Below are 554044 nucleotides of genomic sequence, written 5' to 3'. Positions count from 1 at the left end.
AGCAGTCAAGCCAGGCAGGCAAATGAGAGAGAGAGTGGGCCCAAGAGTATACACACACTGGAGACAAAAACACTGTGTAGTTTTAAAATAGTTATTTATTGCACACAGAGATTAAGAAGTGTCATTCAGTCCATATATAATTATCCAGTATATCCATCCAGTTATCAAGTCCATTAACAGTAAATACAATGTCCTTATCTGCTTGTAAATCTTCTCCTCCCGATACCTTTATCTCAAAGACAACGCTGAATCCACAGCTCACCAAGCAAACAGTCTTTGTGTTCAGTTGAAATGGTATCTGGCACAGTAGCCATCCAGAGTAAGCAGATAGACGTTCCAACACAGCAGGCAGCAGATCAGGAACAGAACCAGGTGCATCCAGAAGCCAGTGACTCAGACAGTTGCATCCAGAAGCCGGGTCTATTACGTTTCCCTTCCTACCTTTATGGCTGCCTGCAACCGCACCCACAATGACATTGCAGTTTCTAGTGCTTAAAGCTACAAGACACTTAATCCTAGGTTTACATATTTATTCAACCCAAACCTGGTTGGTGTATCCATATACCCAACATTCTCCCCTTTTGGGTGATATAAATATGTAATGCCTTTACATTCTAAACCCATATTTTTCACAACTCTCTAGATGCTTAATAGCACCTTGGGCTTTAGTAAAATGATCAGCTACATTGTCCTCCGACATGCAGTACTCCAGCTGTATCAATTTACTCTGTACAGATTGTCTTACATTAAGATACCTCAAATCTGTATGTTTACTTCTCGTTTTAACTGCAATATTAGTGGCCATCTGAATTGCTGCCTGATTATCTTCATGTACAACTATGGGGTAATGTACAGTTAAACCCATATCCTTCAACATTTGTTTGTACATAATCAACTCAGTACACAGTAAAGATAAACAGGAGAATTCTGCCTCCATAGTAGACAAACTTATATGCTGTTGCCTTATTGACTTCCAGCCTATTAATGTCTTACCCAGCATTATGGCTGTTCCTGAAGTCGACTTTCTAGTATCTCTTTCTGCTGCAAAACTAGCATCTGCATAAGCACTCAATATGAGATCACCTTTTGGTTCTAAATACAGTGCATGGTGTAATGTACCTTTAAGATATCTTAGGATTCTTTTCAATGCTATCCAGTGACATTGAAGCGGATCATTATTGTGTCGTGCCAGCTGATTAATACTAAAAGCAATATCTGGCCTTGACCAATTGCTAATATATGATAAGCTACCAATCAAAGATTGATACAGTTCCTTATCACATTTGGGACTTTGTGTATCCATTTTGCAAATATCCTGACTCATTGGAGTCTTTGCAGGCTTACAAAGTTCCATCTTATAATCTATTAGCAATTTAGATATCTTATCTTCCTGAGATATCTTAAAACCTTTCTGTGTTCTCAGTATATTCAATCCTAGATAACTCTTTATCTCCCCTAATTGCTTGATTTTTACCTTCTTGGCTAATGATGTTATTATTTCATTTGCTTCATCATTAGTTTTAGTTATCAGAGCAATATCATCAGTAAACAACAATAATAATGATATTTTCCCATTCTTTTCTCTTTTAAACAGACATGGGTCAGCTAAACCAGCTTTAAACCCTATATTGTTCAGTTCCTTCACAATATACTGGTTCCATTCATAGCCCGATTGTTTAAGACCATAAAGGCTCTTCTTTAATAACCAACAATCATTATTATTGTCTCCTTTAAATCCATTAGGCCTTTTCATATACACAGTATGTCTTAGTGGAGCATGCAAGTAAGCAGTTTCCACATCTAAATGGTTAACTATATATTGCTTGCTTGCTGCCCATACTAATGCTGCCCTTAAAGTTGCTGCTTTCAGACTAGGTGCAAATACTTCATCATAGTCTTTTGCACTTTGTCTTAAACCTTGGGCTACTAACCTTGCCTTATGGATTGTGTTTCCATCCTTGTCTGTTTTTATCTTAAAAATCCATTTGCAGCCAATGGTTTTTTCATTACTAGGTAATCTCACGTTTTCATACACTTGCATATCCTTCAGAGATTTCAATTCCTTATTGATAGCTGCATACCAATTGTCTTTCTCTTTAGAAGGATATCTTTTTATCTCATCCACAGTACTTGGGATTCTATTTTCCTGGCACACTGTATTAGCCTGGTATCTATCAGGCAGTCTAGAAATACGTGTAGTCCTTCTGGGTATTACTGGGCTTGGTTGAGTTACAACCTGTTCCTCATCTTCAGCTATTTCTTCCTCTAGGGGCTGTACTTCTTCCTGTACTTCTTTTACATTATTTTTAAAGTTACAGGGATACTTAATGGGATTTCTGTAGGATTCAATAACCACCTCGTTATTGTTATCCTGCTCTAACTTATCCCATCCTATGTGCTCTAGAAATTGGGCATTGGCACTACATAACACCTTAGATGTGCCTTTCTCCCAAAATCTATATGCCCTATGGTTAGCTTGGTAACCAACGAAGAATAATTGTTTAGCTCTGTGTTGCCCTTTACGCCTGAGTTGTGTAGGGATATGCACCCATGCTGGTGCACCAAATGTGTGCAGGTAACTCAGATCAGGCTTCCTGCCATGCCACATGGTGAATGGTATTTCACCAGTGGTTGAGTTAACCACATTATTTAATAAATGATTAGCACACATTGTGGCCTCCCCCCACAAAGAATCAGGTAACCCAGAATCAGTTAACATAGTACGGGTCATCGCCTGCAATGTTTGGCCTCGCCTTTCAACATATGCATTGTGTTGTGGTCTGTATGGTGCAGATGTCTTATGAGCTATTCCAGCTGCCTTTAATCTATTCTGGAATTTGCTATTAACAAATTCCATGCCATTATCTGTCACCAGGGTTATAATTTGCCGTTTGGTTTTCCTTTCAGCAAACTTTAACCAGTTGAAGAAATGTTGATATGTTTCAGTTTTACTTTTCATTAGGTAGCAAAACCCATATCTAGAGTAATGATCCATAATGCTCAGTATATATCGAGCACCCCCCATACTGGGTTTCTTTGGACCTATAATGTCTGCAAATACTACTTCTAAAGGTTCTTTAGTTTTGAAACCATTTAGCCTATTTGCAGGCAATATTTTACTCTTATCTTCACAACAGACATTACAACGCAAATACTTATCACAGGGTTTTAACCTTATTCCTTCAGATAACTCCACTGTACGTTTTAGCATTTTAAAATTTACATGCCCCAAACGCCTATGCAATAAATGGATACATTCATCATGAGGCTTGGTATTATTAAATACAGTTTGTGCCTCCTCTTTCTTACTATCATGTAAGACATATAATGCTCCATTTAAAGCTGCAGTTACCTTTTTGCCATCTCTTTCCAGTATGCACTTATTATTCTTAAATGTAACCACATATCCTAGTTTATCCAATACTCTTACAGAAAGTAAATTCATTTTTAACTGTGGTACATATAACATTTTTATATTCTGGTTTAAACATGGACAATAAGCAATACCTTCACCCTTGGCCTTGAGGTGCCAACCATTGGCAAGTGATATACGTTGTGAGCTTGTAGACATTTTTATAAACTTTGTCTTATCTCTCGTGATGCAGTGGGATGCACCACTGTCCACCACCCATAAATCATTCTTCATATCACAATTGCCAAACATGGCCAGTTCAAAGGATTTCTTTGGCTTCTTAACATTCTGGCGTTTTACTTTTTTGCAGAATCTTGCCAAATGTCCTCTGCCTCCACAATTAAAACACTTTTTAATTGTGTATGCCGTTGAAGATAACTTCTCTTCCTCCGGGTGCTTTATTTTACACAGCTGGTTTCTTTCAGGCTTTGAAGATAATTTATCTTCCTTATTAGTCTTATCTTCCCTCAGCTGGTCACGTTCAAACCTTCTCCTGGCTTCTTCTAATAGCCTGCCGGTTATCTCAGTTACTGATAAACTGTCTTTAGGCAATACCTCTAATGCAGTCACAAAATCATCATAGCTTCGATCCAATGAAGACAATATGATGTATACTTGTTGCAACTCATTAAAGATAAGCTCTTTTTCTTGCAATTCTTGAAAAATGCTTTTCATACAGTTTAAATGAGTTAACATGTCTCCATTTATCTCAAGATGTGTTCTAAACAGCTTCCGTGTAAGATTGATATGAGCTCCTACACTGTCTCGAACATAAATCCTTTTGAGATTCTCCCAGCAGTCTGCAGCACTCTCCACTCCACGGATATGAATGAGTTGCTGGTCAGACAGGGTGAGACCTATGATGCACAAAGCCTGTTCATTCTTTCGTTCATAGTCCTGTATCAGTTTATAATCCTCTTCATCATTGGGATTTAAGTTAGATACATCTGGTGGGTTTGTTATTATGTTCCACAAACCTTCTCTTCGTAGAAGTAAACTACATTTCATTGACCATGAAACATAGTTTGTTCCATCTAGTCTGGATATCATGGACAGACTTGGCAAATTTACTTGTGCCATTTCTCTTGAGAAAAATAACTATTTAACAAACAGTTTGTTTTCACAGTAATGTGCAACTCACCCCAAAACTCTAACTGCTATAACCTGGTTTGTTAGACTGTGCACACTGCTGGGCCCATAACCAATGTTAGTGTTTGGGGATAAACCCCCTAGCAGAGTGTGCAGCAGCAGTCAAGCCAGGCAGGCAAATGAGAGAGAGAGTGGGCCCAAGAGTATACACACACTGGAGACAAAAACACTGTTTGTAGTTTTAAAATAGTTATTTATTGCACACAGAGATTAAGAAGTGTCATTCAGTCCATATATAATTATCCAGTATATCCATCCAGTTATCAAGTCCATTAACAGTAAATACAATGTCCTTATCTGCTTGTAAATCTTCTCCTCCCGATACCTTTATCTCAAAGACAACGCTGAATCCACAGCTCACCAAGCAAACAGTCTTTGTGTTCAGTTGAAATGGTATCTGGCACAGTAGCCATCCAGAGTAAGCAGATAGACGTTCCAACACAGCAGGCAGCAGATCAGGAACAGAACCAGGTGCATCCAGAAGCCAGTGACTCAGACAGTTGCATCCAGAAGCCGGGTCTATTACGTTTCCCTTCCTACCTTTATGGCTGCCTGCAACCGCACCCACAATGACATTGCAGTTTCTAGTGCTTAAAGCTACAAGACACTTAATCCTAGGTTTACATATTTATTCAACCCAAACCTGGTTGGTGTATCCATATACCCAACATTATCCATCTTTCTTTTTTGGTAATCTTATAGTTGTACAGGTGTCAGGGCTCCAGCAGTTACCCCCATATATATTATGAGTCTCTAGACGAACTTCCAAAACTTAAACAGGGTTTAACATGCCGGCGCTGCCTGGGTGTAGCCGACTCTGAGAAACATCATTCATCGTCACCCTTAACCCTGGTTTTCCCCCCACCCCCTGGGTGTATCATAATTCATATTCTCCAATGGGACACATCCATAGCCAAGAGTCGTCAGTCATGCCCTCCAGTTAGAATATTGCGTGGCAGAAACTTCAGTCACCTAGAAACTGTCTTTGAAAACATGTATGGAATGCAAGCTGCTGCGCTGCTCTGCCCTCCCTTTCTGTTGGCAACTCTAAAAAGACCATAGAAATATTTTATGAGTTGACAACAGGTAGTTCTCAACGTAGGACCACAATTGAGGCCAAAATTTCTGTTGCTAAGTGAGACAGTTGTTAAGTGGATTTTACAACCTTTCTTGCCATACTTGGTTAAGTGATTCATTGCAGTTTGTAAGTTAGTAACAGTTGTTAAGTGAATCTGGCTTCCCCATTGAGTTTGCTAATCAGAAGGTTGTAAAAGGTGATCACATGACCCCAAGACATAGCAACCGTCATAAATATGAGCCAGTTGCCAAGCATCTGAATTTTGGTCACGTGACTATGGGGATACTACAATGGTTGTGTGAAAAACAGTCATAAGTCACTTTTTTCAGTGCCATAATAGCTTCGAACATTCACTGAAAGAACTACCAAAAAGTCACCTGTAGGCTGCTTGTATTTATCGTGGTGTTCTCTTTCAGTGTTTATTTTATTGTTTCAATATCTTCTGTTCTGTTCACACTCTACATTTCTTATTTTTTATTGTTGTAAGCCTTTTAGAATAGGCCAGGGGTGGGATTCAAATTATTTAACAATTGGTTCTGTGGGTGTGGCTTAGGTGGTAGGTGTTGCTTGGTGGTCATGTGACTGAGCAGACATGGCTTGGTGGTCATGTTATTGGCTGGGTGTGGCCAACTCAATATCACTCACATCGAGGCATGCATCTCCTCAGCTGGCCTCTCGTAACTGTGGGAGTGCTGCAACAGTCATAAGTGTGAAAAATGGTCATAAGTCACTGTTATAGATCAAGAAATGAGAGGCTAGACCAGAGCATTAACAAGGAATGGCTTTATTCAACGGAATAAAGGGCTGTCGCGTCTGCAGGCTAACAAGCAGACATGCTCAGCGAACAGCAGCTGGCTCAACCTTGCAGCCGGCTTTTATAGCCGGCTGTCGAAGGGAGCCAGCCAATGGGAGCTGCAAACGCCCCCGCAATAGGAACGGACCTGGTTGGGAACTTTGGTCAGTCTTAAGAACATAACACCCCTTCCCCCCAGATGCGAACATGTATAGTCTTTTAGATATGCTGGTGGTCTGTGCTGGCGCCCAGAGCGCCGTGGCCCCGGTGAGTCACTGTGTGGCACAGAGTTCGGGGAACCCGGACTGGCTGGAGTTGTAGTGCAGTCAGGTTCTGGAAACCGGACGGGTTCCAGCGCAAGGTCGCTGCCACTGGGTTGGGTCGCCTTCAAGTCTCTGTCCCCCAACCCGGAGGCTTCGGTGGTCGGCAAAGAAGGAGAGTCAGGTGTGCTGACTTGGCCTGTTGCTCGCTCCCTCAGTTCGGGTGGTGGTGACAGGTTTCTCTGATGATCGCCGATTGGACTCTGGAGAGGTGACTGGAGATTCTCCGGAGTCCTTGAATCTGCGTTGGTGTGGACGCTCCGTCGCCGCCTTATCTGGTCCAGGTGTCTGCGCCAAACGCGTCCGTCTTCCAATTGGACCCGATAAGATCTCGGACCTGTGACGGCGATGATCTTCCCTGGAACCCACAATGGATCTCCGGCGTAGTTCCTAGTGAACACTGGGTCCTGCAACACAAAATCCCTGACCAAACTGTCAGAATTTAGAGGGGTATCCGGGCAGTAGTGGGGGTGTAGCCTGTCTAGCACAGTTCTGAGGCGTCTACCCATTAGAAGTTCTGCTGGTGATTTGTTTGTGACCGTACAGGGAGTCATGTGTTGGCTTAGAAGGAAACGGGAGAGTCTCGAATGCCAGTCTTCCTGGTTGAACCTGGCCAACGCCTCTTTCGCTGACCTAACGGCTCTCTCCGCTAACCCATTGCTGGCAGGGTGAAAAGGGGCCGTGAGGATGTGCCTGATACCCAGGTTGGTGACGAACCTGCTGAACTCTGCCGATGCAAATTGTGGGCCATTGTCTGACACCAGGGTATCTGGTAGGCCGTGTGTCACGAACAGACGGGTCAGGGCTTTGGCAACCGCCTGGGTGGTGGTCGTGGGTAGGAGGGCCACATCAATCCATTTTGAATACGAATCCGCGACCACCAAGAAAGTCTTGCCGTGCGTTGGTCCGGCCAAGTCAATATGTAGCCGTGACCAAGGTGCGTTGGCGCTTTCCCACTTAGTGGGTGTGGTGATTGGCGGTGATGGTCTGGATTCCTGACAGGGGCGACAAGAGCTTACCCACTTGACGATCTCGTCGTCCATGCCGGGCCACCAGACATAGCTACGAGCCAACGCTTTCATCCGGACGATGCCCGGGTGGCCCTCGTGCAGTGCTCTTAGGACGGCCGTTCGCAGTGTGGTTGGAATGACGACTCTGGTCCCCCACAGCAGGCAACCCTGTAAACTGGAAAGCTCCTGTTGGCGAGTCTTAAAGGGAGTGAATTCGGTTGCAAAGTTAGTAACTGGCCACCCCCTCCTTACCCAGTCCAGGACCTGGGCGATTGTTCTGTCCTTCTTGGAGTGGGAGGCAATGTCGCTAGCGGTAACAGGTAGATTAGGTTCAGTAACATCAAAGATGGCATGGACCAGTGCGGGGTCCTCCACGGGAGCAGGCAGAGGGCAGCGGCTGAGGGCATCGGCATGGCTCAGATTTTTTCCCGGGCGGTGGACGAGTTTGTAGGAGTAAGCCGCCAGGAACAAAGTCCATCTCGTCATCCTGGGTGACAATACTTGAGGGGTTTGTTTGTCCCCGGATAAAAGTCCCAGAAGTGGTTTATGATCTGTGACTAGTTCAAAATTGTGACCAAAAAGGAATTCGTGAAATTTTTTTACCGCAGCAACTGCGGCCAGGGCCTCCTTATCAATTTGGCTGTAATTACACTCGGTAGATGAAAAGGTTCTGGAAAAGAAGGCGATTGGTGCCTCGGAGCCGTTGGGCAATCTATGGCTTAAAACAGCTCCTATCCCAAAAGGGGATGCATCTGCGGCCAAGACTAAAGGAAGGCGTTGGTCAAATTGTATTAAGACTGCGTTTGAGGTAAGTAGAGATTTGACAGCTTTGAAAGCATAATCTTCTTTCGGTCCCCAGTGCCATGGTGCCTTATTGTCTAGGAGCCTGTGCAAGGGTTCCGCTACTGTGGCTTTGTGGGGTAGGAATGACGCATAGAAATTTAATAAACCCAAGAAGGCTTGTAGCTCTGATTTTGTAGATGGCGTGGGAGCCTCGTGAATAGCTTTGACTTTCGATTCCAGTGGGTGGATGCCAGAGGCGTCAATTCTATACCCCAGAAAGTCCACCTGCTTAGTGGCGATGGCACACTTCTCCCTTTTTAGTTTGAGGCCATGCTGTCTGAACCTGTCTAATACCGCTCTGAATCTTTGGAATAGTTGGGGTCTGTCCCTGGCTGAGACCAATATGTCGTCAAAATAAGGTACCACGCCAGGGAGGCCCTGAAGAATTCGTTCCATTAGTGACTGGAAGATACCTGGGGCGACGCTAACGCCAAATTGGAGACGCTTGCACCTGAACGCCCCCCTGTGAGTCACGATAGTTTGTAGGTCGGCTGTTTGACTGTCAACAGGGAACTGCTGATATGCTTGTGACATGTCCAATTTGGCGAAAATGGTGCCAGGCTCGAATGTGTGTAGAAGGTGCTGAATGACCGGGACTGGGTAAGCGCTAACCTGTAGGTAGCGGTTAATTGTGGTCTTATAGTCTGAGCAAATTCTCAGGCTGCCATCTTTTTTGAGAGGCGTGACAATAGGGGTCTCCCATTTAGCAAAATCCGTGGGCTCAATTACTCCTTGCTTGAGTAATTTGTCTAGCTCCGCGTCCAGCTTAGGGCGTATAGCAAAAGGGACTCTCCGTGGTTTTAAACGGACGGGAACTGCTTGGGGGTCTACCGAGAAAGAAATGGGTGTGCCATTGTAACAGCCTAGTTCACTGCTAAACACATCAGAGTAGTCAGAAAACAGGGAGTCGATATCAGAAGCTGAGACAGCATGGATACCCATTATACTAAGGCCGAGATAGGGGAACCAATCCAACCCCAAAAGACTAGGGAGGGTACCGTCAACAACCACTAAAGGCAAATGGCCTTTGAAGGTTTTGAATTTAACGAGGAACTTGCCTTTGCCGAGTACAGGGATGTTCTTCCCTTGATAATCCCTCAAGGTGAGATGGCACTTTTGAAGTTGTTTCTTCGATAGGCTGGGTTGGATTTTCTTGAGCGTGCCCCACGAGATGATTGAGAGCGCTGACCCCGTGTCCACTTCCATGCGGCAAGGTTTACCTTCTAAATGGATAGAAAGTGTGATTTTATTAGTGGTATGAAAAGTGTGATTAGCGTGATAGCAAGTGTAACAGCTTTCTACTTGCCTTTGGGGCCTAGAAGGAGAATAAAAAGATGACCTTTGTGGAGTGTTGTGTGTTGCTTGGCAGGCCCTGGCGATATGGCCCTTCTTGTGGCAGTTGTTGCAGGTAGCGTTCCGGAACCTGCAAGTTGTCTGGGAGTGGGAGCCTCCGCAGGATAGGCACAACAGAATGTGTTTTGGCGCGTTGCTGTTATCCTGCCTGGCCCCTGCCTGTGGCTGCCTCGATGGCTTGAGACGATGAACTTCTGGGTGTTCAGTAGGGTCGTCCTCACTCACCACCTCCTCGGAGTGAACAGTGGTGGCACCGGTTTTGGGTATCGTGCCCTGGATCTCAGCGGCTGACTGGGATGCTAGCTCTGCTGCTAAGGCTTCCTCAACGGCTTGGGAGAGGCTGAGGTCTTTTCTGGGCAGCAAACGCCTCTGGAGCCTTAGATCCTTGACTCCGCAGACGAGTTGGTCAAGCAACATGTCATCTAGGTAATTTTTGAACTCACAGTGGAGTGCTGCTGTCCTCAGGGCGGCCATGTATTGATTGATGGACTCCCCCTCGGCTTGTTTCCTCAATCGAAAAGCAAAACGCCTCGCGATCCGAGATGGTTTAGGGGAGTAATGATTAGAAAGTGTTTCCAGCAGCTCTGGCCACGGAACGTTCTTGATTTCTCATGGAGCAAAAGGAGCTGTTGCGGTATCGAAGACTGCAGCCCCGCAGTAGCTGAGGAAATATGACTTTATCCGGTGTTCCGCTGCATCAGCCAGACCGATGGCATCAATATAGTGATTGAAGCGGTTTCTGTAAGAGTCCCACTTCTCTTCATCCGGCTTAAAGGGCGGGAATGCTGGGTTAGTGTTCATAATGGCGCCTCAGTCTTGGGTAGACTGTTCTCTCTCTCTCTGGGTATACGAGGCCCAATATGCGCTAGCGTGAGCGCAGGTGGCTGTGGCTGCAGCAACTCACCTGGCTCAGTGACTTCAGCTCTGTGTTTGTGAGCGTTAGAGGCTATTGCTGTAACGCCGTGACTATCAGCAATTTTTTGAATCTCGCGCTCCCGGAGAGCGTTGGCGGCTGCAACTGACAGAGATTCAAATTTCGCGCTCTCTGGGCGCGTTGGCGGCTGTGGACACAGCGCCGAGCTTTGCTTGAGTTTTCGAATTCAAACGACAGCAGTTTGAATTTCGCGCTCTTTTCAGAGCAGGGCGGCTGTAGCTTCAGCGCCTGACTTCACTCTCTCTCTGTAGCTTCCTGTGCGAGCGGCTACAGACGCTTCACTTTCACTTAGCTAACTAGCGAACTGACCGAGCTCTCTGCTTCGCGGCTGCGGTTCAGTTGCCGATCGTGACTTTCAGCTCAATTGAATGCTTCTGGTTAGCCGATCCCATCCTCGTCGCCAGTGTTATAGATCAAGAAATGAGAGGCTAGACCAGAGCATTAACAAGGAATGGCTTTATTCAATGGAATAAAGGGCTGTCGCGTCTGCAGGCTAACAAGCAGACATGCTCAGCGAACAGCAGCTGGCTCAACCTTGCAGCCGGCTTTTATAGCCGGCTGTCGAAGGGAGCCAGCCAATGGGAGCTGCAAACGCCCCCGCAATAGGAACGGACCTGGTTGGGAACTTTGGTCAGTCTTAAGGACATAACAGTCACTTTTTTCAGTGCCATTGTAACTTTGAATGGTCACTCCATACAAGCAAAGTACCAGCAAAGGAGGGAAAAAAACTCCTAAGAAGTTCCTGAGACAGGAAGTCTAGTCCTGTCAAGAATGTAATAAGGGTTAACAGAGAGGCAGTTTCTATAAGCAACACCAGAATGTTTCCTTCCTGCCAGTAATTTCTTCTAACAACCGGTTCTCCGAACTGCTTAAATTGTTAACAACTGGTTCTAGAGAATATATGCAAACTGGTAGAATCCCACCGTGGAATAGGCCCATGGTCAAATAGGCAGCATATAAATTTAACAAATAAGTAAATACATAGGCTACTGGTGCAATGAGATAGGCTAACTCGCAATTGTAGAAAGGTAGAAGAAGCAATGTGCATCTGGCTTGCTCTTTTTAAAGAAAAAATGGTGCATCATCAAGTCAGTGTCAAATGTTATTAGATTTACACCCCTCCTTTCATTCAGAAACTAAGGTGACATACAGACCATTTTCCTGCAACAGCCCTGTGAGGTAGGCCCGGCTGAGAGAGAGGAAAGCTAGTTCCACGTCCCTGAGTGAGTTTCCATGGCTGAACCCTGACAATATCTTAACCCTTTATACCATATTGCCTGTACCACAAAAGAAAATTGTATAATCATCTAAACACCAATTCTTTCATTTCCTGGGTGTACTCATTGCGCTAAACCATTGTTTGTTTTAAACATGGTCTGTTTGATAAAATCACAATGGCCATTAGGCAGGGGTGGGATTCAAAAATCCTAGCAACCGGCTCGCTGCCCAGTTGCTGGGTGGGTGTGGTCAAGGCAGGCGTGGCCTCCTGGAACTTCTGGGAGGGCTGTTTTTCACCTTCCCCAAAGTCCGGAGGCTTCCCTCAGGCCTCTGGGAGAGCAAAAATGGCCTCCCCCAGGCTCAGGAGGCCCTCCGGAAGCCAGAAACAGGACTGTTTTTCACCCTGCCAGAGCTTCCGCACGGACCCTGCACTTACCTACATCCAAAATGGGCCGTGTGGAGACTCCTGGGAGGGGAAAGGTGGTCAGTTCAACTACCAGTTTGGCAAACCAGATGTAAATTTAACATCCAGTTCATCTGAATCCCACCCCTGACGTTAGGGTTTATAATCATGGCTTACAAAACCCATTTTGAGCTTGTGCGTTTATGTTTATCCCAAAGGTGTTTTTTCATAAGGCAACTGGACTTTGTTTTCCTTGAAGACGTTTCACTTCTCATTCAAAAAGCTTCCTCAGTTCTGAGTGCCTCCCAGTTCTGAAAGGAACACCTTTGGGACAACCGTGACCTGGATGACTGATAATCTCCATAGACATGTAGCTAAGATTGTGTGTATCAAGTTGGTGCCGCCACATAGTGATAACGTAGTTGGATCTATTCCTAGCAGTGCAGCCATCCCTTACTCCCTCCACCTGGCTGCTAATTATGCCTTTCCTTCCTTCCTTCCTTCCTTCCTTCCTTCCTTTCTTTCCACCTTTCTCAGCATTATAGATTTCTTAAGAGAACTCGGTCTTTGCATAATGTATCTGAAGTATGGATAATTTGAACCTGGTCATTTCTGCCTTTGGTGAGAATTCTGAATTAGTTGATGAGCCATTTGTTTGTTTTCTTGGCTGGCCACAGTATTTCAAGGCATCTTCTCCGAAGTCTTCCCATGATTGCTCCAGAACTAGTTCTTCCAGTATCCCAAACAACCAAAATATTCTAGGTTTTGTTTCTGCTGTACCCCGTGTCTCCCCAAATTGTTCACCAAAAATTCCAGAACATATGGCCTCTCCCAGGACAAAGCAAATATTCCATGCTTAATCTTAATTCTATTTCAGATATCAGGTCAACTTCAGTTATTTAAGCAGCTTCATCCATATCCCATTTATAGTATTTACTGATAATTATTGGCCTGTCCCCCCCAAAAGATTTGGAAATATCCAGTAAAGAAATGAATTTTTGTTCAGGCTTTTTCTTGTGTTTTCTTAACATTCTTAATTTAAGATATTCCCCAAAATCCAAATATATCAATTTCGAAGAATTTCTTGACTTGGGTTTTTATTTCCTCTCCATGCACACATTTATCCTTTCCGAGACAATAGAATGTTGCAAAGAAAATGTGTAAAGGTTTTTGAGATTCTTTCTGTGCTTTTATCTGTTCAAAAACAGATTGAAATGAGACTAAATTTTGTCTGGCAGAATAAACTAGCAAAATAAAGATCAAGCTAAAAAATTAAATTAGATCTGGTTGCGGGTTGCAGAACGGAATCTTTGGGGGGTGGGTGAGATGGAATCTTTTTGCATCTTAATGGGAGAAGCAGATGGGGAGCAGTTTGAAATGTTGCCAAGATCCAGAATGGAGCATGCACACATGGAGATAATCACAAACACAACACCAGGAGAGAGCAGAAACACACAGAAGCAATACATGCATCTACACGGGCAAGTCCCTCAAATTAGAGGTGGTATTCAGCAGGTTCTGACCAGTTTAGTGGAAATTTTGAGTAAAGTTTGGAGAACTGGCAAATACCACCTCTGACTGGCCCCGCTCCCATCTCTTCTCTGCCTCCCAAGTCCCCGCTGATTGGCTGGGCCTTCTTTTGTTGTGAAACATGCACTCCCCGGTGGGATCCCAGACCTGGTTTAGTCATGCTGGCCACATGACCACGGAGATGTCTTCGGACAGTGCTGGCTTTGTAATACAGATGAGCACCTGCCCCCCCTAGAACTGGAAATGACCAAGCATGTATGTGCAAGTATACTGGAAGTTGTCAGTTTAGGAACATCTTCCAGTCATCTATTACTGCTCCATTTTTTTAGTGTGCATAATTCCTTGATCTTTGAAATACAATCCTGTTTTCTAAAATCTTCGTGATGCTCTCTGTGGAATTGTAATGAGTAGAAAAATTTTGCAAAATTTATAACGAAGCTCAGCTTCAGCCCACAAGGCCATCTGCTGATTGTGATGTGCTTCATTAGGCCAATGTTCTCTGGCGCAATATTTTGTGCCACGGAGGAGCCAATTAGATGCATGTAGAAGCTCACAGCCACGGCCAGACCAAAACACTGATGGTCATTTATCTGAAGCAGAGATTGTGCCAGAACAACTGAATTGCCAGCATCTGGCATTCTTCATTTGAATTTGGCATATGATTGCCACCAACTTAAGGTATTTATTTATGAAGTTTATGTAGCTACCCATTTCACATATATGAGACTGAATGACATACACAATTAAAAATAACAAAAACAAAACCATTAAAAACAAAAATCATTGAAATATAGTTAAAACAGCTGAAGTGTAATAAAACAATACTGTGATGACCCAGGGCATGGCACAGAAGCAACAAAGTCACAAAAGTAAGTAAAGTCCCTTTAATAATACCTCTAACTTGGCCCCCAATGTCCAGTTATCTTTGGCTGGAGAAAAAACTCTCCTTTAAAGAACACTCTTTAAAAGGAAGAAATTCAGTCCGAACCCAAAGTACATATAAATTATAAATAAAAAACCCCACAAACCACGCTGCAGCAATTAACGAGACAGGGCAGGATAAGGAATTGCAGACTTCCAAAAGATAACGAAACACACACAGTTGGGAGGATGCCAGAACCCAGATAAGCCTCGACAAACAAAGATAATGCATGCTTTGCTTCCAGCAACTTTGCTGTGCGTAGTTTGCCTTTTTAAACAGTTTTCCCAGCTGCAGCTAATGAAGAGGATCAGGGCCCTTCCCCCATAAACCATGTAACTCGCGTTCCCTTCTCCGTTCCTCCCTGTGGGCCCTAGGACGAAGAGGGGGTGGCCCTGGATGGTTTCCTCTGAATGCCCAGCCAGACCGTGCCCTTCCCCAGTTTCTTCCACAGCCACTGGAGCCACACTCGCACTCCCTGTCAGCTGCTCGACCTCCCCTCCAGAATCAGATTCCAACAGGGGCATGACAAATACAGGAAGGTGCATTTCATAACCTATAGATTGGGTGTCTATTTTGCAGGCTCCATATTCCATGTGATCCCCAGGCCCAATGACAAAACCAGGTTTTGAGGGCCTTCAAGAAGGTCATTGGAGTTGGAGCCAATCTCCCTTTGGAGGGATGAAATTCCAAAGACTGTGCCAAGTAGAAAAGGCTCTCTTCCTGCATCCTGCTAGGCCAAGTACCCCCTCCTGCTGGGTCTCATGGGATATAATGGGAAGTAGATATGACTGAGAAGAAGCAGCCCCTCAAACAACCTGGCCCCCATTAGCACTTTAATGGCCATAACCAGCACCAATAATTAATTCTGGAACCGGACTGGGAACCAGTGCAGCTTGCTGAGAAGAGGTGTAACGTGCAGTTCAAAGGGCACGCATAACTGCCTGGGCCACCACATTTTGCACTGATGCTTCCAGAAACTTCTCAATGGCAGCCCCATGTAGAGCACATCACAGTGGTCCATTTGAGAGATGACCTAGACATGAGTGACTGAGAATAGAGCTTGCCAATCCAGGGACAGGCATAACTGGCACGTAACACAAAAGTGACCTAATTTGTCCTAGTCATGATTACCATTGGCTCCTTGTACCCAGGAAGACCCATGGATCATACACAGGGTCTTTTGGGAGCAATGCCAAGCACTAAAAATGGTATATATTCCTAGATCCAGAAGATGCTCCAAACCCCAAGCCTCTTAAATCTGGCCAGGGCTGAACAGCTAAAAGTGGCTGAAGGTAATATGAGCTTCCAACTATCATAGAGGACAAGTTGAGAACACTTGTGACACAGCATCACACAAAAATAGAGACCCTGTCTTTCTAGCATAAAGTTCATAAGCATTAGCATGAGATCAGCTGAATCTAATTCCAATATGTGATCTGCTGTGAAATTTCCAAGAACTTTCAGTTTTCTACATTTAATTTTAAATCAGGTATCCAACCTTGGCAACTTTAAGACTTGTGGACTTCCAACTCCCAAAATTCCCCATGGCTGGTTGGAGAATTCTGGGAGTTGAAATCTACAAGTCTTAAAGTTGCCAAGGTTCGACACCCCTGGTTTAAATGCTTCAGTTTCATGCTTAATGGATTAACAGCCTCTATCTTTTTTATGATCTTGTGGGACTAAGTCGCTATTGCTTTTGAAGTCTGGGTATAATTTGATTAGTTCATCATATGCTATCAAGTCAGTATTGACTCTTAGTGACCATGTCAAAGATTCTACTTAAGAATGAGTTAATAGTTTAATGTTATTTTACATAACTCACATTAGACAAAATATAGAAAATGACAGTGCACTGGTTTTTGACACAACACTGACTCCCTTTTTCATGAAATTTAATTTTTCCTACTGTATTAACACAGCAAAAAGGCTAGGCTGCTCTAAACATTTCTTTAGAAAGATAAGAAAATTTGAAATAGAAGTTAAATCTTACCATCTCTCCTCTCCTTGGGAAAATTTCTAAGCTATAAGGATTTTAGTTTTAAAATTAAAAATGTATTTTTAGTACATCCAAGTTGGATGTATTTAATCTGTAGAAGAATATCACCACTACTTGAACTGACCTTGCTATAGGTAGATTCACTTAATTATTTCACATGTATGCCCTGCCTTTCTACCCATAGGGAACTCAAAACAGTTAATATCAAAACAGAAAAGAAATTGCTGAAGTGTGAGGAAGAGGGGAAAGTTTCAAGATCTTAAAAATAGTCTTCTTGGCTGCTCCTGTAATTTTCTTGCTGTTCCCATCACAGTAAAAGCTTGGTAAGTGTTTGAGATGATCACATAACAACATTCTTGCAGCGAGGAGGTCAGTCTGGGTCATTGGTGATTTTAAAGTAAAACCGAGGCAGAACATTTTCCCTGCAGCTTTTTCTTACTGGTTTTCAGTCTGATGAAGGGAATATGTTTTTCCACTTTCTTGCAAAAGAGAAAAAACATTTTGGCGAAATTCCCTTAGGGTGGGAAATTGGAGCGTTCTTTTAGTTGTGAAGTGGTGGATATGAATTCAGGTAGTCCTCGACTTACAATCATAATTGAGCTTGCAATTATGGTGGTAAGCGGGAGTGGGATTCAAATTTTTTAACAACCGGTTCTGTGGGCATGGCTTAGTTGGTGAGCGTGGCTTAGTGGTCATGTTATTGGCTGGGCGTGGCCAACTCAATATCACTCACGTTGAGGCACGCATCTCCTCGCCTGGACTCTCATGACTGTGGGGATGCTGCAACAGTCGTAAGTGTGAAAAATGGTCATAAGCCACTTTTTTCAGTACCATTGTAACTTTGAATGGTCACTCCACACAAGCAAAGTACCAGCAAAGGAGGGGAAAATACCTCCAGAGAAGTTCCAGAGACAGGAAGTCTAGTCCTGCCAAGAATGTAATAAGGGTTAACGAAGAGGCAGTTTCTATAAGCAACACCAGAATGTTTCCTTCCTGCCTTCCTTACAGGATTAGGCCAGTAATTTCTTCTAACAACCGGTTCTGTGAACTGCTTAGAATGTTAACAACCGGTTCTAGCGAATAGGTGCAAACCTGTAGAATCCCACCCTTAGTTGTAAGAGGTAACAGTCATTAAGCAGGTTGCCACATGACCGCACACGATTTTATGACTTCTTTTCTTTGCAGCTGATGGTTATAAAGCAAATATGATCATTAAGCAAACCCATCATTTGCTATGGACCATTTTTGGGGTCAGAAATCAGAAGTAAATGTCAAGTTCCAGCAAAAACAGTCATCTATTAGTGCACTGCAAACAGTCTTAAATGTGACTGCAGGGGGTGGAGGCACCATTGCAATTTCAGTTCCAGATCCTAAGTTCCTTTTCCAGGGTCTGTCATGACTTCAAATGGTTGCTAAATAAACAAACATGTCAAGGAATATACGTATCCTGTTTTTCCTCTCTGTATCAGTCTCCATCCTCTCTGGCTTCCACGCAATTCCATTAAATCCCACGGAAACTCTCGAAACTCCAGGGGGAAAAATGTCTCCCCATGGATACTTTTTGCAATGAAGTTCTTCTCAGACTTATAGGAGTCCTGCCTTTTGGAATGTGGCACTTTTGCCCTCTCAACAGATTGGGAATCACTGGGACTGAACTTCGAAGGACTATGTTAGAGATATTAAATTTAGTAGCTGGAACAGTAAAATGTACAATGGGCCAGAACACGGAGTTGACGTTGATTGGTTTCAGGGGTGGGATTCAAATTTCTTGACAACCGGTTCTGTGGGCATGGCCTAATTTGTGGGTGTGGCTTGATGGTCATGTGACTGGGTAGGTGTGGCTTGCTAACTGGGAGGTGGCTCGGTGGTCACATGACTGGCTGGGCATGGCTTGTGTGTAAATATTGTAAATATTTATGTAAATATTGAATTTTTTATTTAAAAAAAGAACAACTTTTACCTAAAATCAGGCAAAGCCCATTGAGTTGCTTGCAAAATCACAGATTCACTCATAGATCTACCTTTCTACTATCTGCTGCCTGAGTCTGCACTGAAAAATAGAAGCTTCAGTCCTAAGGAAGGTTCAGCTCTACTCTCAGGCCATTTGTCCCCCACCCCCAGCCCCCTGAATACCACCCCTGACTGGGCCTCAGGGAAGCCTCCTGGGTGAAGGCAAAGCAGTACAACAATGATTTAGATTAGCTAGAAAGCAAGAAATCCGACAGGAGGGAAGGGGAGAGGCCAGCCAGTGGCGTGATTTTCCGGTTCTCCGAACTGCACAGAATCGTAACAACCGGTTCTATAGAACTGGTCCGAACTGTAGAATCCCACCGGTGATTGGTTTGGCAGTGCTGGCTCGTGCATGAGGCAATCTATGCTATGATGGGTTGCTGTAAAGGGAGAGTTTTCCCTTTTTTTTGACACCTTTTTCTTCTGTGTCTTCTGTGTGCTGTTTTAAAAATTACTCCTATGATGTTCCTATGTAGCTGACTTTCTTGTCTGCTGTAAATATCAATGTAAAATAGATTTATTTATATAAAAATACAAGTTCCTGTCAGTGTTTCTGACTTCATGTGGACAGCTGCTATGCAATTCCCTGACAGACTATTTGGGTCCACAATTGATTCTGGTACCACTATTGTTCTAGCCTTCTGTAGACTTCTTGGCCCTAACAATACTTTCTAATACTTTCTGTTAATAGCAATAGCAATTTTATATACCGGTCCATAGTGTTTGACAGCACTCTCTGAGCCATTTCCAATGCCAGCCTATTGCCCCCAACAATCTGGGCCCTCATTTTACCGACCTAGGAAGGATGGAAGGCTGAGTCAACCTTGAGCCCATCCGGATCAAACTACAGGCTGTGGACAGAGTTAGCCTGCAGTACTGCATTCTAGCCACTGCACTGCCAGGGCTGTTTAATTTAATCCCAATAGTCTTGATTAACCAATGAAGTGTTTTAAAGAAAACTTAAGGTGTGTGTATTGCACTCTTCTTTGGTTTATCTGCTAATCTCAGTCAACAGTCCTGACTCCCTGACCTCTTGCAATTGTACTCCGGGAATACCACTGTCTCCTTTCTCTTTATTTTTAAAAATGTAATATTCCTGAAGTATTATTCTTTACCTGACTGATACATTCAGTCACATTTCAGAAAGCCCCGAGGGAGCCATACTGGTGGGAATGCTGCTAAGGGCTATTTACCTGCTAAATTGTCATTATCTAATCCTAGAAAGGTAAATTTGTGACTGGATGCCTCCCCAGAATAGTATAAAGACGTGGTTGATTGGCAGTTTTGCATTCTACGGGTGACTGGTAGGGCACTGAGAAGGTTGTCTAACATTTCTAGTTCTCCATCCACCTATGTAGAATTTAATCTTTCGATATCCCATTGATTTCAGTGAGGTGTGTGCTGAAGTATAAGAAAACTGTGTGGTTTTTTCCCCAAACCCCAAAACTCTAACCTTAGACTGTCCATTATTGACCTCACCCCTTTCCTAAGAAGTCTGTAGGGGGTGTGCATAAGCGCACCAACGTGCCTACCGTCCCTGTCCTGTTGTTTCTTTTATAATTATTTTTCTTATATGTATCCATGTATTCATAACTATGTTTTTACTTATACCTATTATCTTGTAAGCAATTGACAAATAAAAAGGAAAATAAATAAATAAATAAAATAAAACAAGCCTAATGCTTGTTATCAAGTCTCTAGATTTGATATTTGTAGGAATTAAATATCTGCATTGAAAATCTGAAATGTTTACAATCCTTAATTAAGGGAGCAAAGTTTAAATAACTGTAACTTTCGATATTTTGGGCAAGTTTATCCGTCTCTATGAATGAGAATAATGGAAGGAGAATGGACACATTTCAGTTTTGGAAGCATGATGTCATTCCTGTAATTTCAGTTCCATTAGGTGATGAATGCATTCCCAAACGATTCCACTAGAGGTCACACATTTCACATCAGTTACACCAGAAAGCTCATTCGTGCTCAACTTAACTTAGCCCTATACTATTGAATTGTTCCAACACTTATGACGGGGGAAATGAAGATAGGTATTGGATCCAGAATCCAAGAGCAATTAAGAATGGAACAAAACTGTAGAAAGTTAGCACCCATCCCTCTCCTAGAAAATTGAAATATCCTAGGAAATATTAAAAAGGCAAAATATTTCCTCTAAAAAGAGTAAAAACTCAAAAGCAGAAACTTACCTCAGAAGCAGAAACTCACCCCCACCTTTGATAATGGGTGGGCCATTAAGGCCTGGGCCAGAATACTTTACATAACAAAGATCTCCAGGTAAAATTATAGCAATTGCCCAAAGCCCTTTCAGTGCATCATCATCCAGCAAGGCTCAACCAAGCCTGGAACTCAGGACAGCCTACAAGAGTTGCCCTTGCATGGCCACATGGGAGTCTGACAACCAATCAGAATACAAGATCCAATCCAAATCACAACAAAGGTTATAAAACCCAGGCACTCTCAGCATCTCAGCCCTTCTTGACCTTCTCTTCTCACCTTGAAGTATATGATCATCCTTTTCACTTTGGAGCTTCAAGCTATGTGGTCCTGTCTATCATTAAACCATCTTTCCAAATAGCCTCCATGTTTCCAGTGCCTTTTTCCCCACTTGAAACAGAACCCAGAAGGATATTTCTTCCAACATAGCTTAATACATTTTGTCCTCCTTGGTAATAGTTCTTAATGGTTTATATGATCACATCTACTCCAAGTTATACTTTAAGGGAAAATTGGTTTTACAGGTATATAACACTGTCAATAATTACCCAGATAAACCAATTACATGACAATGAACATTAGAAATTCTATAACAAAATGACTATTTTAATACACTGCTCAAAAAAATAACGGGAACACAAAAATAAGACATCCTAGATCTGAATGAATGAAATATTCTCGTTAAATACTTTGTTCATTACATAGTTGAACGTGCTGACAACAAAATCACACAAAAATTATCAATGGAAATCAAATTTAGCAACCCATGGAGGTCTGGATTTGGAGTTACACTCAAAATTAAAGTGGAAAAAAACACTACAGGCTGATCCAACTTTGATGTAATGTCCCTAAAACAAGTCAAAATGGGGCTTAGGAGTGTGTGTGGCCTCCACGTGCTTGTATGACCTCCCTACAATGCCTGGGCATGCTCCTGATGAGGTGGCGGGTGGTCTCCTGAGGGATCTCCTCCCACACCTGGACTAAAGCATCCCCCAACTCCTGGACAGTCTGTGGTGCAACGTGGCGTTGATGGATGGAGCGAGACATGGTGTCCCAGATGTGCTCAATTGGATTCAGGTCTGGGGAACGGATGGGCCAGTCCATAGCACCAATGCCTTCATCTTGCAGGAACTGCTGACAGACTCCAGCCACATGAGGTCTAGCATTGTCATGCATTAGGAGGAACCCAGGCCCAACCGCACCAGCGTATGGTCTCACAAGGGGTCTGAGGATCTCATCTCGGTACCTAATGGCAGTCAGGCTACCTCTGGTGAGCACATGGAAGGTTGTGTGGCCCCCTAAAGAAATGCCACCCCACACCTTTACTGACCCACTGTCAAACTGGTCATGCTGGAGGATGTTGCAGGCAGCAAAACGTTCTCCACGGCGTCTCCAGACCCTGTCACATCTGTCACATTTGCTCAGTGTGAACCTGCTTTCACCTGTGAAGAGCACAGGGCGCCAGTGGCGAATTTGCCAATCTCGGTATTCTCTGGCTAATGCCAAACATCCTGCATGGTGTTGGGCTGTAAGCACAACCCCCACCTGTGGATGTCGGGCCCTCATACCACCCTCATGGAGTCTGTTTCTGACCATTTGAGCAGCCACATGCACATTTGTGGCCCACTGGAGGTCATTTTGCAGGGCTCTGGCAGTGCTCCTCCTGTCCTTCCTTGCACAAAGGCAGAGGTACTGGTCCTGATGCTGGGTTGTTGCCCTCCTATGGTCTCCTCCACGTCTCCTGATGTACTGGCCTGTCTCCTGGTAGTGCCTCCATGCTCTGGATACTACGCTGACAAGACACAGCAAACCTTCTTGTGACAGCTCGCATTGATGTGCCATCCTGGATGAGCTGCACTACCTGAGCCACTTGTGTGGGTTGTAGACTCCGTCTCATGCTACCACTAGAGTGAAAGCACCACCAGCATTCAAAAATGACCAAACCATCAGCCAGAAAGCATAGGAACTGAGAAGTGGTCTATGGTCATCACCTGCAGAACCACCCCTTTATTGGGGATGTCTTACTAACTGCCTATGCTTTCCACCTGTTGTCTATTCCATTTGCGCAACAGCATGTGAAAGTGATTGTCAATCAGTGTTGCTACCTAAGCGGACAGTTGATTTCACAAAAGTGTGATTGACTTGGAGTTCCATTGTGTTGTTTAAGTGTTCCCTTTATTTTTTTTTGAGCAGTGTATATGTAAAAAGACTCAACAGCACAAGAAAGAAATGCACGAAAATATTCATAAAATCCTAAAAATAAAATTTGAACAGACATCTCAATTTTGGGGGGAGCCATGGTGGCATAATGGTTAGAATGTAGTATTGCAGGCTAATTCTGCAATTTGATTCTCACCGGCTCAAGGTTGATTCAGCCTTCCAGCCTTCTGAGGTCAGCAAAATAAGGATCCAGGTTGTTGGGACAATAGGCTGCCTCTATACACCACTTACAAAGGGCTATAAAGCACTATGAACTGGTATACAAGTCTAAGTGCTATTGCTATTTTTTACTCGCTATTATTCCAAATAAAAAAATAGATTAAAAACAATCACATTTTACTAAGACATATACTGACAGCTGCAAACACAAATTTTGGGCCCACACTGGGAAAGTGTAAAGTTGCTGACAATACCAGATTGCACAATTTTAAACCAAAATGGGAGAACATGAAGCAACACTCATATTAACAGTATATATTAAGCAGGAATGATTTATTTCTTTATTATAGCACACATTTCATAGCTAGACAAATTTAGGTATTTGGAATATGGTTTTAGGAAAGATGTGGTCAAAGATAGACAGTAGTGAAAACTTTCAGTATAAAATATTAATATTTTTAATATCTATGTTGTGATCAGCAAATGTGTGACTGGAAAGTTTTTCCACGTGTCTATTTATGCTCAGAATTTGTTTCTTTTTTTATTCTTCTGCCACAATCCAATGCAGACTTCTCTCCCTTCTATTTCATTATTTTAACAATAAAATACATTTTTTAGAAAATTATTATGCCACCTTTGGTCTCATATTATTCATCACTTGGGTGTTTCTTTCATGTCTTCTTGGTGTTGCTATTCACAGCTGATATCACAGATGGCTTTTTTTTTTTTTGTTAAATCCTGTAATGGTCTACCATATGCCTAACATTTGGTTTATGTTCTCATTTGGCCACTCTTACAGATCTTCAACCTCATAATGTATTATATCACATAATACAAACATTTTGTTGTTGAAGGTTCAAAAAGGAGAAGGTCTCAGGCCTACTGAACAAATACCCTCCTTTCATTCTCTGTAGGTTATCTGAAATGTCTTTTTCTCTAGGATATCCAAAATGGCTTTTTGGTCCAATAGAATTCTAATGAGTTCAGGCAGAGCCAAGTTGGACTGAGGAGGAGTTAGTACATCCATCCTTGTGCTCCTTGAGCAAAGGTATCCTCCTCAGCTCTCTGTAGTGGTTAGAATTCTGTGGTGTTTTTATTCCTTCTTTCAGGTTGTTGGTTGTGTACAGCTTGGTCCTTGTAGGCCTTTATGGGGTGGCTACACTAGCTCATCCCTATATTCAACATTTACCTGAATTCATCTACTTGGGATTTGTGGTTCAGTTATCTCTTTTGACATCCAAGTGAAGCTGTCAAAGACATGTTCCAATACCTGGAAGCTGTCTGGATCTTGATGGGGAGTTAAGGTAAAGGTAAAGATTCCCCTCGCATATAAGTGCTAATCATTTTTTAGCTCTAGGGGATGGTGTTCATCTCTGTTACAAAGCTGAAGAGCCAACACTGTCCGAAGAGATCTCCGTGGTCATGTGGCTGCCATGACTAAATGCCGAAGGCACACAGAACACTGTTACCTTCCCACCAAAGTGGTCCCTATTTTTCTACTTGCATTTTTTACATGCTTTCAAACTGCTAAGTTGGCAGAAGCTGGGACAAGTAACGGGAGCCCACTCCATTACATGGCGCTAGGGATTCAAACTGCCAAACTGCCGACCTTTCTGATTGACAAGCTCAGCGTCTTAGCCACTGAGGTGCCATTTCCCCATGATGGGGAGGAACTGTCCCCAAATCAGTCTTATGATGATTGAATGGCTGGGGGTTTTAGGGCCACCTACTTATAGAAATATGTATTCCCTTTGCCTTTCAATAGGGTTGGTCCCAAGCGTGCATTTTTTTTCCAAAAGGCAACTGGATTGTGAGCAGAGTAGAACAGACCAGAATAGCAGGTTTGGAAGGGACCTTGGGTGTCTTCTAGTCTAACTCCCTGGTCAGGCAGGAAACCCTGTATGATTTCAGACAAATGGTTGTCCAATCTCTTCTTTAAAACATCTAGAGTTGGAGCATTCAAAATTTCTGGAGGCCAGTTCTTCCACTGATTAACTGCCAGGAAATTTCATCTTAGTTCTAGGTTGCTTCTCTCCTTGATTAGTTTCCATCCATTGCTTCTTGTCTTTGTTTTGGATAATTGAAAATCTCCATTGACACTGAGGATGCAATGGATGATTGAAAATCTCCATAGACATTTTGGTAGGGTTGCACTTCCCCCTTCAAAGGTGGCCCACAATTTGAGAGTCTTTATGGATTCATACTTGGAGGAGGTGGTAGCTGTGCTCATGAAGGCCTTTGCACAACTTCACCTATCAGGAAGATAGTTTGGGTCATGCCTAGTTATCTGGCTCAACTACTGCAATGCACTCTAAATGAGGCTTGACCTTGAAGGCCACTTGGAAAATTCAAGTGATGCAATCTTCCAAGTGGAAGATCCAGAATGCAACAGACAATTATGGACATATCTCAGTACCCATTACTTAGCACTCTGACACTCTACACTTAAGAGAGTCAATTCTCAAGAGAGTAGCCAGGTTATTAAAACAAAAATATATAGCAACCTGGATATGAAGTTAAATGTCACTAATATTCCTTGAAGTCACCATGCAGGTGAGCACACAGGTCCTGAATAACTGATGACAGGATAATTTAGGAAAGGCAAGCATTGCCTTTCTTGATAATCTGTATGGGTCACTACCTTATCAGACACAGGTGCAACATATAATGCCGTGATGAGCAGCATATGTTTAATATATATTGAGAGTAAAGTAAAGCCACCGATCTAGCAGTACAAAGGAAAAGGTGAAGACAAACATTTTACAGATTTCCTAAGCAGAGAAGCCGGACTAGACCAGCTGTTCATCGTGTGTGTATTTAATATCCACTGAGTCTGAATCACAGAATATTAAAATATGACCCAGGAGTACAAACAATTGTGTTTTTCTTCTGAAATGAAAAGAGGGAAAAATATCAAATGGTACAAAGAGAAGAAAATTAATGCTTTCATGGCCAACACAGCCCTAGTCTGAAATATCTTATCTGAATACCAGCTTTGTCTTGCTTTGTCTGTTCCACTGAGCAATAGTTTCTACATCCCTCGACTGGGATGGGGAAAACCAAACTGCCATTCTTGACCATAGAAAAAGAGCCTAAATTTGCATAAAATCTGCATATGTTCACAGATGCAAAAAATAGACAGAAATGCTAAGAATAAATAATTACTGTAATTAACCTTATTATAGTGGGAAGATTATGACTAGACACCATCTGCTCTCTGCTGATGCTTAAATCCTAAATGCTGATGAGCAGCTTCAAGGCTATGGGAGTCCCATCTTGGGTTTAGATGAGTAGCCCTTCCAACAGAGAACTATCTTCTGATATCTGTCAATGAAGATCTGTGGTTTATGGCTGGGGTGGGATTCTACCAGTTCACACCTATTTGCTAGAACCGGTTGTTAACATACTAAGCAGTTTGGAGAACCAGTTGTTAGAAGAAATTACTGGCCTAATCCTGTAAGGAAGGCAGGAAGGAAACATTCTGGTGTTGCTTACAGAAACTGCCTCTCCGTTAACCCTTATTACATTCTTGGCAGGACTAGACTTCCTGTCTCAGGAACTTCTCTGGAGTTTTTTCTCCTCCTTTGCTGGTACTTTGCTTGTGTGGAGTGACCAAAGTTACAATGGCATTAAAAAAAGTGATTTATGACCATTTTTCACACTTACGACTGTTGTAGCATCCCCACAGTCATGAGAGGCCAGGCGAGGAGATGCGTGCCTCGATTTGATATTGAGTTGGCCACGCCCAGCCAATAACATGACCACCAAGCCACGTCTACCCGGTCACATGACTACCAAGCCAAGCCCACCAACTAAGCCACGTCCACAGAACCGGTTGTTAAAAAATTTGAATCCCACCCCTGTTTATGGCAGTTATTTCATACTCTCCCCGCCACCAAGTTGGAGGTTTTTCCTTGTGGGTTTAATCCCACAGCCCACAGAGGCCAAATACATTTAAAAACAAGTGAAAGTCAGTTGTGAAGGTTTTGGACCCCGACTAAGGACACCCACGTTTAAGTCCAACTTCAGCTAGCTTTGGGCTACTTCCATTCTCTCAAATCAATATACAACAGAGGGTTGTATTCAGGGGGTGAAATGGAGATCCCCATATAAATCATCTTGAGCTCCTTGGGTATAAATCTAAATAACAATGATTGCAGAGATTATGGGTGAGCAATAGTTGGTGTTTTTATAAGTATATAATAAATCTGTTCTACTAAAAGTACCTATAGAGGTGATGCAGTGGTTAGAATGCAGTATTGCAAGCTAGCTCATTGCTCCCTGCCAGGAGTTCAAATCCCACTCAGCCTTCCATCCTTCCGAAGTTGGTAAAATGAGGTGCCAGATTGTTGGGGGCAATATGCTGATTCCGTAAACCACTTAGAGAGGGCTGAAAAGCACTATGGAGCAGTATGTAAGTCCAAGTGTTATCGCTATATGGTATCACTTTAAAAAATGGGGCGCACCAAGTTGCAGGTTTGAGAAAGATCGCAGCTTCTCACTCAAAAAATTGAACATCATTGATGATGGTTGGGTGGTGTCAGACATTTTGGGTCTTTGGCTCCGTAGAAAGGATCCATAGCTCCTAAACTGATAGTGCCAATATTATGCAAAATCAAGAAAAGAAAAAAAAAAGGAAAGAATTAGGTAATCCACTGAGGGTGCCTAGCTCAGAAATTCGTACAAATCCAGAAGTTGGCACTTGGTGACTTCTAAGAAATTGTCTCTTCTGGGCTTAGCCATCTCATAAAATATTTAGAGGATAAAATGTAATGATCCTATACAACCCACTGACTTATTCCATGTAAGAAACCAGTGTCTGACATGAACTGATCATGGCTTAGGAACACTGTAGTCTGTAAATTTGCAGAGGTGGGCAAATTTACGTTTATAATATTTTGTTAAAAGTAAAATAGATAAATATTCATCTTATTAATAATTTTCCAAGATCAGGGCTTAGGAATTCAGAGCATCTACATGTCCAGATACCATCTTTGTGTTTCCCTTCTCATCTCACCAAATATGAGAAAGTCTATGTGAGTAGGTAAAATTGAAGTCACATACATAACTGTAAGACAGATACAATGAATAAAGTTAACTTTTTACCAGATATTAATTTAATAAGTTACTAGTTAATCTGCCAGTTGGCTAGAACCAATATGTACAGATAACTGCAAGTTAGGAGTATGTCTCAGTTTTGGCCAAGGCCCAAATTTCAGGGTAGGAAAAACGAATATAAATATAATTTGCTCTGTTCTGAAACTGAAAAACCACAATTTTTTCGTATCAATTACAACATCTTGGGACTGAAGGTGTCATTCTGTCTCGTTATCCCGTCTTAGAGCCTAGCAACTGTATGACATTATTTATTAACTGTTAATTGACCATTTTTCACACTTAACAACTGTTGTAGTATGCCCTGTGGTCATGTGATCAAAATTCAGATTGCTTGGCAACAATGGTGGCGGTGAGCTTCTGCTTCTGAGGTGAGTTTCTGCTTCTGAGTTTCTACTTCTCTTTTTTGGGGAAATATTCTGCCTTTTTAATATTTCCTAGGATATTTCATTTTTCTAGGAGACGGGTGGTTGCTAACTTCCTACAGTTGTTAAGCTAATCATGGCAGTTGTTAAGTTAGTAACACATTTGTTAAGTGAATCTGGCTTCCCCATTGACTTTGCTTGTCTGAAGGTCGCAAAAGGTGACCATAGACCCCATCTATGAATAGAACCGCCATAAATATGAGTCAGTGGCCAAGCGCCTGAATTTTGATCACATGGCCCTGGGGATACTGCAATGGTTATAAGTGTGGGGAAATGGTCCTAAGTCACTTTTTTCAGTGCCGTTGTAACGTCAAACTGTCACTAAATGAACTGTTGTAAGTCAAGGACAACCTGTACAGTAGGTTTCTTGCCTGCATGGCATTAATCTTTTAAAAAATATCTGTGTAAATGGGTAATGAACATGATTTAAAGCATCTTCTCTTTTTATTGAAGAGTTCTGCCAAAACTAAGACAGATTTACCATGAAGAGATTTCAAAACTGGCAACGCTAGTACATCAACTGAGCTAACATTGAGGCGAGGCAAGGATAAAGTGTGTGGTTGATTGCAAGCACCCTTAAAGAGGAAACCTCACGCACATCACCTCAGTCTCTGATTTATTTTGCCCAGTATCTGTCTGCCTCTTATTCTACAACCCCCCCACCTCCTTCTTGTGGGGGAGAAATAAACACATTTCCAAATTCACTTAGTTGGAAGAAATGTCCATCTGGGTTCAGTTCCAAGTGGGGGAAAAAGACATTGGAAACACGGAGGCTGTTTGGAAAGATGGTTTAATGGTGGACAGGATCACATGCCTCGGAGATCCTGAGTGAAAAAAGGGAGGAGATGGTGAGAGTCCCTGGGTTTTATATCCTCTGTTGAGATTTGAATTTGAGCTTGTATTCTGATTGGTTGTCAGATTCCTATGGGGCCATGCAAGGGCAACTCTGTAGGCTGTCCTGAGTCCCAGGCTTGGTTGAGCCTTGCTGGATGATGATGTAATAAAAGAGCTTTGGGATTCCTATTATGGGTCTGTCTGAATAAGATAGATCTTTGTTATGTAAAATAGACTGATCCAGGCCTTAATGGCCCATTAGCAAAGGGGAGGGGCTGAGTTTCTGCCTCTCTTTTAGGGGAAATATTCTGTCTTTTTTTTTAGTATATCCTAAAATATTTCATTTTCCTAGGAGGGGGTGGGTTTTAACCTCCAACAATTTAAAACAATGTGACTTAGTTTGATCTCACAAACCTTACTTCCACTGTAATAGTTTGTTTTCTTACTGAAACAATGTAAGCAGGAAATTAGCACCCAGCCCTTTCTTACAAAAATGAAATATCCTAGGAAATATTAAAAAGGCAGAATATTTCCCCTAAAAAGAGCAGAAACTCAGAAGCAGAAACTCACCCCCACCTTTGTTAATGGTGGGCCGTTAAGGCCTAGGCCAGCCTATTTTACATAACAAAGATCTACCTTATTTAGGCAGACCCATAATAGGAATCCCAAAGCCCCTTCATTACATCATCATCCAGCAAGGCTCAACCAAGCCTGGGACTCAGGACAGTCTACAGAGTTGCCTCTGCATGGCCCCATGGGAGTCTGACAACCAACCAGAACACAAGCTCAAATTCAAATCCCAACAGAGGATATAAAACCAGGCACTTTCAGCCCTTCTTTTTCATCTTGACCTTTTCCAACATTTTAAAGCATATGATCCTCTTTCCTTCTTTGGAGTTCCAAGCCTTGCCCACCATTAAAACATCTTTCCAAGCAGTCACCACGTTCCCAGTGTCTTTCTTCCCCACTTGGAACTGAACCCAGAAGGATAATTCTTCCAACACAGGAAAGTTTTCAAAGTGTAGGCTGCAATAAAACAGAACTTTGGGGAAGGTTAAACAAGCTTTTCAGCTGTTGGAAGAATTATCCCTTCTGGGTTCAGTTCCAAGTGGAGAAAAAGACACTGGAAACATGGAGGCTGTTTGGAAAGATGGTTTAATGGTGGACAGCAGGACCACATGGCTTGGAGCCCCAAAGTGAAAAGGACAATCACATCAAGATGTTGGGTGAAGGAAAAGAAGGGAAAAGGGCCAAGATGCAGAGAGTGCAATTGTTTTATTTATACCCTCTGTTGCGTCTCACCTTAGTGTTTCTTGTTCCTGTGTAAGAAATGTATCCCTTTGGCTGTCAGATTCCCAAGGGCGGGGGTCTTAGCTAACTTTGTAGGCTTTGTCTGGACCACATGGCTTCACCTGAATGCTGGCTGATGCAATCTTCCCAGGCCAGGTGGTGAGATGGGCAGAGGGCTTCATTATGTAGACTACTCTGGCCTCCCATTAACAAAGGTGGGGGTGAGCTTCTGCTTCTGAGGTAAGTTTCTACTTCTGAATTTCTACTCTTTTTAGGGGAAATATTCTGCCTTTTTAATATTTCTTAGGACATTTCATTTTTGTAGAAAATTTCCTTTGTGCCAGTAGGCACACATGGAATTTAAAAACAGGCTGCACACACAGAAATGTAATATCCAAATTACCTCACTCTGTTCCCATTTGAACTCCTGGGCCCAGGGTCTGGGACCATTTTTTTTGTCGTCAAGGACTCAGACAAAAGCAGACAAACTCAAGAGAAAGTCAGCAAGGATGACCAAAGGCTATTAAAACCCGTGAAGAGAAATGGAAAGAGATGGCCTGTTTGTTTTGCTTGAGAAAGGATAACGGAGAGGAGATATAATAGCACCCTTTAAATAGCTTAGAAATGTTTTATAAAAGGTCAAACTCTGCTCTAGTTCCACAGCGCAGAACCCAGAATAAATTACAAGGAAGCAGATGATGTAAAAGGAATTTCAAAATGGAACCAATAGACACGGGCTGTCATCAAGGAGAGTCCTTCCTTCCCTCCTTCTCTTCCATCCATCAAAAAAAGTAAAATAAAATTGGGTCTGAATCCCCAAAATTCTTGACACACCTTTCCTTCCTTCCCTTTCCTTTTTTCCTTTCCATTCCTTTCCCTCCCTTTTTCTCTCTTTCTGAATCTGATGGCCTCATTTCCAAACCAAGCCCTGAGCTATGTTTTTATTTTATTTGCAAAGAATATCACTCAGGCCTGCGTCCAGAGCCATTATTGGAAATAAAGGTGGCCCCCAAAATCTGGAGGCTACAAAGGAAGAAGGCAGCAGCCACCAGCACCACCATATCAGTCACCCAGTCCTTAAGGGCCCTTTCATTTATCATCGACCCTGTTTTTGTGGATCACAGCCTATTTCATTGGGTTTTTTTTTTTTCTGTTGCAAACATCAACTACCAGGGCTGCATACTTAAAAAAAAAAAAAACCTCCACCTTTTCTGCTTAGGATATAAAATATGTCGATTCTTTTTGTAATTAGGGGGAACAACAACAACAAAAAGGATCAGCTCTTCCCTTCCACCCCTGCAGCGAGGAGCGATTGCAGATCTGCCCCCCTCCTCCCCAAGCTGCTCCTTTCTTCCCCACCGGTAATTAAAACATGCCGGAGATTGAGGAAAGTGGGAAGGGGGGAGATGTTGAATGCCTTTTAAAAAACAACAACTCCTTTTTTCTCTCTGCCTTCTCCACAAGAGGGAATCCCTGATTTATCAAGTGACGGGGAGGGGAAGGAAGGGGAGCTTCAGAAGAACCACTAATAATGGTCGTTTTGGAAAGGGGGGGTGGAAATCTTTCCCTCCCCTTCCTCCCTTCTTCCTCCTCCACCATTTCTTCTTCACACTCCAATGGCAAGTTTTAAATTGAATCCACAGGGGAGAGAGCTTCACCAGCCCCCTAACCCCCCCCCCACAAGCCCATCCATTCCTCTTCTTCTTCCCAAGCCAGAGAGGCAGCCCCCACCGCCCCCACCTTTCCCCCCCCTCCCTCCTCGTCCTTGCAAAAGGCTCGCTCTCCCTGCGTCTGCCTTGCCTGCCTTTATGTGCAACCATCTTTAAAAAAGAAAAAAAAAGAGGGGGGGGGGGGAAAGCCAGGCCTCTGGCTGCAAAGGCGCCTTTGGCGGGGTGGAGGAAACCCTTTAAACATGTCTGTCTGAAAAGCACCCTGGCAGGACCGGCCCCTCCCCGCGTGGCAGCACCTTGGCCTCTTGCCCAAAAGCTACCAGCAGCAGCAGGTCTGTTTGCATGGGGGTGATGAAGAGGTTGCATGCGAAGGGTTGGGGAAGCGGGGGTCAGGCTCTCTCCGCAGTGATACACCCCCCCATGCCCATCTCTCGTCTCTTTCTCCTCGCCTCCGTCCACCCTTGCCGGGGCCTATAGCTGCTGCAGAGCCTACACACAGGGCTGGGTAGTGTTTGGGGGGGGGGGAGAGAGAGAGAGAGAGAGGCACACATCTTCTCAAACCAGATTCCATTCCCGGCTATGGCTCGTCGCTGAGCCCCGCAAAGCAACAACGAGGAGGAGCCGCCGCCGCCGCCGCCGCGGTCGCCGGTCGCTCCGCTCCGGGCCCGCAAGCTTCAGACTCGAAACTCCAGCGGCCTTCGCAGGAGGGAAAAAATAAAATAAAAGGACCGGGAAGAAGCGTGGGGAAAGGGCCAGGCCAGGCCCGTTGGTGCTCTCGCCGGCCGGGAGAAAAAATAAAATAAAATTAAGCAGCCCGGTTTGCAAGGGGCCGAAGATTTATAGGCCGGAGACGCGGGCGGAGGCGCAGTGCCAGTTTTTCAGAGGCGGCTTCTCGGGCGGAGGACTGGCGACCTTGGGCTCGCTGGAGCTCGGGGAGGCCCGGGACTGCTGGAGCGCTTGGCTTGAGGGGTTTCTTTCTTTTGAACGGGCCCGCCTGGAAGCCGTAAAAAGAGCTGGTTCGTAGCCGCAGAAATGGGTTGACTTGAGCAAGGCCTCGGTCGGCGGCGCCTGGCAGAGAGGCGCTCTGCTCTGCAGACCGGACAGCCCGCTTCCCTTCTTCCCGGCAAAGAAAGCAGCAGCCTTGTTGTTTTTTCTCTCTCTCTGTTTCTGCAAAGCCCAGCAGGGCCACCGGGAGCTTAAGGCATTGCTGGCAAAGGGTGTCCATGGAGGGACTGTTTCAGGCCCTCATCCTGCCCTCCCCAAGAGCATCAGCCAAGCCTGGGCCCATTTGCCGGAGGCTCCAATAAATTCACTGAGGATTTCTCTCAGGTAACGCTGGGTAGCTTTTTTGTTTTATTTTTCCCCGGTCCTCTCAGCCTTCTTGGGAAGACATGAAGGTAGGAAGAGAGGATCAGGCAACGTGGAGTTGGAGGGGGCTGCAGATGTCATCCGGTTAAAGGCTTTTCTCAACATGCAGGGAAGGCGAATGGTTACAAAAGCAGCCTGTCTAGATTATTCTTAAACATTTCCCCCCAAAATGGAGAACCCACATACTCTATAATAGGTCGATTCTAGAGGTGATCATGGAAGAAGTTTCCCCCTTTGTTTAAATCTAGATAGCTACACTTTCCATTATTTCTGGCCATCTGCCCTGTAAAACAGGAATGATTTGTCAACCAAATAAGCTTTTATTTGTTTATTTAAAACATATATATTGATGTTGAAGTATGCTTTGGAGCTAAGGCAGATAGGCCCAAATCAGATATGGAAGACCACATGAAAGAGGTCACATCGTCTTTACATTGTTTTAGGCCCAGCCAAACATATTTATTATATTCACAAGACTTCTAGAAGGTGTCAGGTTACCCCCACCGCCAATGACAAAGCATGAACAGAGATACCACCACCGAGTGCATAGGGAATTGGGTATTCTTGGCCCATTTATTAGTTGCTTGGTGAATGTTGCATTGTTGGTACTTGTATCTATATATAGAGATGCTTTTCTTCCTCATTTTAGCTACTTGATCAACTTTTTATTTCCAGATATTCTTAACCACAGGACTGGAAACCGAAGTAATAAAGATTCTAGACATGTGTCTTTGAATCATCTGCATTCTGAAATTAACATTTTTGGGTGGATAGAGTCTCACTCTCTACACGGAATGATTGAGATTGAAATCCACTTAGGTAGAAGAGTTTGAGACAATCCTTATTTGTCACTGCCTGTTTGAGTTATTGAAGGGAAACTGTCTCTGTAGACTTGAGCCCTTGCGTAGGAATATGAGATAACAATATAGTAAGTGGGTGCTGCCAGAACCTCATTTCCAAGTGGTAATGGCTGTACGATGCAGAGATGGTGAATGCAAGTGCCAATGACAAGATGGCATTTCCATGCTGATAGCTGTAATAGGGATGTAACAATAATGTAGGAGCCACCTATTTGGCATAACTCTAAGTCCGGTGTGTTTTCTATTCATTATTACCACCAACATGGACAAATTGCTCTGCAAGCAGCAGCTGAATATTTGCAAATATTCAAATAATTGCATTATTCCAGTCCATCTAGGTTTTCAGTATGCTCTCAGGCTCTTAAACGGATGGCTTCAAACTAATGTCCTCCAATTTCAGTTCCCATGGAGGACACAAGTTCAGGAAACTTTATCTGTTCTGATCATCAATGATCTCCCAGTTTTTACAACAATGGTCTTTGCCATCATGTAACAGGAGAGGTTGAAACTGGTCCTTTTGCTTGTCAAACTGGATGCTTCCACTAATCTATATCCAATCATTGGTTATGGCTATCCAGCAGAACAGTGTCTATATAATTGTGAGGTGGGGATATTTGCAAGGGAACAGAAGGACAGTGGTACATAAAAGGGTGCACCTTGTTGAAAAAGTGATAATAGTAGAGATAATATAATGGAGAAATGTATGTCTGATGTCACAGTTGTTTGGTGGAATCATTGCAAAATTGTTCTTTGGTCGATGCCCATTCTGCAGCTGAACCTACTTGTGAAAGAGTTGGTTGAAACCAAATGTAGAGTCAGGAGATTAGCATGAAGTGCATCTGGGCTTCCTTTTGTGAAACAGAACTCTGTATTATATTTAAGAATGTGAGAATAGCCTGTAGATCAGGTCCTCTAGCCATCATTCCATTTGCTGTAGTAGTTTATCAAATGTATCTAAGAAGAGATAGATCATCAGTGGAGCCCTCCTCTCCCATAAATGTTGCTGCTCTGGACCTAATACTTCAAAGTTGTAGTTTGCCCATTCATCAGAGCCAGAGGACATTGACTGAACTGTCGGTTAAAAGTCTATAATCTCCATTTGAAACACATAAAATAATGGCCAGCATCATATCTTGCAGTAGTTACTTCATAAGTTGATTACATGCTACATGAATAAATGTTTCCTTTTATTACTTTTAAATCTACTAATTATCTAGTTCTAGTATTGTGGGAGATGGAAAACTCCCCAGTTTAGTCTTTCTTTATCATATATAATTTTTTAAAACTTAATTATAATCTTTGCATTTCTTTTTTCTCAATCAAATTTCACCAATCGTTCTATCTTGTCTTCAAGGCCCCGGTCATCTTGAGTGTCCTTTTTTGTATCATCTTCAGTTCCATAATATCTCTCCTGAGATGTGCAGACCAGAATGCTATACGAGCTGAGACACACAATAGGAAAGGTGGGGTCCCTTGAGGTCCTATTTGTGGGCTTCCTAAATGCATTTGGTGGACCACCATGTGAGGTGGAATGCTATATATTTGATTGATGTACTGCTGGAGTCAACCACTAGAAGTTGCATTGGCATCCTTCTTATAGAGGCAGCCAGCAAATCAGTCTTGCCATTATAATATGACCGTGAAGTGAAGGATAAGAGTTTATGGTAATTTATACTTAAATTCTTATAGGGTGCATTTGTGTAATGATGACAGAAACTACTGGATGGTAACAGGCAGTTTTATCAAAATGGCGGCTTCTGTTCTTGTTTGAATGGTGGTGATTGTCAGGGATTGGGAAGCTCTGCTTTTCAGATGTTAAAGTACAATAAACAACAGCCCCATCAGTATGATTAGTGGTGAGAGAAGCCGGGAGCTATATTTTTCAATATCCACTGGTCCAAAATTCCCATAACAACCAGTAAATGACTGGAAAATTGCCCAGAATGATTATGTGTAATCTGTAATTTTTGGAGGAGACAAACAGAAGACTCTTTTCTAGTTTAGAATCTGCCATTGAGGAGGTTTTGAATTATGGAAATAGGAGGTTTTAGTCTATGGAAATTAAAGAATATCACTACTATTGTTGTTGGATTTGGAAATCATTTTGGTAAGGAGAAGAAGGAAAGAAGGAAGACCTCTGAACGAAAATATGAGTAAGTTAAAAGATGGAGGGCAGAGATAAGGAATTCCTTCCACAAGAAAGGAATTATGATGAGGACTGGGGATTTTGAAAGCTGCTGTTTCAACACAAATAGAAAACACCAACTTGGGAAATGGTGTCTTAAGAGCATCAGTATTTTAGTATTGCAGAAGGATGAGTCAACTTCTCATGGCACCTTGCTTCAAGTTGCAGAAAAACAAAATTTGCTGACACCTATCCAATGTTATAAGAGTAGAGATGAACCTCAATGAGGGTCATGGAACTTCTGCATGGCCGGGTGGGGATCCTATGAGGAAGGGCTCTTGCATAGGTGAATTGAAGGCCTTGTAGTTGTAACAACTATTGCTATGATATGTGTAAGTTACTAGTGACTTGGAAGTAGATAGACAAGGTTGGCCATAAGCCCTTTGTGAAGAACAATGACTATTTTACAACCATTCCAAATGTTCTACAGATGTGGGGTCTGAGAACATGGAAATCCTGCTTGTAAATGCCCCAATGTTGAGAGCGCATAGGAAAGTATGTCACTCAACAGAAGCATCTCCCTCTCTTGGGGAACAGAAGTGGAAGTGGGGGGGTTTGCTTGCTCTTGTGGCCGAATATCCTTCATGCAGCAAAGGAGATCCTGTGAGCATTAAAAAAAAACACCAACCAACAACTGCGGTCTCTCTTTGTTAGCTTCAAGAAATACACAGCTTTTCAGCCAGGTTTTGGGAGGTAAGTTGTTGACGGCAAAGGGAAAAAGCTAAAATGTCAAATGTTTCTGTCTCTCTCATCTGTTTCTCTCTTTCTCTCTCAATGTAAGGGGCTGTGATTGAAATTGCAGGGGGGTGGGCTGGGTGGGGGGGAGAAACCAGACCAAAATTATCTTCACACCAGAGAAGAAAACAACCGAACCACTCTGGTTTTCAGGATTTGTTGGCAACTCAGCGAGGGTTGCCATAGCTTTCTACGTAGGGTGACCAGAACCGGCTGAAACTGGTTTGAGGCAGTTCAGCTCCTGAACACAATGCAGTTATTGAGATGGCTTCCTCCCGCCCTCCCTTCATGGCACCAAAAGCAGAGGATCTTGCAGAACAGATACCGTCCCCTAACAATATGTGAATGCACACTTTAGACACACAGCTCTGGTATGTGACTAATATAACAGTCATAAAGGTTTCTGTGTATGTTATGTGCCTATTTGCAATGGCTGATAACTTTGGCTGGTTCATGCCTTTAGAAAATAATGATAATAATGGTAATGCTATAAAAGAGTGGACCATAGCTGAAGTTTATCACCCTTATTAAGAAGAAAGAAAGAAAATTGTTTCCTTTGCTAAGTGGGACACTGATATCTTGGTATTTGTTTTGTTTTTAAACAGCAAAATAAAAATGGGTTGGTTTGCATTTCCCTTTTATGCATCAGGATTGCTACTTTGCTCTCTTCTCTGTCTCTCTCCCTTTCTCTTTTTAACTCTAGTTGTATTGCGGATTTCTTTTCTGGGGGAAAAAATCTGTGCGTATATCTATCTGTGCAAAAGGCCAAAAAAACAGCTTTGTTGTAAAATTGCGCATGAAAGCCTTTGCAAAATAAGCTTTAAGAGGCATGCTCTTGTTTTGCTTTCAGGCCTATTGATTAGGGCTGCCTTTAACTCTTTCAGGTTTACTGTGCTTGTGCAACCTTCATCGGCATCATTGGCATTTTAAAAATTGTCACAAGGCAAAGTACACAAGGTGAGCTGTGGTGCTTGTTAAGGGTGTAACAATCTGAGCATGGGCATAACGTGGTAACAAAGCCTGAACACAATGTGTGATTGCATACCGAGACACACTAGAAAATAACCCCGTAGTCTGAATTAAGAGAGGAAATGCTGTTAAACTGATTTCAGGTGACCTAGGATTAGAACTGTTGTTTTAAAAAGACTTAATCATAATCGGTCTTTGTTTGGTACACCTTACAGGAAGACATTTCCTTGTTACTGTTAAATCGTAAAAGAAGAGGGCCCGATATGATAGTCATAAATTGGGGTCCATGTGACAGGGACCTGTTTTGAATTACTTGATCGTTAAACTTTTAACATCTTTTTCCTCCATCATATCAACACGATGACTTCTTATCCCTTTTCTTTCTCTCTCTCTCTCTCTCTTTTTTGTTGGCTCAAATGAGATAACCTTGCTTTGATCTGGAAGTCAAAGACAGTTTTAAGACAGACTATACATTTTATACAAATTAGCATATATACATCTTCCTGCCATTCTGTGCATTTTGGTAATTAAATAATCTTGCGCTGAACGTTTTAGCAATCCAGACGAGGGGATCTGCTTCAAAAGGTTTGCAGAACTCCAGTGGCTTACTAGTAGGCTAAATTGCAATACTCTCACATTAATGACATTCAAATAGGAACCGGATGGGCAGTGCATCAGCTGGTAAGCAATGTCTCCTCCTGACTCAAAGCTTCACAGCCTTAGATTTTGGATAATAATTCGTTTTCCTTCTCTCTAAAAAAAAAAGAAAAAGAGAAATGTATACCTAGATAAAGAGCAGACATTTTGCATCTTATGCTGAAGCTGGAAGCTCCAGGGAAAGGGAGTGGGGAAGTAGGATGAAGCAGTAATGAAATGGCAAAGGGAAGAACAAAGGCTCTTAAAGAAGGTACAGGAGGACTTTTATTTTTGTTTGCATTGGTGGCTATTTTGCTAGAAACAGTGACTTCCTAAAACAGGAAATTATCAGTAACCCTGGAATTTTATGTGCATTGTGAAGTTACAGCAATCCACCCTGTCGTGGCTGACAATTGGCATTGTGAATGTACAGCCCTGGAAAATAATAACTAAGGTTACAGGATAAAGAGTTGAAGGAAAGAAAAATGTGTTCTGATGGAGTTTAATATTTAGGGTGTCTGTTGTATTCAAGCGGAATAAAGTAGACAATCTAAAAAGCCCTGGGAGTCTTTTGATTGGGCAAGTTCCATGGAGGCTGATGACAGGCAGGACTCGCTACTTTAGAGGGTGACACAAGCATTAAGGAACCTCTTTATTTCCTGATTGTGCAGCAGATGACATAAGGTATTTAAGGAATAAATTGTAGTGTATTGAAAAATTGCATGTGATCTGTTAAGCCTGAAAAATATTTGGTCTGGTGTTTTAATTTACTGTGCTTCTCCATTCTGACAGGGCATTGAATAGCTTGCATGAAGGAGCCCAGGGTGCTGTGATACCATCTTTGTGTTAGTGTTTAATAATACCAATATACAATAGCTCTGTATTTAACTGTGGATGTCTCTGTCTTAGAAACCACAAGCCCCTGTTACATGGTGGGGGGGGGGGGAATAGATGTGCTGTTCTGCACTGAGGCTTTTTCTAAGGCTCAGCTCCAATCCATATATATATATATATATTGAAGGCTTTTGCAAAATTGTGAGTAACAGTGCTTTGTCTTGTGACAATATCCTTCAGACAGCTTAGGTTTGGAAGTAGTATTGCACCATACATGCTTGGGTTGTTTGCATGTTGCCTTCATTTGATCTTTCTTGCTGCAAAGGTTTTTTTTCCTCCCCTTTCATTCAAATATTATGCTGGGAATTCTTTCCTGTCATAGTAGAAAACTGAACAGATACCGTTTATGTTTCTTTGGCTGTTTCTGTTGAAATGATACAAACATTGTAGAGAAGAGATTTAGGGGAGGGTTTTTTTTTGCAGCCATGTAGGCCATTCTTTTAAGCAGAAAATGCAGATTAATGTCTAAGGACTGGCCTTTTGCCTTCTCCCAGTAGCTGATTCTGAGCAAGGCACAATAATTTAATGACAGCATAGGGAGAATCTGGCCTGCAGGCCCAATTTAGGCAGGTTTTATGTCTTTTTCTGAAATGAAATAATTTTTCTTTCTTTTCACTGAATACATTGATCGAAGGTAGTAGAATGATATGGATGTTTCTTTGTCTTAGCAGGTTTGAATGTATTCATCAAAATTGAAATATAAATTATATATTTCAGGATTTTTTTTGGGGGGGGGTAGGTGAGAGTTAAAAGGATTTGCCTTCTTATAGGAAACATTGTCTATGGCAATTGCTCTGTTTTGCTTTAGCAGAGGAAATATACCAAAAGGAAACCACAACAGAATGTTTCTTGGTTTGTCTTGTCTTCTTAACTACAGATCTAAAGCATTTCACAGCACTCAACGTGATATTAACTACACTTCCAAATTCTGTCCACTGGTGTCTTCTCCTACAGCATTGCAGGCCATTCCAGAACATTCCCTGACTTTCAAGGTGTGGCTGACTAAGCTAGAAAAGAGAGATGTAAAGGACTCTATGCCAAAAACTAAGTTTAGCAAATGGGCAAAATGCTGAACTAAGAGATAACATCTACTTGACACGGACTGATCTAGAAATCTAAACAGCTCAGCCTTGGCTAGTACTTGGAAGGGGAACCAACAGGGAGATTCAGGACTGTAGTTAGACTGGAAAGTCAAGAAAACATCCTAAAAAAAAGCAATGGAAAATCACTTGTATTCTGCCAAGATGAGTTTCAGTATATTTTTAAAGGCCAAAAAAAAAAAAAAAATCTGCAATTTCCGTTCAGGACTTTGAACAGCTGGTCCAAAAATGCCTGCCTGTATGATATAAGAGGCAATAACTTGATTGTACAAAACATTTGTTGCTCTCTTATCATAGATTACTGTTACCATAGGAGAGAAAAATCCCCAAATATGTATTAATGCAAAATAAGTAGGTCAAGTGGAAGAGTTAAACAAGGACAAAATCCAAAGCAGTAGTATAGAACGATATGATTTTGATGGTACAAATCATTTATTTATGATCTTACTTTTTTCCTTTCCCTGCCCACTTTGTATGCATTTGTTTAGGTACCAGATTCTCAGAGCTACTTATTATTCCTTAATTTTAGTGTTTCACTGAATCTCAGAAGATTGGCATTATGCAAGTCTTATTATATTAGCAGTTGGAACTAAAATACAGCACATTTTTCTTGTAACGGTGACTTTCTTAGAAGTTAGAAAGATTGGCAATTCAGGTGCTTGGAAGTCTAGGGTTATTATTGATGTCAAGTTAATAGAAATATTGTTCAGCAGTCTACATGCTATTTTCTTAATTAATATGGAAAATATGTTTAAAAAGTGGGGACGTGGTTTGAGGCCCAGCATAGAAACTGGGGATGTGGTTTGAGGCCCAGCACATCTAGAATCTGGAGATGGGTATAGTTCATATCTGCTTTATGTTTTTTTCAGAGCAACATCTCCCAGATCTTACTATCCAAACAGGAGATAAATCTTGGTTTTCTATTGAGGGTTGCATTCAGTGGAGATCCTCTGTTCTTGCTAAACCGCAGTAAGAGTGCTATAGTCCAGCATCTAACCCCAAATTTTGTTAATATTATAGCCTGCCAGCTCCTAAGGAAGCCTTACTCTTAGGACAAACCTGGTACCTAATCTCAACTCAGATTGAATTATTGTATTCACAAATTAGCATATCAAAAATGAAATAAAACTAAAAAGATAAAAGTAGAATTAGTGATATGACTCCACCCTGGCAGATGTTTTCATTTTTGCAGCCATAAAAATACTTGTCTATTGAGTTGACCTGCCCTTTATCTAAGATTCTATTATAAAGTGACAAGAGGACCCTGTAATTATCTTGGCAAGAGGACAGAAGTGTTTTCCCAGTCGCTCTTGTGTACCTGGGTAGGTATGCCCAGTGTTCTTCCATTCAGATACACCCAATCCAATTCCGCTTACCTTCCAAGCCAGGAGAAAGTCTTATGGCATCGCCATCTGCTGAGACATTTCATCACATCTTTTTTTTTAATGGCTCTGAATATTGAAGATGTATTTGAGTGGCCTTGTTAATAATCACTGAAAAATAACCCTGGCCGCTCAATTCTCAGCTTTTCAAGGCACCCAACCTATGGCTGCTGCTATGATATAACCCTTCATTTCTCCATCATGTTTGTATTTTATTTCTGTCTATATCCAGCAGTTTATCTCAACTGAGTTAGGATATTTAGGGGGGGACCTAGGATGATTGTGGCTTTCTTCAGCTTGTGGTTAAAAGGGATGATAGGGTTGCATTTAAACACATAACAGGATTTTTTTTAAATAAGTAATATTTCTGTTGACAGCTTTGATATGCTTAGGATTGGTATCAGAATTTCCATACAGCTTATCAGCCAATTGCTATAGTAATACATGGTTGAGGTTAGGGTTAGGGTTACTGGGGGAAGGGGGTGGTTTTGTTTGCTCACTCGTCCACCGCTAACAGGCCACAGACTGCTATCGGTTCCGGGGGTTGGGAACTCCTCCTCTACGACACACTGGCCAGTGAGGTTAGCATTGTGGAAATCTCAGTGAGTATTATGGGCATCCTGGAGGATGTAGGACATCCTTCCCCTGCTGGATGTCCTCTAGATTTCTTACAACACATAAGGAGATTATAGAAGAACTAGAATGACCGTCTCAAAATTGAGCTAAGCTATATTTAATTTTGTGAATTTTTTTTTTTACACAAAATATTTATATCGCTGCCTCTCTTGCAGTGCCTTTCCAAGCAGCGTACAGAATTAAACAATACAGTTAAGCTCAACACATAAAATACAGTAAAAATGTGTGCACCTCAGGAGGTAGGTAAGCACCCCTGAGAGGAAGAACATTGTTTTTGTTTTAAAAGAACCTAGTTAGGTTTGCGAAAGGAAAGTGGAAGCATTGTCAAAATCCACTCTGGGCTTTTCTTCCTGTTCTGTCTGTTCATATTTGCAGCAGGTAGTTGCAGGCCTGCAAAATTTAATATAAAGATTAAAATATAATCATTAAACATAAGTAGTGAATTTATTTTTTCCCAACCCTAACCCCAGTGAAAGCATGCTTTATTTGGGGAGGGGGTGTCACTTATTCATTTATCTACTGCCCCATCATAAAATGCTGAACGGAATAAACTCATTTCCAGTCTGTGTCTAGTTTAATAGCAAAATTGTGCATGCTATTTCTAGGGGGAAAGCATTCCAATCAATGGGAATTGCATCGAGAAGCCATTATTTATAGATGCATTAAATGTCTGCATTTTATTTTTAGATATGCAAAGGATAGTCAGTGATCAACACTGTTGCTATGGGCAGGGGAAAACAACTGGTTTGCCCTGAAACAGTTGGAAATAGGATGCCGAAAGGTATGATGCGAAGGAACAAACAGATGAGGAAGGAGACCATAGCTACATAGACTGGAGATAAATACAGCAGAAAAAGGAGAGGAAGCCAAATATTAATCAGATGTCATACATAATATTGTGATTAGTTTGGTTTTTGCTTAACATAGTGTGTGAATCTGGCCAATATACTTATAAACCATGGTAAATGGCTTAGTAGTACCTTAGCAAGACAAGGTTAAACAACTTATGGTCTAACTTAATATAGTTTAATTTAGCATTCGACAAAGTAGACCACAACCTACTTCTTAGTAAGCTAGAAAAAAGTGGAATAGATAGCACCACCACTAGATGGATTTGCAACTGGCTAGCAAACCGTACTCAACGAGTAGTCCTTAATGGTCTAAGTCTACATGGAGGGAAGTAAGCAGTGGGGTGCCACAATGTTCCATCTTAGGCCCAGTACTCTTCAATATCTTCATTAACGACTTAGATGAGGGAATAGAAGGGGAACTTACCAAATTTGCAGATGATACTAAGCTGGCAGGAATAGCTAACACCCAGGAAGATAAAACACTGGGCCATATCTAATAAAATGAAATTCAATATAGAGAAAAGTAAAGTCCTACACTTAGGCAAGAAAAACCAAAAGTACACATACAGACTGGGTGAAACCAGGCTCAATAGCAATAATTGTGAGAGGGAACTTAGTGTCTTAGTGGACAACCAGCTAAATATGAGCCAGCAGTATGCAGCAGCAGCCAAAAAAGCAAATGCAAGCCTAAGTTGTATTAACAGAGGGATACAGTCAAGATCAAGGGAAGTACTAATACCACTCTATAAAACCTTAGTAAGACCACACCTAGAGTACTGCATTCAGTTTTGGTCACCACATTATAAAAAAGATGTTGAGACTCTAGAAAAAGTACAGAGAAGAGCAACCAGGATGATTAGGGGACTGGAGGCTAAAACATACAACGAACGGTTGCAGGAACTAGGCTTGGCTAGTCTAGTAAAGAGAAGGACCAGGGAAGACATGATAGCGGTCTTCCAATATTTGAGGGGCTGCCACAGAGAGGAAGGGGTCAAGCTATTTTCTAAAGTGCCTGTAGGCCAGACAAGGAATAATGGATGGAAACTGAACAAGGAGAGATTCAGCCTGGAAATAAGGAGAAACTTTCTGACGGTAAGAACAATCAACCAATGGAACAGAAGTTGCCCTCAGAAGTTGTGGGAGCGCCATCACTTGAGACTTTCAAGAAGAGATTGGACTGCCATTTGTCAGAAATGGTGCAGGGTCTCCTGCCTGGGTGGAGGGTTGGACTAGATGACCTACAAGGTCCCTTCCAACTCTGATTATCTGTTATTAATATTGGTTGTGCAGCTTGGTATATGAGTAAAAAGGTAAAAGTCTCCCTGTCCAATAATGTCTGACTCTAGGGGTTGGTGCTCATCTCCATTTCTTGGATGAGGGAGCCAGCATTGTCTGAAGACATTTTCCGTGGTCATGTAGCCAGATGAGATAATCTTCATTGTCATATTTACTGCGGGCACACTGGCACACATTAAAAGATGAAATACTGTTGCCTGCTCTCAAAACACACATATTCTATCCTATACATATGTATCTGTTTTGACCCAAGCCTTGTTCAAATCAAACAAACAAAGTATGTATAAAGCAAATCTTTTTAATGCAGTGCTGTGAATTCTGTTCATTCACAGCCAAAAGTCACTCAAAAATAATTGTCCCAGATAAGAGCAAGCCCTTTCAAGGTTGCGAAAGGCTGCCAAGAACAAAAGACTAATTGCAGATAAATATTCCAAGCCACAAGTTTCCAAAAATAAAACTGGAGGATGAGAACTCTGAGCATAAAGAACTTCTTTTTTTCCCGCAAAGAAGCCAACCCCAAAGGCTGGCTTTTATCCCTTATGGGAGGGGCCATCACCTTCCAGCCTTACTCCTGAGTTGCCTGTGCTGCTTCAGCTGCTCTTTCCTTCAAGCAGCCCTGCGCACATGCACACTGAGAACAGGCTCCCCAGGATCCTCTTTGTCACTGCTGCCAAACTCCACAAACTCCGAAGGCAGCACCCGGCTGTCCTGGCCCCATCCTTGCATCACACACAGGCCCCTTGTCCAAGTCCTCACTGTCAGAGACCTCAGCCATCTGCACCTGCTGCCGGCAAACCACAACAATATCCTATATACATACATATGCGTATGCCTACACCCTAACATATAAATACATATAAATATTAATCATTGTCCATCTTATATACATAGCAGAAAGAGCAAGCTTAAGAGTTCAGAAAGTTGATTCTGCATGGAACAAAACTATAACCAAATCTGGATGCTCTGCTTTGGATACCGCAAAGCCTCTCCGAAGGGAACAAAAGCAAACAGATAGTGAAGAGGATGCGTAGTGTCCCAGACAATACTGCGGATCCTGCTCAAACAATGCTTATATGCTATGTCCTGGATAGAAAGGAGTGAACTGCCAATAATCTTTTCTGCCGTCCTCACCACTCTCTGCACCACCTTTCTGTCTGAAGCAGTGATGCTTCCAAACCAGATAGTAATGCCATATGACAGGATGAAAGTGGTAAGGACAGGGGAAGGAAGATGTACTTTTCTCATGCGACACAGAAAATGCAAGCGCTGCTCTAATCACTCCATCAGTATCTCACTGTTAATCAACCAAGCCAGCCTATTCCTTAGCTGCATACCACGTCGATATGCCAGAGGTGCACAGAACGTTGTTACCTTTCCACCGAAGTGGTACCTATCTACTTGCAGTTGCATGTTTCCGAGCTGCTAGTTGGGGCAAGGACGGGAGCTCACTCTGTTGCACGGACCTTGGGTCTCGAGCTCAGTCTGTCAGGTAAGTCTCACAGTCTGTTTCTAGCTGACAAGCTCAGTGTTTTAACCACTGGGCCATCGCTCCCCTTCATGTGTGAATTACCAATAGTCAAATGTGGAGTCTCTACGGGTAGTCCTTGACTTAGAACCACAATTCATGCCATGATTTCTGTTGCTAGCAAGGCAATTGTTAAGTGAGTTTTGTTCCATTTTATGACCATTCTTTTCACAGTTAGGTGAATCACTGCAGTTGTTATTGTAAGTTACTAGCATGGTGGTTATGCGAATTTGGCTTAAGTTCTGCCCTCCCAATACAGATAGTCCTTGACTTATGACCACAATGGAGCCCAAAATTTCTGTTCCTAAGTAAGACATTTGTTATGTGAATTTTACCCTATTTTATGAACTTTCTTGCCACGGTTGTTACGTGAATCATGGCTCTCGTTAAGTTAATGTTAATAATGTGGCTGTTAAGTGAATCTGGCTTGCCGATTGACTTTGCTTGCCAGAAGGTTGCAAAAGGTGATCACATGACCTCAGGCCCCTGCAACCATATGAGCCAGTTCCAGTTGCCAAGCATTCAAATCACATGACCATGGGGATACTGCAATGGTCGTAAGTGTGAAAAACAGCCATAAGTCACTTCCATTGTAGCTTCGAATGGTCACTAAACAAATGCTTGTAAGTTGAGGACTATCTGTTGAAAACTCCTAGTTATTTAAGACTCCTTGCCTCAGTCTTTAACAACTTTGCCTACAGGGCTTATTGGGGAACTGACTTACCTAATTACAACACTTGAGTAAATGTTTTATAAGCTCCAGCAACTGGAGAGAAGACATTGAAGAGGAAACGGGGAAAATGCTGGTTAGATTTGCTTTTATCTCCTTCATTAAATATGAATTTGTTTAGTTTCAACTTCTGCTGGTTTATGCTTTGGTCAGTAATACTGTTGCTGTTATGATGAGGGTTCTTGATATTTTATTCCCCCCGAAACTATTCATTGGGTTGATTTGAAGTCAGAAAGCAAAGTGAATCAATCCCGTTTCATTTGTTGGGCTGAAGGTAAATAAGATGTGGGTAAATAATCTCTCAAATTCAAGATTGGTCTTTGCCAAGACACATACACGCGCGCACACAAATCACATCCCTTAGCTCTTCATGGACTCAGTAACATCTGCATTTGAAGTGAAATAGATCAATCAATAAGCAATGAATTACATTTGTCAGTTATTTGATTAGTAGAATAGCTAATAGAATAGCTTTTGAAGTGACTTACAAAATGAAGACCAAAAAATCCTCCTAACCATTTTCTCTAATCTGGTGCAAATGACCTGGACCAGGGGTGTCAAACTCAATTTCATTGAGGGCCGCATCAAGGGTTGCGTTTGACCTCGGGAGCGGGGTGAGCGTGGCCAGGGTGGGCATGGCCAGCTTGACGTCACTCATGTTGGGGGAGTCTGTGGTGGCTCCAGAGCTCCATTTTCAACTGCAATGGCCGCCTGTCGCCTTCTGCCAATGAAAACGGAGCTTGGGGGGGGGTGAGCTCCATTTTCACTGGCAGAGGGTGGCAGGAGGCCATCGCAGCTCAAAATGGAACCTGGGAGAGATGCATGTGGATCTGGCCCAAGGGGTGCTTAGATCTGGCCTGCGGAGCCACCCTGGAAACAGCAAAGGACCGGCCCGCGAAGCCTCTACCAGTGAAAATGGAGCTCCCAAACTCCGTTTTCTCTGGCAGAGGGTTGCAGGGGTCCGACCCAGCTGAAAACAGAGCTCAGGAGCCCATTTTTGCTGGCAGAGTGCTTGTGCCACAGACACCCCCCAAACGAGTGACATCAATCTGGCCACGCCTTCCCTGCTCCCCTGCCTCCCAAGGTCAACACAACCCTGATGCGACCCTCAATGAAATCGAGTTTCACACCCCTGCCTTTTGAGCTGTCTCATCTCCATGGAGACCAAGGATAGAGAGGAAGAAGATGAAATGTACAAACGTGGGAATGCTCAGCTTCTCCAGACCAGCACTTCTAGATGTTCCAAATTGACAGAACTCCCATAATCCCATATCAAAATTATGGGTGTAGAAACATAACAATTTTATTAGGATTGGGGAGAATGAACTAAGCATACAAATCATCGCAGTGAGAAAAACTCAGCTTATACTACATTTGCAGCTTTTTGAAACATTTACAGGGTCCAATGCATTTATCAAAGCGACAAAAGCATCATTATATCATTGTTATATGAGCTCCGCTCCTTTCGTACATGCTTGCAATGTTTTGATGGTTATACAAAAGGAGTATGGCCTGGATCCAAATGGCAAGAATGCTGCTTCTGTCATTTGACAGTCCCTTCTGCAAGGGCTGAAAAAGTATGGTTATAATACTATAATAACAGAGTTGGAAGGGACCTTGGAGGTCTTCTAGTCCAACCCCCTGCTCAAGCAGGAGACCTATCAATTTCAGACAAATGGCTATCCAATCTCTTCATAAGAACCTCCAGTGTTGGGCCACCCACAATTTCTGGAGGCAAGTCATTCCACTGATTAATTGTTCTAACTATCAGGAAATTTCTCCTTGGTTCTAGGTTGCTTCGCTCCTTGATTCATTTCCACCCATTGCTTCTTGTCCTTCCTTCAGATGCTTTGGAGAATAGCTTGACCCCCTGTTCTTTGTGGCAGTCTCTTAGGTATTGGATCTCTGCTATCATGTCTCTGCTATCATATCAATAAATCCTGACTTGTTTTGATTAGATCCATAACCCAGTTAGGAAGTTCAACCACCTGAAGAAATGAGATAACATTTCAAAAAGGTGGATTTGAGTATTGTTTTGACATCACTGTTGCATATCCAGGAAACTCTAGGGCTTAGAACCACTTCATTCCTTCTGTCCAGCCATCTTCAATTTCTTGGTCTATTGGAACTCTAATTCTTAGAACGTGCTGAATATGCTGAAGCAGAAACCAAGGCAGTGTTGTGGTTAGCCGGCAGCAGATGCGGACGGCTGAGGAGAGCGAGGACTCAAATGAGGGGCCAGGACCATTAGGGAGTGGATTGCTGCCTTCAGAGATTGTGGGGGCTGGCAGTAGTGATGAGGAGGTTCCCGAGGAGCCTGAGCCAAGTGCACGCAGAGCTGCTCGTAGGAAAGAACAGCTGCAGCCACACAGGCAACTCGGGAATAAGGCTGCAAGGTAATGGTCCCTCCTTCAAGAAGATAAAAGCCAGCTGTGAATCAGACGTTCTTTGGAGGAAGCAAAAACGTTTTGAAACTCCAGCCTCCTGGACTTTGCAGTATCTTAGTTAGTATTTGAAGACTCTTGGGTTGTGAAATATTTCTCATCTGTGATTCTTGGCAGTCTCGCACAGTTTTGACGAGGCTTGTGCTTATCAAGGTTAATTAGTTTGCAGCAGCCTTTTAACTGGGGATTCGTAAGACTCATTAAAAGGTTTCTGTTCCCTTTGGTTATTGTTTGTCTTATTGGAAAAGGGTTTGGGTCAGAACAGGCAGGAGGAGGTATGCCTGACCTTAGTATCTCAAGGAATTTGGAAAATAGAAATAGTCCTTGACTTATGACCACATTTAGGATCAGAACTTCCTCTTGCTAAGTAATGTGGTCGTTAAGTGAGTTGTACCCTTTTTTAAAGCTGTGGTCATTAAGTGAATCATGTGGTAGTTAAGTCAATTTGCTGTCCCTATTTATTTAGTTGGAAATTTACCAATGGTGATCACAAGACCCCTGGATGCTGCAATTGTAAATACATGGCAGTTGTCAAATGCCTGAATGAGGGTGCTGCAGCAGCCATAAGTGCAAGAACCAGTTGTAAGTCACTTTGAATAGTTGTTAAATGAATGGTTATAAGTCAAGGACTGCCTTTATTTTGAAGGAGGCACAGCCTTTGGAAGTAATAATACCCCACTATTCTGTGTTGGTCAAAATCTACCTCAAGACTAAGATTTGATAAATCCTCACATTTTAAGAAAGATTCAGAGAAACTGGAGCAGATACAGAAGAACGGTGAAGATGATCAGGGAGAAACTGGGGGAAATGGGTTTGAAGAAAGACTGGGAAGCAGGCTTGCAAATCACTTTTCAAGAACCTCAAGGAGTGTTGCATAAAAGAAAACCATATTTACTTTAAAAAAAAAATATTCTATAGTTCAAGAAACAGATTCAGTTAGAGCAGGTTTTTCCAATGTTGGCAACTTTTAAGATGTGTGGACTTCAATTCCCACAATTCCCCAGCCAGCCATGGGGAACACTGGGACTTGAAGTCCACACATCTTAAAATCCCCAACATTGTGAAACCCCAAGCTAGAGGATGAGTTTCAGTCAGCTAAATGTTAAGAAAAACTTCCGGAAATGATACGAGCAGGTTGACAGTGGAACTAATTGTTGAGGGAGTTGATGGGCTTCTTTCTATGGGGACATTGTATTTAAGCAGGAGCTGGACAGCCATCTGTCACAGATGCTTTCATTTGAATGTCTCCCTGAGCAGAAGGGTGACGTCTTCCAATATTATGATTCTAGTGTCCAAACTTAAGCCTCACAGTTATTGCTTAAGATTTGTACTGCAAAGGCAGCCTTAGACATCTAGTTAAGGTATGATGTATTAGCTGATATGAAAGTAATTATGAACCACATTTACATGAAGTGTATCCTGCTGTTCAGAAAACTGATGGTGTATATTGCCTCAATATGCTATGGAAAACAATACATTAAAAGGTTGCAAATGATCATCAAATCCCTAGAGTTGGAATGGACTATTTAGGGCATCAAATCCAATCTCCTGCTTAGTATTGATTTCTAAATGTAAAGCATCCTTCACAGATATCTTTCCATGTTACTAGAGGAGGTTCAATGCAACTAGAGCATAGTTGATTAATTCAACTCCCACGAAAATTAAAGCAATTTCAAGCTAGTTACTGATGTTGCAAATTTTTCTGAACGTGAACAAACAAAATGTATTTTTTTAAAAATAAAATAAAATTCTGCTTTTGGTTAATTCAGTATTTCTTTTAAAACAGTTAATGTTTTCATATTAGGTTGCATTAGTATATAATTAAATTAATTTCTATAATTCCAGATGTTCCATTGAAGAGCGCTGAAAACTAAAGTACATATTTTCTTTGGATCAGTCACATTTAAAAATAAGGGAAATTGCAATGACTGAAAAATTAACACTGATGATTTTTTTAAAAATATATAATTAAGGATATTTTAATAGTTTCTTAGATATTTAAGTAAAGAAAAAATTAATCTGTAATGCTATTTTTACTAATAAAGAAGCATATTAATGTATCCTTAAGAGAAACTTGATTTTGCTTTTAAATATTTTCTTAAATACAGAATTGGAAAGTGCAGTTTAGGCCATTAGATCTGACTTTTCCTTCACAAACTTTGCTATTCTGTTAGTTTCACTTTTAAAAATAATAATCTAAATAGCACAAACATATCAATAAAATTATTACAATTCGATTACTTAGTTTTTAAAGGAAAGACAAATATTATTTGCAGATGCTTGTATTCATCTGCAGTGTTTTACTTTGGAGAAAAATCACAATGATAATTTTAATTGGAGGAAGATTTTCCCCAAGGTATATTTTGAATGCTGAAATCAAAGCTCCCAATAACTCTTCTGCTTAATTTTGATTTTATCATATACTGTGTTCACTATTTTCTTTTCATTTTTCTTGTTTAGCGGTGTGCCATAGACATTTCTGAAGCTTGGTTTATATCCTTGCTTAAGTCATAATTTATTTTATCTATGATTTTTCAAATAAGCTACAGTGACTGAATACAAACAGTATGCCAAACCAAAGCCAAATAAACTTCATTCTGGTTTAGTGTGTTATGTGATTTCAACTGCCTGTCCAGTTGCATATTTTCTAATCTTTTACAAATAAAACAGTTCCAATTCGGTAGCATTTCATGTAGTGTTATGACATGTACAGTACTCTCCTGTCAAGATCCCTAGTTGAACACATTACATGAGAATAACCCAACATTGGTGCATTTGTACTGCATTGCAGGATCTTACAACTTATTAAGATAGAATAGCATCTATTATTAAGTATATTAGGCAGCCTGAGCTGCCAGACCCTAATTTTTAGTTCCATGACAGTGCTAGATATATCATTAGTATGTGTTCATTAGCATCCCTTTCTTTCAAGTTAAAAATGAAACTTGGGAAAAGGTTATATATGTGTAAAGGTAAAGGAGCCCCTGTGGATTTTACTCTGCTACTCTTTGCCTGCTAGAGGGGGCATTGCTCATCTCCATTTCAAAGCTATTGAACCACTGCTGCCTGAAGATATTTCCGCAGAGATGTGGCCAGCATGACGTCACGGAGCGCTGTTAGCTTCCCACCAAAGTGGTACCTCTTTGTCTACTTGCATTTGCATGCTTTAGAACTGTTAAGCTGGCAGGAGCTGGGGCAAGGACGGGAGCTCATCCCTTTGTGTGGCACTCAGGTTTAAACCTCAACTGCCAGTTTCCCAGCTGACAAGCCCAACGTCGACATTTATAATAATGCTATAAAGCAACATGAATCTGAATTTTGTATCCCCGACAGTCTTCGCGGTAACATATGCTTTATGAATCCCACTGTCTGGGTTCTTTTTCTGGGTAACACGTTTTATTAAAAGGCGGACACATTTGTAGCTGCAGATCCCTTCATCAGCCTGACAGAGCGGTGAGACAGATTTTACATTGGGAGGAACTGTGGGGAAAGAGAAGATAGGTTGGTGATTCAAATGCAGGTTATGTATGAGATAGGTAGCAAGTATATTATCAATTAACAATTGTAGGATGTTACAACTGCAGTTCAGCAGTCTCCCACTTGTTAAAGCCTAATTTTTTCCAAAATTGTGACTTTGAGGTCTGCCTGGGAGAATTGAGCATTCTGATATTCCTTTATTTTTATTCATTGCAATAAGACTGTATAATCCAACTTTTTTCTGATTAGTTTTACTGATCACAGCAATTTATCAGAAAGCTACCTGCTACTCTGTCATCACCTCTGGAGTAAGATACTGGCTAAGGTTTATCTTTTTCCAGATCAGGTGGGCACACTTGCAAGCGAACCATTTTTGTTTTCTAAAAAATATTTTAATATCATGGGCTCAGAGCGCATTATTGTAAATAAGGCTCCTAGAAGATCATATTTGTCTATTTAGCATGTTGGCTTCCTATTTATTTTTTTTAAATGAATTTATTTAATTTGGGGGGGAATATTAAAAGACTGGCAGGCACCAAGAGAAGCCAGGGGCACCCTTATGAAGGAAATTCCAGATTCCTTATTTTTAAACTGTTTCCTCAAAGAAAGAAGAGAGAAACTGGTTGAAATTGATTGTTGTGTTCATTTTAAAGCCAGGGTCTCCAACCTTTGCAAATTTAAGCTTGGCAGACTTCAACTCCCAGAATTCCTCTGCCATACAAAGCTGGCTGGGGAATTCTGAGAATTGAAGTCTGCTAGATTTAAAGTCACCAAGGTTGGAGGCCCCTGTTTTAAAGGATACTTAAAAATTCTCTTTCCCTCTCCCTCCTTCCCTTCCTCTTCCTCTCTCCCTCCCCGTGTATGTGTGTTATTGCAATCTGACCTTGTGCTTGGAAGCAACCAAGGACATTTTATAAGTACATCCTGCTTAACTTGAGTAAGATGTATTGCTGTTTTGTGGCATATTTCCTATTTTGTAAGGTCAGAGAAAGCTCGACCTTGCTTGCAAAAGGCATGAGACTTTGCCGCTGAAAATGGTGTCGCTGAGATTCTAAATTAAAACAAATCTGTTCTTTTTTTAAATTAAATCCTTTGATATGTCATGAGATCGCCAGATAATCTCTGTAGTCTTTTGTAAGATCTTCTGAAGTATTGGCTGTTTTTAATTGAATATCTATTTAATGTAAAACAAAAAGAAAACTATTTTGACATGGCACAAAGGCCCCCAGAGATGTTCACCGTTTGCAGTTGAATATCGCACCAGAAAGAAAAGCATTCTTAGAGAATCATTTTGTTTCTCTGAAAACAATTCTCATTCCATTCCAGTTGCTTATTTTCAGGTCAGTGTTTGCATTGCTGTTTGTTTCTAGCCCCCTTCACCAACAATTTTAAAACAATTATTGCAGAAGATAGGTGCAATAGTAGGGAAACGTTGGGGGATTACAAAGTTATTGCCATATTATCTGGATCCTCAAAAAATCCATAGAGGAAGCAGGACAATTATACAATAAAATCTCACATAGAAATGGTTTTACTGAGGCCAGGAAACTGGGACAGTATTGTCCCAGCTAAGAACAACGTAAGAAAGGCTTGGTGGGGCTTAATGTACAAGATAAGAAGCTGTTCTATGCTGATCTCTCATGGTTTCCTACATAGAGACGTAGGAAGTTATGCTCTGAAGTTAACAGAGCATATTTCCACATTGGGAGAATGGGACTACAAAGCACATTAGGTTGCTTAAGGCCTGTTGCTAAGCAACTCTTATTTACCAATGGGGCAAAGCTTCCGTCTTTTTTGCAGCAAGTTATAGAGGAAATAATTGAGGAAGAATTGTAGAACTAGATCTGTACAACACTAACGCATTTCAGACAATATTGTTTTTATGGGAGAAAAACGAAAGCAATTATTTACTTCTCCCTGTTTGATTGAATACAGGTAGTCCTCGACTTACCCCGGTTTGTTTAGTGACTGTTCAAAGTTACAACTGCACGACAAAAGTGACTTTTTACCATTTTTCACACTTACAACCATTGCAGCATCCCCATAGCCATGTGATCAAAATTCAGGCACTTGGCCACTGATTCATATTTATGACCATTGCAGTGTCCCAGGGTCAACTTGTTGCAACCTTCTGACAAGCAAAATGAATGGGGAAGTCAGATCACTTAACAACCCTGTTACTAAATTAACAACTGCATCAATTCACTTAACAAATGTGGCAAGAGTGGTTGTAAAATGGGGCAAACTCACTTAACAAATGTCTCACTTAGCAACAGATATTTTAGGCTCAGTTGTAGATCGTAAATCCAGGACTACCTGTGTAATTGCTTGGAAATTCTGCTTGGGAAAATATTTTCTGCATTCCTTATATGTGGTCACAGTACATTGGTGAAGTGTGAGATCTTCCATAGTCATGAAGTAACCCACTGATATTTGAGAGAGAAGGATTTAGCAATAGCAATAGCACTTAGACATATATACCAATTCATAGTGCTTTACAGCAGGGGTCCCCAACCCCCAGGCCACGGCCCACTACCGGGCTGTGGCCTGTTTGAAACTGGCCTGTGTAGGTGGCAGGCGAGCGCATGCAAGCATGGGAGGCTCCCCTCGTGCAAGCGGTGGCTCCCCTTACACACAAAAGTCCTGCCACTCTCAGGGAATTTTCCCCTCTTCCTCCCGCTGGGCTGCCAGGCAGGAAAGGTTGACAGGAAACTCTAAGCCAGGGGTGTCCAACCTTGGCAACTTTAAGACTTGTGGACTTCAACTCCCAGAATTCCTCAGCCAGCTGGCTGAGGAATTCTGGGAGTTGAAGTCCACAAGTCTTAAAGTTGCCAAGGTTGGACACCCTTGCTCTAAGCAGTGAACAAAGTCAACCTATTGCCCTGAACAATTTGGGCCCTCATTTTACTGACCTCAGAAGGATGGAAGGCTGACTCAACCTTGAGCCGGTGAGGATCAAACCCCTGGCAGTCGGCAGACTTAATCTGCAATACTGCATTCTAACCACTGCGCCGCTGTCAGGATTCCAGCAGTTACCCCAATTAAATCCTGAGTCTCGAACCAAACTTCCAAAACTTCAAAGGATTCATTGGGAGTTAACATGTCCGGCACTGCCTGGGTGTAGCCGACTCTGAGATGCATAATTCATTTTCACCCTTGACCCTGGTTTTCCCTCCACCCCCTGGGTGTATCGTAATTCATATTCTTCAATGAGACACATCCATAGCCAAGAGTCATCAATCATGTTCTCCAGTCAGATTTTTGCGCAGCAGAAACTGCAGTCACCTAGTTACTATCTCTGAAAAAACTATGCATGGAATGCACTTTCACTTTCCAAGCTGCCGCACTGCTCTTTCAAACATCCTTTCCCCCCTCCCTTTCTGTTGGCAACTCTAAAACGACCATAGAAATATTTTATGAGTTGACAGACACCATGGCTCCTTCAGTTTAATCTGGAATTGCTTTCTTGTTAGCTGAAAGTAGACTGCAGAACCTTCATTTAAAGATTTATCCAATGAATATGCGGATTCATTAAAGTAAAACAGATTTCTTCCTTCCACCTTATTTTTTTAACTGTGAAAGTGGGTCTTGCAACCAGTGGTAGTATTCACTGATTCCCATCTCTGGTGACTTTGGGTCTTAACATCATTTGATTCTATATCAGTTAATAATCTTTTGGATGGAGCGGGGCAACAGCATCTAAGGGTATCTGAGCATGACCACAATTGACCCCAGAATTTCTGTTGCTAAGTGAGACAGTTGTTAAGTGAGATTTGCCCTAGTTTATAACCTTTCCTATCACAGTTGGTGTCATGCCCCTGTTAGAATCTGACTCCGAGGGGGAGAAGGAACAGCCGACAGGGAGTGGGAGTGTGGCTTCGGAGGTTGTGGAGGAAAATGGGGAAGGGCATAGGCCGGCTGGGCATTCAGAGGAAGACCCAGGCCCATCCCGTCTTCATCCTAGGGCACGCAGGGAGGAGCAGATAAGGGAGAAATGTGAATGGCATGATCTACGGGGGAGGAAAGGGCCCTGATCCCCCTTCAAGGAGAAACATGGCCCAGTGCTGGAAGCAAAGCATGAAATAATTCTAGTCTGTCAGTTCTTATCTGAGTCCTGGCGTCCTTCCCAGTGTGTGTGTATTTTGATATCTGTGGATAGCCCTTATCCTGCCTCGTCTCATTAATTTGTTCAGTGTGGTTTGTGTTGTTTTTTCTATTTATAATTTATATATATTTTGAGTTTGAACAGAATTTCTTCCTTTTTGCAACAGTTTGTAGAGGAGTTTTTTTTCCAGTCAATGATAATTGGACCTTGGAGGCCAAGTTGAAAGAATTAAAGGGACTTAACCTATTTTTGTGACTTTGTTGCCTTTGTATCCCACCCTGGTTCATCACAGTTGGTAAGTGAATCACTGCAGTTGTTGCGTTCGTAACACAGTTGTTAAGTGAATCTGGCTTCTCCATCTGACTTTGCTTGTTAGAAGATCACAAAAGGGGATCACATGACCCTGAGACGCTACAACCGTCACACATGCATACCAGTTGTCCAAATTTTGATCATGTTGTAAGTGTGAAAAATGGTCATGGGACACTTTTTTTCAGTGACGTTGCAACTTTGAAAAGTCACTAACCGAACCGTTGTAAGTCGAGGACTATCTGTACGGTATTTTGGATTTGATTCAGAAAAAGTGATACGTCAAAATAGCACGCGTCTGAAACTCTTTAAATGAGTCGGGCTTAGATAGGTGCCCTTTGCAGTCCTTGGCACAATTTGGTACAATTTTTGGAATTGAGTCTAAACTGCTGCACAGCTTTAACATACATTCATGCAAATGACTAGCATATGGGTATATAAAAGGATTTTATTTGATGGGTTATTTTATCTTTTTGGCATTTATACTGAGATCATCCTTCAGCAAATGTAATTATGATAATCTCTGTTTTGCAATAATATTTGGAGAGAATGAGTTGCCACTGCAGCAATGCAAACTAAGTAGAGTCCTTTTTCATTTTTTAAGAGTACCAATTGGTTTTGTCAGATTACCTAATTTGGGGAGAGCAAATTCAATAAAAAGGCAAAAATATTGGAGGAAATATTTTTGTTGTTAGATATTGTAATGGAAAATTTGAATGAAGCAAGGAGGAGGAGCAGCTAAATAGAGCCTCATAATTTGCTGTTAATAGGATTTTTGAGTCACCTGGTATGTAAGCTGTTCACTCGATTCCAACTCTTCATTTTGCCTATGATATTCAGATGTTTATACCTCAGATCTAAACAGGTGGCTCAAATAATTTTGCCGAGTCCATTTAAACTTACACTGATTTACTAGTTTGTTTGCCACAGTAGGCGCTTTCAGAGCATATATAAGCTGCGATTTATAAAGATAAAAGAGAGGGTGGGATAAGCTGATTGTTCATATGTCTTCCCTCTTCCTTACCTGCTATCTTTGCTTCTAGTTTGATTTAGCATTATATGAACTTTATGATTAAGATGTGTTGGAAGAAATGTTCATCTGGGTTCAGTTCCAAGCGGGAAGAAAGACACTGGAAACATGGAGACTGTTTGGCAAGATGGTTTAATGGTGGACAGGACCACATTGAGGTCCTGGGCAAAAAAAGAGCACGTGGGTGAGAGAGGGACACAGATTTATATTCTCTGTTGGGTTTTGAACTCACTTCCTGTTCCTGTGGAAAGAAATGTATCCCGATTGGTTGTCAGACTCCCATGGGGCCATGCAGGGGTAACTTTGTAGGTTGTCTTGAGTCCCAAGTTTGGTTGAATCTTGCTAGGTGATGTAATCTTCCCAGGTGCCATGTGGTGAGATGGGTAGAGGGGTAATCCTATCATGTCCTGAGGGCCATGTCTTAATCCCATCACCCTGGAGCTGAAGTGGGGGCAGGGACCTGCTTTGTCTTTAAAAACATGTTTCTCCTTTTCTCATCCAGGGAAATATAATATTCTGCCTTTTTAATAGAATATTTCATTCTTCTAGGAGAGTGGTGGGTGCTAACTTTCTACAGATGGATTGCGATTAGTTTGAAACAAGGAACTTTTTCATAAAAGAAAAGAAGCAAAACTTGAAATATGCCTGAGGTTTTAGAAAGGGATGTTTTGAGATACCATTTTTTCTTGATTTGCTTCTATCTCCAAACACCATTTATTCCCGCTGGTTTACAGCAGAGATCATCAACCAGAGGCCCTCACAAAGTATGATCATGTCTGTGGAACTCCCCAAATTAAATCTATATATATATATAAAAGCGAAATACCACTCATGCATCATCACAAAATCTCCAGAACCGTACAAAGCCTACAAACTTGAAATTTGGCACGTATGTTCCTCTTGGCTTCTAGGGGCTCACTAAGAAAGGATTTTTTGAAATGACCATCAGAGCATTAGTATTTCCTATATTATTATCAACATGCTCTGATGCTAAGGATTTCTACTCCCCCTCCCCACCTGAAAAGAAATCTGTTCCAAATGCAAAACACAACAGAGGAGAGAAGTTTCAGTATTAGTTTCACAGTACCAAGCTGCTTTAGTACAGAACAGTTGAGCTAAGCCACGCCCAGCCTCCTTGCTCACACAGCAAATACTGTTTCAGTTTCCATGTTTCATTTTCCAAACACTGACAGGACGCTAGCCAGCTGAATACCGATGGATGCTGGTAGGCAGAGGCACATTTTTTTCTCCTTATTTTCCTCCCCCAAAACGAAGTCCAATCGCATAGTTTCGTTGTGAAGTACAGATATAGAGCTAGTATAAACTATTTTTGATAGCCAGAGCAGGCAATTTTTTGCAAACTTCAAATGAAAAATCCAGTTTTTCCTGAGATTGTGTGCATTGCCAAAATCTCACAATGTTTTTAAAGATTTTGCAAGAGTTTCACCCTTGTCAGTATTTTGGCATTTATCTCTGAAATATTTTGCCAAATCCTGGTTTACACATCCTGATTACAGTGATTGCCAGGCATTGCGGTTATTTTCTTGATGTGGTTTAGAAATGCTTTATGTGTATCAAAGCAAAATAGGCATGCAAAACGTCCCCCAAACAAACTGTTCTGAGTTTGGCATAAATTACTGTCTTCCAAATACAGGAAGTGCTCAACTTTTAGAACCAATTGTTTACCAACCATTCAAAGTTACAATGACACTGAAAAAAGTTAGTTACTTTTGTGTGAACATTATTTCCAATCTTCCCAGCCAGCTTTCAATGAGCAGAGTGCGGGGTGGCAGGCAAATTCATTTTACAACTGTCTGATTCACTTAACAGCTGCAATGATTCACTTAACAACGATAGCTAAAAAGGTCATAAAATCAGGCATGACTCACTTAACAATTGCCTTCCTTAGCAATTAAAATTCTGGTCCCTGTTATAGTCATATGTTGAGGATTATCTATATTACAAAATCAATCGGATCTCAAAATCAACCAATCCATGGGTCAGCAACTTTGTGGAACACTCTGATTGGTTCATTCCCAGGTTGGAATAGTCCATTCTAGGATTGGAACATTCCATGATATTTTACATGTCCCTACTTGATACCTAGCAGTTCAAAAGCATGCAAGCGTGAGTAGATTAATAGTTAATTAATAGGTAACACTTTGGTGAGAAGGAAACAGCGTTCCATGTGCCTTTGGTGTAACCGCCATCCTGGCCACATGACCACAGAAATTGTCTTTGGACAACTCTGGCTTCCCTGACCAAAAAACAGAGATGAATACTGCACCCTAGAGTTAGACATGACTAGACAAGGAAATTTTTTATTTTTTCTTAACACATTACTGCCCACTATTCAGATTGACTTTTGTAATTGGCCATATAATCTTAAAATTGAATTAGAATTGGATACATGGTGCTTTTTTACATGCGCATGTATTATTCTGTATAAGCTTCCTATTTTATTAGCTATTTTTATTTTTAAGTCATCAGCATGGAGAATTGTTTTTTTTTTTTCATTGTGGACATGTTGGTATAATTTGAATGTATCCATATTTAAACATAATAATTTCCATTTTTGTATGTAGCATAAGGAGATTAGGTACATACAAATTAATCGCTCTCTCTCTTCATCTAACAGAGGAAAATCTTTTAAAAATTCTTGTCCCATTCCTGGAACATACTTACACCGTCATTCTTTCTTTCACATTCATTGGACCCTGAATATACTTATTTAAAATTATTATTTTAATTTCTGTTTCTATTCAGAATTTTTGTCTGAAACTTTTTTCCCTGTACAGATTAGACATTATAATTATGATTCTCTAATAGGTATTTTCTTGTCTCCTATTCCTAGAGAAAGACACAGAGGTTTTTTTTGGAATTGAGCTACACTGAATACTGAGATTGAGTTAAATGTTTTAATGGAACTTTTGTGATACTGTTTTAAAATATTAAGCTTAGTAAAGAATATGGATGAGAATTTTTCAGTGAAATGCATACAGTATTATTTTTTTCAGATACTCTAAGCTAATTATCTTTTTCATTCAATGCAATATGGTGAACTCATTAAATAGAGCTAAAATTAGTGGTTTTGATAATTTTGATGATGTGCTGATGTGTTTTATCTGTATATTATATTAAATATTTCTGGTATATTAGTTAAAATTGTAACAGTTTCCATATTTGTGAGTTTTTAACATAAATTAGAGACAAAGGTCTGGAAGAATAGCCAGTTTTAAAAAAAACCCACATAAGCTTTATTTCCACAGATAGTTTTTGAAATGTGTTTAATTTTTTTTAAAAAACCAGGAGGGTATTGTTTGAAATGTAGACAGTGTTTTGAAAGAACAGAAGGGGCTGACACAAAATTTGTTTTGTTTTGCAGATTGATTCCTAAAAAGTTAACGTGACCATGGGAGATATGAAGACTCCAGACTTTGATGATCTACTTGCAGCCTTTGACATACCGGATATGGTTGACCCCAAAACGGCTATTGAATCTGGCCACGAGGATCACGACAGCCACATAAAGCAGAATGTCCACCCAGAGGATGATTCCCACGCACCATCCTCATCTGACGTTGGTGTAAGTGTCATTGTGAAAAACGTGCGGACAATTGATTCCTCGGAAGGAGCGGAGAAGGACAACCACCATTCCACAGGCAACGGGTTGCACAACGGTTTCTTACCAGTATCAGCTCTAGAAAGCTATAATAAAGAGGAAGACAAATCGCTCAAAGACGAAGGCTCCATCTCGGAAAATACACTGAAAGAATCTGCCTTTAACCAATTTAGCCCTATCTCAAGTGCTGAAGAGTTTGACGACGATGAAAAAATCGAGGTGGACGACCCCCCGGATAAAGAGGACATGCATGGAAATTTCAGAACAAACGTATTAACAAGGTCTGTCTCCCAGCAGGACTATGAGAAGTTAAAAGTACTCGGAGGAGAAAACTTGATGAAGCACGGAGTTGCAGGTTCAGGTAATTCTGATAAGCCCAAGGTGTCTAAACGAGACTCGGAAACAAACCCATCACCTTTAGGTCACTATGAACCTTTTAAAGCTAGGAAAATAGATGACAAGTTGCTTAAAGAAAACTCAGAGAAACTCCTTGAAAACAGAGCTGTCGATGGGAAAATAAACACGGAGAAAGGAGAAGCAACCCTTACCAGTCTCTCCCAGACTAAAGCAAAATCTTCAGCAAAACTCTCTTCCTGTATTGCTGCCATTGCAGCTCTAAGTGCTAAGAAAGCAGCCACGGATACTGGCAAAGACCCACAATCCAATTCAAGGGGATCCTCTCCCTTGCAGAAAGATACCAGTGAAAGCCCCCGCACCGTGGACAAATCCCCCGAATCTCAGAGTCTCATTGACTGTGCAAAAAAGGCCCCTGTCAAACAGCCAGACAGTCCCAGGAGTATCTCCAGTGAAAACAGCAGCAAAGGTTCCCCGCCATCGCCTGCAGGCTCAACGCCAGCCATCCCCAAAGTGCGCATCAAAACCATCAAGACGTCCTCGGGGGAGATCAAGAGAACGGTCACGCGTGTGTTGCCTGAAGTTGATTTGGACAGCAATCGGAAACCAGAGCAAGCAGCTTCCATGGTGGCTTCTGTGACATCATTGCTGTCTTCCCCGACGTCTGCTGCAGTTCTTTCTTCTCCCCCAAGGGCACCTCTCCAATCAACAGTAGCCAGCAACGCGGTGGCATCTGCAGAGCTCACTCCCAAACAAGTCACCATTAAGCCCGTGGCAACTGCTTTCCTTCCTGTTTCGGCTGTCAAGACGGCAGGCTCACAGGTGATCAATCTGAAACTTGCAAACAACACCACGGTGAAAGCCACTGTCATATCTGCTGCTTCGGTGCAAAGTGCCAGCAGTGCCATCATCAAAGCCGCCAATGCCATACAGCAGCAAACAGTTGTGGTGCCCGCCTCGAGCCTTGCCAGTGCAAAACTTGTGCCAAAGACGGTCCATCTTGCCAACCTTAATCTACTGCCTCAGAGTGCTCAGACCACCTCCGAACTCCGCCAAGTGCTCACGAAACCTCAGCAACAGATCAAGCAGGCAATAATTTCTGCGGCGGCCTCTCAGCCTTCGAAAAAAGTGTCTCGGGTTCAGGTGGTGTCCTCTCTACAGAGCTCTGTCGTTGAGGCTTTCAACAAGGTGCTCAGCAGTGTTAACCCCGTCCCAGTTTATATCCCAAACCTTAGCCCTCCCATAAACGCGGGCATCGCTTTACCCACACGTGGTTACAAATGCTTGGAATGCGGTGACTCCTTCGCCCTTGAAAAAAGCCTGGCCCAGCACTACGACAGGAGGAGCGTGCGGATCGAAGTCACCTGTAACCACTGCACAAAAAACCTGGTTTTCTATAACAAATGCAGCCTCCTTTCTCACGCACGGGGTCACAAAGAGAAAGGGGTGGTGATGCAGTGTTCTCATTTGATCTTAAAGCCAGTTCCTGCCGATCAGATGATAGCTTCTCCCACAAGCAATAGTTCTGTTACGTCGTCCATTCTTCAGAATGCCACCGGAATGGGCACCCACACCGTAACAAAGATACAGTCTGGCATAACTGGGACAGTCATATCAGCTCCTTCAAGTACGCCTGTTCCACCAGCCATGCCTCTAGATGAAGACTCTTCGAAGTTGTGCAGGCATAGTCTGAAGTGTTTGGAATGTAATGAAGTTTTCCAAGATGAAACATCTTTAGCCACCCACTTCCAGCAGGCTGCAGACTCAAGTGGACAAGTACAGTATCTTATGTTTACATTCCAGTATTTTTGCCGTGTGCAAAAAAAAAAAAAACAACTTTTGGATGGGGGCTTTTTCCAAGTTTTCTTTCAAGCTTTATAGCAAAGCAGTGGAAGGGGGATTTTAATTTGGGAGGAATTGCTTGAAAAGTAGTTACTGCTTTGAAAGGGCAAAAGTGGCTTGGAATTCCTACTTATTAGCCCTTTATTTATTTAGAATATAAGGATATAGTTTTCTCTTTAGATCTATACTGAAAAATCAGAACTGAGTTATAATAGCTCAAAAACAAAAGACAAAGTCAACTGCAAAACAGTTTGTCAACTGTGGCCATTTTAAGAACTGAGGACTTCCAACTCCCAGAATTCTGGGAGTTGAAGTCCACACATCTTAAAGTGACAAGTTGAGAAACAGTGCAGTAAAACATTTCTGCAGGGTTAGCGCAGAATCTCCTAATGAAAGTTATAGACTAAACATAACTATGGAACAAACTCATTTTCCTTGCCTCTAGTTTTGTTAGGATATGGAAATGGAGCAAATTAGAAAAAAAATGCTACTGTTCTCTCCATGCCCTTTTCTGCATTTTTGCAGATAGTTCTTGTTGCTCCAAGCACCTATTTTTTTTTAAAAAAAGGATGACAATGGTAAAAACGGGTGGGATTCTAGTTCTTGTTGCTCCAAGCACCTATTTTTTAAAAAAAGGATGACAATGGTAAGAACGGGTGGGATTCTACCGGTTCAGACCGGTTTGGGTGAAGCGCACGATCATTAAACTAACAGCCCGTTGAATAGCACCATTGGGTAAGAATAAGCGTTACATAAATTACACGTCAGGCCCCATTATATGACTAGTAGGTTTACATATAATCTTCTCCAGCATGATAATCTTAGATTATCAGATAAAAAATACCGTTTGGTCTAGTGGTTAAGGCACCAAGCTAGAAAATGGAAAGCAGTGAATTCTAGTGTCTCCTTCGGCATGAAAGCTGGCTTGGTTCCTTTGGGCCAATCACCAGGAGACTGTGAGTTCTAGTCCCACCTTAGGCATGAAAAACAGTCCAGTGACTTTGAGCCAGTCACTCCCTCAGCGCAACCTGCCTCACTGAGTTGTGGTTACTGAGAAAATAGGGGGAAGGGGGAGTATTAGATATGTTCACCACCTTGTGTTATTTATAAAAATAACAAAGGGAATATATAAATAAAAATAAAAGTGCAGAAGGCAACAATTCCTATAAATCTTAAAACGCACGATAGAAAGACACTGTTTGAAAAATAGCTGTGTTAGAGGTTTTGTTGGAAGTTCTGTTTTCTTTGGTAGCCACCACCATTACTGAATATGCCATGCTGGACATTTTCAACATGGATAAATATGAGGGAATGAAAAGCAAAGTGACAGCAAAAAGACCATCCATTCTTTGCTGAGATTTAAAGGGTTTTTTTCATGTGACATTTGGTTTTGACAATCAAGAGTTACTTAACACATTTTCTGTTTTTTATAAGTGCTTGAATTAATGTTAGCAAATTTTGCTATTTACTCAACTTGCATAATGCATATATCCTTATTTATGGGATCTTTCCAGTTCATCAATCAACTGGTGTAACCATTTCCCCCCCCCCCTTTTTTTAAAAAATCCCAATTAAGCTTTTTCTATCAAGTTTTCTTATTCTGGCCTTTAGTCTCCTCAGCAATATTTTTGCATGAAGTCCATGTAAACAATATGCCTGCTGTGATATATAGGCTTGTCACTTTTTTGTTTTGTGAAGTTGGCAATTCATAGTAATTCTTTCCTTTTACATGGCAGATTTTAACATCTTCTATACAAAATGGGTTTTAATGGGATAGATGGAATAACTCTATATCCTCTACCAACATGGATTTTGCATTAAGGGTTTACAGTGGTGGCAACAATGCAAATGAAACATCCCAAATGCTAATATATGTTCTTCCAAATAATTTTCCACTTACTGACAACAAAAGAAGAGATAAGCCCAGCTATCTATCTGTACTTCATTTCCTTAAACCTTCTCTGGTAATTGACTGTAAAAATGTAGCACAAAGTTTTAAAAAGAGAAAATACTGTAAACTGTTGGACAATATATTGGTGGTGTGGGGGGGGGGGGGTATCCAAGGCCTCTTATATGCCTCGAAGGTATTTATGTTTCTTCCTGGTGAAGAAAAGAATAAATATAGGTTCTCAGTCTGAATAGTTTTTATTTTAGCTTGTCATAAATGCGGATTGATGAGAACAATTCCATTTAAAATAAGCGTTCCTGTCATTTTTCACTAGCCTCCCTCGATTTCATATTTATTTAAAACTTTTATACAGGTAGTCCTTGACTTTTATGACCTCAGTTGAGCCCAAAATTTCTGTTCTAACCGAGACATTTCTTAAGTGAATTTTTCTCCCATTTTATAATCTTTCCTGCCACAGGTGTTAAGTGAGTTACTGCAGTTGATAAGTTAGTAGCATGCTTTGCTAAGTGAATCTGGTTTTTCCCATTGCTTTTGCTTACCAGAAGATCTCAAAAGCTGATCACCTGTGACCCCAGGACATGGCAACGACCATAAATATGAATCAGTTGCTAAGTGTCTGAATTTTGATCATGTGACCATGGGGATGCTGCAATAGCTGTAATTTTGAAAAATGATATTAGTCACTTTTTTCAGTGCCATTGTAATTTCAAACGATCACTAAATGGTCTGTTGTAAATTGAGGACTACCTGCATAGCGACTCATCTATCAATTCTGGGCAGATCCCAATTGATATATAACATAAATAAAATTTATGTAGGCGTCATAGGGCAGCTTGGCACTGGGAAAAAGCATTTATAAACCAATTAAAAGCTAAATGTTTAGGGTAAGGAGGATAATTTTCTGAAATGCATTCTGGTACATTACTAGTTGTTATAGTCATGGCCAACAAAACCTTGCCAGTAATATTTTGCCCACGCTTTTCCTTCTAATAGTTAGTAGCAGTAATAATTGTGACTGGAATTTCTGTCACTGTACAATGCAGTCATAAAAACCAACATCACACAACCATGCGGCTTAGCAACAGAAATTCCAGCACTTCCAATTGCTGTTAGTAAGCAAATCACCATGTGTCGTTAAGTGAGGATGTCATATCGTCACTATTTGTAATCTCCTGCTGGCTTCCCCATTGACTTTGCTTGTAGGAAGCTGGCTGTGATCAACATAGTTATGAGGACTGGTTGTAAGTTAAACTCATTCAGTGCCATAGTATGATCAAATGGTCACTGAACAGGTGATCATTATGTGAGGACCTGTCTTTTTCTCTTTTTACACTTGTATAATTTGAGCTGGAGCTTCATCTACAGCAGGGGTGTCAAACTCGATTTCATTGAGGGCCACATTAGGGTTGTGTTTGACCTTGGGGGAGTGTGGACAGGGTGGGCATAGGCAGCTCCATGTCACTCGTGTTGGGGGCGCCTGTGGCGGCCCGAGCGCTCTGTGAAAATGGGCTCCTGATCTCAGTTTTCGGCTGTGACGGCCTCCTGCAACCCTCTTTCAGGGAACACGGCAGCCTTCCCGAGCTCCATTTTTGCTGGCAGAGAGGCACCGTGGGCTGGTCCTTTGCTGTTTCATGGGCCAGATTTAAGCGCCTTGAGTTTGACACCCCTGATCTACAGACATGTAGTTGCTTTATCAGCTACCCATCTTCTGCAAGGGATGAATTCCTGAATAAACATGACCCTCTAGAAAGCTAAAAAAAAGGGAGGGGGGAACAGACATGCTGATATGAATCCCAATCAGAGGATTCATCAACTGTGTTCGGCTGATTGATGTGCAGCTATGAAGGGAAATTGAAAAAAGGCATAATGTATGAAAAGAGGGCGGTTAGATCAGTTCTACAGAGCATTCTTTCACTAGAAGGCTTTTTACAACCCTCATTCTCAAATAGAATTTTAAAGCTTTTAAAGGAGAGATTTAGAAGGTATGATACAATACTATTTCATTTCTGAGCATTAATTATAATATTATAATAACTGGCCCCATGCTATTCAAGATTTTAACAATGATCTTAAGGACTATGGGCCATACGAAGCTCTTGAATTTCATTATTGACATTTGAAACTGCTTTCAGGTCACTGCTAATATCATTGGAATGGGAAGTATGCTGTGACAGTGTCATTTTAGTGGTGGTGCCAGAATAGTAAACTTTTGTTTCTGGATAGCTTTGAAAAAATGCTGCTGATCACACATGAAAGCTGGAAGGTCATTTATGGGCAGCCCAGCTTGCATTTTTCATTTCCTTAATATTGTACTTTATGATTAAAAATAAGTTTCTAAGACAATTTAGCTTAAAAGAAGATTAATTTTAAACGTGGGATACAAATATCTTCAGTAAAACACCAGATCCCTGTTTGCGTTTCTCTGCCTTAAAACAGGCAGAACAGTAACATACCAGAGAATATAACAATATAATACGTAATCCCCTCAAAGGATTACATGTTTCCAATAATTCAGAGGAGACTGATATAATTATAACTCCTGGTAATTAAATAAGACTCATTAGCATGGCTGTGTTTTAGTTAGTGAAATAGTCTGTATGATCAATTTTGTTAGTGCACATGGACTTGATATGCTGGCTAGTTATAATGCTGCTAAATGAGAAGTCCATATTTCACAAAATTCCCATTAGTTACAATTAGAACATTCCGTTTATTCCCTAATTCAAGATCCCCATTTAGTCATCCTGACTGGGAAGTCAGAAGGCTGAAATCCATCCTCTGTAAATTATCAGATTGCAAAAGGCTGGGATACAATCCCTTTTTTTTATTGTTAGGATTAATAAATCTGCATAGCTTATCTAAAGTTTTTATAGAGTAACTAGCTCTAGTACCCATGCTTCATTATGAAACTATGTGATTGGGCTTAGTTTTGGGGGAGGAAAATAAGGGGGAAAAAATCTGCCTCTGCCTACAGCATCCATTGGTATTCATCTGACTAGCATCCAGTCAGGGTGTGAGAGAGTTGAGGGTTGTTTGGAAACTGAAACAGTATTTGCTGTGTAAGCAAGAAGGAGACAGCAAGGAGCCTGGGTGTGGCTTAGCTCAACTGTTCTGTACTAAAGCTGGTTGCTGCTGTGAAACTGAACCTCCTCTCCTCTGCTTCTGTTTTGCATTTGGAACAGATTTCTTTTCAGGTGGGGAGGGGGAATAGAACTCCTTAGCATCAGAGCATGTTAATAACAATATACAAAATACTAATGCTCTGATGGTCATTTCGAAAAATCCTTTCTTAGTGAGCCCCTAGAAGCCAAGAGGAACATATGTGCCAAATTTCAAGTTTGTAGGCTTTGTACGGTTCTGGAGATTTTGTGATGATGCGTGAGTGGTATTTCGTTTTTGTATATATTGATTTATAAGTAGAGATCAGCATTGCAATAAACATTCGTTACTCCCAAAGTCACTGAATTTTTATTTTAGCTCTTTTGATTTCTTTTTGTCTCAGTGGATGTAATGGAATGTGTGGGTGGCGTTGGGGAACAGGGAAAAGATGCTGCCTAGAAAGCAAATAGACAAAGAGAGGCAGGAGCCGCCAGTGGCTTATTGCTCAGAGAAAGAAAATTAGGGAACATTCTCCCCACCCCCATAAAATAAGCAGTTAAAAATGATGTAATCTGGAAGTTTGTGTTTTCAGACTTGCAAGATTCTGCTAATGTAGCTTCACAATAAAGTAGAATTAGTTCATCTTGTGTTTCCTGTTTGGTTTAGCTATGAGGGCTGACTCAATCTTGCCAGTCTCTTAAATCTTTTCCAAAGGGAGGAATTTCAAGAATGGCGTCCAATCCTCAAGGAACCCTGTTAACCGCTGAGTATCTGGCAGCCATGTTGTTAAAACACGAACAGCAAATAGTTGTACAGATGACTAGCTTACAGAATGCCATGATACAACTAACACAGCAATCGGAGAAGAATTTGCCTCAACCCACAGCTTCTCAACAGATTGACCAATGCTTGCCGGAGAATCTTGGAGAGGACCAGGATCAATTCCATGCTTTGGTCGCCTGGTGTGAGTTGTTGATGTCAGGCAGACCAGTGGAATTTCTCGCTGATCACACCAAAATAACTTTTGCACTGAGTTTGATGAAGGAAACAGCAGCCATGTGGACAACACTGCTTATTGAGGCAAAGAGTAAGGAAACATTTCAGACTTCAATTTATTTGTCGATGAAGGGCGTTGGTGCTTGCCTGACACGCCCGTTCTCTTTGAGCTGTGAAGAGCATCCAGTAGTGGGAGGTGCTTCAGTCTCTGCATGTCTAGGCTGGGCTTAATTTGTGGAACGCTCCTCCTCCTCCACGGGACTCCTCCCCAGCGTTCCCCAGTTTTGGCAAAGATGAGAAAAATAAACGCCCTTGTCCTCAGTGCCCTAACAAATTCGTTGGCCGAAACAGGACTCCATCAAACGGAAAAAGGGTGGGGCTGGATGCTCTTCATAGCTCAAAGAGAACGGGTGTGTCAGGCAAGCACCAACTCCCTTTCTCAAACCATGACCTGTTCAGAGCATCCAGTAGTGGGACATACCAAAGCTTGGCCTGTCCTGCGGGAGGGACTTCGTCTGGTCTGGAAACCCCTCCTGCTCCCTGTGGACCCATTGCAGAACTCTTCTACCAGGAGAGGCCTCAGGGGATGCAAACACATCTATTTTATAATGCCTAATGAATGGCGATGGAGAGGCCCAGGTTGCGGCTCGACAAATTTCAGTTATTGGTGCCTGTGTGGCCCACACTGCCGATGTTGCAGCACTCCTTGTTGAATGAGCTGTTATGCCCCTGGGCACCTGCAGTGATTGAGTCTGATACGTTTTCACTATCACGGCCCATAGCCAACGGCCTATTGTAGAAGATGAGACCTTGCATCCCTGAGTGTTGGGCTGAAACAACACAAATAAGGCTTCCGTTTTTCTGAAAGTTGCTGTGCGGTTAATATATATTCACAATGCTCGCCTCACATCAAGCCTATGCCATTGTAATTCCAACCCTTGGGATGGTCTGGGACAAAAATTAGGAAGTATCAGCTCTTGTGCCCTATGAAAAACCGAGTTAATTTTGGGAATAAATGTAGGATCAGGACGAAGGACCATCCGGTCAGAATGGAAAACACAAAGATCTTGTCTGATAGACAAATCTGCAAGTTCTGAAATACGACGAACAGAAGTGATCGCTACAAGGAAAACTACTTTATATGTCAGAAATTGGAGACTTGACGATTTCAAGGGTTCGAAAGGGCCCTTAGTGAGTGCGATGAGTGGGATAGCGGTGTACCGCTGGAGGGCATAAATTTGTGGCTTCTTGAAGGAAACTCCGTATGTGTGGATGATGGGAAAGAGATAGTAGACCTTCACAAGTGAGAACTGATGCCAAGGCCGCCACCTGTCTTTTCAACGTATTAGGTGATAATCCCTTGTCAAGTTCCTCTTGCAAGAACTCTAGGTTTGAGCCACAGATGGAGAGATGAGATCAATTTGAGACTTGGTACACCATTTGCAGAAACTGGACCATGTGGCATTGTAAATGCGAATTGTTGAGGGGCGTCTGGCAGCTTGGATGGTGGTGATAACTCTGTTGGAAAAATTTTCATTCTTCAGATGACTCCGCTCAACCTCCAGATGGTCAGGTACAACCATTGAGGGTCCGGATGTTGACGGGGTCCCTGGGTTAGCAAGACCCTGTCTGGCAGAATTCTCCATGGTGTTGATATGGATAGACTGCGGAGGTCTGCAAACCACGGCCGTCTGGGCCAGTAAGGAACTACTAGAAGCAGCTCCTCCCTCTCGTCTAGCAGTTTCTGGATGACCCTGGAAAGCAGTGGAAGTGGCAGGAATGCATACAGAAGTCCCGGGGGCCAATGACGGCGGAGCGAATTGAAGTTCTCCGCTCCTTCGAGAGGTACCTGGAAAAAAATCTCGGGAGCTGAGCATTGAGGGGGGAAGCGAACAGATCCACCACTGACTGTCCAAATGTCCTGACCGCCTCTTGAAAAAGGGTCAGAAGGAGGCGCCACTCTGATTGATTGATTGTGGCCCTGCTTAGCCAGTCTGCCTGTGTATTCGACAGGCCCGAAATGTGCTCTGCTCTGATGGAAAGTAGGTTGCTCTCCGCCCAACAACACAAGTGCTCCGCTTCCCGCATGAGATGTTTCAACTGTGTGCCCCCCTGTTTGTTTATGTGAGCTTTGGCTGTTACGTTGTCGGTCAATATTAATATGTGCTGATTGCGTACTTGTGGAAGGAAGCTGCGGAGAGCCAGGTGTACTGCTCGAAGCTCCAGCCAGTTTATGCTGCACGACTGTTCTATGGCGCACCAGCGGCCTTGGGTTGTGAGCTATTGACTGAGGACTGAGGGTTTCTAGAATCTGACTTCCGAAAAAGGCAAGGTAGAATTTTTGTTTCAGGTTTCAATTAGCAGCGGGTCAAGGGTAGGACCAAAGAATCTGTCTCCCACAATAGGAGATGAAGCCAGCTTGCATTTGTGCTTAATGTCCGCTTGCCAATATTTTAACCATAGTAAGCGTCGCGCTGTGACATGTGAGGTAATGGCCCTGGCTGAAAACTTGACCGCATGATAAGTTGCGTCAGGTGAGAATTCAGCGGCTGCTATAAGTTTTTCAATATCTTGGTGTGCTCTAATGTTGGAATTGGGGACATGATTCCGTAAGAGACAGAGCCACCTGAGAGAAGCACGGGTAAAGAAGGAAGCGGCCATGGCCGCTCTGATGGCCCATGCGTCAGACTGATGGGCCCTGCGTAGGGCAAGCTTGGCTCATTTTTCATCCGGCTTTAATGCCTCCAGCACTTCACTGGGAATGGAGGACGAGGACGCTAATCCCACTATAGGTTCATCTACCTCGGGAGTATTCAATAATTTTGAGAAATCAGGGGCCAGATTAAAATATTTCCTGTCATATCCCGTGGGGGCAGGGTACACTGCTGCAGACGCCTACTGTTTCTGTACCAGGTCTGAAAACATGTGAGGAACTGGAATCACATCTGCCTCGACTACCAGTTGGTTGAAAATTAGATCTTCTGGTCCCACTTCTGAAGGAGTTGGAGTGGTAGAAGGGGCCGACTTGTTCAGGCATGCAATGTTTTTTGCCTTAAACAAAAGTGATCTGAATAGTTGTGGGCAGAATAAGCCTGAAAATACTGGTTGATCAGGAACAAGGCCCTCATCCTCAGACATCCCACTTTCTAGGGGGTCTGCTTCTGACAGGGCCGGGTCACTGTCTTGAATTGATCCTGACCCAATCTGTTCCATTTGATCAATGTGATCCACTTCTTCTGCCTCCTCCTCCTCCTGCGGTCCCTGGAGTGGCATGTCCCCCTGAAACTGTACCTGGGTATAATGTTGCTCCGATCTGGTCAACGACCTTAGAGATTGAGAATCATAGTCAGTGGTTACTGGGTATTCCCTGGTCAGAACTGCGTGTTGAAGACCTGCTGCAATTCCCCGGTGGATTGCCAGCTCCATCCACGCCTTCATTCTCTCTGGAACTTCCTCTGGAAGAATGTGGTCCTGTCGAAGACTGGCAGCCGTCAGAGTGAATGTAGCTTCAGGAGCCCTTCTCATGGTCTGTGTTCCAGGTAACTGGGCCTGTTGACTCTGGGAAACCAAGCTGTGTCTGGATGAGAGGGAGAGATCTAGGGGAGGGGGAGGATGGGAAGAGGTAGACGGTACTGGACTGGGGGGACAGAAGGTCCTGTGAGGCCCTGTGTGCCTCCCTTGCACACCTATCTATTTGCTTTTCTAATGCTTTATGGCGCCTGTTGGCATCCTTTTCTGAAGCTTTAGAATGACCTTTTGTCTGCTTGGATTTGTGCTGAGATTTAGCTTTGACCCTTGATGTTGAGGTCTGAGAGCTACTACCGCCTGCCATTTGAATTGAAAGAAATGCAGTATGCTCGTTATTCAAAGCGATACGGTTGAGGTGGTTGGCACGCCCAGGGGCCTAATCCAAGAAGGGACCAGTTGCCCTGATAATATCTTATACCCTTGTTTTGTTTTTTCAATTAAGATATATGTATATATAATATGAATCATATCACAGTAATGATATCTTTCCTTATTAAGATATTAATACTGAATATTTTATTATTATTATTATTATTATTATTATTAGAGTGAATGAAAGTCACCAATATATAGATATAGATATAAATAAATGTGTGTGTGTGTGTGTGTGTGTATGTATGTATGTATATATATATATGTATATGTATATGTATATATGTATGTGTGTGTGTGTGTGTGTGTTATATATATATATATATAGATAGTGTGTATATATATATATATATATATATATATATATATATATATATATATATATATATATATATATATATATATATATATATATTATATATATATATATATATAGAAACAGCTTGATAGAGTGAATATGCAAACAGCCAAATAAAGAATGCCTGAAAGGCCAAGATAATAAAGAGAGGCCTTCGACAGCTTCCCTGCACAGGCGGACACGGGCCTGGGTGCTCGCTGTTGTGCTGCTGGGTAAGGCTGTGAGGGTTAAGCCAACAATAATACACGGGTGGCTTCGAATCTAATAAGAAAATGAGGTGTAATAATTCCTTAGGTTATCAGAAGGAAAAACCTCTGATCGGGAAGGAAAACTACCTCACACAGCTCGAGTTACAAATAGCGCCGCCACACAGTTTTGTTTTTTAAGTAAAGGCAAAAATAATGGCCGTTATTTTTGGCGCGCGCACGCTTCCCAGCAACAAACTCCCACCGCGTGGGGAAATGCCTCCGATGGCTTCTCCTTGTGGCTAAAAGGAACGGCGGGGGAAGGGATGGAAAGAATTCTTACTGCTTTCCGCACCAAGACAGCGTTCTGAGGGGAAAACTCAACGATACGACTCGGATGAGAGTAAAAATGCCCACGCCGCTATTGCCAATATAAAGAAAGGCAATGCGGAATCACAATGGTGGAGGGTAGAACAAGCAGATGCGGGGGGCTCAGAGCAATGCCGAAGTCGCCCACTGCTTCGGGTGCGAAACAGCGCTGCCCGAAAATGTAAATGATCTCTGACGACCAGATGGAGAGAGCTAACGTTGGGAGATTGTAAAGTGATTTGGAGGCTAAAAGCCTGAAAAAAAAACGAACTGGACTATATCCAAACCTGCTGAGTAATACTCCTGTTTCGGCCAAGGAAGAACAAAAAGCACTGCCTATCCACAACGAGGCTGAGCCGAAACTGGGGAACGCTGGGGAGGAGTCCCGTGGAGGAGGAGGAGCGTTCCACAAATTAAGCCCAGCCTAGACAATGCAGAGACTGAAGCACCTCCCACTACTGGATGCTCTGAACAGCTCATGGGAGAATGTAGGATGCAACAACTGAGCTCTGATGACCAGAGAGATGACACTGATGAGACAAAGTACCACAAATATCCTGGAAGAGCTCTTTCAATGTGGTATAATTATGGATGCCCAACTGAAGGGGTTGAGGCAGAGGAGAAACAGGAAGGAGGAAAGAACCTACAGTCTATCTTCCCCCATTGGGTCATTCCTCCCAGTGACTTCAGAATACAGCGTGGGAAAGCCCAAGCAAATTGGAGCAACTAAGATATCCCTGTCATTGGGATAGAAGAAAAAGAAAGAAGAAAAGAACAAGGACTATGTTTTTATAGTGAGACCCCTGGACACATAGCCAGATCGTGTCCAGTAAAAGTGCCAGCCACAATAATGGATGGAATAATGGATGGAAACTGAACAAGGAGAGATTTAACTTGGAAATAAGGAGAAACTTTCTGACAGCAAGAACAATCAACCCATGGAACAGAAGTTGTCCTTGGAAGTTGTGGGAGCATCATCATTGGACGCTTTCAAGAAGAGATTAGACTGCCAACTGTCAGAAATGGTGTAGGGTCTCAGAAATGGTGTTGGGCTGGGGGTTGGACTAGATGACCTACAAGGTCCCTTCTAACTCTGATTATCTGTTCTCTGTTAATAATAAGATGCAGAACTTGTAAAGCAATGGATCACCAAGACAACAAGTGCCCAGTTTGATCCCAGACAGCATCTCAGGGAAACTTCACCAGCCCTCACTCCTTGAAGCTTTCTCTCAATTTGACATTTACATCTCATATGTCCCAGGCTCTCACAACAAGCTTCTCATACAAGCCAGAAGATGAATGTCCTTAAACTCCCTCCCCCTCCCCGCTTCCCTCTCTCTCACACACACACCAGCAACAATCCTGCAACCAAGCAATTTTGAGTTTCACCCTAAGGCAGATCAACACAAAAGGTTGGGAGCAGTAAGGCAAGCTGTTGATCTCTGATTGCATTAAGGTATAGCAGAAGCAGGATGCATACTCCAGAGCCCAGGTAAATGAATTCAAGGAAACCTAACAAGGTACTGTTTCACTTTTTCACAATGGCAAAAGGGCAGGTATTGCTCAATGGACATTTGTATACTGTGTGCCTCTTCCTCCAAAGGAGGAAGTACCTGTGCCACAGCAACAAACATAGGGATATTCAAAACCCAACAAAGAGCCCTCAGATAATTTTGGTGGTTCTGCATCCATGGAGATATAAGGGGTTAGGTTTCCTTTGGTCATGTATGTCAAAGAGGAAAGCCAAGCCCTGGTAAGTCAGCAGGATTGTTTCAACTCTAAACCCCCAAGGAATATTGTTTTTCTAGATTTCTTCACTGATCTTCCCCTGGTGCAGAGTTATATTACCATACTGAGAGTAATGGATTTATTTACCAAATTGGACCATTTCATTTCTTGCAAAGGTCTCCTAATGGCCCCAAAATAGCTCATTTTTTTTGAATGTCTTTAGATATAGAGGATTAGTCAATTATGTTATAACTAATAGCAGTAATCAATTTACTTCCAATTTTGGGAAGGGCCTCTTGCAATTGTTAAATATTAAAATTCATTTTTCATCTACCCTTCTGGCTTTCAACAGGAAAGCTAAAAAGCCGTTGGAGCAATATTTAAAATGCCACATTTCTTACCAACAAGACAACTGGACTGCTTACAATAATGCTGCACACTCTATTGGTGTGTCTTTGTTCCAGGCAACACATGAATTCTACCTGTTTGTTATACCAACATCCAGACAAGAAAGTGCTGTTCCTCACACCACAGATTTCTTCGATGAGAAGCAAGAATCCCAAAGCCTCTTTAAGAAACAGATCAAACTGGCAAAGATATGTACAAAAAAAGCAGCAGTTGAACAGACGTGAGAAGACTAGAATTGCAGGAGGAGATTTAATGTGACTTTCTTCAAAAAGTTTAAATTCTGTGAGACCTTCCAAGAAATTAGACTCAAAATATATTGGCTCCTTTCCAGTAACTAAAGAAAGCAACGCTGATCAGGATACAAAACACAAGTGGTGGATATAAGCAGATTCCTGCAGAAGGGACAACTGTCATCTCAACTCAAACAGATGCTTTACAGGACACCTGATGTGCTTGTGGGGAGCTGCGAGGAGAAGACAGAAGTGATACATCTATGTTATGTTCTCACAACTCCACAACTTGTTTCTCCTGGAGATTTGGGAGAGGAGGAGGAGTCTAAAGGTGAAAGTAATGTAATTAAATGTGTGTATCACCTTGGGGAGAGCCCCCAGTGGCATAACAATCCGAGAATTTTTTTTTTAGGAAGGGCCAGCCCTAATGGATCAAGGACCTGCTCCCAGAAATGGAGGCCTTCATGCAGTGAACTCAGTATATCAAATCAAAGATGACCACCTTCCCTGTGTATCCAGTCAAAGATGGCTGCCTTCCCTGTATTTGTAACCATTCCCACTGTTCCTGCTATCTTATGTGCTGTCCCAGAGTGATCAGGTAGTATGGATTTATGGATTTGGCTCTTCAGGCTTCCTGGTCTGCTGCTGTTCCCTGGTCTTGCTGTCCTCTTCTGAGGCAGTGATGGGTACAAAAAGTGTGTGTGAGAGATGGATGACATTCATTCTCCTCTTCTGGATTGCTGTGTGAAGAGTGGCCTCTTTTGCGCAGTACATTTCATGCAGTCAATCACTACCTGAGTCAGAGCTACTTGGTACTAATTCTGGTAGCATTTAGCCACATGGGTTGGATCAACTTTGATAAATACACCTCCGCTCAGTCCAGAATGAACTTAGTATCTCCTAAGACCTTCCCTGACAAGAAAGCTGGCAAACTCCATGCTATCATTAGCTCCTGCCCCATTGCCTAAGCAGGGGACAGTGACACCAGGTGTTCAGTGTTACAACAAACAATTTTGTGGCTGCCAGGACTTTGCCAGTGAGTTGTGTAATGAAACTTTGCTTTTTAAAACTACTTTCCATCTTTAAGAAGTGATTTAGTTGGGATTTAAAAATTATTGGGTTACGGCTTGGACAACATGACTGACCCCAATCAAATCTGGGGCAGCTTTGGATTAAAATTAACTTTCCTGGCCACGGCTCTCTGGGTTTTGATGTTCACATGTTATTAGTCCACCCTAGCTCAATGAAAAAATTTTCCTTACCAACCTAGCCATTAAGCAACTAAAGACAGCCTGGGTAATATTCATTCTCCATTTTGTTGTTAGAACTTCCTAAATAAAGTTCTCAAGTCTGGAGAGTTGATTTGTTAAGAAGGATATGAGACAACAATCCTTTTTTCTCCCCCCAAAATTTTGCAGATAAAATCTGCAAGGTGATATGGATCTTCATGGTGCAACTGTCACCCCTTTTTGTGTGCATTGGCATTGAATGCATGTTAAAAGGAGGTAGGGCTAGCATTGTGATACTCCAGCCACCATCTTGCACAGTCACCATCTTGCCCTAACCTGCCTCCACTGCAGAAATGGCGGCATGGAGTGTTTTGCCCAGCTAGAAAAGTTTTACAAACTCTTTTTGGTTTGGTTATGAAAAAGATCAAGGTAGAAACTACTAAATGCCTTTTCACTGTTAATAAAAGTTGTCTTAGAAGCCAACTAGCCTAGGTAGCTAAGGCATGTTAACAGTTCTGGTCTAAGATGGAAAACGAATGGGAAATTAGGAAAATGTGCATGACGTCCACCCCAACTGCGTCATAATTTCTGAACCTTCTAAAATTGAGTAACGATGGCAAACCCAAACGGAAAGAACCGCTTTTGAAATATAGACACCCATAATCTGTAAACTAGCATTTCTGTTCTGGGTAGTTTTTATTATTGCCCAGAGATCTCCCATCTGTTAGTTATTTTATATTCTCCTTCTGGGCAAGATTGTCCCATTTGGTTCTGTGTAGTGCAATCCAGCAATGTACTATTTGGTTCTGTGTAGTGCAATCCACCACTGTCTGTGCTACATCAACACCTTTCTTTCTTTTAAAGATGATATAGAATCATGCCATTAACGTTTGTTTTTTTTGGGGGAATCTAATAGGCATTTTATCAGTTGGTTTGGTACATCAGTTGGGGACCGCTCTAAAAAAATGACCCAGAAACATTTTAAATAGATAAAATAATGATAGTTATACTGGTACAACAACAACAACAACAACAACAACAAATATGCTTCGTCTTCTTGTATCTCATTTGGCTGAGAATTTTATTCTGCTGCATCTTTAGCCATAGAAGCAAGTTGAAGAAGGGCACAGTATGCATCTTATTTTGTCATTAAATGATCAATAGCCTCTACTTTCATCAATCCTGGTTTCCCTCTGGTTGCAATGAAATATTTCCATCTATGGGGGTGGAATAGAAGTCCTCCAAGATCCCTTCGAACTCTGTTATTCTGTCAGGACCCATAGCCTAAGGTTTTCTTTGTGTTGACCTCCTAAGTTGTGAGTTTTTCTTCCGGCAGTATTGTAATCAGTTACTGGTATGCCTTTGAAACCGTTGTTGATCTCCAATATGGGCATAGAATTATAGCTTCCCCGAGTTGATGCTTCTTGTGGCAAGTTTCTTCTGTGGGTATCTTATTGGAAAATGTAATTGTTATACCAGAATGCAGTATTTTTCATTGGGCTGAGCATGATCTTGATTTTTGAGAAGAAAAGCAGTTTTTTTTTAATTTCTGTCAAGATGGGAATGAGACTGTGGAGTCCTTGGTGCTTTCTGAGTTTGGATGTTGGCTTGCAATATTTCATGACCTGACTAAGTAATATCATCAGTGGTAGAGAATGTGGGGTTGGTTCCCTTTTTATAATGGTAGTTTGACCTGTCAGTCAAACTACCATTTTCCCTTTGGTTTTACACACCAATCAAAAGAAACAATTTTAAAAAGCTACAAAAGAAAAAGACATGGAATAAAAGACCAGAATTCCATGAACCAACACCCAGATAAGCAGGGTAGACAGTCAAGCAGAAAACAAGACTATAATGAAGGGTACCAAGGAGAAAAACCACACCCCACCAACACTGGCAGGGCAACTATTTTATATAGATAGGGAGCAACACACACACAACCACTGAGGATATTTAATTGCATAATGAAACATCTGCAAGCAAACAAGGCCAGACAGCAACAAAAATTCCACAGCTCATCCCTGAGCTACATATATTCTCTTCTGTCTCAAACATTATTTGAGCCCTGGCAGAAGATGCAGCAGATTGAGAATACTGATTTAAATCATCACAGAGTCTCTACTGTGTGCCTCTCTTTGATGGTCAAAAATCAGAGAACTCCTTTTTTATAAATTATATTAAAAGGCATAAGCTTTTGTGAGCTGCAGTCTCTTGTGATAGGCTAGTTTACTCTCACATCATATATTTTTCCTCTGGAAGGATGTAAAATAAAAGGGGCCACGCCAGATGCTTAAAGTAGTTCAAGTCCACACAGTTTATTTATTAAAAAAAAGATTGGGATGGTCTGTATCCTATCTAGACTGTAGTAAATTCAAATGGTTGAATGCTGAGAAGATTGGAGCTGAAAGAGAGAGAAGCTAACAGACAAGAAATAATTGACTGGCTGAAATTACTTCAATGGCTGAGGATGATCTTGAATCTGGACTTCAAATTAGTCTAACCCTTTAAGCCTTCAGTCAAATTGGCTGTTCATACTGTGTTGACTTATAGCCTCTGTCCTAATCATAAACCATTGGTCTACTAATATTGCATGTTGGCCTGGAGGGCAATAAAAGGAATACCAACAAGATTTTCATGTACTTTTCTTCTTAAAATACAAGGATCTTCATTAAAATGTAGAATTCAAATCCCACTTCCCATCTAGACAGCAGGGAGACTTGAAACAAATTGATTTTATTAATGCAAAGGATACCAATACGGTTTAGATCAGTGATCCCCAACCTTCTGGCTTGGCAGATTGACGAGAGCAGTGGAGCGGGGGGGGGGGAGGGGAGATGGCTTTATGCGTGCACACACACATTGCTTGTACAAATGCAGCTGTGTGTGTGTGTGCTCTCGCCCACCACTTCCATGGCCTGGCTCCAAACGGGCTGCAGCCCAGCATCGGCCCAGGGATTGGGGACCCCTGGTTTAGATTATCAGATTCCCCCCTTTTTTTAGAGATAAACAAAGGGGGACACAGTGGCTTAGTGGGTAAGACGCTGAGCTTGTCGATCAGAAAGGCCAGCAGTTTGAATTCCTTGTGTTGCATAATGGAGTGAGCTCCCGTCACTTGCCTCAGCTTCCGCTAACCTAGCAGTTTGAAAGCATGTAAACATGCAAGTAGAAAAATAGGGACAACTTTGGTGGGAAGGTAACAACATTCTGTGGGCCTTTGGTGTTTAGTCATGCTGGTCACATGACCACGGAAACGTCTTCGGACAACGCTGGCTCTTCGGCTTTGTAATGGAGATGAGCACCGCCTTCTAGAGCCAGAAATGACTAGCACGTATGTGCGAGGGGGAACTTTTACCTTTACCTTATAAACAAACAGAAGTAAAAGAGCTCTGAAAAGAATAAGAGATTAAATATAGTAAGCAAGGGATCTAACCATATTATGGAGGTTTCAGTTTTCCAATATATCATTAATTATCTTTGAATAGTTGAATATATTATATCCATTTTAAAAAATTAAGAAACTTTCAGAGAAGGGTTAAGCTTTGTGCTGAAAATAAATATAAAGAACTGTGGTCAGTATAATATAAGTCACAGACTGAAATAAGCTATAATAAGATGGATTGATATTGAGACTTTATTCTCATTTAAATATCTGATGAAGCTAAAATACAGACTGTGTATATAGAGAACCCCACATTTTGGATGAGGTACAAATCCATGTATTAAGTTACACTCCAGAAATGATTTCTATTTTGAATTGAATTCTAGGTCAGCTTTATTTTTAAGGTGTGAAGTTATTCTAGTCCTTCACTTTTATTCCCACAACTTTGTTAACCATCCTTCTAAGGAGGAAATCAAATAATCTTTCCATACTGGAAATTCAGTATGAAACATACTAATTCAGTATACTTAGATGGTTTAGTAAAGTTCAACAAAAAAAAGATGGCAAGTTGAAATGGGAATTAAGGCTTTAGCATTAGTTTCATTCTAGTCTTGATCATTTTTCAGAATTGTTTAGCTTTACAAGGTAAGGTTAGAGTTAAGGAAGTCTATTTTTTTTCCTTCTACACCAGCTGTCGCCAACCGGTGGACTGCAGTCCACTGGTGGGCCGTGAGAAAATTTTAGTGGGCCGCAGCATGCTGAGGCGGGGAGGTGGGGCAATCCTGCAGCTTCCTGTGTCATGGCTGCTGCCTCAGTGCATCGAGAAGGCCGAGCAGCAGCGGGAAGAGTGTGGACCTCCTGAGCCGCAGGAAGCAGAGAGGGAGGCGAGGGGGAGGCTCGCCCCCCCCTTCCTCCTCACCAGAAGCGCTCACACGCTTAGCGGGAAGGAGGTGGCTTGTTGGGGGCCAGAGGGGCAGTGAGTGCTTTGCGCGTGAGTGCTTCTGTCAAGGAAAAGAAGGTGGGGGGGACGCAGGAGATCGCACCCTCCATTCACAGGCCAGGAAACACCTGGGAAGAGCTCCAATGCCGTGATCTCCCATGCCCCTGCCTTCAGGAGCTTCTCTTCCTTGCCAGAAGCGCTCACATGCTCAGCGGGAAGGAGGAGGCTTGTCGAGGGCCAGAGAGGCAGTGAGCACTTTGCACATGAGCATTTCTGTCGATAAGGAAGAGAAGCTTCTGGGGAGGGGCGAGACTCGCCCTTGCAACATCTTCCCTTGAGGGCATCACTGGCAGCCACTCAACCTCCTCAATGCACGGATGCAAGAGGCAGGAGGTGACACCAATTCAGAGGACCCTCTCCTCTCACCCCCACCCCCTCTCAGGCCAGGCCTAGGCCATGATCTCCCACGCGTATGAGTCCATCTGCCCCAGTATCACCCCTGTTGCCCCACCTTCCCGACAGCCATCTGGTCTTCAGCACGTGGCTCGTCACCCCAGAGTGGAGGTTGCCCACTGTGCTGAACCATGCATGGCCACGCCCACCGTGACCCCGTTCGGTTTGGACTCTGGGTTTGTGACTGGTATGTCTTAACGGGGATCAGGATGACTTCTCCTCGCCTGCGGGACCACTGAGTAGCAGCTGCCAGCTCCTTTCTCCACACACCAAGTCTTACTAGGGGAAAGAGAGCAGCTGGGGTGTCCGTGTAGCTGCTCAGTTAGTTCGTAATCGCCCTACCCGGAGAAGGAGGTGCTGGAAGAGGAGAGGAGGCAGTAGTGGAGAAGCAAGCCAGGTGTTAAAGACATGGGGTGGGGGAGGCTTCCAGCCCAGCCCTCCTTCCGTCCCCCCAACTCCAGGCAGCCACACCTGGCAAAGGAGGGAGAGGTTTCCTCTGACTTGGGGGGAGATATGAAATGACAGGAGACCAGATTTGAGGGGGGGGGATGCTCTGCCTTTCTTGCTATATATATATATATATTGTTATAATTAAATAAGCATTTTTATATTTAAAAATTTACATTTATTTATATATATTTATATATTAAAATTAATTTTAAATAGTACATTTATATTTATTATTAAAAAATAAAAATTTTATATTAAATATATTATCTTTTTTAAAAAATTCATATTAGTGGTCCTCTGGATTTGAAAGTATGAGTTTGGTAGTCCCTGATGTCCAAAAGGTTGGCGACCCCATATATATATCTCTTGTCTGACTCTTGTCTAGCAGGGGACTCCAAACTCGGCAACTTTAAGTCTTGTGAACTTCAACTCCCAGGACTCTTCAGCCAGCCATGCTGACTAAGAAGTTGTGGGAGTTGAAGTCCACAAGTGTTACAGTTGCCAAGTTTGGAAAGCCCTGTTCTAGGTTGGAGCTCCTCCGACTCCTGTCTCCCAAGGTTATCCTCACAGCCCTTTATTTCAGGGGTCTCCAACTTTGGCAACTTTAAGACTTGTGGACTTCAAGTCCCAGAATTCCTCAGACAGCAAAGCTGACAATTCTGAGAGTTGAAGTCCACAAGTTGCCAAGGTTGGAGACCCCTGCTCTCTATAATACGATACTGCTGCTAAAAAAGCAAATGTAGGTGAGGCCGCATTATTAGAAAACTTGAAGAATAGTCATTCTCCTCTGTTCTGCTTTGGTAAACACCAGACTTCGAGAAGATTTCTGACAAACTTGAATAGCTTTGGGAATCTCAGGATGATCAGGAGACCAGAGAGTAAATCCTGTGAAGAGAGATTCAAGGAACTGTGTAGTCTTTGTATCAAGAAAAGATAACTATCGCGGGACTGTTCAAATGTCTGAAAGAAGGTCGCTCAGAAGAAATTCAAGAAAGGTTTTCTGCAGTTCCACAGCGTGGGATGCAGAATAATGGGTTTACCTTAGAAGAAGGCAGGTTCTGCTTGAAGGTTAGAAAAAAAAAATTCTTGACAGTAAGAGCAATTCAGCAGTGGAACCAAACCCTCAAAAGCGGCAGATACCACTTTATTGGTTGCAATCAAAGAGAGGCAATATAAACAGAAGAAGGGGAATCTGTTCCTAGGAACTTACTATCTAATTTCATCTTAATGGAAGAGTGAAGATGGTAGCAATGGAAAATTGTAAGAAATGAAGACAAGTGAATAAATACTTGTACCTTACATTGTAGTGTACAAGTTGTTCTCAATCCGGATGTGTAAAAGGACAAAAGACTCAAGTCCGTTGCAAACAATTGTAGCTAATGGCCATTTTATTGTTATTATCTTGAATGCTGGTATTTCATAATGTGAACAATGTTTATTTCAAAGGTTTGTGGTAGGTCGTAACCCACTCTGTACTGTGGAGTATTTGTGCCTATGCTGATTGTCGCAATTTTTTCAATTCTGTAGAAGACCTGCAGTATCTGCCAGATGTTGCTTCCAAATTTGTGCAGTTTTGCATCACATCAGAGGATACATCAGCATAAATCTCCATATACATGTCCTGAATGTGGGGCCATTTGCAGATCAGTCCACTTCCAAACTCATGTCACAAAGAATTGCCTGCATTATACAAGAAGAGTTGGATTCCGGTTAGTATGACGAGAATGGGGATTTAAAACTATTCGAATATATACAAAAATCACACACCATTGGGACCGGAAAGGAAGAATTCCTCTCTTTTGTCACAGTCTTGATCCTCTCTTATCTTGCTGATGAAGGGGAAATTCTTCTCATCATAAAATATTTTGTAACCTCCAAATCAAACTAACTGCTGTCTCTCCCAGAGGATCAAGTTGCACAGGTAGTCCTTGACTTACAACCGTTCATTTAGTGAGCGTTCAAAGTTGGAACCGCATTGAAAAAAGGTGACCTACAACTGTTTTTTTTCAGAGTTACGGCCTTTGCAGCATGATCCCCATGATCATAGGATCAAAATTTGAATGTTTGGTCATATTTATGACCGTTGCAACGTCCTGGGATCATGTGATCCCCTTTTGCGACCTTCTGACGAGCAAAGTCAATGGGGAAGCCAGATTTCACTTAACAACCAGGTTAGTAACTTATCAACTGCAGTGATTCACTTAACAACGGTGGCAAAAAATGGTCATCAAATGGGGCAAAAGTCACTCAACAAATGTCTTCACCGAACAGAAATGTTGGGCTCAATTGTGGTTGTAAGTCAAGGACTATCTGCACTTATAACTTTCATTTTTGCTTGTTAAATAGCGATTTATATTTTTGGGTGGGGTGTTTACTTAAGTTAGTTTCTTGGAACGGCCTCAAGGGTTGCTTATCTGATCACAGCCTCAGACTTCCTTCTGTTCTTCAGGGCCATTCTCTATGCCAGTGGTGTGAACCTCGCTGGATGCGTCACGTGCTGGCCACGCCCACCTCCGGTCTAGTGAAGGAGGGGAAAGTTGCGATATGTCACGTGACGACAATGTATTGTTGCAAGCTTGACACCTCTGCCCTATGTCCTCTACACTTACACAAAGATACAATTTATACCAAATCTTACACACTGCTTAAGATTTAAGGTGACGATTGCAAATGATGGTAAAGCACCACAATGCTTCAACTGAGCTAATGTATCCCAAGTCAATGCCCAAATGCTCTATGGAAAATTTTGGCGCTCAATTCCATCTTCAAGGCAATAAAAATAGGGCCACCTGCATCTTAGAGGGCAAAGTATTCCAGAGTGTAGAGCAGTGTTTTTCAAACATAACTTTAAGAGAGGTGGGCATGCTGGCAGGAATTGAAGTCCACATATCTTAAAAGTTGCCAAATTTGAAGATATTGGTGTGCTTTCACTTCCTCACTTTACACAGGATGGAGTTCAACAACTTCCCATGTGTAATATGGATCAAGAAAGTTTGGTTCAAAATGTCTTCGATGAAAGCTAATTTTGCTTGATCATCACTTAGAGCTCATAAAATATGTGATAGCAATAGCACTTAGACTTATATACCGCTTTACAGTGCCCTACAGCTTCGTTAAGTGGTTTACAGAGTCAGCCTATTGCCCCCGACAATCTGGGTCCTCATTTTACCCACCTGGGAAGGATGGAAGGCTGAGTCAACCTTGAGCCTGGTGAGATTTGAACTACCAAATTGTAGGCAGTTAGCAAAAGTAGCCTGCAGTACTGCACTCTAACCACTGCGCCACCACGGTTCTTCTATTGTCACCCTGAGAACACATTTTTCATAGTTTATATCTAAGCCAATTGCAACATCTATCCCATTGCAATTATATGGCTCTATATTATAATGATGTTTATTATGGTTTTATCTTAATTTAATATATTTAAATTTATGTATTTAAATTTATACACACACACACACACACTTTATTTTACCATACCCTAAATTAAAAAAAAAAAATCTAAGCCACAGTTTAATATCATAAATTTGAAAAGCTGTTTCCTGATACAGAAGGAAAGATGTACTGTCTTATCTTTTTTTCTCTCCCCCTTTTAAATTATTCTGTATTTATTTTTCAAGATTGTATTTATTAAGTTGTAATCATTTTTATTAGCTGTGCCCTGCTGTCAGATATAAAGCCAAATAGCAATATTGAAAACCAACAGAGCGCATGTCCTCAGAGGCCTGAGATGTGAATTTTTCCTTACTGCTGTCGCTGTTCGCGCTCCCCCAGCTGTGTCTTGACCTCCTGCGCAAAGAATGTTAGGGAAGTTTTCCCGTGTCATACAGCTGCCAAAAGAGCAGATGCCTTGGCTGTCTCTTCTTTTGTACTGCTGGAAAGACAGTTGTAGATCTTTTAAAAATTATTATTTCTTGTGAATTTCTTTCATTTCCAGGATGTCTCTGTACTCAGATCTGTGTTTCATGGTGGCTTATTATTTTAGGAAGGAAAAATTCTCCCTTTGGAGTCTTTGGAGATTTCTCAGTTATCCAAGTCATGGTTATCCCAAAGATGCTTTTCCAAGAAGCAACTGGACTTTCTTTGTTTTGCCTTGATGTTTCGCTTCTCATCGGGGTGCAATTCAACTGGTGTTACTACCAATTTGGAGACTACGTGCAGCGTGCGCATGTAAAAAAAACCATGAGCTGTGCCTCCCAGACAGCTGAAAAGCGCTCCGTCTGGGTGTGCAGCGTTTGAAAACCCACTTTTTCCCTGCTTTTTCAACTTCCACGCAAGGCAGCTGAGGTTGAAAAAGCAGGAAATAAAGGACAGGTAAGAGCCCAGGCGGGCAAGTCGGCCAAACAGTATCAAACACAGAACCGGTTCAGTGCCTGCTGCTCTTCAGAGCTACCGGTTCTAAAGAACCGGTAGCGTCTCACCCCTGCTTCTCATCCAAAAAGTTTCTTCAGTTGTGAAGAAGTAAAGAAGCTTCTTGGATGAGAAGCGAAACGTCTCCAAGGAAAAACAAAGGCCAGTTACCTCTTGAAAAAAACACCTTTGGTTTTTGCTCTGTTCATTGCTTTCTTTTTATCTACAAGAAGAATATATTCCAATCTTTATTGAGGAATTCATGCTTTCTTTTCTGTTTCTGTTTAATGTGCCCAGTTAGAAATCTGGGTAGACAAAGTTTGCAATATCATTTATAACCTCTGTCCTGGAGGGGGGTGGGGGGGAACCCTGGCCAATAACATCCAGCAAGGCTCTAACACCTCTATCTTTCTTGCAGATGTGTCCATTGCAATGTGGTGTATTCTGACGTGGCTGCACTCAAGTCCCATATTCAAGGTTCTCACTGTGAAGTCTTCTACAAGTGTCCTATTTGCCCAATGGCATTCAAATCAGCACCCAGCACCCATTCCCATGCCTATACACAACATCCTGGAATCAAAATAGGAGAGCCCAAGTGAGTGTCCTTCTTGTCAAATTCCAGAAATTATTGGTGTTCAAATGACGAACTGTGTGCTTATTCTCGTAAGAAGTATACCCTGCATATAATGGTAAGGCTTCCAACCCCAACCCCCCACCCCACCCACAGGCCATTGGAGAAGCAGGAAAAGGCAAAAGCACTTAACATAGGTAGTCCTCGACTTACGACCATAATTGAACCGGAAATTTCTCTGGCTAAGTGAGACAGTTATTAAGTGAGTTTTGCTCCATTTGATGACCTTTCTTGCCAGTGTTAAGTAAATCGCTGCAGTTGATAAGTTAGTAACATGGTTGTTAAGTGAATCTGTTTTTCCCCATTGTCAGAAGGTGGCAAAAAGAGATCATATGATCTTGGGGGACACAGCAACAGTCATAAATATGAATCAATTGGCAAGTGTCTGAATTTTAATCATGTGATCATGCGGATGCTGCATGTGCAATGTTTTCACTGTGAAAAACGGTGATAAGACACTTTTAAAAATGGTTACTAAATGAACTTAGTGAATGAAATGGAATAGAATAGAATAGAATAGAACAGAACAGAACAGAACAGAACAGAACAGAACAGAACAGAATAGAATAGAATAGAATAGAATAGAATAGAATAGAATAGAATTCTTTATTGGCCAAGTATGATTGGACACACAAGGAATTTGTCTTGGTGCAAATGCTCTCAGTATACATAAAAGAAAAGATACATTCGTCAAGAGTCAAGAATCAGAAGGTACAACACTTAATAATAATTATAAGGGAACAAATCATACTAGGAAACTGCTAATATAAATTGTAAGGATACAAGCAACAAAGTTACAGTCATACAGTCATGAGTGGGAGGAGATGGGTGAAAGGAAGGATGGATGGTTACTAAGTGGAAGAAAATCTGTAATTTGTATTGTTAGAGCTGAAGGACATGTGCTGTTCCCTTTAGACCAGTGGTCCCCAACCACCGGACCGGTACCGGTCCGTGGATCATTTTGTACCGGGCTGCTGGTGAGCTTGGGCGCCGCCATCTTGTTTCGACGGTGCTTGAGAAAGTGCTTCTGAGTGAGCTTGTCAGTCGTCGGTTGTTGGAAAATGGCATTTGGGTGCTGAAGGAATCCTCGCGCCTTAGTTTCGTTGAAAGGGGGGAGGCGGCTTCGAACGAAGAGCTGTCCCGATGGCGGTGGAGTCTCGCGTTACTCAGGAGGAGATTAAGAAAGAGCCCGAAAAGCACAAAAAAGGTACAAGGAAGGAGTTGAAGGTGGCGGGGAGAAGCGGGGGACGGCTGGCTGGCCGGTCGCTCAGCTCGCCTTGCCTTGGTCGTGCGTGCTGATGCCGGTACCGGTCCGCGGACCATTTTGTGATGCCGGTACTGGGCCGTGGTACAAAAAAGGTTGGGGGCCACTGCTTTAGACAATGCAATTGTGATATCAGATGCATAAAATGTGTATAACATATTTCAGGGTGAAAATTAGCTCTTGCAAGGTTAGAGCAATCCACCTCAAGCTAAAAAAAATTGAATTCTGAATTTAAAGGTTTTTGCCCTTCCATTTAGATGCTACAAATGGGAAGAAGACAATTATTTTGGATGGAAAAAAATAACTAATTGTGGGGAGTTGCAGCGTTCTTCGATTCTGGTTCAGGGCAATGCATATAAGTATGATTATTTTGAGAGAATTTCTGTTAAATCGGAATTGTTACTTCCTTTTCAGTTGTGTATGGATGGCCTTTTAAAATTGACATTTGGCTCTGACATATTGGGTTATGTTTCCACCATAATGTTTTGTGCAGGAGTTAACTTCCAATGAACCATTTTGTATCCTGCTGAATCAGTTAATGGAGTGTTTACTCTTCTTCCCCACTCCCCATCCCTGGCTGAGCTATTAGCTGCGGTTGTAATTGGAGAGTAGGCAGAAAGAGGGAAATCCTGTTATGGCCAAATCACTGGACCAGAGAGAAAGATAATCCTGAATTACACAGGTGGCAACAACCGAACCGAAGAACAGGAAACTGTTGTGCCTGGAGGCAATTGACATTCTTTAGAGTAGGGGTGTCCAACTTTAAGACTTCCCAAAGGTGACTTTTCAGGAGGCAACTGGACTTTCTGGTTTTTTTTCTTTTGAAGACGTTTTGCTTCTCATCCCAAGAAGCTTCTTCAGCTCTGACAGGATAGTGGGGAATGGAACTTTTAAGACTTGTGGACTTCAACTCCCAGAATTCTCCAGCCGGCCATTTTTATACACATTAAAAACAGGGCTACTGTCTCCAGTCACATAGTGGGAGCCATCATCTTGTTTCCTTTTACTACCACTACTGTGTTAGTAGTCCGGGGTTTGGGGACCCCTGACGTTTTCATTAAAAAAAAAAGGTTTGGAAAAGAAACCTAAAAATGTTTGCTGGTGCCCTCACAACACTTTTGATAGCTCTTGACCTTGCAGAAGTATTTTGCCTGAGGAACAACGCCTGCTTCAGATGTCATTTCAGGCAAAATGTTTGTGTGCCTTAAATTGTAAATGGCTGATGACACCTCCTGATTAATAGCAAAACAATTTGTGCTTTGTTGCCTCTGGCAAGCCACACTGAGGCTCTTTAAATGTCATGGAAACTTCTTTAGAATGAATTTATAATGCAGGGAATGGGTCACACTCCTCAGCCCCATGACCAATATCACTGTGTCCTTCTGGATGTGTTCCTGACCTTTGTATATGAGTTGAACGACCCATAAGGAATGTCTGTCTGAGATACAGATGTATATCTATGGAGCTGAAATGGAGCCCCGATAGCACAGTGGTTAAAGTGCATTATTGCAGACAATCTTGAGTTCGATCCTGATGGGCTCAATGTTGATTCAGCTTTCCATCCTTCCTAGATTGGTAAAATGAGGACCCAGATTGTTGGGGACAATATGCAAATAATGCTTCTACGTTGTGAACCTCCCAGCGAGTGCTGTAAAGTGCTGTGAGGCAGTATATACGCCTAAAATGCTATTGCTAACATACAGAAGTTAGGGTCCATATTGAGGCAGGACAACCCCTCCAGCAGCCGAATCAGAGGAGGAGGAGGCGTGCGAGTCAGGGTCAGCATCAGGGAAACCTGGGAGCTCCGAGGGGAAGAAGGAATGGAGCTGGCAGAGAGAGAGAGAGACACAGAGAGACAGAGCCTGGGCCATCCATCAGCCCTCAGATGGAGAGTCAACAGCCCCCAGGTCTGGAGGTGGTTGATGAAGAAGAGGAGGAACAGTTGGGTCCAGTGCCTGACGCACGAATGCGCAATAGGCAGAGGAGAGGAGAACAGTGGAAATCTATGGGCCGGTCTTGGAACAGAAGAGTCACCAATGCTAGTGAAGCCCCACCCTAGCTCTGGGGATAAAAGGCGGGTGGGCAGAGATGAAAAGTTGTGGTAGACAACTATTCCTCTTCCAGCCGGAGTGACTTGTTAGCCTGCGAAAGAAACCTTTTGCCCAGGCTGCAAGCATTCCTAATAAAGGAATCTTTTGAGTTCACATCAGAGGGTTTGTTGTGTTTTGGGAGCTGGATCAGAACACTTCCATTCTTCCTCCATGTACTTCTCCAAATCTGGAGGCCAAGTAAATATCTGTCAATATGAATCCTCATGCAACAAGCACAGTGAGACCATTTCAGTCATGTCCAAATATTCCAAAAGCATCTGAATAAATTGTAATACATTGATTTTGGGGCAAAGAATATACCATGTTGAATGTGTCTTTTGTTGTTAGCGTTGTTGTTGCAAGTAACACTTTCGTTTAGTCATGCTATGGACTAAAGGACTGCAGTGGGCAGTCATTACGTCTTCAACTCTCTTTGGTTTTTAGAATAATATACAAATGTTCCATGTGCGACACAGTGTTTACCCTGCAGCCGTTGCTGTATCGTCACTTTGACCAGCACATTGAAAACCAGAAAGTATCTGTCTTCAAGTGCCCGGACTGCTCGCTTTTGTATGCACAGAAACAACTCATGATGGATCATATCAAGGTACAAGTTATCTAATTTTACTTGGAAGCAGCAGTCCTATTGCATAAAACAATAAGGGGTGATAATTAATAGGGAAGTCATCAAGAGTAGATGTCAGAAGGCAGGAAGTACTTAGCAAACAGCTGAATTTAGCAGTGCATTTAGATCAGGGGTGTCGATTTCATTGAGGGCCGCATCATGGTTGTATTTGACCTCGAGGGTCAGGGTAGGCATGGCCAACTTGACGTCACTCATGTCAGGGGCGTCTGGTGGCCCAAGCACTTTGCCAGCGAAAACGGGCTCCTGAGCTCTGTTTTCAGCCGCAACAGGCTCTTGCCGCCCTCTGCCAGTGAAAACAGCCCAGGGTGCATCAGGGTTGTGTTTGACCTCGGGGGCCGGGGTGAGCGTGGCTAGCTTGATGTCACTCGTGTCAGGGGCGTCTGTGGTGGCCCAAGCGCTTTACCCTGAGCTCCCTTTTCACCCTCTGCCAGTGAAAACAGAGCCCTTCTGAACTCCGTTTTCACTGGCAGAGGCACCGCGGGCCATTCCTTTGCTGTTTCTAGAGCGATCCCGCAGGCCACATCTAAGCACCCCGGGGGCCGAATGCAGCCCCCAAGCCTTGAGTTTTGACACCCCTGATTTAGATAAAAAGGATGAGGTTTCCTCTTCATTACTATGTCAACTAATTCACTGTTCCAGAACAGCACTAAAATTTGTGATTTTTTTTTTCAAACTCTGAATGCTTTCAACTTCAAAAATTCAGACACCTCAGAGACAATTTAGTGTCACGATTTTGATGATCCTATACTGTGATATTAGAAGACCTTCTGCAAAGGCATCAAAATCTTGTCTTAAGATTTCAGTTTTCTCACACAAAGTCTCATGTGTTTGATTGTCACATGAGATTGATAGAATGCCCAACTATTTGCACACGAGCCAATAACAGTAATAATAATGGAAATTCTGAATTTATCAGACTTGAATACCCTGATTTTACAAAAAAACCACCCTACTTGGAACAGCTTATATCCTCCGACACTACCTTAACAGTTCCTAGGTCCCTGGTTACGACTCGAGCTGTTGAGCTACCAGCCAGCCCCAAAGGCTGTGAATCTCACTAAAGATTAACCAATAGTAATAATAATAACAATAATCACTTAAAACAATTGGCACTGACAAAATCACCATTGGTAAGCTGCAGAAGGCCACCTTACTGGGATCTGCTTGCATAATCCGCCGATACCTCACAAAGTCCTAAACGCTTGGGAAGTTTTCAACTAGTGATTTGTGATACAAAACCCAGAATAGTTATCTCGTTTGCTGTGTACACTGTTATTCTTTGGAGTCAAATAATAATATTTTTTAAAAAGCTCACTTGAACCTTGAATATTCCATTCCCTTTAAACAACAGATACAGTCTAATGGCCTTCCCTTTCTTCCTTCCACAGTCCATGCATGGGACGTTGAAAAGCGTTGAAGGCCCACCGAACCTCGGTATCAATTTGCCATTGAGCACAAAGCCCACCATCCAGAACTCAGTCAGCCACAACAAAGACGACTCGAAATCCATCAATGGGACAGAAAAAGCAGAGAAGAATTCCCCCACTTCTGTGAAGAAGGCAGAGCCCAAAAAGGGGTCTAATCCTGGCTGGACATGCTGGGAATGTGATCGGCTGTTTACTCAGAGAGATGTGTATATATCCCACATGAGAAAAGAACACGGAAAAGTAAGTTGTTGAGGTGCTCGCTGAGCTTCCTTTATTTTCTTGCAGACGTTTTGTTACCCAAACTAGGTGACATCATCAGTGCTAGTAAATTGTCACTCTGGCATCCTACCACATTTGAGTGCCACAGATAGTCCTCGATTTACAAGTTTTCTTTAGTGACCGTTTGAAGGCTTATGTGTTCTGACCAAGGCTTCCTGAGACTGTAATTAAGCACATGCTTAGTTAAAACAACTCTTGTTTTATTTCAACGATGGGAATTATGTTCATTCCCAGCCCGTAATGAGTCCCAAACAGTCCCTCGAGATAAGCACCCACCTTTCTCTCCTTTGAATTGCTGCCAACAACTAAAGTGCCAAATGAACTATTAAAAAAACCAACCAAAGTACAAAGTCCACACAGAATTTCAAGGTTTAATCCGAACAGAGTGAACGACTTTGCTTCCTGCAAAGGTTTCTTCACCTTTGTCTGTCCTTTATACCTTAGGGGAGGGGCAATCACCTCCCAGCCTTACTCCTGAGTCGCCCCTTTTGTCTCAGCTGTGCTTGCCTTCTAGCAGCTCTGTGCATACGCACACCAGGAACGGGCTCCCCTGGTTCCTCTGCCTCACTGCTGCCAGACTCCGGAGGCTCCGGAGTCAGCATACAACTCCCAGATGGTCTTGTCCCCATCTCTGCATCGGATCCAGAACCCTTGTCCGAGTCTTCCCCAGAATCCTGGACCATTCCCCGTTATTCCCCACAGTCTGATTCCGCTGCTGTCTGCACAGGCTGCTGGCGAACCACAACATTATGATCATTTTTCACACTTATGACTGTTGCAGCGTCCCCATGGTGAGATGATCAACGTTTGGCCTGTATTTATGATGGCTGCATTGCCCCGTGGGTCACGTGATCCCCTTCTGACAAGCCAAGTCAATGGGGAAGCCAGATTCCCTTAACAATTGCATTACAGGCAAGTCCTCGACTTACGACCCACAGATGAGCCCAAAATTTATTTTATTAAGAAAGACTTGTCAAAGTGAGTTTTGTCCCGTTGTACAATTTTTCTTGCCACAGTCGTTAAAAGTGAATCACTGAGGTTGTTAAGTTAATAACACGGGTTGTTAAGTGAAATGTGGCTTCTGCGATTGACTTTGCTTGTCAGAAGGTCACAAAAGGGGAATCACCTGACCCCGGGACACTGCAGGCGTCATAAATACGAGTCAATTGTCAAGCATCCAAATTTGGATCATGGGGATGCTGCAATGGTCATAAGTATGAAAAACAGTCATAAGTCACTTTTTCCTTTGTAACTTTGAACCATCACTAAACAGATCTCTGGAAGTCATGGTCTGCCTTAACTACAATGATTCACTTCACAACCCTAGCCAGAAAGGTTGTAAAAAGGGACAAACTCACTTAGTCTCACTTAGCAACAGAAATTTGGGGCTCAATTGTGATTGTAAATTGAGGACTACCTGTAGTTCATGACATGCTTAACAGAGTTGTGGGGCAGGATACATGTGTCATGAAAAATCTCCAGTCTGCACAGATGAACGGTTTGCCTAATCCCGACAGGGTAAGGGAGGGTAGGGTAGAATTAGAATTAGAATTAGAATTAGAATTAGAATAGAATAGAATAGAACAGAGTTCTTTTATTGGCATAAGTGTGATTAGACACACAAGGAATTTGTCTTGGTGCTCTCAGTGTACATAAAAGAAAAGATATATTTGTCAAGAATCATAAGGTACAACACTTAACAATAGTCATAGGGTACAATAAGCAATCAAATCATACTAGGAAACAGTCAATATAAATCGTAAGGATTAGATTTAACCCCAAATCTTTGACCTTGTTTTGACGAAACATTCCTTCCAATCAACTACTGTACATATGAAGGAAGTGACATATCTGAATACTATTTGGCTCTTTTCATTCCCTGAGATTACAAGAGCCCAGCAAAACTGGTTTTTTGGGGGGGGGGTGCGGGGGGGACGGACTCCCACCCGTCTCTTCTGTTTCACCCTCTCCCTTTAGCCAGGTTGGAGCAGGGTGGGGGGGAAACCTCTCTGAATATGTCTGAGCAGTGCTGACCACAATCATATCGTTGGATTTTAAAATCTCTTTGGTGGGAAAAAAGCATGAAAAGACAGGAAGCGAAGAGGCAAGTACAACTTCCTTTGTAGCAGTTGTAAGAACTAAAAGGAAAAAAAAATGACTGCTGCGTGATAGATCCAGGCATCTTGTGTTGTTTGATGCCAGCATGCAACGCAGTGAGTCTGTTGACTGGTGTGTGGGTGGCTAAGGGGTGTCCATGATGCATGACCACATCCAGTATGAACGTTAGAGTCAAGCTGCTTTTTTAAGTTGGTTAGTGAATTATATTTTATTCTTAGTAGCTCTCTCTTTTCTGAATTGAATTGTCTGTGAAATGTATTGATTACACCTGCGTGTTGCTAACACCTTAGAACAGGGGTGTCAAACTCGCGTTGTCATGTGACGTATCGGGACTTTCCCCCCCTTCGCTAAACCATATGTGGGCGTGGCCAGTGCATGATGCATCAGGCCTGCGGACCGCGAGTTTGACAGCCCTGCCTTAGGAAGATTACTCTTTTGGCAGTATTGAAGAAAGCATAAAAATCTACCATTCAGTAAATGAAATCGATTGTTCGTTAAAAACAAGTTTGCTTGTGCATTTTTCTCTTGTATTCCTTATTAGCGCAACGCACAAGCAATAACTTAGCTTCCAAAATAAGTCTGCAGTTAACCTGCCTTTGACAATTTTTAAGAATCTGAGACTACAAGTTCCAGTACATTAAATTATATTGAATTACAGAATATCTCTCCAGCATATCAAGTGGGATTTTGTAGCGATGTGTTTATTTATTTATTTGTTTTTATTATCCCAGGAGATGAGAGATTAAGAAATATGAATGAATGAATGAATGAATGAATGAATGAATGAATGAATGAATGAATGAATGAATATTTGTTATGGAAAGCCCATTTGGTCTAATGGCTAAGACCCAGGCTAAAAACCAGGATGCTACCAGGCATGAAAGCTGATTGCATGATGTTGGGACCCTACACTTATGGGAAAAACACCAGGAAAAAATAATTATATACATTTTTATTCCTATGGTCACCCATCTTAAACAAATAACTTTAGGGGGCTAGCAAGCAGCACAAAAACAGAAAGACAGACAGATAGATCCAACATAAAAGAAAAACAAGATACAATTGAAAATTATCATTAATGCAATAATCCTGGCACCTGTAGAATACCACCACACCAAATGTGCAGCATATTGGGTTCAATAATATCCTGGCCCTAACACTTGAAAGAAAACTGGGCCTTCACAGCCTTACAGAAAAGTTAGGGCCATCTGGATCTGTGAGAAAAGGCTTATATTTTTTGCATTATTATTAAAATGTATATGCCATGTGGCTCTAAGCCATTTACAAATTAATTTAAACGTTAAAAATGACAAAGAAAAAGAATGATGATAGTTAAAACGACACCCAGAGGGCAGTCGGTGATTAAAACTAGCTACTGTTCTATTAATGAAGTAAACCTGCTGTACTTGTTGACATCAAATATTAGTCATTGAGAATGCAAGTAAAATGTAAAGCTTTCCCTTTCCGGTTGTGTTTGATTCTAGGATGCAGTGCTCACCCCTGTTTTTGGGCTGGGGGAACCAACATTGTCTGGAGACATTTTCTGTGGTCATGAGGCCAGCATGGTTATACGCCCGGGGTGTCAAACTCAAAGCCTGGGGGCAGGGGAGAGCCCCTAGCTAAGATTCTGTGCAGTTCAGACAACCCCCAAATCCCACTCCTGGCTGGCCCCACCGACCCCTCCCCTCCCAGAAGTCCCCACGTGGCCCATTTTGGATGCAGGTAAGTGCAGGGACCACATGGAGGTTCGGGGAGGGTGAAAAACGGGCCTCCTGGAAGGAGCCCAGAAATGGGCTTGTTTCCGGCTTCCAGAGAGCCTCCGGAGCCCGGGGGGAGGGCAAAAACGCCCCACCACCACAGTGCAGGAGGCCCACTAGGCCACGCCCACCATGGCCACGCCCACCCACCCATTGGGCAGAGAACCCTTTGCTAAAATCTTTGAGGCCCATCCCTGCCCAGGGGCCAGATCTGGCCCATGGAGCCCTGGAAACAGCAAAGGACTGGCCGGCGGTGCCTCTGCCAGTGAAAATGGAGCTCAGGAGGGGCTTCCTAAGTTCCGTTTTCACTGGCAGTGGGTTGCAGGAAACCGTCCCAGCTGCAAATGGAGCTCGGGAGCCCGTTTTCCCTGGCAGAGTGCTACAGGTGCCCCTGACATAAGTGCCGTTGAGCTGGCCATGCCAATCCCTGGCCCCCTGAGGTCAAATATAACCCTGATGCGGCCCTCAATGAAACCGAGTTTCACGCCCCTGCTATACGCCAAAGGCTAGGAGTTGGGGCAAGGAACAGTCGCTCGCTCTGCTGCATGGTGCTCAGGTCTTGAACCCGGGCTGAGTAGTTTCCAGCTGACACTAGAAAGAATTTAAAAGGCAGGTTCCTTTGCATCTAGGAAATCCAACTGCACATCTCCATTATCCAGGCTAGGGTGGACTAAGCATGGCTAAGGATTAGGGAATATTTGCTGAGGGCCGGAAGAAGGGCACAGGAGGTGGTAGAAAGGCCAGGTATAGTTCAAATACATTTGGAAGATGTATGATTCAAACGCTGAATGAGAGTAGCACATTATTTTCCCCTTTCCCCTGAGTTAGCGGGGTGTGGGGGAGCTGACTCATAACTTTCTGTGTCTGATAATCCATGCAAACCCCTAGGCAGGAGTAAACCTAATAAAAATAATTCCAGTTTTGCTGTCTGAGAAGGTTGAGGAGGAGATATGGGAGGAAGAAATCAGCCGATGAACCTGTGGGAAATCTTGTGAAAACGAAATTGGCTCCATGAAGTTAGCAGTAACAAAAGCCAGCCTCTGCCAGACCTGAGTTGCTAGGTGAGACAGGCTGCAATGCAACCTTCCTCAAGCTCCGCATATGTTAGACTCATCATCCTCAGGTAGTATACCGTGGCCGATCAGGCCAAGGTATTATCGGAATTGTTGTCCAGCTACTTCCCAGGAAAATTGGTTGAAGCAAGCTAGTATAATAAAATGCTGGTTTAGTTTCTTTCCAAAGCTGTGGGTGAAAAAGGGTTGCACATTTGAAGATAGATGGCTGAAGATGCATGTTTTTTGTTGATTTGCTAGCAAGCAAATCCATCTTCCTCCACAAACTCAAGCAACATATATGGTCCATATCCTCCATTTCTGACAAAAACCATCTTGGACGTAGGCTGACTGAGCAGGCAGAGGGAACCGGCCTCCATTGAGTTTCTGCGATTGAGGGTGATAGGAACCTGGATCTCTGTCTCCACATTATACTCCGGCACCTTAACTACTGCACCCCTCTGGATGTAGAAGATATGGTGTGTGAGGCTTTGTGTCCCTTGTGTCTTTCTCAAGAGGCAACTGGGCTTTCTGGTTTTTCTTTGAAGACGTTTCGCTTCTCCTCCACGAAGCTTCTTCAGCTCTGCCTGGGGCTCCACACGCATTCGCAGCACTCAGGTGGCTCTGATGACATAGATAACCCTCCAGGTGACCTTAACGACCTGCTAAAAGAATGCAAATGACCGGCTGTCTGCAAGGAGTATAAATCCTTCCATTCCCCACCATCTAGTCAGAGCTGGAGAAGCTCCTTGGATGAGAAGCGAAGCGTCTTCAAAGAAAAAGCAGAAGGTCCAGTTGCCTCTTGAAAATAAGCCCCTTGAGGACAACCATGGCCTGGGTGACTGAGAAATCTCCATAGACATTTTCTTTGAAGACATTCTTCAATGGCCCACCCATTAACAAAGGTGGGTGTGAGCTTCTGCTTCTGAGGTGAGTTTCTGCTTCTGAGTTTCTACTCTTTTTAGGGGAAATATTCTGCCTTTTTACTTTATCCTAAAATATTTCATTTTCCTAGGAGAGTGTGGGTTTTAACTTCCAACATATATATATATAAAAAAAGTATTTTCATGAATTAGGATCCTGAGCTTGGGAGAAAGAAGGCGTTGGCTGGATGGACTCAGTTAAATCAAATGACCTTAGATCATCCAAGTTTAGGAGAAGAACTCTTCAGGGCACACACCAGATATCTGGGTTTAAAAAATTGGTGAAAGTAGTTGTAACAGCAGTTGTTTAGATGCTCCAGTCCCCGTAGTTAATTAGGCAATCCCTCAACCCCTACTTGCCTCATGTATATTTATTCTGGAGAAGGAAGGTCTATACTGTATGTGTAGGGTTTCAGATTTGATTTTAGAAAGGTGCTTTGAGCTCCCCACGGAGACCCAGATAGTATCGTTCAGCACCTACTTAAATTATGCATGTTACCACAGGATTGTACTTGATTGAGTCCTCCAATCAACATTAAATCACTTACTTCCAGACTTCCCATGGCTTACTTGATCCCCTACTATATGTTAGGACTTGACGGGTGTCACGTATACTGTTTTGGCCACACAGATCCGGAAACTGACTCTACGGGAAGACTGTAAAATAAAGAAGTATTGAAATAAGCCGTATGGCAGAAGTCTACAGCAGCACATTTTCTGGTTCCCAGTTTCCTTTTTCACCCAGTTACAGTTACAGAGAAAAGTGTTGCATAAGCATCATTCGTTTGTGTTCAGAAGTGTCTTTTGGCCTTTGAATGTAAAGCCCTGTGCCTATAAGTTCAACACATTCTCAAAGATCCATCTCATCCTGGGAACTCTTTTTTTTTTTGAACTATTACCATTTGGCAGACGGTGCAGGATAATAAAAACAAGGACAAATAGGCTGAAAAACAGCTTCTATCCCAGGGCAGTAGCTCTTTTAAATTCTGCTGTATAGCGCAGTGTTGGTGCAGTGTCTGGGGGGTTCGGTTCAATGTGTGGAGGGTGAAGGATGTGTGTTTGTGTTTATTTTCATGGTCATGATGTGTACTGAAGATGGTGTTTGATTTCAATGTACGAGGTGCAATGCCAATAAACTAAACTAAACTATAAGTCTTTGAGAATTGGTAACAGGAATCTGGGACAAACCACTCTGGCAGAAGATCTGACTGCAAAGAATGGGCAAAAGATGATTTTGGCCCATATTTAACAACTGGGGTTTGAGTTTCTGTGTTCATTCCTCTTCTTTTTGACATTTGGTCTCTATTAATGTTGCACCTCCCTGACTTCGTTGGGCCTGGGGAAGCAGTTGGAAATTGGGCAGTGGGTCACCCCTGTCATTAAACAAAGTAACCTGCAGTTGTTAAGCAAATGCAGTAGTTCTTCACTGAATCCATTGTCTGCAATGGACAGTTTGTTTGCCAGAAACCAGAAGTAAATACCGGTTTCTATCAAAAGCATTCCTCAATTGTAAACATGTGACTGCAGGACACTACAAACAACTATAAAAGTGAGCCAGTTGCTGAGTGCCCCACATGCTATCATGTGACCTTGGAGGTGGCCATCAGGATTTTGAATTTGGGTCTTAAGTAGCCCTGGGGAGGTCCGTCGTAAATTCAGCTGGTTACGTGATGTAAATTGAGGACTATCTGTAGGTTATTATAGGTAAGGGAGACGTTATTATGATCTTCAAAAATTATCTGCGTGTGTCTCCCTCTAGTGGACATGGTGGGACTGGACACAGATCTGACTAACTTTTCACTGCTGTTTCTTTCATAAGTTTTATGTCAAGTTTGCAGAACTTAAATCTGCACATGAATGGACTGCTTTGCAGCTGTGTCAGCCTGGCGCTGCTAAATTGGTTCCAAGAGTCCCTGGGGTTCAGAATGCTCTCCTTAAAGCTGCAGTCTGAATCCCTCTGTTGACGTTTAAAGGTTATCTGCTCCTTCTTCAATGTTTTATTTCCTTTCGTTTAAAGCAAATGAAGAAACATCCTTGTCGACAGTGTGACAAATCATTCAGCTCATCGCACAGCCTTTGCCGTCACAATCGTATCAAGCACAAAGGCATCAGGAAAGTTTACACCTGCTCGTAAGTTCTGCTTTTGAAAGTTTTCGTTCACGTAAAGCAGACAGAATATTCAGCAGTACCACATAGTAACAGGCCAGGCAACGGTTAAAAGAGTTTCCATAGACCGTCAGATTGGCAAAGCCTTTGAATAATCATTGTGCCTGTCATTCATATGATGCTACCCCCAGTGAGTCTATCAGATCTTTATCTACCAGGCTTACTTCAAAGTTATGGAGAAGGAGAGCTTTCATCTTTCACGCATCTTGGCTAGGTATTGGGTAATACTGCTCGTTTGAAGCTATCCGTTCATAGCCTGCTCTACATTTTCTTCAGGCACTGCCCGGATTCCAGAAGAACTTTTACTAAGAGATTAATGCTAGAAAAACATATTCAGCTGATGCACGGGATTAAGGAACCCGACGTGAAAGAAATGGCAGAATCAACGAACATGGGAGAAAGTTCAATCAAGGAAGACCCCAAGGTGAGCTATCACGTTTTTCATTGTTGTGGGTCATATTTCTATAGAAGCATATATCATTTTTTTTTTCCTCCTTTCCAGCAGCATCCACAGGAAGTCAATAATCAAAACATTGGTCATAGCAGTGCACTCCTTGGTTCTCCTCTGTAAGCACAATATACCAAGCCCAGAACTGGCCCTTGGGACTTTATGGCTTTTTCAGATTATTCAGAAGGCTAAAAAGCAGGTTGAAATCATATAATCTGCAGGTGGGAAGGGGTTCTTATTCAGTATATCTATATCTATATATGTATAAAAGCGAAATACCACTTGTGCATCATCCCAAAATCTCCAGAACCGTAAAGCCTACAAAATTGAAATTTGGCACGGTGCTCCCTAAGAAATGATTTCAAAATGACCATCAGAGTATTAGTATTTCGTATATTATTATTAACATGCTCTGATGCCAAGGAGTTCTACTCCCCCCTGAAAAGAAATACGTTCCAAATGCAAAACACAAGCAGAGGAGTTTCAGTTTTAGTTTCACAGCACCAAGCAGCTTTAGTACAGAACAGTTGAGCTAAGCCACGCCCAGGCTCCTTACTGTCTTCTTGCTCATACAGCAAATACTGTTTCAGTTTTCAAACAGCCCTTAATTCTCTCACACACTGACAGGACTCTAGCCAGATGAATACCGATGGAGGCTGGTAGGCAGAGGCAGATTTTTTTTCCCCCTTATCTTCCTCCCCAAAAACTAAGCCCGACCATATATTTTCATAGCAAAGCATGGGTATCGAGCTACTATATGAGATATAGCTGTTAAATATCTGCATGATGGAACATTTGCCTCTTTTCCATTTTTCTGGAAATGGGCCAGAGGCAAGCTGTGCTTTGAGAACCGGCTTTGCTAGAAACAGATGTCTCTCAAGTCTACTCCGCAGGTACAGACACCTGAGGTTTTAAAAGGTTGCCCTGTAGGTCCATCAATGTCCATGTAGTTTCCATCTCTCTACAACCTGAAGCGTATACCTTAACCTCAAAGCTTTTTGGTACAGCCCAAAGAATGCTTTCAAAACGTTGCCACTGAATTTTCATCTTTGGGAATAGCAAAAAAAAATAAAAATAAGTCCATAGGGGAATAATCATATGAACTGTATCTAATTAAAATTAAATCAAATGTAGATTTATGCCTGGCCCCTTCTGTTTGTTTTTGTCCTGATCTAGCAGACTCATGGACTGAGAAAAATGTTGTCCCTCCCTATTTTAGGTATTTATAAGTGGGGTCCAGAGCCTCAGCCTGCTGTTTGTCTGGTACCATGGGTTTATTACCCTTGTGAAGGGTTATCTTGAAAAGATAGAAATAGACATTATTGTGTCTAATAATTGGTGAAATTCCTATCCTCTTAATCCACTATGACTTCCTTCTTAAAGTCACCCATAACCTAAGACAGGGGTCGGCAACCTTAAACACTCAAAGAGCCACAGAAGTCCTAACCAGAAGCCCCCCATTCAATTCTGGAGCCGACCAGACTCTATGGTAGTTCCCCCACCATAGAGTTTCCTCCTAGCACAGTGTCCTTTTTCCTCTACCTGTCCTAACCCAAAGCCCTATCAATTGTGGAGTCGACTGGCAACAGAGAGCCGCAGCAGAAGGCCACATGCGGCTCCGGAGCCGCAGGTTGCTGACCCCTGACCTAGGAAGAGACATTCTATACATATTACACTGCGGATTGAACTTCTGTCTCAAATTTCATTTCACTGACAAGAACTCTGTATGAAACTATCCGGCCGTGTTGTACTTTATTTCTTTAATGGGCATGTTTAATGTTGTTCTCAACTTCTTCAGGTTCCCAGTCCAAAGCGTAAATTAGAGGAGCCCGTGTTGGAATTCAGGCCCCCTCGAGGGGCCATCACCCAGCCGCTGAAGAAGTTGAAAATCAATGTTTTTAAAGTTCACAAATGCGCCGTCTGTGGCTTCACCACCGAGAACCTGCTTCAGTTCCACGAACATATTCCCCAGCACAAATCTGATGGCTCCTCCTATCAGTGCAGGGAATGCGGTCTTTGTTACACGTCCCATGTCTCTTTGTCTAGGCATCTCTTCATTGTCCATAAGCTGAAGGAACCTCAGCCTGTTTCGAAACAGAATGGCTCTGGAGAAGACAGCCAGCAGGAGAACAAGGCCGGCCCTGAGGAGGAATCCACGGATCGATCCACCTCTGACAGGAAATGCAAAGTGTGTGCAAAGACCTTTGAAACGGAAGCTGCCTTAAACACCCACATGAGGACACACGGCATGGCTTTTATTAAATCCAAAAGAATGAGTTCAGCTGAAAAATGACCCTGCTCCTTTCTTCCATCCCATAAGCATCTTCCAAAAGTTGGAGGGGGAAAAAGAAAAAAAAAGAAATCAGCCTTTCTACTTCAGAATGGAGTTGACTTTTTCTTTGGGGGAATATAAAAAGATTTACCATACCGTAAATTTAACAATTCTCTCCCAGGCTGTTGCAATAGATTCCACTCTATTCTATATTTCAATTTATCTTCCTCACCTCATATCGCGATAGAGATTAATAAGCAGTCATTCGTCATTCACTCCCCTGAAAGACAGCATTAAAAAAAAGAAAGCAGTATTTGAGTCTAAAAGAGTTTGTATATATTTAAACAAAGTAATTTCATAGTCTTTGTTACATGTTTGTATTTGTATTTAGTGGGATTTTTTTCTCCCCTGTTTTGTTCGTCTCTCTTGCTTACGTCTTTTCTAACCAATGGATTGTTTCGAAGCAGAATTCTTAAAAGTTGGAGCAATACTTTAGATTTATTAAGCTGTTTCAGATGTGATCCTTTTTCTGAGATTGCCTGAGTAGCTTTGGAAAAATTCCCCCATATTTCTCTCTCGTCCTCTCTGGGAAGAAGAACCCCAATGATATCGTTCCTTCCCGACCAGCATTACCCCTCCAGAAAACTAGGTCATGTTAACCTGGGAAAAGGCAACCATGGGATACATATCCTTGGATTCCATTTAACCAGAATTGTTCAATGTTGCCAGCATTGTGCTGAAAAGCAGCTCACATGTTTCTGAAAGAAAAGTCAGAAGAATTGTGTGTCTCAGCAGTATTGGAAGAGAAGGGTTTTTAAAAAGCAAATAGGTTTTTTTTTGTTGCAACTCAAGGAGCAGTTGTAGTTGGACCCGCTGGTTCTTATGACTAGGAGGATTAAGAATCATTTGATAGGATCTCTTGCTTAAATATTTCAGGTGTGTTGGGGGGGGAAATCTACTCAACTTGAGAATTTCTCTCTATATAGAGAAAATTCTGAGTACAGTATTCAGCCCATGAGGGTAAATCTACTTTGCAGGAGCTCCATTGGAATGAAAAGGATTTGAGTCAAAGCAATGGGTTCCCCCCACTCCCAGTGGTGGTGGCAGAAAAGAAAAGTCTTGGAGGACTTTGCTATGTGTCATTTTAATCATTATTTGTCTCTACTCATTGAGTACCTCATTGAATGTTGCAGGACCTTTTGAAGGCCATTTGAAGATGCTTTTCAGTATTTTAAGTTTGTCTTTTGTCTGTTACGGTATATAAGATGCAGAATAAGCTTAATTATTTTAGATGTGTGGTATCTAAGTCAATCAAGTTACAGTTGAGAGATAAGGCCGTGTGCCAAGTCAGTCTTGAGCAGCAGTTTTAATCATAGATACGAATTGAATCATAGAGATTTGAACGCAAGGAAATAAACAGCCAATCACCGGCCATCAAACGCACCAATCAACCAATAGGAAGGCACCACCACATAAATACAATGCATAGAATAGCTCAAAGCACACATTATGAGTGCATATTTGAATAAGCAATTCAACCAAATTGAGAGAAGTTTCCTGATGGGCTCCAGCACAAGTCCAAAATTTGGAAAACTAAAACTCTGGTCCCGTTGATTGACCCAGATTGGATCTTGCATAGAGATTCGGATTGGAGATCATCTGCAGGCAATGCTACTGATTTTTGGACCATCACATAAAGATTTAATTTAATTGCTTATTCAAATATGCACTATTAATTGGACACCATATTGATGAAAAATATTCCTTATTCATATATATATGTATACACACACACACATACACACACACACACCAGTGGTGGGATTCAAAAATTTTTTTACTATCGGTTCTATGGGCATGGCTTGGTAGGCATGGCAGGGGAAGGATACTGTAAAATCTCCGTTCCCTCCCCACTCCTGGGGGAAGGTTAGCACGGTTCTCCATACTACTTAAAATTTCCATTACCGGTTCTCCAGAACTGGTCAGAACCTGCTGAATACCACCTCTGACACACACACACACACACACACACACACACACACACACACACACCATTCTTTGTCAGAGTTAACTCATCACAGCTGCAAGATCACTAAACAAGATAAAATGTGTTGTAATTCTAAGCAAGTTTCCTTCTCTCCTAAGAAGTGCTGAATGTCAGAGGGACCATGGGCCTGAGCATGATTTTCAGATTTCCTAGAATTCGGCTAATAAAATCGGAGTCATGCGGCCTGCTCTTCATGGCCAATATTTGGCCAATATTTATCCTGTAAAGCAGGGGTCCCCAGCTGCGGCCCAGTACTGGGCTTTGGCCCATTCAGAACCAGGCTGCACACAAATGTGTTTAGATAATTCCAGGCTATTCAGAGTGTTTGAACCTCACACAACCTTCTGCCTTGCTTCCGATCCCTTGGAGGCATTGAAGTTATTGCTACCTTGCTTTGAATTTAGAGTAATTTCGGGTAGCTGTTTCCAAGGAGGTTAACTGTTTGGATAAAACTAACCCCGGCTGAAAATATCTTCCAGTTTCCTGAATTTAGTGTTATTCCCCCCACAGCAGTATCTCTGCTTTATTCTTAGATTGGTTTATCATGTCTTTTGGTGGTGTTTTTGAGCTTGCATTCATATTGCAAAGTGGAAGAAACTGCCCTGATATCTTTTCTCCAATCTTCTGACCTGTTGGGACCATGTCCTCTAGATCAGGGGTCCCCAACCACCGGACCGGTACCGGTCCGTGGAACATTTTCTACTGGGCCGCCGGTTTGCTGGGCGCCGCCATCTTGTTTTGATGAGAAAGTGCTTCCGGTGAGCTTTTCCGGTTGGAAAGTGGCATGTGGGTCCTGAAGGAATCCTCGCGCCTTAGTTTCATCAAAGGGGGGGCGGGGTGGCTTCGAACAAAACTAAGGCGCGAGGATTCTTTCAGCACCCAAGGCAAGGCGAGCTGAGCGGCCGTCCCAAAGCCCATCGACACAGGTACAAAGGAGGAGTTGAAGGTGGCAGGGAGAAGCGGGGGAAGGCTGGCTGGCCGGTCGCTCGGCTCACCTTGCCATGCGTGCTGATGCCAGTACCGGGCCGCGGATCGTTTTGTGATGCCGGTACTGGGCCGTGGATGTCTTCCCTTGGCTTTTATTGCGGCAAGTGTAGGAAGCAAGGCAGCTTAAGACACTTATAGGAACAGTTGCAGAAGGATGGCAGAGAAGCTCGCCCAACTATTTTGACCAAGGTGACGATAAGAATCCTTGTTTGTTTGTTTTTCATCGAATTTAATGAGAACAGCGGGGGGGAAATGCAGTAGAAATTTTCAGCATGGCACTAATTGCAAAGAAGGTCATTCAAGACCTTTTGGGTATCTCAACGGAGTCTCCTATTATATGTGAGCGAGGCTGAGATTTATGCACATTGAAAGAATTGCTAAAGTCTGAAAGAAGTTGTATGATTGCAGCCCAGGTGATGGATGAAAGGTTTGCTATTTTAGAATAATGAATTTTTCAAGATATACCTTAAATAAACGTTAGTCATAGGATTGTGTGATGCAGGCATCGTATTGCGTCGTAGAAAGAGAAGTAAGAACCACAAAGCACTTGAAATGTAAAAGCTGTTATATAAATAATGATAAATAATTCTAGCCATCTGGTGGCCTCTGAATTTGGAAAGATGATATAAATTCTTTTTTTAAAGACATTCCAATGTACAGTTATATATACATCATATAGATTAAGATTCCAGATAATAATAGGAGTTATAAAAGTGCTTTAGATTATTCCAAATGCTTCATATATATTATCTCGATATTTCTTGCATTCCTGTTAGAGATAAGAACAATTATTCCTGTTATCCCACTGAGGTGGGGAGCATTGAGTCAGAGCCAGCATCTTGTCTACGGACCCAGGAATTTGGAGTCAAGGTTACATTTGAATCTGGGATTTCTCAGATCTTCCGTCATTACTATAAAAGCTGATTGGAATTCTATCCCTTGGATTCACATCCGATCCTTTACCAATTCGTGCTCCAGATCTCATGGGATGCATTCCCGCTTCACAAATAGGAGGCTGTGAGTTCAATCCTAGGTAGAGGCAGATATTTCTCTCTGGGCACAATGAGAATATATCTGCAGAATATAACTCGGCATTGGCAACAGGAAGGGCATCCGGCCATTAAACACTCCGTTCGCTCCATTCAGTTGCCCAGACTCCAAGTATAACTTGCCTTTTAGACAGTTCCCATGCAGGAATTCAGTACAGTGTGTGGTGGACTACAGTGTTTAGACCAATTGAGGTCACTATTCAGGATTCTTTTTCTTCCTAGTGTTTTCCCACAGGGTCTAGTTTAGTTTACAATGGTTGTAAATGGTTGCGACAGAAATTGACTGACCAGCTTGTCACTCAAACCTGACATCATAGGCTAAGAAAAACCACCCAGCTGGCTTTTATGCTTAACACGAGACTACCGCTCACAAACTCCTGAGCCTGGTGCCTTAACCACTAGATCGAACTGGCTCGCAGTCCCACTTCTGGATTGCGATTCTGTTGGTTATGAGGCTACAAATAACCGACAGGTATAAAACGAAGGTAGCTGGAACAATGATCTGGAGCCCTATATGGTTCACATTAAGGCCCTTTAGAAATCAGGCTGAATCAGAAATCAGAAGAGAAATCAGTTCTGAATCAGGTCCACTCAGTAGAGATGACAGAATAATAAGAGTTGGAAGGGACCTTGGAGGTCTTCTAGTCCAACCCCCCTGCTCAAGCAGGAGACCCTATACTATTTTAGACAAATGCTTGTCCAGTACCTTCTTAAAAGCCTCCAGTCTTGGAGCACCTACAACTTCTGAAGGCAAGTTGTCCCGTTGGTTTATTGTTCTCGCTGTAGGGAAATTTCCCCTTAGTTCTAGATTGCTTCTCTCTTTGTTCAATTTGTTCAATTTCTATCCATTGCTTTTTTTTTTCTTGCCTTCTGGTGCTTTGGATAATAGGCTGAGCCCCTCTTTTTTGTGGTAGCCCCTCAAATATCGGAACACTAGTTCTTTTCACTAAGTTTAGACAGACCCAATTCCTGCAACTGTTCTTTCTATGTTTTAGCCTTCCGCCCCACCGATTGTTTTGTGGCTCTTCTTTGCGCTCTTTCCTTCTGAAAACCTTAACATCTTTTTTATATTGTGGTGACCAAAATTGGTTTCAGGTAACTGCAAAACATATTAAAAATAAGAAGAAGAACAGGTGGTGAGTCTGCCAGGATGCTTTCAGAGATCAGGTATCCAGACAGGGTTTTGCTGAAGCTGTCTCTCAATTGCGAAAGGATTTAAGTATTTAAGGTGCTTGTGGGTGTGTCCATGTCAGTATTACCATTTACACCAAAGCTGTTGAAAGAAACTGAAGAGTTTTTTAAAAAAAATTGTGAAGTTTTTGAGGTTGCAGATCATCACTTCCGCACTGTGTAGTTTGTTTACCGGTATTCTTCTGTCAGGAACGTATTAATTTAGAATCATTTCATTCTTAAAATTCCTCCAAACCTTCTCCACCCTCTTCTGGTGCTTTTATTTTTGTAGGGGAGGGGGGGGGAGGAAACAACATTTCAGGTCGCACCCATTATTGCTGGAGAAGAATTTCGAAAAGGACAGGAAAGGTACTTTTTGTTCTCAAAAAAAAAAAGTCTTCGTTTTGTTTCGTTGCTTTGTTTTTTGCTTTGTGTTTTTGCTTTTTCCACATCTGTATTCCCTTTACCAATTTTGTACTTTTTTTAAAAACGCAAAAACAAATATTCTAGCTAACGTATGTAATGTATGTAAATATGTATAGCTCAGAGAGAAAGATACTTGCATGACTTTGGCATAGTAAATGTTCTCTTTTTTTAAAAAAAAAAAAGTCAAGGGAAGGTGTTTGACACTCTTGAACAACACCCATTTTGTCCATAGTTATTGTATTAAAACACATTTTGGATGTAAATAAATGTGGGGCTTTTAAATTTTTGCTTTGCCCCTAAAGAATTATGAAAAACTGTTATTTATTGATGAACTGTTGGACGACTTTAAACAGGCAGGAGTAAAGAACGTCCTCCGAGATGAATTTTCCCCAACCTATGAGTCTCCGTGTGGGTTTGGGGATTGAGGAAAGCAGTTCTGGATATTTGGTAGAACTTCCAGCTTTTGACTTTAATCGCTCTTGATTTCTCTGATAACCATTAAATGCTCATTGTAACTTCCTCCATTTGTATTCACCAAGGGTTGGGTGGATCTGAAGAGCTTCTGGATTCTCAAAAAGCTGCAGTAAAGTTTGCAGACTCCTGTTACTCTTCTGTCAGTGATGTATAAAAGCTGATCACTGCCTTTTTTAAGGGGGAAAACAAAGAACCCTGTGTACCTCTCAAAGCCTCATGTTTGTTGATGTGCACTTTTCAACATAACTAATGAGTTGTTGCCATGCGGTAATGATGGGGTGGTTTTTTTTGTACAGTGTGAATTAATAAAGTTACCTTTTTATTACAGGATTATTATTTTTTTGTTCAGTTGTCATTTTCTGTGTAATTGCATGGCCTTGTTCTGCTTGCAAGGTCAAATGCCAAAGCATTTGGAATCACCACACAGGCAATTTTAGGAAACAAACGTATTGCAATGTAGTTGTCTCAAAATAGTCCTTAGCTGGAGCTGGAGATGCAGTTTAACGCTACTGTAGGCTCCCGCTGGCTTTTTTCACACATTACTAAAGTTGTATCATGCCAATTACAGATCTGAAGAAAAGATCTAGAGCTGAGAATCTCTTAACCCCTTTTTGGCGTTGTTTTTGGAGCCATCTGAAATGATGATGCTATGCAGGTAGTCCTTGACTTACGACCACAATTGAGCCCCAAATTTTTGTTGTAAAGCGAGACGTTTGTTAGCTGAGGGTTTTTTTGCCCCATTTTATGACCTTTTTTGCCACTGTTGAATCACTGCAGCTGATTAAGTTAGTCACTCTGTTGTTAAGTGAATCTGGCTTCCCAGATTGACTGCTTGTCAGAAGATCGCAAAGGGGGATCACATATAACCCTGGGACACTGCAACTGTCATAAACCAGTTGCCAAGCTTCTGAATTTTGGTCACATGATCACCGGGATGCTACGAATACTCATAAGTCACTTTTTCGGTGTCTTTGTAACTTTGAACGATCGCTAAATGAACTGTTGTAAGTCGAGGGCTACCTGTAATTGTTATTAGTAACTATACTTGATAATTTGTTCTTGGTCTTTGTTTAAGGCTATATTGTTAAGTCCCATATAGCATCTTATTACAGTCAGAAATAAGAATTCGATAAGGTAAGAGGTAAAGGTTCCCCTCGCACATACGTGCTAGTCGTTTCCAGCTCTAGGGGGCACTGCTCATCTCCATTGCAAAGCCAAAGAGCCAGCACTGTCCGAAGACGTCTCCGTGGTCATGTGGCCGGCATGACTAAATGCCGAAGGCGCATGGAACGCTGTTACCTTCCCACCAAAGTGGTCCTTATTTTTCTACTTGCATTTTAAAATGCTTTCAAACTGCTAGGTTGGCAGAAGCTGGGACAAGTAACGGGAGCTCACCCTGTTACGCGATGCTAGGGATTCGAACCGCCAAACAGCCGACCTTTCTGAACAACAAGCTCAGCGTCTTAGCCACTAAGCCACCACGTCCCTCTTTGATAGGTGGGTAAAAATGCCAAATCCAGGCTAATAAAAAAAAGAAAGCTGTCATTTAGGTTTATTTTTGAAAGGCTTTTATTCCTTATGTTGGTCATTTAACTTTTACCATACAAATGGTATACACAGTCTTTCATATTTCTGTGGAATTGTCTTTAATACCAAGACACCACAGTTATTTTAGCTTGTAGCATTGGGAGCACCAAAGTGCTTCCAGGTTGAAAGGTTAAATGGTGATATCCTTGTTGCCTGGAACACCTCTAGTTAGGGGCTCTTTTCACATCCCTATTAAATTACCTACCGAAGTGGTATGTCAATGCTGAAACTGACCTGACTGAAGCCATTTTGAGGCTCCAGTGTTGCCACGCTGGAGCTGGGGGATAGGTAGGGGGGAAGAGAGATAGCTGGGGTTTTGTAGCCAAATTAAAATATTTTCCCCTGGGAACCAAGGACATTCTAACACATGGTCAGAGTGAGGAGGAGTGATGTTACCAAGTGACCGGACAATACCCTGATTGAACCACGTGTCTGATTGTTTGGAGAAGGGGGAAAACTTTGAATTAGGTGAAAACCACGGGAACCTTCAGAGTTGGTTTTCATCAGAACTATGCCAATATGATATATCCAATAAAACTATACTTTGAGGAGTCTACCTGCCTCGGGTGCTATGGGTGTATTACTTGGAACCCTGACATGGTACCCATTTATCTACTCGTGGTCACCTGCTTTCAAACTGCTGGGTCTGCAGGAGCTGGAGCGTGTGACAGGAGCTCACCCCATCCTAGCAGAAACTGGGACTCGAATGCGAGGCTGCAAATCATTAGCCCAGTGTCCTAACCTCATGCTTGTAGAGTTCACATAAGCTACCTGGAGTGGAAGTGGCATTTTATAACAACAACAAAAATGGAGTAAATCTACCTTAAAATTAATAATAGCTTGAAGAGGAATTTCCAGCTGATCCTGCCTTGCAGACATTTGTGTATTTGCTTTTAACCCTGAGAGAAATGTGAGACTTGCCTTCTCTTTGACTGATGCTTCTCCTATTTCTTCTGGTTCTCTTACACTCATTGCAATTTCTATTTAGTACTGGAGCCACTTCCCTATGTGTCTTTTCTTGGCTCTTAATATCAGCATCCTTAAATTCTTCTCCTGTAGTCTTGGGGACTAAAAATCCCAAAATGACCAGAAAACATAGCTATGAGGCAGGGGTGGGATTCTACCAGTTCACACCTATTCGCTAGAACCAGTTATTAACATTCTAAGCAGTTCGGAGAACCGGTTGTAAGAAGAAATTACTGGCCTAATCCTGTAAAGAAGGCAGGAAGGAAACATTCTGGTGTTGCTTACAGAAACTGCCTCTCCGTTAACCCTAATTACATTCTTGGCAGGATTAGACTTCCTGTCTCAGGAACGTCTCTGGAGTTTTTTTTCCCTTCCTTTACTGGTACTTTGCTTGTGTGGAGTGACCATTCAAAGTTACAATGGCACTTATGATCATTTTTCACACTTATGACTGTTGCAGCATCCCCACAGTCACGAGAGGTCAGGCGAGGAGATTCGTGCCACGATGCGAATGATATTGAGTTGGCCACACCCAGCCAATAAACATGACCACCAAGCCACGTCCACCCAGTCACATGACCACCAAACCACACCCACCAATTAAGCCACGCCCACAGAACCTATTGTTACATTAAATCCCACCCCTGCTATGAGGATTGTGTTCCAAGATATCTGAAAGATACTCAGCTGGGGAAAAGGGCTTTAAACACGTTTGCTTCCTTTCCCCTCCAAGGATGCAGAGTTCTTAAGATGGCCACTTGCAAGGCAAGAAAACTGAATGAGCTAAGAAGCTTCCTTTTCCAAGCTGACCTTGAGACTATTTCATAATGTTGGCATTAACCGAAATGGAAATCCTGTTCATTTTGCCATTAGCCTTGAAAACAGAGATTTCCAAAGGAACAAAACATCTAAATAATATAAAGAAGTGAAATAAACAATAAAAGTACAAATATTCAAATCCTGAGTGGTGGTTCATCTGTTTTTCTAAAGTACTTAGGAATTTATGGTCAGTCTATAATTTGAAGTAATTTAAAAACAATGGTCTGAAAGTCTTTAATTCTTTCCGTTGAAGCTCTAGCAAACATGTTCTTCCATCAGCCCTGGACTATCTCTTCTGCTTCTGCTTGTATTGATAGCACTTGGTCTCATTTATAATTTGGCTGTTAGAACATTGAAGCGCAAAAGAACTCAGTTGCACACAACTATCCTAGAATATCCAAAGAGGACGGGTGTCAAACTCAAGGCCCCGGGGGTCAGATCCGGCCTGCGGGGTGCTTAGATCTGGCCTGTGGGGCCACCCTGGAAACAGCCAAGGCCTGGCATGCAGTGCCTCTGCCAGCGAAAACACAGATTGGGAGGGTTGCAGGAGGCTGTTGCAGCCAGAAATGGAGCTCGGGACCCTGTTTTCGTAGGCAGAGCGTTCGGGCCACCACAGGCGCCCCCAACATGAGTGATGTCGAGCTGGCCATGCCCACCCTGGCCGTGCACACACCCCCGGGCAGTGGTGGGATTCAAAAATTTTATTACTGGTTCTGATGAGCGTGGCTTGGGAGGAGTGGCTTGGTGGGCATGGCAGGGGAAGGTTACTACAAAATCCCATTCCCTCCCCACCCCACTAACCTGCTTTCCAGCTCTGTTCTCCTGTGCAGGGCCACCAAAGAAGACCCTGCCAATCAGCTGGGACTTGGGAGGCAGGGAATAGATGGGGGCAGGGCCAGTCAGAGGTGGGATTTGCTGGTTGTCCAAACTACTCAAAATTTCTACTACCGATTCTCCAGAACTGGTCAGAACCTGCTGAATACCACCTCTGCCTCCAAGGTCAAACACAACCCTAATGCAGCCCTCGATGAAATCGAGTTTGACACCCCTGTGATAGAACAACATTTTCCATAATCCAACTCTCAGAAGGAGCACACGTATACAAAGCTGTGATGGGAACACCATCAACAGGGCAAACAACAAGCAGCTTGATCTCTGGAACGAATGGCAGCAGGTGGTTCAAGGGAAAATGGGCAAGACAATCCTGGCGCAGAATTAGGCTTCTTCACGCTGGTGCAATTTCCATTGTGCTCCTCGTGTTTTCAAAGAGCAGTGAGCATTTCTAATTATCTTGTGGAGATTAGGTTGTCTTTCTGCCCCCAAAGCGAGCGGTTACAATACAGTCCTTAAGTACCAATTGCCACACATCCAAAAGGCAGAAGGACCTAAACATGAAGAGTGGACAAATAGTGACCTACCTCCTCAAACTCTTCCTGTTTTCTTTCCTGATTTCAACTTCTCCTGCAAGAAATGTAACTCGTGAATGTTGGGAAGATGTCACTGAATTCCTGTCTGACCTGAATGCAGAAAAACCCAAACCATATGCAATCAAAAGTAAGTAGAAGTGATAATAAGTTTACATTTTTCAGCTTGAAAAATGTATCCACTACGTACAGAACAAAACTGTTCCAGTGTCTTACAATTAATTTTAAGGTTAGAGTTTCTCACCAGGCAACCAATGAGGTATTACAAACTTCCTTTCTGCAGACAGAGGACAGAAATATTATTCTCAGCTTTTCAAGGTTCTCACCAGTGGAATATCTGGCAAATCTTTGGAGAAACATCCCTGTCAAGATGTTAGCTTGTGACAAGATAAAAGATTGAAAAATACCAAAAAGGTTGCTTCAAATAATTGAGGTTACTTGGAATAATTGAGATTTCTCATACACCCAAATTAATTTTGAATTACCATGATGTGAAGGGCATTTCTCTCAGGTCTTTGTTACACTATGAAGATTGTTTTGCCCTTCTTAGTGATAAATTTTTATCAGTTTTGTAACGGATTTTGCATTATTCTAATGTTACAGTATTTTTAATAAATGAGGTGTTTATTTGCAATAATTAGAGCTGGACTAAATTATATACTAGCAATCAGTATGTAAGGGTCTTAATGTCAGTATATTATTAAACATTCTAAGATGAGACAAATTAAAGATTCATTTTCATGTTTACTGGACACCTCAGAGAAGAATTTTGAAAGATTAGCTGTGAGTATTACTGCATTGTAAGTTTAGTTTATTGTCATTGTACCTCGTACAACGAAATTAAATGCCATCTTCAGTGTACATTATATCTATAAAAATAAAACAAACACACGTCCTTCACATTCTATACAATTGAATTTAAAATCCCTGATATTGCATTAATATTGCAATAAAGAGACTCATATGATTGTGAGCTTGTCCTACTATTGCCCTATTCTAGTTCAAAATTTATATGCTTACTAATATGGTGTTAGAAACATAGATATGGTTTAACAATGTGGACATACTTTTGAATTTTCATTCCAAAAAGTGGGAACATGTCCCTAAATTAAGACTACTGCATTTATGAAGCACCAAGGTTGAAACCACATCTACTGTTCAAAGTTGGAAAGATAGTACAATAAAAGATTCAGTGATTTGATTACATATTTGTATGCAGTTGCTGGATGTTTATGAGAGGGCCCAACTGAAAGGCGCTTTTTCAACTGGACTTAATTTTTCCTTGAGGTTTCGCTTCTCATCCAAGAAGCTCTTCAGTTATCAACTGAAGAAGCTTCTTGGATAAGAAGCTAAAATCTTCAAGGAAAAATGAAGTTCAGTTGCCTTTTGCAAAAGCACTTTTTTTCAGTTCAGAACTGAAAAAGCTTTTGGATGAGAAGTGAAAAAGCACCTTTGGGGTAACTGTGAAGTGGTTGTCTGAGAATTTCCACAGACAAGACGGCCCAACTATTCCTATATTGGTGCTCGGTAATGGCCTTCTATCTCAGATTATTTGGAGGAAGAAGCAACCACTTAGAACAGGGGTGTCAAACTCACGTTGTCACAGCAGCATCACATGATGTATTGGGACTTCCCCCCCTTTGCTAAACCGGGTGTGAGTGTGGCCAGCACGTGACACATCCAGCCTATGGGCCGAGAGTTTGACAGCCCTCACTTAGAATATAAAAGTTAATCTTTTCTGCTTAAGTCAGTTTGTGGGTGGAGATGTTCTATAATTCAATATCCTTGCTTTGATATCACAGTGTATGATTCAGTTGGGAAATACAGCAGCAACTTCCTAAATGGAAATGTGGACAGGTTGGGATCTTACACTGAGTGCATTTCTGCAGAGGCTCCTTCTGGAAAATTCCGTGGACAATATTGCAAACTTCAGTTGTAACAAGTGAGTACGCAGTTTGGCCTGAACAGCTAATAAAAAGTATGCCATATTGATCATGCTAGTGCAAACTCTCTACCAAGTTGGAAACATAGAGATCATGAGTTCTAGCCCCGCCTTAGGCATCAAGTCAGTTGGGTGATCATTGGATCATCATTCTTTCTTAGCTTTAGGAAGCAAGCAATGGAGATAGTTCTCAGTTTACAAACATTCCTTTACAAAATTCAAAATTACGACAGCACCGAAAAAAGTAACTTACAAACAGGCCTCACACTTATGACTGTTGTAGCAACCCTGTGGTTATATTTATTTTATTTATTTATTTATTTGATTTGTCAGTCACTTACAATATAATAGATACAAGACTAAACATAAGTATAAATACATGAAATAGATACAAATAATTGATATTTTACATCATCAGCAAAGAGGACACAGTTGCTTATAAGATGATCACAAAGGTCATTTATATAGCATGAAAAGAGTATGGGTCCTAGAATGCTGCCTTGGGGGACACCACTGTTAACTGGAGCAGGGTTTGATATAGCACTCCCTATTTTTACTATTTGTTGTCTGTTTGACAGGAAGACAGGAATCCACTTAAGAAGGGATCTGGAAATGGCGTAAGAGTTTAATTTTAACAGTAGTTTGTCATGTACGACTGAGTCAAGGGCTTTGCAGAAGTCTATGTAAATTACATCTACTGCTTTACCCTGGTCAAGTAGTGCAGTCCATACGTTTTTGCAGTGTAGAAATTGCAAATTGCAGGACAATTTTTCTCTGAAACCAAATTGTTTATTGGAGAGTAGGTTGTTTGACTCTAGGTGGAGGGTAATGCATTGGTTAATGATTGATTCCATGACTTTGCATGTGACGCAACACAATGAGATTGGTCTATAGTTATACAATCATGATTTAGATGCTTGGCAGCCATTATTGCATTTACAATGGTTACTATGTCTTACAGTCACATGATCATCATTTTTGACCTTCCCAGATGTCTTCTGGCAAAGAAAATCATTGACAAAGCCGGCAGAGAAGGACACAAATCATGGTCATGTAAAGTCTTGCTTAACAACTATGGGGAAAAAAGTGTAACACTGGGTATGGGCATGTGGTGCTTCGCTTAGTGACTGCACCACTTTATCAACAAATAATCCAGTTGCTATTGTGATCATAAGTTAAGGACTACCTATAGCAGGGGTGTCAAACTCAAGGCCTGGGGGCTGGATACAGCCCATGGGGTGCTTAGATCTGGCCCACGGGGCCATCCTGGAACCAGCAAAGGACTGGCCCACAGCGCCTCTGCCACAGCCCTCCCGAGCTCTGTTTTCACTGGCAGAGAGTTGAAGAAGGCCGTCGCAACCAAAAATGGAGCTCAGGAACCCATTTTCGCAAGCACAGTGCTTGGGCCTCCACAGACTCCCCCCACAACATGAGTGACATCGAGCTGGCCATGTCCACCCTGAACACGCCTACCCCAGCCCCCCAAGGCCAAACACAACCCTGATGCCTCCCTCAATGAAACCGAGTTGGATGCCGCTGACCTATAGTATATGGTCTCTTGTCTGTTGCTCTAACTAGAGACACATTTTTTCTCTCCACAGTCTCACCCCCTTGCATTGATCCGATGGCTCCTTCGATAGACTTATAAACATAGGATTTCTCATTGGGCCCCGTTGAAGTCAATGCATTTTGAGTATCCATTTCATTTACCTGTTTTTATGAGATCTTTCAATAATGGGATTATATTAATAATGGGATTATATACTATTATACTCCTAGGGCAGAATTGACTACTATAGTGGAATCTGTATTCCTGATTCCTGCCAAGAAGAAGAAATTACAGCATTAGCCACCCTGGGTAAATGGATTATCTTTATTTTGGCCCTTAGAATATATAAATCTTTCAGATGAGAAAATAATTCTGGAAGGACTATTCTGTGCTCATACTCTGTGCTATGTACCATGCTTATTCTGTGCTTTCTACACATACATCAGAGGTAGTATTCAGCAAGTTATGACCAGTTCTGGAGAACCGGAGTGGAAATTTTGAATAGTTTGGAATACCACCTCTGACTGGGCCCGCCTCCATCTATTCTCTGCCTCCCGAGTCCCAGCTGATTGGCTGGGCCTTCTTTGGTTGCCCTGCACAGGAGAATGGAGCTGGAAAGCAGGTTAGTGGGGTGGGGAGGAAAAGGGGATTTTGCAGTAACCTTCCCTTGCCACGCCCACCAAGTCATTCCACAACCACCAAACCATGCCCACAGAACCGGTAGTAAAAAATTTTGAATCCCACCACTGATATACATGAATGGTAACTTACTACAGGTAGTCCTTGACTTACAACAATTCACATAGTGACCATTTGGAGTTACAATGGCATTGAAGAAAGTGGCTTATGACCACTTTTCACACTTATGATTAATTGCAGTATCCCCATGGTCATGTGATTTACATTCAGATGCTTGACAATTGACTCACATTTATGACAGTTTCAGCGTCCCGGGGTTATGTAATCACCTTTTTGTGACCTTCTGACAAGCAAACTCAATGTGGAAAACAGATTCACTTAACAACCGTACTACTAGTTGAACAACTGCAGTGATTCACTTACCAACCGTGGTAGGAAAGGTTATAAAATGGGTCAAAACTCACTTAACAACTGTCTCACCTAGCAACATAAAGTTTGGACTCAATTGTGGTCATGAGTTGAGTACTACCTATACTAGCCTACTACTACTAATTGTTCTTGCAAACTTGCAAAACTTCAGTTCTGGGTGTATTTACTAAATAAAAAATTAAGTTAGTTTACTCAATCTCTAAACTCTCTCCTCCTTTCCTAATTTTTGAATCGTATTTTCCTAATTTTTGAATCGTATTTTTCTGAAAAAAAGAAAAAGAACATTAAAAAAAAGAACAGTAAAAACGATTAATAAGTCATTGGGGAAAATATGAATTTCTTTATTTGCTCATAGTGCAGCTTTTATTCATTCTGAAAATATACTCTGTTCATTTATTACTAACTGATAGCTTATTTACAATTAAGACCCATTGGACAAGGGGCTTGGCATTGTGCACTAAAGGCTGTGTCTTTTATTTATTTATATTTATTTATTTAGATTTGTCAATCGCTTACAAGATAATAGGTATAAGTAAAAACATAGTTATGAATACATGGATACATATAAGGAAAAAATAAAAGAAACAATAGGACAGGGACGATAGGCACGTTGGTGCGCTTATGCACATGTCCTACAGACCTCTTAGGAAAGGGGTGAGGTCAATAGTAGACAGTCTAAGGTTAAGGTTTTTGTGGTTCGGGGAAGAAACCACAGAGTCAGGTAGAGTATTCCAGACGTTGATCACTCTGTTGCTGAAGTCGTATTTCCTGCAATCGAGTTTGGTGTGATTAACCTTGAGTTTGTATCTATTGTTTGCTCTTGTGGTTTTTTTTTATATAGAAAATTTTATTGGTTTTTAAAAACAAACATAAACAAACAAAACATAAAAACATCAAGCTGTCTTCCATAGGTGTACATACAGTGTGCCGGTTGGTTTACAAATTGTTTTGTGCTTCCATTTCATAGTCTTCAATTACAATTACATTACATATAATCTCATATTGTCAATCAAAAACTAAATACCTTAGTATCATTATTGATCAATCATTTGACTATACTTTTATTCATTCATGTTTTACAAGATAACCATAATTTACTTAATTTATTGTATAACAGTTCATATTATCATCCCAAATCTATCCTAAAATCATTTTGTAGTTATAATAAGAAAGAAGTACATATTTATATATTTATTATTTTCTAGATATCTACATATTTCATTATTGTACTTTATTATCTAACCATTGATAGAAAAGATCCCAAATTTTATAAAATTGTTTATCATCTTGTTCTCTGATTTCAAATGTCGATCTACTCATTTCAGCCCATTCCAATATTTTCTTAATGATTTCCTCCTGTAATGGTATTTTCTCATTTTTCCAGTTTTTGGCAAATACAATCCTAGCTGCTGTTAATACATTTACGATCAGATATTTCAATTCTTTACTATATATTTCAGGTAAAATTCCCAATAAAAATATCTCTGGTTTCAAGTCTATATGCTTTTTTGTCATTTTTTCCAACCATGTGTGGATTTTAGTCCAATATTTTTTAGCGTCCACACAAGTCCACCACATATGGTAATTTGAGCCAGGTGTCTGATGACATTTCCAACATTTTTCAGATTTGTTCTTGAACATTCTTACTATTCTTGTCGGGGGGGAAATGCCACCTGTAAAACATCTTATACAAATTTTCTCTATATGCTGTTGACATTGTCATTTTATAATTTTGAGACCACAATTTTTGCCATTTCTCTAGATCAATCCCATATCCAAAATTCTTCCCCCAAGCAATCATAGTTTCTTTAACTTGTTCTTCTTCTAGTTTAATTTCTAATAAATATCCATACAATTTTTTAATCACCTTTTCATCAGTACCTGTCAAAATCTTATCTAAATCAGTCAGTTTATCATAGAAACCTTCTGTTTTAGAGTCTTTATCATACCTTGAATGTATTTGCGCATATGAAAACCAGTTCATCTTTATACCTTGTTCCTCTAATTTTTGCATAAATTTAAGTTCACCCTTTTCATTCAATATTTCACCATATCTAACTGTTTGTTCCTTTTTATATATTATGGGATAAGAAAATGCTTCAATAGTCGATAACCAGACTGGAATTTTCAAATAACATTGTGTTTTAGTCTTCTCCCAGTTTAACCACAGAGACTCCCGTATATAATGTCTTCTAAAATACCCCTGTGTTTTGGTTCCTTTATACCATAGAAAAGCATGCCACCCCAACAACAGATCATATCCTTCTAACATCAACAATCTAGTATTTCTTAATGTTATCCATTCCTTAACCCACATCAAATTTGTAGCTTGGTAATACAACTCCCAATTAGGCAAACCAAATCCTCCTCTTATTCTGGCATCTTGCAAAAGTCTTAACTTTATTCTCGCTTTCTTACCTTGCCATATATATTTCAACACAATTTTATTTAAATCTTAAGTGTTTTTCTATTGAGTGCATGAATGATTCTATGCTATCAACTGTGACAGGCAGGGTACTTGGTTTGTTTAGCTTTAGTTTCTAATAGCTCTGCGCACACGTGCACTGGAAACAGGGTCCCCTTGTTCCTCGGCCTCCCTGCTGCCTGACTCCAGAAGCTCTGGAGTCAGCACCCTACTCCCAGGTGGTCCTGGCCACATCTCTGCTTCAGACACAGGACCCTCATCTGAGTCCTCCCCAGACTCCCAGACTGGTCCCCGATCTTCCCCAATGTCCGATTCCGCTGCCATCAGCACAGGCTGCCGGTGAACCACAACAGCAACAATTAGGGTTGCTAAGTTTCTACTTGTAGTGGTTTCAATAGCAACGCAGTCTTGAATACAGTTTCTTTCTTTTTATTATACTTTTCATTTTATTCCTTTTCTATTTCATCTTATGCTTTGTATTATTGCACTGATATCATCCAATCTTGCCCTTTCTTCAGTTCTTCATGTTGTAAGTTTTGTATACAAGTAATCCTTGACTTACGAGAGTTCGTTTAGGCACCATCCAAAGTTACAATAGTACGAATAAAGTGACTTACAGTATGACCGCTTTCCATAGTTCCAACCTTGGCAGCATCCCTGTGGTCACATGACCAAAATTGAGATGATGCTTGGCAATTGGTTCATATTTATGACCGCTGTTCTGTCCCAAGGTCATATGATCCCCTTTTGTGGCCTTCTGACAAGCAAAGGCAATGGGGAAGCCAAATTCACTTAAGAACTGAGTTACTAACCTTGCAATTTCAGTGATTCACTTAACAACTATGGTAAAATGGGGCAAAACTCACTTAAAACAAATGTCTCACTTAACAACATAAATTTAGGGCTCAGTTGTGGTCATTAATTGAGGACTGTTTGTAGTCAATACTGTCAAGCTCCAGGAAAATTGGGAGATTCAGGCAGTTCATATGCAGGAACTGGGTATGTCTAGTCTGATGAAAAGGAAGACCAGGGGTGACATGATAGCAGACTTCCAATATCTCAGGGGTTGCCTCAAAGAAGAGGCAGTCAAGCTGTTCTCCGAAGCACCTGAGGGTAGGATAAGAAGCAATGGATGGAAATTAATCAAGGAGAGAAGCAATCTAGAACTCAGGAGAAATTTCCTGACAATTTAGAACATTTAATCAGTGGAACGACTTGCCTCCAGAAGTTGTGGATGCTCCAACACTGGAAGTTTTTCAGAAGAGATTGCATGATCATTTGTCTGAAGTAGTGTAGGATTTCCTGCAGTGGTGGGATTCAAATTTTTTTACTACCGGTTCTGTGGGCGTGGCTTGGTGGGAGTGGATTGGTGGGCATGGCTTGGTGGGCGTGGCAGGGGAAGGTTACTGCAAAATCCCCTTTTCCTCCCCACCCCACTAACCTGCTTTCCAGCTCCGTTCTCCTGTGTAAGGCAACCAAAGAAGACCCAGCCAATCAGCTGGGACTTAGGAGGCAGCAAATAGATGGGGGCGGGGCCAGTCAGAGGTGGTATTTGCTGATTCTCCGAACTACTCAAAATTTCCGCTACCGGTTCTCCAGAACTGGTTAGAACCTGTTGAATACCACCTTTGGTTTCCTGCCTAAGCAGGAGGTTGGACTAAAAGACCTCCAAGGTCTGTTCCAACTCTATTATTCTATTCTATTCTATTCTATTCTATTCTATTCTATTCTATTCTATTCTATTCTATTCTATTCTATTCTAAATGAGTATAATGATTTATTGCAAGGTTAAGCTCTCTACAAGATTCTGAATTACTAGTGGTCACGTGAAATCTTAAGAAAGGAATTCAAGGTGGGGTGGACTTACATCTCTTGTGGACCATGTGCAGGGACTCATGACTGATGATGAGTTTGACTCCTCCCTCGGGCTCAGCCCGGTCATCTCCTACAAGTATGCTATTTTTGATGTGCTTGGTCATTACTTGTGTGTTTAAATTTGAAACTAAATTTAGTTGAAAAAACGGTCTTATGCCAAGGAAAATAGAAAGAGTCCAAGGAAAGCAAAGTAATAATAATAAAAAAAATCAATATGGTTGCCATCCCTATTTTACACAGATCTCATATATAATATTTATTATTTTATAAGTTATTTATTAAATGGATAAGCCCCCTGGGGAAGCGCAATTGCTCAGTGAATCTTGAACTTGTCAGTTGGAAAGCTGACAGCCCAGGTTCGAGACCCGTGCACTGCACGGCGGGGTGAGCTCCCGTTACTCACTTCCGCTCCTGCCAACCTAACAGTTCGAAAGCATGAAAAATGTGAGTAGATAAATAGGTACCGCTTGGTCAAGAAAGCTTGCTGCATTCTATATTTTCATGCTGGCCACATGAAGATAGAAGTGTCTCTCAGACAAGCTCCCTCAGCTGAGAATCACAGAAGAGCACTGTTCCCTTGAGGCAGCAATGACTGGACAGGGGAGTAGGCAATCCCCCTCATGTATCCAGACACACATAAGGAAGGGTTGGATCCAGAAGTGGTATTCAGCAGGTTCTGACCAGTTCTGGAGAACCAGTAGTGGAAATTTTGAGTAGTTCGGAGAACTGGCAAATCCCACCTCTGACTGGCCCCGCCCCCATCTATTCTCCGCCTCCCGAGTCCCAGCTGATTGGCTGGGTCTTCTTCTGTTGCCCTGCACAGGAGAACGGAGCTGGAAAGCAGGTTACTGGGGTGGGGAGGGAATAGAAATTTTACAGTATCCTTCCCCTGCCACCCCCACCAAGCCACGCCCACAGGACCGGTAGTAAAAAAATTGAATCCCACAACTGGGTGGGTCAGGTAGAACTTGTAATTGCCATCCTGATTCTTTTACACCCACCCTCATATACTCAATGGATGCCCCTGGGTTGGGAGTTTGTGACAAAGCAAAACTGGTGGGTGGCAGGCTAGTTCACTTTTTCCTCTCCCTGAAACAGGTGATTAAAAACAGGAGGAAAAAGAGAGTGATTCTTTAAAAAAATTAAAGACTCATGAGTTTTCCACTTTTCAAACAGAAATGCAATAAAAAAAAACAACCTCCCTGTATGAGACACAAGTACTCTTTGTACCCCAAGAAAGCAAATTTTTCCATGACTGTCCTTTCAGAAGCAATGAAAAATTTTAAACACAATATGCTCTCTTCTCCTGATCTGAAATTATTACTGTTGTTCTTTCTTGACAGATATATTTAAATTCAAGTCCACCTCCTTCTTTGTTGCCTTTCCCGTCCCTCTTTGCTCTCAGCTCAACAATTTCACTTAGCTTGCTGGCTAGAGGTGCCAAATACCTTTCTACCATTGATGCATTCATAGGGGTTTGCTTGTAAGTACTGGGTGTCCAGGTGTACATGTGTGTCAAAAATTATATCCCAAACATTGCCTCAAAGCACCAAGACTCCTGCAGTAATGAACTTCTGTTTTCCCTAGGTTTATTAGTGTCTTATTCATCATTCTGCCAGTTGCTGGAACTCTTTACAGTGCTGATCTCTGGAGGAAAGCTAAGAACAACAAAGCAGCCTTCAGATGCAAATTATGGCAGCACATCATCAATGCAAAAACTTACAGGTACATCACAAACAGAGGAAACAAAGAGCCACGAATCCATATCAGGGACATTGCCACTGGTAGGTGGTCCAAAACAAAGTAGTTGTCTTAATGTATTGTTTAAAATGATGACCAATGTGCATAAGATATTAAGGCTCCAAAAAGATAATCATACTTAAGCTCATTGTCTCCATGTTATGAGTAGCCAGCTTTTTTCATACTGTGGAATAAAAATGACAAAATGTAAAGTATGATTTAAGGACCATAAATCTTCCAACTTTATGGACTGTGCCCTCTGGGTTGATTCCCTCTATCTTGTTTCCTACGTGTCTTTACTCAAGGTCATTGACCTCCAACCCTTACTGCAAGCTTTAGCCATACAATATGACAGTAGTACCAGTAGTAGTAATAATAGCAGTAGTAGTCTGGCCATATGTTGATAATTTCCTAGCTGGATTACTGCAGCATGTTACACACGATATTGCCCTTGGAGACAATTCCATATCTTCAGTTGATGCACGATTCAGCTGTCAGAATATTTCTGGAATAGCCACATTTTCTTGCTCCAATTTCAGTATTTAAGATGTATTTAGTGATCTTACTCTCTTACAGTTAAACTTATCTTTAAAGCTCTTAGTGGGTTGGGAGCATCGTATCTGAAACAGCAGCTCTGCAAAATAGATTTTTTGTGCCTAAAAGTTGAAGTTCATTATGACGCTACATCAGTGTTTTTCAATCTTGACAACTTTTAAGAAGGATGAACTTTAACTCCCAGCTGGGGAATGTGGGGAGTTAAAGTTCACCCATCTTAAAGTTGCCAAGGTTCAAAAACATTGATCTACTTGAAATATTGATCAACTTGAAGCACCTAAGGATATTCTACAAAGTATAATTTTGTTCTGAATGTTGATACTTTATTATATTTACACTGGCATGTTTAAGTTTATTCATGATTTCGTACATTGCTGAGGCATGAATACAACCTGTGCTACGATTAATATTTGGTGTTTTGGTATTTTAGGTACCTTGGATTGCATTATGAAGTGTTTTTCCCTGCAAAAAAATCTTCCAGCTATTTGGACAACCCAGGCTTCTCAGGATGTCTCCTTGGCTCTAAATGGTCTTAGATCATTAAGTCTTTTGTGGGTAATTTCTGGACATACAAGCCAAATGACGGCATGGCAGAATTTAGGTACGAACTGGAGATGCCAAAGCAAATCTAGTTCTCATTTAAGGGAAATTCAATATCCCAGTGCTAGGAAGCAAAAATTTTAGTAACCAAGGGCTGTTCATAAATATTCAAGGGAGATGCTCAGGGCTATGAAATGTCTGGGCTACATCATGCACAGGTGAAGCTGGGCTTGGGACATTGCAGCTTTAAGACCTATAGTATTTCTTCCTTTGGTATAATGCTATGGAATGAAAATAACCATCTTTTCACATTATTGAGGCGACTATTGAGGCAAAGATTGGACATTAGATGAATCTCAGCATAACTGTGAGTTATATTTGAGGATGTCTAATAAAATCCAATAAATGAACTTTGCATGGAAGCCTTTGTAGTGTTGGACTGTTTGTCCCAGGAACTTTGGAAACATGAAAGTATTTCCTGGGACTTGAAAGTGAAAAGATGGTTATTTTCATCCCACAGCGTTATACCAAAGGAAGTCTCCAGCATGATGCTGGGGTCCAGATAAGAATGCCCCAAAACTCCCTCAGCCCAACCAGAGGTCAATTCAGTGACCAATCAGGATTACAGATGTACCCACGTGACATGGACTACATCTCCCAAGAGGCATTAATTAAGTTTCCCATGAAGCATTCCCTTAAGGGGGCAGCTCTCATTCCTAAACTAACTGTATACTTTCTAACCAACACAGTTTTATTTTCATCTGATTCTCAGCTAAAATAGCAGAAAACTGTGTCCTCGGTATCTAACAATCTTGACTACAAAAAGAGATTTGCAGACTAGATGGGCCTTGGAGCTAGAGTTTGCCCAGCAATGTTTATATACTTACATTAAATCAATTGCTGTTTTGAGGGGTCCTTGGTGCTCTCTGAGCTTGGTGGTTTTCTTGCAGATGTTTCATTACCCAAACTAGGTAACATCATCAGTGCTAGTGATGACACACCAAGCTCAGAGAGCACCAAGTACCCCTCATTGAAACCCTGAGCTACTTAATTGCTGTTTTATTTCACAGTTAATATTCTGGATTGTAGTTGATCAGCTGATTTGTTGGTTAATGGTCTTAAGTGCCTCCAGCACAGGGGTGTCAAACTCAAGGCCTGGTGGGGCTGGATCTGGTCCACTGGGTGCTTAGATCTGGCCTGTGGGTCTGGCCTGGAAACAGCAAAGGACTGGCCCACAGTGCCCCTGCCATTGAAAATGGAGCTCAGGGAGGCTGCACAAGACCAGTGTTGGCATTCTATTGGTTTGTCCGGGGAGGCTGCGCACTCCATTTTCATTGTCAGAGGAGTGCAAGAGGCAGTCATGGTCGAAATCAGAGCTGTAACAGATAACAGATAATCAGAGTTGGAAGGGACCTTATAGGTCATCTAGTCCTATCCTCCACCCAAGTGGGAGACCCTACCTACACCATTACTGACAAATGGCAATCTAGTCTCTTCTTGAAAGTCTCAAGTGATGGCGCTCCCACAACTTCTGAGGGCAACTTCTGTTCCATGGGTTGATTGTTCTCACTGTCAAAACATTTCTCCTTATTTTCAGGTTGAATCTCTCCTTGTTCAGTTTCCATCCATTATTCTTTGTCTGGCCTACAGACACTTTGGAAAATAGCTTGACCCCTTCCTCTCTGTGGCAGCCCCTCAAATATTGGAAGACCGCTATCATGTCTCCCCTGGTGCTTCTCTTCAGACCTGCCATGCCCAGTTCCTGTAACTGTTCTTTATATGTTTTAGTCTCCAATCCCCTCATCATCCTGGTTACTCTTCTCTGTACCTTTTCAAGAGCAGGGGTCACCAACCTCAGGGACCACCAAATTCATAATTTTTAAATCCCAGGGACCACTAACTGGTTCTGTGGGTGTGGCCTAATTTGTGGGTGTGGTTTGGTGGTCATGTGACTGGCTGGGTATTGCTTGTATGTAAATACTATAAATATTTATATAAATATTGAATTTTTTATTCAAAAAAATCAACTTTTACTTAAAGTCAGGCAAAGCAGGCAGGCAGATTGAGTTGCTCACAGAATCACACATTCATTCAGTGATCTATCTATCTGCCATCGGCTAGCTCAGTCTGTCACATAAAATTTGCTAGCAAGCAAACTCACAAAATTAACTCACAGCATACCATGTATGTAAATATTGAATTTTTTATATAAAAAAGAGCAACTTTTACCCAAAATCAGGCAAAGCAGGCAGATTGAGTTGCTCACCGAATCATTCAGTGATCTATCTATCTGCCATCAGCTAGCTCAGTCTCTCAAATTTGCTTGCCGTGAGTCTGCATGGAATAATAGAACCTTCAGTCCGAAGGGAGGTTCGGCTGTGCTTAAAAGCAGAGCCGAAGATCTAAAGACTACCTAGAAAGGAAGAAATCCAACTATTTCCTGCTTTCTAGCTAATCTAAATCTCCCGGCACAGCAGAAGAGATGATGGTCGGAAAATGGAAAAATAGCAATTTAGCAGGTAAGTTTGCTAGGTAAGGAGTGAGTGGGCAGGGAGGGTTCCTGCGGGCCATGTGGGCAGCACAGCCTTGTTTTTCTGTGCAGCCTGGATTAATTGCTTTTTTGGGGGGGCTACTCTGGGGGGAGATTTATCTGCGGCCCACCAAAATTTTCTGGCGACTGCTGAACTAGAGTCTCAACATGTTTTTTATAGTGTGGTGACCAAAACTGGATGCAGTACTCTAGGTGTGGTTTTACTAAGGCTTTTATAGAGTGGTATTGGTGCATCACTTGATCTCGATTGTATCCCTCTGTTAATGCAACTTAGGATTGCGTTGGCTTTTTTGTGACATCAAGTGACATCAAGCTGGACACACCCACCCTGGCTCCCCAAGATCAAACACAACCCTGATGTGGCCCTCAATGAAATTGAGTTTGACCCCCCCTGCTCCAGCAGATCCTTTCACATATCAACAGAGTTTATCAGTATAATTTTGTGGAACATCCAGATGAGGTTGCAGTCTATCTGTTAGGCAGTAGCTTATGCCTTATCTCTTTTTCATTTATTACACCTCTGGATGAAAGCCATCCCTTAAAATAGAAACACAGGATTGTCGGGTGGGATTTTATTCTTAGCAAGAATTTTCAGGATAGCTTGGAATTTAAGTACAGGTAGTCCTCGACTTACGACCTCAATCGAGCTCCAAATTTCTTGTTGCTAAGTGAGACAGTTTTGCCCCATTTTACAACCTTTTTGCCACAGTTGTTAAGGGAATCACTGCAATTGTTAAGTTAGTAACACAATTGTTAAGTGTATCTGGCTTCCCCATTGGCTTTGCTTGTTAGAAGGTCACAAAAGATTATCACATGACCCTGGAAGACTGCAACTGTCATGAGTCAGTTATCAAGCACTTGTATTTTGATCACACAACCAGGGGTGGGATTCAACCAGTGTTACTACCGGTTCGGTGACTATGTTTTGCGCTGTGTGCGCGTGTAAAAAAAAAACCCTAAGCTGTGCCGTACAGAGAGCTGAAAAGCGCAACGCGCAGGTGCACAACATTTGAAAAGCCTCTTTTTTCCTGCTTTTTCAACCTCGGCTGTGCCGTGCAAAGCATCTGAGGTTGAAAAAGCAGGAAATAAAGGACAGGTAAGAGCCCAGGTGGGCCAAACAGCAGCAAACACAGAACCAGTTTAGTGTCTGCTGCTCTTCAGAGCTACCGGTTCTGTAGAGCCGAGCAGAACCAGTAGCATCCCATCCCTGCACACAACCATGTTCTTGTTGTTGTTGTTAGTGGCGAAGCTGTGTCCAACCCATTGTGATTCCATGGACAACGTTCCTCCAGGCCTTCCTGTCCTCTACCATCTTCCGGAGTCCATTTAAACTCATGCCTACTGCTTCAGTAGGTGACTGCATCCAGCCACCTCATTCTCTGCCATTTCCTTCTTCTATTGACCTCAACCATTCCCAGCTGTTATGTCCTGAGGACTCAAGGAGTTCTCACTCAGGTCCACTCACTTTATGTGGGCGTTATTCCCCCATTCCCATTGGTTGGTTCTCCCCAGCAGCCAGCTATAAAAGCAGGCTGCGGGGTCCAACCGGTTGCTGATTGCTGCGAGCCAGTTCCAGGCTTGGCAAGCACGGTCAGCCCCTTTATTGTAAAATAAAGTATTGTTGCACTCATGCTCTGGTTCAGCCTCTCATTGCTCAAACTTAACACTGGCGACGAGGATGGGATGGCTACCAGAAGCACCTTGCAACCGCTGAGTCACTAGCCACCGATCCGCAGCCCAGAGAGAGCGATCGGCTGGCGATAAGGGAAACGCTGATCCGCAGCCAGAGAGAGAGCGGTCAGCCAACAAAACGAGCGATCAAAAAGAGCAAACGCTGATCCGCAGCCAGAGAAAGCGGTCTGATTCAAAAGTTAGAAGCGTCTGTAGCCGCTTGTTAGCCCCGCTGCAGGGAAAGTGAAGCGCTGCGAGCCGCAGCCGCTCTGTATTTGGCGCAAATTCAAACGGGTGTCATTTGAATTTTGAGCCAGTAGGAGACACAGCACAGCGCTGTAGGAAGTCACTAACGCCCACTTTTTGGCGCGAATCAGACACCTCCAACGGCTAGCAGCCAACATGGTAACCCAGAGAGAGAAAGAGAGGGTAGCAAAAAAAAAAAAAAACCTCTCCAGAGCTGATATCACTAGTAACTCACGAGCGCCCGTAGTCCCAGAGAGATTTTTTTCCGCAGGTTGCCCAGCCGTTCCAGCACCATGAGTTCCAACCCAGTGTTCCTGGCGTTTAAACCAGACGAAGAGAAGTGGGAGTCGTATAAGAACCGCTTCAATCATTACATCGATGCGGTCGGCCTGGCGGACGCGGAGAGCATCGGAAAAATCCTATTTCCTAATCTACTGCGGAGCCACCGCTTTACGATACCGCCGCAGCACTCGTAGCACCGAGAGAATTGAAAACGTTCTGTGGTCCGAGTTACTTGAGATCCTCACTAACCACTACGCTCCCAGACCTTCACAAATCGCCAGGAGGTTCACGTTCCGTATGAGGAAGCAATCTAGTAAGGAGACCATCAATCAATATATGGCCGCCCTCAGAACAGCAGCCCTGCACTGCGGGTTTGGAACATACCTGGAGGACATGCTCCTCGATCAATTAGTTTGTGGGGTCAAGGATCTCAACCTACAGAGGCGCCTGTTAGCAAAAAAAGACCTCAACCTCGCGCAAGCGGTCGAGGAGGCCCTAGCAGCCGAGCTAGCAATGAACTCAGCCACCGAAATTCAGGGCCCAAGTGCCAAGCTAGCATCATTCCCAGTCCATTCCGAAGAGGTGGAAGCAGAGGAAACCCACAACGATGAAAACGACGTCCACCGCCTCGCCAACGACAGACGGTCGCAGGTAGGGGCCAAACAAAATACACCGTCCATCCAAGCACATCACATTGTGCCTAGCCTGTGGGGATCGCATCAAAGGGCCACCTGCAAGTTTAAAGGAGCCACTTGCAACAACTGCCATAAGAGGGGGCACATCGCGAGAGTCTGCCAAGCCCCCAAAGCGCTGCACACAGACCCCCGTCCTCGCACTCGGGACCACAGAGGCAAGTATTAAACTGTAGCACGCACCGCCTTGCCAGACGTACTTGCCACACTGTTAGTAAAATTTCTCTCTCCGTTTCCCTAGAAGGTAAACCGTGCCACATGGAGGTTGACACAGGGTCAGCGCTCTCAATAATCTCGTGGAACACCTCAAGAGACTCCACCCCAGCCTATCTACTACCCGGCTGCAGAGATGCCAGTTCGGTCTGAAGGACTACCAGGGAAGGCCATTCCCGTGATCGGCAGAGGCAAGTTCTTTGTCAGTTTTAGAGCTTTTAAAGGCCACCTATCTCTAGTGGTAGTTAACGGCAATCTACCCACCTTATTGGGGCTCGATTGGTTTCCCCACCTCGGCCTAGGGTTAACAGGAGTCCATGCTGTCTCAACCTCAGACACTGACTCCTTATTCGCTGACTACGCAGATGTGTTCAGCGAGGAGCTGGGGTGTTATAATGGAACCCCATCTCGCTTCACCGTTGACCCCAGGCAGTCCCAATCAGATTAAAACCACGTAGAGTTCCATTTGCTATTCGACCAAAACTAGACGCTGAATTGGATAAACTACTAAAACAAGGGGTCATTGAGCCAACAGATTTCGCCAAGTGGGAGACGCCCATCGTCACACCCTTAAAAAGATGGTAGCCTGAGAATTTGCTCGGACTACAAGACAACAATCAATAAATATTTACAAGTTAGCGCCTACCCTGTGCCCGTCATTCAGCACTTATTGCACACATTCGAGCCGGGCAGTATTTTTGCTAAATTGGACATGTCTCAAGCATATCAGCAGTTCCCTGTTGATAACCAAACAGCGGAACTTCAGACCATCGTCACTCACAGGGTGCCTTCCGATGCAAGCGTCTCCAATTTGGCGTAAGTGTTGCCCCGGTATTTTTCAATCCCTCATGGAGCGGATTTTGCAGGGCCTCCCTGGTGTAGTACCCTACTTGACGACATCTTGGTCTCGGCCAGGACAGACCCCAACTCTTCCAGAGAGTGCGAGCAGTGTTAGAGAGGTTCAGACAGCATGGCCTCAAGTTAAAAAAGAAAAATGCGCCATTGCCACTAGACAGGTGGACTTTCTGGGTTATAAAATTGACGCCTCTGGCATTCACCCCTGGAGTCCAAGGTTAGAGCAATCCACGAAGCTCCCACACCAACCTCCAAAACGGAGCTACAAGCTTTTTGGGGCTGCTGAACTTTTATGCATCCTTCTTGCCCCATAAAGCCTCAGTAGCCGAACCCCTACACAGATTACTAGACAAAAATCACCGTGGCACTGGGGGCACAAAGAAGACCAGGCGTTTAACGCCGTCAAATCACTACTTACGTCAGAGGCAGTGCTCATCCAATTCGACCCCAACCTTCCTTTAGTACTGGCAGCAGACGCATCCCCTTTGGAATTGGGGCGGTCCTTAGTCACAGACTCCCCAATGGCGCCGAGGCCCCCATCGTCTTCTTCTCCAGGACGCCTCGGCCACGGAGCGAAATTACAGCCAAATAGACAAGGAAGCCCTAGCAGCTGTTGCAGCCGTGAAAAGTTTCACGAATTCCTTTTTGGCCACTTCTTGAACTGGTCACCCACCATAAGCCCCTCCTGGGCCTACTGGCCGGCGACAAACAGACACCTCAAGTCCTTTCCCTAGGATGACAAGGTGGACACTTTTCCTAGCGGCCTACTCATACAAACTTATTCACCGCCCGGCAAAACTCTATCCCACGCCGACGCTCTCAGTCGCTGCCCTTACCCGCTCCAGCTGAAGACCCAGCTCCTGTCAACGCCATTTTCGAAATCACCCAGTTGGACCTGCCCATCACCGCCCTTGACATCGCCGCTAAAACCAAGGCAGACCAAACGCCGCCCAGGTGCTCGACTGGGTGAGGAGGGTGGCCGGGAGGCAACGTTGATAACAAATTCGCACCCTTTAAGACTCGCATGCAGGAGCTGTCCAGTTTGCAGGGTTGTCTACTGTGGGGCACTCGAGTGGTCATTCCGACCTCGCTGCGTACCCGAGTCCTGGAGGCGTTGCACGAGGACACCCCGGCATTGTGAGAATGAAGGCATTAGCACGCAGCCACGTGTGGTGGCCGGGTCTAGACGAGGACATTGTCAATTGGGTAAGTTCCTGCAGCATTTGCCAGGAATCCCGTCCTGCTCCCCCATCGCCACCCCTACCAGATGGGAGAGCCCCAGCGCCCTTGGTCTAGAATCCATATCGATCTGGCGGCCCGTGCATGGAAAGATGTTCCTAGTGGTCGTGACGCTTATTCCAAATGGATAGACGTGGCACAGCTATCCACGACCACCACACTAGCAATCACCAACGTGTTAACGCACCTGTTCGTTACACATGGACTACCCGACTCCATTGTCTCCGATAATGGCCCACAGTTCGCATCAGTAGAATTCAGCCGTTTTGCTGCCAACCTGGGCATTCGCCACATTTTCACAGCCCCATTTCACCCTGCCAGTAATGGGTTGGCTGAAAGGGCCGTCAGGACCACCAAAGAGGCCCTCGCTAGGTTTGGCAGGGATGACTGGCACCACAAACTCGCACGGTTCCTGATGAGCCAGCACTCAACCCCCTGTGCAGTCACCAATAAGTCCCCAGCAGAACTTCTGATGGGCCGGCGCCTGAGGACTGTATTGGACAGATTGCACCCACAATACTGCCCTGACTCTCCCCTCGCTTCTACTTCGGGGTTAGACATTTTATGTTACAGGAGCCGATATTCGCAAGGAATTTCGCTGGGGACCCACTTTGGATTCCAGGCGAGGTCATCGCCATCACCGGGCCGAGATCGTATAGAGTCAGGCTGGAGGATGGTCGCGTCTGGAGGAGACACATAGACCAGCTTAGAAGGCGCCTCAGCACCCTTGCCAACAAGAATCCAGAGTCTCCAGTCGAAGGGGAACCGCCTCATCCGCCGCCCAGCCACATCGTACCCAGCGACCCGTCTGCACCAGTGGTCGCTCCGGTCAGCCCAAACTCAGACAACAGCGCCCAGAGTGTTGACCAACCTGATCCAACCCACGAGCTCGACCCCAGTAACCAACCCGGTGGTTTCCGAGGATGTCCAGTCCAGAGAGAGTGTTGGCGACACTATGCCGACTCGACCATCACAGACTGATACCGAACAGACAGACAATGTTCCCGAGTTGCGCCTGCCCGGGCGCCAACACAAACCCCCGTCTACCTCAAGGACTATGCATGTTCGCATCTGGGGGAAGGGGTGTTATGTCCTGAGGACTCAAGGAGTTCTCACTCAGGTCCACTCACTTTATGTGGGCGTTATTCCCCCATTCCCATTGGTTGGTTCTCCCCAGCAGCCAGCTATAAAAGCAGGCTGCGGGGTCCAACCGGTTGCTGATTGCTGCGAGCCAGTTCCAGGCTTGGCAAGCACGGTCAGCCCCTTTATTGTAAAATAAAGTATTGTTGCACTCATGCTCTGGTTCAGCCTCTCATTGCTCAAACTTAACACCAGCATTAGGCTCTTCTCCAGCGAGTCCTTCCTTCTCATTAGGTGGCCAAAGTGTTTGAGTTTCATCTTCAGGATCTGGCCTTCTAAAGAGCAGTCAGGGTTGATCTCCTCTTGGACTGAATGGTTTGATCGCCTTGCAGTCTAAGGGACTCGCAGGAGTCTTCTCCAGCACCAGAGTTCAAAGGTCTTCATTCTTTGGCGCTCAGCCTTTGTTATGGTCCAACTTTCACAGCCATACATTGCCACCGGGAAAACCGTAGCCTTGACTATACACACTTTTGTTGGCAGGGTGATGTCTCTGCTTTTCAGTATGCTGTCTAGATTTGCCATAGCTTTCCTCCTCAGGAGAATGCATGACCATGCGAATGCTGCAATGTGAAAAATGATCATGTCACTTTTTTTTCAATGATGTTGTAACTTGGAACGGTCCCTAAATGAACTGTTGTAAGTTGAGGACTACCTGTAGTAAGGATACTTCCATATTGTTGGAGCATATAAGTTGTATTTTGCCCAATCAAAATATATTTTTTTAAAAACATTCTTTGAAAAGATTTATATCAGAATTCCAAAATAATACAGCTAATAATACTTCTACTATTTTGGGGGGACGGAATACAGGGTGGAATCCAATGATTTATTTGGCTACGTAGAAGTGGTTATACCTATTCCAACACAGCCACCGTTTCCATGTTCTCTTAAAACCTGCTCCAAGCAAAAAAGGGGACAAGAGGGAGAACAAAATGTTCTAAAAGTGCTATTATATGAGACGATTTCAGATAAGGTGACATCGGATGACAGTTTGTGCTTGGGATTTTATAAACAGCGGTAAACAGGCAGCTCCAGAAGTTCTCTTGTTAATTGGACTTATAAGTAAATGTCAATCTTTTATGAACAGACATACCTATGAAAAAGAATTTGGAATGGCTTGCCTCCAAAAGTTGTAGGTGCACCATCACTGGACGTTTTTAAGAGGAGATTGTACAATTTGTCTGAAATGGCATAGGGTTTCCTGCTTGAGAAGCAGGTTGGACTAGAACAGGGGTCGCCAACCTTTTGGACCTCAGGGACCACCAAACTCATAATTTTAAATCCCGCGGACCAGAGACCCTGGGAAACTCCTCAAAAGAGTCTGTAGGAAAACTCCCCACCCTGTTTTCCTACTGATCGATCGTTCTTTATTTGAGATTGCAGGATACAGTCTCTAGCTCCATTCTCATGGGGAGAGAGAGAGAGAGAGAGACTTTTGGCTTCATGCAAGGAAAGCAGCAGAAGCAGCAGAAGTCTTTCTTGCTCTCCCCCAAATTCCTCCAGAAACGAGTCTTTTTGAGACTTGTCGTGCCGGCACAGCCTCTTGGAGCAGGAGGCCTTGCAGGGTCCCCAAAACTCATTTCTTGGGGAGTTTTTTTTTGGGGGGGGGGAGATAGAAAGACTTTTGCTGCTTTACTTGCATGCAGCCAAAAGCAGAAGAAGAAAAAAGTGGAAAGAAGCAACCCAGTGGCCAGGTGAGGCTTGTGGGGTGAGTGGGGCAAGTTCCCCCCCCTCTACCCTTTCCCTCTTCCCCTCACTACCTCGTGTTGTTCACAATGAGCCACGCGAATCATTTGTGTTCCCGCAAATCATGTGGGCAGTGCAGCCTTGTGTTCCCGTGCAGCTTGAATTAATTGCTTTGGGGGGGGTATTTGGGGGGTGACATTTCTCTGTGGACCACCAAAATTTTCTCACGGACCACCAGTGGTCCCCGGCCCACTGGTTGGCAACCACTGGACTAGATGACCTTCAAGGTCCTTCCAGCCTTATTATTCTATATTTTATGTTTCTGTTTCTCTAAGAGGCCATTTAAGCTTCAGAGAGAGAATTCATCCAGCCTTGGCTTCTTTTCCAAGCAGACAGAGCTGCTTAAAGATAGATCACATCTGAGTTTTTAAAAATGCTTGAAATAAGTAGCATTTTTTATTTTGAAGAATGATTACAGCTGAGGTTATGAAGATTGTTTATGATTAGATCTATAAGTCCGTGTATGTTTAAAAATGAAAGGTTTTTACATCAGTCCCCAAATCCCTACCTGTACTTTATTTTTATGTGTGTTGCTACAGATAATACATTGGAATGGGAGGCTAAAGTACTAAAAAACCCTATTTACATATATTCTCAAAGTGGTCCATTTTGTTTAGGCGTTGACACATTTTTCATCTTTAGGTAAGTCAAATATTAGCAGCAATTTTCACCATTCCACACATGCCGACCTATTTATGACACATTTCAGTTTCCCATGTGGATGTGTGTGTGTGTTTGCAATTTATGGCAAAATAGCTTGCACTGTCTGCAAAGAAAGACATATCAGTACCAATAGTTCCACTGATTAAATGGTACGAGTTAACCATAGCTATTTACAAAGTGTACACTACTATTACTGTTAATTTTCTCACCACTCTTTATCACCCATCCCCTCCCACTTGACTGTTTACCAGTATGATTTGATTGTTGATTGTACCCTATGATTATCATTAAGTGTTGTACCTTTTGATTCTTGATTCTTAATGAATGTACCTTTTCTTTATGTATCCTGAGAGTATTTACACCAAGATAAATTCCTTGTGTGTCCAATCACACTTGGCCAATGAAGTATTCTATTCTATTCTATTCTATTCTATTCTATTCTATTCTATTCTATTCTATTCTATTCTATTCTAGAATAGAATAGAATAGAATAGAATAGAATAGAAAAAAGAAGAAGAATCTCTCTTTCAAATTAACAAAAGGTTTATTTTGAGTTTTCTTGTATATTAATGACTTAAATTGTCCAAGTATTTAATATGCTCATGCAATTTCATTATTTAAAATATCAGTTAATTATCTACTGAAATCAGATAAGTCTCTCTGTACATAATTTAACCAGGAGTATCCATAGGATCGGGGGGGGGCTTCAAAAATTTTAGCAATGGGTTCTCTGCCCAGTTGCTGGGCGGGTGTGGCCATGATGGGCGTGGCCTAGTTGACCTCCTGCATCACGGCCAGTGGGGACATTTTTGCCCTCCCCGGGCTCCAGAAGCTTTCCTTGAGCCTCCGGGAGGGTGAAAATGTCCTCCCCGGGCTCCGGAGGCTCTCTGAAAGCCAGAAACGGGCTCATTTCAGCCTTCTTGAACTTCTGAAGACCTGTTTTTCTCCCTTCCTGAGCCTCCGCACATGCCCTGCACTTACCTGCATCCCAAATGGGCTGTGTGGAAACTCCTGCTGGGAGGGGCCAGCCAGGAGTGGGATTTTGGGGTTTCCCCAAACTGCGCAGAATCTTAGCTAGGGGCTCTCCTGAACCATTGCGAACCCCCAGCAGCCCCTGCAAGTCTATATCATACTATGTTGACATGAACTTATTTTCTGTTCAGAAGTCTGAAAGCCCATGGGAAGAAACTGTTCCTCAGTCTGTTGGTGCGGCTGGCTATGCTTCTATATCTCCTACATGATGGTAGGAGAGTGAAGAAGTGCTGACCAGGATGTGAGTCATCCCTGAGGATTTTCCTCACTCTTCTAAGGCACTGAGCCCTAGCGATGTCATCTGGTGGTATCAGGGAACAGCCCACGATGTTTTGTGCTGTGCTCACCACCCTCGGTATTGTCTTTCTATCTGTGGCTGTCAAGCCAGCATACTACACCGTAATGCAATATGTGAGGACGCTTTCTATTGTGGATTGGATTCCCCCATCAGTCTATTGTAAAAGGATCTTGCTATTGTAAAAGGATTCCCCCATCAGTCGTTGTTCCACTTTATTCTTTTGCAAGATCCTGAGGAAATGAATCTCTGTTGGGCCTTTCTGGCCACCTGGGTTGTGTTGATTTTCCAGGTGAGATCTTGGCTGAGGTAGACTCCCAGGAATTTAAAGGAAGAAACTCTCTCCACACAGCCCCCCTCGATTTAAGTGGGGCGGGTTGCTCTCTCTTCTTCCGGAAGTCTAACACCATCACAAAGTAATTGTGAGTGACTCATCAGCCACTGGCACAACACTCATACATATAGGATGGTCAACAGCTGAACAGATGACTACATATTTTATATAATGTAAAATCTAGGCCATAGAATTAGCCCTGAATGTGTCCATTGGGTCTAATGCCTCAAGATGCATAGTGAAATGTGCTTTAGAAATTAACTGTGGGGATGTTTTTTCTAATAAATCTATTAAATGTTGATTATGTACACAGAGAAAGATTTTTAATGTGTCAGGCTGAAGAAAAATTGGGTGGATCAATCTGTACTTTAAACCACAGTATTAAGAAATATTGCTTACCCTTTGCAAGAAAAGTTTAAACAAAGAATAAAATCATCTGTTAAAGCAGGGGTGTCCAACCTTAGCAACTTTAAGACCTGTGGACTTCAGCTCCCGGAATTCCCCATGTTGGCTGGAGAATTCTGGGAATTGAAGTCCAGAAATTTTAAAGTTGCCAAGGTTGGACATCCCTATGTTAAGGGAAAGGACTGCTAAATAATAGTTTGACCCTTCTAGGGAGACTTTGGACCTAGCAATCTTTCTTCTAAAAATTAAAAACTGAATAGCTGTAAGGATATCCCTTGATTCTCACCATAATCCTGGAAAATCAACAAAAGTACCATAGAGCAACTTAAAATATAGAAACAAAAATGTCCTATGTGCATCATATAGTCTGTCTTTATTATATCGCTGCCTATTTTTAAAATGTACATTTTCTATGTGCTTTTCAGTGTAATGGATGGACATGGTATCTTGCAAATGATTTCCAGTTTTATTTCATAACACCCTTGCTAGTCTTCCTTTCCAGCAGGTAAGTATCTTGTGAGAACCTGTCACTGTCCATAATACTGAAATAAATGTAAATATAAATATATAAATATATGGGTTTTCTTGTTCTTTAGAAATATCTGGGGGAAAATGACAGCCCCTCAAAGTAACAATAACCCAATCAAGAAACTGTCAAAAAAGCTAACAGCCCAACCAAACAACCTCTAAAACCATCCCCATCAACAGGGCAAGCTACTAGAACCGTGATGGTGAACCTATGGCACATGTGCCACCAGTGGCACACAGAGCCATTTGTGCGGGCACAGGAGCCCCAACCAAACATACCTGCACTGCACATGTGTGTGCCCCCCAGCTGATTTTTGGCTTGTTTGAGCCCTTTTTCGCCCTCCTGGAGGCTCGAGGAAGCCTCTGCAGCCTCGGGAGGCCAACGGGCCTTCCGGAACCGGAAGTGCTGAGGCCCATTTCCAGCCTCCCAAGGCTCAGGGCTTCCCTTGAACCTCCGGGAGGGCAAAAGGGCTACAGCCAAAAAAGCGCCGGGTCAATGCGCGGCGGTAAGTGGGCAGGCGGGGGTTGCACAGCCGGAGGGCGGGGCATGCGTGGGCAGCACAGCGCTAGCACACCGCACAAAGTTCCCCCACACGTACTAGAAGAAAAGGACAAACCCCATTTCTTACTAGACGAGAGTTACCTGTTTGGTAATGGCGCTCAGAAACACCGCTGGAGAGCCAACCCCAAGGTACCGTTGGTGGGTAGGAAACCCACCCTATTTCTGCATATGGTAGAATGGGGTCCTGAGATTCTATGCATGCTTAGAACAGAACTTCAACGCCCCACGGTCAGACCATCACGCCCAGTATGCCCATTCCCAGTTCAACGAAGGCGGGAAAAGTATCATATGTCACGTGATGCTGCTGTGACGCCATGAGTTTGACATCGCTGATCTATGGTGATTCTCAATTATCCAGGTCATGGTTGTCCCAAAGGTGGTTTTTCCAAAAGGCAACTGGACTTTCTTAGTGGAGATCAAGAAAATCCAGCTGCCTTTTGGAAAACCACCTTTGGTACAAATGAACATTTCATTAACCAGGCCTCATTTGGGTCCATATTCTCTGCATTGCAAAACAAGTGTACACCCTCATTCTATTCACAGCAGAAAAAATAAATAATCCTGTTTCTCTGGATTAAGAACCACTTATTCAAAAAGCATGAAACTAGGTCCCTAGGTCCATGGATGAAACATTTCCATGTATTGCTTCTGTTTCTTTCTATTTTGGCAGAAGGAAATGCTGGCTTGTCATCTCAGCAATTTTTCCCTTCCTGGCTACGTTTACAGTTACAGCTCTGCTTTCATTCTTCTACCAGCTTCCTGTAGCAAACCCACATGATATGAGGTAAGGAGCTTTAAAATGGTTTCCTTCATAGCTGCTCACTTACTGACAGACTGAGGAGAATCCAAAATCTGTTTGTGAACCTGAGTTGAATCTTTCCTGGAATATTTTTGAAAGGAAGGAAAAGAGGAAAGAGGAAAAGAAGAAAGTTGGTAGGAAGAAATAAGGACATGGAGAATAAAGAAAGAGCTGCTACAGGCTGGGGTTAAAAGACATTCATGAACTTGGGGAAAAAAGTTAACATTATAAAAAGTCAGAGGTTTGGTTAGGACTGAATATCATTAGAGCAAAAATTGAAATATTTCAAAATAATACAGGGCACAAGTCCTCTTGTTTCCTCTCTCTCTCTAACTCTCACTTCTAAACTAAGGCATTCATGACTTCCAAGATTAAATGCAGAGCCCAATTAGGAATTTATTTATTTATTTGATTTGATTTGTCAATTGCTTACAAGATAATAGGTATAAGTATAAACATGAGTAAGAATACAGGAAATAGGTACAAATAAATGGGGACAATAGGACAGGGATGGGAGGCACGATGGTGCACTTATGCATGCCCCTTACAGACCTCTTAGGAATGGGGTGAGGTCAATAGTGGATAGTTTGAGGTTAAAGGAGTGGGAGTTTGAGGATGTAACAACAGAGTCAGGTAGTGCATTTCAGGCATTGACCGCTCTGTTGCTGAAGTTGTACTTTCTGCAAACAAGTTTGGAGAGGTTAACATTGAGTTTGTATCTGTTGTGTGCTCTTGTATTGTTGTGGTTGAAGCTGAAGCAGTAATTTGGAAGACAGTTGACTTGAACTCATCCCAACTAAGGTGCCCCAATCTTACTCTAAAGTCTAAAGTATGATTTGGAGACCCAAAAGTCCTACATCTCCAATCGAAGAATATGGAACTGTTTGCAAAATCATTATTCTTTAACACAGTTGGATGTTATTTGCAAGAATACTAAAACTTTGTAGGGAGATGAAATTGACTCAGGGATGAGGCAATTAGTTTAAGTTATCTACCCTCTTCCAAAGGGTTTATTTAATCTTAGAAGAAGCAACAACCAAACATTCACTGTCATTAGTAATGATTAAAATTAAGATCTGAGAACCAAGAAATGCTTGGATAGTTCCTAAGAAAAAGAAAGGAAAAAATATTCAGGACGGTCTTATACACAGCCTTTGATCCTTGCTAAGAAAGAAAGTTTTCTAGGAAAGTTAGCTGATCAGTCTGAACTAATCCTTCAGTTTTGTTTAAAACAAAAACTGGCATCTCTAGAGGAGAAATAGCACGCATGAAGATTTCTTCCAGTTAATTCACAGTTGGCTGAGATCCTTTTCTCTTAGTTACCTTTTTAAAAGACAAAATGTTGCACAGCAGATAAAGAGGCGGTTTTATTGTATTTTATTTCATTCAAAATCTCTAAAAGTATACCGTGTCAAATCTTTCTATTCGCAACACTATTGTTGAATTTGCCATGTGAATTAACATCAATAATATTAATTAAATATGTTTATTGTTATTTATGTTCAAACAATTTCAACAGTCATTGATCAAACAAGCTTTGATTCATAAACAAGCTTTTTTGTCCATTCAAATTTCACCAAAATAATTTTTTGCTTTCAGGTAAATGTCCACTGTGATGTATTTTCTTGAGTATTACTCAAAACCTTACTGCCGATATGGTCCGTTTCTAGTTGGCGTCTTTCTTGGACTGTTTCTGAATCACCACCAACCATCAATCCTAAGAACCAAGGTAATAAAAAGATCTGCTTAACAAAACAATTAAAAATGGATTTACACTGATTTCACTGGCATGGCTCTATTCCTGAAATCAAATGCAAGTCTAGAGTGGACCAGATTAGAGAGGAATGAGCAGGACAGTTTGAAATTGGATTGAGAATTACACATATAAATAAATAAAGTGGCCTGAACAAAATTGGGTTCCCTAGAACCCAATAGGACAACTATTGCTGGCAGCAGTGGTGGGATTCAATTTTTTTTTACTACCTGTTCTGTGGGCGTGGCTTGGTGGGCATGGTGTGGCTTGGTGGGCGTGGCAGGGAAAGGATACTGTAAAATCTCCATTCCCACCCCACTCCAGGGGAAAGATACTGTAAAATCCCCATTCTCTCCCCACCCTACTAACCTGCTTTCCAGCTCCATTCTCCTGCACAGGGCAACCAAAGAGGACCCAGCTGATCAGCTGGGACTTGGGAGGCAGAGAATAGATGGGGGCAGGGCCAGTCAGAGGTGTTATTCCAAACTACTCAAAATTTCCGCTACCGGTTCTCCAGAACTGGTCAGAACTGCTGAATACCACCTCTGGCTGGCAGACGACTATTGTTACTGAGGAAAAGAATGAATTGCAAACTGTAAATTAAAACTTCAGTTTTCAGCCTGTTTATTGAGGAAGGAATTATTTGAATGAAAGCCTGTCATGAGTTCTCTGTCTCAGAAATTTGAAGTGTTGGGATAATAAGTGTCACACCTCTGGATAAATTTTGATTCATTCTGTATTTGCTTATCTACAGTCACAACTAATTGATAGGATCAATTAGGATCCTCCAGATGTATTAACAAAATGAGAAGTTCTCACAGGTGCTTTTTCCAAAGGCAACTGGACTGCTTTTTCCTTGATGTTTCTCTTGTCATCCAAAAAGCTTCATCAGTTGTGGCAGGATGGCTGAGGTAATGGAAGGATTAGTTCTGAAAGAATCAAAGCGGGTGTTGAAGGTTCATATTGCTTTGCAGTCATCTGGTTATAAGCACTCTCCCTGAGAGCTCTTGAGACTAATTGGGGGTATATTTATGCCCTCAGGTCACCTGAATAGTGCAAATGGAGGGTGGAATCTTCTTGGAGCTGCTGAAGGACTGCGTTGTAGACAGAAAATAGGAGGTATCTTGTCCCTCTCTCTCTGTTGAGAGCGGGCTACTTAATGTTAACATAAATGGCCTCTTTTACTCCTCTTTCAAACCAATGGTCCTCTCTATCCAGAATGTAGAAATGAGATAAAATGAGACGGTCTTCCTTCTTCCTGTTCCCACATCCCCATCGTGTTGCCAAGGCCATGTACAAATATTGTAGATCATGGCTTCCTTCTGGTTCACCGTGGAGTCTGGGAGAAAGAGAAAATCTCCTATGGTAGCCTCCTTCCAATATGGGAAAACTAAGAACAACAAGTGCTATCTGCAATAAAATATACAGAACGTTTTCCTACAAGATATATTCTAGGCTAATCCTTTCCATTGTCTTTTCTCATCTTTCCATTATTCCACCAGGCAATGGTCAAACAGCATTTCTTGCCTTCTAAGCATTGACTCTTTTCATGGAATCATTTCCAATTATTTTTCTTTTCCTCGAATGCTCCTTGTACTTCTACAAGCCAAGCAGTTCTCTTGGGGCTATCTCACTTCGGTACGAAACAAAGGAAGGATGAGTCAGCTGTGTAGAAGTTTACTGGCATGAACTACTAATTAAAGATGCCTGGAGGACTTTATTTTGGCTAGTAAGAGAGCACCTTTGATTCCCGATATTGGAGTCATTTAAAATGATATGTGGATCTTTACCTTGGGCGAAGTATTCTTGATCTCATAAAGATGCGTTGAAAGCACATTATGAATTAGGGAGGAATTTGAAAAGAAAAGTAACCTAGATCGATATGGGGAGTGCAGAGCTGTCAGGAGAAAGGATGGTAATAAAAACTAAGACCTAAGAAGTATTTGAAGATCTGTAGTTTTTATTACGATATTCTTTTTCCTTCCATCTTTTCCAACATCAGAACTTTCTCCAGAGAACCAGGTATCACATAAGGTGTCCAAATTAGCATAATTTGAGCCTGGTCATTTGTGCCTTGAGTAAGAACTCTAGGTTGATTTTGTTCAATGATCTACAGATAGTCCTCGGCTTATAACAGTTCATTTAGAGACTTCAGAGTTACAAGGGCACTGAAAAAAGTACATCATGACCATTATTCACACTTACAACCATTGCAGCATCACCATGATCACGTGATTTATATTGGGGTGCTTGAAAACTGATTCACATTTATGACAGTTGCAGTGTCTTGGGGTTACGTGATCCCATTTTGTGATTTTCTGAGAATGGGGAAGCCCGATTCACTTAACAACCTCATGTCAGCATTCCGGCAGTTACACCAATTAAATCATGAGCCTTGAGCCACACTCCTAAAACTAAAAAGGATTTATTCGAAGTTATCATTCTACGTCTGGCATTTACATGGGTGTAGCCGACTCTGAGATACATAATTCACTGTCACCCTTGATCCTGCTTTCCCCCACCACCACCTCTCTGGGTTTATCATCCAACAAAGCACATCCATATCCAAGAGTCATCAATCATGCTCTCCAATTAGATTTTTGTGTGGCAGAAGCTTCAGCTATCTAATCAGTCTTTGAAGAAAATATGAATGGAGTGTACTTTCGATTTTACACTGCTGCTTGCTCTTTGAATTCCCCCCACTTCTTTCTGTTGACGACTATAAAACTTGTATACAAAATGTTTTATGAGTTGACACCTCATTACTAACTTAACAACTGCAGTGATTCACCTAACAAACGTGCCAAGAAAAGTCGTAAAATGGGGCAAAACTCACTTAACAAATGTCTCACTTAGCCACATAAATTGGGGGCTCAATTGTGGTCATAAGTCGAGGACTACCAGTATTTATTTTCTTCCCCAAACACCATGGCTTGCACCATTCTGAACTATATACATCACAGCATGCAATTTTTCCAAGACGTTTTTTGCTCTTCTGTGAGAATTCTGAGTTCATTTATTCTATGATACGTTTCTTTGTTTTCTTGGCTGTCCATGGTGGTCTCAGGAATCTTCCCCAATGCCAAAGTTCAAAAGTATCGACCCTCTTCTTATCTTGACCACATGGATAGCAAAATGTATTATATCTAATTTAAATTAAAAATAAATTAATATTGTACTTGTATGATTATTCCCCACATATCTGAGAATGTCTCCCTCTTGTCACATTAAAATTTTAAATTCAGTGGTAATTTCTGGACCATTTATAGGAGTGACAACAAAAAGGAAGACTCTATATCATGTCAGGATTCCGGCACTTAACCCCATTTAAATCATAAGTCTCGAGCCAAACTTCCAAAATTTCAAAAGGATTTATTGGGAGTTAAAAGGTCCAGCATTGCCTGGGTATAGCTGACTCTGAGACGCATCATTCATTGTCACCCTTGACCCTGGTTTTCCCTCCACCCCCTGCATGTATCATAATTCATATTCTCCAATGGGACACATCCATAGTCAAGAGTCATCAATCATGCTCTCCAGTTAGTATTTTGCACAGCAGAAATTTCGGTCACCTAATTACTATCTTTGAAAACATTTATGGAGTGCAGTTTCGGTTTTGCAAGCTGCTGCACTGCTCCTCCCTCCCTTTCTGTTGGCAACTCTAAAAAGACCATAGAAATATTTTATGAGTTGACGTATAAAAGGTAAACAATCTGTAGAGTAGAGAGTGGGAAGCAAAGAGGCTGACAAAATGGAAGGCAGAAGAAACTTTCCAAAATGGAGGACAGTTGTAAGCAGAGAATGGCTCAACTTTCCTTTGAAACGAAGGTATTGCAAAGTGTTAGGGAAGAACAAAAGTGAGCACAAATGTACATTCTCCTCATCTTCCTGCAGGTTCAGGCTTCTATTGTGCCCTGATCTCCATGTCGATGGTGATTGCTTTGGCCTACACTTTAGAAGACTACCATGGCTTCTATTCACCTGTAGTCGCCATTTATCAGGCTGTTCATAGGGCGCTTTGGGTGATTGCTGTAAGATGAATCATTTTCACGTGTGAGGAAGGATATGGAGGTATGATATGAATTGCTCACACAGCAAATACTGTTTCAGTTTCCAAACAGCACTCAACTCTCTCATACACTAATAGTGTGTGTTTGTGTGTGTGTGTGTGCGCACGCATTTCAAGAATGAAATATGCATATTGGAAATAGATTTCATTCTTCTCGTTCTTATCCTCTTGTTTTTATTCAGCACTGCCTATAATTTCCTTGTGCTGACCATAACTATTTATTTATTTATAAAATTTATAGGCTGCCCCTCTTACCTCAAGGCAACTATTTAATTAAAGCTTTCCTTTCAAGGGCTGAACGTTCAGAACTGCAATGCCTTCCTGTACCAAACAGCTGTTATTTTCTTTGTGCGTGTCCTTCTAGTTCTACTTGTTCCTTGGACACTGCCTGATGACATTTATGGTAGGACTGGCATTAAGGGTGATGGTTGAGGCTCCTCTTCAAAAGTTAAAGGTGTCTTTGGGTTCCATGCACCAACATGAATCAAGACTTTAGAAAAGCAAGATGGAAAGATATGGTATCATGCAGACCTCCTCTGGAATTTCTGAACCTAACCAAATTGGGGTGGTTTTTTTGAGGGGGAGATTGTGCCTCCAAATGTTGTGTTTCAACACCCTGGATTCTGCTATCCATATGGATAAAGTCTAAAAATTGTAATACTCATATGTAAGCATGCATTATTTCAGAGTAAATAAAATTAAGACAGGTGCATAACATTATTACAATATATGATCCATATTCAGTAAAAGATTATATATCCCCTTGTACCACGTGTCAGATGTGATTAGATTACACTTAAAGGTAAAGGTTGCCCTCACACATATGTGCTAGTCGTTTCCAGCTCTGGGGTGTGTGTGTTCATCTCCATTACAGCGCCGAAGAGCTAGCACTGTCCGAAGACGTCTCTGTGGTCATGTTGCTGGCATGACTAAACGCCGAAGGAGCATGGAATGCTGTCACCTTCTCATCAAAGTGGTCCCTATTTTTCTACTTGCAGTTTTACATGCTTTTGAACTGCTAGCTTGGAAGAAGTTGGGACAAGTAACAGGAACTCACTCTGTTTCACCCTGCTAGGGATTTGAACCGCTGAACTGCCAACCTTTCTGAACAACAAGCTCAGCAACTTAGCGTCCCTAGATTACACTGAGATATTTCTATATTCACATGTATTCGTTTAACAGAAGTGATCTTCTCCTATTCCAGCTGCTGAATATATTCGCTCTGGAGATATAGATAAGTATGGTGACTGTAGGAATGAACTGTCCAGGATGTAAAAAAATAATACTTGAAAATTGAGGAAACCCCTTTAAACTGAGGTTTCCAGGCAACCTCATTCACCTATTGAGTCTTTTATAAGATGATGAGAAAGCAATAGTTAGAATGGAATATGGAGCAACTAAATGGTTCAAAGGTAGGATAAGAATACATAAGAAGAAGAAGATGATGATGACTAACAAGATTTTTAAGATCAACCAGTTCAAATAGCATGACTCTGGGTGCTTTACACAACATTTAAAAAAACAATCAAAGAACCCAGAACAATCAAGGGAATGTCTACTATAAATACATTATTAGAACAATATCTTGAAGTATATTCACACATTATGAGTAGTTGAGTTATGTTGGAGCTTGCAACTGCTGCAAAAACATTACCTCTATGTCCTGATGTGCAATATTCAGCCTTTCTGAAGTTCTTTACACTGAATCCATTTTGTTGCAGTTCTGTACACAATTAGCACTGCCTTGTGTATGTGCGTGCATGCACACATGTCTATATCCCATGATCACCAAGCAGTATATATTTTTATTTGCACAGTAATTCAAAAGTAGGCTTAACTTAGTACCTCAAATGTCTCTTGGCTGGGCTCCTTCTCTCCCATCTAGAAAACCTGTAGCACCCTTTGATATTCTTTGGCACATAACTCTGTCCCTGAAAACTCCACATTTTAATGATGTCTCAGGAGATTTGCTTCCAACTTTAATTAAGTCCCATGGATAAAAAAGTTTCGATCACTTCTCCACGTAGCATGGCAGAGAATAACTGTGTAGCCAAGTACACCCCTGAGGCCACAGAAATGATACTTTCAGAGAATTCTCATTTGAAATTCAGACGTGCAATCTGTTACTTTCATCTCACTATCTGGATGAATATTTCTGGGGTTACTTTGATGCAGTATAATAAAACAGGACAGCTGCTTGCAACATATAATATACTGAACATAGTATGCAACATCCATGGTACGCAATACATATGGTGACAATTATGTATGGAAATCACTGTACGTTGGATAGGGAAAGTAATAAACCATGAAAGATGATAGGGAGATCTTCTAATGCCTTTCTTAAACTTATTTCTGCCTACAATTTTCCATAGAATAGAATAGAACAGAATAGAATAGAATAGAATAGAATAGAATAGAATAGAATAGAATAGAATACCTTTATTGTCATTGAATTCTACAAATACAATGAAATTTGAAAACAGGGTTTAGATGAAAGAAGATTCAGCAGGGGGAAAAAAATTCCAGAATCTGTGTTAAAAAGTTTTTTTAATTGACATCATCCCTACTTTTTTAAAAAAATGTAAAGCCCTTATTCTGAGATTCTTGAGTTATTCTTGAGATATGTTGGGCATATATGTTAGAAAAGTTGAAATATAGACATTGAGAAAGACCTTCAAAGGAAGTTTTATTTCTAATTCCTTTGTTATTTGTTGCCTGTGCTGTTTTGCTTGCTAAACAATATATAACAAAAGACTAAAATAAAATAGACTGGAGAACCATTTGACCAGGATGGTATAAGGTTCCTGCCTTAAGCAGAGGGTTGGACTAGAAGATCTCCAAGGTCCCTTCCGGCCTTATGATTCTATGATTCAATAATGACACTGACTTATTTTTCTACAAAGCTATCATACTGTATCAATGTCCAACAAAGTCTGAATTTACATTGGCTATTCATGTAGAGGGCCTTTGTACATGAACATCTACTTACAGATAAACAAACTCTCTTTCTTGGCTTGTCTTTTTCAATGCATGATCATTATAAATAGGATCATAAATCATCCTGACCCAAAAATAATTTTAAAATGTAATTTAGTGCGATGGAAGCACCCGGTTTTATAACATCATCAATAACTAAGGAAAAAAACAAAGGAAAAGTTCTCTTCACTCTGCTTTTAGAAAATCTACAATATTGACCTAAAAATTCAGTCCTGCTGCAGTATATCTCCTGGCCCTGAATACCTTGACTTATGACCACAACTGAGCCCAAAATTTCTGTTGTTAAGTGAAATGTTTGTTAAGTGAATTTGTCTCACTTTATGACCCTTCTTGCCACAGTCGTTCAGTGAATCACTGTAGTAGTTAAATTAGTCAAACTGTTGTTAAGTGAACCTGTCTTCCCCATTGACTTTGCTTGTCAGAAGGTAGCAAAAGGAGAATCACATGACCCTGGGACACTGCAATGGTCATAAATATGAATCAACGGCCAAGCGTTCTGAATTTTGATCATAAGGCCATGAGGATGCTACTATGGTCGTAAATGTGGCAACTGATCATGTCACTTTTTTCAGTGCCAGTGTAACTTTGAATGGTCACTAAATGAACTGTCGCAAGTCAAGAACTACCTGTACATGGTGCATTTTGCAGCACATAATTACCAGCTGAGTCTTAAAGTCACACTGAGTTGGATTGCCTTGTTGTTTAGTATATCAATAAAATTTTTCCACAAAATAGGGAAAAGTTCTTTGTTTTATAAGTAAATAGAAGTATGCATAGGTAGTCCTCAACTTGTGAACATAGTGAAAGTTGCCCAACAAGTTGTAAATCATGACACTCATAAAGCAGGTCACCATGGGATCAACCTGAATTTTTTTTGTGGTGGTCACTACACAACACCATTAACTACAGTATTTCCTTTCTATGCCGTTATTTCCTGGCTACAATCATTCTTTTTGTAGTTCTGAACTTGAAGAGGAACATATAAATTCAGTTCAAATCCACATTCTTAGGTTTAAAGCTCAACAGACATTGGTATTAATAGGACAAGAGAGCTTAGCTTCAGTTGCCAAGAACCATGAGATAATAATACTTTCTGGCTTCTCTATCATGGCATTTGGCTATTTGGCATTTCCCCATGATGGCAAACCTATGGCCCACGTACTACAGGTGGCACCATTTGGGCTGGCATGTGAGCCCCAGCCAAACTTACCTGCACTGTGCATGTGTGTGCTTCCCAGCTGATTTTTCAGCCTCTAGAGGCTCGAGGGAATACCGGAAGTGATGAAACAGGCCCATTTTTCAGCCTCCAAAGGCTGCAGAAGCTTCCCTCGAGCCTCTGGGAGGCTGAAAAAGGCCTCAAACAGGCCAAAAATCAGCTGGGAGGCATGTACATGCGCAGTGCAGGTAAGGGGTGGTGTGGGGGGATCGTGAACACATATACAGGGGCATGGGGCCCCCGCATGCATTGCCTTCTGGGTGGCACACGAGCACATGAGCATGAGCGTGAGTGCAATTTTCAGCACAGGAGCCCCAAAAGGTTAGCCACCACTGAGCTATCCTATGTCTTTGAAGTTGGGTAACCCAAAAGCAATAGATATACTGAATAGGACCAAATGACATCAAAACACATCAGGTGTGATGACCTGGGGCATGGCACAAAAGCAACAAAGTCACAAAAGTAGGTAAAGTCCTTTTAACTTGGCCCCCAATGTCCAGTTATCACCGGCTGGAAAAAAAACTCTCCCAAGAACAGTTTTTAAAGGGAAGAAATTCAGTCTGAACCCAAAGTACATATAGATTATAAATAAAAACCAACACAAACCACGCTGCAGCAATTAACAAGTCAGGGCAGGATAAGGAATTGCAGACTTCCAAAAGATAACAAAACACACACAGTTGGGAGGATGCCAGAACCCAGATAAGACTTGACAAACAAAGATAATGCACTCTTTGCTTCCAGCAAGGTGTTGTGCGCAAACACCCTTTATATTCTGTTTTCCCAGCTGCAGCTAATGAAGGGGATCAGGGCCCTTTTCTCCCCCATAACCCACGTAACTCACGTTGCTCCTTTCTCTGTTCCACCCTGCGTGCCCTAGGATGAAAAGAGGTTGGGCCTTGGCCTTCCTCTGAATGCCCAGCCAGACTGTGCCCTTCCCCAGTTTCCTCCACAGCCACAGGAGCCACACTCCCACTCCCTGTCGGCTGCTCAACCTCCCCCTCGGAATCAGATTCCAACGGGGCATGACATCAGGACAGTTAAGCAGATGTATGAAATTAATTGACATAGATTGGAAAAGTCAGTCATACTGAAGAAAACCAAAGTATGACTGAAGAAAACCAAAGTATGACTGAAGAAAACCAAAGTATAGTAGTATAATCTACTAATGTAGGTGGATCATTGAACACTGGCTAGTCGTGGTACACCATGCAGCTATTCAGGACCATGGACAGCTACTTGAATGAACTATAGAAAACAGTTCCAGAAGAAGACTAATCTGCAACTTTAATAAAGTTTGCAGGGCCAAATATCTATGGGGTTTTGTTCTCCACTTTCTATCCCAGAAAGAATGACTGATTCTGTAGCCATATGGACCTATGTTGCTATGCAGAAGAGGATTATGTGTAGAGAGGATCATGGGAGTTAGTTTGGATGCCAAGGATTGTCCTCTGAATGGGATGACCTAGGGATCACCAGTTAATTAGATTGCTACCATCCAGAAGGCTTTCTCTTATATTCTTTAAAAGCTGCCTCTGCTGAAATTTCTGTGATATGATTCATTGGAGGTACAGATCAAAAGAAGCAGAGCTAGATGAGTAAGAAAATGAAGATTATCGAAAGGCAGAAACCCAAAGAAATTTCCAAAAAGTAAATGTAAAGGCTATCAGGGTGTTTTTTTTTAAATCCATTTTCCTTTGTGGCATATTGAAGGTGTTTACAAAATATATTTAATCTCGTTATGAATTAACCAACATTGTAAGTTTGCATAATACCTTGAACCATAAACTAATAGGACTAAATCCATGAAGCATATCAAACCCAGGCACATTCCAAAACCTGTATTCAGAGTAGACAAGTTTAGCATGCTATATTTTCACTGACCTAGTTAAGCGTATTGTCTGAATATAGTAACATTGCTCCTTTATAGTCAACTTATTGTGTTGTGAAAGGTACAGAATCTACTTTTATTATCGGTAATGAGTCCAGTTGAAGAGTCAAAGCATCAATCTATATCCTGAGCCATAGAGATACATATACCATTAGTTGTTTCACTGAAGGACATAGAGTTCAACTTCTTCAGAGACTTCAGGTTGCCAGTTTTAAAACTACTGGCATGATGTCAGCTGGGAATCTGATTTGTCAAGGCATAGTTTAGTTTTGAAAAAGGTATTTCTTATAATTTTCTGACCTTTTCATTCTGTTAATATTATTTCCCTATGAGCACTCAAATACACACACTTAGATTCCAGACCTAATAATGGGGTGTTTTAAAAGCTGGTTTGTTAAAAAAAAGTCTTTCACAAATATTGCAATGTGCGAGGAGTGGATTTTACTTTATTTGAATTTCAGATTACTATTAAAAGGTTATCTGTCTTAGCTCCCTGAAGAAAAGAGAAAGAGAAGCACCAAAAGATAAAAAAATAACAAGAATCTGTTCTAGCAAACTTTATATGCCAATCAAACTCAGTCCTTCTACTTTTCAATCATATCACCTGATGCAGATTGTATGACCCCACAACTGTTAAACAGTCTTCCTTTCATGGTTAACCTCTTTCTCAAACAGAAACCAAGTTTTCTGGTCACAATATACGAGTCACACAACATGTGATATGAATCCATACTGCAATCTGTCTGGGGTTGACTTGCTGAGCTGTAGAAATCCAGATTTTATTTGACCTGGGGCTACAAGTATAGAAGTGATTCATTAGTGCAGGAACGTTCATGTCATATTTAATTACCATTTCACTAACACTGGCTAAATTCACACAACACATTTTACCAACCGCAGGTAGTCCTCAACTTGAAACCGTTTGTTAAGTGACTATTTGAAGTTACAACAGCATTGAAAAAAATGACTTGTCACCAATTTTCACACTTCTGATCAATACAGCATCATTGGCGCAAGTTCATGTGAACAAAATTCGGATGCTTGGCAATTGGCAATACATTTATGACAGTTACGCTCCTAGAAACGTGGTCATATTTGTAACCTTCTCAGCTGACTTTCAACAGCAAAATCAATAGGGGTACCCAGATTCACTTAATGACTGAATGATTCACTTGACAACTATGGCAGGAAACATCACAAAGGATGGCAAATTCCCTTAACGATTGTCTTGTTTAGCAATGAAAATTTTTTGGCACAGCTTGGGTTTTTAAGTCAAGGACTACCTGTAGTTAAGAATTAGCAGCATTGCGTGAACCTGTTAATCCAGGCAGAATAGCAATAGTAATAATACTTAGATTTATATATTTCTTTACAGTGCTTTGCAACCCTCTCTAAGCTGTTTACAGAGTCAACCTATTGCCCCTAACAATCTGGGTCCACATTTTACCCACCTCAGAAGGATGGAAGGCTGTGTCAACCTTGAGCCTGGTGAGATTTGAACTGCCAAATTGCAGGCAGTCGGCAATCAGCAGAAGTAGCCTGCAGTACTGCACTCCAACCACTGTACTACTGTGGCTCTGAGATACAAGACAAGCTAATTTTAATTAAGAAGTGGACAAAAGCAAATGTGAGCCAAATTAATATCTCCCAGATCAGTCAATTAAAAACACAAATGAACTTTTGAGCAGTGGCTAAGCCTTACCCATCTCTCACTAAATTGAGATCGAGACATAGCCCGGCTGAAAATTCAAGGCTCACCAATACCATCAAGCTTCTCAGAAAGCATGTCCTCGACACTGATTGGCTGCTGCACCCAAGCTCACCCAATGCTGATTGGTTGACCAATACGGAAGACTACATTGATGTAATAACAATTTGCCAGTGGCCTCCTGATTCATGGGTTACCAGGAAGGATTGACGGAAGTACAGGCAATCTTTGACTTATACAACCATTTGTTTCATGGTCATTCAGAGATATAATGGGGCTGAAAAAAGTGACTTATAGCCAGTCCTCACACTTAACGACTGTCACAGAGTCTCTGCAATCATGTGATTGAAATAATTGCTTGGCAACCAACATGTATTTGCAACAGTGGCAACATCCTGGGGTCATAGCCAGCTTCCAAAAAGCAAGTTGGCAGGGGAGCTTGAAGGGTCTTCTAATTTGACCCACCTGCTCAAGCAGGAAACCCTATGCCAGGGGTGTTCAAACTCAATTTCATGGAGGGTTGCATCAGGGTTGTGTTTGACCTTGGCGGGGCTAAGATGGCATGGCCATGTTGGGTGTGGCCAACTCGACATCACTCATGTTGGGGACATCTGTGCTGGCCTGAGGACTCTGTCAGCAAAAATGGAGCTCACTAGGGCCACTGGCAGAGGGTTGCAGGAGAGTCACTGAACCACTTGGAGGTTTATCTGATCCCTCAGGATCACCTGAGTAGTGCTAAAGGTTCCTATAGTCAACAATCCCTCTGGAAATCCATTTATACTCCCACATAGATTCTTTGTAATCTGTATTCCTTTCTCTGGATGATACTCCATGCATCTCACAAAATACCCTGTGAAAACATTGATTTATTAGTCATAAACAGTGCTCTAAGATCGTGATTTTCACAACATTCAACAGGACAACTCCACACCCAGGCCAACTTAACAATCTAAAAATTTGCCATTTGGTTGAGACATAAATCCTGCTTAAGTCTAGGGCAATCAGTTCCCAGAGAAAGGTGTCTTAGGAGAGTTTATAAAGGACCAGTCAGTCAAATTGTTGTGAATCACCTAATTTCTTAGTGTTCTTTTGATGCTATTTTCCTTATATAAAAGATTTTGAGTAATCACACACTTGATTAACTTGAATTTTGTGTCCGTAAATGGGTTTTCTAAATGTAATTTTACAGAAGCTTTCACCCAGTTAGCCATGATTATATCTCACAGCCTGCTTACTTTGTATTTACTGACTCCATTATTGTTCAGCTGATAAAGAGGCTCTTAACACATTAGCTGCAGATTCGGGCTCGAAATTCTGCTCAATTACTTGTAAGCCAGGCAGGACATATTAATATTTGAGGTCAACAACAAAAAATATAACTTTTCTTTTGCAACTTAAAATGCAAAGGAGCAACTTGAGAAGGCAATAATTCCATAATGGAAAGACAGCTATCCATTGTTTGGCTATCCTTGTTTGTATGCAAATAGGATGATCTTACCCAGTGATTTCCAGAGGGCAGTTTCCATACTAGAAAAGTCTATACTTTTTTCAGACTTGAGATATTTTTTCAGACTTGGAGAAGCTGCTGTCACACCACTGTCAGAGTCTGAATCCACGGGGGAGCATGAACCGGAGCTGGGGCCTAGGGAGGTTGAGGGGGTGGCCTCATTGGCTTCAAGGAGCAGGACCAGGCAGCCTTGGGCCCCGCTGGCTTGGAACAGCTTGCCAGCAGGGAGGGCCAGGGCCAGGATCACCAAGGTCAGGCAGTGGAGATGAAGAGTGACGGAGCTCAGGCGATGAGCAAACACTGATCCCCAAACACGGAAAGTGGAGAGGAGGCAGGAATGCGCAGGCCAATCCAAAGACTCGGGAGGAGAGAGCCGCGCCCCTCTTCACAAGGCACAGCTAGGGACTGAAACTTAAGGAGACGCTGTGGACAGGGGTGGGATTCAGCCAATTTGCCAAACCAGTAATTGAACCAACTGGCTGGTCTCGCCCACCCCACCCCACCCCTCCCAGGAGTCTCCACAGGGCCTGTTTTGGATGCAAGTAAGTGCAGAGTTCACGCGGAGGCTCTGGGAGGGCAAAAATATGGCCCTCCCAGAAGTTCCGGAAGTCCAGAACCGAGCCTGTTTCTGGCTTCCAAGGGCTTCCGAGCCTACTGCTGTGCAATGACCAATAAACACAGACCAAGACTCCCAACCAATCAGGATGAAGAAAAAACCATTCTGGCACAGCAGTAGGCTAGCCCCAAATTTAAAACTGAAACAACTGTAAAAGTCTGACTCACAGACGAACACAATACAGAAGCCTGATGATGGCAGATGAGATTCTGCCGAAACGTTGCTACAACTTTAAAAGCACAATTACAGTGACGTGGGAAAATACCCGAACAAAGCTTAATACCATATATATATACATACACATATACATATATATATACATACACATGTACATATATATATACACATATATATACACATACACACACACACACACACATACATATATATATATACACACACACACACACACACACACACACACACACACAATATAATATAATATTTAGGAACTGCCCGTCTCCCTCACAGAGCAAATTCCCAGGTGGTGTACAAGTAAACATAGAAATATGAATGTTATATATAAATATAATAACAGAAGGCACTTAAAAACAAGAATAAAACAATTAAAATTTAAAAGACAGGGGAACGGCTTTAGGGAGCCAGGCAAACCATGAAATGTTATATTGTGACCATTCCTGGGACTGCAACATGCCAACCAAATGATATTTCAGGGCTCCTAGGTGAGCTGAAGGAATTATGTAAACTGAGACCTGAAGGCAAGTAGTGACAGACAGACTCATCATCAAGAAAACAAACACTCATAAATGTGGGATAAAGACATTGGAATAGGAGCTTCATTTATCTCCGGAGTGAAGGAAACAGAAATGCCAATGGATTTTCTACGGGTGATAAGAAGCTCCAAAAGTTCACTTTTCCACTTTTTGGCTAAGATCTAGTGTTCAGTTCTGACCTAGGCTTCCACAAAAGTATGAAGCTGATTCCTCATCCTGATAAACCCCTTTTATTTAGTTTATAGTGAATTCCTCTCCAGCAAACTCCTGGCCAACGGTCTTTCAAGATATTTCACAATTACAGACCTTTATCGGGCTTGGAGAGCTGCCAGGCTGATATCTTTCAGATGCCACACTGTAGCAGACAATATTTGGCAAGAATGCAGGAACAGCTCTTCACCCAAATAAACTAATTGTCTCTTCCAAAACCCCACTCCCTTTTTGCTCCTCTTTTTTCTGGAAGGGGCCGTTCACCCTCCACCTGTGGCTTTACTCCCAAGTTAACCCTTGTTCCTTAGTTGTTCCCTTCTTCTGGCAGCTCTGCCCATATGCACACTGGGAACAGGCTCCAGCTGTTCTTCTGCCTCACTGATTGTTCTGACCCAAGCCTTGTTCAAATTAAACAGACACACATTGTGTATAAAAGCAAAACTTTTTTTTAATGTAGTGCTGGAAATTCAGTGCATTCCCAGCCAAGAGACATGTAAACCTAATTGTCTGATATCAAAAGCAAGCCCTTCCAGGGTTGCAAAAGGCTGCCAGGTACAGAAGACTAATTACTGATTAAATATCCACTGATAGAAGTTTCAAAAAACAAACCAGAGTAAGCAGGGCTTCAATGAGGACTATGAGTCTAAAGAACGTCTTTGCTTCCTGCAAAGAACACATCTCTGAGGGCTGGTTTTTATCCCTTATGGCAGGAGCCATCACCTTCCAACCTTACTCCTGAGTCACCCTTGCTGCTTCATCTGCTCTTTCCTTCGAGCAGCCCTGCACGCGCACACACACTGGGCACAGGCTCCTTGGGAACCTCTTCATCACTGCTGCCAGCCTCCACAAGCTCTAAAGGCAGCACCCCACTCTCCGATAGCCCTGGCTCCATCCCTGTATCACACACAGGCCCCTCGTCCAAGTCCTCACTATCAGAGACCTCTGCCGTCCACACCTGCTGCCGGCGAACGACAACACTGATGTCCGACTCTGAAGGCAGCTGATAACTGTCAGACAGCCCTGGCCCCATCTCTACCTCTGGTGCAGAGCACTCTACCTCCGATGCAGAGCCTTCCCCAGACTCCAGGACTGATCCATGTTCCTCCCCAATTTCCTCACTGTCTGAATCTGCTGCCAGCTGCCACCGGCTGCTGGCAGGCAACAACAGGTACATGTTTTGCATCTGTGCATGGAAGCATTAGTTTATGGACAACATTGTATGATTAACACGATATGTGTTCCCCAAAAGGTGGAAGGGAAAGTACTAGAAAATATTAGAAAGTCTTAGTTATCTGAAAGTATTAAATAGGAGATGTATAAGTTAAAATCCTATTTACTTAAGTAATGAGACTTTGGCCTTAAAACGCACATCCTACCCAGTCCGTATACAGATAGTCTTCAACTTACAATTGAGCCCAAAATTTATGTTGCTAAATGAGGCATAAGTGAGCTTTCCCCCATTTTTCTACCTTTCTTTGCCACGGCTGTTAAATGAATCACTGCCATTCTAAGTTAGTAAAATCATAGTTAAGTAAATCAGGCTTCCTCGTTGGCTTTGCTTGTCTGAAGATCACAAAAGCTGTTCGCACAACCTCCAGAGGTTGCAACCATCGTAAGTATGGAACAGTTGCCAAGTGTCCAAATTTTGATTATGCGTCCATGGGGATGGTGCAGCGGTCTTGTGAAAAATGGTCGTAAGTCACTTTTTGGAGTGCCGTTGTAACTTTGGAAGGACAGATAGTGAAGCTGAAGCTGAAATACTTTGGCCACCAAGCAAGGAGAGGAGACTCATTTGGGAAAGACCTTGATGTTGAGAAAGTGTGAAGGCAAAAGGAGAAGGAGACGGCAAAGGATGAGACGGTTAGATAGCGCCATTGACGCAATTAACATGAATTTGGGCAGACTCCGGAAGACGGTGGAGGACAAGGGAGCTTGGCCTGCTATGATTCATAGGGTTGCAAAGAGTCTGAACAACAACAACGGGTGTCGAAGAGATTTCTTCCCACTGGAAACAGCATTTTTGAAGGAGCAACTTTCCTCAGGATTACAGTAATAAATGGCTCCACGTGGAGGTATCTGCAGAATTGTAGACTTTGGTCAAACGACAAACCGAGCATTGCGACAATTGATGTATGCTCCATCACTTATATAATGCACGCAGGCTTTCCCCATGATATTAATTTTTAATTTTAATTTTATTTGTTTGTCAAACACGTACAAGATAACAATTATAGGTATGAACATAACCATGGACAAAGGAAGCAAATACAGATAAATGGGGAAAGTAAGATAGGGACAGTAGGAATGCTGGTGCGCTTATGCATGCCCCCTTTAAGGATTTTTTAGGAATGGGGTGAGGTCCACGGTAGACAGTTTGAGATTGAAGCTGCAAGGGGTTGAGGCTTTAACAATGAAGTCAGGCACAGCATTCCAGACGTTGACCACTCTGTTGCTGAAGTCATATCGCTGTTTTGTTTTCCTCTTCTGTTCCCATTTCCTTCCCCACAAATGTCCATATCGTCATTCCTTACTTGCTGCAGACCTGATCACTGTCATTGCTTTGTGCATGTTCACTTTGTCTTATTTGGCAGGAAATGAGATCGAACCATCCTATTTTGGGGAAATGAAGTACTGTAATTACTTTAACCAGGAAGAAAAGCCGATGGAGACTAGTGTTCTACCTCTTGTGTTCCTGGCCTGATGCTTTCTTTCTAGACAAGTTAGATGCTTAAAGTCAATGTGTCCTAGGAATTAAATAAAATAATAAAAGCTGCATGTCATTACTTGAAATAATTGCAGCAAGTCCTCTTAAGTGTTGGATTGAGAAAGGAAAGTGTAAGAAGAGACTGGACTGGCAGTGGACTGCCATTTGTCTGGAATAGTATAGGATATCTCCTGCTCTGGCTATGGTTACGGGTTTGGACTAGAAGTTCTGCAAGGTCCCTTCCAAGCAGTGGTGGACTTCAAATTTTTTTTACTACAGGTTCTGTGGGTGTGGCTTGGTGGGCGTGGCAGGGGAAGGATACTGTAAAATCTCCAGTCAGAGGTGGGATTTGCCAGTTCTCTGAACTACTCAACATTTCCGCTACTGGTTCTCCAGAACTGGTCAGAACTTGCTGAATACCACCCTCTGCTTCCAACCCTGTTATTCTGTGTTCTATGTTTTAAGTTTAATAAATGATGAAAAAAAAATCACACACGCTCAACCAGTGGTGTAATTCAAGTATTTTTACTACCGATTCTGTGGGCGTGGCTTGGTGGGTGTGGCTTGGCTTGGTAGGTGTGGCTTGGTGGGCATGGCAGAAGAAGAATATTGAAAAAACCCCATTCCCTCCTCACTCCAGGGGGAAGATTACTGCAAAATCCTCCCTCCCCACCCCAATAACCTGCTTTCCAGCTCTGTTCTCCTGCGCAGGGCAACAAAAGAAGACCCAGCTGATCAGCTGCGACTCGAGAGGCAGAGAAGAGATGGGAGTGGGGCCAGTCAGAGGTGGTATTCCAAACTACTCAAAATTTCCGCTACCAGTTCTTCAGAACTTGTCAGAACTTGCTGAATACCACCTCTGACGCACACAGACACCTCTAAACTTTTCTCCTGCTTGACGGCCATAAGAACAGTCTGGAGAACTGTGGCCATCTTGTTACCAAGGCTAAAGAAGAATTTGCATGGTCCCTTTCGTTTTTGATTTATACTCCTCTGTCAGCAGTTACCAAGGCAGCATAATGGGGTAGAAATGAAAATGCGCTCTCCAATGTTCACTCTGTAATCATGGACACTTCCTTTTCTTCTCTTTCTCTCTTCACCTCAGCTAGAAAATGTAATAAGTAGTGTTTGTATAGCTTGTCTGTCAGCCATTCTCTCTCTTTTCCCCCCTCAGCTAAGCAGTTGCTGGCTGTTCAAAACCAAGCAGTGTTTGGGAAGGCAAACAGCCTGGAGATAAACATTACTTACTGATAGATGGGCAGCAATAACTGTCCAGATCTATGAAGACCACAGTGGAGCTGGAACTTCAGGTGCTACGTGTTTACAATTATCCACTATTCTCCTCTACCCTCCAGTGGTTTGTGTAGATAAAATGTAGGAAGAATGGTTGGCTAAAATGTAGGCTAAAACATAGGAAGACCAATTACAGGAATTGGGTATATCTAGTTTAATGAACAGAAGGACCAGGAATGATATGATAGTGACATTCCAATATTGAGAAGCTGCCACAAAGAAGAAGGGGCTCAATCTATCAGCAATTTTTCTCCATTTTTTAACAGTATAATAAAGTTGGAAGGGCTCTTGGAGGTCTTCTAGTCCAACTCCTTGCTCAGGCAGGAAACCCTATACTATTTCAAACAAATGGTTGTCCAATCTCTTCTTTAAAACTTCCAGTGTTGGAGCATTCACAACTTCTGGAGGCAAGTTGTCCCACTGATTAATTGTTCTGTCAGGCAATTTCTCTTTAGTTCTAGGTTGCTTCTTTCCTTGATTAGTTTCCACCCATTGCTTTTTGTCCTGCCTTCAGGTGCTACGGAGGTACAATATATTTGTTATGTCTGTGCAGTTGCAGACACAGAATAGCCTGCCGTTAGTAGCACAAGGAAATACAGTTACTTAATTGGCTAACGGTATGGCAGGCAGCCGCTATATAAGGGAACCTGCCAGTCGTTAGCCCTGTTAATATTGCAGTTGGAATTGAGTACTTACCAGTAAACTGTGGATTGCGGATCCTTGTCTCTGGTTCCTTCCTTCCCACGACACAAAACCATTAATATGCTTATAGAATATAAAATGATCGATGACTCAGAGTCAGATGTTGGGCCTCTCAGGTTAGATGGCACCCAATATGCTACTAAAGAACAGCTGAGGATCTTTCGGAGTACTAATGGCGTCATGAGGTAACTAGATTAAAGTCTTCAGGATGTCTTCCATTCCCGTTCAGTCAATCAGAACTAGAGAAGCTTCTTGGATGAGAAGTGAAACATTTTCAAAGAAAAAATCAAAGTAGTCCAACTGCCTTTTGAAAAAAAGCAGCTTTGGGGTGCTTAGTTGCTGATGTTGCCATACAGTGAACACTGATAAACCAAGGATTAATGCAGAAGAAGTGGAGGAGTTGAAAGTTTTATGATCAAGTTTAATTTGAAATGGATAGGGCCTACAAGCAAGATGTGCAAGGCAGAACGTGGTGAAACATACTGGCTCTAGGTTCAGTGATGGGATTCAAAAAATTTTACTACTGGTTCTGTGGGCGTGGCTTGGTGGGCGTGGTGTGGCTTGGTGGGCGTGGCAGGGGAAGGATACTGCAAAATCTCCATTCCCACTCACTCCTGGGAGAAGGTTACCGCCGGTTTTCCAAACTACTCAAAATTTCCACTACCGGTTGTCCAGAACTGGTCAGAACTTACTGAATACCACATCTGTCCAGGTTGGAAAAACAGGGAGATAAGACTGTATACTTTCTCCACATTTTCACCTGATGTGCTCAGTGTATACTGAGGAAGGGTGGATTGGAATAAGACTTTTAGATGGGTTTAAAATTGGAACAAGCATCAATAATGCCACCTTGATAGCTGAAAAAGCAAAGAATCTGCAATAATAGTAATACAATTCAAGAAACACAGTGAAAAAATGGGTGTAAAATTCAATACAAAGGAGACTAAACTAATGACACAGCAGGAATAGGTACAACAACCAGCCTTAAAACTGATAATGAAGATATTGAAGTGGTAAGTAGCTTCTGCCTTTTAGGATCAACCACCAACAGTTACTAGTAGTAATATGTGGCTGTGAGAGTTGGACCATAAGGAAGGATGAGTGCCGAAGACTTGAAGCTTTAAAATTGTGGTGCTGGATCAGTCTATGCTAAAGGAAATCAATCCTGACTGTTCTTTGGAAGGACAGTAGTGTTCTGGATCTCTTTTGTTGTTGTTGTTGTTATAGTTTTTGTTTACTTTCTACCTCAAAATCAGAATAAATCTTTTGGTCTGCCAATTTTGGATTCTCATATCTTTACAACGCAGAGAAATACATGTTTAAAAGTCTCCAGAGGCATAAAAATTGGTTAGGGAGTATCAGGTGTTCTGGAACATAGTTGTCCGATTCCTGTATACGATTATTTGTGCTGTATTATGCAATGAAGATAAAAATCATTTAGAATTTCACCTCTTAAATATTAGCCTTTCAATAGCCTTTGCATTGAAGTACCCACTAGTTAATGCCTTGTCACTATTTATCAGTTTGACTACAGCTCCTTAATACAATTTGCCTTCCTAAAAAATTTAAACCAGTTACCTTAAGGCACTCCTTTGGTATTATGCTTCTGTGTTTTTAAATACAGTGTGTCTTTCCTTTAGAAACCTCTCACTTCTGGAAAGTAATCAGGCAACAGAATAACATGAGTACTAAGCAAAAATCTATCCACCTACAAAAAAACAAACGTGTTTAAAACTAATGACACAAAACAATTCATGTGAATCAAATTTCCAGTTATATTCTCACCTTATTGAAATTACTAGATTTTTATTGTAATTATTAGATTTTTATCCCACCTTTATGTATATATAACTCAAAGCAGTGAATATACCTAATACTATTTTCCCCCAAACAACAAACTTGGGTTGGGCTGAGAAAATGCCACTGGCTCAAAGTCATTGAAAATCACTGTTAGACATGGCTACAACGTTTTTGTGGTGTGGCACTTGCAATGATCTTCAAAATTCATCCAATTGTGATTCAGGTTGTTGTGCTGTTGAAAGGCTGGAAAATGCCTTTCCTTTGAGGATTCGGTTTTCCTGCTGGGAGTGCTCCAGTACAAGGACACAGACAACTACTTGGAAGCTGGTTTATTCTTCAGGAAGGCAAGAGATAGCAAGAAGTCTGCGTTCCTGGGGCTAGCCATCTTTGTGTAATAAACTCCTGATTTTTATACCTTTTCTCCTTTTGTGTGTGAGTGCTTGTGTTTGTATTTCTTAATGTTTTAAATCCTGTCAGGGGGTTGTCTTCATTTCTGCCAGAGGGTAAACTCTGCGGGGTGGTTTGATTGGATTATCAGTTTCATCCTAATGTTTTCTTATATTTGTTTGGTGGCAATCTCCTGTCTGCTATGGGATTTATTTCATATCTTTTTGTCTATTTGTTTTGCTGATTTGGCATGACCTTTTGTTTGTAAGGGATTTCTTTTTCTTGTTTCCCTAGCTTTCTTAATTACTTGGCTTTTGTCTAGGGGGCTTCTTTCAATACCTTTTATCAAATCTCTTTTCCTATGCAAGTTTGTTTTATGGCTGGCCTGATGTTCCCTTTGGGCTTTTCCTGCTTGGGTATCACCACTGTCCTCATGAAGTTCCCTTTCCACAGTGCAATAGCAGAAAATAGATAAGCTCACTGCCCAAGTGAAGTATACAAGCAAACACAATCATGGTGTGAGTGGAGGAATTAAAAGGAATTATAAATCAAACTTTTCTGAGTTATGCTTCAAGGCACTTGTGTTCTCAATTAACTACTGTCTTCAACCCTGGATAAAATACTAAGCCAAATAAAATCAAATAATGAAATAATGTAATACACACGTTCATATAACTTATTAAGACAAAAGCCGGCTTTTCCACAACTCACAACAAACCTAACCATCCTAAATTTGCAAGTTCAAATACTCAGAGTCTATTTATAGCATTTTCTCTGCAGACACTTCTTAGCTCCATCAGCCTTCCACATCTTTGCCACGCCTACTCTCCCTTCACTCATCTCGACTAAGCCCCTCCCCTTCTTTTCTCCAATCAACAATGTACACGGGTAGAAGAACCTCACAAATAGTTAGTTGCCGTCCCAATAGCCCGACAGAAGAATTCGAATTAATCAGTTCAGAAAAGTTTCTCAGACTCTCTCCTTTTCTATCAGACTTCAGTGACTTTAAAAAAGAAAACTTTACCGCACCGAGGAAGACGTTTCCCTCCTTACGAAAAGATAATAGTTCAGGCCAAAGAGTAAGACACCAAAGTGGAAAATGGAAAGGCCCGCCTTGTGCTTTCCGATGCATTCTGGGACGGGTAGTTTTCCAAAACTTCAGAGCTCATCTTCGAGAGGCGCGAGTGCGGCGAGGAGGAGACTACAACTCCCAGATGCCCACTAGGCCAAATCTGTGGCTCTGTGGACCCCGCGAGCAGCACCGGGGAATGGGAATAGGCTTTGAGACACTGAAGGCGGCAAAGCGCGACGTCCGCAGCGGTGGCACCTGCTTGTCCGCGGCTGGCTGGATCGGGAGGCGGGAAAGCGGGGCTGGTGGCGCCGCCTTGGGCTGGTAGGGGGACGAGTAGAAGCTCCGACCCAGGTTGCCCTCCTTTGTTGCAGGTGGAAGAAGAGCAAGGGGGAGAAAGGTGAGCGGAGCAGGTGGCTGGCTAGGCTGGGCATGAAGGGTCGCGGGGTGCTTTGAGCCGGGGCTGGGAGGATGGGGAGATCTGCTTCCTTTTAGGGAAGCCCTGGACTGAGTTCTCCCTGCTTTTTCTGCCCAAGCTCAACCTGCCATAGGTGGAATCTTTGGGACGGGATGGGCAGCGGTCCATGGGACCTTCTGGAGAGGTTAGCTGGGGATGCAGATAAACACAAGTTATAACACAGTTGGAAGGGACCTTGTAGGTCATCTAGTCCAACCCGCCCATCCAAGCAGAGCCGACACCATTTTTTGACAGATGGCAGTCCAATCTCTTCTTGAAAGCCTCCAGGGATGAAACTGCCACAACTTCCGAAGGCAACTTCTATTCCACTGGCTGATTGTCCTCACTGTCAGAAAAAATTCTCCTTATTTCCAGGTTGAATCTCTCCTTGATCAGTTTCCATCCCTTATTCCTTGTCTGGTGCTTTAGAAAATATCTTGACCCCTTCCTCTCTGTGGCAGCCTCTCAGATATTGGAACACTGTTATCATGTCTCCCCCGGTGCTTCTCTTCCTTAGCCATGCCCGGTTCCTGCAACCGTTCATTGTATGTTTTAACCTCCAGTCCCCTAATGGGACAATGGGAAATTAGTGGGTGTGGAGCCCTTGGTGCTCTCCGAACTGGGTGCTTGTGCTTGCAGACGTTGCATTGCCAACTAGGATGTGCTTAATTCCGATTTCGCACTCAAGTGAGCTCTATCCCTGAAGAAGCTTCTGTATGAGAAGCAAAACATCCAGAAAGCCCAGCTGCTTCTTGAAAAAAAGCTCCTTTGGGTCTACCCCAATAGATCAGGCCCTGATAAATGGGGGGTTTTCTGGTGCTACCTCTCCCCCCAAAATGGTCAGTGGCCCAGGCTTTGGATGCTGCTGCTGAATTTCAGGTAGGCTTGCAATAAGACCATCCTCACCTGTGACTTGATTGCATAGGAAAAGGCTGGCCGGGCATGGTCCCAGAAGTTCTTGGGAGCAAACTATGAAAAACTTTCCAAAAAAGCATATTCTAATAAAAGTGTCAAAAATCAAATGATACATTTTAAAAATTCAATCCAGTTTACGTATCTTTCTCACAGGGATGTGAAAGACTGTGCATTAAATGGCACCATGTAAAAATTCAGCCACCAAATTAAAGCACATGTGATGTGTCATCACTTTGCCTTTGAAGGCTCTATAAATGTGGCTTCCTCTCCTTACTGATGGCTGGTCTGCCTGAACGCCAAGCTTCCGTGAATTCCCTGGCATTCGTGGACTTAGCTTGATGTCATGAATGTTGGGTAATGAAATGTCTGCAAGTTGGCAGTTCAGCTCAGAGCACACCAAGATCTCCCCAATTCAACCCTGAGTTGCAGATATTCTCTTTTACTGAAACTAATGCAGCTCCCATTGCAGCTCACTGAAGCAGGTGACTGAACTGACCCAATATTTGGCTTTGTACAAGGGACTGAATCATACCTTTCTCAAACAGGTGGGGCACCTGGCCCCATCACCCAGAGCGCAGTGAAGGAAGCAACAATTCTACAGACATCCACCCGGAATTTTAAAGAAATTAGGGTAAGGATTCCCCCTTCCAAAATTTCAGGAATCTTCAAACTTCTCTTGCTGCCTCATTTAAGTTTTGAATCTTTTCTTGAATTTCTTGTAACCCAGATTAAACTGTCGTTTAGTTATTTTGCCCACCAAATGGAGAGAGAATGTGAGATAACTACCGTACTAACAAACTATTCTTCCTTTTGTTGATTGTTCTTCTCATTTTTTTCTCTCAGTCTCTCCTGCAAACTTTCACACTGGTTTTCTACAATGTGCCATACCCCAGAAAATCTCAAACAAGTTTAACCTTTAAGTTAAGCATGTTAAATAAATGGTTGGTCTAACCACCAAATTAAATGCATTGTCTAAACCCAGCCATAGTGTCTTCAGTGCTGAGATCCTGCAAGATTTGACTGGGATTTGAGTAGACTGCATTGTCCTGTGGTTTGCTTATGGAAAGTTTGTGAATTCAGCCAGTTAGCATCTGTTCAGTAACGGATTAAGCAAGCCTTTTTCACAGTCTATAGATATATACCATTAGCATTTGTATCTGTTACATCAGACACTGCGCTTAAATTGTGTAATCTGTAGGAAGCCTGGTATGCTCGATTGTGCTCGATTCATTGACAAGATTCAGGTATACATTAACTGGGCATTTTATATATACAGTTGAATTTATTTTACGACCATTGGGATTAAATTCAATCCACTATCTGAGGTCTTGGAAACCATGATTTGATTTCTGAACAGAATTACTTCTGCAGCTTTTTCCAGCTGCTTAGCTTTATGTTAGAAAAAGTTCTGAGTCTGTGTATCCATAACTTTGTTTTAGCCTATGTTGCAAAGGCATTTGCCTTCTGGTTGAGCTCCTTCTGCCTTGTTATCTCTTATTAAAAGTGTTTCCATGCAACAAATTTGGGAAACAACTAAAGAGCTGGTGGCAGTTAAAATAATACTGGGATATGTTCACTGGAGCCTCTCACGATATAAAGTGACTTCATATCTCCATTTAGAAAATTCTCTGTCAAAGCTGAATGTCTGATATTGGGCTCTTTATAATGGTTCCTCATTGCTTCGACACCATGGAATGTACTTCCCTTCAGAAGAGCATTACAGTTTATTCCTGTTCTCCTTCCTCTTGCAAAGAGTTAATATATATTCGTTTTTTTCCAGATTACTAATAAAGCTTGTTATATGAGCACAACGTATTACTTTTTTTTTGTTCAAAGTGGTATGTGTTAATGGCCGAAAGAACTGCAGTAAAAATCCTTCTCCAGTCTGGCCCTTTATAGATCAGTGGACATTAATTTCTGAATAACTCTGTACTTAGCTTGGCCAGTGTTTTTTTATTTTATTTTATTTTATTATTTTATTCATTTTTATAATTATTATTCACACTTTTTAATGGCCCATATATATTGCCTCACAATCTAGAGGCTGTGAGTTCCATCCTAGGTAGAGGCAGATATTTCTCTCTCTGGGCACAATGAGAATATATCTGCTGAACAAAACACTGCATTGGCAACAGGAAGGGCAACCGGCCAGTAAACACTCAGCTCCATTCAGTTGCCCACACTCCACCACACAATGGATCATTAAAAAAGAAGATTATGCTGTATAAGCTAAAAATTTGGGAGGAGGCAAGAGTGATTAAATACTATTAAACTAGTAATAGTAAAAGGCAAGGGGAGTGATTTCAGAGGACTAACCAGCCCCATGGCTGGGTGTTCCTCTGGGCTCCCCACACGAGGCCACAGGGCCATGTTTTAACTCCTTTACATGTCATGGGGGGGGGAGATAATCTGCCACATGACAAGGGCTCTCATCCTAGATCCCGCCAGTCAGAGTTCTTTAACTGATGGGCTCTGCAGCATACTTTCCCTGCCTGACCAGGTGGGATGATTGATATAACGGGGACAAAGATGGTTCTGCAGATAACCAGGCCCTTGCCATGTGGGGTTTTATAAGTCGCAACCAAACCTTGTATTGGACCCAGAAGCAAACTGGCTCCCAGTGCAGTCCCCTCCCTAGGCATCTCCACGGGGCTTCCACCATGCTTGCTATTCAACTGGGATCGAATCAGAGTAATTTTATCCCTCAGATCAGGGGTTGCTGGGGGTTTGCAGGAGTTCAGGAGAGCCCCTAGCAAAGATTCTGTGCGGTTCGTAGAACTCCCAAATCCCACTCCTGGATGGCCCCAACCACCCCGCCCCTCCCAGGAGTCGCCATGTGGGATGTTTTAGATGCAGGGCGCACGCAGAGGCTCGGAGAGGAGGAAAACAGGCCTACTGGAAGTTTGGGAAGGCCAGAAAGGGGCCTGTTTCCGGCTTCCAGAGAGCCTCTGGAATCCAAGGAGGCTGTTTTTGCCGTCCCGGAGGCTTGAGGAAAGGCTCCGGAGCCCAGGGAGGGCAAAAACAACACCACACCCGCCGCGGTGGTGCAGGAGGCCGACTAGGCCACGCCCACCATGGCCACGCCCACCCAGTAACTGGGCAGAGAACCCTTTGCTAAAATTTTTGAAGCCCACCCGCCTCAGATGGACAAAAAAAATTCACTGCATGGCCCTGTAGATCGACCTTCCCCTTCCCGAGAAGACTCTAAGCAGGGCCACTGGGTGACACTCCCATTAAGAACAGAGGCGTGTTGACTGGAATTTTAAGATGTAGGAAATATATCCATAAGGCAGCAGCTCGGAAGAGGCTACTGTAAGGAATAAGGCTACTTCCAGCTTAATCTAAAAATAATAAAATAGGTGGAAGGGATTGAGGCTGAGCGGTACGACTGAAATTCTACCAATGCAGTCGATAACTGTTAGAGGTGCCAACTCTCGTACTCTGTTTATGACAATTTGGCTGACTTTTGGCACCACCCGTTGATTGTGTGAGAAACCCCTTGGCATTTTTACACTCACTCCAGTTTAAGAATAAGATCTTTGTTTTCTTTCCTTAATAGCTCTCAAAATGGATATTTTCGGGGACCTGCGGCGAATGAACAAGCGCCAGGTAAAAGAGGAGTACGGTTTGTTTTGCGATGTCAGCTTGTGAGCTTGTTTGTATCAAAATCGCTTGTATCCACGGTCTGAATCGATTTAATGAAATGGATGTCTTATACAGGTGGTCCCTGCTTAATGACCATTCTTTCAGCAACTCTTTGAAGTTACAATAGAGACAGAAGATCCAATCTCTATCATTGTTAAGCCAGGACTACCTGTACTGTTTTGAAACATGTATACCTTGAAATCAGCAGTCTTGGACACAAAGACTTCTGTATTTTTTTTTAAAAAAAATAAGAGACATTATTTTTCAGTCAGAAGTACAAGTGTGGTAGATTTGGTTATTTTTAGTACAAGCAAAAAAAAAGCCTTCTTCAGAGCATTAAAACATCTGGGGTTTTTTTGGAAGATGCATTATTATTGCAAGTTGAACTAGCAAGGCATTTCCATGTGTTAGCAATTTTACCTGCTGAATCTTTCAGATGTTGAACTTCCTTTTGGCATGTTGTGTCATTTTTGTTCCTTCAAGGAGAGGCAGAAAGAAAGGTTGCCCTACATAAATCTTGATGTCTTGAAACAGAAAAGCCGCAAATTGAAAAAAGATCGGATTTTGGATGCTTCTAGAAACTCATTTTTCCCCCTCTCCCATATTTACAGTCTATGTCCTATGTTATTTCCCCTTTTTGTATTTTTTTTAAAAAGCACTTGTCTTTTAATGTAAACAAAAACAAAAACAATTTAAATCTGGTATTCCTCAAACTTGGCAATTTCAAGAACTCCCAGTGGCATTCACAGGGCTGAGTCCCAAGATGAGATGGTAGAAGCAGCACTATGACATAAGGATGTGCATCACAGAGCTGTGTCTGCCATCTTGACTTTTTTTGACTCCCTACGCAGATACCTTGTCCCAAAGCTGAGGGAAAGTACATGCTGGCCCCATCCACTTTCAATTGTTATCCTTCCCCCTGACTATCCCTAAAATAGTGGATCAGTTGTTTTTGTGGTGTGGAGGCTATAACTTGGTCCTCAACACCAATAAGACCAAGGAGCTTATAGTGGACTATAGAAAGAACAGCCCTTGCTTATCAATGGAGACCAAGTGGAGCAAGTGGCCAGTTTTAAGTTTCTGGGTGTTACCATAAAAGAGGATCTGACCTGGGGTGCCCACATTGCAGCCCAGGTCAAAAGGGCCCAGCAGAGATTATACTACCTGAGACTTCTCAGGAAACAACAACTGAATGAAAAGCTGCTGGTGACCTTCTACCGCTGCACCATAGAGAGTATCTTAACTTACTGCACCTCTATGGTTTGCCAATTGCACAGTGGCAGATTGGACAGCACTCCAGAGGGTTAATGTCATTGCCCAGAGGATCATTGGTTGCCCTCTCCCCTCTTTGGAAGAGCTTTATAGCTCCTGCTGCCCTAAGAAAGTTCAAAACATTATTAAACATCCATCTTATCCCGGGCACCCTTTTTTCGAACTATTACCATCTGGCAGACGGTACAGGATAATAAAAACAAGGACAAATTGACTGAAAAACAGCTTTTATCCCAGGGCAGTAACTCTATTGAATTCTATTGTATGGTGCAATGTTAATACAATGCCAAGGGTTTTCAATGCACTGTGAGGAGTGTGAAGGATGTGTGTTTGTGTTTATTTTCATAGTATTTAATTTTGTTGTACGAGGTGCAATGACAATAAAGTAAACTAAACTAAGATTGACCTTATGTTAGTTAGATCAATATAGGCAGGCTGCAGACTTCATGCCTTCCCTGGGCACATGCGTGCAGAACTGCCTGAACATCCTGAAATCAGCACTGTTTTGGGCAACACAGATTTCCACTTAAAGTTAATAATAGATGGGTTGGATTGGAAGTGCAGTAGCAATGTATAAAGTGTGGAGTCCTTGGTGCTCTCTGAACGTGGTTGTTTGCTTGTAACGTTGTGGGAAGCTCGTGAGCGTGGAGTTTTCTCTTTGTTTATATGCAGTAGCTTGCCCTGCCAATGTTGCTGGGCATGTGGTTTTCTTCTTGCTAAGGTATTGTTTTCTGCTTGATTTTTTGTTTCTGTGATAGTTTCTTGATTAGGGTAATTGTTTTGTCTGGTATTGATATCTGCTTATCTAGGGGTTAGCTGCTGAAGAGGATGTGTTCTGATCTTTTTGTTTACTTCTTAACCTTCTTATTGTCTCTTTGGAATGATGTGTAAATACGGCTTATCTCCATGTGTCTATTGATGGCTGATTGGTCTGAGTGACCCGCTTCCAGGAATTCCCTAGTGTTTTTGCATTTAGCTTGGTTTTCGTCTCTAGGATGTTCGCAATTTCCCAGTTGACGCTGTGGTTAAATCTGTCCATGTGCTGTGAAATTAAGGAGTTTTCATTGTGTCCTCTGACTGCTAATTGGCGTTCATGGATGATTAGCTCTGCTAATCTTCTGTTTGTCCTGCATAGTGGCTGATATGGTCGTTCCACTTTATGATGAGTCCTGTTCTTTTTCTTCTTGGTCTCGGTCTACTGGCTTGGGGTGGGTAGGGATGGCAGGAGGGACTTGGCTTGTGTGTTATGGTGATGGTTGTGGTTGTACAGGTAGTCCTCCATTTACGACCATAATGGAGCCCAGAATTTCTGTTCCTAAGAGTGACATTTGCTAAGGCAGTCTTGCCTCGTTGTACGACCTTTCTTGCCACAGCTGTTAAGTGAATCACTGCAGTTGTTAGGTTGGAAACCACACTTGTCAAGTGAATCTGGCTTCCCCACTGACTTCACTCGCCAGAAAGTCACAAAAATCACATGACCCTGGGACACTGCAACGGTCATAAATATGGCTCAGTTTGCCAAGTGTCTGAATTTTGATCCCATGACCATGGGGATGCTATAATGGTGGTGAGTGTGAAAAAAGCATCACTCTCTTGTCACTTTGAACGGTCACTAAATGAACTGTTGTAAATCGAGGAGTGCCTGTATTATACGTACATCTGCAAGCAAACCACCGAGTTCAGAGAGCGCCAAGGACTCCAACCCTGAGCTAAATGTATTCTTTCAATTGGTAATAAGTAGTGTGAATATACTTGTCTGCTGTAGCAGGGGTCTCCAACCTTGGCAACTTTAAGAGTTGCGGACTTCAACTTGCAGAGCTTTGCTGGCTGAGGAACTCTGGGAGTTGAAGTCCGCAAGTCTTAAAGTTGAAGTCCACAAGTTTTAAAGTTGCCAAGGTTGGAGACTCCTGTGCTATACCACCTCTAACCCTGCAAAGGTCTCCAACACTCAGGAAGTGTGAGGTTTTTTTTTTTAATTTTCAGAGTCAGTTCTGGTGAGGATCGTGTACCTTTTTATGAGTAGGTACAAATGCGTGGCCATGAGCTGGTGCTAAATAGCCTTTTAACAACTTGATCAGAGCCACAGTGGCACAGTGATTGTGTTGCTTGGTGACCATGGGCTATACCTACGTGCGCATGCACGCACATACACAAGGCCATCATGTATGGAACTACAACAAAATGGATTCAGTGCAAAGAAGAAAGAAGTTCAGAAAGGCTGAATATTGCACATCAGGACACGGAGACAATGTTGTGGTGGTGGTTGCAAACTCCAGCAATAAGAACTACCCATCGTGTGTGGATATATTTCAAGAACTACCCATAATAGAGCCGCGGTGGCACGGTGGTTAGAGTGCAGTACTGCAAGCTACTTCTGCTTGACTGCCGGCCGCCTGCAATTTGGCAGATCAAATCCCACCAGGCTCAAGGTTGGCTCAGCCTTCCATCCTTCCGAGGTGGGTAAAATGAGGAACCAGATTGTTGGGGGCAAGAGGCTGATTCTGTAAACCCGCTTAGAGAGGGCTGTGAAAGCACCGTGAAGCAGTATATAAGTCTTAAGTGCTATTGCTATTGTAAATCGATGGGTCTGTTTTTAGCCTTCTACTGGGCTAGTACTGGGAGGCAATAAATATGTTTCCCTTATTAGCCATTTATTTGGTTTTTTTAAACAAAACTGGGCCACCTCTTGGCATGGAGCTTTGCCCTGCTACCCCATGCGGACAAGAAAGGCTGAATGCCGTGTTTTTCCCGTGTGTTGATTTCCTTCATGCCTCTTCAGCTGCTGTGCTGTTTTTCTTGTTGACCGGTTTTGGATTGCCCTACTTCGCATGCATACCCACCATACTGTTGCCCTCATTATACAACTGCGGCACCCTGGGAAGAGTGACTGTTCTGAGGGAAGAAACAGGTGCCGATCAAACGTAAAAATGATAAAATATCTACTTATGCCCCTGTTCTGCCTGAAACCCTTTGTCACTCGACCCCCTTGCTTGTTGTTCTGTTGAGGCAGTCGGGTGTAACTGCTTAAAACATGTGAAACGTGCTGAGCTTGTCAGCTGGAAAGCTGAGAGCACAGGCTCAGCACCCGAGCATTGCACGATGGGGTGAGCGCCTCTGTTACTTGCCCCAGTTCCTGCCCACCTAGCAGTTCGAAAGCATGCAAATGCGAGTAGAGGAGTAGGTACCACTTCGCGGGGAAGGTAACAATGTCCCATGCACCTTGGCATATAGTGATGCAGGATTCAAACAAACCTGGTTCCAGCTAAGAAACAGCGATGAGCACTATTCCGTAGAGTCAGACATGACTGGACAGGGGAAACTTTGGACGGTGCAGTTTTTTTCTTATCAGTTCTAATTATGATAGTTGAGTTTAGTTCAGTTTAGTTCAGTTTACTTTAGTTCAGTTTAGTTCAGTTTAATTCAGTTTACTTTATTGTCATTGCACATCGTACAACGAAATTAAATACCATCTTCAGTGTACTACTATACAGTAGAATTCAGTAGAGCTACTGCCCTGGGAAAGAAGCTGTGTTCAGCCTATTTGTCCTTGTTTTTATTATCCTGTACCATCTGCCAGATGGCAATAGTTCAAAAAAAGAGTTCCCAGGATGAGATGGATCTTTGAGAATGTGTTGAACTTTCTTAGGCCAGCGGGAGCTATAAAGCTCTTCCAAAGAGGGGAGAGGGCAACCCGTGATCTTCTGGGCAATGACATTAACTCTCTGGAGAGCTTTCCTATCTGCCACTGTGCAATTGGCAAACCATACAGAGGTGCAGTAAAGATACTCTCTATGGTGCAGCGGTAGAAGGTCACCAGCAATTTTTCATTCAATTGTTGTTTTCTGGGAAGCCTCAGGTAGTATAATCTCTGCTGGGCCCTTTTGACCAGGTCTGCAATGTGAGCACCCCAGGTCGGGTCCTCTTTTATGGTAACACCCAGAAACTTAAAACTGGCTATTTGCTCCACTCGGTCTCCATTGATAAGCTAGATAGATGCAAATACATGGTCTTTTGACTTATAGATCCACTAGAAACCTGAAGGGGCACTACACCAAATAATAAAACCAGCTTCCCTGTTCTCAAAACTCATTAACATCTATTAGATCTACTTTTCATGTCCAAGTTAATGTTCTTCACTATTTTAGTTGAGGTTCCTTTCTTTAAAGCTACTACGGTCTTTTGTTGATGGTGTGTGGGTGAAAGTTAAATTTGTATCTAATTAAATGTGGAGATGTTCAGTGATTTCCTATAAAATCATAAAATGAGCACCGTGACTCTTGAAATAATAACCGCAACAATGGTGATTATATGATCAAAGACCATATATATGAGATTTACTCTTTTCATTCTGCTCTTTTCTTGCAGCTCTATTACCAAGTTTTAAATTTTGCCATGATCGTGTCGTCAGCCCTGATGATATGGAAAGGCCTTATTGTTATCACCGGGAGTGAGAGTCCAATTGTAGTAGTGCTCAGGTAGGTCTCTTTGTAAAGAATTTGTTAGCAGGGGTAGTCTGCAGCCCTCAATTTTTGTCTCATCCCTGTCCCAAATGGGGAATAGGGAAAGAGAAAGTGAGTGGGAGGTTGTGATTTTATAACCATCATTGCTTTAATAAATTCCCTCTAGGATAAGATGTATTATGAAATTTGATTAGGTCGTAGTAAGCTAGCTATTCCCTTTTGATCTTCTTCCTGTGAAAAGCTTTTAGTGTATAAGCAGCCTTATTAGTCAACAACACATGTGTATTCTTTTATATGTGATAAGGGCAGACTGAGAAACCAGGCACAATTCTTGTTTATAGGTTCACACCCTAAGCTACACATGTTAAAAATAAGTATTTTTGAGGTTGTTGGTACTTTTTGAACTTGGTTACTTTTGTTCTGCCCGAGGCTTCCAAGACCATAATTAAGCACATGCTTAATTAAAACACCTTTTGTTTTATTTCAACGCTGGGAATTATGTTCATTCCCAGCCTGTAATGAGTCCCAAACAGTCCCTCGAGATAAGCACTCACCTTTCTCTCCTTTGAATTGCTGCCAACAACTAAAGTGCCAAATGAACTATAAAAAAAACCAACCGAAGGACAAAGTCCACACAGAACTTCAAGGATTAATCCAAACAGAATGAACGACTTTGCTTCCTACAAAGGTTTCTTCACCTTTGCCTGCCCTGTATATCTTATGGGAGGGGCAATCACCTCCCAGCCTTACTCCCGAGTTGCCCCTTTTGTCTCAGCTGCTCTTGCCTTCCAGCAGCTCTGTGCATACGCACACCAGGAACAGGCTCCCTTGGTTCCTCGGCCTCGCTGCTGCCAGACTCCAGAGGCTGCGGAATCAGCACCCCATTCCCTGATGGTCCTGGCCCACCTCTGCATCGGGCACAGGACCCTCGTCCGAGTCCTCTTCAGACTCTCGGACTAGTCCTCGTTTTTCCCCACTGTCTGATTCTGCTGCCATCTGCACAGGCTGCCGGCGAACCACAACAGCTTTCCTGCAGAGATTTCATTACAAGCGTGGATAACATCATCATTGATGTTGGTTGAAACTGACTAAACTGAGAGAACACTCTCAACAACCCAACGGTTTAACCCAGTTCCACATATATTCTCTACTATTGAAATAAGCATTTATTGAACTTTTCCAATAATGTACTATGACGGTGGGCTCCTATAGGTAAAAATTTTAGGGGAGGCGTGATGGCTCATCAGTTAAAGACACAGAGTTTGTCAGCTGGAAAGCTGACAGCCCAAGTTCAAGACCCAACCACTGCGCAACGGGTGAGCTTCTGTTACATGCCCCATCTCCTGCCCACCTAGCAGTTCAAAAGCATGCAAATGCAAGTACATCAAATAGGTACCACTTGGATGGGAAGGTAACAGGGTTCTGTGCGCTTCGGCATATAATCATCCTGGACAGAGGAAACCTTAGATAAAAAATTACAGAATTTCTTTGTTGAGATAGCCTGATTAATTTAAATCTATTGCAGGTAAACATTTGAAACATTTTAGTCCTTGTAACACAAAACCACATCTAATACACTGTGCTTATTTATTTTTTGGTAATCATTGTGTTAATTGTAATGAGTGGTGCGGTGGCCTAGAGGTGAAGCTCTCACCTCACAATCAGGAGGTTGTGAGTTTGATCCTAGGTAGAGGCAGATATTTCTCTCTCTGGGTACAATGAGAATATATTTGCTGAACAAAACTCCGCATTGGTGATAGGAAGGGCATCCAGCCATTAAACACTCAGCTCCACTCAGTTGCCCAGACTCCACTCCGCAAGGGACTATGGGGTCATTAAAAGATGATGATTGTGTTAATTGTAAAAACTCTTCTCTTCTCCTTTTCTAGTGGTAGTATGGAACCTGCTTTCCACAGAGGAGACCTCTTGTTCTTGACAAATTTCCGAGATGACCCCATCAGGGCCGGAGAAATAGTCGTTTTCAAAGTTGAAGGAAGAGATATTCCAATCGTGCACAGAGTGATTAAAGTTCATGAAAAGTAATGATGGTCACACGAAATATAGTTGATAAAATGGTTCAGAGCAGGCCTGTGTTGAGTAACTGAGGGTTTTCAGAGTCACATTCCAAGTTATTGGGTGGTGTTAAGATGAAGAAATGAGCAGAATCACGACAAAAATGAATTATTTATTATTTATTTAGTTTAGGTAACTCTGGGTGGCTTACAATATTAAAAAAATAAAACTATATAAATAAACACTGCCAAATCAGAGGTGGTATTCGGTGGGTTCTGACCAGTTCTGGAGAACCGGTAGCAGAAATTTTGAGTAGTTTGGAGAACCGGTAAATACCGCCTCTGATTGGCTCCTCCCCCATCTCTTCTCTGCCTCCCAAGTCCCAGCTGATTGGCTGGGTCTTCTTGTGTTGCCCTGCACAGGAGAACGGAGCTGGAAAGCAGGTTAGTGGGGTGGGGAGGGAATGGGGATTTTGCAGTAACCTTCCCCTGCCACGCCCACCAAGCCACGCCCACAGAACCAGTAGTAAAAAAAAAAATTGAATCCCACCACTGTGCCAAATACAATAGCTAAAAGATGGGAAGAGAAGATGTAGGATGAGCAGGGATGGGACGCAGGATCTGATATTAATCTATCAGCCGTCTCCAACATGAAGCTCCTCCTTTCGAACCCCAAGCCAACCGATCTTTAGGTTCTTACGGAAGGTCAGGAGAATTGGAGTGGACCTCACCCTGGAGGGCAAGAATGAATGTTGAATTCATCGGAATTTAACCCAAAGGTGCTTTTTTTTCAAGAAGCAACTGGGCTTTCTTGTTTTTTCTTTGAAGACGTTTCGCTTCTCATCCAAGAAGTTGCTTCAGCTCTGACTGGATGATGATGGGGAAATAGAAGGATTAACGGTCTGGATGGTGGGAATTTTAATTCCCCACCATCCACTCAGAGCTGAAGAAGCTTCTTGGATGAAGAAGCAAAACGTCTTCAAAGAAAAACCAGAAAGTCCATTTGACTCTTGAAAAAAAAACACCTTTGGGACAACCATGACCTGGATGAATCTCCATAGACATTGGAATTTAAATTTTAGTAAAGGAAAGTTGATTTGCTGATACGCTTCTGTGTATTTAATTACTCTTTCCTAATCTGGCAGAAACTTTTAAGGAGTGTTAGCATTGCACTTGTGGCTTTTGGGGGGGAATTGGATTTAAAAGAAAATAAAGCACACATTTAGGGGGAATGGGGAAGAAAGCAAGCATTAGCAATTTAAGCATCCGCATTATCTTAACTGCTGTATGGCAGGCTTTTCTGCGTGCTCTTAAATGCCAACTCCCAGTGCCACTTTTAATTTTGTTTTCCTTTCCGTTTTTTTATGGGAGAAGGGCTCTCTGCATCTTGAATACCTGAATCGGTATTTTCCAAGCACTTCTTGTAGTACAAATGTCACATCTGATTTTTCGAGTGGGTTATTGCCCTTGCAACATCGTGACATTTTCAAAAGATTATTTTTATAACGCGACTGTTCAAGCATCGCTCAAGTGATGTGACAGCCTTCAAATGAGACATGTTTAAACCTCTCTGCTCCATACTAGGTGAAAATCAAGATGTTTGGTGGCACCTTTTCTGACTAATCAATTTCGATTAAAAAAAACAAAAACCTTGAGCTTTTGTGGGCTACAGCTTACTTCATCCGATGGATGGGATGGCAAATCTAAAGGTGAAGTAAACTGCAACTCGCAAAAGTTTTCTCCTTTTAATGGAAAGTGTTGGTCTGAAAAAGCACCAGCTAACTCCTGTTTTTTGGTCACTGTAGACCAGGGACCAGCAACCTTAAACACTCAAAGAGGCATCTGGACCCGTTTCCCACAGAAAAGAAAACACCAGGAGCCACAAAACCTTTCCCGTGCCTGACTGTTTCTGAGCTGCCGCAAAACTAGCATATGTAGTTGAATTAAACATTCTGTTTTCTTCTGAAACTTTTCTTTTCTTGGATTTATCCATGGTTGGCCTACCAGGGGTCAAAAAAGCTCAATAAATTGCGTGCTGGCAGGTGTTGCACATTAGCAATTGTGACGCATATTTTGAGCGACAGGGAGCCGCAGGCAGAGGGATGAAAGAGCCACATGTGGCTCCAGAGCTGCCGGTTGCTGACTCCTGCTGTAGAATTTATCCCAACAATTTATTATATAAATATATAATGGATTGCTTGTCCATTTGATGCATTTCTGGATTATAGGTAATGCTAGTTTCCATAATTTAGCTACCTGACTCATTTAGTTTAGAAAATTCTTTGTCAGATCTCTGGAAGCTGAGGTGTGACAACTGAACTCCTTTTTTTGGTTTGAAACGTTTCACTGTTTATCCAAGTAGATACTAGCAAAACTCTTCAAACCCAACAGGAAGCCCAGTTCCCCTGAACTCAACTTCCAGAAATCCCTGTCTGGATGACTGGGAATATCCATTGACAGATCCTAAGCTCTCCCCAAAAGCCAGAGATGGTGAATCTGAGGCCCTCCGGATATTGCTGAACCTCAGCTTTCAGCAGTACCAGCCGGAATGGTGGAAGGAATGCGATCTTGAGATGTAGTTCAGCAACAACTGGAGGTCGAAAGCTTTTCTGCCTATATTGAGCTATTGAAAGCAGTTAGGACCAGTGGTGGGATTCAATTTTTTTTACTACTGGTTCACATGAATACATAAATGCAGGTATATACTGTATTTATGTATGTATATAGCATGTATATATGTGTATTATGTATGTGGGTAGATACAGACTATCTCTTGAGAGCAGGCAACAGATTTTCATTTTTAATGTGTGCTTGCAGTAAAAAAAAAATGACAATAAAGGTTATCTTACATGACCACGCCCAATTTTACTATAGTATCTTGTTTGACGTGGTTGTTAAGTGAACCCGGCAGTTGTTAAATGAATCCAATTTTCTTCACTGGGTAGAAACCAGAAAACTGGAAACCAGCAATAAATAAAATAAATAAATGCCAGAAAACCCGGTCATGTGACTGTGGGACGCTGCAAACATCAATTGAGTTTGTTTGCCAAGAGCCCAAAATGTGATCAAGTGAACATTGGACAACAGTTGGAACTTAGAACATAGGCCGTGAGCAGCTCTGGGGAAGTCCATTGTAACTTTAAACAGTCCCTAAGCAACCAGTCATTAAACAAGGACTACTTGTAGTAAATATAGTATTTACTATAGCATAAACAAGGACTACCTGTAGTAAATATAGTATTTACTGTAGTATAAACAAGGACTACCTGTAGTAAATATAGTATTTAGTATAAACAAGGACTACCTGTAGTAAATATAGTATTTAGTATAAACAAGGACTATCTGTAGTAAATATAGTATTTACTATAGTATAAACAAGGACTACCTGTAGTAAATATAGTATTTAGTATAAACAAGGACTACCTATAGTAAATATAGTATTTACTACAGGCAGTGCTTGACTTACAATAGTTTGTTTAGTGAGCGTTCAAAGTTACAGCAACACTGAAAAAAGTGACTTACAACCATTTTCCACAGTTACAACTTTGGCTGCATCCCCATGATCACATGATGAAAATTCAACCGCTTGGCTGTCGACTCACTCATATTTATGACGGTTGCAGCGTCCCGGGGTCATATGATCCTCTTTTGCAACCTCCTGACCAACAAAAGTCATGAGGAAGCCAAGATTCACCCAGCAACCAGGTTACTAACTATTCTACTGCAGCGATTCACTTAACAACGGTGTCAAGAAAGGTCGTAAAATGGGTCAAAACTGGCTTAACATCTCACTCAGCAACAGAAATCCTGGGCTCAGTTGTGGTCGTAAGTTGAGGACTACCTGTAATGGGCACTGGGGAGAGCCAAATACTTGTTCAGCTCTGATAGCAGGAGTCCTAAAACACCTGGACAATTTATTTAAAAATAACAGGAAGGACAACGTGTACCTATTGCTATCTTATCACTTGGCCCTGCTCTCGGGTGGTTTGTAAGCCGTTTCAAAAATTGCTATCAGCGAAACCTGCTATCAATGAAGCGCTAATCCGTTCCCTGTCCTGTTGCTTTGCTTGCAGAGAAAATGGCAACATCAAATTTTTGACCAAGGGCGACAATAATGAAGTCGATGACAGAGGTTTGTACAAAGAAGGACAGAACTGGCTAGAAAAAAAAGACGTCGTAGGAAGAGCACGGGGGTAAGTAAACTTGGGTTATGCAAGCAGCCTCTCTTGCGAACGCCGGAATATCAGTGACTGACGCAGAAGGAATTCTCTCCTTGCCTTTCCCCTGCTAGCATCATGGTTTGATTTGGAAAAACGCATTTATTTCAGGATGAGTCACCACAGACTTTGGGGCCACATACAATCCTCAACATTATTATTATTTTATACACAAAAAATGACAGTGTTCACGGCAAACGAGATAACTATGCTGGGTTTCGTATCACAAATCACTAGTCGAACCCTTCCCAAGCATTGAGGACTGCAGTGATGTATCAGTGTATTATGTGAGCAGATTCCAGTAAGGTGGCCTTCTGCAGCTGACCAATGGTGATTTTGTCAGCGCCAGTTGTTTTTAAGTGCTTGCCTAGGTCTTTAGGCACAGCACCCAGCGTGCCAAGTACCACTGGAATTACCTACACTGGTTTATGCCAGAGACTGCAGTTCAATTTTCAAGTTCTGATATCTGGTGATTTTTTTTCAAGTTGTTTCTCGTCGATTCTGCTGTCATCAGGTATGGCAATGTTGACGATCCACACTTTTCTTCTCCACAATCGTGATATCCGGGGTATTGTGTTCCAGAACTTTATCAGTCTGTATTTGGAAGTCCCACAGTAGTTTTGCATGCTCATTTTCAACCACTTTCTCAGGCTTATGATCCCACCAGTTCTTTGCTACAGGGAGATGGTAGTTGTGACACAAGTTCCAGTGGATCATCTGAGCGACTGTTGTGACGTTATTTGTAGTCAGCCTGAGCAATTGTCTTGCAATAGCTCAGTATGTGATCGATGGGCAATCACATCGATCAGATCATCATCATCATCATCATCATTATTATTATTATTATTATTAAAAACCTTATTAAACATTAAAAAAGAATAAATTCAAAATACAATACAACTCATTAAAATGAAAAACACTGTAAACATTACAAATCATTCTTAAAATTATTTTGAAGGGCTCTGGGAGCCCCTTTTGACAACAAGGTTTGTCTGAAAACGGGTTGCATTTTGAGCTGGAAATACTTGTTCAACCTCACTTTGGTTTAAATCATGGGTGTCAAACTCGCCGCCTCAGGTTGTCATCACATGACATCACAACGTTTCCCCCCTTCGCGGAGCTGGGGTGGGCGTGATCCATCTGGCCCATAGGCCGCCAGTTTGACACCCCTGGTTTAAATTATTATTTTGATGTCTACGGCAGGTAACAATACTTCTAGATGAAAAATGTTTAGCAAATCCCTGAAGTCTAGAAGGTGAAGTTAATTCAAAAAAAGAAATCCAGAATGAGTACAATATCCTCCATACTATTTCCAAGAAAAAAAAATATTTGGACACATTCAGGAATTCCCAGAAGTCATGTCTGGCTTGTGGGGAAATCACAGCAGGTAGCAGCACCTTCCAGAATGATCTTGGTGGATCTTCCAAAAGTTTAATCTGCTCAAGTCTTTTTGGTACTTGGAGAGGAGACAATGAGGAAATAGGAAGTTACTTCTAAATGCAGTTTGCAGGGGCATAAATGGCAAAAGAACCCCAGAAGTAATTGGTGTAACAAAATGGTGAATTAAGATGGGCCTTGGCTTGATTCAACAGGGCTAACAATATAGCAATAGCATTTAGACTTATATACTGCTTTATAGTGCTTTACAGCCCTCTCTAAGCAGTTTACAGAGTCAGCATAGTGCCCCCTAACAATCTGGGTCCTCATTTTACCCACCTCGGAAGGATGGAGAGCTGAGTCAACCTTGAGCCTGGTGGGATTTGAACTGCCAAATTGCAGGCAACCGACAGTCAGCAGAAGTAGCTTGCAATACTGCACTCTAACCACTGCACCACCAGGCTCCTATGGTCTTAGAATAGTCCTCAACTTACAAACATAATGGAGCCTGCCTGTTACAGTTGTCAGTTGTGATAGTCATAAAGTGGATCATAACATTAACAGATTAACAAGCTGGAAGGGACCTTGTAGATCATCTAGTCCAACACCACCACCACCACCCCAAGCAGGAGACCCTACACGATTTCTGACAGATGGAAATCTAGTCTCTTCCTGAAAGCCTCCAGGGGTGAAGCTCCCACAATTTCCAAAGGCAACTTCTGTTCCACTGTCAGAACATTTCTCCTTATTTCTGGGTTGAATCTCTCCTTGTTCAGTTTCCATCCATTATTCCTTGTCTGGCCTTCAGGTGCCTTTTTTTCTGGCAGTTTTTAAGCAAATCACCATGTTGCTCAGTGAACACTACAATTGTTAAGCGAAACCTGCAGCCGTTAAGCATCATACCAGTTGTAAGTCAAGGACTAACTGTGTGTTGCTTCATGCAGGCAGCAACATTTGTAGCTTTCAGTGTTTTAAGATGTTTACTAAAACATTTTTAGTTAGTGTATTTTTAAACTCTTATGTGTTACCCTAATACTGTATCTTATATTTAATATTAGCAACCTTGATACTATTCATATGGAGAGACGGGATGTAAATTCAGTTACTAATATATTAAATCAATCATGCCTGACATTTATTGTTCACCAATGTTGAGACAATGACTGTATTGATTAATAAGCCAACTATCTTTAATTTCTCTCAATTAGGTTTTTGCCATATGTTGGAATGGTGACCATAATCATGAATGATTATCCAAAATTTAAGGTGGGTACAGATTTAGCTGAGAATCTACGAAAATGATCTGTATATTTAGAATGAACATTATCATGTAGACAAGAAAAGCTGCTTGATATTTACCATTCACATAGTTTTCTCTTTGGGGCTGAGAATTATGAGAGTCATATTTTCAACCCCATCTGGAGGGTCCAAACGGGATGTTAGGAGTCAGGCTTATATCAATGTAATAATTAAACAAATAGATTTGAGGAGAACATTGCCAGTTTTGCACATTGTCAGCAATTTGAAGCTAGTTTATTGAAGGGTGTGTGAGAGATGCTTGGTTGTTTACTGAGGGTGTAAGATGTGGATTGGAGAGGATGCACAAGAGTGCATGATGCATAGTCAGAGAAGGTCTGGGAGGGTGCACCAATATGCAAGGAAGAACATGGGAGGTGGCCCAAGGCGGTGTGTGAGAGGCACTACACAGATTAGGAGAAATATATGTGACACATAAGTTGGGGCGGTAGATGGGAGATGCGGGTCAGAGAAGGTACGAGGAGGTACACAAGAGACACTATGTTGGTCAGAGGTGGGGTTTGTGAGGTGCTTGTGGCGGTCGGAGAGAGTATGATGGGGTGTATAAGAGGCACAGATCAGGGAGGGTGCATGAGAGATGTGGCATGGGTAGAAAATGGTGCCAGGAGTGCACAAGAGGTGTCCTGCAGAGGATGTACAAAAGGCAAAGGTTATGCAGGGTACAAGGGGGTACACAAGTGGCACCGTGCAGGTCAGGGATGTTGCGTGGGGATATGGTGCAAGTCGGGGTGTGTATGAATGACTTGGCATGGCATAAGTGTAGGAAGAAGATGGGACTAGGTGGGGGAGACCAGCGATTTGCTACCTTCTCTGCTGGCTTCCCCGGTGACTTTTTGGAGAAGCCAGCAGGAAAAGTTGCAGATAGCATTCCTCAAAAACATATTTAGTTTATAAGATGTGCTATGGAACATGGTGCCCACACACAATAATATTCCATGTGTTTGTTTTTTTTTCCACAGTATGCTCTCTTAGCTGTCATGGGGGCTTATGTACTTCTGAAACGGGAATCATAAAAGAATCTGGAATTGCCTTGGACAACTTATCAGCATAATTATATGAAGAGATACTAATATATTTGAAATGTCCCCTTGTCCGCAGATGATATTATGTGACCTGTGCAAACCATATTGTATTTGTTTTGTTCCTCTTCATGTTGCAGTCTAACCTATGGGCAGCCCAGTTGCCTTCATTGAGTCACACAGATATATATATATATTTTATTATGTCCATCTTCCCCAGCCTGGTTCAGCTCCCCAAACTTTCAACCCAAAATGTCTTTTGGACATCTTGGGTGGAGATTACATAAATTACGGTCTAAAACCAGGTTACGGAAGGCAAGATTCTCTTGGCTGTTTTGTTAGCAAATAATTGTTTTGATTCCTACTATGTGTTCACTTTTTGTCATGAGTGAAAAAAATAGATCTGCTTATTTGGAAAATAGTTTGGAGAATAGTTTCACAGCCATGAATCTTGACTACACTGAGAATTCTCGTTTTTATTTACAACTTCCATGCAAGGAACCTCCAATTTGTACCCCGCTTCAAATTATTCCCATCTCACACCAACCCCACCCGGGCAGCAGTTCAGATGATGATTTCTTGAGCAACAGTCCCCTTCTTGTGAATGATTTCACAAAGACAAATGCTTCTAACGAAGAATTGAAAACCACAATTTTGAATAAGGTTGTACCATGCGCCTTTGTGGTGTTCTTCTAGTTTGCATTGCTTCATCAAACCAGCCCGAAAATCAAGGTTTACAGTGACATTATCTGAGTTAGTGCCTTGGCACTTGTACAGGTAGTCCTTGCTTAACAACACTCATTGGGACTGGCAACTCTGCCACTCAGTGACACAGTTGCCTGGCATTACATGACCATGCCAACTTAACCAATGGCAGTTGTGCAAATCAACCAATGATTGTTAAGCAAATCTCATCCAGTCGTTAAGTATGACATCATGTGACCTGCCATTTTCAACTTCCTGATGGCTTCCCCATTGATTTTGCTTTTCAGAAGGCAGCTGTGAAGGTTGCAAGTGGCAATGAGATGCTGCAATGTACTTACAGATTGCAGCTTGTCAAGTGCCTGAAACGTGCTCGTGTAACCGTGGGAATGGTTGTTACAGATGGAACTTTGAGGACTGGTCTTAAGTCTCCTCATTCAGCATCGTTGTAACCTTGAACAGTTGTGGAATGAATGGTTGTTAAGGAAGAACTACCTGTAGTGTAATGAGAAACCTTTAGATGTCTAGCCTAGTTTGAGTGAAAAATAGAACAACTTACAACCACAACTGAGCCCCAAATATCTGTTGCTAAGCAAGACAGTTAAGTGAGCTTTGCCCTATTTTATGGCCTTTCCTACCACAGTTCTTAAGCAGATGCTGCAACAGTTGTAAGTGTAAAAAGTGGACATAAGCCACTTTTTTCTAGTTCTATTATAACTTTAAACAGTCGCTAAGCAAATGGTTGTAAGTCAGAGACTAACTGTGCTGCTGCTGAGTTCCTTTAATCATCCGTCAGTCCCAAGGGTTCTGTTGATTTGGATTTGCAGCCTAAGAAAGCTATAGAATGAGTGTTTCTCAATTTCAGCTACATTAGGATGTGTGGACTTTCGACTTTCAGAATTCCCTAGCTTGCTTGAATCCTGGAAGTTGAAATCCCCCACATCCTAAATTTGCTGGGGGGCAGAAACACTGCTATAAAAAGTAAGGAGGATGATTTTTTAAAAAAAGAAAGAAATGATATCCTTTGCAGCTTTTAAAATTTAATATTTATAGAGGAGTTTCCTTGCTCAGTAAAATATTCGAAAGCACATGATGCCTACACAACTGATACAATATGTTTGACACCCACTTTTTTGTGCCAGTAATGTAACATTTTTTTTCTAGTTATCAATCATTTAAAACCCTCATGGTTTTGTGAATAGCCTGTAATAAAAGTGACAGGTTTACAGAATTTGCGACCGTAGCTTAGATTTCACAGCATATAATCGACAACCAAAGCATGTCATTTTTCCATTTATCTGGTGTGGCTATTGCTTTTTTTTTTTTAATTGATAGAATATGTGGGAGTCACCTCCATTTCTCACAATGTCAGGCAAACCAACTAAACTCAAGAGTTTGACCAACCATGAATCCAGCTGTATTGAGAAGGGGAAACTTTTCATTAAGGCTGTGTAGTGGTTTCAGACTCAGAGGCAAAAAGTTGTTCTGGAGTATATGCCAAGACATGAACGTAACTCCAGTTTGACTCTGGAGCTGCAACTTTTCCCAGATTGTATATTTGACCTCTAAGGTTACCATGTAATTGTAGGAAACTGTTGTAGGATCCTTGGTACTCTCTGAGCTTGATTGTTTTCTTGAAACTTCACTGTGTGGCTTCGTTGGTTGTGGAAGAAACTGGGGAAGGGCAAAGTCTGGCTAGGCAGAGCAAGGGAGAGGGAATTCAGAGGAAGACCCAGGCCCATCCCCTCTGCATCCTAGAGCATACAGGGAGAAACGAAGAAGAGAGCAATGTGAGTTGTGTGGCTTATGGGGGAGGAAAGGGCCCTGATGCCCTTCATTAACTGCAGCTGGGAACACAGTGTTTTAAAAGGGAAGCTGCGTGCAGCAAGCTGTTGGGAGCAAATCGTGAATTTATCTGGTATTGTCATGGCTTATCTGTGTTCCTGGCGTCTTCCCAATTGTGTGAGTTTTGCCATGCTTTCAAGGCTGAAAGTCCTTTTCGTGCCCTGTCAAGTTAATTACTGCAGCTTGGTTTATTTGGATTTTTAGTTAGTTGTATGTACCTTGTTCTGGACTGAATTTTCTCCAGTCAAAGGCTGTTCCTGGGAGAGTTTTTCTCCAGCCAGAAGGTAACCTAGATATTGGGGGCAAAGTTGGAGATAATAAAGGGACTCTTCTTGCTTATTTGACTGTGTTGCCTTTGTGCCACGCCCCGGGTCATCACAGAAGAGAACAGTATTCCGTGCACCCCGGCATATATATATGCTGGCCACATGACCATGGAAATTTTCTTCGGACAACGCTGGCTCCCTCAACTAAGAAATGGGGATGAGCTGCAACCCCTAGAGTCCGAGACAACTGGAAAGGGGGAAACCTTTAGCTTTGTTGGTAGTCATAGGAAAATAAACGTTTCCAGTACATCCTGAAGTGGCGTTTTGTATCTGTGGTGCTGCAAAGATCTAATGTTCACTTCACCATGGATTGCTTAACTGCCAAATGCTATAAGCATTTCAATTCACTTTTGGATGTGTGTATTGTGAAGCCAGGATTGCAGTCAGTAAGTGACAGGTAATAGAACAATAGTTTAGTATGATGTGACAATTTGGTAATCATTAACTATTCGATGATGCTATTTGGATGTTTATAAGAGGGTCCATCAGCCCGAAGTAGCTATATTATAGTGAAGTATGGTCCTGTGTTTGGATGTTTTGCCTGAAATTGCTGCTTTTCTAAGCATTGAGAAAAGGAGAATTTTTTTTCTTATTATAGGATTTAGACCACCTCGAAATAAGAATGGGACTGCTGAAAGTAAATGAATGATATAAGATATTTGTCCACTAGAAACACCAAACCAGACCTCCCCCCCCCCCCCCAAAAAATCAGGAAGGCTTAAACTATAATAATAACAGAATCTTGCATGTCTATTTATGTTATATCTTTTCTTCCTACTTAACAGTTCAGAGAATTAGAAAGTTTTCTGTCTGAGCCTCTTCTGAATATTATCTGCCTGTTGCGGACTTAAAATATGTTGTACTGTTCATTGTCCTGGCAATGGAACTTGCAAATCCCCATCAAAGTTGTCATCTTTATTCTCTATGGTACTTTTGGGTTCTTGGTGTCAGTGCATGTGAGAATGGCCCCTGCTGTTCTCATTAGTGGCCGTAGGCACCATATCCTATCCTGGTATTGAATTGTCCACTACCAAGCTCAGCCAAGAACCCAACAGTTGAATCCTGAACTATGTATAAGTTCTAATATTGGAACAAGGAAATGGGGAAAAGTTTGACCTAAATTCTTTCATTATATCTATGTTTCTGGCATAATCCTTTGTAATTTCTGTAGCTCCGATCAGATGGGGCTGGTAAATAGAATTTGTAGTGTAAAATTTCTACCCGAAATCACATTCTATTTTAAAAGCCTAATATTTGCCCTTCCAACATTATTCTTGGCCTTTTAAATTCCTTTCATGGCCTTAGGAAAATCACTTTAAAAATGTGAATAATCTGGGTATTTTGTTTAACTTCTGCCTTGCAATTTCATGGTAATAAATGTGTCGGTCCTTTGTCTGTTTTTTCAAAAGTAAACGGCTATAAAGGTTTGCCAGATTTCTGTGAAAAGATCCACAAAGAGTAAAATGAAAAACAAGTTGTCAGTCCTTGAGCTGTACTAATAAATATGATGCCCACCCATCCATCTCTCTTGTTTTACCATGCTATGCAATAATATCATTAAAACATTGGTGTCTTGGTTTTATAACTTAACTGGATTGTATTTCTTTTCTGTGGTTGTATTTCTGTAGTTAGTGCTGAAGATTATTTCAAAAAAACAACTTGTGCAAAACGTATGTTGTTTTCCAACATGGGAACGTAATAATTGGGCCTCTTGTTATTGCTGTAGTCTTCTTTTGAAAGGTAGTGATTTTATTATATTTTAAATCAATACAGTTCATCGTTCAATTAGTGCAAGTAAGAATACAAGCAATCCAAAGAACATTGATAAAGGAGAAAATGTATTTTATATAAACTGTAAAGTATTTTATATACCTAAAAGGTTAACTAGTACTAAAAGAGACTAAAAAAAGAAGGGAAAACAATAAAAATGGAAAAAGTGAAAAAAAAAAACACCTAAAATCATGGAACATTTGTGTGCTTTTGACACTAAAATAATGCTTTATTTATACAAATAATTACAGAAGCATATATGTTATTGAAGGGCTTCTGAGTAGCCTAGTTAATGATGGGTGATATCAGAATACACAAAGTTGAAAATATTTGAGTATCTGGGTGAGATTGACTTTATAGAATTTTAAATAATATTTGTCCACCGAAAAATGTTCCAACGTAAAGAAGTTTCTTAAAGAAGTTTTGGGTAAGGAATTTCCTTACACTGCCTCTTATGAAAATATTTTTCTACATTGTAGGAGTTGGTTTGTGCTAAGCTTGGTTGGACATGTATATGTACGTATTTAAAATATTCTGTCTGAGAACACATGCTCTTCATTTATTTGCTTTCAGGTATAGAAATAGAGAATTTTAGTAATTTATCACCTCTTAAAATACAACAAATGAGCTCTTCTTATATCTCAAACAGGTATATCATATCTCTTCTCTGCTAGCCTTCCAATTCTACAATTATTGAAATGATGCTGTTAGCTTTAAAATAACACCTGTATTGTACACATTCAGCAAAACATATTACCTGATAGAAATTTCTGCAGTAGTTAGCTTAATTTCATGATCTGGGGAAAAGACATAGTTATTTTAAAGGGCGCTTTTAAAGGTGCTTATGCCCCTACACTTTGAAACTACTTTTGGAATTGAGTCATAAGCATTCTACAGCCCTATTAAAAATAAATAAATACCTGAATCCTATATATGGAAAGCAGAATTTTACAGCAAAAAGAAAAGACAAAAGAAGAGTCGGATTTTACATAAATTTGAAAATGGTGTACTTTTCATAAATTCTCTCACGTTATGCAAAAATATGTACGTAAATTATTATTTTTTTCCAAAACAAAAATCACATTAGCTTAATTCTGCATTTTACACAAGATCATTCTTCCTAAGAAGATCCCTTTTAAGAGACCCATATGGCATCCGCACTTTACATAACACACTTGCGGACTTAATTAGCAGCAAAGTCTTAATTTCATTCTGAATTTTCACCCTTGACTGTTCTTAATTCCATGCCACCCAGAAAGTGAGAACTATGGGTTGATTTGTTCAACGATCCACTGGTTTGTTTTCTTGGCTGTCCGTGGTACTCTGAGAAGTCGTCTCCAACACCAAAGTTCAAAGCATCCATTCTCTGCCTGTTCTGCTTCTTCAAAGTCCAACCTTTGCTTTTACAGAACATCACAGGGAATACCATGGATCGCAGGATTCAGGGAATAGGATTAAATTTGACAGTGATGTCGATGAAGATTCTCAGTCATCCAATTTCCTGGAAGTTGAGTGGTGGCAACTGCACTTCTTTTCTTTTGTTTTGAAAAGTTTCACTGCTTATCCAGGTATCTTCTTCAGTCTGATGTGATGATATTGGGCTTTGCAGTCTCAGCATAATTATTTCGGAAAGGTTTTATTAAAACACCAGGAAGTGAGAGTGCCGTTCTTGGGGATAAACTCCAGGAACTGAAGTTTAAACATGCAGTTAAAAAAAGCTCTTCATATATTCAAGGGAGCAATCTCTCTTGCATGTAGGTGGAAGATAACAAAATGTTAACCTCAGCTGACAGGTTCAGAGATCTGCCTGCCTGGTTAATACTGTCCTCTTTCCTACTACATTCAATAGGCTAACTAGCTTTGAAAGCTGTCCCATTGGCTGGTGTGGGCTGCCCTGGAATCATCAATATATGATCATGGATTGATAAGGTTCAAGGGCCCTAATTTTGAAGGTTCAAGGGCCCTAATTTTTTTTTTGCAGCCCATGAGATTCAAATACTATACAGCTTTAAATTGGTGCCATGGGCAACTGCCATTTTGAGGCAAGAAATAACTTGCGTAAACAGTAACCTTAACACATAGCATCCCTCATATTAATTATTTGAATCTCTGCCTAAAACATCTTTAAATCCTACCTTTACCCAGTTTAGGTCTTGCCCTGCCACTGCTATCTTTAAAGAAACCCAAGGGGGTGGGGGAGAGGGAGGGAGGGAGGGAGGGAGAGAGAAAGAGAGAGAGAGGGAGACCTCGGCACCACTGTGACTCAGACTGCTGGGCAGAAAAAATGACATTCAACTGGAAAGAAATGACCACCATAAACTACATGTACCTCTTTCAAATCAAGCACTAAACCCAAAACACAATTCTGTGGACTGGAATTATTTCTTCTTATCGATTTAGGTTTTTCACTGTCTCCCATGATACCGCAGGGTGATGTATGTTTTTCCCCACACACACAATTACTCCTTGATATTACCAGCCATTACCAGCCACCACAATTGGTAGCCCAAAGACGGTCAGGTTCACAAAACATGTCTACAACTTCATAATGAAGCACATTTTTTGGCATTTCCGCTGAAGGAATTCTGAGAGATTTTTGACAAGCTGCAGCTGAAAACCTGCACCAAGCAGAATGCATCTCCCGAAAGCTCTCCTTCTTACTCCAAATAGAAAAAAAAGAAAAGAAAATCTTTCTTTTCAGAAGAAAAGAACTCAGAACTTTCATCCTAATTATCTCTAGTAAAGAGAAGGACCAGGGGAGACAGGATAGCGGTCTTCCAATATTTCAGGGGCTGCCACAGGGAGGAAGGGGTCAAGTTATTTTCTAAAGCATCTGTAGGCCAGACAAGGAATAATGGATGGAAATTGAACAAGGAGAGATTCAACCTGGGAATAAGGAGAAACTTTCTGACAGTGAGATCAACCAATGGAACAGCTTGTCCTCGGAAGTTGTGGGAGCGCCATCACTTGAGACTTTCAAGAAGAGATTGGACTGCCATTTGTCAGAAATGCTGTAGGGTCTCCTGCTTCCGTGGGGGGTTGGACTAGATGACCTACAAGGTCCCTTCCAACTCTGATTATCTGTTAAGAATCTGTTAAGAATAGACTAGAGCTGGACCTTAGAGGTCTTCTAGTCCAGCCCCCTGCTCAAGCAGGAGAACCTATACAATCTCAGACAAGTGGACAGTCTCTTCCTAAAAGCCTCTAGTGATGGAGATCCCGCGATTTCTGAAGGCAAAGCTGTTCCACTGGTTAATTGTCCTTACCGTTAAGAAGTTTCTCCTTAATTCCAGGTTGCTTCTCTCTTTGAGCCTAATTGGGGACAGACCACATCAGCAGATAATTTATAAGCTAGTTTTTATATGAGGTTTTGGAGCTAAACGGGGATTTGAATAATTTCAGATAGTTGAAATGCAGCTGTCAGGATTCCAGCAATCACTAATTAAATCATGATTTTCCAGCCAAATTCAAGAAACTTCAAAGGATTCATTAGAGGCGACCTACTGGCACTGCCCTGAATGAAGCCAACTCTGGTATATATAATTTACAGTCAACTGTGACTCTGTTTCCCCCCCTCCCACCTGGGTGTCTTATAAATCAGATTCTCCAATTAGCACATTCACAGGCTGGGTGTCATGCACATTCTCCAATTAAATATATTCGCGGGTATTAAATATATTCCCGGTATTTTAGTTACAACCTTTTAAAAATAAGAGTTGGAATGTACTTTTGCTTTCAAACTGCTTCCCCGCTCTTCCAGATTTCCTTCCACCTCCCCTCCTCACATTTTTTGACAACTACTAAAACAGGCATAGGAATATTTTATGAGTTGACAGCAGTAAAACAGTAAACACATTACCTTATCCTGCCCTTTCTTCGTCTGTGGGTGTCCATATCCCTCCAATGTCATATTGCAAACTCTGCCCCTTTTGTACACGTGTGATAGGTCCAAAAGGGGCTTAGCTTGTATTAATTATTGCTGCTTTCATCATTCTATCCAGGAAGTATTCTGCAGCAGGTAGTCAAAACATTCAAGATAGTGGCCTGCTGTCATCCCTTCAAAGTAGACTCGGAAACCAAAATCATGAGGGGCAATACTAATTTTATTATAAAGTTATAAGAGAATGCGTTTGTTTGTTTGTTTCAACTTCCATGGCCGCTCATCTCAATAAGTTACTCTAGGTGGCAAATTATCATAAAATACGGTAAAAACATATCCATCATAACACAAAAATTAAAAACTATACACCACAGCCCAGTAGAATGCTTCAATCCATGTCTCAAAGGTGATTCCCCCCCAACCCAAAAAAAGTGGATTTTCTTAGAAGTGAAGAAGCTTGTTGGATGAGAAGCGAAATGTTTTAAAGGAAACAATCCAAGTCCATTTGCCTTTTTTGGAAAAGCACCTTTGGGACAACGGTGACCTGAATGATTGAGAATCTCCATAGACATTTAGCTACAATCCATGGTTGATAGCACAACAAGGACACAAGAGCCTTCACATACTTGGGCCCCAGGACCAGGCACAGAAGCAGGTCATTTTAGGACCTTACAACAGGCCAGCAGGATTGGGGCCATCCTGATCTCAGAGAGAGATTGCTCCACAGATTGGATAATACTAAGGAGCCCTGGTGGCATAGTGGTTAGAATTGCAGTATTGCAAGAAAACTCTGCCCACAGACTGGAGCTCAATCCTGACAAGCATCAAGGTTGACTCAGCCTTCCTTCCTTCCAAGGTCAGTAAACTGAGGCCACAGGTTGTAGGGGGCAACACACTGACCTTGTAAACCACTCAGAGAGTGCTCTGACCCAAAGCTTGTTCCAAGGAAACAAACACAAAATAGAGGTAAAAGAAAAACCTTTTAATGATTCTTTATGAATTCCATTCCTTTATGGTTAAAAGGCTGTTTCAAATTAAATACCTCTGTTAAGAATGAGCCTTGCCAAGGTGGTCAAGGCTGCTGAGAACACTAGAGAAAGTTACTAAGAAATATTTTGAACACAAAGAATCTCCAAACACCAACCAAGATATTCCGAATGTCCATGAGGCTTGAGTGCAAAAACTTCTTTGCTTCCTGCAAAGAACTCTGGTTTCTCAGCTGGCTTTTATCTCTTAAGGGAGGGGCCATTACCTTGCAGCCTTACTCCTGAGTTGCCCATGCTGCTGCAGCTGCTCTTTCCTTCGAGCAGCCCTGCGTGCATGCGCACTGGGCACAGGCTCCTTGGGGACCTCTTCATCACTGCTGCCAGCCTCCACAATCTCCGAAGGGAGCATTCCACTCCCTGATGGTCCTGGCATCACACACGGGCCCCTCATCTGAGGCCTTGATCTCCGAGACCTCAGCCGTCCGCACTTGCTGTCAGTGAACCACACCAGAGAGTGCTGTAAGGCACTATAGAGCACTATATACGTCTAAGCGCTGTTGCTACTGCTACTGCAAAAAAAAAAAAGCATGTTTCTTGGCCATGCCATTCTTTGGCCAAAAGGACCTAAAGTCTGACCACCCTGATTGGATGGGAATTAAAAACTGGGAAGAGAGGGTCCTCAGCAGTGGTGGGATTCAAAAGATTCCCACCACCAGTTCTGTGGGCGTGGCTTGGTGGGCATGGCTGCAGGGGTGGAATCACACAACTCACACGACTCGTACCATTGTGTGCATGCCAAACACGTGCTTTGCGCATACATTAAAACAGTAAAAACTAAGCTACTGCACTTTCAGCTGTTTAGCACAGCAATCCACTCGGTCACGGCAAACAGCTAAGAGGTTAAAAAGGACCAAGGAGCAGAGGTGGGCGAGTGGTCCTCAGGTATCCTGGTGCTGAGCCATGGACCAAACTGGATTTGCAGTGGATCGGATGATCTGCCTTCTCTCCTTCTCCATTTCCAGTGATTTGGCTCTTCTACGTATTTTTCTTTCCACTGAAGCAGAACACAGAAAACAAGCCCATAACAGAAATAAGGACGAACAACTAGAATGTTGAGCATCAATGATCCATGAAATGTATTTGAATATTGCTTGTTCAGGTTGATAGTTGGGCTGTTGGGCTGAGCTCCGAGCTCCAATTCAAAGCGCTCTGGCAATGTCTCCTTGAATGGTGACTAAATGTTTGCAACCAAATCGCCAAGCTCAGAGCTCAGACTAACAGCCCATCAATGATCCATCCCAAGGCGTAGAATTGGTGTCTGAGAATGGTATGTTACATTAAATATCTGGAGATTCGTTTTCCAGTAGTTTGTCAAAGCCAAACTAAAACGTTTTTGGAGCGTATCTTTGAAAATCCATTTAAGTATACTTAAAGGCTTAAATGTTATTGTCAAACAAATTCAAACTCTTGATCTGGAAATTGCTTTTTTAATGGAGACCTTGTAAACATGACAGCACAGTATCATGCCGTTCCCTTGGTCTGACTGAGCAGAAGAAAGTAAAATGAAGGCATTAACGATTGTGGATATAATTGGTGTGCATACCCAGAGCTCAGCAAAAAATAGGGGTTCTGCAAATGTTACCAAAACATCATCACAGTGTCAGATTTTGCTGCAATGTCTTCCCTCAAACTTCCTTTATATCTCAGTGGGACCCACGTGACAGGAACAACCGGGAGCAAAGCCAAGAAAATATTCAGAAGACTGAAGATTTTTCACAAAACCATGGAATTTTCTAAACACTGGTTGTCATGCCCCTGTCGGAGTCTGAATCCATGGAGGAATATGAACAGCTGACCGGAAGTGGGAGTGTGGCTCTGTTGGTTATGGAGGAAACTGGGGAAGGGCAAAGTCTAACTGGGCAGAGCAGGAAAGCGGTAGAACAAGGGAGAGGGATTTCAGAGGAAGACCCAGGCCCACCCCCTCTTCATCTTAGGGCACGCAGGGAGGAACGGAGAAGAGAGCAACGTGGTTTGCATGGCTTATGGAAGAGGAAAAGGCCCTGATTCCCTTCATTAGGCACACCTGGGAAGAGAGTTTAAAAGAGATGCAATCTGAGAGCAGCGTCTTCTGGGAACAAACATGACTTTATCTTGTATTGACTTTGGTTATCTGCGTTCCTGGCATCCTCCCAATTGGGTTGAATTACTGCCGTTCCTTCCTTCAGTTGTGTCCAGTTCCGAAAGACTGTCTGGATAAGTCCCTGCAGTTTTCTTGGCAAGGTTTTTCAGAAGTGGTTCCTTTCTAGGGCTTAGAGAGAGTGACTCTCCCAGATTCTAGTCTGATGCTTTAACCACTACACCACACTGACTCTCATTTGTCCATTAAATTTGATAAACAGAATAACTGTATTTTTTAAAATCCACTGGAGAAGGGTTAGTTCCATTTCTATTAGCCAGAACCCATTCCCGGCTGATGCCTGCTTTGCAAAAGAAAATTAAGAAAACAGAGATATCATGACATTTCCAGTTTAGGTATCTCTCCCCACTCCCTGTGCACAGTTGATCATCAGTATGTCTTGCCATTGAGATGCTTGGTTCATTAGCAGTTTCTGCCCATTACTTGGAAATATCTTACCTTGAATATCCATTGCTGAGTTTTCTCTCCTTACTTCAGCAAGGAATGGAACAGGTAAAGGAAGAGGTTTTTCCAGTGTTGAGAAGGGAGGTCGTGTCTATTCCTACATTTGTATATTTAGAACCTAATTATGGATTATCATGAGAGACGGGAAGCTTCTGCCCTTCAAATGTACATCGGCTTGAACACAATTTAGAGACAGGAAGTCTGACCCAAAAATAAATTGAAAGAGCCTGAAGGAGATAAATTTAATAAGAAGAATCAATACATGGTAATCCCCGCAGAACATCTGAAGCTGTAGTCAATTTTCAGGCATTGGGTTGCTATTCACTGAGCAAAAGAGTTAAATTACAAGATATTTTGACTTGCTGGAAGGTGGAATTTAAACCACAGAAAAACAAGAAGGCGGGTTATCTTGAAGTTCCCATCTCTAAATTTTCCTCTCTAAATTATCTCCCAATTCTTTCATTTGTTTGTGTTCAGAAAGGGCCATTGGACTCCTCGGTTTTATCCAAATTAAGTTCCCCACAGTGTGAAACTTAAGGAAGACCAGTGTTCAAACTCAGCTTTCAAATGTTAATCTAGCAGCAATTCAAAACTAAATCTCAGATTTCAACATGGTTGAATTGAGTTGTTTAGCTTGGATTCAATTCATTATAATTAATTCCTCAGTATGTATTTTTTCCAGCTATTTCTTCATCCTAGAAGGCCATTACAGTTGTTTCATTGCCTTCTTTTACATTTTAACGAAAAAAAGAACTTGTCTTTATTAAAGGAGAATTTTCAAATATAAGACATTTACTTGTTTATTCATTTACAGGTAGTCCTCACTTAGTGAACACCATTGGGACAGGCAACTCCATTGCTAACACCACATTTGCTAAGCGACACATCATGTGGCTGCAACCACTTTCCTTGCAAGGATTGCATTCATAAAAATGTTCAAATTAATTCTGAGTTGCCCTAATTTCCAGAGTTACATAAAATACCAAACCATAAATGAATCAAGTGTACTAGATTTGTAAAAGCTATACATCAGAGCAGCATCATAATTAAGCAGAAACTTGTATTTATTTGCTTTATTTTTTTTTCCTGAAAGCATAATACATAAAGAAAGCCAGTTCTTAGTCTAATGAATTTTGAGTCACTTGGTTCTTCACCATGTTTGTAATGAAACTTACCAAATTCTCCACATAACAGGGCAGCCATCAAACAATGTTTTTTTTCCCCATGAATTACCAAACTGGAAGATGAATGACTTCATGGTCCCAATAGCTTCTTTCTTAAATATCAGTTTTAATTTTCAGAATGGGCAGAAACAGCAAACACATTTACAGCTGCATACATCACTTTTTCTCAGAAAAGCTTTCTTTTCCTCGACTACCTCATTTTCTGACCAGCAGTGAAAAAGGGGGAAGACCATTACACAACAGCATACCTATGAAACAGAGGTGGAGCGTTTGCCCTTTACAAGAACGTGTTTTCAGCCAGATATCTTTTTTTCCACTAACATTTGCTTTATGTACTGTGTATCTGTGAGATATTTTAGAAGCTTCCTCTGGGGATAAAGAGGAGGTAGGCTCTCATTTCCCCTTACTATAACTGGGCAACAATCTCTTTGGTTTTGGCAGATGTGCAGTCTTTGTCTTATTGCATCGGTTGCCAAAGTTCCTGAAGTAAATATTTTTCCAGATATGAACCAAGAAATACCATCTGGTTCCTTATCCCTATTCACAAAGTTGGGATAGAATTTGTGGACTTAGTTCAACAATCACTCCAGTGAGTTTTCGACGCCCAAATTTAGATGATGTGTTATCAAGTTGTTGTCAACTCTAGAATCAACATCACGTGTATTAGAACTGCTTTACAAAGCCCTAGTAAAACCACACCTGGAATACGGCAACCAGTTTTGGTCACCATGCTACAAAAAAGATATTGAGACTTTGAAAAAAGTTCAGAGAAAAGCAACTAAGATGATCAAAGGCCTGGAGATTAAAACATATGAAGAACGGCTGCAGGATCTGGGTTTGCCTAGTCTAAAGAAAAGCAGAATTCAGGGTGACATGATAGAAGCCTTCCAGTATTTGAGGGGCTGCCACAAAGAAGAGGGGCTCAAATTATTCTCCAAAGCACCAGAGGGCAGGACAAGAAACAATGGTTGGAAATAATCAAAGAGAGAAGCAACGTGGAATTAAGGAGAAACTTTCCGAACAGTGAGGACAATTAATCAGTTGGGACAGCTTGCCTCCAGAAATCGTGGGCTGGAAATCACTGGAAATTTTAAAGAAGAGACAATCACTTGTCTGAAATGGTATAGTTTCTCCTGCTTGAACAGGGGGCTGGACTAGAAGACCTCAAAGGAACCTTCCAGCTCTATTCTATTTCTATTCTAATTCTACTCTTTAGTGACCAGATAGATTTTTCTTCATAATGATCAATTCTTGACCTGTTCCACTAAAGGAGAATATTTATAGCTCAGGGTTCAAATGAGGGGTCTTTGGTGCTCTCTGAACTTGCTTGTTTTCTTGCAGATGTTTCATTACCCTAACTAGGTAACATCGTCATACTAGGGCTAGTAAGGAGTGCTGTTTGCTGTCAGTTTACATTCTGGTGACTTGCCTGCCTGTGTGGGTGGGAGCGGTCTTAGAGATTCTTTTGTTGGGCTGTTTACTGATGACTGTTTGACAGTTTCTTAATTGGGGTATTCCTTACTTGGTTGTTGGCCTGAAGTTGGCCTTGGAGTTAATCGGTGCTGATCTCAGTGCTGATTATTGGTGGAGAGGTGCTGAATCTTTTTCTCTTTGGAGCCATTTGATTGTCTCTTTTGCAGAGTCTATACATGTTGTTAATGTCTATGTGTCCACTGATGGCTGATTTGTCAGAGTGCCAGGCTTCTAGAAATCCCCTGGCATTTTTGGACTTGGCCTGGTCTAGGATTGTCACATTTCCCCAATTGAAACTATGGTTAAAGCTGTCAAAATGTTGTAAAATTAAAAGAACTTTCATCATGTCTTCTTGACTGCCTGTTGGTGTTCATGGATGCCTTCTGCCACCCATGAACTGTTTGTCCTACATAGCGGTTGTTAGTTCTTACATTGTATGTTGTAGATAACTCCTGTTTTTTTCTTCTGGGGTTGCTGGGTCTTTTGGTTTGCTTAGGATGTTTTGAAGAGCTTTAGTTGGCTTGTTTAGTTAACTTGTTCTTTCAAATCTCCCAATGGTGAGCTCATCCTCACCCTAACTGAGTTCATCAACCATGCTGTTGGTCATCCTCTTCTTTTCTTTCCTTTCCACCTTTTCCAGCATTGGAGCCTCCTCAATAGCTCTATCTCTAGTTAGAGAAATGAATCCCTTTCTAAACTTTGGCAAATTTTAAAACCTAAATGCCTCCCCTCCCATCCTCAACTTACAAAAATTCATTCCTTACTTTCTGGTCACGCTCATTGCTCTTCCCTTTATCAGTTCTAATTTCTATGAAACTTTCTTAAAAATCTGGTGAATGCAATTTGAATACAGAATAGATTCATGACATAGAATCAGTACTTCTGATCATGTAGGCTAAAGTCACAGTATATCTATAATTTTACATTATAGATTCAACGTTTATTTCAATAATGTAAATGGTCAAATACCAGTGGGAGATATGGACAAATTTAAATATTTGTATGAAGAAAGACACAGAAAGTGCACTAATTATTATTTTCTGTCTTTATATTCTTTTAGCTTAAAGCTACCAGAAACATTTTACTGGGTAGATTTAAAATATTACTTTATCTTACTTGATACTTTATCTTACTTTTTAAGTTTTTCCTTAATAACAAACAAAGCTTATTTACTTGAAATATAAAAGGAAAAGACAAAAGAAGGGAATGAATGAAAGTATTTGGAGGCAATGTGATTATAGATATTTAAACAGATTAATGTCTTCCTGATCCATGCAGCTGGTGTGACATATTATTAAAACTAGGGATTGAATTGTGTCAAAATTCAGAGTGCTTGCCTTTGGATATGAATGTATTTTGAACAATTGTCACAAAGGAATACAAAGTTTTTGTTGACTTGATTCTACATGCTGCATGTGAGCTTTCTAAGAGGAAATGAATGACTGGGATAAATAAAAAGAAATTTTGCGTGCCCATCTACCCATGATTTGTTCAGGGTACAATAACATTTATCATATGCTGCTGTATTTAAAGAGTACTTTAACTTCCAAAATGTTTAATCGAGAGAGAGAATGTTTTACATCCCACATCATATTTACTTTGTCTGTCAACTCAAAAATATTTCTCTGGTCTTTTAGAGTTGCCAGCAGAAAGGGGATGGGGAAGCAGTGCATTCCTTAAATGCTTTCATAGATAATTCCTAGGCAGCCGAAGCTTCTGGCATACAATATTATTACTGGAGAGCATGAGCTTTTGGCTATGGATGTGTCCCATTGGAGAATATACATCCAGGGGGTGGGGGAAGACCAGGGTCAAGGGTGAAATGAATGATGTGTCCCTGAGTCGGCTACACCCAGGTAGCACTGACATGTTCATTCCTAATAAAACTTCTTTAAACTCTGAGAGATGCGGCTAGAGACTCATGATTTAAATGGGGGTGGATGCCAGAGCCCTGACATTGTCTTTGTATCCCAAACTTGATTTTGAGGAACCCCAACGTTCTGAAGCAAATTTGGGGGTGAATAAAAGATAGAGGTAGAAATGGCAGAAGAAATTCATTATCTCTCTACAAACTGTACAACTGAGATCCTAATATGACACTAAGATATTATCCTATATGTTACCCATAATTCTTCTTCTTCCTAGAGTATTCCCACATGTGCAGGGTCTGCTTTTCAGATCCACTTTGCATGGTCAGCTGCATCTCCAGGGTGCAGGCCTGTGGCTTGCCTATCTTTGTTGATGGTGTCTTGCCATCTCTGTTTTGGGTGCCCGTGAGGTCACCGGCCATTGACTTCTAGTTGGGAGGCAGCCTTGGACACAGTGGAAGGTGCTGCTCCCTGGACATGTCCATACCAGAGGAGTCAGCCTTCTCTCATCTTCTCTGTCATTGGTGCCACACCAAAATGTTGTCAAATGTGTCATTTGTGATGTGGTCAAGAAAGAAGATGCCCAATGTCCAATGAAGCCTTCGTATTTCCCTGGCATGGGGATATCTTTCGGTCCCTGTTGATGATGCCCAGCATTCAGTGCCATACACTGCAAAAGGGATACTGAATAACATGGGTAAAAACAGAGAATGAAAATCCTCACGGCTTCCAGAATTTGGAAGGAAAACAGCTAATGCCCACTACAACCAGAAATAGGCACAATATACTTCCCAGCTCTTGTAGTGAGAAAATCACAGGCATTTTGGGGATAAATGGAGGTTTTAAAGAAGAGATTGGACAACTATTTGTCTGAAGTGTTATAAGAATATTTAATGCTATATTTATTAACGGTAGCAAGAATAACTTGCGCACAGAACTGATAAAATGATAGTATGCCACCAGAGGAAAATGTGATAAGAAAAATACCAGAATGTGCCAAGATGGATAAATTGACCATGGAGATAAAGGAAAGAGAGGAAAAGGATTATTATTTGATGTGGAATGTACTGTATGATTGGCTAAATAATAGATATAGAGTTGAATAGAGAAGACGACAGTAAGATAATAAGGTAAAAGTTATAGTGGACAAAGATAGATTAAGAAATATAGACAAGTGTATAGATAGTTAAGATTTACGTAAAAGTATGTATACCCTATAGATAGTTTAGATTTAAAAGCATGTACACCATCACAAAAGCGTTGTAATGAATGGAAATGAAGTTGTATGTAAGAAAAATTGTTTAATAAAAATTATTTTTTTCAAAAAAAAAAAACGGTTTCCTGCTGGACAAGAAGACTACCAAGGTTCCTTCCAATTCTGATAAATAAGTTGTTTTAATGTACCTAGGGCACTTTCAAAGTTGCAGGCGCAACCCATCGACCCTAGACCTGGAACAGAGGTGCTGGGTTTTCACTTTGCAGAACTTTGGAGCATAGCCAAGTTCAGATCAGAAGCTGGCAGTGCAGATTCAAGAAGGGAAAACAGTGTGTGTAGCAAAGATAGTCAGGTTTTTCCCCTCCATTCTTTTTCAGAGCAAAGTGCGGTGGGTTTGTGTGCAGAAAGATGCATGTGTTGTGGGGGGAAGGGAAGGGGACCATAAAAATAAAAGATGTGTTTAGAAAACTGGATAGTGTTGGGTATCAACAGAGTGTTTGATGGGTGATTGCCGGAGTGTTCCCCACTATCTCACCAGGGCTGCAGGCACATCTAAAGTTGCCTGCTACAATAAGGGAGTCAGAGGGCTCCATCAATCAGAGGCAAGAATATCTAGTTATCAGTGCCAGGAACTCCACAAATAAAAAGCCCCTTCCCCTCCTTTGATAAGGGGATGGCTGTCCCAGGTCTTATCAAGTCTCACCAACCACAGGGCGAAAACAAAGATTCCCACTTCATTCATGGAGGGAGAGGTTTCTGAAATGCAGAGGTGGGGGCAAGAGAAGGGACTTTTCCTTAGACACAGTCAGCCACGTTTCACTTTCAGCGATCCCTGCTTTGTAGAACGAGCTTGTTGAATGAAAACAGCGGGGTATGAATGAAGGACAGGTGGCGGCGGGGGGAACACACCGTCTGTATTTCTAATCAGAAAGTATCAGGGGCTTCTAACTGGACCCTTGATGGAGGAAGGGAGCGGGCAAGGAAGATGCTATCACGAAATGCAGATTGCAGTCCAAATTGGTGCCTGGTTCAAATAAATTATTTTGAAAGGTGGCAATTCAATAGGGCACATCCTTGACAAACGTAAGGGAGAAACGTTCCGGGTGAGAATAACCACGAGGAGAAAATGCTACTGTAGAACAGACAAATGGGCTGGAAAAACGCCTCTTCCAAGAATGAATGAAATTGTCTTAAGGTGAGTCAGGACTTCACAACATTGAGAATCCCACTTGATAGCACATATCTGGAGCTTCATCAGGGGAGTCCTTCCCCTTGCTAGTTCTGCCATCTGGGGACACCCCTTAATGTTTGCTGCCAATCTGAGGATGGAAAGGAAGGAAGGCTGTGTCTGCAGCTCTTAATATGTTGTGTGTTTTTTAACTGTTATGGACTGGCATTGATGAGCACGCCAGACTCTATGGGAGAAGGTGGGTATAATGAATAATTGAATAACATAATCGGCTGTTCCTTTTCCTCAGAACATCTCAAATCTAAAAGAAAGGAGGAAGATAAATTTCAGCCGATGTATTACTATAGAATAGAATAACAGAGTTGGAAGGGACCCTGGAGGTCTTCTAGTCCAACCCCCTGCTCAAGCAAAAACCGTATACTATTTCAGACAAGTGTTTGTCCAATTTCTTCCTAAAAACCTCCCGTGTTGAACCACCCATAACTTCTGAAGGCAAGTTGTTCTACTGATTATTGTTTTCATTTACTCACTTACTTACTTATTACTTACTTACTGTGAGGAAACTTCTTAATTTAGGTTGCTTTTCTCCTTATTAGTTTCCACCCATTGCTTCTTGACTTGCCTTCAGTTGTGTTGGAGAAGGTTCTTTTCCTTGTGGCATCCCCTTAAATATTTGAACACTATTATCATGTTTCTCTTAGTCCTTCTTTCACCAGGCTAGACATACTCAATTCCTACAACCATATCTTCGTATGTTTTAGCCTCCAATTCCCTAATCGTTGTTGCTCTTCTCTGCACTCTTTCCAGAGTCTCAGCAGCTTTAATTTAAAGAATACATAAATTTAACTGCGTAAATAATAATACACTATTATTGTTCACGTAGAGTGGATGATTGGAGGATACCACTTGGCACTTGCTCAAAGGCTGTGCGGGAGAGAGTCTGTCACTGCAGAGTTGTGACCAAGTTTACAGATATATAGGTAAAGGTTCCCCTCGCACATATGTGCTAGTCGTTCCTGACTCTAGAGGGCGGTGCCCATCTTCGTTTCAAAGCCGAAGAACCAGCGCTGTCCAAAGACGTCTCTGTGGTCATGTGGCTGGCATGGCTAAATGCCAAAGGTGCACGGACCGCTGTTACCTTCCCACCAAAGTGGTCCCTATTTTTCTACTTGCATTTTTACGTGCTTTCAAACTCCTAGGTTGGCAGAAGCTGGGACAAGCAATGGGAGCTCCTTCTGTTACATGGTGTTAGGGATTCGAACTGCCAAACTGCCGACCTTTCTGATTGACATAGAAGATATATATCTTATAGATAGATATATATATGATATGTATCTTCTGTGGATATATAGACATATCTATATAGATATAAGTATAGATATAGATATAGAGAGATATAGATAGATGATAGATAGATAGATAGATAGATAGATAGATAGATAGATAGATAGATAGATAGATAGATAGATAGATAGATATAGACAGACAGACAGACAGATAGATAGAGATAGAGATTTAGAGAGAGAGAGATTTAGAGAGAGAGAGAGGGAGATTTAGAGAGATAGATAGATAGATAGATAGATAGATAGATAGATAGATAGATAGATAGATAGATAGATAGATAGATAGATAGATAGATAGATAGATAGATAGATTTAGAGAGATATAGATATAGATAGATAGATAGATAGATAGATAGATAGATAGATGATAGATAGATAGATAGATAGATAGAAGTCTAGTTAATTAGATTCCCGGTTTACAGGTTTCCTTGAGCTTCCTCTACTGCTGTTCTCCTGGGCTAGGCTGGGGCTTCAGGCATCCTCCTCCTCACCCTGATTTTGGCACCCAAGGGGGCTCTGTCCTCTCCCCGGAGGGCTCCTGGGAGCCCGCACAGCTTCCGTCCCGGGCTGTACACAACCTTGGCAGTCTGAGCTACCAAGAAGAGCCGTCGGCGTCGCGTCTGGACGGGGAGCTCAGGAGAGGCTCGATATTCTTTCCCTCACTCTGTCCGTCAGAGGGTGTGTGTGGTGGGGTGTCTGACTTCGCCTCACGGCCGTCGGCGACGCGTAAAAGCGGTCCGTCCTAGGGAGAACGGCTCAGAGGCAGGCTGGAAGAAAGACGGCCGGTCGGCGGGGGCGAAACCTCGAAGTGGAGGGCGCGCGCGTGGGGGCCGGGGGCGGGGAGAAGAAAAATAAAGTCGGGGGGGGGGCGGGTTGAGCGGCGGCTCGCCGGCCCAGCCAGTCAGGAAGAGGGAGGCGCGCCACGCGACCCCCAAGAACCTCGAGTTGCCCTCCCGGGGAGAGGGAGGGAGGGAGGGGAAGAGCAGCGTCACGTGCCTGACCTTTGCTGACACTTCGCCCTCGCCGGCATATAAAAGCGGACGCCGCCGGCGGGACGGAGCAAAGACCAGCTCAGGCTCCGCCAGGTTCGGACCTCGCCTCCTCGACCGAGCGCTCGCCGGACTCTGCCCCTCGAAAGCCCTCCAGGCGCTCAACTCAGCCCAGCCCAGCCCTCCCGATGGCCCGCCCGGAGACCTTGCAGCTCCTGCCGAAGCCCCGCGGCGGGCAACCCTTCCCGCTCCTGGCTCTCGTCGCCTTCGCGCTGCTCCTGCAAGGGCGCGGCGGGCGGGCGGCTTCTTTGCAGGGCGTCGTCGACGGGACGCCCCCGATGGCCAAGATCTACCCCCGAGGCAGCCACTGGGCAGTGGGTGAGTGAGTGAGGATTCCCGCCTCTCCTTCCCAGCGCCGGGAGGCTTCCTTGGCCAGGAACGCGCGTCCCGGCCGCTCGTTTCCTTACAGCCTTCATTGGGCAGAGGGCATCTCTAGGAGAACTAGGTTTGAGCACCCGGGAAGGATGGCTTGCCGGACCTAGAGATGCCACCCGGTGGGCTGGGATCCTGCTTTCCCCACAGTCAGTTGGGGAAAATAGCCAGGATACCAGTCAGAATAACAAAATTCGAAGGAACCTTTGAGGTCTTCTAGTCCACCCTCTGCCTAGGCAGGAAACCCTGTATCCTTTCAGACAAATGGTTGTGCAATCTCTTTAAAACCTCCAGTGATGGAGCACCCACAACTTCTGGACATTAATCGGGCTGTTCCGCTGATTAATGGTTCTCACTGTCAGGAAATGTCTCCTTAGTTCTAGGTTGCTTCTCTCCTTGATTGGTTTCCATCCATTGCTTCTAGTCCTGCCTTCAGGGGCTTTGGAGAGCAGCTTGACTTCATCTTCTTTGTGGCAGCCCCTCGGATACTGGAGTACTGCTATCATGTCCTGCTTTTCATTCATCCAGATAGACTAAGGTAGCTTCGTGTATCTTCAAAAAGTGGGCTGTCTCTACCCCCGCTGCTCCCCCAGTCACTTGCCTTAGAGAGCATCCATGCCACGGCTTTCCATTTCTTTCCAGTTTCTCCCATCACCAGTCTTCCCAGTCTCTTGGGTGTATCTGTAAAACTCCACATCCATGTCTCCCTGGTATCCCAATTTTATTTTAAATCCCAAAGGAAAATGTTGTGGAAGAGCTGGTCCCTTGGCCTTTTAAAAGGACGGATAGCTAAGGAGGCACCCAGAAGATGAAAAGGAACACAACAGAAAGCCACCACATAAAAACAGTAAAGGTGCACATCAGAAATCGGTCAGTGGTGGCACACTGTGCGTTGCCTCCAATGATCAAATTGGTTTTTAAAATGTAAAATAAATGAGAGGTGTCTGGACTAGTGGACAGAATTCCTGGAGATTGCAATGGAAGCAAATTCTTCACTAAAATACTTATTTTTTTCATTTGCTAATTTAAATTGGCTTCTTTGTAATAAAAGTGTTTGAGGGAAGGGCAGTAGGCTGGGAAGAATAAAAGTAAGGAAGACGAGCTCAGGAAAAAAGAGCTACAAGCTAGAGATGGAGATATCCCATTCTCTAAATATTGTCAGAACTAACCTTTATTCCCTCTTCTGCATAAGGATCAGAAATTTTCCACTAGGAATTTTCCACTAGCAAATTCAACTGAGATTAGAAGCATCCTTTACCTATGTTAAAGCAAAGATCACAAACGTATTTGTTCATGAAAATAAATGGAGAAAAGATGGATTCTATGGCAGTCAAAATCAATTGAATGTTGCTTATTTATGATAATTGTCTTCCTCTTCTGCTTGTCATGGAAAGTACCAGCGAGCTGCGTAGAGCACACAAGCCTCCGTTTTGGTTGCTGAGATGTAACTGAGCATCACTCGTGGCCATATGAGGTCTAGAAAGTTTTTCCTTACTTAAAGGAAAGTGTGGTTATTGCCAGATAGATGACTGTGTCCTTCCCCATATTTGTCACAGAAGAACAGAATAGAGAAGACATCGTGAGCCTTTCAATAATTCTCCTCAATTGCTCCAAGCCAACTGATGTGGATGCCATGGACTCTAGATCTGGGCAGGACACAGATGTCCCCACTGACACTAATTTCATGGCACATCCTTTCTTCCTGCAGGGCACTTCATGGGAAAAAAGAGTACTGGAGATTTCCCTTACGTGTATGAAGACCGTCAAGAGATGCCTTTCTCTTTGCTGCCAGATAATGCCAAACAGCTGGGTAGCTATTTGCAGCAGGACGAATCCTTCAAGGAGCTGCTCAAACGCATGGAAGAGGATGAAGATCAAAATTCTCAGCTTCTCCGGGAAGAGCTGCCATTTTCTTCCAAGAATGTTTGGGGGGCAGAGGAAAGCAGCCGCTTCAAAGATGTAAGTGAGGTTTCCGTAACCCCGATCGGTTCTTCTTTGCATTCTAGTTATTTAACGCTTGATGTCCTTCTGTTCAGTTTGTTTGCTGTGAAAAACGTGTGGTGTGTTTCTGACGATTTCTCGTTTCACATGCCAGGTTTTCTAATCTCAGGCAAGCAATAGTAACAGAGCAAGAAGAGCAAGACAGACAGTTTGGTCTACTGGTTAAAGGCACCAGGCTAGAAGCCAGGAGGCTGTGAATTCTAGTCCTGCCTTAGACATCAAAATCAGCTGGGTGACTTTGGGACATCCACTTTCTTAGCCCAACTCTCCTCATTCAGATTAATAAAAATTTGCTTTGGGGATTCTTCTTTTTAGGAGAGAAAGATTTCCAAGAAATGAAATTACTGTAAATTTTCCAGTTGGGTAATGAAATATCTGCTCTTCCCCCCCCTCCCCCAAGTCGTCCATATTCAAATTATTCAAATTTGCTTCACATTCAAATTTGCTCTGGGAATTCTTTCTTAAGAGAGACAGCTTTCAAGTAAATCTTCATAGGAAAAGTGTCCTATGTCTGCTTACTTAGAGGCAAGGTGACCAAGACTTTTTAAATGTCCTTTCTTGATGATGTTATTGCACTGATGACGTTACCTAATGAGGTAACGAAAGGTCTGAAAGCAAAGAACTAACCTCAGGGAACCCCAAGGACTTCTCCGTTGTTCTTTCCTTGTGCCATTCTAATTGACTTCCCAAATGCCAATGAAACCCCCAAAATTCCCATCAGAATAGATAACTCTTGTCAGGTATTCCCTGTTAGAGAAAGAGGAAAGGTTGAAACATTTTTCTCCTGAAATTTCAGACATTTATTCTCTAGTAGCTCAACAGATTGGAATTGTGTGACGTAGCTGCTGCTTTGGGTTTCTCTAAAAGCAAGATTAGATTGAGACATCAACCTTTGCAATTAGATTTCCAAATATCATATTTGTTTGTAAAAAAAACAACCCCAGAATAATAATAATTATACAAAAAACCCTGGGAATTGAATCCGAAGAACTCTGAAGGGGAAGCTGTAAAAATGCTTTGTTTGGATGATTGAATACTAATTCGACATTATCTCCAAATTGGGTTCCAGCTTGAGATCATTTGAACATGGAGGAGCCAGTCTTCCCCAGTTAGTTCCATCCAGATAATGTTAACACCCCATAAAGGAATTTTTTTAAAAAGCTAATATTTGAAATTTGTATTAGAATTCTTCCATGAGAACATATTTAAATAGGGGCATCGTGAAGCTACATCATTCCTATTCCTAAGGGTGATGCAAACACATGCAGTGGAGTCACCAAGCCATAGTTGCAACACTAAGAAAAATAAAAAGGCTCTTGAAATGCTGCATGAAGTACATCAGAAGCAATGATAGGATTCAAATTTTTTTACAACCCGTTCTGTGAGCGTGGCTTGGTGGGCGTGGCAGGGAAAGGATACTTCAAAATCCCATTCCCTCCCCACCCCATTAACCTGCTTTCCAGCTCTGTTCTCCTGTGCAGGGCAACCAAAAGAGACCCAGCCAATCAGCTGGGACTCAGGAGACAGAGAATAGATGGGGGCAGGGCCAGTCAGAGGGTGGTATTTGCCGATTCTCTGAACTATTCAAAGTTTCTGCTACCGGTTCTCCAGAACTGGTCAGAACCTGCTGAATACCACCTCTAATCAGAAGTGATCACCACTCTTCTGTCAATAACCTCTGAGATGCCTTGTTAGAAAAGGGTTAGATCAGCCTTCTGCAAGCCGTATCATAAATCTCAAGGATCTTCTCTTAGATTTAGAAATAAGATTTGGCAATGGGGCGGACAGATTCATTATAAGACAAGTCTTGTGAATTTGTATGAACTGTTTGTCTTCCCTACCCACAAACATTTCTACTTTTCCTTCTATTTCCTTCCTTCCTTCCTTCCTTCCTTCCTTCCTTCCTTCCTTCCTTCCTTCCTTCCTTCCTTCCTTCCTTCCTTCCTTCCTTCCTTCTTTTTTCTGACTTTGCTTTAGGATTTCTTTGACATTCATTGGAAGTTCCTGTGCATGAAAAATGCTTTTCTCAGACCTCATGCTGAATCCTCTGATGAGGTCTCATATTTTCTTAACTGCCTGAGGATCTTTCTTATGTTATGAAATCAAATGAAATTTAGGGTAAATGCTAGAGGAATGGATTGAAAAGCCAGGGCTATATTTTTATATATAAGCCAATTGCTTTCAGTCAATGTATGATTGCTTTCAAATCGAAGTGTTCCGTGGTGATGGGATATATCGAGATACATAAATAAATATGACACTTTGTGGGACGACGTCTGTGTTGGTCTGTCCTATCCAAAAATCAGAAGGAGCCAGTGAACACTTTTTTCAAACTAAAATATTTTGTTGAAAGACACAGGCTTTTTGTGAGCTTTTTAATAAAATTTGTTAGTGTGAAAAGGTGATCTCAGTCTCCTTCTGTTTTATAAACACCTATATTTCTCCATTTTGTTAACTTATTTCTTAGTTTGTTCCAAAACAAACACAATCCATAATCAGAACATGGGAAGGATAGTGAGGAGTTAGAGATGATATTTTCTGCTAATGATAGCCCTAGGATTAGGCAAGAATGGGTGATGCTAAAGAATTTGCACATATATGAGCCTGGACTGGAGGCTAAAACATATAAAGAATGGTTGCTGGAACTGGGTATGTCTAGATTAATGAAAAGAAGGACTAGGGGTGACCTGATAGTGTTCCAATATGTCAGGGGCTGCCAAAAAGAAGAGAGAGTCAAGCTATTCTCCAAAGCACCTGAGGGCAGGACAAGAAGCAATGGGTAGAAACTAATCAAGGAGAAAAGGAACTTAGAGCTAAGGAGAAATTTCCTGACGGTTAGAACAATTAATCCGTGGAACAGCTCTCCTCCAGAAGTTGTGAATGCTCCAACACTGGAAGTTTTTAAAAAGATGTTGGATAATCATTTGTCTGAAGTGGTGTAAGGTTTCCTGCCTAAGCAGAGGGTTGGACTAGAAGACCTCCAAGGTCCCTTCCAACTCTGTTATTCTATTCTATAGTAATACATCGGCTGAAAGGGAGCTATTTATCTTCCTCCTTTCTTTTAGATTTGAGATGTTCTGAGGAAAAGGAACACCTGACCATTGCTGGGATAGGAAACTAGCAACTCTCAAACACATCACTGGGAAAGAGGAGAGTTGTGGTTTCTTTAAACACCCTGCACATCCTGGTATAGTGATTTTTCTCCGCTGGGACTGGTCTATCACGGCAACCTGGTCCACCCAATTATGGGGCGGAGCATACTGCTTCCATTTTTGCCTTTCACAAACTATTTCTGTGTTAAGTTTATGTTTTACCAACAACGAAAAATAAAGGGAGACTAGTATAGATCTTATTTCAAGCTATTTAGCTCTCATCAGCTAGCCATACCCTTCTGATGAGAGCTAAATAGCTTGAAATAAGATCTATACTAGTCTCCCTTTATTTTTCGTTGTTCGGTAAAACATAAATTTAACATCCTGTATAGTGTGTGTGTATTAGGTGGGGAAAGAGGTGTTGATAACTCTGCGACCAGTGAAACCTCAAGAAGATCGCTCTTTCTTGAGTTCGGAAAATCATAGACAGGGGTGGGATTCAACTGGCGTAACAACCGGTTCGGTGAGCATGCACTTCGCCCGAACTGGGCTGAACCCATAGAATCCCACCCCTGCACATAGATCCTAGTAAATTTGCTCATTGGCAATCCGTTCCCTGTCAATGGAATTAGGCAACAGAAGCTGGGGACAAGAGTAAGAGTGCTTGTCCAGTGCTTGTCTGCCTATTGGACAGTGTTGTGCACGTCCTAAGCCTCCTCAACTAGCTTGATGCTCTGGATGTAAAGAAGATGCTTTCCATTGTGGCTCGACAATGCATCACTCCGTTTCCGCTCCAAGGGCATCCTGACTCACCTTGTTTACCTGATCATCTGATAAAGAACACAAGTGTGTTGAGTCTATTCCTTTTGGGGCTGAGGGCTCATTTGCCCACCCCACATTAAAGACTGTGAAATAGCATGTAGAAAAAGACCCTTTGCAAATATCCATATGAATGAAGCACGAGCTATTTTAGACATGAATGGTGCTCCAACAATTCTCTTTTTTTTCCTTTTTCCTCTTCTCTCAGATGGTGGAGCTCCTGTTGCAAGTACTGGATAAAAAGGAAAGCACTCCAAGTTGAAATGACTGCCATCCAGCACTGAAAACATAGAATGATGTCTTTAAGAGACTGTTGTTTCATAAGCATTTTATTGTACATGATAACTAAATAATTATCTTTTCTGTTAAAACAAGATTTCCCCCCCCCTCCATCTGTGTAGAAGAACCTGTTTCCTTGTTTCTCCTAACAACGGCTACACTTTTCCAGTGGCTTTCTCCCTCTTTCCAAGCAATGTTTTTCTCTCTTGAATTGCTTTGTTGTACATAATTGTCAATGAAGGGTCTTCCAGTTCTCTGACAATACTTTGCCATTTCTCTCTTCAATCCCTCCCTCTTTTACCTTGCGATCATCCTGCATTTCAATATTCACAATAAATAAATATATATATTTAAAAAAAAAGTTGGGCACTTTTATTGATCTCTGAACACGTGATGCAGTTTGAAATTAAAGCTCGGTACATCCAGCACACTGGGGCACAAGTTCCATGATGGGGCTCATATTGGAGAAATATTTAAGTAACAACATATAAAACATGTAATCTCTGGAAGTTTCAATTGGTACAAAATGAGGCAGTGGTTTTGTGCAAGGCTAATGTGCTGTTCAGACAGTGTATAGTTGATTGGGAATTGGGAGTTGTCCCCTTAAGGGAATGCCTCATGGTAAATGTAGTTAATGTAGTTCATGTCATGTGGTCACATCTGTAATCCTGATTGGTCACTGAATTGACCTTTGGTTGGGTTTGGGGGAGTTTCCTTTATTCTTGCTTAGACCCCAGCCTTGTGCTCCATCGTTTTGGGATGAAGGTAACTATATTTTCACACTATGAAGACGACTATGCAAAGATTGGACATTAGATGAATCTCAACATAACTGTGAGTTATACTTGGAGGATGCCTATTACAATCCAATAAAGAAACTTTGTATGGAAGCCTTTGTAGAGTTTATTTAACTGTCTTTATATTCAGCCAGAAGGTTAAAGACAGAACAGCTAGATTTGCACGTGTGTCTCCTCTTGCGGGAGCTGCATTGATAGCTAATTTGCTTTCAGATCCAGTTCAGGTTCTGGTTGTCACCTTTAAAGCTCTACATGGCCTGAGGCCAGTTATTGGAAGGACCTTTTTTACCACGGTACATCTACTTGACCCATCAGAGCGGGGAGGCAGGAGATATTACAGGGTTTCCCCTTCCTAAGGAAATCTGTCTAGTTGAAGCAAGAAAAAAGGCCTTCTTCGTGGTAGCTTGCTCCCTGTGGAACCTCATCCCTACAGAAATAAGATTAGCTCCCACCTTGACACTCTTGATAGATCCTGAAGACATGGTTTTGCCAAAGGGCCTGGATATTCAGGGTGATATGGAGCCCATCAAGCGACCAGTTTGATTATTGTCAGCTAGGGATCAGGAGTTTATTAGGTTTTGTATTTATTTCTATAAGCCACCTGGAGTTACCTTGAGTGAGTTGGGTGACATATACATTTTCTATTTAAAAAAATTTAAAAAATCAAATCAAATCAAACATGGCTATAACATTATACAATTACCACATTTGGGACAATCAGACCATATGTCACTGCTTTTAGCACCAGCTTACATCCTTCTTAGGAGATGGGCTCTGCCTATAATAAAGACAGCGAAATCTTGGCCAGAAGATGCTTCCCAACAACTTCAGGATTGTTTTGAGAACATAAATTGGGACATCTTTTACCACCCTGACCCAGAGGTGCAAACTGCAACTGTTCTGTGTTATATCAAACACTGCACAGATATATCATTGTGGATAAACGTATTAGGATCTATCCCAGTCAGAAACCCTGGATAACCAAGCAAGTCCAGCGCCTCTTGCGTGACAGGACCGAGGCCTTTAGGTCCAGTGATGGGGCAAGATACAGTGTTGCCAGAGCTAATCTGAAGAAAGGTATTCGGAAGGCCAAGACTGATAATAAGAGGAAGATTGAGGATAATTTTTATAGCAATAACATGAGGCAGGTATGGTGAGGGACTCAACAAATTACAAACCATCAACTGACCAATGTCATCCCTGCTGAGGGGGAGGCTTCATTGGCAGAGGAACTGACTCATTTCTTTGCTCGCTTTGAAGTGGAGACAACAGAGACAGATAAACACAACTACCAGCCGACTGTAGCCCCCACCTCATTGTGGAGGAACAGGAGGTGAGGAGCATTCTGGGGGCTGTGGACCCTAGAAAGGCTGCCGGTCCTGATGGTATCTCTGGCCTAGTGCTTAAAGACTGTGCTGATCAGTTGTCTGGAGTCTTTACCAGGATCTTCGATCGGTCTTTATCCCAGTCCACTATTCCATCTTGTTTGAAGGCTTCCACCATTTTTCCGCTGCCAAAGAAGTTTCCTATCAATAACCCCAACGATTACAGACCAGTGGCATTCACTCCTATAATCATGAAGTGCTTTGAGAAATTGGTCTGCCAGCACATCTTTTCTGGTCTTCAGCATACATTTGATAAACACCAGTTTGCATACAGAAAAAATAGATCTACAGAGGATGCTATAGCCATCACTCTTCACACTGCTCTGACTCATCTAGAATGGGGGGGGGCTATGTGAGGATGCTTTTTGTGGATTTTAATTCTGCATTTAACACAATTCTTCCACATAGACTAGTGGCTAAACTTCTGGCTCTTCGGCTTTCTAATTCAATCTTCCTTTGGATTATGGATTTCCTGTCTGGCTGCTCACAGAGGGTCAGATTCGGTAATCATACCTCTTCAGCCCTTATTCTTAACACTGGCACACCACAGGGTTGTGTGTTGAGTCCCTTACTCTATACTCTTTATGTGCATGACTGCATTCCCGCTCACATTAGTAAAACTCTTGCTAAATTTGCAGATGACACAACAGTGGTGGGACTTATCTCTGGTGGGGGGATGAATCTGCCTACCAAGATGAGGTGAACCGGTTGCTTTCGTGGTGTGGAGACAACAACTTGGTCCTCAACACCAATAAGTCCAAGGAGCTTATAGTGGATTATAGAAGGAACAGATCAGACATCCAGCCCTTGCTTATCAGTGGAGACCGAGTAGAGCAAGTGGCCAGTTTTAAGTTTCTGGGTGTTACCATAAAAGAGGACCTGACCTGGGGTGCCCACATTGCAGCCCTGGTCAAAAGTGCCCAGCAGGGATTATACTACCTGAGGCTCCTCAGAAAAAAACAATTGAATGAGAAACTGCTGGTGACCTTCTACCACTGCACCATAGAGAGTATCTTAACTTACTGCACCTCTGTATGGTTTGCCAATTGCACAGTAGCAGATAGGAAAGCACTCCAGAGGGTTAACATCATTGCCCAGAAGATCATTGGTTGCCCTCTCCCCTCTTTGGAAGAGCTTTATAGCTCCTTGCCCGCTGTGAGCCGTGCACCTGTTAATCGTCATTAGCACACTGCATGCCGAGAAGCAGCTTTTGAAACAGCCCTCTTTTCTTTGTTTTTTTTAACTGTAGTTGTGCCTTGTTTGGCAGCTGAAGTTGAAAAATCAGGAAATAAAGATCAGGTAAGAGCCCGGATGGGCAGGTGAGCAAAAACATCAGCAGACATAGAACCGGTTCTATGTCTGCTGCTCTTCAGAGCTACCGGTTCTACAGAGGTGGACAGAACTGGTAGAAACCCACCCCTGCCGCTGCCTTAAGAAAGTTCAAAGATCCATCTCATCCTGGGAACCCTTCTTTTGAACTATTACCATCTGGCAGACAGTACAGAATAATAAAAACAAGGACAAATAGGCTGAAAAACAGCTTCTATCCCAGGACAGTAGCTCTTTTGAATTCTGCTGTATAGTGCAGTGTTGGTGTGGTGTCGGGGGTTCTGGTTCAACGTGTGAAGGGTGAAGGATGTGTGTGTTTATTTTCATGGTCATGGTCATGATGTGCACTGAAGATGGTGTTTGATTTCGTTGTACGAGGTGCAATGACAATAAAGTAAACTAAACTTTCAAGCAGTTCACATCATTTACAAGTAAGGCACTATTTTTTGAGTAACAACGCACTGAGCAATAATGAAGGAAAATCACAATTTTATGGAGCTAGTTTGAACATGGCCCTTCCATGTGCTCTCTTAGTCTCTGGGATTCCACCAGATGGCACTCTCGGCTAACACATCATTTTTGCAGACAAGTGGAAAAAGCTAAACCAAACACTACTATGTCTAATTGTCTAGGGAGATTCTCAGTCATCCAGGTCATGGTTGTCCCAAAAGTGCTTTTTCAAAAGCCAACTGGATTTTGTTGTCATTTTTTCCCCTTGAAGATGTTTCTCTTCTCATCCAAGAAGCTTCTTCAACTTTGAGAGTTGCCTTTTCAAAAAGAATTTTTGAGGCAAACACTACTATGACATAAAAGTGTCTTATTTATTTATTTGATTGACTGGCATTTATATAATGCCAAACTGTTGTACATTCTGCAACGTATGTAGTTAGTTTAAGAATAAGTGGTGGGTTCACACAACATAATTTTAGCTGATTCTGGTACGTTGTGCAAACAAAATTGAGTAAACTGTGCAAAAGTAGCAGGCTAGTGGTGATAATGCTCAAATTACTAAATGGCACAATCATGTGTATCAAGCTTCATTACTTCCAAGGAAAAAATCCAGTAATTGTATTGTAGTTAACATATTTTCAGAGATGCGTTGTGATGCTATCTATATATCAGCTTAGATTGTCCAGTTCTTTCTAGTGATTCAGGAGGTCAGCCTATTGGCCATCCTTACCACATGTGGGAGGTTGTAGGGAGGATTGGAAAGTAATGGAAGGGAGATTAGATATGAACAATCAAGAGGCAGAAGGAGAATCTCCTGGAAGATTATTTTTCTGGGGTACAAATTCAGTGCACCTCCTCCAACTTTGTAGCCTTAGCCTTCCATGACATGGAAATTTGCGTCATTATATATAATAACATTATGGAAGCAATATGTGTTTATGTGGTGTGTTTCCGACATGTCAATATTTCTCATTTCACATGCCAGGTTTTCTAATATGAGACAAGCAACAGTAACAGAGCAAGAAGAGCAAGACAGTTTGGTCTAGTGGTTAAGGCACCAGGCTAGAAGCCAGGAGACTGGGAGTTCTAGTCCTGCCTTGGACATGAAAGCCAGCTAGGTGACTTTGGAACATCCACTTTCTCAGTCCAACTCACCTCACAGTGTTGTTGTTTGGAAAATAAGAGGAATTTGTGTTGGATATGTTCACCACAGTGAAATTATTTGTAAAAATAATAAAGTGGGATACAAACAAATAAATAAATAAATAAAGTAAGTTGAAATCAAAGGCTTGGTCCATCTATTGGAATCAGGTATGTATTTTAACTCAGAGAATTCTTAAACTGAGTTGAAGCCAGAGTAGTTTCTTTTAGGTTTGATGGGCAAACAGATTGGGAAAAAAAACACACCTATGGAACTTCGTTTTTATATATGACAATAGCAGCAAGGCTTATTTAGCCACAATGGAGGAATGGATGGTGAAATTGATGGAGTTGGAAGAGATGATGAGATTGATTGCTTGGATTAAAGAAAAGACTTCCTCTAGCTTCTTTCTACTTGGAAACTACTCCTGGATTTTTTGTTTGAAATGGAAAGAAATGAAATTGTAACATTGGGTTTTGTTTATGATGATAGAAGGACTGTTGGTTCTAGTTTATTCTGGTTCAGAAGGTCATTGATTAAAGTCATTGATTTATCTATATTGAATAAAGTTGGAAGTTAGTTGCTTCTATACCTTTTGTTTCTTTTGTTTGCACTCACCAATCCTGCTTTTCTGCACCGCGTTTTTTTCTTTCTTTTTAATTTTTTTCTTTGCTTTTCTGTATCTTGTACGTTTTTTGCAAGTTAATAACATTTTAGGAAGGGGAAAAATGGGAATGGTCCTTCTATCTAATCCTAAAATCAGTGCTCATGAAAGCTTGTGCCTTTTAATAAAAATTGCTAGCCATTAAATGTTTCTACTTGACTTCTTTTGGCTACTGTAGATAGTTTGCCTCTTCCACACTGTCCATTCCTGTCAACTCACTTTTTGGGCTCTTGGCCAGCTTAGTTCTTATATCAGCTTCTCTGATGGTCTTCAAAAACCTTCTCTGGAAGTGATGAACTTCTCAAAAGTTTCCAGACAGTATGATTGGGGAAAATTGATTTTAGGACTATCTCCAAAATTATATAGAATAACAGAGTTGGAAGAGACCTTGGAACTCATCTATTCTAGTCCAATCTCCTGCTGAAGCAGGAGACTCTATTTAATTCAGACAAATGGTTGTCCAGTTTCTTTTTAAAAGCCTCCAGTGATGGAGTACCTGCAACTTCTGAAGGCGATGATTCATTGTTCTAACAGTCAGGACATTTTTGCTTAGTTCTAGATTGGTTCTCTCCTAGGTTAGTTTTCATCCATTCTGGTCTTGCCTTCTGGTGTTTTAGAAAATAGGTTGAACCCCCCTTCTTTGTGGTAGCCCCCAAATATTTGTGGCAGACCCCAAATATTGGCACACTGCCAATATGTCACTCCTAATCCTTCTATTCACTAGAGTAGATACACCCAGTTCCTGTAATAGTTCTTCATATGTCTTAGGTTCCAGTCCCCTAATAGTCTTTGTTGCTCTTCTCTGCATTCTTTCCAGAGTCTGGAATACAACTGAATCTCTGGTAGGAAGACTTCCTATAATTTCAGATCTGCCAGGATCTCCTGTATATAGCAATAGCATTTAGACTTATTTACCACTTCACAGTGCTTTACAGCCCTCTTTAAGCAGTTTACAGAGTCAGCCTATTGCCCCCAACAATCCGGGCCCTCATTTTACCGACCTCAGAAGAATGGAAGGCTGAGTCAACCTTGAGTCGGTGAGAATTGAAATGCCAAACTGCAGTCAGCTGGCAGTCAGCAGAAGTAGCCTGCAGTACTGCATTCTAACCACTGCACCACCGTGGCTCTATGTCGGTGATATCCATAATTCAGGTGCAAGATACAAGAAATGATGTTTTAAGAAAAGAATCATAAGTGGAAATAAAGTCAGAAGACGAAAGGGCAAGCATAAAACTAAAGCCTATCAAGAAAGATCAACAAGCTAGGAATAAAAATATTTACTTGTTCTGTTAAAGAATATTAAGCTCAGGACAAGATGCCAGTCATCAAGGACAAAAGTGAGTTTCATTTTAGGGCCTACTTTTGATCTTTGCAATTGGTGCAATTAAGTTAAAATGATAGACCTCCATAAGAATACAGGTCTACCTATTCAACCAAAAGACTACCCACATCATAGTCCATTGTTTACTTAATCACCTCCATATTTCCAGTATGGAAGACAAATATTTCCAGGAGCACGTCTAGATGGAGGCTCTGTCTCCTCACTTTTTCCAACATCTTCATCGTTTATTTAGTATGTGTATGACTTTTCTTCCATAGATACCCAAAGGGATTGGGCTGCTTTTACATATTTTCTTCATTTAATGTTGCAAACACTATGTCTTGAGCCTCACCTGTGACAGACAATTTCCCAAGTAATTATACTATGAATATTGGATAGGAATCATGGAACGAGGAAATTTTTTAATTCCTATTGATTTCAATGAAAGCATTGGAAGTACTCCATTTTGCGCATCTACATTGGTTACACTGTTCTCCCCCAGTCTAGCTATGTTCACATGTCTATTCAAATGGGGGATCCTCCACATCAAAACTGTAGCTTTGTCAGTTTGAAACCTAACTGTATCAGAAGTTTGACACCAGGGGTGTCAAACTCAAGGCCTGGGGGCTGAATCCAGCCTGCGGGGTGCTTAGTTCTGGCCCGTGAGGCCACCCTGGAAACTGTGAAAGACTGGCCCGTAGTGCCTCTGCCAGTGAAATGGAGCTCAGGAGGGCCACCCGCGGCCTTCCAGAGCTTCATTTTCACTGGCGGAGGGTTGCAGGAAGCTGTCATTGCAAAAAATGGAGGTCGGGAGCCCATTTCGTCTGGCAGAGCTTTCGGGCCACCACAGACACCCCAACATGAGTGAGGTCAAGCTGGCTATGCCCACCCTGGCCACACCCACTCTGCCCCCCCCCCAAGGTCAAACACAACTCTGATGTGGCCCTCAATGAAATCGAGTTTGACACCCTTGCCTGACATGTTTGGGGACATCTGTTTGGGTAAACTTTTGTTGGGAGAGAAATATTGTGTAGAGCAGGGGTCGCCAACCTTTTGGACCTCAGGGACCATCAAACTCATAATTTCTCTCTCTCTCTCTCTCTCTCTCTCTCACACACACACACACACACACACACAAACACATATACAGAGGCAGGGGTGGGATTCAAATTTCTTAACAACTGGTTCTGTGGTCGTGACCTAATTTGTGGGTGTGGCTTGGTGATCATGCGACTGACTGGGCATGACTTGTATATAAATAGTATAAATATTTATGTAAATATTGAATTTTTTTTATTAAAAAGAGCAACTTTTACCCAAAAGCAGGCAAAACAGGCAGGCAGATTGAGTTGCTCACAGAATCACAGATTCACTTAGAGATTTATGATTCTGCCATCGGCTACCTGCACTGAATAATAGAAGCTTCAGTCCTAAGGAAGGTTTGACTGTGCTTAAAAGCAGAGCCAAAGGTCTAAAGATTAGCTAGGAAGCAAGAAATCCAATGGTTTCCTGCAGTGGTGGGATTCAAAAGTTTTTACTACCGGTTCTGTGGCTTGGTGGGCATGGCAGGAGAGGATACTGCAAAATCTCCATTCCCTCCCCATCCTACTAACCTGCTCTCCACCTCTGTTCTCCTGTGCAGGGCAACCAAAGGAGACCCAGCTGATCAGCTGGGACTCAGGAGGCAGATAATAGATGGGGGCGTGGCCAGTCAGAGGTGATATTTGCCGGTTCTCTGAACTAATCAAAATTTCTGCTACCAGTCCTTCAGAACTGGTCAGAACCTGATGAATCCCACCAGGGGTGGGATTCAAAATTTTAAACAACCAGTTCTGTGGGCGTGGCTTAGGTGGTAGGCATGGCTTGGTGGTCATGTTATTGGCTGGGTGTGGCCAATTCAATATCATTCACATCGAGACACACATCTCCTCGCCTGACCTCTCATGACTGTGGGGATGATGCAACAGTCGTAAGTGTGAAAAATGGTCATAAGTCACTTTTTTCAGTGCCATTGTAAAAGTACCAGCAAAGTACCAGCAAAGGAGGGAAAAAAAACTCCAGAGAAGTTCCCGAGACAGGAAGTCTAGTCCTGTCAAGAATGTAATAAGGGTTAACGGAGAGGCAGTTTCTGTAAGCAACACCAGAATGTTTCCTTCCTGCCTTCCTGACAGGATTAGGTCAGTAATTTCTTCTAACAACTGGTTCTCCAAACTGCTTAGAATGTTAACAACCGGTTCTAGCGAATAGGTGCAAACTGGTAGAATCCCACCCCTGGTTTCCTGCTTTCTAGCTAATCTAAATCTCCTGGCAGAGCAGAACAGCTGATGGTCGGGGGGTGGGGGGGAAGGAAAAATAGCAACTTCGCAGGCAGGTTTGCCAGGTAAGGAGTAAGTGGGCTGGGAGGGTTCCTGTGGGCCATGTGGATGGTGCAGCCTTGTGTTCCTGTGCAGCCTGGATTAATTGCTTTGGGGGGGAGTGTTTTGAGGGTAACATTTCTCTGCGGACCACCAAAATCTTCTCACGGCCCACCGGTTGGCGACCACTGGTGTAGAGTACATGCCACAGGACTCTTAACATTTTTATCAAGTTTTCAGGTGATAGAAATTTTCTGCAAGTTAATCCTTTGATTTGTGGTGTTCCAGATGAAATTTATTTTAATAAATAATAAAACTGATGGGGGGGAGCTCACTTTCACTATTCTGTATTGTTCCTTTTTATTATTTTTTTCCTTTGCTTTTTCCAAATTATTGTTATTCATCAATATAAATTCTTTGAATGGATTACAAGATATTTAAAACGATAAAAGATTCAAAAGTATTTTAAAAAAGAAAAGGAACTTAATAAAATAATACAACACAGTAACATCATATGAAAGATTAAAAAAAAAACTTTTTAAGTCAAATAGGTATGTTGAATTAAATAAGACAAGTACAATAATCATTCTGAATTTCTGTTGCTACTGATGTCCAAAATATTTAGCACTTTGGGGAATTTCCAATAAAGTGGATAAGGATCCACGTAACACTGTAAATGGTGTAACAATGAGCAACTAGACAATGCAGAAAGAATTAATCACTAAGGGGTCAGTATATTATATAATTATTGCATTGCACAATTAACAAGCCAAGGCAGGCAACAAGTAAGATTTTTGCTACAAAAGGAACCAATCTGCTCACTTCCTACTAATACCCTGAGGTCAATTATTTATCACCTGGTTTATTTAATGTCATGTAATTCATTTATTTAATTGATATTCTGGTAAAGCCCTTGAACTGGTTTCCACACAAAAGCAAATCAGGGCAACAGTGAAGCTCATGTCGCTTTTCAAAGCCTGCCATTAATGTTAACACAAGTGTTTAAAGATGAGATGCCTGTTAGAAGAGGAAATAAGGCCAGGACAAACATTACAGTGTATTGTGCTGTAATAAAAAGTTAATTAAATGCAGGTTAATCAAATATTGCCCCTTCATTTAGTCCTTTTTTTCCCTCCATCATCTCATTAAGTAGGACATTAACTGGGGCATTTTAGAGGGAGACCCAGATGGTTCTCTACCTTCAAGGCTACATCTTTCCCGTCTTTTATGTGTCGATGGATGGGAGATGCTGGACAAACCAGGTTTATGTTGTGGTTTTACAAAAGCTGTTCCTCTATAAAGCAGCGGTCCCCAACTTTTGTGGCTTGGTGGACCGGTAGACAGGCGGGGAAATAGAGGGGAACCAGGCCACGCGAGCAGTGGGCCAGTACGCATGTGAGTGAGCAGCTCAACTTGTGTAAGTAGTGGGCAGCTCAACTTGCACAAGTTGAACTGTGTGTGTGTGTGTGTGCGCGCGTGCATGCCAGCCTGCCACTTACGCGGCCTGGTTGCAAATAGGCCATGGCCCGGTAGCCCGGAGTTGGGAACCCTTGCTCTAAAGCTGTTCTTTGGAAGCATATTGTACATTGTGGTTCTTTTGTATGTGTGTGTTCTTGCAGCTTTGTGTAAAATTATGAGGCTGCTCTGTTGCAGAGAATGCCAGAATCTCAGTGAGGTTTTTCTTTTTCCTCTGGGAGAGTCAACAACAGTCAAAAGGGCGTCTGCAACTGTGTGACCAAGATTCAGTGATGGGATTCAATTTTTTTTACTACCGGTTCTGTGGGTATGGCTTGGTGGGTGTGGTGTGGCTTGGTGGGCGTGGCAGGGGGAGGATACTGCAAAATCTCCATTCCCTCCCCACTTCTGGGGGAAGGTTACTGCAAAATCCCATTCCCTCCCCATCCCACTAACCTGCTTTCCAGCTCCATTCTCCTGTGCAGGTCAACCAAAGAACACCCAGCCGATCAGGTGGGGCTCGGGAGGCAGAGAAGAGATGAGAGCCATTTCTCTGAACTACTCAAAATTTCCACTACTGGTTCTCCAGAACTGGTCAGAAACTGCTGAATACCACCTCTGCCAATATTGTATTTATTTATTTATTTGCCAAATTTACCACCCATCTCATTCACAGAGTCTTACTGCTCTCTTTCTCTCTCTCTCTCTCTCTCCTTTTTTAAATGCAAGACCTTCATCTGCGGGATGAAGAGTCCAACCGAACATTATCTCTTGAGCTTTGTGGTCAAGCGAAGAGCTGAGCCCAGGATATTCCTTTAACCACTAGGCTCCCCTGCATCTCCATTTCGAAAGGCACTTACTCCTTTTTCAAGTCCCTTCACTGGGTTGTTGTTGTTCCTCCCCTTGTGTGTTTCCAAACCATCCCAAACAATGCATTGTCTGCCAGAGGCTTGAACCGGTCGACTTGGTTACAGGGAGAAAGGAGAAGAGCGAAGTGCTCGGACGGGGAAGGGGAGCGAAGGGCACTGTTTCCAAAATACAGCGATTCTCATGAGGATGGACCCGCGAAGTTCTCTAATCGACCAAGGGAAGCCCCATTGTTTCCAGGCCCCTTTGGGGCAGGGTTGTTGAGAGAAACGGCTAAGGTTAAAAGGGGCCCTGAATGAAAGTTGAACAAAGATGACGGGCTCGGGTTTTTTTTTTTTTGACAGGGGCTCTTCAAGATACGCACAGATTGTGAAAATATAATTAGAAGCCTCCCTTTGTCTGACCACGAGTGGGAAAGACTGAATGGAGAGGTCCCCCCCCCTCTACTCTTTATGGAGCCCTCCCCACCCCTGAGAAACAATGCAAGGCCTTGTAAGCTCAGCTTCTCTCCCTAATGAGACGCGTTAATTGCCACAATTTCCAGAATTCCTGTAAAGCACCCTTCGCTTGAAAAAAAAAGGACAGGGGAGAGAGAAAGAGAGAGAGGGGAGGATGGTTGGATGGGCAGTGCAGGGGAAGGTTTGAGTTAAAAGGGTTCCAGACCCATTAAATGTGGTAACAGAGATAATGGAGGGGATTGTAAAACACGCAGTTTCTAAACCACAAGAGCAGAAGGCAGGCAGGCAGGCAGGCAGGGCGTATCTGTGACAGGTTCTCTTATTTGTCCTCCAAATTTCCTATTTTTGTTTTTATTCCAAGACTTCAAAATGCAAAATAAAGATTCTTGTCTCCAAAATGCTAGGCAGAGGGAGGAGAGAGCCTCACGTATTCCTCCTCTTCTGTGCAGCTTGATTCTTCTTCTTCTTCTTAAAATAGAGCGGGTTTTAGGGGCTGAACCAAGTGGGATGTTGTCCAAATGGGAGATAGGAAAAGTGTGTGTGTGTGTGTGTGTGTGTGTGTAGATAGATGATAGATAGATCCAGAAATGATGCTTTTTCTTTTAAAAAAAAATGCAAAATGCTTTGTCAAACAAGTCGTGATGGCTTTGGGAGAGGATTGGTTATTCCTCATAAAAGTGTCTCCTGTTTCTAGGTTTTTAGGAATTTATCTTTTGAACAAGACTGAATATTATTATTATTAATAATAATAATAATTATAATTATAATATTAATATTATGCTCTAAAGTCTAATGTAACCTTTGCCTGCTCTTATGGGCCTAGACTGAGATGAAATTTGCAAATTTTACATTTTTAAAATGTCCTTAATTAAAACTGTAGATATAGGTGAAGGAACATGGCATTAAACACCCTTGATTTAAGTCAGCCCAACCAGTTCCAACTAAAAGTTGTTTTTGTCCCCCAATTTTTTTTTTCCAAACAATTTTCTGTGGTCAGCCAAATGCTACTTCTTTAATTCCTTGGAATGCCAGTTATAGGAGATTAAAAGCTTGGAGTCAGAGGTCTGCATTAATTACCCATTTAAAAAAAGAATCCCTTTATCTCCTTTCCGTGTATCTTTATTAATTGGGCTTACCTTATTCCCTGTGATGGACCTCTTCCCATCACACCAACGTTTTCACTCCAAGTGACAAGGACAGATTATAAATGTAGACTTTTTCATATCTGGGAGTTACTTTTAATACACATCTCAAGATTCATCTGGAAATCTGAAAGCTGGCTCTTCTAAATGAACCGCTAAGAATCATTTGCATTAGGGGCATCTGTGGAAAAAGGATTGAAAAGAAGACGGCCTCCATGATCATGTGATTGAACACCATCCCTTTGTGTTTTTTTTACACGTGAGGTGGCTCCAATATTTAGTCTGGGATAGGTCGTATGCGTCAGCTAGTGTGCAGGATGATGGAAGAAGTAGAAGGCAAGTCAATAGAAGGCGAGACTGGAAGCCCCCCACCACCACCAAAAAAAAGAGGGGACTGCTTGTTTATTCGTGTCAGAAGCATCACAATTAAAATAAGGCATAAGAGGGGAGGGATTGGACTTTTGTGGAAGGAAGGAAAAAGAGCTCCTTTCTCTGGATGAGAGGCAGAGAAGATTATAGATTAGGCATCCTTGAGTGATGAGAGAGGAAAGTTGAACCTCCAGTCCGGTGGTTTACCAGGGTTTAGAAGGATTGAGTTGGAAGAAGGTGGAAGAGAAGGTTGGAAGTTCAGGAGGTATAAAAGAATGGGGAGGGGGATGAAGGACTGGATGGACTGTTAGAAGAAAAATGAGAAATAATTCATGAGATAGTGGAAGACATGAGCAAGAAGCTCAGAACAGCTCCACCTGGATTTTGTTTGGTGTTAGAGGGAGCTTTATATTATTTTGCATTAGGGAAAAAAGAAAGGAAAAAAAGAAAGGGAGGGGGGAGGAAAGAAGGAAGGAAGAAGGAAGGAAGGAAGGAAAGAAAGAGAGAGAGAGAGAGAGAGAGAGAGAGAGAGAGAGAGAGAGAAAGAAAGAAAGAAAGAAAGAAAGAAAGAAAGAAAGAAAGAAAGAAAGAAAGAAAGAAAGAAAGAAGAGAGCACTGGTTATGTCGAGAAACCTAACTGTTGAATGCAGTGATTATTTACTGCAGGGTTCTTTACTAATGATGGGCTTCTTCTTCTTCTTCTTCTTCTTCTTCTTCTTCTTCTTCTTCTTCTTCTTCTTCTTCTTCTTCTTCTTCTTCTTCTTCTTCTTCTTCTTCTTCTTCTTCTTCTTCTTCTTCTTCTTCTTCTTCCCTGAACTGGACACAGTACACGAGGTGCAGTTTTCCCAGTAAGAACATAGCAGAATTGTTTCTTCACAAAAAAAAAAAAAGCAATGATGCAGGTAACCATAATAACTTTCTACACACAAGTAGTTTGTTTTTTGCTGAGGTATGTAGACCCCACTGTACAGACCACTATCCTAGATTAGTAGTAGTTACCCACTACTCCAGAATAAAAGGCTACTTGATCTAGAAGGTCATAAATTAAGATTTGGATAGCACGGTTATTTATGGTATGACAAGGTTAAAGTAAATGTTGATTTTAACAATCACTTTGTTAGATGTGCCATTCTAAGTGTTTGGAATAAATATAAAAACAGGTTTTCTATTAAAATGCCTCTCTGGCGTCCTCCCAGGAAGCTTTTTTTTTCAGAAAAGAAATGGCAATGAAGCCAAACTGGTGGACTTATGGTCAAATAATATCTCTTAATTTTGGTGATCCGATCCTCAAGTCTAAGGAAGAGCTAGAATCAGAAGGGCGTATCTGCCATTTACAATTAAAGAAAGATGTAAATTAGACAAAAAGGACTATGGGTTTAACTTTATTTAATATGAATTGGAAATCCTGCTGTGTGGTAGTGGTGAATATATTATTGCTAAGGTTTATAAAACATTATTAAATTTGAATTTGGAAGATCAGTATATACAGCATTGTATGATTCAGTGAGCAAGGAACTTTGGATATAATATAATGCTTGAACAATGGGAGAACATGTGGATGAAAAGTTTAAAATTTATATTAAATGATAATTTAAAAGAAAAAAAATTATAAGATGATGTATCATTGGTATCTAACATCAGACAAGCTGTCAAGAATATATAAAGGTATTTCAAATGGATATTCGAAATGCAAATGTAAAGAAGAGACTTTTTATCATTTATAATGAACATGTGATAAAGCAAAGAAATATTGGAGAAGGAATTATATTCTAATACAGAATATTCTTAAAGTGAACATAAAGATAAAACCAGAAACTTTTCTTTTGGGTTTCATGGAAAAGCACTTGGAAAAATTTTGAGGGGGAACTTTGATCTTATACACTGCTCAAAAAAATAAAGGGAACACAAAAATAAGACATCCTAGATCTGAATGAATGAAATATTCTTATTAAATACTTCGTTCATTACATAGTTGAATGTGCTGACAACAAACTCACACAAAAATTATCAATGGAAATCAAATTTAGCAACCCATGGAGGTCTGGATTTGGAGTTACACTCAAAATTAAAGTGGAAAAAAACACTACAGGCTGATCCAACTTTGATGTAATGTCCCTAAAACAAGTCAAAATGAGGCTCAGTAGTGTGTGTGACCTCCACGTGCCTGTATGACCTCCCTACAACACCTGGGCATGCTTCTGATGAGGTGGCGGATGGTCTCCTGAGGGATCTCCTCCCACACCTGGACTAAAGCATCCCCCAACTCCTGGACAGTCTGTGGTGCAATGTGATGTTGGTGGATGGAGCGAGACATGATGTCCCAGATGTGCTCAATTGGATTCAGGTCTGGGGAACGGGTGGGCCAGTCCATAGCATCAATGTCTTCGTCTTGCAGGAACTGCTGACACACTCCAGCCACATGAGGTCTAGCATTGTCGTGCATTAGGAGGAACCCAGGGCCAACCGCACCAGCATATGGTCTCACAAGGGGTCTGAGGATCACATCTCGGTACCTAATGACAGTCAGGCTAAATCTAGTGAGCACATGGAGGGCTGTGTGGCCCCCTAAAGAAATGCTACCCCACACCATTACTGACTCACTGCCAAACCGGTCATGCTGGAGGATGTTGCAGGCAGCAGAAGGTTCTCCACGGCGTCTCCAGACCCTGTCACGTCTGTCACATGTGCTCAGTGTGAACCTGCTTTCATCTGTGAAGAGCACAGGGCGCCAGTGGCGAATTTGCCAATCTCGGTGTCCTCTGGCAAATGCCAAACGTCCTGCACAGTGCTGGGCTGTAAGCACAACTCCCACCTGTGGATGTCGGGCCCTCATACCACCCTCATGGAGTCTGTTTCTGACCATTTGAGCAGACACATGCACATTTGTGGCCCGCTGGAGGTCATTTTGCAAGGCTCTGGCAGTGTTCCTCCTGTCCCTCCTTGCACAAAGGCGGAGGTAGTGGTCCTGATGCTGGGTTGTTGCCCTCCTACAGCCTCCTCCACGTCTCTTGATGTACTGGCCTGTCTCCTGGTAGCGCCTCCATGCTCTGGACACTACGCTGACAGACACAGCAAACCTTCTTGTGACAGCTCGCATTGATGTGCCATCCTGGATGAGCTGCACTACCTGAGCCACTTGTGTGGGTTGTAGACTCTGTCTCATGCTACCACTAGAGTGAAAGCACCACCAGCATTCAAAAGTGACCAAACCATCAACCAGAAAGCATAGGAACGGAGAAGTGGACTGTGGTCACCACCTGCAGAACCACTCCTTTATTGGGGATGTCTTGTTAACTGCCTCTGCTTTCCACCTCTTGTCTATTCCATTTGCACAACAGCATGTGAAAGTGATTGTCAATCAGTGTTGCTACCTAAGTGGACAGTTTGATTTCACAGAAGAGTGATTGACTTGGAGTTACATTGTGTTGTTTAAGTTGTGTTCCCTTTATTTTTTTGAGCAGTGTATATGTGGATGGCAGCAAAATTACTTTATGCACAAAAATGGAAGGGACCCTTTTGATTCCCACAATAGATGAATGGCTACAAAACTTGATGGAGTTAGCAGAGATGGCCAAATTGACTGATTTGATTAAAGAAAAAAAGCATAATGATTTTTGTTTCTACTTGGAAAGTGTTTCTGGACTTTGTGCTTGAGATGGAAAAAAATGAAACTCCGATTTTGGGTTTTAGATAGATTTGTTATTATAGAAATGTCTAGTTTATGTAAAAGTAAAACGTTGACATTTGATGTTACTATTTTATTCTATTGCACCAAAGGGAGTCCGAAGTCAATAGCTTTTCTTTCTTTTTCCCTTCTTTTCTATTCTGTCCCCTTCCCTTTTCTCTCCCTTATTTTTCCTGTTATTTGCTTTTGTATTTTTGTATATTATAAACTAATAATTAAAAAAATATGTAGAGAAAAAAGTAGTAGTAATTATCCTACTTACATTTCACCTTCAGCCCCATTAATAAGCATCCCATATCACTCTAAATCTTTTGCTATTTAGTTGGCTAACAGCTGCTGAAGAAATTATGAAACTGTAGAATACATTACATTATAACATATTCACTTATGATTTCAAACACAAGTCAACCATTTTAAACTATAATGCAAAAATATCTGTGCTTTAATGTTTACAAAATTCACCTAGGAAAGTTACAATTGTCTTTGTTTTATCCAGCCAAGATATCAAATGATGAGATCATTTATTCAAAAAAAAATACCCTACAATCCCATCAAAGGAAACCTAGAACTAATTAGGGAAATGGGAGGAGGCAACTGATGGCTTGTCAGAATCACAGAATTGGAAGGGACCTTGGAGGTCTTCTAGTCTAGCCCCTTGCTCAAGCAGGAACTCCTATATCATTTCAGACAAATGGTTGTCCAATCTCTTCTTTAAAACTTCCAGTGATGGAGCAACTCTGGAGACAAGTCGTTCCACTGATTAATTGTTGAGCATTCGTTTTACTTCTACCCTGAAATTTACTCTTGAGAACAGTGGTCCTCTTTATCCATCCAATGGAAGATGTAAGAAATGAGACCTCTTCCAAAAATAGTTCAGATGGTCTGCCATGGTTTGCCAAAGGACTGGATGTGCTCCTTCGCTTTCATCCTTAGTGATGCAATGCTGGTATTCCGGGGATCCACCTCTTCCAATGGGAATTTATCCACAAAGTTCGTTCCACATTGATAAGGCGGGGGTGGCCCCATGACCCCCAGGGGCTGCAAAGTGTGTCCCATGGGGGGAGAGTTTAGGAAAGGAGGAGGGGTGTAGCTGCTAGGGAGGCTCTGAGGGGAGGACACAAACCCAGGCAAAGTCTGGAGAGGGCTACTGTTCAACATGGGTGGGTTGAGCCATGATTCCAAGGGCAGGTTGCTACCAATAGTCCCGATGGCAGAAGGTTGAGGAGAGCGGTTAAAGGAGAGGATGGGCGAATCCTGCAGCTTCATGGAGGTCATTTCCAGCTTCTCCTGACGCCTCCATTTCGCTCTCCGGTTCTGAAACCAAACCTAGAGAAGCAGAATTCAAAATTAGTCAGAGAAGGAGGCCATGCATGTCATAAAAGAGTACGACGTACTATTATTAAATGATTGTTACTATGAAGGTGTGTATGTTAGAGCAGCAGCCCACAACCTTTTGGGCACCAGGGACAGGTTCCACGGAGAAAGGTTTTCTGTGGACCGGACAGGGCGTGGTTTCGTGGGCTTCCTGCATCCTATGTGTCATGACCCTGGTGGAGACTGATTCTGAGGGAGAGGAGGAACAGCCAACAGGAAGTGGAAGTGTGGCTCCAGAGGTAGTGGAAAAGGCTGAGGAAGGGCAGAGGTCGGTTGAGCAGTCAGAGGAGGACCCAGGCCCATCCCCTATCCATCCTAGGGCATGCAGGGAGGAAAGGATTAGGGAAAAACATGGTCTACTTGGGAGGAGAGGGCCATGATCCTCTTCCCAAACGCTGGAGACAAATTAGTGTTTTATTCCTGGATGAGGTTATCTTGGTTAGCGTTCTTCCAACAGACTGTGCCTGGTTATCTTCCTGAAGTTTGTAATTATTTATCCTGGTCTGTCATGGAACTTTCTTCACTGTGGTTTGTTTTTGGTTTTTGCTTCGTTATCTGCTCTTTGAATTTGAACTGTATTTCTTTCTTTTGGAATGTTATTTTGAAAATAGTTTAATCTTCAACTGTGAACAATTAAACGGTGAAGCCAAGTTGAAGGCATTAAAGGACCTTTGTTTACATATTGGTTTTTGTTATATTTTTGATACACTCCAGGTCATCACACTATGGATGGTCTTCACTTGTTTGCCCAGCCCAGTTTCTGCTGGGTACTGGTCCACAGACTGGGTGTTGGAGACCCCTGAGTTAGAGGAGGGGTCCCCAACCCCTGGGCCTCAGACTGGTAGTGGTCAATGGCCTTTAGGAACCAGTCCACCCAGCTGGAGGTGAGCAGTGGGCAAGTGAGCGAAGCTTCATCTGTATTTACAAACACTCCCCAGGATTAGCATCAGTGATGGTATGCTGCCAGTTCGCACCGGTTCTAACGATCCGGTAGTGTCAGTCACCAGTTGGCCCCCTGCCCCCCCTTTCCTGTCCTATATTTCCTTTGTTTGTAACTCAGCTGATAGGTGTGGCAGTCGTGCCTCAGTTATTTTACTGACAGTAAGGTAAGTTCTCATGCTTAAAATTGCCCATTTTAGAACACTCTGCCCGCATGCGAAGCACGTGCCCAGAAGAACAATAGTAAAATATTTTGAATTCTACCACTGATCACTGCTTCAGCTCCACCTCAGGTCATCAGGCAATTAGATGTTCATAGGAGTGCAAATCCTACTGTAAACCTTTCCCCCAGTCAGTGGAAAAATTGAAACAAGTCCCGGTTGCCCAAAAGGTTGGGAACTGCTGTGTTGGAGGGGGAAGAAAGGGTTTTATTTTCAATACAGTACGTAGCCCCAAGAGCTGAGCTAAACCTGAGGAAGACTTTGTTTTTAACCAATAAAGTGAGAAGATACAACTGTTCCTCTCCCAAGTGTTTTAGACCATATCTATGAATCATCATGAGGGAGGCAATAAGACATCCAGGTTTCTCTAGTGAACTTTTGGACTGGAAGAAAGGGAAAATCTGGATGATGAACGTTTGTCTAATCTATGTTGTAGGCATTTAGTAGTTTAGATTGTAATTTATGGAAATGTGAGCTTCTTTCCTATCTTTAAAAACTTCTGGTAGTTTTAGGGGTAACCTTGAAGATCGATGTCAAGTTTCTCCCAACCCAGAGATTCGAGGAAGAAGTCTTTGGAGCAATATTTTATTATTTATCTATATATCTATCGATCCATATTCATCCATCCATCATATATCCATCCCTCCATCCATACCTACCAAACTAACTACCTACCTACTATCTATCTATCTATCTATCTATCTATCTATCTGTCTGTCTGTCTGTCTGTCTGTCTATCTATCTGTCTATCTATCTATCCATCTATCTAGCTGATTTATATAGCTGCTCATCTCATCAGTAAGTGGATTTGAAATTGTAAGGTTTATAAAAAATTTCCAGTAATTATTTTCTCTTTTTTAAAAAAAAAAAAATTACACTGATCACTTTTGAGAGTGAGTTGATTTTAATGCTGTTACTTGATTAATTGGAGGAGGAGAGATAGAAAATCCTCCGCCTTTGTTCTTGACTTCCACTGCAAACATGCACAACTATAAATAACCGAAGATATCAGAACAAGCAGGTTCTTCCTTCTTTATTCCTTATTTCCAACTCTTTATTTGCTGTTTGCCTGGGGTGAATTTTAGAGTGTAACAACTTAGGAAAGAATCTTGTCCTCTTATATTTTGCAAATTGCCATGTGCCCTGATGGAGATAGGATGTGTGCGCGTGTGTGTGTAATTTTGCAGTGTTGTGCATAGCCCCAGAGAATATTACACATGAACCCAAACTGGGGTGAACAAACTTTAGAAGGCTTAAAATCAATGCTTGGACTTAGACCAGTGTGCTAAGGATTGTGTGCCTATAAAAAAGTCAAGCTTAGGGGGGGGGAAGCTTTAAATGCACTTCCATCAATCAGACTGATGTTTTGTTTAAATTTTGATTAAACTGTATTATTTTTAAATTTTTCTTCTTACATTTTGGTTCATAGGACTCTTCCCCCACCTCAGAATATATATCTTTAACAAGTGATATTGTCCATCACATTAAAATAAAAACGACAAACTGGCAATAGTTTTAGCTGGCTGTGCCAAAGGGACAACATTGTCTCCCTCTCTGAGGGAGATGAGTGGTTTAGAAATATGAAACACAAATAAATAAATAATAAAATAAACATAGTCAATGTTTTTCCCTTTTGAGGAGCCAGCCTAAATGATGTCCCAAATACATAAGATTCTGATGAGGTCTTCCTCATCAAACATTTTAATTAAATGAGAGACATTTGGTGAGAAAACGCCCTGTATTCCATTTGCCATAAAGCAGGAAACGCAACATGTTGGTGCAAGATAGATAGATAGATAGGGAGAGGGGGGAGGGAGAAGGGAGAGAGAGGGAGGGAGAGAGAGAGAGGAAACAAGCAATTAACATTCATAAACTCTTGGGACTCCAAAAGGCACTTAAAATTTAGCTTTAGTCCTTTACCTGGGATTAATACGGGTGGTGGGGAAGACTATTTTAATGGTTCTTTTTAATCCAGGCTGTCTTGCTTTAAGTTTTTAAGTTTTATGTTTGGTAAGTCACTGAGAGTCCACTGAAGCTGGCTATAAATAATAGTGGGAATTGTGGGATTTCTGAATACAGACTGATAAAAGACTCGACTCGTAACACACCAGATATAATGTGGTTGAAAAGGAGAAAGTGTGGATAATTGATGCCAGAGATGACAAAGAATTACAGAAGTATCAAGATCTGAAAACTGAAATGGAAAGATGGTAGTATAATTAGCTGTGGTGGTTCCAGTGGATATCGGCATACCAAATCTTCGACAGTATTTAGAAAATGTGATAAAATTTCCATCAGTTAATTGTGAAAGGCCACATAGCTTGGTTCTGCGCATATACACTGATACATTATGACATCTTCGGTTTACAGGAAGCACTTGAAGGCCAACACAAGCTAAAGAACTGGTAGCTGTGATTTCACATTATTGTGAAGATATAAAGATTAATAATATCCTAGTGCAAATGTACAAAGTATAAAGACTAGAAAGTACAAACACTGGAATTCTAGGTATAGTTAATTTGAAGATTTTTGCTTAATTACCGGGTTCCACAAAAGTCTATTGCACAGAGGTAACATTCCAGAAAAGTTATTTTGTAGGACTAAAAAGAGAACAAATGATTTACTTATTAAGAAGTTAATCCATGCTATATGAGTTCTTTTAATACCATAACCAAAACTCAAGTGCCCAATGGAAGAGTGAGTAAGTTTGAGGAACGCTCAGTGTCCCATAATTAAATAGCCTATGTAAAAATTTCAGTTAAAAATTGTTTGCAAAACTTCCTACTACTTTTAATCAGGAAACTCAGGACACTGTCATGCTAAAAGAAATTCAATAGAGATTAAAAGAGAGGGGAACCCCGCAAAACTCCTTCACATAAAATCTATGAAAGACAAATAATCATTCTCCCATTTATTTTGCATGATATCCATTGCCCCAACAAATAAGTATGTACACCCTGAATTATATATTGGCGGAAACATTTCAAGACTACTTTGTGTTCTGAGCAACATTACTTAAATCCATGTTTGAGTTTTTTGACAGTGGCCATTCCTCTGGCCAACAACAATTTCTTTTATAATGTGTCTTAGTTTATAAACCCATTTTTGTTTTTATTAAATAGGTAAAATGATTCCTGTTTTTCCTTTTGTCTTCAATATTTAACCTTATTCTGGATTTCTCACTTTTTTAAATGAGCTCTTCGAAATCTTTTGTATGTCTAGCTCATAAAATGGTATGAGCCGCATATCTCAGTTGTGTTTTGATCTCCAATTTTAATTACAACTGTTACTGTTTTCAATCCTGCCTCTTCCATAGTATATTTAGATATGGAGACAATGTAGCAAAAAGATGCTTTGGAAGAAATAGCAAAAGGGAAATAAGATTTATCTGACAAGACAAAGAAAGTATTGACATTGAAAGTGGATCTAGAAATGACAAGCTACAAGAATTATATGGAAAAGATGTTTAATTGAGCTTACAAAGAAATTCATTGATACTTTAAAAATAAAATAAAAGTAACAAATAATAAACCAAGAGAATGACCTGAATAATTCTTTTACGATTTACAAAATAGATTTTTTTTAAAAGTTTGGATCACTCTTGAGAGAAGAGGTAAAAAAGAAATGAAAAGAAATCAAGTTCTATTTACAAGATTTGAATGGACTAAAAATTAAGATTGTTAGAAGTAAAAGGAAGGTATATAAAGTTGGTTTATTTGACCAAGTTTAAAATAAATAAGCTATTATTCCTGGCAATGGATTTTTGCTGATACCAAAACTGAAATGGTGATGCTTTATGGATTTGTTGATGGATTTCAGGTGGAACATGGGATCAAGACAGCATTAGTTGCAAATTAAGAGGAGGTGAAGAGTTGCTAAAAGCGTTTATACTTCTTGTAATGAAAGTTGGAAATCACTTCTTTATATATTTTTCCTTCTTTTTAACTATATTCTTATTTTTTTCTTTCTATTCTCTAGATTGTCCCTTTCCTATCCACATTTTACTCTTTCTATACTTTTTCCCTCTCTTTTAATTGTATTAAGGTAGTTTTTACTATTGAAAGTATAATATTTAATAAAAAATAAAAAAGAGAAATTCTCTAAATCTTATTGTCCTGTGTAATGCAAACATAGACCTCATTCTGACATATTTTTGCCCTCCCAATTACATTAAAAAGGGCATCTGGCTATTAAATGTTCAGCTCCATCCAGTTGTCCCGACACTACCCCAAATTAAGAGATTACAAATCATATTTCATTAGTAAAAAGTTACATTACATTAGTAATCTGATACAATGTCTTTTTCTGGGAAGGCATCTATTCATCTTTACAGTATACCATGCAAAATTAATTTCCAATCTCTAGGTCAGGCAATCTTGTTCCATATTTGTTGACAAAGAGCTGTTAGCATTATATATGCCTGTTGTCCTACAGCCTTAACAGCTGGACAACTCAGTTCTCTGTACTTGAAGCTGTCTGACAGTCTATAAGCTGTCCTACATAAATAAAAATGCCAATTTTGATGGAAAGTAGGAACAGTAGTCTCAAATCACTGCAGTTACAAGCTAAGCACAATGATTAACTACCCTAGCTTGACTTAATGGTTCAACTTATGACTTATTTGTGATTTGATCAAGCAGTTCAAAAGATTTATGCCAAGGACACATACGCACTTGCTCTAAAATGGAAACGATGATGGTTTTATTTTCATTAATTATGTTACAATTAGTTTTTATGAGACAAGAAAGGAAATGTGTACTATATAACAGAAGTGATTAAAATACACTCTTGTTTTCTTTGACTTAATTTCAGCTTCAAAATTCCCATTAATAGCTAAATAACTTCCTTTAAGTAAACTCCAAACAAATTTGAAAATGTTTATTTGGAAGAAAGGGGCATCCTGATTTTGAAGTTTGCAGGGAAAAATAACAGCTAAAGGAACGAAGCACTAAAAACAAAGGTGGGATATCAACTAATCATTCTACAGTATAGTATTCTAATTTAAAAAGTAATTCATTAAATTTCTATGTATCTTCCATTTTTGGACCTCCCACCTCCTAGATTTACAGAATCAAGTGAACAAATAAAGACTTCAGTTTACAGCGAGGCTAAGAAGAAATTCACTTGGATCAGATTTTAACAGAAACCAGCCTCATTTATATCGCTCAAATTAACACTGAATGAGAACACAATTATTCATGGGCTTTTAAGTAATTTTATATCTTCAGGCATATCTTCCTGAAAATTGCTTGCAGAAATGTGGGAATTTGGGAAAGGGCACGCCAAATACATACAACTATTCCCAGAATACAGGCAGAAACAATATGGAACAAGCTTACATTTGAGACAAGGTGAATATTACAGGAAGGAAAACAAGAGATTGGTGCATTTTTACATGGGTGATTTTATGGGCTCGTAATTCCATGAGTGAAAGGACCACAAGTTACAGGTGCTGAAACCAAACACTAATAATTATTGTCTGAAATGTTAGAACACACACACACACACAGAGAGATTAGAGAAAATCCCTTTACAAACCATTTAACTTGGGTGCAAATCTGAAATTATCTCCAGAGGGGCAAAAACGCACACACAAAAAAGAGAGTGCTTCTAAATTGGATTAGTAAAGCAAGGTAGCTGTTGGATTGCAATGCTCTAATGAAGGAAGAAAAAAGAAGTTAGTTATTCAAAATGTCACGGTGCAATTAGATCAACATTGGAAGGGAAGGGAAGGGAAGGGCATGTTTTTTTTTTACCTGAACTCTGACTTCAGGTAGATTGACTTTCATGGCAAGCTCTTCTCGGCTGTAAACATCAGGGTAGTGGGATTTTTCAAAGGCTCGCTCCAGCTCATGTAGTTGATAAGTGGTGAAGGTGGTACGGTTCCTTCTATGCTTCTTCTTGGGCTGGTCTTCATCTAAGAGTTTGCCATCACTGTTACAAGTAGCCAGCTCTGGGCTCAAGCAGTTGTCTGAATGTTTGGTACAGTAGGGATCTGAGAAGTGAGAAATAGGGGAAGCCTGATCGACTTTTAAGTGGATTTACACCAGAATATTCAGTTGATGCCAAGCATATCCATGCAAATTCTCTTGATTTCAACATCCTTTCATTTTTTTTTCCTCCAGACATTTCCTTCAATTGCTTATTTGTTTTATTTGCAATAGCTTTCATGCAGCTATTGGTGCACACTCCAAATAGAGATTTTCTAAGAGGAAATTGTGTGTGTTCTATTAAGTGCTGAACTATGCAGTACTTCTGATTTGAATTCAAGAAGTTGCTTGAAGCTGTGCAGGAGTTCAAACACAGTGTCAGCAATTCCTTAAGCTAACCACGCTTTCCCCCCCTCAGAAACTGCCTCATACTGGGAATGGATGCTGTTACTTTAATGGATTGCCAACAGGTGCTCTTTCTATCCCATTGCATACTCCAAACTCTTTTTTGGAGTTCAGTTCAAATCCCTGCACCGCCCTATCAAGCATTGTCTCAATATGTATTGATAGAACTTGTTCTGTTATTAGGCAAATGTTAAGTTCTTTGCTTTTGCTTCCTCTTTCATCAATTTAGTTTGAAATTCTATGTTGTCCCAATGGCGCTTTTTTCCAAAAGGCATCTGGACTTTCTTGGTTTTCACGAAGGAAAGCGAATATACACATCCCAGGATAATATTGTAGGATCCAATTTGGGTAGGTCACCGCGACCAGGTTGGATCCTTGGAGATGGCTGGTGGAGTGTTTGAAAATGTTTTGCTTCTCATCTAGGAAGCTTTTTCAGTTCTAACTGACTGGTGGGGAATGGAAGGATTGATAATGGAAGGATTGATATTTATAAATCTTTCTGGGTCCCACCAGTCAGCTAGAACCTAAGATGCTTCTTAGCTGAGAAGTGAAATGTTTTCAAACAAACAACAACAAAAGATTAACAAGAAAGTCCAATTGCCTTTTGGAAAAAGCACTTTTGAGTATCTCCACAGACGTAACACTCACGTTAAAATCAACTGTTCGGATTCAATAATAAATATACTATGACTAGCTGCTCATTTCTTTCCTGCTCCCTTAATCTATGATCTTGGACAATCCTACAGCTCAGACTTGCTCAGGTCTATCTATTACTTTGGATGTAATGGGAGTTGTGGACACTAGTCTTGCTTGCGTATTCTACTGAAGCCCTAGCCAACAAGGAAGCGTTGAATCCCACAGTCATTCTGCATCACAAGCCGTCTCTTTTCTTTCCCCACATTGAAAGATTGTCATCACCATCTACGATAATGACTCCGAACTTGCTCCTAGTATCTTCCTGCGTTAGTTCAAATTTCTGTTTCCCACAGCAGTCCATCAGATGCTCCTAAGGATGGTATGGTTTGCATGACAAAATTGTGAAAAGACCCTGGCTTTGCCCAGCAGGAGTATGTGAACTGGGAACTAGTAAGTCTAATTCTAAGGCTGACTTCCTCGTAAGAATATTCCTCTAAAAGTCAAGGCATCCTTCATCACTGCGGTTAAGACTGATATGTCCACCTCTTCCATTTCCAAGGATCTGTGAACCACAGATTTAGGGGGCCCCCGATCAACATCTTAGAGAGTAATCCAATTACTTCCCAGGGGTATTTTAAGGGCATGCAGAATGAGCTGATTTAATATATATCACTCCCTCACATCTCTTCCTATGAGGAGTGCAGAAATTTCTTCTTAGAGGACAAAAAAAAAATAACTTCCTTTTTAAACTGAGCGGCTAGTTAAAAATTATGCTAATTAAAACTGCAAGATCTTTTGGGCTATGTGATCCATCAGCCAGATCCTGAGCACCAGTTCTGTGCTCTTTTGACAGATCATTTTGGATGAAATCACATATGGGCGGCAACCACCATAGGAGAGGAAAACTAAAGAACCAGGCAAGTTTCAAAAATAGCATGAAGGCTATTCTGAAAATGGAAGGATGTCTTTAGCGAGAAAACTACTTTGGAAATGTTCACATGTTTCCAACAGAAGGGATCAATCTGAGGGTTCCTTGATACTCTACGAGGTTGGTTGATTTTCTTACAGACGTTTCATTAGCCAAACTGGGTAACATCATCAGTGTTAGACAACCAAGCTCAGAGAGCACCAAGAACTCCTCATTTCAAACCTGAGTTATAAATATTCTCCTTTATCTTCATCAGTGCCTTTCCATCCCCTCCCACTTGTGACTGTATGATTGTAACTTTGTCACTTGTATCCTTATGATTTATATTGACTGTTTCCTAGTATGATTTGATTGCTTATTGTACCCTATGACTATCATTAAGTGTTGTACCTTCTGATTCTTGACTCTTGACGATTGTATCTTTTCTTTTATGTACACTGAGATCATTTGCACCAAGACAAATTCCTTGTGTGTCCAATCACACTTGGCCAATAAAGAATTCTATATTCTATTCTATTCTATTCTATTCTATTCTATTCTATTCTATTCTATTCTATTCTATTCTATTCTATTCTCAAACTGGTATCCTTCAGATGCTTTGGGATTGTAACTTTCCTGCATTCTTGGCTGGGAACTTTAGGAGTTGAAGTCCCCCTGTATCTGGACCGGTGCTGCGGAAAGCATCACAGGTGCTGTGGAAAGCATCACTAACATATTTTTCCAGGTTAATTAAAAACACCTTTATTACAAATGTGTCCCACAAAAGCCCTTAAGGTTAGGCAGCCCAATATCTGTCACTTGGTGTTAAGCATGAGGAATGGAATATGCACCTCAGTCCTAAGGGACTTCCCTATTACGCTACAGTAAGTGGGATGCATATTAATAAATAAGTAAAACGTTACTGCTCTTAACGCTTATTTCAGTGATTTAAGTTTAGCTGTAGCAAATTTCCAACGGTTAAGTTTAAATCACTGAAATAAGCTTCATGTCAGTAAAATTCTTATTTATTTATTAATATCCATCACGCTTTTATTATTTTTACGAATAATTTAAGGCGAAGAAAATAGGGCCCGATAAGGAAACGATCGTTTTCACCGTTACAGAAGGGAATTTAAAAGTCTCCTGGATGTGACTTTTCCACGGATGCCACATGAGACCTCCCCAAATTCTGGGCTGGGAATTATGGAGGTTCGGATCCAAAAGCTTTATGGGTGCCAGGAAACGGACTGATGATGTCTCTCCCCCCCCCCGCGCCCCCGCCCTTCCCTCTCACCTCCGAAGCGTCCCGTCCTGGGGCTCGCCTGCTCCTGCCTCAGCGCCTCCTGGGCGGGCATTTGGGAGAAGCCTTCCCCGCCGGCGCCCGCCTTCTCGGCCGCCTCTTTCCCTGGCTTGGCCCCGCCGTGGCCCTCCTGGCCTTGGAAGCTGCCCAGACGGGGGTCCTCTTTGGTAAATCCCAAGATGGCCTCGATGCTGTGGAGACGGGACGGGGGACCTCCCGACACGGGGCTCCTGACCAGGGGCCCAGCCAGCGAGAAGCCGCCCCCGCCGCCGCCGCCGCCGTCGCCCATGCTCAGGAGCGCGTCCTGAGGCGGCAGGTGCATGAAGAGCGCCGGGTTGCGGACCAGCCTCCTCCCGGCTCCGGGCGCAACCCAGCCGCCGCCCCGCCGAACTCCGAGCCAGGGAAAGGCCGAGGCGCTGGAGGGGGGGTGGGGGGGAAGAGAGGTTCTTTGGCGGGGCGGGGGACGGATCAGCCTGGGCCCCGACGGACGCGGCTCAGCTCCAGGTCCGGAAGCGAGCGCGGCCGACGCTGCGCGGCTTTTTAGCCCAGCCGCCTGCGGGGTCTCGAACGTGCCCGGAGAGCAGAAGATCGGCGCGCGGTTGCCCCTCTCTTCCCCCCCGCCTCCACCCCCGGGTTCAGCCGGCGGGACGGGCTCTCGCCCAGGCAAGGCGCATGCCGGGATTCAGCCGCCTGGGCCTGGACGCTGCTGCTGCTGCTGCTGCCGCCGCCGCGGCAGCCGCCGTCGCCGATTCTGTCCCTGCGGGATAACTGAGCTCGGAAGGCTTTTGGCCCCCGGTGAGGGCTGGTAGGAGAGCCCGGAGTGGAAGTCAGGCCCCGCCCTCCCCAGAAGCCCCGCCCCCTCGCTCTGAGGGGAAATTGTCCCGCTGGAAATTGACCAGCCGGGCCAAAGGAGGGAAGGGCCGCCGGGAAAGGGTCGAGGGTGGCGGGTGGCGGGGCCTTGAGAAGCGAAGCCCTCTTTTTCGTCTTCCGAGGAGAAGCAACGCGCTACCTTCCAGTTGCGATCGATCCAGAGGCCGCGGGTGGGGACGGGGGACAACAAGTTGATTTTTAAGAGAACAAGAGCAAGATCCTGGCCAGAGTCAGCCAATAAATAAATAAACAAACAAACAAACAGAAAGGAGAGGAAGCGATTAAAAAAAAGGTTTAAAACAAGATTTGGGAATCCTGCCCCCCCCCAAAAGAAACCGATTTCAACTTTATAAAGCTCACTTTGATTACCAAAAAAAAAAAAAATGCATTCAAGGTAAACTGTGATTTGATCGGACTTTTAAAGGGAAGAGAGATATTTTTTTTTCCAAAAAAGAAAGAAAGAAAGAAAAGTTGCTCTTTGCTATGAGAGAAATGAGCTGTGCGGACAATTTCTGGGCATTTTATTCGGCTGGTTTCCGAGCCCCGGATAAGAAAGAAGCGGAGGGCAGGAGCGGCCTCGCGATTTCTTCAGTTTTGAGCGATGCGGAGGAGTTTCCAAGTTACTCTAAAGAGCCCGATTAAAGGGGCTTCGGTTTCCATTTATTTATTTATTTAAATCAAATAAAGCCATTTATTTCCATCCATTTATTTAAATCAAATAATACAAATCAAAACAATGAGTCATAACCAGGGCGAAGGGATTAATTAAAAGGTGACCTTTCAAGTATATTTAATTCTTCTCTTCCACTTCGCCCCCCCCACCCCCCATTGTAAATGATTTCTGATTTATCTGCCTCTTCCACACAGAGAGACACCCACGAGCGCCTCCTGTAAAGTTAACTTACTTTACGGACTGCCCAGTAGAGCAAAGGCGCGATTTGAAAGCCGATAAGGGTGTCTTTAGGTAAGCGACCTCGGGTGAAGAGGACAGCCGATCGTTCCTCCAGCCGACGGGATGATTTTCTGTGCGAAATTCCACTCAGGACTCAAATCACGGTTCGATTGAGTTTAATCCTCCGTTTTACAATCCCATTGAAAGGGGTAATTTCTTAATCTGGGTTTAAACCTATGGCTCGCACGAATGTCACCGCTACGCGCTCCCACGCCTGGTTTGTAACGATTCTGAAAGAAAGAAAGAAAGAAAGAAAGAAAGAAAGAAAGAAAGAAAGAAAGAAAGAAAGAAAGGAAGGAAGGAAGGAAGGAAGGAAAAGAAAGAAAGAAGAAAGATAGAAAGAAAAGAAAAAGAGAAAGATAGAAAGAAACAAAAGAAAAGAAAGAAGAAAGATAGAATAGAAAAAGAAAGAAAGAAGGAAGGAAAAGAAAGAAAGAAGAAAGAGAAAGATAGAAAGAAACAAAAAAGAAAGAAAGAAAAGGAAAAGAAAGAAAAAGAAAGATAGAAAGAAACAAAAGACAGAAAATCGAAAGAAAAGAAAAAAGAGAGAAAGAAAGAAAGAAAGGTTCCCCCAAATCTGACCTACCCAGAAAGTTTTCGGAATGAAAGAAAAGGGACATTTTGCTGGGTTCGGTTTCTGCCCTGTTTTCCCAGCGGGCTAAGACTGAGAACGCCGCAGACTCGAGTCCCCGAAAACAGCGATTTTGCCACGCTCCGAAAGGACCGCCGGCGGATTTTCCGATCAGAAAATTGTTGAGAATATTCCCAGCTCGGATTGTGGGGCTTGTAGGGTTTTCTGATCGCCTGTTCGTCCCTTCCAGATCCTCAAGGGATCCCCAGACAAGCGGAATCCCGGAAGGCCAGCGAATCGCAGAAAGGAGAACCGCTTCCAAACAAACAGCGGACTTGTGAAACCCGAGGTGTGGCCCTGACACTCTGTACACGCTCAGACGACAAGCGGGTTCTAGAGTTAGTCCCGACAGGAAGGAGAAGGTAAACGTTACTCTCCGTCCGTCAGGGTGGGGTTTTTTTTTCGTCTAATCTTAGTAAGAGCAGCGTCTAGCAGGCCACCTTTTGCTCCGATGATTCACCATAACCACTTTTGCAAGAATAATTCGTAATTTTAAAAAAAACAGTCAGATATCGTGTGGAAACGAGAAACGTTATTCTGTTGGTGTAAAATCCCTATGGAGACCATAACTTCCTTGACAAAGGTCACGTGGGTGATTATAGATATGTGGAATCGGAGAAGAGAAATGGTTTGAATAAATATATTTAAACGTGCAGGCTTTCTATGGATTTTGATTCTTTTACAGTGGGTGCAACTTTAAAAACCAACAATATTCACTAATCGTTTCAGGATACAATGTTAAATGTAACATCCCATAGGAATAAATAATTGGATAAAACATTCTAATGGAGAAAAAAAAATAAAGGAAGCATTCTTAATTAAAAGCAGTGCATTTATACCAGCCAAAAAGATGCTTCCATAGTCTCACTTGCAGCATATTAAAGATGCAAGTCCAAGAGATCCAATGGTGTGTGTGTGTGTGTGTGTGTGTGTGTATGAAATTAATTGTGAGAAGAGATTGAATCACTGAGTCACACAGGGCCATTTTGTGCCCAGTTTTTGCTGAAAGACACCCTGGGAAAGAATTCAAAAAAATTCTCTGTTATCAATCAGCCAGATTGTGCTTTTCTGCAATTTTGGCTAAACTGGGCAGATGAATCTGGGCCAGTCAATGCCCCCCCCAACCCCTGCAGAAGCCTCTGACTTGGAAACAGGGGAATGGAATATTAACTCTCTACCTAAATTCACTATTCCATGATGGATGTAAAAAGAGATGGGTTTGAGTCAAACAATTGTGGTCACCATGTTTATTATTTATGTATTTGTTTGTTTGTTCATTTGTCTATTTATTAATTTTATATGCTTATTTATTTATTAAATTTATATGTGACCCATTTCACTCTTGAGAGATTCTAGGTGGGCCTGCAAACTCATAAACAACAACAGAGCAGTTAGTTTAAAGTTTAAAGCATTAAAAACAGCGTTAAAAATTAGCAAGGATGATGTTACCTAGTTTGGTAATGAAATGTCTGCAATCAAACAAGCAAGCTCTGGGAGCAACCAAGGGCCCCAGATTAATTAAAAATTAATTTTAAAAATCTGGATAAAAAGGAGCCAATATATAAGCAGGTCTTTTTACTCCTTCTCTATGAACACCTCTGATTCTATGTCTTCTATTCTGGAATGCTAGGAGGGATATTGCCCTACTTCTGGGGAGTGGAGACCTTCTGTCCTTCACTGATTAACCTCCTCCACCTCTGGTCTTCTCCCCAGCTGTTCTCTTTGCCATTTCTAGCAATTTTCCCATGTTCTCTACTACAATCGTTCTTCCTTAAACAGGCAGAGTCTGAGAGATAGGATCTGGCCAGTGTAAAGAAGAAGTTGTGATTCTTTGTTGTGATTCAGAAATCCAGAAATCACTCTTCTATTAACCTGCAAAATAACTACTTCCCACAACACTGTCAACTTAATTAATAAGACTGTATTACTATTATTCCTCTACAGCTAGATTATAATAACACTTCCTAGTACCTATCTCTTCTTTTACGTGTTGCTTGATATTTTTACAATTTGTATTGTTTTATTTGTTTCTTAGTATGATTTGATTGCTTATTAGTAACCTACTACTATCACTAAGTGTTATCTCATGATTCTTGATGAATGTATTTTATTTATTTCTTTATGTACACTGAGAGCGTATGCACCAAAGACAAATTCCTTGTGTGTCCAATCACACTTGGCCAATAAAGAATTCTATATTCTATTCTATTCTATTCTATTCTATGCTATGCTATGCTATGCTATGCTATGCTATGCTATTCCATTCCATTCCATTCCATTCCATTCCATTCCATTCCAACCTTAACTGAGTGCTTTTCTTCAGTCATATTATATTGTGGAATGCTACTCTTTGGACCAGACCTTTTCAACATTTTTCCTTTTGAGGTTCTTATGAAATATCAAGCATATCAAGCATAGGGATAGAGTGCTTTGAGAAGTCATTTAATTATTTGGTAGATCTCTTTCCATTGAAAATGTAATTAAAGGACTACACTACAACTTTAAACTCAGACTGTTTAGTAGGGACCTAGACCTCAGGAGGAACTTATTTGATTCTATGAGCCATATAAGCTGGTGGAACTGCTGGCCCATGAGATTCTTCATTGGAAGACTTCAAGATTTTTTTGTCAAGTTTTGTTTCATTTTATATTGCTTATACATATCAATTCGTGAACAGTGTGTGATACCTGGGTATCATACATTTTAGTACAAATACACATAATATTATTACTCAGACTTATTACATTTCATTGTTCATATTGTTTAAACATATCTAATACTATCACTATTCAATTTCAAAACCTCTCTCTTATTATTACATACATCTTGTTATACTGTATTAAAATATGTATATTGTTATTCCCCTCTTATTTCTATTTCTATTCTATTCATGTCACCATAGTATTCAAAGACATTTCTTTTCTAGTAAGACTTCAAGATTGAAAGATCATTTTTCAAGAAACTCTAAGGTGGTGTTTCTTAACCTTGGCACCTTTTAAGATGTATGGACTTGATTCCCCAGAATCTCCTGGATGTATAGAGGTGAATAGACTGCAGAAAAAAACAATAGCTACCAACCTGCTTCCATTGAGGACCTGTATGCTGCACAAGTCAAAAAGTGGACTGTGAAAATATTTACAAACCCCTCACATCCTGGACATAAACTGTTTCAACTTCTACCCTCAAAACGACGCTATAGAGCATTGCACACCAGAACAACTAGACACAAGGACAATTTTTTCCCGAACGCCATCACTCTGCTAAATAAATAATTCCCTCAACACTGTTCAACTATTACAAAGTCTGCACTACTATTACTGTTAATCTTCCCATCCTTCCTTTCACCCATCTCCTCCCACTTATGACTGTATGACTGTATGACTGTAACCTTGTTGCTTATATCCTAATGATTTTTATGTTTCCTAGTATGATTTGATGGCTGATTGTACCCTATGGCTATTATTAAATGTTGCACCTTCTGATTCTTGACTCTTGACTAATGTATCTTTTCTTTTATGTACACCGAGAGCATTTGCACCAAGACAAATTCCTTCTGTGTCCAATCACACTTGGCCAAGAAAGAATTCTGTCTAGATGACACTGACGATCCTTCCAACTCTATACTTATGATGAAAAAGGCCGAAGAAGCACTCTTTCTAAATTAGTTTTCAAAGGAGCATAGCCCTGATATATTAGGTCAGGCAACTTTAGACAAACTGTCCTGTAGGTGAGAGTCCTATTGCTTGACATGTTTTTATGATTAAAAAGTGATAAGGCATCATATTCTGTCCATCTAGATCAGGGGTCTCCAGACTTGGCAACTTTAATTGGCTGGCTGAGGAATTCTGGAAGTTGAAGTCTTCACATAAGTTGTGAAGTTTGGACACCTCTGATCTAGATGGATAAAATGCTGCAGAATTACGCACCTCAGTGTATGATGTACAGCTCCTTTGAATTAAACCCAGCTTTTGGTGACTACATAAACACAGTTAATATAACTTTTGTTTTTTGTTTTTTGCAAAACACCAAAATGATTTTTCATGGCTTGCTCCTAGTATGGTCCATGGACCTGGAATCCTTGGCAAGGCCCAATCCAACTGGTAAGCAAACCTAGAGCTCTGTTTAGATTCCAAGCCCAGACAAATCTCACTCGCAAAGATATACGGTAAGTTACACATCACGTGTAGATCCAGATGGAGAGAAAATGAGGCCTAATTCCTTTTAAAGTCGAGTAATAGAACCTCCACTTAGGGCGCAGTCTATCCAGTGGTGGGATTCAAAAAATTTTACTACTGGTTCTGTGGGTGTGGCTTGGTGGATGTGGCTTGGTGGGTGTGGCAGGGGAAGATTACTGCAAAATCCCATTCCCTCCCCACCCCACTAACCTGCTTTCCTGCTCTGTTCTCCTGTGCAGGGCAACAAAAGAAGACCCAGCTAATCAGCTGGGACTCGGAAGGCAGAGAATAGATGGGAGCGGGGTCAGTCAGAGGTGGTATTTTCCGGTTCTCCGAACTACTCAAAATTTCCGATACCGGTTCTCCAGAGCTGATCAGAACCTGCTGAATACCACCTCTGAGTCTATCTTAATGTCAGGAAAGTAGCAGAGAAAGACTTTCGCTCATAAATGCCGGTTTGCTATGAGGGAAAAGGATGAAAATAATTGGATATGTCTCTTGTTTTTCTCCTCAGGGCAACTAACAAAACTGGGGAGAAAACTGAATGTTTTTAAAAAAAGTAAACTAAATAAAGTGAAACTCGTGTAAACAACCAACTGCTGCTGGAGGCAGGCAGGGAGGTCGTTTTAACCTGAAAATCACAGCCTTAGTTGATCTCCTCCTAAACCAAGATTTCCCTTAAGCTTCTGCCCACATGTGGTTAAAGGACTAATAGGCTTTGTTTCCATCAATTAATTCTTCCCACCAGTTGCCCTGCTCTTCCTTAGTTCTGCTGGGCAAGTCTGTTTTTATTATGGGAGGAAAAAAGAGAAAAGATTTACTGGCTGCTTTGAAAAGGGTAGTGGTGGTGGTCAGGGTCGAACCAGTAAGTCTTGGGGACGCCTTTTGTGCTGGTTTCAAACAGCAGGTCATCTACATTGTAGTGGCAACCAGGGATGCTCAAAGCCTCCAGCTGGGGAGCATTGTGCCCCATCCCAGTTGCTGTGTAATTTGAGGAACCCAGTCGTGCCCGTGAATAGCTGGTACAATGTTCCTAATATGTTGTCTTTTCAACTCTGGTTCTTTTTTCTTCCTTTTTTTAAAAAAAGGGCACTCTACCAATGCCACCCAGCTCCTGATTCGAAGAACTACACAAAATGGTCTGCTGCAACGTCTTACCTGTCAATGACTTCTTCAGCCTCACTCACAATAATACACGGGCAAACAACTGATACAAACACAAGATAAACCACTTCAAACTTAATTGCAGAAAGTACGACTTTAGCAACAGAGTGGCCAATGCCTGGAATGCCCTACCAGACTCCGTTGTTACAGCCTCAGACCCTCACAGCTTCAATCTCAAACTGTCTACTGTGGACCTCACCTCATTCCTAAGTGGTCCTTAAAGGAGGTGTGCATAAGCGCACCAGCGTGCCTACCGTCCCTGTCTTACTGTCCCCATTTATCTGTATTTACTTCCTTTGTTCATATTTATGTTCATACCTATGCTTGTTTCCTTGTACATGTTTGACAAACAAACAAACAAACAAATAAATAAAAAATCTTCATCGCTTGTGCCGGATGGTACCCTGTTTGTTCTTGGCCCTGTGTTTTCTCTCTGTTGGCTACTCCTAAAAGGATTCACCATCTCCTCCATCTTCAGTTCCTGCTTCTGCCAAATCCTGCTTTCTTGTTCCTGCTTCCACTTGCTTCTTCCTTCTGGTGGGAAGCAGGGAACAGTTTTGATTTTCTTACGCACAGCTGGGTTGGTTTAGAATTTGTTTGTTTGTTTTTTATAGAGCAGTTGAAGCTGCAACCAACTTTTGCAGTGTGGGAGGTTTTTTTTGCATTGCTGCAGTAGGTTAAGCAGGCTTCCGAGGTATCTGTCTCAGTCTGTTCGCCATTTCCCAGGTTTTAGCACCCTTCCCCTGATAGTCAGTACACTGTGCTTAATGAGTGTGATTGGTCCTAATTGGGCAGCTTGGACTACATAAGCCTGGTTTTTTGGTGTTCTTAATATAATCTGCTCTGAATCTTTCCAACTGGGCAGCCATGGAAGTCTAATTATAAATAAAGTAAAATAAAACCGATAATTGTGAACACACACACACACGCACACGCACACACCACCTCATCATCATCGTCATTATTATCATCATGTCACTATTTGTATCTGCATCTATGCAAATGTTTGTGCCTTCTCAGTCCAAAAGCTTAATCAGTACTTTCCAATCTCCCTGTTGCAAATTATTTTATCACCTCTGGAAACTTTTTCAGGATCACTGCAAAAGCCCTGTATTAGTAATACGTTGATTTCTACCATGTATTCTTTTTACAGAGTATTCATATAATGATATGTGTGTATGCCTCTCTGGAACGCAAACATATTTATAATATAAATGGGTGGAATTTTGTGCAATCAAGAAAAATGCATGAAATCTTGACATTCCTACCATCATTTTGCACAATTTTATATAAAGAATTCTAAACTCTTTTATGCTCCATCAATTTGCAAAGATATAGGCCAGTTAAATAATAAAAATAAGAAGAAAAATTCCAGAATTGAGATGACAGCAACAGATGGCAAATGCTGTCTCTGCAAAGAAGCTGAAGAAACAGCGGATCACACAGCTGTTGATACAAGATGCACAGACTGCTTACAAACAACAGCATGACAAAGTAGCAATAATGGTGTACTGGAATATCTGCAAGCAGTGCCACTTGTCCGCAAGCAAGAACTGGTGACAATGTCTATTTATTATCTAGACCTTTTTGTCTTCATTATCAAAAATTGTTTTGTCTGGGGAGCTATGGGGCAGAGGCTTTTCTGTTTGAATTCTAAAGTCCCAGAGCATTTTAGCTTCTTCACTTTGTGTTACTTTTGTCTATTTGGTGGTCTCACCAAATTCTGGGATTCTATGACTTTCACTTCCATTTAGAAATACACCTGTAACCAATTCATTCCCATATCAGTGGTGTAACATAGCATTATTGACATTGGCCATTTCATTTTGCACTGATCAAAGTTTCTTTAGTGGTGTCTGATGGCAACCCAATGAAAGGTACAAAACTCAATGTAAACTACTCCAAACTTGATTGCAGGAAATACGACTTCAGCAACAGAATGGTCAATGCCTGGAATGCACTACCTGACTCTGTTGTTACATCCTCTAACCCCCACTCCTTTAACCTCAAACTAACCACTATTGACCTCACCTCATTCTTAAGAGGTCTGTAGGGGTCGTGCATAAGTGCACCATCACGCCTACCGTGTCCTATTGTCCCCATTTATTCCTACCTATTTCCTGCATCCTTACTCATGTTTATACTTATATCTGTTATCTTGTAAGCGATTGACAAATCAAATCAAATAAAGAAAAAATTTAAAAAGTCCATCACAGTAATTCAAATGAGAGATGATGAAGATGAAAGATGGGTGTCTGTTGCCAGTAAATCTAGTTCTGAAAAATGCTGTAACTTAGTGGCCCCCAACCTTTTGGGCACCAGGGACCCGTTCCATGGAGAAAGATTTTTCCACAGACTGGAGGCGGGATGGTTTTGCATGCTGCCTGCACTCTGTGGATGGAGCTTTGCTTGTTTACGTGTCCCAGTTGCTGGCATGACACAGACTGGGGCCAGTTTGGGGGTTGGGGATCCCTGCTGTAACTAATATACCCTGGAACTGGACAAAGACCCTCCTGGCTGTGACTTCCACCAGTTCTTCTATCAGGAATTGAATCTGAATTGAATTCGGGAAGATCTCCAGATTGCAAGCTCTTCATGACAGCTGGATTAGAATACAGAGACTACGAGAAATATTAGAGGCCTAAATTTATTGATATATAATAACACAACCTTCAGTTTCTTTCTCATGCTTTCTGGATTTCTCAATAACGCTCATACTTTACTCTTACTGCATACCTTCTTCAATGTTGGATCAAAGCAGAGGTGGTATTCAGCGGGTTCTGACCAGTTCTGGAGAACCAGTAGCTGAAATTTTGAGTAGTTTGGAGAACCGGCAAATACCACCTCTGACCACCCCACCTGCATCGATTCTCTGCCTCCCGAGTCCCAGCTGATTGGCTGGGTCTTCTTTTGTTGCCCTGCATAGGAGAATGGAGCTGGAAAGCAGGTTAGTGGGGTGAGGAGGGAATGGGATTTTGTAGGACTTCCCCCAGGAGTGGGGAAGGAATGGGGGTTTTGCAGTATCATTCCCCTTCCACGCCCATGAAGCCACGCCCACAGAACCGGTAGTAACATTTGTTGAATCGCACCACTGGATCAACGGATGGTCTCTTGAAGCAGGCCAGCACCTATTTCATAACTGACAGATCTTCCCTTTTGTTCATGGGGTATTATTGGCTACTGCTTGGACATTCCGGACCCTTCCCTGGTCACCCTGATTAGCTAGATGGGATAGGACTCCAGTCAATATACAGCAAATCCAGTATCAAACAGAATTTTGCACACTTCCTAGAGATCTACAGGATTGGTTCAGAATGGAGATGACAAGATATTCAAAAATAGCAATAGACATCAGGCACCAAGCTTACTCACATCTAAAAATTCCACTGGTTTTCCCAGTCAGTTTCCAGAGTGGAAGAAAAATGAAAGCGTTAGTCTGTAACTTGACTATCTGAAGAACAATGCTGTTAAATGTTAAGTCTTCTAATGAGATGTGTTATTTGAAGGCATAGTAATCTAACTTGCAACAAGAGCAAGCATTTAAGCAAGTCACTGGGTTTCTGGCCTTTGTGAATAAACCGCAGTGATTTGTAAAATTCATTGCTTCCCTCCTTTCTTCCTCCTGCTTGTCTCATAAAGATTTCTGAATTTCTCACAGTAAAGCTACATTAATGCAATCCTTCTTTACTTGTTTTCTAATTAGCCTAATTGAATTCAGATTGCTTAAAAGTGGGCACCCAAGACGTTTATCTTGATGGGATGATGTTTTTGAGCTCCAAAGATCCTATTAACTGTAAGAATGAAAATCCCCAATTGTGCAGCTGCTTTTCTGGCCAATGAGAGAGGTAGCAGCTCCCCATGACGGGGTTCAGTGGGCTAATTTTCCCCTGAACTCTGATCAGGCTTAAGTCTATACTGACATACCTACAGTAACACTGCAAACATGTTATGTCATGAGAAATCCATGTGCTGCGCATGCAAATGCCTGTGCTGAAGTTATGACTTCGAAGGATTTGAGAATGCCTTTACTTTTATTAATAATATGTTCATTAGTTAAGATCAGAGTTGGTTGTGTGAATTTCACTACGATATCATCAACAATATGACAAATCACTGACCTTGTGGAATAGAGATAATGAGATAGGGAGAAACAAAATAAGCCAGTTCTCACCTATCCTGGTTTCCAACCATTGTCTAGATAATTATATTTTGAACCTGTTTAACTCCACTCGGTCTTTCAGTTTTTAAGGGAATCTTGTTAGTTAGTTGTTTGATGATTTTTGCTTATATTCTCTTTCTCTGACCTCTTAAACCACAAAAATGCTTATCCTATCTATGCTGACAAATGTAATTAGCTGATCTGAACCTCCACACGCTTTCACTCAGAGATTCAAGATGTTCCTGTCACATTTTTAATTCAAAGGTCAAGAGCTTGGGGCTGGCTTTATGCAGTGGTTTTTGCTCTGTGAAATAATAAAAAGATGTGCAGAGTTACAACCAGTCAAGATGCTAAAGGCAAAGAAGAAGGCAAAACCATTGTGAGTTTTACAGATGTTTGGGTAGATTCATTTCTACTTCTATACTAAGGGAGTCCTAGGGTTTCTTGAGTTAGCAGCTTGTTAACTTTTTTTTTTTATTTCTTTCAACTTATTCTCCAAAGCAGCAGAAACAATGGATGGAAGCCAATCAAGGAGAGAAGCAAAATGGAATTAAAAAGAAACATTCTAACAGTGAGAACAATTAACCAGTGGAACAACTTGCCTTCAGAAGTTGTGGGTGCTTCATTACTGGAGGTTTTTAAGAAGAAATTGGACAGCCATTTGTCTCAAATTGTATCTGCTTGGGCAGCGGATTGGATTAGAAGATCTCCACGGTCTCTCCCACCTCTTTCCTGATTGATTGTTCATTTATTTGGATGGTATTTGTTAGGGATACACCCCTAGCAAGATCTGCAGGGCAGTCAGGCAGGCAGGCAAAATACGTGAGATAAACGTTGTGTAGCTTACACACAGTAAAACAGGGGCACAGTGCTAATTAAATAGTTCTATTCCAGCAAGAGTTAAAGCATAGTCAAAACAGTCCATATATCATTCACTTATTTCAGTCCGTCCAGGGATTATTCAGTTGCAAATTCCAGTGTCGAAAAAGAGAGGTCAGTACACTTACAAAGATCAGTCCGGTGATATATCTCCTCGCAGTAGAGAGATATGCAAAACTCAGAAACTCCTTCAGTAGGGAAACACGCAGCTAACAAACATCAATGTAATCCAATCCAGTAATTGTCAGTAATTGCCAGCAATCAATCAGGGAATCGTCAGCTCCCTCTTATGGTGGTTTCACACCACACCCAAAAATACATGCTTTGCAGTTAAAGTGACACACACTTAAACTAACAATCATAGCTTATATATATTATTTTACCCAAACTACATTAGGTGACCTATGTTATACCTAACAGTATTTATTTGAACGTGACTCTTCATACTTGAAAAATGACAACATTGCAGGATTCAGTCTGAGTTGGTCATTGGGACCAAAGGCTTATTCTTCCAAGCTTTGGGGCTTTTCCCGGAACCCATCATGAGAGAACTTCTGATGATGGGCTCCAGGAAAAGGCCAAAAGATTGGAAGAATAAACTTTTGGTCCCAATGATTAACTTAGATTGGATCCAGCAGCATTATTCTGGAACATGTGTATTTGCCTTCATTCGCAGTGACAACATCACTATTTTTCCTGAAGTGTTTTGAAGATTTGCTTTGGTGAAAATTTCATGAAGAGATTCTCCCAAACTGTTCATTCCAAGAGGAGATGTCGCAGCTGCCCATCTGTATGACATGGGAGGAAGGTCAGCCTTTGTTGTGACGGTCCCTGCAATATGGGATTGCTTATCTGACTTGGGTTACTTCTGACTGATGGAAATTTCTCTGGAGGAAGGAGAAATCGGAAACCACTGCTTGTGCTCTGGAAGAATCGCTCCTGAGTAGAAGACCACAAGAATTTAGTTTCTTGTGGTTTCTTGTGGCTCAAGCATCTTGGGACCTGAAGGATTTACAATGCACTCTAAACAACATGTGGTAAGATTGCCTTTTGACATGTGTTATTTTTATTAGATTATATGTTTTTAAGCATGGGATTTTCGTGTAGTAGGGTATTAGCTTTGTTTTAGTTTTTGGTTTGGGATGGTGGATGTAATCTTGCCACTGAAAACTTTTAGTCTACAGTCTTTCAAGGGACTGGTATACAGGTTGTTCTCAACTTAGGACCATTTGTGACTGTTCAAAGTTATGGTGCTGAAAAAAATGACTTGCAACTGGTCCTCCTAATTACGACCGTCACAGTGTCTCTATGATCATATGATCAAAATTGAGGCAACCTGTATGTATTTATGAAGTTCCAGCCTCCCAAAATCATCTGCTCACTATGAGTGATCTTCTTCGCTAACTCCCAACAAGCAGAGTCAAGGGGAGAATCTGACTTTGCCTAATGACTGTGTGATTCACTTAACAACGGTAGCCAAAAGGAGGTGATAAACTCAAGCACTAAACATTTAACAACCATCTCACTTAGTGACAGAAGTTCCAGTCTGAATTGTGGTTGTAAGTCAAGGACTACCTTTACACATAGGTGCATCTATTAATAAAGAAGTATACTAATTTTGAGTTGGGTTGAGGTATAGAGATTCACATCTTCCTGTGAAATACTGTTTGTAGATGTAATATAGATTACTTTATAGATAACACGAGTGAAACTATGAAAAACAGTATTGGTCACCTGGGATGGGATATTTTTTGTTTATCTCAGGTATAGAAACTTTACAACTGGTAGCAGCATTATTTATTTAAGAATCTCCAAGGGAGCAAGGAGTCCTAAGCATTGATGTCATTAGCAGCTAATGAAAGAATCACATATAGACATTGACTATCTATGGGAAGTTATGATGAAATACAGCTACCATCATCACAACCAGAAACAATTTGTTGTAGTGGTTAAAGTGCTGGCTTAGAAACTAGGAGACTGTGAGTTCTAGGCCTGCCTTATGCATGAAGACCAGCTGGATGATTTGGGGCCATCCAACTCAGCTCAATCCATCTTCACAGGGTTGTTGTTGTGGGGAAAACAGGAGGCAGGAGTATTAGGTATGCTTACTGCCCTGAGTGTTATACTTTCACATGTACGCACACCTATATATCATATCATATATATATATATATATATATATATATATATATATATATATATATATATATGGATCTTTGGTTGTTCGGGTTTTCTCCGCGTAAGATTCAAGTATCTAGGCAACGTTTCGATGAAGTCTCATTCATCATCTTCAGGCTTCTGTCTCCGGCTTTGTGCTTCTCAGAGTAATGGAGATTGCAGCTGCTTCCTCCTTTTAACTGCCAGTGGGGTGGGACTTGATTGGGTGGGGGCTTGGCTGTGTTCTGATTGGGTGGGGTGTGTTCTCATTGGTAGGGGTTTGGCTGTGTTCTGATTGGTTGGGGGTTAGCCGTGTTCTGATTGGTTGGAGGCGTGTTCTGTTCAGGTGGGGGCTTGGTTGTGCTCAGGTTAGTCTTAGTTGCTGGGGATTTGAGCTTCACTATGAAGATGCAGCACGACCACGAACTCGAAGCCAAACAGCAAGATCACAGCTCACCAGCTCAAATCCCCAGCAACTAAGACTAACCTGAGCACAACCAAGCCCCCACCTGAACAGAACACGCCTCCAACCAATCAGAACATGGCTAACCCCCAACCAATCAGAACACAGCCAAACCCCTACCAATGAGAACACACCCCCACCCAATCAGAACACAGCCAAGCCCCACCCAATCAAGTCCCACCCCACTGGCAGTTAAAAGGAGGAAGCAGCTGCAATCTCCATTACTCTGAGAAGCACAGAGCCGGAGACAGAAGCCTGAAGATGATGAATGAGACTTCATCGAAACGCTGCCTAGATACTTCAATCTTACGCGGGAGAAAACCCAACAACCAAAGATCCACATACAAATACCCGCGAGAACCTCAGAAAACAAATATATATATATATATATATATATATATATATATATATATATATATATATATATATATATATATATATATATATGGATCTTTGTTGTTCGGGTTTTCTCCACGTAAGATCTCGAAGTATCTAGGCAACGCTTTCGATGAAGTCTCATTCACCATCTTCAGGCTTCTGTCTCCGGCTCTGTGCTTCTCAGAGTAATGTGAGATTGCAGCTGCTTCCTCCTTTTAACTGCCAGTGGGGTGGGACTTGATTGGGTGGGGGCTTGGCTGTGTTCTGATTGGGTGGGGGGTGTTCTCATTGGTAGGGGGTTTGGTTGTGTTCTGATTGGTTGGGGGTTAGCCGTGTTCTGATTGGTTGGAGGCGTGTTCTGTTCAGGTGGGGCTTGGTTGTGCTCAGGTTAGTCTTAGTTGCTGGGGGTTTGAGCTGGTGAGTTGTGATCTTGCTGTTTGGCTTCTAGTTCGTGGTCCTGCTGCATCTTCATAGTGGGTGTTGGTTTGCTTCATGTATGGCTCGGAGGGGTTTGAAGTGGGTAGTGATGCAGCTGTAGTGCAGCTTCTGGTCCATGGTCGTGTCTCATCTTCTGAGTGGGTGAGAGTCTGTTTTCTACATGGAAGTGTGGTGGTGGCATCTTGTGTGGCTCTCATGGGTGTGGGTCTGGTGTCCTTCTTCATGTTAGGTACTCGTCTGTTCATGAGGGCGGGTTTCCAAATGGCTGGAAGGCGGAGGTGTCATCTCGCTTTGTTCATGCTGTGTGGGCGTTTTTCTATCTCTATGGCTTCTCTGATTATTCTGCTGTTGAAGTGTTCGGTTTTGGCGATAGTTCTGGTATTTTTAAAATCAATTTCATGTCCTGTGGCTTTGAGGTGTTGGACCAGGGAAGAGGTCGTTTCTTCTTTTTTGATTGAGTTCTTATGTTCTTCAATGCGTGCATTTATTCTTCTGTTAGTTTGTCCAATGTATGTGGTAGGGCAGGCAGTGCAGGGGATTTCTGATACTCCTTGGTTTTCTAATTCGATTTTGTCTTTGGGGTTTCTTAGGATGGTGGATATTTTCTGTTTGTGCAGAATGCTGTTTTGATGTTGTGTTTTTGGAGGATCTTGCTAATTTTGTCTGTAGTGCCTTTTATATATGGGAGGAGGGCTTTGCTGTTTTCTTGTTCTCTGTCTTGGATTTTGGTTGGGGTTTCTTTTGGATTAGGTGGGTAATCTTCTTTCTTTGGAATCCATTGGCTGTAAGTACGTTGGTGAGAGTGTGTAGTTCGGTTTTTGGTGTTGTTCATCGTTAAGCATTTTGTTCTGGAGATGAGTGTCTTGGCTACGGAATTGATCTGTGCTGGGTGGTGGTGTGAGAGTGCATGTAGATAGCGGTTAGTATGTGTTTTCTTCTGGTAGATGGTGTGTCCTAGGGAGCCATTGGATCTTTTGTATACCAAGACATCTAGGAAGGGAAGTTGGTTGTTGGTTTCTGTTTCCATGGTGAATTGTATTTTGGGGTGTAGGCTGTTGAGGTGTGTGAGGAAGTTGTTCAGTTTTTCTTTCCCATGTGGCCAGATTATGAAGGTGTCATCTACGTATCTGAGCCAGAGTTTGGGTTTGTGGTCGTATTTTTCTAGAGCTTGTGTTTCAAAGTGTTCCATGTAGAGGTTATGATGACAGGTGAGAGGGGTGATCCCATGGGTGCTCCTTCTATTTGTTTGTATTTTTGTCCATTGTAGGTGAAGTATGTATTGGATAGGCAGTGGTTGGTTAGATCTAGGATGTGCTTGGGGGGTTGTATTTGTTTTGGATGGCTGTCAAGGCTTCTTTTATTGGCACTTGGGTGAAGAGGATATGACATTGAAGCTTACTAGTAGGTCGCTAGGTTGTAAGTTTTGTTTCTTTATGATCTCGATGAACTGGAATGAGTTTTTACGTGTGAGTTGATGGATTCTGCATAGGTTGTAGTTGTTTGGCGAGAAATTTGGCTAGGTTTTGTAGAGGTGAGCCCATGGAGCTGACTATTGGTCTGAGTGGGGTTCCTTCTTTGTGTATTTTGGGGAGACCATAAAGCTTGGGGCATCTGGATGATTTTTCTCTGGGTATGATTCCTTGCTGGATTTCTTCACTGATGGGGAGGCTTTATTTTGGATTTGGTAGTTTTTCTAGGTAGGTAGGGGGTCTGTCTTTAGGGTTTGTATGTGGGGTCTTGAGTAGGTTGGTTAGCTTGGTTTGGTAGTCAGATGTGTTCATAACCACTGTTGCGTTGCCTGTCTGCTGGTAGGATTATTATGCTGGTGTCTTCTTTCAGGTTACAGCAGTTTGTTCTTCTTTGATAGTTGCTTTTGGGTGGTTGCTTGAGTGCAGAGATGTTGGTGATTTGGTCTGATTTTGTTAGCATCATCAGGTTGGTTTGTCAGGCTGGTTTCAACTCGCATATGATGGTTTCTGTGGGGATGTTTGAGTTGACAGCAAGTTGAATCCTTTGAAAGGTCCTTTCTGCAAAAGGATTCAACTTTGCTGTCGCCTCCCAAACACATCCCCACAGAAACCATCATATGCGGAGTTGAAACCAGCCTGACCAAAACCAACCCTGATGATGCTAACAAAATCAGACTCAAATCACCAACATCCTCTGCACTAGCAAACCACCCAAAAGCAACTTATCCAAAGAAGAACAAACTGCACTACTTAACCTGAAAGAAGACACCAGCATAATAATCCTACCAGCAGACAAGGGCAACGCAACAGTGGTTATGAACACATCTGACTACCAAACCAAGCTAACCAACCTACTCCAAGACCCCACATACAAACCCCTAAAGACAGACCCCACCACCTACCTAGAAAAACTACCAAATCCAAAATAAAAGCCTCCCCATCAGTGAAGAAATCCAGCAAGGAATCATACCCAGAGAAAAATCATCCAGATGCCCCAAGCTTTATGGTCTCCCCAAAATACACAAAGAAGGAACCCCACTCAGACCAATAGTCAGCTCCATAGGCTCACCTCTACAAAACCTAGCCAAATTTCTCGCCAAACAACTACAACCTTATGCAGAATCCATCAACTCACACGTAAGAAACTCATTCCAGTTCATCGAGATCATAAAGAAACAAAACTTACAACCTAGCGACCTACTAGTAAGCTTCGATGTCATATCCCTCTTCACCCAAGTGCCAATAAAAGAAGCCTTGACAGCCATCCAAAACAAATACAACCCCCCCAAGCACATCCTAGATCTAACCAACCACTGCCTATCCAATACATACTTCACCTACAATGGACAAAAAATACAAACAAATAGAAGGAGCACCCATGGGATCACCCCTCTCACCTGTCATCGCTAACCTCTACATGGAACACTTTGAAACACAAGCTCTAGAAAAATACGACCACAAACCCAAACTCTGGCTCAGATACGTAGATGACACCTTCATAATCTGGCCACATGGGAAAGAAAAACTGAACAACTTCCTCACACACCTCAACAGCCTACACCCCAAAATACAATTCACCATGGAAACAGAAACCAACAACCAACTTCCCTTCCTAGATGTCTTGGTATACAAAAGATCCAATGGCTCCCTAGGACACACCATCTACCAGAAGAAAACACATACTAACCGCTATCTACATGCACTCTCACACCACCACCCAGCACAGATCAATTCCGTAGCCAAGACACTCCATCTCCAGAACAAAATGCTTAGCCGATGAACAACACCAAAAACCGAACTACACACTCTCACCAACGTACTTACAGCCAATGGATTCCAAAGAAAGAAGATTACCCACCTAATCCAAAAAGAAACCCCAACCAAAATCCAAGACAGAGAACAAGAAAACGGCAAAGCCCTCCTCCCATATATAAAAGGCACTACAGACAAAATTAGCAAGATCCTCCAAAAACACAACATCAAAACAGCATTCTGCACAAACAGAAAAATATCCACCATCCTAAGAAACCCCAAAGACAAAATCGAATTAGAAAACCAAGGAGTATACGAAATCCCCTGCACTGCCTGCCCTACCACATACATTGGACAAACTAACAGAAGAATAAATGCACGCATTGAAGAACATAAGAACTCAATCAAAAAGAAGAAACGACCTCTTCCCTGGTCCAACACCTCAAAGCCACAGGACATGAAATTGATTTTAAAAATACCAGAACTATCGCCAAAACCGAACACTTCAACAGCAGAATAATCAGAGAAGCCATAGAGATAGAAAAACGCCCACACAGCATGAACAAACGAGATGACACCTCCCGCCTTCCAGCCATTTGGAAACCCGCCCTCATGAACAGACGAGTACCTAACATGAAGAAGGACACCAGACCCACACCCATGAGAGCCACACAAGATGCCACCACCACACTTCCATGTAGAAAACAGACTCTCACCCACTCAGAAGATGAGACACGACCATGGACCAGAAGCTGCACTACAGCTGCATCACTACCCACTTCAAACCCCTCCGAGCCATACATGAAGCAAACCAACACCCACTATGAAGATGCAGCAGGACCACGAACTAGAAGCCAAACAGCAAGATCACAACTCACCAGCTCAAACCCCCCAGCAACTAAGACTAACCGAAGCACAACCAAGCCCCCACCTGAACAGAACACGCCTCCAACCAATCAGAACACGGCTAACCCCCCAACCAATCAGAACACAACCAAACCCCCTACCAATGAGAACACCCCCCCCACCCAATCAGAACACAGCCAAGCCCCCACCCAATCAAGTCCCACCCCCACTGGCAGTTAAAAGGAGGAAGCAGCTGCAATCTCACATTACTCTGAGAAGCACAGAGCCGGAGACAGAAGCCTGAAGATGGTGAATGAGACTTCATCGAAACGTTGCCTAGATACTTCGAATCTTACGTGGGAGAAAACCCGAACAACCAAAGATCCACATATAAATACCTGAGAACCTCAGAAAACAAATATATATATATATATATATATATATATATATATATATATATATATATATATATATATATATATATGTGTGTGTGTGTGTGTGTGTGTGTGTGTGTGTGTGTGTGTTTTTCTTAAGTTTTCATGTATTTACATGTATGGTATTCAGCTTTGCTCCAGTATTTTCCCACATCATTGCATCATTGTATAATACAATGTATTATTATTATAATACATTGTATTATATTGTATAATATAATACAATACAATATATACAATGATATGGGAAAATACCCGAGCAAAGCTGAATACCACACACACACACACACACACACACACATATATATATTCTTAAGTTTTCGTGGGTACTTACATGTATGGTATTCAGCTTTGCTCGGGTATTTTCCCACGTCATTGTAGTTGTGCTTTTAAAGTTGTAGCAACGTTTAGCAGAATCTCATCTGCCATCATCAGGCTTCTGTATACACACACACACACACACACACACACACACCTTCAATATTTACAGATTAACATAGTTGGAAGGGACTTGGAGGTCATCTAGTCCAACCTCCCACCCAAGCAGAAGACCCTACACCACTTCTGACAGATGGTAGTCCAGTCTCTTCTTGAAAGCTTCCAGTGATGAAACTCCTATAACTTCCAAGGGCAACTTCTGTTCCATTGGTTGATTGTTCTCAGTGTCAGAAAATTTCTCCTTATTTCCAGGTTGAATCTCTCCTTGATTATTCCATTATTCCTTGTCTGGCCTACAGGCGCTTTAGAAAATAGCTTGACCCCTTCCTCTCTGTGGCAGCCCCTCAAATATTTGAACACTGCTATCATGTCTCTCCTGGTACTTCATATATTTATATCTCACATCATCATCATCATCAATTAAAGCTCTTCTAAATCTTTAGGACTTTAACAAAGAGATAATTTTCTTACTTAATGCATATATGTTTTTATTTCTGTTTGTTTTGCATTTAAGGGGCCGGGGGGAAGCACTGAAAGAAATTGGCAAATTGGTCCATTCGGTGTGCAATTAAAAACTAAGAGCAGCAAATAGGATTGTTCTGAACAGGACTATTGATTTGTAAAAGATCCCACCAACCACTTGATTGTCCTGGGAAAACTGTGTCTAGCATTACCATGAGGTGACTGCTGCAGTCTTTAAGAGATTAGGAAGGATTAGTCAATAATCAGAAATTCTTTTAGGCACCTTGGAAATTAGCAGCTCTGCCTCTCAGTTGTGGGGATAATTATAGCAAGATGCAGCTTATAATAAACCAACTTGGCTTTGTGCCCTAGAAAAGCAAATGCAGGCAAATACAGTTAGTCCTCAATTTACAACCATTCATTTAGTGACGGTTCAAAATTACAATGTCGCTGAGAAAAGAGACCTATGTCCATTTTTCACACGATCCTTATAGCCTCCCGGTGATTACGTGATCAAAATTTGGACACTTGACAGCTGGCTCATGTTTATGATGTTTGCAGTGTCCTGGGGTCATGTAATCACCTTAGACTTAGAACATAGAGTAACTTTATTGTCACTTAAAAGTACACTAATCGGCATACATTATAATGAAATTCCATTGCATTCAGCTCTCAGAGGGTCACCATCTTCAATATACACTACATAAACATAACTAACTAAGTAAATAAATACAAAATTATGCATACACCTTCACACCCACATCTCTCTATATAAAAGCGAAATATGACTCATGCATCATCACAAAATCTCCAGAACCGTAAAGCCTACAAACTTGAAATTTGGCACATATGTTCCTCTTGGTTTCTAGGTGCTCACTAAGAAAGGATTTTTCAAAATGACAACCAGAGCATTAGTATTTTGTATATTATTATTATTATTATTATTATTATTATTATTATTATTATTATTATTATTATTAACAACAAGCTCTGATGTTAAGGAGTTCTACTCCTCCCCACCTGAAAAGAAAACTGTTCCAAATGCAAAACACAAGAAGAGGAGAGGAGTTTCCGTGTCCCTTTTAGTTTCATACCAGCAACCAGCTTTAGTACAGAACAGTTGAGCTAAGCCACACCCAGGCTCCTTGCTGTCTCCTTCTTGCTCACACAGCAAATACTGTTTCAGTTTCCAAACAGCCCTCAACTCTTTCACACACTGACAGGATGCTAGCCAGATGAATACCGATGGATGCTGGTAGGCAAAGGCAGACTGCAACAACGACACTATTAAAGCCAACCTCTTTAACACATTCTTTGCCTCAGCATTTGTAAACAGCAATGGATCATGCCCAGTATTTCCTAGCCGAACCACAGATAACTACAATGATCTAATACATATCAATTTTACAGAAGACAATGTTGAAAAAGCACTTCGCAATCTAAAACCATCTCTATCTATTGGACCGGATGGAATATGTGCCTACTTCTTAAAAAAGCTATCCACTGCCATAGCCAAACCTCTAAGCATAATCTTTGAAAAATCTTTCAGGACCAGTTCCTTGCCAAAACTATGGTCACAAGCCACAGTCATTCCCCATCTTCAAAAAGGGAGACCCCAGCCTAGTTGAAAATTACAGACCAATCTCCTTACGCTGCATCACCTGTAAAGTCATGGAATCAATTATTAACCAATCCATTATCCTTCACTTAGAGACAAACAACCTACTCTCTAATAAACAATTTGGTTTCAGAAAAAAACTATCCTGTAATCTGCAACTCTTACACTGCAAAAACATATGGACTACACAACTCAATCAGGGCAAAACAATAGACACAATCTACATAGACTTCTGTAAAGCCCTTGATTCAGTGGTACACAACAAACTATTCCTAAAACTAAAATCTTATGGTATCTCTGGACAACTGTATAACTGGATAGAAGCATTCCTGTCAACAGATAATAAATGGTCAAAATTGGGAGTGTCCTATCAAATTCTGTACCTGTCAATAGTGGTGTCCCCCAAGGCAGTGTTCTAGGACCAACTCTCTTCATACTCTACATAAATGACCTCTGTGATCATATTAAGAGCAACTGTGTTCTCTTTGCTGATGATGTAAAGCTGTTCAATACCACAGACGTACTACCCTTCAAAAAGATCTTGACTATGTATCAGAATGGTCAAACAAATGGCAACTTCAAATCTCAACAAATAAATGCTCTTTCTTACATATTGGCAAAAAAATCAGAAAATAAAATACAAACTGAATAGTCAAGACCTTGTTGATGATCCAAGCTCTGTAAAGGACCTTGGAATACTCATCTCTAATGATCTAAGTGCTAGAGCCCACTGTAACTACATAGTCAAAAGGGCATTAAGAGTTGTTAACCTAATCCTACATAGCTTTTTCTCTGGTAATATCACACTACTAACTAGGGCATACAAAACATTTGCTAGACTAATACTCGAATACAGCTCATCAGTCTGGAACCCACATTACATATCTGATATTAACACAGTTGAGAAAGTCTAGAAATATTTCACAAGAAGAGTTCTCCACTTCTCTACTCGTTGTAGAATACCTTGTGTCACCAGACTTGAAATTCTAGACTTAGAAAGCCTTGAATTACACCGTCTTCAGTCTGCTCTAAGTATGGTATATAAAATCATACATTGCAATGACTTACCTGTCAATGAATACTTCTGCTTTAACCATAACAATACAAGAGTAAACGATAGATACAAACTCAAAGTTAATCGCACCAAACTTGATTGCAGGAAATACGACTTCAGCAGCAGAGTGGTCAATGTCTGGAATACTCTACCTGACTCTGTGTTTTTTTTCCCCAAACCCCAAAAACTTTAACCTTAGACTGTCTACTATTGACCTCATCCCTTTCCTAAGAGGTCTGTAGGGGGCGTGCATAAGCACACCACTGTGTCTACCGTCCCTGTCTTATTGTTTCTTTTATTTTTCTTATATGTACCTATTTCATGTATTCATAACTTTGTATATACTTATACCTATTATCTTATAAGCGATTGACAAATCTAAATAAATAAATATAAATAAAAATTAAATGGCTCGTGTGATCTGCTGTCACTGGGGCAGGGAGGTGGAAGGTCATTTTGTTATATTGTACTTTATTAATTTATTTGATTCTTTTTGTTAGTTTTTATTGTTTTAAATGTGGTTTTATATTCTGTAAGCCACCTTGAGTCACCATGGGAGAATAGGTGGCAAAATATATTCAATAAATGAATAAATAATAAATAACTTAAAGGGATGATAAATATGTCAATATGCCATAAGGATATAAAGCTGAGACCCCCCCCAAAATGAGACCAAACGGATGAAATCCTGTGGCTGGAGAGAATGTTTATTCAAGGGGGGAAAATAAATGGAATCAATTTTGAAATGTGTAAATACTGATAAAAGAAAGTGATTATAATCATTAGGATCATCAAAACAATTGAGATGTAACCATGATCACATGACGTAAGCTTTTTAAATATTAGTTGTACCTGCAATGCACATCAAGAAGGACAAGGATTATTACATGGCTACCATCACCAACAACTTTAATTTTTTTTAGCTCTTTTTCATTCCTGTTTGAGCAATGAAAGTTGGTTAAATTAAGTGAAAATGGCTGTGTATAGCAAGGGACTACCACTTCCCATATTTATGTTGTCTTCCTTAATGTGCTTAATCCATCTTCCATCCAGTGTTTGAGTTGAATTAACAATAAGGTTAAAAAAGAATACAGCCACGTAAGGAAAATAGAAATGAAACTAATGATATTTAAAATATATTTCTACTCTGCAAGTAATAACATTCATTCATTATTTATTTTATGGAGAATGGTCGTTTTTAAAAGAATGTGAAGAGATCCTGCTGGTAACAACAACTGAATTGTGACTATGCAAGGAACTCTGGGTGACCAACATCTATTTCCAGAAGGGGCATCCGTCCATCTTTTTCTACTAGAGCATCTCATCCATTTAACTTAAGTATCTCGTAAAAGAAGAAGAAAGAAAGAAAGAAAGAAAGAAAGAAAGAAAGAAAGAAAGAAAGAAAGAAGGAAGGAAGGAAGGAAGGAAGGAAGGAAGGAAGGAAGGAAGGAAGGAAAGAAAGAAAGAAAGAAAGAAAGAAAGAAAGAAAGAAAGAAAGAAAGAAAGAAAGAAAGAAAGAAAGAAAGAAAGGAAGGCAAGCTGCTAGACTTTACCACCATATAAGCCCCTGTAGATATTCTCAAAATATTAAAATGGTGAATTGTCACAACTCAGCCTTAATTGGAAGAGCCGTTACTTTTCCAGAAACAATACATAACAAAGGTAAGCTGGATTTGGAGAGATCAGTGAGTCTATCAGCAGCCTTTTAAAGACATAAAACTCAACCAAGTGTAATTTTTAATCACTTTTTGAGTATTTCTTTTATTGATCAGGAAACATTAGAACCCTTTAGACTATCAATTTCTTGCTGTATACATCGGGTGGGTTGCCTTCTCCTTGGAGAAAGAGTTTTAAATATAATTTTTAAAGTTCTGACAAAATATTTTTATTAAATAGAAAAGGGGTGCTTAGAATATGGATTTTTTTTTAGATAGTTAACTATGGATTAAGTTTAGATGGATTTGGAATTATAGTTTTGAGTTAACTAGAATTCCTCCCTTGGGAAATGGTGGTAGTTTGGGGTTGTTTTTAAAGAGGAAACATGATAATGGAACTTTGAATGTTTGACACTAGAGGGAGATAGAGGGCAATAAAAATAATCTCATTAACAAAAAAAATGGAACAAAATGTTTTGATGGAAGTTAAATTTAGATCTTCAGAATTGCTTGAAATGAGAGATAGAGTCTGTGTTAATGAAATTACAAAAAAAAGAAGTCTAGTATGTTGCATATTTTTATCAGTTTCATATATAACATTTCCTCCCCTTAATAAAACAGAATTTATGTATGAATTTAATTTTTTTCAAGTGCACACTTGTGAATGGGCGTGCTTACATGAATTAAAACAACAATATAAGCTATTTAAAAGAACACAGGAGGCTGAACAGGGAGAGGAACACACAACAATTAATATTAATGTTAATATATGGATAGCAAAATCCCCTCCAAAAGAGAATTCTGCAAAAAGAGATCTAAAAAAATATATTACCAGGATGCTGGAAATATAAGTATTTATAGTTTTTGTTTTTAAGGGAAAAATAATTGTAACAACAGCTGCAAATATGAAGTTATCTGGGAATGAACCTTATATAATTCAGACATAAGGATTTTTAAAAAGTGTGAAGACTGTATATAATCGGATAATCAGTTCACTAATAGAAGAAAAATGTTTTTATTACAGTACTTGTCATTATACTAATTTTCACTGTCTTTTCCTTCTGAATTTTAATTAAGTTCCCTTTCACTGCTTTTAGTTCCTAGCCACAGATGGATGGATAGATACACACAAAACCACACACAGATACACACACACACACATGTACAAATATGTGCGTGAGCACAGAAACACCCAGACACAACGCACCCCTCCGAAAAATGGTTCTTGCATCTTATAGGTAAAATGCAATCTTTGAGTGCCTGTAAAAGAATATTTTGTTCATGTGTGATGAACATTCGTGATACTTTGTTTAGCTGCATCAAAGTAACAAAAGTACTTTTTGGATTTGATCCTTGAACTGCTACATGTTAGTGCAAAGTATTTGCAAATGGTGCTACACACCATATAAGTGTGTGAGCAAAGGGGTGCAGGAATGGATACTAACAACCTACAAAATTGGAATCATATTATCACCATTATGATGTGAGAGGAAGACAACTAGGCCCTAAAGTTGTTGTAGGCCTCTGCTTAACTGAAGGCCTCAAATTAACAATATATAATAACGCCGGCTGAGCTGATTTTGCAAGCTTTGCAATATGTTGCTATCTGCTACTTCTGCAGAAAGCATGTATTTGCTGGACAATCAAAAATAAGCTATTTTGGATCACAAATGTCTGGGATATTGAGAACTGAAAGTGGCAGATGGCAAGAGAAATGGCAAAGAGTTGACATGCACCTATAAGGAGGTGTTGATTGACAGTATGTGGAGATAAGGAGGTATAGCCAGTAAGATTACATACTACTGGGTGGGCTTCAGAAAAAGGGTATAAAAGAAGGGAGTAAATCTCAAATCAGGGCCACTGATGGTAGCTTATTCCTCACTGGACTTAGCTATTATCTCTGGACCACATTGCAATGGGCTGTTAGTAAGTATTATCTTACTGAAATGTTGTTATTGTTATGATGGCTTTTCATGTTCCAAATTGCTTATGAAATAAATCTCTGGCTTCAAAGTAAGATTTATTGCCTGCGGGTTTGTGTATTTCCGTTTCTGAATTATTTTTATAACAATGACTTCTCTCAATTTTTAATGTTATCTGGAAAAACAAAAAAATTTCTCATAAAGAAGGAAGGTGTGATGAGTAAGCAGCACTACCAATTGCTGCTGTGGTCCCATTAGTTTCCCACTTCTATGTACATTTGTGCCTAAGTCTTGTGAAACGTCTTCACTACATTACAGAACATTTTTGTTCAGCTGACTGCTTAATATCAGTGAAAGTTGCTTGGACTTTTTCTTTGATAGCACCCACGTCCATATTCTGGATGTTCTGAAGCTGTCCTAAAAGAGTATCTTTGTCTTCTTCTTCTTCTTGATCCTCTGCTACCATCTTCTGGAGGTCTTCAGGCAAGTCCACGTCATCTCCAGCCAACTGAATCTGAGTCTCATCCAATTCACTCTGAGAAAGGAAGCAAAGAAAAGAAAAAAATTGTTTATATGGATGGGAAGCTTGTTGTTCCCTTGCTAACTACATTTTTTTAAAAAAGAAAACGTGTTAAAATTCTAAGAGAAGAAAAAATAAGTTCTCTAGGCCAAAATAAGATATATGAGACTGGGAGAACAGTTCTTGAAGGAGCAATTATTTGCAAACTTACTTAGGAATTTTACCATATTTTAATGTTGTGTCTTAATTAGCATATGTTAATACTGAATGTGAATTTGTATGGGCACTCTAGACTGGAATGGGACTAGAGTAGACTAGACAATATGGAATGGAATGGAATGGAATAGAATGGAATAGAAAAGAAAAGAACAGAACAGAACAGAACAGAACAGAACAGAACAGAACAGAACAGAATAGAATAGAATAGAATAGAATAGAATAGAATAGAATTCTTTATTGGCCAAGTACGATTGGACACACAAGGAATTTGTGTCCAGTGCAAATTCAGTGTACATGCAAAACAAGTAATAATAATGAAAAGAATAAAGGTTAATAATTATAATAATGATACTAATAGGGAAAGTAATGGAACAGATGAGAAGGATAAAAATAATAAAGCCATACTACATAGGTAATATATTAGACATAAGATCTGTGGAAATTAGATAGATAAATAGATAGATAGATAGATAGATGATAGATAGATAGATAGATAGATAGATAGATAGATAGATAGATAGATAGATAGATATAGAAGTGCTACTTCGGCCTTTTTCATAAAAAGTATAGAATTGGAAAGATCATCATGTCATCTAGATAGAATTCTTTATTGGCCAAATGTGATTGGACACACAAGGAATTTGTCTTGGTGCATAAGCTCTCAGTGTACATAAAAGAAAAGATACATTTCGTCATGAGTCAAGAATCAGAAGGTACAACACTTAATGATAGTCATAGGGTACAATCAGCAATCAAATCATACTAGGAAACAGTCAATATAAATCAATATAAATCATAAGGGTACAAGCGACAAAATTACAGTCATACAGTCATGAGTGGGAGGGGATGGGTGAAATGAAGGACAGGAGGATTAATAGTAATAGTAATGCAGACGTAGTAAATAGTTTGATAGTGTTGTGGGAATTATTTGTTTAGAAGACTGATGGCATTCAGGGAAAAAAAAAATCTATCCTTGTGTCCAGTTGTTCTGGTGTGCAGTGTTCTAACAGCATCATTTTGAGGGAAGGAGTTGAAACAGTTTATGTCCAGGATGTGAGGAGTCTATAAATATTTTCACAGCCCTCCTTTTGACTCGTGCAGTATACAGGTCCTCGAATGAAGGCAAGTTGGTAACAATTGTTTTTTCTTCACTCCTAATTACTCTCTGGAGTCTGTGTTTGTCCTGTTAGGTTGCAGGACCAAACCAGACAGTTATAGAGGTGCAGATGGCAGACTAAGTAATTCCTCTGTAGAACTGTATTAAGTATTCACACAGTGATGGCACAAGGAAAAAAAACAACCTATGAGTTTATTTGTTTTAGTATGTAGTGCTGTATAGCGGTGTCCCGAGGGGAGGATTGGAAACAGTTTATATGTCCAGGATGTGAGGGGTCTGTAGAAATTTTCTCAGTCCTCTTTCTCAGCCATGGCATGCAGTACAGTATACAGGTTCCAGTGGAAGGCAGGCTGGTTGCAATAGTTTTTTCTTTGATGCTATTTGTTAAAGTCTGTACGTGTCCCGTTTGGTCGCTATAACAAACCAGGCAGTAACTGTAGTACAAATGACAGACTCAATAATTCTTCTGTAGAATTCACCTGAACTATGCATTTTTATCAAAGACAATGGCAAAGGCATGGTAAAATGTTGAAGCTTAGCAATCATTGTTTGTACTTTTCCAGATTCTGAAATGTGACGTTGCAAACAAGAAAATGTACGGGAATGTATGCAGTAGAAAAAGTGAAACAAAATGGATAATTTATTAGAATACTTTATAGAATATAGCATTGGAATATTATAATAGAGCATTTGTACTTTTATTAAGTGAAGTTCCAAGAGATATAGCCATGGACCTCGCAAACCATTTTTTTATTTTAAGATTTTGTTGGCCTTCTTACTCTCCACAGTTTCCAGGCCTTGGAAGTAGCTTAGTCTCAAGGAAGTGAGATAAGATGTATATTCCAAAGATACCTTCTCTGTAGATCAGGGGTATCCAACCTTGGCAACTTTAAAACTTGTGGGCTTCAACTCCCAGACTTCCCCAGCCAGCAGGATTAGCTAGATAATTCTGGGAATTGAAGTCCACAGGTTTTAAAGTTTCCAAGGTTGGACACCCCTACTTTAGATAATCATATTCTCAGATAAGTTAGAGGCCTTGGTGAGGAAGGGAGTTCTATATGTATATGAAATGATACTGAGATGGAAAATGGCTGACTGTATAAGGGAGTGATAGCCTATGGGAGATATAGAATAGAATAGTATAGAATAGAATAGAATAGAATAGAATATTTTATTGTCACTTTGAATGTACACTAATAGGCATACATTAAAATGAAATTATGTTGCATACAGTTCTCAAAGGGGCACCACCTCTAATATAAACATAAACATGACAAGATAAATAAATAAATACAAAATTAAGCTTATACCACATATATTATATGACACGGAAAACACACTCTAGTTTGGATGTATACATGTACGTGGCAAGAGGAACTAATCTTGTGAGTTTACCAGAGGGATGGCATAGGGAACAAAGCTGTTACAGAATCTGGAAGTCCTGCTAGAAAATGAAACCTCCTCCCAGGTCTGATTGTAATGTATATAACCTATGCTGGATGGAAGGGGTCCTTATGACCACTCACCTAATAGCTTGTCATTGCCTTTGGGTGACAATTGAAGAACTTAATTCATGCAACTGCTTGTTTTATTTGATCCCAGCTCAGAAACAAATTTGGTAAAGACTTTTTTTAAAATTCCAACACATTGGTGAGCAATCATGCAAAAATATTTTACATAAGTAAAACTTTTTGTAAAAAATACATTAGGGACATATATTTATTTATTAAATCAATTTATATGGCTGCCCATGTCATGAATAGAGAACAAACAACATATTAGAACAATAAAAACAATATTAGCAAAGAATGTACAACCAGCAATGGTTATCAGAAACCCAACACAGCAAAACAATTCAATTGAGACCTCTCAATGGGTGATCTAATCCCCTGGATCACCAAAATCTCTGTGTTCAATACTTTACAAACCTCCAGCAGAATAAGGGCTAATCTGATCTGGAAGGGGTATGCTGTTCTAGGTAGGGTTTTACATGAAAAATGCATAAAATGCTGTGCAAAGTGTTATGAAAATAGAATAAATTTGAGATTTGGGGGGAAAAGCAGTAGGGCAAGATCAAATTTAAAATGAGAGATATCAAGACTGCAAAGTCAATGGAGAATAATTTCTTTCTCCCAAGGAGTATAATCCATGGATTATATAGTTCATTTCATGTACTACACCAGAACTCCTTAGCCGAAAAGCCTGCTGTGTTTCTTCTTGTGATTATAGGAACATGGATTATTTTAAAACAGAGATTAGTTCTGCCTAGCCATGCATAAAATCTAGGTGAGAACCAGGACAAATATAACTTAATTACTCATGAAAAATCTTTGCAAAGAAGGAGGACTCCAGAGTTAAAAAGACAGTATAACATGTAAGCCAGTCAAATTTCAGTCTTAAATTAGAAACATTTTAAATCTCTTTTACTGACATCCCTCTTCCAATCTACTCTTCTATAACAGTTCAAAATTGTATTTACTACATCATATCATCAGACAACACAATTCCTGGCTATGGAAAGATCAGATTCTATAAATTGTGGGAGTGAAAATGCTCTCTTAAAGTAACCAAGGTAACTTTCAATTTTATTTGATCCACCTTCTCAGCTGAAACATATTTCTATACTATATAAAGTGTATTATCTGTTCATAAAAAGATAATAACTCTCTTGAGTTGATCTCAATGTCAGCATTCCAAATAATACATCCATAGCAAACACAACTCCGAGGCAGGTAGATTCCTCAAAGAGCAGTTTTATTTGGAGATATCATATTGGCACAGATTGGTGAAAACCGACTTTAAAGGTTTTCACCTAATTAAAAGTAAATGTTTTCCCCTTTTCCCAAACTATCAGTCAAATGATCCAATCAGGGTGCTGTCCAGTTGCTTGGTAACATCAGTCCTGCTCTCTTCAGCCACCTGTGTTGAAATGTCCTTGGTTCCCAGGAGAAACCATTTTGTTTTGGCTGCAAACCCCAACTATCTCTATTTCCTCCCTCCCTATCCCTCCTCTCCTTTGTGGCAACACTGAAGCCTCCAAAGTGGCCCCAATCAGGCCAGCTTCAGAGTTGACACTCAGCATTCTGAGATTAAATTGATATCTAGATGAATTTTTATTGGCAGTCAGAGAGAAGTGATCTGTCACAACCTGTTTGCCTTTGCCATTATTTCAGAGAATAAACTATGAAAAAGGCAACAGCCTTCCTAGTCTAACTTCTCACCATCCCAATGCAGGTAGTCCCCGACTTGGGACAATTCAATTAGCGATCATTCAAAGTTACAACAGCACTGAAAAAAGTGACTATTGATCACTTTTCACGTGTACAACTGTTGCACCAGTCAGGGGAACGAAATTCAGTCATTTGACAATGACTCTGTCGACTAAAAAACAATATTCCTTTGGTCTTTTTAGTTGCCAGGAGAAAGGGAGTGGGGGAAAGCAGTGCATTCCTTAAATGCCTTGGCAGCCCAAAGCTGTCGGCATGCAAGAATATTACTGGAGAGCATGATTGACGACTCTTGGCTATGGATGTGTCCCATTGGAGAATATACATCCAGGGGGTTGAGGGAAGACCAGGGTCAAAGGGGAAATGAATGATGTATTTTAGTGTCAGCTGCACCCAGCTAACACCAACATGGCCACTTCTAATAAATCATTTTTTTCTCTGAGTGATGCGGCTAGAGACTTATGATTTGAAGGGGGGTGGATTTGTTGGAGCCCTGACAGACTCATGTTATGACTCCCCTTCAAAATTCAAACGAACAAAACAGAAAGCAGCCGTTTCACAATTAAATCAAATGGAAAGAAGTCTTACAAGATAACGGCTGGCAGAAACCACAGCATAAATCTTTACTCTGTCCGGCAAACCAGTCCTGGCAATAAATCCTCAGCCTCAGAGCTCTTTGCTGTAACGTCCTCACTCAAATAGTTATTTTGTTCCTGGCGAAATGTACCAGCCCAGCTGTGTCCTTTTATACTCATTAAGGCAACGTGCTAATTTACTGACTTGCTCTTCTCATTCGCTCCAGCTGATTTTGCCTTTTCAACCGTCTTCTATTTTTTACATTTAACCACAAATTTTCCAAGTTCTCATCTCCACTAGAAGACTCTCTCAAAACTTCCCTGTCAGCCATTCCCGGCTGTTGATCAGATGAACCAGAGGAGGTCAAAGGTCCTGACAATTCTAATACATCAGGTCTGTCGTCCTTTGTCATGTCCATCTCCTCATCCTGGTTATCAGTCCAATCAGTAAGCCAGGCTGGCTCATATCGTTCTGCCATGACCTCTTCACTTGAACTCATATCAATCACAGGAGCTGAATCCAAGCCCGGAGCCACAACAGACTCATATGAATGACAGTTGCAATATTCCAAGGTCATACAATTCCCTTTTGCAACCTTCTGACAAGCAAAGCCTATGGGGAGGGCAGATTCACTTAACAACCATGTAACTAACTTAACAACTGCAGTGGTTCACTTAACCACTGTAGCAAGAAAGTTCATTTAAAAACCCACTTAACACATTTCTTACTTAGTAACAGAAATTTTGGGCTCAGTTGTGGCTGTAAGTTGAGGACTACCTGTAATAATGTCACCAATGTGATTAGATGGGGAGGGGAAAATGTTAAGATTCTAGCTTGGCCCAACTGGATCAGTCAAGAGGATGCCAAGCTTGAAAACCTACATCTTCTCATTACCTCCTTAGATGACCCATCTTCGGAGAGAGGTCATCTACAGAAATAATGACTGCATGTCATTATTTGGAGAGAAGGATGAGTTTGAAGAAGAGTCCAAAGTAATCTCATTATCTTCATCAATGGACTGAGATGGTCAGAAGAAAGAAAAGCCAATGCAGTTCTAAGCTGCATCAACAGAGGAATAGTATCAAGGTCGTGTGAAGTATTAATACCACGATCTACTATCTTGGTGTGGCCACATCTGGAATCCTGCATTTAGTTTTGGTCACCACAATACAAAAAAAGATGTCTAGGCTCTAGAGAAGTGCTGAGAACAGCAACAAAGATGATTAAAAGGCTGGAGGTTAAAACATATCATGAACAGTTGCAGGAACTGGGTATATCTAAGAGAACTAAGAACTATCTAACTAAGAGAAGGACTAGGGGTGATAATATTGGAGCCACTGCCACAAAGAAGAGGGGATCAAGCTATTCTCCATAGCACCTGAAGGCAGACAAGAAGCAATGGATGAAACTAATCAAGGAGAGAAGTTCCCAGTTTGTACCCTTTCTTGTCGGCTTCCAGCCAGTAAAAAAAACAATGGGGGAAACTGGATTCATTTAACAACCGTGGTGACTTGCTTAATGACTGCATTTACAATGGTTGCAGCATCTTATGGTCACATGATCATGATTTGCAACCTTCCCAGCCAGCTTCCAAGAAGCTGGATTTACTAAAAATGGCAGTGACTCATTTAACAATCACACCTCTTAGCAACAGAAATTCTGGTCTCAATTGTGCTCGTAATTTGAGGACTATCTGTAGTTAAGGAGTTAGCCAAGCTATTCAGCTCTTGAAGAGCATTGTGCAGTGATCACAGCCTCTCCTTCCTTCCTTCCTTCCTTCCTTCCTTCCTTCCTTCCTTCCCTCCCTCCCTCCCTCCCTCCCTCTCTTCCTCATCCTCACTTTCTCTGATCTACTTGATTGAGGTCCCGTTATATTTTCTACTACTAATTCTTTTAGTATAAAATTTAGGATTTTATACTACTCTATCTCTAGCAATTAAAGCCATGTGACTAGTTGGGGATGACCATGACTTTTGGACATAATCCTCTCATTTTTGTCCAGGTGCAAAAGCTGCTCCATCTTTAAAGCTGCTGCATCATTGTTCAGGCAGGTTCCCTACTATGCAAAAAGATGCAGTTGCTTTAAAGAGCTACTACATTCCTACATCCTGCATGTTAAAGCCTTTTTTTTCCCCCTGAATCATTTTTGGAGCACGCACATCTCGGTTAGATGGCAGATATTTCTTACCTTTCCCACTCATCGGGGAGGGAAAAAAGGCAATTTGATCAACATGGTAGCCTTCCCTTAGGAACAAGCTACACGATTCATGGATGAAAACATCTTTCCAATGACAAATCTTTCCTGACAATCCCATTAATAGGATTTAATGGGCTCATTAAAGACATGTTTTGTCGTGTAAGACTGCCCTTAATACCCTTAAGCTTTACGTCTTGCACTTTACTATGGCTTCATAGCGTGGCCTTGTAAGTACCTCTTGAAACATCTGTGCAAAATGATCAACAGGCATTGTTGTAACCACAGCATGATGTCTCCATTTTTGTGAGTTAGGAAAATAGACGTATGATTATATTCTACCAGGAAATTCAAGATAGAATTACAGGAACAAATCCATTTTATCTCTACAGTAATTCTGAGAGGGTAGGTTAAGCTGAGGAACTTAACCTCAGGTATCCCCAGCTGAAGATCTACTAACTCCAGGAAGTCTTTGATTTACAACAGTTTGTTTAGTGACTAGGAGCGTGGTGGCACAGTGGTTAGAATGCAGTATTGCAGGCTACTTCTGCTGACTGCCTGCAATTTGGCAGCTCAAATCTCACCAGGCTCAAGGTTGACTCAGCCTTCCCTCCTTCTGAGGTGGGTAAAATGAGGACCCAGATTGTTGGAGGCAAGAGGCTGACTCTGTAAACTGCTTAGAGAGGGCTATAAAGCACTGTGAAGCAGTATATAAGTCTAAGTGCTACTGCTATTGCTATTTGGAGTTATTACACTGAAAAAAGTGACTTACGACCATTTTTCACACTTATGACCTTTGCAGCATCCCCATGGTCAAGTGATCAAAATCCATTCATTTAGGATGATTACTGTGTCCTGGGATCACGTGATCCCCTTTTGTGATCTTCTGATAAGCAAAGTCAATGGGGAAGCCAGATTCATTAATAACCATTTACTAACTTAACAACTGCAGTGATTCACTTAACCACTGTGGCAAGAAAGGTTGTAAAATGGGGCAAAACTCACTTAACAAGTCTCCCACTTAACAACAAATTTTGGACTCAATGGTGGTCGTAACTCAAGGACTACCCATATTCATTATGTCCCTTTGTACAAGCCAGACTGTTCATGTCTTCCATTTAAATCATTCTCTCCTGATTCCTGCACTATTTCCATTAAAGAATAGAATAGAATAGAATAGAATAGAATAGAATAGAATAGAATAGAATAGAATAGAATAGAATAGAATTCTTTATTGGCCAAGTGTGATTGGACACATAAAGAATTTGTCTTGGTGTTCTCAGTGTACATAAAAGGAAAGATAGATTCGCCAAGAATCATAAAGTACCACACTTAATAATAGTCATAGGGTACAATAAACAATTAAATCATACTAGGAAACAGTCAATATAAATCATAAAGATACAAGAGACAAAGTTACAGTCATACAGTCACAAGCGGGGGGGATGCGTGATAAGGAGTGATGGGAAAATTAATAGTAATAGTACTGCAGACTTTGTAAATAGTTGGACAGTGTTGAGGGAATTATTTGTTTAGCAGAGTGATGGCATTTGGGAAAAAACTGTCCTTGTGTCTAGTTGTTCTGGTGCGTAGTGCTTTATAGCGTCATTTTGAGGATAGGAGTTGAAACAGTTTATATCCAAGATGTGAGGGATATGTAAATACAGCCCTCTTTTTCACTCATGCCGTATACAGGTCCTCAGTGGAAGGCACGTTGGTAATAATTTACATTAAAGGCTTCAGATTAGTTTGTCTTGGAAAAAGAACCTTAATTTTCAGAGGCACAGTAAGTGCTTTTAGCATGGTGCTGGATAGTCCAGTAATATCTGGAGCTCTGAAAAATCATCTGACAAATTCCCAAAGAGAGGGAATCTTCATAGTTATACCATCAACATATCTGAGGGGCTCAAGATTAGGAAAGGATGGCCCAGGTCTGTTTCCTACCCCCCCCCCGCCCCCAAGCTTAGCAATTTTAAGATGTGTGGACTTCACTTCCCAGAATCCCCGGTTGAGGATTTCTGGGAATTGAAGTCCACACATCTTATATAGTTGCCAAAGTTAAAGAAACACTAGGTCAAGTAAAGATATATTGATCAGCAGCTACTCTAAGGATCTACATATGTATATATGTCCAGTGGTGGTATGCTACCGGTTCGGCCTAGCTCGGTTGAACCAGAAGTAAAAAAAGGCTCCAACAATCAGCTGACAGGAGGAAAAAACAGCTTCCCACATCAGCTAAGAGGAGAAAGAAGAAAGAAGAGAAAAGTGCAGGATCGGCTCTCCGACCCGCCCCTACACTTTTCTCTTCTTTATCCTATCGGCTGGTGTGTGGAAAGCTGTGCGCGGGTGCTAGGTGTGCGGGCCCGCGATCACCTGTAGTGGAACAGGTAGGATCCCACTGCTGCATGTGTCTCTATGCCAAAAAATTGCAAGAATTTGAATGAAGGACCTCCAAGGACCTCCCATATATGTCTTAACATATATATATATCCTGGTTGTACAGTTTTTAACTGTTATTTGTTTTAATTTGTTTTACATTGTTATTTGTATATGTCTTTTGGTGTTGTTCAGTTGTATGTTGTGAAAGAGCACCTTATTTCGTTGTTCTCAGGTTTCTGAGTACAATGACAAGAAATTTATCTTATCTTATCTTATCAAGGACATACGTATTAATTACACAAAACTCATTAACAGATCAATTAAAAAAAGAACCTAAATTACAATTGGGGATAAGATGACAACCAACCAGGGATAAGATGAGTAGAGATGGGGAAGGAAGAAGATACTTCTTGTTTCTTGGACTGTAGATGGGATTCCTTATAACTGGCCTTTTAGACATGGTTTACAATCTTCTTGGAGTCCTTTCTCACAATGCAGTTCAATATTTGTCTAATCAGGAGTCACTTCAATGGCTATTACTCTCAGATAATAAGAGTGTGAGGGACGCGGTGGCTCAGTGCCTAAGATGCTGAGCTGGTAGATCAGAAAGGTTGGTAGTGCGGCGGTTCGAATCCCTAGCGCCACGTAACAGAATGAGCTCCGGTTACTTCAGTGGTGGTATTCAGCAGGTTCTGACCAGTTCTGGAGAACCGGTAATGGAAATTTTGAGTAATTTGGAGAATTGGTAAATACCACCTCTGACTGGAGATTTTACAGTATCCTTCCCCTGCCACGCCCACCAAACTACACCCACAGAACCGGTAGTAAAAAAATTTTGAATTCCACCACTGCGTTACTTGTCCCAGCTTCTGCCAACCTAGCAGTTCAAAAGCACATAAAAATGCAAGTAGGAAAATAGGGACCCCTTTGGTGGGAAGGGAACAGAGTTCTGTGCGCCTTCAGCGTTTAGTCATGCCAGCCACATGACCACAGAGACGTCTTCGGACAGCGCTGGCTCTTTGGCTTTGTAATGGAGATGAGCACCGTCCCCTAGAGCCAGAAACGACTAGCACGTATGTGTGAGGGGAACTTTTACCTTTACCTAATAAGAGTGTAACATTTCTCCATTTGCAAATTTTATTTCTGTTACCTTAGAAAGCTAAACTTTATTTCAGATCACTTAAAAGCAATGTAAAAAGCAAGGCACACTTTTCAAAAAGACCGAACCAATTATTGTTCAAGTCAAACTGGTAAGCAGATAAAAGACCATCAATAGAGTAGGCAACCTGTACGTATTTACAACAGTTGCAGGATCCTGGCATTGTGTGATAGTCCATCTGCGATCTTCCCAGCTAGCTTCTGAGAAGCAAAATCAGTAGGGGAAGCCAGATTTGCTTCATGACTGACTTGATTCACTTAATAACCATGGGAAAAAAAGGACATAAAATTGGGCATGATTCCTTTAACAACGGCCTTGCTTAGCAACCAATATTCTGATCCTAATTTTGGCCGTTAAGTCAAGGACTACCTGGGTAAGTCAGGCTCTGACCATAAAGCATGCTTGGGAAACTTAACCCTGAATGCAGATGACACAATAAAAGAAAACATTTTTTTTTTTTAGAAATCAGGTAGGCTTGCAAAATTTCAGGCAAGAATGCTGAAACTTCCTAAAGTCTCACTGGATTCTTAAGGGGTTTTGGTGGCCTTGCCTGAAATTCTAGCAATCTTGTGGGAAGGCACTAGAACAGAGGTCTCCAACCTTGGCAACTTTAAGACTTGTGGACTTCAACTCCCAGAATTCTCCGGCCAGCAGAGCTGGCTGGAGAATTCTGGCAGTTGAAGTCCACAAGTCTTAAAGTTGCCAAGGTTGGAGACCTCTGCACTAGATGATGATCCAAGAGGGCCCAATAACAGAAACACTAGAAGAGGGTATAACCCCCTGGGAATACCAAACCAGGGGAGAGAATTAAGTTTGCAACCAAAATCACCCATATATATATATTTTTTCCTTCACAAAATTTGGGCTCTTGGCAACTTACGTGTATGGTTGCAGCATATTGGGATCATATGATTGCCATTTGCAACCCACCTTTTTTTTCTTTTCTTTTAATGACCCCATAATCCCTGACATTGGAGTGGAGTCAGGGCAACCGAATGAAGCAGTGTGTTTACTGGCCGGATGCCCTTCCTGTCACCAATGCAGAGTTCGCAGCAGATAACTACTCATTGTGCCCAGAGAGATAAATGTCTGCCTCCTGACCGAGAAGCAAGAGCTCCTTCTCTAGGCCACTGCACCACTCCTTCCCAGCCACCTTCCAATAATCAAAGTCAATGGGGAAAGCCAGATCCAGTTAATGACCATGTGATTCACTGCAGTAAAAAAGCGTTGTAAAATCAAGTGGCAATCAGTCAACAACCATCTCACATAGCAATAGAAGTTCCAAACTGAATTGTGGTTGTAAGTGGAAGACGTGATTCTCTCAACAGTGACAGTGATTCATTTAACAATTGCGGTAAATAAGAATGTAAAATTGGGCAACCTGTTGAACGACCACCATGTTTAGTAGCCGAAATTCTGCTCCTAATTGTGGTCGTAAGTCCAGATCTACCTGTATATTGTTCTGACTGGACTTGTGGTTTTATTTCCATTTCTATCTCTATGGCATGGATTTTTGCAATACAAATAAAAAGTCCTACACTTAAACAAGAAAAACCAAAACCATACATATAAACTCAGTGAAACCAGGCTCAATAACAGTAATTGTGAGAGGGATCTTGGAGTCTTAGTGGACAACCAGCTAAATATGAGCCAGCAGTGTGTAGCAGCAGCCAAAAAAGCTAATGCAATCCTAAATTGCATTAACAGAGGGATACAATCAAGATCAAGTGAGGTACTAATACCACTCTATAAAGCCTTAATAAGACCACACCTAAAGTACTGCATCCAGTTTTGGTCACCACATTATAACAAAGATATTTAGATGCTAGAAAAAGTGCAGAGAAGAGCAACCAGGATGATTAGGGGACTGGAGACTAGAACATATGAAGAATGGTTACAGGAACTTGGCTTGGCTAGTCTAGTGAAGAGAAGGACCAGGAGAGACATGATAGCAGTCTTCCAATATTTGAGGTGCTGCCACAGGAAGGAAGGGGTCAAGCTATTTTCTAAAGCGTCTGTAGGCCAGACAAAGAATAATGGATGGAAACTGAACAAGGAAAGATTTAACCTGGAAATAAGGAGGAACTTTCTGACAGTGAGAACAAACAACCAATGGAACAGAAGCTGCCCTCAGAAGTTGTGGGAGTGCCATCACTTGAGACTTTCAAGAAGAGATTCGGCTGCCATTTGTCAGAAATGGTGTAGGGTCTCCCGCTTGGGTGGGGGGTTGGACTAGATGACCTACAAGGTCCCTTTCAACTCTGATTATCTGAAATCGGCCATTTAAAGTCCTTCCTGAAAGGATACCTAACCTGAGTCTTGGCTGGCACCTTCAGCATGTTACATATCATGTAAATTTTGTGGGTCATTGAGAAAGGGCAGAAAAGATAAACAGAAACGCGAGAAACATCACTGTTTCTTAAACATGGCGACTTTAAGTTGTGTAGTCTTCAACTCCCAGAATTGCCCATGCTGGCTAGGGAATTCTGGGAGTTGAAGTCCACACATCTTAAAGTTGGCAAGTTTGAGAAACACTGAGTTACAGTATAGGAATGTGACATATTCTCAAGTTTTTAATACACAGTATTTATTTTTTGACAGGGGTCTTGCCTTTGGAAGTCTGTACTTCTCTCGCATGTGAACCCGCAAAACGGCTCGTCCAGCCTTCTTTTGTGCATAAGCTGCGTCTCTTTCCATCCTGAAGGCACAAACGGGAGGTTTTGTAAGAATCAACTGAGCAGGTCCAGCTAAACATCAGGCTGAGGGACACTCTTGAGGAGCATCTGGAAGCAATTTCTGGATTCATTCATCTTATTAGAACAGGGGTGTCAAACTCGGTTTCATTGAGGGCTGCATCAAAGTGTTTGACCTCTGAGGGCTGGGGTGGGAGTGGCCAGCGTGGACATGGCCAACATGACATTACTTGCATCGGGGGCACCTATGGTGGCCCAAGTGCTCTGTCAGCAAAAATGGGCTCCTGAGCTCCGTTTTTGGCTGCAACAGGATCCTGTAACCATCTGCCGGTGAAAACCGAAGTCAGGGGGCAGAGGTAGCATTCAGCAGGTTCTGACCAGTTCTGGAGAACCAGTAGCAGAAATTTTGAGTAGTTCGGAGAACCGGCAAATACCACTTCCGACTGGAGATTTTACAATATCCTTCCCCTGCCACGCCCTCCAAGCCACGCCCACAGAGCCAGTAGTAAAAAAAATTGAATCCCACCACTGTTATGGGGGGACCATATATAGCCCTTGTGAACTCCATTTTTGGTTGGGACGGCCTCCTGCAACCATCTGCCAGCAAAAATGGAGCTCAGGCTGGTCCTTTGCGATTTCCAAGGTGCTCCCACGGACCAGATCTAAGCATCCTGCAGGCTGAATCTGGGCCCCGGGCCTTGAGTTTGACACCCCTGTATTAGAAGGCCCACCAATAGAAGAACCCTTAACATCTGGAGGTTTATTTATTTATATTGACTTACATGGCTGCCTGCCTTGTCAATGCGATTTTGAGTGGTTAACAATTAAAATATAACATATATTGTATTTATATAAATACTGTTCCCAACCAACTGACACAAAGTACACGTAGTCCTCCACTTTCAAGTTTAAAGTTATGAAACTAAAAATAGAGAAGGAAGATGTTCCTTCATATGATGGAAAACAAGTGTTTTTTTTCCCCCATTGAAACATCCATTTGACCTGGGTTTAGAATGCTGGGGTGGGATGTGGTGGGGTTTGAGATGTATGGAAGCAGATCCAATATTTATGGCTTTCTCATATCTTTGAATGAGTTTATGAATGGAAATGAGCCATAATGACTAATCTATGGTTCTGAAATTCTGGCCCATGTTATTTGCTATAGTTGCATTTTAACTGAGCCATTAGTTTTATGGCTAAGTAATAGTTACAGCAGGAGCCAGTTTGGTCTAGTGGTTAAGGCATCAGACTAGAAACTGAGAGACTGTGATTTCTAGTCTTGCCTTAGACACAAAGCCAGCTGGGTGACCTTGGGCCAGCCACTTTATCTCAGCCCTAGGAAGGAGGCAATGGCAAACCACTTTGGGAAAACATCGCCAATATATAAATTTACAGCATTTTTATAGGTATAATTTGAGGGTTCCTTAAAACATCTGCCCTTTGTATGTTTTTGAAGGGGATATTTTGATGATCTTGCTATGATTTGAACACTGACAATGTAGTTGTTACATAGGGAACAGGGCTACTAGGTGTTTACTCCAGGCTGTGAACTTGAGTCATCTTGCAACCTTTTATGGGTCATTTTATGCCTGAATGTTGAATTTTGTGACAAAATTGATCTTTTAGAAAAAGTGGGAGGGATGGCTGACTTTATAGCTCCTATTAAGCTCTCTGGGGTGACTTAATCACCCACATACCACACGTAGCACTTTTCTCTCCTGTGTTCTAATAGTACCCCAATTCTTCTTTTGACAAGTGGAAATATAATTCTATTTTGAATTCCACTTCATTCAAAAGCCATGACTGAAATATATCTTTGTTAAATGTAATGTAGAAAGAGAGCTGTCTTAGTTTACAATAGCCAAAAATCAGGAGTCTGGTAGTACCTTTTCAGACTAATCAATTTTATTTTAAAAAGGCATAAGCAAAACATGCTAATCTGAAAAGATGCTATTTGACTCCCTCACCTTCTGACCATTAAAATCAAACACCCAATGGTAGAAACAAAATAACTTCATTAAAGGTACTGAATGAATCCAGATCTTGAAAGATATAGATTTATTTTGTTCCCTGGACACATTTTCATTTTCCCACGCAAGAAAGAGGCTCCCCTTAAAATTTCCTGTCGTGTGAGGCCCATCTTGTGAAGAGGACTACTACTAAATATAACCCTGGAGAGTTAAATTCCATAGAACATTAACCTCTCACCTCTAATCATCTTACACTGTAGCTTTAGCTAAGCATTATGTAATTGATCATTAGTGAAATGATGTCCTAGAGACTTGAAATTCAATTATTTTTGTAGCTACAATAGTAGCGATTGGCTTTCATTTTATTTCCTATGGCTTTGCTGGTCGAGTACTAATACTAATATTACTACTACGGTAGTATAGTACTAATATTACACATTTTCTAAAAATGCTAATTGATATTTAAAATGTTGATTTCATAGTTTCCCATCTCATTATATAAACATCAGAGTAAAAGTATTTTTTAAGAAGAGCACAGTACTTTTAGACTTTCAGAGGCAAATGCATGTTACCTTTGCCGTTTCTTTATGCATGTTTTAAAATAGACTAGATCTAATTTTACTGGATTTAACTAGCTTACAGAAAACAAACTTTAAAAATCCCAATCAATGCAGGAAAAGAAAAATTCTGAAAAGTATTTGATTCAGATCTGCAGGAGGGAAACCTGTGAAATTCCATACACAAACAAGTTTGTAACTAAAGATATTCAGGAAATATCTTGGGTGTATTAAGCATTTCCCTTTTCCCAACCTAGAAATCTGGAAGATGAGGAACATTCAAAGAAAAGGGTCCCATTTCCATGGAAATTTATGATGGAAAATTAGAAATGCTTCTGGAGAATAAGTAGCGGTACAGCCTTAACCCACAGGCATTAAAGCATCTACCTGCCTGAATCTCTGGTCTTGTGAATTTAAACAATCTAAATCAGTTTACAGACGGAAAACGTAGGAAGGTGCACTTACTTCTCTTCTATCACCTGCTTTTGATATTCCTCATATTCTTCCCGGGTCATTCCTGCTGCCGCGGCTGGGTCAGCAGGGGACGCTTCCTCTGTCTTTTCTTCACCCCCTCCAGAAAACCCCAGATTTTTCACCTGGTCACTCAACATACTTTTCACGAGGAAAGCCATGTTCTCCCCTTTTTCTTTTCACCTTGCCAAGTGGGAGAGAAAAACAAATGCCACCAGGAAACCCACAGCCCGAAGGGAAAAAGAATGAACCAATCAACAAAATGAAATTTCAACAGCCCCGAAGAACAGCTCTTCTAGGGCACGGTATTAGGGAAAACTCTATGCCAGAAACAGTTCGTCAACTCTAATCTGGATTAAGGCAGTGTACTCCTTAGTGGCCCGAGGCAGATGGTTCAGATTACCAAAGGGGGTGGGGGGAAGAACCATCATTAGATTTTGTATTTACTTTTTGTATTAATACCTTAAGCTAATTTTTATTCTTTCAAGGGATGTGGAGGGGTGAATGGGCCAGAGATGGAGAGGAAAGAGAGATGAGAAATAGAGAGATCTCATTTGTTTTTTCCTTTGTTCGCATACATTCAGGCATAAAATAAACGATTAATGGCTCCATTGTTTGAATTCTAATGGATGGATGTGGTTGATGATGTGAATTTTGTGAAACGGGGCAACGATAAATCAGGTTAAAAAGATCAAAGAGATTGGAATGGTTGTGGAGGGAGCAGCAAGATTTTTCTTTAAATGAGAACCAATCCTTTTATTCATGGATATTTTATCCACTGGCAGTAAGATGTCCCTCCAATATATGTCTTCCAGACTAAGTGGTTTGACTGGTGGTTATAAATTTATGCTAGAACAAGATTCTGTATCTCTCTACAGTTGTATAGTCTCTACAGATTTAGCACATTTTAGTGATTTGTTATTGACAGCTATGAATCTCCCTGGGGTTTTTACTGCAATCACTTCCAGGTTACTGTTATTTTCCAGGTCAAATCAAGAGTACCCTTTATCCCATCAAAATCAAATGGCTGTGTTCTTGAGACCTATTGAGCCACAAGCTAGCCAATCCTATGTTAACCTACACTGTTAAATGGATGGGTGTGGTTTATTTAGTCTGGGATCTTGTGCAAACCTTGAGGACTAGGTGATCAAAACAATGGTACATCTTCCATAATCATGGCATAGCAGCACAGCTAACGCAGATGGGTTCAAGGTAAGGCATCACAGGAGAGAAATATGAGACAAATTATCATACACAGGTATTTTCAATTTGTAGTTGGAAATAGAGAAATGAAACTGATTTCAATCAAATCAAAAGTTAATTGAAAGCAGGGTATGTACAGAACAAATATAGCATCGAGAGCACTGTGTCAGAAAAAATGGTGGCCACAACTCTCTTAATTCAAACAGCAGTATGGCCCAGATAGTAATGTACTATTCAATTGAATGTAAGTTAACTATCTGAATTACTTCTATATTTAGTGAGTTTCCTATGGCTGACCATTACAATAGGCCACACAGAGGAAGTCACCGTTGGCTGATCCTTTTAATTCCACTTCAGTACAGAATTAAAACAAATCTACTCCTTAGCATAACAATTTGTTTATTAGCAGGAGAGGTCTTTCGTTTGGAAACAAGACTCAGCGGCTCTGAGTCTGCCTTATTGGACTGGATGTTTATGTGCTTAAAAAAAAGGAATCACCTCTTAAGTTCTACCAACATTCTCACATTGAGCAAAAGTAGCTAACTTTTCTGGACCAAAAAAATACCTTTGGAATTTTGAGAACACAACATATGCCCACCTGGCACCTGTACCTAATGCTGGAGGGCAGTCAATCACAAAATATCTATTTATTGGGTGGCACACTGATAAAATTGTCCCGGTTCACTTCTAAGGATACTTTGAGGTAAGGAGGAAGGAAGTGGACATATTTCTAGGCAAAGCATTTGATGTACTGTAAGCGATTCATATATTTTTACTTTCTACTAATACAGGAACCCAGAAGCATTCTTTTCATTAAAAGATGAAAGTTGGCACTTTTGCAGCATATCAACTTGCCATTATTTTTAATTGAGGCGATCTAAGTTGCCCCTCAGCTAGACATATCACATGCCAGCAAAGAAGCTTCATATGTAGAAATCCTCAGCCTAAAGAAATCAAATCTCAGTTGGAAATTTTTCAGGATCTTGGTAGAACGTTACCATCTTCTAATTTTTAGGAAGCGGATTAAAAATGAGACAAAGAATAATCTAAAGAGTAAGTTAGTAGTGGTCTTCCTTTCGTCATCAGCACGTGCCATTGCAAAATTATAAAAACCACCAAAAACAATAGAATAAGAGTTGGAAGGGACGTTGGAGGCTTGAGCAGGGGGTTGGACTAGAAGACCTCCAAGGTCCCTTCCAACTCTGTTATTGTTGTCTTCTAATCCAACCCCCTGCTCAAGCAGGAGACCCTATGCTGTTTCAGACAAGTGGCTCTCAATCTCTTCTTAGAGAGCTCTAGTATTGGAGCACCCATACCTTCTGGAATCAATCTGCTGCACTGATTGTTGTAATTATCAGAACATTTCTCCTCAGTTCTAGGTTAATTTTCTCCTTGATTAGTTTCCATCCATTGCTTCTTGTTCTGCCTTCAGGGGCTTTGGAGCAGTGGTCGCCAACCGGTGGTCCACGGCCCACTGGTGGTCTGCAAGAAAATTTTGGTGGTCCGCAGAGAAATCTCACCCCCAGAGCACCCCCCACAAAGCAATTAATCCAGACTGCACAGGAACACAAGGCTGTGCTGCCCACATGCCCCTTGGGAACCCTTCCCGCCCACTCACTCCTTACCCGGCAAACTTGCCTGCTAAATTGCTATTTTTCCTTTTTCCGACCATCAGCTGTTCTGCTGTGCCATTAGCTAGAAAGCAGGAAACCATTGGATTTCTTGCTTTCTAGATAATCTTTAGATCTTTGGCTCTGAACCTTCCTTACAACTGAAACTTCTATTATTCAGTGCAGGTAGCCGATGGCAGAATGATAGATCTCTGAATGAATCTGTGATTCTGTGAGCAACTCAATTTGCCTACCTGCTTTGCCTGATTTGGGGTAAAGTTGCTCTTTTTTATAAAAAATTCAATATTTATATAAATATTTATATCTACATACAAGCCATGCCCAGCCAGTCACATGACCAAACCACACCCACAAATTAGGCCACACCCACAAAACTGGTTAAGAAATTTGAATCCCACTGTATGTGTGCGTGTTTGTGTGTGTGTGAGAGAGAGGGACGGAGGGAGAAGTTAGATCAGATCTCTCTCTCCCACCAACTTTAGCAAGCCACCATCAGTTAAAATTCATATTAGAGGCCCCCGGGATTTAAAATTATGAGTTTGGTGGTCCCTGAGGTCCAAAAGGTTGGCGACCCCTGCTTTGGAGAATAGACTGACTTTCTGTTATTTGTGGCAGCACCTTAGATACTGGAAGACTGCTATCAAGTCACTCCTAGTCCTTTTCATGAAACCAGCATACCCAGTTCCTGCAAACATTCTTCATATTAAAGCTTTTAGTCCCCTGATCATCTTTCTTGCTCTTTTCTGCATCTTTCTAAAGCCTCAATGTATTTTCAACATACAAACAGAACAGTGCTCTTCAAAAATATACAAGAATTGGCAACTACATTTCCAAAGTTTCTATGAAAAACTGCACCTCAGCAGCAGATGAATTGTACTTCCAGTTAAGAGAGAATTCTGCAATTATTGGCACTGTGTGTGATGTGTGTTGCATGCAGACACTTTTGGGTTGTCCCGGTTCCTGACAACTGCCTGGATTGGACAAACCCCTGCAGTTTTCTTGGCAAGATTTTTCAGAAGTGGTTTGCCATTGCCTCATCCTTCCTAGTGGTGAGGATCACTGGCGCAAAATCACCCAACTGGCTCAGTACCCAAGGAGAGACTGAAACTCACAGCCTCCTGGATTCTAGCCTGATGCCTTATCTCTATCCCAAACTGCCTCTCTTCTATCATTATTCACGATGGGCTTGTAAAATAATTTCACTGCTGCTACCCTTAAAAATACAGGCAGGTCATAAAATGTGCATTGTGTTCCTACCAATATTCAAAATGAGACTAGAAATGTTTCATTATATGCCACATGGAACTATATGGAAAATGCAAGTATGGAGTAGTAACCTTTCACAATTATGTGCATTTCATGTATTGGTTAGGACATGAGGGATCTTATATTGAAATCTGTCCACTTGCTAATTATTGTCGGGATATGAATTCCAGTCTAACAATGCTCTTGAGTACAACATTACTGTATTTTACCCTCTGAACACAAGATACAATACCACCGATTGCTTCAATATTTTAATTCTCAGCTGGGTAGATTCACATTATGTCAAAAAGAAAACATAGACATTTATCTACAAGATATTTATCATGACCCAAGCGTTTTCCAAAGAAAAATAATGCAACAGAAGCCACTTTTTTCTGCATAAAAGCAGCGTCTTCTTTAATGAAAACTCAAATCGCACAAACCCTTTGATTTCGTAGGTCATTTTTACAACATACATTTGGTTTTAATTTGCCCAAGGCACCTGTAAAAACATTTGCTGGTGTGAAACAGAATGGATCATCTTTTGAGTGATTTGCGTTGAGAAAAATAAGTCTGCTTATTTGTCTTCAATTGTGAGTTGTAGGAAGGTATTTGGCAACTGTGTTTTTTTCAAAACTTGGTGGAAAACATCTGATTTCTAAAACCTAATATAACATTGCCAATATCTTTAAAGGGAGAGAATTGCATAGAATTGTTGTGTTTCTCAAAACTGCAAACAATGCCTTCAAAATATGTAATACTGGATTAAATTGAACATTGCTTGTCTTATAATATTTTAAGTTCAGAGGAATTTGAGCACTTGACGATATGAGAAAGCTGTTCTACTGGAATTTCTACATGTGTAAAAAATGAAGCTTCAAGTTAATACTATACAGGCAAGACGCAGGGCAGAGTAAAATCACATTTGCTGTTCTGGAACTGACTTAAGAAGGATTACATAACAAGTGGCTAAGACTTAAGAATACTTGAAGATGAAGAACAATACCGGTTCAGCAAAAAGAGGAGAAAAAGCCTGAATTTTTTTTTTAAACAATGCCATCAGGATCTATTCACAATACTCCTGGCTTTGGAGAGGACCAAGTTCAGTTTGAATTTTAACATTTAATGATAACGTTTTGAAGATCACCGCTGTCCCATATTCTCCCAAGTCAGATGACTTTCAAGACCATGCAAGCTAGGATCTCTTCGTTGAAGAGGCATTAAAAAACCCTTTTACAAAAGTTATGATCGATGTGAATACAACGAATACAAACAACTGTATCAAAACATGCTAAAAAGAGCCTCTTCCCACCTACCTTTTCCTACACAGAAAAATGGCACCATTAAGAACTGAACTGTTCTATAAACTGAACCCCGCTTGTCACTGTTTCCACAAGTCTATCTTTTAAAAGTTGAATTGGCAATATCTAACTCTGCTCATCTAATGCTGCCCACAAGGTTACACTGAAAAAAAAAAAATTCTCTGCAATCTTATAGCTCTAAAAGGGGATGCAGTTTCAGAAAGCTTGCCTGCCTGCCTTTCTTCCTGAGACACACAACAAGTATTATACAGCTTGTCTTTCTGCCTTCCATGATCTCCCCAAATAAGGATGTAAAAACAAGTGTGAGAAATACTTTTGTGCCAAGACCTTACTTGGGATATATTTTGACAATGAAGTAAAGGTATTTTCCATCCACCCATCTCTCCTGGATGCTCAAAGGCAGAATTTATCTCTTTTCTGCCTTGGAATTGGTCCATTTTATAACATCGCAATCCATTATTCGGTGTACTTAAGAAAGAACTCAATAATTTAAAATATTGAAGCATTTTCAACACTAAAGGATTCCTGCCCTCTTCTCCAACTAGTGCAATGCTTTCCATGCACAACAGAGAGGCCATCAAAAGAATTTCTTTGCTGCTGCTTCCTGCTGACTCCTGCAGACACAACAGAAAGATAAATCCATTAGCTCAATTCACTTTAGAAAGCTTTTTGTCGGTCTCGATAACCTGTCTTTCAGAACCAGGAATGCTCTGGAATTTGGAGGAGGAGACAGGGAAGCCTCACCTTAAGCTTCTTGGGCTAAACGTGGCCTTTTTAGTACTTTAATCTGAAATAATTAAGCTCACCTTAAGCTTCAAGGTCTCCAAACCAACTTAGGCTAACTACTGAAATAAGATTAACAATTACTTCAGATCACAGTGATCACAGTGAAGTGACTGACAGAAGCTGAGCTATTTAGCCCAATATTATTTCCCACAAAATACCTTATAGTAAGAAACCGATAATTAAATTAGACTGACGTAGAAGGCTAGGAGCACAGTGGCTCACCTGGGTAGGACCCTCGGTTGGAGGTTAGCAAGCCTATGTTTGAGACCCAAGTGCTGCTGTAGAAAGTGTGAGCTCCTGTCCTTCGTTCCAGCTCCTGCTGGGGACATGAATGGGAAACACCCCATGCCCCAATTGGGTGTCCCCTGGGGAACAGCTAATGGTTTCAACCCATAAGTTCCTCGGTGCTTAAGACACATATGCAATGAGATAGACAAGGAACATACACTGTCCATTTTGTGTTGCAAGAGGAAAATACCTCACAGAAGAAATTGGAAAAGACGGTGCTTAATTTTTCCTTGCAGGTGTTTGCAAAGACTCGTTTAGTTGCTGATAGAAGAAAATATGTGTAGCTGAGGGTTGAATTGTGGGGGTCCTTGGTGCCCTCAGAGCTTGGTTGTTATCTTGCATACGTTTTATTACTCAATTAAGTTACCTGCTCAGGTAATGAATTATGTGTACAAATACAACCAAGCTCAGAGAGCACCAAGGACCCACACACTTTTACGTGCAATACACATTTCTACTTGAATTCTTCCTCAAGGAGCACAAGGCGGCTTATTTAATATTTTGTCCTCTCCGTTTTATTCTCATAACAATACTACTGTATATTGAAAGCTATGCTAAGAAAGATTTGCTTCATCACCGGGACTTTTACCCAGACCCTCTTGGGTCCAATTTCAGCATACTCAGTTCAACCCTCTCCACCAGCCATGAGCCCCTCCCAACTTGGACCCCACATTTAACACCCAAGAAGTGAAAGGAGGGGAGGGAGAAACGATTAGAGGACAACACGTATGCATTTCCATGACAGCAAAAGAGCTTAAAATCTTGTCCGTCCTGTCCCTTTTTTCTTGGGAATGCAGATTTCAAAAGGTTGCTAAAGAGCTGTGGTGGCACAGTGGTTAGAGTGCAGTACTGCAGGCTACTTCTGCCAACTGCTAGCTGCCTGCAATTTGGCAGTTCGAATCTCACCAGGCTCAAGATTGGCTCAGCCTTCCATCCTTCCTAGGTGGGTAAAATGAGGACCCAGATTATTGAGGGCAATTTACCAACTCTGTAAACTGCTTAGAGAGGGCTGTAAAAAGCACTGTGAAGCAGTATATAAGTATAAGTGCTATTGTTATTGCTAAAGTGTGTGAGAACCAAGTATTTCCTCAATGAAGGAGTGTTTTGATGAGGACAGGTTCTTGTTGTTAAGTTCCCCAAAACTCCAAGAGTGCACTTTAAATCTTAAGCAAAAGAAGACCAAAAGGATCCTAAATAGTTACATGTGACAGTGAGAATGTGAATTATAAGGGTTTTTTTTTAAATGCACGTTTGAAAATTCCTAAGAATAGCAAAGACTCCACAAACATAATGGCAAAAGTGCATTTGTACCAAGGCACCAGCATCTTAAAACCTATGGTGTCAGGGATAAGCAGCATCTCTCCCTGTGTTTCTTACAATTTAATTTTATGTGCCTCATACGTTTTTAGGGCTTGTTTAGAACAGACCCATGTTCATTTCTGAGCCACTCATTCAGTTCTATTCCTCGAGGCTCCTCCCCGTTTGCAAGGTATGTTCCAAGTAGACACTTACCTGTACATGATGTAACTAATGAAGAGTAGCGTCTGGAATGCTACAAATATAAAGAAGTGTGTTGTGGATAAACATGATGGAAATTTTGGCAACTCTGGACATTTGGGTTTTTCATTTGATGGCTGAAATTACAAACAAGATGATGATTTTTCAACAAGCCGAATCCATGAGTGTACTCAAAATCATTTATCAAAAGCATTTATCATCTATCAAATTAAAACATATGAAGAACGGTTTCAGGATTTGGACATGGCTAGTCTGGAGAAAAGAAGGACTAGCGGGCACATGATAGCAGTATGCCAGTATTTGAGTGGCTGCCACAAAAAGGGGGTCAATTTATTTTTCAGAGAACCTGAGGGCAGGACAAGAAACCATGGATGGAAACTAATCGAGAGAAGCAACTTGGGATTGAAGAGAAACGTCCTCACAATGAGGACAATAAACCAGTGGAACAGCTTTGCAATTAAACAGGGACAGGGTTTTCCAGTCTCATCTATTATGTTGGCTTTGGGGGACACCACTCCTCCCTTTCACACACCCCCCAAAAGGGTGCAAATAACAATAGATACCATGTTCCTCTGGACTAAATGCTCAATATCCCTCTTTACGACATGGAGATGTTCCTTAATGTCGTTGAAATGCTGTGTGGTTTCGTAGATCCCACCAGAGGAAGCGGGGTGGTGCTGAATGCCAGTGACGAGACGCTGAGTTTCCCCCATGGAATTTCTGAAAAGAGAGTCAAGAATGCTCACATCAGAGATGCTGTTTAATGCACCTGAGCTTTTAAAATAAACATACGTCAAACATGAACTGAGCTGAATTGCCTCTTGAACCCACAGAACGAATGAAATGGAACAGCCGAGCTAAAGTTCCACATTAGTTGAGACAGAAAGATCTCAATCTCCTTTCACTAATGTTATATGACTTTGTTTACCCAAGCTCTGCATTAAGGACCTCAAATGCATTTGCTACATTGGTAACACTAAGGGTCATTTAAAAAAAACAACTGTATATGGATAGACCATCTAAAAATAAGCAGAGTGTGTGGAATTTCAATGAGCAAAAAGAAAGAGAACTACTTATTGGAATAGTTCACACCTCAACAACAATCTTATAATGTGAAATCTCTGTTGGACATAAACTGGTATGTTATGTTTGTCACACATGAATCCTTACTTCATTTCCACAACTTGTCTCAGAACCTCTTCTTGAGCTTTTACAATATTGTCAAGCTCTAACTGGGAAGCCTGTAATTTAAAAAAGAAACATAGAACTGTTAGCGAAAGGACAAAACTGTCAAAATACAGAATTGTATTTTGCGTAACATGTGTACTAACAATATACCTGCCCTTGATGGCTAGGGACATTTGACCCTCTTTTGGAAATCTCTTCTGTTATCGTAGAGACGTATTTTCTCTGTTCATCCAGAATCATGTCTAATTGCCTGTTCAGCTGTTTTATTTCCAGGTGAATTCGAGTTTGGCCTTCGAAGATCTGTCTCAGCTCACGATCACCCACCGTCTCATAGATATCATCCACTTTAAAACAAAACCACACAAGTGAGACATTCTGGTGAGTCAAACGATTCCAACCTAACTGCATTTAAACATATACTTAACCACTTGCTGTGTTTTGATGTGAATGTTCTGAGTAAGACAGACAAACCAGAGGGAAGCACAAGAGCAGTTCTAAATAAGAACTGTCTACTTGTGATATTTCATAATATTATAGACCTATACATATCTGTGCCTGAAGCAAATCCCATTTATGAGTCTTGATGAAGTAACAGGACTTTCATCCAAGTGAGTGGATGAAGAATTTCAAGGAGAGATTTTGCAGGACAAAGTGGGGGAATCTGATGGAACTATTTTGAGTTCACAAATTGTATTGGTTTATCAAAATATAAAATACAAAATGTACAAAGAAAAATAAAGGTAATGGAAAAAAGTAAGGGGAAGAGAAGAAAGTGCAGGGCAGAGGGGGAAAAAAAGGCATCGATTTCCAGCTCCTTTTGGTGCAGTATAATATGGTAATAATTTGAGATCTTAGCTTTTTACTTTTGTGTAATAATATATACCAGCCATTTCTATACCATCAAAACAATCTAATTGGCAAAATCGAAAGTCAACGTTTCATTTTTCTCCCCACAAGCACAAAGCCCATAAGCGGTTTCCAAGGGGAATCCGATGAAACGATTTATAACCAAAAGCAACTCAGGCTCTTCTCATCTTTTAAACCAGGTTTATAAAAAATAGTATTCTAAAAAACAGGAAATAAAGCCACCAACGGGCAAAGGTAAACTCGCAATATCTGCAGGTTTGAAGGTTGCACTAATTTTGTTTGGCATACTAAAGGCCACAATCCTGAAATGGACAAAACCAGAATCCGTTTTCAGAATGGAGGTCAGAAGGATTTTAAAGGAATGAAACAGGGGTCCTAAGGTTTTGCACATTTTAAGGCCCCAATAACATTTCTTAAACCCCCTTCCCCTCCAACACCACACCTCTCCAAACCAAACACCCGCCCCCCAAAACTAAGGAAAAAAAGGAACTTTTTGCTCTTCTTCATGCTAGAAGGCAAGGGAGAGGTTTTGGAAACAACCACAATAAGCTTTTGGGCAGGGTACAATTCCCCTACTGCAGAGGAGTCTGACTAGAGGAGCCTGCAGTTCTATGATTTTTACAGGGGAATCCAGAGGGAAAAATAAAGAAACGATCTTTGCTTTGCAATGCGTTCTGTCTGCTATACGCATAAGTTCCTTTAGCATCTAGGTAAACTATGCAGTAGGGCAGAGGTCCCCAAACTTGGCAACTTTAAGACTTGTGGATTTCAACGCCCAGAATTCTCCAGTCAGCATAGTTGGAGTTGAAGTCCACAAGTCTTAAAGTTGCCAAGTTTGGGGACCTCTGCCCTACTGTATAGTTTACCTACATGCTAAAGGAACTTATGCGTATAGCAGACAGAACACATTGCAAAGCAAAGATCGTTTCTTTATTTTTCCCTCTGGATTCCCCTGTAAAAAATCATAGAACTGCAGGCTCCTCTAGTCATTCTGGTTTTGTTTCTCAACAAACCAGAAAGAATGCCCATTTAGCAAAGCAATTCTTTCAATGAAGACTTGGCTTCCTACATCGAGTCTAGCGCTTGACTGCGTACCTGGCTGGCCTTGTGTGTCCGGATGCTCTTTCTTAAATTCCTCTTTCCTTTTGTCCAACTCTTCCTGGAAGTGCTGAAACTCTTCTTGATATTTCTCCTTGTCCTTTTCAGCAATGTCTGTATCTGGTGGAGGCTACGAAATCAATTCTGAGTAAAAAGGCATCCTAAAATTTGACAGGCACTATTGGCATCAGGCACTCTTGCGTTAATATTTTGGGGCATCCAAGGAACACTTTGAAGAAGCTGAACTGGCTCATAGGTGCAACCTGATTGCCTTTACAAGAAGAGAGGCTCTGCCTCTGCCTCTCTCTCTGCCAGCTTCATTCCCTCTTCCCCCTCAGAGCTCTCAGGTTGCCTTGAAGTTGGCCCTGACTCTTACGCCTCCTCCTCATCTGATTTGGTTGCTGGAGGGGCCGGCGGCCAACAGGACACAACACCCTTCCTTCTGGGAACATAATTGTGTGATGACGACTGCCTGAATATGGTTAAAGTACTCCTAGTACTAACTTTCGTTTCTGACCTCTCTAATCTTCCACATTTTCCTGGCATAATTAAAATAGATGGAAAGACCACAAAACATATACATACTCTACATCTATAATTCCATTACAAATCTATAATTAGCCTGTTTTTTTTTTTAAAAAAGTTTAGTTTTCCAAAAGAATCGCCCTCGGCTCGTGTTGTTTTCTGAGATCGCGAGCCTAGAGCTCAGAAAACAACGCGAGCCGCTGCCACCACCACCTCCTCCTCCTCCTCCTCCCAAGCGGACTGAAAGCAGCTGGGGCTGAGAAAATGAAGCCTAGCGGAGCCGAAGCCATGCCTAGAGCTCAGAAAACAACGCGAGCCGCCGCCACCTCCTCCTCCTCCTGAGCGGACTGAAAGCAGCTGGGGCTGAGGAAACGAAGCCACCTCAGCTCGCGTTGTTTTCTGAGCCTAGAGCCAGGGCGCTTTCATTGCATGGTGGTGCTTCTTGTTTCAGGAAACACCAGGCATCGTTGCTGCCCTCTGAGGGGAGGGCGATTCTGGGCTGCGCGATTGGGGGACTTCGTGGCTTTGGGTGGGTGGGTGGGAGCGAGGACGGATGGAGTCCGCGAAGCGGGGCTTGCCTGCCCTTGCTGGCTGCCTCTGCTTCCTTAGGGGCGGGGAAGGGGGCTCATCTGGACCAAGGGTGAGTCTCCCCCTCAGTTTCCCCTGAAGGATCTTCTGTCGCTTTTGCCTTCTCCCTATATCTTCCCTCTGTTAAAATCCCCCCACACACACACACTTATTTTCAGGCGGATAGATTTCGTGTCTGAGCATTCTCACATGACGGTGGGTCTTCCCCCCCCAAAAAAAGAGTTAAATAAAGAAAAAACAATATATCCTCATGCAAGAACTTTTCTGCTTCCGATTACGCCCATGCTTACAAGTTGCAAAGGAAACACGGAAGCGGCTGCCAGCTCCGGAGCTCCACACTATTTTTCTTTCAGAGGGAATCTCACTCGAGTATAAGCCAAGGGGTTTTTTTTTCAGCACAAAAAATGTGCTGAAAAACTCGGCTTATACTCGAGTCAATAAGTTTTCCCAGTTTTTTGTGGCAAAATTAGGTGCCTTGGCTTATATTCGGGTCGACTTATACTCGAGTATATACGGTACTCTACTCAAAGTTTTGACATAGTTGATTTGCAACATAGTTCCATATTACTGTCCTGTTTCATTGGGAATGCTCTCTCTGCATATTCTTAAATGTCATTTTCAAGCATTAAAACAAATGCAGAAACACCCTTTCTTCCAAAATCCACAGTGAGCATGCAGAACAAATATGTAACCCAAAGATACCTACCGTCATTTTGCCAGGCTCAGTCAACTGAAATGTTAGGAATGACAAGACATCATGGTCATCTAGATAAAAGGTTCAGAAATGTGTCAAAAGAATTAGTCTACATTATCCTAACTCAGTAGAATGACTTAGCAATTTAAAAGACATCTCAATTCACACATTATCTGGCCAGGAACACACAAAGGTCAACAACATTAGGAATGTTGTATGTATGAATGTTTGTCTATGGCCAAAACTGGCAACACACTTTCATTAACTGTGGACTAATAAGATGGGATCCACATCGAAGAACAGCAAGGAAATGTGAATGAACTCACTCATTTTAGTAAGCTATGCTTTTTCTAACCATGTGGGAGGAAATTTATGTCTGAGGATAGATACATAGATAGATAAATGTCTAAACCAGTTGTGCATATTTATCACAGGTTGCCTTGGACAAAAAGCAGAAGGGGGCAAAGGAGTTCCCTACAATTCTAGGTTCAATAAATGGTTTGGCAGATCTTGTACATCAATTTTTTAAAAAATTACTTAATCACAAGGGCACATTCTAGTTCTCTGCAGGTGAATTTAAAGGTGAATTTCAAATATTGGTCATCCAAAACACTTTATGGTCTGGATTTCAGCCATGGCGTTTCCTTTTCGTTTGAGGTGTTCAATGTTTCACTTTGGTTCAATGTTTCTTAGCCTTGGCTGGGGAATTCTGAGACTCGAAGTCCAGACATCTTAAAATGGACTAAAAGTTGAGAGACAATGCCTTTGTTATTATACCAATGCATAGTTGGGTTCCAAGGGACCACTGCTGCTTTGGGCTTACATTCCTCTATACCCCAGTCCTCTCCTATAAGATCCATGGAACAATGAACTGGACACATTTCAAAGCAGACTGAGAGATTAATGGACACTGAAAAGAAAAGGGAATTCTTTTTCTGAGAATAAAGATAAAAGTTCCTCTCGCACATACGTGCTAATCGTTTCCGGCTCTAGGGGGCGGTGCTCAACTCCGTTACAAAGGCAAAGAGCCAGCGCTGTCCGAAGATGTCTCTGTGGTCATGTGGCTGGCATGACTAAATGCCGAAGGTGCACGGAACACTGTTACCTTCCCACCAAAGTGTCCCCTATTTTTCTACATGCATTTTTTACATGCTTTCAAACAGCTAGGTTGGCAGAAACTAGGACAAGTAACGGGAGCTCACTCCGTTACGCGGTGCTAGGGATTCGAACAGCCAAACTGCCGACCTTTCTGATCGACAAACTCAGAGTCTTAGCCACTGACCCACGGCGTCCCATTTTCTGAGAATACCAGTCCTTTAAACACACCTTCAATTTAGATTAGGGTGTGGCTGAAAAGGACACGTCTGTCATCTTCTACATGACGTAAACAAGTGGCAAGGGGACCACTGCTTGATCCCATACACTCAGTCTATTTAATTTTTCTGTTGCCATCCAGAAAGACAATCATCTTTGTACCAGCCTCAGGGTTTTTCTTAAACAGAAATTAAGTCTGCAGGCATTTTGACTCAATCTATCCCAATGACAGAAAAAATTTCTTGGGCAAAATAATCAGCGGAAAAGTAACCTGAATGGTAAAATCACCTGCAAGGCCACCTGTTGCTGCAGAGATGCCAAAGTAGCCCTGAGGAGGCAGTACCATGTTTTCAACTTTGGCACAAAACTCATAGTCTTCTTTGTCTGGAGTAAAGCCATTGTTTATTAATACCTTGGAAGAAACAAGACAGAGATGACGTTACTTGATACAGAATTAGGCCATTTATCTATCTCATGGTTGCCCAACCTTTTGGCTTGGCTGGGCTGCACGTTACAGGTGTTATGTCTATCTTACATGCAGCTCTATCATTCCTCTCTATTGTAGTTGTTTCCTGTATCACATAGCCACTCTAGGATTCATCTCCATTGATTCTGTGATGCATTTCCTATTCCTGTTGTATTACTCACTCTCTAGCACACAGGTCTCCAAACTTGGCAACTTTAAGTCTTGTGGACTTCAACTCCCAGAATTCCAGTCAGCAAAGCTGGCTGACTGAGCAATTCTGGGAGCTGAAGTCCACAAAGTTGCCAAGTTTGGGGACCCCTGCTCTAGTAAAATGGTTTCTGCACAGTGATGGCCTGTAGTGTGCTTACTTACTCTACATGAAACAGAAAGTAAAGAGGAATTGCCTTGGATGGCACATAAAATATATAATATAGTGAATGTATATAAACCAGGGGTCTCAAACACAATTTACCTGGGGGCCGCTGGAGGCAGAGTCTGGGTGAGGCTGGGCCGCATAATATTATACTTTATATTATACTTTATATTTACATTATACACTAATATTATACTTTCATATCAGGGTGGGGGCTACAGGATATCGTCCTGTGGGCCGCAATTGGCCCGCGGGCTGCGAGAACGAGACCTCTGATATAAACAGTCATGGTGGTGCAATGGTTATAATGCAGTACTGCAGGCTGCTTTGGCTGCCAGTCGGCTGCCTGCAGTTTAGCAGTTCGATTCTCGCTGGCTCACAGTTGACTCAGCCTTCCATCCTTCCAAGATCGGTAAAATGAGGAGCCAACGTGTTGGGGGCAATAGGCTGACTCTGTAAATTGCTTAGAATGGGCTGTAAAGCACTGTAAAGCGGTATATAAATCTAAGTGTTATTGCTATTGCTAAGTCACAATAGCAATCATGCAGGGCCGCATTACTAGCTATCCAGAGCTGCATGTGGCCCATGGACTGCAGGTTAGACAGGACTGGTCTATGAACTGAAGAAACCTTTTAGATTAGAAGTGAAACATTTTTAAGGAAAAAAAACAAAACAAGAAAGTTCAGTTTCCTTTTGGAAAAGCATTTTTGGGACAACCATGACCTGAATTACTAAGAATCTTTATAGACACTGGTCCATCTAGTTGATCTGTACGTAGTTCATTAGTTGAATAAGACAACTAAGGCTTTTCTGCCAATCCTGTGACCTAAATCATTTTAGTAGAAATATTAAATTATGTCAGACAAATGGCTTTTTTCAATTATCATCCTCGGCCAGTATGATTATTTTAAAGTCCATGAAAAATCTCTTTTGTCCTCCAAGGAATTGAGTCTTATTATCTGCACCTCTATAGCTGTCTGGTTTGGTTCTGCAACCCAACAGGACAGACACAGACTTCAGAGATAATTAGGACTGCAGAAAAAACAATTATTTCCAACCTGCCTTCTGTCAAGGACCTGTATACTGCACCAGTCAAAAAAAGGGCTATGAAAACAGACTCCTCACATCCCGGACATAAACTGTTTCAACTCCTTCCCTCAAAACGATGCTATAGAGCACTGCACACCAGAATAACTAGACACAAGGACAGTTTTTCCCTGAAAGCCATCACTCTGCTAAATAAATAATTCCCTCAACACTGTTCAACTATTACAAGTCTGCACTACTATTACTGTTAATCTTCTCATCACTCCTTATCACCCATCCCCTCCCACTTGTGGTTGCATGACTGTAACTTTGTCGCTTGTATCCTTACGATCTATATTGACTGTTTCCTAGTATGATTTGATTGCTTATTGTACCTTATAACTATTATTAAGTGTTGTACCTGATGATTCTTGACTCTTGACGAATGTATCTTTTTTTTTAATGTATACTAAGAGCATTTGCACTAAGACAAATTCCTTGTGTGTCCAATCACATTTGGCCAATAAAGAATTCTATATATTCAAGACAAAACAGTCTGTTTCTGGGTCTCAAGCTTTGCGTCTTGGGACTGAGAAAGATCTGAAAGATCTTATCGATGGTGATACATTATGACTGCCACACTTCTCTTCCCACTTCCAAAGTATACTTTTAACTCATGAGTTCCTATTTAAAAACACATCATTAAATATACATATGGGACAATATAATAAGAGCTGGAATTACTTACAGATAGTGTCTTCTGATAGTAAATAATCTTTGTACGGATGGGATAAGGCTTGTTACGAAAATCTCTTTGACATGATGCCAACGCTTGCGTGGATCCATCACTTTAAAACAGAAACATCTTATCAATACAAATTTGGCAAGTCAGGATAATCCACAGATGAAAATTAAAGACCCATGTACACGACATACGGTCCATCTGAATAACATAAAATAGAAGCTGTCTAGAAGTAGTCCTTGACTTATGACCAGGATTGGGACCAGAACTTCCACTTTTCCCTTTTTTGCCATGATTTTTAAGCGAATCACTGCGGTTGTTCAGTGAAATCAGTGGTCATTAAGTGAATCTGGTTTACCCCATTGATTTTGCTTGTTGGGAACCTGCTGGTAAAGTCACAAAAGGTGATCAGATGACTCTGGCACATTGCAACCATTGTAAAAACATGCCAGTTGCCAAGCACCTGAATTTGGATTATGAGGCTCCAGGGATGCTATGATGGTCATAAATGTGAGGACCAGTCATAAGTAACTTTTCACAGGGTTTTTTTTTTTTGCGTTGTAACTTTGATTGGTCACTTAGTGAATGGTTGTAAATTGAGGACTACTTGTATTCAATGAATAAAAACTACAATCTCACCAAATAACACCTTAGCCCATGACTGAAATACTTAATATCTAAACCTGGATTAAGAAGAAGTATGGTTATTGTTTACTGTGGCCTGCGCCAGCACACATCCATCATTAAGATGTCAGTCTTGAACCTGGAATGGATGTGGGAAGGCTCATGAAACAAATAAAAAACCCTGGGAACAATGGATAAACCTTCTGAAAAGACCTCTACTTTAACAAACTAGGCAGCTGCAAGATTACAAGCAGGAGGTATGTCCTTAGTTAGGTTGGCGGTTCATGGTGAGGGTAGCAAAAGGTTGGCATTGTCACCATACATGAGGAGAAGGTGGTGAAGTTATGAGCTGAGGAGATGGCAGAGCAAGGACTAGCGTGGCAAAGAAGAAATGAGCCAAGACTTTTAAGGAATCTGATGGGAAGGATAAGAAAGTGGGATAGAATTTCACTTTTAAGAGACAAGTGACAAAAATGATCTAAACTGCTCTAGCCATTGAACTTCTACCACTTGGCCTGGGGACCGAGAAATGTATTTTCGAGCCAATTTGATTGCTCATGCTTGGGTAACCTTATGAGAGGACTGCTGCAATCTGCTCTACATTGGAGCTGCCCTTGAAAAGCAAGGGAAAATACCCGAACAAAGCTGAATACCCCCCCCCCCACATATATATTTTCGTAGATTTTCACAGGTACATGTATGCAGGTCTTGGCGTGTTCGGGTCTTTTCCCGTGTAAGATTGAGAGTATCTTGGCAACGTTTTGATGAGGTCCCACTCGCCAACTTCAGGCTGGTGCTTTCGGCTCCGTGCTTGTGCGAGCAAAGTGTGATTGGAGCTGCTGTCTCCCTATATACACTGGTGGGGAGGTTGACTGTGTTGTCATTTCTTGATTGGTTGATGGAGTTGATGTTTGCAGATTGGCTGGGACTCGTTTGTTGGTGAGGGCTAGTTTCCAGATGTCTGGTAGGTGGGAGGCATCATCCCGTTTATTCATGTTACGGGGGTGTTTCTCTATTTCGATGGCTTCCCTGATTATTCTCTTGTTGAAGTGTTCAGTATTGGAGATTAATTTGGTTCCCTCAAAATTAATGTCATGTCCTGTGGCTTTAAGGTGTTGGAAAAGGGAGGAAGTATTTTCTTCTTTTCCGACTGTGTTCTTGTGCACGCATCACAGAACACAGAACGCAGTCAGAAAAGAAGAATGGTTTTTTCTTCATCCTGATTCAAGACTCCCAACCAATCAGGATGAAGAAAAAACCATTCTGGCACAGCATAGGCGAGCACCAAATTTAAAACAGAAAAGGCTGTAAAAGTCTGACTCACAGGTGAACTCAATACAGAAGCCTGATGAAGGCAGATGAGATTCTGCCGAAACGTTTCTACAACTTTAAAAGCACAACTATAATGACGTGGGAAAATACCCGAACAAAGCTGAATACCGTACATGTAAGTACCCGCAAAAACTTAAGAAAACATAAAAATATAAATATAAATAAATAAATATTATTTTTCTTCTGGAAAATCAAGACAGATCAGATCAAAGTCAACCTACTTTTGATGGTCATAATGGAGCTTGCCATTATTGCCGACAACAATCACTGCAGGGTTGTTTTTCTGTGAGGGAAGGAAATAAAAATAAGCATAAAGATAGGACAAGATATGAAGACTGAAAAACCAAGTAGGTCCAGACAAATTATTTAAAGTTCAACCCACAGCATATCCCTCAATGTCCTTTCACTCACCTTTGCATCGTTGTCAAAGGAGTCAAAGAAGATGCCAACACCATTCCAGTTATCTGCTGCACCAAAAACTGGGCCGTCTAATCCTTGTCCATCAGTATACCAGATTGCCTGTTCAGACACATGAAAATCTGAGCAATTTGTAGGCACTCCCAATTCATGTAACTGCCACGTTTGCAAACGCCCGACCCATTCCCATCCCATTCATGTTGGAAGGCACCATTTAACCCACTTAACCCACCAACCTGCTTCTGGGTTGAAAGGATTAGTTGGTGACATCACCATTGCCCATCACCAAGGACCCATGGAGGCTCCTTTCCTGCCCCCACCAAGGAGCTGAAGAGGACGACAAGAGTTCAGCCCGCCACAGAGCAGCACTCGGGCCTCAGAACGCAGTTTTGTTAACCTCCAACCCAGCATTTGCAAACTGCAGCTGGTATTACGTCTCCCCTTTTTAGAAGAGCTTTATAGCTCCTGCTGCCTTAAGAAAGTTCAAAACATTCTCAAAGATCCATCTCATCCTGGGCACCCTTTTAAAAAAACTATTACCATCTGGCAGACGGTACAGAATTAAAAAAAGCAAGGACAAATAGGCTGAAAAACAGCTTCTATCCCAGGGCAGTAGCTCTGTTGAATTCTACTGTATAGTGCAGTGTTGGTGTGGTGTCAGGAGTCTTCAATTCAATGTGTGGAGTGTGAAGCATGTGTGTTTGTGCTTATTTTCATGATGTGCACTGAAGATGGTGTTTGATTTTGTTATACGATGTGCAATAACAATAAACTAAACTAAACGTACCAATCCATCAGCTCCTACTCTTCCTCTTCCAGTCACTCGGAAGGTCACCTCAATCTCCCAGTATTCAAATATGGATTTGCTTTTCGTCCATACAGATCCTCTTTGGCTTTTTAATGAAGGAGTTATTCTGATCTGATCGGCACTGGGGATAGCATCTAAAAAGGAAGACCACCATTTTTAGTAATATGTCAAAAACCATACTTGTTAAAAGAATTCCCCCAAAATTACATTAGATTTTTTAAAAATCCTGCCTTTATTATTTGTTAAAAAATAACTCAAGCTAGCAAACACGCTTAACATTCCTTTCTCCTATTTTGCCCACTACCACCTTGTGAAATGAGTGGGGCTGAAAGACTCACTTAACAACCGCATCGCTTAGTGATGGAATTTCAATCCCAATTGTGGTCGTAATTCAAGGACTACTTTGACCACAATGAACAAAGCTAGTCATCGGGAACACAAAAGCACCGAAGGTTTTAAAATCTGCTTTTAAGTTCAGAAATAGCTGTTTGCCTCGCTAGTCGCCTCCCAGGTTTCAAATGTAAAAGAAATTTCTGGGTTGGGGAGTGCTTTTGGAACTTGAGTTAGCTTTGCAAATTGTAAGGCTGGAACTTCAGGCAATTTTAGTCCTAAAACACATTACTATATATATCTGGGATGTAGAAACCAAACAGTTAGTTTGTGGATACTGTAGAGTTAGATCTGGCATGAACCAGATACATCCTAGCAAGAACAAAGTAGCATTAAACAGTGTGTAGCATAGCAGAGAGCCAGGAGTTTGTTGGGCACATCCAGCTTGGCAGCTGTTGTGGTTTGCCAACAGCAGGTGCAGACGGCAGAGGTCTCTGACAGCGAGGACGAAAGGGAACCAGTCAGGGAGGCTAGGAGGACTTGGACGAGGGTCCTGTGTCTGGTTGCAGGGATGGGGCCAGGACTATCGGAGAGTGGGGTGCTGCCTTCGGAGCTTTTGGAGTCTGGCAGCAGTGAAGCAGAGGACCTTGGGGAGCCTGCGCCCAGTGCACGTGTGTGGGCAGGGCTGCTCGATGGAGAGAGCAGTTGAAGCAGCAAGGGCAACTCGGGAGTAAGGCTGGAAGGGGATGGCCCTTCCCATAAGGGATAAAAACCAGCCCTCGGGGATATGCTCTTTGCTGGAAGCAAAGAAGTTCTTTAGACTCTGACTCCTCGTTGAAGCCCTGCGAACTCTGGTTTGTTTGTGAAACTTGTTGGTTGATATTTATCAGTAAATAGATTTCTGGTCTTGGCAGCCTTTTACAACCTTGAAAAGGCTTGCTTTTATCTAGGACAATTAAGTTTAAATAACCGTTGGTTGGGAATGCAAAGAATTCCCAGTGCCACATTAAAAAAAGTTTTGCTTTTATACACAGTTTGTATTTGTTTAATTTGAACAAGGCTTGGGTCAGAACAGCAGCCCCATTGGATCCTGGACCCCAGTGAATTGATTCTCTGTGTCTTGCTTCTCTCTGACTTATCAAAATTAACTAGCAAAATGAAATAAGATTTAGGCACTCTTGTTTCTTTCATATTGGTTAAGCTCTGCATTAAGTCTTGCAGAGATAGATATGTTATCCAGCAGTATCGAGATTAAAGGAATTCAGGACCTAATCCAAAAGAAACTCCTAATCTTATCACGGGGACACACACACACACACACACTGTGCTTTTCCTGAGCTAGGCACTACTGTACACAGTTTAGAACAGCGGTCCCCAACCTTTGGGGCAATGGGGACCGGTTTGGAGATAAGTTTTTCTGTGGAATGGGGGCAGTGTTCATGTGCTGCCTGCATCCCATGGATGGGGCGCTTGTTTGCACGGCCCTGTTTCTGGCATGTTGCGGCCTGTTTGCTGGTCTACGGACCAGAGATTGGGGAACCCCGGTCTGCAAAACAGACCTCAAAGAATCAATTTTCATAAATGAAAGGCAGGCTGACCGTACATCACAATATATATTTATATTCCATTTTGCAGGTTATAGTAAACATGCATAGTAAACTCTTCAATTGCAATACTATATTCCAAAAGGTGTTAGGAAGCACGCTAATAAGCAACAATTTGTGTAATCTGATTCCAAATTGTTTTAAAGATTAACACAGCACTTTCTTAACTGTTCAATTCTAATTTAAAAGCTATTAGGTTAAATGCTAGCTTTTGTCCAGGAATTGGAGTTAATATCAAAGGTAATTTGCTTTGTATTTCCAGTGTTGATTTAATCAGTAACAAAAAGTCAACATGTCACTTTTTTTAAAAAAAGCAAAGCCTAGAGTCAGTTGTCGCAAAAACAGAGTTCAAAAGTAACAACTATTTAATGTTATCAGCATCAGATAAACAATTTATTATAAATTAGGTTGGATAAAAAATTTAAAAGTGTGTCTATGTACCAGGAATGAGTATTCTGATCATATGTAAGACAGGACAAGGCAGTCTTTCATTCTACAGATCAGGGATGTCCAACCTTGGGAACTATGGACTTTTAAATCTCAGAATTCTGGAATTGAAGTCCAGAAGACACCTCTGCTGTAGTGATGAATCACCATATTGCCAGAGTTTATACTGTCAATTCCAAAATTTGACTCAACTACTCAAGAATAGGAAATTGAATGGCAAATAATCAGGAACTGATTGACAGGCCAAAAAAAAAAAAAAGGAGACATCAGCTTAGTTTTACACATTGAACAAAAGATACTCAGTCATATTTTGATATTTGCATTCTATCTGACATATGAACAAGTCACTCCTTTAAATCTGATCTTTAACTTCAAGTCTAGGTAAGATTAAGAAGAAATGAAAGCATGTTATTATGCTAAAGTTGAAATATCCAATGGATCACATTTGCCATCTGTTCATATGCATTCTAACCGTATGGCAGAATATAAATTATCACCCTGCAGTCATGAACACAGACAAAAGACATTTCTAGCTATAAAGATTAAAGCAGAAGGGTATTATTTCAAATTTAGTCAACTTATATAATAGAATAATTCCAAAATAGAGCAGGAAAATATGAATTTAATGAAGGAACCAGGGATCCAAAGACCTCTTACTGAAACACCTTCACACCTCAATGTTGTATGATATGGTTGATTTCATATAATGAAAGGTAATTATTAGTCATCTGCCTTAGAAAACAGAATTCTCAATGGAAACAGTAAATAGCTGAAATACTCTACTAGCAGGTCCTGAAAACCTAAAACCTTTTACAAATTATGATTTAAGCACATAATAAACTTTAACAATAAAGTATTATAGTACCTGTACCAATACATTATGCCACAAAGGCAAAAGTGCGAAGAATGCCATCTTCCATTATAGTAGAAAAATATTAACGTAAGAGCTGGAAGACTTCTCAAATATGAAATTTTAAAGTTTGACTTCAATTATTTAGTTTCCCAAGAAGGAGAAAGGTAACTTTTACAATTTTCAATGACAATGTTAAGTAAGTATGGAATAGAAACACCAGGAAGAAGGGGACTACTTGCAGATTTTGAGAGTAATGGAAAGTATTTATTAGTATAGAAGAGATAAGATTATTTGAGAATTCTCATTCCACTCATCCAACATGAGACTTCATGGAATCTTCAAGATACTATTAAAAAAATCTTGCTACATATGATATGGTGAGTATATGATCACTTGAACAGTAATCATATGCTCACTATATCATATGTTGCAAACAGTGTTATTTTTTTATAGGCTAGTGTTTTTCAAAAGATGCATGGATTTCCCTAGTCAGGGAAATTCTGGGAGTTGATGTGCATACATTTTAAAATAGCCAAATATGGAAAACACTGGTATACAGTAATATGGTCAATCTGGGTTTGATTTCAATGAGTACATTTGCCCAGGAACTTGATAACATTTTGTATCCTACTTACCCTGGTGATTGTATTAGGTTGCTCCAAAACATTGGCAATGTGGACCAATGCTAACCTACTCAGAGCATCAAATTTATTATGTACATGTTGCCTTTATTATTTTTATAAACAATTCAGGGTGACAAAGATTCCTAATACTCCTCCTTACTCCTATTTTCACCAGAACAACAATCCTGAGTGTTAGGTTGGGTTGAGAGAGTTAGACTGGTCCAAAGCCACCCACCTGACTTTTGTGCCTAAGGTGCGACTAGAACTCAGTCTCTTGAGTTTTAGGCCAGCACCTTAACTACTACAGCAAACTGGTTTTCTTTTCCAGATATCCTCATCAAGTAGAGCTAAATGCCTTATGGAGATTCCCAGTCATCCAGGTCACCAAGCTGTCTCAAGAAAAGTCCAGTTGTCTCTTGAAAAAGCCCCTTTGGGATTCATCAAGAAGAGAAACTTTGGCTTTTGCCAGGTAGATAAATTGTGGATCAAGTAATTGCTTTTCTATTACCAATTTCTAGGGATTTATAAGATGAATCTGCACAGGAGAAGGCAATATGTCTGTGCTAATGGTTCAAGAGTGATTAATGGGGTTCACTCCCATTAAGAAACACTTTGATGGATTCTTTGCAATATTTATCTCTAAAGGGCAAGTTGTGAAAGAATACTTTATAATTCTTTCAACCCACACAGATAACTTTGTAGCTTTGGGCCAGTCACTCTCTCAACCCAACCCATCTCTGGGATTGAAAAACGAAAATGTCCATTCCTTTACACCCATTCGCATTAAAGAAAGATGAGGCGGCAGCCGACAAAGGCTGGATGTTACCTTTGGAGAGAAGACGGCGATGCAAGAAAAATCGATTTTTTTTAAACACTCCCCTAAATCGTTTTGATATGTTCCTATTAAGACTATAGAGAAATCTCTTCCTTGATTTGTAAGACAACCACGAGCCCCACAAGCTGAGCCGCCAACCAACTGCACTCTGTGTATGCCCAGAGGCCCTTCCCAAGGGTCATCGCTGATCCCTCAGAATAGATCCCCAGATCAGGAACGACGGCTACTTACTGCCCGTAAATACCCAGAAGGGCACCGATCCGTCCGGCTGCACCAAGTGCGGTCCCTTAAAACTGTACTTGTATTCGAACCGCCGGTGAGGCCCCGCCGCACTGGGACTGCCGTCGCTCTCCGCCTGCCCTGTGGCGTCTGCCGAGGGGAGGAAGCGGCTGCTGAAGCACAGACACGCGGCGACCAAGAGCTTCCTCGCGGTCACCACCGCCGCCGAGCCGTCCCTCCCAGCCCCGAGCGCCACCATCTTGGACTCCCTGCTGCATGGAACCCGGCTTGGCCAACAGGGCGCTCGCTGATTGGTCCGGCCGCCAGGAGGGCGGTGCCTCCCGCGGCCAAAGGGCAAGGAATACGGTAGCTTGCTCATAGAGGGCGGGGCGTCGTCGGCCACGCCTTCGGGCCACGCGCCGAAAGCGAAACAAGTGGGAGGGGGAAGAGCGGTTATTTCGGGCTTGCGTGTTAACGGTCGCTCGGTGTCTTTTCCGTAACGGGGGCGGGGAGGGGGAAGCCACATTTCCACGACCATTCATTTATAAGGATTAACTAGTTTAAAGCAATGCTGCCGTGGGGACGGTTGATGGGCAAAGGAGAAATACAACGCGGACGGCTCGCTTCTCTCTTGAACTGGCTTGGGACCATCATCCAGTAGCATCTTGTGGGGCGGGGAGTGATGGCATTTGTAGTCCTTCCTTGGCAGTGGTGGGATTCAAATTTTTTTTTACTACCAGTTCTGTGGGTCTGGCTTGGTGGATGTGGCAGGGGAAGGATACTGTAAAATCCCCATTCTTTCTTCACTCCACTAACCTACTTTCCAGCTCCATTCTCCTGTGCAGGGCAACCAAAGAAGACCCAGCCAATTAGCTGGGACTCCATGGGAGGCAGAGAAGAGGTGGGAGCAGGGCCAGTCAGAGGTGGGCTTTGCCAGTTCTCTGAAATACTCAAAATTTCTGCCACCGGTTCTCCAGAACTGGTCAGAACCTGCTGAATACCACCTCTGGTCCTTGGCTTCTTGAAAAGCGGCCGGTTCAGGTGGGAAGTCTAGGCTGGTCAGGAGAAAAAAGAAAAGGTAGTCTGAGTACAGGTGGTTCTCGACCTACGACCACAATTGATCCCCAACGTTTCTGTGGTTAATAAGCGAGGTAGTGGTCGAGTGAATTTTGTCCCACTGAAAGGACATTGTGACATGAATCAATCTAACCGTTGCTCTTTGCATCTGTTAAAGTTGCTTGTACTATTTTGCTAAGGATGGAAATCATTTGTTTGCATAAGTGCACCAACGTGCCTACCGTCCCTGTCCTATTTTTTTTTCTTATTCTATCCATTTCATGTATTCATAACCATGTTTATACTTATACCTATTATCTAATAATCGCTTGACAAAATAAAATAAATAAAAAAAATCATTCTGTAAGAGAATTGTGTCCTTTTCTATCTGGTTTCTCGCCTCTGCAATTTATTTCAGAGCTAGACACACCCTTGGAGACAATTCCCAGGAACATCCTGCTCCACAGATAAGGGGAGGGGGCTGCCCAGGAGCACCAACACACAAGGACAAGGGATACCATGTAAAATAACAAAGTATGGACAGAGCACGTCCATATGAAAGAACGCTCCATGGATAAAGAAGGGGAGGGCATGGGTAAGACATTGCCCACATTAATCATAAATCTTTGTGTCTGATTGGATAAACTTAGTTTCTATCAGCATAAAATGTATATAATACTCTGAGCCACTCTCGCAGGGTGTGGCTATTCCTTAACATGCGTTTTGTCTGTATGTTTTGGACATAGTATTCACCCAGACTTTTTGCTTTGGCCAAAGAATAAAAAAGCTGTTATTTTGCAAGCCTTGTCTCGAGTCTCACTCTTTCGCTTGGGAAAGCTTCTGGGACCTTACATCATTTTACGACCTTTCTTGCCACAGTTGTTAAGCGAATCACTGCAGTTGTTAAATTGGTAACACGGTTGTTCAGTGAATCTGGCTTCCCCATTGGCTTTGTTTGCCAGGTGGTTTTGAAAAAAGGTGGTGACGTGACCCCTGGACACTGCAACCATCATAAATATGAGTCGATTGCCAAGCTCTGAATTTTGATCATGTGACTATGAGGATGCTGCAATGGTCATAAGTGTGAAAAATGGTCATGTCACTTTTCAGTGGAGTTCTACGGTTAGAACTAAATGAACTGTTGTAAATTGAGGATTACTTGTATATGTGTAACTCAGTTTGTCATTTTAAAATCTACATTAGGAATATTCAATAAAATGACTTACTAGAAATGTGAGTGAAAAAATCCAAACATAAAGTGAATACTTTGGGTGCCATCCTAGATTCCTTGCATTTTAGAAGAAAAAAATGTGATGTTCTTTTTCCATGTAGGTTTGGTTGGGGTTTTCTGGAAGTGACGTGATAGATTTACATGATTTGTGTTGCTTTATTAAACGAGGATTATGTTAATGTTTATAAAAGCTTTGTAGTTGAGTGGGTTTCCACTGGAATTTTTCACTGTAACTAATAGAGTCTTCTTTAAATCAGGGTGATGACTTCAGGGGCCACTTCACTTGGGGTTTTTTGTCCCAAAACAGAAATGTTTTGTTATTTGGTAAGATGTTTCTCCAATGTTCTAGTTTATCTAAATCTTGGGATTTCTTCTTCAAAGTCCAGCTTTTCATCCATAGTCACAGAGAAAGACACGATTCTGATTTTTATAAGTATAGACACATGCTGGCATCTTTACCAGTTTTCCTTGCTATTTTACCATATTCCAATCTGTGATGTATTTCATGATTGCTGGTTCCTAAAAGGCAAAAGCTATCCACCATTCACTATCTGCACTGTCAATTTTACCTAGCCTGCTGTCATTAGTTAAATCTTTACTTAGTCTCATTATTTAACTATGCTCCTTGACTTTCATTATTAGTTTGCAGATTATTTGCATTTTTATTCTCATCAGAATATTATCACCAGCAAAGTGCAAGTAATCGATATTTCTTGCTCTAATTTTAAAACCGTACTTACTTCCAATCCATTGAGGTTTCCTTAACATATATTTGGTGTGTAAGTTGAATAAATAAGGGAGAGGATATAACCTTGTCTTACTCCTTTGCCAACCTGGAATTGGCCATGTTCTGTCTAGACTGTGGCTTCCTGTTCTGTGCATAGCCTTCACATGAGAACAGGATGTTCTTCGATTTCCATTTTCCTAAAGACACTCCAAAATTTGACATGATTGCACAATCAGAGGCTTTTCTATAATGAAGTATATGTCGGCTTCTTTATGGTATTCTTTGGCTTTCTCAATTATCCAGTATGCATCAGCAATAATGTCTCATGTTCTTTGTTTGGCCTTTTCTAAAACTAGCTCAAACACCTGGCATCTCCCTCTCCATGTAGGGTTCTAAATCTGCATTGGATGATGCAACAGCAAGCATTATTTTCTTAGCACATGAAATTAAGTATATTGTATGACAACTTGTGCAATCTGTTAAGTCGTTCTCTGGTAAATGGTATGTACAGTACATCTCATCCAATCTATGGCTCACTCTGACATTCTTTATATTTACTGGGATAGCTTCATTAGAACTAATAATTCTTTTCTGTTGCTTGCCATATATCTGTAAATATGCTTCAAATTCCCTTGGTTGAGTTGTAAGCTGCCCAGAGTCTGGTGGCTTTTAAATAAACCCATCAATTCCTATAGCCTTCCAACTTCACAATGATCGAGAATACTGATCTAATTTCAAATTCTAGTACTAGAAGTTCTTGTAAGTAAGGAATATCTTCTAAACTGCCTTAATTTTTATATACTGTACGGAGTTTCAGTATATTTCTATCTTTGTAGAAATGATTCTTTAAATCAGTAACTACCTATCCAGTGGTGGGATTCAACCCGTGTTACTACTGGTTCCGTGACTATGTTTTGCAAGCTCCATTTTTGCTGGCAGAGGCACCACAGGTCAGTCCTTCACTGTTTCCAGGGTGGCTCCGCAGGGCATATCTAAGCACCCTGCAGGCTGGATCCGGCCCACAGGCCTTGAGTTTGACATCCCTGGCTTAGACAGTCTCCTAGTGGATTACTAGGTTTATTTATACACTACATATTTTGCCTGAAAAAATAAATAATAATTTTAGTACATACTGCGAGAAAAAAAATGGAACAAAAAGTCCTTGATGCCTCAGAAACATAGGATGCAAGCTTTAGAATGTGCTAGAATCATAGAGTTGGAAAAAGCCAAATAGACCATTAAGCCCATCCCCTTGTTTGGTACAATAATCCAAATTAAAACATACCAGGCTGATGGCAGACAAACCTCTACTTGAACGCATCCACTGAAGAACAGTCCAACATCTCTAAGCAGCTGATTCTGTGGCGGAAATGCTCTTACTGGTAGAAGGTTTTTTTTTAATAACATCCCAAACCAATAAATTTAGGAAGAGATCGAAACCCAGACAAAAGATAACATTTTTTCCTCCATCTTTTTTTCTTTTTCTATTCTTTCATGAATTCATTAATCCAGTAACATTTTTAGCATTTTTTAATTTATATGCATTTCACAATATTGCTCCCTTGGAGGACAACTGATTGGCAAAAACTTGCATTACGTTTGAAATAAGATTACCATTTCTAGTCTTGGTGCCTTTGTTCATTATACCCAACCATGGCATAAATATTTTGTTTTTGGCCAAGTCTTCATAATGTTGTTTTTATGTCAACTCCAATTCACTTGAAACAGTTGTAAAGGCCAAGGGAGATTACTCTACCTTGGCACAAATAAGGAAGAAGGGTTATATAAGCAAAGAGAGGTAAAACATCCTTAAATCTTAAGAGACAGGATAACATTTGGCAGAATCTTTGGCATGCTACTCCTTAGTTCACTAAGTTTAAGAAGGTGGAGTTAGAGACATTTAACCTTCAGGCTTGATTCAGGAACTCCAGAATCTGCAGTTACCGAAGTGCTTTACATTGAAAGTTCCTTCCATTTTTCTACCTCGTTCTCATGTTGTTTGAAAGTGTCCTTGATATTTGAAAGTGTCCTTGGCATGATGTATTTACTGTCACAGATTAAAATGTTATGGTTCAGTAAACTGTTTAATTCACTGTTAAGTATCTTTCCATGATTCTGATGCCTTTCCAGGCATCAGAATCCATATTTCCAAATCTGAAAAATCTATTTGGAAGGCTTCTGTCATGATGCTTCCCCCCCCACACCCCCAAATTTCTTTGAATGGTTGACACCAGAAAGATCACTGGAGAAAGAATTATAAAGTGTAAAATATATACAGTATTCACACATATTCCATGGTATCTTATAATTAAACAAGTGCAACAGCATCAAACTCCATTCATGAACTATTGTGGAAAAATTTGCCCTCATATACTGTATAAAGACCATTACTTTCAAATGTTAAATTTGGGGTCTGTCCCTGTTTCATTGTGTCATTATGGTTCTGTTTTTTTTATTTGTTGCCCATTTCTCAGAGTTATTCGGCATAGAAATATGGTAAATAAATAATTTATCAAAATTCTCTTAATGAAAAAAAAATCTTCCAAAAGGCGATCGTTACCTCAAATGGAAGAAAAGGAATGCAGATCCCACCCCCCCCCGGCTTGGTATACATTTAATTTTATTTTTAATACTTCTTTTTAAAATTGGTTATTGTCCATCTTTCAGGAGGCTTGTTTGCTCAAAATATAGAAGAGGTACTGTTAAAAAAAGTTTAGTCTATAAGTATTTGGACCTAGCTATGGTCCACCTATCTATATAAATTATTTTTCTATGACATGCTAGAAGTATGACTAGGAAATAAATAGTCTTTTTCATTTACAAAAGTGCCAGAACTTGCTCTGTCCCAAAAGGGTTTGGGTTTTTTTTGGTCACATGAGAAAAATATGTGATTATTTTCCAGGCCAATATAGGCATATCTTATCAGCACATGAGAGACTCAAAGAGTGATCTGGTTTGTTCACCAACTCATATTTCAACTGCACTGTTTGCTTTGCAGGTTCCTTTCAATTCCTCCTTCCCTTTCTCTAAACTACTTGATGCACAAACTTTCCTGTAAATGCCGTCCTGTATCTCCAATCTATTCATATAGGAAAAGGTCCCTTGATTTCAGTGAGATGTTAATTGCTGGAGACCCAGCAGTCAATGAATCCTATGTGTAATCAATCCATACAATGTTTACTTGGTTGATTTGTTCAGGCAAATGAATTCAAGGGCTGGAAAAAGCAGATAAGAAAAGTGAGTGACAGACACAAACTCAAGGGTACAGCTTCTTGTTGGAAAGTTTGTCTTTGCTTTAAAAGAGACGCCTTCAGGGATCATGTACTTTGAATTCCCTACAAATTTTGTGTCATCTTAGGTTGACCAACTCTGGAAGAACACATTAACCTCCTCTTGTGATTTTTAGCAAACCATTCTAATTTAGCAAGTAATTAAGGGTCACATGTAGGATAAAGAGTTGGATAATCTTGGATTATGCACAGGAAGCTTTGTTTCCAAGGTAACCTCAGCGGAAGGGGGTATTAATGCCGAGGTCGGTCAGTTAATGAACTGGGAATAGTGAGTACTACAAAACATGTTAGAAACAGGCGGAAATAATAATTGCATGACCATTAAATGATTTGATAATGGAAAACAAAGACTGCTGCTACAAAAAAACCCACTGTCCACAAAAGATTTCAGTTCAAGGGGAGAGATCTGCTGAGATAGGTCAAGGGAAACTGAAAAGAGACAGGAAAAAAAAGTTTATATTTTACAATCAAGTTTCTTCATTCTTTGTACGCAGATTTCACAAGTCTACATGTAGGGCAATTGTGGGAAGAAAGAGTGGATTTACATTAGCTATTGTCGCTGACCAAAAATCCTCCCATTTTTGTCCACAAACGTTGAACAATAATTATTTAAAGACAGGCCTTTCACTTTAGGTAATTTTAAGCAAGGTGACCAGGGTTTTTGAGAGTAGCTTTGTTAAGTCTGTTGCACCAACGTTGCTTATATATCATAGCAGTTCAAATATGATCATCTTTAGGGGATACTTTACAAAGTGGATTCTAATCCACATTTACTTATATCAAAATAAATGCATTAGACTTAATAGATGCTAAGACAATGCCGCTTTCATTGATTGGTTCATTGGCCTGAGGAGTTTATCTAGTTCTCAGTGGAAAGTGGACAAAAATGGGAGGATTTTTTCAGAAGTTGTTGGTGCTTCATCACAGGAGTCTTTAAGAACAGACTGGAGAGCCCCTCGTCTAGCATGGTATAGGGTCTCCTGCTACAGCAAAGAGTTGGACTAGAAGACCTCAAAGGTTCCTTCCGACTCTTGCTATTTTGTTATCAGAATGTTTTCATTGATTCAATCAACATAAATGTTTTAGATATTGTACCACAACTAAAATATTTTGAGGATGCCTTGTGGAGAATAAGGAGTAATCTCTGATTCTGCCTATAGAAAATTAATATGGTAGGAGCAAGGAGATGTACAGGTGAAACTCGAAAAATTAGAATATCATGCAAAAGTTCATTTTTTTCAGTAATGCAACTTTAAAGGTGAAACTAATATGTGAGATAGACTCATTACATGCAAAGCAAGATAGTTCAAGCAGTGATTTGTCATAATTGAGATGATTATGGCTTACAGCTCATGAAAACCCCAAATCCACAATCTCAGAAAATTAGAATATTGTGAAAAGGTTCAATATTCTAGGCTCAAAGTGTCCCACTCTAATCAGCTAATTAAGCCATAACACCTGCAAAGGGTTTCTGAGCCTATAAATGGTCTCCGAGTCTGGTTCAGTAGGAATCACAATCATGGGAAAGACTGCTGACCTGACAGTTGTGCAGAAAACCATCACTGACACCCTCCATAAGGAGAGAAAGCCTCAAAAGGTAATTGCAAAAGTTGGATGATCCCAAAGTGCTGTATCAAAGCACATTAATAGAAAGTTATGTGGAAGGGAAAAGTGTGGAAGAAAAAGGTGCACAAGCAGCAGGGATGACCGCAGCCTGGAGAGGTTTGTCAGGAAAAGGCCATTCAAAAGTGTTGGGGACTTTCACAAGGAGTGGATTGAGGCTGGAGTCAGTGCATCAAGAGCCACCACACACAGACATGGGCTTCAAATGTCATATTCCTCTTGTCAAGCCACTCCTGAATAACAAATAGCATCAGAAGCGTCTTACCTGGACTAAAGAAAAACAGAACTGGTCTGTTGCTCAGTGGTCCAAAGTCCTCTTTTCTGATGAGAGCAACTTTTGCATCTCATTTGGAATCCAAGGACCCAGAGTCTGGGGGAAGAATGGAGAGGCACACACTACAAGATGTTTAAAGTCCAGTGTGAAGTTTCCACAGTCTGTGTTGATTTGGGGAGCCATGTCATCTGCTGGTGTTGGTCCACTGTGCTTCGTTAAGTCCACGGTCAATGCAGCGGTCTACCAGGAGATTTTGGAGCATTTCATGCTTCCTTTCGCAGTCAAGCTTTATGGGGATGCTGACTTCATTTTCCAGCAGGACTTGGCACCTGCCCACACTGCCAAAAGCACCAAAACCTAGTTCAATGACCGTGGGATTACTGTGCTTGATTGGCCAGCAAACTTGCCTGACCTGAACCCCATAGAGAATCTATGGGGCATTGCCAAGAGAAAGATGAGAGATATGAGACTAAACAATGCAGAACAGCTGAAGGCCGCTATTGAAGCATCCTGATCTTCCATAACACCTCAGCAGTGCCACAGGCTGATAGCTTCCATGCCATACCACATTGAGGAAGTAATTGCTGCAAAAGGGGCCCAAACCAAGTACTGAGTACATATGCATGCTTATACTTTTCAGAGGTCCAATATTGTTCTATGTACAATCCTTGTTTTATTGATTGCATGTAATATTCTAATTTTCTGAGATTGTGGATTTGGGGTTTTCATGAGCTGTAAGTCATAATCATCACAATTATGACAAATCACGGCTTGAACTATCCTGCTTTGCATTTAATGAGTCTATCTTATATTAGTTTCACCTTTTAATTTGCATTACTGAAATAAATGAACTTTTGCACGATATTCTAATTTTTCACCTGTAAGGCAGTATTCATGCATGCAAAAGCCAGTAGTAGACTCCCTCAGTTATAAATTTAGCCCTCCCCGAGTCTTTTGCCTCTTCTATTGATTGTGTAAACTGTCACTCAGACCTAATTTTTGTATTTATTAGTTAGTAATATGCAAATAATTTTTCTGCTTTTTAGTTGAAAAGATTCTAACTTGGCTGGCTTGTGTATACTACATATGCATGTGTTTGTTTAACAGGTTTTTCTTATTTTTAAAAACTTCTAGGAATCAGATGTTCAGAAGAGACAGTTTAAAGCGTTGATTTGGCAAGCTGATTTATTCTACAACCATATTTTGTCACAACTAATTTAGAACGTACACTAATATTTTAGGGTTTTTAAAAAAGTATTCTGAAAAACAGAGTTTGAAAATATATGACTGGCATTTTGGCAATGTTGTGAAACATAATTTTCTGAAAAGAGGAAAAACTGAGACATTCTATTTTATAAGCAAGAATGTTCTGCTTATTTGTAATGTAAAAGCTTTGATTTTTTTTTTTTCCTCTTAAAAATTGGTGGATTGGTTTTATTATTTTTTTGCCAGTTTTGCATAAAGTTCTCAAACTGAGCTCTACCTGAAAGCCTGGTCTATCACAGCTACTAAAATACTTTTGAAGACATTGTGATGCTAATTCTGCCTCTTTTGTACTTGTATTGTAACATCACAGGCATTACAAGTCTGTAAGCAGTGAAGCTTGTGGTGTGAGGTCATGGCACACAACGTTGAATTGTTTATAGAAAAAACGTTAGCTCACTGTGGACACTCCTTCAGTGTCAATGTTTTGACCTGGATTAACTGCTTTCCTCTTACTTATCCTTATGTCAATTCAATGTTTCTTAAAAGAAAATATTCTCTCCTTTTCCTTGAGAAAGTACAACTGGAACAGGAAAGGCTGCCAATGAAAAGCTGAACCACACAAGTTCACTTTGATTCTAAATGCAGAGTCTCCTAGAAGAAAAATACATTGACTTCAACTCCATCTAGGATTACTTACATCACACCTGGAAGAATAATACATCATTTCTTCCAGGTAGCCTTTCTCAATCTTCCAGATATGCTAGAATCTCAATTTCTTCAAGGGAAAGAGGATGAGAAAGGCCATAATGAAGGAGGCATCCCCCCACTTATCCTTTCTTCATATCTCCCATTTCTTTGGTGGGAAGGAATCACATTTGAACTGCAGGGACTTTACCTTGAAAATCAACACAGCCCAGCATCCAAGGAGAAACCTAAAAAGATAAGCAACATTATTTCCTCTATGCATCTTATAGCCTCTCTACATTCTTAGGATCAGGCAACAGTTCTAAGTAGCAGACTTATAAAAGATGACATAGAAAAGTTAAAAAAAAACCACCTTCAATTCAGATTCAGCACTTGATGACTACATGAATACTTCCATAGGTTTTTGTAGGTTTTTGGGGCAGCCTCTTGCAAGTGGTTTTAATGGATCCGATTTTCATTTTAAATTTCCCAAGATGATGCCCAAATTTTGTCATTTGGGGCTATTACAAAAACTGAAATTACCCCACATGGCAGAGGCATCACCTGTCCCATCAGTGGCTTCCTTCACAAGTTTTCACACTTAGTAATAATAATAATAATAAAAAACATAATACCATATAATTGAACTACATTTAAGAGCAAAGTCTGCATTAGATAATTCCATAACTATTTCTTTTTAAAATTGACATATAGTTCCAGCTTCTAAATCATGTCTTCCATAATTAGTTTATATTACCTACATAGTTTAGCAGATGCCACATTGTTTTAAAGCATAACTGATTTGAACATTGAACAATTAAATAATTAAAGCTGTAAGGCCATCTGAAATAAGAGCTTAACTAGAACAAGTTCTTAGTCTAGTTTTCTCAAAGCATTAGTACAGAGCACGATGCTTTTGAAGTGTGATGCAAAAAAAAATTACATAAAATAATTATTTATTTAAATGTATTCTGGTTATGCAGTACTTTCAAGGGTTTTTTGCTGCCAAAAATAGGGACACAGAGTAAGAATCTGAATAGATTTTGTATGCTGGAAGTCTGAAATTATTTATTATTCTAGTTAAAGCACAGGTAGGCAGCTTGGGCCTTGAATATGACCACAGATACATTCTTTGAATCAGATCATCTCCCTATCCAAACTTTTTAAAAGTTGGTTTCAATCTTTTAAAATTAAGAATTTGGTCTGTTGCAATCTTAATGCTGTAGAGTCATCTTTATTTCTAAGAATGCCTTAGTCATGTAGGTTCTCAAGTATTTATTTAGAATGTAAGACTGATGGGCATTTTTTTTAACTTGCTCATTAAAAAAGACAAAGTTAAAATGGAAGGGAACAACTTGAACCTAGATGAAATAGAATCAGCCATTCATTTTCAAGATACAGTACTGAGCATTTGGTGACTGACTGCTATGGCTATGACAGTAATTTTGGGTTTGTTTGTTTTTTGCAAATCTTCAAGCCTTCCTTACCCAAGTTACAAGCCATCTTGTGAGAGAGCTCATGGCATGTTACAATTTCTCACAGGAGCAACAGTTCTACATTAAATGATCTTCAGGATACAGATAACCTCTCCTCTTCCAACTGAAAAGGAACCACAGATATATGAAGAGAGTTAAAATCTGAAAATGTCTTCCCATTTTGCTATCAGTACTGTATGTCTCACCTCATGAAATTAAGGGAAAGCTTCATACTGGTTATTTCATATGTAAAAGTCATCTAATTATTTTCTATATTCCACAAACGAAATGTGGCTGATAGAACAAATAACAATCAAAACAGAATAACCTTCTCCTGTCTATGAGTGAAGTATCAATAAAGGAGAATATTGTTATTCAGGGTTGAAACGGGGGTCCTTAGTGGTCTCTGGAATTTGGTTGTTTTCTGGCAGACATTTCATTACCCAAGCTAGGTAACATCATCAAGTGCTCCACCATCAACAGCACTGATGATGTAACCTAGTTTGGCTGATGAAATGTCTGCAAGAAAACAACCAAGCTCACAGCACCGAGGACCCCTCATGTGAGTGAAGTTCCTCCGCTCTATCTGCCCAAACGTTCTTCAAGGAAAAGAGGAAGTGCTGTATACTATACTCTTCCAATGACCCTTACTCTTCAGGGCCATGGCAAAGATCAGAGTGTAGTACTCTTCAGCAATAGTGCAACTGGTTTATGGAGAGAAAACATGCATAACCTTTCATACTGTCTCAGCTGGTCATGCAATTGGAACATGCTGGGAACTGCAAACCATAGGTTGTCCAGACCTAGGCTATAGCATATTCTCAGGGGTGAGATTCTACCAGTTCGCACCTATTGGCTAGAACCGGTTGTTAACATTCTAAGCAGTTTGGAGAACCAGTTGTTAGAAGAAATTACTGGCCTAATCCTGGTAAGGAAGGCAGGAAGGAAACATTCTGGTGTTGCTTACGGAAACTGCCTCTCTGTTAACCCTTCTTGGAAGGACTAGACTCCCTGTCTCAGGAATGTCTCTGGAGGTTTTTTCCCTTCCTTTGCTGGTACTTTGCTTGTGTGGAGTGACCATTCAAAGTTACAATGGCATTGAAAAAAGTGGCTTATGACCATTTTTCACACTTATGACAGTTGCAACATCCCCACAGTCATGAGAGGCCAGGCGAGGAGATGCGTGCCTCGATGTGAGTGATATTGAGTTGGCCACACCCAGGCAATAACATGACCACCAAGCCATGTTCACCCAGTCACATGACCACCAAGCCACGCCCACCACCTAAGCCATGCCCACAGAACCGGTTAAAATTTTTGAATCCCACCCCTGCATATTCTTTTTATTTTTTAAAATGGGAAATCACATAAACATGTTTTAAATACATACACGCACCCATGTATTATTTAGAATCTTTGCTGCTAGTTTTCATTATCAAAACTCAGTAAATGTTAATACTGTATGGATACTACTGAAGCAGTAGTGCTTCAAATTTTATTCCAATCAAATGCTTTGGATCATGGGATATTCACATACACAACCATGGGGACATGAGCATGGATGCACTCCTTATGACACACCACTTCATATCATTTGCAAATTTTGGTATTAGAATTTTGGGGCCATCCAAAGGAACTGAATGGTGGGAGGTTAGGATAGAACAAGGGTATCAAACCTCCATCGTCACGGTGGTGTTACATGACATATCATGACTTTTCCCTTTGCTAAACCGGGTGTGGGCATGGCCAGTGCATGACACATCTGGCCCGCAGGCCAGGAGTTTGACAGCCCTGGGATAGAAGGAAACATTTTCACCACACGCATGGTTAAATTAAGGAATTTGCTGCCTCATATTAGCTGTATTATTTACACCTGCTAACTTTGAAAGGGAGTAAACAAATATGCAGGAAGAACCTAACACCATGGTGGCCATGTACAGGCTATGTACTGTGTGGCCGTGTACTATGTATAGTCACAGTTCTGAAAGAACATAGGTTGGAAAAGGTTCAGATTGAGGTTTTTTGGCTTTGTCAGGGTATCGAATGGCTGTTGTGGGAATCATATTCTAGGTAATTTTTAAGTTTGATCCAGCACAGGTCTTCTACTGGTCTTGTTTAATTACAGTGAAAATCTTAAGGTATTCTGTCTTGAAAACATTCAGTACACTTCACCATAATAAATGTAATTTGCTTCTTTGGTTTGTGGTCAAATTACCCCACCTGGTGGTCTAATGTTCCCTCAGCAACATCATCTCAAATGAGAGAGTGGACAGTGGAAAGGAAAGGAGACGGTATTTAAAGACACTGAGCACATTAAGTGATCCTTTGGGCTTCAGCAGGTCAATGGAGCTAGGATGAACCTGAACCAGTACAAAAACTCTAAGTAAGTTAATGTATTGCTTTGATATATATAAGCAGCTGTGTAGAAAGTTAATGTGAGCAGGCACCACCTGGTATGTATGGAAAATTCTCTTATAGTACTTGGATCCATGCTTTGAGATGAACAAGTTCACAACTTTATCCAAAGGCCCTTCCTTAATACAGGTTACTTGTTGCATGCAGTGAACATCAGATGGAGCCAATTCAATTTGCAAATTGGCAAAACAGATCTAAAATAGTCGATCGAATTTGCAGGAGAAGGATTTAGGAAGAAGCTAGAGTTTTCATTTAAATCCTGTCGGTTTCAACAGAGCATGTACCACAAGATTGATTATTTCCATGCAATCTTTTTTTTTTCCTATTAAGAATAGAATAAATTTCTTTTCTTTTTTTTGAAGAACCACTTTCCTTAGACTTCTTTAAAAAAAAGACCTGATTTTCTTACAATAGGTCGGATTGTTTTTTTCTCAGTAAATCTGCTCCGCTAATTTAGTAAATCCTTCCTCTTTAGCACAGAATCCTTTTAAAATCAGTTTTAATATTAACAGCACAGCTGCCCACTACGTGCGCATAAAGAGATCTGCACCGAAAGGAAACACCAACTTTGTTCATGATCACTTAAAACAAGATTTGAGCCACACAAGCTTGGACATCTTGGAGACTCTTTGACCATTGGTAACTGGAAAATTGAGAATCTTATCAAGCCAGTGACCTGGAATGAACCCTGAAAAACGATGGGACAGCCCAGCCTTTGAACTCTGACTTTTGGAGGGCAGCCATGACAAGCTATTCTAATGATCCATCAGATACTTCTGTCTCCTCCTCCTTTATACTATCTGAGAGAGGAAAACAAATGCATGTTTCTATGCCATTATAAAGTGTATTGTAGTTGGGTTACAGTGAGGCTGGGGCCCAGTAAAATAATTTTTTTAAAAAGGTAAGAAGTTATGGGTGGAAGCTTGTTAAAGAGAGCTCTGACTTAAAACTGAGGAAAAACAGAATGATTAATCAGTAAAACAGCTTACCTCCCAAAGTTATGGGTGCTCCATCACTAGAGGTTTTCAAGAATAGACTAGAGGCAGCCATTTGAACTGGTTGGTATAAAATCTTCTGCCTTCAGTAGGGGCAGAACTAGATCAGGGACCTCCAACCCCTGGGCTGCGGCCTGGTATCAGGCGGCAGCACATTCAGAACCGGGCCGCGCAAGTGGTGGGCAAATGTGCCTGTGCGCACAGCTCCACTTGTATTAGCGGCAGGCACACTCAACTTGTGCATGAAGCTCTATTTGCATGGAACCAACCCCATTCTCCTTCCCCCGCTGACACCGCCACCAGTCCGCAAAACCGGGAAGGTTGGGGACCGCTAGACAAGATGACCTCTGAGGTCCCCTTCGGCCTCATTAGTCTATGTTTTATTTTCTAGATGTTGCGCTATGGATCAATCCTTGTTTTTTGGGGTGTTGAGAGGGTTGGTTTTTTAATGGTGACTGATTATTTCTATTTTTATTAAGAACCATTCAGAGTTACGCTACATAAAATGGTGATTTTGGAGATCCCAAATGGGGTGCTGCTCATGGTTGTTAAGTGAATCATCACGTGACTGACTGGCTTTATGATCTTTTTTGTTGTGGTCATTAGGACTTTGCTTGTCAGAAGCCGGCTGGAAAAGGTCACAAACGGCGATCATATGATCCTGGCACAAAGCACCCGTTGCCAAGTGCCTGAATTGTGATCATGCAATCGCAAGGATGGATGCTGTGATGGTCATAAGTGTAAGGACTAGCCATGTCATTGTTTCAGCACCGTTGTAATTTCAGACAATGAATGGTTGTGGACTACCTGAATTTATGAACCTGCAGTTGGGATTGGGTAAATTTGTGTCTATTGCTTTGGCAATTTAAGCAACATGTAAATTGACTTAATAAACATACATTACAATAATGCATCATTATTTATTTGAGACCTTTCTGAAGTTAAATTAAACATGAACCAACAGTGTGCGGTGGCAGCCAAAAAAGCCAACGCAATCCTAAGTTGCATTAATAGAGGGATACAACTGAGATCCAGCGAGGTACTAATACCACACTATAAAGCCTTAGTAAGAGCACACCTAGAGTACTGCATCCAGTTTTGGTCACCACACTATAAAAAAGATGTTGAGACTCTAGAAAGAATGCAGAGAAGAGCAACCAAGAAGATTAGGGGACTGGAGGCTAAAACATACGATGAACGGTTGCAGGAACTGGGCTTGGCTAGTCTAGTAAAGAGAAGGACCAGGGGAGACATGATACCACTCTTTCAATATTTGAGGGACTGCCACAGAGAGGAAGGGGTCAAGCTATTTTCTAAAGCACCCAAAGGACAAACAAGGAATAATGCATGGAAACTGAACAAGGAGAGATTTAACCTAAAAATAAGGAGAAATTTTCTGACAGTGAGAACAATCAACCAATGGAGCAGAAGTTGCCTTCGGAAGTTGTGGGAGCTTCATCACTGGAGGCTTTCAAGAAGAGACTGGATTCTCATCTGTCAGAAATGGAGTACGGTCTGCTTGGACTAGATGACCTACAGAGTCCCTTCCAACTCTGTTAATCTGAATCTGAAGTAAAATTTGAGTGACTTTCTGAAGTCATCGGTGATTAGTGCATCAGGAGAGAAATTGAGTTACGATAATCAGGAAAAAAAGATCTGTCTTTTTAAGAGCACAGCACAACTGTATTTTATAGTACTAACATAGCGTTTGCAAACAAGGTCTTAGTTGGTAGCATCCACTGCATATATCCTCTCTTTTCCACATTCTTTTTGTACAGCCTCATTCTAAACCATTCAGCTCTAAATGAACTTTATAATTACAGTTCACATCCCTTTTCAATTACACAGCAATCACTTAACAGAATGAGGCTTGAATTGATTACTTTCAGATTAATAAATGGGATAAAGAATGACTCAAGTGCATGTCTGATTACTCCACAGCAAGAATTTGTTTGAAGTTATCAAATTCTAATCACACTGCCTGGAAAAACTCATGCACCTTGCCCCAAGAGGTTACATTATCTATTCTACATTTGTATTCTTCTGGCCCTTGAAAGCTTTCCTGTTTCAGCAAAAATCCTCTTAATTTACTGCTATATAATATAGCCACCATGTCTGGCTTGCATAAACCCAGATGAGCTCTAAAATGGGGGGCATTTCTTTGCTGGCATCTATTAATTTGCAGCCAAAATATAAATGGCCCTACTACAGAAAGTACTCGGATGTGGGTAGGGTAGATTAGGAGTAGAATAGAATTCTTTATTGGCCAAATGTGATTGGACACACAAGGAAATTTGTCTCTAGTGGATAGGCTCTCTGTGTATATACAAACAACAAAGTGATGTCAATCATAAGATGTCAATAGAAGGTGGCAGGAAAAATAAGAAAATGAGAATATTTTAATAATTTTGGCATATTTTAATAGTTTAATAATTTAATTTTAATTTCTACTTATGGATGTATTTCCAACCTCCCCTTTATCACTTGGGCAAGATATCTCTAATAGAATAATTCAATAGTCAAAACTTAGAAATTCTAATTTACTGGCATGTACACAGTAAAATTGTTCAGGTTTGTATCAATGATCAGATTTTTAAAAAAAGTATTCTGGAGTTTTAAATCTTTTTAATGTTAGCACTATAGGGTTGTTTTGTTTGAGTGTCTTTGCTGCAGAGAAATTACAAAAGTTGATGCTTTGACGTATCAAGGCCATTGGTATCAATACAGAAATTATATAGCTTTTCCTATCATACTTACCATAAGTTTGTTTCACCACATTTTTAACCTTTTCCTTTTGGCTTACACGGAGAGAAGATTATGAATGTTAACAATCAGCTTGCAAGGGTGGTTTTTTTTAAAAAAAAAGTCAAGATGATGCCCACTATGGTGCTACCAAAGCCTTTGTCCTTTATGTACGTGTGGGTGTATCTGTACGCGAGCGTCACATGAATGATGCACGTTAACAAGTAGTGGAGCTTTGATTGTATGGTTGCAACCATCATCTTGACTTTTTTGAACCTCCTGTACTCATCCCACCATTCTTGACCAATATGACTGGCCAGTCATTTGACTGAAATGGAATAAGGTCTCCTGCTCGAACAGCAAGGTTGGACTAGAAGACCTCCAAGGTTCCTTCCATTTCTGATGATGTTCTATGTTCTATGGCCAAATCCATACTGTCCAGGGATTACACAAATGTTAGTCTAACCATCTGCAGGATCCTGTGTAACGGAAGGATGGCTTGGTGTTAATCAATTCCTCTGTTAGTGCTTGCTATCATTTTTTTTGTTTTAGTGGCCTAGTTCTTTGAAACTTCAGACTTGCTGCTTCCAGCAACTCCTGCTGCTTGTAGCTAATGCCTTGGATTAACCTCTATTTACATCAGTTAATTGTAATTTGTCCCCTCTCCATTGTCAAGGAAATCCTCAGTTTTCATGACAATTAGAAAAGAAAGCAAAAGCACAAGCTTGAAGAGAACCTGAAGACAACCAGCCCTCAATTCAGACTGTGAATAGGCTAGAAATTACCCAGTAAACATTTAGCTAGATTCTGGCTGCTGGCCAGCATGCTGTCATTGCCAAACTAGCACATAAGAGCTCATTAAAGGAAAATTGCTTCTCAGTAAAAATCAAATCAATCTTGGACACTCTGCAGTTGATAAGGATGGAGATAAATAAACAGTTATTATGCCACATCATGGATATTTAGGTCCAATTCTATAATTCTTTTGTTCAGGGTAAACCCTGCTGAAGTCAGTGGGGTTATTTCTGAGAAGGCTTCCCCAGACTCGTTATTTGATTCCTGGGTTACTTTGCTCTCAGTGATACAAACAGGACAAACATTCAATAAAATTCTCAACACAACTCATATAAATGCTCTATCTAAAATGCAAGAATATGAATTATCTCACATTTTAACCTAATCTTGGCTGCATAAATACCAGCATACAAGAAGCAGCTGTGCAGGCTCTATTTTCATCCAAGCATGTGTCAAAATATCTTTATCAGGAGAAATCCATGTTGCTCCTTTAGCAAGGCTAATAAAAAAAAAGTAAATAGATATAGTGATCCTGGAACAAACAGTAAAAAGTCAAACTTGAAAACTCTCAGATTCGTCAGATAACCTTTTGTCTCCTTCTCCAGAAAGACCTTACCCCGACAATCCCTAACTGCAGGCCTCTAATATTTCTACCCAAAACCAGTTCTTCTAATCAGATGTCCTATGTTTGGATAGGAATTCCAGAAGATGCAGTTTCGTATACTGTACCTGGAAAAGCCTAGCAGAAGATGGTTAAAGCAGTGTTTCTGTCACGACTCCAATGAAGAACGGACTGGAGCCGAGACAGCCGAGTCACGATACGACCCTAGTCTTTTACTTACCTTACACTGATTGTGTTACAATGTTGGCGTTATGACGAAAATTCCTCAAATGACTGACATCGACTTCCTGACAAGGAGTGGTGCAATGATGATGATTCATGGCTGGATGTCAAGGGGCTGGTGTTGTAATAATGGTGAGGGGCAAATGTGGGGTGGGGTGAATTGTCACGGGGGTGCATAGACTCATCGAACAGGGGAAAGGTGCAGTTACCATGTTTCTTTAATTTAAGGATGTCGGATGTTAGGCAGCGAAGGCAGCCAGAAGGTGGTTATAGTAATTATGTTATTATCCAAGGTATAACATGTATAAATACAGCTCTGGGTTGCAACGAAAACCAGAACTGACTTTAAACATAATACGATCGCTGTTACCTGTTGTGGTGTGGGAGATGAATAAAAACTTAACTGAAGCTACACGAGTGAATTGGTATCTTATCGTTCACCCTCTCAATCTCGGACGAACAAACTGACAGTTTCTCAGCCTTGGTCACTTGAAGACATCCAAACTTCAACTCCCAGAATTCCCCAGCCAACAAGGATTGTTGCTGTTTACTGATTCAGTTGCTTCCTAATGTTTATATTCAATATCCATGATTTATTAGGGCAGCCTTTCTGTACTCTATTGGATTCTTTGTGTTCATGTAAGCTTGCTCTTATATCATCAGTGATGGTATCTAACTACCTTATCTTTATTTGTTTGCTTTTCATTGCCTTCCACTTTTTTGAGCATCGAGAATCTTCTCCAAAGACCCTGGCCTTGGGGTTATGTATCAAAAAAAAAATCTAACTTTTAGTTTCATTACAAGGGATTTTGGTGAGAAGTTGGGTTGAATTTCATCTCATACTGAATGCATTGCTGTTCTTGGAATTCATGGTATTTTGAATAATTTTCTCCAGAAGCATCGTTTTGGTGTTGTTCAGTATTTTCACTGGTCCAGCTTTTCATTACTGTATTAAAACTGAGGAAACCATGGTCTTGGCAATATGGACCAAAATAATTTAAATAGAAACAGAACACAATCCAGCATTGGATAGAGAAATATTTTGCTCATAGATCATCGAGTCCAACCATAGGGACTATTGGTGTAGAACAGTATGGAACTATTGCAAAGGGTGTCAAACTCGCGGCCCGGGGGCCAGATGCATCACATGCTGGCTCCGCCCCTGCCTGGTTTAGCGAAGGGGGGGAAAGTCCAGATTACACCACATGACGACACGAGTTTGACACCCCTGCCTATGGAGACACTCAGGAACTTGAAATGGTCCAAAATATGCCAGGCGGGTTTACAGTGCTGATGTCTGCTGCGGTCACAGCACTGGTGACTGATTTGATTTGAAGTCCAATTTAAAGTACTAGACAAGACTCAGCTGAGGCTGATTAGGGATCCTCATTTTTTCTTAAAAGCAGAAAAGCAAAAGGGTCCGCTCTTCCATTTGCAGAAAAACATTGGGAAAGGCTTAATGTAGGTGGATAAAAGCATTATTCCTCTTTTAGGGATAGGCCTTTCTATAGAAGAGTAGAGGCATCCAAGGAGAGCAAACAGGCCCTTGTGGTGCCTTTAAGGCAGCCAAGAGGGAAAGTTCTCCAAAGTGCATTTATGAGATGAGAGGGGAGATGATCTTTTGACCTTCCATTCCTCTCCCAGAAGATTGTGGCAAATCTCTGCTGACTGGGGAATTCTGGGAGATGAAGTCCACCAGGCTTGAAGTTGTCAAGGTTGGAGACCCCTGCTCTTAAACTAGTGTTTCTCAAACCCTGGCAACATTTTAAGACTTCAACTTCCAGTATTCCCCAAGCCAGCATGCATGGACATATACCCTCAGAATATATGTCTGGGAGCAACCAGGCTGGCCTGGGAATTCTGGGAGTTGAAATCCACCTAGGTTAAATATTTTTTAACAGATTAACAAGAGTTGGACCTTGGAAGGGATCTCCTAGGTCATCTAGTCCAACCCTCCCCCTCCCCTGCCCAAGCAGGAGGCCCACCTACACAGTTTCTGACAGATGGCAGCCGGTCTCTTCTTGAAAGCCTCCAGAGATGAAGCTCCCACAACTTCTTGAAGACAAGTTGCCAGGGTAAGAGAAACAAACACACTTGTAGGCAAGAGGCTAAGCATGAACCAAAGTCAGGCCTCCCCGCCTCCATTTGAACCCCAGATCAAACATTCTTTGGCTATCCCTCCTCAAAGCCGTGCACTCCAAGCACTTTCCCCTGCGCCAAACACCTCTGCTCGCCTTTCTCCCCTTGCACACGTGCACATACACGCACCTTCCCCCCCCAGGGGCTACACCCAAGAATTTCCCCTCCTCAACCCCCCTTCTTAGCCCTCTCCCCCGTTCTGATTTAAACCCTCATTAACCTCCCCACGATCTGCCTCCCTCGGCTTGCAAAGCTCAGGGAGCCCTCTAATTCCGCAAGCCCCCCTCCCCGACTCCCCCAATTAGCACCTCATCAGCTCCAATTAGAGGAGACAAAAGCCGGGTAAAGATAACTGGGAAGGCGGGGGAGGTTGCAGGCAGGAGAGCATGTAATGGCTTAAGACAGCCGGGGCCGTTCCCTGGGGGAAGAGCGGAGCCTGATCGCCGGGCTTTTTCTCCCCCGCCCCCCCCCCCACTTCGCCCCTCTGGATGAGGGGTTTTCGGGCCTTTTGGCTGGGAAGCCGGGCCTCCCGGGAGTCTGGCCTGCCCTCATTCAGCGCCTACCTGCTTTGCGAGGCCTAAAAAACAAGGCCGCATTGTGCGCGCCGCGCCGCGCCGCGTAGAGAAACCCCGCTTGCTGCGCCCGGTGAAAAGGGCAGCTTTAGGCTCATTAAGCGTCCTCCTTGGAGTTGTCTTCTAATTACAGGCAGAGGCCAACAATGTATTTTTTCTCCCGACGAGAAGTTCTTTGGAGCAGTTAATTTGGTGACTGTACCAAATGCCTTTAAACATTAATTAGGGTGGAAGGAACACTAATTTCCTGTCCCCATTGGGCCCTCCTTCCCCTCCCCCCCTTCCCCTTGTTTTCACATAGGCTTGGATGAGTCTCCATAATGAAATTACCTCATTAAGGCCTTTATTCTTTGCACAGTAACTCATTCAAGAGCTCCCCTTTAGGTTTTAATTTGAGGCTGTCAAAAGCGGGGAGGAAAAAAAACTTGCTTTTGTTTGATTAGAGAGAGAAGGGTTTTTTCCCTCTCTCTTCCCCCTGTTTTTTGGTCCCACTAACCCCCCCCTTCCAACGAGTGGGCAGATTTAAATTATTAGGATGGCAAGTAGTGACTTATAATTGGATACAAGCAGCACTTCAGAGAGTAGCAAAGGCTTTCAAAGGTTTTTTTCCCCCTTTTCTTTTGCCTATGGGGTCTGTAGCTATTAACTGCATCCAACGGTTGGTGTACACAGGGTGCTGGAATTAACTGTACCTGAGCATGCATGAAACAGGCTGCTGGTATTGATAAATAAGTCTTTAAATGGAATTGCAATTAAAGTCCGCAAAGCCTGCGGCCCTCAAACATTGCCACCATTTGTTCTGATTTCTGCTTTTGTCTGGGCTTCTGCCGCAAATCCCCCCACTTGCTAGAGACAAAACAAGTAACACGGTCCCTGTCTCTCCCTGCAACCTCTAAGACTGTTTTTTTTTTTTGCAAACGAGACAGAATTTGGGCAGGAATCTGTGATATTTCCATAGTCTTCAACCACAAGAAAAATTGGTTTCCTCTGTTCTTGCGTGACACCTATGCACAGGCCATGGACCTGAAGATAAAGGCAGAGACAGGGAAGAAAGGGAGGTACCATTATTCTAGTTTGTTGTTCTGTGTCCAATATTTAAAGGGATGGAGGACAATCAATTCTACAAGGTAGACCAGGCTAGGAAACCAACTGTTTTTGTTGTAAAGCTATAGTAACGGAATCTGAACATGCTTCTCCCTCCATTTACCTTTGTGTGAACTAGGGAACACCTTATCTATGTTTTCTCAAGTTGCTTTCTTGGACCAGGGTCAGACTCCTCTTATCTGATCATAGTTTTGGTAGATGATCTCCCTCATGTCCTTCAAGCCACTCCCTCTTCCCTCTACAGGGGCAAATTAAATGCAGGGAGACCTGGAAATAATTAATTCATAAGTCATAGTTGGAAAGAGACCCTTGACCAAGCCCAATGCTTTGTTCAGTGCAAGAATCTATATTTGAACATTTCTGACAAAAGGCTTCCCAGACTCAGTGTTTCTCAAGCTTGAAGATATGTAGACTTCAATTCCCAGAATTCCCCAGCTACTCAGTCACCTCTTATTATTCTTTGCCAGCACAACTGGCTGGTGATGATGGAAATTGCAGCCCGATACTTTTAGATAGCATCAGATTGGAAAAGTCTTATCATAAAGCAAAATGACTTTTCAGTTTTCTAGTTAATAAACCAACAAGAGTACGGGTAGTTTTCAATTTACAACCACAATTGAGCTTCAAATTTCTGTGACTAAGTGAGACAGTTAAATGAATTTTTCCCCATGTTATGACCTTTCTTGCCACATTTGTTAAGTGAATCACTGCACTTGTTAAGTTAGGAACAAGGTCGTTAAGTGAATCTGGCTTCCCCATTGACTTTGTCAAAAGTTTGCAAAAGCTGATCACATGACCCTGGCACACTGCAACCGTCATAAATATGAGTCAGTTGGCAAGTGGCTGAGTTTGGTTCACGTGATCATACTGCAATGGTCTTAGTGTGAAAAATGGTCATAAGTAACTTTTTTCAGTGATTTTGAACCGTCACTAAATGAACTGTTGTAAGTCAACAGTTGTAATAATACTTGTATTATTATTATTATTACACTGCCCAGAGGCACCTCTTATGAGATGAGTGCCTATATAAATTAAATAAAGGTAAATACATAAGCATCAAGCAGGTTTACCTTTACTAGAGAAGTAGGTCAATGGATTTGTACCATAATCTTGCACCATAATCTTGTTTGCATGGAATATACATAATTCTGGACTGTTATATAGGAAAACAAAGTACAAAGAATTAATTAAAACTTACCAGATCCAGTCTGCAAAAATCTGGATGGCTGCTAGATAGCAACCAAGAATTAAGTTTTCGTTTTTATTCTACTGCCATCTAGCTGTCGTTTTGGAGTTCAGATGTAATAGACCTAGAGATATCCTGCCCCCTTTTGTAAGGACTAAAGACCCCTGGAAATAACAGACTGAATAAATTTTAGCATAATCTGGCAGTATTTAATATTGGGGTAATCAGCCTGTTTCTTTTTTTTTCTTGTGGGCTGCCTTCTCTCAGAAATAATCTTTTGAGAGGTAAAAGGGAAATAAAAAAGACAATAAATTTTCTTAATCGTAAGTATGTTTTAATGCCCTAGACATTATTGAATAAAATATTGAAGTCCTGAAACTCTACCAATATCAGAATAGGTTTAAAAAATAATCTTTTTTCCATTAGAAAGTCATCCCACCAATAAATGAATTTTGCTCAGTTAGGCAGAAAATTAAGTTTCCCCACATAATGCCATCAACTCTCCTTAGAAAGAGTTTGACAACTTCCAGGGCCCTGTCATGTCTTGCTTAGCAGCTTGGATGGATTTGATTGCAGCACTATTATTGTTCTTCTCTCTATGGAAAGGAGATTTGGTATTATCAAGAGGCTTAAGTTTAAAGCTTTAGCTTTTCTGAGTACGTAGCTCCATCTGAAATAACGCAGAATAGATACAATTTTGTTGTGCAATAAAGGAGTGACTAGGAAAACAAATCACTCTTTATAAAAGGGCGTAAAAATATTTCAGTTACATTTTGACCGTATAATGTTAGACTGTGGGAAGAGCAGAAGAAATTTCCACGTATTCATAGAAATGAGCTCCGACAGAACTTTATCTGAACTTACCATCCTGCTAACAGAGTGAAAAAAGTAGATATAATTCTAATATCTCTTTTAACACCATTTAGAGGACTCCTGCCTGTAGAAGCAATACTTTTGCATTGTGGATTAAGCGGAATTGCAGGGAGATGAATCAAACATGGGAGTATCTTGTTAGCCAGAAAAGGGGTTGCAATTAAGTTATACTCTCTTGAGCAGCTTCTCCAATCTGGCCTCCAAGGTGTTGGCTTTTTTTTTTAAAGGGGGAAGTACAATGGAAGCGCCTTCTTTGCACCACTAAAGCAAGGCCCACTGCAAAAGCTGTCCTTGGCAGTCTCTGCTGGCAAACACATGTACAACGGCATTTTAAAATAGCCCTGTTGTAACCATTACTTCCCCACCTAAGCCGAAGAAGGGTACAGTGGTGTTTTTTTTAAGGAGATCTGGTGTTGTTTTACACAACTGTGTCCTAATCCTTGTTTGGTCCGAGTATGGTTGGTGAAATCCCTGAGCTTCCTTGTGGTTTAATGAGTTAAACCCATTGATTGAAGACACACAATATACAGAGCCATCAACTGGCGAAAAATGTTTTAGTGTATTGTGTTAAGCTAGCCACACAGGGTGGGAGTGCTGTGTGTTACAGACTCACCCTACATTATTTGGACAAGCATGCGTCTACCTTAATTTCTTGCTCAATTCAGGCACAGCAAATCTTGCTCTCCTGCACACCTCCTTTTGGGCTGTTTCTCTTTTTTACATTTCATGTTCTTAACTTCAACATATTCTATGAACTTGTCTCAACATCGAATTACCAACACTATCAACACTGTCAAACTACTTAGTAAGACTGTATTACTATTCTTCTTCTCATCCTTCCTATTACCTACCTCTTGCCACTTAGGACTATAACCGTGTTGCTTATATCGTTACAATTAATATAGTTTTATTTGATTGCTTACTAATAACCTATGACTAAGTGTTGTATCTTATGATTCTTGATGAATGTATTTTATTTTTTCTTTATGCACATTGAGAGCATATGCACCAAAGACAAATTCCTTATGTGTCCAATCATACTTGGCCAATAAAGAATTCTAAGATCCACCAGAATCTGCTGATCAATTTGAACTTGCTGAGAAAAAGCGCCTCCATTTTGGGAGGTGAGTAGCTGACAGTAGGAGACACCGTTTTAAAATTTTTACTTTTGTCTAATTTATACTCTGCTTTTACTCAGGAATTAAAGGCTGCACACTGTACCTAGAATTCCCTCCTCCAATTTTACTTCCCAAAACAATGTCAGTTTATGTCTGAAACTTTCTCAAAAAAGAGATACTTTTCTTTCTGTGAAAAAGCCCAAACCTATTAGTGCCATCTTGTGGACAAGAGAAAAATAATAATTGTAGATATGTGGAAAATGAAAACACTTTTCTTTGCAAACAACCAAACAAAGATAATGTTGGTTTAGCAGGAGCAAGTACACATTTTTTTTCCTACAAACATTGTTGTAGAATTTTAAAACATCCCCTTTTGGGGAGGGTATATGTATTAAACTAGGTTTCACGTACAGTAACACTAGCATATGGCAAATTCTGGATGAGACTGCCCTGAGCACATGAGAAAGATCTGGATGTCTTGATAGATTACATTTAGACAGTGAGATAAGTGTGATGCAACCACAAAAATGCCATCCCATATTTGCTCAATAGAAGTATCAAAATATTGTTCTCTGTTCTGCATTGGTCGTACCATATTTGAAGTACTGCTTCCTGTTCCATACACCACATTTTAGGAGGACTTACTGTACATAGCCCAGAGTTCCTGTTGGAGAGAGATGGAAGGTTCAGAAAATGAGAAACATGAATGAATGAGTGAATGAGTAAGTGAGCCATTCCAGGCAGCAGGGATCGGAATAGGTGGAATACAGGGTGCACTGAGGCCAAAAACGGGATGCGGAGGCTGAAAATGGAGCGCACGGAGGTGGCAATAGGCTATGGCAATCTCTGCAGTATGAAACAGCTGATCGTCGGGAGGCCAATCCAACCAACAATCAGCTGCTTGTGCTAATCAGGCTGTGCTGAAACAGACTGTTTGCTGTTTGGCGCAAGCAGGCAAATTGCTGGGAGGCAGAGTCCAAAAGGTGGGGGCCAGCAGGTGGGCGGGGCTTTGGCAACGTTCGCTGTATAAGATGCACAGACATTTCCACCCACTTTTAGGGGTGGAAAAAGTGCATCTTATACCCTGAAAAATATAGATAATTCACCGTATAAGACAAAATAGAATGCTTCAGACTTGTTCTAGAAAAAGGAGTAGAGGTTAAACTTACAAGAAAACAGTTGAGAAGGAGGTTTCAGGTAACGGTTCCTAATGCTAAGGATTATCCAACAATGGAACAGATTATCTGGGAAAATGGTGAATGTCTCTTGGGTAGTGCTGCAATATAGCGGGTTCCTGCACAGAACTGAAGGATAAACTAAGTGATCTTGAAGATCTCTTCTGTTCTTTGATTCCTTGATTCTAAAGTGACTGGTTATAGTGTTACGTTACTATCCTATTCTTGGCCTGATATCTTATCCAAGTATGGTTGTCCTAATTTTTAATTAGTGTAGCTCCCCAGATGAATAGAAATATATCATAAATTCTTTTTGGAAGTGGGAATAAAGAATAAACTTGGGTCACTTCCATCAAGAAGTCTCTTCCCCGGTTCTAATATTTAGGTTGTTCTGCCAGAGAAGAAACTCCTTATAGGACAAGCGTCCTACAGGCCAAAGCATTTATGAAGGTGACCTGTCCCCAGGGCATTGACATGTGAATAGCAACATTTTAAACAGGAACAGATGTTTTGTGTATATAGTATTTTGAGAAAAAGAGCTGGAGAAAGAGACTAGCTGACTAAACAGGTCTGCCCACTACAACACTCCTTGTCTAGTCAGACATAATGGAAGGCGTTCTTTAAATAATAGTTGGGCTATATTAGCCAAGTGAGGCCTTTTCTGCTTCCCAATCATCTTGGAAAGGATGGGAAGGGAAATGCTAGCAATTCAATGAATGTAGGCATTTTTGCAAGCTTTCTATAAGTATTGTTTGGGTATGTCTAGTTTGATGAAAAGAAGGACTAGGGAGTGACATGATAGCAGTGTTCCAATATCTCAGGGCTGCCACAAAAAATAGAATAGAATAGAATAGAATAGAATAGAATAGAATAGAATAGAATAGAATAGAATAGAATAGAATAGAATTCTTTATTGGCCAAATGTGATTGGATACACAAGGAATTTGTCTTTGGTACATAAGCTCTCAGTGTACATAAAAGAAAAGATACAAGCGTCAAGAATCAATCATCAGGTGCAACACTTAATAATGGTCATAGGGTACAATAAGCAATCAAATCATACTAGGAAACAGTCAGTATAGATCATAAGAGACATTCATCAAGAATCATAGGTATAACACTTAATAGTAGTCAAAGAATACAAATAAGCAATTAAATCATACTAGGAAACATAATAAGCAATCAAATCAAATCAAATTATACTAGTAAACAATCAATTAAAAAATAAGGATACAAGCAACAAAGTTATATTCATGCAGTCATAAGTGGAAGGAGATGGGTGAAAGAGAGTGTCAAGCTATTCTCCAAAGCACTTGAGGACAGGACAAGAAGCAATGGGTGGAAACTAATGCCCTCAGCCTAGCTGTTTACACGCATTAATGTTGTCCTTGAGCATCAGGCATCGTTCTGGTAGACTCATTTTGCACTAGCTGTACCTTCTGAATTTTCTCAAGAAAATCACAGTTGCTCATTGGGGAAACGCTTGGTTTTGGGACATTCTTTCCCAGCTATCCTGTGGCTACCTGGCCCGCCTATTCTCTTTGGATGAAAAGAGTTCTGGCACAATTGAGCATTTAGCTGAATGAGCAATTCATGTCTAAGCAGTGCAAATATTTGGATACAAGTGAGCAGGCGGCAGGCAATTCTTGGATACCTCTGACAATGAAACTCTCCGTGGGAACCAAATGGGCATAAAAGAGAAAGGCAGTCATTTAACGGGAGGCGAGTCATCTTATTTCCCACCCCTCCAAAGAATCAGAAAGGGGGATTTCCCTCTCCCTATTTGGAATATACATCTTGTCTCAGCTTTTTTCAAAGCAAGCGGGCTGGAGAAGGAATCAGAATGGCCGGTTCTGAATTCCATTTCATTCAACATTTTAAAAATATTCAGTTAGAATGTAAGGTGCTGTGTGGATGGAAATTTTGACAGCTGAAGCTGTCCCCAATTTATCTGGAGAGAACCAAGCAGAAAAAAAGACTATGGCAATGGCTCAGGGGACATTCATTCCAGATATTGATAAACTTTTCAATAGCCACATTTATGGATTGCTTCTGCTAATCCCTGTGCCAGAAAGGGCTGACGGGCAAAGCAGCTGTTGTTCTAAAGGGCTGCATTTTCTATACATTTGTTGGAAATTGAAACTAGAATGTCCAGTAAAGCACAGATAGTCCTTGACTTACAACAGTTCATTTAGTGACTGTCCAAAGCTACGACAGCACTGAAAAAATGGACTTAGGACCAGTTTTCATCCTTATGACCCATGGCTATGTGATCAAAATTCAAGATGTTTGGCAACTCACTCATATTTATGACGGTTTCAGTGCCCCCCATGGTCATATGATTCCCCTTTTGCAACCTTCAGACAAGCAAAGTCAATGGGGAAGCCAGATTCACTTAACAACTGTGTTACTAACTTTACAACAATGATTTGCTTAACAATTATGGCAAGAAAGCTCGTAATATGGGGCAAAACTCAATTAACAAATGTTTCACTTAGCAACATAAATTTTGAGTTCTAAGTCCAGGTCTACCCGTAATGGTCTTATATGACTTGATAGGGTGAGGCTGTCTGGGGCAGAGATCTCCAAACTTGGCAACTGTAAGACGGGTGGATTTCAACTCCTAGAATTCCTAGCCAGCACGGGAGTTGAGCTCCATCCGTCTTAAAGCTGCCAAGATTGGAAATCTCTCGGTCTATGGGGCACCATGCAGTTTTGGAAGGCCAAAGGATACCAAAGAGTTGGAAAAGCTTTTGAGATGGGTAGTCCAAGAGCAACTCCCCTCTGGAGAAAAGTTGCAGCAACTAGGGGCTTTTTGGCTTGAAGCAAGGGAAGCCAAGGATGTACATGACAGAAATATATAAAAACCTGCAGAATTCAGTTATGGATTGAGAGGTTGTATTCCTTGTTTGATAATACTAGCATTCAGGATCTCAGATCCATGGAATCTGAATGGTTTTTTTTTTTATGCTTGGTTGACTAGGTGCCGTCAAATCAATTTCAACTCTTAGCAACTGCATAGATAATTTTCTCCCTGATGATCTAGGCCTAATCTTGTCCTTCGGGTCTTCTAATGTTGCATCTATCACCACTGTGTCTATTCACATTGTTGGTGGTTATCCTTCTTCTTCCACCTTTCTCAGCATTAAAACCTTTTCCAGGGAGCTGAGTCTTCACATAATGTGTCTGGACAATTTGAGCCTGGTCAATGTTCCTCTACAAATAAATATAATTTTTGTTGCATTTTACATATATTGCATTTGCTTTCATGCTTATATATATATATATATATATTTGAGACCGCTTCTTCCTCAAGTGCCTTTTAGCAGAACTTTCTTTGCTGTGGGTGGTTTTTCACTCGCATACATCTGAACTTTTTAATATGTCTGCGTTAAGATCAAATCCTTTGACAAAGAAAGAATACAGAGATTTTTCTCAAGTGACATAGCACTTTAATTATCACACATGTCTTTAATTTCCCGCTATTTCTGTCACATATTTACTTTTGTATTTCCCACTGGACTTTTCAGTTTGTGCACCCCATGGATTTTTTTATTTGTGTGATTTGGGAAACGTGCAATGTTTCTATTCTCTGAAAGATTGTTCCTTTTCCCTTTAATGTATATTGGCAGCAGAGGAGGATGTTATGAGAGAATAAAGAATAATCCAAGATATTACTCACCTTTTCCCCTTCCTTTATTGAATATTCCACCTTCTTTTCCAGACTAACATTCCATCACTCCAAAAACATATCCTGTGAATTAGATTAGAATGTTTAAGTTTTCTGAACTTCTCTTGAAGACACAAAAATGCTCCAGGATTGACAGATAACGACATTCTACAGCTGCCACCATTTGCAGATATGGGAAGTTGATGGGAACACCTCCTATGGGCAGCTAGCTTTTTCGGGATGTGTGCATTTATATCTTTGTTCATTTATTTCTTTATTAGAATTATATTCAGTGTTTCCTCCAGGAGCTCAAGGCAGCATGAGTGGTTGTCCCAGCTCACAATAACAATCTTGCGAGGTAGGATGGGCTGTTATTTTTAACGGATGGCATTGTTACAGGAGCCAGGAGACCGCAGTGCTATCACAGAGTAGTCATTTGGCTGTTAAGATACCAGCTCTTTTGTAGGAAAAGCTTATATGCTTCCCAGGGTTTACCACAGGAGGGTAAACTGGCTTTGAATCAGAAAGAAAGATGAGCACTCTTCTTTCATCCAAGGCCCCGTCCCTCCCAGGAGCCACCTCGCAAACAGACATTGCAGCCAGGAAGGCTCAAAGCTAGCAGGAATCTGCTTGCCTGCATGGAGCACCAACTCATTTCCCCACCAAAGTGGTACCTATTTACCTATTTGCATAGAACAAGCTTTCGAACTGTTAGGTGGACATGTTCTGACCTAGGCTCCCTTAGAAAGCATAAAACACAATCTTAATCCTGACCAAAACATCTTTTATTTCCACAGCTGTGAATTATGTTCATTCACAGCGGCCAAACAATCTGTCAGGGGGATGTTTATAAACACCTGAAATGTAGCCATAGAACTAATTGCCAGACACAGGGCAAAGCGAAACTTGGCACAGAGTCAAACAGCACTTTTCAAAGCTTGAATCGACCAGATGAACTAATTGCTTCCTGCAAAAGCTCACATCCTGTTCGCTCCTCTTTTATGTCCTATGGGAGGAGTCAATCATTTCTGAGGTGTGGCCTTACTCCTGAATCACCCTACTTCCTCAATCGTTCTGGTCTTCTGCTAGCTCTATGCATGCGCAGGCTGTGAACTGGTTCCATAAACTCCCCTGCATCACTGCTGTCTGGACCTGAAGGCAGCTGCTGACTGCCAGCCTGTCCTGGCCCCAACTCTGCCCCCGATGCAGCGCCCTCCTCCGGATCTTCCTCAGCCTCCAGACTTGGCTCAGGTTCCTCCCCAATTTCCTCACTACTGTCTGACTCTGCAGTCATCTCTGTCAGCTGCCAGCGGGTCACAACAGGACAGAAGTTGAGGCCAGTGACAAGAACTCACCCCAACATGCAATGCTAGGACTCGAACCGCTGGAGCAGAGATCATCTCCAGTGTCATAAAGCCACTGAGGCGCCACACTTCTGTAGGATGGGCTGAGAGAGAATGATTGACTCCAAGTTACTTAGTAAGCTTCTGTGATTGAGAATAGACTATGGATATGGTCTCCCTGGTTTGTTTGCTTGTTTGTTTGTTTCTCATATTTAGAGACTGCTCATCTCACTCACAGGGAAGATCCAACCCTTTAACTATTCCAATACTTTCACCTTCCTCTCTTATAACTGCATTGTGTTCTTAGCTCCTGAAGACGTCACAGCAGCTGCTAGTTCAGAAAAAAAACACCACAATATTATTTAGAAATCCCAATGCACCAGTTTAAAGGAATTGCACTGGCTGCTAAAGGATTCCCAGGCCATGTCTAATGTGCAGGTGATAGCTTTAAAAGCCCCAACTAGAAGGGATTTGAGAGAGGGCCTCTCATATCCCATATCTGCTTGAGTGTGGTCTCTACATCTGCAGAGGGATCTTTTTTCTGTGTATCGCATTGAAAGAACATGTAACAAAGCAAGAGATAGCCTTTCTTCACGATGGACTCATAGTTTTTACAACGTGTTTTCTCCAAAGACCCATGGGACAAAAACAGTGGTTAAATTTCTGTAGCAAGAGAAGGCTTAGATCAGGGGTGTCAAACTCAAGGCGTGTGGGCCGGATCCACGGGGTGCTTAGGCCTGACTTACGGGGCTGCCCTGGAAACAGTAAAGGACCAGCCTGAGGTGCCTCTGCCAGCCAAAATGGAGCACAGGAGGGCCTTGCGTGGCCCTCCCTAGCCCTGTTTTTGGCCTGGATGGCCTCCTGCAACCCTCCGCCAGTGAGAACACGCCCACCAAGCCACGCCCACCGAACCAGTGGTAAAACAATTTGAATTCCACCACTGATCTAGACCCTGAGAAGTTTTACCACAAGGTGGGCCGTAGTGCCTTGAAAAAGAAAATACCTGGTTGAAAAGAAGTTCGTCTGGGAGGAAGAGAGAGATGCTGGGAGCTGACCTATGATGATAGAATCTGTCTTGGGGCGCGTACTGCATTAGAAGATGCTCTTAGCATCTCCTAAAGTCAAACATTTGGCTGCAATCCCTGGGCCAGAAGACGAAGTCTCAGCGGGTTTAAAAGTTAATGAGAGGTGACAGAAATCTGCAAAGAGTTTACACATAACTTGGAGAGCTTGAAGAAGAAGCTATTTTCTTTCTGAAATGCTTCCCAACTATTTGCTTTTTTAAATAGCCCACATCTAATCCAGCGGCTGCAGCATCAGCATTGCTTTCAAAAGGAAAATCATCAACACATGTGGTTCTGCAAGGGGTACTTGGAAGGCACAGCCAGATTGCATTGTGTGGCACAGCATTGTCTCGCTCTAAATGAAAACACAAACGTTGTGTTCTATTTCTCCAGAGTGAGGGCGGAATCTTTGGAAAGTGACTTATCCAAAATGGTCTCCCAAGAAACGAGGGAGAGTTATGGTTGACTAGAAAACAGCAAATAAGCAAGCAATAAAGTTCTCTGCCATTCCTCTTAGCATTAGCCAAACTCAGACTGCCTGGTGACTACAGGTAGTCCTTGACTTACAACCACAACTGGTTGCTAAGCAATATGGATGTTAAGTGAGTTGCGCCCAATTTTATGTCCTTTTTTGCAAGGTTCATTAAGTGAATCACACGAATGTTAAGCGAAACGGGCTTCCTTCATTGCCTTTGCTTGTCAGAAGGCATCTGGGAAGACTGTAGATCACAATCATGTGAACCTGGAACACTGGGACTGTCCTCGATATATCCCAGTTGCCAAGTTGCCTGAATTCTGATCACATGACCAGGGGGACGCTGCAATGGTCATAAAAGCAAGGACCAGTTAGAAGTCGCTTTTGTTTAGCATCATCATAACTTGGAACAATTTTTGTAGAAGATGACCAGGCTGAGCCTAAGGGAGAGGTCAAAGGCGTCATTAGTCATGAGTCCCTTCAAACCCACAAGAGATCTAAGTCCAGCCCACCTTGATTTCCTTATCTATCACCAAATTGCTTTGACCCTTAGTAGCTCGGGCTTTTGTAGAGAGCTTACGCTTGCAATAAATCTTTATATCCATTTGAATTGCCTGGATCTCCTGATTTCCATGGGGCTTGACAGTTTTCAAATGAATGGTCATAAATCAAGGACTACCTGTACTATGAATCTGGGTATGTCATCAGCAAATTGGCAATACTGATGTTTTTAGAACAGACTTTTTTTTTACACACACTTTCCTGGGGATAATTTCAATGGATTATTATAATATGAAGCAAAAACCCATGGAAGGGTTTAGTTTGAAAAACATGTTTGCTTGTTTTAATCCTTTCAGCCTGTGACAAAATGGAAGTTCCTTAGAACATTTACTAAGAGCTTCACTGGTGTATAAACATGACAAAGCCCATAAGGATTAAAAAAAAAAGCCAATTTCTTCTGCAAATGGCACCAGAACAGGGCCTTAATCAAGCACATCTAAAGATGTTGGGATGCCTGCTACTCATAATACTGCAGTTGTTTTTAAGACGAATGTCACATAAAGCAGATAAAAACAACAGATGCTTAAAAGGCTCTATTGAGAAATCATTTGTTTGAGGCCACTCAGTGTATTCTTGGCTTAAGTGTCTGCAAGCCAGAATGTGTCTGAAATAAGCGGATTTTTCTATTTGAATCGGATACCCCCTTCTCTTTTAAGTGGAAGATTAGCAGTGTATCATAGCTCGAAAACAACTACAACTGTCAAGTGAAAGAAAACAAGATGCAATGCAGGTCCAGTGAATCAGACCACTTTACAATAAATAATGAAATATTTAAGTAGCCAAGAACAATCACCTCAGATGCCTTTAATTCAATGTGATGGAATGTATTAATCACCCATGCATGGAACCCAAGCAAAACTCTCCTAGAATTTATTTTGGATTCTTCCAATCGAGAAACGATTAGGGTTTAATAGTTGGGATAGTCGATCCAGCAGAACAGTTGGTAGTGGATCCAAAAGCCATATGGGGAATTCTGATTTATCCACCATTTGACTCTTCTCATCAGATTTATCACCTAAGAAAGAGGAACAACATACAAGTTGAGAACATTCTCAGTCCTAAAGTTACAACACATCTGAAGTGAGGAAAAAAAAAATTCTAGGATGCATCCAGATGTTGATACTCAGAAAAGAGTGAAGACAAGAGTGACAAAGATGAGTAGAGGGCTGGAGGCTAAAACATACAAAGAACGGTAGCAATCTAATGAAAAGAAGGACCAGGGGAGACATGATAGCAGTCTTCCAATATTAGAGGTGCTGCCCCAAAGAAAAGAGGGTTCATCCAGGGGTGGGATTCTACCAGTTCGCACCTATTCGCTAGCACTGGTTGTTAACATTCTAAGCAGTTCGGAGAACTGGTTGTTAGAAGAAATTACAGGGCTAATCCTGTCAGGAAGGCAGGAAGGAAACATTCTGGTGTTGCTTACAGAAACTGCCTCTCCATTAACCCTTATTACATTCTTGGCAGGACTAGACTTCCTGTCTCAGGAGACTTCCTCTCTGGAGTTTTTTTTCCCTCCTTTGCTGGTACTTTGCTTGTGCGGAGTGACCATTCAAAGTTACAATGGCACTGAAAAAAGTGACTTATGACCATTTTTCACACTTACGACTGTTGCAGCATTCCCACAATCATGAGAGGCCAGACAAGGAGATGCATGCCTCAATGTAAGCGATATTGAGTTGGCCACACCCAGCCAGTCACATGACCACCAAGCCACGCCCACCAACTAAGCCACGCTCACAGAACCGGGTGTTAAAAAATTTGAACCCCACCCCTGGGTCCATCTGTTCTCCAAAGCACCTGAAGGCAGGACAAAAAGCAACTGATGGAAACTGATCAAGGGGAGGAGCAACCTAGAATTAAGGAGAAATTTCCTGAAAGTGAAAACAATTAATCAGTGGAACAACTTGCCTCCAGAAGTTGTAGGTGATCCATCCCTGGAGGTTTTCATGATGAGACTGGACATTCATTTGTCTGGAACGGGATAAGGTTTCCTGCCTAAGCATGGGGTTGGACTAGAAGCCCTCCAAGGTCCCTTCCAACTCTGTTATTCTGTTAAGATGATTGGCTTCTTCTTCCTGGGAGCTGAACCAACGCTTTGGGCAGGAGTAAGGTGTATGCCACTCCAAAATGCTGATAACCAATTTCTTTCTTTGAACCCAGGCCACTTTCCTTTGACACATTTTAAAAACATTTAGAAATCAGGCAGTACATGTTCCCCAATGGGAAATGAGTTGGTTTCCATTAGATGCAGTTGGATTGCATTTCACAGAATCATAAGAGTGGAAGAAATTTTGGAGGTTTTCTAATCCAACCCCCTGCCTAGAACCAGAATCTTCATACCATCCCAGACAAAGAGCTGTCTAATCTCATACTGAAAATCTCCTGTGACAGAATACACACATTTTAGGAGACAGGCTATTTTACTGCTTAATAGCTCCATCAGGAAATTTCTCTTTATTTCAAGTTTAAATTTGTGTCAAGCTTCCTCCCAATGGTTCTTATCTTATCCTTGACTGCTATGGAAAATAAATCTTGTATTGGAAGACTGTTTTCACGTCTCCCTTTAGCCTTCTCCTTTTGAGGCTAAATATATCAATTTCCTTTAACCTCTTTCATAGGTTTTAGCCTCCAAGCCTCTTATCATCCATGTCACTTTTCTCTGCATTTTCCAGTTCCTCAACGTCCTTTTTGTATTGTGGCAACTAGAACTACACATAATCCAGATGTGGTCTGATCAGTGCAACATAGAGGGTACTATTGTTTCATTTGATCTTGATACTATCGGTTGAAGCCCTCCAATACTGTATTCTCTTTCATGGCCTTAGAAAATCCTACAGTCCTTAACAAAAGATGACCTACGTGAAATCCAGGCTTGTTCTTATATAGGATTTTATTTATCTCATAAAAGGCTTCAGGTCTCATCGTGAACTCTATCTGCAACATATCTAGTGATCTGTAGAGATTCTGTCATCCAGGTCAAAGGTTCTTTTTCAGGAGGCAACTGGACTTTCTTTGTATTTTTCTTTTGAAGATGTTTTGCTTCTCATCCAAGAAGCTTCTTCAGCTCTGACAGGATAGCTTGTTCAGCTCTTCCATCCCCCACTATCCTGTCAGAGCTGAAGAAACTTCTTGGATGAGAAGCAAAACATCTTCAAAAGAAAAAAACAAGGAAGTCCAGTTGCCTCCTGAAAAAGCACCTTTGGGGCGACATATCTAGTGATTACACTAAGATAAGAGGAAGGGGAAAGAGCAAAAACTAAGGGGTGATGAACTTTTATAATGGAATTAGAGAGTCTGGTGAGAAGCATTCTTGACAGTTTTCCTTCTATTACATGTGGGAATATGTGACTGACCAATTCCACCATGGGTAGTCATCTGGGCATGGGGAATTGCAACTCTTTTGGCAATAGCACTTAGATTTATATACTGCTTTATAGTGCTTTACAGCCCTCTCTAAGCAGTTTACAGAGTCAGCCTATTGCCCCCAACAATTTGGGTCCTCATTTTACCCACCTGAGAAGGATGGAAGGCTGAGTCAACCTTGAGCCTGGTAGGATTTGAACTGCCAAACTGTAGGCAGCTGGCAGTCAGCAGAAGTAGCTTGCAGTACTGCACTCTAACCACTGTGCCAAAGAGGCTCCTCATTTTGGTCCTGGTGGATCTCTCAATGGCTTTTGATTCCATTAGTATTCTCTTTGACTGTCTCTGAGGCTTAAAAGTGGTATACACTATTTCACAATGGTTCTTCTATTTCCTGAAGAAGTTCCGGTTCACATTGGCGTGATGGAGGCGGTCATGCTCTAAGGCCACAGTATATAGATCACATGACTCAAACCCTTGCCCTTCTTGATTACTTGATTATTATTATACAGTTTGTGAAGTCACTGGGAGAGGTAATCCATTAGTACAGTGGCATTGGTATCCATGGCGAAGAAACAGATGTGATCGATTTCCTATTCCAGCACTTGAAGGCTCTTGGGGTTTGGAGATGGGGAATAATTGGTTCAGATTCAATCTTAGCAAAATGAAAATTGCAGGTTTCTTGCCCCATGATCCTGAATGCTTTAAGGAGCTAGGGACCAGCAGTCCAACACTACAAAGGCTTCCACGCAAAGTTAATTTATTGGATTTTATTAGGTATCCTCAAAGTATAACTCACAGTTATGTTGAGATTCATCTAATGTCCAATCTTTGTCTCAATAGGTGCCTCAATAGTGTGAAAAGATGGTTATCTTCATCCCATAGTGTTATAGCAAAGGAAAACTCCAGCATGATGCTGGAGTCCAGGTAAGAATGCCCAAAAATTTCCCCAGCCCAACCAGAGATCAATTCAGTGACCAATCAGGATTACAAATGTGACCACATGGCATGAACTACATCTCCCAAGAGGCATTAACTACATTTCCCATGAAGCATTCCCTTAAGGGGGCAGCTCTCATAAACTAACAATATACTGTCTAACCAGCACAGCAGGTATGAAAGCCACGTGACTCCAGCCACCAGTCATCTTTGGTTCTCTTTGGGTTTGGGTTGACCTACAAAACTGGTTGATATTTTGAACCTGTTGAACTTGTTGTGGTCATTTGAAGGTTTTTTTTTTTTTGAGTCTTAGTGGACTGTAATGGCATTTAAATCCAAGTGAGCGAGTGAATGAGTGAATGGACAGCACATTTGCTCTAGTAGTTACAGCATCAGAATAGACTTGTGATTTCTACTCTTGCCTTTGGCATCAAAGATATCTGAATGACTTTGGTCCAGTCACTCTCCCAGCCCAATTCACCCGTCATGCCACACCATATAACTGTATATACTGTTGTTGCTGTCCACTCCATCTAATGGCCTGAGAGACAAAATATCAAGTATATTGTTTGAAGCTGACCCAACCCATTTTACCCATCAGCCCACACTCTCAAACAAAGTGCATGCTGGGATGCCAGTCTCCATTTCATTTAGCATTTGGAGAAGGCTGAAGTACAAAGAAGAACCCATCTTAATCTGTGGCACATGGTCATCCAAGGACGAACCCACATCCACACAGAGAGCATCGGTTGGTGGGATTTAAAGTACTTGTATTTATTGATATGTTCTGCAGTAACTCAATACTGCCTATCTTGTATTTGGTTCTCATTGTATGTATCCCTATTTTCTCCAGTTTCACCATATCCTGTTCTTTCAATGAAGCATTCAGATCTACGCATGTGGTCTGTTTTATTGGAGGATAGGGTTTAGCTGCATGTTGAGCTGCTAATGTGTAGTAGGGATAGAACAATCACACAGGACTGTTGTGGGGGGAAATGGAGGAAGAAGGAGTTTAGGTATGTTCACCCACAAGGTAAGATTTTTAAAAAATAATTGGAGAACAGGTACAACACCCTTTTTAGCTGCAGGAATTACCTACCGCTTGTGGCTTGCATCAGGAAACATTGATGAAAATAAATTGCACCACTTTCCCTGAACTTTACCTGGAATAATAATGGATGGTGATGGTGGATTTCCTCAGAGAAAATGGCTATGTCTTGTTGTTTTTGGTTGTTACCAAGGCAAATGTAAACCTCTATGTTTGAAACTCTAAGGAAAAGCTTGTACTATTTCTTTAGTCAGAGATAAGTTTATTAGCCATTTGAACTCTCTGCTGCTGTTCAGTGAAGTCACCGTCTCTTTAAAGGCTTTGTAAAAAGAAGCAGCCAGAAAAAAAAGATATCGAGAGTCAACACCACCATTAAAAAAATATTCCTCTTTATTTGCAAATATATTGCATAATTACAGTTTTATACATTTTTAGTATTTCATATAATTCGTATAAATAATAATGTATTACATATGTTTCTACATGTGTACAAAGACACAATACTTAGCTCCTTTGGTTTGCTATAAAACATCTGAAAAAATGATAGCATATAATCCTAGAAATTTATGGTCAATTTGTTTTGCCCTAAAATCACTCACTCATTGACATGAGGATTCTGTGAGAGAATTTATTCATCAGATTAAAGGCAGTGAGATCGCTTTAAAATCTGAAGAGATTACTCAAATGGAAACTATTACTTTGTCTTTTTCCTCTTCTTTCACTACTAATACTTAACTTGTGGCAGATGCTCATTGCTTTGAAATGGTCAATTGATTAATCAGTAAAGTTATAGTTAAGTCTCTGCTTCTAATTACCCATATTTGTATTCTGTGCCAAATAATAAAATATCAAACAAAAAAGCTTTAATGTTTGTACTTGAAGAAATTGCCAGATTTTATTTTATTGTGGGAAACGACCATGTGTAAACCTTGAGGCTGTGATCCTACAGGTAGTCCTTGACTTGCAACTATTTTCTTAGCAATGGTTCAAAGTTATAGCAGCATTGAAAAAAATGACTTACAGCCAGTCCTTGCACTTACAGCCATCCCCATGGTCATATGATCAAAATTCAGGCACTTGGCAACCGGCATGTATTTATAATGGTTGCTGCATCACTGGGTCTTGTGAATGCCATTTGTGACCTTCCCAAACCAGATTTCAACAAGCAAACTCAACCGGGAGGAGCGGGGAGCTGAATTTGTGCCAAAAAAGGTCATAAAATCAGGTGCGATTCATTTAAAAACTAACCTTGTTTAGCAATGGAAATTCTGGTTCCCATTGTAGTCATAAGTTGCAGACTACCTGTATTTACCTGAATTGGGCAGGAGGTGCCTGTGAACTCAGGGAATCTAGGCAAAAGTTTTAGACTTCAGCCATTCTTGGGGTGAACCCTTCCATGCAATTATCAGCTTTGAATAACAATAATTATATTTACAGAGCAATTTTACTTGTGTTTCCCACAAAATAAGATGGGGTCTTATTTTCTTTTGGGACCCAAAATAAGCACTAGGGCTTATTTTCAGGGAGGGTTGTCGTATTCTTTTTCCATGTACAGGAGCCCACTTCTCCTTGTTCGTGGTGGGGCAGGAGGCCATGCAGTGCACCAGTGCCGCCACCACAAAGTGGGGGGTTGGAGCAGCCTCATGCACCCCACACTGGCTTACCTCAGGGCTCCCACAGCCAGGCCATCCACACCCTGACATCTGTCTCACACCAACATACCACTTGGCCTTTTGCTCCACTGTGGCCATGAGCAAGCAAAAGTGGGCCGGCGACCACATGGGCTCCTGCTGCACATGGCTGCAAGGCAGATGTCGGGGTGTGGATGGCCTGGCTGTGGGGGCCATGAGGTAAGGTGGTGCGGGGCACATGGGGTAGCTCCCCCCCCAGTGTCACCTTGTGGCCGCATCACCATGAGCAACCAGACGGAGTGGGCAGGTGGTGCTGCAGGCTCTTAAGTAGGGCTTATTTTGGGGGGAGGGTTTATATTAGGTGCACATGCTAAAACATGCTAAGTCTTATTTTTAGGATAGGTCTTATTTTCAGGGAAACAGGGTAGAAAAGGAAAAGATTATAACAGAGGAGCTGGGTTTTCCAAGCACTTCTTGTGTCATTCCAATCAAAGTGCCAAATGGAAAGATGCGATCATATTAGTCTCCTTTTTGGCTTTTAAATATGGTCTCCTGAAAGAAATGAATGGTGTCTAACTTTAGGGTATGCCAATGAGCTGAAAAAGTTTGTCAAGACTTCCTAAACTCCACGTCTTACCAGTTTGTACTGTTGTATTAATTAACACACCCTTCCAACAACGCATCTAAACCACAGAGCTTTCTATAAATACACAGGCTTCTCCATTGGCAGAAATGTTGAGTGGATCCCTCTCTTTTTGGGGAAGCAAAATTATTTCCCATTATTTCTCATGGAATTTGGCCTTCGCATTGCATAGCATCCTTGCGGCAGCAGTTTTAAAAAGCGTTTTCTACCCAGCCACTGTTTTAGTGCAGATTTGTTAAACTACAGCTTAAAAAGAGAGAGCAAAAATATACCTGTGATTGTCTCATTATAGTGTTACAAATAGTTGATTAAATTGGCATTAATAAAATAGCAATGGCATGATTTAAACAGAGCATGCGTTTAACTGCTACGGCAACCAAGAGGGCTTGATTCCATATACATACATAATCTTTCCATTCGAATTCTGGCTTTATATCATGTTCCCATCAATTTCCCAATAAAATTCCAGACCTCTAATTCAACTGGTTCATTGTTGTACTGTATAGTATAGTACTGTTGAACTCTTCCTTACAATTCTTCCTACAGCCAGTAGGAAGCAAGGGTGGACAGCGGAACTCCAGTTAAAGACTTTCCCTCATCAGGTGCCACTAACAGGAGACATAATGATTAAGATACCAGAGGCAACTGGGAAGGACTCGTCTTGCGGCACTATTACAAGGAGAAACACTGAGTTAATTACAGAATGACCCATTTGCAAGTTATGAGGTTTGAAAATACCACTTCAGACTATCCACAAATGAGGATATTTTGCAGGTAAATGTTTAAATCTTCTTTTGCACCTGGTTCTATGTTCAGGTGCATACAACTAAGATAAACCTCTCTGGAGAAGAAGGAAGAGTCAAATTCAAACAGAAGAAAAAGTGTTGGACAATAAAATATTTATATAACTTTATACATTATCAGTGCATGTTTAAAATAGAGTACAACTTTTCAACAGTGCAATCTACAAACTGTTTCAGCCACAGTACTATAGCCAGCATCTAGGTTTCTTTGCCTCAAGAGTTACACTGATGTATCTGGAGCAACCTTGCCTCTTTCAGAACATTTGCTGTTACAGATGTAAGATTGCCCCTATTGTGATGTTAATCTATTGCATGATGCAGATAAACCTGGTTCTGACAGCTGACCTCCCATGGTCACCTGATGCATTGGCATTGGTGTTTGGCAACTGGCCCACATTTATGGCTGTTTGACGTGTCCCATGGTCACATGACCATGATTTTCAACTTTTTTTTTTTTTTTGCTGAATTTTTATTTTACTTCTGCTTTGGGACAGAAATGCCCCATAGCTTAACCATCACATATGTCAACTCATAAAACATTTTGTATACACATTTTATAGTTGACAACAGAAAGAACGCGGGTGAGAGTTTCAAAGAGCAGGCAGCAGTGTGGAATTTAAAGTACATTCCATTCATATTTTCTTCAAAGACTGATTAGATGACTGAAGCTTCTACCCCACAAAAATCTAATTCGAGAGTATGATTGATGACTCTTGGCTATGGACGTTTTTCATTGGAGAGGGGTGTGGGGGAAAGCAGGATCAAGGGTGGACAGTGAATTACATATCTCAGAGTTGGCTATGCCCAGGTAAATGCTGGACGTAGAATGTTAACTTCAAATAAATCCTTTTTAGTTTTGGGAGCGTGGCTTGAGGCTCATGATTTAATTGGAGTAACTGCCAGAATCCTGACATGTTCACTGAAAGACCACTGCAAAAAAAGATCTTAGAATCTGATCAGTGATGTGGGTGGTCTGCTTTATGGCCCTCATGACTTATGACTGTAACGGGCAGGCTCCATTATAGTCATAAATGGGGACTAGCTCTAGTCCCTCAAGCATCAGTGAGGGATTGAATGATTGAGTGCTCCAACTCAACAATTCTTGCATACTAAGGCAAATGCCGACCCAGAAGCTTTCTTTATAGCGGAGCAGCTTTTGTGGTTTCCACATAAAAGGAAGATTATGCTTTTCTAGAGAAAACATTCAAATGTGCAATTTTCAGTGAGACGTTCTAGTTACAAAGATTTCCTTTGCGTGATAATCACTCGTGCGCTGCTGAAAGATTCTGCCACTTTTCTGTTGCTGTTAGTTCTCATTCAATTTGATAAAAACCCCTTTTTTTTTCTCCAAGGAAAAAAGAATTTCCAATGAAATTTTTATAGGTCAATTTTGATAAAATTCATATGTCTAATCCGACAAGAAATAGTAATAGCCACTCGCTTGGGTGTCTTTGAAGGAATATTAGATAGGTCCGTGGAAAACAGAACCATCAAAGATGTTCATGATGGAGATGAAATGTTACCCAATTGAGGCCATTATGTCTTCATGGGAAGATTGGTAGAAAAGGCACTTTTCTGTCTCTTTTTTTGTGGGCACCTGAGAGGCACCTGATTGTCTGTTGTAAGAAAGTTCTGAATTAAGATGACTTTGTCCTGTTCTTCTGATGGGTGTTCCATTGTACAATCAACTCTCCAGTTCCTGCTTCCTACACTTTCATTAAATCCGAAGGAAAGGCACTATAGTGGTACCTTGGTACTTGACTGCTTCAAAACTCATCGAATTTGAGAGTCAATACATTTTGATGTGAAACTGTTCTAGAACTCGATGCATGCAATAGAAGAGGCTGTGAGAAACAGATAGGAAGTCAGCCATGCTGGGAAAGTCACTGACCTAGGAAAAGGGAGAGACAGAAAGTTCTTCCCAAAACAAAGGATCACATAGTAATCATGTGGTTTCTTTGGGACTCATCCTTTTTTGGTACACATTGCACTTCCCAGAATGAATTGATGGTGAGTACCAAGGTACCGTCATATGTTAATCTTCTTGTAGGGCTTCTTCAGATTGGGAAGCGTGGCAGGTAATAAAAATAAGCTTAAAAGTACCCCAATAAGTTCCATATAAAATTCCCAAGCACCCTGAGAGGCAAAAAAGCCAGAAATCTCTTTGGTACAAGAAGAAACTGCAAGGCAAGATTTTGATATAGCATCATGAATAACCTACCTTGCCTCATTGTTTGTCTGGGCCATAATGTTTAGGGAAAGGAATGTAGTAACTCTCCCGACACATGATCTGACCAACCATTGGTTTTTCTACTGCTAAGCTGGGGTGTGTGCAAATAAGCTGGCTTAAGTGACCTGTGGATCATAACTCAACCCCTTCTCACTCTTTCCAAAGCAGAGGTCCTTTTTTTAATGATTGCCTTCTTCAGATATTCTGGAGTCTTCTGGTATAGTCCTCTGTTTATAGTCTTCTCCAGATCCAACGTCCACATCCTGGTAGTTAGCAAATTCCTGAGGTAGTGGAAACTCCTCTGCTGATGAATGAGTCCTATGTCCAAAGACCTTCTCTTGCAGCTCAGCAATGTCATTCCTGATATCTGCCATCATCAACAACAAGAAGTCAAAGGAACCTGGTGGCCCCTAAAAGAATTCCAAAGGAGAGAGTGGCATTACTTGTCTTTCATTGAACTGGGCACTACATCCATTGAACTGGGTGTTTTCAGATAGGTTGGCTTCCACTCCCATTATCCCCAGCCATAAACTAGGCCCCAGGCATTTGACTGCCATGGCTAGTAGCAGAAACAAAGCCATTTTTGAGACCATCTTATTTTGCCTTAACTATGCTGGAGTAAAAAAGCAATTTTCCAAATGCTCATCTTAACTAATGTCAATTTAACCCAGTGCTATTTATTAATCAAATTTATATAGCCTCCTGTCTTAATAAAAGCAACTCTGGATGGCACACAACAGCCTCTGCTCTGCTTTTCCCAAAAAAGAAATCTGTCTCTGGATAGTTTTAGTTTAACTTTCACTTAGTACAGTGATGGCGAACCTATGGCACGCGTACCATGGGTGGCACACGGAGCCATTAATTCGGGGACGCAAAACAGGCCCATTTTTTTGGCCTCCAAAGGCCGCAGAGGCTTCCCTCGAGCCCCTGGGAAGGCGAAAACACCCTTCCCTGGGCTCCAGAGGCTCCCCGGAGGCTGAAAATGGGCACTTCCGGTATTTCCAGAAATCCCATCTTTCAGCATCCTGAGGCTGCAGAGGCTTTCCCTGAGCCTCAGGCTGGCCAAAAATCAGCTGGGAGACACGTGCATGCACAGTGCAGGTGCAGGCATGCGGGGAGGGGGTGTTGCATGCACATGCATGGGGGCAGGGCCCATTGCCTTCTGGGTGCTGGCACGCATGCGCACATGCAATTTTCAACACGGGAGCCCAAAAAGGTTAGCCACCACTGGCTTAGTACCTCTGAGCATCATTGAAATTATCTTGCCATACACTTATTCTTTCAACTAACTTTAAAATAATGAATTTAGATTTAGATCTATCTATACAAAATCCAGGAAGGGCTCCAATGCTATCAATTATCATGAATTATCAGCTGTAAAACATGGCCACTGTAGGCCTCATATATGCACGTTTCTATCCGCAAATCTTACTACTATAATTGCATATGATAAAAATTGCAAATGCAAAGCAACCATTCTGTTCCTGCCTGAGCAGGGGGTTGGACTAGAAGACCTCCAAGGTCCCCTCCAATGCTGTTTTTCTAATTCTAAGTGTGTTAATGCACAGTTTCTTTAACAGAGCAATTTAATTCATATTCAGCAGTTTGCAAGTTCTTGCAAGATGGGTAAGTAGGAAATTAAGACAACCATCAAGACTAACCATCCTGTCTAATATATTTTCCCTTTGTAGTAGCCTTTTTTCCCTATAAAAGAAAGGAAACAATAACCTTCCTGTGACCCAAAAGATGCTGAATTCCCATTCATATATATATATTTTTAAAATAGAAGCCTGCTAGCCATTTGCTTTGTAAAATTCTTGACATTTATCCAGGAACCATTCAAACTTTAAATGTACTTTATTTTAAAGGAATTTCCCACTTGCAAAGAAACCACAACTGAGGAGCACTTATATACAGTTTAATGTATATGACAGTCTATTACATTCTGAAATAAAATTGAAGCTGGTTTACAAAATCCAACCAAAAGCAATTTTCTTGTACAGAAGACATAAAGGCATAATATATTTCACTTGGAAATAATAGCGTCTACTCAACATATAAAACAACCTCAGTGCTAACTAGCCAAAATCATGGAGAACCTACACAATGAATCAAGGCTTTCATCCTTTCCAGTGATCAAAAGGTTGCAAGGGATAAGGGCAAGATTACCTTTAAAAAGTGGGTAGATACACTAGGATTGTAACTGGAAGACCACAAAGCTTTCCTGAAAGTGAACAACATTTGCTACAAGTGCTGCACAATGGTGCCTCACTTTGCCAATGACTGTAAGGTCAGTGTAAAAGGCATGGAATGTGGCAGCACAGACAACAATATAGCTTTGCACCCAGGGCCAGCACCATGGACTGTACCCAGGCCCAGGCCATGGACTTTACAACACACTTACAGTGGCAGTGAGCACGGCAGGGAGGAAGAACACACTGCTACAACCACAAGATAAATCAATACAAAATGCATAGAAGTCTTGCAAAGAGATTGCAGACGGCAAGTCCGGCTCCAACATCTGTTTAGTCAGAGTCTACCCAGCAGGCCAAAGAGACAAAGCCATTAAGCTCTAGGATACGCTGGACAACCAAAGTAACAGGTCTTTTAGCCAGCTCAGCCTTCTGACCCACTGCCAAACCGGTCATGCTGGAGGATGTTGCAGGCAGCAGAACGTTCTCCACGGTGTCTCCAGACCCTGTCACGTCTGTCACATGTGCTCAGTGTGAACCTGCTTTCATCTGTGAAGAGCACAGGGCGCCAGTGGAGAATTTGCCAATCTTGGTGTTCTCTGGCAAATGCCAAATGTCCTGCATGGTGTTGGGCTGTAAGCACAACCCCCACCTGTGCACACCTCATACCACCCTCATGGAGTCTGTTTCTGACTGTTTGAGCAGCCACATGCACATTTGTGGCCCGCTGGAGGTGATTTTGCAGGGCTCTGGCAGTGTTCCTCCTGTCCCTCCTTGCACAAAAGCGGAGGTAGGGGTCCTGATGCTGGGTTGCTGCCCTCCAACCATCTCCTCCACATCTCCTGATGTACTGGCCTGTCTCCTGGTAGCACCTCCATGCTCTGGACACTACGCTGACAGACACAGCAAACCTTCTTGCCACAGCTGGATGCTGTGCCATCCTGGATGAGCTGCACTACCTGAGCTACTTGTGTGGGTTGTAGACTCCGTCTCATGCTACCACTAGAGTGTAAAGCACCACCAGCATTCAAAAGTGACCAAACCATCAACCAGAAAGCATAGGAACTGAGAAGTGGTCTGTGGTCACCACCTGCAGAACCACTCCTTTATTGGCGATGTCTTGCTAACTGCCTCTGCTTTCCACCTGTTGTCTATTCCATTTGCACAACAGCATGTGAAATTGATTGTCAATCAGTGTTGCTACCTAAGCGGACAGTTTGATTTCACAGAAGTGTGATTGACTTGAAGTTACATTGTGTTGTGTAAGTGTTCCCTTTATTTTTTGAGCAATGTGTTTATACACACACACACACACATATATGTGATAAGAGGGGTATTCCTTTAAAATGAAGAACATTTGACATTTAAATACAGTACTTCCTGGATAATGTATGAACACTTTATATTTGCATTGAGATTAGATTTGGATGTGATACTTACAGGTGGGCCCTTCTCTCCTTGTGCACCTCTTTCACCCTGTAACAAACATAATTTGGGTTAAGTGGCCTTAATTGAAACTGAACTAGAACTTGTTGATCTAAAACCAAAACTCCAAACGGTGCTAGTCACACACTTAAAACTGCCTAATGTAAAATCCTATGCATATCAATATAGAAGACAGAGTTCAGTGGGACTAACTTGTAGATGAGATTGTAGCCTTTAGTTTAATTTATCTTAACTAGATTAAGGAATTATTTTTATAGCAAAATTGGCAATTGATTACCTACCAAAGATAATGCTTTCCAAGTATATACAACAGGAAATACATGATAAATCATAGATTAATAAACAGTGATTACTACATCAAAATACTTTTTTGATGTCTCTCTCAAATTGCAATTCCAGTGAAACGTTTCTGGACATTTTGGGGTTACGGTCTACGTGAGTTAATTCTAAGTTGGTTACTAAGATAAATATTGGAAAGCAAACAAAGAAACAGAAATGCATTGGAAGTGGGAGTAGATGGAATCACAGCAGCCCACCTTTTTATTCACTTTCTCCCTTTCTGCTTTCCAAAATTAAAAAAGCTGAATATGAATAATATATAAAAGAGAAGGACTCTCACAAGGAAGAAGAAAGGAGAAAAAGGAAGAAAAGGACAAGAAACTATACTTCTAACCTTTGCTCCATCTCTTCCTGGTGCACCTGGAGGACCCTAGAAGATAAATTTGCATTCCTCAAAAACTTGGTGTCAGAGATGATCAAGAGATTATACACACTTAAGAATGGAGGCATCATACTGACCACAGGCCCTCTTCTGCCCTGCTTAATATGGGAGAGGTCTGGAGACGGTCCCATCGGCCCCATGGCTCCTCTAGGGCCTGGCACCCCGGGCGGACCAGGGGAGCCAGGAAATCCAGGGCTCCCTTTTGGACCTGCAATCCCTGGAATGAAAACATGGCAGTACAATTAAGGCTGCGGGTAGCTTCCTTGGACAATTTTGCATACAAAGAATATTTATGATTTTTTTTTTAAATTCAAAAATTGGAACTCATTTTTAGGGCTGTTGTCAAGATTTTTAAAAAATTACAAATAAATCAGGCATGGGGCACGGGGGCGGCGACGGGGGGAACTAGCAAGTAAATAAAAGGATTCAACAGCAATTAAAAGTATTCCAGAAGTGCTTTAAAGGCCAAGTGAAGCTTTTTTCTTTAGTGCCAAGAAAATCAGGATGTATTTCAATTACTGTTATATAACTTGATGAATTAGAAGTCTAGGATGCAATCCTTATATTAAAAAGGAGAGAAACTCAAATAATGCATAAATGTGGGCAGGACACTGTCAGACATCAAGCAGAGAATGCTCACCATGGACCTTTTTGTAAGTGGAAGCAAAAGGCCAGACGGGCTGTGAAAATTCTTCCTTTAGGCAAAAGAAAAAGGCAGGGACAGGGCCCATAAAAACATGTTTTGAATTCCCAGGGTGGAAAATGAACTTGGAGGCCAATTGCTTCCCTGTTATCATCTCGCTTTCCAGATCAAAACCCACTTGCACAAACCAAGTGCTTTTTGCTTTGACACTGACAATAGTTGCCATGCTCAAAATTAAGATAGTTCACACTATTATATTGTGAGCTTAATATTCAAAGTTTGGTTGAATGCAGACAGAGAGCCTTATGTCTAAATAATTGCAGATATTACATATTTAATCTCTCCCCTGACTGTACTTATCGCAATCTCCTCCAGGTCCTTCTGTGCTACCACACACATCATGGTGCTTGGCTATTCCTAGGAAGGATGAGCAAAGAATGTTGGGAATATATGCCAAGAGTATATATTCACCCAACTGTCCAGCCAAAGCAAGTACAGTTAGTCCTTGACTTATGACAATATTTCTTATGACAATAGAGTCCAGAATTTCCATAGTAAGTTGTTGCAATTGTTCAGTCAAAATTAAGTATAAAATATTAAGTATAAAGACAACCAAACTAATGACAACAGATAGAGCAAACAGCCTTGTGGCGCAGTGGTGCAGATAGAGCCATGATGGCGCAGTGGTTAGAATGCAGTATTGCACGTTACTTTTGCTGACTGCCGACTGCCTACAGTTGGCAGTTTGATCCTCACCAGGCTCAAGGTTGACTCAGCCTTCCATCCTTCCAAGGTGGGTAAAATGAGGACCCAGATTGTCAGGGGCAATAGGCTGACTCTGTAAGCCACTTAGAGAAGGCTGTAAAGCACTGTGAAGCGGTATGTAAGTCTAAGTGCTATTGCTATCACAGCTGACAATGAAGTTGTTGAAATGGTGAACAGCTTTTGCCTTTTAGGATCAACCATAAAGGAACAAGCAATCATGTAATGTACTGCTTGCTAACATTTTATAGAGCAGCCATGAAGGTTTTGGAACACAAGTCAAATGGTGTGATGTGTCTATATTTGCAAAGATCAGAAGCATGCAACTCGTGATACTCTATGTAAATAAAAGTTGGACAGGAGAAAACTCCTGAGTATACTCTGACAACCAAGAAAACAAACCAATGGATTATCCAAGAAATCAACCCAGAATTCTTACTTCAGGTACAAGCAACCAGGTTCAAATTGTCATTGAGCAAATCTCTTTATGTGACCACTAGGAGACGAAAGTGATTTGATAGCACGCAATCAACTTGTCATGGTACAAAAAAATGGCAGAATTTTGCTTTTGTAATTTTAATGTGTTAGTCAGTTTTTAGTATTGATTGTTGTATGCTGCTCAGGGTCACTTCATATGAGACAGGCAGTTATATAAATTTAATAAATAAATAAAATATTGTTGTAACACAAAGTATAAACACCAGACTGTTATAGAATCAGCAACCCATAATGTAATTCATTACCAAAAGAATAGATTGCACATTATACCACAAAACACATAACATTAATATGAACTGGAGTTTTTAGTTCCAAAATATCAGATTAAAAAATTATAACCATTTATATAATAATTTAATGGACACTTACATACATTGCAATTAAAATGCAAGTATAAAAGGCTTCCAGGCTGAGGTTTTCATGGAAAATCCCCAGGCTGTTTCTAATTTCTTTGCCATTCCCAATCTTGAAGTTTAACACAACTTGGGAGTGGATGGTTTTCAGTTAGGAGAGAGAAGTGAAGTTTACAGCACCTTGGACAGCTCATAAAATGAGAAAATCATTAGATGGAGCAAGCCTGACTAAATGGCCCTAACAATAAACTTCAGAAAAATCAACGTCTGCTCCTGATCCATGCTTCTTGTCTGAGGAGTGATACAAATGCAATATATAAACATTTATTTTAAGACATTTTAAAATGTAGGAACTATTTTACTGCCTTACCTGGAGGACCCCGATCCCCTGGCTGTCCAGGAGGGCCAGGCACGTAAGCATTGGATGCAAGTACTTTTTCTCCTGTGATTGGTTTGTTAAGGTCAACAGCATTATTTGGTAGCCAAGCAACCTGCAATAAAAGAAGGATCATAGACTGGAAGCCACTTTGCCTATTCAATTTTATTTTATCTAATTAGCCAGTTCATCAAGCAGTTCTTTGTCTCAATTGCAGGCCTCAGTTATCATGTCCATAACTTTAAGTTTGGAAGCCTTAAAGTAATAGAGGGGACAGCACGAGACAGGAAGCACCGTCTGCTTCCCAGCCTTCCTCATTTTACTGAATAAAATGAGATAGCCTCCATGTTTACCATCTTGCATAACTTGAAGGTATCATGTAATTAAAAAACTAACACAATTGATAGCCTACATTTACTACGTTCAGATTCAAATTACAACTGAGGATCAAAGTCAGAAGAGTAGATTTGATTTCTGCCATGTAGCTTATTATAGTGTAGCTCTTCCCCCAATCCCTCACCTCAAAAACTCTGCTACATGGAGGTCTCAGCTAGAACGCTAATACTGTGGAACTTTTATGATCATAGTCAGAACTGTGATCTAACTGTTTGCAAAGGGGACAAAACAGTTGATGTCAAATCTGACAACTGAACCATTAAATTTATTGATGGATAAATTGAATGCTGAAAAAAGAAAGTAGGGTTTAGAATGAAGGAAAAAATCCATTTCAGGTGCTGCTTCATACCAACAATGTGTATACAAGCAGTTTGTTAGGATCTTACAGCTATGGTATTACCCAAGTCTCTCATCAGGGACTAAAAGCCCAATACCCTGCAAATATTCTGAAAGACCACATCTACAGTTCTTTAACATTGGTGATATGGGCAGGAGGGCTGAGATTTGAAGTTAGATACCTGCTTGCACTGGCCTGAACCGCTTGATGAAGGACTCGTGATTGTTCTTGGAGCAACCTCCATTCAAGAACTGTGATCTATTGATGAGCCAAAGAAGGGTTTTCACTTCTAGAAGTCAGACTTTGTACATTGAGAAAACCGTTTCTTTCTCATATAGGAAGGTGGAGTATTTTAACTGTGTATCTAAGATAGCATTAAATATTTCTGTTAAAGAGGCCAGCTTGCTATGGCAACCTGATTTTGAAGTCCAGATCACATGGGCTGGTTCTCCCACTTGCCAACATCCTCACTTGCCACTCTCCTCTGGAAGAACCACTGACTTCTTCTGGATTTCAATACTTGTCTGTTTTTGATGTGGAGCCTCCTTATTGCCCTCACCAGATGCTCACACACACTGAACTCATTTCTATTCCATTCCACTGTCTTGATTCAGTCTTGGAATCGCAAGTTGAGAATGACCTCAGCCTTACTTTATGCACGAATCTTTCCCTACAAGAATGTAAATACTTGTACAGAACCCTATCCAGAGGGGCAGCAGTCATGGAGATGAATTCAAACCCTTGCTGAAACCTACATGTTATGTTGTAATTTTGAAGAAGTTCCATGCAGAAATAATTGCCAACTTGGCTTGGAGATGGCCTGGCTAAGTCCAGTCTAGGACTTTCTTCTAATTAAATGCATACTTGCTTGTATCTGAGTAAGCACATATGCATACAGAGTATTTGCACACATGGGAATGTTTGTATGCCTAGACTGTCTGTGATTTATTTCCTTTGGCAAAAGCATTCTGACTAGTTTTGCAATTCTGTCAAGGGGATAGAGTAGAAGATTAAACCAGAAATTTCTGAAAAATGTCTACGTCCAGGAAAGCTTTTCTGGCATGGCCGCCCCAAATCCCAACCAATGTAGAGAATTCCAGAGGATAATTTAGGATCAATTCATGCACAGTATTCTTCAAGATGTTTGAATTTTGCCATCACATACTGTAAACTCAGATTGCAATTTAGAAAGCCCGTCCAATCCTAAGTTGGGTAAAAACCGGTCCAATTTATAACTGCCATTGCTGCCTTCTATGACTTGAATTTATAATAATCTTCAAGTTGTTATTATAAACCACCAGAATGATCCTATCACTAATTGAGGCAATGTTTCATTTTACCACCCGAGGTAAATTGCTTGATGCAATCTTTTCTCCCACCCAATAATGTCCTGGAGGCAACACTGAAATGCTGCTTTCACACATTTTGTGAGGTCTGTCAAGCCTGTCATGTTTTCCCCCAGAATGTCCCACAACGAGCAACTTAGGAATTTGGGAGAAAGTGACAAGAAGGGGTAAAACTCTCAAAACTTTCTTTGTGAGTTCACTATCTGCAATTTACATTAAGTCTCAATATCTTTTTGCCAGTAATGACATGTGGGAATGACCTTGGGAAACAGATGGAAGAGCCACAGTCCAGACAACAGTCTGGTAAATGAAATTTGGATCTGAAAGAGGAAGGGTGGCAAAAACATCCATCAGAAAGGATGCTCCCTAATTTTTGGGAAAGTAAAAGTAAGGTATGAAACTTGCAAGATTCTGTTAATTTAATCTTACTATAAAGACAGATTACATGAAAGCTGGGACATGACCACTGAAGTAAAAAGAAGGCTAGAGGAAAGCTCCAACGGCATTCTTCAAAATGAAAAAGGTCTTCTGCAGTCACAGCATAAGCCTAAGACTGAAAATCAGGCTTGTCAAGATGCTACATCTTTTCTATCCTGCTCTATGGAGTGGAGAGTTGGTCTCTGACAGAAAGCCCCTTGAAGAGACTAGAAGTATTTGAAATGTGGATTTACAGGCAACTGTAAATCAGAAATGAGGTGATAAGCTGCCAGGGAAAGCCAATAGAAATAATCAAGTTGTTATTATAAACCACCAGAATGATCCTATCACTAATTGAGCCAATGTTTCATTTTACCACCCGAGGTAAATTGCTTGATGCAATCTTTTCTCCCACCCAATAATGTCCTGGAGGCAACATTAAAAAGCAAAAGTTAGAATATTTTGGTCATGTGATATGGCACCTGGAAAAATACAGCACACTTCAGGGCACATCCTCCAGGGAAAGATTGGAGGCAAACAAAGTCCAGGCAGAAGAAGAAGAACATCTAAGGGGCTGGGAAGTATGAACACACATTTAAGTGACATTTTAAAAGCAGCCATTCAAATGAAAGAGATCCTTTAAACTCTCTCCCAAACCAGATCATGTTTGCCACCTGCCTTTTAGAACATGGTCTCCAAATTTGGCAACTTTAAGACTCATGGACTTGCTGCCTGGGGAATTCTGGGAGTTGAATTCCACAAATCGTAAAGTTGCCAAATCTGGCGACTCCAGTTTAATAAAAACATCATGTGAAATGGCAATGGACAGTTAGAACAATTAACCAGTGGAACAGCTTGCCTCCAGAAGTTGTGAATTCTCTTACACTGGAAGTTTTTAAGAAGAGATTGGACAACTATTTATCTGAAATAGTAGAGGGTTTCCTGCCTCAGCAGGGGGTTGGACTAGAAGACCTCCAAGGTCCCTTCCAACTTCTATTCTGTTCTGTTCTATTCTATTCTATTCTGTTCTATTCTATTCTGTTTTGTTCTGTTCCATTCCACTCCACACTATTTCTATTTCCATTCTATTTCTATTCTATTTCTATTCTGTTCTGTTCTATGATTCTATGTATGCTATTCTATTTTATGCTATTATATTCTATTTCTACTCTAGTCTATGCTAATCTATTACTATTCCTATGTCTATTTCTACTTATACTTCTATTTCTATTCCAATTCCTATCCCAATCCTATTCTATTCTAAAATGGTTGATGTGTCTCCACCCGCTCAAACCCCATACTGAATCCCACAATCTATGCAAGCAATTAAATTCCCCCACCAATTCCTCCCCTTTTTCAACACCTATGATTTCAACATATGGGGCGGAAGGGATGCATTTCGTAAATGTACCTTTTGTTTCAGTTGCAGGACTGTCTGTTTGATCTGGTGGAATTCTCGGCAGGAGGCACAACAAGCTCCTGGTTTCACCACATTGTCCACCTTCTCAGAAAAGCCTGCTTTAAATTTAAAAAGAAAAAAAAAACGTGGGAGGGAAGGAGAGCAAGGACCAATATTTCAGTACAACCCACTTCTCTCTTTTTTTCTTGAATGGAGATGATACTAGGAAGAGGGCAGAAAAATGCCAAAGGGAAGCTGCGCACCGAGGAACTTTTTAAAAAGTTCCTCCTTGACATTCCGTGAGAAGAAGAGGTGCCCTTTGTTTTAACAGCTTTTCCCGTGAATCCTCACGAATGCCTGGAGAGCTGCAAACAGTCTTAGCAGCAGCTGTTTCCAGTTAGCAGCTCTTAATGCCTCTCAGAAAACTCCTTTTATATCTTAAAAGGGGGGGGGGGAAGGGTGTACTTCTCCACTTTTATCTAAGTCTTTACTGTACGTGAGATGTAAAAGACCCATAGTGATTTATCAGCTCCCATTAAGAGGGCAAATTTCAGACACCCTAAATTGTGACACAGTAACCTGAGCGAGGAGAACTGCCTGAAGTTTGCACAAATGCAAACCTTATTGTCACCCATGTGCAAGTGTGGTTTCTGGAGTAGAGATGCAGGGTGAATGATTGAGAGTAAAAAAGGACTTCTACAATTGATTGGACATTATGCATCAAGACCTTTCTAATGTGGGGAAAAATTAGTCTAAGCACTTTCTGTCCTAAAACAGCACATTTTTGTTCTGTCCCCTTCCACCATAACTTATGCAACTTCGGCAGTTGTGCTAACTACTTACAATGTTCTTTAAGTGATTTGGCACAACTGTGGAATGCCCAGGAAGTTATATTTAAGATTTCAAAAGCTATTTTTAAAAATAAAGGATTTAATAGAAGATGAACTAAAGCTTTTTCTTTCTATTTGGACAATCAATAAAATAACCTACTTCCTGAGTCTTCACAATATGAAGAAATTGATATTAGTGATATTATGAAAAATGGTAAAATATCAAGGCTTTATGGTTTTCTTATAGACTGATATAAAAATGCTTAAACTTTTCCACCCCAAAATGTCTGAATCTGATACATCATCGGCTTTTCTTAATAATTCTTACATGGCAATCTGTTATCAAACCAGATAAAGATAAAACTTTTTGTTCTAAAAGAGCAAGTTTTTATTCTGCTCTGTCCCCCCAGATTACATTAGCAAGTGTGCTAATTACTGTTTATATCTGTTTGGATGCATTCTACTGCAACTATATAGCAATATAAAGTAGAAATATATGATGCATTAATTATTTAAAAGAAATACAGATGAATTGCTGATGGAACCTGTCACATGTGAACTATAATTATTGATAACATCTGCTTATTTTGCATCCAGTGGCAAAAAATGTGAATATAAACTCCATAAATGAACAATCCATTTACATATTTTGTTTTTAAAAAATCATGACAGGGTAGTGGGGAAAAGGAAATCTTATCTTTAATGGTTCAAACTCTTGCTTCACTTCTTACCTTTTCCAACTCAGAATTGCTTTTCTGCTTTAAAGTCAGTTTCCTTAAATTGAAAGGATTAGAAACTTGATTTTTACCAAAGATAAAAGCTGACATTTTACAGATGTTGAGTTCTGGCTCCATGATCAAGGTATTTAAAATAATAGTTTGTGATTGCAGTAATGGAAAATATACAGTCTTCCTATATAGTCTCAATACAACATGCAGATAGATCCTTCAATCAATTTCAGGCCAGCTGCTCTCTCCAATAACCTTGAGTTAATGGCATCTTAATCCCAAGTCAGTGTAAGTACCTGGGAATCTGGAAGTTATAATGAGCTGTGATGGCACAGTGGGAAGAATGCAGTATTGCAGGCGAATTCACTACTCACTGCCAGCAGTTCGATTCTTACCAGCTCAAGGTTGACTCAACCTTCCATCCTTTTGAGGTCAGTAAAACGAGGACCCAGATTATAGAGGGAATATTCTGACACTTTAAAACACTCAGGAGAATACTATAAAGCACTATGGAGCAGTATATAAATTTAAATGCTATTGCTATAAGCCCAGCACATTTAGAAGGTACTAGTTGAAAATAGAAGCCTGTTAAGATTACAGTTATTCATTGTCCGCTCCAAAATGGTTTCCTAGAGAGAAAGGCTATTGACCAGCATAGCCAACACATTTCTAAACTTCTAAGCATAATGATGAGCTGCAGAATCTCACTAAAACTGAGCACTGACATTCTAGAGATGCTTAATTCTACAGCACACTTTATAGAAAAGTGGAAAAGAAGGAAACTGAATTACATAGTGGCTTTTTAAGTTTTCAGATATGTCATCTCTAATGTGATAGCTACAATTATTATTCTGACAATATAAAAAGCTGATGTTTATAGATTGTTTCCTTGAAAGCAAACTTTCTGCTCAGATAATAGACTAGACTAGACCAGAACAGATCTTCCTGGGGAAATATTTCTATTTAATGGTTCCTCTTTAGCATGCCATATTCTCTTCTTCAATGAATATTGGGTGTTTCACTCTATGTTAACCATTAGTTTGAGTTTGTATGACATGCTAGTGTAGAGTTAAGAAGACTTAACAGCAAAGAAGAATCACAGGTTGCTAATTATGTCGTTTGATCCACTTCCTTATCTGTGGCTTAGTGTGGATGATATGGTAAATATACTATAGTAAGTCAGACTAAAATATGACTTAATGGGTAAATACTATCTGCAGTGCTGTCTACAGCAAAATGTGATGACACCAAAAAGACAAGTCCATAATGACTAACTGTGAGAATACCACAACTGCACATTTGCATCCCAACCTCTGATTAAATTAAATAAATCATAATATTTACACAATGATGTCATTGCATGTACTTCATCATCTGTCCTTCTCTCCAAGGGTGCCCGTGACAATTTGTGTGTTATAAGAAGTTGCATTCTTTGATGTCAACCTGTAGCTCCATTCTAGTTCGAAAACTGATGAGCCAGGTTGTTAAAGCTGTTAAGTGAATTCTGCTTGGTGAAGGGCAATAAATTACATGTCCTAAGCCTTGAAACCTAAATCTTGCCTCATTTATTTTGGCAGTTGCTGCCAGAAAGTAGTTTGTAATGCATTCTTGTTCATGGGAGGTGATTAAACTTGTCATCTGTCTTGTATTAGCTACACTGTGCCTTCATTTGATGATTAGCTGTGCTTTATTGTCTGGGTAATATGGAAGAAGATTCCTCGTGTCACAAAGATGTTGCCTTATTTCTTGCTCTGCAAAAGTTGAGAAAATATTTCTGAAGCCCAAGAGAGACAAACAGCCTTAATTCTATAAACATGAATTTATTGTAAGTTCTGCCTGAATGGAGTAAGATTGCAATAGGTAGATGTTCTTAATAGGTTACCAATAATGCAAATTGTTTATAGTTTTCTAACAGGTGGATACTGACATCTACCACTAGGTGGTACTCAAAGTAGGGTGTTCCAAACAATAATTATCAACTGGAGGGAACTGTATTTTTACACTAAGCATGTGCTGGTCTGAAATTCCAGCTACAAATGATTAACAACTTATCTTTTTGTTTTATCCAGTTTATTCCATGTATGTTGCCTCAGCTTATTCCTGGTTTCTAACCCTGACGTGCTTCTACATGAAGCTTTTATTACCAAACTGCCTCAGTTCATAGAAGATCCAGATGATGTACCTTATCCACTTTCTTCAGCCTTCTTTTTTTCTTTCCACCAAATAAATTCCATTAAGGGTGAAAATATGTACACTGTGCTGAAAACTACAGTAATTTCATCAGGCTGTACTTAAAGTCTTTCCTTCAAGGTGAGGTGAGAACAAAAATGCCGGAAGATGTTTCAGCAGAGCCTCAAACAGATCAATGCCCCTCTTGTAGGTTATGCTGACATGTTCAGCTGCTTACAACTTGAATTGTCTCCCTGTAAGTTTTTTGAGTTTTTGTGCTTCTTTTTGTTTCGTTGGTAATGATATTTAGCCATCATGCTCCTGCTTCAATTACTTGATCTTCCTTTGACGTTGGTATTTGAAGATTAGATTGGACTTGACTTGAAAAATATTGTAGCTTTTTAAATACAAGTTTATTTACATCTGATAATTTACTAAATGGGGTCCTTGGTGCTCTCTGAGCTTGGATCCCACAGTTCAACCCTGAACTATAGACATTCTCTTCTCTTGGTAATTTACTGTGTCTCAAATGAAATTAAGAATACTTTGTGAATACTGGTTTTTTAGTATGTTGATTATTAGCATTTAAAGATACTTTATAAACTGGTGTCTGTTTAAAATTAAAGAGAGGTGGTTTTAATGTTATTATTTCTGTACTAAAAGACAGTTGGGTTTCAAGTTTGGCAACTTTAAGACAGGTGGACTTCAATTCTCAAAATGCCATGCTGTCTTTCAGGAACCTGCTGTCTAAAAGCCATGCTGTTTTTCAGGTACACGATAAAAGGCTTTAACCTGCATTGCTCACAACCACAAATATCTCTTGTGAGACTGGCAACTACACAAATATGATGAATAAAATAAATATGCAAAAACACACCACTTTTGATAGACCTTTAATTATTTAATGCCTCATTGTTATTTTTTCATCTGTGTTTTAAAGTTTTTTTAAAAAAATATTGTTTTGTTGGCCACTTTGATTGCTCACCCAATTGGGAGAGAGTGGGGTAGGGATCTATCCATCAATCAATGAATCTTTATCATCGGAGAATCTATGCAGAAGAGAATTCTTCGTTCCTTGTAGTATTTGTTCCTTATTATGACTTCCAGAATCAGAATAAAGTTTAAAAAGTAAACAAATTAGAGGGACAATAGTTCAATGGCAGGACAGTGTGCTTTACATGTAGAGGTCCTAGTCAGCACAGTTAAAATGATTACAACATCTAAATTGCAACCAGCAAGAATGAAGAATGCTCAATGTTAAAGGCCCCCTACTTGGACTTTATATGGGCTCACATCACCTGCATATTTGCATGATTTATCATTTTAAAGTTGTGCATTATTTTCTCTACTTTAGTGAAAGCTTTGTAGGAGGAATAGCAAAGAGACAGCGAATTGTAGCATTGCAATGAAAATAATCAGCAATTTTCAGAACTGGAAAATTTCAGTACGAGACTTTGGACAGTCAAAAGTTCATCTCCAAAATGTCAGCTAGAATCTGCTTCTCTTTGATCATGCAGCTTGCTGAGTAAAGTGTTGAAAGAACTACAATAGACATAGGAAAAAAAAGGATAAATACTAGATAGCAGGAAAATTAAAGGGTTTTTTTTTTGGTCTCTCTTTATTGCCAGGTAGTGTTTGTCAACCCTTTTCTAGCTGGATGTCCTCCAGATGTGTTATCTTCTCTTTATATAATCCATGGAAGTTAGGGATGACTCATGATAACCGTTGATTAATAGAACTTAAGTCCAACACATCTGGAGAAAATCAAGTTGTGGAAGACAAGTACTGTTACTTTATAGTTAATCCCTCAAGAATAAGGATACAGAAATAAGACTCGCTGAACTACTTCTTCCAACATCCTTTGCATCCTTTAGTGAAGAATATTAAGGATGATCTCAATAAAACATTATTTGAAGCATGGTCAACTGGCCTGAAGCTTACATGAAATTTAGCTGGACAATTTTTATGTCCACAAAGAACTGGTGTAGTATAATTTAGAAGGCTTGATGTAATACCTTTATCTCCTTTGGTGCATATTTTCCCATCATCTTCACGTATGTATCCTTCATGACAGTCACACCGATAGCTACCAAGAGTATTTACACAGATGTGAGGACAGAGAGGCTCACTGCTTGTGGCACACTCATCAACATCTGAAAGGAAACATATGTAAGCATTGAGGAAATGAAATGATCGAAAGTAAATATAATGTGCGTATAACTTTGGGTGCATTGTACTGGATTTGGAAAGAGACTGTTGCTCAGAAACAGGCATATGTTCTGCATAGGGAAGTCCTGGGTTGTTTTCCACTACAGATTATCTAATCAAGTGTCCTTCCAATATCTTATAAAATAATTTATAACTGATCTTGGGGAAGGCATTCTGGAAGGGAGGAAGGAAGGAGAAAGTGATTTAGGAAGGATTTGGAAAAGCAATTCACAGTTAAGACATTGAAAGAAGCATGATAAAGCAATTCAAAATAACCTCAACTTGATTTTATTTAATATACGATGGGACAGAGAGAAACTTGGGTATGCTTTTAAGATTCTATTACTCTACTTTTCAACAATAAAATAACATTCCTGGAATCTCTGTCGGTGTCTGTTTCTTGGCCTGGGCAAGCAGACTGTCATTGAACACATCTGAAGGTTATCAAGTTGGGGAAAACTGCAATACACAATAGGAATGTTCATTTTTTGAAAATGATAGAAAAGAGGTGCTTTCAAATGCACAGTACTGCAACCTCAGTGGGCAGATAATGAAAAGGAATACTTGCACAATTTTGAATGTATATTTGTGAAACCACAATCCAAAATGCCAGAATATTAGGAAAAGAACAGGAAATTCCAAAAGTAATCGTGTTCCTGCCACGAGCCTTTTATTTTCAACTGAAAACAAATATGCAAGAAGAAATTGTGCTGAGTTTTCATCTAATAAACAAGATCTCAAGGAGAGAGAGAGAGGGAGGGAGGGAGGGAGAGGGAGAGAGAGAGAGAGAGAGAGAGAGAGAGAGAGAGAGATTATTTTGATGTTATGATGTGATAGACCTATTTTATGCACCAGAGGTAGGAGACTTATTTCCAGAATGCAGAATACAATCCACAGCACACTGTCCTACAACATAGGGACTTCAGAAAGACTTTCCAGATATATCTGCAAGAGTTGCCTCACTGTATCTTTTGATGGAACTGTCCCTATTCAGAAATGTATAAAGTTAACACAGTTAAATCCACACTTACATGTATGGAAAGGCATGAAAACAGCATTTAAACAGTTACATTATTATAACACTAAAGGCTGTTAGTTCTACATGTATTTCAACTGCAGTTCTTTGCACCCACCTAAGCAGTAGGGTTTTTCTCGGTTCCTGTGTCTTTCACGATCATACCGATAACCAGGGTAGCACGTACATAAGACTCGACCAAAGTTGTCGGTGCACTGCTGTTCACAAGGAGCATCTGCACAAACATCATAGTCTAAAAAGAGAATATGACTGAAGTTAGCAACTTTCCCAAATTGCAGCAGCAATGGAATATTAGTATGTGTTTTATCTTTATGTGTTAATGTAGATCTACTCAAAATTACTCATCATGGAAGGATATCAAACCACTGCCCTTGATAAAGAACTACCTAAATAAACAGAAAAAGACAAGAACTATTTTTCAATTGCATCCTGTTTTTTTGAAGAACTTTTCTGAAGAGGTTATCTTTGAAAGAATTTATCTATATGACAGTCAAGTGCATAAGTAAAAATGGAAAATTGTGTACTGGAGAAGACCAATAATTGCATCTAACTTTGTCAAAAGATCATCCTGGAAAGTCTTATCATGGAATAAATTTGGAACCAGAGTAAAATAAACTGGGAAACAATTCAAAAGCAGTGTACCAATCTCCCTAAAGAAGAAATTGTTAAATCAGTATTTACTAATGGTTCTTTGGCAGTTTCTTGATTGGGGTTTTGCTTACTTGATTGTTGGTCTGGTTAACCTTGGAGTTAATCTACGCCAGTGTTGGTGAACCTTTTCAGCACTGAGTGTCAAAACCAGAGTGCGCGCACAGGGGGAGTGCTGGAAACCGGAAGAGTAGCTCCCTGGCACACATGCGTGGCTGAGCTTCCAGTTTCCAGCACACACATGTGTGCCAGCCATCTGGTTTTCTGATTTCTGGCGCGCATGCATGCCAGGGAGCTGCTCTTCCGGTTTCTGGCACTCCTGCACATGCGAACACCAGCTGGCCAGCACGCATGCAAGCGCTGGAACCCAGAAGAGCAATAGTCGACAGCTGGTGTTCCCGGAGAGATGGCTCTGCATGCCAGTTCCAGCATGCATGCCATAGGTTCACCATCACGGATCTATGCTGATCTGAGTGCTGATTACTGATGGAGAGGTACTGGAGTCTTTTTGTTCTCTTTTGGGCTGGTTGATTGTCTCCTTTGCATAGGGACTACAGAAGATGTTAATGTCTATGTATCTATTGATGACTGATTTATCTGAGCGCCAGGCTTCTAGAAATGCTGTTATATGTTCATGAATATATAGTATCCTCCAACTGTGTGCTATTCACAAGCACAATTGGAGTTTTATAGTTCAATAAGAATTAACTTAAAAAACAAGTAATTCCAAATACCAGGAATTAGTTATTAGAAGCATTCATGTTCCTGCACTTTTGCACAGCTTCTTGTACAGTAGTAAAATAAATTCACTGACTGCCACTTGAAAGGACAGGAAATCTTAGAGCATACTGTTGTAATTCTGTGTAGCATGCAACACTAAGCTAAATAGAAAGGAGGAAGAATCATAGTTGTTTATGCCAATAAGTACTTCCAAAAATGTCTAGTTCATACCAAATTTGATTGAAATTTGGGGCATCTTTCTTTGCTCAGCCAACAGGAATAGTTGCAGAAGAAAACCATCAGATGAGATTTTTCATAACATTTTCCATTGAGGATTGTAACCCCATTTTCTCATTTATCTCACAAAATGGTTATTTTGATGTGTGCATCCAAACCTGATTTGAAGTCACAAACTACATTTGGTTTCCAATTGGCTACTTTTGTGGTAAGTGTGTAAGCAGATGATGTAATGTGTCGAATCTATTTGAATTGTAATCACAGTTTCTCATTTGGTTCAAAGTTTTTACCAATTTCAAAAGTCAGTACAGAATGTATAGTCCCGAGGGTTTTCTCAGTGCTGAAAACAGAGTTAAGAAAAGAGAAATCACTTCATGAATTTGATAATCTACCAAGTTCTGTTATCACAGTTTTGCCCCAATACACTATCAAGTTTGTGCCTGGCTGCCAACATTCCCCAAACATTGAACCATTACTAAACTAGAACATCTGCTGATGCTACATCTACCATAAAAATAAGGTGAGTCCTTTAATTGATTTCACAACATTGGTTCACAACAAGAAGAGTGTCAAATTTATGCATTGTCTTATAACTCTCGTAACAATGCAGACCTGCCAGAGTTGAAAATGCATGACCTATAAAACATACTCTTACATGTACATTCTATGTGTGTGAATGTTTAATAAGGAATGAGTCATAGGTTAAACTCCTTTATCTAATAAAGTTCTTACAAAAAAGCCAGCCAATCTGCAATCATCAACTCCATCAACCAATCAAGAACTGACAACACAGCCAATCTCCCCACCAGTATATATAGGGAGATGGCAGCTCCGATCACACTTTGCTCACACAAGCACGAAGCCGAAAGCATCAGCCTGAAGATGGCGAGTGGGACCTCGTCAAAACATTGCCAAGATGGTCTCAATCTTAAACAGGAAAAGACCTGAATACACCAAGACCTGCATACTTGTACCTGTAAAAATCTACGAAAATAAATATATATATATATATATATATATATACACACACACACACACACACACACATATATGTATGGCATTCAGCTTTGTTCGGGTATGATGGCAGATGAGATTCTGCCAAAACGTTGCTACAACTTTAAAAGCACAACTACAATGACGTGGGAAAATACCCGAACAAAGCCGAATGCCATATATGTAAGTACCCGTGAAAACTTAAGAAAACACACACACACACACACACACACACACACACACATAAATATATATATATGTTTTCTGAGGTTTTCGTGGGTATTTGTATGTGGATCTTTGGTTATTCGGGTTTTCTCCCGCATAAAATTGGAAGTATCTAGGCGACATTTCGATGAAGTCTCATTCATCATCTTCAGGCTTGTGTCTTTGGCTTTGTGCTTCTCGGAGTAATGTGAGCTTGCAGCTGCTTCTTCCTTTTAACTGCTAGTGGGGGTGTGCCTTGATTGGGTGGGGTCTTAGCTGTGTTCTGATTGGGGGGGTGTTCTCATTGGTTGGGGGTTTGGCTGTGTTCTGATTGGCTGGGGGTGTGTTCTGTTCAGGTGGGGGCTTGGTTGTGCTCAGGTTAGTCTTAGTTGCCGGGGGATTCGAGCTGGTGAGCTGTGATCCTGTTGTTTGGCTTTGCATTTGTACCACATCTTCATGGTGGGCGTCAGTTCGCTTCATGTATGGGTCGGAGGGGTTTGAAGTGGGTAGTGATGCAGCTGCGGTACGGCTTCTGGTCCGTGGTCGTGTCTCATCTTCTGTGTGGGTGTGAGTCTGCTTTCTGCATGGAAGTGTGGTGGTAGCATCTTGTGTGGTCCTCATGGGTGTGGGTCTGGTGTCATTCTTCATGTTAGGTACTCGTTTGTTAATGAGGGCGGGTTTCCAAATAGCTGGTAGGCGGGAGGTATCATCTCGTTTATTCATGCTGTGTGGGCGTTTTTCTATCTCTATGGCTTCTCTGATTATTCTGTTGTTGAAGTGTTCAGTTTTGGCGATAGTTCTGGTATTTTTAAAGTCAATCTCATGTCCTGTGGCTTTGAAGTGTTGGACCAAGGAAGAGGTTGGTTCTTCTTTTTTGATTGAGTTCTTGTGTTCTTCAATGCGTGCACTTATTCTTCTGTTAGTTTGTCCGATGTATGTGGTGGGGCAGACGGTGCAAGGGATTTCGTATACTCCTTGGTTTTCTAACTTGATTTTGTCTTTATGGTTTCTTAGGATGGTGCATATTTTTCTGTTTGTGCAGAATGCTGTTTTAATGTTGTGTTTTTGAGGATCTTGCTGATTTTGTCTGTAGTGCCTTTTATATATGGGAGGAGGGCTTTGACGTTCTTTTGTTCTCTGTCTTGGATTTTGGTTGGGGTTTCTTTTTGGATTAGGTGGGTAATCTTCTTTCTTTGGAATCCATTGGCTGTTAGTACGTTAGTGAGAGTGTGTAGTTCGGTTTTTAGGTGTTGTTCGTCGGCTAAGCATTTTGTTCTGGAGATGAGTGTCTCGGCTACAGAATTGATCTGTGCTGTGTGGTGGTGTGAGAGTGCATGTAGATAGCAGTTTGTATGTGTTTTCACACACATACAAACACATGTGAAAACACATACAAACAGAGTCAGCATCCCTAGAACACTCCAAAAAGCCCCCTTTCCCAAGACCTAATGCACTTCAAGCAAGAGTCGAGCAATTTCTTTCCATCATGTCTCCTGGGTAGAGTCCACATGGCAAAATGAGCAGAGCATATGGTAAGACTCACATTCATATCTATTCAGTCATGAAGCTGATGGGAAAACTGTAACTCTGCTGCAATGGATAGGTAAAATTTGGTCTAACTTGTTTTATGAACAGAACTTCCCAAAATCATACTTTTCCAAGAAAGAAAGAAAAAAAAGAATAGAGCTGTCGACATGAGATGGCCAGGGTAAAGTGGTATGGTGAAGACAGGTAAGGCTTCCAGAAACAAAACAAACTTCAACGTCACCTCTTGAAGTTGTAGAAAAATGGTGGCTGTTTGGCTACAAGAAGAAGAAATATCAGACACAAAATGGCAGGCTCGTGAGTTTTCTTGCCCATAGGAACTATCTGCCATGCAGCCCTAGAGGGAGGGCTGCCTAACCCTCTTTGAAGCTTCTCTTCTAAAGAGGAGCTGAGCTAATAATTAATGGACTCAGAAACTTATCTGGTCTATCCCATTCCATGGGCTGCAGCCCTCATGTCAGGCTGGGGGTCTTGTGTGTGGAAGAGTCTGAGTTAAGGAAAGAAATATGGTGTGTACAGATTTATGTCCAGCTGGATTCAGTATCTTCAGAATTGGGATAGGGCCTAAATTGAATTTGTCATTTCCTTCCACATGTCGTTTCTCACTATACAGTCTATATGACTTCAATGTTAGCTATGACTACCCCGCCCTGCTTTCTGAAAGATTTTTGATAAACAGATTAAGATATCTCAAAAGCATACCAAATTCTTTCACATTTGAATAATAGAAAGCTGGGGGACATCACAGGGATTTCTGGTTCATCACCATGCCTGTTAAATTAATACTCAATCTTATATTTATTATTTAGCAAGGGAAGATAAAGCCATGGAAGGGATAAACTTGATAAAGAAACATTTAATTACATACCTTCGGGAATGCATTGTCCAAGAACAAACTTATAACCTTTACAGCACTTTTTTCTGGAAGACAAAAAAAAAAAAAGTTTGGTGATGAAATCAGTAAATTAAGAATCCTATTCTTCACATAAAACAATAAGACTGGAAGGTGTCATTAAAATTCCTCAACATTAGGAAGTTAAATCTATTCTATGTTTTTCAATCTTGATACGAAGTACAAATCATAGCTTTTTTCATGTATATAAGTATCCTTCATGTACAGATAGTCCTCAACTTATGACCATAACTGAGCCCAAAATTTATTTTGCTAAGTGAGTTTGTTAAGTGAGTTTTGTCCCATTTTACAACCTTTCTTACCACCATTGTTAAATAAGTCATTGCTATTGTTAAGTGAGTAATAGGATTATTAAGTGAATCTGACTTTCTCATTGAGTTTGCTTGTCATAAGGTGTTCTGACCCACACCCTTTCCCAACAAATCAAACACAATCCATATAGAACAGAAACCTTGTAATGCTTTTGCAAAATAATTAGCTGTGATAAGCACAAGCCTTGCCAAACTGTGCAAGACTTGTCAAAAGATAACAGACAAGAAATAATTTGCAATACAAAAATCTTCAAATACAAACTCAGGATACTGGAATGTCCACAAGCCTGGAGTTTCAAAATATCTTTGCCTTCTGCAAAATACATTCGTTCACAGCTGGCTTTTATCTTCTTGGCCATTACCTTGCAGACTTACTCCCGAGTTGCCAGTGCTGTTGTAACTGCTCTTTCCTCCGAGCAATCCTGCGCGCACACGCACTGCGCACTGGCTCCTCGGGAACCTCCTCATCACTGCTGCCAGCCCCCACAATCTCTGAAGGCAGCAATCCACTCCCTAATGGTCCTGGCCCCTCATCTGAGTCCTCGCTCTCCTCAGCCGTCCGCACCTGCTGCTGGCTAACCACAACATAAGGCCACAAAAGCTGTTCACATAACCCCAGGGCACTGCAACCGTCATAAATATGAATCAGTTGCCAAGCATCCGAATTTTGATCATATGACTGTGGGAATGCTGTAATGGTCACAAGTGTGAAAAATGGTCATATGTCACTTTTTTCAGTGCCGTTGTAACTTCAAACAGTAAAAATCAAGGACTACCTGCAATATTTTTCTACCAAAAGTTAAGACAATTACTGCCCACCAATTTAATAAAATGACATTAAAATTATAATTGACTATGTTATGCTTTTGACGTTTCTCAATCAATATTATTGCTGAGACAGAGAGAAAAGTCAGTTATGGGAAGAAAATAAGGGATTGTATGCAACATGCTGAAGGGTAAACTTGCTTTTAATTAAATCTTTCCTTAAAGATGTGCAGCAGCATCTCTAATAGTTCTAATAGGTAAACAAGCTTGGATACTAGCCATATATTATCCCATAATATAAAAGTAGTTAAAAACGAAACACAGTATATGGGAATGAGCCTACTGTCCTCTAAACCCAACCATTATATGGCATTATAATCACAAATTATTAGAGTCAAGGTTAATTATTATCATTATTTACTATCATAATAATAATAGAGATTCTACTTTAGCATGGACTACTACAATAATAGAATTGGTAAATTAGTGTGCATTCCATTAGTCACTATATGAACTGTTGAAAAGCACAATTAGAGCCTCCTTCCCCAATTTTCTATTCTCTTTAACTTCAGTTCCCTGATCCTCTTCATTGTCCTTTAAATCATTTCTACCTGATCTACTTAAAATATGGTGACCAGAACTGCACACAAACTGGAAGTATTTTCGTTATTGGAAAGTTATGACCTAGACTAAAATTTCATTTGCTCTTTTTGCAGTTACATTATATTACTGACTCCTAGCTTATAATCGGTTGTAACTCCAAAATCACTTTCAGATGGACTATTGTGCTAAGAGTTAGGTATAGCTTATCTTTGACTGATGCATTTGATTTATTTTACCTAAATGAATAACAGCATTTATCCCTGTTCATTTTAATCTGGCATTCCTTGGCCATTAAAAAAAACCATGAGATTACTTTGAATATTATTTATGTCTTCCAAGGCATCAGCATGTATTTATTTGTAAAACTTACATAGTCACCCATCTTATATTCCACAATCTTCTTATATTGCATAACCTTGGGCAGCTCTCAGCAGTATCAGTAAAACACAAACAGATAAAACAATGCTATACAACATCAACAGTGGACTATTCCCAACAAGCACTGTTTTCTATCAATATAGTAAGCGTTTCCCATTTGTTTCTTTCTGAATGCATAAAAATGAATACAAATTACGAGGAACACATGGCTAAAAACTGCAGATCTTCTATCACCCACTCATTCTCTTTTTTTCTCCTGTTTTCTGGTGTTATGACTAATGAGCATTATTTGAATGTGTTTTTCTGCAGACTTTTTAAAGTGTATTTATTATACAGTATTTCTATGCTGTCTATCTTGCTATCCAAAGATTATAGAAGGAACAGATCAGACAGACAGCTCTTGCTTATCAATGGAGACCGAGTGGAGCAAGTGGCCAGTTTAAGTTTCTGGGTGTTACCATAAAAGAAGACCTGACCTGGGGTACTCACATCGCAGCGCTGGTCAAAAGGGCCCAGCAGAGATTATACTATCTGAGATTTCTCAGAAAACAACAACTGAATGAAAAACTGCTGGTGACCTTCTATTGCTGCACCATAGAAAGTATCTTAACTTACTGCACCTCTGTATGGTTTGCCAATTGCACAGTGGCAGACAGGACAGCACTCCAGAGGGTTAACGTCATTGCCCAGAAGATCATTGGTTGCCCTCTCCCCTCTTTGGAAGAGCTTTATAGCTCCCGCTGCCTTAAGAAAGTTCAAAACATTCTCAAAGATCCATCTCATCCTGGTCACCTTTTTTTGAACTATTACCATCTAGCAGATGGTACAGAATAATAAAAACAAGGACTGAAAATAGGCTGAAAAACAGCTTCTATCCCAGGGCAGTAACTCTTTTGAATTCTGCTATATAGTGCAGTGTTGTTATGGTGTCAGGGGTTTCCGGTTCAATGTGTGAAGGATGTGTGTTTGTGTTTATTTTCATGGTCATGGTCATGATATGCACTGAAGATGGAGTTTGATTTCATTGTAAGAGGTGCAATGACAATAAAGTAAACTACACTAAACAAAGCAACTCAAAGAGTCAGGTTTAACTAGCATAATTTTAACAATCACGGACCTTTTCATAGGTGAATAGCAATGATCCGTTACTGAATGCTCCCTGGTATAAAACTCTAGTGCAAATCAACACATCAACAGTATGGTGGGAAGCAGTGCTAGCCACAAAAGGAGTTACGGAAAGGTGTGGCCACACTGAGGAAAAGGGAGAGAGATCCTGTGGTTACTGCTGGAGCTAACAGAATGAATAACTCTGGAAACAGCCTGGAAACAGCCTGCTACTATTATTTTACTTTCTGACCCTAAGAAAAGTATGTTTCTTAAATGGAGCATTAAAACTATGAATCCTGGCAGAAAAAGAAGGGTATACACACCATTGGTACTAAGAAAGAATGCCTGAAAATGTTCATGTATTTCCTCTTAATGATTGTGAGCTGCTAGATTTATGGCATTTACAGTATAAATGTATACCTCATATAGCAAGCAGTTGTATTGGAAGTGCAGTTGTCAAAAGGCCTAGGAGGATAATCTATCTGCCATTGCCTGGCCAAGAGATATGGTATTACATGATATGTTAAGCCAGATCGGTGAAATTGTCAGCTTTTCAACTGAAGTCAAGATTTCAAGCAGGAGTTTGTTAAGATTTGGAGCAGCAGTTCTTTTACACAGGAAGTTCTCAACTTATGACCACAATTGAGCCCAAAATTCATGTTGATGCGAGACATTTGTTAAGTGAGTTTTGCCCCATTTTATGACATTTCTAGCCATGGTTGTCAAGTGAATCATTGCAGTTGTTAAGTTAGTAAAGAGTTGTTAAGTGAATCTGCCTTTTCCGATGAGTTGGCTTGTCAGAAGTTCACAAACACTGTTCACATGAAATTCAGGACGCCACAACTGTCATGAATATGAACCTGTTACATTTGAATTTTGATCACATGACCATGGGGAGGCTGCAACGGTCGTAAGTATGAAAAATGGTCATAAGTCACTTTTTCAGTGTTGTTATAACTTCCACAGACTGGAGGAGGTGTGGTTTTGCGTGCTGCCTGCATCCCACAAATGGGGCTTCGCTTGTTTGTGCGGACCGGTTGCTGGCATGCTGCAGCCCAGGGCCGGTCGACAGACCAGGGCATAAATGAACTGTTGTAAGTCTAGGACTAGCTGTATAGGAAGACCATTTATGCCAGGGGTCCCAATCCCTGATCCAGCAACTGGGCCACACAAGCAAGTGAAGCCCCATCTGTGGGGTGCAGGCAGGATGCAAATCCCGCCCCCCCCCTCCATGGAAAAACCTCTCTCCATGGAACCGGTCTCTGGTGCCCAAAAGGTTGAAGGTCTCTGAGTTATGCTACTTACACAAACTAACTTGCATCGTCACTATTGGTTCTAATGTTAATAATAATAGTTAAAATGCCCCATTAGGCTTCCCTGGTCGACTTCGACTCTTACATCTTAGTTGGGCAAGAAGCAGCAGTGCTTTGATCACCCATTCTTTTAATTTTACATACAGGGGATCCTCAACTTTTGACCAGGGGTGGGCTTCAAAAATTCTAGCAACTGGTTCTCTCCCCGGTTGCTTGGTGGGCATGGCCATGGTAGGCGTGGCCTAGTCAGCCTCCTGCACCATGGCAGGGGGGATGTTTTCTCCGTCCCTGGGCTCTGGAGGCCCTCTGGAGGCTGGAAAGGGGCCCATTTCCGGCCTTCCGGAGGCTCTGAGAGGCCCGTTTTTCGCCCTCCCTGAGCCTCCATGTCGGCCTTGGCATCCAAAATGGGTCGCGTGGGGAGTCCTGGGAGGGGAGGGATGGGGTGGACGGGGCCAATCAGGGGTGAGATTTGCCAGTTCACCAAACAGGCCATAAAATTAGCTACAGGTTCACCCCAGTTCAGTAGCAGCCCAACCCTACTTTTGACCATCCTTGAGCCCGAGAAAAAAATAGTCATCATGAGCAGGGGTGGGATTCTACAAGTTCACACCTATTCACTAGAACCAGTTGTTAACATTCTAAGCAGTTAGGAGAACCGGTTGTTAGAAGAAATTACTGGGCTAATCCTGTAAGGAAGGCAGGAAGGAAACATTCTGGTGTTGCTTACAGAAACTGCCTCTCTGTTAATCCTTATTACATTCTTGGCAGGACTAGACTTCCTGTCTCAGGAACTTCTCTGGAGTTATTTTTCCCTCCTTTGCTGGTACTTTGCTTGTGTGGAGAAACCATTCAAAGTTACAATGGCACTGAAAAAAGTGGCTTAAGACCATTTTTCACACTTACGACTGCTGCAGCATCCCCACAGTCACAAGAGGCCAGGCAAGGAGATGCATGCCTCGATGTGAGTGATGTTGAGTTGGCCATGCCCAGCCAGTCACATGACCACCAAGCCATGCCCACCACTTAAGCCATGCCCACAGAACCGGTTATTAAAATTTTTTGAATCCCACCCCTGATCATGAGAGAGATTTAATTTTATGACCCTTTCTTGGGTAGCATTAAGTGAACAGGGTAGTCTTTAAATGGTCCCATGGTCTATTATTGCTTGGTTTTTGATGGAAACCAGAAGTAAACACTGGTTGCTGGCAAAAATGTTGTAAATCATGATCATCTCGCCATGGGTTACTGCAAATGGCCATAAATACGAGCCGGTTGCCAAACACCCAAAATGCGGTCATGGGACAGCAGGGGAGGGGCTGCTGTTGGAACTTGGAAACTGGGTCATAATTAGCTTGGGGAGGTCCATCATAAATGCAAATTATGGGCTAACTGATTGGTCATAAGTTGAGAAGTATCTGTAATGATTCAAATAAAGTGTTGTGCCCCCTTAGATTTTATTTAAAAAAATAAAAATGGAGGGATAAAAATAAACAAAGGAAGGACAACACATAGCAAATTGCACAGCTAAGCCCTGCCTTAAAATCCCATCCCATGCCCCGAAATATAATTGTTAGGAGAGCCTTGAACCCTGTAACTATGTAAGCTGCCCAAGGCCTCCATGTACAAACATAGCTCTATATTTCAATAGATGTTTAAAATCTTCCTTTTGTAGGAAAGCCTACTAGAATCTCCTGAACATGAGGAAGGATAATAGAAATCTGACTAAACGGGGGGTGGAGGAGCAGTGTCAGAAAAGTCAATGTTATCATTGAATGTTCATAATTTAAAGAAAGCAGAACATAAAACAGATGAGATTAACAACGTAGCCTAACTCCCGTGGGGATTATTTAACATAACATGCGATCTTGCTTTTCTTGAGCAAGATTCTAAAGGATCTGAGAGCTTTCAACTAGCTCAAGATAGGAGCGTGTTCCAGGAGAGTGAGGGGGGAGCCCATCTGTTTCTAATAATCTGCAGTCCAAAACAAGTGGTTTCATTTGCCAATTTCTATTTTGCCTGGCATATCTACGAGCAGCGGTCTGTGGGGCATAGCATCCTTTGAAATTATATATTTTTATGCACCATTTCAGAACTGATAGGCACGGCACGCATTTTCTTCTGAATTAACATTGAGAGCCCATTATACACATTGCTTTGTTAAACCTACATAGTTGAAAAAGCAAGAAAAGAGGGTGAGGCAGACAAGTTTGTTTACTGTTAATTCTTATATGGAGAGTCAGTTCGGTGTAGTGGTTAAGCGGCTTATGACACCTTCATCTGGTCTGACTTGTCTGGCCGACGTGCCATGACCAACTCACCGTGGGACGATTCAGTGTGGAATAACTCAAGAGTGGGACAAGTGAATTGCAGTGGGCCCAGAGGTGATATTCAGCAGGTTCTGACCAGTTCTGGAGAACTGGTAGCGGAAATTTTAAATAATTCGGAGAACCGGCAAATACCGCCTCTGACTGGAGATTTTACAGCATCCTTCCCCTGCCACACCCACCAAGCCACGCCCACAGAACCGGTAGTAAAAAAAATTGAACCCCACCATTGAATAGGCCTTGTCCTGCTTTAGGTTTGAACCTTCTCAAGTCCTCAAGGCTGGGGTAGGTGAGGTTGGGGGGTGGGGGTGAGTGTGTCATCACTTGTCCCTCTTGTCTCCTTGAGTTACCTCGCACTGAATTTCCTGCAGTGAGTTAGCCGTGGAGAATTGTCCTGTGGCAAATCAGCCGTGGTGAGTCGGCTGTGGCAAGTAGGCTGTGGTTTTATTGCCCCATTCTGGTAGTAGGCATCAGGCTAGAAATGTGAGAACCAGCTGAGTGATTTTCCTTGGGCTGGTCACTTTCTAAGAAGGAGGTAATGGGACTTATCCAGTCAATCTCCAAAAATTGGACACGACTGAATGGAAGGGGGAAAAATGCCTTATAATATTGCTTCAGCCATATGACTCTAAACAGCATCCATTTAATTCCCTTACCAGACTTCTTCAATTTCCTGTCCCCTTCAGTATTATGTAATCACTGAGTATGCTTGTCTAGACATCACTGGCTGATTTTGAGGTTTCCCCTGCTTTTTATGGCCTCATATATTTTCTCCTTCAGCAAATTTGGGATTCTCCTGAAGATGGTACTGCTACCCTCTCTTTGTAACTTGCATACAAGAATCTGAAGAAGTAACCAGAATAGGTTTGTAGTTTGGTAGTTTGATAGATAAGTAGATAGGTAAATAGATATAGATAGATAAGACAGAGGACAGGCAGGCAGGCAGGCAGACAGGCACAGAGAGAGAGAGAGGGAGGGAGGGAGGGATGGACAGACAGAAAGAAAGAAAGATAGATAGGATGATTTGATAAATGACATGAGAGAAAAATAGATGAGAAATAGATAAGAGATAGCTAGCAAGATAGCTGGGGGGAGGGAGGAAGAGAGATCCTAATCTCAGACTTCTTATCATTTTTTCCCAGGAAGAACCCACAGTCCCTGGAAACAAAGTGTACAACAATGATAAAAAATACACAGATCTCCAAGCCCAGAGATTGTCTTTGAGGAGCTCTGTTAAGTATTACTTAGTTATTAACTATTGATTCTGGCATGCTTCTTGAATACAGGCATTCGTGCAAAGATGTATTTCTCATTGATTTATTTAAAAGACAGAGGGGCGGGCAGGCAATTCACAAATGGACTCATGAACCCAAGAAAGCATGATATTACTCCATTTCTTCTTCAAAATGCAGAATATCCTGATCATCAAGCAAAAATGGGGCTGAATTGCCAGGCCAACAGAGGCTGACCTGTAGAAGTCAAAACAGAGAAGGGGATAGGCAGATGCTGTGAAGCTGTTATTAATTAACCACAGAATTATATGCAAACCCATTCAAAAGCACTTGGGCTAAGATCAGCAGAAGGAGTGGGAAGTTACAGTGTATACAACCAAAACTCTATTCAGTCATGAAGCTGACTGGATGCCTTTAAGTCTGTCACTACAGATAGGCAAAAATTTGGCTTGACTCCTATACAAACCTATACAACCAGAAGCAAGGTTTAAGGTTGTAGAGGTATGATTTCTAGAATGTTTTGCAGATGTGTTTGGAAAGATCAGATGCTGAAATAAGGTCTCGTTCACCTCCTTTTGGCTTCTTAAATGGCAAAATGTAGACTCAACATGAAAATGATTGGGACAATTGTTTCCCCTGTGGTCTTAGCAATGAAAGACCTTCAATGAGGCTGAATGAGTCAACGGATGCAAAAAAAAATGACTACACACAGGACCTATATCAACAAAGTCTATTTAATATACCTTCAAGTCCTACTTGTGAATTTGCCCAAGACAAGGATGGCCGGTTTACCAGTTCTTAAGTATTGCTTTTCTATTATTACCGTGGAGCGAGTAACAAGTTACAAAGAGAGGGTAGCAGTACCATCTTCAGGAGGAACCCCAAATTTGCTGAAGGAAAAAATATATGAGGCCATAAAAAGCAGGGGAACCTCAAAATCAGGCAGTGATGTCTAGACAAAAGAAAAGTCCTTTAACAAGTCTGCAAAGAAATCTTAAATCACTAATGGATTGTCCAGCATTTGTTAATTAGACCAACTGCAGAGACCACGAGCTGTGAGGAAACTCTTAGGATGAGAAAGAATGAATCCTTTTAAGCTTACTACACTTGAAATGACTGGTGGATTTGAGACAGCTTGCTAGAATTTGCAGCCCTATCCAGATATGGGATAGGGTGATGTCCCAGTTTCCTCACTTACAGAAAATTTGGATGCAAATTATACTTCAATACAAGTGGTTAGAATGTGTCTTCCAATGTATCCGAGGATACTAAGCAAGTTTAGGGTCAGAGGTGTAAGTAGAGACCTCTGGGCCCTGAGGCAGACCTCATCTTGTCCTTGGTAAGAAAGCTCAGTGTCCATCAGGCTGTGGCTATGGAGGGCAGGCAAGGGAAGGGGAAGAGGTATGGGTCTCAGATGTTTCTTCTCTTCCATACTCCCACCAATCTGAGTATGGGAAAGTCTCCCTTCACATTCCCAGTCAACAGGGGTGGGATTCAAATTTTTAACAACCGGTTCTATGGGCGTGGCATAGGTGGTGGGCATGGCTTGGTGGTCAAGTGACTGGCTGGGCGTGGCCAACTCAACATCACTCACATCAAGGCACGCATCTCCTCGCCTGGCCTCTCATGACTGTGGGGGTGCTGCAACAGTCGTAAGTGTGAAAAAGGGTCATAAGTCACTTTTAAAACAAAAGACTCAGGGTCATTCTCCTTTCCAAATGCAGTTTTTAAGGCCTAAGGGCCAGACCTTTGAGGCTCAACCAAATTTGAAAACCAAAGTTAGAAATACTAAATTACTTTTATTGTAGGGTAATGGTAACAGAATCTCACCAGTCTGAAAGCATCTTCCTCCTACCTGGCTTTACTTACAAGAGAACTCGGGACAGTCCAGCCTGAGATATTTTCTCAAATTACATTTCTACAGATTTCTTTTATCCGACAACTGCTTTGGTTGTGGCTCTAGAGAGCCTCTGGAGCTTGGTGAGGCTGTTTTTGCCTTCCCGGAGGCTCGAGGAAAGCTTCCAGAACCTGGGAAAGGCAAAAAACAGGCATCCTGGAAGTTCTGGAAGGCTGGAAACAGGCCCATTTCAGGGCTCCAGAGAGCCTCTGGAGCCTGGGGAGATTGGTTTCACCCTCCTGGAGGCTCAAGGAAAAGTGAAAAGCGGGCCTCCTGCAAGTTCCAGAAGACCGGAAATGAGCTCGCCTACGTTTCGGCAGAATCTCATCTGCCATCATGGAAGCCTGCACTCACAAGCAAAATAATCTCCACACCACTAGCCAGGCAACACCTGGGCACAAACAGATCCCCCCTGATACCTCCAGCTCAAACACACCCCAACCAGGCACCCAGATGAAACCTAGCTTCCTAATAAATGATAGCCGTCCATTTACTCGGAGCCAAGCTGCACTAAAAGCCTCCAATACAGGAACACAATGTTGCCAGCCAATCAACACAAAAAAAGCCACAAAACAGACAGAAGATATTAGAAACACCAATCAAGCAGAACACAGCAAACTCCAAGACCAATAAACACAGACCAAGACTCCCAACCAATCAGGATGAAGAAAAAAACATTCTGGCACAGCAGTAGGCTAGCCCCAAATTTAAAACTGAAACAACTGTAAAAGTCTGACTCACAGATGAACACAATACAGAAGCTTGATGATGGCAGATGAGATTCTGCCGAAATATCGCTACAACTTTAAAAGCACAACTACAATGACGTGGGAAAATACCCGAACAAAGCTGAATGCCACACACACACACACACACACACACACACACACACGTGGATCTTTGGTTATTCGGGTTTTCTCCCGCGTAAAATTGGAAGTAACTTGGCGACGTTTCGACGAAATCTCATTCATCATCTTCAGGCTTGTGTCTTCGGCCCTGTGCTTCTTGGAGTAATGTGAGCTTGTAGCTGCTTCTTCCTTTTAACTGCTAGTGGGGGTGTGACTTGATTGTGTGCGGGCTTGGCTATGTTCTGATTGGCTGGGGGTGTGTTCTGTTCAGGTGGGGGCTTGGTTGTGCTCACGTTAGTCTTAGTTGCTAGGGGATTTGAGCTGGTGAGTTGTGATCCTGTTGCTTGGCTTCGCGTTCGTGGTCGTGCCACATCTTCATGGTGGGAGTCCGTTCGCTTCATGTATGGGTCGGAGGGGTTTGAAGCGGATAGTGATGTAGCTGCGGTATGGCTTCTGGTCCGTGGTCATGTCTCATCATCTGTGTGGGTGTGAGTCTGCTTTCTATGTGGAAGTGTGGTGGTAGCATCTTGTGTGGCCCTCGTGGGTGTGAGTCTGGTGTCATTCTTCATGTTAGGTACTCGTTTGTTAATGAGGGAAGATGATGAATGAGATTTCGTCAAAACGTCGCCAAGATACTTCCAATTTTACATGGGAGAAAACCCGAATAACGAAAGATCCACATACAAATACCCGCGAAAACATAAAGATAGATAGACAGATAGACAGATAGACAGATAGACAGATAGATAGATAGATAGATAGATAGATAGATAGATAGATAGATAACATACATACATACATACATATGCTCAGCGGTGCAGTGGTTACAGTACAGTACTGCAAGGTACTCCTACTGCAATTTGGCAAATTGAATCCCACCAGGCTCAAAGTTGCCTCAGCCTTCCATCCTTCTGAGGTGGGTAAAATGAGGACCCAGATTGTTGGGGACAATAGGCTGACTCTGTAAACCACTTTGAGAGGGCTGGAAAGCACTATAAAGCAGTATATAAGTCTATTGCTATTGCTATATAGAATTAGAGTGAATTCTAAGTCCACACGCCTTCACTATATTTGCACTGCTACTAACAGGTTGTGGGATCAACTGTGAGCCATTTGAGCTCTGTCCTCCAATCCCTTCTTCCCCTACCTCCCCACCATCAACAGCATCTGCTCTCTTGCTGTTTTTAGGCCAGTCTTGGTGTGCCTCACCTGACCTCACCTGACCTTGCCTTTCATTTGAAAGCAAAGCATGACTCTATTCTTCTGACATTTTTATCCATACACAGATCCAAGAGCATGGATTTTGCCAATGGGTGAACAGATCCCATTGTAATTTTTAATTTCCCCACCAAATGGACTGGAAGAAGGCAGGGGCAAAAAGTTTCTTTACTTTGCCAAGAAAACTACACAGATGTGAAGTCACCATGAAGTGGTCTCAGATTAAAGGAGTTTTTAAGCCTTCCCACAAATTAATGGATGTTCTATGAGATTTTGAAGTAATATATTTTAAATGGAAGTACAGCTGGCCCAAATGTGTTCTATTAATTCTCCAAAATGCACACAGAGACAGAACTTTCCAGCGAGCTTTCCAAAAAAGACTAAAAGGGGACGTTTTTGCCAATTGCTTTCAAACAGGGCCAGAATTGTTCCTTAAAATGATCCCATAATGTCAATTCCAGGAGCTGTATCAAGAGTATCCTTCTTTTTTCACCACTTTACCCATAATTTCATGTATATCGTTTGATCCCAAAAATGATATTACCTGATGATGGATTTGGGAATTTTATTTATATAAAAAAAAAAACCCAAACCCCAGCTTATTTTGCTTGTTGTGTTCCTTAAAGCACACACCAAGTGCTAAATTTGCTAGAATGCCCACATGGGTTACAACTGACACCATTCTCAGCATGGTGTCCAGTTAAGATTTAGATTAATAGAGTTGGAACGGACCTTGTAGGTCATCTGGTCCAACTCCCCGGCCAAGCAGGAGACCCTACACCATTTCTGATAAATGGTAGTCCAATCTCTTTTTGAAATCCTCCAGTGATGAAGCTCCCACAACTTCCAAAGGCAACTTCTGTTCCATTGGTTGATTGTTCTCACTGTCAGAAAAGTTCTCCTTATTTCTAGGTTGAATCTCTCTGTGGTCATCCATTATTCCTTGTCTGGCCTTTGGGTGCCTTGGAAAATAGCTTGATCCCTTCCTCTCTATGGCAGCCCCTCAGATATTGGAACACTGCTATCATGTCTCCCTTGGTCCTTCTCTTCACTAGACTTAGCCATGCCCAGTTCCTGCAAGCGTTCTTCATATGCTTTAGCCTCCAGTCCCCTCCAGTCCTGGCTACTCTTAAGAACATATTATCTTAGGAGCATATGTATAAAGGTAACAATTACCCTCGCACATATATGCTAATCATTTCCGGCTCTAGGGGGCGGTGCTTATCTCCATTACAAAGCCAAAGAGCCAGAGCTGTCCAAAGACATCTCCATGGTCATGTGGCCGGCATGACTTAACGCCAAAGGCACATGGAATGCTATTACACCTTCCCACCAAAGTGGTCCCTATTTTTCTACTTGCATTTTTACATGCTTTCAAACTTCTAGCTTGGCAGAACCTGGAACAAGTAACGGGAGCTCACTCTGTTACGCAGTACTAGGGATTCGAACTGCCGACCTTTTTGACCGACAAGCTCAGCATCTTAGCCACCGCATCCCTTATAGCATATGTATAACTGAGCACAAGTCTCGATTAAAATCCCCCCCCCTCCCCAATCCCTCCATCTCCCCAGTGCCAAGAATTCAGGAGACAAAGTCAACAAAGCTATAAAAAAAGGGCAGCAAACTAACAGCTCTCAGCTCTAAGATGTGACCTTTAGAAATCAACAAGAAAGGATCAAAACTATGTAAAACACCCACCACTCTGGCATGCATATTCTACAGTTTCAAAGATTAAGCTGGAGTACAAATCCTTCTTAATGAAGTTAGGCTGTCTGAAACCGGTGGGGTAGAGGTCGAAGAAAGGTTTTCCTTGTTTTGCAAACACTGGTCCTCATTATCCGGCCTTTTAAAATGCATCTGTAAAATTTTATCTTCTAGAAAAACAAAGAAAGGAAGAAAACAGTTCAAAGGTATTCAGGAAGGCTGCCACCACTACATCCAACAACACAGCGTAGTGTAAAGTGGAGACATGTTTTCATTACCAGAAGAGCATCTCGCTTACTGTCTGGAATGTAAGCAAATCTGAGCTGCTGCTGTGAAATGACCTATATATATATATATATATATGAACATTAGAATTGTTCATATAATCTGAAATCCTATTTTGCATTACTCCACACAAAGCAGGAAGATCACCTTGAGGCTTTCCCTATTGGTTGTAGATGTGCTGTCCTTCTTCTTCTGACCAAGAGTTATGAAGTCCCCATACCTGACTGGGAAAGGTAAGAGATGAAAGCTATTTACCTAAGTTAGATTCCTTACCCAAATTTTTACAACCTTAACCTACCATGGCTTAAGACCACAGTAGAAGAAATGCCTTAATGCTGTAAGTTTTTACCCAAATCCTAAGGATTTTCCTCATAATCAGGGATGGGATCCGACCAGCATAACTACCGGTTCTGTCGCTCTGCGTTGTGTGCGTGCATCTGCCCAGACTGCTGAGCAGCGCTGCATGAAAGTACGCAGTGGTCGGAAAAGCCCTTTTTTCCTGCTTTTTCAACCGCAGCTGTGTCACGCAAAGCAACTGCGGTTGAAAATGCAAATAAAGGTCAGGTAAAAGCCCAGGTAGGTGGGTGGCCATAACAGCAACAGACATAGAACCAGTTCTATGTATGCTCTCTGTTTGCTGCTCTTCAGAACAACCTGTTCTACAGAAGTGGACAGAACTGGTAGAATCCCACCCCTGCTCAAAATGCTTCTCCAAATATTGAAATATAGCTTTGCATTCCTGGCAAGTCTCTTATGAACACTTACAGATATTTCTAGTCTTCTGGGTCATTTAAGTAAGATATTTAACAAACCCGATTATCCACTAATAGAATATTTAATATTAATTTTGTTTCTGTTGTCTTAGTATTCTACAATTATCAGAACTTATATGTGCTTTGATATTTTAAGTCAAAAAAATTAAATTGCATTTTTAAAATGCTTTGGAAACAGCACCAGGAAACCATTCTTTTGGGGGGAAAAAAGCTTAGATTTTTTTTAAAACAAACAAACAAACACTGGCTGTGAGTTTTAAAACACCCATTAAAACTAAGCCAAACATTTATAAAAACTCCCAGAAGCCCAAATAAAAAACATTTGCAAAAGCTGCTATTTCCATACAAACTTCAGAACTAGAGACGAGGTGACCAATGGCTATTTTTATAGTAGCAAATTGCACATAAATCCCATTATTCTCCCAGTTAGAAGAAGCCCATATTTTGAACCCAAGGGCAGGGATGTTTTCCTCATTCTTGAACTCTTGCAGGCTTGGTTTGATTGCGTCAAGACAGGTCAGGTTTCAAGAGCAACAAGGAAGATAATCTGGGAGTCCCTTGAAGTTAAATAACAGGCATAATTCTAAATTGCAAGGTCTGACATGACCCCTGGCATTCTCACTGCCAATTACATTTCCACAAGCAATTTATCAAAATGACTGGGGGTGAAGTGGATTATTTGCAGTGATATTTTCCTGAAAAAAACTTGCTGTCAGACAAGCAGAGGCAAGTAAGACTTGCTTTATTTCACCAAATTATACAATTACACTTACAAAAATGACAGGCCAGCAGGCTGTGATGGCTTTTTCCAAACATCAAGCAATACATCCTTGGGATGGTAGTCTTAAACAACTGTAAATTTAAGCTATCTTGCCTTTAAGTGTATTCCTAAAATGTTTTAAATATCCAACAGAAATTTAACACGGGCAAGTGACATGTTGGAAAACACACACACACACACACACACACACACACACACACACACATATCACCTAGACACATTTATCAAGAAAATGTGAACTAACATTCCCCATGGGCCATGAATTCAGTTCTCCTGCTACATTAGAATGTTATTTCTGGAATTTTAAGTCTTCAAATAATAGGCAACATCTTGAACTTGAGTAGCTAATAGACAATAGGCTTACCAACAAATACACAATCAAATAGCTGGTTGGTCATTTTCCTTTGGGGACAAGAAGAGCTGGGTTGGAATAAACATCAGCCTTAAAGTTGCATTTGACTTCTAGTATCTCTATGGGTATGCTTGTATCATTTTTAGCAATATTTTAAAATCTTCTGGGTGATTTCTGAATTTTTCAGTATACAGGAGGTACAAGTATGATGAATGAAAGAAAGAACTATTTAGGATAGGATAGGATAGGATAGGACCCAGAAAGGTTGGGGACCGCTGTCTTAAAAAGCATAAATATATCTTTGAGTAAATTCATGATTATCGAGTGAACTAGTAAGTCACAAAAAAATCTTATTTATTTTATCCAAGCATCAACATTTCTTACTGAGGCCTTTGTTTCTTTGCCAAAAACCTTATATGGATAAATAATAACCATCTGTGTTTGCAAATAACCCAGAAGCTGGTGGGAGTTAAGTAATAATTCACCTACACCAAAAGAAAAGAAAAGGAAGGGAAGGAAGGGAAAGGAAAAGAAAAATCTTGTTTGTTTTTTGGAGCGAACTGAAAATTGAACCAAAATTCCAAATAATAGATAAACAAACACATTCAGCATGTTACATCTAAAAGTGTTTTTCTTCCATTAATCTAAAAACCTGATTTAGTATTCCATAAAGGAAAGGGTATCATGAGATATGATCTAATAATATTTTTCACCATCCTTTATCCCAATAGTTCGTTAGCTACTTATCTACCCTAAAGACTAAAGATTTCTGCATAAATCATTAACATTGTTAAGTGTATTGCCTATTCGTAGGCAAAATATAATTCAGAATAGTCTTGATATGCTCCACAAATGGGCTGAAAATGTCTTAAGAAATCCCAGATAAATTGGAAAAGATTCACAGAAGGGCAACAGAGATGATGGGAGATTATGAAGGGCCTATGAAGGGAGGTTGAAAAAACTTGACATGTTTAGCTATGAGAAAATATGATTAGGGGACAGTAGGCCAACACTCTTCAAACACTCAAAAATATTTGAAAGATTTTCTGTCATACCAATGTAGAGAATTTAAATCCATGGAGTCATGGATTTAAGTTACAGGAAAGCAAATTTCAGTGGAAGGTTAGGGAAAAGCAAACCTTTCTAAAAATAAGAGCAGTTTGACAGTGGAACCAATTATGCAGAGAGATGGTGGCTCCCTTTCCTCGGCTGTCTTCAAGTGAAGGGTACACTTCCATTTGCCTGGAAAGCTTTAATCTGATTTCCTGCACAGAGTCAAAGGTTGAATGCAATGGCCTAAATCACCCCTTCGACTTCAGGATTCTATAATTCCAAAATAAACACAATGGAAGTTTATACCCAACAAATAATGAAATAGATAAAAACCTACCAATCAGGCAACAATGATTTGGATGATAAAGGAGCTCAGTAGCACACTAGCACACTTCAGGGGGCTTTATTCAGAAGCTTTAGTAAAGGAATACTGTCAGAAACCCAACTGGGAATTTGTATTTCCAAATCATAGATTTTGATTTGGATAAGAAAAGTATCTGTCCATTGCCCATCCTTAACTTTTATCATGTGTAATATTTGGTATTTATATTCCATGGACTAAATATCTTAACCCTGAAAAATATTTCCCATTCTTAGCTATACAAATATGTAACTAAAGATGGCATTCATTTAAATGTAGTATTATGTACTAGCTGCTGTGTGTTTAGCACAATCTAGCCAGTAAAATGGATGAATTTGATTTTTTTTAATGGTGACTTCTTTCAACGATATCAAAATACCACATGTATCATAAAAATATCAGCAACCAAAGCCATAAATGGATACTAGTTTTTATACATCCAGCACAACTATGTCCTATTTCAATACATTTTTAAAAACATAGACTGTGTATGCATCTTCTCTCAATATATCTTTTTGCATATTAACATAAGTGTATGAAGCATAGTGTTTATTATTACATAAATGACCAATCCTTCACTTACAATTTTCATAAAACATACATGCCATGCTGAATATTTTAAGCATGAAGGTGAAGCTAAAATCTCTTTCAGACTGACCAACACATCTACACACGTTTCTTGGCATCCATATTAAATGTTTTCCATTTGCCTTAGAAAGCTTTTTCAAATTCTTAGTCTAATTTGGAATTCCCAAGAGATCTGTTGCCTAAATACTAACCAGATCTGACCTGCATCACTTCCAAGCCCTAAATTAGCCAGCAGCTGCTACTTGCTGAGGCAGATTGTAAATGTGCTTTAATATTCTACATATTTGAAATAACAGATTGCTGTCAAGTGCCAGAAAAATCAGGAGATTCAGGCAGTTCAAATGAGTATAAAATTTATTGTAAGCTTAAGCTCTCTATAAGAATCTGAACTACTAACAGTCAAAGGAAATAAACGGAAGTTAAGAAGGAATTCAAGATGGGCTGAACTTCAATCTCTTGCGGGTGTGCAGACACTCATGATTGATGATACGTTTGACCCCTCCCACAGGCTCATCCTGGTCATCTCCTACAATTTCTTCTTCAATTTCTCCTTAAAGCTATTCACCTCACCTGAACTTTTTAATTGTTTCATTGACTTTCCTTTGGTTTGGTGTTGAGTTCTAATATTCTTAGGCTGTTCTATATCAAGATTTCAAGATGGTAAGTCAGAAACATTAACTCAACATTCAGATGAAAATCCTAGGCAGAAATGATCATATTATGACTCAACGTAATAAGAGGCTGAAGCACATATAAAGAAATGTGAAATGAAGATATGTCCGTCCAACTCTGAACAGCCCCCTACATTTCTTGGTACAGTACATTTCAGAGCTGGTGCAGCACATCCTTTTCTTTATGACCCATCCATTGCAATTCATTAATGGAACATCTAGAGAAGAACTTCTGAGGATTATGGAGGATTATCTGATATATATATATATATATATATATGGATCTTTGGTTGTTCGGGTTTTCTCCCGTGTAAGATTCGAAGTATCTAGGCAACGTTTCGATGAAGTCTCATTCATCATCTTCAGGCTTCTGTCTCCGGCTCTGTGCTTCTCAGAGTGATGTGAGATTGCAGCTGCTTCTTCCTTTTAACTGCCAGTGGGGGTGGGACTTGATTGGGTGGGGGCTTGGCTGTGTTCTGATTGGGTGGGGTGTGTTCTCATTTGTAGGGGTTTGGCTGTGTTCTGATTGGTTGGGGGTTAGCCGTGTTCTGATTGGTTGGAGGCGTGTTCTGTTCAGGTGGGGGCTCGGTTGTGCTCAGGTTAGTCTTAGTTGCTGGGGGATTTGAGTTGGTGAGCTGTGATCTTGCTGTTTGGCTTCAAGTTCGTGGTCGTGCTGCATCTTCATAGTGGGTGTCGGTTTGCTTCATGTATGGCTCGGAGGGGTTTGAAGTGGGTAGTGATGCAGCTGCAGTGCAGCTTCTGGTCCATGGTCGTGTCTCATCTTCTGAGTGGGTGTGAGTCTGTTTTCTACATGGAAGTGTGGTGGTGGCATCTTGTGTGGCTCTCATGGGTGTGGGTCTGGTGTCCTTCTTCATGTTAGGTACTCATCTGTTCATGAGGTCGGGTTTCCAAATGGTTGGAAGGCGGGAGGTGTCATCTCGTTTGTTCATGCTGTGTGGGCGTTTTTCTATCTCTATGGCTTCTCTGATTATTCTGCTGTTGAAGTGTTCGGTTTTGGCGATAGTTCTGGTATTTTTAAAATCAATTTCATGTCCTGTGGCTTTGAGGTGCTGGACCAGGGAAGAGGTTGTTTCTTCTTTTTTGATTAAGTTCTTATGTTCTTCAATGCGTGCACTTATTCTTCTGTTAGTTTGTCCAATGTATGTGGTAGGGCAGGCAGTGCAGGGGATTTCGTATACTCCTTGGTTTTCTAATTCGATTTTGTCTTTGGGGTTTCTTAGGATGGTGCATATTTTTCTGTTTGTGCAGAATGCTGTTTTGATGTTGTGTTTTTGGAGGATCTTGCTGATTTTGTCTGTAGTGCCTTTTATATATGGGAGGAGGGCTTTGCCGTTTTCTTGTTCTCTGTCTTGGATTTTGGTTGGGGTTTCTTTTTGGATTAGATGGGTAATCTTCTTTCTTTGGAATCCATTGGCTGTAAGTACGTTGGTGAGAGTGTGTAGTTCGGTTTTTTGGTGTTGTTCATCGGCTAAGCAGCTGCATCACTACCCACTTCAAACCCCTCCGAGCCATACATGAAGCAAACCGACACCCACTATGAAGATGCAGCACGACCACGAACTCGAAGCCAAACAGCAAGATCACAGCTCACCAACTCAAATCCCCCAGCAACTAAGACTAACCTGAGCACAACCGAGCCCCCACCTGAACAGAACACACCTCCAACCAATCAGAACACGGCTAACCCCCCCAACCAATCAGAACACAGCCAAACCCCCTACAAATGAGAACACACCCCCACCCAATCAGAACACAGCCAAGCCCCCACCCAATCAAGTCCCACCCCCACTGGCAGTTAAAAGGAAGAAGCAGCTGCAATCTCACATCACTCTGAGAAGCACAGAGCCGGAGACAGAAGCCTGAAGATGATGAATGAGACTTCATCGAAACGTTGCCTAGATACTTGAATCTTACACGGAGAAAACCCGAACAACCAAAGACCCACACACAAATACCGAGATACCTCATAAAATATATATATATATATATATATATATATATATATATATATATATATATATAAAATCATCTTTCTGGCTTTGGCCTATGCTATGAAGACCCTCCAAATTTAAAACTAGCTCTTTGAGTATGAGCCTAATAGTGAAGCATTGCCATGTTTATAATGTTCTTACTGAGCCACCAATCTCACAGTCATGTTGTTCTCAGTTAAATGATGTTTCTAAACCATTTTCAAAGGGAACCCCTTTAAAAATTTAAGATGACCAGATCTAAAACAGAAATTCTTAGAGATATGAATAAGGAGTGGGAGATAGGGGTAGAAAAAGGGAGTGAGAGAGAAAGAACAAATGTTCTTTCCACTGTCTTCCAAGTCCCAGTTAGTCTCCAAGCCAACTTTCTTTCCAAGTGTACAAATTGAATGTCTTGACATTGGCACACTATCAGATATTTGTCTAAATAAAGGTGAGCCAGAATCCAAGCTAATCACCATATATCTGCTCGAAGTCTCCTGGAATTTTTAAACATCCATGATTCTTGATTGGGGACTTTAATTTCACACACAAAAAAGCCATGCTACATAGCAAATGATAAATTCCATTTTGCTGACAAATGAAGTGCCAAAGGAGGAATTGGACAGGAGCAGCTCTTTGCTAAGTCAACAGAATTCAATAGCAACAAGTCATTGATGGGTTTGTCAGATTTACTGTGTCTATTCCAGTCTAACTAAATACAGTGCCTTTCATCAGCAAGACCACAAAAGTATTGTACAAACACCAATAAAAATCAAATCACACAGTGCATGCACACATGAACATGATACAGTGGCATCCAAAGAATAGCACATGGATTTAATAAATGTGCATGGGGAAGTATATATTTGGTTATGTTCCAAATAAGTTAAAAAGTTGGGAAACCCTCCCCATGGAATCAAATGACAATATTTAAAGTTACTGAGAATTATTATTTTAATAATAATGAAACTGGTACTACACACACATTTATACATACATACATGCATACATACACAAAACGAAGCTAGCTTCCAATCCACAATGTAAACACAATTAAGGAAGAAATGAAAAGAAGAGAAAGACATAAACAAAAAGGATTTAGAGTATTGGTATTGCAAATAATAATGGATGCTGTAGTTGCAGTACATAGAAGCTTAGAACATAATACATTTATTAGTCTTTAAGATTCCATACTTTCCAGTTCTTTAAAAATGACTTGAAAATCTAATGCAACTTTGTCATAATTAACAACTGATGAACAAGATGAGGAAAATTATTTGCTAGTGTGTGATTAGAGGTTTCTCCAAAAGCTCTTTTGTAACCCTTGAAGATATTGATGCTGCCTTCCCATTCTCCCCGCTGGAAAAGAAGGAGGAGAAGAGAAAAAACTGTATCAGTTCCTCCTATTTTCTATTTTCTCTTTCAAGAAAATACTAAAAGTCCCCACATCTTCTCACTAGAAAGGAAATCTTTCCATTAGGGAAAGAAAAAGACCGCAATAACATTTGGAAAGAAGGGGATTTCACATGGGAGTAAACTGGACAGATACTCATACACATAGACCTTAACTTTCAATCAGAATTGAGTCCAGAATTTTCTTGCTAAGCGAGATGGTTGTTAAGTGAGTTTTGCCCCATTTTACGATATTTCTTGCCAGAGTTGTTAAGTGAATCACTGCAATTATTAAGTTAGTAACACAGTCGTTAAGTGAAGCTGGCTTCCCCATTGACTTTGCTTGTCAGAAGGTTGCAAAAGGTGATTATATGACCCCGGGACATTACAGCCATCATAAATATGAGTCGGTTGCCAAGCATCTGAATTTTGGTCACGTGTCATGGAGATGCTGCTATGGTTATCAATGTGAAAAATGGTCATAAGCCACTTTTTTCAAATGCCCTTGTAACTTCAAATGGTCTTTAAATGAACTGTTGTAAGTCGAGGAATACCTGTACTCTTTTCTCAATAATTTTAGCATACCAGAAGATTCTCAGGCATGGCATGGCTGAATTAAAATCATAAGCACACACTTACAAATGTAAACTAGATTAGTGTTTACTTTTTGGGGTTTTTTTTGTCTCATGTCTTAATTTCTTCCTCTTACTATTTCTTACTCATCCTCCACGGCTTTGCATAATGTTTCCTGCCCTGAAAAGAAACAGTGTGATGAGCGGATATGGATATGGATATTGAACAATTTTCTGGGATTTTTTTCCCCAAGGGCATGTGCACTTGATGGCAATGAACCAATCAACTTTAAATATTTGTGTTTTTAAAAATATATAAAACAAACATTTAAATATGAATGAATTACTGAAGACATGACAACAAAAAATTCTGGTACCTCTCTGTTTGCTCTGTTTCTACCACCATTTAGAATCTACCTTCTCCATTTAGAGAATGCTAACAAAATGTTTGCCTTCTTACTGTCTACTGAAATTTTGTTGAAGTCCACAAATTGAAAACCTAAAAAAAGCTTTATGATGCTTCTCCAATTGGTACGTTTTTCCAAAAGGCAACTGGAATTTCTTGGTTTTGTTTTTTTTTGCTTCTCATCCAAGAGCTGTAGTGGTGCAGTGGTTAGAGTGCAGTACTGCAGGCTACTTCTGCTGGCTGCCAGCTGCCTGCAATATGGTGATTCAAATCCCACCAGGCTCAAGGTTGAGTCAGCCCTCCCTCCTTCCAAGGTGGGTAGAATGAGGACCCACGATTGTTGGGGGCAATAGGCTGACTCTGTAAACTGCTTAGAGAGGGCTGGAAAGCACTGTGAAGCAGTATATAAGTCTAAATGCTATTGTTATTGCTATTCTTCAGAACTAAAGAAACTTCCTGGATGAGAAATAAAATGTTTTCAAAGAAAAAAAAAACCCCAAGAAAGTCCAGTTGCCCTTTGGAAAAATCACCTTTGGGACAACCATGGCCTGAATGATTGAGAATCTCCATAGATGTTTATGATGGCACATAATCAATCAATCAATCAATCAATTAAAAAACTCTCTAAAGGAAGGGAAGAAAACACTTTCACACATAGTTCAGAACATCTCAACAAAAATCCAGTTGTTCTCTCTCTGTATTTCTGTTCAATGTTTTGAGGAAGAGCATTATTAAAGCGCGTCATTCTGAAATGAATTGGAAGTATGCTGATTTCATAAAAATGAGAGGGGTGGAATTGTAGAAGCAGAGAAATGTTTATTCTCATGCCAGACAAATGTTAAATACTCATGAGGATGTTAGTAACACATTGCAGATAGAAGACTAATTTTTTTCCTCCTTATGAATCCAATACTGATGATATCGTGGAGATGCTATCTTAGGGAGATGATGCAGTGGAGAATTATGGGCTGTTGCTACACTGTAGAAACTAAGCCAAGTTTATATTTAGATATGTTCAATTCTTGGTTGCTTGCTGCAAGCAGCTTAGAGAACACATGGTGAGGAGTTGCTAGAGGAGGGGGTCAGAATACAATTGTTTTAAAATGAGTATGATATACGAATTGAAAACAAGCTCTGAACAATGAGATTATAACAGAATAACCGAGTTGGAAGGGACCTTGGAGGTCTTCTAGTCCAACCCCTGTTTGAGCAAGAGACTATACTATTGGCTGTCCAATCTTTTCTTAAAAGCCTCCATTACAAGTGTAGGAAAAAGCTATAGATGAACAGAATTATCACAGTTCCTCATTTTATCAATCTTTTGTTCGTTTCGTTCTGTTTCTGCTCCAATCTCCAACTTGAGGGTCTGTTGGACCCAATTTATTTATATAAGGTACAGTGGTATCTTGGTGCGCATCGTTAATTGGTTTCAGGAGGTGTGATGAGTACTAAAAATGATGAGTATGAAACAAAATTTTCCCATAAGGAATACTGTAGTGAGTCACAAGGCAACTGACACAATGTCACAATGACAAGTTTGTAAGTTGAGTACCAAACAAACGATGAGTACGGGGACAACCTGATTGTCCATCAAAAGTCCTTTGAGATGAGTAGAGCCACAGAGGACAGGATATCCTCCCCTTCAAGGGCCTGTCTCCCAGCACATTCACTTCCTGTTTGGGCTGCCCCTACAAATGTGAAATGTCTAGCCCTCCCCCATTCCCACACCCCCAATACCAAGAGTCTTCAAACTTGGCAAATTTAAGACTTCAAATTTAAGACTTATCTACTTCAACTCCCAGAATTCCCGAGCTAACATAACTGGAGGAGGAATTCTGGGAGTTGAAGTCCACAAGTCTTAAAGCTGTCAAGTTTGAAGACCCCTGCCCAATACAATTTGTCTTTCCAGCAGTCCAAATGATGCACAGAATTAAAACTAAGGTGAATTAGTTCAGAATTTTAACAATGTTTTTTCTCTCTCTATTGCATTACCTAACTTATTGTTAGCTACTTTATGATTCCAAGTTAAGGAAGACATGGAATCAGATGCATTTTTTTTTCAGATTTACTTTGGCATCTTTAGCTGGAAGGGTTGAAGGCAGCAGGGAAAAGAAAACTCAATTATGGCAACATAAGAGTATGCAGCAATGCTATTTGTGTGGGTAGATGGCGCTGTGCTAAATGAACTGAAAGCAAGACAACCTGAGCCCAAACTCTCTCAAAGAAGATTACCTATTATATTAGCCTGAACTCCCCCTCTCTGCGAAGTATTGCAAAATACTAATTTGTGGCAATGTGAAGACGGGTCTTACAGCGTCTTCTACGTGGAATGACCCACTCTTTTGTGACCTGTAAGGGACCTAACATCTGAGCCTCTTAGATGAGCCAGTTTGTTGTAGTGGTTAAGATGATAGTGCGCTGGAATCCGCTTTAGACATGGAATCTGGGTGGGTGACTTTGGATCTGGCACTTTCTCTTGGTGCTCTCTAAGCTTGTCTGTTTCCTTGCTCTTTTCTTGAGTAAGTTTTATTACTTAGACAAGGTAACATCATCTTATGATTGTATCTTACAATTAATGATTGTAACTATGATTGATGATCTGTGACTTATTACTTTGTTTTTTGGTTGAGAGTTTATGCACCAGAGACGAATTCCTTGTGTGTCAAATCATACTTGTTCAAGAACAGTATTCAGTTCTGTTCTGTTCCATTCCATTCTATTCTATTCTGTTCCAAAGTCATGATGGGAAAAAGAGGAGGCGGAAGGAAGATTAGGTATATTCATTGCCTTGAGTTACTTATAAAGTAATAAAAGTGAGATTAAAAAAAATCTACAAAAACTCAATATACAGTATGTTTGTGTATGTTAGTATTCTCTAGCTACAAGCTTTCCCTATTATTTTGTTTCTTTAAATCAGGGGTGTCAAACTCAAGGCCCAGGGGCCAGATCTGGCCCATGGGTGCTTAGATCTGACCCACAGAACCACCTTGGAAAAAGCAAAGGACCGATGTGCGGTCCCTCTGCCAGTGAAAACAGAGCTGTGTTTTTGTTGGCAGAGTGTTGCAGGATGCCGTCGCAGCCGAAAACGGAGCTAAAGAGCCCGTTTTCACTGGCAGAACGCTCGGGCCGCCACAGGCACCCCCGACATGAGTGATGTCGAACTGGCCATGCCCACCCTGGCCCCAAGGTCAAACACAACCCTGATGCGGCCCTCAGTGAAATCGAGTTTGATACCCCTGCTTTAAATGGATTGTTTTATTCTACTTATTCTGGTTCCCCTTCCCTCTCACCTATTTTACAATTTACCATTGTAAATTGATTCAGGATTTTATAATATAAATACATTTACAAAATAAGAATGATAATGATTAGTAGCATTGAAATGTTACTCTGAAGACAAGGCAGGCGGCATTTTTGGAACATATTAAATATCTCTTACAATTGTGCAAGTGAAGAGGAAGAGTTATTTTTAAAGCAAGAAGTTTGTTTTTTCTGATTATCTTTCAAAAGTGTCGTCAATGTTAATTCACCTCATAGGAGCCAATCTGACACACTTTAAAAGCATTAAGTGCCTTTTATTGGCAAAGATTATTTGGTTAGTTCCAACAATACTGAACTCATGAATCAGCCTGCCTAAAAATGTATTCTGCATCAATAAAACCAACATTATCGAGGAAAACATGTATATGGTTAATTTATTTTTATGAGACAGGTAGATTATGGGGAGATCAACAAAAGGTTGCATTGGGGCATTTTTTTAAAAACTCTTGGGTAATAATCATGAGGAAGGGATACAAAGCAAATCCAGTAGACTTCATAGTAGCTGAATAGCTCAGCATAAAGAATTTACATTAGAATAATTAGAAAACCATTTGGAACATTTGAGACCAGATTTGGTATGGGTCCAGGTTCATCTTTCCCCACCTGCCTTTTCCCCGTCCCCTTTGGGTAGCCTATATTGTCCAAAAAAAATTATTGATAAGCAGCCTTAATATCTATTTTCAGAACCAGCAATAAGAAGAACCTATTCACAAACAGAAAAAGGTGTCACATGGAGATAATTTTGCCATTCCTAGTACCTTATTAAGATATCGAAATATCCTTGTATCCAGGGGTGGGATTCAATTTTTTTAACAACTGGTTCTGTGGGCGTGGCTATGTTGGTGGGTGTGGCTTGGTGGTCATGTTATTGGCTGGGCATGGCCAACTCAATATCACTCACATCGAGGCACGCATCTCCTTGCCTGGCCTCTCATGAGGGCTGCAACAGTCGTAAGTGTGAAAATGGTCATAAGTCACTTTTTTCAGTGCCATTGTAACTTTGAATGGTCCCTGCACACAAGCAAAGTACCAGCAAAGGAAGGGAAAAAAACTCCAGAGACGTTCCTGAGACAGGAAGTCTAAGTCCTGCCAAGAATGTAATAAGGGTTAACAGAGAGGCAGTTTCCGTAAGCAACACCAGAATGTTTCCTTCCTGCCTTCCTGACAGGATTAGGCCAGTAATTTCTTCTAACAACCGGTTCTCCGAACTGCTTAGAATGTTAACAACCAGTTCTAGCGAATAGGTGCAAACTGGTAGAATCCCACCCCTGCTTGTATCTCATTGTACACATGTAGGGGTTTGTAAGGTAAAGGTAAAGATTCCCCTTGCATATACGTACAAGTTGTTTCCAGCTCTAGAGGGCAGTGCTCATCTCCGTTACAAAGCCGAAGAGCCAGAGTTGTCTGAAGACATCTCCGTGGTCATGTGGCCAGCATGACGAAATACCAAAGGTGCACGGAACGCTGTTACCTTCCCACCAAAGCGGTCCCTACTTTTCTACTTGCATTTTTATATGTTTCGAACTGCTAAGTTGGCAGAAGCTGGCACCAGTAACGGGAGCTCATTCCATTACGTGATACTAGGGATTCGAATTGCCGGACTGCTGACCTTTCTGATCGACAAGCTCAGCGTTTTAGCCACTGAGCCATCGCATCCCCTTTAGTAGGGATTCTTTATCTGAAAAACTATCTACAGGTAGTCCTTGACTTATGATCTGAATTGAGCCCAAAATTCCTATTGTTAAGTCAGACATTTGTTAAATGAGTTTTGCCCCATTTTATGACCTTTCTTGCCACCGTTATTAAGTGGATCACTGCAGCAAATAAGTTAGTAACATGGTTCTTAAGTGAATCTTGCTTCCCTATTGACTTTGCTTGTCCAAATGTCACAAAAGGGGATCACGTGACCTTGCAATACAACAACGGTCATAAATATGAACCAGCTGCCAAGCAGCTGAATTCTGATCATTTGATCATGGGGATGCTGCAAAGGTCATAACTGTCAAAAATGGTCATAAGTCACTTTGTTCAGTGCCCTTGTAACTTTGAATGGTCACTAAGGGAACTATAAGTTGAGGACTACTTGTATTATAAAGGAAAGAACAGAAGGGAAAGCAGAGGCCTTGAAGTTGCCCATCACCTGTTAGCACTGTACATAATAAGATAAAGTAGACCCAGGGGTCATCTGGTCATTTTTCCTACATTCTTATAATTGCTTTCTTAAACGTGAAAGGAGATATATTTACAATTATATCTAAATTTCTACTTGTACATATACACGAGAACACCTATGGTATGCAATTACTGTTGGAATTTCTTGGTGATATCCTTCTAGCTGGACTGTAATGTTCACCATCCCTATTTGTTATGGTGTTGTCTAGAGCAGCTAAGTCAGAGACATTCTGCATCTGATCAGAAATGGAGGATTTGCTATCATTATTTAGAAGCAACTTACACCTGTAGATTATCACATTTTAACCATTACATCCAGGGGTGCACTGCTAACGGCTCTCCCCAGTTTGGGTGAACCCATAGCTAGTGTTAAGGGGGCTTTAGAGAACCAGCAAATCCCACTCCTGGCTGGCCCACCCCACCCTGTCCCTCCCAAGATTCCCCACATGGCCCGTTTGGATGCCAGGCAAGTGCAAGGCCCTTGCAGACTCGGGGAGGGCAAAAAATGGACCTCCCGGAGGCTCCAGAAGGCTGGAAATGGGCCTGTTTCTAGCCTCTGGAACCTGGGGAAGGCTGTTTTTGCCCTTCCAGAGGTTCAAGGAAAGCCTCTGGAGCCCGGGGTGGATGAAAAGCCCCCCCACCACATGGTGCAGGAGGCCAACTAGGCCACACCCACCATGGCCACGCCCAGCCAGAAACCAGGCAGAGAACTAGTTGCTAATATTTTTGAAACCCATCTCTGATTATATCACATACAAAAAAAACCCTATCCCTCATGCCAATCTGAATATAATTCAAATAAACAGGAAGAATAGAGCCTTAGACATGAATCTTAAATATCAGATATATGTATTTAGCCAGCAGTAGTAGAAGAATGGTTCTAGATCATTTAAAGTGCAGAAATAGCATGTGTGATTAAGTCTAAGAAACTGCTGCCTAGCATAGATTATATGGTAATATTGGATTTGTCTGTTGCTGCTAATTCAGGTAGCTATCGACTTACAACCACACAATTTTTGCTATTAAGACACTTGTTGAATGTTGCCCCATTTTATGACCTTTCTTGCCATAGTTGTTAAGTGAATCACTAAAATTTTTAAGTCAGAAACATGGTTGTTAATTGAACGTGGTTTTCCCATGACTTTACTTGTCATAGCGTCACAAAGAACACATTGCAACTGATATGAGCCAGTTGCCAAGCATCCAAATGTTGATCACTTGATCACTGGGATTCTGCAATGGTTGTAAGTGTGAAAAATGGTCATGTCACTTTTTTCAGTGCTTGTCTAATTTTGAATGGTCACTAAATGAATGGTTATAAATTGAAGATTATCTGCATTCTTTTTGAAGAGGAAGAGTCTATCACATGTTTTCCTATTTTTCTTGCTTGGATCACTTAACATTCTCACTGTCTCCCCTGGTTCCATCTAGTTTCAGAAGAGGAACTCAGTTTAAAAAAAAGGCACTGAGAAGATCAATAAGAAACATAAACACATTGACATATCTCTGCAATTCACCTCCTGCTCTCTGCTCTAAATGGTACCTAATCTGCAGGCTTTTCAACTAGAGATCTTTTGCTTCTTCTACCTAACCTTGGAAGTCAGAAACTGAATATGAAGTCTTCTGTATGCAAACCAGCTGTTCTGTCATACAGATATCAAGGGATAAGCTTCTAAGTGAGAAAGAATGATAAAATATATCATTTTATTTCTCTTCCTTCCAGAGAACTCAGCGTTCATCTCAGATGGCTCTTATGATTTGCCAGACACATGATGGTTCAGAGGTTCCAAGCTCTGTGGGCTAAATGACTCAACCACATACTGTATGTTTAAAAGATTATCTCTCCAATTTGCAGATTTTCCTGACACAAATCACAATGAAAGCAACTGGAAACTTGAGGATGTCAATGGTATTTTGATTTTGCTGGCATTTAAATTACACATACTCATGAGTGCACAAGAATTTGGAACTATTGTATGTTGGAGGGACATATTTTTTTAATTTTGGCTACATGAAGCGTTTATTAACAATTGGACAACATATGAATAAAAACAATCAAGCAATTTGTCCAAGGAATTATATAAGTTCTTGATTCAAGGCCTTAAATCCAGTGCATGCTGTTCCTTCAAAATATGTCTAATAAATTAAAGTTAAAAACTTGATTTTTAAGCAATTAATTACATTCAGAGCATGGTGTTCCTTAAAATGAACAAAATATATAAATTTTAGTTCATGGAAAACTAGTACTGTCAAAATTTTAAGCGACCTGAATGAGAGCCTCAATACCCAGATTTTAAGTGAAGATAAAATAAAGCAAAAATCAGTTTGTTAGGACCTAATTTCACATCCAATAAAGGGCACATGTGATAGCATTCAAGGAAATGATACCATTTTAGAATTCATAATGATTCTATGGTTGACTGATTTATCACTGTGTGAAGAAATCCTCCACTGAATATTCTCTCAATATGGTTTTGCTTTCTGTGGACTGGTGTTTTTTGATGGAGAAAATTGGCCAAATAGGTCTTTTTCTCAAAGTAGAATCCTTCCTTTTCCTGAATATATAAATAATATTTACCTACACCAGAGACCTAAATTCAGTACATGCAGTTGTGTTTGCTACTTCCAAAATACTAATCCTGTGCTACCATTTTTTATTTCCACAGTGCATGGTTCGATGCAAAACAAAACACAGCAAATGTGCACATCTGACCTTACTTCTGTTTTGGCCTAAAGCCCAACTAATCTTGCAGGATTTGTGTGAATAAGGAGAGGTTTGGGGATGGTGTGGTGAAATAAAAAGACAATTAAAGAAGTAAATATACACAGCTGGATGGAATGCCAGATGAGCCACAGCTGGGGGACAACCATTGGATGTCTGACTATTCAGTAGAGTAGAAGTTGTGACACACACTTAATGGCAGTTTTTAAGAGAAATCCTACAGAAAACATGGAAATGAAACCAGCCAGCCAGGGATCAACATCAGTCATTCCAGTTAAATAGCACAGATACAGTTGAAAGAGAAGCCAGATTATCAGTGAGATACATACTCATATTCTGTTATTCCAGAGGTCACTGAGGTGAATCTGTAAGATACAATCAGTGTCTTCTGATCCCCTGGAATGTCTTTTATGAGCCTCCAAAGGGGATTAACTTAATGGAGGTCTATGTTTTTTCATGATATTTTAGCACATGATGTCCTTTAAACAGAGCTTGTGTAAGTAAATTACACTTTAAATACTTTTTAAAAATCATGCATTATTCACTCTAGTGCACTATGTGGGGAGAACATATCATGCTTTAGATAATTTTTAAGCTGAAATGTTGAAAATGCAAAAGGATTCACAAATGTTTAAGCAACACTGTATGTCTTGAGTTTTCATTTTTATCAGATTTAAGTTAAGTTCTAATGGCTGAGTTGGATTTGAATTGAATAAAAGAAATAAAAGATCTGAAAGGAACAGCTAGGCCTTTCCTGTCCTGGAACCCTCCAGAGAAAGTAGGAATTGTAATTGGAACTTTGATCATTCCTAATGACGAGGAAAACTATCAGATGCAATCCAAGTATGTCCATTATAATGTAAATACTTCAGGATTACTAATGGAGTACTTGTGGATACCAATGTGCCACTCATCACAAAATACTGTTTCTCCTTCTCAATATTTTTTACCAAGTATCACATGATTACAAAACCTTGTAAGTCTGTATCCTGCCACAAGATCTCATGAGGTAACAAAGGCCTCACAAAATCTCATCTGAAAACATGATCTTGTGAGATTTCTGGAGACTGGAGCTACACAACTTTATTTATTTTATTTATTTATTTGTAAAATTTATTGGCTGTCCATTTTACCTCAGGATAACACTGAGTGGGGATAACACAAGTATTACAGTTAGAAGCTTTGACATCTGAATGCTGGGACATTATTTTTTATTCCCACTTCATATTCATTTAGACCTATTTAAATTCTTCTCTCCAGTCTGCTATAACTACAAGCTTAGCTTCGTATCAATTTAACCAACATAGTGTTTCAAATAAATTTGGGATTGCATTCCGGTGAGTGTGTTGATTGCTCCCCAGTCCATCTTTGTAAAGTTAATAACTACTGAGTACATTTGGTCTATCTTTTCCTCTTTGGAGTTCTCTGTAATTGATTTCAATGTGGGAATTCATGACGAAGGCAGTGCTTGACTTGTAAAAAGATATTGACTCTCCAAGTGCATATCCTATGTCACTGACTAAGCCAGGAACTGCTTTCCAAACTGCTCAAAATACAGTGGAGCCAATAACCACATTCCACTCTTAGCCATATATCTTATTACGAGTCTGATGAAAGCTGTAAGGATGCTGTCAAGCTGATTTTCCCCAATTTCCCCCAACCTGGAGTTGTCTAAATGTTTTGAAGGCTCTGGCATTACAGTAGGCTGCCAATTAAGTTAAAGGCACTTGCCATGGTATGCAAATTCTGATATGAGCTTAAAACCCGGATTTCTAATAGAGTATCTCCTTGATTTTCAGTTTAATGCCATGAAAAATACTTTATTAATGATGATATACTCCCTCGAGCCTAAAATTCATAATACAAGTTCCATAGAATTCTTTCCCTGTTTAGTTATAAATTGGTGTTGAGCTTTGGGCATTTTTGATGGGGACTTAAGATGTATATGTTTACTTAGTTTTTGTTTGTTAACCAAGAGTTTATATTCTGGTATGATCACATTGTGTCACAGCGTTTTAAGGAATTTATGGCATTGAATAAATTCTTTCAAAAGAGTTTTTTTCCTGCATTATTTGTTTGTAAATTATAATTGCTTTTTAATTTACTTAAATTGTTCCATAAAACAAAAACAACCCTCCTTTGGATTACTTTTAAACCATGAAAATTATATCTAATAAACAACCAAACAAACAAACATGATTGCAATTCCTAGCCAGAAAATCTACCAGTCAAGCAACAGAATGAAACAAATTGAATTTTATTTTTGTTTACTTAGGAACACACGTTTCTTTTACAATTTTCCTCTTTTTATTTGGAAATATTTACAGCAGTTCCTATATAAATATATGTAAACAGGATTCTTGCGTGTATTTTCTTCCATGATGACTTAGCATGAAAGCAGTTATACTAGTCTATAAAAGAAATACTTGCCAGTTATTTAAAATAATTCTTTGCTACTTTAAAGCAGTTTACAATGTTTTAATTTTTTGGATAATACAATACAATAAATGATCACTGACAAGAAGCCATGTAGAAATAGAAGAGTGATGAAAACAGTGGCTACCAAAGTTTTAAAATTAAAAGTTTTGGTTTTGTCAATGAATAGTGGTGTCTTCAAGGAAAGCCAAAACAGGAAGGATGTCCCAAAGGTGCTTTTAAAAAAAGCAACTGGGTTTACTTGATTTTTCTTGAAGATGTTTCATTTCTCATCCAAGAAGCTTCCTCAGGTCTAACTAAATGATGGGGAATGGAAGGATTTATATTCTCTGTAGTCAGCCAGTATATGGCTGGTTCAAGAATTCTGGGAGTTGAAGTCTACAGGTCATAAAGAGGCCATAGCTGCCCAACCCTGATCATTAAGTATTGTACCTTATGATTCTTGAAGAATGTAACTTTTCTTTTTATGTACACTGAGAGCATATGCATCGAAGACAAATTCCTTGTGGGTCCAAACATGCTTGGCCAATAAAGAATTCTATGATGTAGACTATATTGCATAGAAAACATATTTCTATATTCCTATAGATAATGACTGATGATTAAACTACAAAATAATGATATGAAAAAGGCCTTGTATAGGGAAACGCTCAAAAAAGTAAGCTGACAGCAATGACCACACAATTGAAGCCCCATTTCTTTTCTATATAGGTGGTCCACCATTTTTACCTTTTTGACTCCTTTTTGACAATGCCCTGATATGAAGGGTAATGGTGGATTACATGGAATCAGATTAATAAAGCTTGGTTGGTTAGAGTCAATGAGAACTTCAAAAGAAAGATGAAAGTAGTTTAAAGAAAAAAAGTCATTTACAGCTAGTCCTCAATTTATGGCCATAACTGAGCCCAGATTTATGGTTGCAAGTCAGGGCAATTGTTAAAAGAATCACACTGGACCATGACTGATTTTATGACCTTTGTTGCAGTGGTCATTAAGTAAATACCATATGTGTTAAGCAAATACCACACTCATGAAGTAAATGCTGTGGTCATTAAACAAATCCGTTTTCACCAATCAGCATTTTTTCCAGAAATAAACTACTGCTATAAAACAGCATTTTGGTCTGGTATAAGCAAACAGGATAGGAAGGTATTATGATTGATGCTGTTGAAAACTAATCTTCCCTATATTTGCCTTTCTTTTTCTTATCTCATGCCTTTAATTTTCTTTGGCTTACTATTCCTTACTTCTTTTCTGAGCTCTGAATAACATTCCAAAAGGGAATAATAAAATGGATATGGACAAGTATATTAAGATACATTTATCTTGAAAATATTCATTTCTGTTGCAATTCAGCCTTGTTATGTAAGATTTTCTTTAACAGAATAACAGAGTTGTAAGGGGTCTTAGAGGTCTTCTAATCTAACTTCTGCTCCAGGATACTATGCTATTTCGGACAAATGGTTGTCCAATCTCTTCTTAAAAACCACCAGTGATGGAGCACACCACAATTTCTGGAGGTAAGTTGTTCCACCGATTGTTTTAACTGTCAGGAAATTTCTCCCTCATTCTAGATTGGATCTCTCCTTGATTAGTTTCCATCCATTGCTTCTAGTTCTGCCTTCTGGTGCTTTGGAGAATAGGTTGACTCCCTCTTCTGTGGGGCAGCTCCTTAGATATTGGGTAAATTAACTATTCAAATTACAAAAAAAGTGAAATATTTAGGGATACAAATGACAGCTAGATGAGGAACACTTAAAGAAAATAATTACGAGAGATTACTACAACAGATTGCGATAGACTTGGAAAAATGGAAAAATTTACAATGATCTTTAATAGGTAGAATAGCAACAATTAAAATGAACATATTGCCAAAAATATTATATTTAATCCAGACGATTCCAATAACACTGAAAAAAATACTTTAAAGATTTAAATTAAATGATGTTGAAATTCATTTGGCAGGGGAAAAAACACAAGAATGAAGATAAAATTACTGCAGGCCGCAAGAGCGAGAGGGGATTTTGGATTACCCAATTGGGAACTATACTATCAGGCAACAATACTGATGTGGATGAAGGAATGGATTGTATTGAAAAGTGCCAGATTATTAACACTAGAAGGGCATGATTTACAATTGGGCTGGCATGCATTTTTATGGTATAAAGAAAGTAAGGTACATGGATATTTTAGGAGACATTACAATGGGGATGCTTTATTAAAAGTATGGGAAAAAATAAGAGATTATCACTATATGAAAATACCAGTCTGGCTACCAACATTAGAAGCTTTTACATATCCACAGATTTCTAAAACGGAACACATTAAGAAGAATTAAACACGAAAAAACATTAAAAAGGAACACACGAAGAAATTTTAAATGAAAAGGGTGAACTCAGAACAAAGCAAGAATTAGAGTTACAAGAGATAAAATTGAATTGGTATTCGTATTTGCAAATACATAGAAGGTATGAGAAAGACATTAAAATGGCTGGGTTTTATAAGGAATTGACTGAATTGGATAAAATCCTAACAGGCACTGAAGAGAAGTTGATTTAAAAAGTATATGGTTATTTACTAGAAGTTAAATTAGAGGAAGAACAAGTTAAAGAATCAATGATTGCGTGGGGGAAAATCTTTGGATATGGAATAGACTTGGATAAATGGCAGATACTATGGTCTAGAAATTATAAATTAACTATGTCAACAGCCTGTAAAGAGAATTTGTAGAAGATATTTTACAGGTGGCATTTACCCCCACCGAGAATTGCCAAGATGTTTAAAGATAAGTTGGCAAAGTGCTGGAAATGTCAGAAGTTACTAGGATCATACTACCATAAGTGATGGATATGCACAGAAGCTAAAAAGTATTGGATTAGAATATATATGTGGCTGGAGAAAATGATAAAACAATCTATAGATTTAAAACCAGAGACATTTTTATTGGGAATTTTGCCTGAGGGTTACAACAGTTAACCTACTTGATTATCAATGTATTAACAGCAGCTAGGATTGTATTTGCACAAAATTGGAAAAATGAGAAAATTCCGATGGATGAGGAAATAATTAAGAAAATAATGGAATGTGCAGAAATGACTAGATTGACAATGGCAATTAGAGAACAAGAGGAAAAAGATTATTATAAAATTTGGAATTTATTTTATGATAGATAGAAGAGTAAGAAATTGAAATATGTAAGTACAGTATAATATTTATTACTGATAAACGAATGAGTTAGACAGAGTAAGAAAATGAATGTGAAATATATTATTGAAAATCAATAAATATAATGTTAAGGCTAATACAATAAGTGATATATGTGATATAAAATACTGATTAGAAGTATTATAAACATATATAAGTAAAATATGTATGATAATGGCATTATGTGCACAAAGAAATGTGAACCCAACTGACACACTGATGAACAAAAAGGTTTTATTTGTTTGTTTTTGTTGTTGTTATAAAAAAATTTAAAAAATTTTTTTAAAAAAGATATTGCAACCCTGCTACTGTATCACCCTTAGTCCTTCTTTTCATTAAACTAGACATACCCAATTCCTGCAACCATTCTTTATATGTTTTAGCTTCAGTCTCCTAATCATCTCTGAAAGCTCTTCTCTAACGTCTGTACTTCTTTTTGGTAACACTTTTTTGTGTGCGCTTTTAAAGACTTTTTGAAAATTACTTCAGATCCCTGGAGTTCAATTCTGAATGGACTCAAGCAGGGGTGGGATTAAAAAATCCCAGCAACTGGTTCGCTACCCGGTTGCTGGGTGGGCATGGCCATGGTGGGCGTGGCCTACCAGAACTTCCTGTTTCTGGCTTCTGGTGGGCCTTCAGAGCCTGGGGGATGCCATTTTTGTCTTCCAAGGGTCAAGAGGCTTCCCCCAGGCCTCTGGAAGGGAGAAAACAGCCTTACTGGGCTCTGGAGGCTCACTGGAAACTGGAAACAGGCCCTTTTCTGAATTTCTGGTACTTCTGGGAAGGCCGTTTTTCTCCCTCCCAAGGGTCCGGAGGCTTTCCTAGCCTCTAGGAGGGCAAAAACAGCCTCCCCTGGACTCTGGAGGTCCACCGGAAGCCAGAAACAGGCTTGTTTCTGGACTTCTGGTAGGTCCGTTTCCCCCCTCCCAGAGCCTCTGTGTGGACCCTGCACTTACCTCCACCGAAAATGGGCCGTGTGGAAACTCCTGGGAGGGAGGGGGCAGGGTGGGTGGGGCCAGCCAGTCGTTCGACATACCAGTTCGGCGAACTTTAACTTTAACATCCGGTTCGCCCAAACTGGTCTGAACCGGAAGAATCCCATTCCTGGGCTCAAAGAGGATTCAGCCTCCCATCCTTGCAATGTCGGTAAAATGAGAACTGAGATTTTGGGGGGAAATATGCAAATATGCTTCTTCATTGTGAACTGCCTTGGGAGGTCTGTAAAGTGCTACATAAGACTAAATGTTATTGCTGTTTTCCTTTTGCTTACAGGATGGTTGGAATGGTAGCAATGGAAAGTTTCAGAGACAAGGAAGTTAACTGGCTTCAATGAATGTTAATACACAATTAAATATATTAAATATGAACATAACATGGAACCCAGACTGTAATTCTGCATAAGAAGGAAATTACAGTAGGATGGGGGAGAAGGAGATGATCCATTACCCCAAAATGTTATTTTACAACCCTACCTACAGAATAAATTAAAGAACACAGTTTTGTTGTCCCACTTGGAGAGCCAAAGAAAAAAGCAGTAAAATATTTGAGCTCTCACTCATTAAAAGTGGACCAAAAATGTACTCAGCTCTTGTCCATGAAGAAATGTTTATAATTTGCAGCCAAGAAACACAAGAATCCCAAGGTCCTCCCCCTCCTCTTAATTTTTATTCCTACAAGTCACTGATTAAGCTGTTACCCCTCAGGACATCTCCCTTTGAATAAACATTTAAAAAATGAATCCTCAGATCACTGATAATATGAATTCTAGAAGAGGGGCCATAAGCTTATTAAGAAGGGAGACAAAATGAGGGCAGTAACCCAGATTAGCTGTAAGTAAACTGTGTAATGGGATGTATTATAATGCAATGCAATGCACTATTAAGAAATTCCATTACCTCATTTGTATAGCTCTATTTATTCCAATCCATCCATGTCTTTGAAAGAGTAGGCAGGTCTAGCAAAGGGATAATACAGAATCTCTCTCTGTACCATCCTACTTTCATTACCTGAGGAAATATCTCACCCAATGAGATTGGGTTGCCCCATTCGCACCAACAGAAGAGGCATGCTGCAGATTATGTCAACCAAGGATTTTTGGCCGGCTCCTTAAGCAGACTAAGCACGTGCTTAAGGAACCCCAAAGGGGGTACCACAAAAACTTTTATGTAGCCTACGCTTGGCTTCGTTTGTACAGTATGTACAAAGGAGAGGGCACCAAGATTTGTCAGTGCTTAGGGCACCAGTGAGCCTTAATCCGCCACCGGCTGGCAGGATCCAGGAGAAGAGACTTGTCTGCCATGGCTCCCATCCTCTGGAACATGGTGCTCCTCAAGGGGAGAACTGCCCCCATCCTCTTGGTTTTCCCTAAAGGTCAAGGGGAAGCTATTAGGGCGCCTCATTTTGAGGGTGCAGGGATAGAAAACCTCGCAAACACCCTTTTAATGTGCTGATCTGCAGCCTCATGCATTCTACTCCAGCATAGATTCCCATTGTTGTCAGAGGCCTAAGTGAGCTTGGTAGAAAGCAAATTAGCATAGGTGGCCCAGTGGCTCATGCCAGGCTACGTCCTTCCCAGAAGCCCATTGGCAGAAGGTCTTAAAACCTGGCTCTCTGAACTGGGGCCCGGATAGGAGTATGTTATTTTGGAAGTGGTTATGGGATTAAATAGAAGATCTCACCTCCACTGTATTACATATCCCCCTTCATTATCTTATTAATTTTGGTATTTTTTTCATTGTTTTAATTTTTATAGTAAATTTTTGTCCAGTTGTAAGCATCCCAGAGTTGTGTGACAGCAAGATGGGTGGCAAATAAATTTAATAAGTGAATAAACAAAATTCTCCATATAACATTGATGTCTGTAAGATCAGCTTTTCACCCAGTCACTCAACTAAGTACAAAATATTTCTAGCCAAGGAAGACCAAATTATCTCTTGGCTGTTGGGCCTATTTTTCCTTCCTTCCTTTTCTCCTTCCTTTTTTCCTCCCTCCCTCCAGTTGAGGGGGAGTCACCCATCTCAGCAAATGACTTTGAACAATATCTAAAAATCAAATGAGTACAATAAGAACCATTACAACCATAGCTGTAGAAATTAAAATTCAAAACAGACAAGAAAACTATAGCCATCACTAACACAACTAGGAGATAGGTTTCATTACATACTCAGGGCCCCAGCCCCATGTTTTCTATGTAGTCTCTAGGTCACGTTCTCAAATGCAAACAAGCACACCCTCTGGATACATTAAAAAGCAATTTGGCATCTGATCAATGACTTCATTTGCTGGAAGAGAAGAGTTGAACCTGCTGCTTGATGTGAGGGGTTGTAAACTTTCTAGGAAAGTAATGCAATAAGAGGAAAACCCATTTTTATGCAGCTAGTCCCAAAAACCTAATGTCAGATTCTATAAACTACAGCATATGTATTCATTTTTTTATTTTGTTTTTCAAACATGTACAAGATAACAAATATAGTATGAACATAGACAAAAACAAAGGAAGTAAATACAGATAAATGGGGACAGTAAGACAGGGACAGTAGGCACGCTGGTGCACTTATGCACACCCCCTTTATATATCTCTTAGGAATAGGGTGAGGTCTACAGTAGACAGTTTGAGATTGAAGCTGCGAGTTTGAGGCTGTAATAATGGAGTTGGGTAGAGCATTCCAGGTGTTGACCACTCTCTTGCTGAAGTAATATTTTCTGAAATCGAGTCTGGAGTGGTTTATCTTGAGTTTGTATCAATTATTTGTCCATATGTTATTGCACAGCAGAATAAGATTTGACTTAAAGATGTACCAATGCATTTTACATATTCAACTACTTCTACTGAAAAGCTGGTAATTATCAAAGCTCATGCTATAGATGAACAACAATGCTTTTATAGGCCTCAATGACTTTCAGTGAAATAGTCTATAACTACGGAAGCTTATATTCTAGGTGGGGAATATGGTTCTTATAGCCCTGAATGCATTTGATGGTGTCACATGGATAAATGCAATGGATGGAAACTAATCAAGGAGAGAACCAACCTAGAATTAAGGAGAAACTTCCTGACAGAACAATTAATCAGTGGAACAGCTTGCCTTCAGAAGCTGTGGGTGCTCCATCACTGGAGGTTTTTAAGAAGAAATGGGACAGCTATTTGTCTGAAATGTTATAGGGTGTCCTGTTTTGGCAGGGGTTGGACTAGAAGACCTCCAAGGTCCTTTCAACTCTGTTATTCTGTGCCTCCCCTTGAGTGAGCAGGTTGTCATATTTATACCCAAGATGGAACCAGCCAATACCACCTCTGCCTGCCCCCCCCCCATCTATTCGCTGCCTCCTGAGTCCCAGCTGATCGGCTGGGTCTTCTTTTGTTGCCCTGCACAGGATAACAGAGCTGGAAAGCAGGTTAGTGAGGTAGAGAGGGAATGGGATTTTGCAGTAACCTTCCCTAAGAGTGGGGAGGGAATGGAGATTTTACAGTATCCTTCCCCTGCCACACCCACCAAGCCATGCCATGCCCACCAAGCCACGCTCACAGAACCAGTAGTAAAAAGTTTTGAATCCCACCACTGCCAAGATGGGCTCTATTTTGTATTATTTTAGGCATGTCAAAGAAAAGAGCTTATCTTCAGTTACCTCCAATCTTCATAGCCCTCAAGAAAGGCTAAATAAAGACACTTTATTTTCATACTTTTTTCAAGAAAATGCATAAGCTCATAGTCCTTCCACACATAACAGCACTCATGGTTATTTAAGCTTTTCCATTTCAGTTATTTATTTGTTCAGGAAGGAGAGCCATTTTCTTGCTGCTGCAATTAGTCAACTGAGAATCAAATCATTTGCTGATCTTCTGCAAATCACCCAGATATATGGTAGAAGACTGTAATTAGTTGTGTTGGAAATGTTTTTCATGTTTTTCTTCTATAGATCTATCAGCAATTGCTTTTCATATATACATACATAAGGTGACCAACTTTTTTACAATGAGAAGGAGGACACAAATAAATTGAAGAAAAAAACCAAAGCCACTTGCACACGGTGCACTCTTTCGTGTGGCACACTCTCTCAAAACAATTCTCCTGTGTGGAGCGCATACGTCTCATAATCGCATCTCGCCGCACTGTACTGAGCCTTGATGAATCGCCATGTCAAATACAAACACATTACATCGCACACAACGGATCGGATCGGCATCAATCAAATACGGAGATTTACAGATTAGTCTTCAAATATCAAAAAGGAGGACATGTAGGAAGACACTTTTCGAGGGAGGACAGAATTTACAAAAGGAGGATGGTTGGTCACCTTAACATACATACATACATACATACATACATACTGCTCTAAGCATTCTTCTTCTATAGCTCCACCACTCTGAGTTGCACTCCTGGCCCCACATTGTCATCTCATCCATGGAATTTCTTTTATTTCCACTTGTATAAACTTTTTCAGTCAGTTTGCTTCCACTGCAGCCTTATGCAATTTTCCTTTGTAGATACAGGCACCCCTCACCTCATGCTACTGCCATATTCCCTGAAAAGCTTGCATAAAGTGAGAAATCATAACGGGGGGGGGGGGGGGGTGGAATAGGGTTATGAGGTATAGCATCAAGTTTAACAATCCGAATGCAGTAACAAAAGTGCTCATGACTTTTTAACAGCCTTATTCTTAAGAATTATGTTATTCAGCTTTTCTATCTTGTTTTGTGCTCTATGTACTGCCTGTGGGCTGCCGAGAGTTGCTTTTGATGAGACTGCCTATGGGCTGCTATATAAATGTGAATAATGATGATGATGATGATGATAATTTCCTCCCCAGTGAGACACTAGCTTGTGCTCTGAGGAAGATGAGATCTCTGTCAGAAATTCAACCACAAGGACAGGTCTCATTAAAAGAATCAGATGAAGAGTGTTTCTCCCGTAAACAATATGATGAGCTGTAATTTACAGAAACATATACTGGATCGGTCATTGTCCAGGTCAACAAGGACAATGCTAGCCGTTGGAGTTCCCAGACATGTGGTGATAAATGGTCTACAGGATTGTTGGCTAAACAATGAAGACTAGCAGCTGCAGGACTACTGGAATAAAATCTGTTTACATATTGCAAATATACAAAGATTGAAAACAAAAAACCAATGATCTATTATTACAAATCAAGTCCAACAAGAAGAGGATATCTGAAAAGAATGCACCAGTTGTGGAAAGAACAACATTCAGAATCAGAAACAACAGAACACATCAACATTAATTTATAATACGAAATGAAGTATTCACAGAAGCAGGACTGGAAGAACTGCAAAGATCTACTCAAGGCAAAAATATCAAAGCCTTGCCAGAAGTTGCTCAGACTGTAGAGGCAAACCAGAGAAAGTCAGCAGTAGAGGAAGAAAGCATAGCTATTGAATTATTTTCATTCCCAAACCTAACACCATCTCCTCTACTTTCTCCTCAGAAATAACAATACCATTTAATTAAACAAGAAGTATTGAAACGAAAAATAACAGAGTACCTGGAACAGCACAAAAACAACAGAACAAGGTTGCCTGCATTGCAGCTTCTTCCAAAGAAACAGCTAGCACAAGTATTAAAAGATGCCAATACTGTAACATTCAATGTAAGCAGCAGCTTACCTCAAGAAACAAATCAAATAATATACAACATGGCTTCAGTTATAATTTGAGTATGCTGGCTCAATACTATTATATATTCTTGGAGAAAATGGTCAAGCGTACAACAGAAAATTTGCATAAATTGACAAAAATCTGTATTTTGGGATACAAGTCTAATTCTTAGTAGAGGTTAAAATCTTTACAATTTTGGAATGAAGTAGTTTGGGGAAAACTATTCTACAGGTAAGCATTTGATCTTCTATGTTTACACATTTGCCCTTTAAGTATCATTGCCAAGTCTGATTTTCTTGAAAGCATGAGTTAAACCACTTAGAAAGATGTGTCACAACATAGTTTTGAACGTATATTCAACATATGGTATTGAAACCATAACGTACATCAGCTTATGCCCGCAATCAAGTCCAAAATATGTTGCTAAACAAGACTGTTGCTAGACTGAATTTTGCCCTATTTTATGACTTTTCTTGCCGCAGTTGTTAAGTGAATCACTGCAACTGTTAAGTGACTCATAGGATTATTAAATAAATCTTGCTCCCCCCACTGATTGTCAGAAGCCAGCTAGGAAGTTTTCAAATGCTGCTCACATGACTTGGGACAGTGCATCTGTCACGCCAGTCGACAAGCTTCCAAATTTTGATCATGTGACCATGGGGATGCTGTAATGGTTGGAAGAGTGAAAACAGATCATAAATCACTTTTTTCCAGTGCTGTTGTAACTTCCAATGGTCACTAAATGAATGGTTGTAAGTTGAGGACCACCTGCAACTTTTACAGCTATGAGTCTTCCTTCCAGAGATAATCTGGAAGAGGAACAATGAGAAGTGACAGAAAAGACAAGAAACAACCAAAAAAGGCACATTGAAAAAGATAGTGAGCGGATGCTACCACAAACTTTCTTCTAAGATGGATTGTTAACAAACTTTGAGAATTAAACATTGCTCTAGTAACATCCTTACCCAAGTACCTTTTTCAAATGCTTTGTAAAGCCTTACCAGATGGCTTCCATTGAAAGGAGAGGGAAAGGAACAGAAAATCTAAGGATGTCAGAAAGAAGTCCCAAAAGTGCTTTTTCAAAAGGCAACTGGACTTGCTTTGTTTTTCCTTGAAGATGTTTCGTTTCTCATCCAAGAAGCTTCTTCAGTTCTGACTGAATGGTGGCGAATAGAAGGATTTATATTCCTTGTAGTCATCTGACCATTAGCATAGGCCTTCATGGAAAAACAAAGAAAGGCCAGTTGCCTTTTGAAAAAGCACCTTTGGCATAACTATGATCTGGATGACAATCTCCATGGACAGTCTGTCAAAAAGACTTTCACCTTAAAAAAAGTTAACCTTAGATTATCTACTATTGACTTCACCCCCTTCCTAAGAGGCCTGTAAGGGGCGTGCATAAGTGCACCAATCGTGCCTACTGTCCCTGTCCTATTGTTTTTTATTTTTCTTATAAGTATCTATCTCATGTATTCAAAACTATATTTATTCTTATACCTGTATCTTCTAAGCGATTGACAAATCAAATATATACTAAAAATACTAAACAGCTAGGGATAACAACTGGGTATGCTGCATTATAGGTGAGAGAATAAAGATTTCTTTTGAAGAAGATCTATGCATGAGCTGTAATAAACTGAAATACTTTAAAAAGAGGTTATTTTATTTCTGGTTGTGTTTATGCCATTCATTTTTTGAGTCCTAAGGTTTCCTAGCTGTTCTTCCTTTATAATTTTTGGACCAGAGATTCTTGCTGTATGACTCCCAACTGTCTGCAATTTATTTCCTTGAGCATTGTTTTTAGTACTGCAGAAAAAAAGAATATTTTTAGCAACTAGCAAAAATAGTTTATTGCAGTAGGAAATGGAATTCAATCAACGCATTTTCATAATATCTTCCATAAACTTTCTTGGCAAGGGGAAAAAAAAAACCAAATAGCAAAGAGTAACTCCCTGCTTTCCCTGAGTAAATCCAGCAACATCTACAAACAGACGTTATATTATATTTGTTGGAGAGCAATTTAAAAACCAAAGAAAAACAAAGGCAAACCTTGGGAGAATGCTGGCATGAAACACAACCGTATCCTATCAAAATAAGGCCAAAACGTGCTCTGAGATGGAAGAACAGAACTGGTTTTTGACTTGCAATGTATTGTCTAAATCAAAGTGGTGTTGGAAATGTCATCAGATACCCGGTTCATATTACCATATGTGGTGGACATGTTTGGACGCAAAGAAATATTGGACTAAAATCTACACACGGTTGGAAAAAATGATAAAACAACATATAGACTTTAAACCAGAAATCTTTTTATTGGGAATTATACCGGAAAGATACAACAAAGAGCTGAAATATTTGATTGTAAATATTTTAACAGAGGCTAGAATTGTATTTGCGAAGAATTGGAAAAATGAAAAAATACCTATGCAGGAGGAAGTTGTTAAAAAAATTATGGACTGTGCTGAAATGAGTAAATTGACATTTGAAATTAGAGAACAAGAAGATAAGCAATTTTATATGATATGGGATTTGCTTTATCAATGGTTGGATAAAAAGACATGGTAAGGTAATAGAATAGATAATTTTGTTATAGAAGCTTAATAGATTGATATAAAACATAACGTAGGCATATATAACCAAGGTGGTATTCAGCAGGTTCTGACCAGTTCTGGAGAACCGGTAGCAGAAATTTTGAGTAGTTCGGAGAACCAGCCAATCCCACCTCTGACTGACCCCATCCCTATCTATTCTCTGCCTCCCAAGTCCCAGCTGATTTGCTGGGTCTTCTTTGGATGCCCTGCACAGGAGAACGGAGCTGGAAAGAAGGTTAGTGGGGTGGGGAGGGAATGGGGATTTTGCCACGCCCACCAAGCCAAGCCATGCCCACCAAGCCATGCCCACAGAACCGGTAGTAAAAAATTTTGAATCCCACCATTGTATATAACCATTGGATGAAAGCATAATACAATTTTTTGGGATATCTCATATAAAATGATGGAATAAATAGTTTAGTCAGGGATGATTAACAATTGATAAATATATAAGCATATGTTAGTTTGACAATGTGAGATTGATATAAACTGTAAGCAACGACTAAGAAAGGATTGCACAAAAGATTCAAAACCAACTGACACACTGTATGCATATAAAATGGAAGATGGTTTTATGTTTTTATGTATTGTTTGTATATGTTTGTCTTAAAAAATAAAATCTTTAAAAAAATTAAATGAATCAAGGTGGTGTTTATTATTTTTCAGCCTGGCATCTTTAGATAATTTGAGTGCATTTGAAATATTCCCATCGTCCCAAACTTACTTACAAAAACCATATCAATGCTAAAGATTAGATAGTAACAGTCTTAGGATGTTGATATATATCTCAATATCACCCACATACGTATAATACTTAGAACACCTCAAGCTATTGAATAACCTTTGAACAATTAATTAGCAGAACAACTTCCCTCCAGAAGTTGTGAATGGCCCAACACTGGATGTTTTTAAAAAAGATGGGATAACCATTAGTCTGAAATGGTAGTTTCCTGCCTGAGTAGGTTGGACTAGAAGATCTCTAAGGTCCCTTGCAACTCTGTTATTCCATTCCATTCCATTCTGCTCCACTCCACTCCACTCCACTCCACTCCACTCCATTCCTTTCCACTCCAAGCCCAGCATCTTCATCTAAATCACAGGTATCAAATTTGATTGCGCCATGTGACATATAGTACCGGGACATTTTTGCCTTTGCGGAGCCAGGGTGGATGTGGCCTGCGCATGACGCATCCAGTCTGTGGGCCACCAGTTTGACAGGCCTAATCTAGATGTTAAGTAGGAGACATGGAAGGTCATGCTATGCGGCACCTTCCACAAAATTGGGGTCTAGACATAAACATTTCCTTCTCACCAACATCACCTGGAACTGACCATGCAAGGAGAAGAACAACTGCAAAACAGTGTCCCCTTGTCTGAAGTCTCAGAGCTTGTCTGGAAGGAGATTATGGCTGATGGTATTCAGCGTAATCAAGAGACCCAGAGGGGCCGGAGAGAGACACCATCCTCATCCTAAGGTTTTCATGGATTTTCCTCCTTCTTTCTCCCCATTTTCATTAGAGTTACAGATAAATGGATGTTTCTGAATCTATAATTTGCTGAATGATTGACAGGCAGTCTATTAAACGAAATGCTTCTTTATAGCCACAATTTACATTTGGAACTACTGCCCGTAGGACTTCAGGCTGCAGTGAAAATTATATCCTGCCTGGTTTCTCCCACAGTTAATATTTCGATTATGGAAAACTAGCTTGCCAGTCCCAAAAGTTAAAGGTCAGATCTTCTATCTGAATAATTATTTGCAGATGAAGGTGCTTCATATGTACAATATCTCATTATGTTAGGGAAGAGATTTTAATGGGTTGGGTTTAGATGAGCAAAGATTTGGGATTAGAATGGACAAACATAATAAAAAGGTGGAACAGAAACCAACTTCAGGGTAAGCATCTCTTTCCTTGAATTGGAAAGCAAGGAAAGGAGGACAAAAATCAAAACCAGACCCAGAGTTGCAGAAGACTTGGACAAGTTATTGGGTTTGATATGGAACAAATCAATGAAGATCAGAGGAGTTCTCTCCACAGGAAAGAAACGGCACATCCAGCTTTAAGCAAAGAGATGCATGGTTATCTTCCCACCTGGAATAAATGGAAACATTGGAAGATTCAACATTCATGCACTTGTAAGTTTAATGGGTGCATGATTAGCCTTGATTAACATTTGAGGTTTGTTTCTCTATGTGAGATTATTTTCATCATAACTTTTGACAACAAAGAGGCCATTTTTGAAAATGCCCTTATAAAAGACAGATGTTTTAACATCTGGCTATATGCAACTCATATTTGTACTGGTCTTTTTTAATGGGTAATGAGCTTTACAACTCTTTCTCCATTTTTCATAAACTTCCTAGGCATTTATTTGACTTCTTGCCATTATGTTAATTTACTTAGAGCACCTCTCCCAGTTTGAAGCCACCATATGATATAATGTATATCATACAGTATAATGTGCATTAGTATTTCTGTTCCTCTTCCACAAACTCTGTGCCACTGTAGCGCCATCTGTGATAATATATAAAGCACTTATTTTTCCCATTGGAAGTAATATCACTTTCAGATCCTTCAAAGACCCCAAGTGATCAAGATCTTCAGCACAATTCTTTCTATTCTTGCCACAATTCAGACAATTATCAGATGTGGGGTTCGTGTGAAAATTTTGAAAATGAAAATACAAATGAAAACAGAACTTTTCCTTTTGGGTCTAATGGAAAAAGAACTGGAGAAAAAAAATTGAACTTTGTTACTCTATATGTTGACAGCAGCAAGACTATTGTACGCACAAAAATGGAAGGACACTTTGATTCCTACCATGGATGAATGGTTGCAGAAGTTGATGGAGTTGGCTGAAATGGCAAAACTGACCACTTTGATTAAGGAAAAGAACATAAGTACTTTTGTTTTTCCACATGGAGTCCAGTTAGAACATAGAATAACAGAGTTGGAAGGGACCTTGGAGGTCATCAGTCCAACCCCTTGCTCAGGCAGGAGAGTCTATTCCAAATATTAGCTTCTATCTAGGATCAAACTTCATGCTCGACATGGAAAAGAATGAAACTCTGACTTTGGGTTTTACAGATAGACTGGTAGATCTTTATAGAAATGGCTTGTTTATACTATTATGGAAAAGCCAAAAAGTTGTGACTTGATGTTAATGCCTTATTTTACTGCAACAGAGAGAGTCGGAAGTCAATGCTTCTTCCCTCCCCCCATTTTTCTTCACTTCACTTCTCTTCCCCCTTTCCCCTCCCCGCTTTCCTGCTCTTCTATTTACTTTTGAATTTTGTCTTTTATAATACTCTATAACTCCATATAAAATACTTACGAGATGTGGGCATCGTGTGAATATGAACACCTGAAGTTATATCTCAACTTTCTCCATCCAGGAGATTCAAGGAGGATGGCAAATATACAGCTTTATTCCTAGGTAATTTCTTTTCTTCCCAGAACCTTCAAAGGGTATGTATTTCCACTGATAATGGCAAACTTTGTGAAATTCAGATGTACAAACTAATTAAATGTAAGGATAAACATCTAAATTGGGCTTGCTCTTTCTGCTACAAATGGATATTGTAAATTATTTTGTCTTTTTTTGGGTGGATTAATGCTAGAAATATTCAGTTTGAACAACAGAGGGGTACTATCAAGAGCTGGAGTAGACTCATCTGTTAGAAATCATTGTGTTCTTTTGGCAGGAAAAGCCATGGAAGAGAAACAAAAGAATTGTCCTCCTCAAACAAACAATACTAATTGTGCCAGATAACTTTATAAGACCTGGATGCAGAACAAGTAACTGGATGATCACACTCTCTAAGACATGTTTACTTGGAAGTAAGTAACTAAGCCCTTGCTCTTTAAGTGTTCTGGATTTCAAAAACTGGGACTTTTGTTGCTGACTGGGATTTTTGTGACTGTCACTTCGGCAGACTGGAAATTTAGACTCATCTGGTCACTAGATTTGATGACTGGTAGAAGTATTCCTTGTTTCATTCAGTAACAGTAATTTCATTCAATAGTTCTTATTTTCAAAAGGAAGGAAGGAGGGAGGGAGAGAGGAAGGAGGGAGGGAGGGAGGGAGGGAAGGAAGGAAGGAAGGAAGGAAGGAAGGAAGGAAGGAAGGAAGGAAGGAAGGAAGGAAGGAAGGAAAAACAGGCCCAACAGACAAGGGATAATTTGGTCTTCCATGGCTAGAAATATTTTGTGAATGGACCTGGCCTAACCAGATCAAAAGTTACCAAATGTATTACTTCCATTTCTTGCAGTTTTGACTTGTCTGTATTAATAACTGGAATTAAGAAACAAAAGATATCAGAAGATAGGATTTTAGCAAAGATACCACAGACTTGAGAGCAGGAAATTGGCGCCCACAGAAATTATTCCTCCTGATATTTATTTATTTTATTTTATTTGGTTTGTCAATCGCTTACAAGATAATAGGTATAAGTATATACATAGTTATGAATACATGGATACATACAAGAAAAATAAAAGAAATAGGACAGGGATGGTAGGCACATTGGTGCGCTTATGCACACCCCCTACAGACCTCTTAGGAAAAGGCTGAGGTCAATAGTAGACAGTCTAAGGTTAAAGTTTTTGGGGTTTGGGGAAGAAACTACAGAGTCAGGTAGAGTATTCCAGACTCTGTGGTTTCTGTGATTTGAGAAGAACATTTCTTCTAACTTGTTTGATGTGATTTCCACACTGAGTGAGCATGGAGAGGTTAACTGGCTAACTTTTTTTCAAGGAGACTTTCTTGCAAGCTGGGATTTTTTCACATTACTCTCACAGACTTCCAAAAATTTCAGAGAAACACTTTAGTTTGGCACTATACCATATGTAGCAAGCTGGACCCTGAGCAAAAAATCAAAGGATTCAAGTTTTTTCAGGTAAAGGGTAAGAGAGAGAAATAAAATGGAAAGGAATGTAACTTTTCTGTCATACACATGATAGCCGTAGAACCATTTTTGCAAAGGTGCCCCATCCACAAACTTCTGGACAACAGAGTACTAGCTCAGCTAAAAGCAACCTTCCCTTTGTAAAGCCCTCAAGCTTTGAATTGCTCAGGAGAGGAGAAGGAGGGAGGGAGGGAGGGAGGGAGGGAGAGAGAGAGCGCACATGTGTGTATTTGTTTGCAAAGCATCCTTCACTGCTGATTTCTAATAATTCTGATTAGGCTTTTCCCATAACAGATTTTCACTCTCTATCCTTGAAAATTAACGTCCTTCATATGCTTCCAACATGTTCCTGCTTGTTTGGGAAGAGGCTTCATCTGCAGCACTGCATTTTCTGTTTTGCATTTCCTGTTTCCTTGGAACCATCCATGTGCCACTTTTCCAACTTGATCTATCCAGTTATTGTGGTTCGTCGCATAGTCAGCCAGGTGTTTAGACTGGATTTGGCATTTTAATCCACATATTGAGTCCTTTCCAAGGACCTGGGATATACAGATGTGGATGTTTGATGGTGTTAAAAGGTATCATCGCAGGATGTAAGCTGTTCTGAGTAAAGCCACCTTTTGCAATTGACTGATGTTGAATTTGTCAATGCCAATGTTGTTCAATTGGTGCTCCATTTGTTTTGGGATTGCACCCAAGGCGCCTATTATTATTGGTGCTACAGTTCTATTTCTGTTTGCAAGTCTTTATATTTTGTTATCTTCTCAATTGTTTCTTCTTCTATTCTGCTGTTTCCAGGTACTGACACTACCACTAGCCAGACATTTTGTCTTTCTTATTGAAAATTGTTAAGTCTGGAGTGTTACATGACAGGTGTGGGGTCTCTAACAATGCTTCAAGCTCTAAGCACATAGTGCTTATAAGGAGTATCCTGAGTAATGGGAAGCAAGCTTCCTATAATCTTCTCGACTGTCCTCACCACTCTCTGTATGGACTTTCTATCTGAGGCACTGCTACCACCAAACCAAACAGTGATGCAGTTTGTTAAAATGCTCTCAATCGGGCCTCTGTAAAAAGTGGCCAGTATAGAAGGAGAAAGATGTGCCCTCTGCATCCGATGCACTGGTTTGCATACTTCATTAAGGATGACATGTGGAGAGATCAATTCGGACTGTTCTTTATCTGCAACCCCAGATACTTAATATGGTTGAGTATCTGGGGATGCAGATAACTAACAAGTACCTATGATGCTCCCCTCTTCTGCAACAGAGACAAACGAGTCAACAGCTGAGGGGAAAAAAGAAGAGCTATTTGTGTGGCAAGACACAGCTGCAATGTGTCTTGTTCAATGATAAAATAGGAGCTGTGTTTTCATACCAGAGTTTGGAAATACTTCATATCAGCAAGGACAAAAGAGCACAAATGGCAAGAATGAAATTCCTCACTCCTCCCCTGCATTCCTCAGAAATGCTGATAATGACATTTGCAGTCCAATTTGTCTTCTACACTACAAGGGTAATTTATGTACCTTTCATGCAGAACTGTCTTAAAGACCAACCTTCAGAATACCTGAACTGCAAAAATACACAGCATGCACCCGTTTTTAAAGCATTAAATGCCTTGTTGGAGGCAAAGGAATAAGATCCATGACAGGGCACTGGAGCTTTCTCCTCAGCAGGTCATAGTCCTGACAAAAACCAACATTTCCCTGAGGTTGTTTTTGTCGTCACTGATTCAGCTGTTAAAAAAGTATTCCCACTTAAAACTAACCTTACCTTCTGCAATCTCAGTACAGGTAGTCCTCAACTTAGGACCACAACTGAGCCCACAATTTATGTGGCTAAGTGAGAAATTTGTTAAGTGAGTTTTGCCCCATTGTACAACTTTTCTTGCCACATTTGTTAGGTGAATCACCGCAGTTGTTAAATTAGTAACATGGTTGTTAAATGAATCTGGCTTCCCCATTGGTGTGCTTATGCACGCCCCTTACAGACCTCTTAGGAAAGGGGTGAGGTCAATAGTAGACAGTCTAAGGTTAAAGTTTTTGGGGTTTTGGGAAAAAAACCACAGAGTCAGGTAGAGTATTCCAGACATTGACCACTCTGTTGCTGAAGTCGTATTTCCTGCAATCAAGTTTGGTGCAATTAACTTTGAGTTTGTATCTATTGTTCGCTCTAGTGTTGTTATGGTTGAAGCTGAAGTATTCATTGACAGGTAGGACATTGCAATGTATGATTTTATATACTATACTTAGATCGGACCGAAGGCGGCGTAGTTCTAGGTTTTCTAGGTCTAGAATTTCAAGTCTGGTGGCATAAGGTATCCTGCAACGAGTAGAGGAGTGGAGAACTCTTCTTGTGAAATATTTCTGGACTTTCTCAACTGTGTTAATATCATATACGTAATGTGGGTTTGTCATGTACCACTGAATCAAAGGCTTTACAGAAGTCTATGTAGATTGGGTCTATTGCTTTGCCCTGATCGAGTTGTGTAGTCCATATGTTTTTGCAGTGTAAGAGTTGCAGATTACAGGATAGTTTTTTCCTAAAACCAAATTGTTTATTAGAAAGTAGGTTGTTTGTCTCTAAGTGGAGGATAATGGATTGGTTAGTAATTGATTCCATGACTTTACAGGTGATGCAGCATAAAGAAATTGGTCTGTAATTTTCAACTAGGCTGGGCTCTCCCTTTTTGAAGATGGGGATGACCATGGCTTGTAACCATAGTTTTGGCAAGGAGCTGGTCCTGAAAGATTTTTCAAAGATTATGCTTAGAGGTTCGGCTATGGCAGTGGGTAGCTTTTTGAAGAAGTAGGCACATATTCTATCCGGTCCAATAGACAGAGATGGTTTTAGATTGCGTAGTGCTTTTTCAACACTGTCTTCTATAAAATCAATATGTATTAGATCATTGTAGTTGTCTGTGGTTTGACTAGGAAATACTGGGCATGATCCATTGCTGTTTACAAATACTGAGGCATCAGTATGCAAGAAATCAATCTTACAGAAACCTTCTAATATTACTGAAGAACATCAGTAATGTGATCCACACGTCCCTGTGACATGTCACATTTGACAACAATTTTTCTTTGAGCGTTTCACCAATTGTCCTTAATGGGTTCATCAACATTTTTCACCTAACGGTCATTGTTTGGCATCACAGATTGTGCATGTCCTCCTTGATCACACAAATCATTCTTTCTGGTTTACAATTTTTGGCCCAGTGACACACAGTACTCATATCATCCCAATCATCAACTTAAACAATCTGCATTTAGTGCTGAATTTCAGCTGGAGAAACTTTCAGCAATTCAAGATTCAATCATTGTACATTGCTAAATGCACTCTGACAAATACTCAGTGCAAAGATGAGCCAGCAATGTATGGCAGCAGCCAAGAAAGCTAATGTAATCCTAGGTTGCATTAAGAGAGGAAGGGAATTATTAGTACAGTCTTAGAAGGCCTTAGAAAGACCACACTTAGAATACTGCATTGAGTTTTGATCACCATATTATAAAAAAGATGTAGAGACTCTGGAAAGAGTGCAGACAAGAGCAAGATGATTATGACACTGGAGGCTAAAACATATAAAGAATGGTTGCAGGAATTGAGTATGTCTAGTCTAGTGAAAAGAAGGATTAGGGGTAACATGCTAGCAGTGATCCAATATCTAAGGGGCAATCACAAAAAAGAGGGGGTCAAACTATTCTCCAAAGCACTTGAAGGCAGGACAAGGAACATTGGATGGAAACTAACCAAGGTGAGAATTAACCTAAAACTAAGCAGACATTTCCTGACAGTTAGAACAATTAACCAGTGGAACAGCTTGCCTTCAGAAGTTGTGGGTGCTCCATCACTGGAGGCTTTTAAGAAAAGATCAGACAACTATTTGAGTGAAATAGTATAGTCTCCTGCTCAAGCAAGGGTTGGACTAGAAGACCTCCAAAGTCCCTTCCAACTCTGTTATTCTGTTAAATACTCAGTGCAGGGCACCATTTCACAGACAGCAATACAATCTTTTTTCACACAACTTCCTGTGAACTGAAGGGAAAGAAAGATGCGGAAGAGCTTTTAGCATGTTGTCTGCACTGCCACTTGTTGGCAATTTATTTCAGTGGAGGCAGTAGTTTTCATTCAATCCACAAAAAATGTACCAGAATTGGAAAATGTTCATTATGCCAAAATTCTACAGAACTCTCTTATAAGTTGCACTGTTTGAAATAAATGATGGCACAATAGGACTTTTTTTTAAAAGTATCATTGTATGTTATTTCCTTTACATGAATTTAATGAACTCATATTTACCCTGTGGCCTCTGTGTTTGGATGTGTGTGCATATTCATTCATTCATTCATTTTCCCCTGAGGATTAAACTAAATGGATTAGCCTTGCAATTTTCTCTGTTTCTACCAAAAAATAGAAGAGAAGAGCAAATGAAACATTCTCCATATCAGTCTATGTAGATTTTTCAGGAACAAGTCAATCTTGACCTTTCATCCCTCTTAGAAAAACTTTTTCAAACTTTCGTCCAAGAGGTAGGCATGGGCATCTACACAGCCAGCAGAAATATTGTTTTGTTGTTTTATATGATAACACATCCTCTTATTTCTCCTTTCTGGCTTGAGAACTAATGTGTTCATTCTAATTTTATATGGACCACTGAGGTTAATAACTACTCACTGGGAGCAAAACACTTTTAATTTGTCATGAAGATGTATAACAGGGTTACTTGCACACATGTTAGTGATTAGTGTGCATTAGTAGCAGAACTTTGCTACAAGAATTTACTGAATACAGGCAAATGAATTACTACTTCATTGGAGAATTCATACAAATAGATTGTTGACTCTCATTCTTCCAATAGCAAAAAACTACTGTTTTAGATCAATGAAGTGATTTCTTGGAAGTTCATCTTTTCCATGGGCTAATGTAAGTAGTCCTTGACTTACAAGGATTTGTTTAATGACATTTCAAAGTTACAATGGCACTGAAAAAAGTGAGTTACGGCTATTTTTTGTACTTACGACTATGCATGACCATATGACCATACTTATGACATGACCCCGCAGTCATGTGATCAAAGTTCAGACACTTGCAACTGGTTCATATTTATGATGGTTGCAATGTCCTGGGGTCACGTGATCCCCTTTTGCGACTTTCTCACAAGCAAAGTCAACGAGGAAGCCAAATCCACTTAACAACTATGGAACTAGCTTAACTACAGTGATCCACGTAACTGTGGCAAGAATGGACATAAAATGGGGCACAATTCACTTAGTCTTGCTTAGCAGCAGAAATGTTGGGCTTAATTGTGATCGTAAATTGAGGACCACCTGTACATGGGATTTCACTTAAGACATCAAATATTACTTGTATGGCATTTTTTTCTCTGAAGCCATAAGGATTTGTGTACATATATTAGAAATGCCACCAATATAAGAAACTACAAAATTAAGAGTGAAGTTTTGAACACTTTTGTTTTCAGGTGTTCACAAAACAGAAAACATTCAGTGTAAATAGTAGTCATACACAGTTTAGTCTACAATCTAAAGTAGCGGTAGCAAATACCACAGCTGTAAAAACAACATTGTAACTAGTCCACGACAATTCTTTATACAAAGTTCACTGGTTTGGTTTGTCCTTTAACAAAGAACAGAATAAATCAAAATCATGTTACTTTGGTTTACAATACATACTTTTACAATGCTGCATGAATTTGCAAAGTTTATTTTCTCTAAATATAAATCTGTGCACACTTTAAATATTTATAATTAGAAAAATACAATGGGAAAAATTATTGTGTTTATTTGAGAAAACTATGTGGAACATTTTAATGTATATCTTTCCTACTTCTGAAGAATTCCAAATACTTATGTAGGCCTCTTCCTTTTAAGTTAATTTTCAGCTCACATCCAACCTGCCAATTTCAATAAAAGGAGTAATTTTTTTAATATCCAGAAAAGTTTACTAAATTGCAAGGCAGATGTTCATCAGTACACCTAAGTCTGGGTCACCAGGGAATGGATATTGAAAAAGATATATTATTCTTTGTTGCTCATTGCATATAAATGTCTTGTCTATGAAAATACTAAACTATGGAAGTTTTGATTGAACATTTGCAAATAAAAAACAAGATTGGAGAAGATATTTTAACACTTTTTGCAATAAAATTATTCCTATTACATGTGCTTGGGCAGTTTATGGGATACTGCATAGGAAAGCCAAATGGTTTATATCAGTTCTGGAAGTCACATCCATTAAGAAGGGAAAACTGTTAGATACCCTTGTGTTTCTGTAATTTGTGTGTGTATGCATACATACTCACAAGCAAACAAAATGGAGCAGGAGATTACAACTTTCCATTTCCAAAAAAGCCTAAATTCTCTCTGGAGAATCTCAGCAAGAGCAGCTAAGTGTTATTCAGTGACTAGGATGGTAAATTCTAAAGTATCCCCTTTTTTAATTTTGTATTTTTATTAAACATTATCAAAAAATTATACACAAATATAAAAAGAAAAGAACACAGAATAACGAGTAAAATACAAATGACCGAATCAATTTAGAAATGTAAACATGTTTGAAATAAACACAGGTCTATCATCTGACAACTATTAAAAATAATAATAAAATAAATAAAATTTAATAATTAAAACAAGGAAGGAAAGGAAATGACATGGAATGGGTGGGAAGGGAAGGGAAGGGAAGGGAAGGAAGGAAGGAGAGGAGAGGAGAGGAGAGGAGAGGAAAGGAAAGGAAAGGAAAGGAAAGGAAAGGAAAGGAAAGGAAAGGAAAGGAAAGGAAAGGAAAAAATATATATCAAAAGGCAGATTCAAAGGACCATTGGGTCTTTTTCTGCCATACATTTTTGGTGTTTCGATGATATTAGAATGAATATCAAAATTTATGGTCAGAATAAATCACTGAGTAAAATTATAGGCTATAATAAATTCAATCTATATTAGTAAAAATCTTTTTTTATATCCTGTGAAATTAAAATATAAACTCTATGCATAGAAAAACCAAAATTCATGAAGGAAACTGTGGCCTATGAATTCTGTGTCATGTTAACAAATGGAGTTATTCTATACATCAAAGCATAACCCCAAACTTAGTTAGCCAATTTTTATTGAGAGATTCAAAAACCTCAATCTTTCCAGCAATAAAGCATTTAATATTTTTGCAACAATATCATCAGCATAATCAAAACAAATTCTGTACTCTTTGAAGGGATATGCAATTTAAAACATTTTATTAAGAATATTGCAGGTTGAAATGGGAATTCAACTTTCATGATTTGATTCACTTGCAGCACTATCGTTTTCTAAACTACTGAGTTTTACAACACTGACACCAGATATGAAAAAGATCCTTGTTTATTTTTAGCATTTTTAGAAAATGAATTGTCCGCTTTAGCAAACAGAACTAGAATAATATACCAAAGACAAAGCATACAATTTTTTACAAGTGTAATAGTTAAAGTAAATGTAATACTCTTTCATTGAAATTACACTTGTTGCAAAATGAGATCAGCACCAAAAGAAGATATAACTAATTTTATTAATATTGGTTATAATAATAGAACCTTGCCAATATGGCTTTGCTTTATTTATACTCACGTGAATTAGGGAAGTACCTGCCTGAGTTACTTGAATGTAGCTTCTTACATCCCAGACATAAACTGTTTCAACTCCTTCTCTCAAAACAACGCTATAGAGCACTGCACACTAGAACAACTAGACACGAGGGCAGTTTTTTTCTGAACGCCATCACTCTGCTAAACAAATAATTCCCTCAACACTATTCAACTATTTACAAAATCTGCACTACTATTACTATTGATCTTCTCATCACTCCTTATCACCCACCCACCCCCACTTGTGACTGTATGACTGTAACTTTGTCGCTTGTATCCTTACAATTTATATTGACTGTTTCCTAATATGATTTGATTGCTTATTGTACCCTATGTCTATTATTAAGTGTTGTACCTTGTGATCCTTGACTCTTGACGAATGTGTCTTTTCTTTTATGTACACCGACAGTATTTGCACCAAGACAAATTCCTTGCGTGTCCAATCACACTTGACCAATAAAGAATTTTAATTCTAATTCTAATTATTTCTACATTTATTTTAATAAAATACTACCTATTTGAACAGGGTGAAGCCAATCACCTAGATTGGATCACAGTGAAGTATGAGTCTCAAAATATTTTATCTTCATCTTAAACCTTGCAAGCTAAATGAATTCTAAGTGATTTGTTAGGATTTTAACTCCCAAAATTCCTACTCCAATACAGCTGGAATTGGGTGCTGCAGAGTAGAACAGTTTATTGAATAAAATGAACCTACATTCTTTGTCTGCTTAAAAGGGGTTTTTTAGAGTAGAATTCAGCAAGTCAGATAAATTGTAATATCATAATAAACAAATGTTCAAAATAGAGTTATTCCTGAGTTTTTCTGACAATAATAGCACAAGAACAGCCCCACGGATTCATTTTCTGTTTCTGGTTTCCCCTTGCATACTTTTGAGTTTCCAAAACCTTCTAATAATCTCTGAATGAAGATTTTGTGAAATAGGATTAAGCTGTGTTTTGCAATGCTAGTTGTAGCCCGGGATTTCATGTTCAGAGATAACAGAAAAACATAGTTTAAAAACATTCTAGGAATACTGAAATGGACATGCAGAATGAACACGTAAGTTGTTTTGATTCTAATTAATTATTACATTAGACCAGAGATGGTATTCAGCAGGTTCTGACCAGTTCTGGAGAACCAGTCATGGAGATTTTGTGTAGTTCGGAGAACTGTTAAATACTACCTCTGACTGGAGATTTCACCGTATTCTTCCCCTGCCACGCCCACTAAGCCACATCCATAGAACCGGTAGTAAAAAAAAAATTGAATCCCACCACTGCATTAGGCTAAATTCAACAAGAACTGTGTTAGAATCTTTGTATGAAGTTGTAGGTTAGATTATGAAGTCCAAAAACATCCCAGAAAAAGGGGCTGGTAAAACTGCATACTTACGCAATGAGCGATTCCTCCAATATCAGGATTAGTGCAAGATTTGTTAAATTTGGTGTTTGGGAATAAAGATGTAAAGCTCCTTTCTTTTTTTTTTTACTTTTCCTATCCCTGAGCTAAAGGAATTAATAATTCTCCAGGCTTTCACTGGCAATATAATAAAATGAAGGTAGTCCAAAAATTCCAAAATTTCCATTGCTAAGCAAGACAGTTAAGTGAGTTTTGCTCTTTTACAACCTTTCTTGCCACAGTTGTTATGTGAATCGCTACCGTTGTTAAATTAGTAATACGATTGTTAAGTGAATCTGGCTTCCCCTTGACTTTGTCTGTCAAAAGTTCACAAAAGCTGATCACATGACCCAGGGACATACAGACCAGTTGCCAAGTGTCCAAATTTTGATCATGTAACCATGGGAATACTGCAACTGTTGTTAACTATGAAAAACAGTCACAAGTCACATTTTTCAGTGCCACTGTGACTTCGAACAGTCACTAAACGAATGGTTATAAGTCAAGGACTACCTATATTAGCTGTTTACCCACAAAGTGAATTGAATGGAATTAGCATCCTTCAGTCTCAATAGACTATGGCATTGTGCTATGAAAAGAGGTCCTAAAACAGCATCTAGTGTGGCTAAAAAGGCCAATTCGAGAGTGGCAATCCCTTCCACGCTGAGGACAGATATAGTCTGTCGCAGGGGTGGGGTTCAAATTTTTTAAAAACCGGTTCTGTGGGCGTGGCTTAGTTGGTGGGCATGGCTTGGTGGCCACGTTATTGACTGGGTGTGGCCAACTCAATATCGCTCACATCGAGGCACGCATCTCCTCGCCTGGCCTCTCATGACTGTGGGGATGCTGCAACAGTCATAAGTGTGAAAATGGTCATAAGTCACTTTTTTCAGTGCCATTGTAACTTTGAATGGTCACTCCACACAAGCAAAGTACCAGCAAAGGAGGGGAAAAAACTCCAGAGAAGTTCCTGAGATGGGAAGTCTAGTCCTGCCAAGAACGTAATAAGGGTTAACAGAGAGGCAGTTTCTGTAAGCAACACCAGAATGTTTCCTTCCTGCCTTCCTGACAGGATTAGGCCAGTAACTTCTTCTAACAACTGGTTCACCAAACTGCTTAGAATGTTAACAACCGCTTCTAGCGAATAGGTGAGAACTGGTAGAATCCCACCCCTGGTCTGTCTCCTATCCAGCCCCCAGATTTTGCTGGATCCGGGACTGCTTCTTTGCCTCAGCCTGTGGGTAATACAAAAACCTTTGTATTACCCACAAAGTAGTAATATTTTAGTAACTAAACCAGAAACATATTCCAGTACAGTCCATCAAGAGAAACATTATATGCTATAAAATTAGTTTTTAGGAAATTGGAATTAGTATTTGTTAATTGCAATAAAAGGAACAATCTGAATAGAAATGGAACATAATTTCTTATTCCATAATTTCACCATTCCATGTTGGTTTCAGGATTGCCCCCTTTTCTTGCAATTAATCACCTGTGAATGGCACATTCCTTCCAGTCCACACAATGTTTTTGTTGAAGGTTATTTGGACAATAGTTTCAAATATGCTATTTCTCAGAAGGACAATTAATATAAACAGGCACTATTCCCCAGGACACGTGCTTGCAGCGATATCATATCACACCAATTTGCTTTCGTCCAAATGTTATTTGAGACATGTCAAAATATGTAACTGAGTTATATCTTGCTCTACTTCATCTGGTTAAAGACAAATTTATTGCTGATAAGTGCATTCTGTGAAAAATGACTCAATTCATAACCAAAGTCCTAAGTAAGTTCTGCTGTGCTAAAAAAAAATGAAATGGAAAAAGCAAGGCAGATTTATAAAAAAATGATTACAAAATGCATTACAAAGGAACTTGAATTTCACTGCATTGTATAAAAGAGTAGTTTAAGTAGGTAGATGCCACTGGAAGTTGTCGGAGTGCCATCACTTGAAACTTTCGAGAAGAGATTGGACTCCCATCTGTCAGAAATGGTGTAGGGTCTCCTGTTTGGGCGGCGAGTTGGACTAGATAACCTACAAGATCCCTTCCAACTCAGTTAATCTAATCTAATCTAATTTCTGTTGCTGAGTGAGACAATTGTTAAGTGAATTTGTCCCATTTATGACTTTTCTTGCCCTGGTTGTTAAGTGAATCATTGCAGTTGTAAATTTAGTAACACAGTTGTTAAATGAATCTGGCTTCCCCATTGACTTTGCTTGTCAGAAAGTCGCAAAAGGGGATCATGCAGAGGTGGGATTCAGTTTTTTTAACAACCGGTTCTGCGGGCGTGGCTTAGTTGGTGGGTGTGACTTCGTGGTCATGTGACTGGGTAGGCGTTGCCAACTCAACACCACTCATGTCAAGGGGCGCTTCTCCTTGCCTGGCCTTGCATGACAGTGGGGATGGCTGCCACGGTCATAACATGTGACCCCAGGACTCTGCAACTCTCATAAATACGAGTCAATTGCAAGTGTTTGAATTTTGATCACATGATTCATGGGGATGCTGCAAAGGTTGTAAGTGAAAAACAGTCATAAGTCACTTTTTTAGTATCCTTGTAACTTTGAACGGTCACTAAACGAACTGTTGTACATTGAGGACTGTCTGTATTGCCTTTATTCCAAAGTTTTGTAGGACCACAATTTATTCCATTGAAAAAATATTCTCAAAGCAGAAAACAAACTGATTTTCTGGTATTAGTTGCACATATTTTTTTTCATTCCCTAGTTCACACTGGTGACTGTGATGACCCAGGGTGCGATACAAAACAAACACAGTCACAGAAAACAAGTGAAGCCCCTTTTATTCCTTCACTTTGCTTCCAAGCTCTGAATATCTTTGACAGAAGACCAAAAAAACCTCCCACACAGTTACATGAAGAAGGAAAAAAGCAACACAAACCAGGTAAGAAGGGCTGGAGGATGTCCACAGATAACAGACACTGGGAAGGACGCCAAACTCATAGAGGAACTAGAGATATTTACACACTTTGTTTCCAGCATTTGCCAGTACGCAGGTCCAAACTCTTATTCAGTTGTCACAGCTGCAGCCCATGAAGAGGATCAAGGCCCTTTCCTCCCGAGTAGACCACATCTCTCCCTATCTTCTCCTCCCTGCGTGCCCTAGGATGGATAGGGGATGGGCCTGGGTCCTCCTCTGACTGCTCAGCCGGCCTCTGCCCTTCCTCAGCCTCTTCCACCACCTCTGAAGCCACACTTCCACTCCCCGTTGGCTGTTCCTCCTCTCCCTCAGAGTCAGCCTCCACCAGGGGCATGACAGGTGACCATACAAAGTAGGAATAGTCTCCAGAGAACACTCTGAACATTTGAACCTGAAGGTTTCTTTAGTCTTTAGAGAAAGTGACTCAACGGAAAGAAAAGGACAGGAAGTTTCACATACCAGGAACAGATGAAAGCTTTCAGGAACAGAATACGGAAGTAAGATGAAGAAAGAATTGTGGTCAAAAGCAACCAGCGTTCTACAATGTTGAGGTCTGTCTCCAGATATGTAGTTGCATGCTTACTTCTTGTACATACTCAACTTGTGAATTGTAAATTAGCCAACATTCTTTCATCATTATTTCAAAAGCACCTCTTTCCATCTGTCTCTTTGATTCATGCTGTTTCTCGGCATTTTATTCTGATTAGACAAACAGGGAGAGTACATGTGAATACAAATGTCATTTATTACATCTGACCTTCCTAAAAACTAGTATGAGCTTGAGGGCAATAAATAGCTTTCCCAGAACTAATGACAAGTAGTCCTCGATTTACGACCACAATTGGGACAGGAAGTTCTGTTGCTAAGCGGTGCACTTTTAGGCGAGTTCCTGCCTTATTTTATGAATTTTTAATTGCGGTCATTAATTGAATCACTATAGTTGTTGAATGAAACTTGGAAAAAATATTTTTTAAAAAACCAACAACTCGTGTTTAATATGCTTCTTGAACCCTTATAGGATGGAAAATCAGTATTAAAACTCTCTGAAATGTCAATCTTCTTATTATTTTCTGTTTCATTTGTTCATTCATTCCCTTCTTTCCATTTCAATGAATGTTTTCACTTACACACCTACCTGGCTGTTATGCAGCCGTTCCAAACTACTAACACAGCCGTTATATATTAGGAAAAGGCTCAGAAATAAGATTGTGGCAAGCCAAATATTTTTACAGAAAAGCGTAACTTCCAGGCCAAAAATAGTAACAGAAGACATATAAATCTTCCTTGGGAAGAAGGCAACTGAGAGCTTTTACCACCTGGAGCATAAGTGTTTTCAGTTTCTGAATACATCCATCCTCTTCTGATGGAAACCATCCTCACAGAATGAAGGTGTCAACATCAACCACAGCTGCTGATCTCATTGCGAGAGGAAGGGAATTTTGCTTACTCCCCACGGCCTCTTTACGAATCGTATCAGGAAACAAGGCCCAGGGATTCCATTTCCCCTCCTTCTGTCATCTGCCACTTGTAATTCAAGTTTCTTTGATGGGACAGTCATGAGATTGCATCCCAGTTAGGTACGTTTGCCAGGACAAGTTTTCTTTACTTTTATCTCTTCAATTTGTGAAAATACAAACACAGTGCACTGTGGAATAAAACATGGTAAACCACAGTGTTAAGTTCGGCAGGTCGGGCTCATAGAGACGAGAGACTCAGGTTACGTGAACAACAGCTCTTTATTTTACAGGCTATTCCCAAGTAAAAAGCAGCGCTCGTGGCGGCTCTTTATAGAGCTAGCCACGGCTAGGTGGCCAATGACATCGCTTTGAGTTTCCCGCGATTGGTTTCATCCAATCACGGTAGACTCCTAGCGAACCAATCACAGCTGTCCTGACTGTCCAATTAGGTAGCTGTCTTTGTGGACCAATAGGAATGCAGGGTTTCAAGCCTGCTAATATGGAACACGCAGAAAGCAGCCTTGCATTTTAGCTGAGCAATATACAGCCAATAAGCTACAAGCATCTGCAGACTCGGTGCTCGCAGCAAAAGACATGCTTTTGAACGTACAATTTCCAGATCTTCAATTTCCAAAAATAACATTAGGAACTTGGTGCATTAAGTCTCCGTAAAGTAGTTAGCAATAGCACTTAAGACATATACTGCGTCACAGTGCTTTACAGCCTTCTCTAAGCGGTTTAACATAGTCAGCCTATTGCTCCCAACAATTTGCATCCTCATTTTACCCACCTTAGAAGGATGGAAGGCTGAGAGCCTGGTGAGGATCAAACTGCCAACTGTAGGCAGTCGGCAGTCAGCAAAAGTAACCTGCAATACTGCATTCTAACCACTGCGCCATCATGGCTCTATCTACCAACCTTGCAACGATGGAAGGCTGAGGCAACCTTTAGCTTGGTGAGATTCGATCTGCCAAATTGCAGTCAGCCGAAATGTCCTTCTAAGTAAAAGGCATCATTTCCATCCTAAAACCTGACACGCATGCATACCTAAGCCACAACGTCACCACACCACTCTCCATTCAAATATATTTTTAAAGTGACCAAGTAGGCTAATGAACTGCAATGGAGCATTTTATCTTTCCTCTGCACTCAGCATTCAGATCAAACAGGCCGTCTTTGTTTGGGAACCTCTTAGCAGCAACAGGAGAAATAAATACTTTCATCTAGTAAAGTCAATAGACATACAGCATCTACATATTGTGCAAAAGAGACAATCAACAAGCCAAAAAGGGGAGGGGGACACCAAAACACCTCCCCACCAGCAATCAATGTTCAGATAAGCATAGATTAACACCAAGATTAACATCAAACAACAACTGAAAAGTAAACAAAACTCCAATCGAGGAACTGCCAAACAATCTAACAGCCCACCCAAAGAACCTCCAAGATTACTTCCCACCAACACTGGCAGAACAAGTCACTAGAACATAAACTGAGAGCAAACCTCATTCCTTACTAGAAGTGATGATGTCTGCAGGAAAACAAGCAAGCTCACAAAACACCAAGGATCTCTCATTTCAACCGTGAGCTATCAATATTCTCTTTTATCATCTAGTAAAGCATTCTCCTAGCTTAATACCTTCCGTGTTTGTATTTACCGGGTTGATATCAAGGGGTCTGGTTCATAGAGTCCACCTAGATCTAAAAGCAATGTTTCATTCCCCTCCAGTCCTGATACAGGAGTCCTCTGGTCTGCTTGATGGTTTTTTAAGGCAGCTCTTTTTTTTTTTTTTTACAAGGAAGGCTGATTTTATGGGAACAAAGCAATTAGGTCAAGTTTTTCAAGATGTCAGTATTTTAAGTAAGCAAACTCTTAGAACCTTGGATAATAACTCCCATCCTATGTGAGAGACAGAGACTCTGTGTGTTTAAGGAGGGGGGAAAAACCGAGGTTGGGGACAACGAGGGAATGATGAAAAGCAGAGACAGAGAATATGACAAGCCAGCTAGAAACAAATCAGATCTTTTGCCTGGAAAGCATACACTTCCTTCTTGACTTCATTTATTCTCATGGTTGCATATTTGCAAAGAGTAAAACGTCTTCAAACTGAACTTAAATCTGGGTGACTTCATGGAGAGGTCCGTGTCAATTTCTTGGCAGCAGTATAGAAATGGTTTGTCATCACTTCTGAGCCTTTTTTAAAAAAAACCTTCTGGCCTCCCCCACAAATCAACCATGAATTTTGAGGTCCAACCAGGATTACCATGGTGCTGCCACCTGACTGTAACCACTATTTCAAAAAGGCCACAAGTGTCTAGAGATAATCAAAACGTTCACGCACAATGAATGCACAATACTGGAAAAGTGAAGATACACCATGAGATGAAGAGATAGTCAAGAAGATATTAGATTGTGCAGAAATGGACAGACTGACATTGAAAATTAAACAGAAAGAAGATGGAGATTTTTTTTATCAAACATGGAATCTATTTTACCAGGGGTTGGAAAAAAGAGGTGAAGATTAAGAATGTAAATGTATAATGTTAATAATTACCCAGACGATACGATGTTCATTAAGCACTGAGAAATGTATTTAATAAAAGACATTTTTTTAACAAATGGGACATTCTCATAGTTCAAAGATACTGCAAAGCAGCAAAAACTTGGTTTAATTCGAGATCACAATACATGGAATGATCCAAGAGAAATCACACTGTAGAAATTAACACAGTCAGTCACCCTTGCCTATTTGTTCAGGACAAGTGGCGGTGATGGGAGCTACTAAGCAGACAGGTGGAAAATTATAAGCTCTGTAAAACAATAACAACATAAAGAAAGGGGAGCTTAAAATCTAATATTAATATCTAACATGAATTCATAGTCACCCAAAGGAAGTTTATATCACGGAGGGGGGAAAAACTAGTAACATTTCCCATTTTCAACTTGTCTTTGTGAAATTCTTTTGGTGGGATCTTCAACTGATGCACTTACAGGTAAGTCCTTGACTTACAACCATTCATTTAGGAACCGTTAGAAGTTTCAATGGCATTGAAAAAAAGTGACTTGCATCTGGTCCTTGCACTTAACAACCGTTGCAGCATCCCCATGGTGACATGATCAAAATTAGGGCACTTGTGCAACTGGCATGTATTTATCATGGCTGCAGCATCCCACAGTCATGGGACTGGCTTTTGCAACCTTCTGAGCTGGCTTCGGATAAGCAGAGTCAGCGGGAGAGAAGATGGATTTGCTTAACCACTAGCAAAAGAGGTAGTAAAATGGGGCGTGACTCACTCCAAAACTGCCTTGCTTGGCAACGGAAATTCTAGTCCCAACCGTAATTCAAGGATTACCTGTGCTTATTTCAAAGTTAATAGCAGTAACAATAGTGTTTAGACCCGGGGTCTCAAACTTGATTTCATTGAGGGCTGCATCAGGGTTGTGTTTGACCTCGGGGTGGTGAGGGGGCAGGAGGGCCATGGCAAGGGTAGGCATGGCCAACTCGACATCACTCATGTTGGGGGTGCCTATGGTGGCCTGAGCACTCTGCCAGTGAAAATGAGCTCCCGAGCTCTGTTTCCGGTTGTGATGGCCTCCTGCAACCGTCTACAGTGAAAATAGAGCTTCCGAGGCCCACGTTTTTGCTGGCAGAGGCACCGTGGGTCAGTCCTTTGCTATTTCCAGGGTGGCGCTACAGGCCAGATCTAAGCACTCCCTGGGCCAGATCTGGCTTGTGGGCCTTGAGCTTGACACCTGATTTAGACTTATATACTTCTTCACAGTGCTTTACTGCCCTCTCGAAGCAGTTTACAAGTCAGCCTGTTGCCCTCAACAATCTGGGTCCTCATTTTACCCATCTTGGAAGGATGGAAGGCTAAGTCAACCATGAGCCTGATGAATAGAATAGAATAACAGAGATGGAAGGGACCTTGGAGGTCTTCTAGTCCAACCCCTTGCCTAGGCAGGAAACCCTACACCACTTCAGACAAATGGTTATCCAACATCTTTTTAAAAACTTCCAGTATTGGAGCATTTACAACTTCTGGAGGCAAGTTGTTCCACTCGTTAATTGTTCTAATTGTCAGGAAATTTCTCCTTAGCTCTAAGTTGCTTTTCTCCTTGATTAGTTTCCACCCATTGCTTCTTGTCCTGCCCTCAGGTGCTTTGGAGAATAGCTTGATTCTCTCTTCTTTGTGGCAGCCCCTGAGATATTGGAAGACTGCTATCATGTCTCCCCTAGTCCTTCTTTTTATTAGACTAGGCATACCCAGTTCCTGCAATTGTTCTTCATGTTTTAGCCTCCAGTCCCCTAATCATCTTTATTTCTCTTCTCTGCACTCTTTCTAGAGTCTCAACATCTTTTTTACATTGTGGCAACCAAAATTGATTGCAGTGTGGCCTTACCAAGGCATTATAAACTGGTATTAACACTTCACCTGATGAGATTTGAACTGCCAAATTTCAGGCACTGACAGTCAACAGAAATAGCCTGCAGTATAGCATTCTAATCAGTGTGCCACCACAGCTCTTAACAGAAGAAATCCACAGGACCAGTGGAAAAGAGAGGAGGAACAAGTGCAATTACATACAGTACAGTACTGAGTTGGAATATTTGAAATGTTACAAAAGAAACCATACTTAACTGAGAGCACCACAACTTCTGCAGTACAAGACTCTTTGTACACATCTGACATTCTTTCATTGTTGTGATGTTGTTAATTTTGCTGCTTTTGGCTGGATGTAATACAGCCAACTTTTGATTGTTATTACTCAAAAATCTCCCTCAACCTTATTGTGGTTACTAGTCTCAACATTAATATAACCTTTGGCAGAAATACAGTCTGTGGCTTTCTGGGTTTAGTTGTTTGTTTCCAAAATTGTTCAGTAAGGAGACAAACATCCTCTAATGTATATTACAACATAGAAGAAGAGGAGAATGGAAAACAAAGATATGATGATGGTACATCAGAGACCACAAAACTTAGAATGCAAGGATGGATAAATCTAATTTCTAAATGGAGGTTTTGACAGCTTTTATGGAGATGCAGCTACTGATACATAAATCTTTCAGTTCTGTTGCCTTTCCCCTGGACAAAACAGAGCAAGGTAGCAAAAGATTTACAAGAAGTTCTTGACATTATAAAGAGACCTGCCTCTCATTTACAGAACTGACTAATACTTGCAGAAATACTAATTAGAAATCAAAGATAGCGGGGAAAACTGCAACAATGAAGATATAGATCACTTTTGTAAAAATATATCTTTTACAAACAGAAAGGTTCTCCAGAATTTTTAAGCATTTTTCATTCACTTGGATAAAAGCAATTTTGTAGAAATTCTTTTAAAGGGGAAGGGGAAGTGGTCAAAAGACAAATGTGAACATCATATTTTTTCCTTGCAATCCTTGCTATCTGCAGCTTCCCAGATTCCCATAATATCCCAATGGAACACTTCAGAAAGAGACTCCTTCCATAAATAGCAACACTGTGGACACGGGGAGAGTTCAGCCACTGGCTTATTATAGAGAACCATCTTCTTCCTTTGGAGAATGGGTATTGGTAGAAGTTACCCTGAATGCCCTTTCTATCTATGCTGTGAGAGAGCCCAGGATGGGTTGACTCCTTTCTATGAGGTCATTTAGCTGAGTCTGTACTAAGATATAAAAGCCAGCCCCCGGGAGAGACCCCAACTTTGGTGAAGATACTTGACAGACTGAAAGGTGTCTCTGAAAGCATAAATGAATACAGATATATGACTTACCCTCTCCAGATGAATCAAGGGAGGGGCTGGGCTCTCTCGCAGCATAGATAGAAAGGGCGTTCAGGGTAACTTCTACCAACACCCATTCTCCTCCATGCTGCATCGAGAGCCCAGGATGGGACATACCAAAGCTTGCATGTCCATGGGTGGGTCCTCGTCCGGCTCATCACACCGACTGTTGAACCACACATTGAAGCACCTGTCTGTCGAAGTCTGCAGTTGCTGAGGCAAAGACATCCAGACGGTAGTATCTGATGAAAGGAGACGGAGATGTCCACATGGCCACATGACAGATCTCCTCCAAGGGTGCTTAGGTCGCCCAGGCAGAACTGGCCGCGCTTCTGGTAGAGTGCGCCATCAGACCTCGAGGAACCGGAAGGGCCGCAGCTTTGTAGGCCTGCTCAATGCAAGATCTGACCCACCTGCTAATAGTAGAAGAGGCCTTGTGCCCCAAGTGAGAAGGGAAAAGGAAACAAACATGGCTTCTGACTTCCTGAAGGAGGAAGTGCGCTTAATGTATATTCTAAGAGCCCTTCCTATGTCTAGCGTGTGCCTCTGCTGCTCTAAGTCATGGTGCGGGAGGGGGCAGAAGCCAGGCAACATAATGTCCTGGGACCTGTGAAACAGGTGTTAACCTAAATGAGGGGTCCAGACTGAGGACAACCCTATCATCATGAAAGGAACAAAGGTCTGATGGAGAGCAGCGAGCTCGGATACCCGCCTGGCTGAAGTGATGGAAACGGGGAACACTACCCTCAGAGTCAGGAAACGGAGAGACAATGTTCTAAGGGGTTCAAAAGGGGGCTTTGTAAGGGCATAAAGGACCACATGAAGATCCCAGGAAGGATATCTGTGAACCACTGGAGGGTGCAGGTTGGAAGCCCCTTTCGAAAACCTCCTGACTGAAGGGTGATGGGATAAGGAAGGAAGCGAACCCCATGAAAGAACCGAGGAGAGGGCCTCAACCTGCCTGCGTAAGGTGTTGGGGGCCAAACCTTTCTCCAGATCATGCTGAAGGAAACTAAGAACCTCTGCCAACTGGGCTAAAACGGGAGAGAGAGAGACCCTCCCTAAGACACCATTGGGAAGGGCCTTCCAGGTGGCATCATAGATGCGCCTTGTGGGAGGTTTGCGAGATGCCAGGATAGTGATGATGACCCTTTCAGGAAGATCAGCCACCTCTAGCCTCTGCCGCTCAAGTGCCACATGGTCAGCTTGAGCCACTGGGGCTCCGGGTGGAGCAGAATCCCCTGATGAAGGGAGATTAGATGGGCTGGGATCCTCCAAGGAGAAGCCACCGACAGGTTGACCAGGTCCACAAACCAGGGCGTCCTTGGTCAATAGGGTGCCAGGAGGAGGAGCTCCGCTTGTTCCTCCAACATCTTCCGAATTACTGCCGGAATGGAGTGGGGGGGAAAGGCATAGAGGAGACTTTTGGGCCATCTGCACTGAAGGGCATTGGTCCCCTCCGCTCCCTGGCAAGGAAACCTGGTGAAGAATCTGGTGACCTGGGCAATTTGAGGAGTGGAGAAGATCCACCTCCAGTGTTCCGAATCTGAGGGAAAGGTCCCTGAATAGAGAAGGAGGAATAGACCATTCTACCTGGTTGACTAGGCTCCTGCTGAGCCAGTCAGCCTGAGAGTTGTTGATTCCGGAGAAGTGGTCTGCTGAGATCGACAACAAGGGTTGCTCTGCCCATAACCCCAACCATACAGCCTCTCCCATGAGGGCTCTGGACCTCGTCTCCCCCCGCCAGTTGACATGAGCCATGGAGGCCATGTTGTCCATAAGAACATGAGAGCCGGTCATGAGGGCCTGAAATGCTTGAGAGCTAGAAAAATGGCTCTGAGCTCTAGCCATTTTATGGGAAGGGCCTGCTCTGACCTGGACCAAGGTCCTGAGCTATCTGGCCCTGCATATGGGAACCCCAACCCAGGAGGCTGGCATTGGTGGTTATCACTAGCCTGTCTGGGACCCTGAAAAGGAGTCCCTTCCAGATTAACGGGGAACACCACCAATTGAGAGATCTCCGGATTTGTGGCGGGAGCGGGACCTTGATGGATGAGTGGCTGGTTCCTGCTCGTTGGTAAGGAAGCAGGAACCATTAGAGTGGACAGGAGTGGAAAAATCCATGGCTCTGGAGATATGACAGGGTAATTTGCAGATCCCGATGGGCTGCATGGATGAAGGAGGACAGAATCAAAATGTCCAAGTAGCATTGGATCCTCACTGGAACAGAAAGCAGAGATGCCATCAATGCTGCCAGAACCTTCGTGAAGACCCTTGAAGACGATGAGAGGTTGAAGAGAAGTGCTCGATACTGGTAATGGGTATTCTGATAACAGAAATGGAAAAACTGGTGATGATGAGGCCAAATGGGGATGTGGAGGTAAGCCTCCATGAGATCAGTGGAAGAGAGGAGATCACCCTCCCGAACGCTCTCTAAAATAGAATGCAGAGCTGCATTTTAAAAAGCCTGTATTTTACAAATTGGTTGAGAAATTTTAGATCCAGGATGGTTCGCTACCCCGCCCCTGAGGCTTTAGGAACGATGAAATGCGAGAATAAAGCCCACGTCCCCATTGTGAGGGGGGAACAAGTTTGAATAGCTCAGATTTCAAGAAGGAGTTGAATGGCTGATTCATGAGGTCTTGCCTTGAAATGTCCCAAGAGACAGGACAGATAAAAAAATAATAATTTTTTTTTAGGGGGGTGCATTAGGAAGTCCAATTGTAATCCTGACCTAATAGTGCTGAGCACGCAGGCATCCGCCATTGACTCGTCCCATTTGGAGGCAAAGAAGGCTAGGCAACTTCCGATGGGTGGGGAGAACGAGAGATTACTTAGAGCAACGGCAGGAATGACCCCCACCCTCCTGAAAGGGCTGTTTACCAGTATAAGGAGCTGGGCAATAGTCGGCTCTCTTCCCAGAGGAAGAGAGAATTTTACGCTTATCTCTGGTATCGATGAGATAAGTTTCCAGGGAATTGCCAAAAAGCTTATCACCCGTGAATGGAACTGAAATCAGCTTCCATTTACGGCGTGACTCCGTCTGCCAATTTCTGAGCCATAACAGTCTTCTTGCTGCTACTGAAGATGCCATGGCCCTAGATGCAAATTTGGCAGAATTGAGAGTGGCATCTGCAGTGAATTCTGCTGCTGCGATAATCTTATTAAGGCCTTGGTGAGACCGAAGGTCAGATGTAGGCAATCTAATCTGGAGTTGGTGCAGCCACTGTATGGATGCCCACGTGAGAGTGCCAGAAAATGGGAACGAGGCCAGAACTGGAATGTCAACAGAAGGCACTGCCAGGGAATTGTCCAGGGTTGCGCCGACGTTGTAGAAACACTTATCCAGAGAAGATGGGTGAGGACCTGCCGAAGGGGAAGTGCACCGTTCCTTGACCATATCCAGGAACAAAGTGGGAGAAGGCAAAACCCCTACATGCACTAAGGGCTTGGAGAAGAATGAGTCTCCCTGGCTAGAGGGAACTCCTTGTGGCTTGGGAGCCACTTCCTCTGGCAACAGCTTGGCAGTGACCAAGGCCATGCTGAGTAATGGCCTGAAGAGAGAAGGATTGAAGACCAATGCAGAGGATGTCTGCTCTGGGCGAGAGTCCTCTCCCTCTGAAAGATTTTGGTCAAAGTCTCGCCCTCTTCACGTTCTGAACGAGAGGAGTAACTGTGTTCAGATGGTGAAGCCCTTCCCTCCTCATCAACCTCCTCCCATTCTGGTAGAGAAGAATGGACCCTGAGGTCCTAGGGCCTGTGTAAATCAGGGTGATGAGGCAACTTATAGATTGAGAAGGGAGAAGGGCCTAAACCCTTTCCAGAGGTCGAAGGATTTGCTTGAAGCCTTCAGCCAATCCCTGCCTCATGGCCAAAGAGACAACATCTTGGATACCCCCTGGTCTATGCTCAAAAATAGGGGCAGAAGGCAGAAGGCCCACTGCTGAGGGAGTGAAGGTGGCTTCAGGCCTGGATTGAGAAGAGGGTCGAGGCCTGGAGGGAGGGGGAGGAGCATAGGGCCCAGAAGCCTGTTGGAAATAATATAATCTGCTTAGATCCTGAGGGTCATTGTACTGCAAAAGCCTCAGGAGACCAGGATGGAGGATGGAAAGGCTCATAGATAACCTCTCCTCCCCTGGGAGGGCTTGGCTGGTGCCCACAGGTATGACCTGAAACATGCTGTAGTTGCACTCCCTTCTGTTGAATAGTTCTGTTGAACTGCCTCTCTAGGGCTGCATGTCTGTGCTTTTCTGCCCTCAACACAGCCTGAGTTGCCTTCTTAGGGGCTAGAGCCTTAGCTCTGATTTTAGCAGCCACCTCCCTCTGGACTGATTGGGTGCGTTGCCTACAATTTTTTCTCTTATTGGCTTAAGAGACTGTTCCATTGGGGTGGGAAACTCTGCCTGACCCTTATCTTGCTCCATTTGAAGAATAAAGGCTCTTACGCTGGAAAGAAACTGTAATTTTTTTGTATTAAGCCTCTTAGGCTATGAATTGGCCCCCAGGCTTACAAAATGGCCGCTCACCTCGTGGTGGAAGGCTTCAATGCAAGATGGCCGCTGACTATGGGAAACAGGCTCCGAGATAGAAGAATCCCTCCTTAGGCTATAAAGAGCCCCGAGTGAAGTCAGCAAAGGAAAGGGCAGCCCCTGGCCACACGATCAGCTGGCTGACGCTGGTATCGGTTTGCCGATCACTTTTTACGACCGCTCAAACCGCAGGCGTGGGGGAGGTCTCCAGATGCTGCCCAACTTGCCTGAACAGCACTCTGGCAACGCTGCCCCCAACAATGCAGGAGAGAGAGAGAGCCCTGCTCTCCTGGAAGAGCAGCTGCCCAGATCCTGGGGGCTGCTTGAAACGAGGAAAAACGGCACTGAAGATTGCTGGTGAGTGTTATCTAACAGAAGCTTTCAGAGACACAGCTACTGACTGAAAGGAGCTGAGTCAAAAGCTGGGGTCTCTTCCGGGGGCTGGCTTTTATATCTTAGTACAGACTCAGCTAAATGACATCATAGGAAGGAGTCAACCCATCCTGGGCTCTCAATGCAGCATGGAGGAGAAACATTGATCCATTTTTTTGCAGAGATTTTGAAAGACTATTAATCCCCATAATTGCAAGGGGAAGAGGAATCTCTTTTTTTGCCCCATTTTTCATCTTCATCCTCTATATCAGGTCCTTGCTTCTTTGCAGACTCTATCTCACCTGTAGATTGAGTTCTTTGTAGTGTTTAGTTTTAAACCACAGCATATGGTTTAGGGCTTCTCATAATGTACAAACCCAATTCATTATGGTGTAATAGTTATCTAGGACTCAAGATTGATTTTCTCCAGATATATTTTAACTCAACTGGAAAATAAAAGGTTGTAGAAGGCTGTCTTAAATAATTTAGCCATTTATCTCATCTCATTTTTAGAAATCAAATTAATTGTGCAATTCAAATGTCCCCAAAGTACTTTTTCCAACAGGCAACTGGATTTTCTTGGTATTTTTTTCATTAAAAATGTTTCATTTCCCATTCAAGAAACTGAAGAATAGCAATAGCATTTAGACTTATATACTGCTTCATAGTGCTTTATAGCCCTCTCTAAGCGGTTTACAGAGTCAGCCTATTGCCCCCAACAAACTGAGTCCTCATTTTACCAACCTTGCAACGATGGAAGGCTGAGTCAACACGGAGCCTGGTGAGATTTGAACTGCCAAATTGCAGGCAGCAGAAGTAGCCTGAAATGAAGAACTGAAGAAGCTTCTTGGATGAAAAGTGAAACATTTTAAAAGAAAAACAAACAAACAAGAAAGTTCATTTGCCTTTTGGAAAAAACACGTTTGGGACAACCATGACCTGGATGATTGAGAATCTCCATAGACATGTCCAATTCAAAGCACCTGAATGTGCAATTCTAACAAGTAGTCCACACATTTTCTCCTTTTCCAAGCATTTAAACCGCTTACAAGCATGACCTCCATAATTCTTACAACTAAGATAACCATTACTAATAAGATTGGATGAGGAAAAGTATGAAGCTGATAAATAACTACTTGTCCAAGGCCATCTCATATGTTTTTTGAGAAATGAGGCCTGAACTTGAAATATTGCAGCTCATACCTCTTTTTCCTAACCATGACAAATTGTCAACTCTTAAACGGCAAACTTCCAGAGTCATGTTTTCTTGATGTAGCAATAACAGAAGCTTTAACATGTAGCTGGAAAAAGGTACTTGCTAGTAATATATATTAAGATCTGATAATAAAACATAAAAGCTGCTCAACATCTGGATACTTTCTTACAGTGGTCCAAAGAGACCACCTTCAAACCCATGATGTTCTATTTCTGTTCCAAGAGGTCAAGACGAGAGGCCAACATAAACCATCATTCATCTGATGCGAACCTTGAATGATCATTCGGTGAAACTCTATCTTTATAATAGCATCGGTCAAAGTGTAGAGGAAGAAAAATAAAAACATTTGGCTTCTTTGGAAAAGAAAATGATGATTTAAGGAAGGTAACAAAACCCCAAGAAAATATGTCAGGTTCAGTGATCTAGGGCACAGAGACTACTTCCACATACCAAGGAGAAGTTCCTCAGAGTAATGACAGATATACGGCAACAACTGGTGGTTGGAAAACATTGCCTATTGTTTGACAGTTTTTATTTTTCAGAGCTAAGCTAGAAAACAAAAGTCTGTTTTGGGGTAAATCAAAAACAGAAATGCTGGAGACTTTTAATGAAGGATTTGACAAAATGTGGAATGGCGGAGTTAAACATATGGAGGAGCTCTTGAATTCTTGCCAAATTCTACATACGCTGCATCTCTCACACCATTGCACATAATACTAAGTAACTATAGATTTGATTTAGCTTGTGCATGTTTCTAATAAATATATCTTTAAAAGGTATACAGTATTTGAATCTGAAGTACATCCAAAATCTTCAGTTGCTGGATAACATTCAAAACATCTCCTTTTTTTTTTTAAAAAAAAGGGCAAACCAGAAATGTATTAAATAAGAGCTGTGGGCTGGAATAACTATTTTTTTGGCTTTGATATTAAGATAGTGGAAAAATTCAACTCCAACTTCTCTGGCTTAAAAAAGCAGACAAAACACTACACGTATTGGTGGTATCTGGGTCTCATGGCATATTTATTTGTTTATTTAAACAAGTTGTAAACAATTCTAATCTAATAGTTTTGGTTCTGCTTCATCTTACTTTACTGGGGTAATGGTATTAGGAAAGCTTAATAATGCAGACAGAATTCATTAAACTTCATTAAGCATGTTTGAATAAACAAAATGTTAAGAACTGAGCCCAAAACCAAAACCAAACTATGGAGACACTTTGTATTTACCTGTTACAATCCAAAAACAGATGCACATGCTTTTTAATTCTCCTGGAGGGTTTATCTTCCAATGGCAGAACTCCTGATTATTTTCATATTGGACAATTCTTTATCATGAAGGAATTGGCATTGTTCATAGATGTAATATATTTGTATCCTATCTTTTCTCTCATAAAAGGCAATATGCTCCGTTTATGGAACATTACATTCTTTTTCACTAAAATTGGAAAAATAATTTGGAGCTGACAAACCTACCAATGAATTTTCTTGTAACACAACATTAGATTATTCTATATAGCACACTGAATCTCCAACAAGGCAATCTTTAAACTGGTTTATTGCTCAAAGCATGGAATAATCCCTTCTGGTGAATATTTTTAGGGTAGTCAAGTTCTTTGAACATTTCTGAATGTATTTAGAGAAGCAAACAAGGTGCACTTGTAGCTTATCTTTGAAATATACAGTAATGAAAGCAGTTTCTTTATATACCTCAATCTGATTTCATTCTTTCTTTCTTCCAAGGAAGACAATCCTAACTCTTAAGACTAAGAAAATTATATTGTATATTTGCCAACATTAGAGATCAGCAGCACTTTTTTAAAAAAACTATAAAATGTCAGAAGCCAGAAAGGTGAATTGAAAAAAAGATTATTAATGGTAAAACTTCTTGCTTGCTCCTTGCCCCGAACAAAGAAAGTAAAAATGACCAAAGAAATAGATTATGTTTCAGTACCTGGAGGCAGCAGAAGGGAAGAAAAAAAAAACCTGGAGAAAAATCACAAAAAACAAAGATCTGCAAATAAAATTAGAACAACTATGCCCAAAGAAAGCAAAGATGGTACCAATAGTAACAGACATCTTGAGTGCAATTTCAAAACATCTGGAGCTCCGTTTGAACATCATTGGCATTGACAACATCACCACCAGTCAATTGCAAAAGACAGCTTTACTTGGAACAGCTTACATCCTGTGATGAAGCATTTAACACCATCAAACATGTCCACCTATCCTAGGTCCTTGGGGAGGACTTGATAGTGGATAAAAACATCAAATCCGGTCTAAACATCTGGCTGACTATGTGACAAACCACAACAATACCCATTACCTACCTACTGGATTAGATCACCTGGGAACAATATTTGAATCATCTAAAAGTGCAAAACCAATAAAACAATACATAGAAGAAGTCCTGAGTTAGGATTATTATGCAGGAAAGCTTATAAACAAAGAGACCAACAAATTTTAGACGTTCAGTTTCAACATTAAATTTGTGGAATCTGCTCTGTAATTTGTCAGCTGGTATTTTGACAGCTGTCACCCTGGCCAATAAAGCCGGGTCTCAGGCTAAAGGAAACACTGCATGTGGTCGTTGTTGCAGAGATCCTGTCTCCATCCTCCAAGAATCAGAGACCACATCTGGCAGATCCACAAAAAGTGAAGAGGAAGCAACTTTAAAACAAATGAAAGCTGCTGCTTCCACTTTAAAAGGTTGCTTTGGGTATTTTTTTTCCCTGCCATTCCTAATCTTTTAATTCATCAATTGTACCCACTTTGCCAAGAACTTCAGTCTTCTTTAGAAAACTTTAAAACAACACAATGACAACTTTATTTAGTAGATGACTGCAAAAAGGACAACCTAAAGTGAAACTACAGGGAGTCCTTGACTTATGACCAAAATTGACCACCAAATTACCATTATTAAGCAAGACCGTTGTTAAGTCTTGACTTTTGTCCCATTTTATGACCTCTTTTGCCACCTCTTTTGTTAACCATATCATTACAGCTGTGCGTTGTCTGGTCAGTAAGCGAATCTGGCCTCTCCCATTGTCTTTGCTTTTTGGAAGCCAGCTGGGAAGGTTAAAAATGGTGACCCTGGGACAGTGCAGCTGCCTGTATATTTCTACAGACTAAAATTGTAGAATTGTAAACACAATATACAAGTTTACACTCTCAGAAATTGAAAGGAATATCAAGGCTTATTGAAGAGTTGTATAACGTGACTCTTATCAAATGAATTTGTGAGATGGAACTGATCGCCTAATATAAACTGTGCCAAATATTATTCCTTCTTTTACATTTTGTGGAAATAAAAGCAAATTTAATGTAATTTTACCACAGTAGCCAAGCTATTTAAAAAGCCCTTACATTCTGCTTCAAGGAGCATATACCTTTGACTAGGCATGTTACAATTCTTTGCTTGTTTTTCCCTGAACTCTTGGAGGATCCCCTATTATCGTAATTGTGGTAAAAGGTTGTTATGACAAATTGCCTTTAGAAACTCACTAAATATTCTTTACTCATTTGTGATATGTACCATATGCTGGTCCAATCATACATTTTTTGTGGTCAGATAAGAGTTTGCAAAAGTCATTCCCACATATCACAAGATAGAATTACAAGAAAAACTTCTAGAATGACAATTTATAGTGCAGAATTTAGAATGGCTAAAGGCTAGGTTTTTACGGCCCTTTTATAAGACCCTTCATTTGTTAAAGACAAACTGAGAACAAACCTTGATACATTCAGAATTAGAATTAGAATTATTTTTTATTGGCCACACACAAGGAATTTGTCTTGGTGCAAATGCTCTCAATGTACATAAAAAAAGATACATTCGTCAAGAGTCAAGAATCAGAAGGTACAACATTTAATAATAGTCATAAGGTACAACAATAAGCAATCAAATCATACTAGGAAACAGTCAATATAAATCGTAAGGACACAAATGACAAAGTTACAGTCATACAGTCACAAGTGGGAGGGATGGGTGATAAGGAGTGATGAGAAGATTAATAGTAATAGTAGTGCAAACTTTGTAAATTGTTGGACAGTGTTGGAAGGAATTATTTGTTTAGCAGAGTGATGGCATTCAGGAAAAAAAAACTGCCCTTGTGTCTAGTTGTTCTGGTGTGCAGTGCTCTATAGTGTCATTTTGAGTTGAAACAGTTTATGTCCAGGATGTGAGGGGTCTGTAAATATTTTCACAGCCCTCTTTTTGACTTGTGTAGTATATAGGTCCTCAATTGAAGGCTGGTTGGTAGTAATTGTTTTTTCTGTAGTTCTAATTATCCTCTGAAGTCTGTGTCTGTCCTATTGGGTTGCAGAACCAAACCAGACCGTTAGAGGTGCCGATGACAGACTCAATAATTCCTCTGTAGAACTGTATCAGCAGCTCCTTGGGCAGTTTGAGCTTTCTGAGTTGGCGCAGAAAGAACATATCTTTGTTGTGCCTTTTTGATGACATTTTTGATGTTAGGTGTTCATTTTAGGTCATGTGATATAACAGAACCTAGAAATTTGAAGGTCTCTACTGTTGATACTGTGTTGTCTAGTATTGTAAGAGGTGGTAGTATGGGAGGGTTTCTTCTAAAGTCTACCACCATTTCTATGGTTTTGAGTGTGTTCAGTTCCAGATTGTTCCGGTTTCAAGTTGTACAACCTCCTGTCTGTATGTGGATTCATCGTTGTCTCGAATGAGACCAATCACTGTTGTACCATCTGCAAACTTCAGTATTTTAACAGATGGATCGTTTGAGATGTAGTCATTGGTATATAAGGAGAAAAGAAGTGGAGAAAGCACACAGCCTTGGGTGTGTGTGTGTGTCCCTGTGCATTCAGCATTCTCATTAATGCTTGCTACCTAAGCCAGCCTTTTATTTGATGAACATCCGTGATATGAAATTCTGACTTCCAGTGATGTGTATTCAGTGTTTTCCCTTCATGACTGTCATAACTGTAATGTTATGTATGAAGCAGTCAGTAAACAAGTTCCACCTCTATTCTTTGCAGACATACATCAACCAGGCAGCTCAATTCAATCCATCATTTTGCTTTGTATTAAACAATTTACTTACAGACATGCTTAATCCTTCAGAGTGGCAGGATAAAAAAAAAGACTTTGGAAATGAGCCATTCTTAATGTGCAGTTGACATTTGATTAAAACTAAAATACAATCTTCCAAAAATGTTGACATAATAGCCCTTTAAAAAATAACACAATATAACAACTCCAGAACCTTTACCCAATCCACTGCTTCTATCATCTGATTCTGTACATCATCTGTTTACTGTTTAGGTTTAATGCATTGCTGAACATAGTTTTAATGTTTTAGTTCCCAGATAGTGTACAAGCAATAATAGTTTCCTTTTGTGTCAGTAATTTTTTCTCTTTTTTTCCAATTCTCTAACGAGGTTGTATTGCAACACAAGTTTGAATTCTCAAATGGTTTTAATTATTTTCTGAAAGGAGGGTGAGAATATAATATTGAGGATGGTGTGAGAGCTTGAAAGGGAATAAGACTTAAGGACCTAGCTAGTAATAAAAGAGGAAAAACAGAATGTAAGGATGCAAATCGCCCTTTGGCAGTGTTCCCACAATGTTTAAGCTATTGTGAGTCACTAACCTGAGTCAATGTGCTTAACTGGTGGATTAGACACTAGACAATTACACTAACTAGGTCAATCCTCATTTGATGGATGGATGGGTTGATTTGATTTAAATTATCTGACCACCCAGCTTGCAAAACAGTTAATGCAGTGTACAATTGGTTAGAAGCACAAAAACACAGAAATGAAAAACCAAACCCAATAAAATACACAGACCATAAAAAGAAAAGGACAGAATAACCTAAAGCAACCACTACATATTCCATCCAAGCTGTTTGATTTCTGGACAGGGAAAGAACCAGATTTTCAGAAGCTTATGGAAGACTGACAGGATCAGGCCATCCAACTCTCCAGGAGAAAGTTGGAAATTAGGGCAAAAGTTCACTTTCTCCAGAAGTGTGCAATAACCTTTATGCCCCTACAATGGGAGAGTATTGGCGGATCAATAACCTCACTTAAGCACTGTAGGAAAGTTGGACCCTAAGAAAGGCTGAGGCCAAAGAATTGAGGCCTTTGAACTATGGTGCTGGAGAAGACTCTTGGACTGCAAGGTGATCAAACCATTCAGTCCTAGAGGAGATCAACCCTGACTTTAGAAGGCCAAATCCTAAAGATAAAACTCAAATACTTTGGCCACCTAATGAGAAGGAAGGACTCACTAGAGAAGAGCCTAATGCTGGGAACAATTGAGGGCAAAAGAAGGGGATGGCAGAATGAGGTGGCTGGATGGAGTAACTGAAGCAGTAGGGGTGAACTTAAATGGACTTTGGGGGATGGTAGAGGACAGGAAGGCCTGGAGGAACTTTGTCCATGGGGTTGCAATGGGTTGGACACGACTTGGCAACTAACAACAACAAGCACTGTAGCCGATCAGTATTTAAGAGATGTGGCTGCTACAGGATATTTGCAATGAGGTCTTTCAAAGGGTTTTCAGTTACATTTTCTCTTTTGCTCTTACTTTCTCAAACACCCAAATAGCCCAAGACTCAGTTTAAGTGTTCCTAGAGCTTGGGTGAGATGAAGTTACTTTATTTCTCTGCAAGACTTGGTTTATTTAGAATTAAACTTATAACCTCTGAGGAATTAGCTAACTGGGTTAATGAATCTTTTGGGTATTGAAACAGAACAACAGAGTTGTAAGGGACCTCCTTAGAGGTCTTCTAGTCCAGTGGTTGCCAACTGGTGGGCTGGGGACCACTGGTGGTCCGCGAGAAAATTTTGGTGGTCCTCAGAGAAATGTCACCCCCAAAGCATGTCCCCCCAAGCAATTAATCCAGGCTGGACAGGAACACAAGGCTGTGCCGCCCACATGGCCTGCTCTTCCGCTGGCCCCCACCCTTTGGCCAAGCACAAACCTTACCTTGAGTAGAGACATGCAAGCTGGAACTGGAAGATAAGACCAATGGTGGGGGAGGAAAATCCATCCTGGGGTGGCTTGCTGATGTTGGTGGGAAAGTCGGCCCCATATTCCAGAGCTGCAGTAGTCACAAGACTAGCCCTTTGGTCATCCCAGAGCAGCTCCTCCAGTCCATGGCAGGCTGGTGCACCTGGGTGGAAGAGCAGCTACTCCAGGATGACCAAAGGGCCAGTCCTGTGACTCCTGGAATATGGGACCAACTTTCCCACCAACGTCAGCAAGCCACCGTCAGTCAAAATTCATATTAGTGGTCCACAGGATTTAAAATTATGAGTTTGGTGGTCCCTGAGATCGAAAAGGTTGGTGACCCCTGGTCTAGTCCAACCCTTAGCTCAAGCAGGAAACCCCACATCATTTCAATGGTTGTCCAATCTCTTCCTGAAATTAAAATATTCCAGAAGTTAACTCACTCTCCCCTTGTGGTCATTATGTGAGTTGGGGGAACAACGTTTTCTACCTCAAAGAAATGTCAATCATATGTGTTGGACTCTTTGCATTCTTTCTTTCTTTCTTTCTTTCTTTCTTTCTTTCTTTCTTTCTTTCTTATTCATTCATTCATTCATTCATTCATTCATTCTTTATTTATTTATTTATTTATTTATTTATTTATTTATTTATTTATTTATTTATGCATTTAAATACATTTTTCTGAAAGGGCCTAGAAGTTTCCTCAGGGTCAAAAAAAGTTAAGAAACATGTAAAGCTTTCAGGATCTTTATGTATCTATAATGGTCATGTAAACCACCAGTGACCCACAATCTTAATTAGATTTTAGAGCAGATGCATAATGATTGGGGATTGGAACAGTTGAAACCTCTAAGTGGAACCATGAAAAAAAAAACCTGTATATAATTATGTATATAAATGAGCACTTTTATTATAGGGTGAAGACATAATTCCTTGAAATACTTTCCTACTTAGGAATAGCATGCATTTCTAAATAAGCCTTATGAATTCCAGCCCCTCTTCTTTTTCAGGATTCTCTCAAAATCTCAAAGCATGAAATGACGTTCAAATACAGCACTGCCCTCCTGGATATCAATTAGTTCAACAAGTTTATACTACACTGGACAACTTGTGCCCCATTGGATCAGCATTTCAGAACTATTTCCTTATCTAAACAGAAAAACCTAATGACCACTGGTGGGCCAAAAAGTAGTGGGGACGGGAGCAACTTCTGATTTCCTGCTGGCTTCCCCATTGAGTTTCCTTGTGGAAGCTGACAGGGAACATCAGAAAACTTCATCCCCTCCCATTTCATCCCAGCAGGCAGGTAAGCGACTGCTGCGGGGTAGGGAAAGAAACAAAGGATTGTGAGTGTGGCTCTCCCAGAATGTTGAAAAGGAGGATCATGTGACTGCAGTAACAACTGGCAACCCAGCAGCTATGTTAGTTACAGCTTCCCCAAATTTCATTCACTTGAGAATCATTAAAACCCAGATTTGGGGCACATTCTATTAGTCTGCTTGAGATACTTCGGTTCAAAAATTGTTGCTCTGTTTTCCCCAGTTATAAATTATACAAACAAAAAAGTTAGTTTCATATAGATATTATGTTATGATCCTTCATTTCCTTCATGTTACAAGTAGTGTACATATTTGCAGGGCAGGAGTTGTAGATCTGTTTTTATTGCTTTGAAAATGGGATCCAAAGCCTTGAAATAGAGACGAAGAACTTTAAAGCTTAATAAGAAAGCCAGGAGAACAATAATTTCTGCACTGAGGGGTGAATTAGGTAGATCGAGTAATTGCAATTGGTAAAATGAGGCCAGTCAGTTGTGGCTTTGTTATGGAAACAATATAGGTGAACCTGGTAAATCTAAAAAATGAACTAATTGATCTCACCCAGTTCCAGACTCTACAGAAGTTTAGAACAATATTAAACATTTAAAATCAACCAGTGATGGTGATCTGACTAAATAAAAACAAATCAATCAAGTATATTCTTTTTTAAATGACTTAATTACTCCCCCTGTAACTGATCAAACGCATTCATGATAATTAAACAGAAACAATGATATGAACTGTTAAAAACAATCATTAGTTAACTCTCAACAAAGTTAGAAAATATTTTTATAGAATAGAATAGAATAGAATAGAATAGAATAGAATAGAATAGAATAGAATAGAATAGAATAGAATTCTTTATTGGCCAAGTGTGATTGGACACACAAGGATGTGTGTCTTGGTGCAAATACTCTCAGTGTACATAAAAGAAAAGACACATCTGTCAAGAGTCAAGAACCAGATGGTACAACACTTAACAATAGTCATAGGGTACAATAAGCAATCAAATCATACTAGGAAACAGTCAATAAAAATTGTTAGGATACAAGCAACCAGGTTATAATCATACAGTCATAAGTGGGAGGAGATGGGTGAAAGGAAGGATGGGAGGATTAATAGTAATAGTAATAGTAATAGTAATGCAGACTTAGTAAATAGTTTGACAGCGTTGAGGGAATTATTTGTTTAGCTTTTATTCTTCCAAGATCTGTTTATCATTATCATCTTTATTTAAAAACTGAAAGGAGTAAAAAGAAAAAGGCAAGATTCAGATAATGGAAATGATACTCCATGATCGTACAGTAGTCAAAATGGATTGGGCATTGGGATGACAGCCCACAATAATTTGAAAATTATTACAATAATTATAGACAGATATCGAAGAAAAACATTGCAATGCTGCTAAATTTCTCCCCAGCAACCTTGTGCTACCCACAAAGCAAGCAAAAGACATGTGTAATATTCATACATTATTATACTTTACTGTGGTTTACTAAACAAACTGCAACTTGTGGGATCACATATCGAACAATGCCAGTGAAAGATGCCCTATGGCATCCACATTTTTCTGAACTACATTTCCCAACCTACTAAGAAGAACAGCCAATAATGAGGCATACTGGAAGGAATAGTCTGATAGTATCTGAGGTGTATTATACTACTATCCAATCTAATCACAATAGTTAGGTTCATGCATACATTTAATTCATATTTAGGACTACATTATAGCTTCACATATTGTATGAATCACTTCACTAACTATACTTTACATAGCATGCTAAAATATATTTCTGAATCTTAATGCTTATGTAAGACATAATGATTGGATCCATACATTCTGAACATAACTTATGGTTTATGAAACTTATTAGCTCAATTCACAATATGTGAAAATCGACATCCATTACAGCTTATGTCTATAACTCTTATTTATTAATTTAAAAGCAAAATACTCCCTTATACAATGGAATCGGTGGTTTCAAAGAATATTTAGCAAACTAATAAGCAGGCAATACATTAATGTGCCATTCACATTTTTCAAAATAAAAAAGTAATGCAAGAGAAGAACATATTTTACGTTCTCATCCCATAATATATAGATGACCAAGGCCAAGTTTGCCATGGTAGCAAAGAGAAGAAGGAAATCATTCGAGACTTCTGTGGGAAATTATATATGCAAGAGAATATTGATGAGGAAAGAGTTAAGCAGTACTTACAGAATGCTAATTTACCTCAGATACCTAAAGAGACTGAAAAAATGTTAGAAAGCAATATAACGATGATGGAGTTAACTGAAGCACTCAAGAAGCAAAATAATGGAAAGACACCAGGTCCAGACGGACTTCCGGCGGAATTTTATAAAACATTACAAGAATCGCTGAATCTCCCATTGCTGGTAGTTATGAATGAAGTTATGTTAAATAAGAAGATATGTAAATCATGGTCAGAAGCCTATATTACACTTATTCCAAAAGAGGAGGCCGACCCATTACAAATTAAGAACTATAGACCCATTTCTCTACTAAATGCAGATTATAAAATCTTTGCTTCAATATTGGCAGAAAGACTTAAAAAATATTTAAATAATTTTATCCATCCTGATCAAAATGGATTTCTGCCAAAGAGACAAATTAAAGACAATATGAGAGTAATCTTGGATACTTTGGAATACTACGAGGCACATCCTGAAAAACAAATGGCTCTGATATTTTTAGATGCACAGAAGGCATTTGATAATGTGCGCATTCATTATTACTGTTGGAACAGATGGGTTTTGCTAGAAAATTTATTCAAGCAATAGAAGCTATATACTATAAGCAAACGGCAAAGGTAATGATAGAGGGAGAACTGACAGACTATTAATATAAGAAAAGGAACAAGACAAGGGTGCCCACTATCACCTTTGTTGTTTGTGTTAACTTTGGAAGTGTTAAACATAATTATTAGAGATGAAAAGAATATAAAAGGAATGAAAATCAAAAAGGAAGAATTTAAGCTGCAAAGATTTGTGGATGATCTGGTTTTCATCTTAGAAGACCCTTTAGAAACAGCATCAAAATTGATAGAAAAGATAGAGACATATGGAAAGGTGGCTGGTTTGAAAATAAATAAAGATAAGACAAAGATTTTGACAAAGAATATGCTATTAAGACAAAAGGAAGAACTGGCAGATCTATTGAAAATTCAGGTCACGAATAAGATCAAATACTTGGGGATATATTTGACAGCAAGCTGTAATACATTAAAAGAGAATAATTATATTAAACTTAAATAGCAGATAGCACTAGATTTGGCGAAATGGGAAAACTTACAACTGTCACTAATAGGGAGAATCTCAACAATCAAGATGAATATATTACCCAGAATTTTATATTTGTTTTAAACAATTCCAATTAGGCTTGGAAAAGACTACTTTGAAGATTTAAATAAAATTGTGTTGAAATATATATGGCAAGGTAAGAAAGCGAGAATAAAGTTAAAACTTTTGCAAGATGCTAGAATTAGAGGAGGATTTGGTTTGCCTAATTGGGAGTTGTACTACCAAGCTACAAATTTGATGTGGGTTAAGGAATGGATAACACTAAGAAATACTAGATTGTTGACATTAGAAGGACATGATTTGTTGTTGGGGTGGCATGCTTTTTTATGGTACAAAGAAACTAAAACACAAGGGTATTTTAGAAGACATCATTTGTGGTTAAATTGGAAGAAGATTAAAAGACAATGTTATTTGAAAATTCCAGTCTGGTTATCGACTATTGAAGCATTTCCCTATCCTATAATATACAAGGAACAAACAGTTAGATATGGTGAAATATTGAATGAAAAGGGTGAACTTAAATCTATGCAAAAACTAGAGGACCAAAGTATAAAGATGAATTGGTTTTCATATGCGCAAATACATTCAAGGTATGATAAAGATTTTAAAACAGAAGGTTTCTATGATAAATTGACTGAGTTAGATAAGATTTTGACAGGTACTGATGAAAAGGTGATTAAAAAACTGTATGGATATTTATTAGAAATTAAATTAGAAGAAGAACAAGTTAAAGAAACTATGATTGCTTGGGGGAAGAATTTTGGATATGGGATTGATTTAGAGAAATGGCAAAAATTGTGGTCTCAAAATTATAAAATGACAATGTCAACAGCATATAAAGAAAATTTGTATAAGATGTTTTACAGGTGGCATTTCCCCCCGACAAGAATAGCAAGAATGTTCAAGAATAAACCCAAAAAATGTTGGAAATGTCATCAGACACCTGGCTCATATTACCATATGTGGTAGACTTGTGCGGATGCTAAAAAATACTGGACTAAAATCCACATGTGGTTGGAAAAAATGACAAAAAACATACAGACTTGAAACCAGAGATATTTTTATTGGGAATTTTACCTGAAATATATAGTAAAGACTTGAAATACCTGAGTGTAAATGTATTAACAGCGGCTAGGATTGTATTTGCTAAAAACTGTAAAAATGAGAAAATACCATCACAGGAGGAAATCATTAAGAAAATATTGGAATGTGCTGAAATGAGTAGATTGACATTTGAAATTAGAGAACAAGAGGATAAACAATATTATAAAATTTGGGATCTTTTCTATCAATGGTTAGACAATAAAGTACAGTAATGAAATATGTAGACTTTTAGAAAATAATAAATATCTAAAGATGTACTTCTTTCTTATTATATCTACGAAATGCTTTTAGGATAGATTTGGGATGATAATATGAACTGTTATAAAATAAACTAAGTAAATTACGGTTATCTTGTAAAACATGAATGAATAAAAGTATAGTCAAATGATTGATTAATAATGATACGAAGGTATTTAATTTTTGATTGACAATATGAGATTATATGTAATGTAACTGTAATTGAAGACTATGAAATGGAAGCACAAAACAATTTGTAAACCAACCGGCACACTGTATGTACACCTATGGAAGATAGCTTGATGTTTTTATGTTTTGTTTGTTTATGTTTGTTTTTAAAAACCAATAAAAAATTTTTTTTAAAAAAGAAACATTCCATCATGTAGGATCACCAAAACTGAAACTGCTTGACAGATTTTTTCCAGTGATGGTTTCCAATGGTTGAATATTCTCTTTTATAAAAAAAGAGCCTGCAGATTTTTGGGGGCTACATTTCAACCATAAATACATCCAGCAAATGCGTAATGCCCTGAGTTATTTGTGAAAATAATAAAGGAAGGATATAAATGAATGAATGAATTAATAAATGCATTAACATTCAATTGATGATGTTTTTAACCTTGCCAAAGTATTTCTATCTTGGTAAAGGAGAATATTTATAGCTCAGGGCTCTGAGCTCAGTTGTTTTCTTGCAGTCATTTGTGTAATAAAACTTTTGCAAAGAAAAACAACCAAGCTCAGAGAGCACCAAGGACCTCTTATTTCTACAGTGTCAGTCTTGTTTTACAACAATGACTTTGCTACTGTTTTTACTATGACTGCTGATCTATCAGGATTGTTTTATTTGACATATTTCACTTCGTTTTGCATGAAAGCTGAGAATGTATGTGATAGGATTTAGTCAGGAAAAAATACTTGAAATTAATGAAATTAGTTTGATAGAGAACTAGGCACCAAGGAATAAATATAAAACATAGTAACTGAAAATTTAATGGAACAAGAATTAATTATATTAAACAAAAACAAAAAAAAGACAGGAAAAATTTTACCCAAACAAAATCCCAATTAAGGTTTTTGAAGATTAATTATGGCTAATATGACTTCCTGAAAAGCAAAGTACTTGTCACAACAAAGCCAGTACTTATTTAATCATTTTTACTGTGAAATTCTTTGAGATTAACGCTATAAACCCTAAAGCTTCAATTAAGTCTTTTAAGGAGACTCTAATTACACTTCGAGAGGCACCTTGAAATTCCCTTTATGCTATTAAAAAGAATCAGGAGCTGTCAGTAAATTGGCACCGAAGTCTGTTCCAACTTGTGATTCTACAAAAAAAATGGTCTTTTCAAAAAATATTGGGTTCTCTGCACAGTAGTCAAATATATCATTCAAAACATGAAAGATGATAGTTTAGCATTTATCATGAATTTAAATGTGAAGTTACTGAAAAGGAGTGGCATTTTCATTTGCCACATTTATTGTCATTTGTTTTAGACTGTATCACTGCTTTAATATAAATTAGGGAAAAGGTTCCCAAATGGTTTTGATCCAATGAGCACCTCTGATTGGTTGAGAATATGCTGTGATGTAGTACCCTCACAAAATGACAGTTCCCCCGAAACTGGAAATTCAAGGCTTACCTTACAATAAAGGCATATAAATTGAACACAAAAAAAATATGTTGTGAAGAAAAAGTCCCAACTGTCTATGTAGGAAAATATTTGTTCAGTATTTAGCAAAGTATTTTGCAAGATGGTTCACAACTTTTAACAAGTAAAAAAGACTTGCATGAACTGTACAGTATCCGAGATGATATAAATATACTCAAGGTATCTTTCCATGATGAAAAAATGGAAAAAAATGATTTTGCTTAATTGGAAAAAAAGTGAGATCTAGTCTCAGATATACCTTCTTTTTCCAAAACTAACAAACTTGCATAAGGAAAAAAAATTCTGAATTTTGATAGAATGCATAAAACAGTTCCCAGCATTCTACCACATGAAAAACACTTGATTAATATGCCAACATGACTATCAAAGAGGAATGCAGATATTCTGAATTAAAACTATAATTAAATCAATGACTAAAGGAAAAAAAAGATGGTATTAGCAATTTATTAAGTAATACATCATGAAATACTAACTTCTCTATAAAAATTAATAGTTTGAATCTAAAATGGAGATACAGATAGTCCTTAACTTACAGCCATAATTGAGCCTGGAATTATAGTTGTAAGCCATTGTGATCATAAGTTGAGACATCACAGGACTGAACCTGTTGCATTTTTAACTTGAACAATTTATGGATTTATTTTATTTAAATGTAAATGCTGGAAACTAGCAAAAAGTAATAATCATAAATTGCAGTCTCATGATCACAAGAAACCATGAACAGTCATAATAAAAGTAACTGGCTGTCAAGGACCAAAAATGGGATCACATCATGACCACTGGGGGAGGAATGCAGCAGAAATGGGTTGTAAATAGCTCTGGGGAGGTTGTTAAATTACCTGTAAAATTTTCCTTCCTCTTCTACCTAATATTTCCTCCAGTTTTACAAACGTTCTTTCATGCCAAAAGAATATTTTTTTTAAAGAGATTGGAGAGAGAAGGGAAAAGTATTTGGATAATTTCATGGAACTTCAGCAAGATGGTGTGAACTGTAGGACAGAAACCTTGGGGTTTCATGGACCTTCCATCTATGGTTTTTAATTGTGTTCCACTTTCTCGGAAGGAGCTAGTCACAATGGGGAGGTTCTCCAGATGTCACAAGTTCTGTCAGTGGAAGCCATTGCTAGGAGACACTTTGTCCAGCTGTGGTGGATAAACCAGGTGCATCCCAGTAGTAGAAAATATTGAGCTTTGTCATCTTTCAGTAAGAATACTATACTTTGTTGGCACTGGTCTTGAAAAGGACTCAAAAGGCAGCTGCCTGCTTGTTGACCAGTGCTACTACCCAATTCCACAAAATAATAGTCCTCTATTAAGCCATCTCATCTTGAAGGAACAAGAAGTTGTGCATTCTCTGTCACAGCACCTGTTGCTGAACAGCCTCTCTGCTGAGATCTGGAGGGCCCCAATCTTATGGACCTTCCAGAATGCTGTGAAACCTGTCAAGACCTGGTTTTTCTCCAAGGCATTGATTGATAGATGAGCCCAACACAGATGTAGTTGATATGACTGGGTTTGCTATGTAACAGTTTCAACATTTGCTTATTGTGCTATGATTATTTTAATATTGTTCTTTGCTTGGCTTTCAGAGGTTCTACTATATTGGTTTTGTAGACTGTTGTTCTACAAAGAATTGGTTTGTTAGACCGGCAGCCATGTAAGTATTATAAACAAATAAATAACCAGTGTACATTGAGCTTCTGGGTTCATTGAAATGTGCTGGTGGGTTGTCTATATAGGTCTTAGCTCTGGAAGTCTCAACTCCAGATAGAATGTGTTCTTCCTCTAAAATCTAGCAGGAAGATGATGTTCCAGGCGCTTACCTTGTGGAAGGTCATGGCACTGGGACTCGAACAATGACAGACAGTCCTCGACTTACAGTTTGTTTAGTGGTTTCAAAGTTGCAATGGCACTGAAAAAAGTGACTTATGATCATTTTTCACACCCACGACCATTGCAGCATCACCAAGATCACATGAAGCATCACCAAGATCACGTGAAACCAGAAGCTTGGCAACTGACTCATTCTTTGGATGGTTGCAGTGTCCCAGAGTTATGGTGATCCCCTTGTGTGACCTTCTAACAAGCAAAGTCAATGGAGGTGCCAGATTCACTTAACCACTGTCTTACTAACTTAAGATCTTCACTTAACAACTGTGGCAAGAAAGATCATAAAACAAGGCAAATCTCACTTAACAAATGCTTCGCTTAGCAACATAAATGTTTGGCTCAATTGTGGTGGTAAGTTGAGGACTACCTGTGCCTTCTAAGTTGCAGTCCTCTTCTCCAGAAGGAAATTCCCTCCAAGATCAGTTTGCATCCAACCTTTTGTTTTTAAATAAACTGATGAAATCAATCCTCTTTAGTAAAACCCATGGACGGTTCCACTTAAAAAATGCAGGTTTAGGAAAATCTGCTGTGAACTCCATGTAAGTGTCAGGAAGGGCATCTGGCCAGTGACTTCTCAGCTCCATCTAGTTGCCCAGACTCTATCCCTAAATAATTAACTACAGGGCAAAAAAGGGAGGAGTGAATAGAGAGAGAAAGAGGTTCATAAACTTTCTTATCTACCAGCTGTTCTCTGCAAAGCCAGTTGCCTCTGCTTCTTCTCCTGTAGGATATGAAACTTCAGTTTACTTGTTCAGCTCTCAGATGTAAACTAGGGGAGGATTAGCAAAGCTGGCTTAAGCTTTGTCCTCTCTGTGAGCTTTCTTAAGCCAAATTACTTTCCCAGAAAGCACTTTCTTGTAGGAAACATAGCTCTTCACATATTGATCTTCACTTTGCAAGATAAATTTAGCATGCATATAGAATTCTCTCAAAAAACTTTTACCGCAGTCTGGGCCAATATTTAGAATATGTTCTCTTTGCACACTAGACATATTTTGCACAATTTATACATTCAGTAGTCTGCCTCATTTGAAAGTTCCGTTTTCAAACTTTTTTTCCCAGTCAAAACAGGGACCAACATAAAATTAAGTCAGCAAATTAAACATTCAGTCAAGGAGCTCAAACATATTAATTTTACAGTGCAAATTCTCTGCTTCTCTACTCTAAAGTGCAGATTAATTTATTCCCAGACATGCATGTATGAGTTTGTATGTGTACAGGGCTGTGCTTTTTAGAAAATAATTGGTCAAGTGAAAGCAAAAAATAATAAAATCCAGTTAATAAATAAAAGAAGAAAATGCATGAGGGCAAGATATAAGAGAGACATAGGGGATATAAAAGCGGGGGAAAAGTATTATGGGAATGGATTGATGGATGCATTTGAATAAAGAGAAATCAAAGAGAAAAATAGATGCAAGTTGAAGAGGCAAATTCAAACTCAGTTTTGAAATATAATTAACTTAATCCTTAAGATAATTAATACTCACGTGTTACTAAGAAATGGATGGACATGGTTATGTGTCTTATTTGTTCATTGCATAGAATACTGATTCTTAGCAGAAAAAAAAGAGACCATAGTAAAACAGATTTCCTCTACTGCTGCTCTGAATATGCATTCAAATCTGATCTAGAGGACTACAGAATCCTCCAGAGAAGACCTGGGGATGGATGAGAAGTGCAAGAGAAGGGAAGACAGCAAAGTCCACATTTTGGATAGAAGCGACCTCTGGTTTGAAAGAAGGGTCAAAGAGGCCATCAATGTCGAAATTAAGCAGTCCTCTCTAGGCAGGAGAGAGATACGACATTATCTGTCTCCAGTCTACAACGCAGTCCTTTCAACAGTTCCAAGAAAACTCCACACCCACTTGCACCATTCAAGTGACCTGAGGACACAGACAAACCCCCAGGTGGCTTTAACAACTCACTAAAAGAATGCAAATGAGCAGCTATTTGCAAGGAGTATAAATCCTTCCATTCCCCACCATCCAGTCAGAGTTGAAGAAGCTTCTCGGATGCCTTCAAAGAAAAACCAAAAAGCCCAATTGCCTCTTGAAGAAACCTCTTTGGGACAACTCTGACCTGCATGAATGAGAATCTCCATCGACATCAAGAGAAGGGAAAGCAACTGTAGAAGCAACATGTACTCCATATGCTTAAAAAGGAATGGATTGCTGTCGATCAAACTAGTAAGCAGTAAAGTATGGTGGGTCAAACATTCTAAACAAGTTGATGAATAGCTTTCTGCAATGTACCGATGGCCCTCAACTTATAACCATTCATTTAGTTACCATTTGAAGTTGCAATGGCACTGAAAAAAAGTGACTTATGACCCGGTCCCAGCAATTTGCAGCATTCCCACAGTCATATTTTCAAAATTTAGGCACTTGACAACTGGTATGTATTTATGACAATTGCAAGATCCTGGAGTCATGTGATTGTCATTTGTGACGTTCCTAGCGAAGTCAATGGGGGAACTGGATTTGTTTAATGAGCACACAATTCATCTAACAATTGCAACAATTCGCTTAACAACTGTGACAAAAGAACGGTCATAAAATCTGGTGTGACTCACTTAACAACTGCCTTGCTTAGCAACAGGAATGGTTGTCCCAATTGTGGCAGCAAGTTGAGGACCACCTGTGTAATAAAAGAGCTTTAATGCTGCCTCTAAAGCCCATATAGAAACCACTCAGTACAAAGAACAGCTCAATGGCTGAAAATGCAATAAAGGATGAATTTTCCTTCCCTCGTTGCAAAGCACAAGGCTTCAGGAAGGAGATAATTAACTCTGATTCTCAAGGAGGCTGTGCCTGTTCTGTGAACCAGTGCAGAAATATTTTCAGATTCATTGCTATTTCAGTTCTCTGTGACAATTACTAGAAAGTCAATGCACAATTCACTAATCCTTTGAGTCTGATAGAGTGGAACAGAACAAGGTTCAATGACATAAAGTGGTCTTAAGTCTAATTAGTAACAGAAGATCAAGTCAGCTAAACAGAAAATATGTATTGTAACGTGTAGGATAATACTATCCCAGATATATGCTCTAATACAGTATTGCTTGGGGTTATCAACCATATTTCTGTAGTCCAGAAAGAAAAAAAAAGCAAGTAAAAGACTTAATAAGAAACCCTTCTGCTTTTCCCCCCTTTTAGCAGTTGCTTGCTAAATCTGCTTGTGTTTGCAAAATGTTAACATTCCAAGCAGACAACTAAAAATGCTGAGACAGAAAACTAAGCAGTCAAACAAAAAGTGGGGCACTAATCCAAACTTCTCTACAACTTTTATCTCCACACAAATCAAAGTTGCACACACCCAGAAGGAATGTCCTGTATGTGAGTTCAGTTGTCCTTTATCGCTATCTAGAGATAGCCTTCCTCCCAACATGTTCTTTGGCCAGATCCACTTTGTACCACTGTTATGGCTCGAAAACATTTCACTATATATCAAGTGATTGTTCGGAATTTTGTAGCTCAGATCTGACAGCCCTTAGTGAAGGCAGAATTTGTCAGCAGAACATAGAAAAAAACAAAATATACAGTATATTAAATCCGTAACATTTAGAACCTCCCCAAATTCAAATAATAAGAGTAAAGAGAAGGGTCTTTGGTGCGCTTTGAGCTTGGTTGTTTTCTTGCAGATGTTTCATTATCCAAACTAGTAACATCATCAGCAGGGCTGGGATTCAAAATTTTTAACAACCGGTTCTGTGGGCATGGATTAAGTGGTGGGTGTGGCTTGGTGGTCATGTGACTGGGTGGACATGGCTTGGTGGTCATGTTATTGGTTGGGCGTGGCCAACTCAATATCACTCCCATCTCCTCACCTGGCCTCTCATGACTGTGAGGATGCTGCAACAGTCGTAAGTGTGAAAAATGGTCATAAGTCACTTTTTTCAGTGCCATTGTAACTTTGAATGGTCACTCCACACAAAGTACCAGCAAAGGAGGGGGAAAAAAACTCCAGTGAAGATCCTGAGACAAGAAGTCTAGTCCTGCCAAGAATGTAATAAGGGTTAATGGAGAGGCAGTTTCTGTAAGCAACACCAGAATGTTTCCTTCCTGCCTTCCTTACAGGATTAGGCCAGTAATTTCTTCTAACAACCGGTTCTCTGAACTACTTAGAATGTTAACAACCAGTTCTACTGAATAGGTGCAAACTGGTAGAATCCCACCCCTGATCATCAGTGCCTAGATGTTACCAAACTAAGTAACATCATCATAGGAGAAAGAAAATTATTTTTCTGTAGTTTAATGCCCCAAAGATTGAAAAGCAGACAAATTTGTATGAAGGGAATTCCCTAATTGGTCAAAAAAGGATTCCATATTTTTGTGGTCAGATCTTGTATATTTGATGAAGGAAGGAGTCCATAGATTTTAAAGCACAGCAAGTTGGTATGGATACCTCTTTAGATATTATGCTGATTAAAATGTACCATAGCTTTAGCAAAAAAACTAATAAGGTAAAGAGACTTGTGAAAGAACAGAATGGTTAACTTTCAACCTTGTTGGGGACAAAAAGAGGAAAATGACTTATACGTAATCGTCGCTTAACGATAATCATTTAGTGACTATTTAAAGTTATAACAGACTCCCCAAAAGGGATTTCATTCAAAGTTCTGACAGCTGGCAATCACATGGTCGCAGTTTTGGCATTCATATTTGCATAGTCACATGATAATTTATGACTTTTTTTGCCAGAAGTCAGCATTTATATCTGATTTCTTGCAAAAACCGCTCACTACGGACAATAGTTTCACTTGACAAGCATAGCATTTGCTTGAATGCAGCATTTGCTTTAGATGACGCAAAAATATCAGAATATTAGGTAGGCCACAGGATGACCCATTAACCACCAGTTACGACCATAATTCCAGGCTCAATTGTGGTTATAAGTCAAGGACTCCCCTGTATCTTAGTGCAATCATTCCCTCTTGCCCAGGACACTGATGGATTCATTCTCCAGGGATGCAGCTCAGCTACTATTTAATCCTTCAAAAGTGAAAACTTCAGTGATCAGGACCAGAACTTTCTTAATCCAAAACATGTGGCTCTTTCACTGAGATACCTCCTTAATTTTTTGAAAGAGCACTGGTTCAGAGTCACTTGGGTAAAATGGGGATTGTAGAAATTTGATAAGTACACAAAATAAATGCATAAATTGCTCAAGTTAAGGGATTTTGGATCAGCCACTGTTGTGATGAAAGATCCTCTGACAACCATCACATATATCTCCTTTGATTTTTATTTTTGGAGGTCAGGCAGAAGGTAAGGGTAACAATATACTTAGAGCTGATGAAATGCCATCTCTCCCACATAGATGAACGGAAAACTGCCCACATTATGGAGACAAATCTAGGTTTGCCAAGGAAGGTAATTATTCATAGCTTTCCACACTCATATTTTATTCTTTCAATACATATTTATTTAGAACAGCTTACTGTACTGTGTGTATGTAACAGGCGAAGTGACAAATTAAAAAATATAATTCTGCTTTATACAGATTCATAATGAAGCTTTGTTGAAATATTAACAATGGACCAATTAAAAAGAAATGTAAGGATCTCTTACATGATATCGGCATAAGTATTAGACTGCTGAGAATTGGATGGCATATAAATACAATAAATTAATATTATTACACACATCCATATGTGATTTTGAAAGTCCACTTTAATTTATACATTCTTCAATGCATAATTTGAAAATAATTAAAAATAATTTAATCTTGCACACATTTTATTTTCCCCACAACAAGAAAAACCGTGTGAGGTTGGTTTGTGCTGAGAGAGAGCAACTGGCTCAAGGTCACTCAGCTGGTTTTCATGGTTAAAGAGGGATTTGAACTCACAATTTTCTGCATTCTAGCTTGGTGCCTTAACCACCAAACCAAACTGGCCAATGATCAAATAGTCCCTTCAGGAAAAAAAGACATATTTTTTGCAATGTGACCAGACCAAGGGTGAAATTCGACCACCTCGGCTCACCTGGGGAGAGGTGATAGGGATGATTTGAATTGGTAAAAAAATTGCTCCTGGTTGCTATTAATATTATACCAAGCCACCGGAGGTGATATTCAGCACTTTCTGAACAGTTTTGGAAAACCGGTAGCGGAAATTTTGAGTAGTTCGGAGAACCAGCAAATACCACCTCTGACTAGACATTTTACAGTATCCTTCATCCGCCACACCCACCAAGCCACGCCCATAGAACCGGTAGTAATTTTTTTTAATCCCACCACTGCAAGCCACACCCACAGCCACATCCACAGAGCTGGTAGGGAAAATTTTTGAATTTCACCCTTGGAGCGAACTAATATCTTGGAGGGGAAAAAAACATTTCCCCCCATCCCAATTATTTTTTGCCCCCAGTTACAAGCCTTTTTCAAAAATATGTCTGTCACCTAAGCATTTAAAAATCTTATTTTTATGTGCCTTGAGTTTTGCATCTGCATGTAGGAATAAATATTCTTTGGGCATGTTCCACATACTTAACTGAATTATAATACCGATAGCTAGTCAGTAACTTTTGAGATAAGATCACCAATTATGTCAGTCTTTTCTGCACTTTCTCTAATCCTCTGATTATTTCTTCTATTCTGGTCTTGTATAGTGGCCAAATCCAATCTAACATGTCTACTGTAATGTCTCTTCCAACCTCAAGCTTCTCACAGCATATTTTAAGTAGCCTAGATTACCCTCTGAAACTTGAGAAGACAATACTTTTAGTTGTTTATTAGCTTGTTCAAACGTTCCTGCCAAGTTCTGTCTGCTCACGTTAGATGACTTACCCAATTTTGCCTTTAGTTCCTCTTTGAATTGTTTAATTACATTTCTGATTGAATCAATTTCACAGCTGTGTCTCAAGTCATGCTGGATTTTTTTTAACATCAAATGTGCTGCAATTTTTGCTTTGCTACTTCTGGATCATCCACCCTTCTTTTTTTTGCTCAGCTTTGGGGGGGATTACCTTTCTTAGGCAACTTATTATACAAGCTCTGCCAGTTAGACAAATATTAGTAAAAAGTGGTAAAATTTACCTGAAAAAGCTAGGTCAATGTGAAAGCGACTGGCTCTGAATATCATCTTTTCTGCTGGCTTCTTTTGGCCCTCTATAGATCCTTCGTATCCAAACAGGCACGAAAAGGTAATAGAACATTATCCAGTAAAAAGTTGGAGGCAAGCAAGGTTTTTTTAAAAAAACATTTTTTAAAAACGTTGGAAATAAATACATATCTCTTTTATAAATTTTTTTCTTTTGTTCAGTTGTGTCCAATTCTCAGGGCCCCCCTGAACAAGTCACTGCAGGTTTTTTGGCAAGTGGTTTGCCATTGCCTCCTTCACAGGGCTAAGAGAAAGTGCGTTTCAAAAACGTTTGCCACTGGTTCGGTGGGCGTGGCTTGGTGGGCGCGCTTTGCCTGGGCGCGCACGCCAAACATGCACTTTGCGCAGGCGCAAAGGTTTTCAAGAGGTTTTCTGACTCACCTCCTGCAATCCTGCACTCTTCCTGTCGCTTCAGCAGCTGACGCGTGGCAATCTGCTGTGCCCCGCAAACCAGCTGCGCTTCAAAAGCAGGATATAAAGGTCAGTATGGGAACCCAGGCAGATAGGTGGGCCTAATAGCAGAGCTTCTTAAAGAACCAGTTCAGTCTTTTCTGCTCTTCGGTGCTAGCGGTTCGGGAGAACTGGGCCGAACCGGTAGAATACGACCACTGGCTCAAGGTCACCCAATTGGCTTCATGCCTAAAACAGCATTATAACTTATGGTCTCCCAGTTCGTAACCTGATGACTTAATCACTATACCACACTGGCTCTAAGTTTAGATGTTTTACAGTCAGGTTTAATTGTAAATAGGATTTTTTTTGTGTGTGCAGTCCATCAGAGTTTAAAATACAAAGGGTAATAATATAGGGAATATTGCCAACAGTGAGAACAATCAATCAGTGGAACATCTTGCCTTCAGAAATGGTGGTTGCTCCATCGCTGGAATGGTATAGGGTTTCCTGCCTGAGCAGAGAGTTGGACAGTATTTACCAACCTATCTAGAGATAACTTTGATATATGGAAGATTGTGACGTTAAGTATTAAGATAAGTAAATGAGAAAGAATATTAATTAATAAGCGTAATGAAAGTAAATTCCCCTTCCTTCCTTCCTTCCTTCCTTCCTTCCACTCTTCCCTTCCCTTCCCTTCCTTCCCAATTGCTTCTGTGAAATTAAGAGGCCAAGGAAAGGGTGTGATAAATCTGAGTGACAGTGGTCTAATCTTGTGGAATAGAATTCATGAATACATACAGTGGTGCCTAAACGTTTGTGACCTTTTTTGAATTGCAAATATTCATTTTGATAATAAAACCATAACATTTGCTTCTTTATAAATCAAATCTGGCTTATACAAAAAGCAATGGGAGCATTGAATAAAGGTGATTGGGGAGTTGAAATGTGTTTGAATATTAGTAGCACATGACTGGTAGTTAAGCTGTTTGTTTGTCCTCCGAGCTTGGCAATTTGGTTGCAAATGTTTCGTTGCCATTTGAGGAGACATCGTCAGTGCATTTTGAATTGTGCTCATCTGTCAGAACACTGGTCTTTAAATACCTTTTTATGAGATGCAAATTAGTCTGAATGTTATTTGTTCGGATATTTCTGGGTCATGGTTTGATTTCGGGCTGACTGGATTTGAATAAATAATGATCTAGGGAAATATCTAGGGACTTTTTCATCCTATTATGCATTTTATTCTAGTCATCAAAACCACAGGCCATAAGTACATATTTTTCTGTTTCATGCAAAACAGCTATAAAGATTTCCAATCAGCCATAAATTAAAACATTTACAATTTTTAAAAAATTCAATTAAATACATTAAAATGGAATTGTAAGAAATTGCAGAAATATGAGAATTAACAATAGATTTTAAAATAAAATAAAATAAAATCTTCTTTGGTACCTCTCCTAAAACACTTTTCCTTGAAAAAGTAAAATATTTGAGATACCTAATATTTTAAACATTCAGGTAGAATACAAATCCTTCAAATATTTATGAATTAACATAATAAAATAATGATCAATTTTAATAATGACTTTCCTCCAGTATGGAAGAAATTTTTTAAGAAGGAACAAGAGCCTGGAATGAGTAATATTTACATACATTGGCTTAAATTGCAGCAATTAAAAAAATGGGTCTTTCAAAATTATTTCTAATTATTTATTATTATTTGGAACTTCTTCCAGTAGACGTTCTGGATAAAGTATTAATTCTCTGGCAAAGAAAAGTAAACATTTTCTACTTTGGTACTAAAAAAATTAAGAGTTAGCAGAAAGATTATATACAAACCACAAAAATGCATTGTATGAGGAATTCCATTGCTAAAACTATAATATTGCATTTGTGGCTTATTATCTGAAAATCAGACATGATTGAATGGGGGGGAAAAAAGTTCCCAGATTGAAGACATAAAAGACATAAAAGAGGCAGAGAGCCAAATGTTTTTCCTTCCAAATATTTTCTAAAAATAGGAGGTATAAATAATCCATTTACAAATTCAGGTTACAAAAATATATACATACAGCATTAATAGAAGTTTTTTGCTGTCCCCACCCCAATCTTTAATAGCATATTTAATTAAAATACATCAAAATAACTGAGGTCAAGGAGAAACATCAGTTGTAATACTTCTATACTTCTATATTTAGTGCATAAGAGCATCTAAGAGAGATGTTGTGATTGGAAGGATCGGTCCTGTGGGGAGTTTTGACTCTGATGACTGTTAGATCGTGGATTGACGTCAGAACCAGGAAACGTTAATCTGAAGGGCAAGCCAGTTAATTAGCACGTTGCCTTAATGGGTATAAAAGGACACAGCTGAGCTGGTGCCTTTCGCCAGAAACAAAATGACTACTTTGAATGAGGACGTTACTGCAAAGAGCTCTCTGTTTGTTTGAATTTTGAAGGGGAGTCCTAACAGTTTCTGCCAGCCGTTATCTTGTTATTTCCTTCAGTTTGATTTGATTGTGAAACGGCTGCTTTGTGTTTGTTCGTTTGAATTTCCAAGAGGAGACATAACATTATTGTTTCTGGCCTAAACAAACCATCTTTCAAGCAAGATGGATTTAAATCAACTGCAGCGTTTGGTAGAGCAGCAACAACAACAAATTAATCAGCTACTGCAAAGCAATGTGACGCTTCAGAATCAGGTAACACAATTGCTGAATTATGTTTCCAGCTTACCAAGCCCTGCTGCTGTTCCCCCTGCCCCTCCTGTGAGGAAAAGCCCAGTATCCATGCCGGAGAAATTTTCAGGACAAATGGACATGTTTCCGGCATTTCTGGGGCAGTGTCAATTATTTATGTCCTTGAGGCCTGAAAACTTTCCAACTGACCGGTCTAAAGTAGGATTTATGATCAGTTTATTAACCGGGCAGGCTGCTAATTGGCCTACTCCCTTGTTAGTTCAAGATAGCCCGTTGTTGAATGATTTCCAGGGTTTTCTTCAACAAATGAGAGTGATGTTTGAGAACCCAATTAAGATACAAACTGTGGACAGACGGTTATGGGACATAAATCAGGGGAAACGTTCCCTGCAGGAATACATTGCAGAATTTTGTTTGCTGTGTTTGGATTCCAACTGGAACGAACCGTCTCATATGGCTGCATTCCAGGAAGGCTTGTCTGATGCCATCAAAGATGAGCTGGTCCATGCAGAGAGGGCTTTAACTTTGGATGCATTGATAGTTCAGTGCTTACGAATTGAAGCTCGTTTACAGCAACATGGACGCAAACGGCTCGGTATGGAACCATCTTCGTTTTCTCGTGCACAACCCACGCCACCGAGAGTTTTCCAACCCACGGTTAATGTTGAGGAGCCGATGGAGTTAGGCGCACTCCGCCCTCGCTTAACGGTGCGAGAACGTTCAAGAAGGTTCCAGGAAGGCTTGTGCCTTTATTGCGGGGGTCTGGGACATTTTGTTAATTCCTGCAAACGGAGAGGGACCCGCAGACCCGTACCTGAAATCACTCTTGGCTCGTCAGGAAAACAGGGTAGACCTGACCTCAAGGAAACCCTAGGTCGGACACATTTCACATCCCCACCTCAAATTGCTGAAGTAAATCCTGGCCCTCCTCGGCATTTACTTTTGGACACTCAATTTTCTACAGTCACAGAAGGAGGGAATTCCGCTGTTGCGTTGGTGGACTCAGGGGCTACAACCAGCTTTATGGACCGAGCTTTTGCTACGCACTATGGGATCCCATTGGTTGCTGTACATCCACCCATTAAGGTGGAAACCGTGGATGGGCGTGAGCTCAAGTCTGGGCCCATTCGTTTCGCCACCCAGCCAGTGCGTAAGATCATTGGGGATCATGAGGAGGCGATAAGTTTTTATATCACCTCGAACCTTCATCTCCCTTTGGTGCTCGGAATGTCCTGGTTGCGTTTGCACAATCCATTGGTGGCTTGGTCGCAGAACGGTATTTCTTTTCCAAGTCTCCAATGTGTAGACCACCTGAGACAATTGGAACAAGCGACGCCTCCATTGGCTGTGGGAGACAGAGTGGGGTTGTCAACGAAACATCGTCAAGTTAATCATCAGACTCGGGGGAAGGGCCCTGCGGTGGGGGATAGTGTTGTGATTGGAAGGATCGGTCCTGTGGGGAGTTTTGACTCTGATGACTGTTAGATCGTGGATTGACGTCAGAACCAGGAAACGTTAATCTGAAGGGCAAGCCAGTTAATTAGCACGTTGCCTTAATGGGTATAAAAGGACATAGCTGAGCTGGTGCCTTTCGCCAGAAACAAAATGACTATTTTGAATGAGGACGTTACTGCAAAGAGCTCTCTGTTTGTTTGAATTTTGAAGGGGAGTCCTAACAGTTTCTGCCAGCCGTTATCTTGTTATTTCCTTCAGTTTGATTTGATTGTGAAACGGCTGCTTTGTGTTTGTTCGTTTGAATTTCCAAGAGGAGACATAACAGAGAGATATTAAAGAAAAATATTTTTAAAGCACTTTTAAATATCCCTATTTAATATTTCTATCCAGACTGTCCTTTCTTTTGTTATATAACCAATTAATGTTATTATTTGTCCAATAAACACTAACCAGTTTTGTGTCAATTTATCCTTCATTGTATTTTCATTTTCATGGTGTCCATTTTTCAGTCAAAGCTATTTACCTTTAAATATCACAGATCTCCTGAAAAATTGGGATTTTAGTTTTCCAATATTTTGCAATCATGTATTCTGGCAGCTAAGAATCTTTTATTATTATTTTTACTACAACAATGTATGTATGTATGTATGTACCCTGTTTCCCCAAAAATATGACCTACCCTGAAAGTAAGTCCAAGCTTGGTTTTTACACATACGCCCAATATAAGCCCTGATTAAAATCCTGCCCACTCCAGAGTGGACGGGTAAAAATTAAGCTAGGGTGGGGATGGGGTGGTGGTGGATAGATCCAGAGCTTTGTTATCAGCTGTGGAGGCCTTCAGGAAAGCCCTGCTGCCCACAGAAGAAGGAGTTCCTGAAGGCCTCTGACAGCGAAAAGGCAGCTGGGGGGGTGACATGCGCAAGTGAGGTTAGTCAGTGGATGACATCCCCCGAAAATAAGACCTGGTGCCTTTTTTGGTGGCAAAAAATATAAGACAGGGTCTTATTTTCAGGGAAAGACAGTATGTATGTATTGGAAAACAGACAATAACCCAACAACAAGATGCATTAGGAAAGACTGGTGCTTTTAGCCCTTCCTTCAAAAACATTCAATCAAAAAACACCTAAAAGGCCATCGCCAACCACAATGACACTGCATGCCAATTTGCTGTTAATTCTTCCAAAACAACCTAGAAACTTGTCATATTAATATGTAAAATGTTAACGGCATATCAAGCAACTGTGGATTATCTTTCTGTCCAATATCCAAAGACTTGCTGAAAGTGATTTAAAAAGATTTAAGAATTTGAAGAAAATTCACTAAATCCAATATGAATTTGAATTAAAATATGAACTAATAACAGCAACAGATGATAAATGTCTAATCTTCTCTCCATTTACATAATGCAGCTTTTTCGGCCAAGAAATTTGTTAAGTGTTCTGCCTGCAGAATTCTTGAACTAATTGCTTTCCAGTTTTGGCTGAATCAGGAGGTGATAGTTACGAGAACTGGAAAAAAAAACAGGAAATGAATCAACTTCCTAATTTCAGATAGTGATTTGTTTAAATCCTTGTGAATCATAATTTCCTAACTCGGATATAATAGAAACTATGGTTAATAAATCCAGGACTCCTTAAATTGCAATACAGCAGGAAGGAAACAAGGAGCAATATGAAAATAGAGTATATGGTGCTTTAAAAATCTTGATTTAATCAAGAGAGAGAGATACACATATCCATACTGAGTGTAAAGTCTACATCATACAAAGTCGTACTTTTATAAATAGGGGAAGTGGGAGGAGAATTCCTATTCTTCCAACCCCTTTCAACAAGTGTCTGTCTCCAACTTACCAAGTCATTTAAAAAAGAAAAAGGCACTTAAGAATGCAGCCTTTCACGTGATCAATTCTTCTCTGCACTTTTTTCAAGAGGAGAAGTGAGGAGAGGAAAATAAAAGATTTTTGTTTGTTTCTTTCTGCCTATGGGTGCTGCCAGTTGGCAAGGCTGAATTTCTGCTTCAAGAACAAAGAGGAGAAAAGCGCAGTATTTCAATTGCATGATCATAATAACCTTCTAAACTATGCAGAGGACATCTGGATGTCTGATTTGCTTAAGCATACAACTTGACTGTGAATCAGTAAGGAAAAGAAAGTAAAGGGTAAGGGTAAAACAGGAACTGTCTTTCAGAGGTAACGATGCAGCCTTTTCGGGTGGTTGTCAAGGAGAGACAGTAACAAATGAAAGAGGAACGTGTCTTATCTTTGAAAGGGGCTTTCTTGATTTTCCCCCACCCCACCCTTAACTATGTGGGACCACTTCAAGGGCCAAATCTTAGATTAATAAGGAATTTCAGTATCTTTACAACACAGCTTTAGTTTATGGTATTCTCGGTTATAAAAGAAATAAGATTTCAAGGTGATGCTGACTGGAAAATGGGCTTACACATTGAAGGGTATCTCCTTTTATACGTTTAGAGTGCAAGATACTGGTAATTAATAGTGATTTATTAAATTTATATGCTGTCCAATTCCCAGCTATTCTGGTGCCTTAACAGTCTGTTGGACAGCAACTATGCTTCTCTTTTCCCTGTTAAAGATTACCAATTTCATAAGACATAAGCTTCCACAGGCAAGCACTGATGGGGTAATAAAAAGGGTTATTTATTAAGGTACTGTTTTTTAAAAAAACATTTTGTCCCTTTAATTATTGCAAACAGAAAGAACCAGCTTTCCACATCCAACTGCATGGGAAACCCCATGTGTTGTATAGGCCTTAAAACTACAAAAAAAATTGTGCTTCTCATCCTATATGCATTTCTGATATCTTCTTGAAACTGTTAATTATGTTGGGAAGCCAAACATCACCTTATCAAAAGGATGAAATCAAGATCCTATTTTTACACAAGGTAATCAGACTGGGATAAATGAATCATTTCTCAGATGCCTTGTATCGAACCTTGCTCTGTATGCAAAAACATTCTTGACACCATCTTGTGGGGATCTAAAGGACTATCTTTCCATTTGTTTGTACAGATCCAAATTCAAAAGATCCTGCTAACTGAGAATTCTGGGAGTTGTATTTACTATGTATCAGACCATTATAGAAAGACAGCACCCAACCTTCTAGAAGAATGAAATATTTTGAGGAATATTGTAAAAGGCAGAATATTATATTTCCCTAACTGAGAAATGGAAAAACATGTTTTTTTATAGGCAGGAAGCAGACTCAGTCTTCCTTAATAGCCCCAGCGGATATTTTGTGCCCATTAAGAAAGATTGAGCCAGCCTATTCAGAAACCAGTCCCCAAGCAGAAGCTGAGGAGGCCACCTTTTAGAAATGCAGATTTGGTCATCTATTCAAGACGTTGGATATTTTGAAACCTCCTGCAGCAAAATCTGAACAAAGGTAGAATGGTAGGATTGGCCCTCACTCAAGATCCATTAATGGCAAAGCCATTAAGCCACAATAGAACTGCTCAACACCCTTTCAGAACAATCCAAACTTCAACCAAACCTAGCTCTGACAAACACCTACAATTTGCATTTCCTCTTTTGCTTATAGAGCCAGCTATGACCCCTACATAACCTCTACATGACCCCACATGAATCTGAAAACAGCCGATAGAATACATGTTCTTGCACAGGAACAGGAAGTTCAAGTGCAAAGCCCAGAGAAGGTATAAAATAACCCCACTCTCAACTCCATTTTGCCAGCTGCCCAGAACCCATGTGGTTCTGCTTCATCAATAAACCATCTTTCCAATCAGCCTCCATGTTTCCAGTGTCTTTCTCCCAGCTTGGAACTGAACCAGATGAATATTTCTTCCTACATAACCAAACCTGTATATATCATCATGTATCTTTATCCACGTACGTTATTGATAGAATGGCAAAAGCAACGCAAAGGAGAAGAAGCTTTCTCAAGCAGGAGCTGTTGGTTTGTGTTATTTATTTATTTTTATTTTATTTATTTATTTATTTGATTTGACAATCACTTAGATAGATAATAGGTATAAGATAATAGGTATAAGTATATACATACTTATGAATACATGAAATGGGTACATATAAGAAAAATAAAAGAAACAATAGGACAGGGACGGTAGACGCGTTGGTGCACTTATGCACACCCCTTACAGACCTCTTAGGAAAGGGGTAAGGTCAATAGTAGACAGGCTAAGGTTAAAGTTTTTGGGGTTTGGGGAAGAAACCACAGAGTCAGGTACAGTATTCCAGATATTGACCACTCTGTTGCTGAAGTCGTATTTCCTGCAATCAAGTTTGGTGCGGTTAACCTTGAGTTTGTATCTATTGTATGCTCTTGTGTTGTTATGGCTGAACCTGAAGTATTCATTGACAGGTAAGTCATTGCAATGTATGATTTTATATACCATACTTAGATCAGACCGAAGATGGCATAATTCAAGGTTTTCTAGGTCTAGAATTTCAAGTCTGGTGGCATAAAGTATTCTACAACGAGTAGAGGAGTGAAGAACTCTTCTTGTGAAATATTTCTGGACTTTCTCAACTGTGCTAATATCAGATACGTAATGTGGGTTCCAGACTGATGAACTGTATTCGAGTATTGGTCTAGCAAATGTTTTGTATGCTCCAGTTAGTAGTGTGATATTACCAGAGAAAAAGCTACGTAGGATTAGGTTAACAACTCTTAATGCCTTTTTGGCTATGTAGTTACAGTGGGCTCTAGCACTTAGATCATTAGAGATGGAGGTCCTTTACAGAGCTTGGATCATCAACAAGATCTTGATTATTCAGTTTGTATTTTATTTTCTGATGTATTTTGCCAATATGTAAGACAGAGCATTTATTTGAAGTTGCCATTTGTTTGACCATTCTGATACATAGTCAAAATCTTTTTGAAGGGTAGCAGTATTGTCTGTGGTATTGAACAGCTTTACATCATCAGCGAAGAGAACACAGTTGCTCTTAATATGATCATAGGGGTCATTTATGTAGAGTATGAAGAGAGTTGGTCCTAGAACACTGCCTTGGGGGACACCACTATTGACAGGTACAGAATTTGATAGGACACTCCCAATTTTGACCATTTGTTGTCTGTTTGATAGGAATGCTTCTATCCAGTTATGCAGTTGTCCAGAGATACCATAAGATTTTAGTTTTAGGAGTAGTTTGTCATGTACCACTGAATCAAAGGCTTTACGAAAGTCTATGTAGATTGTGTCTATTGCTTTGCCCTGATCGAGTTGTGCAGTCCATATGTTTTTGCAGTGTAAGAATTGCAGATTACAGGATAGTTTTTTTCTGAAACCAAATTGTTTATTGGAGAGTAGATTGTTTGTCTCTAAGTGGAGGATAATGGATTGGTTAATAATTGATTCCATGACTTTACAGTTGACATAGCATAAGGAGATTGGTTTATAATTTTCAACTTATCTCCTTTTGGAACTGACCAAACACATCCAAATTGACATTAAGCTAAAGCTTCAAGTTCTCAGCTAAAGCATTTTCCCCTATTATATTTTAAATGTAAATAACCCTTTGAGCTTCGTCGGTCAAAAGCAAGCAAGCAAACAAGCCTGATAGTGCCCCATTAAGCAGGAAAGATATGTTCAACAGAAAATATTCTAAGATTACACAACTTTATCCACATTTTTGTATGTGAAATAAAAACCAGACATATCTACTGTTTCAATCCCCAAATCGTGTGTATTTATAAGAACAGAAAGCTCCTCCACTCCTTTAAATGTTCCTTTCTTTGGTTTCAGCAAAATGCTAGTAAAAAAGTAAAGCATCTTTCAACAGGTTAACAATCTTTATTCATATTTCTGCTTGAATCATCAGAACACTGAAGCAGGTAGACTTAATATATACTCCATCCAATAGTTCCTAGCTTTATTACTCACTTATCCTACAAGTAAGAGTGAAATAATAATATCCTTTATTGTCATTGTACATATATACAATTAAATTGATTACAATTTAATGAAATGAAATTGCAAACGAAACAAGATAAATCTATAAGTTTTTCCTCATAACAATGAATAACATAATCACTTCTCTTATAAGTGAACTACATTTTCTCCAAATGGTTAAAATGATGTTTAAAGAAGCAACATTGTAATTTTGGGGGGGAAAAACAGAGAATGGTAAAAAAGAAAAGAAAACATGTGTCAGAGATATGGCCTCAAGCTGAAACTAAGCAGATTTAAGCTTTCACAGTTGGTTGTTTGGAACAGTCCATAAACTGCTTCAAGTGCCCCGCAGAAAGCACAGAGAACACATGAAGCTGAGAATAATTTTTAAAAGTATGTTATTGTCTTGCACGAGCAAAAAAAGTATGTTATTGTCTTGCACGAGCAATAAAAAATGCTATGTATAATTTGCTGAGTCAGCCATGGCCTGTAGCACATTAACATCTGATCACAAGAGGCAACTGAAGGTTTGCCTGTTAAATTTTCCTCACAGTTTGAGCTTCTGAGTTAAAGAAGATATAGATGCAGATAGAAATGACATATATTTGCCAGAGAGCAGTCAGAGAAATGAATAAGATAACTTTCTCTTGTGAACTGCCTCTTACAAACTCCTTTTGCTGTTTATTTTCTCCTATCAGTGGGGCATAAACATTCTGATTTTTTTTTTTTAAAAGAGGATATTAAAAAAGCAAAGACAAAATTATCAGTGTGGGAGGCTTGGAACCAAACTTTGCCTCTTCCTTCTTCCACATTTCTAAAAGTAATAATATGAGACAAGATGCAATATTTCAGTAGACCTCCTCTTTAGCCACAAAATGCTTCCACAAAAGAAAATAAAAGTACAATCATGAATACATGATGATGTTGAGATGATTGCTGTTATTATTATTATATAGAATACCATCACCTTCCTGATGATGTTCCTATAAAAATGTCCAACATGATAAAACATAAAAAGTGGTTAAAATGAACTATGGGTTTTATTAGCCTCATAAAAGTTATTTCGTGGAATCTGACTGTTCATGTTTCAAAAATTATTTGGAAGAGGTTGTTCACCATCAATTCAAGTATGAACCCAGCAATCCATGCAATTCTGTGGAAGTCTGGAAATTTAAAAAAATGTTCTTGTCTTGGGAATTGCATTGATGATGCAATGATAAATTAGTTAACAGCCATGTGTTTTTTCCAGGCGCAAGCAGAAACCTATAAAAAGATGTAGCTGTTTTAATGACTAGCAAATAAATACTGTGTTCCTAAAAGTTCCAAAGCAACTCTTTCAAAACATTTTTGAAGTATGCAGAATCTTGTTATAAACATGGAGGAAGAATCACCTGCTATCTCTGATCATATGGTATATGCACAACAACTCAAGAGCATTGATACCATTCCATTTCTTCGTTTAGTTTAGTTTAGTTTACTTTACTTTATTGTCATTGCACCTCGTACAACGAAATCAAACACCATTTTCAGTGCACATTATGACCATGAAAATAAACACAAACACACATCCTTCACACTCCACACATTGAACCGAAAACCGCACCAACACTACACTATACAATAGAATTCAAAAGAGCTACTGCCCTGGGATAGAAGCTGTTTTTCAGCCTATTTGTCCTTGTTTTTATCATTCTGTACCGTCAGCCAGATAGTAATAGTTCAAAAAAAAGGGTGCCCAAGATGTGATGGATCTTTGAGAATGTTTTGAACTTTCTTAAGGCAGCGGGAACTATAAAGCTCTTCCAAAGAGGGGAGAGGGCAACCAATGATCTTCTGGGCAATGACGTTAACCCTCTGGAGTGCTGTCCTGTCTGCCACTGTGCAATTGGCAAACCATACAGAGGTGCAGTAAGTTAAGATACTTTCTATGGTGCAGAAGTAGAAGGTCACCAGCAGTTTTTCATTTAATTGTTGTTTTCTGAGAAGTCTCAGGTAATATAATCTCTGCTGGGCCCTTTTGACCAGTGCTGCAATGTGAGCACCCCAGGTCGGGTTCTCTTTTATGGCAATACCCAGAAACTTAAAATTGGCCACTTGCTCCACTCGGTCTCCACTGATAAGCAAGGGCTGGATGTCTGATCTGTTCCTTCTATAGTCCACTATAAAGCTCCTTGGTCTTATTGGTGTTAAGGACCAAGTTATTGTCTCCACACTCAAAAGCAACTGGTCCACCTCATCTCAGTAGGCAGACTCATACCCCCTGAAGATGAGTCCCACCACTAAGAGTTACAAAGATAATAAATGATCCGAGATACAGATATATCACGTGTTCATGATTACAAGTAATCTTTGAAGAGTTTTCTAAATCAGTGCTCTCCTTAGGATTATTTTAGATTCTAAATATTATAATCTAAATTGAGGAGCTGTGCTCTTTAGATGATAATTTAAATTATTTGATATCTCTGGAGGCCCTCTGACTCATTCTTCTTAATGGAAAATTAGTTTTTCACTCCAGAGTACTAAGTTATAAAGCATGCTTCCTTTATAAACTGGGTGGATTGACACGTGCTAGATCAAAAATTATACGACTTACTTTAAGACAGGGAAGTCAAACTTAATTTCATTGAGGGCCGCAGCAGGGTTGTGTTTGACTGGGGGGGGGGAGGGAGGGGACATGGCCAGGGAGCATGTATAGCTTGACATCACTCTTGTCGGGGTGCCTATAGTGGTCCGAATGCTCTGCCACCAAAAATGGGTTCCCAAGCTCTGTTTTCAGCTGCCACAACCTCATGCAACCCTCTGCCAGGGAAAACAGAAGTCCCTGGCAGAAGTTTGCAGGAGGCCAGATCTAAGCACCCTGCAGGCTAGATCCAGCCCCCAGACACCCCTGCATTAAGACATAGCATGATAGGTGAACCATTCTCCCTACATTCCTAAGCATGCTAGTTTTCAAGCTATGAGACTGAGCCTTTCATGATCTAGGGTGATAGAATATATTGCCAAGTGAGCCAAAAAGGTTTCAGTCTTGACTGCCCACTGCATAATTCAGGTGGACATATATATAAACTTTCTGAAGACACTGAGAAATAATGTACAAGTAGTAAAAAGTAGACATACCAGACAATATGGTATGCTCAAATAGAAGCTGAAAGTGAGAACCAGTTAAAGCCAAGTATGGATGAAAATTTTCCTTGATTTTCACAGGAATTAGTTTGAAGGCTCGGCATTTCAAGCCTCCATTGAATTTCAATATTGTAAAATACTTTCCATTTTTACCCAATATTCATAATAAAAAATTGGCTAAGTATTGTCCCATAATTGTAAAGACAATGTTGTCAGGGATCAAAACTGTCTGGCCTGCATTCCCTAGTGTGATATCCTTCCTTAACCTAAGGAACCTCAACAAGGCCATGTTTGCCAGGAATTAAAATTTTTAAGGACCAACAAATTAGAGAATTAACTAGAGAACACCAAACTGGGGGTGAGGGAGTGTTGAAGAACCTTAAGCATCAACATTTCCTGGAAAATAAATTTGATGAATATCCCAAACTTGATGAGGCTTTCATCATGGGCATGTAACTATGATAATTCAGTCATGAGCATGGCTATTAATTCAATTAGTCTTAAATCTTGGCTGCTTGGGCTGATCTCTCAGCTGAGTTCCAAACTTTCATAGGCATATAGCTTCCATTTGAAAAAACTGGAACTCAAACATTCTTGTACTAAGTTCTTGCATTTATAGTTCAACATTCCAATGTGAAGACTTTCAAAATTAGAAGCCAAGGGGGGAAAAAACAATATCCACTGAGACTAACAAATTGTTTGCAGCTTGAACTGTCAAAAGCAGCAATCCATGAATCTGAATCACAGGATAACCTTTACTGTTAGTATGAAACTGATAGAGAGAAGAGGATTTGCCAAAAGGGTTTTAAAATACTGACTTCAATAGCAGCCAGGTTCTATGCATATTTCTTCACAAGTCAGAGTCACCGAGTTCAATGGGGAATGGTCACGTAAATGTAAAGATCAATATAAATGTGCATGGAACTATTTTATCCTTCAATTTCTAAGTTCAGATAACCTTCATTTAGGTAAGACTGGCTGATCTAACAGATGTAAGAGAAAACATTTGGTGAGCAAAGTATAGCCTACAGCTTTAATTATTGATACATATTTACAACCCATTCTAGAGTGACTGCAAGTTCAATGATACATAAATAGATAAGATATCCTTCAAAAAAATAAAGGGATGGAAGGTAGAAACGTGGAATTAAGGCAAGTAATCCACCACAGAAACACTGATATAAGTAAAGAAATTAATTCCTCATCTGTACAAAGAAGCCTAAGTGAACAGATGCTATTTTTAAAATTGTGTACTGATAATGAAATAAAATGAAAGTCTATCTTTTCATGATTCAGATGCTGTTATGGTCTGTTTCAGAATTTGAGAAGAATTCAGGAGACATTTGGAAAACAACCTCTTGCACATTTTCTCAATTTTCTGGTAAAAGGGCAGCCAGCTTGCCAATTCATAAGAAAGCCATAAGGAAAAGACTGAAAAATGTTCCATCCCATGAACTGAAAGATAAATTGGGTGCTAATGTGAAAATAACCAAGTTATTGAAATTTCTCTATCCCTGTCTCTTACTTTTTCCATAAATCTTGTTAAAGAAGACTCTGTGGAAAATAGTCTTTTAATTGATTAAAATATCAAGAGTTTGACGTTAATTTTAGCAGCTTAAATACTCCTTTTGCAAGAGTTTATCTTGTTTTCTGTCCTTGATATAGGCCATGGTACCCAATAACCCACTGGGAACACCAGTGACTGCTCAATTGTCACAAATATGTTACTTTAACAACAGAACCAGAACAGAAATAATAAACTGGCTAATACTAATGCAGAAAATATAAGCAAATGCAGCCTTCAGTTATGGTTACAAGTGCAGTATCTTCTAACAAGTTACCAACCTGTATAGCGGGGTAGTCAACCTTTTTATACCTACCGCCCACTTTTGTATCTCTGTTAGTAGTAAAAAATTTTAACTGCCCACTGGTTCCACAGTAATGGTGATTACTGTAGGGGACAAAACCCCTACCGCCCACCATGAAAGCTGATACGCCCACTAGTGGGCGGTAGGGGCCAGGTTGACTACCACTGCTCTATAGGCTCATTACTAGACAAAACACAATAGATCTCCAGACATGATATAGACAATAACACTCTGACTTCATTGATGTACAATCACTCCCAAAAGTATCCTACACCTTGGTTTTTGGAACTCAGTTTTCGGATAAAGGAAACTGAGTTCTATATTCCACAATATTCCATGTCTACAATAGGGCTGAACTTAAATAAAGGAATGTATTGACTGACTCAATTTTGACACTGCCTTCCATCCTTCCGAGGTCAGTAAAATGAGGACACAGATTGTTGGGGGTATGCTGACTCTGTAAACCATGTAGGGACTGCTGTAAAGCACTGTGAAGTTGTATATCAATCTAAGTGCTACTGTTATTAATGTTAAACTAGAAAATGGGTTTATTTACATCTCCTGCCTTCATTATTTGTCCAGAAAAAAATGACTTTTTGAAATGGATCCCTGATTTTTAGATTTGCACATTTTCTCAATTTTGGAATAACTCTATAACCATTAGAAAACATTAGTCACTTCCATTAATTCCTGATCTTCTAGAATGACTGCAAAAGGTATCTATTGGTACTAAATTGGATTTCAGAGGAGCATGTAATTTGAAAGTGAGGAAGGAGGCACAAGAATACTTAACTCACTTTAATATACAGTATGTCATAGGAAATTATACGTTTTATAATTATTATTTAAAATTTCTTTTACTTGTCCAACTTCAATGAATTTCATAAAGTCTTTTTCCAATTGCCCATTGGTGTTTCATAAGACTCATTGATGAAATATTTCAGATATTCCAGACTCTTACTCAGGATTAGTAAATTCTAAGCATGTATTTTTCTTGACCCTAACACTACCCCTCTCTATTACGCGCTACATAATGGCTTACTGTTCCCCCCACCTCTATTCAACATATACATATGCTAGAACAGTTGCTGGAATTGGATATGTCTAGTTTGATGAAAAGAAGGACTAGGGGTGACATGGTAGCTGTGTTCCAATATCTGAGGGGCTGCACAAAGAAGAGGGAGTCAAGCTATTCCCCAAAGCACCATAAGGACAAGAAGCAATGGATGGAAACTGATCAAGGAGAGAAGCAACACAGAACTAGGGAGAAACTTCCTGACACTTAGAACAATTAATCATTGGAACAACTTGCCTCCAGAGGTTGTAAATGGTCCAGTACTGGAAGTTTTTAAGAAGTTTTGACACAGCATTCAATTGTCTAAAATAGTACAGGGCTTCCTACCTACCTAAGCAGGTAGGACTAGAAGACCTCCAAGGTCCCTTCCAACTCTGTTATTCTGTTAGCGATATTCAACTGTACATTTCTGACCCATACCATCCAAGTTATGTCATCAAGCTTCGTACTTGAAACCCTGATATTGTGGAGGTCTGGGAAATATGGATTTCTGCTTAATTCCAACAAGACCAAGTGGCTGGATGTTTTAGCCCACCCACTAGATTCCACAACTAGATTCCTCTAGTTGTGGATGGAATAGCACTATCCAAATAGAACATGTGCACTGTTTATTTATGAGATTTATAGGCCACCCCAATCTTTTACAGTTGCTTCCAGCTTACAGAATATAACAAAGAACAAACAAATAAAAAAAACCAATATTATCAGAAGGAAAATCTTCCAAAGTCAATAATCATTTAAAAGACCAAAACATCACATAAGAGCTCTATCACGCTCTCTGATTCAAGGGTTGAACCCCCTCCCCCCGGCAGATTTAAGGATTTGTTTAAAAAGGACATCAGGGGTGTGACACACACATCTTTATCATTCTTTTATTTTCATGGTTCTTTTTCGAGGACCACTTGGGTAGCTGTGATTAAAAGGATCTTTGTACAAACCATGACCCATTTTACCAATTTACCATTCTTAGATTGGGAAATTCTGCTCAAAAATCACCCATGTTTTAGTCACTTCCTGTCCAGACAGTACAATGTGCTCTATATGGGATTAGTCTTGAGGACTATTCACAAGCTGCAACTGGCTCAGACTGAAGTGGCATGTGTGGTTTTGGACACACCAAAGCAAAACACTGATTCACAAGCTTTATCAGCTCAGTGTTGTTGTTGTTGTTGTCATTCAATTAAAATTGTTGGTTATCATCTTTAAATCCTGTGTGGCAAAGGCCCAGACTGTTTGTGGAATTTACTGTCACCAATTGTCTCTGTCCATCCCACCCTGCAAAGTAGGCATCCTCTAGGCCAGGGGTCTCAAACTCAATTTACCTGGGGGCCACTGGAGGCAGAGTCTGGGTGAGGCTGGGCCGCATAAGGGATTCCACAAAAAACGTTGTTAAAAAAATATCCTCAAATGTTATACTTTCATATCACGGTGGGGGCCACAGGATATCGTCCTGTGGGCTGCAATTGGCCCGCGGGCTGCAAGAATGAGACCTCTGCTCTAGGCCTTTTCTGTGAAACATTGTCATCTATAGAGTGATCCCCGATCTTTCTGGCTTCGTGGACCAGCAATGGTAGTAGTGGGGGCGGGGGCATGGCTGCCGAGAGGATTATTAAGTGTTGGAACAAGACTAAAATGGGCCCCCTTACCTACACATTAAATTAACATGACGAGGGTCTCCCCTCCCCACCACCCTATGAATTTCACATTACTTCTGGCACCAAGATAAATCTTAACCAACCGAGGCTCATTAAAAAAAAGGGGCGGGGGCTGCCAGGGCAGCGAAGCAGATTGAGAAGCAGGGGGGTGAGGACGAAGTATGGAGAAGTAGTGTTGAGTCCACGCAGCCCACAAGCAGATTTTTTTTTCTGACTGGGAGAAGAATTATTCACACTGGCCCCATGATGGCGAACCTATGGCACGTGTGCCACAGGTGGCATGCAGAGCCATTTGTGCCGGCACATGAGCCGCAGGCAAACTTACCTCACTGCACATGCATATGCCTCACAGCTGATTTTCAGCTGGTTTGAGGCCTTTTTCGGGCTCCCAGAGGCTTGAAAAAAGCCTCTGCAGGCTTTCCACGCTGAATAATAGGCCCGTTTCATCACTTCCTATAATACCGGAAGTGCAGAAACAGGCCCATTATTCGGCCTGCCAAGCCTGTAGAGGCTTTTTTCAAAAGGCCCAAAAAGGCCTCAAACCAACCGAAAATCAGCTGTGAGGCTCAGTGCAGGCAAGGAGGCAGTGGGGGGGAATTGCACATGCACGCACAGGGGATGTGTGGGGTGTGCATGCATTGCATTCTGGGTGCTGACACAATTTTTGGCACAGGAGCGCAAAAAGGTTAGCCACCACTGCTCTAGTCTATATGAATGAAAGAAAAGTGATGCTTCCCTCTCCTGCTCCCCCTCTCCTCCTCCGGTTTATCCTCCTGCATTTTAAAGCCTCCTCTTGCCAGTTGCCCTTAGGCATGGCTGGCGCACACAGATCCTCTGGCTAATCTAACAGTGGCACCTCCTTTCTTTTTGGCATGAAAGATTTTGACAGGGTGAGAAGTGGAAGTTCATTCTTCAAGAACTGGGGAGAAGGGGAGAAAGAGAGAGGAGGTAGAGAGGGGGCAATCATTGCTGCTGTTGCTGCGCGGGAAGGACACGCCTTCTTTCCTTGCAGGTCACCCTCCAATGAGTTGATTTGATTTAGTTTGGGAGTGTTTGCTGCGAGCCACCCCCATCGTCCCTCCCCCCACCTTTGCCCTGGTGCGTCCAGGTTGACACATCATCCCGCTGTTTTTCTTTATAAAAATTTGATTTTGTAAACATTTAAAAAAAAATTCCCCTTCATGGGCCCCCTTTGAGCTCCATGGGCCCTGGAACAATGTACTGGCTGAACCCTCTCTCTCCTCAGGCCTGGTGGAGGGGAGGGGATGGTTTTACGTGCACACATGCGGCTTGCACAAATAGAGTTTCACGTGCATGCATATCACTTGCACAATTTGATCCCCAATGAGCCAAGGATCAGTGGCGGTCTGCGGACTAGGGTTTGGGGACCCCTGATCTATAGGATACATGATTTTTCTGTTGGAACTCCTGGCCAATGGAATAACATCTCCCTTGATATTTGGTTGGCCCTAATACTATTAGCCTTTCCAAAGTCCTTGAAGAACTGGCTTTTCGTTCAAGCACTGAGGCCAAGATATTAGCTGAATCCATTATATGTTGTCATGAACTGTGAGGTATGTAATATATTACAAACCACAATTGCATTGTATTATTGCTTTATTGTAAAGTAAACACAGTATACAATAATTTTTAATATTTCATGTTTTCTTGTGGTGTTAGCCACCCAGCATCACTGAACTGAGATGGACAGCTGTGTCAATTCTATAAATAAAGTAAGTAAGTTAAAGGAGATAGCTACTTGAAATCTCCAGGCATAGCATGTTATGAAAGACCACCTGCTGAAGAACAACAGAGAGGAAAATGATTAATATGAGCTCTGCGAAGATTTAGGGCTCGCCACGTGGAAAGCAGCTTTCCAGTTCTGATGACTATTTGGTCAAATACAAGAGGGTCTACTTATTTTTCAAATGACAGTAGGACATAAAATAAGCTAGATGCCAAATGTCAGTTGGATAAACTTTTTTTTTTTCAGTTTTCGTCCACCCCAGACAGAGTTCTACGATACAAAAAATATGTTTTACTTCCCACCATCTCACTTTCACTATTTCAGCTGTGAACCACAACTATTCTTTTTCTGGAATGATTGTAGCATTGAACCACTTACATATTCCCCGTGTGGAAATAGTTTGGATTAGTTTGCAACATAAGAAACCATTTCAAAATTTTCGTTCATGCCTCTCTAGATTTGAGAAGTCCACTAAAAATGTATAACAAATATTTTTCTTTACTCTATCAGGAAATAAAGCCTCACAGATTTTGAATGGCAATAAGACAACACAGACAAAAAAATGTTTGTTAAATTTTTAAGGATCTGCTCCAAAATATTTGAGGGAAAGGGAAATAAAGCAATATAATTGAGTTTACAACTGTTAAAATGTTCTTGATTATGGTTTACCAAGGCCTGTTGATCAAGGTTGCTTTAACTTTTCTAAATTTACTTTCAATTGTTTTATCCTTATTTATTTAATCCTTGACTAATGTTGGTTGTTGAAAAAGTAACCATTGGAACTTCAGTACCTACTTTTGATTATGCTGGCTAGGAAATCTGGGAGTTGAAAGCTCTAACATATGTAATCAGATTACAAGTAGTCCTTGGCTTGCAACCAGTTATTTAATGACCATTCAAAGTTATGACAGACACTAAAAAAACACTTACAACTCAGATTCAAAGTTCTGGTGTCTGCCCCCCACATGGTCACGTGACCCCATTTCAGTTGCTTGGCAACCAGCCCACCATAACAGTCATTTGCAGCATCCCACAGTCACATGACCACAATTTATGACATTTTTGCTAGAAACTGGCGCTTACTTCCAGTTTCTGACAAAAAATGAACAATGGTTCACTTAATAACCATGGCATTTGCTTAAAAATTCCCATGTTGGCTTACTGATCACTGCCAGAACTTATTGATCATCATGACTTATGACTGAAACTTCAGGCTCAATTATGGTCATAAATCAAGGTGTACTTCTATAAACAAGGAAAAAAATTACCAAAATAGTTCTCCATTTCCAAACAGCACAATGAATTTTAAAAGGCAAATTGAGTATAACTTGTAACAAACCATCACAATACGCTTAAAACAACCATTCACAAATAATGTTGTTAGTTATTAACATTAAACATAATATTAAACATCTTAGGTGTTACATCAGGTTTCATATTCACATAGTAATGCATTTTCTGAAGATACCTTTCCCAAAACTGAGGGACAGAAAATGTGTGTCTGAAGGAAGTGATTTATTGTGATCAGAAAATAGAGACCACAACTTTTGTGTTTGTGCAATTAAAAATATATAGTATTTTCCAGTTTAAAGTTAAACCATATTTTCCAGTTAGTTAAGAAACGTTAGACATATATAGAATTACTGCACATAACAAACATCTGTTTGTACTAGAGTCAAAAATACTGATGAGATGGAGAATGGGAACCATTCCAACATCAAGACACTCGGCTTGGCTCCACTGAAGCAAAAGGAATTTTGGCCGGTTGTTCATATGGTGGGGAGAGATTAGAAAAATACAGGTACCTGTTTGATGCTGCTTACAAAATATACCTTGAAGGGAAAGGTATTATCCTCTTAAAAAGTATTTACTTCTTTTTTAAAATCAAAGAAACTGATTTTTAACCTTAACAAGTGGTTCTTGATATTTATGATACACTTCTAGGAGTTCCAAAGACTTAAAAAATGTATACATTAGTGGTATTTTTTTGTTTGAAAGATGCAATTAAGAACTATGGCAGCACTCCTGATGATTCACAATTGTACCATCCCTACTGATGGAACAATAGCATTATTATGATTAGCAAATATGCAGACAAAAAGCAGACATTCTTGCCACAATGGTTGTGTAACTAGTATAAATCAACATATATTGCACAATTATTCGATCCTGCATTAATTCCGTTGCTTTTTGATTTGAAGTAAAAGTATAATACCCAATTAAGACAAACACGCATGTCATCTGCAATAATTGTTTAGGTTCACAGTTCTGCCAGTGGTTTCTGCTCAATTCCATGCCATATCTCAATGATTTGAATCCAAATTTCAAAAGCATCCCATCTTCTTCTGATCAATTGCAAAGGTCCCAAATACTAACAGAATAAAAGGTTTGGAAGGGACCACTACATCTCCTCCTGTTCCAATTATGCACAGATATCACTGCTAAGATTACTTAAGTAAAATAAGTCCTCAATTTGGCACTGATCTCTTAATGACTGTGGCAAATTATGACAGACTTGAAAAAAGGTTACTTATGACCCATCTTTGAAGTTACAATTGCCACACCATCCCCACAGTTACATGATTGCATTTGAAACACTTAGCAGCTAGCTCGTGTTTATGACCCACAATGACAGAATCATGTTTTGAGACTTTTTTGCTCTTTCATGGCAAAAAATGGCAAAAACCATCTATTGGATAAGCTGGATCATGTGGTTCACTTGTTGACCATGATTAGCTAAATGACCATCATAAAAGTGGTTGCAAAATCAAGTCTGGTCACATGATGACTAGACTTATGGCTGCTATAACTTATGACCCAAATCCCGGGCTCAGCTGTGATTGTAAGTCTAGAACTACCTGTAAGACAGTGTGATTTTAAATGCAATTGCTATGGATGCTTTGCTTTGGAATGGCTGCTTTTGATTATGGTTTGCTTTTATTTTCAGCTCTCTTATGCTTTCTCATGCTGCAAAAAAGAGATCTAGGCTACAGTATGATGGATTGACCACTAGTTTACTTTACTTTAACTTTACTTTATCTTTACTTTACCTTTACTTCATCTGGGTTTATAGACCACTCCATTTCATGCTTTAACATAGCTGGCAAAGACTTAGACTCAGCACTTAGATTTATATACCGCCTCATAGTGCTTTACAGCCTTCTCTAAGTGTTTTACAGAGTCAGCATATTTCCCACGACAATCTGGGTCCTCATTTTACCCACCTCAGAAGGATGGAAGGCTGAGTCAACCCTGAGCCTGGTGGGATTCGATCTGCCAAATTGCAGGCAGCTGGCTTTCAGGTGAAGTAGTTTGCAGTACTGCACTCTAACCACCGAGGCTGCAGTCAACGAGACCAAGAAATATGCAGGTTTACATATTTAATGCAAGCTTGCAATAAGCACAGAATCAAGAAAACCATATTTATAGTGAGTTCATTAAGAGTGGAATCCCTTTGAATCATTTGAAATGCTTTTTGCCAGAATTCTCCCCACCTGAACGGGGTTGCCCTTTATTAGATCATGCTCTGATTGCCTTGCCTCTCATCCTATCCCAACCATTCCAGAATCTTTCACATTCAAGTTGTGAAAGTATCTGAGCAGCACACATCCCAGCGTCCATGCTCTTTGTTTAAAATAATGAAATAGGAAGCAAATTAATAATATTGCACAATCTACATATAACATCGGGAACTTTCATCAGCCCAACCAATTTTTTTTTTTAAAAAAACCTTCCAAATCAGAGGGAATATTTTTTAACTGTCTTCCTAAGAAACAGGATAGGAGGGGCATACATCAGAGAGATGCTGTTCTACAGAAGAGAGGCAGAGGATGAGGAAGAATGCTTCCAAGTCCCTGCAGATGATGTGAGTAAATGTATCTGGAGAAAGCCCAGCCTACCAGTTTTTGCTGGAGGGGTGAAGACTATTGAAAGTAGGCCACCTACAGATATTAAAGTCTGAAAGGCTTTAAAGATATCAGTAAGAACCTTGATTTGTACCCAATAGCCAACTGGCAACCAGTGTAGAATGGCAGCAGGAAATTCAGATGGGGTAGATTTACACAAATACTGTACATTGTTCTTGATAGTTGATGACTGGCTTTCACTTCATACTTACTTATGTCCCAACATGATAAACTCCTGCAGTGAAATAGAAAGCAGGTATTTTTTTAAATAAAGTTTTATTTGGGTTTTCACACATACAAAATATAAGTAAAACATCTTTTTTGAAAATAGCATGGTCCCAGGTTGAACTTCTTTATACAGACACAAAACTCAATTTCATGCTCCTTTTTGTGTTCTATTCTATATCTTATTACTATTCTGCATTTTCTATATAGTTTTTCCCCTCTTTTAATTTTTTCAATTTTATTTTGATTATCTCATCTCAATTCAAATCATTACATTTATACTTTTGTCTGTTCTGTTTCAATTTCATATTATCTTTTCTCATTAAACAGATTTTCTCCTGTAGTTACTAATTGGAGTATGACACCTTTATATCTTTTAATTACATTCATTCAACTCTTATCTGAACTTCAATATATACCTTAAGGTTATGACCTTCAATATAATACATAATACATAACTTCCAATCGAATTCTGCTTGGAACATTCTTATAATACACACTATATTCTTTTTTTAAAAAGATTATAAATATATGTAATTATAAACCCTTCATTCCATTCCAATTCAGTCCTATCATTAATAATCATTAAAATCTTAACATCTTTAACACTTCTTTTCAATTAAATATCATACTTCCTTAAAGACACATATCATCTCCATAATTAATTTTTCCTTTATTTCTCTTCACATATGTTTTGTAAATCATTAAATATTCATTTTGTTACATTTATTTATTGACAAGCATTCCACTGAATTATGAAAGCTATTTTATCAAACATTTTAATCATACATTGTTTCATATTTTCTAAAATTATTTCTGTTTCTAATATAACAATACTATCTTATGTACCTTTGCAGAATCCCTTTTTGCCTTAAATTTTCACCCATTATCTCTAAATAGGCCCTGTTTATCTATATTTTGTTTCTGTCCTTTCTAACTTCTTTTCCTTTCTTCCTTCCTTCTCATCTTCTCCCTCCCCTTTTTATCCCCTTGCTCTCTACTTCTAATTCTCTCTTCTGCATTTCCCTCTTCTGTTGCTTTCTGATTTTATACTTATTTTTCACTCTATTTTTTGGGGGGGAGTTGTTTTTCCCAATCTTAAACTTTCCATTCTCCCCCCTCTTTCCTTCCCCCTGACCTAAGATTACTTGTTCATTAAAGATGGCTTCTTCTTTGTCGCAATCTTCTTGTTCTGCAGGCATTTCTTGTTGTTTCTCATAATTCCAAATCTCCATTTCTAAAAACTGAAATACGACGCCAAAAGAACCTCTCCCTTCTTGTGCATCTTCTTTGTACTTTTTAAGTTCCATTTTCAATTCTTCTAAAAGTAGAGCCATTTTAAACAGTTTTAAACAACCACTCGATTGATTTTAGTCATTCAAATACAATAACCAAAAATCCAGAAATCATCAAGTAATCCAAATAGTCCCGAATTATATCTTCTTATTTCTTTTTCCACTTTCTCTTCCTGGGGTTTCTGTTGAGATATTTCAGTAAGAATGTATCTTTTAGAAGTCTTGTTGAGATTTTGCTGTAAGTTTTTTTTAATTCCAGGCAGTCTCCTCCCTTCCAGATCCTGCCCTTTTATTCTTTTTCTCTCCTTTCATGTTTTCAAAAACTTTTGATTATCCAAAAACCTTTATTATCCCTTTGAATTTTTATTTTCAGCATTAAATGCCTATTAATGTCAAAGTGGATTTTTTTCCAATTTCTTGCTTAAGTCTCTTAGCTGTCAGTATAGGAAAAGGAGGAAAAAAACCCAAATCTTTTCCCTTTTCTCTCTCCTTCGCAACTTAAAAATCTTCTTAGGGAACAATGTTATTGTTTTTTAACAGTTTCAGTTCCAGGGTACCTTATTTGTTGCTTTTGCTGTTTGACCCAGTCAACCAAAACTCTCTCTTCTTATCTTCCTCCTGCACCTTCTTTTCCAGTCGACTTCTTCTTTGTGGTGGCCATTTCTGACCACCGCTGCAACTGCCTTCGGGAAAGGGAGTAATGGCCAGCTGGGGAAGAGAGATGTGGCTCTCCTCAACCCTGCAGGCAGTCTCCCCCCTCTTCACCACCTCTACGGGGTGGTTTAGCCCCGAAACCAGCCGGCTTGGGGCGCTCCAGCAGCGAGCACAGATCGAAGTCTTGCAGAAATGTGGTTTCAGTCTGTTGCCAAAGAAGTTCAAACGGGAGTCCGGAAAGCAGGTATTTTTTGTCATATTAATACAACTGTAGCATTACCCACAGGTCCACCATTTCTCTTCTTTTCATGTTATGTATTCTCCTGGCAAATTAGTTTGATGGCTTCTACTTCTTTACTTCCCTGGGAATTTTGTCTTCCACCTCTCTATACTTATCTGTCCATCCTTCATAACCACTTTTCCTAATCTGAAGGTATCTTTAGAGTCAAGTCAGCGAACCATTTTCACTCAACTTCTTCTTCCCAAAAAAAGGGCTGCTTTGAGAGAAGGCTGATGGGTTAGATTACTTTCAAGTTGATATATAAAATCTTTGGTTCATGTTTCAGACAGCAGTTTGCTCTCCAGACGTTTTCTATTTAATTTACAGCAAATGGCTTTTAATACATTCTCTATCAAAGGCAATGTTCTTTAAAACAACTTTTTCGTTAAAACACCATTCATAAGACAATGCCGTCGTTTTTTTCTAAGATGAAAAAAGCAGGTTTTATTTTCCAATTCAGTAATGATGTTACACTAATCCCAGTTAATGATCTGAATGATAACATTTATACTACTCGGGGGGGGGGGAGAGGTCAACCTATTCTCCAAAGTACCTGAAGGCAGGACAAGAAACCATGGATGGAAACTTATTAAGGAGATCCAACCTAAAACTAAAGAGAGATTTCCTTTCAGTTAGAACAATTAATCAGTGGAACAGCTTGCCTTGAGAAGTTGGGGTGTTTTTAAAAAGAGGTTTTTAAGGAGAGATTAGACAACTTTTTGTCTGGTGTAGGGTTTCCTGGCTGAGCAGAGGGTTAGACTAAAAGATCTTCAAGTTTCCTTCCAACTCTGTAATTCGGTTATCCTATTCTGTTATCCTATATTTCATAAAATCTTAAAACCATTGGTTGTTGTTGTTGTTAGTCGCAAAGTTGTGTCCAACCCATCGCAACAACATGACAATGTTCCTCTAGGCCTTCCTGTCCTCTACCATCTTCTGGAGTCCATTTAAGCTCATGCCTACTGCTTCAGTGACTCCATCCAGCCACCTCATTCTTTGTCATTCCCCTTCTTCTTTTGCCCTCAATCTTTCCTAGCATTAGGCTCTTCTCCAGTGAGTCCTTCTTTCTCATTAGGTGGCCAAAGTATTTGAGTTTCATCTTCAGGATTTGGCCTTCTAAAGTCAGGGTTGATCTCCTCTAGGACTGAATGGTTTGATCACCTTGCAGTCCAAGGGACTCGCAGGAGTCTTCTCCAGCACCAGAGTTCAAAGGCCTCCATTCTTTGGCGCTCAGCCTTTCTTATGGTCCAACTTTCACAGCCATACATTGCAACTGGGAAAACTGTAGCCGTGACTATATGCACTTTTGTTGGCAAGTGATGTTTCTGCTTTTTAGTAAAACCATTAGTATTCTACTGCAATATCAATATCTCTCCAAACTTTTAACTTTGGGGGATTATTTAGTTGATCCATGGGGATGCAGAAAGATATGCATGAATGCTCAAAATCAGGAACCTCCCTTAAAAATCAGGAAGAAAAGAGTTGGACAAAGTTGAACTTCCAATTAGAAAATTAATGTGAGAATATCAAGGAAAGATTGAGCACTCATGCGCCTTCCTAATTTGGCAGTGGTATATAAAATATTAATGGTGTGGAAAAAAAGAGCACCCATGTAGATACCTCTCAAATTATATAGTATATTTCTTTTTCAGAGCAATAGATATTTGTCTGGGTAGATTATTTCACTTATTGCAGAAATTTGTAGCTTTCTATTTAACTAGGTAACATCAAAAGTCTACCTAAAAATACAAAACAAATCTTTTAGTTAAAAAAATTTCTTTCTAAAACCTTTTAAAGGGGAACTGTTTTTATCAATTTTAATATATTATTATTCCTTTGTTTCCATATACAATGCAAGGAGGGGAACATATCAATATTCCTTCCTCCTCCTATTTTCTCCAAAACAATCTTGCTGGACTAACAGAGATTGACTAGTCCAAAGTCATCCAGCCAGGTTTCATGCCTAAGATGGGACAACAGTCTTCTGGTTTCTAGGCCAACTTCTTAAACACTAGACCAAACTGGCTTTCAATTCTTTCCTAAAGAATAGGCGGTGGGAATATATATGGCTGTTGAAACAAGCTGTTCTACAATGAGGGTGTTGCCATAGAGGAGGTCATCTTCCAAGTCCCAGCCGTCATGTTCTTTTATGCAATGGATACATATCTGCTGAACAAAACTCCACATTGGTGACAGGAAGGGCATCCGGCCATTAAAACATTCTGCTAGCTCCATTCAGTTGCCCTGACTCCACCACGCAAGGGATTATGGGGTTATTAAATGAAGATGATGATGATACCAGCAATATCCTCTCGCTGCTAAACCAGGTAGGAAGAACACTCATTGGGTGGGTTGTAGCTACAGAAGATGCTTCTGAAGATAATCATATGTAACTTAAACCTTCCAAAGGGGTGTTCAGGTTTGATCTCAACATCTCTTGCCTTCAAGACAGAAATAAAGATACGCTTCGGTCAGTTAGTTTTTTCCTAGCAGTTTTCTTGACTGATTTACCGAAGGAGTTTGTCATTGTTTCTGGGTGTTCCATTTTTTTCCCCCAATCTAACCATTCCTCAAGTTTATTCTAAGCAACACCTGCAGATGGGACAGGGATAAAAGGAGGTTGTCAGCATTCCAACTAACAAACTCCAAACTAATAAACTCCGAGACAGTCATTTTCTCAAAGTTACGTTTTATTAGAGTTGTCATAGAATAGAATAGAATTCTTTATTGGCCAAGTGTGATTGGGCAAACAAGGAATTTGTCTTAGTGCAAATGTTCTCAGTGTACGTAAAAGAAAGAAACATTCATCAAAAGTCAAGAATCATCAGGTACAACACTTAATAATAGTCATAGGGTACAATAAGCAATCAAATCATACTAGGAAACAGTCATATTGGCACATCTGGGAAAACCCAAATCTGAGAGTTCCGGGTTTTCCCTTTGCAATAGAAATTAAAAGATCCATCCCCTGCACCCACAAGTCCATCACATGGCCCAATCAAACATCGTCCCAACTGGAGGCATTCCTCTAGACACTCCCCTCCAGGTGCAGAGAGACATGTCCTTGACTTCTAAGAAAGACTGTTGTCAAGTCTAATTGTCCAACTCTCTATGAAATCCCCTCTCCCAAATTTCCAGTCACTAAATATGGCAGCCTCAAAGCTTCTAAGTGAAATATGGTTTCCAAGGCTGACAGGTGAGGTAGAATAACAAATGCAGCACTGCAGAATTGCAACATAATCATCATACCACTTGTAGGTGTGACTCTGTACATGTATGAAAGAGATGAAGCGTGACAGTGCTTCTTTTGTCAGTCTGACAAAAAGCAGTCACTTCTGCCAGTAACATTGCTTGTATTCAAAGCTCTTTCAAAGAGACGGGTATCAGCCATCGAAGACAATCCAGGTCAGGGAACAGGCAAGTAAACATTATAAGCCTATTCTATTGATATAGGTTATAATAATGAAATCACGAAAACCTCATCACATTTCTCCTTCCCTCCCTCCTAACCTAAAGAGAGTCAATGCAAGGGAATCTTGATTTTTTTTTTCCTCACCCCTTCCTATTTTATCAAAGCTAAGTTAATATTCTTCTCTTAGAGATAATCCTTGACTTACAACAGTTTATTTAGTGGCAAAAGCACTGAAAGAAGTAACTTATGTCCTGTGGTGGGATTCAATTTTTTTTTACTACTGGTTCTGTGGGTGTGGCTTGGTGGGAGTGGTAGGGAAAGGATCCTGTAAAATCTCCATTCATTCCTCACTTCTGGGGGAAAGTTATTGCAAAATCTCCATTCCCTCCACACCCCACTAACCTGCTTTCCAGCTCCGTTCTCCTGTGCAGGGCAACAAAAGAAGACCCAGCCAATCGGAGGCAGAGAAAAGATGGGGGTGGGGCCAGTCAGAGGTGGTATTGGCCGGTTCTCCAAACTACTCAAAATTTCTGCTACCGGTTCTCCAGAACTAGTCAGAACCTGCTGAATACCACCTCTGCTTATGACCCTTAATCACATTTACAACCACTGCAACATCCCTATGGTCATGTGATCAAAATTAAAATGCTCGGCAACTGGTTCATACTTACGACTGTTGACATCTGCCTCGCTTAGCAACAGAAATGTTGAGCTCAATTGTGGTCGTTAAGTCGAGGACTACCTGAATTTTCCTCAAGGTCATTTCCGTATTTCTCCACAACAGATGAGGATCACAATTTAGTTGAAGAACGAACAGCCTCATTTGCAATATTCCCTCAATGCGTTTTAGAAACAGGGCCCAGACTATTAGTTAATTAGGTCTGGCTTAATGTAACATAATATAGTTAAAGAAACAGGTCACAAAAGAAAGAAACTTTTTTCGCTCAGAAATGGAAAGATAATTTTAGAAACATTCTCACTAATCCATGAATAAACTTCCCCTTGGTATTCATAATTCTTATTTGTAACTTAAAAATTGTGATTTCATTTTCCATGTAAGAGAATTGCAGCATTCTGGAAACCTGAACTAACTGCACATGGAAGGCATTGATTTAGGAATAAAATACCCCAGCAAGCCTCTGAATAACGTTAAACATAAACCATTTCCTGGTGCTGCTATTAACATTATACTTTTTAAAAAATTGTCCAATATTTCTCCTACCTATTTACTTGCTCCAATAGTTCCGGAGAAGGAAGAGGGGGATTTTTAAAAAAAACCTAAAAAGGAAGAGGCCTAATAGGTTTTCTGGTCAATTTTCAATAACCAATCATTCTTACAGGCTGAAAATCGGAAACACCTGGCTGAAAGTCGATCTAGCTAGCTGCCTTCACCCACCTTCCTTTTATTGATTGGCTATGTATCAGTTTTAATGCTCTGCTCTTTTCCCATAATTTATGAATTAAGAAACTGGTGTTATTAGTGTAAGGGGAAGGTAGGGTTAAAAAAACTTTGTACATGTTTTGTTCACAGTTGGGGTTGACAGATGAATTATCCTGTTTAATTCCTACCAGCTGAGCTTGCAAAGGAATTGCCAAAATTATATTCATCACTCAGTTGTAACACCCATAGTGTGAGAACAAGTGCAGGAGTATAAATAATATTATCTTCTTTCTAGAAAGTTTACAGACCCTATGACTTCAATATCATGGAAACTTAAAATTTATAGTAACTTAGGATGCTATCTTGACACAAATGAAACAAATATTAAAGCTCTTTCTTATACTTATGTGAAATAAAATGTAATCCATAATGCCTTTTTTTCTATATTTCTCAGAATATCAGCCAGTTCCTCCAGCCCAGTAACCTATTCCCTTTTGAAAATAATCTTTTCCTAAAGATAGGCTTTCAAGACACAAAGCTGCCCCACTTCTTTTATTTATCCAAAATGCTCAGGTTTTCAAGTATTTTAAAAAATGGTCAGAATAGAGTATGCAGCAGAGTATCTCTATTGCAACCCCTAATATTCAAACAATTAAGATAAAAAGCTAAGTAATTTCCTGCATAGTAAAAGGCATTAAATTCTGTTCTCAAAGATGCCACAATAAGCCTTATGGATTGTACTGCTTCAAAACTGGAATACATGCTGTAGTTAAGAGTAAAGAACGTAAGGCTGAATATTTTGACTAGGAAAAGGAAACTTTTAAATACAGAATTCAATGTTACTTTTTGTTTTGGGGTTATAAAAATTGCCTTTGGTTGTTTATAAAAGTATATACCGTAGATAGCCTTGCAAAAGGCATGTGGCCTTTTGGTTTCAAACCAACTCCCCACAAGAGCAAGAAAGTGAAGTAAAGCAATGGAAATTGAGTATGATACTTAAACTGAATTATATTTTACAGTATTGAATGAAAAGAAACCAGATTCCTAAGTCAATATATGGAGTCCTCAACTTTCAACCATTCATTTAGTGATGGTTCAAAGTTATAATTGCATTGAAAAAAAATGACTTAAATCTGTTTTTCACACTTATGAAGACTGCAGTATTCCCACATGATCAAAATTCAGACACTTAGCAACTGACTTATATTCATGACGGTTGCAATACATTGAGGTCATAAGTGTGAAAAACTGCCTTAAAAAGGGGTCATGTGATCACTTTTAGCAACCTTCTGACAAGCAAAGTCAATGGGGAAGCCAAATTCACTTAGCAACCGCTGTTCCTAATTTATCAACTGTCATGATTTACTTAACAACTGTGGCAAGAAAGGTCATGACATGGGGCCAAAAATGTTTCATTTCACTTAAATGTTTCATTTAGCCACAGAAATTTTGGGCTCAATGATGGTCATAAGTCAAGGACTACCCGTAATGAACACATGTACAAATCTAGTTCATTAACTTCATACAGTATAAAACAAAAACATCTCCATAAGTATAATCAGAGTTCTGAAACACCGGATAATGAATTCAAAATACATCTGGGAGTATGCAGATTCTACCAAGCATCCCTCATACCAAGTCCAAATCCATAGATGAAGCAGTGAGATCCAGTTGAGTTCAATTCTTTATTTGCTTGCACCCAATGGGCAGAATCTTGTCAAATTAAAGTTATAACCTGCTAACTTACTAGTTATATCAGGGGTGTCAAACTCAAGGCCCGGGAACTGGATCCGGTCCACGGTGGGGGTTAGATCTGGCCCGTGGGGCTGCCCTGGGAACAGCAAAGGACTGGTCTGCAGTGCCTCTACCAGTGAAAACGGAGCTTGGGAGGGCCTCCGTTTTCGCTGGCAGAGGGTTGCAGGAGACCATCACAGCTGAAAATGGAGCTTGGGAGACCGTTTTTGCTGGCAGAACTGGCAGAGCACACCACCCTGACACAAGTGATGTTGAGCTGGCCACACCCACCCTGGACCCCAGAGGACAAACACAACCCTGATGCAGCCCTCAGTGAAATTGAGTTTGACACCGCTGAGTTATATTCTGAAAAATTCTAGGATGTGGCCACTCTGAACCTCTTCAACCTCTTGGAACAGCTTGCCTTCAGAAGTTGTGGGTGCTTCATCACTGGAGGCTTTCAAGAAGAGACTGGAAAGGCACTTGTCTGGAATGGTATAGGGTCTCCTGTTTGAGCACAAGTTGTACTACAGGACCTCCAAGGTCCTTTCCAACTTATTCTATTCCATTCCATTCTATTCTCTCGCTCCCCATTCATCTCACGATTGCATAGTCTCCTAATCTGGGCCTTTTTCTCGGAAGACTCTACTGCTAGAAGTCCACATTTCAGCCAGATTCACTTAACAACCATGTTACTAATTTAACCACTGCAGTGATTCATGTAACAACTCTAGATAGAAAAGTTGTAGAATGGAGCAAAAGTCAATTAACAACTGCAACATAAATTTGGGGCTCAATTTTGGTCATAAGTCGAGGACTACCTGTACACTGAAAGCAGAGTCTGAGTTCTAAAATAGGTTTTGAAACTCAATTTACGTTCAGTCTTTGTCACTGCATGCTAAGCCTCTAATTTTTAATAAATGATAGCATAGCATTCCTAATGTCTGACTACATATGTACCAATTAGCAAGAAATCGTGTTATGTCTTGAAATTTGTATCTTAACAAATGAAGTTTCTGAACTATACATGTTCCTTCTCAGAAATTCCATTCTTTGCAGAGATAAATTATTCCCCTTAATGAGAAACACACACTACCTTGGTCGAAGAACAAAAGCAGAACTGATTGAAGGAAACACAGTTGTTGTGTTTGGGCCCGTAACAAGATTGTATCACATCTCACTTTTGCCGCCACTTTAATTTATTTTTTTTAAACAGGATCTTTCATTTTCTCATTAGCTGCCAAAATGTGCCATTCTAAAAATAGGTTGTGCACGATTTCCATATAATATAATAGCACATCATCATAAGGCTTATCTGAAAAGAAACCCTTCCCATTATAGACAACACTATCTTTACTGGATTTTAATAATACTTCCAATGAAAGTATTGATCTGTTGTTAGCCTTCTCCAATACATATAATTTTCAAAGTAGTGTGTATCTTTGATCCTTAAAAAGCAATATGCCGCTCTTCCGGTTTGAGCTTCTTCGGTGACAGACCGAAACCTCATTTCTCTGAGGCTTTGATCCGTGCTCGCCGCTGGAGCGCCCCAAGCCGGCTGGTTTCGGGGCTAAACCACCCCGTAGAGGTGGTGAAGAGGGGGGAGACTGCCTGCAGGGTTGAGGAGAGCCGCATCTCTCCTCCCCAGCTGGCCATTACTCCCTTTCCCGAAGGCAGTTGTAGCGGTGGTCAGAAATGGCCACCACAAAGAAGAAGTCGACCAGAAAAGAATGTGAAGGAGGAAGATAAGAAAAGAAAGTTTTGGTTGACCGGGTCAAACAAATAGCAAAAGCAACAAATAAGGTACCCTGGAATTTAAACTTAACAACATTGTTCCCAAAGAAGATTTTGAAGCTGCAAAGGAGAGAGAGAAGGGAAAGGATTAGGTTTTTTTTTTCTTCCCTTCCTTATACTGACAGCTAAGAGACTTAAGCAAGAAACTGGAAAAAAAATCCACTTTGACATTAATAGGCATCTAAGCTGAAAATAAAAGTCAAAGGGATAATAAAGATTTCTGGACATTTAAAAGTTTTTAAAAGCTGGAAAGGAGGGGAAAAAAAAGAATAGAAGGGTAGGATCTGGAAAAATGGAGGAGACTGCCTGGAATTAAGGAATGGAGCTGTAATTAAAAGGAACTTACAGTGAAATTTTAACAAGATTCCTCAAAGATACATTTTAATGGAAATTTGGTAAAATAATAGAACCCCAGGAAGAGAAAGTGGAAAAAAGAAGCAAGTAGAAACAGCCTTGGATTATTTGGATTACTTGGTGATTTTTGGTTTTTGCATCTAGATTACTAAAATTAACTGGGTGGTTGTTTAAAAGTTTTTAAAATGGTATCACTCTTAGAAGAACTGAAAACGGAATTTAAAAAATGAAAAGAAGACGCACAAGAAGGGAGAAGTTCTTTTGGCTTTGTGTTTCAATTCTTAGAAATGGAGATCTGGAACTATGAGAAGCAACGAGAAACGCTTGCAGAACAAGAAGATTGGGACAAAGAAGAAGCCATCTTTCATGCTCAAATAATTTTAAGGTGGGGGGAAGAAAAGGGGGGAAAGAAAGTGAAACGTTTAAGATTAGAAAAAACAACCAAAAAGAAGAAGAACAATTTGAAAGATAAGTATAATATTAGAAAGCAACAGAAGAGGGGATTACAGATGAGAGAGTTAGAAGTAGAGAGACGAGGGGAAAGGGGGAGGGAGAAAAAGAGGGGGAAGAAGGCAAGGAAAAGAAGTTGTAAAAGACAGAAACAAGAACTGGAGAAACAGGGAAAAGATATAAGGATTGTAACCATAAGTTTGTTTAGAGATAATGGGTGAAAATTTAATTGTAAAAGGGATTCTGCAAAGGTACATAAGATACCTTTGTTATATTACAAATAGAAATAACTTTAGAAAATATGATGATGGATAAGATATTTATTGTAATGCAGTGGGATGTTTGTTAATAAATAAATGAATTAAAATGATTGAGAGAATTAAAAGGGAACATTTTTAATTATTAGTAATGATTTATAAAAATATAAGTAAGAAATATGGGGAAAAAAAGAATTAACTATGGAAAGTTTATAAGTGTTCCCAAGGAAGTATAATATTCAATTGAAAAGAAATGTTAAAGATATTAAGATTTTAATGCATATTAATGATAGAATTGAATTGGAATGGAATGTATTTTATTTACATACATATACATACATACATACATACATACATACATACATACATATATATGATATATAATATATATAATATATATATGAATATAGTTCTATTTTAAGAATGTACCAAGCAGAATTCGATTGGAACTTATGTATTATATTGAATGCTATAATCTTAAAGCTATACACTGAAGCTTAAATAAGAGCTTGAATGGATAAAATTAAAGGATATAAAGGTGTCATACTCTAATTGTAACTACAGGGAAAAATTTGCTTAATAAGAAAAGATAATGTGAAATTGTAAGAGGACAGACCAAAGTATAAATATAATGATTTGAAATGAGATAATTAAAACAAAGTTGAGAAAATTAAAAGAGGGGAAAAATTATGTAGAAAATATAAAATAGTAGTAAGATATGGAATAGAATATAAAAATGAGCATGAAATTTGAGTTTTGTGTCTGTATGAAGAAGTGATAACCTGGGACCATGCTATTTTCAAAAAAGATGTTTTATTTGTATTTTGTTTTTGTGAAAACCCAAATAAAATTTTCAAAAAAAAAAAAGCAATATGCCAAAACATAACTAAGGTCAAGTGGTCTCTGCTTTTTTTAATTTACTTTTCATTCATACTCATAATGTAAATAAACAGTGCATTTTGTCAAGCTCTTTGCTCAATTAAATACAGAATCAAGTGAGTTGTCTTCAAAGCATCTTATTTAGGGACCATGCCTGGAACACAAAGAAGCTATTTCAGGGGAAATGAAGTAGAAAGAAACAACAGAAATGGTAATGGGGTTGGTGACTAAATTCCACGGAGAGGTTAAAAGGAACTGGATATGTTTACCCTAAAGAAGAGGAAGTTAAGGCAGGTATGATGGCAACCTTCCAATATATGTACAGATGTCACAGGGCAAGGGGTGTGGATTTATTCCACAGAGCACTCACAGTAAGACAAGAAACAATCAATGGAAGCATTACTACTGTATAGTGAGTGGTCCAAATTTGAAATAAGGAGGCAATTTCCTTGTCTTTTCTATTCTGTTGTGCAGAGTGGAGAGTTGGTCTTTGACAGAAAGCCCCTTGAAGAGACTAGAAGCAATTGAAATGTGGATTTACCAGGCGGCTTTTATGTATAGGTTGGGTTGATAAAATCAGAAATGAGGAGGTGATAAGCCACCTGGGAAAGCCCAGGGAAATCATCAAGATCATAAAAAAGCAAAAGTTGGAATATTTTGGACATGTGATTGCGACACCTGGAAAAATATGTCACACTTCACTTAATCCTCCAATACTCCTCTTACTTACTCCAAGGAAAGATTGAAGACAAATGAGGTCCAGGCAATAGAAGAACATCGTGGCTTCAAAATCTAAGTGACTGGTTTGGACAAATCTCAACAGCACTTTTTCATGTGGCAGTTGATAAAAAATAGGGTCGCCAACATGATCACCAATATCTGATGATGGATATGGCAGAAGAAGGAGGAGAGGAAGAGGAAGAGGAAGAGGAGGAGGAGGAGGAGGAGGAGGAGGAGGAAGAGGAGGAGGATTTCAAGTCTGTGAGAATGATTAAGCAATGAAACAGTCTACCTTTTGAAGCTGTAGGTGCTCCATCACTAGAGGTTTACAAAAGAAGACTGGTCAGCCATTTGCCCAAAGATGGTTTGAGGATTCCTGCACAGGGCTGCATGATTTCCAAGGTCCCAAGGACCCCCCAAGGTCTTCCTGCCAGCCATTTCAAGATTCTTTGTAGATAAAAAGTATTCAAATTTGCTTTGTTTGCTTATTTATTTAGAGTTATAAATTTATCTGTATTTGTTACATTGGACGTTGCAAGTTACTTCTTTATATTCTTATATATCTATACCTTTTCTTTACTATATTCTTTTTCTTATTTTTTTCTTATGCACTTTTTATTCTTTTTTTCTCTTATTTTTCTCTAAGTTTAGTTTTTACTGTGGTAACCATTTTTTTAAATTTGTTCTTTTATTGGGGTGCAATGGCTCAGCAATTAAAAATGCTGAGCTTGTTAGCTGGAAAGCTGACAGCCCAGGTTCAAGACAAAGTGAACTCGTCTTACTTACTCCAGCTCCTGCCCACCTAACAGTTTAAAAGCATGCAAATGCAAGTAGATAAATAGGTACCACTTCGGTGGGAAGGTAACAGCATTCCATACATCTCAGCATACAATATAGTCATGCTGACCTATGACCATGGAAATGTCTTCAGACAATGCTGGCTCCCTTAGCTAAGAAATGGAGATGAGCACCACCATCTAGAGCAGAGGTCTCCAAATTTGGCAAATTTAAGACTTGTGGACTTCAATTCCCAGAATTCTCCAGCCAGCATTGCTGGTTGGCTGAGGATAACTTGCTGAGGAATTCTGGGAGTTGAAGTCCACAAGTCGTAAAGTTGCCAAGTTTGGGAACCCCTGATCCACAGTCAGACATGAATGGACAGAGAAAAGCTTTATCTTTACCTTTATTCTTCTATTGCTTTTAAAATAATGACAGAAAAATGGGGAAAAGGTTAGGCTGAGAGATAATGACTGGCTCAACATCACCCAGCTGGCTTTCCTACCTAACTAAGATAGGAGTAAAACTCTACAGCAGGGGTCCCCAACCACCAGTCCCCAGACCGGGACCGGTCCGTGGATCATTTTTTACCAGGCCGCAAAGCTTGGGTACCACTCTTGTTTCGACAGCGCTTCCAGGTTTTCGGTTGCTTCCGGGTTTTTGGTTGGAAAGTGCTTCCGGTTTTTCAGTTGGAAAGCGGCATTTGGGTGCTCGCGCCTCAGTTTCGTCAAAGGGGGGCAGCTTCGAATGAAGAGCTGTCCCGATGGCGGTGGAGTCTCACGTTACTCAGGTACCGGTCCATGGAAGAATAAATAATCGTGAAACTGGTCACTGGTTCGAAAAAGGTTGGGGGGCCACTGCTCTACAGTGTCCTTGTTTCTCGGCCAGCACCTTAACCACTATACCAAACTGATCACGATCCCAATGTTGAAGATGGACATGAAAATAAAATTATTGTAATGCACTCAACTCTAGCAAATATTCATCTTGCACATGTACATTGATTAAAAATTCATTTTTATGCATTTAGGTCTTGTTTACATGCTACTTTATTTACTTAAGAAACAGAGAATTTAAATGTGAACCATGAAGAAGAGACTTCCTCAAGAAAAAAGATGCTGCCAGACTTCAGTTATAACTCAACAGATGTTTTAGTGTTCTTATAAAAATAAAAATCATTAACAACAAAAAGTAAAAAGTAAGTCAAGCCATATTATCCATTTCTCTCTCTTGCACACATACACACACATACACACCACACAACAATCATTATAAATCCAATCAAGATGTTTTTGAGGGTTAATTCTTCCTCATATCAATTGAAATATCTTTGCTTATAATTTCAGTTCCAAGAAATACAAGAAGATGAAATCCAATTCCAAGTAGTTGAAAGCTGAATTTAAATCTTGTTGTGGAGTCCTTGGTGCTCTCTGAGTTAAGGAATTCATGAAAGTTTGGCATTCAGACAAATCAGCCATTAATAGACACATAAAGATAAACCACATTTACACCTCATTTAAAGAGACAATTAAAAAAAGCTAGGAAGGAAATAAAAAGACCAGAATTCATCCTCTCCAGTTATCAAAACCCAGAGGGTTTGGCATTCTGACAAATCAGCCATTAATAGACACATACAGATAAACCACATTTATACATCATTTAAAGGGATAATTAAAAAGGCTAGGAAGGAAATAAACAGACCAGAATTCATCCTCTTCAGTTAACAAAACCCAGAAAAGGGATTAACACCAGGCAAACAATAAAGCAAAACCATGTAATTCCTTCTAATGAAGGAACTACAAAGAAAAAAAACATAACCCCACCACAGGACATATAAACAGAGAGGAAACTACACACTCATCAATGCTGATGATATTACCTAGTTGGTTATGAAATGGCTGCAAGCAATTCAAGTTCAGGGAGAACCAAGGATTCCAGATGAGTTACATATATTCTTTTCTATTAAAACTAATTATTTAGTTTTTGCCACTATGGAGTGCTTGGTTTCTATTACAGTTACTATCTGAAGCTGCAGCGCATTGCAAGAAAAAATATCTTCTAAAGGGACAAGCTTCAATGTTAACAGTACGATACCTTTCCTTAAGGACATCTGCCCATCCTATCAGGACAGAGGGGACATGCTCCTAGTCCTTCCCCTAAATATTGCCATCTGATGGGAACTAGGAAGAATGCTTTCCCATGGCAGCCCCTGCCCTATAGAACACTCTACGCCCCTCTGAAGTTTGACAGGTTTCTACCCTTTCAGCCTTCCATAAAGCTTTGAAGATCTGGCTCCCCCCCCTCCCCCCGCCCAGCACTGGAATAAGATTAGACATCAGAGAACTTTGACAGTGACAGGCTTTTGTTATTTTTAATGTTTTAATGTGTTTAAGTTTTATAGTCTTAATATGGTTTTATATGTTATCTTAACTTTTGATTGGGAGCTGCCCAGGTTCAGTTATAAGATGGACAGTATGTCAATGCTTAAAAAAATAAAAATAAAGCAAGTGTTTCAAGAAGAAATAGTCAATTTATTTGAAGAACAATTCAAGAACAACTTGTTATTTCAGTTACAGCACGTATGTGTGCTAAATTGACAATCCACTTTCTTCTATATAGTTGTAACAATAGCAGAAAAGTCTCCATGCAAGTTTTCTTAGTTGTGGTGTGGAGATGGCTTATTACTGCCTTCTTCTGGATTTCCCCCCCAAATTCTCAATCTATTCTACATCCCTGGAATTCTTTTGTAGATTCCTTTCTATACCTAATCCAATTAATCCAATAATTCCAGTCCAGATCAGCAAGATAATGGCTTAATTATTTATTTAAAAGAGTTTGCACAGCCATTTCATCCTACAACAATAAATCTGGATGGTGCACAAAAGTTTAAAATCAAAGTATAATATACTAGATAGAACCCAAATGTCAATGATGAAGATGATGATAAAGAAGCTGAAGAAATAGTAGATCACCTAGTAAGCTGTTGCAAGAAGATTGCACAGACTGATTATAAGCAGCGGCATGACAAAGTAGCAGCAATGGTGCATTGGAAGATCTGCAATAAATATCATTTGCCTGCAAGCAAAAAATGGTGGGACCATAAAATAGAAAATGTCATTGAAAATGAAGAAGTTAAATTGCTCTGGGATTTTAGAATTTAAACAAACAGGCACCTGCCACATAATATCCCAGGCTTAACTACCGTTGATAAGAAAGACAAAAAAGTCTAAATAGTGGATGTGGTAGTGCCTGGAGACCGTAGAAGGGAAGATGACAAGATACAAAGATATACAAATAGAAATAGAATGACTGTGGCAAAGACAAGCAAGCATAGTACCAATAGTAATAGCACCCTGGGTGCAATTCCAAAACAACTGGAGCACCACTTGAGCACCATTGGCATTGACAAATTTGCCATCAGTCAATTGCAGAAGGCGGCTTTACTTGGAACAGCTTCCATCCTGTGACGATACCCGTACAACACCATCAAACATCCAGATCTGTCTATCCCAGGTCCTGGGTAAGGACTCGATAGGTACACAAAAATGCCAAACCTCGTCTAAATATCTGGCTGACTGTGCAATGAATATTATCATTCTTATTCTTATTATTTACTGTATTCATTAAATATGAAATGCAATCAACTGAACATTCAAAAATGCATCAAAAATACCATTGACTGGTGCTAATAGTTGATATGGGTTGCTGCCAGCATTATTATTATTATTGTTGTTGTTGTTATCGTTGTGGTGGTGGTAGTAGTTAATCTTTGGTGAGATTCACAGCCTTTGGGGCTGGTTGGTAGCTCAAGAGCTTGAGTCCTAACCAAGGACCTAGGAAATGTTAAGGTAGCGTCGGAAGATATAAGACAAATTCCTTGTGTGTCCAATCACACTTGGACAATAAAAGAATTCAAATATAAGCTATTCCAAGTAGGGTGGTTTTTTGGTAGAACCAGTTTTTGTAGAATAATAACAACAACAACAACAACTATTATTATGATGATTATGATGATTATGATTATGATTGATTATTATTATTATTATTATTATTATTATTATTATTATTATTATTTGCTTTACATCCACATGACATTGACAGGTTATATTTGCCAAGAAGAATAGGGGGTAGCGGGCTATTGCAAATCCATCAACCTACAGAAGAAGAAAAAAATGAAGTCTGAATGGTTATGTGAGCCAAAGGACAGAAAAATTGCTGCAGGCTGTGAAAACGGAGAACATTATAAAAATAACAGCAACAAAGGCAGAATATAAGGAAAAACAGCTGGATGACAGATTAAATAGATGGAAAACCAAAGCTTAGCATGGAAAGCACTTGAAAAACATTGAAGGAAAATGTGATAACAACTTGACATGGGCATGGCTTAAGAGGAACCATTAAGAAAAAAGATAGGTTTAATACTTGCTGCTCAAGAACAAGCACTACAAACTAATGCCATGAACACGAAGATACAAAAATCCACTGACAATCCAAACTGTTGACTTTGCAATGACAAAGTTGAAACTGTTTCACACTTAATATGTGAGTGCAGCAAAATCGCACAAACTGACTACAAAGCTAGACATGATCGAGTTGCTAAATTAATCCACTGGTCATTATGCAAAAAATACACCCTACCTGTATCCAAAAGTCACGAGAACATAAAGTAGAAAAAGTTGTTGAAAATGAGATGGTGAAGATCTTGTGGGACTTTCAAATACAGACGTATGTTGTGTTGGAACACAACATGCCAGATATTATGGTTGTCGAGGGCTGAAATGTACAATTTATTGATATCGCTGTACCAGGAGATGCCAGAGTCGAAGAAAAAGAACTGAGGAAAAAAATCACGAAATATTGTGATCTGGCCATTGAAACTACATGGTTATGGATGAAACATGTAACAGTGATACCCATTATCATCGGGGCACTTGGTACCATGTCCAAGAATTTTACAAAACACATCAAGAAATTGAAGCTTCCTGCAATAATACCAGCGGAAGTGCAAAAAAACGTGCTACTCGGAACATCGTATATTTTAAGGAGATACTTGATCGATACCTAGGACGCTGGCAGCAACCATATCAACCATTAGAACCAATCACTGGTATTTGTGATACATTTTTAAATGTTCAGTTGAATGAGTTTCATGTGATAATAATAATAATAATAACAACAACAATAACAATAATAATAATAATACCACCACCCTTGGAGCAATACCTAAAGGGCTACCTTGCTATTTGGAAACTGTGAATTTATCAGACTTCAGTACCCTGATTCTACAAAAAACCACCCTACTTTGAACAGCTTATATCCTCCAACGCTACCTTAACAGTTCCTAGATCCTTTCCTTGGTTAGGACTCAAGCTACCAACCAGCCCCAAAGGCTGTGAATTTCACTAAAGATATTATAATAATAATAATAATAATAATAATATCATCCAGGGCTGAGCTGGATTCTGTTCTTTCCCATCCAGACCCCACAACTCTTAAGCCCCTCATTCTTTATAGTTCTTGGGTGGCACGTAGAAGCTTTGCCAGGTAGCCAATAAAAGGAATAAGCTAGAAAGCATAGGGCTCGTTCTGCTATAGCCTCATTTACTTTTCATGTGTCATTAATTTATTTTTATTATAAAGTTATAGGAGCCCCTCAAGATGGAAATACTTGGGCCTCTTAGGATTTCTAAAATCCATGCCCCAACGGTTGAGAGGCATGCAACTCAATAAACTCTGACATTTCAGGGGACCTACTTACCCCAACAAGTGCAAATACAAACACACATGAGTACAGGCTCCAGAAATGCAATAGAACTTATTTTGAAATGAAGCCATGTAGGTTTGTTCTGTAGCATTCTTTCATGGAAGAGTGTCCAACTGAACTCGGGGCTTATTTCTGAGTAGATCTGCAGAAAATCAAGTTAAACAATTTGCCCCATTGCCATTCAAAGAACCAGCCCACTGGTTTGGCAGTTTACAAAAACAATTCCCAAATAAATGAAAAAAAAAAGTTTATATTGGCTCTTGACTCATGTTCAAATCAGAGCCTAGCCAAGGATTTTGCTGGGTGGCCTTGGAAAAGTCACACTATGTTGTCCTCAGTTTTTTAATTTGTTAACTTTTGAATGAATTACCGCACCAGCTTACTGTGGAGGAATAGGATGTGGCCATGCTACCACCCACCTTAAAATTTATGGATGTTATGGGAAATCTTTTGATTACATGGTACATCACAATTTCGTACTGTACCGTATGCCAAAATAAGACAATACCGCACAGATACTGGTTAGATGCAATCATCCAGTAATTTCCTTCCATATGCTTTGTTTTGGCTGCAATCCATAAACCACTTGAGTCAATGGAATGGCTTAGCCCCAGTAAAATGGAGATAACTGAAATCCAAATATGAAAAATTGAGATGGTTTTTAAATTACCCTTTATGGAACACCATTGTTCAAATCATCTTGCGTAGACAGATGGAATTTTCTATCAAGCCTTTTTAAACCATCTAATCCTATGCACGTGTCTGTTTTAAATTTTTGTTAGAAAGCTATAGTTGGTAGGATTTACAAGCACTTGAGAAAGCTACGTGCAAAGATGAACATCCTTCCGCAAATGCCCACAAAGAGGATTAAAGGGGGAAAAGCAATAGTAGTTAGGGATGAAAAGTAATTTTGCCCTTGACACTGCTGGAAGCAAATGGAGACAGATCCCTGACACTTTGAATGAAAACCACACATGAAGTCCAGCTAAGCTTCAGTCTCTCCCCTGCCTTTAAAAAATTGGAAGATCACAGGAGGGTTTCACTTAATTTACTGATAATTCAAAATAGCCCTGGAGATCTTGCAGATTTCTTTAGCATTTAAAATGTTCCATATGCTCATAGTAATGTCAGACTCTTTGAAGAAAAGCTCCAGTCGCATTGTGTGGACATTCCAAGAAGTTCTGTCTAATATTATAAGAATGCCATGAGTTTGTTTGGTATTGTAGACACACGAGCCAAATGATGTGTAAGGCTTTCTTTGCCCTACTAGGAGTTTGATTACTGGTCAACAGTTATAAAAGTTATACTTCAGTTTATTAACAAAACATCCTAAACCTTAGTATTTCACTCAGTGTCTATTAAATCCCATTTTCTAATCTTCAGATTAATTCCTGTTCACTTACTGACATTTACGGAGTGTTCCAGTACTTGTCTTTAGCTTTGTATCTGAGTCTTGTATGCTACTTTCACAGCTTATTGTTTGAGACGTTCAAAGAGCACCCTATAAATCAAGATATCATCTCTGCCAAAATGGGTGATGCGCTCTTTAACTACCCTTCTCTTAACTTTTGCTTTCAATCCCTCTTTTTCCTAATTTTTTTTTCTCCTCCAGCATTCTGCCTTTGTTCTGCTTCACTCTCTGCATATCCTTTTTCTGGCTACTGGAACGCTACCTCTTTACTTGTTCCTTTCTTCTTTGCAAAATTGCAGCTGCCTCTGCTTATCTTCTCACTTCCCTGACATTCCTGGAAGTCTTTCTTCCACAGAAAATTGTGGCCTCCACCAGACACATGGTCCACAGTAACTTCAGCAACAACTTCCATCTCTCCTTGTTTCTGTCAAACCTGTTTATCATTTAGCTAACTGGTAAGAAGGCAAAGAAAGTACAGAGAATTCTGTTGTGTTTAGAACAAACCCGAACCTACCAGCGTGGGAAGGACTTGAATCTATCAGAAGTTCTGTGTCAGAACCAACCAAAGCAGGGGTCTCCAACCTTGGCAACTTTAAGCCTGGAGGACTTCAACTTCCAGAATTCCCCGGCCAGCTTTGAAGTCTGGGAGTTGAAGTCCATCAGGCTTAAAGTTGCCAAGGTTGGAGAGCCCTGAAAAAAAGGACACAGGTGTGGTAGGAGAAAAAGAATTCTCTTTTCTAACCTTTTATAGCCAATTTGTGTCATCCAAATACGGCAGTATAATTTAGTAAGAAAGATAAACTGGCCTTTGCAGAATTACTCAGAAGGACAAATACAAACATTTTGTTTAACAACCAGTGTCAGATAAATAGTAGACATTAGCAGAGAAGAGTATTTTGAGATTATATAAAGTACTAATCTAGAAAATAAAAATATTCTAAAAATAGAAGATAATGTCCAGAAAGTGCAGAAATAGAAGGCAAATCAGATGTTTGGCAAGGTGAAACTCAGATTTTATTGGAACTTTAATACCCACGATGCTGCTAAAATTCAACAGCAGGAATCAGTCATAGGCATGATTGTTCTTTCTTTTTATTTAAGATGGAAATAAACACTGAGAAGTATTGGATTTATGAAGATCATTCAATGAGGCACTGTTTTTCTTTTTCTTTTTTTTTAAAGAAATTTTATTGATTTTTTAAAAACAAACATAAACAAAACATAAAACATTAAACATCTTTTTTGAAAGCAGCTTGATCCCGGGTTACATTTCTTCGTACAGACACAAATTCAAGTTCATGTTCATTTTATATACCATTCCATATCTTATTACCATTCTACATTTTCTATATAGCTTCTCCCCTCTTTTAACTTTCTTAATTTTATTTTATTTATTTCATCTCAATTCAGATCATTATACTTATATTCTTTGTCTGTCCTGTTTCCAGCTGTCTATTATCTTTTCTCATTAAACAAAATTTCTCCTATAATCACTGATTGGAGTGTGACGCCTTTATATCTTTTCCCTAAATTTATAACACTTAGTATAATACATAACTTCCATTCGGATTCTGCTTAGTACATTCTAAAGTTACACACTATATTTTAAAAAGAAAAAAAAATAGATATATAATATAATTAAAACAACAATCCATATCAATTCAAATCTATTGTTAATATTATTATTCATTTAAATCTTAAACATTTTAGACATTACTACTTCAAACAAGTATCATCCTTCTATGGGAACACTTATAAACTTTCCATAATTATTTCCCCCCAACTTCACTTATATTTTAAAACATTGTGTCATTAAAATGTTCCCATTCCTTCCTAATTCAATTCTCTCATTTATTTCATTTATTTTGTTCACAAAAGTTTCACTGAATTACACTGAGTATTTTATCCCACTTTTTAATTATATGTTGTTTCCAATTTTCTAACATTATTTCTAATACAAATATAACAATACAATCTTATGTACCTTTGCAGAATCACTTTTTCAGTTAAATTTTTACCCATTATCTCTAAATAAGTCCTGTTTCTTCACATCTTGCTCCACACCTTTGTAGCTTCTCTTCCCTTCCTTCCTCCCTTGCTTCTTCTCTCTGCCCTTTTTACCCCCTTGTCTCTCCACCTCTATTTCCCTCTTCTGTGTTCCCCTTTTCTGTTGCTTTCTAATATTATATCCACTTTTCACCTTATTTTTCCCTTTTTGGTTGTTTTTTGGGGTCAAAGTCTCCATTCTCTTTCCCCCCTTTCCCCCTTCTTCCCTAAATAAAGTTACTTGTTCATCAAAGATGGCTTCTTCTTTGTCCCAACCTTTTTGTTGCGCAGTCTTTTCTTGCAGTTTCTCATAGGTACAAATCGCCATTTCTAAGAATTGAAAAACAGACCCATGAGAGCCCTTCCCTTCTTGTTCCTCTTCTTTATATTTTTTAAATTCCATTTTCAGTTCATCCACAAGTGATGCCACTGTAAAAAAATTTTCAAACAACCATCCAAGTGTTTTTAGTCATTCAAATATAATTTCCAAAAGTCCCAAAGTCGCCAAGCAATCCAAATACACACAAGCTGTTTCTTTTAACACTTTCTTCTTTTTTCACTTTCTCTTCCTGGGGTTACTATTTAGTTGCAAAGTTCCAGTTAATATGTATCTTTTACAAGTCTTGTTAGAATTTAATCAGATTCTTTTAAATTCCAGGCAGTCTCCTCCTTCCAAATCCTACTCTTATTCTTTTCCTCTCCCTTCCCACTTACAGCAAAAAAAATTTTTTTTTTAATGTTCAGAAATCCTTATTGTCCCCTTGACATTTAATTATCCGGTTTAATTACCTCTTGATGCCAAAGCGGGTTTTTCCGATTTCTCATTCATCTCTGTTCGCTGTCAACGTAAGGAAGGAGAGTGAAAGAAAAAAAAACTTTCCCTTTTCACTCATTCGCTGCTTCCGAATCTTCTTTGGGAGCAATGTATCTTTTTTAAAATTTAAATTCCAGGATACCTTGGTTGTTGCTTCTTATCCTGGTCAGCCAAAACTTTCACTTCTTAACTTCCTCCTGCACTTTCTTTTCCAGATGAGTGCTTCTTTGAGGCGGCCATTTCTGACTGCCGCTCGTTCGCCTTCGGGAAAGGGAGTTTAGCCAGCTGGGGAGGAAAGATGCGGCTTCCCTCGACCCCGCTGGGATCTCCCCCATCTTTGCCACCTCTATGCGGCGGCTTAGCGGCAAAGCCAGACTGGCTCGGGATGCTCCAGAGGCGAGCCCAGGCAGAAACCGTGCATGATCGTGGATTCCTGCCTGCCGCCGAAGCCCTACAAACCAGAAGTCCAATGAGGCACTGTTTTTCTCTGGATCCACTCCACTGAGTTGTGAAGCATCTGAAGTCACTATATCTATATCTACAGTATGCATCTCTATAGAGACCTCCCTCTATCTATCTATCTATCTATCTATCTATCTATCTATCTATCATCTATCTACACACACACACACACACACACACACACACACACACAGAGACACACACCCCACACCTGCAGATCCTTAACAAATAGGAGAAATATCTAATTTTTCAGTAGGCAGTTATCCAAAATTTCCTATAGAGGCTGAAAAAGAAAATAAATGCTGTCCCAAACACTTCCATTCCAATATATTTGAATGCATTCATACGACATTTCCCAACACGACGCCCTTCAAATATATTGGAGACAATTCCATTATCCTAGTCAGTGCAAACTTTGACATCACAGCACATCAAAATAGCACTGAGTTAAAGGAATCTATCTGCATGAGAGATTTTGAACAGGCCCTAGATAAAATTGTATGTAAATCTTACTTCATTGCTGGACAACATCCACTCTCCCTCAGCACAAATTAATTAGGGAGGGATGGAGAACAGAGATTGCTGATCACCAACACGTCTAATGAGAATGAGTCCAAAAGGTTATGGAAGATCACATATTGTCCATTTCTAGCTCAGAATGGATGGAGTTAATAATCTACTATCCTTTATGGTACTGCTTCTTTTAACACATCGCCATCACTGCCTCATTACTTTGTTCTTGCTTATTAGTCACTCAAACAGTGACTGCGGTGTAAAAACTATAACACCAGATTGTGTCACCTGAGCAACAAGATGCCTTTTGGAGTTCATGACCTGTTTGGTCACAGTCTTCCCCTTATTGAGATCTTCTCATTTTTAATGAGACACCAGTAGAAGATAACTAAGCCCAATAAATAGAGAGCCTGCAGTAAGCTAGAATCGGCAACTTCAAAACCTTTGTTTAGAAAAATGAAAACAGCTTAGCATAAATATCTGGCCACTACTAGAATTATCTAGTTCAGGGGTATCAAACTCAGGACCTGGGACCCGGATTTGGCCCACTGGGTGTTAGACCTGGCCTGCAAGGTCACCCTGGAAACAGCAGCAAAACAGAGCTCAGGGAGGACATGTACACTCCGTTTTTGCTGGCAGAGGGCTGCAGGAGGCCATCACGGTTGAAAATGAAGCCTCGACGATTGACATCAAGCTGGCCATGCCCCCTGGCCACGCGCATTTCCCAACCCCCAAAGATCAAACATAACCCTGATGTGGCCCTCAATGAAATTTTGGCACCCCTGATCTAGATCCTACGCACCCCAGCATTTGTGATAAGAGTCCTTGACTTACAATCATTCTTTTAATAACTGTTTGAAATTAGGAAGCCATTGAATGAAGAGACTTATAACTTTGGCCTGAGGTTATGGGTGTTGTGTTGCCCTCGCAGTCACATAAAAAAAATGTGGGTGTTTGGCGATCCACCCACCCAACCTTACGGCCAATTGCAGGGACACCGCAGCATGTATCCCCCACCCCCCGCATCCTACACTCTTGTCCCCACCCCCTGGACATCACATTCAAGGGGGAGAAACTGGTTGCTTCTCCTCTCAACCTCTCTATACAAAGGAAGCCGTGTGGTACTGCCGAGGAAGCAAGCACCATTTTGAAGAGGCCACTAATCATTGCAGCTGCTCCCAAAATGGCACCCTTGGGGACTTCCGGGACAGCAACATGCGGCCTCCACTGTGTAGGAAGGTTGTATAGAAGAACGGCTGCTTCCTGAAGTTTTTCTGAAAAATGACCAATCTGTGTCGGAGGAGTGGAGAGGAAGATGTAGGGCCCATAGGAAGGGAAGCAAGTCCAAGGGCTCCAGAGGGGTGGGGAAATTGGCAAAGGCCTGTGGGGACTTATTAAGATGGGAAGGGTGCCTCGGGGAATGGGGGAGGTCCAAGGCAGACACACGAGAGCTGGAGAGCTGCGGCTGTGTGGGGCTGGGACTGCAGTTGGACTCCTGGTGCCTCCCCCATCCAAGGCACTCCATGCTCTGCTTAACAACTTGTGGGGTCACTTAATGACTACAATGGGGTCATTAAGCAAGGAGATCATGTGTAATGAAGGATCCATTACAGTCATAAGTTGAAAACTAGCCGCATTTCTACAAAAACAAAGGAACCCCCTTTCTCTTTTCCTCTTTAAATAACATGTTATTAAAAATTTAGATACAGAGCAAGAATGAACCAGAACTAATATCTGCTATGAAAGAAGGGTGAGAAATGAGAGAAGGAATAAAAGAATGCAGAAATAAAATAAAAGAATTGTAATGATATGGCTTCTGATTTTATTTTACAGCAATTATAAGTATAAATGTAAAATAACCTCTTACTCCATGGTTACGGCATTGTTTACATTTTTCTATAATCCATTATTTATATTCTAATCCTCAAAAACCATGCATTCTGACTCTTATGGATAAAGTCAAATCTTTCCACCTTTGTGCATATACTAATCTCACTGTGGTTATCATATATAAAAACAAAGTTCCATAATTTTTTTCCAGCTGCTTATCCATCAATACCAAAAAAAACCCCCATATCTCTGGTTTCAATTGTATCTTTAAAATCTTTCTATTAGTGTATGTAATTGATTCCAAATTTTTCTGATTTTTTTATACATCCACCAAGCATTATAAAATGTCCCTTCTTGTTGGTTACAATTCCAGCATAGGTTTAGACCCCTTTTTCTTTTCCTGACTTTTATTTTTTACTGAAAGTTATTCCAAATTTCAGCTGAAAATGTTTTTCTTTTTGGCTTGACTAAATTCCTTAGTTGCCCCTGGAGTTTAAGGATACCCAAATTTATTTGCTCATATAATTGACTCCCTTGTAGCTGTTGCTGGCAATCATGCTTCCAGGATCAGAGATTCTTGCCAAAGCTTGCTCTACAGCCCCCCCACCCCCCACCCCCTTTTAAAAAATCAATTTTCAAATCAGGAAAGTTTGCTTCTTTAGCAATGTAAATTGTTATAGAAGAGGAAAACTCTACCAATGCCAAGGTTCTGTACATCATTTTCTCATATATCCACATACTGCACAGCATTGTTGGACTGCAGCCACAAAGTCAAATTAATAGTTTGGGAATCTTTCATGTGCCCTTCCTTATGCAGGGACTGAAAAAGCTGCAGATCAGGGGATCTACCAATAATAAGCAAACCTTGAGAGTGGTTTGGTGCCATAAAGTTGAAAAGGAATTGCTTTCATCAGGTGCACCCAGCAGCACAAGTAATTATTAGTTTCATTTGGCTGCACCAAAACAGCTTTGAATGCCAACAGAGGCCAAAGTATTTACTAAGGAAAATGTCAGACCCTTTCAGTGTTAATCACTGCTGTCTGCCTGGGTCTAGTTAACAATTTTTATAAACAGCCTGGAACCATTAAGCCTGCCATACATCTTCTTGACTAGCTTGCAGCTTATAGCAAATGTTTACACATGTAGGGTAATCAGCTGCTTTTGACACACACTGTGTCTCAAAGACACACATTATCTTCTGACTTCAGCACCAAGAGAGTATTTCCCTTGAAAGCTACTTCATATAAACCACAATAGTTGCACATCTTACGAGTCTTCTAGTGTCATAACAACATAATGCAGACCTTTGCAGATACACCAAGTATGTACTGTTGATACAATGATAATCACAGCAGAAATGTCTCAGCAATTTCACACTTTCACACAGCCAAATGCACTATGTTTCAGATACATTATGTTTAGCTTTTATATGGAAGCCCTTCAAGCTGATGGCTGTATTCCAGTCAAAAACACATGCATATTTTTCTGATTATGATTCAGCTACATAATTTGCATATTCAAACAATAGTTCGCATGCTCTTTCTTAAGTTGTTTTTAATATTCTTTGAAGCCCACCCATAGTACCTTAACAAGAAGTATAATCGGCCTCATTATTTTCTCCCTTAACTTTGCCTTATTATATTGCTATGTGGCATTATTCTTTTGTGCTGCAAATATTTAAATGTTCACTTCAAAATAAAATTTGAATTATTAACCTTTAGAGATTAAGGCTTGAATTCCGCAAACAATATAGGTCATAGAAGATGATATCAGTTACTTAAGTTTGGTTGAATTCAAAACAATCAAGTCTGTAGAGATTCTCAGTCATTCAGGTCATGGTTGTCCCAAAGGTGCTTTTTCAGGAGGCAACTGGATTTTCTTGTTTTTTCTTTGAAGACATTTCGCTTCTCATCCAAGAAGTTTCTTCAGCTCTAACAGAATAGTCCTTCCATTCTCCACTCTGCTGTCAGAGCTGAAGAAGCTTCTTGGATGAGAAGTGAAATGTCTTCAAAGAAAAAACAAGAAATTCCAATTGCCTCCTGAAAAAGCATCTTTGGATCAAAATAACCAATTTTAAGTGATGTTAAGTAAAGTTGAATCTTGTTATTTGAATAGCTGTATGCAAATTTGGAAAGTGAAAGAACATACTGGAAGAAGGCAATGTCAAACCACTTGTCAGGTGCCAAGAAATGTATCTGGAAGTACACATGCTGGGTTAGGGTAACTATAACTGCAGTGTTCTGTTAATGACCATCACATTCACTTAACAGCCACTGCAAAAAGGTCATCAAATCAGATTGACTCTTTTACAACTGTTTCAACATACAACAGTAATGGGCAAGCTCCATTATAGTCATAAGTTAAGGACTACCTGTAGTGCATTTCATTTCTCTGTTTACTCTAGGTAGCCTATTCGTCAACTCATTGATCTTTCTCTTTCTCCCTTAGTCACTATTTATAACAGGCAATGTCCCTTTTTGTCCCTGTCCCTCTTCCATAATATTTCTGCCCATAGCACAACTATTTCTGTTTTGACCAAGCCAGCTGAATCCACATGGAATGACCAGCTGAATGTCGCTGTTTCATAGTTGAAATGGTTTGTGCATGGAACCAGGAACATTTTGCACATACTTAATCCATTCTATTGATAAAAAGAACATCAGTCTTTCAATGCTACTATCTGCAGAATATCAAAATTCTACACAAAGTAAATCACTTACAAAACCTTCCATTTCCAAGCTGATATTTTATAGGCTTTCACTTAAAATACAATGCTACCTTAAAATGATGCAATGTGTAATTAAAACCTGCAAGCAATGCTTTTGTGTATTACACAATACCACTTGGCTAATAGAAGACAAAATGAACTAGAAAATGGCAATGCTATCTTTATATGGCAACTATTTCTGCAGTGCCAGAAAACTTTCACATTATTTCAATATTCATATCAATTCTGTCTTGCAAACACTTGAGTCATATCCAACTTGAAAAAAAAGAAAAGAAACACCAATTTGCTCTTAGAATAACTTCTACCATAAATTGCCTAGGCCATTGTTTCCATTATCATAGACCACAAAATAAATATTTGGAAAAATGTGCAGCTCACTCAGTTAAACAAACATTCTCTCTATTAAAGAATATAAATAAATTAAGTAAAATAATTAAGATTGCGCTTGTGTATACTTTTCTATCCTATCCAGAACAGCGTTTTAAACTAAACTTTGTATATGAAAAATTAATCCAAATTTTTGGGTAAGAATTCAAACTTGATTTATGAACCCACACTCGTGGCTTCATTTGACAATATTGTCAAAACATGTAGTCTTGACTTATAACCACAACTGAGCTCAAAATTACAGTGGCTAAGCAAGATGGCTGTTAAGTGAGTTTTGTCCCATTTTACGACCTTTCTTGCCAAAGTTATTAAGTGAATCACTGTAATTGTTAAGTTAGTAATACAATTATTAAGTGACTCTGGCTTCCCTATTGACTTTGCTCGTCCCAAGGTTGCAAAAGGTGATTGCATGACCCTGGGACGCTGCAATTGTCATAAATATGAGTCAGTTGCCAAATGTCTGAATTTTGACCATGTGACCATGGGGATTCTGCAACGGTCATGTGAAGAACACTCACATGAGTGCCATTGTAACTTCAATCAGTCATCAAATGAACTGTTGTAGGACTGCCTGTATTTGGGAATGTTCTCCTCAAACATGATTTAGCACAATTTGTAACATCCTCCATAGCGTCTGCTTGGGGTTGCATCTTCTCAACAGCATAAGTGGAATATCCCCAGCCTTGATATTGTGGAATATCCCATGTAGCCTCGCACAACTGGGTGTTGTGAAACCCACTGGATTTTAATGGCCATTCCTCCACTGATCTCTAGGATTTTGTTTTGAAGTTATTTTATTAGGCCAGTGGGAGTTATGATCTGGGAAATGTCTTGGTTTTATGGGTGATGATTTTACTCTGTAAAATACTCAAGAGACTATTCTTTTTATTTGCTTAATTTATATAGCTTTATGTTTATATTTCACATACAAGGCTCACAAAGTTAAAACTGAGAGTCTATCTCCAGCCCCTTGTACATTAGCTTCTTCCTTAAATATTTTTGTTAATATAATGTTAATATTTTTGTTAATAAATATAGTATAGTATAGTATTAGTAATATAATATAATATAATGTAATGTAATGTAATATAATATGGGTGTGAAACCCACGACAACATGCTGTTGTCGCGTCTCCCTCCATTTACTGAGTGGGCATGGCCAACATGTGATGTATCTGGCCTGCGGACCGCGAGTTTGACACCCATATAATGTAATGTAGTGTAACATATGTGTGGATGTTTGTGTGTTTTTAGGGGGCGGGGAATTTTGCGGGTGGGGATGTGTTTGGGGATTGTCATGTGTGTGTGCATGTTGGGTCTGGTCTCTGGGTGTTATATGAATTTTGTTGTATATGTACACTGTGTATATATATATACAATGACAATAAAGTATTATTATTATTAACTTAACATAACATAATCATGTTAATGTTTTATACTGTAGTTTTTATCTTCAGTCACTTGATGGCAAAATGGCCAATATTTAAAATTTAATAAATAAATAAATAAATGCAAACACAAAAAATGCAATAAATAAATAAATGCAAACACAAAAAAATACCATAACGCACAACAAAAACCGGTACAACCCATTGAAAGCAGTAAAAACAATTAAAAATGTAGTCTGCCAGAATATAATGCAATTTACCAACAATGTAGTCTTTCACAGACTCTACACACCAACACTATCCTTAGGCAAGATGGCAAAGCCAAGTCTTTAGGCCAGAAAGGTAAAGACCAGTCTAAGTGCCGGGGGAATGACATCTTCAATATGAATAAAGAGTACTACTTTTAAAAAAACACAAATAAATAAAAAATCTTCATATCATAAAATGTACAAACAGGTGGGAGGATCTATTAGCTAATCACAGTTATATTTGTGCTTGCATGAAATCAAAATTCTACTTAGCATAGTCAAGTTAGGAACTGCCCTTGTTTTGTGCTCTGAATTTTAGAATTATTAGTTGTACCTCACTTGTCTGTTTCAATGAGTTTTTCTGCTACTGAAACATTTTCACAAATTAGTAATTCAAGCCCAGCATTAATGTAACAAACTGAAAAAAATGTTATGTATAAACAGCAGACAGCTCTTGATTAGTACAAGATAGACAGTTTGGGAGCAGAAGAATGATTGCAAAGAATGAACTGTTACTTTGTATTAGAGTTCTCAAAAGTTATTTTTTATAATATTTTAATATGAATTACTTATTTAATATTGTCTTATTTTATTAAATATAAAATTGATTTAAAATCAATGTTTGTTCCTTTGAAAGTATAGAGATTAATATTATTCTATAATATTATATTGTCCTGGACCTTTTAATTTAGAGCATCCTTATTTTATATTATGATATTATTACCAATTGTAACATTGTCTTTTATTTACTTAGCAAATTTATCTAGCTGCCCTTCTTATAAGCATGTCTCTGAACAATGTAAAAAAAATTAAAACAAATCTAAAACAACAATTAATGTTGTGAGAAATAAATTCATACCAATGCTCATTTAGTCCTCATTTAGCAATCACAATTGGGACTGACAGCTATCACTGAGTGAAGCAGTCATAAGTGAAACTGTGACTCTGCCTATTGATCTTATTTCAGCTTTCCTTTGCTTTACAGACCCACAAAAGTCATAAATGTGAGGACTGGTTGATGGCAGTACTTTGTCATCACTGTTGTAATTTGGAACAGTTGCTCAATGAGGCAGTCACTAAACCAGGAGAATTCTAAATTTGAGAATTTAAATCAGGACTACTGTATAAATAAGACTGTAGGCAAAAGGAATAGCATCGTACAGATGCATCTTGCATCATCTCATGGGCTTTTTATTTCCATGAAATCCCCAACATGTTATTGTATCATTTGCTTTTTTTATTCTATATTTAGTACTAAGGTATTAGCACAAAATAAAGAAAACAATTAGTATTCCACTATTATCCTTCCATGTAAGCAGTGCTGTCTCACAGCCTCCAGAGAGGAACCAAAAAAATCCCCACTTGATCACCACCAATCCACAAGCTCCTTAGAGCGATCTTTTTAGGGAAATGGAATTCATATAACACCAAGAGTTCTACAATATCAAAAGAACTGAGTAGTGGTGAACATCAGGAAACAGGGCATTGAGATGGCAAGAAGTGAAACATATTGGTGTGGCAAGCAAGCAGAGACCAAGTGACCAATGGTGAATGCAGGAAGGCTGAAGACCCATGTCAATAATCCTCATGGACTATCTGTGGTTTGACCATTGGTTTAGGCACTGCTATAATTAAAACACAATTTCTAAGCTGAAGGAAAATATTGGTTCCCTTATATTAAAAAGTTGTGATAAATACTCTCTGCCTTCCTTCTCCCCCCAAAGTTCCTGTCAGTACTAGGAAAAAAACAACCATCAATTACAGCAGTTAGATTTTCAGCACTACACGTATTGGTAAATTTTGTAAATAGGATAGCAGCAACACTAACCTTTAGCTATTAATACATTCTGTAATTCTCTTTTTCCCCCTGAAAGTAGGTGTCAATTTATTAAGTTTTCAAGATAGTCTATACATAAAGTAACATTTGAAAAGCACAGTGATTGTCAGATGGCTAATCAAATCTTCTTTTACGTGTTTTAAAGAAGATAAAATATGTTATAATATGATTGATGTTTGTTTATATATATTTGTTTATATATTATTGCATATTTGTTTATATATATATATGATTATAATGATGAAAATGATGTTTGTATGTTAACACCTTGGACACCTAGAGAGCACACTGCTCAACATAGAAAGGAATATTAAACAATTAAAAAAAGATATTTGGGCAGGGAAGATTGTAGAGAAAGTAGTTCCTACAAATGAAAAAACTTCATATCTGAACTATGAGAGGGAGAGGGAGAGAGATTCTCAATCTGTTTGGAAGTACAAGTTTGTTATGTTTCACTTTTCATTGCTTCTTTAAAATATTTTGTAATTCTGAATACAATTAGCACACATTGTACAATACAAGAGCAAAGTTTGTTAGTTAGTGGGAATCTGTTTACAGATCCATTGCTATGATTCATAATTTGAATTACATATACAAATTAAAATGTTTTGACTATGCTTAAGGAGCGCAGAACCTACATGGAAACAAAATCAGTTAAAATTTAAATTAGATCATCGTCATTCATTAAAGAAACAGATTTCAGTAGGACTTAATGAATATTCAAGATGTTTTGGTTTTTGTTTCCTAGCTATTTTCAGAGTCACTGGAAAACTCTTCCAAACCAAAACCAAAAAGACTATCAATAGCAGAATTAACCACATTCCAAACAAACCAATGGTAGATCAGGTTACAGGGTTCTGAATACAAGTAATTTTATTCAGGATTTTCCCATATCTCTTGATTTTTCTGTGTTAAACTAAAAAGGAAAAAATGAGGTATTTTTACGATCCTCACCTGTGATATTTTTATTTAAAAAACCCTTAAATTATCAAACAAAAAAGAAATAGAATTTGTAGCTCCGATATATAAGCATATATATAAGGACTGTGCAGGATATATAAGCATATATATAAGGACTGTGCAGGATATATAAGCATATATATAAGGACTGTGCAGGACTTCATGTTCTCTTCCAAAAATAGTGGTTTAGAACACATGGGAGCATGAACATACAACCCATTTTTAATTCTTTAGATCAAACATGTCTTTTGCCTGGCTCACATGACAGTACAGAAAGCTTTTCTAGGATTTCATGTTTTAATTATACAGAGTAATCAGGGGGCAGGCTTATGGAAGCTTCTGACAATCAGCTGTAATTAGAAATATACAAAGGTTGAACAGCCTTGCCTCCTTATACACCAAAAAATCTTTTCCTCTTGCGTGTGGGAATATTACATGCACTTTTATGTAAAGCTATTGTGAGGGTAGAGAGAAGGCAGTAAATGCATTTCAGGCTAAAACGAACAAACTTATCTGTGAAATGCCTTAGTACAGCTTTTATGTTAGATCCAATTTATAACTTCAAGGCAGAAGGGACTTGGAAGGAAGCAGTGATCGCTACACAAAATCACGCCATGGGCAAATGAGAAAAAACTTCAAGCACTCAAGTCAAGACTCTTGCAGTTTAATCCTCTGCCTGCCTGCTTGTAACTGCTCATGGCCAGCTTCACAGCTGTTTGAAGTCAGAATAAGTGGCTGATAGTAGATCAGCTGTCTTTTTTCACTATTGAGCTAGTTTTCTCTCTCACTCAAGAGTCAGCAAAAACTATAGGGCATGAACACTGCTGTTCCTATCACCAGCCCCCATCCTGCCTCCTTCTAATATCTGCCAATCACCTGATCTCCCACCAAGTCACCGTGACAAAACACCTTGTAGGTAATTTGAGATGGTCAAAATAAATATTAATGAAACGCCTGTATAGTTTACGAGGATTTAAACCTGTCTTAGAAAATGAGATTCCTAGCTGGCACCAAAGTTAGGGGCAAGTAAGGAAGGTTCCTAAGATCTGAAGAAAAGAACCCACTGGTTTAAATTGAAGAAAAGACCCCACTGGTTTGGAAGGGACTGTAATGGGCCAATAATACATGCTGGAGTGCTGGGAGCAGACATGAATTTTCTCTGAATTTTATTTATTTTATTTATTTATTTGATTTGTCAATCGCTTACAAGATAATAGGTATAAGTATAAACATGAGTAAAAATACAGGAAATAGGTACGAATAAATAGGGGCAATAGGACAAGGACTGTAGGCACGATTGCGCACTTATGCACGTCCCTTACAGACCTCTTAAGAATTCCTCAAATATCCATAAATATAAGATGTTCCCTGACGATGGGCTTCAGCACCGGTTCGAAAGCTCAGAAGACAAAAACCTCTGGTTCTGGTGACAGATTGGATCCTGCAACATTATCCTGGGACACAGATATCCATTTGTGATCCGTGACTACTATCCTAAAGGGACTTATCCACCTACTACCCCCCCCTCTCTCTTTTAATGCCTCTGCTCACCTTCCCATCTCTGGTGGGGGTTGGAGCCAAAGCAGCAGCGCCGAAGAGACGCCCCTTCCTCTAATAAACCTGTTGGCTGATAAGGCTTCGACGGGTCTCTTTGCTGCTAAGGGCGACCATGCGCGACGGGTTGGGGATCCCCCTTCGAAGTCTGCGAGCACCGGGCAGCCCGGCTATTACGAGTTGACGGAAGGCTCCGAGCCCCCCCAACCGCCAAAACCGGCCTCTCGCCGGTCCTTAGGAGAAGCTGACACCCGCGCGCGCGCGCCACCCCCACCCCCCCGCAGCTCTTCCAACCCGCGGCCAAGGCGCGGCGAGCGCGCGGCGCCACTCACCTGAAGCAGGTGCTGAGTTCCCCGCCGGGTTTCAAACACGGGTATTTGGTGGTGGCGACTTTGCTCTCGGAACACACTTCCCTGCGAGGGCGGACAAGAAGGAGAGAGGCGGGCGCTGAGTCGCCCAACGGGCGTCGGAAGCGGCGCAGCGCCGGTTGGAGAACCAGGCAAAGCGAGGTTGGCGGGGAGGGTGTGGGGGAGAAAAGGTAAAAAAAAACGCGGGCGCGACTCTGCGCCCCGCCGCGCGCGCCACCCACCTGTCGCTCTCCTCAGGTTCCTCGCGGTAGGTCCACGCGTGGCCGAGGGCCGCCAGGAGCAGCAGCAGCAGCAGCCAGAGGCGCAGGCTCCGCGAGGGCGAGCGCAGCGCGAGCTGCAGAAGGCGCCTGGCACCTCCCCCGCCGTCGCCGCGCGGCACCATCGGGCGTCCCTCGGCGGCTCGCGATCCGCGCCGCACGGGCTCTGGCCGCCGCCGGGCGGGCTGCAGGCGAGGGTGGAAGCGGAGAGGCCGCTGCCTGCCCTCCCTTCACCCCCTCCCGCCGCCCCCCCCCCACCCCACCCCACCCTCCCTACCCAGGCGCGCTGCGGGACGGCGGGAAGCGGAGCTGGCAGGACTGAGAAGGGGCCACCAGACGCCGCTGAAGGGCGAGCGGAGAGCGGGCTGGCCTGGCGTGGCCAGCCGAGGGAAGGAGGGAGGCAGGAAGAGACGGCCGGGCCGGCGAGGGCGGGCGGCTCGTCTGAAGCTCGCCGGGCAGGAGAAGCTGAGGGCAGAGGCGGACCGGGTCGAGCAGCTGGTGTCTGGGGCGCGGGGAGAAAGGAAAGGCGCGCGCTGCCTTCGGGGAAGGGGGCCTCCGGCGGTTGCCCTTCAACTTTAAAAAAAAGGATTCCCGCCTCAGATGCGGACCTGGGGAAGAAGAACCCGGCGGTGGGGCAGGGCAGGGCAAGAGGGCCAGCCCAGCCGCCTTCCCCTGAGGTGCCGGAGGGAGGGCGGGAGGGGCCCGCTTTTCTAAGTCTAGCGGCTGGAAGCCGTCGAGAGAGAGAGAGAGAGAGAGAGAGAAAAGCGGGGCGAGCGAGCCGCCCTCGAAAAAGCCGACGGGCGAGCGGGCGATCCGGTTGGCAGGGGGCCTTTTTGTGCAACCTTGCAGGCCAGGCCAGCCGCTTTCCAGGGGCGCGGGGTGGGGAGGAGTTTGTCGCGGGAGGGGAAAGGAAGGCCGGCCACGAGGAATCGCGACCCTGGAGTGGTGTGGGGGGAGAGAGAAGGGCAGAGAGCCAGACCCCGCGCGAGGAGCACGTCCTGCGGGGCTGGCAGCTTGAACCCAAAGATTGGAGGAGGAGGAGGAGGACGAGGAGGGGAAGGTGAACCCGGAGGTTGCCGGTGGGTAACTGAAGACCGGAATGGAAGGCTGCAGATGGGCAAATTAAGACCCGGGATGGCGAGGTGGAGCACCGGGAAAGGTTACTGGAGACAAGGAGTTGGGGAAAAAAAAACGTGACGAGGCAGCTCACTCTGAGTTATTGGGGTGTCACAGGTAGTCCTCGACTTACGACCACGATGGAGCCAAGTGAGGCATTCCTTAAGTGAGTTTTGCCCCCATGTCACATTTGTTAAGTGAATCACTGCACTTTTTAAAATTAATAGCGTGGTTGTTTATGGGGAATCTGGCTTCCCCATTGACTCCGCTTATCAGAAGATTGCAAAGGGGGAGTCCCATGACCCCCGGGGACACAGCAACCGTCACAAATGTGAGTCAGTTGCCAAGCATCTTGAATTGTAAATCACATGATCATGGGGATGCTGCAATGGTCATCTGTGTGAAAAATGGTCATGGTTATATGTGTGAAAAATGGTCATAAGTTTTCAGTGCTGTTGTAACTTCAGTCAGTAAGCGAACTGGTGTAAGCTGAGGACTACCTGTATTCCGGATCCAAACTTCTTTTCCCTTTTTAAGCCAGTCACCTCCAGTTTAATGCTGTTTCTCAAGTTCTGCAGTTTTAAGCTCTTTGGACTTCCAAGTCCCAAATTGGAATTCTTTTGCTGGCTGTGGAATTCTGGGAGCTGAAGTCGACACAGCTTAAAATTGTTGAGCTTGAGAAATGCCGGTTTAATGCACCTCTCAGCCTTAAGTTGGACAGTCCTGACAATGGCCTCCTTTTCAGACCATATTGCTAACCAGTTTGTTCTTTGGGGCTGGTGGCAATATTTTTCAGGCCAATGATTGCTCAACATCTGGTTACATAATGACATGGCGGATATTCCTCCCCAAATCTATGTCCTCAAGAAAGGAACTGTCTGTCCTTACCCAATTCCCCCATGCCTCTGGTTACACTGCCCCTTGACCTCATTTTTCACCAAAAGGGAATGAAACAATACACCGAGATACATTATGGTCCAAGTGGGTTGGCTTAAGCAAGGAAAACTAGGTTTGGATAAGGGTCAGCATCAGACTGCTTAAATTCGAGGCTGGAGCAAGGTAAGGTCAGTGTTGTGTAGTTAAGGGGAAACTCTGTCCATTGCCAGAGGGGCCTGATGCTGCTATAAATTACCATTTGTAAATGGTTAATCCCAGTCAGAGGACTCTAAGGACAGATGCAAAGGGAATATAAAGCAATATTCCCACCCTTTAAAACTCCATGAATCAGGAAAGCCAAAAAGCATGGAATGCAGAAATAGCAGGGAAGCACCCAACATTCCTGTGAAGAAATGAAATTGTGACTTACATAGAATTATTTTATTGGCTAAGTGTGATTGGACAGCACAGGGAATTTGTCTTGATGCAAATGCTCTCAAGTGTACATAAAAGAAAAGATACATTCGCCAAGAGTCAAGAATCAGAAGGTGCAACACTTAATGATAGTCATAGGGTACCATAAGCAATCAAATCATACTAGGAAACAGTCAATAAAAATAATTAGGATACAAGCCACAAGGTTACAGTCATACAGTCATGAGTGGGAGGAGACAGGTAAAAGGAAGGATGGGAGGATTAATAGTAATAGTAATGCAGACTTAGTAAATAGTTCGACAGTGTTGAGGGAATTATTTGTTTAGCAGAGTGAGGGCATTCGGGGAAAAACTATTCTTGTGTCTAGTTGTGAAGTGCAGTGCTCTGCACACCAGAACAACTATGAGCAGAATAGTGGAAAATCTGAATATCCATAATATTACTGAAACCAGTTTAGTAAGACTTTTGAAAGGCTTTCCAGCTGCCGCTTTTTAAAATTATTATTGGAAGAAAATCACTTTGAAACAAGATGGGCAGCAAATAAATATAAAAAATCCAATTTCTATTTAGGTACATTCCAAAATGTAAGGTAGGCCAGGTTTCATTTCATTTTTATAGAAGCACTTGGAAGATTCAGTTCCTGGCATCAGGGAAGGATAATTTTACCATCTTTTTGCCATGTTATGCAAATCACTGCAATTATGTGAATCATCCACCCATTAAACAACTTAACCCATTGACTTAGTTTTTGGAAACCACCTGAGAAAGTCACAAATGACAATGATATGACCCCAGGATGCTGCAAGTATATACAGGTGCTTGTTGCCAAGCATCAATTTTTGATCACATGACCCTGTGCACATTGCAACCATCATAAGTGTGAGCACCAGTTGTAAGTCACTGTTCTCAGTTCTGTTGTAATATCGAACAGTCACTAAAAGATTGGTTGTAAGTCAAGGACTATCTGTATAAAGATAACTCAAGAGCTGCCTTTTGTTTGTGTCATTTTTTGCGCTATCAAATTTAAAGCAGCTGCCCCGGTCTTATCTAGAAACATAAATGTGGTTTATTTTTTCACTTGGAGAATGAGTTCTGTCCAGTTCCACTTTCGTTTTTCCATAGAAACGTGCAGCTTTTGTCAGTCCTCCCACATTTCAGGTGAATTGTCAGATTTTAAGCTTGTCTGAAAAACTAATGGGGTGAAACCTAATAGAGTTGAAAATCTGGTTTCTATTGGTCAGGGCAGGAGGAGAGGAGAATCCAAAGGTTTTCTCCTGAACTTATTCTGAGCCAAAAATTGAACAGATGTTCCAAATATGTCAAGTGTCTTTACTCCCATCTCATCACTAACATGACATATATTTGCATACCTTTTAAGGATGGTGAATTTGGACCCCTAACATATCAAGTTTCATTGGTTGATATGCCATCAAGGTTGCAGAATGAATCCAAGAGTCTTAATTACAGCACATAAAAATCAGTAATATGTTTTAGTACAGGGGTATCAAATGTGCAGCCTCGGGACCTATTTTGGCAAGCAAAGTGCTGCAAGAGGACATCCAGGCTGAAAATGGGGCATGAGGGGCCAACAGGCCCCCCACGCCCCATTTTGGCTGACAAGGTGCTGCAGGCTAAAGACAGAAGAATCCCTAATTATCCTGATTCTGAAGCAGCTCCGGTTGCTTATTTATAATTCAGGATGCTATTATCAATTTTGCATCTTTAAATAGTGAAGGATCAAATATCAATAAACTCTTCCTGTTCTAGTCTCCCTATAATTATGAGGTCATGGAGAACATTTTACCTTTTCCAAATATTTTAGTCGAATGAAAGCCATGATAATTAGGAAGAAAGTCTTCTTGATGGTGACACCCAAATTCTGAATTCCCTTTCCCATAGACTATCATAAATTGATTAACAATCTGTCTACTTTTGGCCCAGAAATATATTGGGTTCAGTAAGGCAAATACTAAGATGACTGAGCTCTTGTGTGTGTGTACATGCCAACACACATACACACATATTTACACTCACATATATCCATGAACGTATTTGCATAGTATGGTAAAGAAATCTTATGGTTAATTTAACAACTTATGACATGTCTAGCTTATAGAGTTATGCAAATGTAAAGCAAAAATAGAGAAATTGCAGATAGCGGCAGACAATAATTTTATTTATAAAATTTATAAGGCTGCCCATTTTACCTCAAGGTAACTCTTAATAATTCAATAATCCTGTTTTTTTAACTGGGGAAAAAAATAAATGTATGGTGGCCACAAAGCAACAATAAAGATATTCTGTAATTGTAAAAATACCTGAAACAAAATTATTGCAATAACCATTTGGTGTGCTTTTGTGTCATTATCAAAAATCTGATCTCTGTTAAGTTGTAAGTAATTAAAGACACAAGTAGTGTTGGCTTGCTTTCAATCTACTCTGCAAATATCTTTTTGAAAATTAAAACCTCTTCTTCAAAAACAAGCTCAACGGAGTTATTAAATTTTGATACAATGCAATGATTTTCTTCTTGGTGACTGATAATCATTTACATGTGGATCCAATCCCATTTTGTCTTCTTTGCAATGAACAGCCAAATCCATTTAGATTACATCTTTTTAAAAATGTTATGATGTGATAATAGCCAAGTCAATATTTGAAGGTCTATTGTCCTCAAACTGGGACAGGCTTTACTGAATTCATTTTAAATTAAGTGCTTCCTGGGGTGAGGATATTATTTTTCCTGAGCCAATCCTCTCTTAACTTTGACTTCAGTAATCAAACTGATATAAAGTAGATAAAAACTACATATGAAATCTGGAAGCAGTTTGAGGCACAAGCCAAGGAATTTAGCATTGCTTGTCAGCAACTTTCCCCAAAATTGTTTAAACAGAAACTGAACACAGTGCAGCTGTATTGTACATTTTCTTTCCTAACAGTTCCTGGAGTATAGTGTCGCACACTGTAAACTATTCAAGTTACCAAACATTTATTTTTGTTTGGCAGTGCAGGCTGTTCTTTATTTTAATGTTATTGAGAGTTTTTAGATATCAGCACCTTCAATTATGGTGACAGGCTCAAAAAATATTGTCTGCATTGCTAAGATATGGCACCATCCCTGGATGAGAAGCTCTGGAGAACTTTGCAATATGTAGAAATGTTTCCTTCAGAAAGTGAAATAGGAAGGGAACTTTGAAACAGTCCAGCAAGGACTTGCCATATGTTGGCTGTGGCCAGGGGAAAAATTGAAAGCCAGGGAAGAGCACATGGAAGGAAGTAGAGGATAAAGCTGGATGAAAGTTTGAACAGAAGCACTAGCCATGAGAGCTAAACAGCCTCTGGGTGAAGCTGAATATATCAGATTACCAGGCCAACCATCTGGAAGATAGCTAGTTGTGAGAATTTCCAGAAAAACTTGGCTGGCTACTGCTAAAAGAGAGAAAGTGAGCTTGATTGCCTTTTTGGTTCGATCCACCAAAAGAATTCACCTCTTACGCTAATATATGTAAGAAATCATGAGAATTCATCTGGGCCCAAGGACTGGTTAGGAAGCAGAGGAGGAGAGGGAGAAGCAAAGCAGCTGGTGATTTTAAGGTTGCAAGTCATTTGTCCTTGGGAGATAAGAGGCAACAATTCAGCCTTTCTCTGGGGGAATATCCATCTAGCCTTATTTCTCTGGTAAGAAAAGATACAAGGAGCAGGCAGGGAAATCTGATGACCGCATTTGAATGCATGTTTCTCCAGAATGCACTACGTCTGGAGGCTTCTCCATAATGCAAAGGGATTCTGTATCTTTTAAAGAGTAAGAGCATCCATACAGAAGCTCAAAGCAGTTTATATAATGGCCCTTCCTCCTCCTGTATTTTATCCGTACAGCAACAATCCATGGTAGATAGGTTGGTCTGAGAGAGCATGGCTGACCCAAAATCCAGGTCATGGTTGCCCCAAATAATAGTTTTGGAAAAGGCAGCTGGACTTTGTTTCTCCTTGAAGATATTTTGCTTCAGAACTGAAGAGGCTTTTTGAATGAGAAGCGAAATGTCTTCAACATTTCAAAACAAAACAACAAAACAAAACCAAGTTGCCTTTTGAAAAAGCACCTTTGGGACATTACACCACATTGATTCTTTGGTTATTTCCAGATGTCTTCTCCTCTAAAAAGATCATTGTCTGTCTTGAGCTTTAAGTTTCAAGAACCTCCAAATTTTCCATTCGGAGACGTTCTCCATTAACAGTAAACTCACATCTTCATTATTTTAAACTGAGAATTATAGAGTTATGAGAGAGCAGCAGGCTGGGTGGGACTAAGAATGACTGCATGTGGCTGTTAGAGAAAGAAAACTTCTGTGTATCAAATGTCACCATTGGATAGGTCCTCTGGGCAAAATTATATTTGGGTTTCTAAGCCTCAACTTTTGGCTGTCACTCCATCCAGACCTCCAAAGAAGTGGCAGTCTGAATCAGCTCACTGCTACACTACAAAAATGCACCATCAACATGTTACATGTATGGCTGTGGCTATAAAAGCCTGCTGGACACCCCATTACTTCTTATATGAGCAGTGGTGGCGCAATGGTTAGAGTGCAGTACTGTAGGCTACTTCTGCTGACTGCCGGCTAACTGCAATTTGGCAGTTGGAATCTCACCAAACTCACAGTTGACTCAGCCTTCCATCCTTCCGAAGTGGGTAAAAGGAGGACCCAGATTGTTGGGGGCCTATTTCTGACTCTGTAAACAGAGAGGGCTGTAAAGCACTGTAAAGCTGTATATAAGTCTAAGCGCTATTGCTATATCCTGTGGGCATTTCTGAAGGAGGGCATTTGGTATTAATTAAAGTACATCCCAGTGCAATACTGTAAGCCTGGCCTGGAGAGATGAAAGGAAGCATTTCCAGCCTGTTCCATATAAGGAGAAGTCCAGCTTGGTTCCATCTTTCAGCCGGAGAGAGAAGCAGCTGCAGGGAACGTGCCTTCTTACTGCTTGCCTGGAAGAACATCCAATTGTTGTCAAAGTGCAAAAGCTTTCTATAAACACTGTAAGAGTTTCTGCACTGAGCGAATTTCAAGGATGCTTTTGAGTGTAATCTGTCATAAAGTATCTTGAGCATCATCTGATTGAAAGATGGGATATAAACATAAATACAGTATAAATAACTTCTCTCTGCTTGTGTTGGCCTCTTGCACGATTTTTCCTTCTTGCAGCAAAGCAACAGCCATTCTTTCAACTCAGGAACACAGATGCTCATTGAGCACACACTTGCTGCCAATTCCTGCTATGCTGTTCTATCAATAGCAATGCCACTTAGACTTATATATCGCTTCATAATGCTTTACAGCTAGCTCTCTCTCTCTCTCTCTCTCTCTCTCTCTCTCTAAGTGGTTTACAAATGTCAGCACGTTACCGCAATAATCTGGGTCTTCATTTTATCGACCTCCGAAGGATGGAAAACTGAATCAATCTTGAGCTGGTCAAAATCGAACTCCTGGCAGTTGGCAGAAATAGCCTGCAATACTGCATTCTAACACTGCATTCTAACTGCACCATCACGGTTCTTGTTCAATCAGAACAATACAACGGAATATTTATACAATTTCCAGACTGCCCAACTCCCAATGACTCTTGAGTGGTTCTTTCAATTAAAAGCTAAAAAAAAATTACAAAGGACACATACATGCATCAAATAAATATATAATGCTGCCACCACCCCGTCCCAGACTCCACCATCTATGCTCCAAAGCCTAGGAGCATAGCTCTTTATAGATTCTTGAATGTCATTGGAGTGGGAGTCATTTCGATTTCTGAGGGTTATTAACCCAGAGGACATGTGCTGTGATGGAGAAGGACAATGTCCTAATTCACACTTCCTGGATCCACAAGTTTCTCCCACCCATTCTGTCCAATCTCATGAGACAGCAGAAACAACTTGAGTTGGTCGCTCAAGTAACCAGGTCTTAAATAACGGGGACTTTGTAGGTAATAACCCAGGGGTGGGCTGCTGTGGGTTCGCAGGGGTTCGGGAGATCCTCTAGTTAGGATTGCACAGTTCAAAGAACCCTCAAATCCCAGTCCTGGCTGGCC

At 40.6% G+C, this 554044-nt stretch overlaps 7 protein-coding genes, 3 long non-coding RNA genes and 1 pseudogene across 20 annotated transcripts; 6 read left to right on the top strand and 5 right to left on the bottom strand.

Moving 5' to 3' along the window:
* The first annotated feature begins 33113 nt into the window (after positions 1 to 33113).
* Positions 33114 to 112800, top strand: ZNF532 (zinc finger protein 532). 6 transcript variants are annotated; one of them, XM_087927420.1, is made up of 9 exons: positions 33114 to 33248; positions 62834 to 65200; positions 86427 to 86608; positions 89668 to 89844; positions 93679 to 93841; positions 95269 to 95547; positions 103454 to 103566; positions 103879 to 104026; positions 105849 to 112800. In XM_087927420.1, the coding sequence occupies exons 2-9, from the start codon at positions 62861 to 62863 to the stop codon at positions 106341 to 106343; spliced, it is 3897 nt and encodes a 1298-aa protein (XP_087783546.1). In that variant the 5' UTR covers positions 33114 to 33248; positions 62834 to 62860; the 3' UTR covers positions 106344 to 112800. The 6 variants fall into 6 exon arrangements, with proteins under 6 accessions (XP_087783546.1, XP_087783548.1, XP_026571186.1 ...); XM_026715401.2 differs by lacking the exon at positions 33114 to 33248 and adding an exon at positions 33366 to 34245; XM_087927421.1 differs by lacking the exon at positions 33114 to 33248 and adding an exon at positions 33366 to 34245 and having other exon boundaries at positions 106097 to 106238.
* A 31010-nt stretch (positions 112801 to 143810) lies between these two features.
* LOC148127437 (O-acyltransferase like protein-like) lies at positions 143811 to 150654 on the top strand (annotated as a pseudogene). Its single transcript, XR_015741552.1, has 6 exons — positions 143811 to 144203; positions 145818 to 145947; positions 149361 to 149376; positions 149872 to 150042; positions 150282 to 150301; positions 150405 to 150654. The product of XR_015741552.1 is annotated as an O-acyltransferase like protein-like (transcript).
* An 18396-nt stretch (positions 150655 to 169050) lies between these two features.
* SEC11C (SEC11 homolog C, signal peptidase complex subunit) lies at positions 169051 to 194031 on the top strand. 2 transcript variants are annotated; one of them, XM_026715414.2, is made up of 8 exons: positions 169051 to 169277; positions 170795 to 170880; positions 173809 to 173858; positions 179532 to 179641; positions 181516 to 181665; positions 185712 to 185831; positions 188441 to 188498; positions 189509 to 194031. In XM_026715414.2, the coding sequence occupies exons 3-8, from the start codon at positions 173817 to 173819 to the stop codon at positions 189560 to 189562; spliced, it is 534 nt and encodes a 177-aa protein (XP_026571199.1). In that variant the 5' UTR covers positions 169051 to 169277; positions 170795 to 170880; positions 173809 to 173816; the 3' UTR covers positions 189563 to 194031. The 2 variants fall into 2 exon arrangements, with proteins under 2 accessions (XP_026571199.1, XP_026571206.1); XM_026715421.2 differs by lacking the exon at positions 170795 to 170880.
* A 16969-nt stretch (positions 194032 to 211000) lies between these two features.
* GRP (gastrin releasing peptide) lies at positions 211001 to 217965 on the top strand. The gene is made up of 3 exons (XM_026714166.2): positions 211001 to 211358; positions 213121 to 213371; positions 217533 to 217965. The coding sequence occupies exons 1-3, from the start codon at positions 211169 to 211171 to the stop codon at positions 217584 to 217586; spliced, it is 495 nt and encodes a 164-aa protein (XP_026569951.1). The 5' UTR covers positions 211001 to 211168; the 3' UTR covers positions 217587 to 217965.
* A 17474-nt stretch (positions 217966 to 235439) lies between these two features.
* RAX (retina and anterior neural fold homeobox) lies at positions 235440 to 247510 on the bottom strand. The gene is made up of 3 exons (XM_087927415.1): positions 246727 to 247510; positions 243311 to 243549; positions 235440 to 236346 (listed from the first exon to the last, which is right to left on the bottom strand). Exons 1-3 carry the CDS (start codon positions 247052 to 247054, stop codon positions 235894 to 235896), a joined length of 1020 nt encoding a protein of 339 aa, XP_087783541.1. The 5' UTR covers positions 247055 to 247510; the 3' UTR covers positions 235440 to 235893.
* A 1807-nt stretch (positions 247511 to 249317) lies between these two features.
* LOC148127436 (uncharacterized) lies at positions 249318 to 254437 on the top strand. Its single transcript, XR_015742401.1, has 2 exons — positions 249318 to 249547; positions 253241 to 254437. It is a non-coding gene; the product is annotated as an uncharacterized LOC148127436 (long non-coding RNA).
* An 18848-nt stretch (positions 254438 to 273285) lies between these two features.
* On the bottom strand, positions 273286 to 292092 carry CPLX4 (complexin 4). The gene is made up of 3 exons (XM_026715461.2): positions 291725 to 292092; positions 288650 to 288737; positions 273286 to 275183 (listed from the first exon to the last, which is right to left on the bottom strand). Exons 1-3 carry the CDS (start codon positions 291889 to 291891, stop codon positions 274956 to 274958), a joined length of 483 nt encoding a protein of 160 aa, XP_026571246.1. The 5' UTR covers positions 291892 to 292092; the 3' UTR covers positions 273286 to 274955.
* A 3976-nt stretch (positions 292093 to 296068) lies between these two features.
* Positions 296069 to 316981, bottom strand: LMAN1 (lectin, mannose binding 1). The gene is made up of 13 exons (XM_026715431.2): positions 316709 to 316981; positions 311765 to 311919; positions 310972 to 311079; positions 310782 to 310843; positions 308611 to 308710; positions 306286 to 306409; positions 304696 to 304754; positions 302874 to 303006; positions 301062 to 301255; positions 300894 to 300964; positions 300287 to 300443; positions 299718 to 299839; positions 296069 to 297745 (listed from the first exon to the last, which is right to left on the bottom strand). The coding sequence occupies exons 1-13, from the start codon at positions 316953 to 316955 to the stop codon at positions 297709 to 297711; spliced, it is 1569 nt and encodes a 522-aa protein (XP_026571216.1). The 5' UTR covers positions 316956 to 316981; the 3' UTR covers positions 296069 to 297708.
* Positions 316982 to 325787: 8806 nt separating this feature from the next.
* On the bottom strand, positions 325788 to 338913 carry LOC148127435 (uncharacterized). Its single transcript, XR_015741515.1, has 3 exons — positions 338756 to 338913; positions 328275 to 328386; positions 325788 to 327035 (listed from the first exon to the last, which is right to left on the bottom strand). It is a non-coding gene; the product is annotated as an uncharacterized LOC148127435 (long non-coding RNA).
* Positions 338914 to 352103: 13190 nt separating this feature from the next.
* CCBE1 (collagen and calcium binding EGF domains 1) lies at positions 352104 to 545766 on the bottom strand. Of its 4 annotated transcripts, XR_015742402.1 has the most exons (12): positions 545504 to 545764; positions 545247 to 545327; positions 385063 to 385115; positions 379945 to 380079; positions 378619 to 378756; positions 372889 to 372995; positions 368976 to 369096; positions 366427 to 366566; positions 366302 to 366337; positions 365623 to 365658; positions 361982 to 362400; positions 357051 to 361604 (listed from the first exon to the last, which is right to left on the bottom strand). XR_015742402.1 is itself a non-coding variant. In XM_087927442.1 (11 exons), exons 1-11 carry the CDS (start codon positions 545662 to 545664, stop codon positions 352241 to 352243), a joined length of 1116 nt encoding a protein of 371 aa, XP_087783568.1. In that variant the 5' UTR covers positions 545665 to 545766; the 3' UTR covers positions 352104 to 352240. The 4 variants fall into 4 exon arrangements, 3 of the variants coding, with proteins under 3 accessions (XP_087783568.1, XP_087783567.1, XP_026571255.1); XM_087927442.1 differs by lacking the exons at positions 357051 to 361604; positions 361982 to 362400 and adding an exon at positions 352104 to 352348 and having other exon boundaries at positions 545504 to 545766; XM_087927441.1 differs by having other exon boundaries at positions 357051 to 362400; positions 372889 to 372992; positions 545504 to 545765.
* LOC148127434 (uncharacterized) lies at positions 380850 to 418298 on the top strand. Its single transcript, XR_015742404.1, has 3 exons — positions 380850 to 380989; positions 398982 to 399325; positions 415249 to 418298. It is a non-coding gene; the product is annotated as an uncharacterized LOC148127434 (long non-coding RNA).
* Positions 545767 to 554044: the final 8278 nt, after the last annotated feature.

This window comes from Pseudonaja textilis, chromosome 2, assembly GCF_049901715.1.
Source record: "Pseudonaja textilis isolate UNSWEBS1 chromosome 2, rPseTex1.2, whole genome shotgun sequence".
Lineage (NCBI taxonomy): Eukaryota > Metazoa > Chordata > Lepidosauria > Squamata > Elapidae > Pseudonaja > Pseudonaja textilis.
The sequence above is the reverse complement of the archived record's forward strand: the minus strand, read 5'-3'. Positions and strand labels throughout refer to the sequence as shown.

Bases quoted from the DNA above. Each gene is read 5' to 3' on its own strand.
- CCBE1 (XM_026715470.2), bottom strand. From the start codon at position 545,664: ATGGTGCCGCGCGGCGACGGCGGGGGAGGTGCCAGGCGCCTTCTGCAG. The intron at 545,328-545,503 runs GTGGGTGGCGCG...CCGCCCTCGCAG, and splicing joins GAACCTGAGGAGAGCGACAG to GGAAGTGTGTTCCGAGAGCA. The intron at 385,116-545,246 runs GTGAGTGGCGCC...TTTGTCTTCCAG, and splicing joins GAACTCAGCACCTGCTTCAG to AAAAAAGTGCTGTAAAGGTT.
- ZNF532 (XM_087927420.1), top strand. From the start codon at position 62,861: ATGGGAGATATGAAGACTCCAGACTTTGATGATCTACTTGCAGCCTTT. The intron at 86,609-89,667 runs GTTAGTATGACG...TCTTTCTTGCAG, and splicing joins ACAAGAAGAGTTGGATTCCG to ATGTGTCCATTGCAATGTGG. The intron at 89,845-93,678 runs GTGAGTGTCCTT...TTTGGTTTTTAG, and splicing joins ATCAAAATAGGAGAGCCCAA to AATAATATACAAATGTTCCA.
- CPLX4 (XM_026715461.2), bottom strand. From the start codon at position 291,891: ATGGCTTTCCTCGTGAAAAGTATGTTGAGTGACCAGGTGAAAAATCTG. The intron at 288,738-291,724 runs GTAAGTGCACCT...TTGTGCCTTCAG, and splicing joins AAGCAGGTGATAGAAGAGAA to GATGGAAAGAGACGCAGCTT. The intron at 275,184-288,649 runs GCAAGACCCCTG...TTCCTTTCTCAG, and splicing joins AGAAGTACAGACTTCCAAAG to AGTGAATTGGATGAGACTCA.
- RAX (XM_087927415.1), bottom strand. From the start codon at position 247,054: ATGCACCTGCCGCCTCAGGACGCGCTCCTGAGCATGGGCGACGGCGGC. The intron at 243,550-246,726 runs GTGAGAGGGAAG...CTCACTTCTCAG, and splicing joins CAGGACGGGACGCTTCGGAG to ATCCCTACTGTACCAAACAT. The intron at 236,347-243,310 runs GTAAAAAAAAAA...CTGCTTCTCTAG, and splicing joins TACCTGAAGTCAGAGTTCAG to GTTTGGTTTCAGAACCGGAG.
- SEC11C (XM_026715421.2), top strand. From the start codon at position 173,817: ATGGATATTTTCGGGGACCTGCGGCGAATGAACAAGCGCCAG. The intron at 173,859-179,531 runs GTAAAAGAGGAG...CTTTTCTTGCAG, and splicing joins GGCGAATGAACAAGCGCCAG to CTCTATTACCAAGTTTTAAA. The intron at 181,666-185,711 runs GTAATGATGGTC...CTTTGCTTGCAG, and splicing joins GTGATTAAAGTTCATGAAAA to AGAAAATGGCAACATCAAAT.
- GRP (XM_026714166.2), top strand. From the start codon at position 211,169: ATGGCCCGCCCGGAGACCTTGCAGCTCCTGCCGAAGCCCCGCGGCGGG. The intron at 211,359-213,120 runs GTGAGTGAGTGA...TTCTTCCTGCAG, and splicing joins AGGCAGCCACTGGGCAGTGG to GGCACTTCATGGGAAAAAAG. The intron at 213,372-217,532 runs GTAAGTGAGGTT...CTCTTCTCTCAG, and splicing joins AAAGCAGCCGCTTCAAAGAT to ATGGTGGAGCTCCTGTTGCA.
- LMAN1 (XM_026715431.2), bottom strand. From the start codon at position 316,955: ATGGTGGCGCTCGGGGCTGGGAGGGACGGCTCGGCGGCGGTGGTGACC. The intron at 308,711-310,781 runs GTAGGTTGACTT...TCTGTTTTAAAG, and splicing joins CTCCATTATGACCATCAAAA to TGATGGATCCACGCAAGCGT. The intron at 306,410-308,610 runs GTAAGTAATTCC...GTTTCTTCCAAG, and splicing joins ACTATCAGAAGACACTATCT to GTATTAATAAACAATGGCTT.